Raw genomic sequence first — 548,260 nt, 5'->3', positions numbered from 1 at the left:
ACAGTCATTGGGTCATATGGCCACAGACCTCACATCACACTGACACTGAAATTCATATACAACATTAGTTATTTGACTTGTTGGCAGAACATTGTTTTAGTCTTGACAGCAACATCCCGTTAGTGGAGAATGCCACTCGTGTTGCTACTGCATAGTAGCATTGTGAAACGGGTAGTTTTATTAGTTGTTCACGTTTTTGAGATACCGTAACCATTCCAGTGTTATCTGAGGTAGACTGGACACTATTCAGAAAATGAAGTGGCGGGCTTAGGCCCATTGTTGAGTTTGTGTTGTATACAGTGAGCAATTATTTGATCGAGTGAGCCATTATCCGGCAGGATAGCTTTGAAGTGCCTGATTTTGGCATCATGTTGCATGATTAGCAAATGGCCTGGTCCCTACCTATCAGTTTGGCGATAAGACCTACCTTATACCGCATGGAACTGTAGGAATCCCAACAGTGGCGGTGGGCTAGCAGTAGACAGTAGTAGAGAACGCATTGGCAGATTTCTCAAGTAGTACATTGAGGAAAGGGGGCTCATTTGACTGGTCAATTTCAATGAGAAGAGAGCAAGTTAGAGCACATTAAGGTATCACAGGATTTTTTTTTACATGTAGCTACAGATGCAGATATAGAAAATGTGTAACTAATGTATCAGAGACATGAAAGGGATAGGATGTTAGGGGTCATTTCATTGGAGACACGTTTCTCGTGGAAATGGGCAAAGATATTTACAAGAGCTGGGCCTAGACGGTATCCCATGGCAACATCATCTCTTTGGGCATACACGGTGTCATTAAAACTGAAAGCAACTGCATGAGTTGCTGAGTTCATATGTTCAATGAATACAAATTCAGACAATGGCAGTGAGACTAGATCATCATGAATTAATGACGTGGTTCAAATGTGAATGGCTTCCTTGAATGGCACCTTAATCAAGAGGCTAGCAATGTCAAACAAGCAACACGCTCATGCACACACCATTGCTATTGATATGCAAGTCCTGTATGGGCTTCACAAAGGAGAAGGAACCCTTCACCATGTATGGGGAAAACTCGCTCAGAACTGTTTGTAGCAACTCACTCAACCATTTGGCCAATTCATTTTGTGAAGAATCAGTCAGAGATGAGATAGGATGTAAAGGGACATCTCTTTTCTGAGTCTTTGGTAGCCCATGTATACGTGGACACAGTGAACCATGAGGGCAAACCCTACTATATACTCCACCAGGCAGTTCATTACGCCACACTCTCATTCCACAATTGGACAACACTTAATAAACAATCCCAATTGTGCTAAGAATTACAATTGCAGTGTGAACTAGGGCGCATAGTTTATAAAATAATGGGTCCCCTATTTACGATGGAGATGAGGAGTAATTTATTTTCAAAGGATCGTTAGTCATTGAATTATCTTCCCGAGAGAGCGGTGGAGGCTGAATCATTAAATATATTGAAGGCTGAGTTAGATTCTACGAGGGAGTCAAGGGTTGTGGGAGACAGACAGGAAAATGGAGTTGAGGCCACAATCAGATCAGCCATGATCGTGTTTAATGGCAGAATAGGCTCGAAGGGCTGAATGGCCTACTGCTGCTCCAATCCCTAACGTTATTTGTACTGTAACCTCTGTCCCTATTTTGATTATTTTTTCACATTTGGTTTAAAATCACTTTTCTGTCATTTTTTTTGCTTTCGGATGGCATCTGCTCCTCATTTTTCCATTTGCACCACTTTTCGGCACATCTCTTCTTTTGTTACATGTTCCTTTACCTCTCCCTTTTGCCTTGCAGCAGCAATTCTTTCGTCATTTAATCTCTCCTGCCACGTAGAGCTTCAGCCATCTCCTCTGCCCCCACAGCCTCCCTTTCATTGACTGCCCATTTCTTGGTAATAGTCTTCAGTGTCACCTGCTAATCTTTTTTCATACACTCCCTCTGCTGTTAGAGTTTCCTTTTTGAGCTCTCCTCTGTACTTTCTGTATTCTGCTTGGTTCTTTAATTTATTATGAATCTGACATTTATTATTAGCCTGTTTTCGGATTTTCCACAAAGCACAGGATGTGTAGGCAACAGCTCTCAGTTTTCCCAAAATTACACTGAAATGATCTGCCTGTTTAATTAAAGTTTTCGTTATTTAGAATGTTCCCCTCCTTCCGGCTTGTATCTTTGCTGTTGTCTAACGGTTTAATTTACACAGCAGCTCTTTCCCCCTCTGCACCTAATTCCCACTTTCAACAAATCCACATTATAAAATCTTCACTCTGCAATTTACTTTTTCTGTGTTTGAGCTCGCAGGTCAATCGAGTTCTTGGATGTAATTTATTTGTGCTACTTAACTTACCTGAAAGTAACCTTTGTGTTTGAATTATCAACTCATTTGTACTGTAATTACAATTTATATGGATTCCATCTTTCAACAAACTGGAAGTTTTCAAGTAAAAACCTAGAGATAATTGAGTTGATCTGCAAAGATCTGTCTATTCCACTCAGTTCAATAAACCCTGTCAGAATACTTTATCCAGGCAACATCTCTACTTGGTCAACTGATGCTGCACTGAAGTCTCAGCTTTTACTCATTCATCTTCACGGGAGTTGATCCAGTTTTGATGTCAACTTGTTTGCTGGTGTCGATTTCCTCGGATTCTTCGCCTGATTTCTCTCCTGTCCAATGAAGCTCTCTGAGCGGAGTTCTTAATAATAACTTCACTTTTCCTCACAGGATTTCAATCTAAATGGTTTTTTGAACTATTTTATTAAAGGATTTAGTTTTGTGCATGTCTCCCTAGCTCTCCTCATGGTCATGCAGAAGGTGTTACTGCTGTGTTGTCAAGCAGATGACAGATTTATTTGAACGTTATTGTGATAGTATTTTGGGTTTCAATCAAGTCACAAACCTGGTGGTGATGCATTGTGGCCTCATCTGTCACGTGACCTGCTAGGCGATGACCTCATAATTGCCCCAGTCCTGCAGCTGTGGATTGGGCGATTTGTTAAAAACTTTCAGCTGGGCTGATTTGGTCGCATTTGGCTTTGAAACATAAGTGTATGTCCCCAAAACCCGTGCCAGAATTTGTGTGTAATAAGGAAGTTTGACACTCCAGTACTGTATTGAAGGAGGGCTGCACTATTGTAGGTGCTGTCCTCAAATAATGATGATAAACCGAGGTCCTGCCCAACCTCTTATTTTATTATAAGTGACCCCATTGCACTGTGCCGAAGACACACGAGCAGTGGAGTTATGCCCCTGAGCACTCAAACATCAGCCCAAAGCATGTTCACATTGTTGTTTGTGGGTGTTTCCTGTGCAGAAATTAGCTGCCCCTTTCTGACAGAAAGTGTCTGTTCATTTTTCCTGAATCAGTTTCATTTTCCAGAAAACATGAAATCTGACTTAAAACTCAACTCAGGTGGGATTCAAAATGACAAGAAATCCATCAGCAATAAAGGGTACAGGTGTTAATTGATCGGAGTGTGTGAGGGACTGTTATGACGTGGCAGATGATGTGTACCAGGTGGACCAAATCCACGAGGGATGCTTGGTCGTGTTATCTCAAGGGTTTTGCAATTTGTATTCATTACGAGATGTGTGCACTGAATTCAGGAGCAATAGGTCTGACAGGACATTTAGAAATTTTAAAAATTAAATTAATATGTTTATTAAAAGTAAAAGATGTCAAGCACATACATAAGACTACAAATGGTACCATAATAACTCCTCACGTTACTCATTAACCTGACCCCCCAGTTACACTCCTTTTAAGGTCTGAAATAGATTTTAGAATTAAAGCAGGCTCAGCAAGTTAACACAATACCCTGGAGAGTGGAATGCCTTATGGCTTTTCTCCAACTCCCATTTAGTTAGACAGCAGACTTACGCAAAAATGCTGGAGGCTTCATTAAGGCCATTTCACACACTCCTGTTAGGTTTTAAATGGCCTTTTCCAACATAACCTTTCATTCTCCTTTATGTATGTTTCTCTCTTAATATGTAAATTCTAAAGTCTCATATGTCGTTGAAATTGTATCTTCTTCACAATATAGAAAAAACTTCCATGTCGCCAATATTTCCAGTAACCTTTGGGAAAAATAAACATGTTCCTTAGCCTTGCTTATCTGGCTAGTTGTAAACTGACTGAGATCCCTTTGAAATCCAAATATCCCTTCATTTATCCAAAAATGCAAATTCCCTTCACACCTTACATGCTAACCCAGCTTCCGTGTTTACTCATTCGCATGTCAAGCATCTAACTTCTTGGATGAGTTTAAACTATCAGTCTACTTGACTCCAAATGTAATTACATAACACACGGAAAGACCCAACTATACTTACCCCAAAAAATTAGTTCACAATAAGCCAGAAAAATATTATGAAAACTATAATACTCTCATGGCAAGAAGTAATTCATTCTGTGTAAAGTAATGATTTCAGCAAGTAAATATCCTCGGTGTACCACTTCTGTGTAATCCTGACCAATAACTGGTGGCAGGTTTTTAAAGCAATGAAAAATTGCCTAGCGCTATTGAAGAAGCTGCTGCCCTGACCAACATTCCTGACTCAGTAACACCACCAGAAACAGCTACACACAAAGAACTTACTGAAGGGCCAAAGTTTAATATAGAAAACCAAACCCCTCCCGGGCTTCAAAAAGTAACCCACTGATCTTCAGAAAACCTTCATCAACTCCAATGTCTGATCATTGAGAAACAGGTATCTCCTCCCGCTTGGCTTCATTATGTGCAGAAATTGGAATTTTCTTGTTTCACAAGCTCATGATAGTACCTGGGAGCAGTTTGAACAGCATTTCCTGTATTTCAATGAGGAATTGTCACCTGATATTTTTTTTAAATCACAGAAAATGCTTGTAACACGGAGCAGGTTTGTTCATCACAGGATTAATACACCCAGTACTTCGTATTCTATTAGCCTTAGGCATTATTTTTGCCTTCCTGTCCATTAGCTTTTAATGATGTCTGTACTTCTCTCTCGGCTCCTCCACAGTATCAAGCATCTCACCACAAAAATAAACAACCTTTTCTATATATTATAGGTTTAATTAGATGACCCTTCATATTAAACGTCATTTGCTAAAACTTACTCACTCACTGAACTTATCAAGGAAATGTCAAACTAAATGTTTTCGGCAAGGACAATGTTATTTTTTTCCTGCTCCTTCACCATTAACTTTTTCAGTTGCTCTTTCAGCCACTGTAAATCCGGAGAATGAAAGAGAAGGAAAAGTCCTGCTCCCTTCCTGAATCCTATTTGTTCATCAATCCAATAAAATCTGGGGAAAGGACTGTAATAGCTCAGTATCAATTTTGATTAAGTCTGAAAATTTCCAATTAAAAAAAATTCATTCCAGGGATGTGAGTTTCGCTGGTTTGGACAGCATTTATTGCCCATCCCTAATTGCCCTTGAGAATGTGGTGGTGACCTGGCTTCTTGAACCGCTGCAGTCATTGTGGTGTAGGTACGCCCACAGTACTAGCAGGAAGGGAGTCCCAGGATTTTTACCATCGACAATGGAGGAACGGCGGTATGATTCCAAGTCAAGGTGTTGTGTGGCTTGGAGATGAATTTCCAGGTGATAGTGTTCCCATCTATCTGCTGACATTGCCCTTCTACATGGCAGTGGTTGAGGGTGTGGAAGGTGCTGCCGAAGGAGCCTTGGTGAGTTTCTGCAGTGCACCTTGTAGATGGTACACGCTGCTGCTACTGTGCGTCGGCGGCGGAGGGAGTGAATGTTTGTGAAATTGGTTTGTATCATGCGAGCTGCTTTGTCTTGGACAGTGTCCAGCTTCTTGAGTGTTGTGGGAGCTGGACTTATCCAGGCAAGTGGAAAGTGTTCCATCACACTCCTGATTTGTGCCCTGTAAATGGTGGACAGGGTTTGGGGAATCAGGAGGTGAGTTACTCACCTCACGATTCCTAGCCTCTGACCTTGCATTATAGCAATTATGGCTATTCCTTTCAGTTTCTGGTCAATGGTAACCCCCAGGATGTTGATAGTGGGGGATTCAGTTATGGTAATGCCATTGAACATCAAGACAATGTTTGGATTCTCACTTCTTGGAGATGATTATTGCCTGACACTTGTGTGGCGCGAATGTTACTTGCCACTTGTCATCTCCAGTGAGACATTGACAAGCATCCGATTCCAGCCCTTTTTTATGCAAAACCTACCTAAACAGGAAGAAGCAATTTACTAAAAATATCCAATAACTTGATTCGAACTCACGTGTGAAAAGCACAACTGTTTCACTTTCCCTCCCCTCAGCACCGATCTCAGCTTTAAGTCATGGTCTCATATCTTTTTTTCCAGCCGTGAAGAGTTGGCAAGAAGGTTCTGAAAGTGCAGCCAGGTGTGCAATGTTGGAAATGCGGCTCCTGTAAACAAAACTAAAAATCTATCACGTCAAGTCAGGAACTGTTTGGAATGGAACAGTGACATTTGGTGACGAATTATTTTTTTTAATCTATTCATTTGTTTTCAAACGTTCCATCAATGGGAAAAAATATTGTTCAATGAGTATAAGAAACAAAGACCTGGGCTGATCTTAAATACTTGGACTGATCTTAAATACCTGTACTAAAACTCCCCTTAACATTCTCTCTGATAAGTGCATCTCCAGTTTTTATTTTTCAGTCCACCCACATACCGAATCCCTCACCACTGATCCCATTCCAGTAAATTTCCACTGAATGCTCTCCAGGGTCTTTGTGTTCTTCCTAAAGGTTTTCCCGAGCCCTCACCAAGATCTTATATTCCACATTACAACGTTATATCCCTCAAATTCTTTGAATCCCATCTATCCGCGTTATTTTTATAAACTAAGCTAATAATTCCTTATAGATGAGAGCTTCCTTCAACATTAGTCTCCATAAGGATGTGGAAAAATGGCCTTATAATCTCCAATGAATAAGCCCTAATGAAATTCTCCAATCAGCCCATGAACAGCCCACCCTCTTAATTCCACTTATTGTTATTTTTATTTTCACAATCATACTTCTTCAGCACAAATGCTTCGCTCCTCTCCATTAAACCCTCTGCAATAAAAGTGCCAATCCCTCCATCGACAATTTGCAAATTACTTATTTTACATGTAACCCGTGTTAAAGAAGAGGTACTAGAAGGTCTGGCTGTGCTTAATGTTGATAAGTCAGTGGGACCAAAAGGAATGCATCTGATAATCTAGTGAGTTGTATTAGTGGAAATTGTGAAGGTACTGGTCTGAACCTTCTGAATTTGATTTTTTTTACAGTTACAAACCACTTTGTTACTCCAGGATGCAGAAATGAATAAAAGCGAATCAGTGTTGAACAGATTCTGACATCCCTCAACTCCATTTTATTCTAAAAGGAACAACTTCTCCTCGATGTAACTGTTCCTCTAAGAATGAGATCACCACGTCCTGGGAATATAGCAGCAATCCCGCCAAGGTCTGATCTGCAACCTTGAACCTCAGTGAAATGTAGTCACCCTCCCCTCCGAATCTGATCGCCACCTCAAGCCCAACGTTCAGCTTGGGTGGGCAAACAAAACAACCTGATTCCCCTCGTCCTCCAGCGCAAACTGAACTCCAGTGGTGAGTTGAGAGTGACTGCCCTTGACATCAAGGCAGCATTTGACTGTGTGGCATTATGGAGCCCCAGCAAAACTGGAGACAATGGGAATCGTCGGGCGGGGGCTGGGAGGGGCGGGGCTGGTGATGGGCCGGGGGGTGAGGAGCTCTCTGCTGGTTGGAGTCATACCCAGCACAAAGAAAGATGATTGTGGTTGTGGAGATCAATTATCTCAGTTCCAGGACATAACTGCGGGAGTTCCTCGGCGTGGTGTCCTAGGCCCAACCATCTTCAGCTGCTTCACCATTGACCTTCCTTCCAGCAGAATTGGGAATGTTCGCTGATGATTACGCAATGTTCGACACCATTTTCAACACCTCCGATACTGAAGCAGCCCATGTCTAAATCATCACCCACCCTCTGTCCAGAAGACACGGGACTGCAAAGAACTCTAAGAAATCTCCTCTCAGATTCCTCGTCTCCAAGGTAAATATCCCCTACCGCTACAATGTACCGAGGTAATTTAAGCTCCTCGCCATAAAGCCGAGGATATTGTATGCTTCATGAACGATTCTTTCAGCCTGCACTGCCTCCTTCAATGATTTATGCAGATGTACATCATTTCCCGCTGTTTCGGCACCGTCTTTGGAACTGTAAACTTTATTTTGTCTTTTCTCCCCGTGTTCTTCCGACCAAAATGAATCACTTCACCCTTCTCTGCAAAAAAATTCAGCCACCACTTGTCCCCCCTGCTTTCCAACCTATGTCTCTTTGAAGGAAATTGCTATTTCTTTCGAACTTCTATAGCTCTGTTCACAGCCACAGGGCGTACAAAACACTTCACAGGTAATGAGTGCTTTTGAAATGTCGTCTTTGTTCAAATGTAGGAAATTACTGACCGTTTGAACCTTGTGTTCTGCACTGTCAGAAATTCCCTTGTGTCGAATGGCAAATAGGACCTCCATGTCTCTGGCTCTGTGGCGCCACGGATAGCGTGTTGGACTTCTAGCTGCTGTTATATAAGAGGTTCGAGTCCCACCAGAGTCGATTTTTAGTTAAAGGTTTGAAGCAAATCAGCAACTGGTTCATCCATGTTCTCAGTTGCCGTCACCAACCTCCTTCTGTACAGGTAAATCCAGAAACTCTCCACTTTCCAACCTTAACCATTTAACAAGAAAATTCGCCACCTAACAGTGAAACAGGTGGCAAAAGGAGTAGAGTCGCTTCATCGTTACAAGGATGCAGATTTGGCTGAGTGGCAGGGAACAGAGGTTGGTGGTAAATGGATTTTCGTCCTGGCAGAAGGGTTGGGACCTTTATTTTTCCTGATAAATATCAATGACCGAGACCTTTGTGCCCAGGACAAAATTTCAACGTTTGCGGAGGATACAAAGCTAGGAAGCATTGTGGAGAGTGTGGAGGATAGTGTAGAACTTCAAATGGACTTGGACCGTTTGGTGGAAATGGAGAGACAGGTGGCAGATGAAGTTCAATGGAGAGAGGTTTGGTTGGTAGAACATGGAGAGACAACATAAAATGAAGGGTACAACTCTAAGGGAGGTGGAGAAGCAGAGGGACTTGGATGTTTATCTACCTAAATTAGTGAAGGTGGCAGGACAGGTTGAGAGAGTTTTTCCATCAACCATACAGTATCCTGGGCTTTATGGACAAAAGGATAGAGTGCAAGAGTAAGAGGCTATGCTGAATATGTATAATTCATGAGTTCAGCCTCAACAAGAGTATTGCGTCCGGTTCCGGGCGCCACTCTTTAGGGAGGATGTGAATGTGCTGGAGAGATTGCAGAAAAGATTCACGTGAATGGTTCCAGGGACGAGTAGCTTCGGTTATGAGGATATGTTGGAGAAGATAGGGCTGTTTTCCTCAGAGAAAAAAAAGGTTAGGAGGAGATTTGATAGAGGTGTTCAAAATCATTAGAAGTCTGGACAGAGTAGATAGGGAGAAATTCTTTTCACTCGTGAGAGGATCGAAAATGATATTTGATTAGTAAAAAAAAGCGGACTGTTTTCAGAAGTTTTTTTTAAAATTAGTATTTTGATCCGAGTGATTAGGGCCTGGAATGCACTGTCTATGTGTATGATGGAGGCAGGGTCAACTGAATCATTCAAAAAGGAATTATAATGTTATCTGAAAATGAAGAATATGTAAGGTTACGGGGAGAAGGTGGGGGAATGGTTCAAGAGTTGTTCATTCGGAGAGCCTGTGAAGACATGATGGGCCAAATGTCCTCTTTCTGTGCCGTAACGATACAGTTTTTCGGTGATATGTAGCCAACGACCATCAGTGACATGCAGCATAACATTACTTCCCATAACTGCTCCATCATCTTTCCAAACTGTTTCTGACAGACAGCTCGAAAAAAGAATGATGTGAGTCTACACCTCTGAACATCAAGGCCAACACGATTATCACAGCTGGAATGAACAGTTCCTGTTGCAGCTTTAGACCAGACATTGGATTATCACAGGCGCTCTGTCAGACTGCATGTGCCTTCAGTCAGGTTTCCAATTGGACACATGGAATGAGCAGCTGTGTGAATATTAATGGTCCAGGGGTAGATTTCACTTTTGCCAGACTGGATTCTCAGTTCCATTCCCAGACATTTCCCTTTCTCTTTCTGAATCCAAACTTGGTCCCTTATTCATTTCCGCTTTTGATTGTTTCACCGGCGGCCACGTTTCTATCTGTCTGAGCCTTTCACTCTGCAATTCCTTCTAGAAACGCCCCCAATTGCCAACCACCACCCCCCACCCCACACCCCCCCCCCCCCCCGACCCCGCTTAAGACCCTCGTAAAATCCATCCCTTTGACCAAGGTTTTGTTCAGCTTCCCAAATTTATGACTCAGTGTCGAATGTTGCTTGACTGAGCTCCTTTGAAGAGCTTTGGGAAGTTTTATTCAATTGCGGTGCTGTTGTTGAAATTGTTCAAATTTGGATAAATTAAATTTCGTAATCAATTTTGTTAAAATTTTCCTCGAATTTTCTCCAATTGTTTCACGTTGCGAAACTCCCGCCATGAGGTGGTCACATGATGACCAGTTTGATAGAGTAAATCAGGAGAAACTGTTCCCACTGACAGAAGGGCCGCTAACCAGAGGGCACAGTTTGACGCTGATTAGGAAATGAGTCAGGAGAGAGATGAGGAGAATGTATTTTATACAGAGTGTTGTTGTGAAATGGAAGCTATCTGGACGGGTGTTGGAAGCAGATTCAATAATAACTTGCAAAATACATTTGGAGAAATATCTGAAAGGAAAAACAATACAGGAATATGGGGAAAGAGCTTGGATGTGGGAGTAATTATATCGCTCAACCAAACACCCAGCACAGGCGGAATGAGCTGTGCCTGTCCTGTATCATTCTATGATTCATGGATAGAAATCAGTCCTACATCCTGTGGGGCATGAAGGGTGTGAGAAGCTGGCATGAGAATTGATCCCGCGGGCACGGAATGGAGACGGTAAAATATTGTCATCTTTCAGAAAATCGAAATTGAATTGCAGGTATGACTATGTCTGTTTAAATGTGGTTTGTTACCAGTTCCAGATTATTGAATTTAACGGGTTGTGTTATCAGGCAAGGAGCTTACTATGATATAAAAACAGGAAATGCTGGAAACACTCAGCAGCAACTGTAATTGGAAAACGAATTAATGTTTCAAGTTAACGATACTCCAGCAGAACTGAGGAAAGAGAGAAATGTAATAGGTTTTGAGCAAGTGAAAGAGTCGGAGGCTGGGAAGAGGTTGAAGAAAAACGGAGGTCTGTGATGGTGTGGGTGCCCGAGAGATGAAATTACAAAAAAAAAGTATCACGGGGCAAATGCCAAAGGGAACAGACACAGAAACAAACGATTGGCCCAGATGAGGTGTGAATGGCTGGATAGCAGCGTCCATTGACCTATTTCCATTATTTTTAAATGTATTCCACCCATCGTTTATTTCACCTCACCTCCACTAGAGCTACCTTGCTTGTCCTGCTCTCCACTCTTAATTAGCACATTCCTTTAGATAATATCACCACCTTCGACACCTCTTTGTTCTTTTGTCTGTCACATCTTTGGTTATCTCCTCCTGTCACTGCTTGCTTCTCCCAACAACATCTCCCCCTCAACCTTCTCCCCCCCACCCCCCCCCTCCCCCCACCCCCCCCCCCCCCCCCCACCACTTTAACCAGCTTATATTTCACCCCTTTCCTATTTTTACTTAGTTCTGTTGAAGGGTCATGAGGACTTGAAACGTCTTCTCCGCCGATGCTGCCAGACCTGCTGAGTTTTTCCTGGTATTTCTGTTTTTGTTTTGCATTTCAGCATCCCCAGTTTTTTGTTTTTATCTTTGGTCGCTTTAGAATGGTGATTGTGGAGGAGAAGGGAGGGTGTTTTTGATGGTCATATCATGCTGGCTGTGGTGGAAATGTTGGAGGATAATGTGTCGACTATGGAAACGGGCGGGTTGGACGGTGAAAACAAGTGCCTTTGAATCAGCTCCGCTCAACATACACAGGACACAATGGTCCACATTTCCCGGTCAGCAGCAATTACCAATTCACACAAAGATTTTGCCTCCCCGATGCTCCTGCACATTTCTCCAGGGATCTTGCCGTCCTGATGTCAGTGAAATGTACAGCACCGCCACCATCTAACTCCCCCATCTAAACCCAACGGCAGAGTCATGGAACAAAAGGACGTGGCCCCTTTTTACAGCTTTAGCTGCCATATTCTGGTAGTTTAAATATCGAGTCATTGACTGTGGATGAGCGAATACATGACTGACTGGGTGAGTTGGTGAAGCAGGTGGACTGTGTACAGTTTTAGTCTCCTTAGTTAAGAAAGGATATAATTGCATTACAGCAAGTCAGAGAAGATTCAATCGACTGATTCCTGGAATGGGAGGGTTTTCTTATGAGGAAAGGTTGAGGAGGTTGGGCCTATACCCATTGGAGTTTAGAGGAATTGGAGGTGATCTCATTGAAACATATAAAATCCTGAGGGGACTTGACAGGGTGGTTGCTGAGACTGTTTCCTTTTATGGGGGACTCTACAATCAGGTGACTCAGTTTAAAAATATCGGGCTCTCCTATTTCAGACTGACAGAAGATAATTTGTTTTTTCTCTCTCTCAGTGGGATATTAATCTGTGGATTTCTCTTCCCCAGAGAGCAGTGGAGGCTGGGTCATTGAAAATGTTCAAGGCTGAGTTGGAGAGATTTTTTGACAAAAGAATGAGTAAAGAATTATGGGGGGCAGACAGGAAAGTGGAGTTGAGGCCACATTCAGATCAGCCATGCTGGAGCAGCTTCGAGGGGCTGAATGGCCTGTTACTGCTCCTGATTTGCGTGTTCTTGTTCTTGTGTGCCTCTCTCGGCACTGCTGTCCCTGTCCTGCTCACCGTCTCGCTTGCCGGACTGCTCGGCGCCTCAGTAACCACCCGCTCCTCCGCCTGCTCCCTACCCCTCACCGCCTCACTTGCTGTTCTGCTTGTCACCATCTCCTCAGTTCTTGTGGTGAGATGGGCGGTGACAGGGGTCAGGAGGGAGGTGCCGAGTGGGAGGTGAGCGGCTTGGTAGTGGGGTAGCGAGCGGTGTGGCAAGAGGGTCGGCGTGTAGCGCAGCGAGAGAGGCGGGGAGGGCCTGGGGTCTGTGCACCTGACATTCGGGAACAGGGTAGTGAGTGGGAGGCAGCAAGTGGGCGACGGTCAATGGCTGAACAACGAGGACGGCAGCGGTGGGAGGAACGGCGCACGCACCGGCAGACTGAGTGGGTGCCGAGTTCCTGTTCCAGCTCGGTGTCAGGAGTTACAGTGTAAAACTGATCACAATTCTAGCATTGCTGAGTTCTGATGAAATGTCATCGACCTGAAACGTGAACACCCTTTCACTGTCCACACTGCTGCCTACCATGAGGTGTAATTCTTAATTGTTTTCTGGTGTTACGACAGAAACCCAAAAGGAGGGTTGACGCACTCTGGAGGACAAGGAATGCACATAGCGGTTATCTCACTTACCTGTGGAAGGCTCGTTGGTCTAGAGGTATGAGTCGCGCTTCGAGATTTTTTTTAAATGATCATGCTAGAGGTCGTGGCTTCAAATCCCAGATGATACTTCGTATATCACCGCTTGAAATCCAAATTTCTTGGCGAGCGAAAAGGCGGATTTTACTTAAACCGGGGCGAGGTTTCAGAACCTGAGAAGCCATTACAGCGAAATTATCACTGCAAAATACGTGGAGTAAATGAAGGAACTGTTGCTCATGTAATTGGACGGTTAATTTATCCTAATAAGAGAAGTTTAAGAGTTAATTTATCCCAAGAAGAGAATGAGTGTAACTGAAGCTTGAGTTTTCTTACCGTCTCCATGGACACTGTCTGGCCTAGACACTGCCTGGTGTATTTCTTCTATGTTCTCTTTTACCTATAGCCCTCTGAAATAATGGCTGATCTGTTTTGGGTGCCAATGAAAGTCAATATTGGCTGCGTTATATACATGCAGTTACATCATTGGTCTCGCGGTGTGATTCTCGCAATGGGACGTTTCATAAGTGAGAATGTGAGCGGTCTCTGTTTCAAATCTCAAGCGAGCTCTCACGTGATGTTATTTGTCCTGTAAGCCGCTCAGTGCACTTTCGAAAACTCTTTGCGGTCTAGGTGGATCGGTTTGCTTATATTAGCGAACTGAGCCCATCATTGCAGAGAATTCATCAATGAATCACACATGAAGGAAATGAAGACAATTTGAAAAAAAAACAATCGCACTGAATTGTTACCCGAACACGCCAATGACACAAATCCATTTTCTGGATGAATGCATTGGACTGTCGTATTCTTTGAGAGAATTGTAGTCTTCACTAAGAGAATTGTAACCTTCTCTGAGAGAACTGTAATCCTCTCTGAGAGAATTGTCACATTCTCTAAGAGAATTGCAAACTTCACTGATAGAATTGTAGCCTTCACTGAGAGAATTGTAATCTCCCCTGAGAGAATTATAATCTTCACTGAGAGAATTGTAACCCTCTCTGAGAGAATTGAAATCTTCTCTGAGTCAACTGTAATCGTCTCTGAGAGAACTGTAACCTTCTCTGAGAGAATTGCTATCTTCACTGAGAGAATTGTAATCTTCTCTGAGAGAATTGTAATCTTCACTGACAGAATTGTAATCTTCTCTGAGAGAACTGTAATCGTCTCTGAGAGAATTGTAATTTTCTCTCTGAGAGATTTGTAACCTTCTCTGAGGGAATTCTAATCTTCTCTGTGAGAATTGTAATCTTCTCTCTGAGAGATTTGTAACCTTCTCTGAGGGAATTCTAATCTTCTCTGTGAGAATTGTAATCTTCTCTGAGAGAATTGTAATATTCTCTGATGGAACTGTAACTTCTCTGAGACTGCCAGATCTGGTAGCCCCATAGTTTGATTTTGATGTGATCATATTTTGTTTGTATCCTAGGAGTTGCACTGAGCAGAAAGTGAACCATTTCACCTCGATCGATATTTTAGTGTAAAGGTAATAAACAATTTCAGGAGAAGGTATTTGATAGGCTTTGTGTGCTTAACGTTGATTAGGACCAGACATAGGCGAGATGCATCCAGAATACTGAGGGAGGAGAGCAGGAATTGCAGGGACGCAGGCCACAATTTTCCAATATTCCTTAGACTCGGGGTGGTGACAGCAGATTGGAGAATTGCTATTGTTGCATCTATGTTCAAACAAATGTGTAAGGATAAGCCCAGAAACTACAGGGCAGCCAGTTTAACCTGGGTGGTGAGCTACCTTTCAGAAAGTAAAATTCCTGACAACATGAAAATTACCTCGGGAAAATGCACATTAATAAGTAAAAGCAGCATGGATTATGTTATGGTTCCAGCTGAGATTACCCCTGGACAATCCTAAATCCAGAGTGGAACCCAGCTTGATAGATCCTAACTTTTATTTTTTTTGTTTAAATACGTAGAAAGTAGCTACTGAACAGAGTCACAGGAGTCATCTGATCACCTTTTAACAAAAAATAAATAAAACATTTATTCAAAGAGAAAAAATGAACTATCTTCCAAAACTCTTTCACCCACAACTATACCTTTACAGATCTATACAGATTTGTAAGGATAACATAAGGTACAAAAGCTATCTTATACTTTAATTTCCACACTAATTACACAGTCTATTTATCAATAGGCACCCTGTGGTCAGGCATGCCAGACTCTGAAACCAAGTGACAGATGCCAACTTAACCAGATGCAATGGATCTCTCCTCAACTCCCTCCAGGTGCTTTGCAAACCGTGAGCCAACCAGTTTCACTGCACTCCGTCTTTCACACGAGGATTTCCAATCTCTGCGCTCCACACTTCACCTTGGAACCTTTTCCCAAACCAATGCTTTCATTCAGACGCCTTCTGCAAGAATTCAGCTGCAGGATTTAGAACTGTCCTTGCAATGTTCCTCTCCCCTGGGTCACCACATGCATACAAGCTATCTTCCACGCTCTCTCTCTCATCGACTCAGCTGTTAACAGTACGCTTCTGCTTCACCTGCCCATGGCAAAATTTAAAGACCTTCAGTTGTCTCTTTGGGCCTTCTTGACCCTTGCCAATTGTTCTCGCTTTAAATCTGTTTCCTGCAGCTTCTGACTCTTTAACTCTGAAACTTGGAGCCTTTCCCTCTGCCCCTCACTCTTAAATTCATTAACAGGACATTATCCAGGTTCCCATCCTTCCTTTCACCAGAAGGTCTGCTTTGAACTTTCCCTTCTTCCACTTTCCTGGAATTTGGGATTTTTCTTTCGCTTGGGACTAACTATCTGCCCCCTTTTCCAGTCTCTCTTGGCAGCAAGTTTCAAAAACCAACTGAGGTCCGCAGCTTCCTAATCAAAACTGCTGTTTGTCTTCTGCGTGTGTGTCTGTGGGAGGGACCTGCCTCTCAGCTTCCCTGTTGCTAGGCAACAGGCCAAATTGATGTGTTTGCTTAACTTCCTAAGTCGTAAACCTCATTAGAAATGCAAGAACCTTTTTAAAACGAAACTAAAACTCCATTTGACCTTTCTTAACACACATACAGAAATACAAATCAAACTTAAACTTTAAAGCTAAAACTCATTCCTAACAACTACAAATACCAATATAACTTACTTAAACCGCTCTATTTCCTAACAATTTGATAAGAACAAATCGTGTTACTTAACTTTGGTTAATTTTTGATGCAAAAACAAAGAGTTTTGATGAGGGTGAAGCCGTTGATGTGATTTACATGGACTTGCAAAAGGCATTTGATAAAGTGCCGGACAAAAGACTTCTGAGGTAAGATAGAACTCATTGAATAGAAGGGATAGTAGCAGCACAGATACAAAATGAGCTGAGTGACGGTAACCAAAGATTTGTGGTGAACTGTTGCATTTTGGACTGGAGAAAGTTATCTTGTGGAGCTCCCCAGGTCTCTCAGGGACTTGCGGGATATGGGGATCTGGCAGAAAAATAGAGTTGAGGCCCAAGGTCAACCATGATGGCGTTGAATGGCAGAGTAGACGCGATGGGCCATGTGGTCTTCTGCTGTTCCTATTTCTTGTGTTGTTGTGTCCAGTCTTAGGGCTCCTGTTTTTCCAGTTATTTATTAATCATCCAGACCTTGTTGCAACCTCACAATTCCAAAATTTGCCGATGATACAAAAGTTAGAAGCATTGCCAACTGTGAGGAGGACAGAGTAGAACTCCAAAAGGATCTAGATATGTTGATGGAATGGGCGGACAATTACCAGATGAAATTTATTGCCGAGTAACCTAGTGTCGTTCGTTTTGGGAGGAAGAACAGAGAGAGACAACACGAAATAAAGGTTACAATTCTAAAGGGATTGTGGGAACAGAGGGATGTGGGCGCATATGTTCATAAATCATTTATCGTTACAGGACAGGTTGAGAGAATAGCCAGTAAAGCGTAGAACGTCATTGGCTTCATCAATATGGCATAGAGTAAAAAAACAATAAGTTACGTGAAGCCTGTAGAAAACACTGTTTCGATCTCACCTGGAGTATTGTATCTAATTCTGTGCAACACAATTTAGCAAGGTTGTGAAGGCATTAGTGAGATTGCAGAAAAAATTGACAAGACAGATTCCAGGCATGAGGAACTTCATTCACATTGATTGATTGTAGATGTTGGAATATGTTTCATGAAGTGAGGAAGTTTGAGAGGAGATTTGATAGAGGTATTCAAAATCACGAGTGGTCTGGACAGTGTAAATACGGGTTAATTGTTGGATTCATGGAATGATCCAGAACAAGAGGACACAGATTTAAGTTAATTTACAAAATAAGAAATTACAACATAAGGATTTTTTTTTCATGCAGCATGTGTTTAGGATGCGGAATGTATTGCCTGAGTGTGTGGTAGAGGCAGGACAATTGAAGTTTTCAAAAGGGAGTTGGATCTTGATCTGAAAATTAGAATGTGCAGTGTTAGAGGGAAAAGGCTGTGGAGTTCAGTAGGTGAGCTGCTCGTTCAGAAGGTCAGCAGAGTCCAGACGGGCCGAGTGTTCTCATTATGTGCTGTAACATGATTTCAGCATGATTGGCGATTCAGGAGTGGAAATATTATTTATCATCACAGAAACCTGGGTTCGATTGCAATGAATGTATAACTCAATGTCTTCCATAATATTACAAGGAGCAAATTTCAGATACAGATAAATACCCATTTTCTCACTGATCCATCATATATTTGATGAATACAAATCTATCAAACTGAGATTTAAAATTAAAGTGCTGTTTCCCGATGGGATCTCTGAAATTCCAGTCCCCTTTGCTGAGAGAGAAGTTTCCTAATTTCACTCCGGAAAAGTCATGTTTTTTGACTGCGCCCCAACGCCCCCACACCCCTACCCCTCCCCCAATTCCAAAATTCGCGGAAGTTTCTCTCTCTGACACTATCGTCTTAACATGTCGGAAACATTGATAAAATTGCTCATTAATTCGTGAAGAACGGCTTCCTTTGGTAATGGTTTATATGAAGAGGCTGTTCTGTGGTTTATTTTCTGCAATTTAGCAACGCTAGAGGGGAGGCCACACGGTAGAGACTAAGCGATGGCCGCGTGGCCTAATGGATAAGGCGTCTGACTTCGGTGGTGTTGGCTGAGGTTATCAGAAGATTGCAGGTTCGAGTCCTGCCGCGGTCGTTTTATACAGCAATCTGTTTAACTTCCTGAAAACCGCCGTCTCATTCGTCAGCTGAAGGTTCTGCGTTACCTTCCAAACATTTCAGGGCTCTTTCTCACACTCTCTGCTCTTGTTAATTTGTGCATTAATTTCTAACTCATCTTTGTATTTTGTGTAGTTCCGAACAGACCCACAATATCTGATCAGGTTCGTTAAGTTATTGATTTATCCAACTGGAACAAAAATCTTTGCATCAATCGGTTTAATAAAATGCCTTGGGATAATTCCAATTTTCGCATGAATCTGAATTACCTGAATCTGATGTCACTGGACTAACAATACAGAGGACCAGGTTAATCTCTGCGGGCACGGGTCTAAATCCCACCAGAGCAGATTTAAATTAAAATATTTCCTAAATTTGGAATTGAAACCTAGGCTCAGTAATGGCGGCTATGAAACTATCATCGATTGTAGTAAAAACCCACCCGGTTCACGAATGCCCTTTAGGGAAATAAATCATCCACCCTTCCCTTCCCTGCCCTACATGTGACTCCAGACACACAGCAATTTGCTTCACTCGTAACTTCGAGGATAATGTGAGATGCTCAACAAATGCTGAGCTTGCAAAAAGCGCCCATATTCCTTGAAAAAGGAAGGCTGAGGGGTGGTCTCATACAGGTCTTTAAACTTATGAAAGATTTTGGGAGGCTGAATGAAGCAATAATGGAGTAGAGAAGGGACGATAAGCCTGTATCTCGCTCTCACACACAAGACAACGGCTGATGGGTCGTATACAACGTTATAATTACTTAACTGTGCATCGGCGACTCATAAGAGTGTTGGATAAGTTCCATCCGCAATGTCTCCGCGGCACTCTCCAGATTCCATGGGAGCGCTGCCGAATAAACTGGAGTGGCGTTCTTGAAGGTAGCTCATCAATCATTCAGGCCAAACTCCTGAAACATTAACTTGAATGGACTGCACGCTGTGTCCGGATGGTCGAAAAGTGTCGCACCCTCCAGGTCCTGTTTTCTCAATTCTCCAATGGCCAACATTCTAGGGGAGGACAAAGAAAACGCATCAGTGATTCTCTGAAATGTTCATTCAAGCGCTGCAGCATTCATATTAATGACTGCGAGGAGCTTGCTTCTCATCACTCAAAATGACCAAAACTCATCCCACAAGCTGCAGCACACTCTGAGTCACAAGGTCTCAATGATGAGGCAGAACGGCGGCTGAGGAGAAGTGACAGGAAGCAAATCCTGCACTCCGGATCTCACTACCTCTTGGGACATCCTGTCCCATGTGTCCAAAGATCTGTGGACCGAGAATTGACCTGTTCACTCACATGAAGACCCATGGCAGAAACTCACGGCCCTGAGTGGATGTCATCATCGTATCGAGGAACAGACGATAACTATTGGTTGTTACAAAATGCATATAAGAAAAGGTCAACTCCACTCTCCTAGTATTTCTAAAACTGTCCCTTTCCAAATAATGTGAACAAGTCTTCTCGATTGTCTATGATCTGTCAACATCACTATATCAGAATGTGCTGCCATCTACTGGCCGCAACAGAGCGGAAGAAATTCACATTGTCGGTGTCGCGGAAACAGGTCAATGTGAGGAATTTGTGATGTGATGTGATGGGGCAGACATAGGAATGAAAATATGAAATACAATTTAGAAAACATGATTAATTAATTTATTCCCATTGAATCGGCAGCAGTTACAGGCCAACTATCGCCTGGAGCAACTGAGACGATTAGATAAACTGCATTTAAAGGAAGTCTAGGTAAGTCTAGGAGGAGAATGAATTTCAGCGATAAACAGATAATGTTACATGAAGTATTCTAGGTGGAGGATCTTGTCGGGCAGTTTACCTGTTAGAACAAATGGCCCACTTTCAGTGAGGTATATTCTGGGTTGAATGAATCCTGATTTGTAAAGTGTCTCAGGGACTGACAGACACGTAATGAATCCCACACTCAAACTGTGAGTAAAAGACAGAGAGATCCAGATAGAATCATTAACTCAGGCCTGGCACGAGACACTGACTGATACACATTGAATCACACACTCTCACGGTGTACAAGAGACCGAGCGATACAGAATGAATCATACACACAGGCACATCATCAGAAACTGACAGATCCCCGATAAATCCCGAAATCAAATCCCGTCCCACGGACAAAGCGATAAAGAATTAATCCACAGAGACCGACAGAAGGAGAATGAATTCCACACTCAAATCCTGTTCCAGTGACAAAGTGATGCAGAGAGAACCTCACACCCGTACAAGTGGAAAAGTTACAGCAGAGAAGGAGACCATTCGGCCTTTTGTCTGTCCTGAGATTCTTCAACAGGAACTCAGCTATCCCAGTCCCCTGCCCTCTCTCCATAGCCATGTAAACGTTTCTCTTCAGGCAGTTGTCCAGTTCCACTATGAAAGCACCGATTTTAACCTGCCTCTCCCACTTGCCCCAGACAGTGCATTCCCGATCCTTACCACCCACCATGGAAGATGAATCCTCATGTCCCCACTGATTCGTTTAAAACCAGTGCCTTGCACAAAGAGAAGCTATTTCTCACTGACTAATCTGTCTCATTCTGTCGCTGCCTCGCCGTCCTGTACTCCCGACCGTCAGGCATGATTTCTCAGTCTGACCCCATCCCTGCAACATCGTAAAACTTCTTGGCCGACACCTGCTCCTTGTTTGCATGTTCCATCAAATTACTCGATAAATCGGAACGAAGAACTTCCTTAAAGAAGCAGTCATTGGTTTAAATGAAGGGACCGAGTTGTGATTTAATTTCTGGAACTAAGCAGCTTATGGAGGGAGCCCGAGAGTCAAAGAGAGTTACAGAGAGCAGAACAAATCAGGTGAATGGTGAGGAGAGAGAGCGAGCAATTGTGGCTGAGTTTACGATCCCCATTTCTACAAGACAAAAGGGCCTAACATAAAATTTGAGCTAAGCCGATCAAGGGTGATATCAGGAAGGTTTCTTCACACAAAGGACCGTGCAAATCTGCAACCCTCTCCCGCAATATGCTTTTGAACCTGGAGGTCAATCTGAACATTTAGAAACTGCATCTGATAGTTTTTGTTTGTTTGTTTGTTCAGTAATTATTTTAAGGGTTACAAAAACACGGTGAATGGATAAAGTTCAAATACTGAGCTGAATTGGATTGAGCAGAGAACAGTCTCCGTCCGTTTCTATATTCACATCTTCCTGGACCTAACAAATCATCACCCACTCGTTTTTCTTAACAGTCAAAGTTAATTTCTCCTCCCCATCTTCATAACGAAAAACGAAATCTGGAGGGAACTGAAACGAGGCTCATTCCTTTGTTGAGAACATTTTCCTCTCACGATTAACGATTTCCTGTTGAATACTAGAACCCCATCCACCAGTCAGTTACCAGTATCTGCTGCTGACACAGAGAATCCTGTCACCCTTGCATTCTCTATATTCCCCCAGCTGCAAATTCTTCCATCAGCTTTGGGGAATATTAACCATGAAAAATCAGTCTGATGATGATTTTGTTAACAATAACCAAATCCAATCAACCGGGCTTTCCCCTCTCTGTTAAACCTCTTTCTCGGTGGCTGCATATCTTACTGATTGGACACAGGAGTTGATCGTTCATTAGTCCAGTGGCGGACAGACCAACTGAATATTAGAGCAATTTCTGATGTGGTTAAATTTCAAATGTCGTTCATGAAGTTTGTTTTCCTATTGGATCGATTCCTCTGTGAAGCCGGAAGGGGTTTGTTTTTGCTACCAAATGATTGTCTGTTCCAGTATTTCAACGGTGGGTTTTCACACTGCGCATAGACATTTTGGACATGGTGTTGAAACTATATTTCCATCATTAAACACCAGACTGAATATTCAGGGCCTGTGCCAACAGTTCATGGATGCCAAAGTACATGAGTCGATTTGTTAAATGCCGTAGATTAAAGCAAAATACTGCAGCTGCTGCAAAACTGAAACAAAAACAGAAAATGCTGGAAAATCTCAGCAGGTCTAGCAGCATCTGTGGGGAGAGAAGCAGAGTTAACGTTTCAGGTCCGTGTGACACTTCTTCCGAGCTGAAGAGAAGCGCAAACGTGATGACATTTATATTGTATCAGGTGGTTGGGGGCGGGGGGTTGGGGGGTGGAGCTAAATAAAAGGTGTTGATAGTGGTGTAAAGGAAAGAAAGCAGAATGTGATCATTGGAAACAAGGGTAGCATTGAGTGAAAGAACAACATGGAACACGTAACAGGTGACACTTTGGGGGATGGGGTGGGGGTGGGGGCGGTGGTGAGGAATTAAAAAATTAGAAAATGGAATAGAAGGGGGGTAAAAAGCGGATTAAACTGTGGATAAATGAATAAAAATAAAACCAAGTGGATAAAAAGTAAAATAAAATAATTTAGTCAAAAAGGGGACTAATAAAGGGGGTGCGGATTGAGGGGAGAGTTCCTGGTCTAAAGTTGTTGAACTCAAGTTAAGTCCAGAAAGCTGTAAAGTGCCTAATCGCAAGATGAGGTGCTGTTCCTCCAGTTTGCATTGAGCTTCACAGCAGGCCAAGGAGGGTCATGTGGGCATGAGAGCAGGATGGTGTGTTGAAAAGGCAAGCGACAGAAATGTCTGGGTCATGCCTGCAGACAGACAAGAGGTGTTCCGCAAAGCGGTCACACAGTCTGGGTTTGATGTCCCCAATATAGACAAGGCCGCATTGGGAGCAGCGAATGCAGTAGACCAAATTGGAAGAGGTGCAAGTGTAGCCCTGCTTCACCTGAAAGGAATGATCTGGCCCTTTGACAGTGAGGAGGGATGAGGTAAAGGAGCAATTGTTGCACCTTCTTCGATTGCATGGGATGGTGCCATGGGATGGGGATGAGGTGTTGGGAGTGATGGAGGAGTGAACCAGGTTGTCCCCGAGGGAACGGTCCCTCTGGGATGCTGACGGGTTGGGGGGGTGGTGGTCGGGGAGGATGAGGGTAAGGTGGTGGAATCATGATTGAGTTGGACGAAATGGCGGAGGATGATCCTTTGAATATGGAAGTTGGTGGGGTGGAAAGTGAGGACAAGGGGGACCCTATCGTGGTTGTGCAAGGGAGAGGAAGTTGTGAGGGTAAAGACGCGAGAGATGGAAGGGACATGGTTGAGGGCACTGCTAACTACAGTGGGTGGGAAACCTCGGTTAAGGAAGAAAGACGTCATGTCAGAAGCGCCGTTTTGGAAAGTTACCTCATCGGGACACATGCAAAGGCGCTGAAGGAACTGAGAGAATAGGATGGAGCCCTTACAGGAAGCGGGGTGTGAGGAGCTGTAGTCGAGGTAGCTGTGGGGGTCGGTGAGCTTGTATTGAATATTGGTGGGCAGTCTATTACAAGAAATGGAGACAGAGAGGTCAAGGTAGGGAAGGGAAGTATTGGAGATGGACGATGTGAAGGTGATGGAGGGGTGGAAATTGGAAGCAAATTTGATATATTTTTCCAGGTCCGAACAGAGCATGAAGAGTCACCGAAGTGAGTTCACCAGAGTTTGCTGGAAGTTTATCAACATTAATGTACCCATTCAATGCATTTACGTGCTGATTGCCATTACCTTGGCCCTAGAGGTTTTCTTTAGTTTAAACACAGCCTGAGAGTCCCACAGTTTGATTTTCATTTGGCCGGATCAGGGTGCGTTGTCCAAAAGGTTTTTCAAACTTCTTTGCGTTCGAGATGGTGACATTTATTGAAATTAGGAGCATGTTTAAGAGCCCGGGAAATCATTGCAGATAGTATATCACTGCAATACACGTGAAGAAAATGAACGCAAATGTTAAAGAAGGTTTGTCCATGTAACGGGAATCTGGATTGATCCTGATGTTGAAATCAGTCGGTTTCAATCGTGCCTGAAAGAACATAGAAACCGGCAGAACTGGAGTCCCGCAGTTTAATTTGATTTTATCCACACTTTAACTGTATTGTGGTATTTACACTGAGACGAGTTTGAGCCTTTTCTTGTGTTTGAGCAATCCGGTTCAGAGGGAATTAACAATCAGGGATTTGAACAGGAATGAAATAAATTACTCAGCAGAATGTGACTCAGGGACACAGTAGGACAGTAAATGTTGGAGTTGGAGTATCTTTGGACAGAAGGTGTCGGAGTGTCAGCTTCTCGTGACAGAACTGATACCCAAGTTCCGCCGGTAAATCAGCAGGAACTCGATCCAACTCATCCACACAGTCAAGCTGGTGAAACAAAATGACTGGCGGCCTGGCTGTTCCGCAGATCACTCGGCTCGCGGCCTCCTGCAATGTTCCTATGAAGCTCAGGTGCGCTCGAAGAACAGCGCCTCATCTTTCAATTAGACACTTTCCAGCTTTCCAGTGAGATCATTGAGATCAACAATATCGCTCTGGAAAAGTGTCCCCAACCCACCCACCCATTCTCCCTCCCTCCCGCGCCCCATTTTGACTTCGCTTTTCCTGTTTACAGAGGTTATTTCGAGATTCCTTTTCCACGTGTTTTTATTTTCGGATGACAGTTGTTCATCAATCTGCCATTCACTCCTCCTCCAGAAACATCCTTTGTTTCTTTACTTGTTCCATTGATCTTACAGAGAGTTTTCAAGGACACGACGGGCCTCATTTTGTGCTGTTGAAAATCTAAGAGTTTATGTTTCCCTCTCTCTGGCCAAGCAGCATAAACTATTTTCTCATTTTTTAAAACTAATTTCCAACATATCACAGGCTTTCGCTTTTGATTTATTTTCTTGCCTTACATTGACTTACAGCTTATTACAAAACTGACTTTTCCCAGTTCTGGTGAAAGGTCATTGATGTGAGACATGGACCCAGTTTCACATTCCTTGTCAATACCTGAGCTGTGGTGTAACTCTTACATTTTCTGACTTGACAATTGTGATGTGACAGGTTGGTTAAAAGGATTTGGGAGACAATGAAAGTTAACTTTGGTTGATGCAGCGTCCCTGGCTGCCTCGTTGTTCCAGTCTTTAGTGGTATTATTCTCATTTAGGGGTGTTCTTTAAATTAGTTTGCTCGAGTTGTCAGGTTTAATTCCCGGACGAGCCCTCCTGAGATGCTGAAGACATCGGTGCACTTTTCAACCTCAGCGACTCTTCTTCACTCACTCTAAGTTGGACTTTCCATCCCTGCCTGGATCCCTGTGTTAGGCGCAAGTTCAATGTTGATCGTTTTATAAAAACAGTAAAATTCACTCTAATTATAAAACAGGAGTTTTAAAAGTACTACAGCTGAAAATATAGCAATAAAAGCGGGAGAATCCGATCATGTCAGTGATTATTTGTGAAGTGTGATCCTGACGCGAGTGCCCGAGTCTAGAATGACGGGGATCCATGGAGAAGAGAGTGTCTGAGCCCAGAGTTCCGGGTCTCTGTGGAGGGACAGGAGAAGGCCATTCAGTCCCTCCTTCCTGTTCCACCACTCAGTTAGACAATGGCTCATCTGTGTCTTAGCTCCATCCAGCTGCCTTGATTCCATATCCTATTATACTGTTGCCTCGCAAAAATCTATCACTCACGGATTTGGAATTTTATTCATTGAGGCAGCATTTACTGCTTATTAGGGAAGACAGTTTCACACCTCTATCTTTGCGTGAAACAATATTTTTAAAGTCTCTCCTGAATGGCCTGGCTTTGTTGACATTCTGAAATAAAAACAAAGAAGCGGTTGAAAATAACTCGGCAGCTCCGGCAGCATCTGCGGCGAGTGAAACAGAGCCTCCCAGAACTGGCGAAGAAGTCACATTGGAATCGAAACGTTCGCCCTGTTCCAGGTCTGGCAGCATCAGTGGAGAGAGGGACAGAGTTAATGTTTGATTCTTCGCGAGAGATACTGTCAGACCTGATTGCAGAGAGCGGGGCCGGGAAATTATTCTGAATAAAAACAAAAAACTACTGCGGATGCTGGAAGTCCAAAACAAAAACAGAATTACCTGGAAAAACTCAGCAGGTCTGGCAGCATCGGCAGGGAAGAAAAGAGTTGACATTTCGAGTCCTCATGACCCTTCAGCAGAACTGAGTAAAATTAGGAGCAGGGTGAAATATAAGTTGGTTTAAGGTGGGGGGTGGGGGGGAGAGAGAAGTTGGGCGGGGTGTGGTAGTAGGGACAAGCAAGCAGTGATAGGAGCAGATAATCAAAAGATGTCACAGACAAAGGAACAAAGACGTGTCAAAGGTGGTGATATTATCTAAGAGAATGTGCTAATTAAGAATGGATGGCAGGACACTCAAGGTACAGCTCTAGTGGGGGTGCAGTGGAAAGACTGACAGGGCATTACAGGTATATATTTAAAAATAATGGAAATAGGTGGGAAAAGAAAAATCTATATATGGAAAAAACAAAAGGTAGTGGGAAGAAACGGAATGGGGGTGGGAATGGGGGAGGGAGTTCAAGATCTAAAGTTGTTGAAATCAATATTCAGTCCAGAAGGCTGTAAAGTGCCCAGTCGGAAGATGAGGTGCTGTTCCTCCAGTTTGCGTTGGGCTTCACTGCAGCAAGCCAAGGACAGACATGTGGGCAAGAGAGCAGGGTGGAATGTTAAAATGGCAAGCGACAGGGAGGTTTGGGTCTTTCTTGCGGACAGACCGCAGGTGTTCTGCAAAGCGGTCGCCCAGTTTGCGTTTGGTCTCTCCAATGTAGAGGAGACCGCAATGGGAGCAACGAATGCAGTAGACTAAGTTAGGGGAAATGCAAGTGAAATGCTGCTTCACATGAAAGGAGTGCTTGGGCCCTTGGACGGTGAGGAGAGAGGAAGTGAAGGGGCAGGTGTTGCAACTTCTGCGTGGGCATGGGGAGGTGCCATAGGTGGGGGTTGAGGATTAGGGGGTGATGGAGGAGTGGATCAGGGTGTCCCAGAGGGAACGATCCCTACGGAATTCCCTCAGGCGGCGTGAAGGGAAGATGTGTTTGGTGGTGGCATCATGATGGAGTTGGCGGAAATGGCGGAGAATGATCCTTTGAATGTGGAGGCTGGTGGGGTGATAAGTGAGGACGAGGGGAACCCTATCATGTTTCTGGGAGGGAGGAGAAGGCGTGAGGGTGGATGCACGGGAGATGGGCCGGACATGGTTGAGGGCCCTGTCAACGACCGTGGGTGGAAAACCTCGGTTAAGGAAGAAGGAGGACATGTCAGAAGAACTGCTTTTGAAGGTAGCATCATCAGAACAGATGCGACGGAGGCGAAGGAACTGAGAGAATGGGATGGAGTCCTTACAGGAAGCAGGGTGTGGGGAGCTGTAGTCGAGATAGCTGTGGGAGTCGGTAGGCTTGTAATGGATATTGGGGGACAGTCCATCAACAGAAATTGAGACAGAGAGGTCAAGGAAGGGAAGGGAAGTGTCAGAGATGGACCATGTGAAAATGATGGAGGGGTGGAGATTGGAAGCAAAATTAATAAATTTTTCCAGTTTCCGACGAGAGCATGAAGCAGCAGCGAAGTAATCATCGATGTACCAGAGAAAGAGTTGTGGGAGGGGGCCGGAGTAGGACTGGAACAAGGAATGTTCCACATATCCCATAAAGAGACAGGCATAGCTGGGGCCCATGCGGGTACCTATAGCCACACCTTTTATTTGGAGGAAGTGAGAGGAGTTAAAGGAGAAAATGTTCAGGGTGAGAACAAGTTCAGCCAGACGGAGGAGAGTAGTGATGGTTGGGGATTGTTCGGGCCTCTTTTCAAGGAAGAAGCTAAGAGCCCTCAGACCATCCTGGTGGGGGATGGAGGTGTAGCGGGATTGGACGTCCATGGTGAAGAGGAAGCGGTTGGGGCAAGGTAACCTGAAATTGTTGATGTGACGTAAGGTGTCAGAGGAATCACGGATGTAGGTGGGAAGGGACTGGACAAGGGGAGAGAGAAGGGAGTCAAGATAACGAGAAATGAGTTCCGTGGGGCAGGAACAGGCTGACATGATCAGTCTGCTGGGACAGTTCTGTTTGTGGATTTTGGGTAGGAGGTAGAAGCGGGCCGTCTGAGGTTGGGCTACTATCAGGTTGGAAGCTGTGGGAGGAAGATCTCCAGAGGAGATGAGGTCAGTGACAGTCCTGGAAACAATGGCTTGATGTTCAGTGGTCGAGTCATGGTCCAGGTAGAGGTAGGAGGAAGTGTCTGCGAGTTGATGTTCAGTCTCTGCGAGGTAGAGGTCAGTGCGCCAGACAACAACAGCACCACCCTTGTCAGAGGGTTTGATGACAATGTTGGGGTTGGACCTGAGAGAATGGAGTGCAGTAAGTTCAGAGAGACAGGTTAGAATTGGTGAGAGGAGCAGAGAAATTGAGACGACTAATGTCACGCCGACAGTTCTCAATGAAAAGATCAAGACAAGGTAAGAATCCAGAGGGAGGGGTCCAGGTGGAGGGAGATTCCTGGAGGTGGGTGAAAGGATTCGGTGAACGGGGGGAGGACTCCTGCCCAAAGAAGTGAGCATGGAGACGAAGACGGTGGAAGAAGAGTTCATCATCATGCCAAGCCCAAAATTCATTGAGATGAGGGCGTAAGGGTATGAAACTAAGTCCTTTGCTGAGCACTGAACGTTCAGCGTCGGAGAGGGGAAGGTCAGGGGGTATAGTGAATACACGGCCGGGGCTGGGATTGGAAGATGGGGTGGGGACGGAGGGACAGGCAGGGGTGGAGGGTCCTAGATGGGTGTTGGTGTCGATGAACATGGTGAGAGTTATTGCAAAACAGTTTATCAATCAGACACAAAATGCTAAAGATATAGTGTGTTTCGCGGTACTATAAATGCTGACTGTAATTTGAAGAAATGTGCGATGGTGGTATAGTGGTGAGCATAGCTGCCTTCCAAGCAGTTGACCTGGGTTCGATTCGCAGCAGCGGTGCATTTTTTAGCCTTACCCGTGGTCAGACCACAATTCCGGACCCGTGGATTTAATCTCTGTGGTTTCCAAAATGAGATAAAGAACAACAGAAAGAGTGGTGGAATTTCCAACAAGGAAATAAAGGACTAATGAAATGAAATACATCAAACGTTTTCATCACTCACGTTTTTCGAACGTAAAATTCGGGTCTTGGGTGGAAAGACGCCTCACCCCCGCCCTCTCGCATATTTCCGATATGTGGATGATACGTTTGCTATATTTAAATCCGCAGCTGCATGTAACAATTTCCTTACATGTCTTTATGGGCTCCGTCCTGCGCTCAAATTCACTTATGAAATGGAGCAGTCAAAATAACTCCCCTTCCTTGACACACTAGTTGAGAAATCTTCCAGAGGATTCTCTAGCAGGTTTACCGCAAGCCGACCGTCACTGGTCAATATACGCGTTGGGATTCTTACAGTCCCACGCTCTGTAAGATTGGTCTTATCGGCAACTTTGTAAATAGGGCCCGAGCCATTTGCTCACCGTGCAAGCTTGATGCTGAAATCGGGCTCATCAAAGGCATCCTGCAGGGTAATGGCTCCCCTGATCAGATCATTTCGCGCTGTGTATCACACAAGCTCATGACCGGGCCTAAGACCGTTACTTTCCACCCTGAAGTATATTCTCTATCAGTATAAATTGTTGTCTTCCCCTTACATTGGTTTTCTTGGGAGTGTCCTGTTGAATGCAGAAGGAAAAGCTTTGACATGTCTCTTTTTTTCAGCCATTCTCAAATACATTGGCGCTAATGTTCAATTTGAAAACCCGTTTCAGCTCTGCCAGTTTGGCTCAGTCAATCTCCGGCCCATTTCCTCATTGACCTTTGAAAGCTGGTGAAATAGGCTGCTCTCTGATTGGTTATAAAAGCCACCCAATGAGATTCCGAACACATTGACCATTCAGAAGGAGGCCGACTGCATTCCCCAGAAGATAGGGGAAGGTTGAGTGCGGGAGGAATTCTTCATTCGTGGTGTAAGTGTGTGTAAGATTGTAGAAAGACCGGCGGTAGAGCCCAGGACAAAGCCAAAGCCAAAGCCAAGTCTCGCTCCTCCCGGGCTGGACTGCAGCTCCCCGCGGGCCGCGTCCACAGGCTCCTGAGAAAGGGCAGCTATGCTGAGCGTGTGGCTGCTGGAGCGCTCCGCTCTTCCGATTGCAACATTCCCGGCCGCTTTCAGGGGACAGGATCAGAAATCAGCTGTTTCTCTCTGTCCCGATGAAGCCTGTGTGAAGGAGTCGGTTGGTAACCTATGTTATTGCGTTTCCAGTGAGCTGAGATTGGCTCTGTTTTAAATCGCTGCTTTGTTACCGCCGGTTACAGATAAGAGATTGACAAATTTAACCTGTTCCTAAAATAGCGCCAGGATTCTGTGACGCAAAATGCAATATTACAGCTCCTAAAGTGTGAGATTAAAATTGCCTGGAAATTAAGCCGTTCGGCTGTTGTCTTTTTTTCCGTCAAATTGGCGGGCTTTTCGAGTTTGAAAATATAAGCCAATCGGCACTTCCAATTCCTGCTACCTGGCTCTCCGATTGGTTGAAGATTTGGAATGAGAACGGACTGACCAATCAGAGCTAGAGCCTGGCTAAAGCCTCTCAAACCTTTCACAATGGTTAATTATAGAAGTTAGACTGACGGAATCCGTATCTTTCACCCCACCTGTACTTGAGTCCTAAAATATACTTTTTTCCAACAGGCAAATAATTGAAGGAACCAGAATAAATATGGTGTTTCCTCCAGCCAAGCTAGAATGAAGATTCCCGCCTGCTCCTCCCACACAGTACGTATATTATCACTGACAGAGCGCAGAGACACATACAGGTCATCAATTTCACTATCCGAGACAGCAGAAATAATTCCAGAGTCACACTTTCCATCCATCAATCAAACTGTGCAGGAGAGATAGATGTTGTTTCCATGTTACCTCGACTCAGTACCACAGACGGGTAGTCCACATTCTCACCCACGATCCAATTTTCACCAGGTCAATTCCACAATAGTACAGCCTCAGCTACAAACTAAATGTCAAATAAAACTGATCCATGTTTCCAGTTTCAAGTTTACAGGCTTAACCTTAATAATGTACACTGAGATCCATGTTTGCAGCAGTCCAATATTTGCACACATCACTAGTTTATAAATTGCAGTATTAATTCCCACATTGTGTCCTGACACATACATTAGATGCAAATCCAAATCTCAATTACATTATCAGTTTGAGATATTCTGAAAGTGAGTATAACCTGAGATCCAAACTCAGATTCTAGTTAAAACTCACCCTGATTATGAAACTAGGATACAAAATTAATTTGATGACTATGGATTGAGCTATAAACTCCATGCTAATTCTAAATCCTCACACAGTGTCAAATTAAAGATACTTTACCAATTCAGGACTGAGCTCCATTTTGCATTTGTGTGGAAAGTCTGACTCAGAATCAGACTGAATGCCACATATCAAATTGTTTCGTACAAGCTGGAGTTACACTTGCGGACCAATCCAGGATCAGATTGAAGGATACATTATCTTTCACAATTGTGTTCACAGTGACAAAGGTTTAATACTCAGCCAAAGCTGACACACATTGTTTTCTTTAAACCTACCATATCAGTGGCTTGTTGTTCTGCTGGAAATGTATGTGGAATGAATCAAAACATATAATTAGTCCCAGAGACTGAAGGTTATATAATGAATCCCACACTCACACAGAAGCAGAGAATAATTCTCAAGCACATTTTCAGTGCCAGATGTTGAAAGATACAGGCTGTTCACTGCACTCACTCACAATAGCTGAATCTGAGTGATACTAAAGAAATATGACACACCAATTGTACCACTGAGAGATTTAGAAAGAGTCCAAGCATCACATAGAGTAACAGATGCTGACGGATACAAATGGAAGACCACACACTAACACACACACACTGTAAATTCCACTTTCACATACAATATCGATGATTAAAAAACACCAATTGAATCTCACAATTTTTTATAATACCAAAGTTTGACAGACATAAAATTAATCCCACTGACAGATACAGAATGAATCTCATGCACACAAACACAACCAAGTGATGAAAGAAACATATGAATCCCACACTTCCTTTACAATATCACAGATACAGAGTGCCATTGACAAATCTGCTTTGAATGCTACACTCACACACGTTACGAGAGTCTGACATGTATGTAATGGATAAAGAATGGATACTACACTCAAAATTCTGACTTGGAAATATATTGCTGTTCCTTCACTGTCGCTGGGTCAAAATCCTGGAACTCCCTTCTGAATAGTACTGAGGATGTACCTGCACCACATGCACTGCAGTGGTTCAAGAAGGTATCTCACCACCACCTTCTCAAGGGCAACTAAGGATGGACAATAACTGCTGGCATAGCCAGCGAAGCCAACATCCCACGAATGAATAAAAAAAGGGCACCAAAGACTTCAGATTCAGAATGATTTCCATGTTCACATACAGAAGTACTGTCTGATAGAGTTAAACACACACACACACCATTAAGAGATTCAGAATGAGTCCCTAACTCATTTGCATTACCAGAAAGTGACTGAGCATAAAACACTTCCACACCTACAGTTCAACTGGCAAGTCAAAAAGTGTCCAGACACTCACACAATACCAGAAAATGCAATATGCAGTCTGAATATGACACAGGTATATTGTACCAGAGAATGAGAGACACAGAATGACTCCAACACTCACTTTCAGCACCAGAAGCTGACTGATAGAGCAAAATCCTTCCACACATACAGTTCCACTGACAGTTTCACAATGTAACCCACCTCTCTCAGTCTCAGAAAACAATGATACAGATAGGAATGGAATATAACACAAATGTGCTGTCCAAGAGAGTGACTGTCAGGATAAATTCAAACACATTGGCAGTTCCACTGACAATGTCTCCACACTTACATACAGTAACCAAGACTGACAGCTTCAGAATGTCTCTCAGTTACATACAGTACCAGTAAGTGACATAGATATTGAATCCCACGTTCACAGAATTGGCCAGAAAAGGGCAGTGAAGAATGTATCTCACTCTCAAATACAAAACAACAATCTGACGGTTTCAGCACAACTTCTGTTTGGTATAACAAAGTATTATGAAATGTCATCTCCACCGTTAGTAATTCCAGATATCCCCCTTCGCTGTCCAATAAAATGTGAACGGTTCTTGTCTGTTCTGTCGCTCTCTGAGTGTGCTGACATCTACTGGCCAGAGCTGAGAAGTGCAACAGAGCGGAACTTTTTTAAAAATTCAATGGATATGAGATTCGCTGGCTCGGCCATCATATTTATACAACCGGGAACACGTTTGTACTGCAGGGAAGAATTTTACACAACAACAAAGAACATTTCTCAACACCAGAGAGCACAATTCCACAGCAGGAAATGTATTCTAAACATGTGAAACACTTTAAAACCATAGTGGAACAGTAGATATTAAAGGACAAGCAGCAGAGTGGCGCAGCGGAAGCGTGCTGGGCCCATAACCCAGAGGTCGATAGATCGAAACCATCCTCTGCTATTTACATTCTCATTAATGCCAAAAGGGAGTATTTTCTGTTGCCCACAATCATGTCTGTTATTTGCATCAGTTTCTTGCTTCCAGTGCAAAAATTCAATCTTCAACAAATCTCTGGTATGGTGTTTATTCACAGATGGATACAAACTGTAAATGCTGCAAACGTATCGCAGCCAATGCATTCCCCTTTCCCTCAGCCCATTCCTCCCAAAGAACTGGCACAGGCACAATGTCCTGAGTGGCCACCTCCTCTTCACTATCACTGTTTCATTATCTGAATGGAAAAAAAACATCCTCTTAGATGGAAACAATATCGTGAAAGTCATATTTTTTAAAGTTAATTCACGGGATGTTGGCTTCGCTGACTGGGCCGGAATTATTTGCCCATCCCGAGTTGCCCTTGAGAAGGTGGTGGTGGGCTGATTTCTTGAACCGCTGCATTCCGTGTGGTGTAGGTACACCCACAGTGCTGTTAGGAAGGAAGTTCCAGGATTTTAACCCAGCGACAGTGATGGAACGGCGATATATTTACAAGTCAGGGTGATGAGTGACTCGGAGGGGAACTTAGCCGCAGGTTTTCCGATCTATAGGACACCCTGCAGTAATTCGCCATCTTTATTTGAACAGCAGCGTCCTCCCTGTGACATGAACCACCGAGAAGGACAAAACTATCAGCATAGCGGAGACAGCATCGCACCAAATACACAGTTCATCATTATCTGGACAGTAATTGTTATTCCTTCTTAATCACTGGTTTAATTTATGGAATTCCGTCCCCATGATTAATAATATTAACCATAATAATAAGTAACCATAATTATCATAAACATTTCATTCCTTCAGGATTGTATTAAATGCAGATTACAGTAAATTATTATTTGAGTGCCTCTGATTGTTTCCTGTCTTGTTTTACCTGTTAATGCTGATGGGAATTTAACGTGCTCAGTTTACCACTCATTCCGTCCTTATTGGCCCTACTTGAGGTGATAACCAGCATGTATGTGACCTTTCTGCTCGAACTGAATGTCTGTCTCTCACATATTTTGGTCACTCATTGCCAGATGCTCATTCACTATCATATAGTTACGTCATTCGAAACTCCAATGAGTCTAGATCCAACCTGATCAACCCTTCCTCATTAGAAAACCCCCTCAGTCGAGGGAATATCCCAGTCACCTTTCTTGGGAACTGTCTTCAATGCAAGTAATGTCCATCCTTCAGTAATCAGACCAAATCAGCACCCATTATTCTAGGTTTCGTCTCGCCAATGCCCTGTACAGTTGCAGCAAGGGTTCTCCGCTTTTCTATTCCAGTCCCCTTGCAATTAAGACCAACATTCCGCATGCCCCCCTAAGTATTTGATGCACCTGCATGCTAACTTTTTTTCAATGATTCTTATACAGTGGCACCCATATCCATCTGTACTGCAGCATTCTGCAATGTCATCTAAACATTTTTTGTAATTCTTGTACAAGGATCCCTCTGTACCACAGGATTCTGCAGTCTCTCTCCATGTAAGTAATATTCCTCTCTCCTATGCTTCTTGCAGAAGTGGGCAACCTGTCATTTTACTACATTGTACTACATCTGCCATTTTATCCCCACTCACTTGAACATCTACATATCTATGCAGACTCTCTGTATCCACCTTACAACATGATTTGATTCCTATAATTGCGTCGTCAACAACTTTTGCTACAATACAGTGGATCCCATCATTCAAATCATTAACATCGATCATAAATAGTAGAGGCCCCAACACTGAACTCTGTATCTGTCTACTAGTTATAGTTTGCCAACCTCAAAATGACCCATTTATCCTGACCCTCTGTTTCCTGTTAGTTAGCCAGTTCTCAATCCATGGTAATATATGAACCATAACAACATGTACTCTTATCTTGTGTCGTGACATTTTATGTGGCACCTTATAGAATGTCTTTTGGAATGCAACTGGCTCCCCTTTATCATCCCTGCTGCTTACATTCTGGAGGAGCTCTAAAACAATAATCTAACATGATTTCCCTATCTATATCCCCTTCTTAGAATCTTTGAATTACACTCACCATTTGCCTTCACACTTGACGATAGTACATTAATTTCCCTCATCCAAACCTTCCTGGAACTTGGTGATGGACTGCTTCAGTATCCAAAGAGACGTGAATGGTGCTGAACTTTGTGCAGTCATCGGGTTTCTGACCTTATTTTGGAAGGATGGTCATTGATGAAGCAGCTGAAGATTGTTGGGCCGAGGACACTACCCTGAGGAACTCCTGCAATGATGTCCTGGAGCTGAGATGATTGACCTCCAGCAACCACAACCATCTTCCTCTGTGGTAGGTATGACTCCAAGCAGCAGAGAGTTTTCCCCATGATTATCATTGAGTCCAGTTATCACACTGGCACTTACTGTTATACTTACCCTGATTGACTTTTTTAAAAAATTCTCATCTCCTAGTTTCAATCAATGTCCAAGTTTAGAAAGAGAAAAACAGAGAAATCGGCACAAACTAACCAGTTACCTCCTTTCCTGTGATATCAAGCATTGAATATCTTGAACATGTCCGGTTTGCTCCAGCCCCTTCCTCTCAGCTCTTTATCCCCCACCACTCTCACTCTTCTCTCCTTCTCTCTCCTTCGCGGCTGCTCTCGGGCAGCTCTGCCGCTGTTCTTTCTCCACCCTCCGGTCTCACTCAGCTTTCACTCTCAGCTCCTCCGGCATAGTCCCAAGTTTCTGACTGTTTAGGAAATTCTCGGATCTTTCTTTAGTTCAAGGTGGATGACCTCACTCTTCCCAGTGTTGACCACCGCCGGCCACAGCTTTATTCTCTCACTGAATCTGTCAATGACCCTTTGAAAATTGCTGCTCCCACAGACGCTACTAACCATGTCACCAACCTATTGTTATCAGCAAACTTGAATATAGGCTGGAAGTTATTAAAATTTACAATAAAACAGAAAATGCTGTAAAAACTCAGCAGCCCTGGCAGCATCTGTGCAGAGAGAAACAGAGTTAACGTTTGAGTCCGTATGACTCTTCTTCAGAGCTCGCCACTACTTTACCCTTTCTGTCCCTTATTCAATTTTGTATCCATGCTGTCGCTGCCCCTTTAATCCCAGCTGCTGGAATTTTGCCAAGTTCATTATGTGGGACTTTTTCAAATCCCTTTGGAAGTCCAGACACACATCATCATCCTCGCTCCCCTGGTCAATGTTCTCTGACACGTCATCAAAGAGCTTTATTAAGTATTTCAGTGCTGGTTTTCTGTTAACCAATCTGTGCTGGTTATCATTTATCATCTCATGTTCTACCGAGCGACAATGAATTTTGTTCTGGATTATTGTCTTTAAACGTTTCCCCACCACCGGCATGAGACTAACTGCTCTGTAGTTACTGGGTTTATCCCTCTCCATTTTAAACACGGATGTAACATGAACAACCTGCAGTCGTCTGGCTTCACTCCCATATCCAAGGAGGATTGAAAAATTGTGGCTCGAATCCCCGCTATTTCCACCCTTCATTCCCTCAGTAATCCAAGGTGTATCCGATGCGGATTGAGCAGCTTTTCTACTGTGAGCGGTGCCAGTCTTGTGATAGCTTCCACTTCATCTATTTTCATCCTATCCAATTTCCCCACGAATGACATTAGCAGCATCCGCTTATTTTGTGATGACAGGTTTAGTGCAAAGTTTACGAGGCGAATACCAGGGATGGGCCGGTTGTCTTATGAGGTGAGGTTGAAAAGGTTAGGCTTGTATCGCCTGGAGTTCAGGAGAGTAAGAGGCAACTAGATTCAAACCTTTAAGATCCTGAGGGTCTTGACAGGGTGGAGGTGGCGAGCACGTTTCCTCTTGTAGCAAAATCTGGAACTAGGGGTCACTGTTTAGAAATAAGGGGACTCTCATTTCAGACAGAGTTAAGAATTTCTTTTCTAGCCGAGGGTCGAGCGTCTTTGGAGCTTTCTTCCTCAAAAGCTGGTGGAAGCAGAGACTTTGAATATTTTTAAGACAGAGTTAGATAGATTCTTGATTAACAAGGAGGGGTGAAAGGTTATTGGGGGGAGGCAGGAATGTGAGGTTGAGGTTACAGTCAGATCAGGCAGGGTCTTGCTGAATGGCGGAGCAGGCTCGAGGGGCTGAGTGGCCTACTCCTGCTGCTAATTGGTTTGTTTGTATGTTCTCATTTAGTGCGTCAGCCATGCCCTCTCCCCGCACAGGATCTCCAAATCAGCCCCCCTTTCAGTGACTGCCCTTATGCTGGTAAAAAATATTCTGTGTTTTCGGTTGTTACCTGCAAATCTTTTCTCATACACTCTCTCTTCTGATCTAATTTCCTTTTTACCATCTGTCCTCTGCACTTTCTGTGGTCTGCTTGGTTCGCTAATGTATTATGAATCTGACTGTTATCATCAGTCTTATTTGGAGTTCCCACAGAGCACAGGATGTGTAGGCAACAGCTCTCAGCTGTCCCAACATTTCACTGAAATGAGTTGTCTATTTAATTAAAGTTCTCGTTATTTAGAGAGTTCCACTCCTTCCCTCTTGTACTTTTGCTGCAGTATCTCGGTTAAAATTACACAGCAGCTCCTTCCTCCTCTGCACTTAACCCTCACTTGCAAAAAATTGAAATTTTTAAGTCTTCACTCTGAAATTTACTCTCTCTGTGTTTGAGCTCACAGGTCACTTGAGTTCTTGTTTGTAATTTAATTGTTCCACGTAATTTACCTGAAAGTAAGATTTGATTTTGAATATGAATTCATTTGCACTGTAATTCCAGTTTATTTCAATTCAATATATCAACAAACTGGAAGTTTGCTCCTAGTTTCTATGTTTTCAAAGGAAAATCTAGAAGTGACTTATTTGTTCTGCAATAACGTGCCTCAGTTCAGTAAATCCTGTTCTAAACAGAACGCTTTATCCAGACAATACATCTACTTGATGAGCTGATGGTGCACGGAGCACTCAGCTTTTACAGAAGTAAAGTATTCTTCCCTCATGCCTGTTCTGCCATTTAATGAACACATGACTGGTCTGTATTTTAGCTCCGTCTATCCCTCTTTGTTTTGTAATTCTTAAAGTTCTTACCAAACAAAAGCCATCAGTTTCAGTTTGGAAATTTTTGATTGACTCCCAGCTTTAACGCTTGATTGAGGGAGATAATTCATTATTTCCACCACCCTTTGTGTGAAGGAGTGCTTCGTGAAATTACCCCCGAAAGGCTTCGTTTTAATTTGAAGGTTATGTCCCCTTCTCCTGGTCTTCCCCCGCCAGAGGTAATAGTTCCTCCCGATCTACCCTGTCAAATCATTTAATCATCATATATATCTCAGTTAGGTCGCCCCTTAATCTTCGATATTCAAGGCTCTACGAGACTAGTCTTTGAAATCCATCATCATTTGAGGCTGGTATCACTCTTGTGAAATTCTGCTGCTCCCACTCGGAGGCCAATCTCTCTTTCCTGAAGTGTGTTGTCCGGAACTGAACACAGTGATCTAAATGGGATCTAAACAGAGTTTTATAAAGCTGCAGCATGAGCTCCAATCCTTTGTATTCTACTAGCATTATTACAGTATTTTTACCTTCCTGTCCACTAGCTTTTAATGATGTCTGTATATAGCTTCATGCTCCTCCACCTTTTCCCACATCTCACCACAAAAACAAACAGTCCGCTCTATCCTTCATAGGATTAATTAGACAGCCCATCACTTTAAAGTTCATTTGATCAAACTTGCTCACTCACTGAACTCATCAAGCAAATTTCAACTTAAATGTGTTCCCCAAGGATAATGTTATGTTTCTGCTCCATCGTCATTAACTTTTTCCGTTGCCTCCTTTCATGAATCCTGTCTGATAATCATTCCAGTATAATTTGGGTGAAGAACTGTAATTGTCAGTCTCAGTTTTGATGAAGTCTGAACAAATCCGTGATCTCCAGTGAGATATTGACAAGCAACGGATTTCAGTTCTATTTTATTCAAAATGTAACAAAACAGGAAGCAACAATTAATTAATAATATCCACAAACTAGCAGCAAGGATTGGATTGGAACCTATGTATGCAGAACACAATAGATTAGCAATCCAGCACCTTAAACTCTCAGTCACCTGGTCACCTGTCTGAGTTTTAGAACACAGTCTCACACCCTTTTTCCATCCATGAAAAGTTGGCAGGAAGGTTCTGAATGAGCAGACTGGTGCACAATGTTGGAAATGCAGCTTCTGTAAGTGAAAGGAATTTCTATCACATCAGGTCAGGGACTGTATGGAATGGACCAATGTGAGACATTTCCTCACAAATTAAATTATGACAATAGCAAAATCTTACAGAGTGTATGTACTCTTCATTGGTTGTCAAACATTCTGTTAATTGCTAAACCGAATTGTACGAGAAAGAAAATAGTTGGGATGATTTTAAATACCTATATTAAATCTCCCCTTAACGTTCCCTGTGATAAGAAGAACACTGGCAGTTATTTTCCCCAGTCCATCCACATACGGGATCCCTCACTGCTCACACCATTCCAGTAAATCTCCACTGTACGCTCTCCAAGGTCTTGCTGTTCTTCCCAAAACTTTTCCCTAGCCCTCACCAGGATCTTATAATCATCATTATAATGGGATATGCCTCCAATTCTTTAAATCCCATCTACCCACATGATACTTGTTAAATAAGATATGATGCATTATAGATGAGGATAGGCTTCCATCAATGTTAATTTCCTTAAAGGCGTCGAAAAATGGATTTTCAATCTCTATTAAAAGAATCTTTGAGAAATTCGGCAATCAGCCATGAAAACCCCGCTTCCTTCATTCCACTTATTGTTATTTTTATTTCTGCTAATCCTACTTCTTTATCACAAAGGTTTCCCTCTTCTCCTTTAAATCCTCTTTAACAGAAGTGCTCATTTTCTCCATCCACACTTTACAACTGCCTTCTTTTATATTTAACTCTTGTTTAAAAAGAGGTACTGGACGGACTGGCTGAACTTTATGTTGGTAAGTCGCAAGGACTTCATGGGATGCAGCTGACGATGCTGAGAGATGTAATAGTGGAAATTGTGAAGTTCCTGGCCAGAACCTTCAGAATTCTATTTGTTTTTGTAATGGACAGCAACAAACCACTTATTTATCCCAGGACACAATATTGAGTTAATGTGAATCGGTGCTGAGCAGGTTCTAACGTCCCGCGTCTCCAATTCTTTTTTACTTCAGTGACCGGTCCTTGATGTAAGCTTTTTGCTTCACAACTCTTGTTTATTCCGGAAAACAAAGATGAATAGAATTTAATCAGTGCAGAGCAGATTCCAACGCCCTACATCTCAGTTTTGATTTAAGTTTTTTCCTCTAAAAATGAGACCCCACCTCCCGGGATCACAGCAGCAATACTTCCAGGATCTGATTTACAACCTTGAAATTCAGTGAAAGGCTTTCACCCTCCCCTCGGGATCTGAAAGCCGCTCTACCCCCAACATTCCGCTTGGATAAGCAGACAAAACAACTTCCTTCCCAGCAGTCCCCCAGCATAGACTGGATAATGTCCCAAGCTCGTATCCCGCTAATCTCACATTGTTCCACCGAGTTATGCTATTCCCCCCAGCTCCGGGAATCTCGGACCAAACCCCGAGACCTTTCATTATCTCCTCAACCAACATTTTCTCCCCTGATTAAGTCCACCCTGAGAAGAGGGGCTCGGCATTCCGAGTTCCTCTGCAGACATCCGGTGGTTGCGAAGGGACCAAAAGAGGCCTAAAACCTGAAAGAAACCCTCTGGCACAGCCCTCTGAACATGTCTCCATTAGACCGTATGTCTCCATTAGACCGTGCAGTCACTCACCTTTCCAGAGCCGCTTCATCCAATTCAGGAACGCGGGGAGTCCGAGACCATCCGGACAGGCAATAGGCGTTGGCGGAGTTCACCCAGGACGTGGACTCTAGTCTATCACAGGCACAAACTCACACACACAGACACACACTGAGGGGCAATTTACCGTAGCCAATCTACCTAACCGGAGAAAATCTACGCGGACACGGGGAGAAAGTGCAAACTCCACTCGGACAGACACCCGACCGAACCCGGATCGCTGAAGCTGTGAGGCAGCAGCGCCTCCGCCCACCGCGCAGAAAATACCTGCTTCATAGACAACAACAGCGCGAAGTATGAGCCATTTCAGTGCCAGCATCCCGTGGAAATAGAGGATTCAACATAAAACAAAATTAAAAATACTGAACAGATCCTCAGGGAGCAGGACTCAAGTCAAAGTGGAAAAACCCAGTGGATTTGTCGTCGAAACTATTCACCATTGGACAATGGCAACTGAAATCATTCCCCACTCCACCCCCCCCCCTCCCCCTCCCCCCTCCTCCCCCCACGTACCCCACCCCCGCTTTCATACAGACCAAAAATGCTCCTGCACTGATTCACTTTTGCTCAAGTTGTTTACAATCAAATGAAGAAAATAAGCTGTTGGAGGGAATTTCCATGATTTATGGAAACACCAACAACCGCCAGTTGTCAATCACTCAGCCCCATCAGACCCACCCACACTGACGGGAGCTTCCTGCATCCAGCACTGGCCCTGTCGCACTCACCAGCTGCTCACCCAGACCCCACTCTCACAAACACTGAACATTTTTACCCAGACCCTTCAAATTATTTTTAACAATGAGAAGAAATGTTCACATTTTATCGCAGTTTGGTTGAATGGAACAAATGTTAAACCTTTCACCGTCACTCGGTAACCACGCTCGACATTCCTTCAATCAGTTGTATAAATTATCGGCTGTAAGGATTTATTTCACTGGTTTAAATAATTTCCATGTGAGGAATGTTCCAGCGTGAGAATGGAGGGGGCCGGGCTGACTGAGCTGTGTCTTCACCGCTTCTGGGCAGTGGGAATGTTCACCCTTCATTCTGCTCCGATTCACTTTCCCAAAGGGAATCTACAGATTTTCCAATCTGGGTCCTGGGGTTTATTCATTGGTTCCTTTCAATCTGTCTCATTTTTCCGAATGACGATGTTTTCCGAACTTCGGGGAAACCCTCCCCCTTACATCCTGCCCCAATCTAGGGTGGAACAGGCCGATAGCGACCCCAAACTGGTCACCTCCACACTGACAGATACAACACGGTCACACTCTGCTTCAGTGAGATGAATGTCGAGAGCGGTTTCTTTGGAAGAAATTGTGGCTGATTGAGGTGCTTAGAAAGTCCTGATTATTTGTAATGAATCCGTTCCAAATCCATTGGAATGTCCGTGGAGTGATACCTAATATCCCTCTTTGTGAAAGGATATTTAAGATAAATGATAATCTCTTTCGGTGAAACGTGTTGAGCAGGTTGTGAGGAGAACTCTTTGAAATGTTCACGTGCTGCCACGTTAACAACATGTAAACAATTGACACTTTTTCACAAATAAATTTAAACCGAATGTCCACCTACATGTAGACTCAGAATGTTCAGCATTTTAAACGGAGTGGAAAATAGGTTCATTGCACATCTTCAGTGAGGTCTCGGAAAGCAGAATTTGCCAACTGCTTGTTACAGCGTTCACACAGTAAACTATTGTTCACTTCTCTTCCTCTTATTTCCGGTGATGAAGTTTGAATCCTATCGCTGACCCAGTGAGTTTTACCTTGCTCTGTTGTCTTGTTCTTCCAAAATCTGGATGTCAGTGTTCTGAACTTCAACTATTAAATAGAATAGCGCCCATCTCTTCCGGTGGAGTCACACGAGGGAGAGTTTCTCAGTGTGAGTGGCCACTTTCCACAAATCTCTTCTTCAGTTGTGTTGAAATGTTAGAAGGAAACCTGCTGTACAAGGGAGGGCAATTTGAGCTAGCAATTTGGAAATACTCATCAGAACCAAGAAATGTTTTGCACTGTTACGAAGTATTTGCTCAAATCAGCTCAAAACTTGTAAATTGAAGCGAGGCTCCGCTAGGACTTGAACCCAGGGTCTCCTGTTTATTAAACAGGCGCTTTAACCAACTCAGGCACAGCGCCCAAGGCCGGTTTAGATGTCTCAATGACAGTTAGTTATATGTCGCAGATCTGGCACGACTTCGGTCCAGAAAACTGGGGTAAAGTATAAAATGAGTGTAGCGCCTTTCATGATGTGGTAAAGAGACACTTCACACAAAGGGTGGTGAAAAATTAGAACTTTCCTCCCAAAAAGCGAACGAAACTTAGAGTCAAATGGCAATTTTAAAAATGAGATGGATCGAGGTTTTTTTTTTGAATCAGCACTGGTATGATTGTCTGTGAAATCCTGCCAGGAAGCTGGAGCTCAGATACAGATGATCCAGGATCCAGCTGAAGGGCGGAACAGGATTTTGACCCAGCGACAGGGAAGGGGTGGCGATATTTTTCTAAGTCAGGGCGGTGTGTGTCTCCACTGAATGGGGAGCTCACCATACTGAAGGGACAATTCCCTCCGCGGCCGCTGCTCTACCGCCAATATCCCCTCCCCTTTTAACCGCACCTTTCTGTGCTAATGCAGGGGATACAACGGCAGCTTTTTATCTCCTCAAAACCCAAACACCGCTTCCAAGTGAAGCAGTGATACACTTGTCCTATTTTTCAGTTTAATGTCGTGTGTTTGCAGGTGATGGTGTTCCCATGCGTCTGCTGCCCTTGTCCTTCTTGCCGGCAGTGGTCGCGGGTTTGGAATGAGCTGTGGAAGGAAAGTTAATGTCAGGAGGGGGATTCGTCACCCACGCTTCCAGAAGAATAGGGCAATATAAACACAGCACTTCAGACCACTCGGCCATCAGAAATCGCAGCTGTGATGTACTGGGACACTAACCCATTGAACTTTGCACAAATGTTTTGAATTCTATTTTCATCTTCATTGCATTTGAAACTCGATGTGATTTTCCTGTTTTCAGCACCTGTCAGGTTCCTGTATCTGAGTCCCATCCTTCCCCAAGCCGCCGGGGGGTGAGGAGCTTCTCATTGCTGCATTGCTCTGTTTGCTCAAATCAACAAAGACCCAATTCCCGCCCGACCTGTTCCTCACACGAAGGTGATGAGAGTGTAAGATCTGAGCGACGTGAAGTGTCCAGTTGGAAAGTTACATCCTGGCGACAGGAATACCTCTCCACAGCTGCTTTCGGACCTGCTGAATATTCCCCGCATTTCCTGTTTCTGATTTTGTGCCTTCATTACAGGAGTTTTTTTTTTCACTGATAACCCAAAACTTGTCTCTCCAGCCATAACTTTTCTATGATCTCCTCAGATACATGTTCTCTCTTCACTTTCCTACACACATGTTTTAAAGTCGGCTGTTTTCACATTCATCATCCTGCGCCATGGATTTCAATCCCTCCCTCCCCGTCGCACCTCTCCCTACCCCACCCCCCGCCACGCAATTCCGCCTCACGCAGTCTAAGCATTTCTTCGGAACTGGCAAAGACGAGGGGAGAATTAAGCCACACTCACTTTCAGTAGCACTGAGTGATAATGAGTTAATCACACAGACACACACACGTACAACCACACACACCCCAGCCCCTACCCGCCACCCGCCAACAAACACACACACACAGACACACACAGCGCCATTGTGAGATTCAGGATGAGGAGATTCAGAAAGTTGCTTACAATACCCAAGACTGACAAATGCAGAATAAATCCGGTCATTTACAGCACCGGAAGCTGACTGTCAGGCAAATCAATTGCACACGTACGGCTCCACTGACAGACTCAACTAATGACCCAAACCTCATAAAGTATCAGAAAATGCAAGATACATACTGAATATGACGAAGATATATTGTGTCAGGGAATGACAGATGCAGAAATCTGATCCTGTCACTGGAAGAGTAATCCAGCGATCCCAGGCTCATGCTCTGAGAGCCATCAGCAGCAGCAGAATTGTATTCGACCATAATTGATACACTCCTGGCCCAGCACATCACCCACCCTGACATTCCCATCAAACGGCGGAATCAACCTGGATACCGAGGCTCTGCCGAATGTCACGACTCACTGGGGATAGTTCGCTGCAATATCAAACCCCACTGCTCCCCGAGCCACGATAAATGTGAAAAAGTTTGATCAAACCACCATATTGCCCCAATTCTACCTAACTGTTTAATTTGGGTTACAGGATATGAGCACCAGGTTTGTAAACTTAATGCGTAAATAATTGTTTTTGATCTAATTGCCTTTAACAAATGGCAAAAGAAAAAAAAATGCCTGCTAACTTCTTACACCATAACTTAAACTCCACCCCTTCTTAAACCCCTATATATACACACACACACATAAGGCACACAAAACAGGCATTATAATGGTGTGGTAAAACAGTTCATTAGCACCAATCTGGAGTACAGGGTTGGAAGGGTTGACTTTGATTGATGTCTTCCAAATTCCTTTCAGATCTTGATGATGACCCGAGGTGGCCTTCCAGCACTTTCAGAATTTAGTTCATTGGATGATAACTTGCCTTTCAATTTCTCTAACAATCGTTTCCCCTTTCCCTTTTCACACGGGTTTCCTCGGAGAGAGAGCTGGTTATAGAGTTATGAGGAAAGAGATTTTAGATGTTTTCTCTTTGCAGGCCAAGAGCTTTCTGCTGTACCGCTCTTCACACAAAACCTTGGTCACCTGGTCGTGAGCCAATGAAAATGACAGCTCCCTTGGTCCAGAAATTCTTCCTAGCACCATCCTGTCTTTCATGACACACTCTGTTCCAGGATTGCAGCATTGTATATATCTCTCATTATGTTCCAATGAGCATGTCTTTCAACATGCAGCCATTGTAATTCTAATCCACAGCCCAACAGGAAATAAAGAAACAGCCCAACAGAAATGAGAAGATATGTTTCTTACACTGTGATTAAGAAAATACCAGAGACATTTAGCCAACGAATTAATCCCAATTTCCCTAACAGTAATGATGGCCGATAGATACAGAATGACTCCCACTGACTGATACAAAATTAATCCCACCCTCACTTACAGTACAAGACATTGACCCATAAAGAAGGAATTCTACTCTCAGAAACGGTCCCAGAGTTGGGGATACAGAATGAAACCTATACTCACAAACACTGCCTGTGACCGACAGATACAGAACAAAGCTCATTGAGGTACAGAAGCAGAGTTTTATGGATGCGACATGAATCCCATAATCAAATTTACTCACAGCGATTAACAGATGCAGTCGAGACTTGATGACATTAATCCCATTGTCGTTTAACCAGATTTGTACACAAGAACTGGAACATTTTTTTTTGCACGAGATGTCGGCGTCGCTGGCGAGGCCAGCAGGTGTGCCCTGTCCACAAAAAAAGCAGAATAAATCCAACTCGGCCAATTAGTCTACTCCTGATCAAAAAAAATGTGATGGTTGGGGACTTTGACAGCGCCATCAAGCAACAGTTACTCAGCAATAACCTGTTCATTGATGCTTGGTTTGAGATACACCAGGGCCATTCAGCTCCTGACTGCACTGCAGCCTTGGCCCAAACATGGACACAAGAACTGAGCTCAACGGGTGAGGTAACAGCGACTGCCCTTGATATCAAGGAGGCATTTGAATTGAAGACTTACCTTTTTAAAGCTGTTGTCACAACCACAAGGGGTCTCAATACGCGTTACAATGAAGGAAACACTTTTCAAGTCTAATCAATGGTCTAATGTTGGAAATTGCTGAACTTTGGAACAATTATACATTGTTGGAAATCCGAAAGGAACACGCGCAAACCGAAGGGGTTCTGCGGCGCAATGGAAAGCGGGTTGAACTTCTTGGCAGTGATAATTAAGGTTTTCAAAGGTTGTGGTCTAGAGTCCCACTGGAGTCAGACTTTCGATCAGGTTACAAGCAAAACAATGAGTCCATCATTCGTGTGAGTAGAAATAAAACACTGCGGATGCTGGCAATCAGAAAGACAAACAGTAAGTGCTGGAAAAAGTCAGCAGGTCTCGCAGCGTCTGTGGAGGGAGAATAGGGTTAATGTTTCGATTCCGATATCACTGCCCTTTGGCACTTTGCAATAGTGGACACGAAGCGTTAACTCTGTTTCATTCTCCACAGGTGCCGCCAGACCGGCAGAATTTTTGACATTTTCTGTTTTTCTCACTCTTTCATTCAAGGCTTTCAGTGAAGGGGAGCTGTTTCACCGACATCTCCAGTTATACACCGGCTCTTGTCCGCCCCCACTTTCTATCTCAACCACTGGCCAGAAGAAACTCACCTTCTCATGGCAACTTTTCATGAAACTAGAAAACACCAGGCCAGGCCAGAATCAGCCTGTTCATTCTTCAAACAGTTTCCAAAGTTGACATATGCAGACAGCGGGAACAGTGGCACGCAGCACAACACGATCTTTCCAAAACTGCTCAGTCATCTCACCGTGCTGTTTCTGGCAGAGAGCGTGGATACAAAATTGTCAATGAACAGTTGTTTTCCAGCCTTCAGCGGAGCGGACAGTAATGTCCCCAGGAGTCAGTGTTAGAGCCACTTCTCTTCTGGATAAACTTTAATAGCCTACACTTGTGTTTATTGCGTACAATTACAAAGTCCAAAATCACACTAAACTCAGATGTGAACTAAACAATGTGAACGATAGCAACAGATTTCAGGAGGACATTAAAAAAACACTGGCGAAATGGTGGAGTCCAGGACTAAAGGACATAAATTTCAGACAGAGACAGGCCATTCAGGGAAGGCGTTAATAATTATTTCTTCGCGCAAAGATTGAGATGTGAAGCAATCTTCCCTCGTAAGCAGTAAATGCTGCCTTAATTAATAATTCAATAACTGCGAGTGATAGATTATTGCTAGGCAACCGCCTAACAGGATTGGAAATCACGGCATCTGGATGGAGCTAAGATACAGACCAACCATTGTGTAAATGAGTGTGGAAACAGCCTGAAGGGACAGAATGGCCCCCTCCTGTACCTTCAAAATACCCAAACCCTGGGTTTAGACAGTCGCTTCAGGACCTCTCTCCATAGATCCCGCCACTCTGAGCTCGAACGCTCTCTTGAGAATTTCTCCCTATTGATCCCATCATTCCAGTCTCGGGCACTCTCGACAGGCTCACACCTCACAAATTATCACTGACACGATCGGATTTTCCAGCCTTTATTCCTGATTTTTTCAGCTTTACAACATTTTAAAGCTGCTGCGTTATAATTAGGGTGAAATTTACTCGTTTATAAATTGAACAATACTTAACTTGTGCGTAACACAGCGATCCAGGCGGAGATCGGAAGTCTAACTTAGAGTGAGTGAAGAGTTTCTGAGGAATCTGTACAGCTCAAGAAAAAGGGCAGAAATAGCAGGTATGGACCCGACACAGGGCTGACAGGAAGGAGATGGAGGTTGAGTTCATAGTTCCATGCTAGAATCTGGGAAATCTGGAAAATCAGCGGCGATTCTTACAATATCCCTGCAACCTATTCTTTAAAAAGCCGAGGTTGTGGGCCGCCAGATCCAGGGAGTTCATCAAATTTTAAACCATTTTTTTCCCAGAAGCACAACATCCTATCTTCAAATTTCCGTCTGCACTCTCTGAAAAGGAAATTACATTTGCTTGGCGAAATATGGAAAGTGTTTTCTGTCGATGGCTGATTTTCCTTAAGAATAACGGGAAAGAGGGATCGGAATCCATTCAGCCTTCTGTTACCTTTTCTGATCGAGAGGGAAGGAGAGAGCGAGATTTAAGGGAGGGATAGTCACAGAAACAGACAGATGAACAGAGGGAGAGCGATGGAACTGCGCTTTTGACGAACACATGACGTTCCAATACGTTTGACCAGCAATGAAGTCGTTTTGAAACGTTGTTAATATTCTAATTTCAGAAATGCTGAAATTTGCAGCTCTCAGCTCGTCCTACATTGTCAGAAATCCTCATGAGGCAAAGAGAAATGCTGCCACATGTGAGACTCTGCAGTGCAATGGATCGTGTGTTTATTGCTTAAAACAAGGACAAAAAGGACATTCAAAAGTTGTGAGTGCGAGTCCCCTCGAAGTTAGTTTTTAATTGATGTGTGAGCAGCTCCTTGTAGGATAATCTACATCATCGCAGTGGGAGGCATTCAAAAATGAAATGATAAGAGTGTAGCCCAACATGTTCCCGTAAAGGTGAAGGGTGGGACCATCAAGTCCGGAGAACCCTGGGTGTCAAGAAAATTACTGGATTGTAAAAGGAGAATAAGTGGAAGCTTAGGGTAGACACCGAGGGCTCAAAATAGCGGAAGCCTCCGGGGAGTATAGAAAGTGCAGGGAATTACTTTAAAAAGAAATTAGGGGAGCGAAGAGCGGGCATGAAAATACGCTGGCAGGTAAAATAAACGAAAATTCGAAGGCGCTTATAAGGATATTAGGGGCAAGGCGATAACTAGGGAAAGATAGGGCCAATAGGTACCAATGTGACAGCCTGTGTGAGGAACCAGAAGACGTCGGTGAGGTTTTATTTGAACACTTTGCATCTGTATTCACTATAGAGAAGGACGGTGTAGGCATAGAAATCAGGGAAGAGGACTGTGATACACTTAAACAAATTAGCATTGAGAGGGAAGAGGTATTAGCGGTTTTAGCAGGCGTAATAGTGGATAAATCGTCAGGCCCAGATGAGATGCATCCCAGGCTGCTGTTGGAGGCAAGGGAGGAGATTTCTGGGGCGCTGATATTAATTTTCAAATCCTCTCTGGCCACAGGAGCAGTGCCAGAGGACTGGAGAACATCATTATTCAAGAAGAGTGGTAGGGATAAACCAGGGGACTATAGGCCAGTGAGTCTAACATCAGCGGTAGGGAAACTTCTGGAAAAAATCTGAGCGAAGAGTTAATCTCCACTTGGAGGGGCAAGGATTAATGAAGGATATTCAGCAAGGCTTTGCCAGGGGGATATTATGCCTAACAAATTTGATTGATTTTTTGGAGGAGGTGACAAGGTGTATAGGCGAGGGTAATGCAAATGACATAGTCGACATGGACTTCCATAAGGTGTTTGACAATGTCTCACATGCGAGACTGGTCAAGATGGTAAGAGCACATGGGACCAGAGAAATTTGGCATATTAGATCCAAAATTGACTTAGTGGCAGGAGGCAGAGCGTGATGGTCAAAGGTTGTTTTTGTGACAGGAAGCCTGTGTCCAGTGGCATACTGCAGTGCTCAGTGCTGGTCGCTTGCTATTTGTAGTGTACATTAATGATCTAGACATGGATGTAGGAGGTATGCTCAGTAAGTTCACAAATGACAAGCAAATTGGTGATGTGGTAAACAGTGCGGAGCGAAGCTTTAGACCACAGGATAACACAGGCAGACTGGCCAGATGGGCAGAACAATGGTAAGTGGAATTTAATCCTAAAAAGTGTGATGTGAAGTATTTTTTGAGCATTAACAAGGTAAGGGATCACACGATGAATGGCAGGTCCTTAGGAAGCACAAAGGATCAGAGGGACCTTGTTGTGCATTTCCAATGATCTTTGAAGGCAGTAGGACAGGTCGATGAGGTGGTTTAGAAGGCAGATGGGATGCTTGCATTCATTAGTCGAGGCTTTGACTATCCGAGCAGCGAGGTTATGTTGGAACTGTATAAAATGTTAGTTAAGCCACAGCTGGAGTACTGTGTGCAGTTATGCTCGCCATAATATAGGAAGGATGTGATTGCACTAGAAGGGGTGCAGAGGAGTCTCACCTATGTTGCCTAGGCTGGAGCCTTTCAGCTATGAAGAGAGACTGGATCGGATAGGGTTGTTTTCCTGAGAGCAGAGGAGGCTGAGGGGGCGACCTGTTGGGGTGCTCAAAGTTATGAGGGACATAGGTAGTCTAGTTAGGAGGAAGTTCTTTCCTTTTTTGAGAGGTCAATACCAGGGGGCATAGGTTTAAGGTAAGGGAAAAGTGGTACAGAGGGGATTTGAGGATTTTTGTTTCATCCAGAGTGTGGAGAGCATTTGGAGCTCACTGCCTAAAATGGTGGTAGAGACGGGAACCCTCACGACATTTGGGAAGCACCTAGATGAACACTTGAAACGACGTAGCATACAGGACAAAAGCAAAATACTGTGGATGCTGGAAATCCGAATGAAAACAAAAAATACCTGGAAAAACTCAGCATGTCTGACAGCATCAGTGCAGAGGAATACAGCTGTCGTTCGAATGACTCTTCATCAGAAATAAGGAAATAGAGAAATGAGGTGAAAGATAAGCTGTTAGAGGGGAGTGGGACAGGTGGAGCTGGATAGGGGGCCAGTGATAGATGGAGGCAGAGAAGAGATTGCCAAAGGTGTCATAGACAAAAGGACAAAGGGGTGTTGACGGTGGTAATATTATCTAAGGAATGTGCTAATGGGGGCATTAAGGGCAGCAAGCAGGCTAGTGGCAGATGGCCCTAGTGGGGGTGGTGGGGTGGGGAGGTATCGAACTGGGCTGAAAGATGGAGATAAAATAATAGATGGAAATAAATTTAAAAATAGGTGGAAAAAGAAAGATATATGTATTTTTTAAATTATAAATTGATGGAAAAAGGGAGATTGGAAAGGGGGTGCGGATGGAGGAAAGTGTTCATGATCTGAAATTGTTGAACTCAATATTAAGCCCGGAAGGCTGTAAAGTGCCTAGTCAGAAGATGAGGTGCTGTTCCTCCAGTTTACGTTGAGTTTCACTGGAACATTGCAGCAGTCGAAAGACGGAAATGTGGGCATGAGAACAGGGTGGCAAGCGACAGGGAGGTCTGGGTCCTGCTTGCAGACAGACCAAAGGTGTTCCGCAAAGTGGTCACCCAGTCAGCGTTTGGTCTTTCGAATGTACAGGAGGCCACATTGAGAACAGAGAATGCAGTAGACTAAAGTGAGGGAAGTGCAAGTGAAGCGCTGTTTCACCTTAAAGAAGTGTTTGGGACCTTGGATGGTGAGGAGGGGGGAAGGAAAGGGGCAGGTGTTGCACCTTCCGCGGTTGCACGGGAAGGTGCCATGGGAGGGGGTTGAGGTGAAGAGGGTGATGGAGGAGTCGACCAGTGTGTCCCGAAGGGAACGTTTCCTGCGGAAAGCCACCAGGGGGTTTGAAGGGAAGATGTGTTTGGTGGTGGCATCATGCTGGAGTTGGTGGAAATGGCGGAGGATGATTCTTTGAATGCGCAGGCTGATGGGGTGATAAGTGAGGACAAGGGGGACCCTATCATGGTTCTAGTAGGGAGAGGAATGTGCGAGGGCGGATGCGCGGGAGATGAGTCGGACAGGGTTGAGGGCCCTGTCAACCACCGTGGGTGGAAAACCTCAGTTAAGAAAGAAGGAAGACATGTCAGAGGAACTGTTTTGGAAAGTGGCATCATCAGAACAGATGTGATGGAGGCGAAGGAACTGAGAGAGAATGGGATGGAGTCCTTACAGGAAACGGGGCGTGAGGAGTTGTATTCGAGGTAGCTGTGGGAGTCGGTAGGCTTGTAATGAATATAGGTGGACAGTCTATCACCAGAAATTGAAACTGAGAGGTCAGGCAAGGGAAGGGAAGTGTCAGTGATGGACCACGTGAAAATGATGGAGGGGTGGAAATTGGAAGCAAAATTAATAAATTTTTCCAGATCCAGACGAGAGCATGAAGCAGCACCGAAGCAGTCATCGATGTACCGGAGAAAGGGCAAGTGCTGGAGAATGGGATTGGAGTAGATAGGGGATTGATGACCGACATGGGCATGATGGGCCGAAGGGCCCCTTTCCCTGCTGTAAAACTCTATAACTCTATGACTGTGGTTTAAATGAGAAACTGGTTCGTTAATGCCTGTTGGCGATGGTGACTCAAGTCCCTGTTCGCTTTCCCTCCGAACCACTGAGCAGAATCATCAAATTCTCAGGGCAACTCCTCCAATACACATTGAGAATTGCTCGAACGCAGTCGGTTTGCTCAGCCCTCAGGCAGACTCCAACCTGTCCATAAGCAGCCAGTTGGTAATAGTGACATGCAGCATGACACTGCCTCTCAGAACTGCCCTGTCATCTCTCCAGACTGTTTCTGGGAGACACCTTTAAACAATAACATGATGAGGCCGATGTGAACCTACACCACTGGATGTCAGGACCAACACCATCACCACGCGGCTCCCACAGTTGTAATGAGCACCTCCTGTTGCAGTTTTCGGTTAGACAGTGGAGCCTTATCCCGGGTTCCCTGTCAGATTACATGCTGCTTCAGAATGTTTTCCAACTAGACACATGGGGTGAGCGGCAGTGAGAATATTGGAGGGCCGGGGGTAATTTTCTCACTTGTCAGGCTGGAGTTTCGCGTCCGTTTCCAGACAATCCCCTTACTCGTTCTGAGTCTAATTCTGGTCCCTTGATGATTCGCGCATTTCCTTGTTCCACCATTGGAGGCCGTGCCTTCAGCTGTCGGAACCATCAGCTCTTCAATTCTTTCCCTAAACCTCCCAGCCCTCCTTTCTCCTTTAACGATCTCTTTAAAATCTACCTCTTTGATGAAGTGTTTGGCCACCTGGCCTAATACATGGCTCGGTATCAAATGCTGCTTGTTACTTCTCCTGTAAAGCTCTTTGGTCGGGTTTACGATTGCACGGTGTTGAAATAGCCTGAATGTGGATAAACACATATTCTGCTTCAATCTTAAAGTGTCCCCTGCATTTTCCTGATGTCGCCTATGTCGACAAAACAGTGATGAGTTGCACAAAACGATGAATGATTTTGATAGACTAAATAAGGAGAACGTTTTTTTTTAATCCAGTCACAGAAGGATCAGTAACTACAGGACCCAGTTTTAAGGTAAATAGCCACTTGGTGGCACAGAACTTGAGCGTTTCTGTTATAAAAAAGAGACATGCTGTCGAAGTTTTTCATCCTGCACTTATCAGCACAGACACACGAACGCCAAATTTCAAAGGGAACAACATTGAAAACTACGTGATAAACAGGGTGCTGATTGGTTGGTATGTGGAATCTGAATGGCTAAGGCGTTGCCATGGACAATGCACCAAGAAACGGTTAAACCAAAGCTCTTATTTTAATTTAAAAAAAAGGCAAGTCACCTCTGATTGGTCAAACATATCAACATGTGAGCTTACGAAATAGGAGCAGGTGTCGGCCATTCAGCCCCTCAAGCCTGCTCCGTCATTCAATAAGATCATGGCTGCTCTGCGTGTGTTTCGATTTTCTCATTCCCATCTACCTCCGATAACCTTTGATTCTCTTACCTAACATGAAAATTTCTACCTTCGCCTTGAACGGTTTCAGTGATTCCTCCTCTACCACTTTCTGAGACAGGGAATTCCAAAGTCACACAACCGTCTTAGAGAAAACAAATTCTCCTAATCTCTGTCCTAAAATGGCAACCCCTAATTTTAAAACAGTGACTCCTCGTTCGGGACTCACCCACAAGAGTAACATCATTTCCACGTCCGCCTTGTCAAGACCATCCAGGATCTTATATTCTTCAACCAAGTCACCCCTCAATCTCCTTATCTCCAGTGGAAACAAGCCCAGTCTGTACAACATTTCCTCATAAGGCAGCCCGCTCATTGCAGTTATTAATCCAGTCAACCTCCTCTGTCCCACCTCCAACCCATTTACCTGCTTCCTTAAATGAGACCAAAACTGCACAAAGTGTTGGAGATATGCTCTCATCAATACCATTTATAACTGAAGCATAACATTGTTACTTTTATGCTCAATTTGTATCGTAACAAAGGGTAGCATTCCACGAGCCTTTTCAATTACTTGCTGTATCTGCACTAACTTTCTGTGAATCGAGAACTAGAACACCTAGATCCTTCAGCACCTCGGAATTCTGCAGGCCTACCCCGTTAAATAATCCTCTACTTTTTTTAAATCTTTAAGCCAAACCGAAAAACTTCATATTTTCGCACATTATACACCATCTGCCAAATGTTTGTCCATTCATTCAAATTATCTGTACCGTCTGCAGCCTTCTTATGTCCTCTTCGCAACAGACTTCGCTACCTATGTTTGTTTCTTCTGCAATTTTAACTACTATGCCTTGCCTACCCTCATCTAAGTCATTGAAATAAAGTGTAAAAAGTTGAGACCCCAGCACAAACCCCTGCGCGACCCCATTCGTCACATCCTGCCAAACAGAAAAAAAATGACCCATTTATGTCTACTCTCTGTTTTCTGCCAGCTGCCAATTTTCTACCCACGCTAATCTGAACAGTGATGTTCGGCTTGAAGTAGACAGAAGCAGAGAACTCAGTTAGCGGATTTCTCAAATAGCACATCGAGGAAAGGGAGCTGGTTACACTGTTCATTTTCAAATGTGAATATGAGCGCGGGATGGAACACGTTAATGTCTGCAAGGAAATGCTTACTTACAGCGACATGTTGGTTGTTAATTCCCTCTGAACGAGATTGCGAAACCACATAAAGGCCCATTTTCTCCTCAGTGAAACTCCTGGAATACAGTGTAAATGCCGTCAAATAAAAACCAAGCTGCGGGGTCACCAGCTCTGTCAGTTCTTTCAGATAATATTACAACAGAATTCATCAGCCTGCAACCTGAAGCCACAATCATGGGGTTACCTGAATTGCTGTTTTGGGATAATTTCAGAGTCAGATTACATAGGCAAACATTTATAAGGCCTGTGTTTATTTTCCCCACATGTGCAGCGTGGATAAATTCTAAGCAATAACGACCCGGATTCTCAAACCTGCTCCCGATTTCAGTAAATCCCACCTTCTAGAGCACAGCTCTTCATTGTTTTCCTTACGCGGCCCACATCTTGGACCAAAAGCCACAAACAATGATGTTTGGCTGGGGGTTGAACCCTTCACTTCTCGCAAACCAATTCAACAAAAATCCCTAACTAAGGATCGCATTCCTAGACCAAAGAGCCAGCGGAGATGACCTGCTTCAATGAATATAGAAGTTGATTGCCATCAAAGTGCTTCAGTCACCCTTTTACATTGTTATAGTGAAAAGACAGCAATTAACAATTCCAGCTCAGCTCCGGCTGTAATACGGGGAGTGAAGCACTTTGCTGCTCCACAATTTTACTCCTGCCCAGATATCCTGATTGTTAATCCGCCCTGAACCGGATTGCTGAAACGCTCACTTTCTGCTCAATGCAAATACTAGAAAATAGCTCAAATATCGAAAAAATAAATCAAATTATGCCATTCTGTGTGTTCGTTCGGGCAAAATTGCAAGTGACTGCATTGGGCATCCTGCCTGCATCCGCAAGGAGGGAGTTGCTGCATTTGGTGCAGTGGGATGAATTCAGAGTCCCATGACACGAGGAGGCTTTGCGTTCATTTTCTTCCCGTCCGCTGAAGTGAAGTATTCTCAGCGATAAACTTCCAGGGTGTTTCAATGTCGATCTGATTTCCGCAATTAGAATTTGAAAAAAAAGCAGGGCTCGTCCGGGATTTGAACCCGGGACCTCTCGCAAGTTCACACAATGAAGATCCCTAAGCGAGAATCATACCCCTAGACCAACGAGCCAGCCGGGAACATGCACCCGGTGCAACTAAGGAATCGTTTCAATGACACCTAGAGTCGACCAAACTTCTTGGACATCTTGATTGGGAAATCAGACATTTTGGCAATTACTCCGCATCTCAGGCAGTAATCGATTACCTTTGATCAACACTGGAAAAAGTTACTGTTGTCATTAGTTTTAATCCAGTGAAACGCAGGAAAAAAGCAAAAGCGGTAGCCTATGGTGTATTGGAAATCAGTAAAGATAAAAGGAGAATAAAGTTTGTGCAGTTTGGCCAGAGAGAGGGAAACATAAACTCTTAGATTTACAACAGCGCAGAATGAGGCCCGTCCTGTCCGTGAAAACGGATCCGACTGTGCAGCCAGATGTGCAATGTTGGAAATGTGGTTTCTGTTTTTCACCTTCACCAGAACAGACAGTAAGATGTAACATTGATCATCATACAAACCGCGAGAGATTAAATCACAATAAAACACAGAGAGCGATAAATAACCTGAAACAACAAATCTATTGGATTGAAATGTTGAATTTCGATTGAAAAATCGGAAACAGCCAATTGAATTGGATCTTCGTCGTTTTATAGATCCGGAAGAGAAAAGAGAAACTGATGAAAAATGAAAAAAATAGAACGATAAGAAATGAAAACTAAAACTGCTGCCTTATTATCTGTTTCTTCACTCACCCTTCAATACTGGATAAAACAGAACTGAAATAACTGGGTCAATTTAACCAAACGGATCCCGACCTGAAACGTTCACTCTGTTTGTCCCGCCACAAACGCTCCCAGTTCTGCCGCGTATTTCCAGCTTTTTCTGAGTTTTCTTCAGATTTGCAGCACCTTCATTATTTCGCTTTTGGAATGTATGAGAAACCTCGGTGAACACTCGCCCTTCCCCCTTGCGTCGTGCCCCACTCTCATTTTAAGTGGCCAAAAGGGACCCTAACACCGTCACCTCCACGCTGACAGATACAAGGTGGTCACGCACTGGTTCAGTGAGATTAATGCCGAGAGCGGTTTCCAGGTCCAATGCAATCGCAAAAAGAATCGTTGATGGAAGTTGTGGGGGATTGCGGCAACTTTGAATTGTGAATTTGTGCAGCGAATTACTTTCTGAGAAGGGACAATTTCAAACAGCCATTCTGAAAACCTTTCTGAAAAGAAAATGATTCGGCCCTCTTTTGCTCAACTTCACAAGTTAACCCAAATGTTAGTTTCTTCGACAGGGATTTAACCACAGCATGTTTGTTAGGAGGATATTTTAACTAAACTCTCATGGAATCAGAGCAGAGGAGCTTGATGACTTGATCTGAGGGGCCTTGGGGTGTATTTGATGTGTTTCGCTCTGAATTTTCCGTCTCTGGGTATGTTACGATTCCGTGAGTTTGCTGTTCTGTGTGATTGAGAGTGAGGAAAGCAGGAAGATCTGTGAAGAAGTTTTCCCTTTAAATATTTCACAGCTCCGCCGTCTACTTTTTTTTATTCGTTCATAGGATGTTGACATCGCTGGATAGGCCAGCATTTTTTGCCATCCTGGATTGCCCTTGAGAAGATGGGGGTGTGTTGCCTTCTTAATCCGCTACTGTTATGACGCAGCAGATGGTGTGAGCCAAGCGGATCAAATCCACAAAGGAAACTTGATCACTCGGTCACAACGATTTGGCAATTTGTATTTTATTTCAAGGTGCGTGCCCTGAATTCAGTAGTATTACATCTACCAAGACTCTAAAGGTGTTTTCAAAACTAAATTAAACATTTATTAGCAAAATCAAATATTTCAAGCACATACATAGGTCTACAAATTACTGCTACAATAACTTGTAAATCCGCTAATTAATCTGGCTTCCAGTTATACCCCCGTTAAGGCAGCGTTAAAAAATAGATTTAAACTGATCCAGCCAAGTCAAACACAATACCCTGAACAGTAGAATTCAAAGGGGCTTTTCCCAGCCTCGGTTTCTATGGACAGCACCTTATTGAACAAACACTGGAGGCTTTTCACACTTCTGGTGGATCTTGCAATGCCTTCCCTTACGCAGAACTTCTATCTCCTTTAGACAAGTTTCTCCCTTTTAATGTATATTCCGTTTTTCCCATATGCCTTCGGAACTTTACTTTTCTCATAATATAAATCTTTGCATGGTGCTTATATTATCAGAAACCTCTGGGGAAAAAATAATAACAGTGCTTGGCCTAGCTTCTCTGGCAAGGTGTAACATTCCACCATCTTTTTGAAATTCATGCTACCCTGATTTATCTAAAAATGCAAATTCTCCTCACCTCACATTCTAAAATTTCAGCCATGTTTACGCAGATTTTCTGGCTTCTTGCAAGCCCATCTCGTCCTAAGTCTGCTCCGCGCGGCTTTGACTCTACTCCTCAGTCTTCACTGAACAGGATCTGTTTCAGATTCCTGTCCTCATCCTTCAACTTCCTGAGACCCCTTTTTGTACCAGTCCCTGGTTTGGGACTGTTCCTTTGTTTTGGGACCTGCTCCATGTACCTAGACTGTGTCCAGCTTTTTCTGGCACTTTTTTCAGAATGGAGCTCTCAATCACCTGCGCCCCTTTTCACGCTGTTTTGCTTTTGGACCTTCTTTCACTTCTGCGCAGGCGCAGAGGTAAATTCCAACCTGAAAGAAAGGAAACCAACTAGGCATGTGTGCAAGGCCGTGTCCCGGCCTGAGGCCGAGATAATGCGCAAAATGCGCATGTGCAAGTTTTTTTTTTGCCGACCAGCACATGCGCAGTACTAACAACGTCGCTAAAAGAACAACCTTCTCATGTGCGACCATTTCAGAACCAGCCGCTGCGACCCCCTGGGAACTGTAGTTCTCAACATCCGAGGGCTCGATCACCATTTTGAAAGGTAAATTTTAGCTTGTTCCTTTTTGGGTTCATCACAGAACGCTGAGGAGTGGCGCCTCGTTTCAGTTCCCTCCAGATTAAGTTTTGCTTTCTGAAAAGGGGGTGGAATAATTAACTTTAAGAGGCAACGATTACAGACTGGGTGATAATTTGAAAACCTGTTCAGGCCAATATTATGAAAATTGAAACATAGGAACAGAAGTAAACGTTTCTTCCCTCATGCCTGCCCTGCCTTTTAATGAACTCACGACTGGCCTGTATTTTAGCTCAATCTATCTCTCTCGTTCTAATTTTAATGCTGCGTACCTTTGGCCTGGCTTCCCCCCACCTGACGTCATAGCCTCTACTTACCTACCATGTCAAATTATTGAATCATCATAAACATTTCAGGCAGATTACCCCTTACTCTTCGAATTTCAAGGCATTACAAGACTAGGCTTTGCAATCTGTCCTCACCATTTGAGTCTGAAAACACAGCTGAAAATCTGCTGCACCCACTTCAAGGCCAAGCTGACCTTCATGAGGTTTGTTGTCCAGAATTGAACGCAATGATCTGAATGGGGTCTTAACAGTATCTTACATAACTGTAGAATAAGTTCAATCAGTTGTATTCTATTAGCCTTGTTTTTTTTTCACCTTCCTGTCCAATAGCTTTTAATGTACATGGCTCCCTGTTCTTCCACAGCTGCTACCATCTCACCACAAAAATAACACCCTGCTCTAAGTTTCATATGTTTATTTAAAAGGGCCCTAACTTTAAACTTATTTTGCTAAAACTTGCTCACTCACTTAACTTATCAAGTAAATTCTAAATTAAATGTGTTCCCCAAGGATAATGTTGTGTTTCAGCTCCATTACCATTAACTTTTTCTGTTGCTCTTTCAGCTGGTGTAAATCCAGAGAATGGAATGGAGGGAGGAAAATATCTTGCTGTCTTTCATGAATCCTATTTTATCATCATTCCAGTAAAATTTGGGTGAAAAACTGAAACTCTCAATCTTAGTGTTTTTATGGCCTGAACAGACCCGGAATCTCCATTGAGATATTAGCAAGGATAGGATTCCAGGCCTATTTGATTCAAAATGTTGGCAAACAGGAAGAAGCAATTAATTGATAATATCTACAAACTAGCAACAAGGATCCAAATCAGAATGGATCATTGGTCCATCACCTTGACCTCTCTGTCACCTCGTCACCTGTCTGAGTTTCAGAACACAGTCTCATACACTTTTTCCATCCAGGAACGTTGACAAGAAGGTTCTGAATAGGCAGGCAGGTGTGCAATGTTGGACATTCAGCTTCTGTGAGCAAAATAACCTTCCATCACTTCAGGTCAAGGATTGTTTTTAATTTACAAACGTGAAACTTTTCCTGACAAATTTATTTCGGACAAAAGCAAAACCCTGCAGATTATGTTGAATGTGTTCATTGGTTACCTAATATTCAGTCAATGGGAAAAATATGTAATAATGTGTATAAGAAAATCATATGCCTGGGATGAATTTAAATACCTGCACTGAATGTCCCCTTAACATTCTCTGTTGTAAGAAGAAAATCCCTAGTTGTTGTTTCTTTGTCCAGCCACATACAGAATCCCTCACCGCTGATACCATTCCAGTACATCCCCACTGTACGCTCTCCAAGGCCTTGCCGTCTTTGCTAAAACTTGTCCCTAGCCCTCACCAGGATTTTATAATCCACATTATAATCTGATTCTTTGAATCACGTCGTTCTGCATTATTTTGATAAACTAAGATTTCAATACATTTTCGATCACGATTGAGCTTTTTCAATGTTAATTTCCTAAAAGATGTAGAAGAAATAGACTTAAAATCTCTCGAAATAAACCTTCATGAAAATCTGCAATCAACTCATGGACAACCCGCCTCCTTCATTCCACTTATTGCTATTTTTTTTTCCGCTAACTCTACTTCTTTACCACAAAGGCCTCTTAAAACCCTCTTCAAGAAAGGTTCTCACTTTTTTCCATCGACAATTTGCAAATGTTTTTGTTGTTCCCATAAATCTTGTGAAAGAAGAGGCCCGAGCAGGATTGGCTGCAATGAATGTTAATAAGTCACGAGGTCCAGATGTGATGCAGCTGACGATGCTGTCGGATGCAACAGCGGAAACCCTGAAGGTACTGGCCAGAATCTTCCGAATACTGTTTGTTATTTTTAATGGACAGCTACACACCACAGGAAACAAAAATGAGTAAAAGCGAATCAGAGATGAGCGGATTCTAACGTCCTACATCTCCAGATTTTTTATTTGGTGATGAACAACCCATCCTCGATGTCAGGTTTTTGCATTAAGAATGAGACCCCGCCTCCAGGGAACACTGCAGCGATACCACCAAGATCAGATCTGCAACCTTGAAACTCAGTGAAAGGCTTTCACACTCCCCTCGGGATCTGTGGCAGAGTGTGCGGAGCCAGCATTGGATCTTTAGTCACCTTAGAACTCACAGCCCCGGAGTGGAAGGAAGTCATTCTCATTCAGGAGGTACTGTCTAAGACAGGAGACTAAATTCTTCTGTGAGTGTCTCTGGGTGATGAGCTGATGGTGCTCGGAGCTCTCAGCTTTTACTCATTGATTTCACAGGAGTTGATTCAGTTTTGACGTTGATTGGTTCTCTGGTGTCGATTCCTCGTATTCTTCGCCCGATTTTCTGTCCAATGTAGCTCTCTCAGCAGAATTCTCATTAACGCCTTGTCTTTTCCTTGCAGCGTTTCAATCACGATGTTTTTTGAACTATATTATTAAAGGGTTTGCAACAGCCAGCTTCCAGGAACAGCAATGTGATGAAGGCAGGAGAATCTGTTTTGAAGTGGTGTTAATTGAGGGGCAAATGTTGGCTCCGACACGATGGAATAACTCCCGTGCCACTGTCCGAAATTGTGCCATGGTAATTTTACATGTGAAGGCAGATGGCACCTCAGTTTGCCATAGCATCTCAAAACTGGCCAGTGTAACAGTGAAACTTTGGCTCAGCGCGGCACTGAAGTGTCAGCCGGACTTTCTGCTCAGAATTCTGGAGAGATTTTGAACTCACAACCCTCTGCCTGTAAAAACTTGAGAGCAACTGACTGAATCATAGTTCACAGAATAGGGCAAAGACAGGGGACATTGTACTGAGAGCAGAAGCAGCACTAGATTGTTATTTAGAGAGGTGTTACAAATAATGAGAGATAAACACTCACAGTTGAAAGAGGTGGACTTTTTAGCAGGGCAGGGGAAGAGAGGTTGCAGGAATTTCGATTCGAGTGTCGAAATCAGAAAACGTTAAATTTGTTTTAAAGATTGGATGTGATAAGGCGTCAGAGGCGGAGAGAAATTAATGATAACAACTCTTATCAGTCGGATCCACATAGGGAGGAAGTGATGGTTTCTGATTCCCACATTTGCCCCGGGAATGGAGCAGACACCATTACAACATTGAGAAGTTCAACGAAACAAGGAGGGAACCTCTTCAATCGACTGTCTTTGAAGACAATGGGCAACATCTGCTGTGGTGTGTGAGCATTATTCTGAGGTATGTCTACATCACATCTCCACCAACTGGAAGAGGTTATGTTTTATTATCAGAGGCCACGTGAGTTAGTAATGACAGGACGAGCAGTTTCTCAGTGTTTCCAACTCCTTGACCTTCTCGAAGAGGTAAATTGTTTACCACGATGTACTGTAATACCACAGAGGGGTAACAAGGATATATGACACTATCCAGTAATAAACCACATTTAAAACCGAGATCTCATCTTCCCCACTGGAAGGGATGTGAACAATCCAAACAGACTATTTACAGCAAGAGAAGAGGAGTTTTAGCCGGAGTCCTGGGATCACTAATAATCCCTCATCCAGGATCACTGAAACAGGAGATCCTAATATTGATCAGGTTACTGCCTGTGGGATCATGCTGTGCACATTCAAGCACGAATCTCAATTACCAAGACCCCCCAGCAACCCCCTTGTCCAAAATGCCCACCCATTGGCTGTGAGATTTTGGATCTTTCTGCAGTTGCAAAATGTGCTGACGAAATGCAAGTTCCTCCTCATTCCCGCCCTCCCTTCAGCTCCCTCCCTCTTTTCCTCCGTCGCTCTCTTCCTTGTTCTGACAGATGCTGTCCCCCACAACCCCTCCCCTTTTCTCCCCCGTTTGCATTCCTCCCGTCGCCAACCATTCAGTCCCCTCAACCCCGCAATAACCTTCCTTCTCTCTAATCTCATTCCCTTTCCCTGGGATCTGTCCTCTCCCCAGGCTCCCTCTGACCCCGGGCTCGGGGACTCTCAGGCCGGCCCGGGCTCTTTGACCGGCTCCATTCACAGGAAAAGTGGCTTCAGTTTCCACAAAAAGATCCGCTCTCTCTCAAATCCCAAAACTGAAATTCAGGCTGCCGGTTAATGTGAAGAGGCGGGTGTCGGACTGCGGTTTCCACTCCTGCTGTTTAATGCAGGTCGCTATAACTGGATGCCGTGAACAGAACGAAATTGCTTCTGTTTTTAAACATCTGTTTTAACTGAACTCACTGTCGCTCTGATTTAAAAGGACGAGTTTGAATCTCCTGATTTATAGATAAAATAAAGTCGGGTGATTATAGCTTACATAACCTACTCCAGCTAACGGAATTAAGCAGCTGTATGGACGGAAGCGGCTGTGGGTTTAAACCCCATGATGGACACTTTGTGTTTTCCTTCTCATGCTGGGTAACAGAACAATTGCAAAAACAGTAGATACCCCACATCGCTGAAACGTTGTTCCAATGTAAAACTGTGTAAAATGAAAACTAAGCCGGAAATTCGGAAGAGATGACTTTCATCATGGTTCTGAAATTCAACATTACGGCAGAATCCAGACACAAGGAAATTTGTGTCCAGACGAAAGCTTCAGGTACAGTGAAGAGCCATGAGCCTGACGTGATTTGAACACGCAATCTTCTGATCTGGAGTCAGACGCGCTACCGTTGCGCCACAAGCCCAGCTACAAGAAGCTAGCAGTTGCTTGTCCTAGATTCACTTCCTTAGACCTTGATCATATTCAGTGCATTGAAAATCAAACAGGGATCATGAAAGGGAACATGATTTTCCCTCCTTTCCTCGTGGCCTTCTTTGCTTTCTGTGGATTTACATCACAAGGACGAGTAACAGGAAAAGCAAAGAACGAGAGAGAAAACGCACAACAATAAGCCGTGGGAGAAGTTTATTTTCAAATTTCATAAATCGTTTAAATGAGTGAGAAATACTTTGACAGTTGGATTCACAATGAACCATAATCTGATTGAGGCCACGAATGCACGAGTTTCGCTTCGTTTTGTTTTTAATTGGTGAGATGTTGCAAACGATGGAGGAGCAGAGACCCAAATTATACAACTGAAAATTAGCGGACAGGGAGAAAGAAATAACGATGCAAGATTTCAAGGAGTCACATCATCACACAGTGCAGAACAGCACCTTCAGCACATCGAGTCTGCACCGACACGAGACCTACCAACCTAATCCCGTTTACCAGCACTTGGCCCACAGCCGTGAACGTTAAGAAAGTGACGACGAAGGTGGGATTCGAACCCACGCGTGCAAAGCACAATGGATTAGCAGTCCATCGCCTTAACCTCTCGGCCACCTCGTCACGCATCTGCGATTTATTAAACCTCCTTCTATGCTTTTTGCATTCACGATCTGTTGAAATAAATGATCCTCTTTCGTACAGGTCCTGAATATTCGGCCAGGTGTCTAAAGATGGAAATGTATTTTCTGTCCATAAAATGCATTTCCACCACATCAGATCAGATGCTGTTGTAAATGCGCTGATGTGAATCGTTTCAACACTTCAACATGATATCCAACATGTTTCTGCACAGTGTGAAAACCCATCGCGGAAAGACCGGAACATGCAAGCATTTGGCAGCAAGAAGAAACCCTTCCCAGCTCACTGCCAGTGCCCGATCACGGCTAAAGTGTGGGAAATGAAAATAAATCTTTGGAGATCCCACCTCTGCTTGGCCTTTCAGTCAAGATTTTCACTGAGTTCAATCAGCCTCCCACCTGAATCCAGAAGTAGGCAGCTCCCCTTATTTGATGCATTCGGATAATTTCAGAGTCCCATAACACGGAGAAACGTTCTTTAAACCCTGTGTTCATTTTCTTCACGTGTGTTGAGGTGATGCATTCTCTGCAATGACTTCCTGGGTGTTCAAACTTGGTCCTGATTTCCGGAACTGCCACCACCTCGAGCGCGAAAAAATACTGCATTAAAATGCTTGCTGGGCTCGTCCTGGAGATGAAAGTGGGACCTCTTGCATACGAACTCATTGAAAAGCCCAAAGCGAGAATCGAAGCCCAAGAACAACCAGCCACCTGCACGAAAAACTGCTCTCAATGGATCCTTTCATTGCCACCCACAGTGTATCAACCAAAAGCGAATTCCTGTTAAGGCTGGAAATCTTTTAGAATGTATTGGAACCCCCGGGGACGACTCCAACCAGTGGAGAGTTTCCTGCCTTATTTCTATTGACTTCAGTTTTGCGAGTGTTCCTTGATGCCACACTCGGTCAAAAGCTTCTTTGGTCTCAAGTGCAGTCACTTGCACCTCAGGTATTAAGTTCAGCTGCTTCCTCCATGTTTGGACCAAGGCTGCAATGAGGTCAGGTGCTGAGTGACCCTGGCAGATACCAAACTGAGCTTCAGTGAGCGGGTTATTGCTGAGTAAGTGTCACTTGATCGCGCTGTCGAAGAAATTTCCACCCCTTTTCTTGATGAACGAGAGGAGACTGATCGGGCGCTTTTCGCCGGTTGGGTTTTCCTGTTTTTTGTGGACAAGACAGACCTGAGCAATTTCCCACATTGCCGGGTAGATGCCAGTCTTGTAGCTGCACTGGAACAACTTGGCGAGGAGCGAGGCTATTTCTGGAGCACAGGTTTTCAGTACTGCTGCAGGAATGTTGGCCGGGCCCAAAGCCTTTGCATTTTCCCGTGCCTTCAGCCATCTATTGATTTCACTTGGAGTGAATGGAGCTGGCTGAAGACTGACATCTGTGATGCATTTCCCCAGCTTTGTGCAAAAGCGGAACTGAGGGAATCACATTTGTGGCTCCATGAAACTCACCTGCTAAACAGTGAAAGATGACAGTGTTTATCACAAGTGGGTCCCATTAATTCAGAAACAGGTTTGCTGCAAAAGTAGCCATGACCATGTGCGACACACAGTTTTCTTATCTGCAATTAGATGTGCTCCCGCTGTGACACTTACTTACGCGTGAGTTGAGAAGGTTTAGGCGCTATCTGGTTGAGGTAATTGAGATGATTAATAGGTTTTAATGTGGAGAAACAATTTCCTCTTTTGGGGGAATACAGAACAAATGTATATAACCTTAAACTTAGAGTTAAGATATTTAACGGTGACATCAGCAAACAATTCACTGAAAGGATGAAGAAAGCTGTTTGTAGGACAATTCCAATGTAGCGATTGGCCGAGAGCTTATGGCAATGAACTGATGCTTCGTTGGGCTATGGACCCCCTCTTTGTCAAGAAAAACATCGAAATCTGGAGGGAACTGAAACGAGGTGATGGCTGTCCTTTGTCATTATGCGATCATGTTCTCTAATATAAGCGGAGGACAGTCGGTGACTGTAAAACTGGTATCCTGGTCGCTGTTTAAATTCTGGCTCGAAGCATCACTTCTGTCAGTTGGAATAGCTCGTTTGGGAGAGCTTTAAACTGAAGATCTAAAAATCAGTCGTTTAATCCCGGGTTTCGGCAAAGAGTTGCAAATCGACTCTCCTGAGCATCTCCGGTTTCGTGTTTCCCGGTCGCTGAGTGAGGGTGTCTGTCTCTTTTGGGGAGACGCAGTCCCATTTCTGAGGGCAGCGGATACTTGCCCTTCCCGCTTGCACGTGTCCAGCTCTGTTCCCGCTGGTCCACGTTACTGGAATAAAGATCGGTTTAACTTCTAAAAAAATTTGAAAAAGCGCTGGTCAACTTATCCCCCATTAAACTATCGTAACCAACCTACAAATCTCAGACGCAGCAGCGTATGCGTGCTAGGCCCATAACCCAAAGGTCGATGGATCGAACCCATCCTCTGCTATTTGTATTGGCACGGCAATAATTCATTCCGAGGAGGAAGCATACGAAAGGGAGGACGAGGCAACCATGGCTGACAAGGGAAGTCGGACAGCAGAAGAGCGAATGAGAAAGTATACAATGCGGCGAAGAACAGGGGAAACCAAAGGATTGGGAAGCCTACAGAGGACAACTAAAAAAGAAATAAGGAGTGAGAAGAGAAAATATGAGGGTAAACTAGCCAGTAATGTAAAAGAAGATTGCAAGAGTTTTTTTTTATATATAAAGGGTAAGAGAGAGGCAAAGGTCGACATTGGGCCGCTGGAAAATGACGCTGGAGAAGTAGTAGTGGGGAACAAAGAAATGGCGGAGGAACTGAATAGGTACTTTGCGTCAGTCTTCACGGTGGAAGACACGAGTAACATCCCCAAAGTTCAAGACAGTCGAGGGGCAGAGCTGAGTATGGTGGCCATTACCAAGGAGAAGGTGCTAGGAAAACTGAAAGGTCTGAAGGTGGATAAATCACCTGGACCAAGTGGATTATACCCCAGGGTTCTGAAGGAGATAGCTGAAGAGATAGTGGAGGCGTTAGTGGTGATCTTTCAGGAATCACTGGAGTCAGGGAGGGTCACAGAGGACTGGAAAATCTCTAATGTAACCCCCTCTGTTTAAGAAGGGAGTGAGGCAGAAGATGGGAAATTACAGGCCGATTAGCCTGACCTCGGTCTTTGGTAAGATTTTAGAGTCCGTTATTAAGGATGAGATTTCAGAATACTAGGAAGTGCATGGTAAAATAGGGCAAAGTCAGCATGGTTTCATCAAGGGGAGGTCATGCCTGACAAATCTGTTAGAATTCTTTGAGGAGCTAACGAGTTGGTTAGACACAGGAGAGCCAATGGATGTTATCTACTTGGACTTCCAGAAGGCCTTTGACAAGGTGCCGCACAGGAGGCTGCTCAGTAAGGTAAGAGCCCATGGTGTTAGAGGCAAGGTACTAGCATGGAGAGAAGATTGGCTGTCTGGCAGGAGGCAGAGAGTGGGGATAAGGGGGTCCTTCTCAGGATGGCGGCTGGTGACTAGTGGCGTTCTGCAGGGGTCAGTGTTGGGACCACAACTTTTCACTTTATACATTAATGATTTAGATGAAGGAACTGAGGGCATTCTGGCTAAGTTTGCAGATGATACAAAGATAGGTGGAGGGACAGGTAGTATTGAGGAGGCTGGGAGGCTGCAGAATGATTTAGACAGGTTAGGAGAATGGGCAAAGAAGTGGCAGATGGAATATAACGTGGGGAAGTGTGAGCTCATGCACTTTGGTAGGAAGGATAGAGGCATAGACTATTTTCTAAATGGGAAGAGAATTCAAAAATCTGGAGTGCAAAGGGACTTGGAAGTCCCAGTCCAGGATTCTCTTAAGGTTAACTTGTATGTTGAGTCGGTAGTTAGGAAGGCAAATGCAATGTTGGCATTTATTTCTGGAGGACTGGAATATAAAAGAGGGGATGTGCTGCTGAGGCTTTATAAGGCTCTGGTCAGACCACATTTAGAATATTGTGAGCAATTTTGGGCCCCGTATCTCAGGAAAGTTGTGCTGGCCCTGGAGATGGTCCAGAGGAGGTTCAAGAGAACGATCCCAGGAATGAAAGGCTTAACATATGAGGAACGTTTGAGGACTCTGGGTCTATACTATGGAGTTTAGAAGGATGAGGGGGGATCTGATTGAAACTAACAGAATACTGAAAGGCCTGGATAGAGTGGACGTGGGGAAGATGTTTCCATTAGTAGGGGAGACTAGGACCCGAGGGCACAGCCTCAGAGTAAAGGGACCAACTTTTAGAACAGAGATGAGGAGAAACTTCTTTAGCCAGAGAGTGGTGAATCTATGGAATTCATTGCCACAGAAGGCTGTGTAGACAGGTCATTGAGTGTATTTAAGACCGATATAGATAGGTTCTTGATTGGTAAGGTGGTCAAAGGTTACGGGGAGAAGGCGGGAGAATGGGGTTGAGAGACTTATCAGCCATGATTGAATGGTGGAGCAGACTCGATGGGCCGAATGGCCTAATTTCTGCTCCTATGTCTTATGGTCTTATATGTTCCCAGCTGCTGATTCGTTGATCAACCACTGGGAATGTAAATCCTGAAAAATCCGCCGATTGATCCATTTCATTGGTGCTTTGGTTAACATTAATCGGGGGGAGCGGAATTTTAATCTATCGTTTCCCACTCGTTTATTATGCTTTATTGGTGTTTGTATCTGTCAGTGATGAGATCGAGAAGTGAGCTCGCCTCAGTCATGCGGCGGACGGATCTTATGAGTATGACAAATATTTACCCTTTCCTTTTAAATTCAGATCAGAATGTATCACTGAAACACAGGAAATGCTGCTTAATCTGCCCGAAGGAGGCTTTAATGACTCTCTCAAACAATGTAATTTGACCTTTCACTAAGCGCTTTGTGTGCAGCAGTTACTGGTCGTTTTCCTCAGTCACAGAATTCCACAGAATCACAGTGCAGAAGAGGCCCTTCAGCCCATTGCGTCTGCACCGACACATGAGAAACACCTGACCTACCTACCTAATCCCATTTACCAGCAATTAGCCCATAGCCTTGAATGTTGTGACGTGCCAAGTGCTCATCCAGGTAATTTGTAAAGGATGTGAGGCAACCCGCCTCCACCCCCCTCCCAGGAAGTGCATTCCAGACCGTCACCACCCTGTGGGTAAAAAGGTTTTTCCTCACGTACCACCTAAACCTCCTGCCCCTCACCTTCAACTTATGCCCCCTTGTGACTAACCCTTCAACTAAGGGGAACAGCTGCTCCCTATCCACTCCGTCCATGCCCCTCATTATCTTGTACACTTCTAACAGGTCGCCCCTCAGTATTCTCTGCTCCAAGGAAAACAACCCAAGTCTATCCAACCTCTCTTCCTAACTGAAATGTTTCATCCCAGGCAACATCCTGGTGAATCTCCTCTGCACCCCCTCCAGTGCAATCACATCCTTCCTATAATGTGGCGACCAGAACTGCACACAGTACTCCAGCTGTGGCCTCAATAAGGTTCTATACAACTCCAACATGACCTCCCTAATTTTGTAATCTATGCCTCGATTGATAAAGGCAAGTGTCCCAAATGCCTTTTTCACCACCCCACTAACCTGCCCCTCTGCCTTCAGAGATCTATGGAAACGCACACCAAGGTCCCTTTGTTCCTCAGAATCTCCTAGTGTCATGCCATTCATTCAATAGCTCTTTGTCAAATTTCTCCTTCCAAAGTGTATCACCTCACACTTTACAGGGTTAAATCCCATCTGCCACTTATCTGCCCATTTGACCATCCCGTCTATAACTTCCTGTAGCCCAAGACACTCAACCTCACTGTTAACCACCCGGCCAATCTTTGTGTTATCCGCAAATTTACTAACCCAGGATGTAACTCTCCAATTGGACACTTCACGTCGCTCAGATCTTACACTCTGAACACCTTCGTGTGAGGAACAGGTCGGGCGGGAATTGGGTCTTTGTTGATTTGAGGAAACGGAGCAATGTAGCAATGAGAAGCTCCTCACCCCCCAGCGGCTTGGGGAAGGATGGCACTCAGATACAGGAAGCTGACAGGTGCTGAAAAAAGGAAAATCACATCGAGTGTTTTAAAGCAGTGTCGATGAATTTGTACCATTTGTACAGAACCATTTGTACAGAATTCAATGGATTTAGTGTCCGAGGAAACGCTACCAAAGCGTCAGGATGGCCGAGCGGTCTAAGGCGCTGCGTTCAGGTCGCAGTCTCCTCTGGAGGCGTGGGTTCGAATCCCACTCCTGACACTAATTTTCCTTCAGCAACTTCCAAACCTAAGGCCTCCAGCACTTGGAAGGAAAAGGGCAGCAGATGCATGAGAACACCACCAGCAGCAAGCTCCCCTCCGAGCCACAAACCATCCTGACTTGGAACTGGATCGCCGTCCCTTCACTGTCGCTGGGGCAAAACCTTGGAACCCCCTCCCTAACAGCACTGTGGGTGTACCTACACCACATGGACTGTAGCGGTTCAAGATGGCAGCTGATCGCCAGCTTCTCAAGGACAATTTCAGTTGGGTAATAAATGCTGGCCGAGCCATCGACGCCCACACCCCGTGAAAGAATAAAGCAGAAGCTCTTGGTCACCGGAACACAGCTCATTTCACTGATCGATTTCAGCAACAGCTCCGAGATTTAATAAAACTACCCAAAGCGCTTCAAAGGAGTTTTATCAAGCAACATTCGACATCGAGTCACATATTTGGACAACTGAACAAAACCTTCGTAAAACTGTTAGATTTTAAGGGGGCGTTAAGGGGGAGAGTGAACTGCGGACGTTTCTAGAAGGAATTGCAGAGCTAAAGGCTCAGACAGCTGAAGACGTGGCCGCTAATGATGAAACAATGAAAAGTGTAAATGAGCAAGAGGACAGAGATAGATTCAGAAAGAGAAAGGGAGATGTCTGGGAATGGAACTGGAACTCCAGTTCAGCCAATGAGAAATCTCCACCTCAACCACTAATGCTCACACAGCCGCTCATTCCATGTGTCCAGTTGGAAGCCTGTCTGAAGGAACATGCAGTCTGACAGAGCGCCTGTGATAATCCTCCACTGCCTGATCTAAAGCTGTAACAGGAGCTGTTCATTACAGCTGTCTAAACCGTGATGACCTTGATATTCAGTGGTGCAGATTCACATCATCATTTGAAATCTTTCTGAAAGCTGAGCAGACTGACTCTGGTCAGCATCTTTAAAGGTTTTGGTTTTCTCCTGCAATAACCCTCAGTGCAGGAAAGGCAGCTCATTGTCCTTTGGTACAAAAACAAAATACTGCGGATGCTGGAAATCTGAAACAACGCCAGAAAATGCTGCAAATGCTCAACACATCTGGCAGCATCTATAGAGAGTGAAACAGATTCACGTTTGAGATCTTTTTGGTGCAAGTTCGAGCCCTGAAATTTAAACTGTTTCATTCTTCACAAATATTACCAGATCTGAGAAGGATTTCTAGCAATTCCTTGCGGGTAATTAAGCATCGTTAGGTTCTGTGGCTTAATTGGTAAAACACCTGCCGAGTAAACAGGAGATCCTGGGTCCAAATCCCAGCAGAACCTGACTTCCTTGGATTTCATCTGGGCAGTTGGGCGCTTACTTTATAACAGGGCCAAATCTGGAATTTAAGGTTAAAATGGTCTCTCCTTTTACAGTGGACTATCTGCAAAGGCTTTAACAATGACAGGTTTTCCTTTCTGTGACCGTCGAAGATGAGACCTTGTGGAAGTTACCACACACAATGAGAAACTCTCCCCAGTGTGCCGCTACTGGAAGAGCTGGGCTCTATTCTATTTAACAATTGGTGCCCGGAACACGAACATCAAGATTTTGAAAAGACAAGGGGATCATCACTCGGTCGGTGACAGAATTCAAACATCATCCTGGGAAATAAGAGGAAGAGAGATCAAAGCAGATTACTGTATGAACGTTGGAACAAGCAGTTTCTAAATCCTGTTTTCCGGGAACTCACTGAATATCTGTGGCTAACCTGTTTCCCACTCCGGTTAAAATACTGAATATTCTGCAATTACATCGGGACGGAAATTTGGTTTATAATTCATTTGTGAACAAAAGTATCAAGTGTTTAGGTGTTGTTGAGCTGGCAGCGCGTAACAATTTCAAGAAGTTATCCTCATGACCTGGTCAACACGTTCCAATTAACTTTAATCTTTCCCAAAGAGGGATATTAGGAATCATTCCAGGGAAATCCCATAGCATTTGGGATGGATGCACTACAAAATATCAGGACTTTCAAAACACCTTAACCACCCACAATTCCTTCAAATGAAATGTGTTCACTGTTGCATTGGACCTAGAAACCGCTCTCGGCATTAATCTCGGTGAAGCAGTGTGTGACCGTGTTGTATCTGTCAGTGTGGAGGTGACCAGTTCGGGGTCACTATGGGCCGCTTCCAGCCGAGACTAAGGCACGATGCAAGGGGGATGTTTACCCCGAGCTTAGGAAGATATTGTCAGTCTGGAAAAGGGACAAATCAAAACGAACCAAAGAGTAAACCCCAGGGCCCAGATTGGAGAATCTGTAAATTCCCTTTGGGAAAGTGAATGGGAGCAGAATGAAGGGTGAACATTCCCACTGCCCAGAAGCGGTGAAGACAAAGCTCAGTCAGCCCGGCCCTCTCCATTCTCACGCTGGGACATTCCTCACATGGAAATTATTTAACCCAGTGAAATAAATCCTTACAGCCGATAATTTATACAACTGATTGAAGGAATGTCGAGCGTGGTTACCGAGTGACGGTGAAAAGTTGAACATTTGTTCCGTTCAAACAAACTGCGATGAAATCTGAACATTTTTTTCTCATTGTTAAAAATAATTTGAAGGGTCTGGATGAAAATGTTCAGTGTTTGTGAGAGTGGGGTCTGGGTGAGCAGCTGGTGAGTGCGACAGGGCCAGTGCTGGATGCAGGAAGCTCCCATCAGTGTGGGTGGGTCTCATGGGGCTGAGTGATTGACAACTGGCGGTTGTTGGTGTTTCCATAAATCATGGAAATTCTCTCCAACAGTTTATTTTCTTCATTTGATTGTAAACAACTTGAAATAAAGGGAATAAATGCAGGAACTTTTTTGGTCTGTATTTCAGCTGCCATTGTCCAGTGGTTAAATTTTCCTCTAAAAATCCACTGGGTTTTTCGACTTTGACTTGAGTCATAGAAACATAGAAACTAGGAACAGGAGTAGGCCATTCGGCCTTTCGAGCCTGCTCCGACATTCATTATGATCATGTCTGATCATCCAACTCAATAGCCTGCTCCCGCTTTCTCCCCATACTCTTTGATCCCTTTCGCCCCAAGAGCTATACCTAACTCCTTCTTGAAAGCATGCAATGTTTTAGTCTCAACTACTTTCTGTGGTAACGAATTCCACAGGCTCACCACTCTCTGGGTGAAAAAATTTCTCCTCATCTCAGTCTCCTCATATGTCAGTCCCGCCATCCCAGGAACCAGTCAGGTAAACCTTCGTTACACTCCCTCTATAGCAAGTTCATCCTTCCTCCGATAGGGAGACCAAAACTGCACACAATATTCCAGATGTGGTCTCACCAAGGTCCGGTACAATTGCAGCAAGACATCCCTGTTCCTGTACTCGAATCCTCTGGCTCTGAAGGCCAACATACCATTTGCCTTCTTTAACACTTGCTGCACCTGCATGGTTACCTTCAGCGACTGGTGTGCAAGGACACCCAGGTCTCGTTGCACATTCCCCTCTCTCAATTTATAGCCATTCAGATAATAATCTGCCTTCCTGTTTTTGCTACCAAAATGGATAACCTCACATTTATCCACATTATACTGCATCTGCCATGCATTTACCCACTCAGTCAGCTTGTCCAAATCACACTGAAGCATCTCTGCATACTCCTCACAGCTCACCCTCCCACCTAGCTTTGTGTCATCTGAAAATTTGGAGATATTACGTTTAATTCCCTCATCTAAATCATTAATATGTATTGTGAATAACTGGGGTCCCAGCAACGATCCCTGCGGTACCCCACTAGTCACTGCCTACCATTTGGAAAAAGACCCATTTGTTCCTACTCTTTGTTTCCTGGCTGCCAAACTGTTTTCTATCCATCTCAATACACTGCCCCCAATCCCATGTGCTTTAATTTTACATGCCAACCTCTAACGTGGGATTTTGTGGAAAGCCTTCTGGAAGTCCAAATAAACCACATCCACTGGCTCCCCCTCATCAACTCTACTAGTTACATCCTCGAAAGATACCAGTAGATTTCTCAAGCATGATTTCCCTTTCATAAATCCTTGCTGACTCTGTCCGATTCTGCCACTGTTTTTCACGTGCTCAGCTATTAAATCTTTTATAATGAACTCTAGAATGTTTGCCACAACCAACATCAGACTGACTGGTCTATAATTCCCTGTTTTCTCTCTGCCTCTCTTTTTAAGTAGTGGGGTTACATTAGCTACCCTCCAATCTGTAGGAACTATTCTAGAGTCTATAGAATCTCGGAAGATGACCACCAATGCATCCACTATTTCCAGGGCCACTTCCTTAAGTACTCTGGGATGTAGATGATCAGGCCGTGGGGAATTATCGGCTTTCAATCCCATCAATTTCCCAAACACCATTTCCCAACTAATACTGATTTCTTTCAGTTCCTCCCTCTCACTAACCCTGTGTTCCCCAACATTTCTGGTATGTTATTAGTGTCCTCCTTTGTGAAGACAGAACAAAAGTATTTATTTAGTTGGTCAGCCATTTCTTTGTTCCCCATTATAAGTTCCCCTGTTTCTGACTGTAAGTGACCTACATTTGTCTTCACCAATCTTTTTCTCTTCACACACCTATAGAAACGTTTACAGTCGGTTTTTATGTTCCCTGCAAGCTTACACTTGTACTCTGTTTTCCTCTTCTTAATCAAACCCTTGGTCCTCTATTGCTGAATTCTAAACTGCTCCCAATCCTCAGGTCTGTTGTTTTTTTCTGGCTAATTGTATGCCACTTCCTTGCATCTAATACTATCTCTAATTCCCATTGTAAGCCATGGTTTGGACATCTTTCCTGTTTTACTTTTGCGCCAGACAGGAATAAACAATTGTTGCAGTTCACCCATCCGCTCTTTGAATGATTGCCATCGCCTACCCACCATCATCCCTTTAAGTAATGTTTCCCAATCCATCATAGCCAACTCGCGCCTCATACCATCATAGTTTCCTTTGTTAAGATTCAACACCCAAGTCTCAGAATCAACTACGTCACTCTCCATCTTGATGAAGAATTCTATCATATTATGGTCGCTCATCCCCAAGGGGCCTCGCACAACTAGATTGCCAATTATTTCTTTCTCATTACACAATACCCAGTCGAGGATGGCCTGTTCTCTCGTTGGTTCTTCAATGTATTGGTCCAGAAAAACATGCCATATACACTCCAGGAATTCGTGCTATACGGCCCTGCTCCCAGAGGATCTGTCCAGCGTTTTTAATTCTGTTTTATCTTGTAGCCTCTATTCCCACAGAATGCCGACAGAGAAATTGCTCATACTTCCCGCCATTGTTCTCTATGAAGCAGGTATTGTCTGCACGGTCTAATGGAGACATGCTCAGAGGGCTCTACCAGAGGGTTTCTTTCAAGTTTTAGGCCTCTTTTGGTCCATTAGCAGCAACCGGATGTCTGCAGAAGAACTCGGAATGCCGAACCGCTCTTCTTGTTGTTAGTTTGTGGATATTATTAATTAATTGCTTCGTTCCGTTTCATTACATTTTGCAGAAAATAGACCTGGAATCTGATGCTCGTCAATACCTCACTGGAGATCCCGGATTTGTTCAGACTTCCTCAAAATTGAGACTGGTAATTACAGGTCTTCAGCAAAATTTTTCTAGAATGATTATAAAATAGGATTCATAAAAGGCAGCGAGATTTTCCGTTCTCTGGGTTTACACTAGCTGAAAGAGCAATGGGAAAAGTTAATGGTGATGGAGCAATAACATAACATTATGCTTGGGGAACACATTTAGTTTGAAATTTTCTTGGTAAGTTTAGTGAGTGAGCAAATTTTAGCAAATGGACTTTAAAGTGAGGGGCCGTCCAATTAAACCTATGAAAAATAGAGCAGGTTGTTTAATTTTGTGGTGAGATGCTCAAAACTGTGGAGGAGCAGAGAGCCATTCACAGATATCATTAAAAGGGAGGTAAAAAAAAATCTAACAAGGCTAATAGAATATAAAGGGTTGGAACTCATGCTACAGTTATATAAAATCTGTTTAGAGCCCATTTAGATCACTGCGGTCAGTTCTGGACATCACGCCTCAGGAAGGTTAGATTGCCCTTGGTGTGGGAACAGCAGAGTTTCACCACAGTGATACCAGGCTCAAATTGATGAGGAGAGATTGCAAAGACTAGCCTTGCAACGCCTTGAGTCTCGAATGTTGAGGGGTGATCTAACTGAGATGTTTACGATGATTGAATGATTTGACAGTTCAGATAGAGAATTCCAGGGAACCCTCAATGTTAAGGGATATAGAGGATTGGATAAGGAAATAAAGGCTCGTGGCAGGTACAGAGGGCAGAACACAGCAGGAGCTCTGGAAGAGTATAGAAAGTGTAGGGGGTACTTAAAAAAGTAATTAGGTTGATGAAGAGGGGGCATCAAAAACACTGGCGGGCAAAATAAAGGAAGACCCTAAGTCTTTTTCTAAATATAATTATATTTTATATAATTTATATATTATAATTTATAAGTATCATTTATAAGACCATAAGACATAGGGGCAGAAATTAGGCCATTCGGCCCATAGAGTTTGCTCCGCCATTCAATCATGGCTGATAAGTTTCTCAACCCCATTCTCCTGTCTTCTCCCCATAACCTTTGATCCCCTCACCAATCAAGAACCTATCTATCTCGGTCTTAAATACACTCAATGACCAGGCCTCCACAGCCTTCTGTGGCAATGAATTAAATGTAATCAAATATAAATATAAATATTTCCAAAGGTCTTGCATGGCAGAATGGTCAAGAAGGTAAGAGTCCATGGGGTCCAGGGCAATTTGGCAAATTGGATCCAAAATTGGCTCAGTGGCAGCAAGCAGAGGGTGATGGTCGAAGGTTGATTTTGCAATTGGAAGTCGGTGAAGAGTGGTGCTGGGACCTTTGCTATTTGTAGTGTACATTAATGATTTAGAGGTGAATACAGGGGTCTGCGCTGGAGTGCTGCTTTGGGCTGCAGCAGAGTGCTTAAGTTGGAGTTTGATGACTGAGGGAATTTGAGGGTTAATTTCTATCTAAAGTCTAGTCTATCTTTAATTTAGTAATAAACTAAAAGTTGCTATTTGGGTTGGAAGAAGGTGAGTTTTTAGGCCAGCTTTAAAACAGGGTTTATACAGTCTCTGCTTGCAGCTACTAGTTAATTAGATAACTGGCTTCAACAGGTTTTCAGAGGCTGAGTTCAGAGGGTATAAAAACAGGCCATGTTACATTGCTGACTTTGCACTGCACAGCAGTGCTGCTTTGGGCTGCAGTAGAGTGCTTAAGTTAGAGTTTGGTGACTGAGAGAGTTCAGTGAGGAGGGAGCAAGATGATCCTTGAATACCGTGAGTAGGGTCGGGTAAGTGTTTACTACTTTTATCGCTTATAGTTTTCAAAGTCTTATTTTGTGGTTAATCGTTTGTAAGAGCAATATTCTGTAATAATGAGCTGCAGGGAAGAAGGGCCCTAGAGTAATTGATATTATTTGATACTAAGTATCTTCCAAAAGGTTTAAATTAATTTAAAGGGGTAAGTTATGGCAGAAGAGCTCAAAGCCGTGGTGTGCTCCTCCTGCTCTATGTGGGAAGCTGGGAAAATGTCCAGTGCCCGAGGCTAGCACGTGTGTGGGAAGTCTCTCCAGCTGCAGCTCCTGGAAGCCCGGGTTTCAGAGTAGGAGCGGCAGCAGGGGACATTGTGGAGCATCTGCAAGGTGGAGAGTATCGTGGATAGCACTTATAGAGAGGTGGTCACACCGCAGGCTAAGAGTCCGCAGGCAGGAAGGGAATGGGTGACCACCAGGAAGAGCAAGAGGACTAGGCAGGCAGTGCAGGAATCTCCTGTGGCTATTGCCCTGCAAAACAGATATACCGCTTTGGATACTGTTGGGGGGGGAATGGCCTCTCAGGGGAAAGCAGCAACAGCCAAATTCGTTGCACCACAATTGGCTCTGCTGCACAGGCGAGGAGAAAAAAGTGTAGTAATGCAATGGTTATAGTGGATTCAATTGTAAGGGGAATAGATAGGCGTTTATCTGGCCACAAACGAGACTCCAGGATGGTATGTTGCCTCCCTGGTGCGAGGGTCAAGGATGCCTCAGAGCGGCTACAGATGTTATGAAGGCGGAGGGTGAACAGCCAGTGGTCGTGGTACACATTGGTACAAACGACATAGGTAAAAAAAGTGATGAGGTCCTAAAAGCAGAATATAGGGAGTAAGAAAGTAAGTTGAAAAGTAGGGCCTCAAAGATAGTGATCTCAGGGTGACTACCAGTGCAATGTACTGGTTAGAGTAGAAATAGCAGGATACATCGGATAAATATGTGGCTGAAGAGATGGTTTGAGGGGGGGTTCAGATTCCGGGAACATTGGGACCCGTTCTGGGGGAGGTGGGACCAGTACAAACTGGACAATTTACTCCTGGGCAGGACAGTGACTGATGTCCTAGGAGGAATATTTGCTAGAGTGGTTGGGGAGGGTTTAAACTAAAATGGCAGGGGGATGGGAACCTATGCAAGGAGTCAGAGAATGGGGAATCACGGACAGGAACAGAAGATAGAAAGGGGAATATGAAAACTGATCGGCAGCGAAAGCAAGGGCAAGAATCAAACAGGACCTCAGTGAAAAATAGTGGGAACAGGACAAGTAATGTTAAAAAGACAAGCCTTAAGGCTTCGTGCCTTAACGCGGGGAGCATTCACAACAAAGTAGATGAATTAACCGCGCAAATAGATGTAAACAGGTATGATATAGTCGGGATTGTGGAGACATGGCTGCAGGGTGACCATGGATGGGAACTGAACATCCAAGGGTATTCAGCATTTAGGAAGGATAGACAAAAAGGAAAGGGCGATGGAATTGCATTGCTGGTTAAAGAGGAAATTAACGCAATAGTGAGGAAAGATATTAGCTCCGATGATGTGGAACCTGTATGGGTAGAGCTGAGAAATGCTAAGGGGCAAAAGATGTTAGTGGAGGTTGTATATAGACACAAACTGTAGTGGTGACTTTGGGAATGACATTAAACAGGAAATTAGAGATGCATGCAATAAAGGCACATGTGTAATTATGGGTGACTTTAATCTGCATATAGATTGGCCAAATCAAATTAGTAACAATACCATAGAGGAATTATTCCTGGAGTGTATACGGAATGGTTTCCTTCAGCAATACGTTGAGGAACCAACTAGAGAACAAGCCATCCTAGACTGAGTATTATTTAATGAGAAAGGAATAATTGGCAATCTAGTTGTGCGAGGCCCTTTGGGGATGGGCAACCATAATATGACAGAATTCTTCATCAAAATGGAGAGTGAAGTAGTTGATTCTGAGAAAAGGGCTCTGAATATTAATAAAGGAAACTGCGATGGTATGAGGTGCGAGTGGGCTATGATGGATTGGGAAACGTTACTTTAAGGGATAACAGTGGATAGGCAATGGCAAACATTGAAAAAGTGTATGGGTGAACTGCAACAATTGTTTAGCAACAATTGTTTATGACTGTCTGGCACAAAAGTAAAACAGGAAAGGTGACCAAATCATGGCTTACAAGGGAAATTAGAGATAGTATGAAACACAAGGAAGAGGTATATAAATTAGCCAGAAAAAACAACAGGCCTGAGGATTGGGAGCAGTTCAGAATTCAGCAAAGGAAGACAAAGGGATTGATTAAGAAGGGGAAAATCGAGTACGAGAGTAAGCCTGCGGGGAACATAAAAACTGACTGTAAATTTTCTATAGGCATGTGAAGATAAAAAGATTGGTAAAGACAAATTTAGGTCTTACAGACAGAAACAGGGGACTTTATAATGAGGAACAAAGAAATAGTTGTGCAACAAAATACATACTTCTGACTGTTCTGTCTTCACAAAGGAAGACACAAATAACATACCAGAAATGTTGGGGAACACAGGGTTTAGTGAGAGGGAGGAGCTGAAAGAAAGCAGTATTAGTAGGGAAATGAAGTTGGATAAATTGATGGGATTGAAAGCCGATAAATCCCCGCTGCCTGATCATCTACATCCCAGAGTACATAAGGAAGTGTCCCTAGAAATAGTGGATGCATTGGTGGTCATCTTCCGAGATTCCATAGACTCTAGAACAGTTCCTACAGATTGGAGGGTACCTAAGGTAACCCCACTAACTAAAAAGGGAGGTAGAGAGAAAACAGGGAATTATAGACCAGTCAGCCTGATGTCAGTAGTGGGGAAAATTCTAGAGTCCATTATAAAGGATTTAATAGCTGAGCACTTGGAAAACAGTGGGAGAAACAGAGACAGTCAGCATGGATTTACGAAAGGGAAATCTTGCTTGACAAATCTACTGGAATTTTTTGAGGATGTAAAAAGTAGAGTTGATGAGGGGGAGCCAGTGGATGTGGTTTATTTGGACTTTCAGAAGGCTTTTGACAAAGTCCCACATAAGAGATTAGCATGTAAAATTAAAGCACATGGGATTGGGGGTAGTGTATTGAGATGGATAGAAAACTGGTTGGCAGACAAGAAACAAAGGGTAGGAATAAATGGGTGTTTTTCCGAATGGCAGGCAGTGACTAGTGGGGTACCACAGGGATCGGTGCTGGGACCACAGCTATTGACAATGTATATTAATGATTTAGATGAGGGAACTAAATGTAGTTTCTCTAAGTGTGCAGATGAGACAAAGGTGAGTGGGAGGGTGAGCTGTGAGGAGTATGCAGAGATGCTTCAGTATAATTTGGGCAAGCTGGCTGAGAGGGCAAATGCATGGCAGATGCATTATAATGTGGATAAATGCGAGATTATCCACTTTGGTAGCAAAAACAGGAAGGAACATTATCTGGATGGCTGTAAATTGAGAGAGGGGAATGTGCAACGAGACCTGGGTGTCCTTGTACACCAGTCGCTGAAGGTAAGCATGCAGGTGCAGCAGGCGGTAACGAAGGCAAATGGTATGTTGGTCTTCATAGGGAGAGGATTCGAGTACAGGAGCGGAGATGTCTTGCTGCAATTATACCGGGCCTTGGTGAGACCACACCTGGAATATTGTCTGCAGTTTTGGTCTGCTTATCTGAGGAAGGAAGTTATTGCTTTAGTGGGAGTGCAGCGAAGGTTTACCAGATTGATTCCTGGGATGGCGGGACTGACATATGAGGAGAGATCGAGACGGTTAGGATTATATTCGCTGAAGTTCAGAAGAATGAGGTGGGGATCTCATAGAAACGTATAAAATTCTAACAGGACTAGACAGGGTAGATGCAGGAAGGATGTTCCGATGGTGGGGGAGTCCAGAACCAGGGGTCACAGTTTGAGGATATGGGGTAGACCATTTAGGACTGAGATGAGGAGGAATTTCTTCAACCCAAGAGCGGGGAGCCTGTGGAATTCGCTACCACAGAAAGTAGTTGAGGCCAAAACATTGTATGTTTTCAAGGAGTTAGATATAGCCCTTGGGGAGAAAGGGATCAAAGGATATGGGGAGAAAGCGGGAGCAAGCTATTGAGTTGGATGATCAGCCATGATCATAAAGAATGGCAGGGCGTGCTAGAAGGGCCGAATTGCCTACTCCTAGTTCCTATGTATCATCAGTAAGTTCACAGATGACATGAAAATTTGTGGCGTTGTAAATAGTGAGGTGGAAGCCTTAGATTATGGACAATATAGATGGGCTGGGAAGGCGGGGAGAGCAGTGACAAAAGGAATTTAATTGGGTTGAGGTGATGCATTTTGGGAGGGCTAATACAGCAAGGGAATACACAATGAATAGTCGGACCCTAGGGAGCACAGAGGGACCTTGGTTTAAATGTCCATCGATCCCTGAAGGGAGCAGCACCTGTAAATAAGGTGATTAAGAAGGCATATGGGATACTTGCCTTTATTAGCTGAGGCATAGAGTATAAGATCAGGGAGGTTGTGTTGGAGTTGTATAAAATGCTAGTTAGGCAACAATTGGAGTCCTGTGTGCAGTTCTGGTTGTCACACTATAGGAAGGATGTGATTGCACTGGAGATGGTGCAGAGGAGATTCGCCAGGATATTGCCTGGGCTGGAGCGTTTCAGCTAGGAAGAGAGACTGTATAGGCTAGAGTTGCTTTCCTTAGAGCGGAGAAGGATGAGGGGGGACCTGAGAGAGGTATACAAAATTATGAGGGACATAGACGGGGTAGATATGAAGAAAAGTTTTCCCTTAATGGAGGTGTCAATAACCAGGGGACACAGATTTAAGCTCAGGGGCAGGAGGTTTAGAGGGAATTTGAGGAAAGAAGTTTTTACCTAGAGGGTGGTTGGAATCTGGAACACACTGAGGGGGAGGTAGAGGCAGGAAATCTCACAACATTTAATAAGTATTGAGATAAGAACTTGGAATGCCATAGCACACAGGCTATGGTCCAAGTGCTGGAAAATGGGATTAGAATAGATTGGTGCTTGATGGCCAGCATGGACACGATGGGCCGAAGGGCCTGTTTCTGTGCCGTATAACTCTATGACTCTATGAGAGACACTATTGCCTCTGGTGCAGGGTGTTCTCACCAAGGAGGCATAACCTTAAAATTAGAACAAGGCCTTTCAGGGGTAATTTCAGGAAGAACTTCTTCATACAAATAATGGTGGAAATTTTGAACTGTTAAGACTGGGGGTCAACCGAAAATTTCCAAACTGAAGCTGGTAGCTTCTGTCTGGTAAGTGCTTTAAGGATTTCAAAACCAAGCTGGGTAGATTGAGTTAAAATAAAAATGACTCATTAAATGGCACAGCAGACATGAGGAAGAATAGTTTATTTCTGTTACTATATCCTGGTCTTCATAATCCTGGACCAAGCAGGATTTCAAATTACCAGCCAGTCTGAACACGTTGCCTGTTAAAATTAATTCCTCCACCCCCTCTTCAGAAAGAAAAAGACTAAATCTGGAGGAAACTGAAATGGGGAGTCATGTACAACGAGGGAGACATTTACAAAACTAAATCCGTTAATAAAATAGTTTGTCATGAAAATATAATATTTTTCATAATGTTATTGTGATTTATTGTAAAGGTAGGTTAATAGTGGGGTTTGGATTAGTTTCTCTGATTGAGTTTGTGTGTGTGGGAGGGGTTTCAATTTAATTCCAAACAGCTAGTCTGGAGTTTTTGTGTTATCTAGGTGTTACTCGGTTTGAAATGCTAAATATGTAAACATGGCTGAAGTTTTAGAATGTGAGGAGTGAAGAACATTTGTGTTTTTAGATAAAGCAGAGTAGTGAATTTCAAAGAGATAGTAAGGTGTTACACCTAACCATATGGAGGCTAAGACAAACAGTGTGTTTATTTTTTCCAAAGATTACTGATAGCATGAGCGCTATGAAAGGTTTATATTATGGAGAAAGTAAAGTTTCAAATACATATTGGAACAATGGGATTTTTATTAAAAACGGAGAAACATATATAAAGGAACTGAGTTTATGTGTAAGCAAAAGGCATGGTAAGATCCAACAAGTGTGAAAAGCCTCCAACTACAAAGTACCAAGATGCTGTCTACAGGAACTGAAGCTGAGAAAACTCATTGTGAATCTCCCTGTCAAGGGTATTTTGTGCTTTGTCTGGGTCTGTTGAATCTATTTTGTATTACTGTTACCTTAATGGAGGTGTAACTGGGAGATAGATTAATTAGGAGATTTAGCAGTTATTATTGTAGAAATTTGAAGGCCCATACATGTGCTTAAAATCTTTTCTTCTATTAATAAATGTTTACTTTAGTTTTGTAAAAAAACCTCTAAGTCTTAGTGGGCTCACTACTACTGAATTCAAGGCATGAAATAAAGTACAAATTGCAAACAGTCATGGCAGCTGTTTTAAGTTTCCCTCTGGGATTTGAGCAGCTCAGCACTTGCTATCCACTGTGCCATAAAAAGTTCAAAAACCATCAAGATTGGAATCCTGTGAGGAAAAGTCAAGTTATTATTGAGAACTCTGCTGAGAGAACTTCATTGGGCAGCAGAGAAATCTGGTGAAGAATCCGAGAAAATCGATATCAGCGAACAAGTCAACATTCAAAACTGGATCAACTCGTGTGAAGATCAATGAGTAAAAGCCGAGAGCCCCGTGAATCCTCAGATCATCAAGTAGAGATATTGTCTGGATAAAGCATTTTGTTTAGGACAGGATTCACTGAACTGGGTGGAGCAGACAGCTTATTGCAGAACAAGTAAGTCATGTCTAGATTTTCCTTAGTAAACTTCCAGTTTGTTGAGACATTGAATTCAAATAAACTAGAATTACAGTGCAAATGAATTGACAATTCAAAAACAATCTTAACTTTGCGATAAATGAATTGTAACAATTAAATTACAAACAAGAAATTGAGTATCCTGCAAGCTCAAACACAGTGGGAATAGGCGTGATGACTTTAAAACATGGATAAAAGCAAAATACTGTGGATGCTGGAAATCTGAAACAAAGACAAAAATCACTGGAAAAACTCAGCAGGTCTGACAGCATCTGTGCAGAGGAAGACAGAGTTAAAAGCATTTGTTGAGAGTGGGGATTAGGTGCATCTTATGTCTGTGCGTACGCCAAAACAGGCTGATGATAAATGTCAGATGATTAATACATTAGAGAGCCAAGCAGCATACAGAAAGTACAGAGGAGAGCTGAAAAAGGTAATTAGATCAGCAGAGTGAGAGTGTATGAGAAAGGGTTAGAGGGTAACACAAGGGAAAACACTGCAGGATGTTACCAACATATGGACAGTCACTGAAAGGGTCGGCTGATTAGGAGATCCTGTGGAGGCAGAGAGCATGGCTGAGGGATTAAATGGGAACATTACATCTGTCATCACAAAACAAGTGGATGCCGCTAATGTCAGAGTGAAGGAGGAGCTGGTGGAGAAATGAGATGGGGTAAAAAAAGATAGAGAAGGCAATTACAAGGTTGGTAGCGCGTACAGTAGAAAAGTCACCCGATCCGGATGAGATACACTGAGGGAAGGGTGGAAATAGCAGAGACTCGAGCCAGAATCTTTCAATCCTCCTCGGATATGGGAGTGAAGCCACAGAACTGCAGGATGTTAATGTTACATCCGTGTTTAAAATGGAGAGGGATAAGCCCAGTAACTACAGACCAGTTAGTCTAATGCTGGTCGTGGGGAAAGGTTTAGAGACAATGATCCAGGACAAAATTCATTATCGTTTCGTAGAACATGGGTTGATAAATAACAACCTGTACAGATTGGTTAACAGAAAATCAGGACTGAAATAGTTAATGAAGTTCTCTGATGAAGTTTTAGAGAACATTGACCAGGGGAGTGAGGTTGATTGTGTGTGTCTGGGCTTCCACAGGGGTTTGAAACAGTTCCACATAATAGAGAAGTTAGTAAAATTCAAGCAGATGGGATCAAAGGGGCAGTGGCAGCATGGACACAAAATTGAATAAAGGGACAGAAAGGATAAAGTAGTGGTGAGCGGTTGTTTTTCAGGCTGGGGGGATTGAGACAGATCTGATGCTCTGTCAGATCAGTCGGCTGTTCTATTCCCATTCCCAGAGCTCTTGTAAATTTCAATAACTTCCAGCCTATATCCAAGTTTGCTGATGACACTAGGTTAGGTTACATGGTTAGTAGTGTAGGTGGGAGCAGCAGGTTTCAAAGGGTCATTGACAGATTCCGTGAGTGAACAAAACTGGCTGAAGATGTTCAACATGGGGAAGTGTGAGATTATCCATCTTGGAGTAAAGAAAGATCTGAGAATTTCCTAAACAGTCAGAAACTTGGGAGTGTGGAGGAGCCAAGAGTGAGTGAGAGTGAGAGCTGAGTGAGGCTGAGGGGTGGATAAAGAGCAGCGGCAGAGCAGCCCGAGAGCAGCAGTGGGAGAGAGAAGGAGAGAAGAGTGAGAGCGGTGGGGGGGATAAAGAGCTGTGAGGGAGGGGTTGGAGCAAACCGGCCATGTTTATAATAAATAGTCAAAGCATGATATCAGGGGAAAGAAGGGAGCTGGTTGGTTTGTGCAGATTTCTCTAAATTAGGGCATTGATTTAAACAAGGAGCTGGAAAATTAAACATTTCAATCAGGGTAAGTATAACAGTAAGTATAAGTGTAATAAGAGTATTAGTGCAGGGCAGGTCAAGAGGCCTTAAATAAAATTAATAATTTAAACAAAGTACTGATTAGATTCTAAAAGAGGGAATAGGGGTTTATTTAGATCATGGATGGGCAGCTGTGACCTGTTGTTTGCAGTTCCTGCCCCATGTGGGAACCTCAAGACACTTCATGTGTCGAGGGGCCAATTGCATACAAGTGTCTCCAGCTGCTTGAGTTCGAGCTCAGGATTTCTGAGCTTGAGGGGCAGTTGGAGTCACTGCAGAGGATCAGGGAGGATGAGAGTTTCCTGGATCGTATGTTCCAGGTGGTGAACACCCCAAAGGGAAAGAGGGAGTTCAGGATCGAAGATGGGTGGCCATCCAGAAGAGTAGGAACAGGCAGGAAATGCAGGAGTCTGCGGGGTGGGTGCCACTGTCAAACCGGTACTCAGCACTGGAGACTGCTGGGAATGGGGACACCCTGAAGAACTGCAGTCAATGGGCAAGAAACTGCACAGGAGGGAAAAGTGAAGAGCAGAAATGCAGTTGTTAAAGCAGATCCCATAGTCAGGGGGACAGACAGGCATTTCTGTATCGGTCAATGTGAGTCCCACATGGTGTGCTGTCTCCTTGGTGCCAGGGTAAAGGACATCACGGGGAGGGTACAGAATATTCTGCAGGCAGAAGGGAGTGAGCCAGAGGTTGTCGTACACGTCAGTATCAATGACACAGGGAGGACAGGTATTGAGGTCCCTCAGTCAGAATTTCAGCAGCTAGGGAGGTTGTTAAAAAGTAGGACCTCAAAGGCAGTAATCTCTGGATTACTACTACTGTGGCATGTGCTAGTGGGAGTAGAAATGTAAATATGTAAATGTCAATATGTGGCTTGCGGCCAGTGCAGGAGGTGGGAGGGCTTCAGATTCGTGGGACATTGGGGCCAATTCTGGAAGAGGAAACAACTATTTAAAAGGAACAGGTTGCACCTTAACAAGACTGGGACCAATGTCCATGTGGGGAGGGTCACTCGTGTGGTTGGGGAGGGTTTTAATTAAGCTCACAGGGGCTGGGAATCAGTATATAGAAGTAGAAAAGAGGAATAACTAGAGAAGGAAGTAGGAGCATATAAGATAGGAGTAGATGAAGAAGAATCTAAGAGGAATACAAGGAACTGTTTGGATTGTATGTTTGTAATCGCATAATGTGTAGTGAATAACGTTGGTGATCTCAAAGCACAAATAGCCATGTGGGAAAATGATGTAGTGGCAATGATTAAAACGCAGTTTAAAAATGGTGAGGATCGGGTTCATATTCAAGGATACAAAGTGTTCAGAACAGAGAGAGAAGGAAAAAAGGGAGGTGTAGTGAGAGGGATAGAGAAGCAAATCTGCAGGAAAATCACAGATGTATAAGAACGATAGAGTGGTGATATCTGGGGATTTCTGAAATGTGTTCAGAGGCACTTCCTCGACCAGAATGTTCTCAGTCCAGTTAGGAAGGAGGCATTGCTGGATCTGGTCCTGGGGAATGAGGTGGGCCAAGGTTGGCCACGTGAACCAAGTGTCAGTGGGTGGACCCTTGGGTAAGAGTGATTGGAAGGGAGCGAACTTCAATGGGAGGAGAGGCGATTTAGCCAGGGTGAAATGGAACCAGAGACTGAAAGGAAAAACTGTAACAGAGCAACGGATGATCTTTCAGGAGGAGATGTTTCAGGTACAGACTAGGTACATTCCAATAAGGGAGAAGGGAGGGGAACCAAAGCCAGGGCTCCTTGGATGATGAGGAAGATAGAAAATATGATGAAACAATGAAGAGGCCGTGTGACGCACGTCAGATGAATTATTCAAGTGTGAACCAGGTCACTGTTATTGTACGAGAGTGTGGAATTTACTCCCTCCCTGTCCATCTCTGTTACTGTATGGGGATGTAGAATTAACTAATCCCTGGTATTTGTCAATCTGTATGTGAGTGCATGATTAACTCTCTATCTGGCAGTCTCTGTTACTGTGTTTCAGGGCAGAATTATGGTAACTTTCTACCTATCTGTCTCCATTAGTCTATTTGAGAATGGAATTAATTTTGTATCTGCCAGCCTTTATTACTGCAAGTGAGTCTGGAATTAACTCTCCCTCAATCTCTGTTAGTGTGATTGAGTGCACAAATAACTCTTTGTTAGTCGATCTGTGCTCCTGTGTTTCAGTGCAGAATTACCGCTCTGTCCATCTTCATTAGTGTGAGAGAGGGTGGGATTAATTCTGTATCTGGTGTTCTCTATTAGTGTATGTGAGTGGGGCATAAATCCTTTGTTCATCGCTGTTATTGCATGTGATAGTGTAATCAACTGTCAATCTTTGTTACTGCATATGAGGGCAGCATTAATCATTCTCCATCTCTAATTGAAAGTAGATTTAATTCTCTCTCCGTCGTCTCCGTTACTTTGTGAGTGTGAATTAATTCTATATCCTGTAGTCTCCAATAATGTATTTTAGTATGGTAATTACACACTGTAAATCTCTGTTACTGTATGAGTGCAGAATTCACTCTGTCAAGCTATAATAAGGTGTAATTAACTCTCTGTCCATCAGTCTCTGTTCTTGTTTGCAAGTGTAAGCTTTCAGGTAAGCAAACTGCAACTAGTAGAGTGCCACAGGGAACAGTGCTGGGTTCTCAGCTTTTTACAATCTATATTAATGACTCAGATGAAGGGACAGACCATCAACAAATTTTCAAACAACACATAGATAGGTGGAAAAGCAGGTGGTGAGGAGGACAACAAGTGTCTGCAAGAGGATATAGATAGTTTAAGTGAGTGGCAATCATTTGCAATACAATGTGGGAAAATGTGAGTTTTCCACTTTGATGGGAAGAATAGAAAAACAAAACATTGTTTAAAAGATATATATTAATGACCTAGACTGTGGGTGTGCTGGGTATGATTTCAAAATTTGCATACGATACAAAGATTGGAAATATTGTCAACTGTGAACTTAAAAAGGACATAGACATGTTGGCGGAATGGGCAGACAAGTGGCAGATGAAGTTCAAAGCAGAAAAGTGTGAGCTGATTCATTTTGGCAGGAACAATCTGCTGAGACAGTATAAAATAAAGGGAGAGCCTCTAAAGGAGGTGCAGGAACAGAAAGACCTCTGTGTATACGTACATACGTCATTGAACATGGCAGGGCATGTTGAAGAGCAGTTAATAAAGCAAATAGTATCATAGGCTTTAATTACAGGGTCATTGAGTATAAGAGTAAGGAGGTTATGTTGAATTTGTATAAAACACTCGTTAGGCCTCATCTGCAGTACTGAGTCCAGTTCTGGGCACTACACTTGAGGAAGGATGTGAAGGTATTAGAGAGAGTACAGAGGCGATTCACAAGAATAATTAGAGTGGTAAAGAACTGTAGCTGTGAGGACAGATTGGAGAGGTTGGGACTCTTTGCCCTGGAGAAAAGAATGCTGAGAGGTGTTCAAGATCTTGAGGGGTCTGGACAGGGCAAATAGAGATAAACTGTTACCACTCAAGAGAACATCAAGAACTAGAGGGCACAGATTCAAAATAATTGGCGAAAGGAGAAAATGTGATGAGAAGATTTTTTTTTCACCCAGAGGGTGGTTGGAGACTGGAACAAACTTCGTGAAAGTGTGGTGGAGGCAGGTTTGATCGCGGTATTCTAAAGCGAATTGGACTGCTGCCTGAAAAGAAAGAACGTGCAAGGATACAGGGATAAGGCAGGGAAGTGGGACTAGATGGAATGCTCTTTCAGAGACCCACTGCAGACTTGAGGAGCTGAATGGTTTTCTTCTGCACTGTAAAGATACTGTGATACCATGGAGAGAGACTACACAATGTTGCAGTACAAAGGGATCTGGATGTCTTTGTACATGAATCACAAGAAGTTAATGTGCAGCTGCAGCAAGTAATTAGGAAGGCGAATGGAGTGTTGGCCTTTATTCCAAGGCGGGGTGGAATATAAAAGTAGGTAAGTCTTGCTACGACAACAGGTCATTGGTGAGACGACATGTGAAGCGCTGTGTAAAGTTTTGGTCTCCTTATTTAAGGAGGGATATACTTGCATTGAGGACAGTTCAGAGAAGTTTGACTAGACTGATTCCTGACATGAAGAAGTTGTCTTATGAGGAATGTTTAAGCAGGTTGGGCCAATCACCATTGGAGTTTCGAAGAAGGAGAGGTGATCTCATTGAAATATATAAGATTCTGAGGGTAGATGTTGAGGGGAATGTTTCCATTTATGGGGAAACTAGAACCAGAGGGCACAGTTTAAAAATGAACATCTCCCATTGAAGATGGGGATGAGAAGGAATTTATTTCCTTTGTAATTCAGAACCCTAGAGTGCAGTGGAGGGTGGGTCGGATCATTGAATATATTTTTGATCTACAGGAGAGTCAAGGATTATAGGGTGGATGGTAAAGTGGAGTTGAGGCCACAATCAGATCAGCCATGGTCTTATTGAATGGCTATGCTGGCCTGATGGGCTGAATGGCCTACTCCTGCTTCTCTTTCTTATATTTTTAATTTGTCATTGTGGGATTGATCCTGTCTTTTAGTCTCTTTTGCTCTATTTCAGTGTGGAACTAACTCAGTCTGATCTACATGTGAGTGTGGAATTCATTCTCTGTCTATCACTTACTGAATGTGAGTGTGCAATTTAAATCTCAGTCAATCTCTGTTACAGTGTGAGAATGTGCAATTAAATCTTTATATCAGTCCCTGTTAATGTATGTGAATGCAGGATTAACTCTCTGTTGGTCAGTCTCTGTTACTGTATGAGAATGTGCAATTAAATCTTTATATCAATCCCTGTTAATGAATGTAAATGCAGGATTAACTCTCTATTGGTCAGTCTCTGTTACTGAATGTGAGTGTGGAATTAACTACAATCAGTCAGTCTCTGTTACTGTAGGTGAGTGTGGATCAAAGTCTCCATGGGTCAGTCTGAGTTACTGTATGTGAGTGCGGAATTAACTCTCTATCGGTCGGTCTTAGTTACTGTAAGTGTGGAATTCTCTTTCACAGTCTTTGTTAGGATATCTGTGAGTGGAATTAAGGACCTGTCAATTTCCATTAACGTTTTAGTGAGGAATTAACCTACAATAACAGAGACTGAGAGTAATTAAGACAGTTATTTCACACTCTCATATTAGTCTATGTTAATCTATGTGAGTGAGGAGTAAACAAACTACTTGTCAGCCTCTGTTACTTAGAGTGTGCAATTAATTCTCTGCAAATCACTCTTATTACATATGAGTGTGAATCTCTGTCATGTGTGCAAGTGCTGATTTAGCTTTCTATTCCGACCATGCTGGTTGCTGTACAAGAGTGTGAAATTAACTCTTTGCATGATAACCTGTTACTTTCGGTGAATAAAATTAAGTTTGTCAGTTACCGTATTGGAGTGTAGAATTAATTCTGTGTCTGTCAGTCTCTGTTACTGTATAGGCCTATGGAAGTAACTCTCTTTCAGGCTCTGTCACTTCAAAAAAGTTAATTCCACATTCATCGTCTGTCAATCTGTGTTACTATATATGAGTGTGACATTAACGCTCTGTCTCTGTTGTGTGTGAGTGAGGAATTAACTCTCTTTCGCTTAGTTTCTGGTACTGTCTGTGGGTGTGGAATTCATACCTTACATGTCAAGCTCTGTTACTGTACATAGATGTGGAATTAATTCCATGTCTGTCAGTCTCAGTCATGCAGTGAGTGTGCTCTTCACTCTGTGTGAATCTCAGTTACTGTGAGTGAGTGTGAAATTAAATTTCAGTCAAACTTGGTTGCTATGTGTGATTCTGGAATTACCTGGTGAGGCCACAACTGGAGTATTGTGTGCAGTTCTGGTCACCACATTACAGGAAGGACATAATAGCTCTGGAGAGAGTGCAGGGGAGGTTTAGAAAAATGTTGTCAGGGTTAGAAAAGTGTAGCTACGAGGAGAGATTGGATAGGTTGGGGTAATTTTCCTTTGAACAAAGAAGGCTGAGAGGTGACTTGATTGAGGTGTATAACATTATGAGGGGAATAGATAGAGTGGACAGGATAAAATTGTTTCCCTTGGTGGAGAATTCTAGAACAAGGGGACACAGATTCAAGATAAATGGCAGAAGGTGTAGGGGGAACATGAGGAAGAACTTTTTTACGCAGAGGGTAGTGGGTGGCTGGAATTCGCTGCCCAAGTTGGCGGTAGAGGCAGAAACTTGAAACTCTTTTTAAAAGTGCCTGGATCTGCACCTAAAGTGCTGTAAGCTACAGGGCTATGGGCCAGTTGCAGGAAGGTGGGATTAGAAAGGACACCTGGGTGTCCTCGGGCTGGCATGGACAAGATGGGGTGAATGGCCTCGTTCTGTGCTGTAACTTTTCTAGGTCCTATGGTTCTACCTTCCAGCCAAAGTCTGGTATTGGAAGTGATGTGAAACTAATTCTTTGTCTGAGTCCATTACCGTACATGAGTTTGAATCAAAACTCTAATAATCTGCATTACTCTATGTATTTGGAATTAATTTTCTGTCAGTTTCTGTTACTGTGAGTGTGGCAGAGTAGACATGAAAAATTTTTCCCTCGCATTGTTAGAAAGAAATAGGACCAGAGGGCACAGATTGAAGGTAATTGGCAAAATAAGCAATGGTAACATGAGGACAAACCTTGTCATGCAGCGAGCAGCTGGGGAATATGACTGAGAATGTGGGGGAGGCAGGTTCAATCAAAGCACTCGAGAGAGAATTGGATTATTATCCAAAAAGGAACAAAGTGCAGGTCTATGGGGAACAGGCAGTGAAGTGGCATGAGGTGAATTGCTCCTTCAGATGGCCAGCATAGTCATAATGGACTGAATGGCCTCCAATTGTGCTGTAATCATTCTATGATTCAATGAATTAACACTATCAACCTCTTTTACACTAAGTGTGGGTGGAACTAACTCTGTCACTCTTTGTTCATGTATGTAAATGTGAAATTCACTTCCTGTCAGTCTCTGTTACTGTACAAGAAACAGTTAATGACCTTTTATCAGAAATGGTTGGGCCCTCCTGTACTTAAAAGTTCTCGTGGTTAAACCCATCAATGTCTCCTCTCTCTGCTCCGCAATTCAAAGTCAGCCAACAAGAACATACCTTCAAAGAAAGTGAGGAACGACTTCCACTTCCAACATCCACCCTTACGCAAAAGGGATCTGCATTTGTCAGTTTGTGTTTCTGGCCTCGGTTTTGTGAGCAACACCAGCAATAATTCACGTGCAAAATCAGGTGGATACTGGGAATCTGAAATGAGGAGAGAAAATGCTCAAAAGACATGGCACGTCAGGTAGCATCTGTGGAAAGAGAAACAGAGATCACATTTCAGGTCACTGACAGTAAGCCTGCAAAAAAACACTTACTAACATCTGCTCATGGTGGCTGCAGTTCCCACAATTCCCTGCATCTCGGAAACCGCTCTATTTAATGCACTGACTTCCCCAGGCATTGAGAGTGTGCATGCTCCCCACAGCCGGTCCTGTGAAATTCCGAGGTAGACCTTTTACCTCCTCACAGTTCACAATACCACCAAGTTTAATCTCATCCGCAAATTTTGAAATGGTGCCCCGTGCACCAACATTAACATCAGGTAGAGCAGGGGTCCTAACACCGACGCCTGGGTAACTCCACTATAAACATTCCACCGGTCTGAAAAACAACCATTCACCGCTACCCTCTGTTTCCAGTCACTCAGCCAATTCCATATCCATGTTGCTCTGTCCCTTTTATTCCATGAGCTGTAACTTTGTTGACAAGTCTGTTGTGTGAGACTTTATCAAATGCCTTTTGGAAATCCATGTAAAGCACATGAACAGCATCACCCTCCCCAACCCTCTCTGTTACCGCATCAAAGACTCGGTGCAAACGGGGGAAGAAATCGGGAAGCGGCGGCTGGGATGGGGGAGGCGCTGCACCATCGGCTTCATGGTGAAGTCCCCCGGGTCCCTCTCCGCACGTCCGCCGGACCCGGCGGCTCTGATTCGGGCTCTGAGAGCCGCTGAGACTCGGCGTTACTGAGGCTGCGCTCGGCCAACCTCAGGTTCTGGGAGCTGTGACGCGCGACTGCCCGGGGCAGGCAGGATTTCCGGTGTACGACCTATTGCACCTGCGCAGTGCCTATCTGATAGAGATAGGCCGTTATACATCACCCCGAGCATTCTGGGAAGGGCTGTCCGCCATTTCCTAATAAACTGCAAAACAAGAGGATGTGTTTGTGTTAATCGTATCAGAGCAAGCTCATTTGTCCCAAATCAGCCCCACTCCTCTGTCCTTTCCAATAGCCCTAAAATATTTTTCCATCCCGTATTTTTCGTTTCACTCATGTAAGTTTATATCGAATCCGCTTCCACCTCATTTCCCGGCTGAATATTCAGGTCACAACAACTGGCTGCCTTGTTAAGAAATGACAAGTGATGATCCATTCAATGTGGAGGATGGTGGAGAGGAGGGTGAAGACAAGGGAAAAGCCAGAATTAACCCCGCCCTCACATGCAGTACTAGACATTGACCGATAAAGAAGGAATCGCATCTCACAAGCCGTTCGACAGACTGAGATACAGAATAAATCTTACACTCGCAAGCACTACCTGTGTAGTGACTGACAGATACAGAACAAATCTCATTCAGGTATAGTAGCAGAGTTTTATAGATGCCTCATGTATCCCACAATCACATGTTCTCCCAAGGTTTAACAGCCACAGTCGAGGTTTGATGACAGTAATCCCATTCCGGTTTAACGCGAGCTTTGCACAAGATCCAGAATATCCCCTCCCCCCCCCCCCCCCCCCACCATCCCCCCGACGAGTCGCTGGCTATGCCAACAGGCATGTCATGTCCACAAAAAATAAGCAGGACAAATGCAACCAGGCGAGGTACCACCGCATTATTGTCCTCCCTATCAAAATAAAGAAATGATGCATGGGGTCTTTGACAGTGGTATCCAGCAGCAGTTACTTAGCAATAACCTGTTCATTGACGCTTAGTTTGGGATCCACCAGGCCCATTCAGCTCCTGACTGCACTGCAGCCTTGGCCCAAACATAGACAAAACTGCTGAACTCAATGGGCGTAGTGACAGCGACTGCCCTTGATATCAAGGCAGCACTTGACAAGGAAGACCATGACATCAGGAAGAACATATTTTCCCACAGAAAACCTCCTCACAGAACAGAAAACATCTTTAAACTAGAGGAAATATCTTTATCGAACAGAAATTTTTTTTGCGCACAACGGATCATATTTAGGCAGCCGGGAGCACATTTGCACAGCAGGGAAGCATTTTACACAACGACAGTGAGGATGTTTCAACGGCAGAATCACAGTTTCACCACAGAGGGATCAGTTTTACAGCAGGAAGCACAGTTACATAATAGGAACTACTTTTAAAACAGGCCCAATCTTTATGCAGCAGGAAATACCTTTTCGTAAATTATCAGTTTCTCCATTGTAATATCTTGCTGGTTTGTTCAGCACCTTTTCCTGTCAGCGATTGTGTTTACCCTGATAGTCTCTTGCTACTTTCCTGTGTATCTTTCTCTGTCTGGTACATTTGTGGTAGCGTAAGTGGATTTGCGGAGCTTGGGTAAGCTTCCCAATAGTTGTGCTCTTGTTTAAAATGTAATGAGGAAGTGAATAGGTGTTTGGCTACCAAACAACGGTAATAGGCAGTAGAAAAATGTTGCTTCGGAGGAGACTGGTGTGCAAAAGCGTGCTGGCCTCCTAACCCAGCGATCGATGGATTGAAACCATACTCAGTTTATTTAAATTCTCATTAACACTAAAAAAAACCACATTTGGCTGCGACACAAGATCACCTCTGAATTTGCTTCATAGTAAATTTACATCAGCTTCTTGCTTCCAGTTAACACTTCAATCTGTAACCAATCTCTCAAATCGTTTTAATTTACACATGGACGCAGCAGAAGTGCTGCAACAATACACCAGCCGAGGATTTCCCCTTTCTCTCAGCCCATTTCAGGCCATGGTCCGAACGGCCTTCCCTTGCTCTCTATCACTCTATGATTATCTGAGTAACAAAAAAGAAAACAAATATCTTATTTGGACACGATATAATGAAGTTTATACATATTAGCTTCAGTATGTCCGATCTACAGGACACCCTGCAGTAATTTCCATGCTTATTTGGACAGCAACGTCCACCCTGAGACATTGACCATCGAGAAGGACAAGATTATCAGCATAGCGGAAACAGCATCACGTCAAAGACACAGATAATTATTGTTTTGACAGATATAATTGTTCATTCTTTATCACTTATTTAAAATATGGAATTCCATCCCCAATATCACCTTGAACTTGGAAGCTTTCATTCCTTCAGGTTTGCATTAGAGACACATTGTACAAAGTACAACTGTGAGTGTCTCTGGTCAATGAACTGATGATGTGCGGAGATCTCAGCTTTTACTCATTGATCTTCACAAGAGATGATCCAGTTTTGACGTTGACTTTTCCTCTGGTGTCGATTTACTCGAATTCCTCACCTGATTTCTCTGCTGTCCAATGAAGCTCACTCAGCAGAGTTTTCAATAATAATTTGATTTTTTCCTCACAGGATTTCAATCACCATGTTTTTGAACAATTTGTTAAAAAAATGCTTCCAGGAGCAGCAATGTGATAAAGAAAATATAATCTGTTATAAAGTGCTTTTAATTGAGGGATGAATGTGGGCTCCGACACGATGGAATAACCCCCCCGCCCCTCTCCGAAATGGTGCTTGGTATTCTGTACCTGAGAAGGCAGAGGGCACCTCAATTTACCATATCATCTAAAAGCTGGCACCACTTACAGTGAAACATTCACTGATTACTGCACTAGAGCGTCAGCCTGAATTTGTGCTCAGGATTCTGGAGTGAGTTTTGAACTCACAACTTCCTGATTGTAAAAAGCAAGAGAACAACTGACTGAATAGTAATTCACATCAAAGGAAAGACGACAGAAGACATTTCACTCCAAGGAGAGGCTGAAGTAGATTGTTAATTGAAGAAATGTCACAGGCAATGAGAGATAAACACCCACAGTTGAAAGAGACCGACATTTTCTCACGGCAGGGAGAGAGATTGTTGCAGGAATTTCGATTCCCAATGCTTCTTGTCAACACCCCAGTACAAGCTAAATGGTTTGCACACTGCCCGCTAGACTAAAAAACGAAGCTAGAATGCTATTTAATCATCGTAAAATTTTCAATCATATCGGCCTTGAAACATTGATATTCACGGTATTACAGGAAACGCCATAACTTGGGTCTGATGGTAATTTCAGATTTCCTTTCTGCATAACGCCGTCCCATACAAAAACAGGATTTAAACTCACGAGTGAGAAGCACAGTGGATGATCAGCCTTAAATTCAGATAATCATGGAGTGATGAACGACATTATCCCGACGTAAAACAGGCCTCGGAACGATTACATCAGTGATTTCAGACATGTCTTCCCAAAAAAGCACCGCGGTCACGAAGAACCCGTTAGTAAAAGTGACAACGAAGGTGGGATTTGAACCCACGCGAGTAAAGCACAATGGATTAGCAATCCATCGCCTTAACCTCTCGACCACCTCGTCACATGCGGTCTCCTTATTAAACATCCTTCCGTACTTTTTTGCATTCATGAACTGCTTGTTTCAGGTCCTGAATAACCATTCAGGTGTCTCATGTCGTTTGTCAATAAAATACATTTCCATCACATCAGGTAGGAACTGTTGTAAATCGACTAATGTGAATCACTTCAACACTTCAACATGTTTCTAGACAGTGTGAAAAGCCACCGCGGAAAGACCGAAACATACATTCACCTGGAAGAATAAAGAAACTCCTTCCGACTCACTGCAAGTACCGGAACACAACTGAAATGTGGTTTTTCACTCAAGACTGTAACTGACTGTAATCAGCCTCCGACTGAACCCACAAGGAGAGAGATGACGTATTCGATGCATTAGGAGAAACTTTGCGTTGGTTTTCTGTGTTGTGATTTATTTTCCGCAATGATTTCCCGGATGTTCAAACCTGGTCCTGATTTCCCCAACTGGCACCGCCTCGAGCACACGAATTAATGTATTAAAATGCTGGCTGGGCTCGTCCGAGAATTGAACCCGGGATCTCTCGCATATTAATTCACCACAAATCCCAAAGCGAGAATCATACCCCTAGACCAACGAGCCAGCTGCCACCATGAACGCATTCAACATATCCTTTCATTGCCACCCACAGGAAATTAACAAAATGCGAAATACTGTGGATGCTGGAAATCTTTTGGAATGTATTAGAAACCCTGGGGCCGACTCCAACCAGTGGAGAGTTTCCCTCCTTGTATAATTTGACTTCAGTTTTGTTGGGTTTCTCAGTGCCACACTCTGCCAAATGCTTCTGTATGGCCAACTGTAGTCACTGGCAACTCACACGCCTTGAGTTCAGCTCTTTTGTCCATATTTGGACCAAGGCTGCAATGAGGTCGGGAGCTGAGTGGCCCTGGCGGAAACCAAACTGAGCTTCAGTGAGCAGGTGATTGGTGAGTTAGCGCCACTTGATCGCACTGTCGAAGACACAGCAATGTGGTTGACTCTGAAATGCCCTCTGAAATGGCCTACCAAGCCTCTCAGTTGTAACAAACCACGACAATGTCACAAAAAAGGGAATGAAACCGGACGGACCACGCGGCATTGATATCGGCACCGTCAATCTCAGCCCTGTCCACCCTGCAAAGTCCTCGTTAGTAACATCAGGGTGTTAGTGCCGAAATTGGGAGAGCTGCTTCACAGACTTGGCAAGCAACAGCCTGACACAGTCATCCTCACAGATAATGTCCCAGACTCCACCATCACTATTCGTGGATATGCCCTATCCCACCGGCAGGACAGGCCCAGCAGAGGTGGCGGCACAGTGGTATACAGACGGGAGGCAGTAGCCCTGGGAGTCCTCAACATCGCCTCCGGACCTGATAAAGTTTCATGGCATCAGGTCAAAATGGGCAAGGAAACCAGCTGATTAACACGTACCGCCCTCCCTCAGCTGATGAACCAGTGCTCCTCCATGTTGAACACCACTTGGAGGAAGAACTGAGGGTGCCAAGGGCACAGAATGGCCTCCGGGTGGAGGGATTCAACGTGCATCACCAAAAGTGACTCTGTAGCACCACTACTGACCCAGCTGGACGAGTCCTAAATGACATCGCTGCTAGACTGGGTCTGTGGCAGGTGCTGAGTGAACCAATAAGAGGGCAAATCATAGTTGAGCTCATCCTCACCAATCTGGCTCCCGCAGATGCATCTGCCCACAACAGTATTGGTAGAAGTGACTATCGCACAGAAGTTGCAGAGACAAAGTCCCGCCTTCACATTGAGGATAGTCTCCATCGTGTTGTGTGGCACTACCACCATGCTAAATGGGATAGGTTTCGAACAGATCTATCAACTCAAAACAGGGCATCCATGAAGCACTGGGAGCCATCAGCATCAGCAGAATTCTACTCAAACACAATCTGTAACCTCATGGGCTGGCATATTCCCCACTATATCATTACCATGAAGCCAGGTTATCAACCCTGGTTCAATGAAGAGTGAAGAGGGCATTCCAGGAGCTGCACCAGAATTACCTAATAATGAGTTGTCAGCCTGGTGAAGCTATGACACAGGACTACTTGCGTGCCAAACAGCATCTGCATCAAATGATAGACAAAGCTAAGCGATCGCACAACCAACGGGCAGACATTAACTCTGCAGCCCTGCCACATCCAGTTGGGAATGGTGGTGGACAATTAAAGAATTCACTGGAGGAAGAGACGCCACAAGTATCCCCATCCACAATAATGGAGGACCTCAGCACATCAGCACAAATGATAAGCATTTGCTACAAGAAGTGCCGAGTGGATGATCCACCTCAGCCTCCTCCAGAGGTCCCCAGCATCACAGATGCCAGTCTTCAGCTAATTCGATTCACTCCACGTGATATCAAGAAACAGCTGAAGGCACTGGTTAGTGCAAAGGCTATGGGCCCTGACAATATTCTGAAAATAGTACTGAAGACTTGTGCCCCAGAACTTGTCACGGCCCTAGCCAAGATTTTCCAGTGCAGATACAACACTGGTATCTACCTAGTTATGTGGAAAATTGCCCAGGTATTTCCTGTACACAGAAAGCAGGCCAAATCCAACCCGGCCAATTACTTCCCAATCAGTCTACTCTCGATCATCAGTAACGTAATGGAAGGTGTCATCAATAGTGTTATCAAGCGGTACTTGGTTAACAATAACCCGCTCACTGACTCACAGTTTGGGTTCCGCCAGGGCCACTCAGCTCCTTACATCATTACAGCCTTGGTTCAAACATAGGCAAAAGAACTGAACTCCTGAGGAGAGGGGAGAGTAACTGCCCTTAACATCAAGGTCGGATTTGTCTGAGTGTGGCATCAAGGAGCGCTAGGAAAACTGGAGTCAATGGGAATCAGGTGGAAAACTCCATTAGTTTGGAGTCATGCCTAAGGCGTTCAGTCATCTCAGCTCGAGGATATCACTTCAGGAGTTCCTCGGGGTAATGTGCTCGGTCCAACCATCTTCCGCTGCTTCATGAACGACCTTTATTCCATGAAAAGGTCAGAGGTGGGGATGTTCGCTTATAATTTCACAAAGTTCAGCACCATTCGTGACTCCTCAGATACTGATGCAGTCCATATCCAAATGCAGCAAGACCTGGACAATATCCAAACTTGGGATGAAAAATGACAAGTAACAATCACGCCACATAAGTGCCAGGCAATAGCCATCTACAACAAGAAAGAATCTAATCACTGGCCCTTGACGTTTAGCGTTACCACCACTGAATCGCCCATTCTCAACATTCTGAGGGTTACTGATGAACAAAAACTGAACTGGGCTAGCCTTATAAACACTGTCGTTAAAAGGGCAGGTCAGAGACGAGGGATTGTGCGATGAGTAACTCACCTCCTGACTCTACAAAGCTTGTCCAGAATCTATAAGGCACAAGTCAGGAGTGTGATGGAATGGTCGCCAATTGCCTGGTGGCGTGCAGCACCCACAACACTCAGGAAGCTTGGCATCATCCAGGAGAAAGCTTGAATTGCAACACATCCACTCCCTCCACCACTGACGCACAGTCGAGGAGTGCGTAGCATCTACAAGATGCATACAGGAATTCACCAAGCCTCTTTAAACTGAAGGGTTCTGCTGAAGAGTCATGAGGACTCGAAACATCAACTCTTTTCTTCTCCGCCGATGCTGCCAGACCTGCTGAGTTTTTCCAGGTAATTCTGTTTTTGTTTTGGATTTCAAGCATCCGCAGTAGTTTTTTGTTTTTATCACTTTAAACAACACTTTACAAATCCACGACCACTACGGTCGAGAAGGGCAAGGGAAGCAGCTACATGGGAACATCGCCACCTGAGAGTTGCCCTCCAAGTCACACGCCATCTTGGCTACGGAATATATCACCTTTCCTTCACTGTCGCTCGGTCAAAATCCTGGCATTCCCTTCCCAGCAACACTGTGGGTGTACCTACACCACATGGACTGCAGCGGCTCAAGAAAGAAGCTGACCACCACTTTCTCAAAGGAAACTAGGGATGGGCAATAAATGCTGGCCCAGCCAGTGAAGCGCACATCCTGTGAATGAATAAAAGTTTTCCTGTCACCTTCAATCATTTATGAACATGCCCACAATTTCCTCCTGCTCTTGCACGCCCTTTGGGTGCACACGCTTTATTTTATGTTGCCTCTTTGCTTTCTTCGACCACAATTAATCTTTTCACATTTCCCTGGAAAAGGAAATCAACTGCAAAAGCGCTGGTTAGTCCACAGCTGGAATTTTGTGCACAGTTCTAGTCACCACCTTACAGGAAGGAGATAATTTCACTGTAGAGAGCACAGAGAGGATTTACAAGAATACTGCCAAAGCTTGAAAATTGCAGATACGAGGAAGGATTGGATAGGCTATTGTAGTTTTCCTTAGAACAGAGGAGGCTGAGGGGTGACCTAATTGAGATGTACAAAATGATGAGGGGCATGGATAGGGTGGACAACAAATACTTGTTTCCCCTAGCTGAGGGGTCAATTGTCAGGGAGCGTAGATTTGAGGTCATTGTTAGAAGGATTAAAGGGGAGACGAGGAAAAGCTTTTTCACGCAGTGGATGGCGAGCATTTGGATTTCACTGCCTGAACCGGTTCAACTCATTTAAAATGTACTTAGATCTGCACCAGGAGCACTGTAACCTGCAAGGCTCCGGGTCAGGTGCAGTGAAGTGGGTTCAGAATAAACGGCTAGTTTCTTCTTCTTCATTTTTCTATCCAGTACAGACATGATGGGCTGAATCACCTCTTTCTGCGCCGTCACTTTTTCAGGGTTCTGTGGTTCTCTCTGCCGCTTAACCGCCCATTCCACCAACCTGCCCACGTCGTTTTGAAGTTCTACTGACTTTCTATAGCTCTTCACGCAACCACAGGACGTCCAAAAACATTTTACAGGCGGTGAGCACTTTTGAAATGAAGTCACTGTTCAAATTGATGAAATTTTGAACCGTCTGTTCGTCAATGTCAGAAATTCCCATATTGGGATTGGAAACAAGTATCATTGGTGTAGATCTGTGGCGCAACCGATAGCGCGTTGGACTTGCAGTTGGTATAAACAGATACATTTAAACGTTGTGGGTTGGAATGCTTTAGATAAGTATTGAAGAAAGTCAGCAAGAGGTTTATCAATATTCTCAGAAAAGGGAAACTGCCGTCCCGAACTTCCTTCTATACAGGTCACTCCCCACTTTCCCATCTGAACCACTGAACAGGCGAAATCTCATCACCGTCTCAGGACAAAACAAAAACCTTTGAAAGATGCTGACCAGAGTCAGTCTGCTCAGCCCTCAGAATGGTTTAAAATTGGACATATACAGCCACCGCGGAAACTGCTTCCCATTACTGCTCAGTCATCTTTCCAGACTGTTCCTGACAGACAGCTCGAAACAAGGATGATGTGAACCTGCACCACTGAATACCAAGACCAACACGGTTATCACAGCTGTAATGAACAGCTCCTGATACAGCTTTAGATCAGACAGTGGAGGATTATCACAGGCGCTCTGTCAGACTGCATGTTCCTTCAGACAGGTTTCCAACTGGATACATGGAATGAGCGGCTGTGTGAACATTCGTGGTTCAGGGGGGATTTCTCACTGGCCGGACTGGAGTTCCCGTTCCATTCCCAGACATTACTCTCTCTGAATCCATTTCTGTCCTCTTGCTCATTTACACTTTGCATTGTTTCATCATTGGCGGCCACGTTTTCAGCTGTCTGAGCCTTTAGCGCTGCAATTCCTTCTAGAAACATCCCCACTTCACTCTCCCCCTTAATACCCTCTTAAAATCTATCAGTTTTACTAAGGTTTTGTTCATCTGGCCAAATATCTGACTCGATGTCGAATGTTGCTTGATCAAGCTCCTTTGAAGCGCTTTGGGGGGTTTTGTTAAATCACGGCGCTGCTGCTGGAATGGCTCGAATTTGGAGAAATTCACATACAGCTTCAATCTTCTTAAAGATTCACCTTTATTCTCTCCACTTGCTTTGCATCGAAAAAACATCTCCTATGAGGTGTTCAAAATGATGACCAGTTTACTAGAGTAAATAAGGAGAAACTGTTTCCACTGACAGGAGGGTCGCTAACCAGAGGACACAGTTTGAAGCTGATTGGGAAAAGAACCAGGAGCGGGATGAGTAGAATGTATTTTACACAGTGAGCTCATTGTGAAATGGAAGCTACCTGGGAGGCTGATGGAAGCAGATTAATTATTACCTTTCAAAAGATAGTTGGAGAGAAAAAAAACTTGAAGGAAGGGAATACTGGACAATGGGAACAGATCCCTGATCTAGGAGTAATTATATCGCTCAACCAAAGAACCAACGCAGGCGGAATGAGCTCCTTCTGTCCTTTATCATTCTATGATTTATGGATTAGAAATCAGTCCTACATTCTGTAGAGCAGGAAGGGTGTGAGAAGCCGGCATGGGAATTGATCCCCTGGGCACAGAATGGAATCGGTATAATTCTGTATTTTGTCAGGGATTCGAAACTGTGTAAATATGACTCTGTCTGTTTAAAAGTGGCTTGTTACCAATTCCAGATAATTGACGCTTTGCTTAAAAGGGATGTGTTATCAGTCAATGAAAAGGCTTATAATATAAAAACGGAAAATGCTGATAATACTCAGCAGCAACTGTGGAGAGAAAAGGAATTAATGTTTCAGGTTGGTGGCCCTTCATCTGAACTGAGGGAATATAGGAATGTAATAGGCTTGGAGCAAGGGACCAGTCCGGGCTTTGGGAAGAGGTTGAACAAAAGCGCAGGTTTGTAATGGTTTGGGGGCCCGGAGAGATTAAATTACAAAAGGTTTCACGGCGCCAAAGCCAAAGGACTGGAACAGGCAAAAAACAAAATGTGGCTCCAAATGAGGTGGGAATGGCTAAAGATCAGCCGCCCAATTGCAAAGTGAAGGAATTAAATAAGAAACAAAAAATAAAATGATAAACCTGAAAGAAACACATGAAACAAGAGGGAGGCTGAGTTTATAATTTAAAAATATTGAAGTCGACGTTGAGGCCAGAAATATGCAGGGTGAGGTGTTCTTCCTCGAACTTATGTTATTCTTCACTGGAACACTGCAGCAGACCAAGGACAGAAAGGTCAGAGTGGGAGCAAGGTGGGGAATTGAAATGACAAGTGACAGGAAGCTCAGAGTCAGGCTTGCGGATTGAACGGAGATTCCTCAAAGCGCTCGCCCACCTGAAGCAGTTGAGAACATATTGCGGCAGCAAATACTGTACATTAAACTGAAAGAAGAACAAGTGCATCACTGTTTCACTTGGAAGGTGTATTTGAAGCCTTGGATAGGAAGGTGTCATTAAAAGGGGAGGGGATATTAACTGAGTCAAGGATTTCACACTGAGAGAGAAGGAAATGATGATCTCACCGGCCTGAAATGCTAGTTCTATATTTCTCTCCACAGATGCTGTATAATTGTTGTGTTTTTCCAGCACTTTCTGATTGTTACTATTTCTGATTTTCAGCATTCGCAGTATGTTGCTTTTGTATCCAGTTTACTTTATGAGCTGTTTTCAGGGGATCCGGTTGCCTCGAGTCTGGCTCGGCCGACCGAAACTCCCCTTGTGAAGCTGGCAGTGAGCTGCCTTCTTGAAATGCTGCAGCCCACATGGTGTAAGTAGGTCCACAGCGCTGTTAGGAAGGGAGTTCCAGGATTTGAGAGGGCGATACAGTTCCAAGTCAGGATGGTGTGTAGCTCGGAGGGGAGCTTGCTGCTGTTCTCATGCATCTGCTGCCTTTTTCCTTCCAGGTGGTGGAGATCTCGGGTTTGGCAGGTGCTGAAGGAAAATATAATGTCAGGAGTGGGATTCGAACCCACGCCTCCAGAGGAGACTGCGACCTTAACGCAGCGCCTTAGACCGCTCGGCCATCCTGACTATGCCGCTCTGTTCTGCATAAATGGTTTTGAATTTCACATTCATCGCCACTGCTTTCAAAAACTTGATGTGATTTTCCTTTTTTCAGCACCTATCAGGTTCCTGTATCTGAGTCCCATCCTTCCCCAATCCGCCGGGGGCTGAGGAGCTTCTCATTGCTGCATTGCTCTGTTTGCTCAAATCAACAAAGACCCAATTCCCGCCCGACCCATTCCTCACACGAATGTGATGAGAGTGTGAGATCTGAGCGACGTGAATTGTCCAAATGGAGAGTTACATCCATGGCGACAGGAATATCTTCCACAGCTGCTTTCGGACCTGCTGAATATTTCCAGCATTTCCTGTTTCTGATTTTGTGCCTTCATTACAGGAGATCTTTTTACTGACAACCCAAAGCTTGTCTCTCGGGGCAGCTCCAGGCACCGCTTTCCTGTGACCTTTAAAGTCGGCTGTTTTCACACTCATCACTCTGCGCCATGGCTTTCAACCCCCGCGCAACTCACCCCATCCCGACCCTCACTCCCGCCCCCAGCCCCATCCACGCTCCCGCCCCTCACCCTCACCCTCACTCCCACCCCTCACCCCCATCCCCACTCCTGCCCCTCACTCCCATCCCCACTCCCGCCCCCCACCCCATCCCCACTCCCGCCCATCATCCTCATCCCTACTCCGGCCCCCCACCCCCATCCCTACTCCCGCCTGCTCAGGTCTCAGGTTTTATTCGTAATTCGCAAAGGCCCGGGGATCACAGAGTCTGTGAGGGAATATAAGGTGTTGATCCACATTCACATACAGGGAACTGTGACTCACTTAAGATGGACGGAAGTTGGTGTCCCTTCCAGATCCACTAGGAGGTCTAGTTACTGGAGCTGGGGGAATTTTTGCCATTTCTATCCCACAGGGAGTCGCGCCTCCCCGTTTGTCCCGCTGGGATGGTGATGGCTAAAGTGAGTGGCCGAGAAAGCGGGTGGTCCCCATGTCCCTCTTGGGCTTGTTTTCCCTCATCCAGCTGTGAGGGGGCGGGGGGTTGAGTTTGTGGGGTGGGGGCGGGATCTTGCTGGTTTGCGCACCTTTTCCTGTCTGTCACTGTGTGTGTCCTTATCGTCTCTACTGCTTTTCTGTGTTTTTTCTCTGTCTGTTGCATTCGGAGTGGTGTGAAGTACAATTGCGCAGCCAGGGTGAGCTTCCCAACACGTGTGCTCTTGATTAAAAATTAGTAAGAAGTGAATATTTGTTTGGCTACCGTAAAGTATTCAGCGGCAGGAAGGAATTACGGCTCCGTCGCAGGGCGGTGCAGCGAAGCCCACAGCACAGAGGCCGATGAATCCAAACCATCTTCTGTTCTTTTTGTTCTTATTCACACCAAAATAACCAGCGGTCTGTGACCGAAAAACATACCTGGCTTTGTCTGTACAGTGAATTTGTATCAACTTCTTACTTCCAGTAAACACTTCAATCTGCAACCAACCTCTCAAATCGTTTTTATTCACACTCGGACAGAAGTAGTAAATGCTACAAAAATATACCAGCCCAGTATTTCCTCTTTCTCTCAGCCCGTTTCAGGCCATGGTCCGAATGGCCTTTCCTTGTTCTCAATCACCCCAAGATGATCTGAATCGAAAAAAATAACAAAACATATCTCTTAGGCGGAAACATTGTTGCGGAGATTATACATATTAGCTGCAGTATGTCCGATCTACAGGACACCCTGCATTAACTCCTATGCGCATTTGGACAGCAGCGTCCTCCCTGATACATGTATCATCGAGAAGGACAAGATTATCAGTATAACGGGAAAAGCATCACGTCAAAGACACAGATAATCATTATTTGGAGTTTATTCATTCTTGCTCACTTATTAAATATACGGAGCTCCATTCCCAATATCACCATGAACTGGTAAGGCTTCGTTCCTTCAGGTTTGCATTAGAGACACATTGTACAAAACACTCTGTGAGTGTCTCTGGTTAATGATCTGATGATGCGCGGAACTCTCAGCTTTTACTCATTGATCTTCGCAAGAGTTGATCCAGTCTTGACGGTGACATGTTCTCTGGTGTCGATTTACTCGAATTCCTCACCTGATTTCTCTGCTGCCCAATGAAGTTCACACAGCAGAATTTTCAATAATAGCTTGACTTTTCCTAACAGGAATTCAGTCATCATATTTTTGAACAATTTTTCAAAGGATTTGCACACAGTCAGCTTCCAAGAACAGCAATGTGATGAAGGCAATATGATCTGTTTTGAAGTGATATTAATTGAGGGACAAATTCTGGCTCCGACATCATGGAATAACTCCCCCGCCCATCTCCGAAATTGTGCCATGGTATATTTTACGTGAGAAAGCAGATGGCAGCTCAGTTCAACATATCGTCTAAAAGCTGGCACCAGGAACAGCAAAGAATTCACTAGAGCGTGAGCCTGAATTTGTGGTCAGGATTCGGGAATGAGTTTTGAACTCACAACTTCCTCATCGTAAAAACCAAGGGAGCAGCTGACTGAATCATAGGTCACTGCAAAAGGTAAAAAGACAGAAGAGATTACACTCTGTAAGGAGAGCAGAAGTAGATTGTTAATTGAAGAGGTGTCACAGACAATGAGAGATAGACACCCACAGTTGAAAGAGACGGATTTTTTTTATCACGGCAGGGATAGAGAGTGCAGCAGGAATTTCGATTCCCAGTGTAGATAACAGAAAACGTTAACTTTGGGTCAAATATTGGACCTGATAAGGGGTCAGAGGCTGACTGACCTTAATGATAACAACTGTATCAGTCGGAGTCACACAGGGAGGGAGTGATCATTTCTGATTCCCACTTGTCTCCCAGGAATGAAGCAGACAGCATTACAACATTGAGAAGCTCAGAGTAACAAAAAAGGGAAACTCTTCAACCGAAGCTCCCTGGGAAAAATAAAACAACATCCGCTGTGATGTGTGAGTATTTTTGGTGCCTATATTATATCTCCACTGCCTGGAAGATGTTATATTTCATTATCACAGTTCACGTGAATTAGTAAAGATAGAACCAGGACTTCTTCAGTGCTTCCAACTGCTTGAAATTCTAGAAGAGGCAGATATGTTTCACAAATTGTGTAATGCCCCACAGAGTGGCAATAAAGATACATGACTATTTCACTCATAAACCACAATTTAAACCGAAACCCCATTTCCCCTATCGGACGGATGTGAACAATCCGACCAGACTATTTACAACAAGAGAAGCGGAGTCTTACCCGGAGTCCTGGGATCAATACTAATCCCTCAAACAGGGTCTCTGAACCAGATTATATAGTCATTGATCAGGTTGCTGCGGTGGGATGTTGTTGTGCACTTTCAAACAGCAATCTCACTTACCAAGACACAGCTCTGCTCCCGCACCATTGGCCGTGAGGTTTTAGGTCTTCCTGAGGTTGTAAAATGTGGTGGAAAAATTCAAGTTCCTCCCTCCCACCCGCCCGCTGGCCTCTCTTCCTCCAGCTCCGCCCTTCTCTAACTCCCTCCCTCTCTTCCTCGCTGTCTCCCTCCCTATCTCCCTCCCCGGCTCTCCCTCCCCCTCCCCGCATCACCCCGTCCCGCCCCACCCCGCCCGCACCCCCTCTCTCTTTCAAATCTAATTTCCTGTCTCTCGGGTCTGTTTTATCCCCAGGCTACCCGATGACCCCGCCCTCTGGGACTCTCAGGCCGGCCCGAGCTCTTTATCCGGCTCCATTCACAGGAAAAGTGACTTCAGTTCCCACAATTACATCTGTGCTCTCTGTACCCCTCTACCCACAAAACTGAAATTCAGGTCAATGCTAACATGAAGACTGCGGGCTGCGGTTTCCGCTCCTGCTGTGTGAAACAATTCGCTATATGTGTGTACTGTGAGCAGAAAGAAATTGCTGTACTTTGTAAACATTTCTTACTGAACTCACTGGCATTCTGCTTTAACAGGACTAGTTTGAATCTCTTGATATATTAGCAAAATGCTAAATGAACTGCATTTGAAATTTAACCGTATCAGAAATTGCACTAATATTCAGTTGGTCTGTACTCCACTGGACTGATGAAAGATCAACTCCTGTGTCCAATCAGTAATATATGCAGCCACCGAGAAAGAGGTTTAACAGAGAGGGAAAAGCCCGGTTGATTGGATTTGGTTATTGTTATCAAAACCATCATAGGACTGATTTTTCAGGATTAATATTCCCCAAAACTGATGGAAGAATTTGGGGAAATATAGAAAATGCATGGGGTGACAGGATTCTCTGTGTATCAACAGCAGTTACTGGTAACTGACCGGTGGATGGGGTACTAGTATTCAACAGGAAATCGTTAATCGTGAGAGGAAAATGTTCTCAATAAAGGAATGAGCCTCGTTTCAGTTCCCTTCAGGGTTCGTTTTTCGTTATGAAGATTGGGAGGAGAAATTAACTTTGACTGTTAAGAAAAAATAGAGTGGGTGATGATTTGTTTGGTCCAGGATTAGGAAGATGTGAATATAGGAACGGACGGAGACTGTTCTCCACTCAATCCTGTTCAGCTCATGACTGGTCTGTATTTGAACTTTATCCATCCACCGTGTTTTTATAAACCTTAAAATAATTGCGAAACAAACAAACAATCAAAAAATATCAGATGCAGTTCCTAAATGTTCGAATTGACGCCCAGGTTCAAAACCACTTTGCGGGAGAGGGTTGCAGATTTGCACGGTCCTTTGTGTGAAGAAACCTTCCTGATATCACCCTAGATCGGTTTAGCTCAAATTTTAAATTAGGCCCTATTGTCTTGTAGAAATGGAGATCGGAAACTCAGCCCCTATTGCTCGCTCTCTCTCAGCACCATTCCCCTGAATTTTTCTGCTCTCTGTAACTCTTGTTGGCCCTTGAGCTCCCTCCAGGAGCTGGTTAGTTCCAGAAATTAAATCACAACTCGGTCCCTTCATTTAAACCAATGACTGCTTCTTTAAGGAAGTTCTTCATCCCGATTTATCGAGTAATTTGATGGAACATACGAACAAAGAGCAGGGATTGGCCAGGAAGTTTTCCGAAGTTGTAGGTATGGGGTCAGACTGAGAAACAATGCTTGACGATCGGGAATACAGGATGACGAGGCCGCGACAGATTGAGACAGATTAGACAGTGAGAAACAGTTTCTATTGGTGCAAGGCACCGGCTTTAAACGAACCAATGTGGACATGAGGATTCATCTTCCCTGGTGAGTGGTGAGGGTCTGGAATGCACTGTATGAGATATGTGGTAGAGGCAAAATAAAATCGGGGCTTTCATAGTGGAACTGGACAGCCACCTGAAGATAAAAGTTTACATGGCTATGGAGACAGGGCTGGGGACTGGGATAGCTGAGTTTCTGCTGAAGCATCTCAGGAGAGACAGAGGGCAGAATAGTCCCCTTCTCTGTTGTAGCTATTCTATGTGTATGTGTGTGAGGTTCATTCAGGACCACTTTGTCTCTGGAACAGGGTTTGAATGTGTAATTCATTCTCCATCTGTCGGTCTCTGTGGATTAATTCTTTATCACTTTGTCCCCGGGACAGGATTTGTTTTCGGGATTAATCGGGGATCTGTCAGTTTCTGATGATGTGCCTGTGTGTATGATTCATTCTGTATCATTCTGTCCATTGAATACTGTGAGAGTGTGCGATTCAATATGTATCAGTCAGTCACTGATGCCAGGCCTGAGTTAATGAGTCATTCTGGATCTCTCTGTCTCTTGCTCGCAGTTTGAGTGTGGGATTCATTACGTATATGTCAGTCCCTGAGATACTTTGCAAATCTGGATTCATTCAAACCAGAATATACCTCACTGAAACTGGGCCATTTGTTCTAACAGGTAAACTGCCCGACAAGATCCTCCACCTAGAATACTTCATGTAACATTTTCTGTTTATCCCTGAAATTCATTCTCCCTCCTATACTTATCTAGACTTCCCTTAAATGCAGTTTATCTAATCGTCTCAGTAGCTCCAGGCGATAGTTGGCCTGTAACTGCTGCCAATTCAATGGGAATAAATTAATTAATCATGTTTCCTAAATTGTATTTCATATTTGCGTTTCTATGTCTGCCCCATCACATCACAAAATCCTCACATTGACCTGTTTCCGCGACACCGACAATGTGAATTTCTACAGCACATTCTGATACAGTGAAGTTGACAGATCAGAGACAACAGAGGAGACTTGTTCATATTATTCGTGAAGGGGCAGTTGTAGAAATACTATGGACAGAGAAGACCTCTTCTTATATGTATTATGTAACAAGCAGTGGTTATCGTCTGTCCCTCGATACGAGGATGACAACCACTCAGGGCAGTGAGTTTCTGCCATGGGTCTTCATGAGAGTGAACAGGCCGATTCTCGGCCCACAGACCTTTGGACACATGGGGACAGGATGTCCCACGAGGTAGTGAGATCCAGAGAGCAGGATCTGCTTCCTGTTACTTCTTTTAGCCGCCGTTCTGCCTCATCATTGAGACCTGGGGACTCACAGCGCGCTGCAGCTTGGGGGGCAGGTTTTGGTCATTTTGAATGATGAGAAGCAAGTTCCTCGGAGTCATTAATATGAATGCTGCAGCGTTTGAATTAACGTTTCAGAGTGTCTTTGGAGCATTTTCTTTGTCCTCCCCTGGAATGTTGTCCATTTGAGAGTTGAGGAAACAGGACTTGGCGGATGCGACGCTTTTCGATTATCCGGACACAGTGTGCAGTCCATCCAAGTTAATGTTTCAGGAACAGAAACAAAAATACCTGGAAAAGCTCAGCAGATCTGACAGCATCGGCGGAGGGGAATACAGTTAACGTTTCGAGTCCGAATGACTCTTCATCAGTTGCACCTCTGTATTGTTAGTCCAGTGACAGCAGATTCAGCTAATGATCGAGCCGCTTCATGAGAAGATTGGAATTCACCCAAAGCATTTTATTAAACCGACTGATGCACAGCTTTTGTTCCAGTTGGACACATCAATCATTTAACGAACCTGATCAGAAAAACAAAATTAATTAGAAATTAATGCACAAATTAACAAGAGCAGACATTTTGAGAAAGAGCCCTGCCATGTTCGGAAGGAAACGCAGAACCTTCAGTTGACGTGTGAGACCGCGGTTTTCAGGAAGTTAAACAGATTTCTGTATAAAACGACCACGGCAGGACTCGAACCTGCAATCTTCTGATAACCTCTTCAAACACCACCGAAGTCAGACGCCTTATCCTTTAGGCCACGCGGTCAGGTAATATGATACTGGATCTGATGCTAGTGTCATGTAAATAAATATCGTGGTTGTATATTTTTCAGTTTGATGTTTGGATGATCCGCTGAATCCCAGATCCATAGCCTCAGGGTCTGAGTTTGACTCCGTGTCTTTCGTTGGAAAATAAGGATTGGGAGATCGGGAACTCAGTTCCTATTGTCCGCACCCTCTCCTCATCATTCTGCTGCAGTGTTTTGAATCTCACTCATTCTCTGCCTCGTGGCCTCCCCTCAGCCACTGCTAAATTCCAGAAAATAAACCACAGAACAGCCCCTTCATATAAACCACGAACAAAGGAAGCCGTTCTTCCCGAACTAATGAGCAATTTGATCGCGGTTTGCGACATGTTAAGGCGATAGTGTCAGAGAGAGAAACTTCTGCGATGGTGGGAATTTCGGAATTGGGGGAGGGGGAGGGGTGTGGGGGCGTTGGGGTTCAGTCAAAAAACAAGACGTTTCCGGAGTGAAATTAGGAAACATCTCTCTCAGCAAAGGGTCCTGGAATTTCAGAGACCCCATCGGGAAACAGCACTTTACTTTTAAATCTCAGTTTTATAGACTTGTGTTCATCAAATATATGATGGATCAGTGAGAAAATGGGTATTTATCTGTCCCGGTTTATTTGATCCTTGAAACATTATTGAAGACATTGAGTTATGCATTCACTGTAATCGAACCCAGGTTTCTTTGATGAAAAATAAGAATTCTACCCCTGAATCACCAATCCGCCCATCATGCTGAAATCAATTTATTTCCCTAACTACAAGATCACTGCACTAAAACAGAAAGCAAACTGAAAGTCACCTGAAGAAAAGAAAATAATTTAGGGACTGTGACGCTGTTACAGAATCGGCAACTTCGGGAATCTAATCCGAGTTTCCCACGTCCTAGTGACGCATTGTGCTCCTGAACCAGCAATGCACAGGTTTGGACGGATTTCATAACTTTCAAACTATTTCCTAATCTGATTATCAAAGTATCACTTCCCTTATGATTGATCTACAGTCCCTCGTTGTTCAAATCCCACATCTGTCTTTCGGTATTTTTAATCACTCCACAGACAGAACTTTCAAGAGGGTTTAGAGAAAGTAAATAAAGATGAATTGTTCCCACCGGCGCAAGGGTCAGTGACCAACCAGGGCAGATTTTAATTCATTCGAAAAGGAACTAAAGACAACGTTTTGAAAAGATTTTCTCGAAATAAATTTTGAGCATTTGGATGGACTGCCTAATCTGCAGGCAAACGCACGACTGCTATCATATGGAAGTGCAAAGGCAGCAGACACATGGGAACACCAACACGTGGAAGTTCCCCTCCAAGCCGCACATTATCCTGACTTGGAAGTAAATCGCCATTCCTTCACTGTCGCTGGTTCAAAATCTGGGAACTGACTCTCTAACAGCACAGTGGGTGTACCTACACCACAGGGACTGCAGCGGTTCAAGATGGCAGCTCACCGCCAGTTTCTGAAGGGCAATTGTGGATGGGCAATAAACGCTGGCCTAGCCAGCGACGCCCACATTCGGTAAATAAGTAAATCAGCACCCACAATATTTTTGTTGCTGTTGTTATTTCTGTGGAGGTGTTTACCTGGATAAGGAAACAGCTCTGATCAGCCCTTTGACAGAGAGCCGAGATTGCGACTATGAAGCCTGCGAGATCAGACTCCAAAGTGTGCAGGGAATGAGGAAGAGCGAGAAGGAGGGAACATCCTGCGTTGGATAGATTTTCTCGAAAAGAAAACAAAGGTTTGCTTTTCTTCAGCTGTTTTGACAACCACACGATTTCACAACGACGCGTGACAACCACTGGAGAACTTCTCAAGTGTGTTCGGCATTTTAATGTAGGAAATTGGTGAAATTTCCAACCGTTTGTTTCACATTGTCAGGCTGCATGTTCCTTCAGACAGGTTTCCATCTAGACACATGGAGTGAGCGGATTTGTGAACGTCAGTGGTTCAGGGGTAGATTCCTCACTGGCCAGACTGGACTTCTGGTTCCGTTGCTTAACATCACATTTTCGCTTTCTGAATCCAGTTCTGGTCTCTGACTCATTCATGTTTTTAATCGTGAAACTGGGTTTACCTTGGCGTTACAGATCTAAGATAATTGGTAAAAGAATAGCAACTACTGTCTATCTGTCTCCCCTTACACAAGTTTACAATTCATAGTGCTAAAGACCAATAAGTAGGCAAGCAAAATGTGAGCAGAATGTAAAGTGTTTGTAAATGAATAAAGATCGCTTGAGATGGTGGACAGAAGTTTGGTACATACAATAATGTGGGAATATGTGAGGATCACCACTTCGGTGGGATAGATTAAAAAAAAACAATATTCTTTAAATGAAGAGAGATGGCAGAATGCTGTGCTGCAATGACATTGAGACTTGGGTGTCCTTGTACATGTATCACAAAACAAAGCTACATTGCAGGTACAGCAGGCTGTTAGGAAGGCTAATGAGGTGTTGGCCTTTATTGAAAGGGGAATGGAGTATAAACTCGGGCATTCTTGTGATAACTGAAGAGGGCGTTGATGGGACAAAACTTAGAGTATTGAGTCCTGTTTAGGTCTCCTTCTTTAAGGGGGGAGATACTTACATTTGAAAGAGTGCAGATTTGCCCTGAGAAGATGGTGCTGAGCTGCCTTCTTGAGCCACCGCTGGGAGTGTTGACATTGACTTTGGTCCTCAAGCCCTGGATTTATATTTGACTCTATAAACTTGCGGCTCAGAGGTGTGAATGTCACCAACCGAGACACCCTGTGCAGAAGTAATTTATCAGGATGAATAGCTGTTGTTGGTTTGTTAGGAACTAAAAATACAAAGATGACTGAGAACAAAGGTTCAAAACAGCAAGATGAAGCATTTCAATAAATAACTCTGCAATGTTTGCAAATAAAACAGCACTTTAAGCGAATGAGTGGGAACGTGGTTTGATTTCATTGAGTTGAAACTGATTTCTTTGTGAAATGACCATGAATCAATTTCAACATCAGCACTTTGCATGGATCAACCAATGAATCCATGTCTCCCAAGTTCTCTGTCAAGTGATTCTACTGCCTGTCTTATACTATTGACAGAAGATTGAAGGTTGTTGAGTGCACTTGCTAGTTAAACTAGGTAACTACATAGGTTAGGTTCAGATGGATGTTGCAGTATGAGGTGTTAAATAATTGCGTTAAATGATGGCCAATTGCCATAGGAAGGTGGGATTAGAAAGGGCACCTGAGTGTCCTCGGGCTGGCATGGACAAGATGGGCCGAATGGCCTCCTTCTGTGCTGTAACATTTCTATGGTTCTGTTTCGATGAATGTTTTGTTCCAGGAAACTGCCACTTCGTCACATCCTGTCCCAGGAAATTCCAACACTTACTGCCCTGAGAAACTCACTTAGACACTTGATCACCAATTGATCATAGTCTTCACTAACGTCCCCGATTCTTTATGGGATCATTGAATCACAGAACATAATGAGAACATTCGGCCCGTCTGGACTCGGCTGGCCCTCTGAAAGAGCAGCTCACCTGCGGCCACTCCGCACCATTTTCCCTGTAACACTGCTCAATTTTCTTTTCAGATCAAGATCAAATTCACTTTTGAAAACCTCAATTGTCCCTGCCTCCAGCACAATCTCAGACATTGCATGCAACATCCTAAACACATGCTGCAAGAAAAAATAAAATTCCTTATGTGGTAATTGCTTTTTTTGTAAATTAATTTAAATCTGGTCCTCTTGTTTTGGATCATTCCATCAATGGAACAGTAAAACCTTATTTACTCTGTCCACACACCTCGTGATTTTGAATACCTCTATCAAATCTCCTCTCAAACTCCCTCTCTTCAAGAAACACATTCCCAAATTCTCCAATCATTCAATGTGAATTAAGTTCCTCATGCCTGGAATCTGTCTCACTAATGCTTTCACATGCTTGCTAAATTGTGCTGCACAAGATTAGATACGATACTCTAGTTGAGGCCGAGGCAGTGTTTTCTACAGGATTCACATAACTTTATTGTTTTTGTACTACATGCTATATTGATGAAGCCCATGACGTTGGCTGTTTTACTGGTCATTCTCTCAACCTGTCTTGTGACGATAAATGATTTATGCACATATACACCCACATCCCTCTGTTCCCGCAAGCCCTTTAGATTTGTAACCTTCATTTCGTGTTGCCTCTCCCTGTTCTTTCTACAAAAACAAATGACACCAGGTTAGTCTGCAATAAATTTCACCTGCTAATTATCCGCCCATTCCGTCAACATTTCTAGATCCCTTTGGAATTCTACACTATCCTCCTCACAGTTCACAGTGCTTCTAACTTTTGTATCATCGGCAAATGTTGGAATTGTGAGCTTACAACAAGATCTGGTTGATGAATTACCGGAAGGGCAGGGGCCCTGACACTGGACACAAGAAATAGGAACAGCAGTAGACCACACGGCCCATCGCACCTACCCTGCCATTCGATGGTATCATGGTTGACCTTGGGCCTCAACTCTATGTTTCCACCATTTCCCGATATCCCACAAGTCCCCGAGAGACCTGGGGAGCTCCACAAGATAACTTTCTTCAGTCCAAAATGCAACAGTTCACCACAAATCTTTGGTTCCCGTCACTCAGCTCATTTCGTATCTGTGCTGCTATTGTCCCTTCTATTCAATGAGCTCTAACTTTCCTCAGAAGTCTTTTGTCCAGCACTTTATCAAATGCCTTTTTCAAGTCCATTTAAATCACGTCAAGGGCTTCACCCTCATCAAAATTCTTTGCTGTCGCATCAAAAAAAAAACTAACTGAAGTTAAGTAACACGATTTGTTCTTACCAAATTGTTAGGAAGTAGAGAGGTTTAAGTAAATTATACTGGTATTTGCAAATGTTAGGAAAGAGTTTTAGCTTTAAAGTTTAAGTTTGATTTGTATTTCTGTATGTGTGTTAAGAAAGGTCAAATGGAGTTTTAGTTTCGTTTTAAAAAAGTGCTTGCATCTCTAATCAGGTTTACGACTTATGAAGTTAAGCAAACACATCAGTAGAAGAATTGGGCTGTTGCCTAGCAACAGGGAGGCAGAGAGGCAGGTCCCTCCCACAGACACACACACAGAAGGAGAGAAACAGCAGTTTTGATTTGGAAGCTGCGGACCTCGGTTGGTTTTTGAAAGTTGCTGCCGAGAGAGACTGGAAAAGGGGGCAGATAGTTAGTCCCAAGCGAAAGAAAAATCCCAAAATCCAGGGGAGTGGAAGAGGGGAAAATACGAAAAAGACCTTCTTGTCAAAGGAAGGATGGGAACCTGGAACAGGTCCTGTTAATGAATTTAAGAGGAGGGGCAGAGGGAATGGCTTCAATCCTCGTGTGAAAGGCGGAGCGCAGTGAAACTGGTTGACTCACGGCTTGACAAGCTTCTGTGGGGAGTTGAGGAGTGATCCATAGCATCTGGTTATGGTGGTATCTGTCACTTGGTTTCAGAGTCTGGTGTGCCTTACCACAGGGTGCCTATTGATACATGGATTGTGTAATTACTGTGGAAATTAAAGAATAAAATAGATTTTGCAACTTGCGTTATCCTTACAAATTTGTCTCCACCTGTAAGGTTATAGTTGTGGATGAAAGTGTATTGTAACATGGTTCATCTTTTCTCATTGAATAAATGTTTTATTTATTTTCTGGTAAAATTTGATCAGCTGACTCCTCTGACTCTGTTCAGTAGTTACTTTCCATGTATTTAAACAAACAAATAAAAGTTAGAATCTATCAAGCTGGGCTCCACTCTGGGTTTAGGATTGTCCAGGGGTAATCACAGCTGGGACCATAACATAATCCATGCTGCTTTTACATATTAATGTGCATTTTCCCGAGGTAATTTTCATGTTGTTGGGAATTTTCCTTTCTGAAAGGTAGCTCACCACCCAGGTTAAACTGGCTGCCCTGTAGTTTCTGGGCTTATCCTTACACATTTGTTTGACAAGGATGTTACAATAGCAATTCTCCACTTCGCTGTCACCAAAGCGAGTCTAAGGAATATTGGAAAATTCTGGCCAGCGTCCCTGCAATTCCTGCTCTCCTCCCTCAGTATTCTGAATGCACCTCGTCTGTGTCTGGTCCTAAACAACTTTAAGCACATACAGCATATCAAATACTTTCTCCTGAAATTGTTTATTACCTTTACACTAAAATATCGATCGAGGTGAAACGGCTCACTTTCTGCTCAGTACAATTCCTAGAACAAAAACAAAATATGATCAAATCAAATTCACACTATGGGGCTACCAGACCTGGCCGTCTCAGAGAAGTTTACAATTCTCTCAGAGAATACAACAGCCGAATGCATTCATCCAGAAAATTGGGTCGTCTAATTAGTGTTTTCGGGTAACATTACAGTGCGATTAAGTGGGCAATTGTGTTTTTTTTCAAATTGCCTTCATGTGTGTTTCATTGATGAGTTCTCTGCAATGGTGGGTCCAGTTCTGAAACTTACCCCTGATATAAGTAAACCGCTCTACCTCGACTCACTGCGAGTTTTATACGATGCACTGGGCTACTGACACGACAAGTAACAACTCGTGAGAGCGCGCATGTAACTTGTAACAGAGACGGCTCACATTCTCCCTTACGAAACGTCCCATAGCGAGAATCACACGGCCATACCAATAATGTAACTGTATGTATATAACTCAGCCAATATAGACATTCATTGGCACCCAAAAGATATCAACCATTCTTTCAGAGCGCTCTAGGTAAAAGAGAACATTGAAGAAATACATCAGGCAGTGTCTAGGCCAGGCAGTATCCATGGAGACGGCAAGAAAACTCAAGTTTCAGTTACACTCATTCTCTTCTTGGGATAAATTAACTCATTCTCTTATTAGGATAAATTAACCGTCTGATTACATGAGCAACAGTTTCTTCATTTACTCCACCTATTTTGCAGTGATAATTTGGTTATAATGACTTCTCAGGTTCTAAAAACTCGCCCGGGTTTAAGTAAAACCCGCCTTTTCGCTCTTAAAAAATATGCATCACAAGTGGTAACACACGAGGGCTCGTCCGGGATTTGAACCCGGGACCTCTCGCACGATCATTTAACGAAATTCCCGAAGCGAGAATCATACCTCTAGACCAACGAGCATTCCACAAGTAAGCGAGATAACCGCAATGTGCATTCATTGTCCTCCAGAGTGCGTGAACCCTCTTTTGGGTTTCTGTCGTAACACCAGAAAACAATTAAGAATTACACCTCATGGCAGGCAGCAGCGTGGACAGTGAAAGGGTGTTCACGTTTCAGGTCGATGACATTTCATCAGAACTCAGCAATGCTAGAATTGTGATCAGTTTTACACTGTAACTCCTGACACCGAGCTGGAACAGGAACTCGGCACCCACTCAGTCTGCCGGTGCGTGCGCCGTTCCTCCCACCGCTGACGACCTCGTTGTTCAGCCGTTGACGGTCGCCCACTTGCTGCCTCCCACTCACTCCCCTGCTCCCGAATGCCAGGTGCACAGACCCGGGGCCCTCGCCATCTCGCTCGCTGCGCTATATGCCAACACTTATGCCGCACCTCTCGCTACCCGACTACCAAGCCGCTCACCTCCCACTCGGCACCTCCCTCCTGACTCTTGTCGCCTCCCATCTCATCACAAGAACTGAGGAGATGGTGACAAGCAGAACAGCAAGTGAGGCGGTGAGGGGTAGGGAGCAGGCCGGAGAGCGGGAGGTTACTGAGGCGCCGAGCAGTCCGGCAAGCGAGACGGTGAGCAGGACAGGGACAGAAGTGCCGAGAGAGGCACACAAGAACAAGAACACGAAAATCAGAAGCAGTAAGAGGCCACTCAGCCCCTCGAAGCTGCTCCAGCATGGCTGATCTGAATGTGGCCTCAACTCCACTTTCCTGTCTGCCCCCCATAATTCTTTACTCATTCCTTTGTCAAAAATATCTCCAACTCAGCCTTGAACATTTTCAATGACCCAGCCTCCACTGCTCTCTGGGGAAGAGAAATCCGCAGATTAATGTCCCACCGAGAGAGAGAGAAAACAAATTACCTTCTGTCAGCCTGAAATGGGAGAGCCCGATATTTTTAAACTGAGTCACCTGATTGTAGAGTCCCCCACAAAAGGAAACATAGTCTCAGCAGCCACCCTGTCAAGTCCCCTCAGGATTTTATATCTTTCAATAAGATCACCTCCCGTTCTTCAAAACTCCAATGGGTATAGGCCCAACCGCCTCAACCTTTCCCCATAAGAAAACCCTTCCATTCCAGGAAGCAGTCGACTGAATCTTCTCTGACCTGCTGTAATGCAATTATATCCTTTCTTAACTAAGGAGACTAAGACTGTCCACAGTCCACCAGATGCTGCCTCACCAACGCCCTGACTGATATAGAGTATAACTGTGGGGAAACTTCCATAATTTTATATTCGATTCCTTCTGTAATAAACACCAACGTTCCATTCGCCTTCTTAATCACTTGCTGCATCTCTATACCAACTTTTTGAGGCTCATGAACCAGGACCCCCAGAACCCTCTGCACTGTAGAGTTCTGCAACATTTCTCCATTCACATGATGTACTGCTTTTAAATTCTTCCTGTCAAAGTGGACGAGTTCACATTTTCCCAAGTTATTCTGCATCTGCCAATTATTGTCTACTCACCAACCAATCTATATCGCTCTGTACACTCTATATGTCTTTCTTCTACAGTGAAGGCAGAAACAAAATACCCGTTCAACAGTTCTGCCAGTTCTTTGTTTTCCATTATTAATTCCCCAGTCTCACTATCTGCGGGACCAACATGCACTTAAAGAAATATTTATAAACATTTATAGACTGAATTCCGGATCGGGAGTGGGCCAGCGAGCGGAACACAGCAAAAACAGTGTTCATTTCGGGCTGAGTTTGATCTGCACCATCTCCGCTGCTGAAAGTGACCTGGAGCGTCACTGGCTTTGACGTCACAGACACGGAAACTCCACGTGTGGAGCGCGTGCTCTCTGCTGTTCCGGTGTCAACAAACTCAGCCAAAAGGCCTTTCCCATGTGGACCAACATGAGAACTTCCCGGGAAGTTTACATTTACCCCTCCTTCATTGGACCCTCCTCGAATGCCTCCGACCCTGAACTAGAGTCAGAAACTTGGGACAGATCCCAAACAATTAGCTTGCTAGATGCCCAGGAAAGGTTAAACAGTTTAACTTCTGGTCTATCACCTGGTCTATCACCATCCTCAGTCGCCCCGATCCGACCACCTGACCTCTCCGCGGATCTCCTGACTGGCTCCCAACCTGTATGTTGACGCGGTCACGCACTTTAACCATCAGACCCACCTACGCACTCACCCACCAAACTCATTCACTCAGCCAGCTATCTACCTACACACGTCACTCACCTATCCATTCATTCAGTCATTAGCTCACCCAGTCAGTCATCTATTCGCTCCCTCACAGTCAATGACTCGATATTTAAATTACCAGAATATGGCAGTTAATGTTGTAAAAAGGGGCCATGTACTTTCGTTCCATGACTCTGCCGCTTGGTTTAGATGTCCTACCACCTTCAATGATTTACGTACCTAAACATCCAAGTCCCACTGCTTCTCCACCTCCCTTAGAGTTATACCCTTCATTTTATATTGTCTTTCAAAGTTCTTCCTTCCAAACCTCTCTCCATTGAACTTCATCTGCCACCTGTCTCCCCATTTCCACCAACTGGTCCAAGTCCATTTGAAGTTCTACACGATCCTCAACACTCTCCACAATGTTTCCAAGCTTTGTATCCTCCGCAAACGTTGAAATTTTGTCCTGGGCACAAAGGTCTCGGTCATTGATATTTATCAGGAACAGCAAAGGTCCCAACCCTTCCGCCAGGCCGAAAAACATCCATTTACCACAAAACTCTGTTTCCTGCCACTCAGCCAATTCTGTATCCTTGTAGCGGCGAAGCGGCTCTACTCCTTTTGCCACCTGTTTCACTATTCGGTGGCGAGTTTTCTTCTGTTCAGTGGTTCAGATTGGAAAGTGGGGTGTGACTGGATTCACCTGTACAGAGAGGGGTTGGTGACGGCCGTTTCCCTTCTCCAATGAACCAGTTGCTGATTTGCTTTTATCTAAAAATCGACTCTGGTGGGACTCGAACCCAGAAACTTTGAATCTCTTATACAACAGCAGCTAGAAGTCCAACACGCTATCCGTTGCGCCACAGAGCCCAGAACATGTAATGCACATTTCCTATTCCACATAAGGGAATTTCTGACATTGTAGAACAAAACGTTCAAACGGTCAGCAATTTCCGACATTTGAACAATGACGACATTTCAAGAGCACTCATTGCCTGTGAAGTGTTTTGGACGTCCTGTGGTTGTGAAAAGAGCGATAGAAATTCGAGTGAAAGAGCGATTTCCTTCAAAAGGACATATTCAGGTTGGAAAATAGGGCGGCTGAATTTTTTTGCAGAGAAGGGTGAAGTGATTCATTTTGGTCGGAAGAACACGGGGAGAAAAGAGAAAATAAAGTTTGCAATTCCAAAGACGGTGCCGGAACAGCGGGAAATGATGTACATCTGCATAAATCATTGAAGGAGGCTGTGCAGGCTGAAAGAATAGTTCATGAAGCATACAATATCCTCGGCTTTATGAATGGGAGCATAGATTACAAGAGCAAATCCGTTGTTTTGAACTTGGAAAAGACAGTATTTCGGCCACAGCTGGAGTATTGCGCCCGGTTCCGGACATCACACTTTAGGAAAGATGTGAAGGCATTGAAGAGGAAGCAGTAAAGTTTCACGAAAATATTTGGCGGCGAGGTACTTAAATTACCTCGATACATTGTAGCGGTAGGGGATATTTACCTTGGAGACGAGTAATCTGAGAGGAGATTTCTTAGAGTTCTTTGCAGTCCCGAGTCTTCTGGACAGAGGGTGGGTGATGATTTGGACATGGGCTGCTTCAGTATCGGAGGTGTTGAAAATGGTGCTGAACATTGAGCAATCATCAGCGAACATTCCCAATTCTGCTGGAAGGTCAATGGTGAAGCAGCTGAAGATGGTTGGACCTAGGACACCGCACCGAGGAACTCCCGCAGTGATGTCCTGGAACTGGGATGATTGATCTCCACAACCACAATCATCTTTCTTTGTGCTGGGTATGACTCCAACCAGCAGAGAGCTCCCCATCCCCGCCCCCGATTCCCATTGTCTCCACTTTTGCTGGGGATCCATAATGCCACACAGTCAAAAGCTGCCTTGATGTCAAGGGCAGTCACTCTCACCTCGCCTCCGGAGTTCAGTTTGCATTGGAGGACGAGGGGAATCAGGTTGTTTTGTTTGGCCACCCAAGCTGAATGTTGGGCTTGAGGTGGCGATAAGATTCGGAGGGGAGGGTGACAACCTTTCACTGAGTTTCAACATTGCAGATCAGACTTTGGAGGGATTTCTGCAATATTCCCAGGACGTGGTGATCTCATTCTTAGAGCAACACACTTACACTGAGGACAAGTTGCACCATGTAAAATAAAATGGAGATGTGGGATGTCAGAATCTGTTCAACACTGATTCACTTTTATTCATTTCTGCATCCTAGAGTATCAAAGTGGTTTGTAACTGTAAAAAAATAAATAAAATTCAGAAGATTCAGTCCAATACCTCCACAGTTTCCACTATTACAGCCCTCAGCATTTTCAGATGCATTCCATCTGGTCCCACTGACTTATCAACATCAAGCACAGCCAGACCTTCTCATATCTCTTCTTTAACACGAGTTATATGTTAAAAAGTCATTTGCAAATTGTCGATGGAGGATTTGTGCCCTCTTATTGAAGAGGGTTTAAAGGAGAGGAGCGAAGCATTTGTGCTGAAGAAGTGGGATCAGTGAAAATAAAAGTAACAATAAGTGGAATGAAGGGGGCGGGCTGTTCATGGGCTGACTGGAGAATTTCATTAGGATTTATTCATTGGAGATTGGAAGGTCATTTTTCCAAATCTTTAAGAAGATTAACGTTGAAGGAAACCTATCTTCATCGATAAGGAATCATTAGCTAAGTTTATAAAAATAACACGGATAGATAGGATTCAAAGAATTGGAGGGGTATCACGTTGTAATGTGGAATATAAGATCTTGGTGAGGGCTTTAGGAAGAACATCAAGTCCTTGGAGAGCGTGCAGTGGAAATTTTCTGGAATGGGATCAGTGGTGAGGGATTCCATATGTGGATGGACTGAAAAATACAAACTGGAGATGCTCTTATCAGAGAGAATGTTAAGGAGAGATTTGGTACAGATATTTAAGATTAGCCGATGTATTTAATATCAGCCCAGGTATTCATTTCTTATACACATTAAGCAATACTTTTCCCATTGATGGAATGTTTGAAAACCAATGATTAGATAAAAAATAAATCGTGGAGAAATGTTTCACACTGCTCCATTCCAAACAGTTCCTAACTTGACGTGATACATTTTGTTCTGCTTACTGGAGCCGCATTTCCAACATTGCACACCAGGCTGCACTTTCAGAACCTTCTTGCTAACTCTTCACGGCTGGAAAAAAGGATATGAGACCATGACTTAAAGCTAGGATCGGCTCTGAGGGGATGTTAAGATGAGGGATTGTGAAACCATTGTGCTTTTCACACGTGGGTTCGAATCAAGTTATTGGATATTTTTAGTTAATTGCTTCTTCCTGTTTGAGTAGGTTTTGCATAAAAAAGGCCTGGAATCGGATGGTTGTCAATGTCTCACTGGAGATGACAAGTGGCAAGTAACATTCGCGCCACACAAGTGTCAGGCAATAATCATCTCCAAGAAGTAGGAATCCAACTACTACCTTGATGTTCAATTGCATTACCATCACTGAATCCCCCACTATCAACATCCAGGGAGTTACCATTGACAAGAAACTGAACTGGAATAGCCATATAAACATTATGCCTACAATAGCAGGTCAGATGCTAGGAATTGTGCGACGAGTAACTCACGTCCAGGATCCCCAAAGCCTGTCCACCATCTACAAGGCACAAGTCAGGAGTGTGATGGAATGCTCCCCACTTGCCTGGATGAGTGCAGCTCCCACACCACCCAAGAAGCTTTACACCATCCAAAACAAAGCAGCCCCCATGATGGAGACCACATCCAAAAACATTCATTCCCTCCACTGCCTACGCACTTTAGCAGCAGTGTGTACCATGTTCAAGGTGTACCGCAGGAACTCACCAAGGCTCCTTCGACAGCACCATCCAGACCCTGCACCACTACAATGTAGAAGGGCAAGGTCAGCAGATAGATGGGAACACCACCACCTGGAAATTCCCCTTCAAGCCATGAATTGGAAATATATCGCTGTTCCTTCACTGTCGTTGGTAAAAATCATAGAACTCCCCTCCTGACAGCACTGTGGACGTACCTACACCACATGGACTGCAGAGGTTCAAGAAGGCAGGTCACCACCACATTCTCAAGGGAATTAGGGATGGGCAATAATTGCTGTCCAAACCAGCGAAGGCCAAATACCTAGAATGATTTTTTTTTTTGTGGAATATTTCAGACTTAATCAAAATTGATACTGAGCTATTACAGTTCTTTCCCCAGATTTTATTGGATTGATGAACAAATAGGATTCAGGAAAGGGAGCAGGACTTTTCCTTCCCTTTCATTCTCTGGATTTACAGTGGCTGAAAGAGCAGCTGGAAAAGTTAATGGCGATGGAGCAGAAAAAAATAACATTGTCCTTGTGGAACACATTTAGTTTGACATTTTCTTAATAAGTTCAGTGAGTGAGCAAGTTTTAGCAAATGAGCTTTAAAGTGAAGGGCCATCTAATTAAACCTATGAAATATAGAAAAGGTTGTTTATTTTTGTGGTGAGATTCCTGAAACTGTGGAGGAGCAGAGAGAGATGAACAGACATCATTAAAAGCTCGTGGACAGGAAGATAAAAATAATATCTAAGACTAATAGAATACAAAGTATTGGGAATCATATTACAGGTGTATAAAACCCTGTTTAAATCGCTGCGTTCTGTTCCTGACAACAGACCTGAGGGATGTTAGATTGGCCTTGGAGTGGGGGCAGCAGAATTTCATCAGAGTGATACCAGATTCAAATGATGAGGACAGATTGTAAATACTAGTATTGTAATGCCATGAATATCAGAGACTATGGGGTGATCCAACTGAGATGTTTACGGTGTTTGAATGATTTGACAGGGTAGATAGAGAGATACTGTTACCTCTGGTGCGACAGGTGGTGGGGGCCGGGGGTTGGGGTGGTGCCCTCAACAAGGGGGCTTAACCTTTAAATTAGAATGAAGCCTTTCAGAGGTAATTTCAGGAAGTGCATCTTCACACAAAGGATGGTGGAAACTCCCTCCCCCAAACAACTGTAAACGCTGGGGGTCAACCGAAAAGTTCCAAACTGAAATCGATAGCTCTTCTTTGTTAAGTGTTTTAAGGATTACGAAACGAAGAGGGATAAATGGAGCAAAAAGACAGACCAGTCATGAGTTCATTAAATGGTAGGACAAACTTGGGGGAAGAATACGTTACTTCTGTTCCTCCACTCCGAATTCATAAATAAAAACTAAATCTGGGAGGAACTGAAATGAGGTGTCATCACTTGGTGGTCCCATTATTCTCGCAACATTGACAATCTCTAGTGCTGAGCTACAATTCCACACACAACTCGTCTCCCAGGAAATCTGGCAGGAAGAAAATTATCCTCTCCAACCTGCATTTCCCACATTTTACCAGCTGCCAATCCTTTGATCATCATTTGGAAATTGAAATCGGTCTATTGCCCCACTTCCATGGTGATTTCGGGAATAGTCAGCAGGGGAGCAGCATTAGAAAGCAGTTGTTTTCCTCTCTGTTAATATTGTCTCAATGTCGACATGCCTCATTCATTAGATGGGGAAATGAGCTTGTATTAATCCAGTGATGAACAAACCTGCTCCATGTTACAAGCATTTACTGTGTTAATTTTTATAATATCAGATGACAATTTCTCGTTGAAACACAGCAAACTGCTCCCAGGTACTTTTATGAGCTTGTGAAACCAGACAATTCCAGTTTCCACACATAATGAAGCCAAGCGGGAGGAGACAGCTGTTTCACAGTGATCAGATATTGGAGTTGATGAAGAATGTTTTCTGAAGATCAATGTGTCCTTTTGGAAATCTGGAATGGGTATGGTTTTCTATATTAAACTTTGACCTTTCCGTTAGTTCTTTATGTGCAGCTGTTTTTGGTGGTGTTATTGAGACAGGGATATTGGTCAGGGCAGCAAGAGAAATCACTGTGCTTCTTCAATAGCGCTGGGAAATCTTTCATCTCTTTAAAAACCTGCCACCAGTTATTGCTCAGGATTAGCCAGGTGTGGTACACCGAGGATATTCACTTATTGAAATCAATGCTTTTCACAGAAAGCATTAGTTCCTGTCAAGCAAGTATAACAGTTTCATAATATTTTTCTAGTTTATTGCGAAGTAATTTTATGGGGTAAGTATAGTTGGGTCTGTCTGTGTGTAATGTAATTACATCTGGAATCAAGTTTAACTCATCAAAAGAAGCTGGGTGCTTGACATGCTAATGAGTAAACATGGAAGCTGGATTAGCATGTAAGGTGTGAAGGGAATTTGCATTTTTAGATAAATGAAGGGATATTTGGATTTCAACGGTATCTCAGTAAGTTTTCAACTAGCCAGATAAGCAAGGCTAAGGAACATGTTTATTTTTTCCAAAGGTTACTGGAAATAGTGGCGACATGGGAGATTTTTAGATTGTGAAGAAGATACAATTTCATCGATATTTGGGTCTATAGAATTTACATATCAAGAAGAGAGAAACATATATAAAGGAGAATGAAAGGTGATGTTGAAAAAGGCCATGTAAGATCTAACAGGAGTGTGTGAAATGGCCTCAATGAAGCCTCCAGCATTTTTGTGTAAGTCTGCTGTCTAACTAAACGGGAGTTGAAGAAAAGCCATACGGCATTCCATTGTCCAGGATACTGTGTTAACTTGCTGAGTCTGCTTTAATTCTAAAATCTATTTCAGACCTTAAAGGGTGTGTAACTGAGGGGTTCAGGTCAATTAGTAAATTGAGGAGTTATTATAGTGCTATTTGTAGTCTTATGTATGTGCTTGACATCTTTTGCTTTTAATACACATATTAATTTAATTTTTAAAATTTCGAAATGTCCTGTCAGACCCATTGCTCCTGAATTCAGTGCACACATCTCGTAATAAATACAAATGCAAAACCCTTGTGACAACACGACCAACTATCCCTCTTGGATTTGGTCCATATCTTCTGCCACGTCATAACAGTCCCTCACACACTCTGATCAATTAACGCCTGTACCCTTTATTGCTGACGGATTTCTTGTCATTTTGAGTACCCACCTGAGTTGAGTTTTAAGTCAGATTTCATGTTTTCTGGAGCAAAACTGAAACTGATTCAGGAAAAATGAACAGACACTTTCTGTCAGAAAGGGGCAGCTAATTTCTGCACAGGAAACACACACAAACAACAATGTGAATATGCTTTGGGATGATGATTGAGTGCTCGGGGGCATAACTCCACTGTTCGTGTGTCTTCGGCACAGTGCAATGGGGTCACTTTGGATAAAATAAGAGGTTGGGCAGGGCCTTGGTTTATCATCATTATTTAAGGGCTGCACCTACAATAGTGCAGCCCTCCCTCAGTACTGTACTGGAGTGTCAAACTTCCTTGTTACACACAAATTCTGGCACGGGTTTTGGGGACATACACTTATCTTTCAAAGCCAAATGCGACCTAATCAGCCCCACTGAAAGTTTTAACAAATCGCCCAATCCACAGCTACAGGACTGGGGCAATTATGAGGTCATCCCCTGGCAGGTCACGTGACAGATGGGGCCACAATGCATCACCACCAGGTTTGTGACTTGATTCAAACCCAACATCCTGTCACAATGACTTTTCAAATAAATCTGTCGTCTACTTGCCAACACAGCAGTAACACTTTCTGCCTAACCATGAGGAGAGCTAAGGAGACATGCACAAAACTAAATCCTTTAATAAAATAGTTCAAAAATCATTTAGGCTGAAATTCTGTGAGGGAAAAGTCAAGTTATCATTGAGAACTCTGCTCAGAGAGCTTCATTGGACAGGAGAGAAATTAGGCAAAGAATCCGAGTTTATCGACACCAGCAAACAAGTTGACATCAAAACTGGATCAACTCCCATGAAAATCAATGAGTAAATGCTGAGACCTCCGAGCACCATCAGTTGACCAAGTAGAGATATTGCCTGGATAAAGCATTCTGTTCAGGACAGGATTTATTGAACTGAGTCGAATAGACAGGTCTTTGCACAACAAGTCAGTCATTTCTAGATTTTAATTTGAAAACCTCCAGTTTGTTGCAAGATGGAATTCATATAAATTATAATTACAGTACAAATGAGTTGATAATTCAAACACAAACGTTGCTTTCAGGTAAATTAAGTGGGACAATGAAATTACAACCAAGAACTCAATTGACCTGGGAGCTCAAACACAGAAAAAGTTAATTGCAGAGTGAAGAGTTTATAATGTGGATTTGTTGAAAGTGGAGATTAGGTGTAGAGGGGGAATGAGCTGCTGTGTAAATTAAACCGAGAGACAACAGCAAAGATACAAGCCGGAAGGAGCAGAACATTCTAAATAACGAAAACTTTAATTAAACAGGCAGCTCATTTCAGTGTAATATCGGGACAGCTGAGAGCTGTTGACTACACATCCTCTGCTCTGTTGGAAATCCAAAAACAGGCTGATGATAGACATCAGATTCATAATAAATTAGGGAACCAAGCAGAATACAGGAAGTACAGAGGAGAGCTCAAAAAGTAAACTTGAACAGCAGAGGGAGTGTATGAGAAAAGATTTGCAGGTAACACAAGGTAACACTGAAGGCTATTAACAATAAATGGACTGTCACTGAAAGGGAGGCTGTGCAGGCAGAGGGGATGGCTGAATCTCTACATGGCAGGAGAGATTAAATGATGAAAGAATTGGTGCTGCAAGGAAAAAGGGAGAGGTAAAGGAACAAGTAACAAAAAACTGAGATGTGTCAAAAAGAGGTGTGAATGGAAAAATGAGGAGCAGCTGCCACCCGAAAGCAAACGCAACAGAAAAATGAGGTTAAAACCAAATGTGAAAAAAAGGAGTCAAAATGGGGACAGAAGTTACAGTTTGAAGAACATTAGAGATTTAAGCAGCTGTAGGTCATTCAGCCCTTCGAGCCTATTCTGCCATTAAACACGATCATGGCTGATCTGATTGTACCCTCAACCCCACTTTCCTGCCTGTCTCCCGCAACCCTTGACTCCCTCGTAGAATCTGTGCAACTCAGCCTTGAATATGTTCAATTATCGAGCCTGAACTGCTCTCTGGGGAAGATAATTCAAAGGCCAATGATCCACCGAAATCAAATTACTCCTCATCTCCATCGTAAATAGGGGACCCATTATTTTATTAACTGTCTTCCCTAGTTCACACTGCAAGTGTAATCCTTAGCACAATTGGGATTGTTTATTAAGTGTTGTCCAATTGCGGAATGATAGTGTGGAGTAATGAACTGTCTGGTGGAGTATAGGGTAGGATTTGCCCTCATGGTTCACTGTGTGCACGTATACATGGGTTGTCAAAGACACAGAAAAGTGATGTCCCTTTACATTCTATCTCACCTCTGACTGATTCTTCACAACATGAATTGGCCAAATGGCTGAGTGAGTTTCTGCAAACAGTTCTGAGTGAGTTTTCCACATACACGGTGAAGGGATTCTTCTCCTTTGTGAAGCCCATACAGGATTTGCATATCGATAGCAATGGCGTGTGCATGTGCTTGTTGCTTGTTTGACTTTGCTAGCCTCTTGATTAATGTACCACTCAAGGAAGCCATTCACATATGCACCATGTCATTATTTCATGATGATCTAGTCTCACTGCCATTGTCTGAATCTGTATTCATTGAACATATGAACTCAGCAACTCATGCAGTTCATTTCAGTTTTAATGGCACCATGTATGCCCAAAGAGATAATGTTGCCATGGGACACCCTCTAGGCCCAGCTCTTGTAAACATCTTTGCTAAGTTCCACGAGAAATGTATCTTCAGGAAATGACCCCTAACATCCAATCCCTTTCTTTTTTCTGATACACAAATTACGCGTTTTCTATGTCTGCATCAGCAGCTACATGTAAAACATTCCTGTGACACCTTAATGTGCTCTAACCTGCTCTATTCTCATTGAAATTGACCAGTCAAACGAGCCCCCTTTCCTCAATGTACTACTTGAGAAATCTGCCAATGCGTTCTCTACTACTGTCTACTGCTAGCCCAGCACCATTGTTGGGATTCCCACAGTTCCATGCGGTATAAGGTAGGTCTTGTCGGCAAACTGATAGGTGGGGACCAGACCATTTGCTAATCATGCAACATGATGCCAAAACCAGGCACTTCAAAGCTATCCTGCGGAATAATGGCTCCATCGATCAAATAATTGCTCACTGTATATCACACAAACTCATCAATGGGTCTAAGCCCGTTCTGAAAAGTCTGTTCTGAAAAGTGGCCAGTCTACCTCACATAACCCTGGAATGGTTTAGGTATCTCAAAAACGTGAACAACTAATAAAGCTACCCGTTTCACAATGCTACCATGCAGTAGCAACACGAGTGGCATTCTCCACTAACAGGATGCTGCTGTCAAGACTAAAAATATGTTCTGCCAACAACACAAATAACTAATGTTGTATATGAATTTCAGTGCCAGTGTGATGCGAGGTCTGTGGACATTTGCCCCAATGGCTGTTGGATCGTACCAAACAGCTTAGGCCTTCAGCTCTTCACAACAGGCAAAATACTGAGCATACTCACCAAGATTCTGCTTGAAAAGCTCAGAACATAGTGTCCAACATTGGATGTGATTTCACAGAAGGACAATACTTACTGACCAATCCTGATTGTGCTAAGAATTACACGAACATCAGTTATGATCCCGGCTGATGGTAAAACTGGATAAGTCAGTTCCCGGAGTGAAACCTGGCTGGATAGAACCCAACCCAAAGATTCTGAAGAAATTCACAGGTATTTGCTCATGAACTTTGAACACAAAGAATAAAATATTTATCAAAACAAGAAAAAGAAACTACATTAACTGGACAAAACAGTCAGAAAGATCTCAATACAAACAAAAGAAGGTGATTCAATTTCCCAATATTCCTTTGCCCAGCAATATCTTTACAGATGGATAAACCAGTGAAGAGTTACCACGGGTTTGTCACAAAGGCTTCTTGCTTGAGGCTGGCACATGTGCAAACTGTTTTGTTGTGGTGAATTCTTGAGCATTCACTTGACCCTTCTCAACCAAGACTTATCTCACCCAAAATAACTGCACTTTATACTCACTGTTTCAGTAGCAACACCACCGAACTGATCACGACAATGAGTCATATAACTGACTCTGCAGTTAACTATTGTCCTAGTAGCCTTGTACTTTTCTCTTCTCAAGAGCCTAAAACATCCCTGCTTAACTCTTTGATGCACATTGAACTCGTCCCTCTCTTTCTCTGTCTCTGTGTCACTTGAACACTGTCGGTAGGCAGCAACCCAGATTTTTTTTCTATTGTGTGTTTCTTTTTTCCCCAAAATCACTAAACATCTAACCCCTTTACTGACCTGTCAGCCAGGGTACCACCCAGGCTTCTAAGTCCCAAGGCGAATTGAAAAAAAAACTTGTGAAACTGGAATGACTCTACATTTCTGACATAAAAAATACACACACATGTATCTATCTATACACATTATATATATACATACACACACATTAAAAATTGTACATAGTTCCTAACAACCAATTGAAGATTATCTGTCGCGCTCACTGTGTGCCTCACTTACACATGCTCAGGGATACATTTCTTCACACACAGGGCCACTACCGTTGCAAACAAAATGGACATGTCCACGCATTGCACTTCCTGCAACTGAAGAAAAGCTTGGTGGACAATCATTCCCTGATTCCTTCCCAGGGAAATGCCTGGAGCAATCAGAGTCGACTTGGCTGTTTGAAAAAAGCCAAAGCATGGCAGTTAACTCTTCCCTGTTACATTCCCATGGCAACCCCTCTACCAATCAGCGAATAATTGTCAACCAATCAGCACCCCCTTCTCATGCAGTATAAGTTTTTGTTCCCTTTGAGATTTGGTACAATTGTATCTGCTCTGTAAGTTAAAGTATTTTCAATGAGTTATTTAAGGTTTGTTAACATAATATCAAATACATTACTTAGCTGAAGAAAATAAAATATTATTTGTCGTTGAGCACATATACATAGGGGATAGCTGGGAAATAGGGTTGTGAAGCAGCAGAGCTGTGAGACCAAACAAGTAAATAAAATCTCTCGATAATACAAACTCTGTCTTGCTTTTGGCTTCACCAACTGGTTTGGATCCCATTAACACTGAAGAGGGAAAGACAAAAAAAATCGACATCATGTCTCTTTTTTTCAGGAATACTCAAGTTCTGTATTCCTAAGTGACAATTTCTACATAAATCTGTCACATTTCTCACCGTTCCCAGTTCCAACAAAGTGTCATGACTTGAAGCCACTGGTACTTCCAGATCTGCTGTGTATTTCCAGCATTTCCTGTGTTTATTTCAGATTTCCAGCATCCAGAATATTTTATTTTTATATTTCCATTGTATTATTGGTTGTTACTGTGGGATAAATTTTATATCTGCCTGGCCCTTGCACTGTGTCTGTGTCGGATATGAGGTGCACATGTCAGTCTCTAACAAACATGTGTGCCTATGGAAAAGGATTGCCTGTGCAGACAGTTCCTACCCTGATCCTTACAACTCCTCCCACACCAAGTGAGATCAGACAGATACAGGCCTCCTTGCACAGATACAGAAAGATGTCACACAGACACTAGTATTAGTCTAATTTTCGGCACCAAACCTTTGGAAATACGTGAAGGTTTTATGAAGAGTGCAGAAAGGGTTTACAAGAATGTTTGTAAGGATGAGGGGCTTTAGTTACATGGATAGATTGAAGAAGTTGTGGTTACTCTCCTTCGAAAAGAGAAAGCTGTGAGGAGATTTGGTAGAAGTGTTCAAAATAGTAAGTGTTCTAGACAGTGTAGATAATGATAAAATTATCCTGTGGGCAGTGGGCATCGATTTATGGTGGTTGGCAAAAGTACTAATGGAGGCATCAGGATTTTTTTTAATGTAGGAAACCATTAGGATCTGCAATTCACTGCCTGAGAGTACGCTAAAGACAGGAGAATTTGGGGTTGTCAAAAGGGAATTGGATAAGCACCTGAAGGGAAAAGGTTTGCCAGGCTGTGGTGAGAGGCCTGGGGATCAGAAGTAGCTGAGTGGCTCTGGTGGAGAAAGACCACAGACACGAAGGGCCGAATGGCCTCTTGCTGTGCTGTAACTATTCTAAGCTTGTATGTATTTAAGTGTAGGATTCATTCTGTCTCACTATACCTCTGGCAAAGAATTTGAGTGTGTGATTCAATATATATATGTCAGTATCTAGGGATGTGTATGAGTGTATGATTCACTCTGTGTTGCTGTCTGTGGTGCACTATGAGTGTGAGATTCATTATGTATCTGTCAGTCTCTGAGACACTTTGGAAATCGGTATTCATTCTACCCAGAATATACTTCATTAGGCCATCTGGTCTAATTGGTACATTATTCCACAAGATGCTCCACCCAGAATACTCCATGTACAATTATCTGCTGGTCCATGAAATCCATTCTCCCTCCTGTACTTACCTAGCTTTCCCTTAAATACAGCTGTGCTCATTGATTTAAATGCTCAAGACGACAACAAGTCCCACATTCTACAGATTCCATGAGAAATAAGTTATATTGATTTTTTCATTGGATTTAATACTTACAACTCTATGTCGACCCTGTCACATCCCATCACTACTTCCTCACATTGACCTGAATCTGCAACACCAACAGTTCATGTTAATTCCCTCCGCTCTGTTGCAGTTCTCGGCTCTGGCCAGTAGATGTCAGCACACTCTGCTAGGTCGAAGTTTACGGATCAGAGATGGACAAAACAGGCAAGAATTGTTCACATTATATTAAGAGGGGAAGGGAAGGTCTTAGAATTACTAACGGTGGATATGACTTTTATTCTATTTTGCTATACAAGCAGTAATTATAATGTTGTGCTAAAGCCGTCAACATGTTGTGTGTGAATGTGAGATACATTCTTATCGGCCCTTCTCTGATCCAACTTGTGAATGTGGGATTCATTCTGTGTCTGTTACTCACAGGTGCTGTGTGAAAGGCACGCTGGACCTGTCAGTCTTGGTTACTGTATGTGAGTGTGGATACATTCTCCGTGAAACTGTAGGTGAATGTTGCATTCATTCTGCATTTGTCGATACCTGGTACAATATATCTGTGTCATAGTCAGCCTGTATCTTGCATTTCCAGGTACTGCATGAGTGTTGGGTCACGCCTTGAGCCTGACAGGGGAATGGGACGTATGCAACGGATGTGTTCGATCAGTCACTTTCTGGTATTGAACGGGACTCAATCTGAATTTCTTAATGGTGATGGTGGTTTGTAAGTGTGCCTGTGTTTCACTCTTTGCCAATCAGTGCTACCGTATGTGAATGTGGAAACCATTCTGAATCTGAATGTCTCTTGCATTCCGTGGGAGTGTAGTTTCAGTCTGCATTTGTTATTCTTTGGAGCTGTGTATGAGTTTGACAGGCATTCTGGTCTGTCACTAGGGGAGTAGGTGAGTGTACGGTTCATATTGCACATTTCATTCTCTGGCACTATAAAGAAATTGGGGCTGATTTTATATCTGAATGTCTCTGGTGTTGTTTATGAGCATGGCAATCATATATAGCTGTCAGGCTCTCCTAATGTGTGAGCCTGGGTTTAATTCTGGGTCTGTCGATGGCATTCTATGCCTGTTGTATTGTTATGTAGGTTGGGAATCATATGAATCTTTCAGTCCCTCATGCTGTTTGTGAGCATGAGATTATTCTGTATCTGTCAGTGGGATTAATTCTGTATCTGTCAGTGCCTGCTACTGTATGAAATTGTGGGATTCAATTGGTATATTTCATTCACTGGTATTGTATGTGGAAGTGAATGAAATATACCAATTGAATCCCACAATTTCATACAGTCACTGACAGATACAGAATTAATCCCACTGACAGATACAGAATGAATCTCATGCTCACAAATAGCATGAGGGACTGAAATATACATATGATTCACAATTTACATAACAATGTGCATGTGTGTGTGTGTCTGTGTATGTGCATGTAGACTTGCATTTGTTTCTGTCAGCACCTGTTATCTATGCGGCTCTTGGACCCTTTCGACAATCTCTCAGTGGTATAATTGATGTGTCAGAATAATTTGGTATCACCCACACTGAAATATTGTGAGTGAGTGCAGTAAACAGTCTGTGTCTCTCAACACCTGGCACTGAACATGTGTTTGATAATCGCTCACTGGTACTCTGGGTGAGCAGAGGATTCATTGTGTAACCTTCAGTGTCAGGGACTGTTTGTAAGATTGGGTTAATTGTATATAAATTCCCAGCACAGCCACAGACCACTAATGTGGTCAGCTTAAGCAAACGATATGTGGGAGTTTTGGCCCAATATTAAATCTGTCACTTTGAACACAATTGGGAAAGATAATGAATCCTTTAATCTGATGCTGGATGGGTGTGCAAGTGTAACTCGTTATACTAATCGATTTGATCTGTGACATTCAGTCTGATTCTGAGTAAGAACTTTGACATGGATATAAAATGGTCTGGAATTGTTATAGTATTTCTATTTGACACTGTGTGAGGATGGAGGATTAGTATGTAATCTATAGCTCAGTTCATATTCATCAAATTAATATTGTCTCTTTTAGTTTCATAATAAGGGTGAGTTTTAAACTAGAATCTGAATTTCTGTCTCAGGTTATACTAGCTTTCAGAATATCTCAAACTGATAATGTACTTGAGATTTGAACTTGTATCTCAGGTATATGTCAGGACACACTATGGGAATTAATGGTGCAATTTATAAGTCCATGATGTGTGTGAATACTGGGGTGGCAATTAACATGAATCTCAGTGTACATCATTAAGGTTAAGCCTGTAAGCTTGTAACTGGAAACGTGTCAGTTTTATCAGATGTTTAATTTGTAGTGAAGGCAGCACAACTGGGATTGACCCAGTGAGAATTTAGGAATGGGTGAGAATTTGGACTGGGATTTATGGAGACTCCCATCTGCAGGACTGAGTTTGGGTGACATGGATACAATGTCTATCTCTCCTGCTCTGTTTGATTCATGGATGGAAAATGATTCTGGAAGTATTTATGCTGTGTGAGACTGTGAAACTGATGACCTGTCTGTGTCTCTGTGCTCTGTCAGTGAGAATGTGAATACTGTGTGTGAGAAGGAGCTGGTGGGAACCTTCATTCTAATTTGGCTGGAGGAAACATCTCATTTATTCTGGTTCCTTCAATTATTTGCCTGTTGGAAAAAAGTATATCTTAGAATTTAAGTACAGCTGAGGTAGAAGATACTGATTCTATTAGTTTAATCTTTCTATTAATAATCATTATGAATGATCTGGGAAGTCTGGGAAGAGCGTCCTCTGCAGTCCCAATGGCCGGGAAGCAGTCTGGGAAGAGTGTCCTGTGCAGTCACCGTCGCCGTGAAGCAGTCTGGGAAGAGTGTCCTCTGCAGTCACCGTCACCGGGAAGCAGTCTGGGAAGAGCGTCCTCTGCAGTCACTGTCACCGGGAAGCAGTCTGGGAAGAGTGTCATCTGCAGTCACCATCGCCGGGAAGCAGTCTGGGAAGAGTGCTCTCTGCAGTCACCGTCACCAGGAAGCAGTCTGGGAAGAGTGCCCTCTGCAGTCACCGTCACTGGAAAGCAGTCTGGGAAGAGCGTCCTCTGCAGTCACCGTCGCTGGGAAGCAGTCTGGGAAGAGCGTCCTATGCAGTCACCATCACCGGGAAGCACTCTGGGAAGAGTGTCAACTGCAGTCACCGGGAAGCAGTCTGGGAAGAGTGCCCTCTGCAATCACTGTCACCGGGAAGCAGTCTGGGAAGAATGTCCTCTGCAGTTGCCAGGAAGCAGTCTGGGAAGAGCGTCCTCTACATTCACCGTCACCACGAAGCAGTCTGGGAAGAGTGTCCTCTGCAGTCACCATCGCTGGGAAGCAGTCTGGGAAGAGCGTCCTCTACATTCACCGTCACCACGAAGCAGTCTGGGAAGAGTGTCCTCTGCAGTCACCATCGCTGGGAAGCAGTCTGGGAAGAGCGTCCTCTGCAGTCACCGTCACCGGGAAGCAGTCTGGGAAGAGCGTTCTCTGCAGTCACCATCATCACGAAGCAGTCTGGGAAGAGCGTCCTCTGCAGTCACCATCGTCGAGTGAAAAAAAAACAAAGAGTGACATCACAGGAAAACCGTAAGTTCATTGGTTGGTGAGTAATTGCTAGTTTGAACTACCTATTCTAAGTTGATTTCAGATCAAAGGTGACTATTGGGGCCCAGGATCGGAGGTCTAACACTTCAGCTTCAACTCAGCAGAGAGAGCGGGTTCCAGTTGATTTTAAAAAGTGTATTTTGATTCTCTATTCTAATTTGCTTACAGGTCAAAGGTAAATAGGAGAAATATTTTACAGATTGATAAATTTAAGACCAGTAGGAAAGTTAACAACAAATTGAAAAACTAATTAAATAAAATAGAGATGCAGTGCCAGGCGATGTGTTGTAGCTGTGTGGTGTGGTTGCTGTTGGACCCCATTGTGGTTCCTCATGACCACATCTGTAGCAAACGTTGGTTGCTCGAGAAACTCCGGCTCAGAGTTGATGAGCTAAAGTCTGGGCCTCAGACACTGCGATACATCAGGGAGGGGGAGAGTTACCTGGACGCACTGTTTCAGGTGACAGTCACAACCCTTAGATTAACTACCATAAATTCGGCCAGTGGTCAGGGACAGGAGGGTGTGACTATGAGTGAGGCAGGTCGAGGGGTCTAGGAAGTAGCACTGCAGGAGCCTCAGCCCTTGCCCTTATCCAACAGGTTCGAGATTCTTGCTCCCTGTGTGGATGAGAGTGGGGACTGTAGGGAGGATGAGCAAACTGACCATAGCACCATGGCACAGGGAGCCATTCAAGTGGGGGGAGAAAGGAGAAATGTAGTTGCAATCGGGGATAGTATAGTTAGGGGGATAGATACTGTTCTCTGTAGCCAGGATCGAGAGTCCCAAAGGCTGTGTTGCCTACCTGGTGCCAGGGTTAAGGATATCTGCAGAGGAACATGGAGTGGGAGGGGAAAGATCCAGTTGTTGTGGTCCACGTAGGTGCCAACGATATAGGTAGAACAAGGAAAGAGGTTCTGCTGAGGGAATACAAGCAGCTGGGGCTAAATTAAAAAGCAGAACCAAAAAGGTAATAATCTCCGGATTCCTACCTGAGCCACGAGCTAATTGGTATCGAGTCAATAAGATTAAAGAGGTGAATGTGTGGCTCAAAGATTGATGTGGGAGAAATGGGTTCGAATTCATGAGACATTGGCACTAGTACTGGGGAAAGGGGAAGCTATTCCATTTGGATGGGCTCCACTTTAATCAGGCTGGGACCAGTGTCCTGGCGAATTATATAACCAGGGTTGTAGATAGGGCTTTAAACTAAATAGTGAGGGGGGAGGGTTCAGTTGCATGCAAATATAAAAAATTAAAGTTTAAGGGGAGGGTAAGAGTGCAGGTTAGTGACGAGGCTGATTATTCCCAAAAAGTGAAAGGAAGGGACAGAGTGTGTGAACACCATATTGCACCAAAGATTCAAATAAAAGTAGGGAAAATTGACAACAGGGCAAACTTAAAGGCTTTGTATCTGAATGCGAGTAGCATTCGGAATAAAACTAATGAGTTAAAAGCGCAAATAGGGATAAATAGGTATGATTTGGTGGTGATTACTGAGATGTGGTTACAGGGAGAACAGGTTTGGGAGTTGAATATCCAAGGGTACTCAGTGTTTCGGAAGGATAGGCAGGAAGGAAAAGGAGGTGGTATAGCTTTGTCAGTAAAGGAAGAGATCAGTGCCATAGTGAGGAATGATGTAGGCACTGGAGAGCAAGACGTAGAGTCAGTCTGGGTAGAAATCCTGGTGGGAGTAATCAATAGGTCCCCAAACAATAGTTCAGCAGTAAGGCACACAATAAACCATGAAATACTGGGAGCATGTAAGAAAGGCACGGCAATAATCATGGGTGATTTTAATATGCATATAGACTGGGCTAATCAAATTGGCAAGGGTAGCCTCGAGGGAGAGTTCATAGAGTGTATTAGAGATTGTTTCTTGAAGCAATGCGTTGTGGAACCAACCAGGGAGCAGGCTATTCTGGATTTGGTTTTGTGTAATGAGCTTAATGTTCTCAGAATAAAGGATCCACTCCAGAAGAGTGATCATAGCATGTTAGAATTTCAAGTACAGTTTGAAAGCTAGAAACATGAGTCCCACACTAGTGTTCTGGAGTTAAACAAAGGTAACTACATAGGCATGAGGGCAGATTTGGCCCTAGTGGACTGGGCAGGAAGACTACAATGTAGGACAGTTGATGAAGAGTGTCAGATATTTAAGGAGATATTCAATTCCTCTGAAGTAAAATATATTCCAAAGAGGAAGAAAGATTGTAAGAGGGGGAAAAAGCATCCATGGTTAAGCAAGGAAATTAAAGATAACATAAAGGCAAAAACTAAGGCATACCAAATTGCAAAGGTCAGAGGCAGGCTGGAAGATTGGGAAACTTTTAAAGATCAACAAAGGGTTACTAAAAAAATAATAAAAAGAGCAATGGTAAATTATGAAAGAAAACCAGCGCAAAATGTAAAAACTGATAGCAAAAGTTTCTGCGAGTATATAAAATGAAAGAGAGTAGCTAAAGTGAATGTTGGTCCTTTGGAGGATGAGACTGGGGAGTTAATAGTGGGGAACGCTGAAATGGCAGAGACACTTAATCAATATTTTGTCTCCGTTTTCACGGTAGAGGACACTAGTACCACCCCAATAGTGATAGTTAGAGCAGAGGGTATAGAGAAGGAGGAACTTCAAACTATCACCATCACTAGAGAAAAAGTACTGAGCAAACTATTGGGACTAAAGCGTGACAAGTCCCCAGGACCTGATGGCTGACATCCCAGGGTCTTAAAGGAAGTGGCAGCAGAGATAATGGATGCATTGATAATAATATTCCAAAATTCCCTGGATTCTGGAAAGGATCCAGTGGATTGGAAAAATGCTAATATAATACCCTTATTCAAAAAGGGGGGGAGACAGAAAGTAGGAAACTATAGACCTGTTAGTTTAACTTCTGTCACTGGGAAATTGTTAGAATACATTATTAAGGAAGTAGTAATGGGGCATTTGGAAAGACAAAATGCAATCCATCAGGGTCAGCATGGTTTTCTGAAGATTAAATCATGTTTGACTAATTTGCTAGAGTTCTTTGAAGACGTGACAAGCAAAATGGATAATGGGGATTGTGTAGATGTAGTATATCTGGACTTCCACAAGACCTTTGATAAGGTGCCGTACAAAAGATTAATACACAAGATAAGATCACATGGAGTTAAGGGTAATATAGTAGTTTGGATAGAGGATTGGCTAACCAACAGAAAGTAGGGAGTCGGGATAAATGGGTCTTTTTCTGGATGGCAAGCTGTAACTAGTGGGGTGCCACAGGGTTCGGTCCTTGGGCCCCAACTATTTGCAATCTATATTAATGACTTGGATTCAGGAATAGAAGGTACTATAGCTAAATTTGCAGATGACACCAAAATAGGCGGGAAAGTAAGTTGTAATGAAGAAATAAGAAATTTACAAATGGATATGGACAGGTTAGGTGAATGGGCCAAAATTTGGCAGATGGAGTTTAACGTGAATAAGTGTGAGGTTATCCATTTTGGATTGAAATAAAAAGGTGAATTATTATTTAAAGGGAGAGAAACTTCAGAATGCTTCAGTGCAGAGGGACCTGGGTATCCTCGTGCATGAATCGCTGAAAGCTAGTATACAGGTACAGCAGGTAATGAGGAAGGAGAATGGAATTTTGGCATTTATTGCTAAAGGAATAGAATGTTAAAATAGGGAAGTGTTGTTGCAAATGTACAAGGCATTGGTGAGGCCGCACCTGGAGTGCTGTGCACCATTTTGGTCCCTTACTTGAGGAAGGATGTAGTTGCATTGGAGGAAGTTCAGAGGGGGCTCACTAGATTGATTCCAGAGATGCAGGGCTTGCCTTATGAGAAGAGATTGAGCACTTTAGGCCTAACCTCACAAGAGCTTAGAAGGATGAGAGGATATATAATTGAGGTATATAAGATGCTAAAGGGGATAGAAAAAGTAGATGTGAAGTGGATGTTTCCCTTTGTGGGGGATTATAGAATGAGAGGCCATAATTTTAGGCTAAGGGGTGATAGATTTAAATCAGGGATGAGGAGGAATTACTTTGCTCAATGGGTCGTGAATCTGTGGAATTCACTACCTCAGAGTGCAGTGGATGTCGGGACGCTGAATAAGTTTAAGGAGGAGATAGACAGATTTTTAATTAGTAACGGTTTGAAAGGTTATGGGGAGAGGGCAGGAAATTGGAGTTGAGGCCGAAATGAGATCAGCTATGATCATATTGAATGGCGGGGCAGGCTCGAGGGGCTGCATTGCCTACTCCTGCTTCTCATTCTTATGAATGACTGGTGAGCTGTAGCCAGATTCTAACTTATATTGGACAGACCCTTCTCAATCCAATTCTCAACTAATCAGAGAGCCAGGTAGAAGAAACTGTAAGTTCTGACCGGCTTATATTTTCATATTTGAAAAGCCTGCCAATTTCAGATCATGTGGGGATAATTCTATTTCCAGCAATTTCTGCTACTGAATGTAACTTGGGGATTCATGCTGTACCTTCTAATTCTGTGACTTGTACATGAGAGGGGTTTGTTCTAAATCTGTAACTCCCTGTTTTTCTTTTTGTGATGGTTGAAATCATTCTCTATCTGCTAATCTTGTACCATGTGAGAGTGTAGGATTCTCTCTGCATCTGCCACTTGCTGAACTGCATGTGTGTGAGAGATTTATTATGTGTCTGTCAGTATCTGCTTCTATATGCAAGTGCTGATATCAATCTGTACTGCCCAGTCTCTGCTCTGCTCTGTGAGTATGGTCACATTCACTGTCTGTCATTGTTCTATGTGACTGTGGGATTCATTCTGTGATCATCAGCACTTGGGACTCAGCAAGTATGAGAGTCACTCTGCATCTCTCCATTTGTCATCCATTGTCAGGTTAATTCTGTAACTGACATTCATTGGAGCTGTGTTGTAATGGCCTTAGTTCTGTACCTGTTAGTCTCTGGTTTGGGACGTGGATTTGGGACATATTCCGTATCTGACAGACTCTGGTACTGAATGTGACAATCAATGTAACTTTGTATCTGTCAGTCTTTATGCAAAATAATTTGTAATTGTGTATTTGTCTGCCTATGGTACTGTATGTGAGCATGAAATGAATTATGTACCTGTCAGTCATGGAACTGAATGTGATTTTGTGATCCATTCCATCTGTCAGTTCCCAGAATTACAAGTGAATGTAGTGCTCATTCTGAAGCTGACAGTATCTGGAAGTGAGTGTGAGTTTGACTTTAGTTCTGCAGTCATCTGTCTTTGACTACATGTGTAATTTATTCATTCTGCAAGTATCAGTCTCTGGTCCTGTATCCAAATGTTGATTTTTGTTTGTATCTGTCAGTTGTGGGACTGTGTGTGAGTGCAGGATGAACTATATGAATGTCATTCTCTGATACTATATCAGTGGGATTCGATCTGCTTCAATATATCACTTGTGAAATATTAAAAACCAGTGCTTCCTTTCAGTTACCTGTGAAATGCAATATTGTTGCATTCAATCTGTATGTGTCCATCTCTTGTCTTGCATGTGGATGTGTTATTTTTTCTGTATCAGTCGGTCCCAGATAATTGACATGAGAATGAGATTAACTCTAACCCTAATATATGTGACTGTGGCATTCAGTATTTAGCTGTCCATATCTGGAATTAATTGTATCAGTGAAGTTGATTTTACTTTTTTCTTCATCTATTGCTGTCGGTGAATGAGATTTGTCTCATGCCTGTCAGTCGGTGGCACTTTAAATGACTGCTTTTGGTTTATGCCTTATTGTCTTTTTCTGTGTGTAGGCCTGTGGATTTTTTTTCTGCATTTCAGGGTTTGGTCCCCTGTATAAAGTGGGATTAATGCAGTGTATGTCAGTTTTTGGTGAGTGTGGACATACTTCTGTGTTAGTCAGTCTCTCAAACTGAATGTGAGTGTGCATTCATTCAGTTTTCATCAGCATCTGGCAGACCCTGAGGGTGGGAATCATTCAATATCTGTCAGTTTCTGGTATTGTATGTGAATGTGCTGCTCATTCTGTGTCATTACCTTGTAAAAGGTGTGAGTGCGGGGTTTATTTGTACCTGTCACTGTGCAATACCGAATGGGATTATGAGTTTCATTCTGTATTTTTCAATCTCTACTTCTCGACGTAAATGTGTTTATTTTTGGCCGTCAGTCTCAGGTACAATAAGAGACTCTGGAATTTATTATCCCTTTGCCAGTCTCTGGTAGGGTATGTGACACTGGGCTACATTCTACATCTTTCAGTCAATGGCAATGGATATGAAAGTAGCTTTAATTCTGTATTTGTCAGTCCCTGGGTTGAATGTGGTATTTGGAATTTGTTGTTCTTATGTCTGTCTCTAGATTTTTATGTGAGTTTGGGGTTCATTCTCGATCTATGTGTCTCTGCTATCGAATGCAACTGTGCGGGTTTTCTGTATTGGTCCTTCACCTGCATCTCAGGCATGATCTAAGGGTACATTCAGTAGTTCTGTGCAAGTTGTGTAGTGGTATTTAATTTTTATCTCTGTGAGAACAAATACGAGTGATAATATATGCATCAATCTCAAACCTGGTCCATTATTTAATTCCCGCAGTTTGAAAAAAACAGAATTCATACTTTAATATTCTAGTCTAACACTTAGTGAGATTATGGAACTGGTATTTAATGTATAGCTCACTCCACATTCTGAGGTGCTTAGTAGCAATTCATCCTGCATATTACAATAGGGTAAATGTTGTCTGACGTAGTTAATAATTAGTATTTAATTTGTGGCCGAGGTGACACTGTGTATTTAAATCGAATAGTGGCTGTGCTTTTGCCCTGGGATTGATGTCCTCAGGTGTACTGGTTTAATGTAAACAACTTTTCCCACCAATGCTCTGTTTGACTCTTATATTGAAAGGGCGCCTCTCAATCTTGGGATCTATATCGGTCTCCATCTGATTCATTTTGGCCTAAAGACCTGGCAGTATCTATGTGCTTTGTGAGTGATATTGTACTTACTGTGAGTTGGAACCATCAGGCTGCACTTTTCCTTGTTTCGAAGAACCATCTGGTCCTTCAATTCTTTCCGTGCACACAGAAAACATAACTCCTTCACCTGAAGAATAGGTGAAGTAGAAGATACAAAAGAGATCAATGTATTTTTAAAATAAGTGTTATTATAATGAACAATCAACTAAGCAAAACTAGCAGCATAACAGTGCCTGACCCCACCACGGTACTGTTTCTGCTTATCTGCTATTTTGAGCGGTTTTACAACAATTTTATGACGTCCAGAAACAACCTGTCCTGTGCACTGCTCCTTGAATTAGACTATCCGATGGAGGAGTGACTTTGGCAAGGGTCAGATTTATATTTGCTGCTCCCTTTCAACTAACTGTACACCCGGAAACAAGCAGGTACAGTTTAAAATGTCTCTTTCACACTTCTCACCTGGTGCCTGAAATTGATCTTCTTTGTGTAACTGGAAACATTGTTACTGTGCGGCTATTTCCCCCGCCATTCTCTCTCCAATAACAAGGGACAGTGGGAGCCGGAACTAAGCCAGGAAGCTTCACTCGGGTTTGGGGAGAGAAAGCAGCAATGATCTTCAATGGCGAGTTCTTCTCACTCTGTCCAGACACTGCTCGAGAATGGCCTCTCCCTTCCCCCCGCTCACTCCATGTTCCGGGAGCAGCTCGTGTTCCAGGGAGCCCATTAAAAACAGCCGCCGCCTCCGCCTCAGCTGCCCGGACACTCAATGCCAATCTCTGAGCATATCTGCGGACGCGGCTCCAAACCGATGCGCTGCTTTAAGCAGATGCTGTTTGTTCACTTCCCTCTGGGGCGGTGATGTCTCCGATCGCTGCTGAATTAAACCCTATTCCGCTCACTGAGTGAATGACGCTCTCAGCCATTGTTGGGGATAGAGTTGCGCATGCGCTGTTATCCACAATTTGACGACACTGGGGGGCGGGGTTAAACTGCGCGTGCGCAGATCTCCGTAGCAATTCAGCCGCTAAAATCAATGGGAATTTTGCCCATTTCACTCTCATCACAGAGAGAACAAAATCTCCGAACCTGTGTCGGCGCGGGGGGCAAGGGGCGTTGGGTGCGAGTGGACGTGTGGCGGTGGCACACTGGTGGGTAAAGGCCTCTTTACAACATCAATTTTAACCCGAGATTCCCCCAAACAGCTTGTAAAATGCTGGAACCGTGTGTGTATGAGGATGGTGATGTTACTGAGGATGATTCCTGTTTTAGAATAGACTGTGTTTAGGTCGGAATATTACTGAGTGTTAATTATAACGAGAGCATATTTCAAAGCTCCGGGTTTGCTGAAACTCCTGACTGTGAAGCCCGGGTCTGTCCGGGTTTGTGTCTCGGTTCCATTGGTAATAAACGGGTTGAAATTGGCGGTTGCAGAAACTGGAGAAGGAGCTGAAAGATCAGGGGCTGTTCTTTCTCTGTCTGTCACTCCGGCTCTCTCCTCCCTCCCGCTCTCTGTTTAATCTTCACTTTGTCTCCTCCCCTCCCTGCTCTCAAACGGCGTTTTTCAGTCAGGTCGGGGCGGGCACTTTAAAAGAGGAACGTGAAGCAGCTCGTGTCTCATATTCTGCAGTGATCTGAGTGAAGAATCATCATGTCTGGCAGAGGGAAAGGAGGTAAAGGATTGGGGAAAGGCGGAGCAAAGCGGCACCGCAAAGTGCTTCGTGATAATATCCAGGGCATCACCAAACCAGCAATCCGCCGCCTGGCTCGCCGTGGCGGTGTCAAGCGGATCTCGGGTTTGATCTATGAGGAGACTCGCGGGGTGCTGAAGGTTTTCTTGGAGAATGTGATCAGGGATGCGGTCACCTACACTGAACACGCCAAGCGCAAGACGGTCACTGCCATGGATGTGGTGTACGCTCTGAAACGCCAGGGCCGCACTCTCTATGGATTCGGCGGCTAAACAACTCGACCCTTTCTACCGAACACACAACAAAGGCTCTTCTCAGAGCCACTCACCACCTCACAGAGAGAGCAGAGACCTGGGAACAGGAATTGGGATTGGCTGTGATCGGGAATGTTAGTGTCTGAAACAGAAAAGAGAGCTCTAACGAAGAGTGAAACGGACTAGAAACGCTAACTCTTTTCTATCCACAGATTCTGTGAGACCTACGGAGGTTTCCAGCATTTTCTGTTTTTAGTTCAGATTTCCAGCATGTGCAGTATTTTTCATTTATTTTAGTGCCTGATTTGTTCCGGGGTTCTGGGGGATGGACTAAGTAACTCGATTTAATCGTAGTTTATTATCCCTTTCCCCCCTCTTTATAGTCATGAACTGCCCAGAATGAGGGCAATGGGAAGGGGTGTGAAGCCCCCAGCACCGGTTCCATTTCATTACCCACTCCAGACTTCTAAGCGAGCGGCGATTTTAAGGGTTGGTTGTGCTGTAGGGAGCAATGGACAGTCCTTCAATTTTTGCCTGCGAAATCCAGCACTGACTTTACACAGTTCAAACAACAGACTGGTGTTTCTGTCCAAAAATGTGCAGGTTCACCAGGATGATGCCGGGTTTAAAAATTGTCGGAATAGGTTAAATGAACAGGAATTTCATTCGGGTTAGGGAATAATGATTTGCAGTAAAAATGGTATTTTTAATTTTAAGAAATGAAGGAACAAAGTCTTCTGATGTCGAGGCGGTAAACGGCTGGAAATAAAGGCGGAATTTTTGAAATGAGCGATTAAAAACTACTCGACCAATGGAGACCTGGCAACTCAGCCAGGGATTAGTTCATTGGTTAGATATTGGATAAAACTGCCTGGGCGTAAGGCTGCAGCCAATTACTGTTCGGGGCGGTTGCTCACAGAGTTTAAAAAGGCGAGTTGCAGTGCAGTTTATCTTAATAGTTCTTGCAGCTGAAATTGTGGTGAATCTGTTGAGAAAATGGCCAGGACCAAGCAGACAGCCCGCAAATCGACCGGAGGGAAAGCTCCCCGCAAACAGCTGGCTACCAAAGCGGCCCGGAAGAGCGCTCCAGCAACAGGCGGCGTGAAGAAGCCTCATCGCTACAGACCCGGCACTGTGGCTCTGAGGGAGATCCGCCGCTACCAGAAATCCACCGAGCTGCTCATCCGCAAACTGCCCTTCCAGCGCCTGGTGCGAGAGATCGCTCAGGACTTCAAGACAGACCTGCGCTTCCAGAGCTCGGCCGTCATGGCTCTGCAGGAGGCCAGCGAGGCTTACCTGGTGGGGCTCTTTGAGGACACCAACCTGTGCGCCATCCACGCCAAGCGAGTCACCATCATGCCCAAAGACATCCAGCTGGCCCGCCGCATCCGCGGGGAACGCGCCTAAAACCCGGCTTCAGCACCAAGTACAACAAAGGCTCTTTTAAGAGCCACTAAATCGGCAAATGAAAGCTGTGATCTCCTGTTGACCACTCCAGCACTTAGACATCGCGAAGTTACCATTTACCTCCTTCCATCAGTTTATTTTTTGTCTACAAACCTCTTTTGGGGTTGATAATCACAGACAATGCAGTTGTAAGTTGTAGCGCAAATGGTGTCTTAATTTAAGCATAAAATTGGGAATGTGGTCACCTTAGTGCTCTAGGATACTTCCAATAAATGCGGCACTGATAATGTATTAAATACTGCGAGCAGACATAAATCCCGGACAAAGAGTGAGCTGCGGGTTACACATCAGTGCTCATGATGTCAATAAAGGCAACGCCCTGAGCAACAAACGTGTATCCCTCCGGTGCACAGATTTATCACTGAATCAACCAATTTGCACAGCACGGGAGGCCATTCGGTGCCTGCATCTGCTGTCCAAAAGAGTGTTATGACCGAAAGCTTTCCCCCCGCCCCATCCCTGCACGTTGTTTATATTCAAATAATCAGCAAATACCCTCTTGAATGCCTCCATTGAACCTGCGTCCACTACTTCCAGAGAGTGCATTCCAGTCCCGAACCACTCGGATGGAAATGTAATTTCTCTTTTGATACGAGTTGGTTGAAGTTGCGGATCATTAGAAACGCTTCACCATTACTGAAATTCGGCACGTAGCGGTAGTCAATAGTTCACCCTTTCACAGACTCTGTGGGTGGCTCTGAAAAGAGCCTTTGGGTTATTAGATTAAAGAATGGCCGCTTCACTTGGTCTTCGAGGCCGCAGCGGCGCTGGTTTTCTTGGGCAGCAGCACGGCCTGGATATTAGGCAGCACCCCGCCCTGAGCGATGGTCACCCCTCCCAGCAGCTTGTTGAGCTCCTCGTCGTTGCGGACGGCCAGTTGCAGGTGTCTGGGGATGATGCGGGTCTTCTTGTTGTCCCGGGCCGCGTTACCAGCCAGCTCGAGGATTTCAGCCGTCAGATACTCGAGCACGGCAGCCAGATAGACCGGGGCTCCGGCACCCACACGCTCAGCATAGTTGCCCTTTCTCAGGAGCCTGTGAACACGGCCCACCGGGAACTGCAGTCCAGCCCGGGAGGAGCGAGATCTGGCCTTGGATCGAGCTTTACCGCCGGTCTTTCCTCTTCCAGACATTTCACAATCTCAAAAACACTTTCACAGTGAATGAGGAAATGCGCTCGCATTCGCTTCTCTTATAGCTTCGGGAGGAATGGTGCTGCGGGCGTTTGCTGATTGGTCATTTTGTGGAGCGTCACATAATTTTGTTCACATCACCAATCAGTTATCTACTGAACTCACCAACCCGGAGACTCCACGGAGTGAGGGCGGAAAATCCAGCGCCAAATTTTGAGATTCCAACCGTTCTTTGTTTTCAAATTTTAAAAGCCCGCCAAATTTGTAAAAAAATAAGCCAAAAAAGAACGGATCGAACATAGTACTAAATGTATAAAAGCAAAATACTGCTGATGCTGGAAATCTGAAACTAAAACAAAAATACCTGGCAAAGCTCATCGGAGAGGAAGAAAGTTGACGTTTCGAGTCCTAATTGGAAATGGTTATTCAGTATTTAGTATTCGAATGTTACATTCACTTCATCTCTCTCTCTCTTTCCCCGGACTGCAGTTTTTTGTATATTTCAGTTTCTGATTTTCTGTCTGGGTTTATGTGTAACTGAAAACAAGTCGAAAATAACGGCGCAAATTTACGCAATCTATTTTTTTATTCGACGTCGAAATTACCGCGGATATATTTATAAAACAAGAAATAAATTTCATATAGAATACCAGTTAATAGTGAACACAGTCTGACGACAAAGTTTTACAAATGTCCTTCCCTGATGGGACTATTTCACATTTTATCCATTTTAAATTTCAGAGTCGCTTTAAGAATCCGGCATCAATTCGAGGTAATCTCGATCCGTCATGAAACCTTCTTAGCAGCCGGCTGAAAGTGCCATTTACATCGTTCTGCTGATAGACGTTATATTGTAGATATTTGTGACAGCCAAAATTGAACATACTTGGAGTAAATTTGCCAGCGTTGAGACTGAAGGTTGCTACACAACCGGTGCTTATAGGAAATTAACTGATCGATTATTGAGGCCAAACTTGAACCGAATTGGAACCTGAAGAATTTGCGTTCTATTCGCTCTCTCTCCAAAACCAGGGAAAGGGGTCGAATATGACGCGTCTTAAAACAAAGCGCAGAGGGTGAGCGGCAAGACATTAATTTATGGGGCATCATTAACGAGGCCCAACAATTGAACGAGTGTTAAATTTACATTGCTGTGAATCTGTGACTGAAACGAGATCAAAATAACAATTTCACAATTCTAAATGCTTCATAGTAAAATCATAAATTAGTAGTAATGAAATCATATAGCTTTTTCAGAGAGATTGTGAGTGGCTCTTAAAAGAGCCGTTGTGTTGTGAATGTGTTTTTCAGTCAGTTCGGGGGTTTTACTTGGAGCTGGTGTACTTGGTCACCGCCTTTGTCCCTTCCGACACGGCGTGCTTGGCCAGTTCCCCGGGCAGCAGCAGGCGCACGGCGGTCTGGATCTCCCGGGAGCTGATGGTGCTGCGCTTGTTGTAATGGGCCAGGCGGGAAGCCTCACCCGCGATGCGCTCGAAAATATCGCTCACGAACGAGTTCATGATGCTCATGGCCTTGGAGGAGATGCCGGTGTCGGGGTGAACCTGCTTCATCACTTTGTAGATGTAGATGGCGTAACTCTCCTTCCTCGACTTTCGCCGCTTCTTGCCGCCCTTCACTACCGGTTTCTTTAAGGCTTTCTTGCCTCCCTTCTTAGGAGCTGCTTTCTTCTCATCAACCATCTTCACTTTCAGACACAGAATAAAACAAACCCCTTCCGAGCGCCGATTAAATAGACAGTCTGACAGACCTATGCTAATGAGGAATGGGGAAACAATGATTCTGATTGGACATTTAAAAAAGTAGAACAGCCACTTATTTTATACTTTTCTCTGATTGCATATTTAAAGACACCAATCAAATTTCGACTTCTCCACCCTCATTAGCCCTTTGACTACAATCAGGAAAGAAATTTTATCAGGATTCTCTCCAGTCCCAGTTTGTGAAGATACACCGGGAATTGTCGTCTGGCTGTCCGTGCGAGGGGCCCTTCTCCACAGAGGGACTGAACGGGAATGCGGGATTCCTCCTGGAACTCTTGTAACGTGTGCGAATTACTCACTGGGATATTGTGTGAGTATGTGTGTGTATGAGTGGTAGGGGGTTGAGACTCTGGTGGGACTCGAACCTACAACCTTTGAATCTCTTATACAACAACAGCTAGAAATCCAACACGCTATCCGTTGCGCCATGAGTGGTAGGGGGTTGAGGCTGTGGTACGCCATGTGAGTGTAGAATTTATTCTGTATCTGTCTTTGGGAGTGTTTAAGACTCATTGTGCGTTTGTCACTTCAGGATGCATGTGAGTGAGCGGGGGATCCATTCTCAATTTGGGAATATATGCTATTTTGGCTGAACTCCGTATCTGTCACCTGCGGCTTAAATATGTGAGTGCAGGATTTATTCTGTACCTGTCAGTTTATTGAACTACAAATGAGATTCACACCGTGTTTCTCAGTCTCTGACACTGTAGATCAGTGTGGCATTGATTGTATATCTTTCAACATCTGTTAGTATCCGACTGTGCATTTCTCATTCACTCTCAGACTGAGTATGAGTGTGAGATTCATGCTGGACAAGCCAACATCTGATCCGCAATGTGAGTGTGTAATTCAGTCTGTATCTGTCAGTTTCTGGTATCGAATGGGAATGTGAGTCATTGTCAATATCTGGGAATCTTTTGAACATATTCTGCATCTGTTTGTCTTTAGTGCTGAATGTGAGATTACTTCAGTCAGTCAGTGATACTGTATGTGACTGTGGGATTAATTCTATGAGTGATACTGTCTGTGAGAGTGGGATTATTTCAATTACTCGGTGGTGCTGTGTGTGAGAGTGGGATTAATTCAGTCATTCGGTGGTGCTGTGTATGAGAGTGAGATTAATTCAGTCATTCGGTGGTGCTGTGTGTGAGAGTGAGATTAATTCAGTCATTCAGTGGTGCTGTGTGTGAGAGTGGGATTAATTCTTTCAATCGGTGGTGCTGTGTGTGAGAGTGGGATTAATTCAGTCATTCGGTGATGCTGTATGTGAGAGTGGGATTAATTCTTTCAGTCGGTGGTACTAAAATAGATATGAACATACGGACCAGGAGCAGGAGTAGGCCCCTCAGCAGCTCGAGCCTGTTCCGCCATTCAATAAGATCATGGCCGAGGGATAGGCAGTGGCAGATATTTAAAGGGATATTTCAGAATACACAAAATACTTGCATTCCAATCAGAACCAACAATTCCAAAGGGAGGTTATGTAGATGTTTAAATAAGAAATGAATTAGTCCTATAGAAAGAGCATTTTGGGAATTGAAAATGCAAAATAGGGAGATGGCGGATGAACTAAACAGGTATCGTGCTTCAGTCTTCACCATAGACGACACAAGTAATACCCTGGAAAAAGCTGTAAATCAGGAAATGGAAGGGAGGGAGGAACTCGTGGAAAATTACAATCACCAGGGAAGTGGTATTAAGAAAATTGTTGGGGCGTCGGGCTGTGAAATCCCCAGATCTGGATGGATTTCACCCCAAATTCTTAAAAGAAGTGGCTAGTGAGATTGTTGGTGCATTTGTTTTAATTTTCAAAATCCCCAGATATGGGGAAGGTTCAATTAGATTGGAAAATAGCGAACGTAACTCTTTCATTCAAAAAGGGAGGGAGACAGAAATTAGAAAGCTAAAGGCCAGTTAGCCTTTCTACAACTAATACCTTGTCAGTCTTTCCACTCCACCCCCACTAGAGCTGTACCTTGAGTTTCCTGCCATCCATTCTTAATTAGCACATTTTCTTAGATAATATCACCAACTTCAACACCTCTTTGATCCTTTTGTCTGTGACATCTTTTGATTATCTGCTCCCATCACTGCTTGCTTGTCCCTACAACCACCATCACCCCCCCTCAACTTCTCTTTCCACCACCACCCCCCCACCCCCAAACTTAAACCAGCTTATATTTCACCCCTCTCCTAACTATACTCAGTTCTGCTGAAGGGTCATGAGGACTCGAAACGTCAACTCTTTTCTTCTCCGCCGATGCTGCCAGACCTGCTGAGTTTTTCCAGGTAATTCTGTTTTTGATTTAAATGTGTTTGAAGCAGTTCAGGGAATATTTATTAGCCTAATACCAGGAATGGGTCGGTTGTCTTATGAAGAAAGATTGGACCGGTTAGCCTATCTTTGTGACTGGAATTTAGAAGAGTAAGAGGGGATTAGATTGAAACCTTTAAGACCCTGAGGAGTCTTAACAGGATGGATGTGGAGATGATGTTTCCTCTTGTGGGAGAAGCTAGAACTAGGGGGTCATTGTTTAAAAATAAGGGGTCACTCATTTAAGACATTGATGAGGAGAATTTATTTCTCTGAGCGCAGTGAGTCTTGGAACTCTCTTCCTCAAAAGGCAGTGGACGCAGAGTCTTTGAATATTTTAATGGTAGAGCTGCATGGATTGTCCATTAGCAAGGGGGTGAAAGGCTATCGGGGGCAGACGGGAATGTGGGGGTGAGGTTCACTTTAGCTAGCTCTGCTTTCATGCCCTCATTTAAGTTGAAAATACTCATCATGGGTGCACTCATTTCTCCATCCAAAATGAGTGTAAAATTCAATCATATTATGAACGCTGTTACCTAGAGGTACCTTCACTATGAGGCTCTCAATTGATCCTGTCTTGTAGCTCAATACCAGGTCTCGAATATCCTGCTCTCTGCTTGGCTCCAGAATGTGCTATTTTAAGAAAGTATCCCAAAAACACTCTATGTTACGTTTGTCAATCTGATTTTCCCAGTCGATATGTAGATTGAAATCCCCCATCATTATTGCTGTACCTGTCTGACAAGCTCCCATGATCTCCTCTTTTATGCCCTGTTCTACCGTGCAGTTAAATAGTCACCTGGCCCACAAGTGACTTCTTGCCTTTGTCATTTCACGTCGCAACCCAAACCTGAATCATCCTGGTTTTCTGAATTTAGGTCATCCCTCTCTAATGTGCTAATACCATCATTAATTAACAGAGCCACCCCTACACATTTTCCTGACATATTTCATTCCTAAATATCACGTACCCTTCAATATTCAGGTCCCAAACTATGTCACCCTGTAGCCGTGCCTCTCTGATGGCTATCAGATCATTCTTATTTATATATATTATCAGTTAATTTGTTACGTTTCAAATGCTACATGTGTTTAGATACAGAGCCTTTAGTTTTGTCCTTTTATTCTGTAGCTACGAGGCTTATCTGCTGATTTACTCTTAGATTTATGCTATTTCTCCCTTCCTGTCATGGTCTGTTTATCACTTCCCATATTAATACCTTTCTTTCTTGCCTTGTCTCTACTCTTTGAAAATGTGATCCTTTCCACTATTCAGTTTAAAACCCTCTCTACTTCCCTAGTTATGCAGCTTGTGAGGACACCAGCCCCAGCACAGTTCAGGTGTAGACCATCCCAACGGTACAGAAAAATCTGAAAGAACACCCAAAACTGGTGCCAGTGGCCCATAAACTGGAACCCACTTCTCCCACACCAGTCCTTGAGTCTTGCATTCATTTCTCTAATCTTATTTGTCATATGCCAGTTTGAACATGGCTCAGGTAATAATCCTTTGAGGTTCTGCTGCTTAATTTTGTGCCTAGCTCCTCATACTGACTATGCAGAGCTTCCTTCCTCATCCTGCCCATGTTGTTGATACCTACATGGACCATGATCACTGGATCCTCTGCCTCCCACTGAAAGTTGCTTTCCAGCCCTGAACAGATGTCCCAAACCCTGGCACCAGGCAGGCAACAGAGCCGTCTGAACTCTCGCTCTTTGCTACAGAGAACAGTGCCAATCCCACTCAATATACTGCCCCATACTACCACTACATTCCTTTTTGTTCTCCCAACTTGAATGGCTTCCTAAACCATGGTGCCGTGGTCAGTTTGCTCATCTACCCTGCAGCTACTGCCCTCATCCAAACAAGCTGGGAGAACATCAAACCTATTGGCCCATTGCAGAGGCTCACACTCCTGCCCTCTGGGTCCTGCCTCATTCGCAGTCACACCCTCCTGTCCCTGACCAAATCAGAAGGCCCTACTCTAAGATGTGTGACTGCCTCCTGGTATAAAGCATCAAGGAAACTTCCTCTCTCGCTGATGTGTCACAGAGTCTGCAGCTCAATGAATCTGAGCTGAATTTCCTCCAGCCGCGAACATTTACTGTAGACATTTCGTCTGGATCGGAATGTTATCCAGGAGTTCTCACATGCTGCAGCTTGGACTCGTCACCTATCATGCCATCCTTAATGTGTTTTAAATAATTACTTAATTATGTTATTCAGTTATTTATGTTATTCAGTTATTTATGTTACTTTCTTATATATTTTATTTACTTTACCACAAGTTTGTGTACTATTTTCAACCTTAGGGATAGAATCGACCTTACACACGTACCGGATATTCATCAAACAGCTAGCTCCTTTCCCTGTATTAGAGCAAGAACCAATTCCTATGGGGTGAGAAGGATAGAAGAAGGGAATAATTACCTGCTTTGCTCCCCCCCACCCTTCACCGAACTCCCATCCCACCAAACTCCAAGTCTTCACTCAGTTAGCTCAGCTGCACTCAGTTTACCTTGGCTGCACTAAAGAACCCTGAATTTATAGTAAACTCAACTGGGTCAACAGTAACCAGATTGAAAACAAAAACAAACAAAAATACCTGGCAGGTATAATAACTCAGCAGGTCTGATAGCATCTGTGGAGAGGAACACAGTTAACGTTTACCAGATTGAACCAGTTAGCTAATTAACTACTCAACTCCGACAGCTGAGAGTGAGCTTGCTCTGTCTAAACTGAAAGAAAGAATTTAGCCCGTTTACACAGTACTTTCCAGTTACTGCTAATTACAGACTAGATTAGATTTTAAGAGCAAAATTTAAGAACGAAATTAACACTTACATCTCCCCCCTCACCAAACTCAATTCTTTAGCCAGCTAGATCAGCTGCACTCTGTTTGGTACTGTATGTATGAATGGGATTAGTTCTGCCCATCTGTGGTACGGCAGATGAGAGTGGGATTAATTCTGTCCAGCGGTGGTACTGTATGTGAAAGCATGATTCATTCTGTCAGTCTTTGATACCACATGTGAACGTGGGGTTAATTCTGTCAGTGGTTCATTCTGTAAATCGGTAGTATGTTTGTGAAAGTTGGATTAATTCTGCCATGTGGCTATACTGTAAGTGAGAATAAGATTGATTTTGGCTCTGTCAGGCCCCTGGACTCTGTCTGAGTGTTAGATTCATTCTGTAACTCTCAATTCCTGATGCTGTGCACAATTGTGGGATTCATTCGTCTCTATCAAACCTCAGTTCTGAACGTGTGTTCATGAATGTTTTGTGTGTGTGTAAGTTTGTGGTACCGTGTGAATTTCAGATTCTTTCAGATTACATCTCTGGGACTGTTTGAGGTTCATTCTGTACCTATCAGTCAGTTCCACTGTGTGAGACATGGGATTCATTCTGCAGTTGTCTATCTCTGGCACTGTCGGTGAGTGTGTGATTTATTTTGTTTCTGTGTATCTCTGGTGCTGTGAGTGCCTTGGACTTCATTCTGTATGTGTCAGTGCCTGGAAACGTGTTGGATTTGTTGGGTACTTCACAGTGTCCAGTTCTTTGTGGATGTGGAGTTTATTCTGTCGCTCTCAATCTTTGATGTTACTTGTGACTCTGGTATTAATTGTGTATCTATACTCAATAGTTATCTCAGGCATGGTGTTGGAAATGAGTTAACATCTTAAACCTTTTAGGAAGTAAAACTACCATCCAAATCCTTACCCAGTCTGGTTTATATGTGATCTCAGAACAATCCTCAGTTATCAGCTTATCCCTGAACTGCCATCTACAATGTCCAAGCAAACCATTCTGTTCTATTCAAGAAGGCCGCTCACTAATACTTTCTCCAGGGCAATTAGGAATGGGACCACATCCGGTGATTTAATACAAGAAAGCTCACATCTACGACAGCCACCAGTCTGAAAATTTCACCACTCCAGTTTTAAATTCAAATATTCATGTTCCTTTCCTTCTTTTCAACAATACAACAAAAGATTGTCAGTCTTATCAAGCGGCATTGATACATATAAATGTTTAAACGTGTCAGACTTATCAACTGAACTTTAAACTTTTCATCTGACCTCATGATGTGAATGAGGAGTCTCACTAATGAATAGTGCAAAATGGAAGTCTGGATGCAAATTGAATTCAATGGTTGGAAATCAGGTAGAGCGTGTGTGTCATTTACATCCTGGACAGATCAGGCTTCTCACTGGAAGTGTGAATTTGAAAAATGATGTTTTAAACCAAGCAAACAGCAGTAGCTCCCTAGATTTAAAAGAAGGAAACATATTAAACTGGAACCAAACTAGTTAATTACTCATTTCAGAAGAGTAATCAAATAAAAGCAGGTATACTTCAGTAGGAGGATTGGAATAGGGAACAGACACAGCTGAGGGCAACCATATTTGCTATCATAGAATGTAAAGGGTAAAAGAGAAGAGAATGGGAGCTGACTGCAGTGGGGTGAATCCCATGATAAAACTGACGGTTTATAAAGCTGCTTTGTAACAGTTTTGCAGACTGAAGCTGATGCTGTGTTATCCCTATTGTGGCTGAAACCCCATTAGTAATCAGCATTGGCTGAGACAATTAACCCTGGGAAGCATTCATTTTCAGTGGAAATGATTGATGTCTGTGAAGGCAACCAATCCTGTACAATGTGGATAGATTATTTGAGTGGGATAGGCAGGAGATGTATGTTTTCAAGAAGGAGTTAGATATAGCTCTTGGGGTGAAAGGGATGAAAGGATATGGGGAGAAAACGGGAGCAGGCTATTGAGCTCGATGATCAGCCATGATCATGATGAATGGTGGAGCAGACTCGAAGGGCCGAATGGTCTACTCCTGCTTCTATTTTCTATGTTTCTAGGAGGGACATAGAAAAAAAGAGAAATAAACAAAAAAATGAGAGTTAAAATAAGTCAAAGGAGGAAGAAGTTTTACTGCATGAGAAAAGGGGTGCTGATTGGTTGTCAAGTTGATTCCAATTGTTCGAGGTGTTGCCATGAAGAATTCACTGGGAAACTATTGTCCTGAATGTTGTTGTTTAATTCAAGGTAGGCACAATGGACGTGTTCCTTTTGCCTGCAGGTAACAGGGCCCTGCACGTGAATATATGTAGCCTCTAGCATGTGTAAGTGAGCCACATTGTGAAGAATAAGGAACTTCAGTTACTTAGTTGATGAAGTAGTGGCCATTTTCCTCAGAGGAGTGAAGATTGAGAGGACAGGATAGAGGTATTCAAAATTATGATGAGTCTGGACACACCAGATTGAGAAAAACTGTTCCAACTACTGGATGGGACAAAGACTAGACAGCACAGATTTAAGGTAATTGACAAAAGCAATGCATACTTTTTGGAGAAACGTTTTCATGCAGCGAGTGGTTAAAATCTCACATGTGGGTCCTGACACTGCTAGAGGCAGATGCAATCAAGGTAGTCAGGAGAGAATTGGATTATTATCTGAAAAGGAAGAATGTGCCGGGTTGTTGGAAATGACACTAGATGTTTTACTCATTTGAAGGCCTGATGTAGACTCAAAGGGCTGAACCTCATTGTGTGCTATGACAGTAATACTGTGCGGATGTGCATGTGCATGCAAGTTTAGGTGCGCTTGATTATACTTCTGTCAAACCCTGGTGCTGCATATGAATGTGGAATTTATGTTTCTGTCAGGAGTGCTACTGGGTCTGAACGTGGGATTATCTAGATTATGTTAAGACAGTTCAGTCATCTTGTGTGCAAATCTGAAAATCAGACTGTAAGTAGCGTTCTTTAATCGTCTCTGTGTCTGTGTCATTCCATGTGTATTTGTGATAATTTCTGACTTTCATTGATACCGTATGTGTGTGTCAGATTGATTAGTGTCATGTGGGCTCAGGTATTGTGGGTGAGTGTAGTAACAGTCTGCATCTGTCAGTGTCTGGTAATGGACATCTGCTCAATAATGATTCTGAATCTGTCAGTCTCTGCTACCCTGTGACAGTGTGGGATTCATGACATCACCTGCAGTCTTTTGGATTGTTTACCAGTCTAGATTCATTTCATGTTGAAATAACAGTACAGGAATAAGCAATTGATATTCTTGGTTTAATGGAATAATTGCAAGTTTGGCCTTATATGAAATCCCGTTTTGTGTAATTTTTTTATTGTGAAACTCCATTGTTATGCCAGTGTAACTCAGTTTCTACTAATCAAATTAACGCTGTGTCATTCAATCTGTTTCTGAGTGAGAATTTTAAACTTGGCTGTTGAGCTCAGTTTGCAGTGATAGAATTAATACAACATCTATCAGTCTGACACTGGGTTTTTCGGATTGTTCTGTGATTTGTATCTCAATCTGTATTAATCATTTTAATACAGTATCCCTTAGTTTAATAATGTGGGTGAGTTTCAAACTAGAATCTGAGTTTGTATTTTTCAGTTTTATCTGGTAATAATATAATTGCAGCTAAGACTGATTCCCTGATCAATGCTGCCACCATCACCTCCACTTTTTGCTTCTCGATCTTTTTCTGAATCCATATTTCTAAATACTCAGCACCCAGTCCTCCCTCTTTTTAAACCCCATTTCGTTCATTGCCACTGCATCATATTCCCACATTGCCGTTTGTCCATCAAGCTCATCAGTCTCATTTTTCACACTGTGTGTTTACATAGATGCATTGTAAACTGGTCTTTGCATTCCTCATAGGGCTTCTTAAACTGCCCCTGTCGAATATGGCATTGCTCCCTTCTCCAGTATTATCCATCACTCTCCCTCCTTTCTGTCCTTATTACTTTCTGGTTCTGCTGTAAGTTGATGACCAACCCCCTGCCAATTTAAATTAAATCTTCACCAACCAGCCTAGTGAACCATAAACTAAAATTGGATCTGGTGCCTCTGTTTGCAGAGTACAATGGATCAGAACTCCACCAAGTTAACCTCTTGGCCACCTCGGCTCCCTGTGAGTGACACTGTACTTACTGTGTGTGAGGAGCTGACTGCACTTCCCCTTGTGTTGTCGAATCACGACATTTATTCTGCTGCTTTCAAGTATTTGCCTATCGAAAGAAAAAATGTTTATTATAATTTAAGAAGAGGTGAGGTCGAAGATACAAAGAAACCAAAACAATTATTAAATTAATAATCATTCCGAACAACCGCAAAGTCAGTGGTTCAAGAAGGCAGCTCACCACCACCTTCCCAAGGGCAACTCGGGATGGGCAATAAATGCTGGCACAGCCAGTGAAGCCCACATCCCGTGAATGAATAAAAAAGGTAAGACGAACAGAGTCAGTGTCTGAATCCACTGCAGTCCTGCAGCACTCAGCTGCTAAACACCAGGGACTTTGTTCCTGTTACAACAATTTCCTGCCATCCAGATACAATCCACTGCTCCAGGAGTGGGACTGAGTGACGGAGCAGGGACTATTGTGTAGGTCAGATTTCTATTTGCCGCTCCCATGGACTAACCGTTCAAGTGAAAGCAAACAGCCGCTGTTTAAACTGTGTCTCTGCATTAGCGGCTGTTTTAAACCATCTTCTTCCACTCACAGGCAGTGCTGGGGAGGGCAGCGCGCATGCGCAGAATGCTGCACAAGTTCCGGAAACACAAATATTGAAAATTTCTGGCACAGAACGAGGACATTCGGCCCATCGTGTCGACACCAGCCCCCAAATAGTTTGCTCCAGCCTCACGTCACTTTCCAGCTCTTGCACAGTGAGTCCTGTAGGTCCCAGCTGCTCAGTGCAGATCCAAGTGTTTGTTAAAGGCAGTGATGCGCTGCTCTCCCCCAGCTCTGCCTGGGACTGGAAGAAGATGGTTTCAAACAGCCGCCAATGGAGAGATCCCGCTCCCGGGGGAAGGGAACAAACAGCAGCCTCCTGGGAGGAGGGAGACAGAAAGGCAAGAAGCTGTTATTGAAAATCATTGCTGCTTTCTCTCCACAAAGCAACAATGAACATTTCTGATAAAAGCAAAATACTGCGGATGCTGGAAATCTAGAACAAAAACAAAAATACCTGGAAAAACTCAGCAGGTCTGACAGCATCTGCGGAGAGGGATACAGTTGACGTTTCGAGTCCGTATGACCCTTCATCAGAACTGAAAAATATAGAAATGAGATGGAATGTAAATGGTTGAGGGGGTGAGACAGGTAGAGCTCGATAGGGGGCCAGTGATAGGGGGAGGCCAAGAAGAGATTGCCACAAGATGTCATAGACAAACGGATAAAGGGGTGTTGATGGTAGTGATATTATCTAAAGGATGTGCTAATGGGGATGTTAGGGGGAAATAAAGGGATACAGTAATTATTAGGGGGATACTAGGGGTACAGTAAGAACTTGTTGAAAGGGAATGAATTACTTAAAATCTCCAAGCACATTGGCAGTAGAAGGTTACCAGATGAACCTTGCACAGCCTTAAGGGCCTGCAAACAACAGAAAGGCCTTGGATAAAAGCAAAAAACTGCGGATGCTGGAAATCCAAAACAAAAATAAAAATACCTGGAAAAACTCAGCAGGTCTGACAGCATCTGCAGAGAGGAACACGGTTAACATTTCGAGTCCGTACGACTCTTCAACAGAACTAAGGAAAAATAGATAAGAGTGAAAGAGAAGCTGGTTGAGGGGGTGTGGGACAAGTAAAGCTGGATAGAGGGCCAGTGATAGGTGGAGATAGCCAAAAGGTGTCATAGACAAAAGGCAAAGAGGTGTTGAAGGTGGTGATATTATCTAAGGAATGTGGTAATAGGTGACATTAAGGGTAGAAAGCAGGACGAGCAAGGTACAGATAGCCCTAGAGGGGTGGGGTGGGGGGAAGGGATCGAAATAGGCTAAAAGGTAGAGATAAAACAATGGATGGAAATACATTTAAAAATAATGGAAATAGGTGGGAAAAGAAAAATCTATATAAATTATTGGAAAAAAGGGGGATTGGAAAGGAGGTGGGGATGGAGGAGAGAGTTCATGATCTAATATTGTTGAACTCCATGTTCAGCCCGGAAGGCTGTAAAGTGCCTAGTCGGAAGATGAAGTGCTGTTCCTTCAGATTGTGTTGAGCTTCACTGGAACAAAGCAGCAGGCCAAGGTGGGACATGTGGGCACGAGAGCAGGGTGGAGTGTTGAAATGCCATTGAAATATAGTATAACCTCAGCTGCAAACTCAGATTCCAGTTTGAAACTCACCTAGACCATTAACCTCAAGGTACAATAACAATTTGATTAGTACAGACTGAGATAGAGACCACATTCCAGCCTGAAAAGCTCAGAGTATCAGAATGGCAGATATTGTATTCTGTCTCACAGAGCAAACTGAGCACAACAGGCAAGTTTAAAATTCTCACAGGCTGCTTTAATGAAAATGTATCAATTTGTTTATTACAAAGTGAGTTACACTTACACAGAAATGGAGTGTTAGATCCAAAGATACTTGAGCTTTCACAAGTGTGTTCACCCACAAAGGGATTTAATACTAGGTCAAACGCACAATTATTTATTAAAACGTACAGCATCAGTGGCCTGTTTCTGTTCTGAAATTTCAACATGACTTGTAAACAGTCACAGAAACTGAAGGTTATGTAATGAATCCCACAGTGTCAGAGAAGCAGAGACTGACAGATTCAGAATGATTATCAATGACATGTCCAGTACCAGAAACTGGCAGATACATACTAAATACTACACTCAAAATTCCTGAGTCTGAATAATATTCCATTTATCTGAGACAGACATAAAGTAGCACTGACAGTAAAAGATAGTCACAAACTCACATCAAACACAAACACTCAGTCACAAACACACACACACACACACACACTCTTAAAGAATGGGAGTTTCAGAATGATTCCCATATTTGCACTCAGGACCACTGAACTATATTAGTATAATCCCACACTCAAACCCTGTACAATATTCTGACCGCTTTAGAAATAATACGCCATTCACAGTCACACGCATCACCAGTGACTGACAAATACAGCCAGAGTCCTACATGTAAACTCAGTACCAGAGGCTGAGTGATACAGAATTAGTTACACATACAAACACACATAGACAAGCACATCCCCATTCAGACACACTCCCACACAGAAACACTAGCAGAGACTAACAGGTAGAAAATTAATTTCCAGTACCACTGAAAATTTCAGGTTGAGTCCCAAACGCTCATTCTGTACCAGATCCTGATCGATACAGAAAAAATGCCTTACAAACAGACCAAAGCTTCACAGTTACATAATCAGACACCAATTACCAAAGACTGGCAGTTACATTAGGAGAAAACACTCACAGTATCACGAAGCGGTAAATATGGAGTAAATTCCACAGTCACACGTTACAAAGTCCGAGAGATATGGAATGAATCTCTTACATGTACAGTACCGAATGCTGACAGATACAAATGACATATTCAAATTGAATACTAATAGAATGGCAAATTTAGAATAAATCACAGATACAGATTGAATCACATATTCACATCCTGTGCGAGGTGCTGACAGACACAAAATTGCTCCCACCTTTATATATAGTACCAGAGGCTGACAGGTACAGAATGAACCTGAATCTCACATCGAGCAGAATAGATGGACTGATGCATAAAACCTTCAGAAATAGAAGCTGGGGTTGGGTTTTTGGCCATTCAACCTACTCCATCATTCATTAAGACTGATGTTCTCCCTCAACTCCACTTTGCCGCGCTCTCCTTATGTCCCTAGTATCTGAAACCTATTGACCACTGTCAGGATCATACTCAATGGCTGAGCTTCCAAATCTCTCTGGGGTGGAGAATTCCAGAGATTGCCAACACTTTCAGTGAATAAATTTCTCCTCATATCATTCCAAAATGGCCAATGCTGTGATCTGAGATGGTGACCACATGTTCTAGATTCTAGAGCCAGGAGAACCGTTTTCTCAGCATATACCCTAAAAAGCCGCTTAACAGTTTAAAATGTTTCATTTAGATCACCGCTCATTCTTCTAAACTCCAGGGAATATAGAGCTAGTCTACCCTATCTCCTCATAAAAAAATCCACTTGTCACAGGAACCAATCTAGTGAACAGTTATTGCCCTCCCTCTAGAGCAACCATGCCCTTCCTTATGTAAGGAGACCAAACTGCACACAGTACTCTAGGTGTAGTCTCACTAGTGTCCTGCATAATTGGAAGATTTTTCAATCCTATTATCCAATCCATTGGAACAAACATGAACATAACACTTCCCTTCCTATCTGCTTACTGTACCTGCAGATTAACTTTCTGTAATTCATGTGCACAGACACCCAGCTCCCTCTGAGTGCAAACATGTTCCAGTCTCTCACATTCACACATGTTCTTTTTCTCCCTACAAACTGGGCACACTCACACCACCATATTGTATTCTATCTGCCATGTTCTTCCAACTCAGACAACCTGTCTGAATGCCTTAGCAGCAATTTTGTGTCCTCCTCACAGATTAATTTTCCACCTAATGTTGTGTCATCAACAAACTTGAATATGTTCCATTCAGTATCCGTCTAAGTCATCAATATTTATTGTAAGTAACTGATGACCGTGTATTATCAAGAGCAAGTTAGAGCCAACCAATCCAAAAGTGCCCTGTTTATTCCTACACTGTTTTCTGTCCATTAACTAATCCTTGATCCATGCTAATGTATGATCCCCAATCACAAGTTCTAATTTTGTGTAATAAACTCCTGTGTGGGAACTTTGCAAATCGCTGAGCATAATTACACACCCACCTCAGATTGCAAGGCCCTGTATTACCAAAACAAAAGGAGAACCTAAATACATATTAATACCCGCAGCTCCATTAACTCCAGTTGAAACACATTTTACGTTAAACATAGGTCAGACTTAGACTCATAATACATAGAACAGAATCTCGCAATTGATACAGCAGAGCGAGGCCATTCGGCCCATAGTATCTGTGCTAGCTCTCTGCGAGAGCAGCTGAGCTGCTCCCACTGACATATTCTTCCCCACAGGCCTGTTTAATATTCCTTCTGTTCTTTTTCTATTTCTCTCTTGTCCAATGAGCTCAAATTATTTATTTACATGCACACAATTGCTTCTCTTTATAGACATCGACCATATCCACTCAACATCCATCCTTTCCCAAGGTTAATAGACACAGCTATTCTAAGGCAACGCTTATTACTGATGAGGTTTCAACTGCAATATGAATAACTCCAAATTGGGATTCACTTATCTGCCATCTTCTTCTTCATTATCCTTTACACTCCCTGATCGCAGGTTTAGTTGCCCTGAGCATTGTCTGGTACTCACCTCAATTCTCTGGCTGAAGTATAACTGCTTTCATTGGATTTACCTTAGCAAATGAGGAGGAATCTACCGTGGTTTGTTTGGTTTTAAACACAACTTTGCAAATTCATACTTACCTGCAAGAAGCCTGATCTACTGAGGATGTAAATCAGTAAATCAGACTTGTATTCTACCTGATTTCCAGGCATTGGAATTAATTTCCATCCAGATTCCTGTTTTGCATGACCCAGTGGGGAATCTCCTCACTCACATCACAAGGTCAGATAATTACAGGTCTAAAGAGCAGTTGATAATTCTGACACTTTTTAACATTTATGCATATAAAGGCCACTTGATAAGACTGTTCGATTAAAAATAAAGATAGTCAGCCTGATTTGAAAATGTGAACTTAACTCTGAAGTGGAGATATTTTCAGGTAGGCCCAATTCTGACAATCATCTAGAATGTTAGTGATAACTCATTACTGTAGGAGATGTGAGGTTTTTTTATTCATTCATGCGATATGGGCCCATGGGGTAACTAGTGGTGTGCTGCCTTTTTGAATACAACTGAGTGGTTTACTCAGCAATTGTAGATGGCAGTTCAGAGTCAACTTCATTGCTGTGCTTGGTCCTAGGATCCAATATAAACCAAATCAGGTAAGGATGGGGATGATAAATCTACTTTCCTAAATATTTGAACTTAGCATTTTGAACACCATTCCTGAGATAAAAATTACATACAGATACACAATCAATCCCAGATTCACATGCAGCATCAAAGGCTGAGAAGTAGACAATAACTGTCTCTCTCACATACAGTCACGTCACTCACCATCCTGAATTGGAATTATATCGCTCTTCCTTCACTGTTGCTGGGTCAGAATCCTGGAACTCCCTTCCTAACTGCACTGTGGGTGCACCCACAACACATGGACTGCAACGGTTCAAGAAGGCAGCTCACCACCACCTTCTCAAGGGCAACAAGGGATGGGCAATAAATGCTGGCCCAGCCACCGAAGCCCACATCACATGTATAAAAAAAAATACAGCACCAGAGACTACTCAGCAAATCTTACACAATACCCGACACTGAGACATAGAGTATGAAGACTAATACATGCATGGTAAAAAAGAGACTAACACAGAATGAATCCCAGCATGCACACCATGGCAGAGACTATCAGATACAGAATGAATTCCACATTCACAATGTACTGGAGATTGAAAGACATATATAAAAAAAAAATCCCACATTCACCACAGTGTCAGAGAGTGACAGATACAGAACGAATCCCACATCACACAAAGCACATTGACTGATAGATACAGGATGAATCTCAAATTGTCTCAGAGATGTAGAGATACAGAATGAATCTGACATTCACACAATGCCACAGACAAAGAAACACAGAGGAATCTCAGAGCCAAGGACTGATAGAGACAAAATGAATCCTTGATTTCTGAAGACATCAGGCACTGAGTTACAAAATGGCATCAACGCTTACACAGGGTACCAGAGTCCAACAGAAACAAAATGAATTGCAAGATCCCATACAGTACCACTGATTGAGAGAGAATTGATCCCACTCAGATCCAGTACTATCCATTGAGGCAAATTCTACATTTAACAGTCTTTGGTGCTGTAAGTGACAGTGGGATTACTTCTGTCAAAAATTGCAACAGATGGGCCTGTTGAGAATGAATCACACACTCTGAATCAGTACCAGAGACTGACCGATACAGGCTGAATTTAACACTCCCATTCAGCAAACGGATGTTGACAGGTACAGAGTTAATCTCACATTCACACACATTATCAGACATTGACAGTGAATGAGAAGTTCAGACTCAGAGATAGTAACACAGAATGAAAGACATCGAATCAATACAACTCTGACCTACAATGCCAGAGACTGACAAATAAAAAAATTCATTGACATACAGTTACAGAGACTGACAGGTACAGAATAAATCCAATAATTTTCGTGGCGGAGAGAAACACATACTGATTTAATTTCGGACTGGCGTGTAGTCCCAAGAAGCGAATGATTTCATTTACACGCATCAATAACGGACAGATGCACAATGAGCCTCAGGATATCAAATGAATCCAACATTGAGACATGGTCCCATCAAGTCACAGACACAGAATAAATCCAGGCCTCGCACACTGTACCACAGCCTTCCAAACAGTGAAGGAACCCCACACTCACACACAGCATCAGACAGTGAGTAAATCACGCACATTACCAGAGCCTCAAAATCCCTGAATGAACCCACATTCCTGTACAGTCCCTCGCACCGACAGCCAGGCGACATTTCCCGGTGTATCTTTACACACTGAGAAACTCCGGCTGGAGACGGTCTTTGTAAAATGTATTTCCTGATTGTAGAAAGGATGCTAATGATTGGTGGAGAAAGCTAAATATGATTGGTTCATTGATCTATCCATTCGGAAAATCACAAAAACAGATGACGTGTTTAGTTTTAAATATGTCCAATCAGAATCATTGTCTCCCCCATTCCTCATTAGCATATATCTGTCATACTGTCTATATAATGAGCGGACGGAAGGGGTTTGGTTTATTTCTGTGTCTGAAATTGATATTGAAGATGGTTGATGAGAAGAAGAAACCAGTTGCTAAGAAGGGCGCCAAGAAAGCGGTGAGTAAACCGGCAGGAAAGGGCGGCAAGAAGCGGCGAAAGTCGAGGAAGGAGAGTTACTCCATCTACATCTACAAAGTGATGAAGCAGGTTCACCCCGACACCGGCATCTCCTCCAAGGCCATGAGCATCATGAACTCGTTCGTGAGCGACATTTTCGAGCGCATCGCGGGTGAGGCTTCCCGCCTGGCCCATTACAACAAGCGCAGCACCATCAGCTCCCGGGAGATCCAGACTGCCGTGCGCCTGCTGCTGCCCGGGGAACTGGCCAAGCACGCCGTGTCGGAAGGGACAAAGGCGGTGACCAAGTACACCAGCTCCAAGTAAAACCCGGCAATGGACCAAACAACACCTGAAACACAACGGCTCTTTTAAGAGCCACCCACAAACTCTGAAAAAGCTATACGATTGCTCCACTTCTAAAATTATGATTTTTACTGTTGAGAATTTTGAATTATCTAATTGTTACTTTTTGTTTCAATCACAGCGATTCCAGGTGATGTAGATTTAACCCTCGTTCAATTATTGAGTCAGGTTAATAATGTCTCATCAATTAATGACTTGCCGATTACCCTCGGCGCTTTGTTTTAAGACGCGTTAATATTTCCCCCCTTTCCCTGGTTTTGGAGAGAGAGAGAATAGAAGCAAATGCTTCAGTCTCCAGTTCTGGTCAAGTTTGGTTTCCACAATCGATCAGTTCATTTCCTATCAGCCCCGGTTGTGCAGCAACCTTCAGTCTCAACGCTGGCAAAAATGTTCAGTTTTGTCTGTCATAAATATCTACAATATACCGTCCGTTTGCAGAACGATGTAAATGGGACTTTCTGCGGCTGCTGACAGGGTTTCATAAAGGATCGAGATTGACCCCCTGATCACGGATTCTAAAAGCGATTTGGAACATGGGATAAAATGTGAAATAGTCCCATCAGGGACGCGTATTTTTAAAACTTCCAATTCGTACTATGTTCTGTCCGTTCTTTTTCATTTCTTTTTAAAAATTTGGCGGGCTTTTAAAATTTGAAAAAAGATCGGTTGAAATATCGAAATTTGGCGGCGCCGTAATTTTTCGCCCTCACTCCGTAGAGTCTCCGGATTGGTGAGTTCAGTAGATATCTGGTTGGTGATATGAACAACATTATGAGACGCAGCACAAAGTGACCAATCAGCAATGCCCGCAGCACCATTCCTCCCGAAGCTATAAGAGAAGCGAATGTGAGAGCATTTCCTCATTCTCTGTGAAAGTGTTTGTGAGATTGTGGAAATGTCTGGAAGAGGAAAGACCGGCGGTAAAGCTCGCTCCAAACCCAAGTCTCGTTCCTCCCGGGCTGGACTGCAGTTCCCGGTGGGCCGTGTTCACAGGCACCTGAGAAAGGGCAACTATGCTGAGCGTGTGGGTGCCGGAGCCCCGGTCTATCTGGCTGCTGTGCTCGAGTATCTGACGGCTGAAATCCTCGAGCTGGCCGGTAACGCGGCCCGGGACAACAAGAAGACCCGCATCATCCCCAGACACCTGCAGCTGGCCGTCCGCAACGACGAGGAGCTCAACAAGCTGCTGGGAGGGGTGACCATCGCTCAGGGCGGGGTGCTGCCTAATATCCAGGCCGTGCTGCTGCCCAAGAAAACCAGCGCCGCTGCGGCCTCGAAGACCAAGTGAAGCAGCCATTCCTTAATCTAATAACCCAAAGGCTCTTTTCAGAGCCACTCACAGGATCATTGAAAGGGCTGCTCACTCTCAGGAGATGGAGTTATTGTAACGGTGGATTTATCTGTTTCTGATTTGTTTACTTGTGTTTTCAGTTCCCTCTCTGCATTGCGCTGTTCCTCTGTTCACACATCTCCCGCTTTAGTGAACTGAAGAATTGAAACAGTCAGAGTCGACATTTTCATAAATATTTCATAGTCATAAATATCGAGTTTGTACCGGTACATTCATGAAAACTATGAAAAATGTAACGACTGGTGCATTAAATTCTTTGTTTTTACTCTCGGGTGATCTGAGCGCCGCTCCAGGAACAGAGTAAACTCGGAAACGGAGCGGACATTTTCGGGCTGATCTGTTTAATCCGCAGTTTTCCCAGAGGCCGGAATCAGTGAGAGTTGAGCACTCACAGGACCTGAGTCCATTTCTGCGGTTTCAGATCTGCACCCGTCCCCTTCCCCCCTCCCCCCGGTCTCCCTATTCTCCGGACACAAAGCTGCCTGTCCCAGGCGGTTTGGTGTCGGGGATTCTCTCCGCACTCCCTGTTGTAACATTCCCGGCCGCTTTTAATGGAGAGGATCAGAAATCAGCCGCTTTTCTCAGTCTCCTTGAAGTCTGTGTGAAGGAGTTGGTTGGTAATCTATACGTTTTTGCTTTTCCGCTGATTTAAATTGCTGAACGGGGTCTTATTACCGCCGGTTACAGATAAGAGGTTGACACATTCAAACTGGCGTTCAGTTATTTTGTATTTTTCCTGTACTGAAATTGGCGGGCATTTCGAATTTGAAAATGTGAGCCAATCCAAACTTCCAATTTCTTCCCCCTGGCTCTCCGATTGGTTAGGAATTTGATTGAGAACAGAGTATCCAATTAGAGCTACAGCCTCTCAAACCGTTCATAATGATTATTAATAGACAGATTAAACTAAAGGAATCCGTGTCTTCAACCTCAGTTGCACTTGAGTTCAAAAATATACTCTATATTCTAAAATATACAGGGAAATAAATGAAAGAACCGGAATAAATGTGTTGTTTCCACCAGCCAAGTTAGTATGAAGATTCCCGCCAGCTCCTCTCACAGTACGTACCTTATAACTGACAGAGCACAGAGAGACAGGCAGGTCTTCAGTTCCAGTCTCACATTTTCAATCCATCAATCAAACAAAGCAGGAGAGACAGACGCTGTTTCCATGTCAACATTTAAATATCAGATAAAACGGACACAACGGTGTCAGTTTCAAGTTTACAGAATTAACCTGAATAATATACTCTGAGATACATGTGAAGTACCAGTCCAATATTTGCACACATCACGGGTTTATAAATTGCAGTGTCAATTCCCATTGTCTGTCCTGACATATACATTAGATGCAAATCCAAAACTCAAGTACATTATCAGAGCGAGATATTCTGAAAGCGTGTATAACCTGAGATACAAACGTTGATTCCAGTTTTATGAAACAAAAAGATACAATATCAATTCGATGAGTATGAACTGAGCTGTAACTTTCATACTAATGTGTTCACAGTGACAGACATTTAACACTGGGCCATAACTTACAAACATTGCTTGCTTAATAGTTACCACATCAGTGGTCTGTAACTGAGCTGAAAATTTGCACCGAATGAATCAAAACGTAAACAATCCCAGAGACTGAATGTTATACAATGAATCCCATACTCAGTCACATACACTGAGTGACAGAGACTGACAGATAGACAATAATTCTCAACACATGTTCAGTGCCAGATGCTGAAAGGGGCAGCTGTTTTTTTTTTCTCCCTATTCATGGCATGTGGGCTCTGCTGGCTTGGCCAGCATTTATTGGCCATTCCTAGTTTCCATTGAGTAGGTGGTGGTGAGCTGCTTTCTTGAACCGCTGCAGTCCATGTGGTGTAGGTGCACCCACAGCGCTGTTAAGGGAACGAATTTCAGGATTTTGACACAGCAACTGTGAAGGAATGGCGGTATATTTCCAAGTCAGGGTGGTGAGTGGCTTCGAGGGAAATTTCCAGGTGGTGGTATTCCTATGTGCCTGCTGCCCTTATCCTTCTAAAAACTGGTGGTCATGGGTTTGGACGGTGCTGTTTCAGGAGGAATGGTGAGTTTCTGAAGTGCATCTTGCAGATGGTACACACTGCTGCGACTGTGCATCGGAGGTGGAGGGAGTGAATGTTTTTGAATGGTTTGCCAATTAAGTAGGCTGCTTTGTTTTGGGTTGTGTCTAGCTGCTTGAGTGTGTTTGGAGCTGCACTCTTTCAGGCAAATGGAGAGTATGACATCACAGTCTTGACATGTGCATTACAGATGGTGGGAAGGCTTTGGAGAGCCAGGAGGTTTGTTACTTGCCGCATTATTCCTAGCCCCTAACCTGTGCTTGTAGCCACTGTATCTATATGCCTAGTCCAGTTCAGTTTCTGGTCAATGGTAACCACCAGGATGTTGATAGTTGGGAATTCAGCAATGGCAATGCCATTGAATGTCAAAGAGCGATGATTAGTTTCTTTCTTGTTGGAGATGGTCGTTGCCTGGCTCTTCTGTGGTGCAAATGATAATTTCCACTTGTCAGGCCGAGTTTGGTTAATGTCCAGGTCTTGCTGTATTTGGACATGGACTGCTTCAGTACCTGAGGAGTTGTGAATGGTGCTGACCATTGTGCAATCATCAGCAAACATGCCCATTTCCCACAGTTGATGGACAAAAGTCATTGCTAAAGCAAATGACGTTGATTGGGACTTGGATACTCCCCTGGATAACTCCAGCAGTGACATCCTGGGACTCAGATGATTGATCTCCAACGATCACAACCACCTTCCTTTGTGCTAGAAATGACTCCAGCCAGCGGAGAGCCTTCCCCCTGATTCCCATTGACTCCAGTGTTGCTAAGGTTCCTTGATGCCACACTCTGTCAAATGCTGTCTTGATGTTAAGGGCAGTCCCTCTCGCCTCCCCATTGGAGTTCAGCTCTTCTGTTCATGTTTGAACCAAGGCTGCAATGAGGTCAGGAGCTGAGTGGCCCCGGTGGAATCCAAATTGAGCGCCATTGAGTAGGTTATTGCCACTTGTTAGCACTGTTGAAGGCCCCTTCTATCACCTTACTAATGATCGAGAGTAGACTGATGGGGCAGTAATTGGCCAGGATGGATCTGTCTTGCTTTTTTTATAGAGGACATGCCTGGGCAAATATCAACATCACTGGATAGATAATAGTGTAGTAGCCATACTGGAACAGCTTGGCCAAGGGTGCAGCAAGTTGAGGATCACATTCCTAGAGTGCTATTGCTGGAACATTGTCAGGGCCCATAACCTCGGCAGTACCCAGTGCCTTCAGCCGTTTCTTCGTATCACGTGGAGTGAATCGAATGCACTGAAGATTGGCATCTGTGATGCTGGGGGCCTCTGAACAAGGCCGACATGGATCAGCCACTCAGCACATCTGCATGAAGGTTGTTGCGAATGCTTCAGCCTTATCTGTGGCACTGATGTGCTGGGCTCCTCAAACTTTGACGATGGGGCTATTTGTGAAACCTCCATTCATGACTGGATGTGGCAGGACTGCACAGTTAGATCTGACCCGTTGGTTGTGGAATTGCTCAACTCGGACTATCACTTGCTGCTTATGTTTTTTGGCACGAAATTAGTCTTGTTTTGTGACTTCAACAGGTTGACACCTCCGTTTTAGTTATGCCTGGTGCTCTTCCTGGAATGCCCTCTTCATTAAACCAGGGTTGATCCCCTGACTTGATGGTAATGGTAGAGTGGAGAATATGCCGGGCCATGAGGTTACAGATTGCGGCTAAGTACAATTCTGCAGCTGATGACCCACAGCACCTCATGGATGACAAGACTAGAGGTGTTAGATCTGTTTGAAATATATGCCAATTAGCACGGTGGTAGTTCCACACAACACAATGGAGTGTATCCTCGATGTAAAGATGTGTCTTCATCTCCATAGGCACTGTTCGGTGTTCACTCCTCCCGCTCCTGCCATGGATAGATACATCTGCCACAGGCAGGTTGTCGAGGATGAGTTCAAAATTGATTTTCTCCTCACCATCTGCTGCAGACACGGTCTGCGGTGGTGCTACAAGGATATTTTTGGTGATGGACCCACCCAGCTTGCATTCTGTGCCCTTGCCATCCTCAGTGCGTCCTCCAAGTGGTGTTCAACTTGGAGGAGTACTGCTTCATGAGCTGAAGAGTGGATAGTGGACGTCAGCACGTATAACTCTGTAGAGGGTTCCCTTGAACAAGGTTGACCTGATGCCATGAGACTGGAATCGATTTTGAGGACTCCCAGGGCAACGGTTATACCTGCTGGTGATCTGTCCTTTCAGTGGTGGTGGTATCTGGGAGATTGTCAGGAATGTTCCCATGAGTATGACTATGTGAGGCAATTGCTTGACTAGTGCCAAAACGTTAGTAAGGATTGACAGGGATTCCAGTTGATACTAAGTGGCCTATTCGGTTTTATTCCTTTAATGGAACTGAGTGGATTGCTGCCATTTTAAAATCAAGCACATTGTTGTTGCTCTGTTTGAAATCTATCCCATTTAGCACAGTGTCAGTGCCACACAACACAATGGAGTTTAGGTACCAGAGCAGGTTTCACCATTTCTCGTGGTGGGATTCGAAACCCTGGAATATTACTCTGGATCAGCAGCACTACCACATCATCACTGCTGATCACACGCCAATTGTACCACTGATAGATTTAGAGAGAGTCCAAGACTCACATATGCTAACAGCTGCTGACAGATGCAAATGGAATACCACACACACAGACACACACACGTGACTGAAAAGCAATAAATGAATCCCACAATTTAATACAGTACTAGAGAATTATAGATACAGAATTAATCCCACTGACAGATAGAGAATTAATCCTATACTCACAAACAGCACGAGGAACTGAAAGACACATATGGTTCCCACACTGACATAGCATCACAGACATAGAATGCAATTGACTGAACTAGAGTGAATATCAATTCACTCACAGTACGAGAGATTTATATATAAATCCTAGTGACAGATTCGAAAGCCTGTCAAACTCATGCACAGCTCCAGAGAATAACAGATGCAGACTGATTGCTGCACTCCCATGCAATACCAGAGATTTCAGATTCAGAATGATTTCCACATTCACATGCAATAGCACAGGCTGATAATGAGTCAAACACACATTCAAACTAACATGGGGTAGTTAAATATATTTAAGGCAGAGGTAGATAGATGCTTGATAAGCAAAGGGGTGAAAGGTTATCGACGGTAGACTGGAATTTGGAGTTGAGGCTAAAATCAGATCAGCCATTATCTTCTTGAATATCGAGCAGGTTTGAGGGACTGAGTGGTCTCTTCATGCTCCCAATTTGTATGTTCACAAACATCACTTTTAAGAGATTCAGAACGAGTCGCAAATTCACTTACAATCCCAGAAGGTGACTGATAGAACAAATCCCTTGCAGGAGAGAGTTCATGGTCTGAAGTTGCTGAACTCAATGTTATGTCTGGAAGGCTGTAAAGTGCCTAATTGGAAGTTGAGGTACTGTTCCTCAAGTTTGTTTTGGGTTTCACTGGAACATTGCAGCAGGCCAAGGATGGACATATAGGCATGATAGCAGGATGGGATGTTAAAATGGCAAGCAACAGGAAGGTCTGGGTCATGCGTGCGGACAGACTGAAGGTGCTCCACAAAGCTGTGACCCAGCCTACGTTTGGTCTCTCCAATGTAGAGGAGACTGTATTGGGAGCAGCGAACGCAGTTGCCCAAATTGAAGGAAGTGCAAGTGAAGCCCTGCTTCATCTGAAAGGAGTGTTTGGGCCCGTGGATGGTGAGGAGGGAGGAGGAAAATGGGCAGGTGTTGCACCTTCTGCGCTTGCATGAGAAGGTGCAGTGGGAGGAGACTGAGGTTTTGGGGGTGATGGAGGAATGGAGCAGGTTGTCCCGGAGGGAAAGGTCCCCACAGAATTCTGACAGTGGGGTGAGGGGAAGATGTGTTTGGTTGTGGCATCATGCTGGAGTCAGCAGAAATGGCAGAGAATGATCCTTACTAAGCAATCCTGATTGGGCTGAGAATTACACTTGCAGTGTGAACTAGAAGGGCAGAGTTTTAAAAATAAGGCATCTCCCATTCAAGATGGAGATGAGGAGGAATTTCTTCACTCAGATGATTGTTAGTTTTTGGAATTCCCTTTCCCTGAGAGCAGCAGAGGCTGGATCATTGAATATGTTCCAGACTGAAATAGACAGATTTTACAAGCAAATCAAGGAATGAGGGAGACAGGCAGGAAAGTGGAGTTGAGGCCATAATCAGATCAGCCATGGTCTTATTTAGTGGCAGAGTAGACTCGAGGGGCTGAAAGGCCTCCTCTTGCTCCTATCTCTAATGTTCTTATGCCTATAAGCTCTTCCCCATTCTGGTTCCTTTTTCTTTGCGCGTTTGGTTTTAATCTAATTTTTCTCTTGTTTTTGCTTTTGGATGGCAGCTGTTCATCATTCCTCCATTCACACTCCTTTAGACTCATCTCTGGTTTTTGTTACTTGTTCCTTTACCATTCCCTGTAGCCTTGCAGCGCCAATTCTTTTGCCATTGAATCTCTCCTGCCCTCCACCCTGCAGACTGAACCACAAGACAAAAGGTTTTTACTAAATTCACTAAGGAGTAGCGAAGGAGAATTAATAAATAATCTGACAGTAAATGAGCATCCAAAAATCTCACAATATGTTAGAGGCAGGCATTCAGTTCGAGGAGAATGGTCACACACATGCCACAGTTTTCACCATAAGCAAGTCCGATAAGGAGGGAATGAGCAATAAACTGAACTCGTTAAAATTTGATCGGTGATTAACAGATAAAACAAGACAGGAAACAATCAGACACTCAAAGAATTATTTAGCACAATATGTAGAATGCAAGCCCGAGGGAATGAAACTTCACGTTCTTGGTTCATGATGATTTGGGGGTCAGAATTCCATGTTTTGAGTCAGCGATGAAGAAGGAACCTGTCCAAATATTGATTAACTGTGTCTTTGACGTGATGCTATCTCCGCTATGCTGATGCTCTCGATGGGACATATCGGAGGGAGGACACTGTTTTCCAAATTAGCATGGTGAATTACTACAGGGTGTCCGAGAGATCGGACATACTGCAGCTTATACGTATAAACTTCATTTTTTACATTTTTTTTCATTTAAGGTAATAGCTTTTGCTCTTCAGGCAATAATAGCGTGTTAGAGAACAAGAGAAGGCCACTCGGACCATCATGCCTGTGTCAGCTCTTTGGGAGAAATGGGATGAGAGAAAATCTAGGCTTGTGTGTGTTTGCCGCATTTACAGCTTGTGTTGTGTGAATAAAAAACATGACAGAAATTTGTTGCAGACCGAAGTGGTTACTGGAAGCGAGAAGCCGATTAAAATTCCTGTGTACGGTAAAGAAATATCAAATATATTTGTGGGGAGAGGCTAAATGTTTCTTTCTGCTTTTAGTGAAAACATAAATAGCAGAGAATGGTTTCGATCCATCGACCTCTGGGTTATGGGCCCAGCACGCTTCCGCTGCGCCACTCTTTTACTCGTTGGTAGTTTCCTTCTACGTCTTGTTGCGTTTGAGCAACGTTCATTCTTGTTTTGTTGTTCAACAAGAGCACATGTATTCGGCGGTTCCCCCTGGCGACTCAATTCCACTTTGCAACACTCCCAAAAATGTAACAGACAGAGCACGACACAGAAGAGCAGTAAGAGACTGTCCGCACACACGACGATAGGAAGGCAAAGGAGCATGTAGTGAATTGCTTTCCCGTTTTTAAAAAATATCTTCCCTGCTGTGCAACTTTGCTGTCTGCTTGGAACTGTGTTCACTTTGGAGTTCGAATCCCACCACGGCGGATGGTGGGACTTGAATTCAATAAAATATCTGGAATTAAAATTCTAATGATGACCATGAAACCATTGTCGATTGTCGTAAGTATCAATCTGGTTCATTAATGTCTTCTAGGGAAGGAAATCTGCCGCCCTTAACTTATCTGGCCTACATTTGACTCCAGACCCACAGCAATGTGTTTGACTCTTAAATGCCTTCAGAACAAGGGTAATTAAGGATGGGCAATAAATGTTGGCCGAGCCAGCGATGTCCACGTCCCATGGACAAATGGAAGAAAAGAACTCTGCTCTCTGCTATGGAACTGTACTCTCTGCTGCAGTTCTGTCCAGTCTGCTGTGGAACTCTGCTCTCTGCTGTGGAACTGTGCTCTCTGCTGCAGTTCTGTCCAGTCTGATGTGGAACTGTGCTCTCTGCTGCAGTTCTGTCCTGTCTGATTGGAACTGTGCTCTCTGCTGTGGAACTGTTGAGAGATATTCTCTGTTGTGTAAAATACTTTCCTGTCGTGCAAATCTGTTCCAGGCTGTATAAATACGATCCCTCTTGTACTTTTTTCTTCTCCATTCTGTAAAATGTGACCTGATCAGAAGGCGTCCCCTGTTGTCTGAATATATTACCTGTTGATCTTTGAAGACGTTTTCTGTGTGTAAATATTTTCTTCCTGGTCTCATAATGTCCCCCAGTCGTGTTAAGATGCCTTGTGTTATGTTTAGAATTTCCCATTTCCTATGTGAAAATCGTGATATGCCACAACTGGACAGTTGTCAAATCTAAATTGCATCAATTAGCCTCTGGTCGTGAATGTGATTGTGGGATACATATCATATCCATCAAACTCTGTTACTGTATGTGAGCGAGATTTGTTCTGTATCTGTCAGTCACAGGTAGTGCCTCTGAGTGTAGGATTCATTCTGTATCTCAGTCTGTGGAACAGATTGTGAGGTAAAGGCAAAATACTGCAGATGCTCGAAATCTGAAACAAAAACAAAAAATGCTGGCCTGATAGCATTTGCGGAGAGAAAGACAGGATTAACGTTTCGAGTCTGTATGACTGTTCTTCAGAGCTGAAGCAGAGTCAGACTGACTCATAATGTTAACTCTGTCTTTCTCTCCACAGATGCTGTCTAGCCTAGTGACTCTTCCCAGTTGTTTTTTTGTTGTTGTTTTTGGACAGTTTGTGAGAGTGGGATTCCTTCTTTATGGATCAATGTCTGGTACTGTATGTGAGGGTGGGCTTAATTCTGTATCAGTCAGTGGTACAAAACGTCAATGGGGGAATCATTCTGTATTTATAAATTCTCATTACTGTTAGGGAAAATGGGATTAATTCTGTTTCTGAATGTCTCTGGTATTCTATGTGAGCTTTGGCAGCATTATTCAGCACTCAGTTTCCCATACTTTGTGGGAGTTTGGAATTAATTCCATTTCAGTGAGTGGTATTGTGTGGAAAGTATGATTCATTCTGTGTTGCTCAGTCGCCCATATCAATGGACTGGTCAGGTGCGCAGAAAAGTGGCAACAAGAATTCTACCTGGGGAAGTGTGAGGTGATGCACTTAGGGAGGTCAAACAACGCAAAGAGAAACAAACTACACTGTTAATGGGAGAATGTTCAGAGTTGTAGAGGAAGTGATGGAGTTAAACTAAATGTCCACAGACCCTTGAAGATACCAGTATAGGTCGATAAGTTTGTTCAGAGGGCATGTGGAATCATTTCCTTTATTAGCTGACTATAGAACATAAGAGCGGGGGGGAGGGCGGGTAATGCTGGAACTGTATAAATCATGAGGCCACAACTTGAGTACCATGTGCCTTCAGGTCATCTTAGTATAGAAAGGATGTAAATGCTCTGGAGAGAATACAGAGAAGATCTATTGTGATGTTGCCAGCACTGGAAAAATGCAGCAATGAGGATATGTCAGGTCGGCTGCAGTAGTTCTCCTTGGAACAGAGGAGGCTGAAAGGAGATTTGATTGAAATGTACATAATTGTGAGGGGCCTGAATAGAGCAAATGGGCAGGGCCTATTTACTTTCGCAAAGAGGTCAGTGACCATGGTGTATAGATTTAAAGTGATTTGAAGAAAGATTAGAGAGAAGCTGAGGATGTACTTTTCACTCAGAGGTTAGCCAGAGTCTGGAACTCACTGTCTGAACTGGTATCAGGGGCAGATTTTCTCAACTGATTGAAAAGGTGCCTGCATATGATCCTCAAGTGCCATAACCTGCAAGACTGTGGACCAAGTGCAGGAAAGTGGGAGAATCATAAGATAAAAAAGTAAAGATGCTGTGTGTGAACGTATTTTTTTTCTCGCAGCAGCAAATCGCTGTGATCCGGAATGTGTTACCTGAAAGACTGGTTCAATCAGATTCAAAAGTAAATTTTAAAAGGGAATTGAAAAAATACAGAAATGAAGATATTTTCAGTGCAAGCAGAGGGGTTGGACTGATTCGCTCCGAATGAAGTGGCACAGATGCTGAGTCGAAATGTCAACGACTGCACTAATTTTATTCCCGAAATGGTGAACAATATAACCCAGAATTCCACGCGTCATGGAATACGCCCTATCTCCATCAGAAGGGTCTCACTGCGCAGCTGCGGGAAGGCCCAGCCACCGGAGAACGCCTGCTGCGCGGAGCATGCGCAGTGCGGCACCAGGAAGCTGAATGTGGGTGATCGTCGCCTCATTAACACCGACTCTCAGCGCCGCCGCCGCGGGGACGGGGAGCGGGTCGGCGCCGTGAAGCCGATGGTGCAGCGCCTCCCCCATCCTCACCGCCGCTTCCCGGATTCTCCCGTTTGCACCGAGTCTTTGATGCGGTAACAGAGAGGGTTGGGGAGGGTGATGCTGTTCATGTGGTTTACATGGATTTCCAAAAGGCATTTGATAAAGTCTCACACAACAGACTTGTCAACAAAGTTACAGCTCATGGAATAAAAGGGACAGAGCAACATGGATATGGGATTGGCTGAGTGACAGGAAACAGAGGGTAGTGGTGAATGGTTGTTTTTCAGGCTGGAGGAAGGTTTAAAGCGGAGTTCCGCAGGGGTCGGTGTGAGGACCCCTGCTCTTCCTGATCCAAATTAATGGCCTAGACCTTGGTGTGCATTTCAAAATTTACAGACTTCATGAAAGTTGGAGGTATTGTGAACAGTGAGGAAGATAGTGTTAAACTTTAACTGGATATAAGTGTAAAAACAGAAAATGCTGGAAAAACTCAGTTCTGACATCATAATCTGTGGAGTGAGAAACAGAGTTAACTTTTCTATTCTGTATGACCCTTCTTCAGAGCTAAAGATATAGACAGGATATATGCAGGTTGGTGGAATGGATAGACAAGTGGCAGTGGTAAAAGTTTGGGATCAGAATGCCTTGGGGCCAGCCCTGGGGAGCATACCCACTCTGTGCCTGGTAAAATCAATGCATTGGATACAGCGGTTTCTCGGGCACCGAATTGTGGGAGTTGCAGCCACCATGAGCAGATGTCAGTAAGTGTTTTATTACAGGCTGATTGCCAGTGACCTGAAATGTTAACTCTGTTTCTCTCACCGCAGATGCTGCCATCCTGCTGCATATTTGCAGAATTTTCTGTCTTTATTTAAGACTCCCAGCAGCCACATGATTTTGACAGTGAATTATTGCAGGTGTTTCTCACAAAACCAAGGCCAGAAACTGACAAATGAGGCGTCCTTTTGCATCAGGGTGGATGTTGGTCATGGAAGTCGGTCTCTCGCTTTCTGTGAAGGTATGTTCTTGTTGGCTGACTTTCAACTGGAGTGTAGATGGAGGAGTAGTTGATGTGTTTAACCTTGAGTACTTTTGAGACCAGTAGAGCCTATCTATTTCTGATAAAAGGACACAAGCAAAAATCATTAGCTGTTTCCTGTACTTTAAGAGACTGACAGAAAGTAAATTCCACACTCTGATTTGGTGACAGAGAGTGACAGACAGAGTTAATTCCACTCAGAATCACATACTGTAAGAGAGATTGAAAGGTAGTTCATTCATAGATTCATAGAACGGTCACAGTCCAGGAGGTGGCCATTCAGCCTGTCATGTCTGTGCTGGTTATATTCATCTTGTGCCACTTCACCACCTTTTCCTGTAGCTCTGCACATTTTTCCTTTTCAGTTAATCCAAATCTCTTTTGAAGACATTGTTTGAACCTGCCTCCATCACACTACATAAGAACATAAGAAATAGGAGCAAGAGTTAGCCATTTGTCCACCCTAGCCTTCGATGCCATTCAATAAGATTATGGATGATCTGATTGTGGCCTTTGTTATTCACAATAAGAGGTTGTGGTGGAAGAATTAATTCAGGCTGGTCTTTTTGTTCAAGCTGGTTTATTTTCAAGACAGCTCCTCAGTGCTACAGACTTCCAAGTAGCTTCCCCACAAAGTGTTTCAGCTGTATCTTTTTATTCTGTTTAGGTGGGATAATCAATACCCATCACCTGTTTAACTAACAATAACAAGGCTTTTGTCATTCAAAAATGTATCTAATTCAGCTTTGAATATATTCAATGACCCTGCATCCACTGCTGTCTGAGGTAGAGAATTTCAAAGATTAAAGATCCTTTGAGAGAAGAAATTTCTCCTCATCTTTGTCTTAAGAAGGAGACCCATCATTTTGAAACAGTGCCCCCCCCTCCCCTTGTTCTAGATTCCCCCATAAGGGGAAACTTCCTCTCAGCATCCTTCCCCTCAGAACATTTTAAGATCTAATAAGATTACCTCTCATTCTTCTAAACTTAAATGACTATTGGCCCAAACTGCTCAATGTTTCCTCAAGGGATAACCCCTCATCCCAGGAATAAGCCCAGTGAACCTTCTCTGAGCTACTTTTGTTTTGGAAAATTATACTTTATTCATAAAATATCTGAAAGAACATTACAAAACATTTCCAAATGGCCATCACAAAAAGTGTAATCATATTGAACTTTTCCACATGGATCACGAGGAGCAATTAATACCAGCAATGAACATTACAGTATTTTCAATATGGTCATCACAGACTTTCAGACAGTACAATGGTATTGGAGTTATCGATATACAACATGTTGCACTTTGAAGTGCTTCAATATAATTGAGACACATGTAGCTTTCACTATATACATTCCTTGTGAGTCATACAGCCGAGGGGTCTATACAATTCCCAGCCCCTCGGTGCACTATGGCAGAAAGGTCATAGACAGCGACCATTCCCCATTGCGCCTTTGTGGCGGCTGCCCCAAGCTTTAGTGCGTCCCTCAGCACGTAGTCCTGGACCTTGGAATGTGCCAGTCTGCAACACTCGGTCGGGGACAACTCTTTGCGCTGGAAGATCAACAAATTTCGGGCAGACCAAAGGGCATCTTTTACCAAGTTGATGATCCTCCAGCTGCAGTTGATGTTTGTCTTGGTGTGTGTTCCTGGGAACAGCCCATAGAGCAGAGTCCTGTGTCACAGAGCTGCTCGGGATGAACCTCGACAAAAACCGCTGCATCTCTCCCCAGACGTTCCACAAAGGCACATTTGACAAGGAGGTGAACAATGGCCTCTTCCCCACTACAGCCACCTCAAGGGCAGCGTGCGGAAGGGGTGAGACTCCTGGTGTGTAGGAAGAATCTGATAGGGAGGGCCTTTCTCACCACCAGTCAAACTACGTCTTGGTGCTTGTTGGAATGTTCTGGTGATGAGGCATTCTTCAAATGACTTTGACAGCCTGATCGATGAACCACCCGACAGGATCCACCATCTCCTTTTCCCCGCAAGGCCTCTAGGACATTACGTGCTGACCACTGTCTGAAGGACTTGTGGTCAAAAGTATTTCTCTGCATAAATTCTTCCACAAGGGGCAGGTGGTACCGCACGGTCCAACTACTTGGAGCGTTCCGCAGCAGTGTGGCCAGACCCATCCTTCGCAACACCGGGGATAGGTAGAACCTCAGCACGTAGTGACACCTGGTGTTTGTGAATCGGGGGTCTACGCACAGTTTGATGCAGCCACACACAAAGGTGGCCATCAGAATGATGGTGATGTTGGGCATATGTCCCTCCTTCAACAAGATGACCAAAGCTGTACACAGTGTTCGAGCTGTACTCTCACCAATGCCCTGTACAGTTGCAGCAAGGCATCTCTGCTTTCATTCTCCATCGTCTTTGCAATAAAGACCAACATTCCATTTGCATTCCTAATTACTTGCTCGAGCTACATGTTAACTTTTTGTGATTCATGTCCAGGATCTGTCTGAACCACGGTATTTTGCAATCTCTTCACATTTATATAATGATCTGCTTTTCTATTTTTCCCACCAAAGTGGAAATCCTCACATTTTCTGCCAGTATAGTCCACATCCCACATTTTTCCCACTGACTTAACATATCTATATTGTTTTGTAGATTCTGTGTCCTCCTCACAACTTCCTTTCCCACCTATCTATGTACTGTCAGCAACTTTGTCTAGCCTGTCCTTTCATCCGAGTCATTAATATAAATTGTAAATAGCTGAGAACCCAGCACTGATCCCTGTGACACTCTGCTAGTTGCAGTTTGTTAACCTGAAAGTGACCCACTTCCATAGAGTAACAGAGACTGACAGACAGAGAGTTAATTACACACACATTATGATAGATTGACAGAGAGTGAATTCCACACACTCAGAATAACTGTGATTGACAGAGTATTAATTCTGCACTCACACACAGTTACAGAGATTGACAGAATGTTCATGCCAAACTGACACATAGTAACGGAGACAAAAAGATCTCGAGTTAATTCCACACTCTCACACAGTAACAGAGACCAACAGATACAGAAATAATTCCACACACACATAAAGTAACGGAGACTGATGGAGAGTTAATTGTGCACTCACATACAGTAACAGAGATGGAGGGAGAGTTAATTCCACACTCGCATGCACTAATAGAGGCTGACACATACAGAATTAATTCCACACTCAGACAGACTAATGGTCAATGACAGGTCGAAAGTTACTGTATTTCCGCCCTGAAACACAGTAACAGAGATTGACGGATAGAGAGTTAATCATGCACTCATGTACAGATGACAGATACTGGGGATTAGTTATTTCCACATTCACATACAGTAGGAGAGATGAAGAGATATAAAGTTAATTCCACCCACTCGTACAATAACAGTTACCTGGTTCACACTTGAAGAATTCATCTGACATGCGTTATACGGCCTCTTCATTGTTTCATGATATTTTCTATCTTCCTCATCATCCAAGGAGCCCTGGCTTTGGTTCCTCTCCATTTCCCCCTTATTGGAATGTACCTACTCTGTACCTGAAATATCTCCTCCTGAAAGATCACCCATTGTTCTGTTACAGTTTTTCCTCTCAGTCTCCAGTTCCATTTCACCCTGGCTAAATCCCCTCCCCCCCCCATTGAAGTTCGCTCCCTTCCAATCACTCTTACCCAAGGGTCCACCCACAGACACTTGGTTCACATGGCCAACCTTGGCCCACCTCATTCCCCAGCACCAGATCCAGCAATGCCTCCTTCCTAACTGGACTGAGAACATTCTGGTCGAGGAAGTTCTCCTGAACACATTTCATCAATCTCCAGACATCACCACTCTATAGTTCTTATCACTTTTAAAAATAAGGGGTCGCCCATTTAAGACAGAGATGAGGAATTTTTTTTCCCAATCGGAAGCTATTGTGTCTTTGAAACTCTCTTCCTCAAAGGATGCTCGAAGCAGAGACTGAATATTTTTCAGGCAGAGATAGATTCTTGATGATCAAGGGGGTCAAAGCTTATCAGGGATAGGCACGGATGTGGAGTTGAGGTTACAATCAGATCAGCCATGACCTTATTGAATGGTGGAGCAGGCTCGAGGGGAGGAGTGGCCCTACTCCTCCTAATTTATATCTTCCTATGTTCTTATACATCTGTGATTTCCCTGCAGATGTGCTCCTCTATCTCCCCCTCTCTCACCTTTTTGGAGGCCAATTGAATATCCCCGTGAGTGTGATCATCCTCTTATTATTCCTCAGCTCCAAGAAATGAATTCTGCCCTTGTCCTTTTGAGGATATTGTCTCTTACCAAGATTACAGTGACTTCCTTAATTAGTACTGCCATCCTACCTCCCTTTTCCCTTCTCTATCTTTTCTGAACACTTTGCATCAGTGAAAATTAAGCACCCAGTCCTCACCATTTTTAAACCACGTTTTCGTCATTGCCACGACATCATATTCCCACACGGCTATTTGTGCTTCTAGATCGTCAACATTATTCACCACACTTTATGTGATAACACACATGTCCTTGTATCTCTCTTAGATTCCTTCTTCATCTACTCCTATCTTGTATGTTCCCACTTCTTCCACAGTTATTCCTCAGTTCTGCTTCTATATACTGATACCCACCCCGTGCCTATTTAGTTCAAACCCTCCCGAATCACACAAGTGACCCTCCCCATGAGGAAATTGGTCCCAGTCCTATTAAGGTGCAACCTGTTCCTTTTGAATAGTTGTTTCCTGCCCCTGAACTGGTCCCAATGTTCCAAGAATCTGAATCCCTCCCTCTTGCACCAGCCTCAAACCACATATCGATTCTCCCCATCTTCACATTTCTACTCTCACTAGCACGTGGCACTGGCAGTAATCCCGAGATTACTCCCTTTGAGGACCTACTTTTTAACTACCTCCCTAGCTGCTGGAATTCTGACGGAGGGACCTCAATACCTGTCCTCCCTGTGTCATTGATACTGACGCGTACCACAACCTCTGGCTCACTCCCTTCCCCCTACAGAATAATCTGCACCCTCCCCGTGATGTCCTTTACCCTGGCACCAAGGAGACAACACACCATGTGGGACTCTCAATGACGGTGACAGAAATGCCTGTCTGTCCCCCTGACTATGAAATCTCCAATAATGGCTGCATTTCTACTCTTTGCTGTTCCCTCCTGTGCAGTTTCTTGCCCATTGATACCATGGTCTGGACTGCACTCCTTCAGGGTGTCACCATTCCCAGCAGTCTCCAGTGCTGAATACCGGTTTGACAGTGGCACATACCTGAAGACTCCTGCACTTTCTGCCTCTTCCTACTCTTCCGGATGGCCACCCATCTACTATCCTGAGCTCTCTCTCTCTCCCTTTGAGGTGTTCAGCTCCTGGAATGTACGATCCAGCGATCTCTCATCCTCCCTGATGCTCCACAGTGACTCCATCTGCCCCTCAAGCTCGGAAGTCCTGAGCTCGAGCTCAAGCAGCTGGAGACACTTCCTGCTCATCTGGCCCCCAAGACACATGAAGTGGCCTGAGGTTCCCACATGGGGCAGGGACTGCAATCAACAGGTCTCAGCTGCCCATCCATGATCTAAAACAAACCTCTATTCCCTCCTTTAGAATCCAGTTTGTACCTTGTTTAAATTGTTATTTATATTAAATACCTCAAGACCTGTTCTGCACTAATACTCTTATAATTGCCCTGATCGAAATGTTTAATTTTCCAGCTCCTCGTTTAATCAATGCCTCATTTAGAGAAATCTGCACAAACCAACCAGCTCCCTTCTTTCCCCTGATATCATGCTTTGACTATTTTTTATAAACATGGCCGGTTTGCTCCAACCCCTCCCTCACAGCTCTTTATCCCCCCCACCGCTCTCACTCTTCTCTCCTTCTCTCTCTCACTGCCGCTCTCGGGCTGCTCTACCGCTGCTCTTTATCCACCCTCCAGCCTCACTCAGCTCTCACTCTCACTCACTCTCAGCTCCTCCACAGTCCCAAGTTTCTGACTGTTTAGGAAATTCTCTGATCTTTCTTTGCTCCAAGATGGGTGACCTCACACTTCCCCATGTTGACCACCATCGGCCACAGTTTTGTTCACTCACTGAATCTGTCAATGAGCCTTTGAAACTTGCTGCTCCCACCTACACTACTAACCATGTCACCTAACCTAGCGTCATCAGCAAACTTGGATATAGGCTGGAAGTATTTGAAATGTAAGAGCTCTGGGAATGCAAACACAACAGCCAGCTGACGTGACAGAGAATCAGTTCAGTATCAATCTCTCCACGCTGAAAAACAGCCATTCACCACTACTTTCTCCTTTCTATCCCTTATTCAATTTTGCATCCATGTTGCCCCTGCCCCTTTAGTCCCATCTGCTTGAATTTTACTAACAAGTCTTTTTCAAACCCCTTTGGAAATCCTGACAAACACCATCAACCTCACCACCCTGGGCAATGTTCTTTGAAACTTCATCAAAGAACTTCATTAAGTATTTGCCATGGTTTTCTGTTAACCAGTCTGTGCTGGTTGCCATTTATCAACCCATGTTCTACCAAGTGACAATGAATTTTGTCCTGGATGATTGTGTCTCAATGTTTCCCCACCACCAACATTAGACTAACTGGTCTGTTGTTCCTAGCTTTATCCCTCTCCATTATAAACATGGATGTAACATTAACAACCTGCAGTTCTCCGGCTTCACTCCCATATCCGAGGAGGTTTGAAAGATTGTGGCTCGAGCTTCCTCTATTTTCCCCCTTCCTTCCCTCAGGAATCCAGGATGTATCCCATCCAGGTTATGTGACGTTTCTACTGTGAATGCTGTCAACCTTGTGATGGCCTCCTCTTTATCTATTTTCATCCTATCCAATTTCTCCACCAGCTCCTCCTTTACTGTGAGATTAGCAGCATCCGCTTGTTTCGTGATGACAGATGAACTGTTCTCATTTAGTACCTCAGCCCTCTGCCTCCACAGGATCTCCTAATCAGCTGACCTTTTCAGTAACTGTCTATACATTGGTAAAAGACTTCTGTTTTTGGTTAGGTTACCTTCTAATCTTTTCTCATGCACTCTCTTGGCTGACCTAATTTCCTTTTTCAGCTCCCCTCTGTGCTTTCTATACTCTGCTTGGTTCTCTAATGTATTATGAATCTGACAATTATCATCATGCTTCTTTGCAGTTCCCACAGAGCACAGGATGTGTAGGCAACAGCTCTCAGCTGTCCCAATACTTCACTGAAATATGCCATTTAATTAAAGTTCTTGTTATTTCGAATGTTCCTCTCTTTCTCTCTTCTACTTTTGAAGTTGTCTCTCAGTTTCAATTACACATCAGCTCCTTCCCCGTCTGCACCTAATCCCCACTCTCCACAAAATCCACATTTTAAACTCTTCACTCTGCAATTCACTCTCTCTGTGTTTGAGCTTGCAGGTCACTCTGGGACTTTTTGTAAAATAATTGTTCTACTTTATTTATTCGAAAACAGTTTGTTTTTGAATTATCAATTCATTTGCACTGTAATTCCAGTTCATCGGAATTCAATGTTACAATAAATTGGAACTCAAGAAAATCTAGAGATGACTTACTTGTTCCGCAATGACGTGTCTATTCCACTTAGTTCATTAAACCCTGTTCTAAACAGAAAGCTTAATCCAGATAATATCTCAACCTGAAGAACTGATGATGCACAGAACTCTCGGCTTTTGACAGGAGTTATTCCACTTTTGATTTTAACTTGTTCGCTGGTGTCGATTTACTTGGATTCTTCACCTGATTTCTCTGCTGTCCAATGAAGTTCTCCCAGCAGAGTTCTCAATAATAATTTGATTTTTCCTCACAGGATTTCAATCTTGATGGTTTTTGAACTGTTTTATTAAAGGATTTAGTTTTGTAACTAGCTCCCTAGCTCTCCTCATGATTAGACAGGAAGTTTAACTGCTGCATTTTCAAGCAGCTGACAGCTTAATTTGAAAAATCATTGTGACAGGATTTTGGGTTTGAATCCAGTCACAAATCTGGTTGTGATGCCTTGTGCCTCCAGCTGTCATGTGACCTGCCAGGGGATGACATCATAATTGCCCCAGTCATGTAGCTGTTGATTGGTCGATTTCTTAAACACTTTCACTGGGACTGACCTGGTCACAGTCGCCTTTGGAACACAAAGGTGTTTTTTTTCAAATCCCACACTGGAATTTGTGTGTAACAAAGAAGACTGATACTCTAGTACAGCTCTGAGGGAGGGCTCCACTATTCGAGGTGCTATCCTTCAGAAGACCCATTAAAACGAAGCTCCCTCCAGCCTCTCATTTTGTTGTAAGTGATTCCATGGTGCTCTGCCGAAGACACGAGCAGTGGCGTTATTCTCTGATAGAAAGTGTCTGTTCCTTTTCCCTGGATGAGTTTCGGTTTTGCACAAATAAAACATGAAATTTGACTGAAAACTCAACTCAGGTGGGACTCAAAATCACAACCAATGCATTAGTAATAAAGGATAGAGGGTTGAATTGATCAGAGTGTGTGATGGACTAATGCTTTCTGTATTAAGTACCGATTTCATTGAGATAATTTTAGAGAGAGGGAAACAGCTGGATTTTAATTCCACTCCTATGGCTACTATTCCCAAAAACACCATGGAATTGGGTCAACAGGCAGATGTTCCTGCATTAAAATACCCAAATACTGATCAAAAGATTCACAACTGGTAAAATCTGGGAAATGCAGCTTGGATAGGATACTGCAACATTTACTGGGAGCTGCGCTGTGTGTAGGATTCTAGTTCTGAACTGGAGATTTTCAATATTGAGAGAATAATGGCATCAACAAATTTGGACAGGGCTGCACCTCGTTTCAGTTCTCTCCAATAACTATTGAGCACAGATCCAGAGTTAACCCTAGAATCATAACCCACATCAAAGATTGAGAATGATAAAATAAACCCCACATTCACACAGAAAATCGGACAGGGTGAACTACTGAACAAATCCAACATGTTACCAGGCACTGACAAACTGCACAATACACACTCAGCACCAGAGTCTGACAGATACAGAATGAAGCCCATTACTCACAGCACCAGCGACTGACCAGTACAGAATAAATCACCCACTCACTACAGTAACGGAGACAGACAAATGCAGAATGAATCCCACATCACACACAGTGCAGCTGACCAGTAGATACAGAATACATCTGAGACCGTTTGACATTCAGAAGTTGAGAATGAATCAGACTTTCACATAGTGCCAAACACTGAGACACAGAGGAATCATAAGCACATGTTCAGAATCAAAGTCTGATAGAGACAGAATGAATCCCACAGTCATTAATGAAAATGAAAATAGCAGAAGATGGTTTCAATCCATCGAGCTCTGGGTTATGGGCCCAGCACGCTTCCGCTGAGCCACTCTGCTAGATGGGGAGGTAGTGCCACAGTGTTATTGTCACTGGACGAGTATTCTAGAGACCCAGGAGACCCAGTTTCGAATCCCACCATGGCAGATTGTGAAATTTGAAATCAAAACTCTGATTGTCGATTGTCGTCAAACACCATGCAAAACCTGCCTCTTTTACATGATCCGACTGGTAACTCCTGGTCCCTGACCCACAGTAACATGGTTGTCTCTTAAATACCCCCTGAACAAGGGCAATTAGGGATGGACAAAGTTGTGCACAGCATCAGGGATTGAGTGTTACAAAATGTATCGAACACTCGCACAGATTACCAGACCCTGACAGACAAAATGAATCCCACTCTCACATACAGCATCACAGACTAACAGATGCAAAATATGTTTCAAAGATTCCCAGATATTGAGAATGACTCCCACATTCCTGTTCAGCACTTGATACTGACAGATACAGACTGAATTCCACACTCACACTGAGCAGCAGATGTTGGAATGTCCAAAATTCATCCCACCTTCAAACACAGAACCAGGCTCTGACAGTGAATGAGAAGTGCACAATCAGATAGTACCACAGACTGAACGATCTAGAATCGATACCACATTAACTTACAGTGCCAGAGAGTGACAAACACAGGATGAATCTCATTTACAGACATTTACAGGGACTAACAGGTATAGAATCAATCCAACACTCTCATACTGTGGTCAAGAATGACAGATACAGCATTTGTCCCAAACTGGTATATCATAGAAACAAGGATCAAGAGTAGGCCATTCGGCCCTTTGAGCCTGCTCCACCATTCAATATGATCATGGCTGATCCTCTATCTCAACGCCATATTCCCTCTTTCTCTCCAGACCCCGTGATGCCCCAAATATCCAAAAATGTACCAATTTCTTTCTTGAAAATGCTCTGCGACCCGGCCTCCCCAGCCTTCTGTGGTAGAGAATTCCACAGGCTCACCACTCTCTCAGTGAAGACGAGACCATGAAGAAGCACTGAAACATCTTTATGGGATATGTGGAACATTCCTTGTTCCAGTCCTACTCAGGCCCCCTCCCGCAACTCTTCCTTCGGTACACCGTTGACCATTTCGGTGCTGCTTCATGCTCTCACCTGGACCTGGAAAAAAATGATACAATTTTGCTTCCAATTTCCACCCCTCCATCACCTTCATGGTCCATCTCTGACACTTCCCTTCCTTGACCTCTCTGTCTCATTTTCTGGTGATAGACTGTACATCAATATTCAATACAATCCACTGGATCTCCCTTATCTTTTCTCCAAAAACTTCAGTAGATTAGTTAAGCATCATTTCCCTTCCATAAACCCATGCTGACTTTGTCTAATCCTATTAATGCTTTCCAAGTGTTCAGTTACCATGTCTTTTATAATAGACTCTAGAATTTGCCCTACTACTGATGTTAGGCTAACTGGCCTGTAGTTTTGTTTTTTCTCTCCCTCCTTGTTTAAATAGCGGGGTTACAATTGCCACCCACAAATCTGTGGGAATTGCTCCCGAGTCGAGAGATTTTCGGTGATGACCACCAATGCATCCAGTATATCCAGGGCCACTTCCTTTAGTAGCCTGGGATGTAGATCATCAAATCCTGGGGATTTTTCAGCCTTTAACCCCGTTAATTTCTTGACCACAACTTTTTTAACTAATACTAGTTTTCTTCAATTCCTCCCTCTTGCTAGACCCTTGGTTCCCTAACATTTCTGGAAAATTATTTAGACCATAAGACATAGGAGCAGAAATTGGGCCATTCGTCCCATCGAGTCTGCTCTGCCATTCAATCATGGATGATAAGTTTCTCAACTCCATTCTCCCGCCTTCTCCCCGTAACTTTTGATCCCCTTACCAATCAAAAACCTATCTATCTCGGTCTTAAATACACTCAATGACCTGGCCTCCACACCCTTCTGTGGCAATGAATTCCATAGATTCACCACTCTCTGACTAAAGAAGTTTCTCCTCATCTCTGTTCTAAAAGGTCTTCCCTTGTCCTGTTTTGTGAAGACAGAACTAAAATATGTGTTCAATTCTCCTGCCATTTCTTTGTTCCCCATTATAATTTCCCCCATTTCTGACTGTAAGGAACCTACATTTGTCTTTGCTAATCTTTTTCTCTTCACATATTTATAGAAGCCTTTACAGTCAGTTTTTATGTTCCTTGTAAGTTTAATCTCATACTCCATTTTCCCCTTCTTGACGAATCTTTTTGTCCACTTTTGCTGGATCCTAAACTGCTCCAAATCTTCAGGCTTGCTCTCTTTTCCTGCAGTTTAATATGTCTCCTCTTTGGATCTAATACTATCCCTAATTTCTTTTGTAAGCCATGGTTGGGCCACCTTTCCTATTTTATTTTTGTGCCAGACAGGAATGAATAATTGTTGTAATTCATGCATACATTCCTTAAATATTAGCCATTGCCTATCCACTGGTCAACCTTTTAAGTACGGTTCCCCAGTCCATCATTGCCAACTCACGCCTCAGACCCTCTTAGCTCCTTTATTTTAGATTCAGGACCTTCGTTTTCAATTCAACTTCTTCACTATCCATCCTAATGAACAATTCCATTATTTTATGGTCGCTCTTCCCCAAGGGAATTAATTCTTTCTCATTGTATGGCACCCAGTCTATGATAGCCTGCTCTCTAGTTGGTTCCTCAATGTCTTGGTCCATAAAACCATCAGGTACACACTCCAGGAAATCCTCCTCCACAGCATTATTGCTGTGTGGTTTGTCTAATCTGTATGTAGATTAAAGTCACCCACAATTACAGTTGTATCCTTATTGCATGCATCTCTAATTTCCTGCTTATTGCCTTCCCTTACATCTCCATTAATGTTTGGAGGCCTATAGACAACCCCCACCAACGTTTTCTGCCCCTTGTTGTTTCTTATCTCCAGCCAAACAGATTCCACATCATGATTTTCTGAGCCAATATCCTTCCTCACTATTGCATTGATTTCCTCCATTACTAACAATGCCACCCCACCTTCTTTCCCTATTGATCTGCCCTTCCTAAATATTCAATACCCCTGGATGTTCAGTTTGCATCCTTGATCACCCTGTAGACACGTCTTCATAATTGCAACTATATCATAACCATTTATATCTATTTGCACCGTGAATTCATCTACCTTATTGCAAATGTTCCACACATTAAGATATGATGCCTTTCAACTTTTCTTTAACTTTGTAACCACCTTCGCTTTATTTTGCACTCTGACCCCATTTGTTTTTCACACTTTTTTTTCTGTCTTTCACTTTTGCTTCTTACTTTTCTGTCTTTTGTTTCTATCCTTGTTTCCCCCTCCTCTGTCTCCCTACTCAGGTTCCCACCCCCCTGCCATTCTAGTTCAAACCCTGCCCAACCGCACTAGCAAACACTTTCTTCCACCACCACCCCACCCCAACTCCTCCACTCCCATCACCCCCCCACCTCCAACACCTCCACGCCCACAACCCCAACCTCTCCACCGCTGAGGACATTGGTTTCGGTCCTCCCCAGATGCAACCTGTCCTGTTTGTACTGGTCCCATTTTCCCCAGAACCGGTCCCAATGTCCCAGGAATCTGAATCCCTCCCCCCAACACCATTTCTTCAGCCATGTATCTATCTGATATATCCTGTTATTTCTACTCTCGCTAGCACGTGACACTGGTAATATTCCTGAGATTACTACCTTTGATGTCCTACTTTTTAGTTCACATCCTAACTCCCTATATTCAGCTTGTAGGAACTCATTGTTTTATTTTTTACCTATGTTATTGGTACCAATATGCAACATGACCACTGGCTGTTCACACCGCCCTCCGCCCCCCTTCACAATTCCCTGCCGCTCTCTGGGACATCCTTGACCGTGGTACCAGGGAGGCAACATACCATCCTGGAGTCTATTTTGTGGGCCACAGAAACGCCTGTCTGTTCCCCTTACTATTGAATCCCCTATCACTATAGCCCGGCCACTCTTCTTCCTCCCCTCTTTTGCAGCAGAGCCACCCGTGATGCCATGGACTTCTGCTGCTTTCCCCTGAGATGTTGCCTCCCCCAGCAGTATCCAAAACGGTATATATGTTAGAGAGGGGGACGGCCACAGGGAACTCCTGTACTACTTGCCTCTCTCTACTCTGCCTGGTGGTCACCCATTCCCTTTCTGCCTGTTCAGTCTTTACCTGCAGTGTTACCGCCTCACTGAATGTGCTGTCCCCGATAATCTCAGCATCGCAGATGCTCCAAGGTGAATCCACCCGCAGCTCCAGCTCCGAAATGCGGTTAGCCAGTAGCTGCAGCTGGACGCACTTCCTGCACACATGCTCACCAGGGTCACTGGAAGTGTCCATGAATTCCCACATAGCACAGGAGGAGCATATCGCGGGTGTGAGCTCTGCTGCCTTCTGTTCCCTTTAATTTAAGCTTGTTAGTTACTCCCTTTTAAAGAATACTAATTACACTAGGGTCCTTATTCCACTCCTACTACAGTCCAAAGTCCTCACAATATTTTGTTTAAACTGTGACTGCAGCAGTTTAATTAATAGAATAAGTAGAAGTACTTACCTGACCTACTTACTGCGTCATAGTTTGAATTGTGATGTTACTTTGAACTCCACCGCCTGGAGGCCCTGAGGGTCCGCCTCTCCTCTCCGGACTTGGCGTCTGTCAGAGGGAGAGAATGAAACAAAAACAAAAGTACCTGGAAAAACTCAGCAAGTCTGGCAGCATCTGCGGAGAGGAATACAGTTAACGTTTCGAGTCCGAATGACCCTTCAACAGAACTATGTAAAAATAGAAGAGAGGTGAAATATAAGCTGGTTTAAGGGGGTGGGGGGGGCGGGGGGAGGGACACAAGTAGAGCCAGTGATAGGTGGAGATAACCAAAAGATGTCACAGACAAAAGGACAAAGAGGTGTTCAAGGTGGTGATATTATCTAAGGAATGTGCTAATTAAGGGGAGAAAGCAGGACGAGCAAGGTACAGATATCCCTAGTGGGGGTGGGGTGGGGTGAAGGAATCGAAAAAGGCTAAAAGGTAGAGATAAAACAATGGATGGAAATACATTTAAAAATAATGGAAATAGGTGGGAAATGAAAAATCTATATAAATTATTGGGAAAAAAGGGGGGGATCGGAAAGGGAGTGGGAATGGAGGAGAAAGTTCATGATCTAAAATAGTTGAACTCAATATTCAGTCCGGAAGGCTGTAAAGTGCATAGTCGGAAGATGAGGTGCTGTTCCTCCAGTTTGCATTGAGCTTCACTGGAACAATGCAGCAAGCCAAGGACGGACATGTGGGCGTGAAAGCCAGGTGGAGTGTTGAAATGGCAAGCGACAGGGAGGTCTGGATAATGCTTGCGGACAGACCAAAGGTGTTCTGCAATGCAGTCACCCAGTCTCCGTTTGGTCTCTCCAATGTTGAGGAAACCGCATTGGGAGCAACGAATGCAGTAGACTAAATTGAGGGAAGTGCAAGTGAAATGCTGCTTCACTTGAAAGGAGTGTTTGGGTCCTTGGACGGTGAGGAGAGGGGAAGTGAAGGGGCAGGTGTTGCACCTTCTGCGGTTGCATGGGAAGGTGCCGTGGGAGGGGGTTGAAGCGTTGGGGGTGATGGAGGAGTGGACCAGGGTGTCCCGGAGCGAACGATCCCTGCGGAAAGCCGCCGGGGGGGGTGGTGAAGGGAAGATGTGTTTGGTGGTGGCATCATGCTGGAGTTGGCGGAAATGGCAGAGGATGATCCTTTGAATGCAGAGGCTGGTGGGGTGATAAGTGAGGACAAGGGGGTCCCTATCATAGTTCTGGGAGGGAGAGGAAGGTGTGAGGGCAGATGCGCGGGAGATGGGCCGGACACGGCTGAGGGCCCTGTCAACCACCGTGGGTGGAAAACCTCGATTAAGGAAGAAGGAAGACATGTCAGAGGAACTGTTTTTGAAAGTGGCATCATCAGAACAGATGCGACAGAGGCGAAGGAACTGAGAGAATAGGATGGAATCCTTACAGGAAGCGGGGTGTGAGGAGCTGTAGGTGAGGTAGCTGTGGGAGTCGGTAGGCTTCTAATGGATATTGATGGACAGTCTATCACCAGAAATTGAGACAGGGAGGTCAAGGAAGGGAAGGGAAGTGTCAGAGATGGACCATGTGAAAATGATGGAGGGGTGGGAATTGGAAGCAAAATTAATAAATTTTCCAGGTCCAGATGAGAGCATGAAGCAGCAACGAAGTGATCATTGATGTACCGGAGAAAGAGTTGTGGGAGGGGGCCGGAGTAGGACTGGAACAAAGAATGTTCCACATACCCCATAAAGGGACAGGCATAGCTGGGGCCCACGTGGGTACCCATAGCCACACCTTTTATTTGGAGGATGTGAGAGGAGCTTAAGGAGAAATTGTTCAGTGTGAGAACAAGTTCAGCCAGACAGAGGAGAGCAGTGGTGGATGGGGATTGTTCAGGCCTCTGTTCGAGGAAGAAGCAGAGAGCCATCAGACCACCCTGGTGTTGGATGGAGATGTAGAGGGATTGGACGTCCATGGTGAAGAGGAGGCGGTTGGGGCCAGGGAACTGGTAATTGTTGATATGATGTAGGGTGTCAGCGGAATCACGGATGTAGGTGGGAAGGGACTGGACAAGGGGAGAGAGAATGGAGTCAAGATAGCAAGAAATTAGTTCCGTGGGGCAGGAACAGGCTGACATGATAAGTCTGCCGGGACAGTCCTGTTTGTGGATTTTGGGTAGGAGGTAGAAGCGGGCCGTCTGAGTTTGGGATACTATCAGGTTGGAAGCTGTGGAAGGAAGATCTCCAGAGGAGTTGAGGTCAGTAACAGTCCTGGAAACACTGGCTTGATGTTCAGTGGTGGGGTCATAGTCCAAGGGTGGTAGGAGAAAGTGTTTTTGAGTTGATGCTCAGCCTCTGCGAGGTAGAGGTCAGTGCGCCAGACAACAACAGCACCACCCTTGTCAGCGGGTTTAATGACAATGTCAGAGTTGGACCTGAGAGAACGAAGCGCAGAAAGTTCAGAGAGAGATAGGTTAGAGTGGGTGAGAGGAGCAGAGAAATTGAGACGACTAATGTCACGCCAACAGTTCTCAATCAAAAGATCAGGAGAAGCTAAGAATCCAGAGGGAGGGGTCCAGGTGGAGGGAGAATATTGGAGGCAGGTAAAAGGATCCATTGAATGGGGAGAGGACTCCTGCCCAAAGAAGTGAGCACGGAGATGGAGGTGGCGGTAGAAGAGTTCAGCATCGTGCCGAGCCTGAGATTCATTGAGATGTGGGCGTAAGGGTCTGAAACTAAGTCCTTTGCTGAGCACTGAACGTTCAGCGACGGAGAGGGGAAGGTCAGGGGTATGGTGAATACACGGCCGGGGCTGCCATTGGAAGACGGGATGGGGACAGAGGGACAGGCAAGGTTTGAGGGTCCTGGATGGGTGTTGGTGTCAATGAGTTGTTGGAGCTTGCGTTCCTTTGCACCTGAAAGAAAGAGACAAAGTTTCTTGTTGAGGCATCGGATGAGATGAAGAATAAAATGAAACTGGGGATATGCGCAGCTTAGAAAAAGAGTGCGGTGGTGCTGCTGGAGGGAGAGGTCGAGTGTGTTCATATGGCGGCACATGGCACTGAGTGTAGATCTCAGAATGCAATGAGAACAGCAGTCCGAGGAGCGTTGTATGTCCTGGAGATTCCTTTAATCCTGGGTGGGTTTGAAACATAAGGGATGGAACTTCAGTTGAAATCCACATGGGGTAAGTCGGAGATGGAGACAGTCACTGAGGAAGGAAATATGGCTGTGGAAGCGAGTTTTGGTAAACACCTTGTCAAACACCAGGAGAGAAATGGAAAGCAATGAAGGTGAACAAGGCAAGAGAGAGATACGAAAATCCTGTCGGAGAGAAGAGCAAAACTTCTTCAAGGTAGGCATTCCTTGAAGAGAGGTGCCAGTCAATTAAATACTAAGATAAAAGCAAAAAACTGCGGATGCTGGAAATCCAAAACAAATATGTGGAAAATCTCAGAAAGTCTGGCAGCATCAGCGTAGAGGAGCACAGTTAACGTTTAGAGTCTGAATGACCCTTTAACAGAACTAAGTAAAAATAGAAGAGAGATGAAATATAAGCTGGTTTAAGGGGCGGGGTAGGACAAGTAGAGCCCGTGATAGGTGGAGATAACAAAAAGATATCACAGACAAAAGGGCAAGGAGTTGTTGAAGGTGGTGATATTATCTAAGGAATGTGCTAATTAAGGGTAGAAAGCAGGACAAGCAAGGTACAGATAGCCCTAGTGGGGCTGGGGTGAAGGACTCGATAAAGGCTAAAAGGTAGAGATAAAACAATGGATGGAAATATATTTAATAATAATGGAAATAGGTGGGAAAAGAAAAATCTATATAAATTATTGGGGAAAAAAGGGGGGGATCGGAAAGGGGGTGGGGATGGAGGAGAGAGTTCATGATCCAAAATTGTTGAACTCAATATTCAGTTCGGAAGGCTGTAAAGCGCCTAGTCGGAAGATGAGGTGCTGAGTGAAAGCCCCACTCACTCTCATGCACAGCTAACTGACAGATGCACAATGAGTCTCAAACACTATCACAGTCAGACACAGAACGACATCAGCAATCACTTTCAGTCCCAGAGACTTGCCAGAATGCACAGAATGAATCCCAGACTCTCTCACTGTAGCACGGCCTTACAAACAGTGAATGAATCCCAAACTCATGCACAGTATCAGAGTGAGTAAATCCCAGACTCGCACACATTATCAGGGGCTCTCTGTTACAGATGGCATCCCGCTTTCCCGTATAATCTCTCTCTGTGGAGAACGGACCCTCGCAAAACAATCAGGCGACATTCCCCGATGTATAGTAAAACATTGAGGAACTGGGGCTGGAGAGAGTCTTTGTAAAATGGATTTCCTGATCAAAGTAAATAGGCTGATGACGGGGTGGGAGGAGGAGTGGGGGCGAGAAATCACAATCTGATTGGCCTGTTTCCATATCCAATCCTGAAAATTATAAACACCATTTTTCACTATCACTCACTATGTCCTAACCCCAATGAAATTCCAGTTCATGTAACCTGTCCCGGCAATTTGTAAACCCTGCATCATCCTGGTGAATCTGCTCATTTTTGGACAGAAACACCAGTCTGTTGTTTGAACTGTGTAAAGTCAGTGCTGAATTTCCCAGGCAATAACTGAATTGTTAATATAATAATAATTGAGCATTGCTCCATACAGCACAACCAACCTTTAAAATCGCCGCTCGCTTAGAGAGCTGGAATGGGTAATAAAATAGAAACGGTGCTGGGGACATCAGACCCCTTCCCATTGCCCTCATTCTCGGCTGTTCATTCCGATAAAGAGCGGGAACGGGAGCGGCTCGAAGCTCCCTCTGTTCCCGGTCTGAGCCTTGACGGACATCCGTGCGAATATTGGGATTAGGAGCAGGAGGAGGCCGCTCAGCCCATCGAGCCTGTTCCGCCATTCAGTGAGATCATGGCTGATCTGATTGTAACCTCAACTCCACTGGCGGATTGAACGGCTGATGTCAGAGGAACCGCCGGATCCTGTCATTACTATCCGACTCATTATTCATCCAGAACAAAACCTTTCGATAACATGAAGCAGTGGAGAGACTTTTCAGTGTCAGTGCAGAATGTGCTATCCGGGTAAATAAACAACGAGCAAACTGAGATTCTCAGTACATTCCCCGTCAGAACAAATCAGGCACTAACATTCCCGATCACAGCCCATCCCAGCTCCCGCTCCCAGGTCTCTGCTCTCTCTGTGAGGCGGTGGGTGGCTCTTAAAAGAGCCTTTGTTGTGTGTTTGGTGGAAAGGGTCGAGTTGTTTAGCCGCCGAATCCATAGAGAGTTCGGCCCTGGCGTTTCAGAGCGTACACCACATCCATGGCAGTGACCGTCTTACGCTTGGCGTGTTCAGTGTAGGTGACCGCATCCCTGATCACATTCTCCAGGAAAACCTTCAGCACCCCGCGAGTCTCCTCATAGATCAAACCCGAGATCCGCTTAACACCGCCACGGCGAGCCAGGCGGCGGATTGCTGGTTTGGTGATGCCCTGGATATTATCACGAAGCACTTTGCGGTGCCGCTTTGCTCCGCCTTTACCCAGTCCTTTGCCTCCTTTCCCTCTGCCAGACATGATGAACCTTCACTCAGATCTCTGCTGAATATGAGAGACGAGCTGTTTCGGTTCCTCTTTTATAGAGCCCGCCCCGACCTGACTGAGAAACGGGCATAGAGTGAGAGGCGGGACGGGGAGGAGACTGAGTGACAGACAGAACAGAGGAATGTCTATAATAATCCAACTCCGCCTCCTCCCTGCCAGAAACGACTTTGTTTTTAAATTATCGACAATGGAAGTTAACACAGCGCTCGGCACAAACCTTATAGATTGGAGCTTCAAATTAAACGGTTCTAAAAACCCGCAGCTTTTAAATAAAGAGCTTTACAATTAAAATTCTGTAATATTCCAGCCCAAGTACATACCCTATACCCTGTCAAATCCGCCTGTTTCCACTTCACTCCCAGCTTCTGTTCTATCCCCACACACCTCCCCTCCAGGCGGGTTGAGCAGTTTACCGACACCTCACTCCAGCTGAATTACACAAACTCATGTGTTGGGCTTTAAGTTGTAACGCGGGGTTTCTCCACCCGGGTAACTGTCTTACACACTCTCACGCTGAATCTGTGAAAAGGAAACGAGCAGAAACTGACAGAGCAGCTGCACAAATCCCCAGTTACAATGGGGCACGGACACCGCTCTGTTTTATTGCAGAGTGGGGGAGGGGATGGGTATAGTGCATGTCAGTGAGATACCGGGAATTTTCAATTGAATATAAATCATTTCAGTGTGAAACCTGCTCCCAGCGCCGGGACAGGGACATTTGATTCGGGGATCAGCTCTTTCCTGAGAGACGTGGGCGGCTCTGAGAAGAGCCTTTGTGTTCAGAGGTTTACAATTTGCTCGGCTGGTTTCACTTCTTTCCTGGCGCTGCTTTCTTAGCCTTTGCTGCTTTCACTTTGGGCTTGGCCTTCGATTTATCCACTTTTTTTAAAGCCTTTCCGCCCGTGACCTTCTTGACGGGAGATTTTTTCTTCAGCGCTGCTTTCTTCACCGCCTTTTTTGGAGTTGCCGCCTTCTTGCTGCTTGTTTTCTTGACTGTTGCTTTCTTCGCTGGGGATTTCTTGGCTGCTACTTTCCTGGCTGGAGATTTCTTAGCTGCTGGTTTCTTTGTTTTCACCTTCTTGGCCGCTGGTTTCTTGACTAAAGATTTCTTGGCTGTTGGTTTCTTCTCCTTCTTTCCCACTTTCCCCTGGGATTCCTTCTTAGGGATTTTGAAGGAGCCGGAGGCGCCCTGTCCCTTTACCTGCACCAGGGAGCCGCTCTCCACCTTCCTCCTGATACTTAGCCTGATCTGGGAGCCGAGCTTGCCCACATCGACACCGCTGCCAGACAAAGCTTTCTTTATCGCGGCCAGGGACATCCCCCTGCGATCGCTGCAACCCGCCACAATCTTGAGGATCTGTTCGCCTAACTTGGGACCGACTGCCTTCGATCGGGAAGCCGCCTTCTTCTTCTTGGGAGATTTGACTTGAGCGGCAGCGGCTGGAGGAGCCGTTTCGGAGGCTGCAGTATCAGTCATATCCGAGACTGTGTGGAAAATCTCTCTGACAGTCAGAACTGGATCAGAAATGAAAGCAGTGGTGGCGGCTCAGAGCAACTTAAACACAGAGAGCGGACGGGGCAGAGACAACCTGCTGTCAGCTCCCGGCTCCTCCAACCTCTCTGTGTTTCTCTCTCCTCATAAACTCCCCAATTCCACTTCAAATTGGACATTACAGATTCCACACTCGCTTCCTTCTGTTAACAAAATCCGAATCTTTGTTGTCGAGAAAGTTCCATCCGAATTAAAGGCAGCAATTTCGATTTAAACCCGTTTCTTTGCTGCTTTGAACGCGCCCTCTCAGCCGATCGCTGACTTCTTCTCTGTGTTTCCACTGAAATCTTGAAATTAACGAAATATTTCCCTTAAATTCTCTCTTCAGGGCTGAGCAGGGGAGCATCGCGATCCTATGACAGGGAAATCTTGTGATTTTACACAAGAGGGACTTGGAAATCTGGCGCTGAGGCCGGACACACAAACACAGTGACATTAGTCTAACCCGCCCGCCCCTTTAACACACTCTCGCTGATACAATGATCACATCTACACATTGACAGGACAAACTGTGTCTCAGATTTACAGCTCCCAGGACAGGCTTTCCTCTCCTCTCGGCCTGTGCTGTGGATTCTCGGGGATTAGTTGTAGTTTCCCAGCTCAGTAACTGTTAAACCCTCTGAGACCGGAGCTGCTCACAGTGTCTGTTCCCCAGATTCAGGAGACTGCAGCAAATCACAGGGTTGATCCGTAACTGGTTTAAATTATTGTCTTGTTCACAAGCAGACTTATTTTTGATCATTTGAAGATACAGATTGTGTGCACTCAGCCACTAAACAACATTGTCCCTCCTTCATATGGAATTCAATAGAGAGGGGCTGGAGGGATAGACAGAGACAGAGTGAGTGAGGGCGGTGAGACTCAGGCGACCAGACAATACATCCATCAGTTGCAGAAATCCCTGTAAATTATGGCTCCATCCATAAAATTTCCCCTGGAGAGGCAGAAGCTGCAACCTCAGTTCTCACTGATACTGTAGCAGAGACACATTATTAATCCCACACTCAGGAACAGTGCTGTGGTTTGACAGAAGAGATAGGGAGAGGAGGCATAAACTTAATGGTCCAGTTCTAAAAAGTGTGTAGGGTCAGAGGGCCCGAAAATCTTTAGATCTTTTAGGTGACAGTAGATTTTGAGAGAGTAGTTAGGAAAGCAGATGGGATCCTTGATTTCATCAACAGAGGTGCTGAGCATAAAAGCAGGAACGTTATGTTTAACCTTTATAAAGCTTTGTTTAGGCTGCAACTAGAATAATGCGCCTATTTCTGGTCACCACACTTTTGGAAGGATGTGAGGGTCTTTGAGACGGTGCAAAGGAGATTTACTAGAATAGTTACAGGCATGAGGGGTTATAGCTGCAAGGTTGGTTGGAGAATCTGAAGCTGCTCTACTTGAAGAAAACGAAATTGAGGGGAGGTCTGAGAGAGTTATGCAAGATTATAATAGGTTTAGATCAGGTAAACAAAGGAAAGCTGTTGCCATGAACTTAGGGTAGAAGGATTAATGGACACGGATTTAAAATTTAAGACAAGATGTGCAGGGGGAATGTGTGCAAGAACTTTGTTACTCTCCGGGTAATGACTTGGATCTTGATCCCTATGGGCATTGTGGAAACGGAGATTTCAAACGGAAATTGCGTGGGCGCCTATGGGGAATAAAGTTGCAGGGATAGAGCAGGAGAATAGGATAACTGGATTATTCTACAGACAGGTAGTATGGACTGGATGGGCCGAATGACCTCCTTCTGAACAGTAATGTCTCCATGACTCTGTGACTGTATGGCTCGATGACAGTGTCAGTGAGTGAGAAACAATGGCCCATGTTTAACCCTCTCTTCCCTGTTGAACTCCCTGCAGCTCAGGGCCGTTGGATATTACTCCCAGTGAGTGTTTCACTTGGATTAAATGAATCTGGAAAGTTCCTGTCTGATATTAACTCATTCACGGTCCCAGCAAACACCCCGATTCCCGGCTTCCTCCAGTGATTCTGCAGGATTGCTTTGTGAAGACGGGCCCCTGAACACCAAACAGTCTGCAAAGAAAGATCCCAGAATGAGTTTCTTGCGGGGGCAAGTCCCAGTTCTCATCGTTTCCTCCTCATAAGCTCCAGGTCTTTTGCTGAATCTCGGATAAAAGTGACTTGGAGAACATTTCCAAACAAAATAGTTTCATGCAATGTTGTAGATTTCTGTGCATGCGTCATTCCAATCCCCCACCAGAGTTGAACTGGGGTGGGGCGTGAGGACCGGGGGGAGGTGGGGATGCGGTGAGCAGAAGAGCGCATGCGCGCTGCTCTCCCCCTGTTCGACCTGGGAAAGGAAGAGCCGCCATTGGAGAGACCACAGTCCCGGGGGAAGGGAACAAACAGCAGCCTCCTAGGAGGAGGGAGACAGAATGGCAAGGAGTTCTTATTAGCGATTTTCCAGTCCTCTGGGAATCCTCCCCGACTCCAAAGATTCCTGAAAGATCACCACTAATGTCCCCACTATCTCTTCAGCTATCTCCTTCAGAACTCTGGGGTGTAATCCATCTGGTCCAGGTGATTTATCCACCTCCAGACCTTTCAGTTTTCCTAGCACCTTCTCCTTGATAATAGCCACCATACTCTCCTCTGCCCCCGGACTCTCTTTAACTTTGGGGATGTTACTCGTGTGTTCCACCGTGAAGACTGACGCAAAGTACCCATTCAGCTCCTCTGCCATTTCTTTGTTCCCCACTACTACTTCTCCAGCGTCATTTTCCAGCGGCCCAATGTCCACTTTTGCCTCTCTCTTACCCTTTATATATCTAAAAATGCTCTTGCAATCTTCTTTTATATTACTGTCTAGTTTACCCTCATATTTAATCTTCTCCCTCCTTATTTCTTTTTTACTTGTCCTCTGTTGGTCTTTGTATGCTTCCCAAACCCCTGGCTTCCCACTGCTCTTCGCCGCATTGTATGCTTTCTCTTTAGCTTTTATGGTGTGCCTGACTTCCCTTGTCAGCCATGGTTGCCTTGTTCTCCCTTTAGTATGCTTCTTCTTCCTAGGGATGAATTTTTGCTGTGTCTCCCAAATTACTCCCAGAAACTCCTGCCATTGCTGTTCCACTGGCTTTCCTGCTAGGCTCATCTCCCAGTCAATTCTGGCCAGCTCCTCACTCATGCCTCTGTAGTTTCCTTTATTCAACTGTAATACCGTTATATCTGATTCCAGCTTTTTCCTCTCAAATTACAGGGTAAATTCTGTCATATGATGGTCACTTCCTCCTAAGGATTCCTTCACCTTAAGCTCCCTTATCAAATCTGCTTCATACATCACTAAATCTAGAATTGCCTGTTCTCTAGTGGGCTCCACCAAAAGCTGCTCCAAAAAGCCATCTCGTAGACATTCCACAAATTCCTTTTCTTGCTATCCACTACCGACCTGATTTTCCCAGTCTACCTGCATATTGAAACCCCCCATGATCACTGTAACCTTGCCTTTCTTACACGCCTTTTCTATCTCCTGGTGTATCTTGTGCCCCATATCCTGCCTAGTGTTCGGAGTCCTGTACATAACTCCCATTACGTTTTTTTTTTAACCTTTGTGGTTCCTCAACTCTACCCACACAGATTCTACATCATCTGACCCTACGTCGTTTCTTGCTGTAGATTTAATTTCATTTCTTACTAACAAAGCAACCCCACCCCGTCTGCCAACCTGCCTATCTTTTTGATAAGATGTATGCCCTTGGATATTTAGCTCCCAGTCCTGATCCCCTTGAAGCTATGTCTCCGTGATGCCCACCACATCATACCTGTCAATTTCAAACTGTGCCACAAGCTCATTTACCTTATTTCGTATACTGCGTGCATTCAGATACAACACATTCAGTCCTGTATTTCCCATCCCCCTTCTCATTGTCGTCCCTTTATCTGATGTGCTTGAAGTTAGATTCCTAACCCTTTCCAAACAATCTGCCCTATTTTGTGTTCTGGACACTTTAATAGCCTCTCCTGGGCTTTCCTTTCTTTTCAGTTTTTTCATAATTTTCCATGAAGTTGAAGGCACCCCCCACACGCTACCCTGCTGCTTTGTTTACCGTTAGTCAGACTTCTTGGAGCTTTACCCTTCCCTTCCCCCCCACTTTCTAGTATAAAGTCCTGTTGACCACCCTATTTACCCTTTTCGCTAGAACATTTGTCGCAGATCGGTTCAGGTGGAGAGCGTCCCAAAGGTACAGATCCCTCATGTTCCAATACTGATGCCAGTGCTCCACGAAATGGAACCCCTCTTTCCCGCACCACTCCTTTAGTCACGTGTTTACTTCCCTTATTCTCGCGCCCCTATGCCAATTTGCACGTGGCTTGGGTTGAAATCCGGAGATTATAACCCTTGAGGACCCGTTCTTTAATTTAGTTCCTAGTTCCTGATAATCCCCAAACAGGTCCTCTTTCCTAGTCTTACCTATACTATTTGTCCCGACGTGGACCACAACAACTGGATCCTCCTCCTCCCTCTCCAATATCCTTTCAAGCCGGCCAGAGATGTCCCTCACCCTGGCACTGGGCAGGCAACATACCATGCGCGACTCTCGATCCTGCATACAAAGGATGCTATCAATTCCCCTAATTATAGAATCCCCTACAACTACCACTTGTCTTTTTGCTCCCCCCATTTGAATGGCCTCCTGTGCCACGGTGCCGTGGTCAGCTGCCTCATCCTCCCTACAGCCCTGTTCCTCATCCACACAGGGAGCAAGTACCTCGTACCTAATGGACAAGGTCAAGAGCTGAGGCTCCTCTGTTCCTGAACACAGGATCCCTCTACCTACCTCACTTGCAGTCACACCCTGCTGACTGTGTCCACTGACCGAATTTGAGGTACTTAATCCCGCGGGTGTGACCACCTCCTGAAACAAAGCGTCCAGGTAACTCTCCACCTCCTGGATGTGCTGCAGCGTCCTGAGCTCGGACTCCAGCTCATCAATTCTGAGCCGGAGTTCCTCCAGCAACCAACTTGCTGCAGATGTGGTCACTGTGGCTCGCAATGGGATCTGCCAGCTCCCACATGATACAGCTACAGAACATCACCTTCCAGCAATCTCGAATTAGTTAATTAATTTATTAATTAACTTTGCAGTTTTTTTTTCAAATTTGGTGCAGATTTCCTACCAACAAATCAGGTTGCTGCTTTCCTGTGACATCACTTTTTCAGTTTTGGCTTCAGTTACTCTGTGCCCCGAGTTTACCGCTCCGGTGCTCCTCACTCCGAGTCTGCTCCCTAGAGCAGGGGGCAGGGGGCAGGGGGCACAGTTACATAACAGAAAGCACAGTTACTCAACAGAGAACACAGTAACATAACAGAGAACACAATTACACAACAGAGAGCATAGTTAAACAACAGGGGCCACAGTTACACAATAGGGGCACAGTTACACAACAGAGAGCGCAGTTACATGACAGAGGGCACAGTTACACAGCAGAGAGCACAGTTCCGCAACAGAGGGCATAGTTACACAACAGAGAGCACAGTTCCACAACAGAGAGCACGGATACACAACGGGGTGCATAGTTACACAACGGTGTACAAAGTTACACAAGGGGTGCATAGTTACACAACGCAAAGCACCGTTACACAACAGGAGTCATACTTACAAACAGGGGACATCTCTGTGCAGCAAGCAACAGCTTTACATAAGTGATCAGACTCTCCATCTCAGTGTCTTGCTAATTTGCTCGGCATCTTTCTCTGTCACCTTGTGTATCCTGACAGTCTCTTGCTGCCTTTCTGTCTGTGTTTCTCTGTCTGTTTCTGGTGTGAAACAGTGGAAATATGTAGCTAAGTTAATCCTCCCAACAGATGTATTCTAGCCCAAAAAGCACAAAGCAAGTGATTACTTATTTCCCTAACACACAACACTGATATTCAGCACCCAATAATTTTATGAAGCAGAGTGGCCCAGCGGAAGCATGATCGGCCCATAACCCAGAGGTCGATGGATCGAAACCATCCTCTGCTATTTATGGTCTAACTTAAAGAGACATTGGGTGCTACGACAAGCTTCTCTTATTTATCTTTACGGTTTACAGCATTGGATTTCCGTTTCCCATAAACACTTAAAACTGCAAAAACCTCTCAAATTCCTTTTATTCACACCGGGACACTAGCGGCAAATGTTGCAAACACACACCAGCAGAGACTTTCTTTCAGCCCATTTCTCGCGAAGAGCTGGCACCGTCTGAATGTTTTTCTCTCGTTAAATATCACTCCAAAATTATCTGAATCGGAAATTTCTGAGATGGAAACAATATAGTGAAGTTATATTTATTAGTACGTCTGATCTATATGATACCCTGCAGTAATTCATCATTCTAATTTGGACAACAGCTTCCTCACGGTGACATGTAGCATCGAAAAGAAATGAAGTGCCATCATTGTGAAGACAGCATCATGTCAAAGACAGTTAATCATTATTAGGACAGATAACGACATTCCTGCTTAATTACAGGTTTTAAACGTGGAATTCAGTTCCATAATCACCGTGAACAGAGAAAGTGAAGTTTCCTTCCTTCGGCCTTGCATCAGATACATAATGCACTAAAAACTCCTTTGAGTGTCTCTGATTGTTTCCTTTTGCCTGTTAGTAGCTGTTTGGAAGTTAATGCATTCAGCTTCCTGCTCATTCTGCCCTTATTTTCCTTAACTAAGGTGAAAGTTGTCACATTTCTGTGACGTTTCTTTGCCTCTAACGCATTGTGGTCACTCATTGTTAGATGCTAATTTACTGTCAGAAGATTAATTAATTCTCTCTAATTACTTATTATTGAATCTAGTATAATCCTTTCTCTTGTGATTTCCAAATCAGGGTGGAGGCAGAAGAGATTAAATGACCAAACAGTTGATGGTGCAAGGTTCAGATAAATGGGCAAGTAACAAAACCAAAGATGTGTTTAAAATAGGTGTGAATGATAATGAACAACTGCCATGCAAAATCAAGAGAAATATCTGAACTAAAGCAAAACATCCAATATAAATGATATACAATGGGGACTGCGATTACCCCCTCAAATTGCTATACTCAGTTTTGAGGTTGGAAGGGTTTAAAGTGCTCAATTGAAAGATGAGATACCGTTCCTAGAGCTTACATTGAGATTAATAAGAACACTGCAGGATGCCGAGGACAAGATGAAACTTAAAATGACAGGTGTTCGGAAACTCGGTGTCATGCTTGCAGAGTGAACAGATCTTCCACAAAGCAATCACTCAATCTTTCCAATGGAGAGCAGATCACATTGTGAGCAGTGAATACGGGGTAGTAAATTGAAGGAAGTGCACTTAAAACACTGTTTCACCTGGAATAATTGTTTTGGTGAGGAGAGCTAATATCCCATACCAACACTACTAATTTACCTTCCTTTTTTCCTCAACTGATTTTCTCTCCTCTCTGCGACTGACAGGGCCCCCAACCATTTTTGTTCCTTTTCGCGACCGCTGCTCCCACCAAATCCCTCTCTCCCAGGATTCCGATAGTCTTCCCCTTGTCTTCACCCTCCTCCCCACCACCCTCCACATTGAATAGATCTTCCTTTGTCATTTATTTAGAAGGTAGCGAGTTGCTGTGACCTCGAATGCTCTGCCGCAAAGGATGGTGGAAGCAGATTCAATATAAACTTTCAAAAGTGAAACGAACAACTACAGAAGGGAAAAAAATTAGGGCTATTCAAAAGGATAAGGGGAGTGGGGCTCACTTGTTACAAAAGACATTGCACAAAAAGGTTGAGCACAAATGCTTGCCACAGCGTTGAAGTTTATAGCGAAATGGCGGACATCGCTTCCCAGAATGCGCTGGGTGATATAAAACGGGCTATCTCTACCAGAGAGCCCGCACTGCGCAGGCGCAGAAACAGGCACGTCCTCCACCGGAAATCGATTCTGTGCCGAGCATGCGCGGTACAGCAACAGGGAGCTGCTCGTAATCGAGTTTAGCCTCAGAAACACCGAGTTTCAGCGGCTCTCAGAGCCCGAATCAGAGACGCCGGTTCTGGCGGACGTGCGGAGATGGACCAGGTGGACGGCACCGTGAAGCCGATGGTGCAGCGCCTCCCCCATCCCAGCCGCCGCTTCCCGGTTTCTTCTCCCGTTTGCACCGAGTCTTTGATGCGGTAACAGAGAGGGTTGGGGAGGGTGATGCTGTTCATGTGGTTTACATGGATTTCCAAAAGGCATTTGATAAAGTCTCACACAACAGACTTGTGAACAAAGTTACAGCTCATGGAATAAAAGGGACAGAGCAACATGGATGTGGAATTGGCTGAGTGACAGGAAACAGAGGGTAGTGGTGAATGGTTGTTTTTCAGACTGGAGGAAGCTTTATAGTGGAGTTACCCAGGGGTTGGACCCTGCTCTTATATGTTATATGTTAATGACCTAGACCTGGGTGTACGGGACACCGTTTCAAAATTTGTGGATGAAACTTCGAGGTATTGTGAACTGTGAGGACGATAGTGTTAAACTTCTAAAGGACATAGGCAGGTTGGTGCAATAGGCAGGCAAGTAGCAATGGTAAAAGTTCGACCTCAGAATGCCTGGGGAAGTCAGTGCATTTGATAGAGCGGTTTCTGGGATGCAGGGAATTGTGGGATCTACAGCCACCATGAGCAGATGTTAGTAAGTGTTTTATTGCAGGCTGAATGTCAGTGAACCGAAATGTGAACTATTTTTCTTTCTCCACAGATGCTGCCTATGGTGCTGTGTATTTTCAGCATTTTCTCTCTTTCTTTCAGATTTCAGTATCCACATGATTTTGTCAGTGAATTATTGCTGGTGTCGCTCACAAAACCGAGGCCGGAAACACAAACTGAGAAATGAACAACTCTTGGAATCAGAATAGATGTTGGACGTGGAAGTCGTTCCTCGCTTACTTTGAAGGTATATTCCTGTTGGCTGACTTTGAAATGGAGAGTAGAGAGAGGAGAAGCTGATGTGTTTAACCACGAGCACTTTTGAGAACAGTAGGGCCCAACCATTTCTGATCAAATGTTATTTACTGTTTCCTGTACAGTAACAGAAACTGACGGGGAGTAAATTTCACATTCATGTACATTAGTAGAGAGTGACAGACAGAGTTAATTCCATCCACACTCATATACTGTAAGAATGATTGACAGAGAGTTAATTCATTGAATCATAGCATGATTACAGCACAGAAGGAGGCCTTTCTGCCCATTATGTCTATGCTGGCCTTCTGAAGGAGCAGTTCATCTCTTGCCACTTCACCACCTTTTCCACATAACCCTGCACATTTACCCTTTTTTGATAATAATCCAATTCCCTCTTGAATGTTTTGATTGACCCTGCCTCCCCAAATTCCCAGGCACTTTTCCTAGCCACTCGCTGCATGAACAAGGTTTTTCCTCATGCTGTCATTGGTTATTTTGCCAATTACCTTAAATCTGCGCCCGCTCTTTCTCCACCTTTCCACCAATGGGGGAAAAATGTCTTCCTGTCTACCCTGTCCACGCTCACAGCAACAAAGACTGACTGACAAAAATTTAATTCCACATACATGCAGTAATTCAGATTGTTAGACTCTTTATTCACACTCGCATACAGAAACAGACATTGACAGGAAGATAATTCCACAATCTCACACAGCAACCAAAACTAACAGAAATTTAATTTCACACTCACTCACAGTCACTGATTCTGACAGAGAGTGAATACCACACTCGGCATAACTGAGACTGACAGGTACAGAATTAATTCCACATTCATGTACAGTAACAGGTTGACATGTAAGATGTGAATTCCACACCCACAGAAAGCACCAGAGACTAAACGATTGAGATTTAATTGCTCACTCCATAACAGAGACTGAGAGTTAATGTCGCACTCATATACAGTAACACAGATTGACAGATGGTGAGTGTGAAATTAACTTTCTTGAAGTAACAGAGCCTGAAAGAGTTATTTCCATGGTCCGATACAGTAACTGTAACTGACATAGTTAATTCTATATTCACCTACAGTAACAGGTTATAATACAGAGTTAATTTCACACTCACCTACAGTAACTGTCACGATTGGATAGAAAGCTAAATCCGCACTTACACACGTGACAGAGATTGATAGATTGAAAGTTAATTCACAGTCACAATAACAGACTGACCAATGGAGGGTTAATTTCACACTCTCAGAAACAGAGGCTGAGAATTTATTTGTTTATCCCTCACTCACATACAGTAACATAGACAGACTAATATGAGAGTGTTGAATTAACTCTCTTAGTTTCTGTCAGTCTCTGTTATTGTAGGTTAATTCCTCACTGAAACATTAATGGAAATTGACAGGTCCTTAATTCCACTCACATATATCCTAACAAAGACTGGGAAAGAGAATTCCACACTCACAGTAACTGAGACTGACCAATAGAGAGTTAATTCCACACACTCATACAGTAACAGAGACTGACGTAAGGAGTTAATTCCACACTCAGATACAGTAACAGAGACTGACCGATAGAGTTAATTCCACACTGACAGCAACAGATGCTCACAAATTGTTTGTTTATTCCACACACATACATAACAGAGACTGACCAATAGAGAGTTAATTCCACACTCACATACAGTAACAGAAATTGACATAAGGAGTTAATTCCACATTCTCATACAGCAAGAGGCTGACAGAGTGAATTCCACAATCATTTACAGTAAAGGTTGTTCAAAAGTTAGTTCCACTCTCATAACCGGAACAGAGACTGACAGAGATTTAAATTACACACTCACGTATAATAACTGATGAATCAGTGCTCCTACATGTTGAACATCACTTGGAGGAAGGGATGAGGGTGGCAAGGGTGCAGAATGTTCTCTGGGTGGGGTACTTCAATGTCCATCACCAAGAATGGCTCGGTAGCACCACTACTGACCGAGCTGGCTGAGTCCTAAATGACATAGCTGCTAGACTGGGTCTGTGGCAGGTGGTGAGGGAACCAAGAAGTGGGAAAAACATACTTGACCTCATCCTTACCAACCTGCCTGCTGCAGATGCATCTGTCCATGACAGTATTGGTAGGAGTGACCAATGCACAGCCATTGAGGAGATGAAGTCCGGCCTTCACATTGAGGATACCCTCCATCGTGTTGTGTGGCACTACACCATGCTAAACGGGATAGATTTCAAACAGATCTATCAACTCAAGACTGAGGATGCTTCAGCAGCAGTAAAATTGTACTCAAACACAATCTGTAACCTCGTGGCCTGGCATATCCCCCACTCTACCATTACCATCAAGCCAGGGGATCAACCCTGGTTCAATGAAGAGTGCAGGAGGGCATGCCAGGAGCAGCACCAGACATACGTAAAAATGAGGTGTCAACCTGGTGAAGCTATAAAACAGGACTACTTGGATGCCAAACAGCATAATCGGCAAGTGGTAGAGAGCACTAAGCGATCCCACAACCAACGGATCAGATTTAAGCTCTGCAGTCCTGCCACATCCAATCGTGAATGATGGTGGACAATCAAACAGCTCAGTGGAGGAGGTGGCTCCACAAATATCCCCATCCTCAATAATGGAGGAGTCCAGCACAGCAGTGCAAAAGATAAGGCTGATGCATTCGCAACAATCTTCAGCCAGAAGTGCCAAGTGGATGATCTTTCTGGGCCACCTCCACAGATGACAGTCTTCAGCCAACTCGATTCACTCCATTGATATCAAGAAACAGCTGAAGGCACTGGATACTGCAGAGGCTATGGACTCTGACAACGTTCCAGCAATGGTACTGAAGACTTGTGCTCCAGAACTTGCTGCGCCCCTGGCCAAACTGTTCCAGCACAGCTACAACACTGGTATCTACCCAGGTATGTGGAAAATTGCCCAGGTATGTCCTGTACACAAAAAGCAGGACGAATCCAACCCAGCCAATTACCGCCCCATCAGTCTACTCTCCATCATCAGTAAAGTAATGGAAGGGGTCATCAACAGTGCTATCAAGCGGCACTTGTTTAGCAATAACCTGCTCGCTGGTGCCCAGTTTGGGTTCCGCCAGGGCCACTCAGGTCTTGACCTCATTACTGCCTTGGTTCAAACATGGACAAAAGAGCTGAACTCCTGAGGTGAAGTGAGAGTTACTGTCCTTGACATGAAGGCAGCATTTGACCGAGTGTGGCACCAAGGAGCCCGAGCAAAACTGGAGTCAATGGGAATCGGGGGGGAAACTCTCCGCTGGCTGGAGTCATACCTAGCACAAAGGAAGATGGTTGTGGTTGTTGGAGGTCAGTCATCTCATCTCAAGGACATGACAGTAGGGGTTCCTCAGGGTAGTGTCCTAGGCCCAACCATCTTCAGCTGCTTCATCAATGACCTTCCTTTCATCATAAGGTCATAAGTGGGGATGTTCGCTGATAATTCCACAATGTTCAGCACCATTCGCGAGTCGCGACATTGAGGCAGTCCATGTCCAAATGCAGCAAGACCTGGACAATACCCAGGCTTGGGCTGACATGTGGCGAGTAAAATGTGCGTCACACAAGTGTCAGGCAGTGACTATCTCCAATAAGAGAGAATCCTACCATTGGCCCTAGATTTTCAATGGCATTACCATCACTGAATCCCCTACTATCAACATCCTGGGAATTACCATTGACCAGAAACGGAACTGGACTGGCCATATAAATACTGTTGCTACAAGAGCAGGTCAGAGGCTAGGAATCATAGAACCATAGAAAAGTTACAGCACAGAAGGAGGCCAGTTATCCCATCTTGTCCATGCCAGCCCGAGGACACCCAGGTGCACTTTCTCACCCCACCTTCCTGCACCCGGCCCATAGCCCTGCAGCTTACAGCACTTAAGGTGCAGATCCAGGTACTTTTTAAAAGAGTTTAGAGTTTCTGCCTCTACCACCAACTTGGGCAGCGAATTTCAGACACCCACTACCCTCTGCGTAAAAAAGTTCTTCCTCATGTTCCCCCTACATCTTCTGTCACTTATCTTGAATCTATGTCCCGTGGTTCTCGATTTCTCCACCAAGGGAAACAATTTTATCCTGTCCACTCTATCTGTTCCCCTCATAATTTTGTACACCTCAATCAAGTCACCTCTCAGCCTTCTTTGTTCTAAGGAAAAAACCCCACCCTATCCTATCTCTCCTCGTAGCTACACTTTTCTAACCCTGGCAACATTCTTGTAAACCTCCTCTGGACTCTCTCCAGAGCTATTACGTCCTCCTTGTAATGTGGTGACCAGAACTGCACACAACACTCCAGTTGTGGCCTCACCAGTGTTTTATACAATTCCAAAATTATATCCTTACTTTTATATTCTATACCTCTGCCAATGAAGGAGAGCATTCTATATGCCTTTTTTACAACCTTGTCTACTTGAACTGCTGCCTTCAGGGACCTGTGTACTTGTACGCCAAGATTTCTCACTTCATCGACCCCTCTTAGTATATTCCCATTTATTGTGTAATCCCTGTAACTGTTTGACCTCCCTAAATGTATGACCTCACACTTCTCTATGTTAAAATCCATGTGCTACTTTAGCACCCACTCCACCAACCCATCTATATCGTTTTGGAGATTATGGCTATCCTCTACACTATCCACTACTCAGCCAATCTTTGTGTCATCTGCAAATTTCCCAATCGTGCCCCCCACATTCACGTCCATATCGTTAATATATAATACAAACAGCAAGGGTCCCAACACCGAGCCCTGTGGAACACCACTTGAGACAACTTTCCATTCACAAGGGCATCCATCGACCATTACCCTTAGTTTCCTGTTACAAAGCCAACCTTTTATCCAGTTTGCCACATTACCCTGAATCCCATGGGCTTTTGCTTTCCTGACCAATCTGCCATGTGGGACCTTGTCAAATGCCTTGCTAAAATCCATGTACACAACATCCACTGCACCACCTTCATCAACCCTTCTTGTCACTTCCTCAAAGATTTCAATCAAATTTGTGAGGCAAAACCTTCCTTTAACAAATCCATGCTGACCATCCCTGACTAGTCCATGCCTTTCCACATGACAGTTAATCATATATTTCAGGATTGAATCCTATCTCTCAGGATGTGACGAGTAACTCGCCTCCTGACTCCCCAAAGCCTGTCCACCACCTACAAGGCACAAGTCAGGAGTGTGATGGAATACTCCCCACTTGTCTGGATGAGTGCAGCTCCTACAACAGTAAAGAAGCTGGACACCGTCCAGGACAAAGCAGTCCACTTGATTGGCACCACATCCACAAGTATTCACTCCCTTCACCACTGACGCACAATAGCAGTAGTGTATACCATCTACAAGATACACTGGAGGAATTCACCAAGGATCCTTAGACAACACCTTCCAAACCCATGACCACTACCACCTAGAAGGACAAGGGCAGCAGATAGGTGGGAACAGAACCACCTGGAAGTTCCCCTCCAAGTCACTCACCATACTGAAATATATTGTTCCTTCACTGTCGCTGGGTCAAAATCCTGAAACTCCCTTCCTAACAGCACTGTGGGTGTACTTACACCACATGGACTGCAGCATTTCAGGAAGGCAGCTCACCACCACCTTCTTAAGGGCAATTAGGGATGGGCAATAAATGCTGGCCCAGACAGCGAAGCCCACATCCTATGAATGAATAAAAAAGAAACTGATGAACAGAGGATGAATTCCATACTCACATGCAGTATCAGACTGAGTTAATTCCTGAAATACAGCAACAGAGACTGACAGACAGAGGGTCAATCCCACACTGACAAATTAAAAATATAAGAAAGAGAAGCAGGAGGAGGCCATTCAGCCCATCGGGCCAGCTTTGCCATTCAATAAGACCATGGCTGATCTGATTGTGGCCTCAAACCCACTGTCCCACCTGCCCTATAACCCTTGACTCTCCTGTAGATGAAAAACCTGTCGAACTCAGCATGAATATATGCAATGACTCAGCCTCCACTACTCTCTGAGGTGGTGAATTACAAGGGTGAAGGACCCTCTGAGAGAAGAAATTCCTTCTCATCTCCATCATAAATGGGAGCTGTTTATTTTTAAACTGTGTCCACTTGTTCTAGTTTCCCCACAAATGGAAACATCCCTCTCAACATCTACCCTGTCAAACCCCCATCAGAATCTTATATGTTTCAACAGGATCTCTCATTCTTTGAATCTTCAATGGGGATCGGGCTTTCCTGCTGAAACATTCCCCATAAGACAGCTCCTTCATCCCAGGAATCAGTCTGGTCAAACTTCCCTGAACTATCCCCAATGCAATTATATCCCTCTTTAAATACAGAGACTCCAACATAACACAGGACTCTCGGTGTAGTCTCACCAATGCTGTGTCGCTGTAGCAAGACTTTCCTACTTTTATACTCCCCCACCCCCCCTTGGAATAAAGGCCAACATTTCATTTGCCTTCCTAATTACTCGCTGCAGCTGCACATTAACTTCTTGTGATTCATGTACAAGGAGATCTTGATCCCTCTGTACTGCAACATTCTGCAGTCTCTCTCCACAGTATTGAAGGAGGCCATTTGGCCTATCAAGTCAGCACTGGCTGTCTGAAAGAGCATTCTGCCTCGTCCCATTCTCCTCCCTTTTCCCCGTAACCTTGCACGTTCTTTTCTTTCAGGTAACAATTCAATTTCCTTTTGAATATCTCGAGCAAACCTGCCTCCACCACCCTTTCAGGAAGTTTGTTCCAGACTCCAACCACCCTCTGGGTGAAAAAACTTTTCCTCACATCACATCTACTCTTTTGGCCAATTATTTTGAATCTGTGCCCTCTAGTTCTTGATGTTCTCTTGAGTGGGAACAGGTTCTTATTTTTCACCCTCTCCATACCCCGCAGGATCTTGAACATCTCTATCAAGTCTCCTTTCAGCCTCTTTTCCAGGGAAAAGATCCCAATCTCTCCAACCTGTCCTCATAGCTACAGTTTTTTATGCCTGGAATCATTGTTGTGAATCTCCGCTGTACTCTCTCCAATTCCTTCACATGCTTCATTAAGTATGGCACCCAGAACTGGACACAGTACTCCAGATGAAGCCAAAAGAGTGTCTTATACAAGTTCAGCATGACCTCCTTACTCTTACACTCAGCGCCCTTATTAATAAAGTTTAAGATACTATATGCTTTAATACCTGCTCTCTCAACATGCCCCACCATCTTCAATGACCTATGTACATATACACTGAGGTCCCTCCGTTCCTGCACATCCTTTAGAGGCTATCCCTTTATTTTGTACTGTCACACCATATATTTCCTGTCAAAATGAATCACCTCACACTTTTGTGCATTGAACTTCAGCTGCCACTTGCCTGCCCAATCCACCAACGTGTCTATGTCCTTTTGAAGCTCAAGACTATCCCGATCGCAATTGACACCATTTCCAATCTTTGTATCACCTGCAAATTTTGAGATCATACCCTGCACACCACAGTCTAGGTCATTCATATATATCATTTGAATAATGTTTTGTTTTTCTGTTCTTCCCATCAAATTTTCCCACATTGTATTCCATCTGCCAAATGTTTGCCCACTGATTTAACCTTTCTATATCCTCTTGCAGACTCTTTGTGTCCCCCTCACAACCTGCTTTCCCACCTATCTATATATTGTCTGAAAATTCGGTGAAGCTCCCTCCATTCACCTGAGTCATTAATTTAGATTGTAAATAGCTGAGAACCCAGCACTGATCCCTGTGACTCTCTACTAGCTGCAGTTTGATCACTTGAAAGTGACCCACTTCCATAGAGTAACAGAGACTGACGGACGGAGAGTTAATTACACTCACATTATTATTGACAGAGAGTGAATTCCACGCTCATACAGCAACATATTGTTAATGCCACACTAAAATATGAAGCATAGAGAATGAATTCACTCTCAGACAAAGTAACAGAGATGGGCAGAGATAGAATTAATTCCACACTCTCGTGCAATAACAGTGACCTGGTTCACACTTGAAGAATTCATCTGACATGCATCATGCTTCATTATTTCATTATATGTTCTATTTTCCTCATCATTCATGGAGCCCTGGCTTTGGTTCCCCTCCCTTTCTGTATTCTGTATTCCTTTTCGATTCCTTCTTCATCTACTCCTATCTTATATGGTCCTACTTTCTTCTCTAGCCATTCCTCTTTTCCACTTACGTATACTGGCACCCAGTCTCCTGCCAGTTTAGTTCAAACCCTCCCCAACCACATGAGAGACCCTTCCCATGAGGACATTGGTCCCAGTCTTGTTAAGGTGCAACCTGTTCCATTTGAATAGGTGCCTTCTGTCCCAGAACTGGTCCCGATGTCCCAAGAATCTGAATCCTTCCCCCCTCCATCGAACTCAAGCCACATTTGATGCTCCCTATCTTCACATTTCTGTTCTCACTAGCACGTGGCACTGGCAGTAATTCAGAGATTACTCCCTTCGAGGTCCCACTTTTTAACTACCTCCCTCGCTGCTGCAATTCTGACTGAGGGACCTCAATACTTGTCCTCCCTGTGTCATTGATACTGATGTGTACCACAACCTCTGGCTCACTCCCTTCCCCCTGCAGAATATTCTGTACCCTCCCCGTGATGTCCTTTACCCTGGCCCCAAGGAGACAGCACACCATGTGGGACTCACAGTGAAGGTTACAGAAATGCCTGTCTGTCCCCCTGACTGTGAAATCTCCTATAACATCTGCATTTCTACTCTTTGCTGTTCCCTCCTGTGCAGTTTCTTGCTCATTGATGCCATGGTCTGGACTGCACTCCTTCAGGGTGTCACCATTCCCAGCAGTCTCCAATGCTGAATACCGGTTTGACAGTGGCACACACCCCGAAGACTCCTGCATTTCTTGCCTCTTCCTACTCTTCCGGATTGTCACTCATCTACTATCTTGAACTCTCTCTTTCCTTCTCGTGTGTTCCCTTCCTGTAACGTACGATCCAGGAAGCTGTCATCCTCCCTGATTCTCCACAGTGACTCCAGCTGCCCCTCAAGCTCGGAAATCCTGAGCTCGAGCTCAAGCAGCTGGAGACACTTCCTGCACATGTGGCCCCCAAGACAAATGAAGTGTCCTGAGGTTCCCACATGGGTCAGGAACTGCAAACAACAGGTCTCAGCTGCCCATCCACGATCTAAAACAAACCTCTATTCCCTCTTTTAGAATCCAGTTTGTACCTGGTTTAAACTATTAATTTTATGTAATGCCTCTTGACCTGCTCTGCACTAATACTCTCATTACACTTATACTTACTGTTGTACTTACCCTGATTGAAATGTTTAATTTTCCAGCTCCTAGTTTAAATCAAAGCCCTAATTTAGAGAAATCTGCACAAACCAACCAGCTCCCTTCTTTCCCCTGATATCATGCTTTGACTATTTATTATAAACATGGCCGGTTTGCTCCAACCCCTCCCTCACAGCTCTTTATCCCTCCCGCACCGTCGTCGCTGTCACTCTTCTCTTCTCTCCTTCTCTCTCTCGCTACTGTTCTGCCGCTGCTTTTTAACCATCGACCAGTCTCACTCAGGCTCGTCCACAGTCCCAAGTTTCTGACTGTTTAGGAAATTCTCTGATCTTTCTTTGCTCCAAGATGGGTGACCTCACACTTCCCCATGTTGACCACCATCGGCCACAGTTTTGTTCACTCACTAAATCTGTCAATGAGCCTTTGAAACTTGCTGCTCCCACCTACACTACTAACCATGTCACCCAACCTAGTGTCATCAGCAAACTTGTATATAGGCTGGAAGTTATTAGAATTTAAAATAAAACTTCAGGGAATGGGAACAGAACAGCCGGCTGACCTGACAGAGCATCAGATCTGTCTCAACCACTCTGAAAAACAACCGCTCGCCACCACTTTATCCTTTCTGTCCCTTATTCAATTTTGTATCCATGCTGCCACTGTCCTTTAATCCCATTTGCTTGAATTTCACTGACAAGTCTATTATGTGGGAGTTTTTCAAATGCCTTTGGAAGAGTGGAAACATATCATTAACCTTACTACCCTACTCTGAAACTTTGCCAAGAAATGTATTAAATATTTTTGGAGAGGATTTAAACTAGATTGGCAGGGGGATGGGAACCTGAGGGCGGATTCAGGTCGGAACAATTCAGAGCAGGGAGCGGGAGACAGAAAATTAGTGGGTGACCCTGAAAGACAGAAGAAGCAAAGGTTAAAATGTTTAAACACAGGAATTTGGCAAAGTTAAAAGGTATTTATTTCAATGCAAGGAGTAAAGCAAAGAAAGCCGATGAGCTGAGGGCACAGATGGATACGTGGTAGCATGATGATATTGCTATGACCGAAACTTGGGTTAAAGAGGTGCAAAAATAGCAGCTCAACATCCCTGGATAAAGGGATTTCAGGCAGGATATAGAGGGGGCTGAAAAAGTGGGGGAGCAGCATTATTTGTCGAAGAATCAATTACAGCTGTGAGGAGGGATGATATATCAAATGGTTCATCAAATGCGGCTAGATAGTTTGAGCTCAGAAATAAAAAGGCAGCAGCCACACTACTCAGAGTGTACGAGAGAACCCCAAACAGTGAGAGGGAGATAGAAGAGTAAATGTGGATGCAAATTTCTGAGTACAAAAACGTTGGGGGAAAAATAGTTTGGTACTTCAATTACTCTAATATCAACTGGGGTACGAACAGTATAATAGGCACAGAATTCTTGAACTGCATTCAGGGGAACTTTTTTGGCCAGCACGTAAGCCCAATGAGAGGGAGTGAAATTCTAGATTTAGTCTCAGGAAATGAAGCTGGCCAAGTGGATGAAGGTGCAGTGGGTGATCATTTTGGAGATAGTGACCATAATACAGTTGGATTTAATATAATTATGGAAAGGACAATGATAGAACAGGAGTGAAAGTTCTAAATTGGGGAAGACAAATTTTATGAAGCTAAGAGTTGACCTGGCCAAAGTGGACTGGTTGCAGCTACTTGAAGGGAATCAGTGTGACAGACCAGTGGGAGGCATTCAAGAGCGGGATTCTACGGGAACGATGTATACATGTCCCCACAAAGAAAAAGGGCAGTACTGCCAAATCTAGAGCCCCCTGGTTATCTAGGAGTATACAAGGTCAGTTAAAGCAGAAGACATACCCTTGTGTTTCAAAACCAAGTACGACTAAGTCAGCCCCAGTGAACGTGTTTAAGAAATCGCCCAATCCACAGCTACATGACTGGGGCAATTATGAGGTCATCCCCTGGCATATCACGTGAGAGCTGGAGGTGCAGGGGAGACGGTGGTGTAGTGGTATTGTCACTGGACTGGTAATCCAGAGACTCATGGTAATGTTCTCGGGAGTGGGGTTCGAATCCCACCATAGCAAATGGTAGAATTTAAATTCAGTAAATTTCTGGAATTAAAGCCATTGAACCAATGAAACTATTGCCGATTGTCATAAAAACGAATGTTCTTTAGGGAAGGAAATCTGCTGTCCTCACCTGGTCTGGCCTACATGTGATTTCAGACCCACAGAAACGTGGTTTACTCTTTTAAAAAACAGTGCCCTCTGAACAAGGGGTTGGGCAAAAAATGCTGCCCTAGCCAGCGATGCCCACATTCCAGGAACGAATAAAAAAAACCCACAAGGTATCACCACCAGATTTGTGACTGGATTCAAACCCCAACATCCTGTCACAATGACTTTTCAAGTAAAGCTGTCGGCTGCTTGAAAACACATCAGTTAAACTTTCTGCTTAACCACGAGGAGAACTCGGGAGACGTCTATTCAGAAAATAATTCAAAAACCTTGGAGATTGAAATCCTGTGAGGAAAAGTCAAGTTATTATTGAAAGCTCTGCTCAGAGAGCTTCATTGGACAGCAGAGGAATCAGGTGAAGAATCCAGGTAAATCGACAACAGCGAACAAGTCAACATCGAAACTGGATCAACTCCTGTGAAGGTCAATGAGTAAAAGCTGAGAGCTCTGTGCATCATCAGTTCATCAAGTAGAGATACAGCATTCTGTTTCGAATGTATTGATTAGGATTTACTGAACTGAATGGAGTCGACCGTCATTGCAGAACAAGAAATCATTTCGAGATTTGTTTTTTAAACTTCCAGTTTGTTCAGATATTGACATCAAATCAATTAAAATAACAGGGCAAATTAATTGTTAATTTAAAAACAAACCTGAATTGTGAATAAAGAAATTGGAACAATTAAATTACAAACAAGAACTCGAGTGGCCTGCGAGCTCAATTAGAGAAAGTGAATTGCAGAGTGAAGAGTTTAAAATGTGGATTTGTTGAGTGTGGGGATTAGGTGCAGACGGGGAAGGAGCCACTGTGTAATTTAAACTAAACGACAACAGCAGAAGTACAAAAGGGAAGGAGTGAAACACTCTAAATGACGAGAAGTTTAGTTAAACAGACAACTCATTTCAGTGAAATGTTGGGACAGCTGAGAGCTGTTGCCTACATATCCTGTGCTCAGTGGGAACTCCAAATCAGGCTGATGATAAATGTCAGATCCATAATACATTGGAAAACCAAGCAGAATACAGAAAGTACAGAGGAGAGCTGGAAAGGGAAATTAGATCAGCAGAGGAAGTCTATGAGAAAAGATCAGCAGTTAACGCAAGCAAAAACCCTGCAGACCTTTACCAACAAATGGAGAGTCACTGAAAGGGTGGCTGATTTGGAGATCCTATGGAGGCAGAGGGCATAGCTGAGGTACTAAATGAGAACGTTACATCTGCTATCACAAAACAAGCAAATGCTGCTAATGTCACAGTGATGGAGGAGCTGGTGGAGAATTTGGATAGGATGAAAATAGATAAAGAGGAAGCAATTACAAGGTTGGCAACCCTTACAGTAGAAAATTCACCCAATTCAGATGGGATACATCCTGGATTTCTGAGGGAAGGAAGGGTGAAAATAGCAGGGACTTGATCCACAATCTTTCAATTCTCCTTGGACATGGGAGTGAAGCCAGTGAACTGCAGGTTGCTAATGTTACATCTGTGTTTATAATGTATAGGAATAAACCCAGTAACTACAGACCAGTTAATCTAATGGCCGTGGTGGGGAAATGTTGAGAGGCAATAATCTGGGACAAGATCCATTGTCACTTGGTAGAACATGGGTTGATAAATTACAACCAGCACAGATTGGTTATCAGAATATCAGGACTGAAATAGAACCACAGGAAAGGTACAGCATAGAAAGAGGCCATTCAGCCCAATGTGTCTGTGCTGACCAAAAAAGAAAAAATAATTAAAAACCTGCTCATTAAAATCCCACCTTCCAGCACCCGGTCCATATCCTTGCAGGTTACAGTATTTTACGTGCAGATCCAGGTGCCTTTAAAATGAGTGGAGGGTTTCTGCCTCCACCACCAAACGAGGCATCGAATTCCAAACACCCACCACCCTGTGGGTGAAGATGTTTTGCCTCATGTCCACTTCTACCAATCACCTTAAACCTGTGCCCTCTGGTAATTGACCACTGTGCTCAGGGAAAAAGGACATCCCTGCCTACTCTATCTCGGCCCCTCATAGTCTTGTACACTTCAGTCAGGTCACCATCAGCCTCCTTAGTTCTAAGAAAAACAACCCCAGGCTATCCTATCTTACCCCATAGATGCAATTTTCAAGTCCTGGCAATATTCTTGTAAATCTCCTCTGTACTCTTCCCAGGGCAATAATGTCCTCCCTGTAATGTGGTGACGAGACCTGTGCACAAAATTCCAGCTGTGGCTGAACCAGTGTTTTATACAGTTCCATCATGACATCCCTGCTTTTGTGTTCTAAACCTTGTCCAATAAAGGAAAGCATTCCATATGCTTTCTTTACCACCTCATCCACCTGTCCTGCCACCTTCAGGAACCTGTGGATATGCACAAGGTATCTAACTTCCTCTACCCCTCCCAATAACCTATTTATTGTGTAGTTCCCTAGCTTTGTTTGCCTTCCCCAAATGCATTACTTCACACTTCTCTGGATTGAATTCCATCTGCCATTTTTCCGTCCACTCAACCAAACCATTGATATAATTCTGGAGACAAAAGCTATCCTTTTCACTATCAACTACAGGGCCAATTTTTGTGTCAAACTCCCCAAAGCCATCTACAAGGCACTCATTCCACAAACATTCATTCCCTCCACCACTGATGAACAGTGGCAGCATGTATCATCTACAATGTGCACTGCAGGAATTCACTAAGGCTCCTTAGGAAGCACCTTTCAACCCACAACCACTAACATCTAGAAGGACAAGGGCAGTAGGTGCATGGGACGCCATCAACTGGAAGTTCCCCTCCAGGCCTCTTACTATCCTGACTTGGAAATATATCGCTGTTCCTTCAATGTCGCTAGGTCAAAATCCTGAAACTCACTCCCTAACAGCACTTTGGGTGTGCCTACACCAGAGGGACTGCAGTGGTTTAAGAAGGCAGATCACCACCACCTTCTCAAGGGCAATTAAGGATAAACAATAAATGCTGGCTTAGCTAGCGACACCCACATCCCAAGAATGAATAAAGAAAGGGTAATATCCCAAGGTTGCATCCTGCCATTGTCACATTGCAACACCGCCTTGTGCTATTCCCCAAATGTTCTGGAATGGCAGCCCAAATCCCCCGACCGTTATCCTCCCTTCAGCCAACATTCTGTCCCTTGATTAAGTCCATCCTGAGAAGAGGTACTCGGCATTCCGAGTTCCTCTGCAGACATACAGTTGCTGCTAATGGACCAAAAGGCATAAAACCTGAAAGAAACCCTCTGGCACAGCCCTCTGAGCATATCTCCATTAGACCATGCAGACAATACCTGCTTCATAGATAACAATGGTGGGAAGTATAAGCAATTTCAGTGTCAGCATTCTGTAGAAATAGAGGATTCAAGATAAAACAGAATTAAAAATACTGAACAGATTCTCAGGGAACAGGACTCAAGTCAAAGTCGAAAAATCCCATGGATTTTTAGACGAAAGCTTTAACCACTGGACAATGGCAGCTGAAATCACCCCCCTTTTATACAGAGCAAAAATGTTCCTACACTGTTTCACTTTTGTTCAAGTTGTTTATAGTCAACGAAGAGAATAAACTGTCAGAGGGAATTTCCTTCATTTATGGAAACACCAACAACCGCCAGTTGTCAATCACTCAGCCCCATCAGACCCACCCACACTGACGGGAGCTTCCTGCATCCAGCACTGGCCCTGTCGCACTCACCAGCTGCTCACCCAGACCCCACTCTCACAAACACTGAACATGGCTACCCAACCCAGACTCGTCACCTCCACACTGACAGATACAACACGGTCACACTCTGCTTCAGTGAGATGAATGTCGCGAGCGGTTTCTTTTGAAGAAATTGTGGCTGATTAAGGCACTTTAAAATTCCTGATTATTTGTAGTGAATCCGTCACAAACCCCTTGGGATTTTCGTGGAGTGATACCTAACATCCCTCTTTGTGAAAGGCTATTTAAGTTAAATGATAATCTCTTTCGGTGAAGTAGGTTGTGAGGAGAATTCCTTGAAACGTTTACGTGTTGTCACGTTAACAACATGTAAACAATTGACACTTTTATTCACGAATAAAGTTAAACCAAATGTCCGCCCCGATGTTAGCTCAGAATATTCAGCATTTTAAATGGACTGGGAAACAGTTTAAACACACATCTTCAGTGAGTTCTCGGAAAACAGGATTCAGCAACTGATTGTTGCAGCGTTCATGCAGTCACCTGTTTTTATCTCTTCCTCTTATGAAGTTTGAATCCTCTCGCTGACCCAGTGATTTTTTTTCTTGTTCTGTTGTCTTGTTCTTCCAAAATCTCGATGTCAGTTTCTGAGCTTCAACTATTAAATAGAAAAGCGCCCATCTCTTCCAGTAGAAACGCACGAGGGAGTTTCTCAGTGCGAGTGACCAATTTCCACAAATCTCCTCTTTAGTCAAAGAAACGAAACTCTCCTTGCATTGAAAGAATAGAAGATAATCTATTGCACAAGGATGGACAATTTGAGCCAGCAATTCGGAAGTACTCACCCGAACCAAGCCATATTTTGCATAGGTCAGCTCAAAAACTTCGAAATTGGAATAAGGCTCTGCTAGGATTTGAACCCAGGATCTCCTGTTTACTAGACAGGCGCTTTAACCAACTAAGCCACAGAGCCAAGATTCATTCATAAATACTTTAATCACAGATCCAAACTTCAGGAGTTCCCGGAAAACAGGATTTAGTCATTGTTTTTTCCAGCGTTCATACAGTCACCTGCTTTAATCTCTCTTCCTCTTATTCCCCGGGATGATGTTTGAATTCTATCACTGACCCAGTGTTTTTTTCACTTGGTCTTCCAAAATCTCGATGTCAGTGTTCAATTGTGAAATAGAATTGCGCCCATCTCTTCCAGTATCAAGAGTCTCTCAGTGTGAGTGGCCTCTTCCCCCAAATGTCTTCCTCAGTCGCAGAAACGAAACTCTGTTCTTGTGTTAAAATCTTTGCAGCTGTTCAACGATACAGGGAAAGACTATTTTAAACTACAATTCTAGAACAAAGGCAGATTTCGCCCTGTTATGACGGCAGTGCGTAATCGCACAGATCAGTTTCAACGAAATAAGGCGCTGCTGGGATGTTTTTTTTTACAGCCAAATGCCCTTGTTGCTAGTTTTCCTCATTTATCTGGGTTGGAGACTGACACCATTATACTCTGTAGCTAGGTTATTTCATGATTAACAAGTCCTGGAGTGGGATTTGAACCTCGGACCTCCAGCTTCGAGGTAGGAGAGCTACCCATTGAGCCACTCTCAGCAAGTGCTTAAAAAGGTGGTATCTACTCACTGGAATTTCAGCCTTGATTCTTATGCTGAAGTCCAAGAGTGGGACTTGAATCCACAACTTTGGAATTCAAAGGCAAGAGTGCTACCAAGTGAGTCACAGCTGATACTGGCACAGACATCTATCGAAATTGCTTTTGAAATTAACCTGTTCGCCAAGATCCCCGCAAAATGATTACATGTTGCCACTTGAGCAGTAAAGCTTTTTGAGCTTGACGTGATTTGAACACGCAACCTTCTGATCTGGAGTCAGACGCGCTACCGTTGCGCCACAAGCCCATGTGTTGAAGATGGTATCGTACTACTCCTAGATTCGCTTCTTTACACCTTGATTATACTCCGGGTATTGGAATTTTGCTTAATCCCCATTTTCCCTCCGTTCTGTCAGGTCAGTGATTAATTTCAACTGTTTTCTAGGCTGTCTGCTGTTTAAGTATTTCCCAGACATTACTTATACTTTTTGCTTCTAACTTCTGCTTGATACAAAGTGCCCCGGAATATATGAAGGACAAATACAGAACTCTGCCAACTCCGAGTGACCTCGAAACAGCAACCTTGAATTTAATCGCTGAATCCACAAACCAATACCGACGCTCACACTGCTGCTGCATTGAGCTTGTGTCAGAAACCCTGAACTCGGGTGTCACTGAGTGACGGCTTCGTTTGCGGCCAACGCCGCGCACGCGCATGGATGCGCGTCCGCCATCTTTATTGGGGGCAATGTGCAGCAAGGCGCATGCGCACTCATCGTTGATGTGCTCTGGGTTACAAAATTCACGCTTTTCACAACCACTCCATCCGCAGCTCAGCACAAACCTCACAGACAGGGCTAGAAAGAGCAAATGGGACCCACTCTGTTCCCCCATTCTCACCCCACCCCCCAATTAAAATGACATGGTGGCGCCTTTTTAAAAAATATATCAAAGGATGAAATGTCGAAAGTAATTTCTGGCGGGAGAGAGAAAGTGGGAGAGAAAGGGAAATGACCGCGGCCCCAGTGCCGGCCCGCCGCGAGGTTCAGGAATCGCGGGATTGTTTGAAATTTCCGGCCAGCCATTTCATTCGTTCAGAAAGATGGTCCGTGTGAAATATTTCCAGACCATATCCCACATGATTCTCGTCAGCATGAAAATTCACCGCGGAAATAGCGAAAGATACACACATTTGATCAGGTCATGATTTACATCACTCACACCTTAAACATGAGGTCCCTGATGAAATCACGATGACTTGGAATTTCTCCGAAAATGTCAGCTGACCTCAGGGACTGGCAGAATTGCATTACCCACGTGATTGGCGAGGCGCAACCACAGGCCCAGCTGGCGAGTGGCGCAAACTGATATCACTGCTTCTGATCTTCACCAGAACAAAGTCAGATGTAACATTGTTTAGCAAACACATCGAGAGATGTAACAATCTTATTTATTCCAAAATTCATTCCATTCCGCTTTAATACTGGGTGGCTTTAATTCTTATTTCACACACCCTTCTGAGAATTGCAATGCTCTTTATTAAAATGTGCTTTTTATGTCATTTCATGTGTTAATTCCTAAGAGCCCTTTAATGTTTGGAAGAAAAATCAGAACCTTCAGCTGCCAAGTAAAAACATGGTTTTCAGGGAGTTCCACCAGATTTCCGTTTAAAAGGATCACGACAAGACTCAAGCCTGCAATCTTCTGAGACCTTAATCAACACCGAAGTCAGGTATAGTCATACTCATGGAATGATACCTGACAGATCATGTCGCGGAGGTGGCGGCACAGGGTCAACGTCCATCACCAAAAGTGGCTCGGAACGACCAGCACAGGGCGAGCTGGCCGAGTCCTAAAGGGCATTCATGTTGACATTCACAATACAAGTATAGTATATCTACAGGCCCCCATTTATCCACTCAACACGTTGCCCTTTAAAATAACTCTAATAAATGGGTTAAACATGATTTTCCTATCACAAAACCATTCTGACTCTTTCCGATTACCTTGAAAGAGAGTATTTAATAGTATTGGCAGGAGTGACTACCACACAGTCCTTGTGGAGACAAGGTCCCATCTTCACATTGAGGATGTGCTCCATTGAGCTTGGTGGCACTAACACCGTGCTAAATGGGATCAATTTGGAACACATGTAGCAACTCAAAATTGGGCATCAACAAGCTGCTGTGGGCCATCAGGAGTAGCAGAATTGTAGTGGAACACAATTTGAAATCTCAAGGCTCAGCATACCCGCCCCCCACTACCGACTCTGCCATTGCCATCAAGCCAGGTGATCAACCTTAGTTCAATGAAGTGTGAGGAGGGCAAGCTAGAAGCAGTACCAAGCATACCTAAAAATGAGGTGTCAACCTGGTGAAGTTATAATACAGAGCTACCTGGTACCAAACAGCAAAGGCAGCAAGTGATAGGCAGAGCTAAGTGAGTCCAAAACCAACAGATCAGATCCGTGCCCTGCAGTCCTGCCATATGCAGTCATGAATAGTGGTGGACAATTAAACAACTCACTGGAGGAGGAGGCACCACAAATATCCCCATCCTCAATGATAGAGGAGCCCAGCATATCATTGCAAATGACAATACTGACACATTCACAAATATCTTCAACCAGCGTTCCAAGTGGATGATCCATCTCGGCTGACTTCTGAGGGCCCCAGCAATACAAAGGCCAGTTCTCAGTCAATTTGATTCACTCCACATATCAGGAAATGGCTGAAAGCACTGGGCACGGCAAATGCAATAGCCCCTAAAGACATTCTGGAAATAGTACTGAAGACTTGTGTTCCAGAACTTAATATGCCCCTAGCCAAGCTGTTCAAGTACAGCTGCAACACTGGCATCTACCCGGATATGTGGAACATTTCTAAGGTATGTCCTGCACACATAAAGCAGGACAAATCCAACCCGGCCAATTACCGCCCCATCAATCACTCTCCATCATCAGTAAAGTAATGGAAGAGGTCATCAACAGTGCAATCAAGTGGCACTTGCTTAGCAATAATCTACTCACTGATGGCATGCCTGGGTTCTGCCAGGGACACCGAGCTTCTGATCTCATTATAGCTTTTGTTCAAAAATGGACAAAGGAGCTGAACTCCAGAGGTGAGGAGAGATTGACTGCCCTTGGCATCAAGGCCACATTTGAGTGAGTGTGACATCAAGGATCCCTAGCAAAGCTGGAGGCAATGGGAATCAGGGGGAAATCTTTTCACTGGTTGCAGTCTAATCTAGCACAAAGGAAGATGATTGTGGTTGTTGGAGGTCAATCCTCTCAGTTCCACGACATCACTGCAGGACTTCCTCAGGGCAGTGTCCTAGTCCAACCATCTTCAGCTGTTTCAACCATGATGTTTCTCCCACCATAAGGTCAGTAGTGGGCATGTTCGCTGATGATTGCGCATTGTTCAGCACCATTTCTGACTCTTCACTTCACTTACTCCTTTTCCTGTTTAAATATCTGTAGAAACTCTTGCTTTCCATTTGTACATTTCTAGCTAGATTGCTCTCATTTCCCTAATTTCTTTCTTCTGATTAACCTTTTAGTCATTTTCTGCCTTCATTATATTTCTGACCAATCTTCTGGCCTGCCATTCATTTAAAAAAACAGCGTGGACAGCGGCGAGACTTCATTTTAAAAAGAGCAGTGAGCGGGAAGACTTCATTTTAAAAAGAGCAGAGAGCGGGGAGACTTCATTTTAAAAAGAGCACGGAGAGCAGGGAGACTTCATCGAAAAAAGAGCACGTAGAGTGGAGAGAGTTAATCTAAAATAGAGCAATGATACTTCATTTTTCTAAAAAAAAAAGCAAGGAGACTTCCTTGAAAAAGATCGCGCAGAGCGGGGAGACTTCATTTTAAAAGAGTGGGGAAGTGGGAGATTTCATTTTAATAAGAGAGCGAAGAGCAGGGAGACTCCATTTGAAAAAGAGCTGGTGGGATTTCATTTTTCAAACAACGCGGAGGCTTCATTTTAAAAAGAGCGATTATACTTAATAATGAAAAGAGCGGGTAGGCTTAATTATAAAAAGAATGGGGAGACTTCATTTAAAAAAGAGTTCTGAGAGTCAGGGGACTAATTTTTTTAAAGCGCAATGAGTGGGGAGACTTCATTTTAAAAAGCCCGGGGAAACTTTGTTTCAAAAAGAGGGCGGATGGAGTTCATTTTAAAAACGGAGCTGGAAGCGCAATGACTAAATTTTTTATAAGAGCGCGAAGGGCGGGAAGACATCATTTTAAACAGAGCGCACAGAGCGGGGAGACTTCATTTCAAAAAGAGCGCACAGAGCGTGGAGACTTCATTTCAAAAAGAGTGCAGGATGCGGGATATTTCATTAAAAAGAGCGCACAGAGCGGGGAGACTTCCTGTGAGACCAGCGGCTGTGTGACATCATGAACCACAACCGAACGCGAGTGCAGGGAAAGCAGCTGATCGATTAGAAGGATTAGTGAGTTTCTCGTCTTTAAAATAAAAGTTAGGTCTTTAGTTTGTGTTTAGGTCTTTCATCCTTTTTTCTCTTAAAAATACTTTGTTCATCATAAGATCCATACTTGTGTAAAAAAATACAATAAAGTGTAAAGAGCGGGGAATTCTTGAAGTGTGAAGGGCAGAGATACTAGAGTAATTAATTAATAAATTGAATAGAATATAATAGTGATGGCAGGGTGGTTGGTGTGTTGCTGCTGCAGCATATGGAACCTGCTGGACACCAAGGTGATCCAGAGCAAACACATCTGTAGTAAGTGCTTACAGATTGATGAACTTTGGATCTGAGTTGAAGAGCTGGTGTCCGAGCTGCAGACATTGTGCTACATCAGGGAGGGGGAAAGTTACCTGGACACTTTGCCCCAGGAGGTGGTCACACCCCTCAGATTAGTTAATTCAAATTTGGTCTGTGATCAGGGACAAGAGGGTGTGACTGCTGGTGAGACAGGTATGGGGACCCAGGAGGTGGCATTCAAGGAGCCTCGGCTTCTGCAATTGTCCAACAGTAATGAGGCTCTTGCAAACTGTGTGGATGAGAGCAGGGACTGCAGGGGAGTATGAGTGAACTGACCACGGCACTGTTGTACAGGGAGCCATTCAAGTGGGGGCAGGAAATAGGAACGTATTAGTGATAGGGGACAGTCAAATCACGGGGATATATAGTGTTCTCTGCAGCCATGAGCATGAGTTACAAAGGCTGTGTTGCCTGCCCGGTGCCAGGGTTAAGGAAATCTCGTCAGGGCTGGGGAGGAACTTGGAATGGGATGGGAGGGGAGGGATCGAGTTGTTGTTGTCCATGTTAGTACCAATGTCACTGAAAGGATTAGAAAGAAGGTTCTGCGAAACAATTTGAACAGTTAGGAGCGCAATTTAAAAAGAAAGGAACCTCCCAAGGAATATTGTTTTATTACTACCTGAGCCATGGGCAAACTGGCATAGGGTAATTAAAGTCAATGAGTTAAATGTGTGGCTGAAAGGTTGGTGTGAAAGGAATGGCTTTCCATTCATGAGGCACTGGCACCAGTACTGGGTAGAAGGGCGGTGGTTCCGGTGGGAGAAGCTTCACTTGAATCGTTCTGGGACCAATGTCCTGGCAAAACGAATAACTAGGGCTGCAGAGAAGACTTTATATTAAATAGAGGGGGGAAGTGGGATAGGGTGGTGAGGGTTCTAGAGAGGGAATGTATAGGCTTACAAAGTAAAAGGATATGGCAAAATTGTAGGGCAGCTATTAAGGCAATAATTCCCAGAGTGTGACAGGAAGAGACAGAGTCAACAAACATAAAAAAAACAGCAGGACATAGGGTCAAAGGGGGAAAAATGGTAAAAAGGCAAAATCAATGCCTCTTTACTTAAATGCATGTAGTATTCAGAACATGATAAATGAATTAACAGCACAAATAGACGTTAATATGCATGATCTTATAGCCATTATGGAGACATGGTTACAAGGAGATCAAAGCTGGGAACTAAATATCCAAATGTATGTGCCTTTTCGAAAGGACAGGCAGGAAGGAAAGGGTGGTGGGGTAGCTTTGTTAGTGCGAGATAGAATAAGTACAATGGCAAGAAATGATCTAGGATCAGAAGTAGAATCCATTTGGTTGGATGTAAGATATAACAAAAGGAAGAAGACGCTGGTGGGAGTAGTCTATAGGCCCCAAACAGTAGCTATACCGTAGTACAGAGAATAAATCAGAAGACAATGAAGGCATGTAAAAAAAAGGCTGTACATTAATCTTGGGTGACTTTAATCTTCATGTAGATTGGGAAAATCAAATTGGCCAAGGCAGCCACGAGCATGAATTCATAGATTATATTCGGGACAGTTTCCTAGAATAATATTTTGATGATCCAACCAAAAATCCAGCTGTTTTAGACCTGGCAATGTGTAATGAGGCAGGTCTAATAAATGGTCTCAGAGTAAGAGATCCCCTAGGAAGCAATGATAATAACATGGTAGAATTTAGAATTTGAGAGTGAGAAACTTGGGTCAGAAACAACTGTGCTTAACTTAAATAAGGGTAATTACAAGGGAATGAGGGAAGATTTGGCTGGGTAGGACTAGGAAAGGAGTTTACCAGGAAAGACAGTTGAGGAACAATGGCGGACATTTAAGATAATAGTGTCTGGCTCACAACAAAGATATATCCCAGTGAGGAAAAAGGATTCTTGGAAGGGAATAAAGCAACTATTGTTAATCAAGCAAGTTAACAATAGCATCAAATTGAAAGAAAAAATATATAATGTGGCAAAGATTAGTGGTAAGCAAGAGGATTGGGAAAGCTTTAAAAATTAACAAATGATGATCAATAAAGAGGGAGAAAATAAACTTTGAGGGTACACTAGCGAGTAACATCAAAACAGACAGTAAGAGTTCCTTTTAATACACAAAAAGGAAGAGAGAGGTCAAAGTGAACAAAGGCCCCTTAGGGAATGAGGCTGGGGTAATAATAATGGGGAACCAGGAAATGGCAGACGAGTTGAATAAATATTTTGGATCAGTCTTCACAGTAGAAAACACTAATAGCATTCCAAAAATACTAAATAATCAAGGGGCAAAAAAGGCGGGGGTGGGGGGAATAAATACAATAACTATCAATAGAGGAAAAGTACTAGGGAAACGAATAGGGCTCAAGGCTGATAAGTCCCCTGGGCCTGCATGCTTGCATCATAGGATATTAAAGGAAGTAGCTACAGAGACAGTGCATCCACTGGAAGTAATCTTCCAAGAATCCTTGGACTCTGGAAGCGTCCCAGAGTATTGGAAAACTTCCAATGCAACACTCTTATTCAAAAAGGGAGGGAGACAAAAACAGGTAACTATAGGCCAGTTAGCTGAACAACTGTCACTGGGAAAATGTTAGAGTCTATTATAAAGGATGTAATAGCAGAGCATTTAGAAATGAACAATATAATCAATCATGTCAGCATGCTTTCATGAATGGGAAATCATGCCTGACAAATTCATTAGATTTTTTTGAGGAGATAACAAGCAGGATAGATGAAGACGAACCAGTATATGTAATATATTTGAATTTCCAAATGGCATTTGATAAGGTACCGCATGTGAGGCCAGATGTAGATAGGTTGATTCCCCTGGCTGGTGGGTCCAGAACCAGAGGGCACAGTGTCAGAATAAAGGGCAGGCTACTTAAGACTGAGGTGAGGCGGAATTTCTTCAGTCAGAGGGAGGTGAATCTTTGAAATTCTCTACCCAGGAGGTCTGAAAGCCCGGATCTGTCACCTGGAGTTAATACCTGTGCTCTGACAGATAAATTATACAATTTCGAGTTTCCTAGTATTTTCTGGCCACATTTTCTGCTGAAAGGTGACACTTTATTTGCTGGGCAGTTTAAGGACCCTCTATGAAACTCACTCACTAAACATTCAAATGTGACAGTGTTTATTGCATGGGGCTTCCATTTATTCAGACACAGATCTGTGATAACAGTAGCTTGGGTTGGGATGTGATTCAGACCCACAGTTTTCTGATCTGAAGTTCGATGTATTCCTGTGTGACATAAGAATTTGCTAACTTTTTCTGCGTGGTGTTGTTCAATGGCATCAAGGGCGGAGATGTGTCACCGATCCCTCGGCCACAGTTTTGTTTTTTGCAGTTTCTAGTAAGGGAGAACCAGTTGCAGACATGGGCGACAAAGTATGTGAATATCTTTATCTTGTTTTCGGAGAAGGCACTAAAACATTCACCACTGTCAGCAGCGCAGGACTTTACCAAATTCTGGATAAAATTGACTGTCCATCAAATCTCCTCCATCCTTTCATTACAACATGCACTGTACTGTACAGTTTGACGGCACCACTTCCAACAGCTTCAGGGTGAAGAATGGAGTGAAATGAAGAATGGGTTGTTTCCTTGCCCCACTTTGTTTAGTATTTAATTTTCTCATGATCCTGCCCTTTGCCATCCCTGCAGGTTTCCTGCATAACAGGTCAGATAGCAAACCGTTAAATTGTCCCAGTTGAAAGTGAAGGCAAAGATACAGCAGGTCTTGATCAGAGAACTCCTCTATCTGATGATACCACACTCATCGCCAACAGGGATTCTCAGCTACAAAGAATCATGGATTGTACTTCCCATGCCTGTAACTTGTTCTCCCCAGAATACTTACGGTAGAATGTATAATATGAGGAATAAGTGTCCCGTGGTGCAGCACAGGAGCGTCACTGCTTCTCTGGGTTCGAGTCCCACCCTAGGACTTGATGGCCAAACAGGTTGATCATCAATCTGTAAATCATTCCAATACGCCTATGGCATGCAGGAAGAGATGGAGAGTCTCCTGGTTGGCAATGCTTGGTGCAGAGTTGTGCACCTCAATTTCTTGCCACGAGCGCCCTGATTCAGGGGGAAAACAAGCTAGCCATAGAAACAGATGTAAGCACTTGTTTTGTCTTCCCCAGACGCCACTGGGCATGGGAAGAGAAATGAGGGAAGAACAAGTATAAAATGGGGATATCAAGTCAGATAATAATGCAGCTTCAGGCCAATGGCTTCTGATGAAACAATTCATACATTACTTTCGGATGGCAGCTGTTCATCCGTCTGCCATTCACATCATCATCAGACAAATCTTTCATTTCTTTACTTGTCTCTTTACTACTCTCTTTAGCCTTGCACCAGCAACTCGCTTATATTTTAAACTGTCCTGCCCTCCACGCTACTTTGGAAATGATAAGACAACAGGTTATACCGGATATTGTAATGAATGACGACCCACAATAAATTAATAATATGACAATGAATGAACAGCTAGCAATAAGTGACCACAAAATGTTAGTGGTAGACATTCAATTCGAGTCTAAAGTTCACACACATGTCACAGTTTTCACCTTAAGTAAGGCCGATAAGGACGGAATGAGTGGTAATCTGAACACGTTAAATCCCAATCAGCATGCAAAACAAGACAGGGAACAATCGGAGGCTCTCAAAGAAGTATTTAGTGCAATATGTATCTATACAATCCCGAAATGAACGAATACAAACGAAACTACACTTTAACAGTTCATGGTGATATTTGGGGACGGGATTCCATGTTTTTAACCAGTGATTAAGAAATCATGGTGATGTCTGTCCGAATAATTATTAACTGCGTCTTTGTGAAAATGTTGTCTCCGTTTTGCTGACGTTCTTGTATTTCTGAATGATACTTGTTACAGGGAGGACGCTGCTGTTCAAATAAACATGGTGAATTACTGTCAGATCGTGTAGATCTGACATTTTCTGACAAATATGTATAAACTGCACTATACTGTTTCCATCTAAGGGAATAAATTTTACTTTACAGATAATCCTCAAGTGCAGGAGAACAGAAGAAGGGCAGCTGCCAATGTCAGGTCTTTTGGAGAAAACGGTTGCGAGAAAGTTGAAAGCCTGAGCTGGTGTGTGTTTGCAGCATTTACAGTTTGTGTCCTTGCGTAAATAAAAACAATTTGAGATTGCAGATTGAAGTGTTGACTGGGCGTAATAAACTGATACAAATATTCTGTCAATAAAAGTGATTGAGTGTTGCATCAAATGCTATCCTTTGGTGTCAATGGGAATACAAATAGTAGAGAATGGTTTTGATCCAGTGATCTCTGAGCTACAGACCGATCACGACTCAGCTGCACCATTCTGCGAGATAAGGGCTCCAGCGTACAGCCCATGATTGTTTAGTGGTAGCTGGGCAATTTTTTTTTAAGTCAGTAAGTTGTGGTGATTTGGAATGCGCTGCCTGAAAGCCTCGAACTGAATGTCGGCCACTAAAACTTTGTGGTCACTTTTTGCTAGATGTTCATTCATTGTCATATTATTAATAGATTGTGAGTCGTTATTCATTACAATATCTGGTAGAACCTGCTGTCTTGTTGTTTCGAAAGTAGTGTAGAGGGCAGGAAAGTTTAAATGACAAGCGAGTTGGTGATTCAATTGTACATTTAAAAGGGAATTGGAATACAGAAATGACAATAGTTTCAGGCTGATCTGAAATGATCAGAGGAATGGGACAGGGCCCAGACTCTGAGTCGAATGGCCTCTGTCTGAGTTGTTGTTGAATGAAATGTCGGACAGAAATAACCAGAATGCTCAGCGGCTCGGAAAGCGGCCTCTCGCCATCAGAAAGGCCACATAGCGCAGGCGTAGAAAAGTCCCGCCCCCGGAGGTGCCTGCTTGCGTGGAGCATGCGCATTGTGGCTCCTGGAAGCTGAGCCGGGGGTGACCGAGTCTCAGCGGCTCTCAGAGCCCGAATCGGAGCCGCCAGGATCGGCAGACGTGCGGCGAGAGAGCTGGGCGGGCGGCACCATGAAGCCGATGGTTGTTGCAGACTGAAGGTCAGTGAGATGAAACATTGAGCTCAACAATTTCAGACCGTAAACTCCGTTCTTCATTTTGTTTCCTTTGCTTGTTTCGTTTTATTTTTTCAGTTCGCAGCTCAGCTGCTCCAGGCACAGGTTTTGTTTCTTTGCTTCTTTTCTTGCCCCATCTCCATTCCCTTTGGCCCTGGAGACTAACTTTTCTGCCACTCAACCTCTCCTGTCTTCCACCCGGTCACAAACCTTCCTTTTGTCCTTGTCCCACACACCCCTGGTTTCCAACCTATTCCATCTCTCACTTTTCCCAGTCCTGGTGAAAGGTCACAGCTGAAACACTAACTCTGTTTTTCTCAGGACACAGATGCTGCCTAATCTGCTGAGTTTTCATTTCCAACATTTTCTGTTTTAATTTAAGATTTCCATCATCGCTTCCGTATTCTGCTTTTTGATGAGCACAGAGCTGAACCCCGTCAGAGTCAACACCTTCAGAAGAGAGAGTGGAGAGATGGTGCCGGAGGGAGGGCTTTGGATTTCTGGGGCATTGGTACTGGTTCTGGGGAAGGTGGGATCTGTACAAACCAGACAGTCTACACCTGAATAGGACTAGGACGAGTGTCCTTTAAGGGTGATTTGCTAGTGTTGTTGGGGAGGGTTTTAACTAGGTTGGCGGGAGGATGGGAACCTGAAGGCAGATTCAGGTCGGACAAATTCAGAGCAGAGAGCGGGAGACAGCAAATTAGCGAGTGTCTCTGAAAGACAGAAGAAACAAAGGTTAAATGCACAGGGATTTGGCAAAGTTAAAAGGTATTTATTTAAATGCAAGGAATTTAGCAAAAAAGCCAATGAGCTGAGGGAAAAGATAGTCATGTGGCAGCATGATATCATTGCTATAATGGAGACTTGACTTAAAGAGGGCAAAAAATGGCAGCCCAACATCCCTGGACATAGAGTTTTCAGGCAGGGTAGAGAGGTGCCTAAAAAGGTGTGGTGGGGTAGCATTACTGATTAAATAATCAATTACTGCTGTGTGGAGGGATGAAATATAAAATGATTCATCAAATCGTGCTTGCATATGAGCAGGAGAGAGACCTCATCCAGAGTGAGGCACAGCCAGAGTGAGTGTGGGTATTGGCAATTTGGTGCACAGTGGGAATTCGGTGCAGAGTGGAAGAGGTGTTCTTGCATTTTTTCTTTGCTTTCCAACTTCTTAAATCTTCAGAGAGTGGTCTTGCCCTGCTGCAGCAGTAGAGGCTACAAGGGAGAGGAGTGACTGGTAAGTAGTGGGTAAGGTCAGGTAAGTATTTACTACTTTTATCACTTACAGTTTAAGGTCTTTTTGTGGTTTATAGTTTGTATATTCTGTAGTAACGAGGATCAGGAAAGAAGGGCCCTAGAGTAATTGATTTAAAAGGCTTAATTTAAAGGGATAAGTCATGGCAGGAGAGCTCAAAGTCATGGTGTGCTCCTCGTGCTCCATGTGGGAAGCCGGGAACATTTCTAGTGCCCGGGACCAGCATGTGTGCAGGAAGTGTGTCCAGCTGCAGCTCCTGGAAGCTCGGGTTTCAGAGCTGGAATGGCGGCTGGGGACACTGTGGAGCATCTGCGAGTCTGAGAGCATCGTGGATAGCACGTTTATAGAGGGGGTCACACCGCAGCTGAAGGGACTTGAGAAAGGAAGGTAATTGGTGACCACCAGGCAGTCCAAGAGAAACAGGCAGGTAGTTCAGGAGTCCCCTGGGGTCTTGCTTGCAAATCCATTTTGGAGGCTGTTGAGGGTGCTGGTCCCTTCAGGGAGTGCAGACAGAGCTTAGTTTCTGGCACCACAAGCAGCCTGCCTGTACAGGAGGGGAGAAAGAGAGGAAGAGCAAAAGTAATAGGGGATACTATTGTCAAGGGAACAGATAGGCGTTACTGTGGCCGTCAGCGTGACTCCAGGATGGTGTGTTGCCTCCCTGGTGCCAGGGTCCGGGATGTCACTGAATGGCTGCAGGGCATCCTGAAGGGGGGCGGTGATAAGGCAGAGTTCATGGTACATGTTGGTACCAATGACATAGGTAGAAAGAGGGATGAGGCCTCGCATCAAGAATTCAGGGAGTTAGGCAGTAGACTGAAAATCAGGACCTCTCGGGTTGTAATCTCTGGATTACTCCCAGTGCCACGTGCTAGCAAGCACAGAAATAGGAGAATAACGCAGATGAATACGTGGCTTAAGAGTTGGTGCAGGAGGGAGGCTTTTAGATTCCTGGATCATTGGGACTGTTTCTGAGGAAGGTGGGACCTGTACAAGCGGGACAGTCTACATCTGAATCTGAGTGGGACTAACATCCTTGCGGGCGGGTTTGCTAGTGCCGTTGGGAGGAGTTTGAACTAATTCAGCAGGGGGAGGGGACACAGAACATTAGCAGAATAGGGACACATCATATTACAGTAAAACAATCAAGTCAGAGGGAATACAGCTGCATTAAGTTTCAGCGGAGTAAGGCAAGGCTGGATGGCCTTACTTTAATGCCAGGAGTATTACAGGTAAAACGGATGAGTTAAGGGTGAGAATTGACACATGGAATTGTGATATAATAGTCATCACTGAGACGTGGTTGAGAGAGGGGCAGGATTTGCAGCTCAACATTTCAGGATATAGAATCTTCAGGCGAGACGGGGAGGGGGTAAAAGAGGCGGAGGCATTGCATTATTAGTTAAGGAGTCAGTTAATGCAGTAAGGAGAGATGATATCTTGGAGGGGACATCAAATGAAGCTTTATGGGCAGAGCTTAGGAATAAAAAAGGGGCAGCCACATTGTTAGGTGTTTATTATAAACCCCCAGATAGTCAGCGGGAAATTGAGGAGCAAATATGTGCACAATTTGTGGAGATGTGTAAAAACAATAACAATAGGATAATTATATTAGGTGATTTCAACTTTCCCAACATTAATTGGGATAAACATAGTGTTAAGTGGAGGGATTTCTTGAAATGTGCACAGGAGAACTTTTTAGGTCAATATGTTGAGGGTCCAACAAGGGACGGTGCATTGCTGGACCAAATTCTGGGGAATGAAGCTGGACAGGTGGCTGAGGTGGTGGTGGGGAGCATTTTAGTGATAACGATCACAACATGGTACAATTTAAGCTTGTTATGGACAAAAAAGTAGACGAGTTGCAAAAAAAAAAAAAAAATGTTTTGGATTGGGGTAGAGTTGATTTTAGTAAAATAAGGCGGGTCTCGCCAAGGTAGACTGGGAACAGCTACTTGTGGAGAAATCAACAGAAGAGCAGTGGGGGGCGTTGAAAACGGAAATTGGGAGGCGACACGCTCAACATGTTCCCTCTAGGGTGACAGGAAGGAGTAACAAGCCCAGAGAACCATGGATGACCAGAGATATTCAGGATACGATGAGAAGGAAAAGAGAGGCTTTTAGCAGGTACAAGGGGAGCAAATCAGCAGAGGCATTAGTGGAGTACATAAAGTGCAGGGTGGAGCTTAAGAAAACAATTAGCACAGCTAATTGTGGCATATAAGGGGCATATGAGAAAGCTCTGGCTAGTTAAAGTAGGGAAAATCCCAAGATATTCTATAAGTATATCAATGGGAAGAGGATAACCAGGGAAAGAGTAGGGCCTATTAGGGACCAAGGGGGAAATCTATGGATGGAGCCAGAGGAGATCAGTAGAGTGTTGAACGAATTCTTCACATCCGTCTTCACCCAAGAGAATGAGGATGAAGGTATGGAACTCAGGGAGAGAGACTGCGAGGTTCTTGAGCAAGTTGATATAGGGAGTGACAAGGTATTGTAGGTGTTGGCAGGTTTAAAAGTGGACAAATCTCCAGGTCTGGATGATTTGCGTCCCAGACTGCTGAGGGAGGCAAGGGAGGAGATTGCAGGGACTCTGATCCAAATTTTCAATTCCTCTCTGGCCACAGGGGAGGTGCCAGAGGACAGGAGAACAGCTAATCTGGTTCCGCTATTTAAGAAGGGTTGTAGAGATAAGCCAGGGAACTGCAGGCCAGTGAGTCTCACGTCAGTAGTAGGGAAAATATTGGACAAAATTCTGAAGGAGAGAATCTATCTCCACTTGGAGAGGCAAGGTTTGATCAGGGATAGTCAGCATGGCTTTGTCAGAGGGAGGTCATGCCTAACAAATTTGATTGAATTTCTTGAGGAGGTGACCAGGTGTGTAGATGAGGGTAGTGCAGTTGATGTAGTTTATATGGATTTCAGCAAAGCCCTTGACAAGGTCCCACATGGGAGACTTATAAAGAGAGCAAATGCACATGGGATACAGGGTAATTTGATGAGGTGGATTCACAATTGGATTAGTTGTAGGAGACAGAGGGTGATGACAGAAGGCTGCTTTAGTGACTGGAAGCCCGTGTCCAGTGGCATACCACAGGGATCTGTGCTGGGTCCCCTATTATACATAATTTATATAAACGACATAGATGACCATGTGGGGGATAGGATTAGTAAGTTTTCGGATGACACAAAGATTGGCCGGATGGTTAACAGTGAGGTTGAGTGTCTTGGGCTACAGGAAGATATAGATGGGATGGTCAAATGGGCAGATAAGTGGCAGATGGAATTTAACCCTGAAAACTGTGAGGTGATACACTTTGGAAGGAGTAATTTGACAAGGAAGCATTCAATGAATAGCATGACACGAGGACGTTCTGAGGAACAAAGGGACCATGGCGTGTGTGTCCATAGATCTCTGAAGGTGGAGGGGTATGTTAATGGGGTGGTGAAAAAGGCATTTGGGACACTTGCCTTTATCAATCGAGGCATAGATTACAAAAGTAGGGAGCTCATGTTGGAGTTGTATAGAACCTTGGTGAGGCCACAGCTGGAGTACTGTGTGCAGTTCTGGTCGCCACATTATAGGAAGGATGTGATTGCATTGGAGGGGGAGCAGAGGAGATTCACCAGGATGTTGCCTGGGATGAAACGTTTAAGTTATGAAGAGAGGTTGGATAGACTTGGGTTGTTTTCATTGGAGCAGAGAAGACTGAGAGGCGACCTGATCAAGGTGTGCAAGTTTATGAGGGGCATGGATAGGGTGGATAGGGAGCAGCTGTTCCCCTTTGTTGAAGGATCAGTCACGAGGGGACACAAGTTCAAGGTGAGGGGCAGGAGGTTTAGGGGCGATGTGAGGATAAGGTTTTTTTACCCAGAGGTTGGTTACGGTCTGGAATGCACTGACTGGGAGGGTGGTGCAGGGGGGTTGCCTCACATCCTTTAAAAAGTACCTGGATGAGCACTTGGCACATCACAACATTAAAGGCTATGGGCCAGGTGCTGGTAAATGGGATTAGGTAGGTAGGTCAGGTGTTTCTCACATGTTGGTGCAGACTCGATTGGATGAAGGGCCTCTTCTGCACTGTGTGATTCTGTGAAATCATGCTATATGTGTTAAGCTCAGAAATATGAAAGGGGGCAGCCACACTACTGGGAATGTACTATAGGTCCACAAATAGTGAGATGGAGATAGAAGAGCAAATATGTCGGAACATTTCTGAGTGCAAAAACAGTAAGGTAATAATAGTTGGGGACTTCAACTACCCGAATATCAGTTAGGTTACAAACAGTGTAATAGGCACAGAGGACATAAAATTCTTCAACTGCATTGAATAGAACATGTTTAGTCGGCATGTAACAAGACCAGTGAAAGGGAGTGAAATTCTAGATTTAGCCATAGGAAATGAAGCTGGGCAAGTGGATGAAGTTGCAGTGATTGACCATTTTGGCTAGAGTGACCATATTACAGTTAGATTTAGCATAATTATGGAAAAGGATAAAGATAGAACAGGAGTAAAAGTTCTTAATTGGGGAAAGACAAATTTTATGAAGCTGAGAGGTGATCTGGAGAGTGTGGACTAGTTACAGATCTTAATGAGCAAGAGAATAACTAAGGAAAGAGTAGGGCCTATCAGAGATGTATATGGTAACTTGTGCGTTGATGCTGAAGATGTAGGCAGGATTCTTAATGAGTACTTTGTCTCTGTCCTCACGAAGGAGAGGGATGTTCTGGAGGTTTTGACATCCTTGAAGTTGGATAAATAACCAGGGCCAGATGGGTTGTATCCCAGGCTGTTAAAGGAAGCCAGGACGGAAATAGCGAATGCTCTGAGGACAGTTTTCCATTTCTCCCTAGATACATTCGAGGTACCAGAGGATTGGAGGTCTGTGAACATTGCACTGTTATTTAAAAAGGGCGCAAGGGATAGGCCAAATGATTATAGGCCAGCCAGCCTGACTTCAGTGGTTGGAAAATAATTAGAATCAATCCTGAGATACAGGATAAACTCTCGCTTAGAAAGGAATGTATTAATCAGAGAGAGTTAGCATGCTTTTGTTAGGAGAAGGTCGTGTCTTACTAATTTAATCAATGCTTTTGAAGAAGTAACAAGGATGACTGTGGGTAAAGGAAGCATATTGAATGCTTTCTTTTATTGGATGAGGCATTGGATACAAAAGCAGGCATGTAATGCTGGAATTGTATAAAATACTGGTTAGGCCACAGCTGGCATTTTGTGTACAATTCTGGTCACTATGTTGCAGGAAGTATACAATTCCTCCAGAGACCGCACAGAGGAGACTTACAAGAATATTGCCAGGGCTTGAAAATTGCAGCTATGAGGAAAGATTGGATAGACTGGGGTTGTTTTCCTGAGGAGGCTGAGGATGACCTGATTGAGGTGTACAAGATTGAGGAGTTTTTTGTATATTAATTCATGGGATGTGGGCTTTGCTGGCTGGGCCAGCATTTGTTGCCCATCCCCATTTGCCCTCGAAAAGGTGGTGGTGACCTGCCTTCTTGAACCACTGCCGTCCATGTGGTGTATGTAGACCCACAGTGCTGTTAGGAAGGGAGTTCCAGGATTTTGACCCAGCGACAGTGAAGGAGTCTAGACAGAGTAGACAGGGATGCTCGGTTTCCCCAAGCAGAGAGGCTAATTACAAGGGGACAGAGTTTTAAGGTGATTGGTTGAAGGATTGGAGGGGACATGAGGAAAGATTTCTTCACCCAGAGGGTGGTGGATGTTTGGAATTTGATGCCTGGTTTGGTGGTGGAGGCAGAAGCCCTCAGCTCATTTTAAAGGTACCTGGATCTGCACCTAAAGTGCTGTAACCTGCAAGGATCCGGACCGGGTGCTGGAAGGTGGGATTAGAATGGGCAGCGAGTTTTTTTTCTTTTCGCCCAGCCCAGGCACTAAAGGCTGAGTGGCTTCTTTCTGTGGTGTAACTTTCCTATAGTTCTATTGTTCTATGGAGTCAACACCTTCAGGAGAGGATAGTGGAAGCAGTGAGTGTAGAACTGAACCCAGCCAGAGTCAGCACCTTCAGGAGAGGAGAGAAAAGTCGATGAAAAGGAAAATAGCTGGAGTTGGTGCGATGGGGGTTTGGATTTCTGCACTGGGAGGAGGAAGTGTGTGTGGGACATGGTTTTACAGCTTTGGGGGAACAAGAGAGGAAAGAATGTTCCAGAGAAATTAAATTATTCTGAATTTCTATCCTGTGCTTAATGATTTTTAAACTCCTTTTACAGGGTAGAAGGGGAGCATCTGCAGACAGAACATTCATTCCTCAGAACCTGAATATGATAGGTCTTTGAATGTGGAATGAGAAATATTTGTCTGTTCTCTCTGTGGGAAAAGATTTCATACATCAGTGTGACTGGAAAAGCACCGAGACACACACACCCCCCCCGAGTGAGAATGTTCCAGTGCACTGACTGTGGAAGGAGCTTTAACCAGTTACACAGCTTGAAAAAGGATCTCACAATTCACAGTGGGGAGAAACCATACACACGTGTGCATGGACAAGGCTTCATTTGAATGTCCAACCTGGAGAGACACAAGGGCTCCTGCACTGCGGAGAAACCGTGGAAATGTGGGGACTGTGGGAAGAGATTCAGATCTCCATCCCTACTGGAAACTCATCGACGCAGTCACACTGGGGAGAGACCATTCATCTGCTCCGAGTGTGGGAAGGGATTCACTCACTCATCTGGCCTGCTGAAACACCAGCGAAGTCACACTCTGGACCGGCCTTACACCTGTTCCCTGTGTCAGAAAGGATTCACAACGACATCCAATCTATCCGCACACCAGCGAGTTCACACTGGGGAGAGGCCGTTCACCTACTCCGTGTGTCAGAAAGGTTTCAAAACTACATCCAACCTATTGACACACCAGCGGGTTCACACTGGGGAGAGGCCGTTCACCTGCTCCAGGTGTGGGAAGGGATTCACTCAGTCATCCCAGCTCATTGAACATCAACTTGTTCACACTGACCAGAGACCGTTTCAGTGCCCTGTGTGTGAGAAGAGCTTTAAAAGCACAAAGCAGCTGCTGGAACACCAACACACTCACAGTGGGGAGAGGCCATTCCCCTGCTCCGTGTGTGGGAAAGCATTTCCTCGGTTATTCCATCTGCGGCAACACCAAGTAGTTCACACTGAGCAGAGGCCTTTTCAATGCCCTGACTGTGAGAAGAGCTTTAAAAGCTGCAATAATCTGCGGAAACACCAACGCACTCACTCAGGAGAGAGGCCGTTCACCTGCTCTGTGTGTGAGAAGACATTTAATTGTTCATCCAACCTATTGACACACCAGCGAATTCACACTGGGGAGAGGCCATTCATCTGCTCTGTGTGTGGGAAATGATTCACTCGGCCATCGAACCTCACTGAACATCAACTAGTTCACACTGAGCAGAGACCTTTTCAATGTCCGAACTGTGAGAAGAGCTTTAAAAGCAGCAATGATCTGCGGAAGCACCAACGCATTCACTCTGGGCAGAGGCCGTTCCCCTGCTCTGTGTGTGGGAAGGGATTCACTCGGTCATCCAATCTGCTGCAACATCAGCGAGTTCACATGTGACTGCAGGGCTTGGATTCTGCTGTCAATGCTGCTGTTAATCACATCCAGGACTGAACCATGTTCATTCTGACAGTCAGAGTTTAATTGTCCTGTGGTTAATAACCCCTATAATGGGCCTGGAGTTTAATATTTTGAGATTGATTCAATAATTCATCCAGTTTTAAATACATTATGTTGAGTCCTTAATTTCTCCAAGTTAAGTGGAGACTAATTGATGTCCTGTTACTGACTGTTCTATATTTGGGTCTTTCCCACTTTATAACTCGATTATTTCAGTTATCATCCCTTCAATTACTCTCAGGGACAAGTCTCAGCTCCCCGTACCTTCCAGAGTGCCTGTCCTAGCCTTGGTATTCAGGAAAGGTATCAGTAACATTCCCGGGAGCACTAAACACAAAATCCAGTCTGTTAATTACTTTCAGCTACTGGACATAGTGTGTGTCCTACAGCATCTCTCTCACCTTCAATGTGTGAATAAAGCATCACACCTATAAACCTGGTTTCAATTTAAATTCACTCAGGGAATGTATTTAACAAGAACCTTTCGGTCGATGAGACTCTGAAGTTACTGCCATTATAAACCTGTAGCAATTTATTTCAATCATTTCATGTTTAATATTGAATTGGGATTCATTTTGTGGCAATTTTTAGATGTCTGGATCAATCAGTATTTCTGTTGCAAACGATTCAGCCTTTTCCAAACACTCGGAATAAGGTGATGGTGATATCACAAAAAGAGATAAGTGGAGCTTGAAGTCAGCACCTGACTCACACCAGGTTGAGTCTGATTTCCTTCCACTCTGATTAATGTTGTTCTTAATTGCCATCAGCTTCACGGACCCAGATTGGAAATGACTGGAGGCATTACAAACATAGCAACTGATAAAATAGGAGCAGGAATCGGCCATTCGGCCCCTCGAGCCTGCTTCCCCCATTCAAAAAGATCATGGCTGATGTTATTCTGGCCTCAACTCCCACTTTCCTCCCTGCCTCCTATACCCTTTAACTTCTTTTTCAATCAAGAATCTATCTAACTTTGCCTTAAAATGTTCAATGGCTCTGCCTCCAGCTTAACTCCAGGGAGAGACAGAGAAAGGCATCTAAAAACAGGACAGGTCTGCTGTAAAATAACCAGGCATTTAAAAGTGCCGTGCCTTCAGAACAGAACTTTCTCTGCTCCCTGTAAACCTGATTCCAGCTACTAAGCTCACATGTTTACGTAACCTCCGGCAATTCCACTGTGGAAGCCATTGCAGCTGCCAAGACAATTCTATAACTTAAAAACCTTCATTTCAGACAGCACAACATCTCGACTTCAAAATATATCAGGCCTGCACTGAGTATGGACTAAAATGATCCAATTTTATAAGTACTGTTCTATCTTCATTTGTATCTAATCCACATGAGTATGTGTTAGCAACTTTATCTATTCTTCAGTAAATTCCAGAGCAATAGAGTAAAATGAACTAATCATTTATTTTTAAGGAAAAAGGCTTTTTCACTGGCTTATTTACAATTGAATTTCTCACTCCATGGGTAAGGAAATATACACAACATACGGATATATTGTTCATGGGTGACTTCAGGGAAACACCTTGAAAGCATCCGTGACATTATTAATAACATCCATAGACATTCCACTGTCAACTACTTTAGTAACCTCTACCAAAAATCAATCCTATTTATCAGGAATGATCTCCCCTTTACAAATCCATGTTGGCTTTCTCTGAACAGCTGAAAAACTTCGAGGCGTTCAGACTCCCTATTCTTCATAGTGAACTCTCGGAATTTCCTGACAACAGGGCTTAGTCGAACAGGCCGACAATTCCCTGGTTTCCCTCTGACTCCTTTCTTAAATGTTGGAATGACAGGCAATATTTTCCAATCTGAGGGAATGGTCCCCAAGTGGAGAGAAGTTTGAACACTTCTGTTCTCAACTCCTTCCTTTAATTCCCTGCAATGAAACAATCTCCTCTTGGAGTTTTGTCACTCGTTAGTGCCATTAGTTTCTTCATTACTATTATCTTGCTTATGTGAACTTTGTTGAGTCCTTCTTCCTGATTCAATAATAGATTCCTTGGAATACCTGAAATGCTGACTCTTCCTCTATTACAAATACTGAAACAATGTCTGAAACTTCCTTATTTTCATTGACAACAGCACTGCTAACAGTTTTCAATTGGCCCACATGCTCTGATCATTCTCCTTCTCCTAATATAATTGTAAAAGTTTGTGTGTTGATTTTGAAATCTATTACATTTTTATCGTACTGTGTTTTTGGAGTTTGTTATCTGCTTTGTCCCCATTTCCTGCTCTTTGTATCTTTCCTATTCACCAGGATCTCTCCTTTCTTTATAGTTATGTTTGCAGAGTTTCATGTTGTTTCTTGCCTCCTTCCTTGTCCATGGCTGTCTTTTTAGGCAAATAGATCTCTCGAAGGTTAATGGTAGAAGCTGGCTCTGCACCATGTTAAAGTATTTGTGAACAGTTCCTCATCACCATTTTGTCTTTTTCCTCATGAACAGATTTGTCCAGTTTACTGTGGACAATCTCTGTCTCATTCCCATTGAAATCAGCCTCAGTGAAAATGAGAAACTTACTAGCTGTTTCATGCTTCTTCCTTTCAAGCATTGAGTTGAACTCGATCATATGATCATCACTGGCTAAGTGCTCATGCACTCTCATGGGGAGGTGGTGGAATAGTGGTAATGTCACTGGGCTAGTAATCCAGAGACCCAGTCTAATTCCCTGGGGGCATGGGTTCATATCCCCCATGGCAGCTGGTGGAATTTAAATTCATTTAATTAAATCGGGATTTTTAAAAAGTAGAGTGACCATGAATCGATTGTTGTAAAAACCCATCTGGTTCACTCATACCCGTTAGGGAAGGAAATCTGCCGGGCCTGGCCTGGCCTGCACCTGACTGCAGACCAACAGCGATGCTGTTGACTCCCAGCAAACTACTCAGTTGATGAAACTGTTAAAAAGCAAAAAAAAGGAATGAAACTGGATGGACCACCCGGCATCGAACCTAGGTGCCGGAAATTATAATGGAAAACCCAGTCCTAAACCCTCCAAATGCTTCCTTACTAACATCTGGGGGCTTGTGCCAAAGTTGGGAGAGATGTCCCACAGTATAGTCAAGCCACAGCCTGATATTGTCAGGCTCACGGAATTATACATGACAGACAATGTCCCAGACACCGTCATCACCATCCCTGGGTATGTCCTGTCACCAGTGGTGGTGCCACTGTGCTATACAGGTGGGAGGGAGTTGCCCTGGGAGTCCTTAACTTCGACTCGGGAGCCCATGAAGTCTCTTGGCATCAGGCCAAAAATGGGCAAGCAAACCACCTGATGATTACCACTTGTGTCAACTGGCACCCCCACCACCACTCCACAACAACCCCATCCCCTCAGCTGATGACTCAGTACTCCTCCATGTTGAACACCATTTGGAGGAAGAATGCTACTGTGCTAAATAGGCTAGATTTTCAACAGATATAGCACCTCAAAACTGGGCATCTGAGGTGTAGTGGGCCATCAGCAGCAGCAGTATTGTACTCAACCACAAACCATCACCTCATGTCTTGGCACAGCCTCCACCGTACCATTATCATCAAGTTAGGGGATCAATGCTGGAACAATGAAGAGTGCAGGGGGGCCATGCCCAGAGCATCACCAGGTTAACCTGGTGTACCTATAATACAGGACTACTTGCAAGCCCAGCAGCATTAGCAGCAAGTGAGAGAGCTAAGCGATCCCACAACCAATGGATCAGATGTAAGCTCTGCAGTCCTGACACGTCGATGCATGAATGCTGGCTGGCAAATAAAAAACTCTCAGGAGGAGCCGGTTCCACAAATATCCCCATCGCCAATGATGGGGGAACCCAGCACGAGTGCGAAAATAAAGCTGAAGCATTTGCAACAGCCAGAAGTTCCAGGTGGATGATTTATCTCAGCCTCCTCCTATGATCCTCAGCATCTCAGAAGCCAATCTTCAGCCAATCTGATTCACTCCAGGTGATATCAATAAACAGGTGAAGGCACTAGATACTGCAAAGTCTATTGGCCCTGACAACATACCGGCAATAGCACTGAAGGCTTGTGCTCCAGAATTGGCTGCACCCTTAACCAAACTGTTCCAGTAATAACAAGGCTTTGTCTCCCAGTGTGATGTCCGGTAGAGGCAAAAGCGGTAAACGTCTCGGCAAAAGTGGTGCTAAAAGGCACCGGAAAGTCCTCTGAGATAATATCCAGGGAATCACTAAACCTGCCATTCATCACCTCACTCAATGTGAAAATGTTAAACACATCTCCGGCCTCATTTATGAGGAAACTCACAGGGCTCTCAAGGTTTCCTTGGAAAATATCATCTGGGACTTGGTGAACTACAAAGAACATGCTAAACAAAAGACATTTACAGCTACATCACTGGCATCGATCCAGCTATGTGGAAAATTGCCCAGGTTATGTCCTGTCCAGAAAAATCAGGAAAAATCCAATCCGGCCAATTATCACCCCCTCAGTCTATTCTTGATCATCAATAAAGTGATGGAAGGGGTCATGGGCAGTGCTATCAAGTGGCACTTACGCTGCATTAATCTGCTCAGTTTGGGTTCTGCTAGGGTGTCTCAGCTCCTGACCTCATTACAGCATTGGTCCAAACATGGACAAAAGAGCTGAACTCCAGAGGTGAGGTGAGAGTGACTGCACTTGTCACCAAGGCTACATTTGATCGAATGTGGCATCAAGGAGCCCGATCACAACTGATGTCAATGGGAATCAAGATTTAAAAAAAATCTGTCCACTGTTTGATCCCATACCCAGCATAAAAGAAGATGGTTGTGGTTGTCGGAGAACATCTCATCCCCAGGACATTGTTGCTGCAGTTCCACAGGATAGTGTTCTAGGCCCAACCATCTTCAGCTGCTTCATCAATGGCCAATGACCTTCCCTCTATGATAAGGTCAGAAGTGGGATATTCGCTGCTGATTGCATAATGTTCAGCACCATTCGTGAATCCTCAGACACTGAAACAGTCCATGTCCACATGTAGCAAGGCTTGGGCAAGATTCAAGCTTGGGCTGACAAGTGGCAAGTGACAGTCACACCACAGAAGTGCCAGACAATGACTATCTCCATCAAGCGAGAATCTAACCATCTCCCATGACAGTCAATGACATTACGCTTGCTGAATCCCTGACTATCAACATCCTTGGGCGGTGGTGGTGGGGGGGTTTACCATTGACTAGAAACTGAACTGGATGAGCCATATAAATAATATGGTGACAAAAGCAAGTCAGAGACTTGGAATTCTGTGGCGGGTAAATCACCTCCTGACTCCCCAAAGCCTGTCCACCATTGACAAGGCACAAGTCAGGAGCGTGATGAAATATTGTCCACTTGCCTGGATGAGTACAGCTTGACACGATCCAGATTAAAGCCCACTTGACTGGCACTCCATCCACCACTTTCAACATTCACTTTCTCCACCACCATCCCCAATGGCAGCAGTGTACCATCTACAAGATTCTCCGCAGCAACTCCCAAAAGGCTCTTTCACCAGCAACTTAAAAACCCGCCACCTCTACCACCTAGAGGACAGGAGCAGCAAATGCATGGTAACACCACAACCTGCAAGTTCCCCTCCAAACCACACACCATCCTCACCTGGAATTATATCACCGTTCCTTCACCGTCGCTGGGTCAAAATCCATAAACTGCCTTCCTCAGATCACTGTGGGTGTACCTACACCACATGGGCTGCAGCAGTTCATGAAGGCTGCTCACCATCACCTTCTCAAGGGCAATTAGATAGGGACAACAAATGATGGTCTAGCCAGCGATACTCAGATCCCATGAATGAATTCAAGAAGCCCTTTAGGCTGTTACCTAACTCTGGTCCATTCATCATTGTTAGATCTAATATAATCACCCACTCTTGCTGTTTCTCTGACAGGAATCTATCCCAGACACATTCCAGAATCTCCCCACATTTCCGACAAGTGTTGTTTTCTTATCCCAATATACATGGAAGTTAAAATCCCCCAATGAAACCATTCTTCCTTTGCTACATGCTTGTCTAATCTCAGCATGTATACAAACTGCCACTTCCAGGCTACTGCCAGGAGACATATACACAACTTCAACTAAAGTGTTAAAAATGTTCCATTTCTTAATTCTATCCATAAAGCTTCCACTCCTTGCTGATGTCAGCACATATCCTCTCTTATGATGGAACCAATTTCATCTGCAACAGTTAATGTTATTCTTCTCCCTCTACCATTTTCCCTATCTCCCTGTAGACCTAATTCTCTGGCACATTTAGTTCCCAGTCCTGATGGTCATGGAACCTGATCTCTATAGAAGCAACCACGTCATATCCGTCAAGTTGTATTTGTGTCTGCAATTCATTCAGTTTGTTCCTCAGACTCTGAGCATTTGTATAAAGAATGTTTGTTTGAGCCATTACCCCTATCCTGTCCTTCTGCTCGAACGTTTTATTCACACATTTCCTATCCAACTTCGTGTGATATATCTGCCCGCTAAAGCTGGCTGGTGAGTCCAAAATTAGGACACACACTCACACAATAAGTTTCAGCTACTTTGGACATTTTTTTCACTCCGAGTATTTTGGATCTTTGGAATTGTCTACCCCAGAGAGCTAGGGGTGCTCAGCTACTGTCTGTATTCAAACTGAAATCAATATGATGTTTGGATAATAACAGACCTGGAGATAGAGTGGGGAGGTGCACTTCATTGAGTTAAGGTAATGGATCCGCTGTACTGTATTCAATGGGGGAACAGCAGGGAAGGGCTGAGTGGCTGACTGCTGCTCCGATTTCTAATGTTCTTATGCTCATCTCTCTGCAATGTGCTTTGCTCTGGGCATTTCTAAAACTTGTTTTCCTTTTCTTTGACAACCGTCTCTGTAACTGAAGCTGTTTGGTCAACTTGCAAATTGATCTTAAATATTTGAATAATTTGCAAGCCATTGCTGCTGATGTGCTGGGTGTATTTCCATATAGCTCACAAACCACTCAGGGGAGGCCAAATCGCAGCCTTGTTAAAAAACATGAAAAAGGCCATTTAGCAAATTAATGGAAGGGCATTAGAGGAAAATAGCTAAACAATGTTATGAAATGAATAAAATTTATAGGTGATTAATCATGTGAGACTAAACTGCAGTAAATAATCTGGGAAGAAAAGGTAGGAAAGGGGGAAAGGGAATGGAATATTTACAGTGTGTTCAGGATTTACCCAGTTGATAGGAAGTCCAGCAAGGCAGTGGTGATGGGTCTGGTCATTGGGGAATAAACCAGAGCAGATATGAGAAGTCAGCTCAGTTCAAATCAATCATCGAACAGAACAACCAGGTTTGAGTAAACGATTGAGAAAAATGTAAAGAAGAAAAGCCAAAAATAGTAAATTACAGTAAAATAGTTCCGGAGGGTTGGGAATATAACTTAGGAAGATAAACCCGAACAGAATATTGATGAACAAAGAGATAGAACAGCAGTGAACAAACAACAACAGGGGAAATACATTCTGCTAGAACAGGAACCAATTATCCAATAGTGAAATTCCCTGGATAAATAAAGGGATCAGGGCAAAACTGAAATTAAAGTAAAAGGCCTGTGCTGAAGGACGTTGACAATAAAGGAGAGGATGATAAATGGACAAATCAAGAGGTTAGACATCTGGTCAAAGAGAAGTTCCAGAATTAAGTTATGAAGGAATATAAAAGCAAATAGGAAAATATCCGATGGACACAGAAACAACAAAGAGCAAATGAGAATATGGAAAGAGTCTCAGAAGGATGCACAAGAAAAAAGCTCAGGTACTGACAGAGTTTAGGGAGAAATATTGGATTGTTACTTGGCCTCAGTTTTTAACCAGGTAAACTGACCATGATTAATGTCATTCCAACTAGATTTCAAGACATCTAACAAAGAAAGGAGGGGAGAGCAGTGAAACATGGAAATGGTAAATCGTTGGAACTAGATGAATTACATCCATGTGTGCTAAAACAGAGAAGGAAGATCCCCCGGGAGAGATGCATTCAGATCTAGACCTCACACCTCAAGGTGCTTAGGATGGGGCGCAGGGCACACTTTCTCCAGACTAATACTGAGTTCAAAGGATTAAACGATGATAATTGATTGTGTAGACTAGCTTTGTACTCACTTTAACTAGAACAGATTAAGAGATGATATTTGGAAATGTTTGAGCTGATTATAGGATTAAATAGGATAGAGAGAAACTAATTCTTCAGGTGGGTGAATCCTGAAGACGGTATTCCCCTAACATTAGAGCGAGGCCCCTCATCTCTGCCACCGCTATATCTCCCTTTCTGATTGTTTCAGTCCCAATTCATTCTCTATCACTATTTCTGCACCTCTTGCTCTCCCCTTTCTCTATAGCCATCTCACTTTCTTGGTCTCTCCTCCTTCTCTCTGCTTTGATTATCATTTTCTCCTCTCATCCACATTCTCCATCTTTTGCCTTCTCTGCCACTATCTCCTTTCTCCCACCTGTCTTTCCATACCTAGTTCACTGTGTCTCATTCTATCTTCTCTTGTTAAGAATCTATCTTCCTCTCTCTCAGTTACATTTATTTTCTTCTTCACACTCTGTAATCCTCTGTCTTCACTCTGTCTTGTTATATTTCACTCTGTTCCTCCCCCCCCCACCCCACACTCTCTCTCTTCCCATGTCTACCTTATAAATTGTCAAAATTGCTCATGCATCAGGTCAGGTTCCACATGAACCCACCCTGTGCTCCAAGCACATTATATGTGATGAGCTCAGCTTCTCCATTCCCTGTTTTTAATGAGCTGGCCTGGATGTTCCAGGCTCCGTCGTGGCTTCAAGAACTGCAACATTTTGCTAAAAGCCAGAGGAACATTTGCTTTTGATTCCAATGTTTGCTGCACCTTCTGCCTCCCCATCTCCTAGATTCAATTCATGACATCATCACTAGGCGATATAGCCACCAGCTTATGTAAATGTGCTGCCTGGGGAATGTAAAAACACAGGACACAGTCTTATATTGTGGGTCAGCCATTATGGACTAAGATTAAAATAAATTTCTTCACTGAAAGGGTTGTGAATCTTTGGCATTTCTTATCCCAGGCATTGAGCATATTCAAGAGATAATTTGACAGATGTTTGGATACCAAGGTGATAAAGGGATATGGGGGTAGGTCACGAAGATGGAGATAAGGTAAAATGTTGGCCATTATCATACTGATTGGCAGCACAGGCTCTGGAGTAGTCTACTCCTGCTCTGATTTCTGATGTTTTCTTCATGTCCACATGCCTGTGATGTGTTTTGTTTGGTATATCTGATTAACCTTGTTTTTTTTTTTTCTTTATTTTTGTCTGGCTATCTGTACAATTGAATGAGTTTATTCAGTTTGCAAACTCATCTGAAACATTTGAATAGCTGGCAGGGAGTTGATCCTGATCTGTGGAGCTTATCTCCATACAGTACACAGGGTGAAGCACAAGGAAGAGTGAAGACCATCCAGGTTCAATAACACAAAAAATACCATTCTACAGGATAGATAATATTGGAAAGGCATTGGAGGGAAATACTTAAACAAAGCTATGGAATGAGTAAAATTCAGAGCATAAAATTCATGGGAGATTTCAAAGCAAGTGTTTTGTCAGGAAGATGATGGGAAAGTTGAAAACTGGAATTGGGTAGTTACCCTGCGTTCAGGCTGCATTTCTTCCCCAGAACCTCGGAAGCCCAACAAGAGATGAATCACTGCTGCATCTAGGAGTTTAAAATGAAGCAGAACAGATAAGAACATTAAAGTTTCAGTGAAAATCGAGGCAATAATACTCACAGCCAAATAAAATGTATACAATAATTGAAGAAGATTCTAGTAAGGAAAGGCAGAAATGTAATATATAGAAAAAGCTTAATATTAGGAGATGGGAATACAACTTGGAAAGATAAACTGGAAAGAATATTAATGGGCAAAGATATAACAGCAGTGAGGATTAATTCAAATGGAGATCAGTGGACTTCAGGAGAAATAAATTGCATGAAAAAGATACAGCGCAGCCAATGCTTCTTCTTGAGCTCTCTGCCCAAAGGCAGACTGACCCACAACATCACAATCTACATTATGGGAAGTGTAAAGAGGCAGCTCCTGAATCCACCCCAACTGAAGCGGGGATTGAATCCTGTGTTGTTGACAACAACCTGTTTCACACCAGCTTTCCAGCCAACTGAGTCCCCATGGAATACTAGTTGCTGTGGCTGCCTGCATTTTTACATGTATTATGGCCCAGTGATGGTAAATGCTGAGCTGCTCAAATCTCAGAAACTTGAAACCCTGCCACAGCTGTTCTTGCAATTTGTATTTTTTATTTCGAGATGCGGGCCTTGAATTCAGTAGTAATAAGACAACTGAGTCTTAGAGGGTTTTTACCAAACTAAATTAAACATGTATTAATAAAATAAACAATTGTAAGCACATACATAGGACTAAAAATTACGACTATAATAACTCCTCGAATCCTTAATTAATCTAGCTCACAGTTACACCTCCGGTAAGGCAACAGTAAAACAACAGAGATTTCAACAGACCCAGGCAAAGCAGACAATACCCTGGACAGCAATATTTAAAATGGATTCTCTTAGCTTCAGTTCCTGGAGACAGCAGCTTGGTGCATAGAGGCTGGAGGCTTTTCACACTTGTTAGACCTTAGAAGCCTTCTTCTCACATATGACCTCATCTGTTTTATACAGGTTTCTCGCATTTTAACGTAAATTCCATTGTTCCAATATGTCTTTGCAACTTTTTCCATAATATAAATTTTCCATAGTACTCCCATTATCAGTAATCTTTGGGAAATATGAACACACTGTTTGGCTTAACCTCTGTTGGCTCAGTGTAGCATCTTACAATCTCTTTGAAATTCACGACTTTGGTTTCTCTAAAAATGCAAATGTTCTTCACACCTCACATTCTAAAACTTCATCCATATTTATGTACTTAGCATTTCAAACCTAGTTTCCCTTCGGATACATCAGAGCACCCAGACCAGCTGTCTATAATTCAATTCAGCGGCATCTGTAACAGCTGCTTCCATGATACAGATCACTGCCTCCTCCAGAGGGCTCAGGTGATGCAGGCGTGCATGTCCTCCTCTGATTCTGCTCCGCTCCCTGTGGTTATGGATCACATTGTCCTGTGAAAGATCGAATAGAGAATGTCAGTGAGTGTGCTGAGTGTTTGAGTGATGTGGGTATCACAGTTGGAGGAGGTGGAGTTGTGTGAAGTCTGTGAGAGCTGTGTGCGAGGTAGGCAGCATTTCTGAGTGTTTGAGGCGGAGCATCTGAATGTTAAACCCAAATCCTGACCGCCCGGGATTGCTAATGGGTGAGTGATGGGAGTGTGGTGTATGAAGCAGTGTGAGAGGTGGCTGCTGTGGTGTGTAGGGAATGTCACGTGAAGATGTGGCAAACAGTCAGGATGATACCAATCAACTACAACAGGACAGAGATAGACTAGTAGAATGGGCAGGCAAGTGGGAGATGGAATTTCATACAGAGAAGTTTGAGGTGATGCAGTTTAGAAGAAGGGATGGGGGAGGAAATCAGTTCAAAATAGTATGCAAGGTCATAGGGATGTGGGGGTTTATGTACATGGGTCTTTGAAGGTGGCAGGAGGTTTTGAGAATAATTAGCAAAACATTTGGAACTTTGGGCTCCATAGATAGAGGTATTGAGTACAAAAACAGGGAAGTTATGATGAACATTTATAAAGCCCTGGTTAGGCCACAATTAGACTATTGCATCCAGTTTTGGTCACTATGCTTTAGGAATGAAGTGAGGGTCCCCGAGAGGGTTCAGAGGAGATTTCCCGGAATGGTTCCAGGGATAAGGGATTTCAGCTGGAAGGTTAGGTTGGAGAAGCTGGAGGTTGGAGCTGGGGTTGTTCTCCTTGCTGAGAGGGAGATTGAGAGTAGGTTTGATAGAAGTGGACAAGATTATGACAGTGTCAGATAAGGTAGACAAGAAAACCTGTTCCCATCAGCAAATCGTACAAGAACTCAGGTACACAGATTTACAGATTATGGGGGCGGGGAGGGGGAGTTGTAGAGTTTGGGGGAGGGAGAAATGAAGCACATTTTATTTTTGACTCAGCAAGTGGTGATGACCTGGAAGTCGCTGCCTTCGAGGTTAGTAAAAGCAGAGATAAACAATGGTTTCAAAAGGAACTTGTTTGAACACTTGGGGGAATTAAACATGCAGGGATATGGTCATCGAGCAGGTCAATGGGACTGGCTGGATTGCCCTACACAGAGCTGGCTTGGACTCTTCTGTGCTCTATGACATCATCATTCCTGACCAAAGTGAGGGAATTGAGCTTCAGGTGACCCTGCTGTCAGCTCATTGGGGTTAGACTCTGGGAATTGACCATCATAATTGCCTTCTGATGGTGTTGCTTTAGGGTCTCCGGCACAGAGCACCCCCACCCCACACTTCCCCATACACTGCAGAGAAGTGGGCTCTCTCTTCCATCCAAGCCCAGGACTGTTGCCTTTAGAGCTGCATCCAAGAACCTGGGATCCCTTTCTCTTCCGTGTTGCTCCATTTCGAGTGCTTTGTTTTACAGGCAATTTTTGCAAATCGGCAGCAGCTTCCTTACAATTAGTGCAGTTCCTCTTTAAGAGGGGCAGGCTCGCTGGAACAGTAGCCATGCAAAACTGCTTTTCCCCCCCTTTCAGGTATTCAGCAACCTAACCTCACAGTGAGCTCTTGCCTGAAGGCTACACTCATGAAAATGAGTATAGAGCAAGAAGGGCAACACTTTTTACCCATAATAAGTTCAGTGAGTGACTCACTCTGTGTGTGTGTGTGTGAGATTATAAAAACAGCAAATTCTCCGAGATTAGATACAGAACATTTCTACTCCAGCATCCTGATACTGTCTGTGAGGAACTCCATGGAAGATAATGAAAACTCTCTTCCTGCTGATTCAATTTCTGCTCCTGACTCAGCCAAGTCCGACTGCAGGGAATGGGTTTCTCCATCCTGATAGTAAACACCGGCACATTTCCCCAATCCCTTCACAGCCAGTGTTCAGACAGGATTCTTTTCAAACTACATTATTCTCTTTGAATTTCACAGTTTAATTGTTTGAACATCACAATATAATTGGTTGAATTGTTATTTATGAAAGACTGAAGAATTTAATGTAAACCAGTTGCACAGGTAAATTCCCTGAATGATTAGTCACTATCTGAGCGGCTGGAGGGGATGGTGGGTGTTGAGGGCTGATCCAAACAGACCAGCAAGAAAAGGGCAGTGCCGAGTTGGTGGATCACAGCCGGATGAGTTACTCAGTTGGGAGACTCTGTAATTGGCCTCAGTACCCAGGAACCACAGAGGAGTAACTCCCAGTTGCTGCTCCCCATCGCTGCTCCCTGCTGCAGTGTGAGAGTGCAGATTGTGTGTGAGGACAGAGTCGGCTGTTCCCTCAGTCCCTTTCCTCCACACGCACTGTCCAGTCTAACAGGTGAAGAATGAGGAATTCGGAGCGATACTGGAGGTGTCTGTGGGATCAATCCCCAGGCATGAGTCAGCTTTTCATAATGAGGGCAAGGAGTGAGAGTAAGAGGGTTTAAGACAGGTTTATTTAAATTGATTAATACTGCAGCTTTCACACAGATTGGGGTGTGAGAACACAGATTGTGTCGATAATAGAAGTGGTTAATTTATCCATTGTCACTCTGCCTCAGTTGGGATTTGAGTGAACAAATTGTGGGTTGATGTCCCACTCCAGTAGATCCAGACCAGCACTGGGGGAGTGCTGCACTGTTGGAGGTGTCATGTTTTGGATGAAAAGTTAAACTGAGACCCTGTCTACCTGTGAATGCCAAAGGTTATATCTGGTACATTATTTGAAGAGCTGGCAGTTCTCCCAGTGTCTTGGAACAACATCACTCTCTCAACCAACATGTCCAGAAACTCCTCACCCCGTCAAATCTCATTCACTCTTTGTGAGACTTTGCTGAAAGCTGATTGGCTGCAATGTTTCCTATAAAACAGTGTCAGTACTTCAGAAGCAATCCCCAGTCTGTGAAACTCTTTGGACTCTTCTCATGACAGGAAGGGTTCGATATAAATGTCTGATCTTTCATTTCACTCTCTCTGGTCTGAGATTGTGGGTGTGGTGGGGTCCAATCTGAGAAAAATCCCTTGGACTGCCCTTCAGGACAGAGAGTGAATGTGTACAGGTTGAGGGGAGGGAGGGATGCGTGGGTTTTAATTGAAAATAAAAGGGGTAAGGTTGATGTGTGATCTGAGAGAAGATAGGGGTCTTAGGGTGTCAGCACTCTGACCATCCACAGAGCAAGCGATCTCACAAATATCAGAGGTGGGAGAAGGAGTGAAGGCTGTGGAAGGTGTTTAATGGGATGAGGAAAGTGGGTCGGGAATTGGTTCATGGGGTGGAGAAGGGTTTCAAAGGGAGGATCAGTAGCCAAGTGGGGGGAGAAGGGGTGGGGAAGAGGAATGTTTTCGAACGTACGAACATATGAAGATAGGAATTCGGAGCAGGAGTCGGTCAATCAGGCCCTCGAGCCTGCTCTGCCATTTGATAAGATCATGATCGATCTGATCGCGGCCTCAACTCCACATTCTGCCTGTCCCCATAACCTTTCACTCCCTTGTTAGTCAGGGAAAAAAATCACCCTGTCTGCTGCAATTTCAATAAGATGGACATTGTTGCAGATTGAAGGAGCATCTCCTTCACTCCCATTGAGGGAGCAGGAGAATCCAGCGGAAATTGCTCACTTTTCATGGCTTCCTGGGAATTGACCAAGTTTGGCTGGAAGCAGCAGCGAGACAGGGACTGGAATAGTCGGCCCTCAGATTACAAAGCTGATCCTTTCCCAATGGGTCAGAGGCAGGGGAAAGGGCTTTACCTGGTGGAGAAGAGTTTCAGTGGGTGGGGAAGGAGATCAGGAGGAGGAGACGAGGGTGCAGTGTTGATGGGAGGGGGGTTGGGGCTCGTTCAGTGGTGCAGGGCTGGAGACGGGTTTCAGAGGGTGCAGCCATCACATACAAAATGGGCAGAGTGGCCTCTTCAGTGTTTTCTGTGACTCCTTTCTATGTTTCTATGAAAAATGCAAAATATTGCATGTATGTATTTTCCTTCACAAACTCAGAACATCCCAAAGAGCTTTACAGACAATGAATTCCTTTTAAAGTGTGGTCACTGCTGTGGGAAATACAGAAACTACATTTCACTGATGCCAATTAAAACAACAACTGGACTGTGTAAAGCCAGAGGGTGAGAGAGGAGGAACCCGGGTGAGAGGAAGGGGGAAACAAATGGAGGGAATGGGATCCAGGTAGGGGAAGGAGGAAAGCAAGATACAGGCAGAGTGGTTTCGGGAGGGAATTCCAGAGCTTAGGGCCCAGGAACTGAAGGCACAGCCACCAATGATGGAGTGATTAAAATCAGGGATGTCCTGAAATTAGTGGAGCTCAGATTTCTCAGAGCATTGTCGGCCTGGAGGAGATTCCAGAGATAGGGAGAGGTGAGGTCATGAAGGGATTTGAATACAAGGGTGAGAATTTTATAATTGAGACCAGGAGTCGGTGTAGGTTAACGTGCACAGGGGTGATGGGTGACCGCCATTTGGAGTGAAATCAGATCCAGGAAGCAGAGTTTTGGATGAGCTTCACTCTCTGGAGGGTGAAAAATGGGAGGTTGGCCGGGAGTGTGTTTGAATGGTCAAGTCTAGAGGTAACAAAAGCATGGACGAGGGTTTGAGCAGTGGATGAAGGTTTCAGGTACAGGTGAGTTGAGGCCTGGTGACATGGGAAGGTTGTGGCATAGTGGTTTTGGTAATTATTGGTAATTAACTAGATTGGTAATCCAGAGTCCTCGGGTAATGCCCTGGGGAGTCTGGGTTCGAATCCCACCACAGCAGATGGTGGATATTGAATTCAATATAAAAAAAGTCTAATGATGGCCATGAAACCATTGTCAATTGTTGTAAAAACCCATCTGGTTCACTAATTCCCTTTAGGGAAGGAAATCTGCCGTCCTTACCTGGTCTGGCCTACATGTGAGCCTCAAGGGCAATTAGGGATGGACAATAAATGCTGGCCTAGCCAGCGACACTCACATTAAAATAAAATGTGCAATGTTACAGACCTAGAAATAGGTGATCTTGGTGAAGGAACTGGTATGTGGTCAGAAGCTCATTTCAGGGTGAAGTGAGGTGCTGAGGTTATGAGAGTTTGTTTCAGTCTCAGACAGTGACCAGGGAGAGGGATAGAGTCAGTGACTGGGAATGGAATTTGTAGTGTGGTCTTTGGTCTTCTGAATATTTAGTTGGGGGAATTTTCTGCTTATCCAGTAAAACATGTTGGATAAGAAGTCTGGTCATTTAATGACAGTGGAGGGGTTGTGAGAGGTGATGGTGAGCTGGAGCTGGAGCTGGGTGTTATCAGCATACATGTGATAACTAACACTGTGTTTTCAGATAATGTCACCAAGGGACAGCATATAGATGAGAAATAGGAGGAGCCAAGGATAGATCCCTGGGGGATTCCAGAGGTAACAAGAGCAGGAGTGGGAAGAGAAGCCATTGCAGGTGATACTCTGGAAAGATTAGAATGGGAGCAGGCGAGTGCAGTCTGACCCAGCTGGTCAATCCCTCCTCATCCTTCTCGACCTTTAACACTGTTGACTTCACCATCCTCCTCCAGTGCCTTTCCACTGTCAGGTCAGTGTTCACAGCAGATGAGAGATGATAATGTACCTGACATTCCACGGAAATCAATGATGATTCAAGGACTAGGGGTCAGTAAAGTTAACAAGTGTAGCGAAGACATGAATTCTTGATCACCTGTATCTCAGGAGGCAGCACATCCACCTCAATATGTGCGGTGAGTGTGACAGGATAGGGACATTCTGCTCTGTTAGGAACACCCAGACTAACTGTAAGAGAGAAGCTGTAATTCAAACCAAAGAATGAGGGATATCCGCTCAGAGTAAACTGAGCCTGAGAGAGAGCTCAGGGAAATCCCAGCCCTGTATGTGCTGAATGAGCTACTTTCTCTAGGTGTGGTGCAGAGACACACAGGCACACAGTCTCTATTCCCAGCCTGTGCTCAGTGAGGTGCTCTCACCCAGGCACTGAAACCCACATATGGGGCACAGGAAGATCCCAGTCTCTGTGCTGAGTGGTCTGACTCCAGGGGTTTGATGAATTACAGCAACACCTCCACTGGTGAGGCTGGTGAACTGCAGCATGACATGTTTACATAGGAAGCTGCCATTGGAAACCGTGAGCAGAGAATTCCAAAGATTCACAGTGATGAAATTTCCCCTCATCTCAGTCCTAAATGAGACAGTGCTCGTGTTTTAGATTCCCCAATCAGCAGAAACAATCTCCCAGTTTTTACCGCATCAAGCCCCATTCAGAATCTTGTATGTTTCAATGAGATCACCTCTCGTTCTTCCAAACACTAGAGAGAAAAAAAAGCCCAATTTGATCAGCGTCTCATCGTAGGACAATCGCCACATCCCAGCGACCACTTTAGTGAAACTTTGCTTCGGTTTTAAAATTCACTCCCAATTCAGTTTGATTGTTTCTTCTATGTGAAACTGTCTGTAATGGTCAGGTAGGAAGACCCATTCACAACATTCTGTAACGGGACCCAGTCCAATTCAATCATTGTAAAGATAACACATCACAGATTAGAGATTGATGCCTGGTGACAGGAGCAGCCGAGGGAGTGAATCCAGAGTCCAGGCTTCTGGTGCAAGAAGTAAGAAAGTAACATTAAAGTTTCTGCACTCCAGTGGTTTAAAGTTAATGAATTAACATTTCCCAATAAGTAAACACACTGGAAAAGGAGAAGACTGACACATTCCCTTAACTGAGTGGGAGGAGGTGGAACATTAACAGGTGAGGCCAAGAAATTGGACAAAGGGTCAGGGACCAATGTTCAGTTTACACCACAAACACTGAATAGAGAAACAGACATTCCGCTGGGAGAGAAACTGCATTTTGGAGAAACATGTGATTGGATTGGAAAGCATTGGAAAATTGACCTACATTCCTCCAGCAAGATATTTATCATTAACTCAATATGGGAAATGATGGTGCAGCTTATTCAGGGAGATTGTGGGTGGTTCTTAAAAGCGCCGTTGTGTTTTGAATGTTTTTCAGTCCATTGTGGGGTTTTACTTGGAGCTGGTGTACTTGGTCACCGCCTTTGTCCCTTCCGACACGGCGTGCTTGGCCAGTTCCCCGGGCAGCAGCAGGCGCACGGCAGTCTGGATCTCCCGGGAGCTGATGGTGCTGCGCTTGTTGTAATGGGCCAGGCGGGAAGCCTCACCCGTGATGCGCTCGAAAATATCGCTCACGAACGAGTTCATGATGCTCATGGCCTCGGAGGAGATGCCGGTGTCGGGGTGAACCTGCTTCATCACTTTGTAGATGTAGATGGAGTAACTCTCCTTCCCCAAATTTTCCTGAATAATCCTGTCCTTTACTCAGAGGTTTCTTTCACCCTTTTTTGGTAGCTGTTTCCTTCTTCTCTTCTTTTTTTGCCTCCAGAAATAAATTTTATTCATAAAACGTATAGGAGTACATTGCAAACCATTTCAACTTGAAAATTACCGCAAATGCAACAAAGTTCAACATGTCCCCACCCCTAGGTGCCTCTCCACAGTTGTAATTCCCCTGATGTTTATAATATATGTTCCATGTCAGGAATACAGCCCAAGGGCATTTTTTTTCAAACTGAAACATTACAGAAACTGCAACAGAATTCAACTTGCCTTCATGCAGCAAGTTCCTCTCTGAGGTGCATCAATCCAATTTCTGTTACTCTTGATATTCAGAAAGTACAATCAATGTCAGGCATACAGCCCCAGGGTGCTATAAAATTCTTCAGGTCCTCAGTGCACTATGGGTGAAAGGCATTCAGCAGTGACATTTCCCCATTGAACCTCTGTGGTGGCTGTTCCAAGATTTAATGTGTTCCTCAGCACATAGTCTTGGATCTTGGAATGTGCCAGTCTATATCACTCAAAAGATAGGCAAGTTTCGGGCAGACCAAAGAGCTGATGATCCTCCAGCTGCAGTTGATGTTTATCTTGGTGTGTGTCCCTGGGATCAGGCCATAGAGCACTGAGTCCTACATCACAGAGCTGCTCAGGATGAACCTCGACAAACACCACTGCATCTCTAGCCAGACCTTCTTGGAAAAGGTACATCCCAGAAGGTGCAGAACAATGGTCTCTTCTCCACTACAGCCACCGAGTGTGATGAGCAGAAGGGGAGAGACTTTGGGCTTGGAGGAAGGACATGATGGGGAGGACCTTTCTCACCACCAGCCAAGCTACATCCTAGAGGTTGTTTGAAAGTTCTGGTGATGAGGCTATCTGCCAAAAGACTTTGATAGTTCACTGAGCAAGCTATCTGACAGAATCTACCATCGCCTTATCCTGCTGTACCTGTAGATCATTACGTGGGTACCACTGCTGGATGGAGCTGTCCTCAAAGATGTTTTTCTGCATTAAATTTTCCACAAGTGACCCATCCTCGTGACACCGGGTCAGGTAGAACCTCAGCACATATTGACACTTGCTGTTTGCTTCCTGAGGGTCTACGCACAGCTTGATGCAGCCACACACAACAGGGCCATTAGGATGAGGGTGATGTTGGTCACATTTTGTCCCCATTTATCTAGAGGTTTGTATGCCATGTCCCTGTGAACATGGTCCATTTTCAACCTCCAGATAAAGCAGAAGATAGTTCGGGTGATCACCACGGTGTAGGAGTGATGAAAGGGCCAAACCTGCACCATGTACAACACCAAGAGTGTTTCATACCTGATGACCAGTTTCTTAGCAGTGATGGAGAGGGAGCGTCGCTCCCGCATGCCCAGTTTTTCTTTGACCATAGCTTCTTGCTCCTTTCAGTCTCCAGTGCAGGCCCAGGACCATATCCCCAGCACCTTCAGGCAGCCTGACCTGACAGTGAAGGGGACAAAGAAATGGTCAGCCTAGGTCCCCAAAGAACATGACATCACTCTTGCCACAATTTAGCTTGGCTCCCGAGGCCAGTTTGAACCAATCACCGGTCTGTACACTATCATTGGATCCAAGCAGAAGACGATGACGTTGTCCATATACAGGGAGGCTTTGACCTGAGTGCCTCCGCTGCCTGGGATTGTCACCCTTCTTATACCCGAATCCTTCCTGATGGACTCAGCAAAAGGTTCTATGCAAAATATGAACAGGAGAGGGGAGAGAGTGCTTCAGATTTATCAGAAAGATTTCCAATTCTCACCCATTGGCTGAAACTGCACTACTGAGGTTTCTGTAGAGCAGCTGGACCCAACTGCAGATTCCCTCTCCAAACTCCAATTTGGAGGGCTGATCCATCAAGTAGGCGTGTGATATTCTGCCATAGGCCTTCTCCTGGCCCAAGCTGATGAGGTAGGTCTCCAGTCGCCCCCATCCTGCAATTATTTCCCTGAGTAGTGACAGGCTATCAGATATCTTCTTGCCATGTACAACGCAGATCTAGTCAGGGTGGATCACCAGCCCCAGAGCCCATTGGAAATGGCCTTGGACAGAATTTTGTAGTCCACATTCAGCAGTGAAATGGATCACACATTTCTAATTTCTTCCCTTTCCCGCTATTCAGTGATTGGATTTCTATTCTGTCTCTTCAGATATTTGTCCTCTGTAGCTATGTGAATGTGGCCTATCAGTAACTGATAGTTGGATAAAACTTTTAATCTATGTCAGTTTGTGGCAGTTGATTACAACAATTAATTCATAACATTTCATCTCCAATTTATGTTTTTTTAAATCTCCATACCATGCAGCTTCAAAGGAAGTGTTTTCCTGTGTTCCTGTCAGTCTCTCCTATGTCAGTCTGTATTTTAATCTGCATCTGTCAGTCTCTGCTACATGAGTGTGGGTTTGACTCTGTCTCTTTCCATCTCCCAAATGTGGATGTGGCTTTTCATCTGCTATTGTCAGTTCCTGATAGGTGACGATCTGTTTTTGTTTGTATTTGCCAATCTCTGTTCAGTGAATGCAGGTTTTGTTTCCATCAATCACTGATGTGTGTGTGTGGGTTTTACTCCTTGTCTGTCAGTAGGTAATTTTGTATTTTATTCTGTACTGTTGGTATTTGGTATGGAAAGTGTTTTTTTTACTCCATATTTCTCAGTCTGTGGTATGGTGTGCAATTTGTCTGTACATGCTCATTTCTGATATGTGAAGGTTTTTTTTACCCTGTGCATATCAATATTTGGCATAATTGGGTGTTTTTTTTTGCAGCTTCTAGTTTCTTATTTTGAGTGTGGCTTTACTGTGTTTCTAGCAGTGTCAGGTATGTGTGAATGAGTGTTTTTTAAAAACTCCCTGTGTCTATAAGTTTCTCATATGTGAATGTGACTTTGACAATCTACCTGTCAGGTTTGGTAGGTGTGAGTGTTTTGCACAATGCAGCTGTCAGTTTGTGTTGAGCCAGTAATGGTCTTACATCATCCCTGTTAATTTCTAGCATATGTGTAAGTGTTTTATTTTGGACAAGTTGGTTGCTTGCCAGTGAGTTTAGTTTCACATTGTGTCTTTCTGTAGTTTGAGAGTGTGGGCTTTATTCTGTATCTCTTGTTTTGTTTTGAGATGAGTGGGCATTTTATGGTATTATAATATCCATTTCTGGAATGTCAATGTGCCTTTTATACTGAATTGGTCAGTGTCTGATGTGTGAGCATGCCCTTTACCTGCAATTTTCTGTTATGAGTGTGGGTTTTAGTCTGCCTATCATTTTCTGTCATGTAATTGTGGGATATACACTATTCCTATTAACTTCTCTCATGCAATTGTCACATTTAATCTTAAAAAAATAAGAACATAATAAATAGGACCAAGAGCAGGTTATCCGGCCCCTTGAATATGCTCCGCTATTCAAAAAGACCATGGCTGATATAACTGTGACCTTTGCTGCCTGGTCCCCAAAGCCTCGACTCCCTCGTCAATCAGAAATCAGCCCAACACAGCTTTGAATTTATTCAAAGGCCCAGCCTCCACTGCTCTCCGGGGATGAGAATTCCAAAGTCTAACCATCCTTTGGGAGAAAAAATCCTTCTCATTGCAGTCTAAAATGGGAGACACTTTATTTGTAAGCTGTGGACCAGAGTTCTAGACTCCTCATGAGGGGGAACGTCCTCCCAGAATCTGCCCCGTCAAGTCCCCTCGGAAACTTATATTTCTAAATAAGATCACCTCCCATTCTTCTCAACTCCACTGAGTATTGGCCTAAATCGAGCAACTTTTCCTCATACGACCAATTTGTCTCATCTATGTCAATGTTGGTTTTACTCTGATTCCCTCACTGTCCGATATGTGATTGTGGGCTTTGTCCTGTAACTTTTGGTTCCTGCTAAGTGTATGGATTTTAATCTCTATCTGTTAGACTCTGCTATGGTCGTAAGCATTTCCTGATTTATTATATATGCATGATAAAAAACTCTATAACCGTCAGTAAGTGGTATGACTGTGTGGATTTATATTCAATATGTGATTTCCTGCCATGTTAGTGTTGTTTTCACTCTGTACAAGTCAGTATTTTGGAAGACTGGGTTATATACTGCGCCTGTCAAACTTTTAAGTGGGGCAATGTGCTTTAATCTGTTTCTCTCAATCTCTTTTATGCAAGTACCTTATTTTATACCCACCTGTCCGTTTCTGAAAAATGGGTGTAATCTGAATTGTGTCCTGCCCAGTTTCTGGTTCAGTGAGAATTAGTTTGCTCTATCTCCATCTGCTTCTGCTATGAGAATCTGGGCTTTATTGTACAAGTCACTTACTGATGAGTGATTGTGGATTTTAACTGTTTCAGTTTTGGACTGTGGACTTAACTATTTGTGCCTATTTTTGTTACATGAGTGTGTATTTTATTTTGTTCCTGTCGTTCTTTGCTGTTGTGAATGCTGGCTTTGCTTTGGGTCTGTCAATTTCTTAAACATGTATCTGGGTTTTCCTTTGTACTTGGACATTTCCAGTGTGGGAGAAAAGGCCTTACTCTTGATATGTTAATTTCTGACAGGTGAATATGGGATTGCTGTGAACCTCAGTGTCTAATTTGTTATTTTTAGCTTTAATCTTTACCTGGCAGTTTCCAGTCTGTGAATCAGGATTTTCTTTTGCACCTGTCAGTTACAGCTACGTGAGTGTCTATTTTTCTCTGTACAAGTTAGTCTCTGGTATGGAAGAAAGGTTTTTCTCCTGTACCTTTTAAATTCTGGCAAGTCAATGTGTGGTCGCTCTGTGCCTGTCAGTTCGTTGAATGATATTTTGGATTTAACTCTGCAATTGTGTGTATCTGATATGAGAAAGTTGATCTAATTCTGTACCTGTCAGTTACTGTAACAGAATATGTTTTTATTCGGTATCTCTTCATTTTGTTTAATGAGATGTAGGTTTTACTATGAATCTTTTAACCTGTAGAATGTAGATGTTGCTATGATTCGGTGTCTGTGTCTGATTGGTGAACATTTGTATTCATTTCCCTGTCTGTTCAAAACCTGTGAAAGTTGATTTTATTAAGGACCTCTCAGTAATTGGGATGTGACTGTGGGTTCTGTGCTTTGCCTGCACGTCTACGTTAAGTGAGTGTGGCTTTTTCCCTGCAATGGGATATCTCGCTCGAGTGTGACCATCTTTTTTTTTTGTGCTTGTTAGTTTTTGGTAAATGATTGAAAGGTTTAATCTTACTTCGCCACACAACTACTACCGCTTCAGGAACAGGTCAAAGCAGGTCCACAGTGAGTAACTGACCTTTTCACTCCCTAAAGCCTATTCTGCAACTTACAGACTACAAGTAAGGAGTGTGATTAAATACTTTCCACTACTGAGTGCACTCCCAACAACACTCATGCAGATCAATAATATTCTGGACAAAGTGTTTGATTGACACACAATTCATGAGTCCATTCCCTCCCCCACTGTCACACAGTTTGTACCATCTATGAGATCTACTGCAGCAACTCAAGAAGACTTCTTCAACTGTGTCCTCCAAACCCGCAACCGATTATACCTAGAAGAATATGGACAAAAAGTGCCTGGAACAACACAACCTGCAAAGTCACCCCCAAATCAAACACCATCCTGACTTGGCAATATGTCACCATTCAGTCATCATCACTGGGTCAAAACCCTGGAACTTGCTACCTAACAACAAATTTGCCACACCTATGGATGACAGACAGCATCAGACAGAAGGCAGTCCACCACCGCCTTCAAAATGACAATTAGGGAGGAGCAAAACTCCTGGACTTTCTAGTGACACAAACATCCAAAGAACAAATGGAACAGTATTAGTAACTGCTCTATGTGTGAAATACATTTGTTCAGTATCTGTTTATCACTGGTTCCATATGTGAGTTAGTAATTCATCCTGTATCTGCCAGTTACCGCAAGTGAATGGTTGTGAGATTCATTATGTGCTCATCATTCTCTGCTTCACTTTGAGAGTTTTGGACTAATTCATTAGCCGTTAATTGTCTGCCTCTATCATGTCCTGGTAAAGAATGTGCTGTTGAAATAATGCTATATCTGACTGTTTCCGGTAATGAATGCAATTCTGAGATTCCTGCTGTAACTTCTGGTTCTGTGAACTGTACATGAGTGAGATTTGTTCTGTATCTGTCACTCTCCTTTGTTTTTTTGTATGATGGTGGAATTCATTCTCCAGCTGCAAATCTTGTACCATGTGAAAGCTAGGATTCACTCTGCATCTGTCAATCTCTGAACTGAATGTGTGTGAGAGATTTATTGTGTGCTGATATCAATCTGTACCTCCCAGTCTCTGCTCTGCTCTGTGAGTGTGGTCACATTCACTGTCTGTCACTGTTGTGGTGTGACTGTGGGATTCATTCTGTGATTGTCAGCCCTTGGGACTCAGCAAGTGTGAGAGTCAATCTGCATCTCTCCATTTCTCATCCATTATTAGGTTAATTATGTAACTGTCATTCATTGGGGCTATGTTGTTACAACCATAATTCTCCATCTGTTAGTCTCTGATTTGAGATGAGAGTGTGGGATATATTCTGTATCTGACAGACTCTGGCCATGTGTGTCAGTGTGGGTTATTTTCTCTTTCTGCCATTCTCTGGTACTGAACAGGACAGGTAATTTAGTTCTGTATCTGTCAGTCTCGTGTGCTTTTTGTGAAAGAGTTTTTAATAATGTATCTGTCGATGTTACTGTGTGTGAACATGAGATGAATTATGTACCTGTCAGTCTATGGAACTGAATGTGGTTTTGTGATCCATTCCATCTGTCAGTCTCCAGAATTACAACTGAATATGGACCTCTTTCTGAAGCTGCCAGTATCTGGAAGTGAGTGTGAGTTTGACATTAGTTCTGCTGTCATCAGTCTCTGAATAATTATATGTGTCCCTGATTCATTGTGTATATATCAGTCTCTGGTATTTTATCTAAATATTGTTTTCCTTCCGTATCTGTCAGTTGTGGTACTGTGAATGAGTGCAGGATGAACTACATAAATGTTATTCTTTGATCCTGTGATTGTGGTATTCAATTTGCTTCATGTTTTCTACTGTGAAATGAAAAGTGCGTTTTATTCTATGTTTTCTTTCAGTTTCCTGTGGAGTGTAATACTGTTGCATTCAATCTGCATTTGTCAGTCTCTTGAGTTACATGTGAATGCCTTATTCATTCTGTATCATTCATCTCCTACAAAACTCAAGAAGCTTGACACAATCCAGGGCAAAGCAGCCTCATTGTTTGGTGCCACATCCACAAACATCAACTCCCTCCACCACTGATGCACAGTAGTAGCAGTGTGAACCATCTACCAGATGCACTGCAGGAACTCACCAAGCCTCCTTGGGCAGCACCTTCCAAACCCATGGCCACTAACATCTAGAAGGACAGGAGCAGCAGACACATAGGAACACCACCATTTATAGGTTGCCCTCCAATTCATTCACCATCCTGACTTGGAACTATATCGCTGTTCCTTCACTGTCGCTGGGTCAAAATCCTAGAACTCTCTTCCTAAAAGCCTTGTGGGTGTAGCTACACCACATCGACTGAAGAGGTTAAAGGTGGCAGCTCACCACCACCTTCTCAAGGGTAATTAGGGATGGGCAATAAATGCTGGCATAGCCAGCGATGCCCACATCCCATGAGTGAATAAAACCAAAAGTCCCTGCGACATTACACAAGAGTGGGATTAATTCTGACTCTAACATTTGTGAGTGCGGCATTCAGCCTTTAGCTGTCCATTTCTGAAAATAATTATGAGGCTGGGGTTGATTTTCTTTTCCTGTCTTCATCTACTACTGTGTGTGAACGAGATTTGTCTTGTGCCTGTCAGTCTGGACACTTTAAATTGTGCTGCTCATTCTGTGTCATTGCCTTGCAAAGTGCCTGATTGGGGTGTTTATATGTACCTGTCACTATGCAGTACTGCATGGGATTGAGAGGTTCATTCTCTACTTTTCAATCTCAACTGCTCGATGTGAATGAGATATTTTTGGCCATCAGTCTCAGGTACAGTAAGTGAATGTGAACTTTCTGATACCTTTGTCAGCCCCTGGTACTATATGTGACATTCTGCACCTTTCTGCCAATGACAATGTGTATGAAAGTCACTTTAATTTTGTATTTTTCAGTCTCCGGATTGAATGTGTGCTTGGAATTAATTGTTTCTATGTCTATCTCTTGCATTTATTCTCTATCTATGCATCTCTGGTGTTGTATGTAACTGTGTGATTTCATAAATTACTGTATCAATATTTGGTTTACCTTTGGTTTATTGTAAAATATGAGTACAATGTTTTTTTCATAGCCAAAGGTTACATTCATTTTTTTTGTGTGAGTTGTGTAGTGCTGTTCAATTTGTATATCTGTGAAAACGAATTGAAATGATAGCATAATAATCGATCTGATACATGGTCTGGTATGTAATTCATGCAATTTGTTAAAAGGGAATTGACTCTTTAACTCTACATTCTAGTCTAACACTTAGTGAGATTTTGGAACTGGTACTTAATCTGTAGCTCAGTCTACACTCTGGGGTGCGCAACAGCAATTCATTCTGTATCTTACAATTGGGTAAATGTTGTCTGATGTAGTTAATAATTGGTATTTAATTTGTGGCCAAGGCGACACTATGTACTTAAAACAAATAGTGGGCTTGCTTTGCCCTGGGATTGATGAATCTAGTTCTCAGGTGTACTGGGTTGGAGCGAAATGGAAACAACTTCTCCAACCAATGATTTGTTTGAATATTTTATTGAAAGGGCGCCTCTCAACGTCGCGAGTATGTGGGTCTCTATACCGTTTCATTTTGGACTAAAGACTTGGCAGTATCTCTGTGCTTTGTGAGTGATATTGTACTTACTGTGAGTTGGAACCGTCAGGCTGCACTTTTCCTTGTTTTGAAGAATCATCTGATTCCTTCAATTCTTTCCATACACACAGAAAACAAAACTCCTTCACCTGAAGAATAGGTAAGTAGAAGATACAAAAGTGATCTTTTTTTTTCAAATAATAATTATTATGAAGAATCAACAAAGCAAAACCAGCAGCACATCAGTGTCTGAGCCCACCGCAGTACTGGAGCAATCTGATTCTGCTCATCTGTTATTTTGAGCAGATTTACAAGTTTGTGACATTGAGAAACAACCTGTCCTGTGCACTGCTCCTTGAATTAGACTATCCGATGGAGGAGTGACTTTGGCAAGGGTCAGATTTCTGTTTGCAACTCCCTTTGAACTAACTGTACACCCGGAAACAAGCAGGTACTGTTTAAAATGTCTCTTTCACACTTCTCACCTGGTGCCTGAAATTGATCTTCTTTGTGTAACTGGAAACATTGTTACTGTGCGGCTATTTTCCCCGCCATTCTCTGTCCAATAACAAGGGACAGTGGGAGCCGGAACTAAGCCAGGAAGCTTCACTCGGGTTTGGGGAGAGAAAGCAGCAATGATCTTCAATGGCGAGTTCTTCTCACTCTGTCCAGACACTGCTCGAGAATGGCCTCTCCCTTCCCCCCGCTCACTCCATGTTCCGGGAGCAGCTCGTGTTCCAGGGAGCCCATTAAAAACAGCCGCCGCCTCCGCCTCAGCTGCCCGGACACTCAATGCCAATCTCTGAGCATATCTGCGGACGCGGCTCCAAACCGATGCGCTGCTTTAAGCAGATGCTGTTTGTTCACTTCCCTCTGGGGCGGTGATGTCTCCGATCGCTGCTGAATTAAACCCTATTCCGCTCACTGAGTGAATGACGCTCTCAGCCATTGTTGGGGGAGGGGTTGCGCATGCGCCGTCAACCTTATGGTGACGACACCGGGGACGTGTATAAACAGCGCATGCGCATATCTCCGCAGCAATTCAGCGGTAAAATCAATGGGAATTTCGCCCATTTCACTCTCATCACAGAGAGAACAAAATCCCCGAACCTGTGTCGGCGCGGGGGGCAAGGGGCGTCGGGTGCGAGTGGACGTGTGGCGGAAGCGGGGACCATTCGCGTTGGAAGCTCAGGTTTTGTCCCATTTCGATATTCAATTTGCGTCCATCCCCTGCAGATTGTTATTAAATTGTCTCTCATCCCGTTAAATTTAGACTTTCTACAATTTCGGGTATTAGTTTTTGTTTAGTTTTCACATTTTTCAAAGTTGAAATTGAATTTGATTCCATTATGCTCACTCGTAATAAAATCATTGGTCATAGAGTCAATTACTCAATACTAACTGTATTATGGCCGACCGCTTTGTTAGTCTGGAATATATGATGCCAGAAATATATCTTGTGTGTAAGCAAGACATTAACTGCTTTCAGGCTGAGCTACCCTGCTCGATGGATTTTATCAGAATAGGGGTCTCTTAAAGCAATTTACTGAGTTACAACCTTCCATAATCACTGAATCAATATATTATGTCACTTCATTGCTTGTGTCAGGAGGCCTATACAAAAGGATCCTTTCAATTCGAATCACCCTGTTGTTTATTGATTCTGATTATTTATATTCCTCTCTTACAAATGCTGCAATAAGGCTACCCTTCCTCATTTTCCATTTGCCCCATGTTTTCCAAAATTGTTGCAACCTGGAATAATTATGACCAGCTTGTAGCAGTTTCTCTGTAATGGGCATGATTTCATAGTGCCGAAGCTGAATTTTGAAATTCTTATTCATTCAATGTTTTCTTGTTAAATGTATTTCGTAAGCTCTGTGTGTCAGTACATAAGACGCTTCTTCTGGCATGATACTTTGTTTTGTCCTTGTGCCCTGATGTTACCTTTTTCATTCTGTTTAAGTTTTGAATTCTGTTATTTGTCACTACGATGTTGCATACCTCAGTAATGTGTTATGCACAGCTGATGGTAAATGCTGAGCTGCTCAAATCCCAAAGGGAAACTTGAAATAACTGTCACGACTGTTTTGCAATATCCATATACTTCGAGATGCATGCTTCGTATTCAGTAGCAACAAGACCACCAAATCTCATAGGTTTCTTACAAAACTAAATTAAAACTTTATTATATATAAAAAAGATTTTAAGCACATACATAGGTTTACAAATTACATCTATGATAACTCGTAGCTCCCCTAGTTAATCTAACTCCAAGCTACCTCTCCATTAAGGCAACAGTAAAACACATAGATTTTAAAAGGCCCAGGCAAAGTAACACTATACCCTGAACAGTCGAATTCAAAGTGAGTTTTCTTAATTTCAGTTCTTGCAGACAGCAGTTTCAGATTTACATGCTAGAAGCTTTTCACACTTGTTAGCTCTTAAAATGCCTTCCCTTACAAACAGCCTTCTCCCCTTTATACATATTTTCCCCTTTTAAAGGGAATTTCCATTGTTTCACTATGTCTTCGGACTTTACCTCTCTAATAATAAAATTCTATCATAGCACCAAATTTACCAGTAATCTTTGGGAAAACTAAACACACTGTTTCTTAACTTCTCCTGGCTAAATGAAAGATTTCTTTCCCTGTCTTGAATTGAAGCTCGTCTGGTTCATTTAAAAATACAAATATCCCCTTTAGACCTCACATTCTAAAATTTCCCCCATGCTTACCTCCTTAACATTTCAAACGTAACTTATCTTCTGATACAATAAAGCCTTCAGACCAGCTGCCTTTAATTCAATTAAGACCCCCCTCACGCCACACACACAGACCCATAGACACAGACTCCACTATTACTCTGCTTTATAATAAATCCCAAGAACATTATGAAAATTATTGTATCTTCCTTACTAACGTTAATATTAACTTCATCGGGCACCAGGAGTATCTATAATATAGTTCTTGAAATTTGCTTGTCTCCTTTTTCCTATCCTTGAACCAACAAGAGAAGCAAATCAGCGGAGGCATTAGTGGAGTACAGAAAGTGCAGGGTAGAGCTTAAGAAAGCAATTAGGAGAGCAAAGACGGGATATGAGAAAGCTCTGGCTGCTAAAAGTAGGGAAAATCCCAAGATATTCTATAAGTATATCAAATGGAAGAGGATAACCAGGGAGAGTAGGGCCCATTAGGGACCAAGGGGTCAATCTATGGGGGGAGCCAGAGGACATCGATGGAGTGTTGAATGAATACTTCACATCCGTCTTCGCCCAAGAGAATGAGGCTGAAGGTATCGAACTGGGGGAGAGAAACTGCGAGGTTCTTGAGCAAATTGATATAGGGAGTAACAAGGTATTGGAGGACCAAAACAAAAACAGAAACAGAAATACCTGGAAAAACTCAGAAGGTCTGGCAGCATCGGCAGATAACAGCACAGTTTTGTTTTTATCAAAGGTATTGGAGGTATTTGCAGGCCTAAAAATGGAAAAATCTCCAGGTCCGGATGACTTTTGTTTCAGACTGCTGAGGGAGGCAAGGGAGGAGGCCGCAGGGGTTCTGACCCAAATTTTTAATTCCTCTCTGGCCACGGGGGAGGTGCCAGAGGACTGGAGAACAGCTCATGTTGTTCCGATATTTAAGAAGGTTTGTAGAGATAAGCCAGGGAACTACAGGCCAGCGAGTCTCACGTCGGCGATGGGAAAACTATTGGAGAAAATTCTGACAGATTTTTAAATGGCCATCATAAAAACTGCAATCATATTCAACTTTTACACATGGATCGCGAGGTGCTTCAATACAATCAATGAATGTTACAATCATTTCCATATGGTCATTACAGACAGACAATGCAGTGGTATTGGAGTTATCAACATACGTCATGTTGCACTCAGAGGTGTCCTGCTTTCAGACATTTCCACAATCTCACAAACACTTTCAAATGGAATGAGGGAATCCACTCACATTCGCTTCTCTGATAGTTTCTAGAGGAATGGTGATGCGGGCGTTGCTGATTGGTCACTTTGTGCTGCGTCTCACAATGTTGTTCATGTTACCAATCAGATATCTACTGAACTCACCAATCCGGAGACTCCACGGAGTGAGGGCGGAAAATACCGGCGCCAAATTCAGATTCCAAACGATTTTTTTTCAAATTTTAAAGCCCGCCAAATTTGTAAAATAAAGGACATAATATCGTACTAATTGGAAATAGGCAATTCAATATTGAGAATACGAATTTTAGATTCACTTAATCTCTCCTCTTTCCCTAGTCTACAGTTGATCTGTGTTTGTCTGTTTCTGATTTTCATTCTGGGTTTATCTGTATCTAAAAACAAGCCGAAAAGATCGGCACCAAGTTGGAGGAATCCAAACTTTTTTTTTATTCGAAATCGAAGACGGCCGATATATTTATAAAACAAAAAATACATTCAATAAAGAAAATCCCACTAATAGGGAACACGGTCGGACAACAACGTTTTAAAAATATCCGTCCCTAATGGGACTATTTCACATTTTATCCCAAGTTCCAGATTCGCTTATAGAATCCAGGATCCATTCGGGGTTAATTTCGATCCTTACTGAAATCCTCTAACCAGCCGGCAGAAAGTCTCATTGACATCGTTCTACAAACGGACGGTTTATTGTAGATATTCGTGAGTCAAAAGTAAAAATTTTTGGTGTAAATTTGCCAGCGTTGAGACTGAAGGTTCCGACACAACCGGGGCTGATAGGAAATGAACTGATCGATTATTGAGACCAAACTTGACCAGAACTGGAAACTGACGCATTTGCGTTTTATTCTCTCTCCAAAGCCAGGGAAAGGGGCCGAATATAAACGCGTCTGAGAACAAAGCGCAAAGGGTGAGCGGGCAGACATTCATTTATGTACTTTATTAACAACAGCGAATAATTGAACCGAGTCTACATTGGCCTGAATGTGTGAAACAAAACTCAAAAAAACATCGTTCGAAATTTTTCAAATTAGAAACACGACAAATTAAAAATTGAGGTGGTATAGCCTTTTCAGGGAGATTGTGGGTGGCTCTTAAAAGAGCCTTTGTGTTGTGAATGTGTTTTTCAGTCCGTTGTGGGGTTTTACTTGGAGCTGGTGTACTTGGTCACCGCCTTTGTCCCTTCCGACACGGCGTGCTTGGCCAGTTCCCCGGGCAGCAGCAGGCGCACGGCGGTCTGGATCTCCCGGGAGCTGATGGTGCTGCGCTTGTTGTAATGGGCCAGGCGGGAAGCCTCACCCGCGATGCGCTCGAAAATATCGCTCACGAACGAGTTCATGATGCTCATGGCCTTGGAGGAGATGCCGGTGTCGGGGTGAACCTGCTTCATCACTTTGTAGATGTAGATGGCGTAACTCTCCTTCCTCGACTTTCGCCGCTTCTTGCCGCCCTTTCCTGCCGGTTTACTCACCGCTTTCTTGGCGCCCTTCTTAGCAACTGGTTTCTTCTTCTCTTCAACCATCTTCAATCTCAATTTCACACAGAAATAAACCAAACCCCTTCCGTCCGCTCATTAAATAGACAGTATGACAGTTATATGCTAATGAGGAATGGGGGAGACAATGATTCTGATTGGACATTTCTAAAACAAAACGGGATTTATTTGATGATTTTCTGATTGGATAGCTAATCGACCAATCATATTTAGCTTTCTCCACCAATCATTAGCCTCCTTACTACAATCAGGAAATACATTTTACAAAGACCCTCTCCAGCCGGAGTTTCTCAGTGTGTAAAGATACACCGGGAAATGTCGCCTGTGCGAGGGACTATCCGGGAATCTGGGGTTCTTTCAAAAACTATGAGGCTCTGGTAATGTGTGTGATTGTAGGATTTCCTCACTCTCTGATACTGTTGTGTGAGTGTGGGGTTCCTTCACTGTTTGGAAGGCCGTGGTACAGTGTGCGAGGGCTGGATTTATTCTGTATCTGTGACTTGATGGGACCATGTCTCAGTGTTGGATTCACTTGGCATCCTGGAACTCATTGTGCATCTGTCCGTTATTGGTGCATGTAAGTGAATTCAGTCTCTCCTTGGGATCATAAGCCAGTGCGGAATTAAATCAGCATGTGTTTCTCTCGGCCAGAGGAAGTGTTGGATTTATTCTGTACCTGCCAGGCTCTGTAACTGGACGTTAATGAGATTCTTTATTTGTCAGTCTCTGGCACTGTAGGTCAGTGTGTTATTGATTCTATATCTGTCAGTCTGTGGTACTATATCTGAGCCTGTGAACTTCTCATTCACTATCAGTGCCTGATACTGTGTGTGAATGTGAGATTAATTCTGTACCTGTCAACATCCGTTGCTGAATGGGAGTGTGGAATTCAGTCTGTATCTGTCAGTCTCTGGTACTGATTCAGAGTGTGTGATTCATTCTCAGCAGCTCAATCTCTTGCAATGTTTGACATAATTAATCTCACTGTCACATACAGCACCAGGAACTGTCAAATCTAGAATCTATTTCAATGGGTAGTACTGGATATGAGTGTGGTTAATTCTCCTTTAATCAGTGGTACTGTATGGGAGCTTGTAATCCATTTTGATTCTGTTTGGACTCTGGTGCACTCTGTAAGCATTGGTTCCATTTTGTAGCTCACAGTGCCTGAAATGAAGGATTTGTTTTGTCTCTACCAGTCTTTGGCTCTAAGATTCCTCTGTATTTCTCAGTCTGTGGTTCTGTGTGAATGTCAGATTCATTCTGTATCTCTCCATCTCTGGGACAATTTGAGATTCATCCTGTATCTATCAGTCAGTGTGCTTTGTGTGATGTGGGATTCATTCTGTATCTGATAGTCTCTGGCATGGTGTGTGTACTGAGATTCAATTTGTATTAGTCTCTTTCACTGTGCATTTATTGGTTGTCCTACCTTATCTCTCAGTGTCTGGTTTGTGTAAGGTTTGTTGAGTAGTCTCTGCTGCTGTATATAAGAGAGACGGTTATTGTTTAGTTCTCAGTCTTTGATGCTGCATGTGACTCTGGGATTGATTCTGTATCTGTATGTAATATTTATCCCAGGAATAGTGTTCAAAATGCCATGTCTAACACCTTCAAACCTTTAGGAAAGTAGATTTATCATCCCCATCCTTACCTGGTCTGACTTATATTGGATCCTAGGACCAAGCACAGCAAAGACGTTGACTCTGAACTGCCATCTACAATTGCTGAGTAAACCACTCAGTTGTATTCAAAAAGGCAGCTCACCATTACCTACCCCAGGGCAATTAGGAATGGGCCCATATCCCATGAATGAATAAAAAAGCTCACATCTCCTACAGTAACCAGTGAACACTAAAACTCTAGATGTTTGTCAGAATTGGGTCTACCTGAAAATATCTCCAATTTAGAGTTAGGTTCACATTTTCATTTCCCGTTGACAATCAGTTTTTCTTTAATCTAGCAGTCTTATCAAGTGGTTTTTATACACATAAATGTTTAAAAGTGTCATACTTATCAACTGCTCTTTAGACCTGTAATTATCTGACCTTGCGTTGTGAGTGAGGAGATTCCCCACTGGGTCGTGCAAAACAGGAATCTGGATGGAAATTAATTTCAAAGCCAGGAAATCGGGTAGAATACAAGTCTGAATTTCTGATTCACCTCATCAGTAGATCAGACTTCTTGCTGGCAGCGTGAACTTGCAAAGTGGTGTTTGAAACCAAACAAACCACATCAACACCCATTTGTCCTTTTGTCTATGACATTTTAGCAGTCTCTTCTTGGCCTCCACCTATCACTGGCCCCCTACCGAGCTCTTCCTGTCCCACCCCCCTCTACCAGCTTATATTTCGTCTCATGTCTATATGTCTTAGTTCTGATGAAGGGTCATATGGACTCGAAACGTCAACTGTATCCCTCTCCGCAGATGTTGTCAGACCTGCTGAGTTTTGCCAGGTATTTTTGATTTTATTCTAGATTTCCAGCATCCGCAGTATTTTGCTTTTATCTTAAACCACGGTAGATCCTGGCTCATTCGCTTAGGTAAATCCAATGAAAGCAGTTATACTTCAGGAGAATTGGAATGGGTACCAGACACAGCTCAGGGTAACTAAACCTTCTATCAGAGAGTGTAAAGGTTAATGGAGAAGAGTGTGGCAGATAAATGAATTCCAACTGGAGTTATCTAAATTGCAGTTGAAACCTTATCAGTAGTCATCACTGGCTTAGAATAGCTGGGACTATTAATCTTGGGAAAGGATGGCTGTTGAATGGATATGATCAATGTCAATAAAGAGAATCCATTTTGCCCACGTGGAAAGATAATTTAAGCTCGTTGGACAAGACAGAAATAGAAAAAAGAACAAAAGGAAAATTAAATAGGCCGGTGCGGAAGAATATGCCAGTGGGAGCAGCTCAGCTGCTCTTGCAGAGAGCTGGCACAGATACTATGGGCCAAATGGCCTCCCAATGGTGTAACAATTGCGAGATTCTATTCTATATATTATGAGTGTAAACCTGACTTATGATTAATATAAAATGTGTTTCAACTGGAGTTAATAGCTGTGGGTATTAATCAGATATTATGTCAGAGTTTTGGATTAGAATTCCATCTCTGCGAACACAATTCAGAATGTCCGTGTAGCATACATACTGGGAAATGTATTAGATTGTAAAATCAGCTTAATCCAGATTGTAGAGGCTCTGAGATTTGGGGAGTGGTATGTATGCATTGTTCAGTCTGCAGTCTGGGTACAATGTTGGGATTCATGCATTATCTTACAATTAGGTGCTGTTTACCTGTTCTCTTTGTTATTTAATGTGTATTTAAGGTCCTCCTTTTGTTTCGGTGACACAGGGCCTTGCAATCTGAGGGGGGTGTAATTTTGCTCAGTGATTTAATAAGGTCCCACACAGGAGCTTATTACTCAAAATTAAGACTCGTGATTGAGGATCATTCTAAACTTGCCTGTTGTGCTCAGTTTACTCTATGAGAATGAATACAGTATCTACCATTCTGATACGCTGAGGTTTACGGACTGATATGTGGTCCCTATCTCAGTGTGTACTAATCAAATTGTTATTGTATCCTTGAGGTTAATAGTCTAGGTGAGTTTCAAACTGGAACCTGAGTTTGCAGCTGAGGTTATACTATCTTTCAGTTCTATCTTGGTATTTAATTTAATTACAGCAAACTCTTGCACAATATAGAACTGACACACAGATAATCTGATAGTGGGTGAGAATTTGGAGTGTGATTTATGTATCTACCTGTCAGTGGTACTGAGTTGGGTGACATGGGAACAATGTCTGTCTCTCCTGCCCTGTTTGATTGTTGGTTTGAAAATGTACCTCTGGAACCAGTTCTGCTGTCTGAGACTGTGGAGCTGATGCACTCTGAGTGAGAACGTACATACTGTGTGTGAGGAGCTGTCTGCACTGATCACTGTGACACGGGTGGAGGAAACATCACATTTATTCTGGCCCCGTCAATGATTTCCCTGTAGAAAAGAGTGCTTGGGTTACAACAAATACAGGTGAGGGAGAAAATACAAAGGCTCTCAGTACATAATCAAAATGAACAGCCACAAAGAAACTGCAGCAATACAAACATTGTCAATTGTCAGTTAGATGTAGGTCCAACCGAAACCCTGCGCTGCTGATGGGAATGCCCAGTGGAACAGGGACATTCATTCAGGTCGGATTTCCATTCATTGCTCCCATTGGATTAACCATTCAACAGACACCAAACAGTCACTGGCAAAGATATGTGTCCGTCTTAGTTCTCATCTGGTGCCTGCAATAGCTGCTCTTTGTCTGACTCCCCACATCCTGACTGTTCAGCTCTGTTCCCACTCCTCACCGTCCAATATCAACAAACCGAGGTAGTTGGAACTAAACCAGAAATATTCACTGTTGTTTAGGGAAGAGAAAGCAGCAATGATTTTCAATAACAGCTTCTTGCCATTCTGTCTCCCTCCTCCCAGGAGGCTGCTGTTTGTTCCCTTCCCCCGGGAGCGGGATCTCTCCATTGGCGGCTGTTTGAAACCATCTTCTTCCAGTCCCAGGCAGAGCTGGGGGAGAGCAGCGCATCACTGCCTTTAGCAAACACTTGGATCTGCACTGAGCTGCTGGGACCGACAGGACTCACGGAGCAAGAGCTGGAAAGTGACGTGAGGCTGGATCAAACTATTTGGGGGCTGGTCTCGACATGATGGGCCGAATGTCCTCGTTCTATGCTGAATATGTTCAATATTTGTGTTTCCGGAATGTGTGCAGCATTCTGCGCATGCACGCTGCCCTCCCCAGCACTGCCTGTGAGTGGAAGAAGATGGTTTCAAACAGCCGCTAATGCAGAGACGCATTTTAAACAGCGGCTGTTTGCTTTCATTTGAACGGTTAGTCCATGGGAGCGGCAATTAGAAATCTGACCTACACAATAGTCCCTGCTCCGTCACTCAGTCCCACTCCTGGAGCAGTGGATTGTTTCTGGATGGCAGGAAATTGTTGTAACAGGAACAAAGTCCCTGGTGTTTAGCAGCTGAGTGCTGCAGGACTGCAGTGGATTCAGACACTGACTCTGTCTTACCTTTTTTATTCATTACGGGATGTGGGCTTCACTGGCTGGGCCAGCATTTATTGCCCATCCTGAGTTGCCCTTGGGAAGGTGGTGGTGAGCTGCCTTCTTGAACCTCTGACTTTGCGGTTGTTCAGAATGATTAGTAATTGAATAATTGTTTTTGTTTCTTTGAATTTTTAACCTCACCTCTTCATAAATTATAATAAACACATTTTTTCTTCCAATAGGCAAATACTTGAAAGCAGCAGAATAGATGATGTGATTCCAAACACAAGGGGAAGTGCAGTCAGCTCCTCACACACAGTAAGTACAGTGTCACTCACAGGGAGCAGAGGTGGCCAAGAGGCTGACTTGGTGGAGTTCTGATCCATTGTACTCTGCAAGCACAGGCACCAAGTTCAATTTTCGTTTATGGTTCACTAATCTGGTTGGTGAAGATTTAATCTAAATTGGCAGGGTTTGGACACCAGTTTAGAGATGTACCAGAAAGGAATAATGACAGAAGGGAGGGAGAATGATGGATAATACTGGAGAAGGAAGCAATGCCATATTAGATAAGGACAGAATTAGAAGCACTATGAGGAATGCAAAGACTGGTTTACAATGCATGTATGTGATTAATGAGACTGATGAGCTGGAAGGACAAATGACAATGCGGGAATATGATGTAGTGGCAATGAAAGAAACGTAGTTTAAAAAGAGCGAGGACTGGGTGCTGAATATTCAGAAATACAATGTTCAGAAAAAGATAGAAAACTATAAAGAGGAGGTGGGGTGACAGCACTGATTAGGGAATCAGTCTTATCTGCAATTACATTACTACCAGATCGAACTGAAAGGTACAACCTCAGATTCCAGTTTGAAACTCACCCAGATTATTAAACTAAAGGATACATATCAAATTGATTGGTACAGAATGAGATACAAATCATATACCAGTCCAAAAACTCATGCAACACAGTGCAAACTGAGCTCAACAGCCAAGTTTAAAATTCTCACTCAGAAACAGATTGAATGACACAACAGTAATTTGAATAGTACAAACTGAGTTACACTTGCATAACAATAGCTTTTCACATCAAAAAATTACACAGAATGGGATTTAATATGAGGCCAAACTTGCAGTTATTCCATTGATTGAACCGACAATGTTAATGGCCGATTGCTGTACTGAAATTTCAACACAAAATGAATCTAGATTGGTAAACAGTCCAAGAGACTGAAAGTTATGTAATGGATCTCACACTGTCCAGAGTAGCACAGAATGACAGATTCCATAGCATTATTGAGCACATGTCCATTACCAGGCACTGACAGATGCTGACTGTCACTACATTTACTCATAGTACCTGAGGCTGAATGACACTAATTAATTTGACACACACGTGTGGCACCACTGAAAGTCAGAAATAATCACAAATTCACACAAAATAACAAACACACACACACACACAATTTAAAAATGGTATTTCCATACTGATTCTCAAATTTGCATACAGGACTGCAGAACTATATTAACATAATCTCGATAATCCCACATTCAGACTCAGTAGCAGGTCCTGACAGACACAGAATGAATTCCACATTCACATGCAGCACCAGAGTTTGACAGAAGGATAATCAACATAATCAAGCACACCCACACTTGCACGCACACACACAGTATTACTGTCAGCACACAAAGAGGTTTGGCCCATTGACTCTGCCTCGGTTCTCCAAATAAGTAAGACATCTAGTGCCTTTCCCCAGCCTTCTGCCCACAACCCTGCATATTCTTCCTTTTCAGATCATAACCCAATTCTCTCCTAAATGCCTTATTTGCACCTTCCTCCAGCAGTGTCAGGCTCCAAATCTGAGATCTTAACCACTCACTGCATGAAAACGTTTCTCCACATGAATCCATTGCTTCTGTCAATGACTTTAAATCTGTGCCCTCTGGTCTTTGATCCATCCAGTAGTGGTAACAGTTTTACCTATCTATTGTGTCCAGACTCTTCATAACTTTTAATATCTCTATCCTCTCCTCTCAACCTTCACTCCTCTGAGGAAAATGTGGCTCACTTACACATGCTAGAGGCTACATATATTCATGTGCAGAGCCCTGTTATCTGCAGGCAAAAGGAACATGTCCAGACATTATGCCTATGTTGAATTAAACAAAAACATGCAGGACTATAGTTTCCTAGTGAATTCTGCGTGGCAACTCCTCAAGCAATTGGATTTAACATGCTAACCAATCAGCACCCCTTTTCTCACACAGTATAACTTGTTCTTCCCTTTGACTTACTTTAACACCTTTTTTTTGTTCATTTCTCCTTTTTCTATGTCTCTCCTGCTTATCTAGCTCAAATAATCTATCCACTTGTGCAGAATTGGTTGCTTTCTCAGGCATCAGTCATATTCACTGAAAATGAATGCTTCCCAGGGTTAATTGCCTCAGCCAATGCTGATTACTAATGGGGTTTCAACCACAATAGGGATAACTCTGCATCATGTTCAGTCTGCAAAACTGTTACAAGGCCGCTTTATAAACCCTCAGTTTTATCATGGGATCCACCCCACTACAGTCAGCTCCTATTCTCTTCTCTATTATCCTTTACATTCTTTGATAATAGATATGGTTGCCCTCAGCTGTGTCTGTTCCCTATTCCAATTCTCCCAATGAAGCAGACCTGCTTTTATTTGATTAATCTTCTGAAATGAGCAATTAACTAGTTTGGTTCCAGTTTAATATGTTTCCTTGTTTTAACTCGAGGGATCTACTGTTGTTTGCTTGGTTGAGAACATCATTTTCCAAGTTCACAGGCCCAGTGAGAAGCTTGATCTGTCCAGGATGTAAATGACAGATTCACACACACACGCTTTACCTGATTTCCAACCACTAAATTTAATTTGGATCCAGAAATCCATTTTGCACTATTCATTAGTGAGACTCCTCATTTACATCATGAGGTCAAATAATTACAGGTTTAAAGTTCAGTTGATAAGTCTGACATGTTTAAACATTTATATGTATAAAGGCCACTTGATAAGACTGACAATCCTTTGTTGTATTGTTGAAATGAAGGAATGGGACACGAACATTTGAACAGTGGTGAAATTTTCAGGTAGACGCAGTTCTGACAAACATCTAGAGGGTCAGTGATTACTGGTGGCTGTAGGAAATGTGAGCTTTCTTTAATTAAATCACAGGATGTGGGCTCATTCCTAAATGCCCTGGAGGAAGTATTGGTGAGTGGCCTTCTTGAATAGAACTGAATGGTTTACTTGGACATTGTAGGTGGCAGTTCAGGGATAAGCTGGTTTGTTCTGAGATCATATATAAATCAGACTGGGTAAGAATTGGGATGGTAGTTTTACTTCCTGAAAGGTTTAAGATGTTAAATCATTTCCAACACCATGCCTGAGATAACTATCGAATAGAGATACAGAATTAATCCTCCCAGAGTCACAAGCAACATCAAAGGTTGAGAGTGACAGAATAAACCAGACACTGTGAAGTGCTCAACAAATCCAACATGTTACCAGACACTGACAAATACAGAATGAAGCCCAAGGCACTGACGACATCAGAGATACACAGATGCAGAGTAAATCACACACCCATTTACAGTACCATCCTCATTAATATTTTTGTCATTCCTTGCTGTACTTTTTATTCTTTCCAATCTTCCAACCTGCCAACCATCTGTACATAATTATACCCTTTTCCTTTAACTTTGATTCTGTCTCTAATTTTCTCAGTAAATCATGGATGGCGGGCCCTCCCCTTAGTACATATACATTCCAATCAGAGCGAAACATTCCATGAATTCTGAGATATCCCTTTAAATATCTGCCACTGCCTATCCCTTCGCCATGATCTCATTGAGTGACGGAGCAGGCTCGAGTGACTGAGGGGCCGAATCCTGCTCCTGGTTTGTATGTTCCTGACTATGTTAGTACCAGAATTAACCAAAGTAATTCCACTCTCACATACAGCAGTGAAGATAAACAGATGCAGAATATGTTTCAAAGATTCCCAGATGTTGACAATGACTCTCACATTCCTATTCAATACCAGAAACTGACAGATACAGACTGAATTCTACACTCTGATTGCGGATCAGATGTTGGCATGTCCAGCATTAATCTCAAACACAGACCGGGTTCTGGGAGTGAATGTGAATTGCACACTCGGATAGCAGCACAGACTGAAATATATACAATCAATGCCACACTGATTTACAGCGCCAGAAACTGAGAAACTCATGAGCGAATTTCATTTCCAGTTCCATAAACTGACAAGCACAGGATACAGCAGACACACACTGTACCACAGCTTCAAGAACAGAATGCACCCGCTGTACTCTATCCCCCTACCTCACACATTAGCAGAGGGTCAGAGTACCAGAAGGAATCCTGCATCCCCGGACGGTCCCTCGCACCGACAGCCAGACAACATTTCCCAATATATCTTTACACACTGAGAAACTCTGGCTGGAGAGAAGCCTTGTAGAATATGTTGCCTGGTTGCAGTAAATGGGCTAATGATTGGTGGAGAAGTCGAAATCTGATTGGATATTTAAAGACACCAATCAGAAAAATACGAGGGAAGGGGGCTGTTATAGTTTTTAAACAGTGTCCAATCAGAATCACGGTTCTCCAATCCTTCATTAGCATAGACCTGGGAGACTGTCTATTTAATCGGCGCTCGGAAGGGGTTTGTTTTATTCTTTATGTGAAAGTGACGATGGTTGATGAGAAGAAACCAGCTCCTAAGAAGGGAGCCAAGAAAGCCTTAAAGAAACCGGTAGCAAAGGGCGGCAAGAAGCGGCGAAAGTCGAGGAAGGAGAGTTACTCCATCTACATCTACAAAGTGATGAAGCAGGTTCACCCCGACACCGGCATCTCCTCCAAGGCCATGAGCATCATGAACTCGTTCGTGAGCGATATTTTCGAGCGCATCGCGGGTGAGGCTTCCCGCCTGGCCCATTACAACAAGCGCAGCACCATCAGCTCCCGGGAGATCCAGACCGCCGTGCGCCTGCTGCTGCCCGGGGAACTGGCCAAGCACGCCGTGTCGGAAGGGACAAAGGCGGTGACCAAGTACACCAGCTCCAAGTAAAACCCCACAATGGACTGAAAAACATTCAAAACACAACGGCTCTTTTAAGGGCCAATCACAATCTCTCTGAAAAAGCTATTTCATCTCAATTTTTACTTTGTCATATTTTAAATTTGAACATTTCAAACTATGTTATTTTCATGTTATTTCCCTCATATTCGGGCTAATGTAGATTTATCACTCGCTCAATTCTTAGGTCCTGATAATAATGCCCCATAAATGAATGTCTGCCCGCTCACCCTCTGCGCTTAGTTCTCAGACGCGTTTATATTCGGCCCCTTTCCCTGGCTTTGGAGAGAGAATAAAACGCAAATGCGTCAGTTTCCAGTTCTGGTCAAGTTTGGTCTCAATAATCGATCAGTTCATTTCCTATCAGCCCCGGTTGTGTCGGAACCTTCAGTCTCAACGTTGGCAAATTTACACCAGACATGTTCGCTTTAGACTCACGAATATCTCCAATATACCGTCCGTTTGTAGAACGATGTCAATGAGACTTTGCCGGCTGGTTAAAGGGTTTCATAAAAGATGGAAATTAACCCCGAATAGATCCCGTTTTACAAAAGCGAATCTGGAACTTGGGATAAAATGTGAAATAGTCCCATCAGGGACGGGTAATTTTAAAACTTTGTCGTCAGACCGAGTTCACTTTCTACATAAGACTTTCTACATGAAACGTATTTCTTGTTTTATAAATCTATCGGCCGCCTTTTCGATGTCGAAAAGCGTAAATTTCGAGCTGTTATTTTCGGCTGGTTTTCAGGTTCAGATAAACCCAGACTGAAAATCAGAAACAGACAAATACAGATCAACCGTAGAATAGAGAAAGGGAGAGCGAGATTAAGTAAATCTAACATTCGTATATTAAATACTGAATTACCTGTTTCCAATTAACACTATGTTCTGTCCGTTTTTTACAAATTTGGCGGGCTTTGAAAATTTGAAAAAAAAAATTGGTTGAAATTTGGCGCCGGTATTTTCCGCCCTCATTCCGTGGAGTCTCCGGATTGGTGAGTTCAGTAGATATCTGGTTGGTGATATGAACAAAGACGCGGCACAAACTGACCATTCAGCAATGCCCGCAGCACCATTCATCCCGAAGATATAAGAGATGCGAATGTGAGAGGATTTCCTCATTCTCTGTGAAAGTGTTTGTGAGATTGTGGAAATGTCTGGAAGAGGTAAGAGCGGCGGTAAAGCTCGCTCCAAGGCCAAGTCTCGCTCCTCCCGGGCTGGACTGCAGTTCCCGGTGGGCCGTGTTCACAGGCACCTGAGAAAGGGCAACTATGCTGAGCGTGTGGGTGCCGGAGCCCCGGTCTATCTGGCTGCTGTGCTCGAGTATCTGACGGCTGAAATCCTCGAGCTGGCCGGTAACGCGGCCCGGGACAACAAGAAGACCCGCATCATCCCCAGACACCTGCAGCTGGCCGTCCGCAACGACGAGGAGCTCAACAAGCTGCTGGGAGGGGTGACCATCGCTCAGGGCGGGGTGCTGCCTAATATCCAGGCCGTGCTGCTGCCCAAGAAAACCAGCGCCGCTGCGGCCTCGAAGACCAAGCGAAGCAGCCATTCTTTAATCTAATAACCCAAAGGCTCTTTTCAGAGCCACTCACAGAGTCTGTGAAAGGGCCGCTCACTGTGTGAACTCATTTCATTCTGGTTCTGAAGAAGCGTCATGCCCATTCGGAACGGTAACACTGTCCCCACACAGATGCTGCCAGACCTGCTGAGTTTTTCCAGCATTTTGGTTAAAAATACTAGCTTCGCTTCACAAGACAGCCCGACATACCTTACAACCCGTTTTCAATTCGGATTCCTTACCTGATCTGCTTATAACAGGCGGATAGAAAGCTATTGATGGGCGAAATCACCGTGAATGCCGACAGTTCCGGGTCTCTCACACAAACATCATGAACTGTATGGGTTTTATTCAGGTCACGGTTCAATAGATATTGAAGAGACAATGGGCGGGGGGAGTCACTTTTCCACTAAATTGGGAGTGGGAGAGTGGGGTCTGGGTAGTTGTCAAGTGCCTGCTCTGGGTTCTCACCCAGACAGGCAAAGGGGTCTGTAGGCCTGCCTGGTAATGCACCGCTCCACTCCCCATTTCAAACATCAACAACCTTAACATATGAACTAATAACCGAAAGAGGACGAAATAATGCTAAAGCTGTTAGATTCATCTTTAGATTTCTCTGACCCGTGCCCAGATCAGTGCTCTTAATGTGACGTTTTGGGTGGCTCTGATAAGAGCCTTTGTTGTGTGTTTGGTAGAAAGGGTCGAGTTGTTCAGCCGCCGAATCCATAGAGAGTGCGGCCCTGGCGTTTCAGAGCGTACACCACATCCATGGCAGTGACCGTCTTGCGCTTGCCGTGTTCAGTGTAGGTGACCGCATCTCTGATCACATTCTCCAGGAAAACCTTCAGCACCCCGCGAGTCTCCTCATAGATCAAACCCGAGATCCGCTTGACACCGCCACGGCGAGCCAGGCGGCGGATTGCTGGTTTGGTGATGCCCTGGATATTATCACGAAGCACTTTGCGGTGCCGCTTTGCTCCGCCTTTACCCAGTCCTTTGCCTCCTTTCCCTCTGCCAGACATGATGAACCTTCACTCAGATCGCTGCAGAATATGAGAGACGAGCTGCTTCACGTTCCTCTTTTAAATAGCCCGCCCGGACCTGACTGAGAACGGGACAGAGAGTGAGAGGCGGGGCGGGGAGGAGACTGAGTGACAGACAGAACAGACTCTGTGATCATCCAAAACAAAATAAAAACAGAATTACCTGGAAAAACTCAGCAAGTCTGGCAGCATCGGCGGAGAAGAAATCAGTCAACGTTTCGAGCCCTCATGGCCCTTCAGCAGAACTGAAGCATAGTTTCAACAAGGGAGAAATATAAATTGGTTTAAGGTGGGTGGGGGGGAAGAGACACATTGAGGGTGTGGTGTGAGCAGATAATCAAAAGATGTCAGAGACAAAAGGGTCAAAGAGGTGTTGAAGGTGGTGGTCTTTGTCTGAGAAAAGTGCTAATTAAGAATGCAAGACAGGATATTCAAAGTACAGCTCTAGTGGGGGTGGGGTGGAAAGACTAAAGGTTTTAGTTTTAGATTTAAAAATAATGGAAATTGGTGGGGAAAGAAGAATCTATATAAATTATTGAAAAAAAAGGCGGGTGGGGGGGGGAAGGAAACGGGGTGGGGATGGGGGGAGGGGGGTTTAAGATCTAAAGTTGTTGAATTCAATATTCAGCCCGGAAGGCTGTAAAGTGCCTAGTCGGAAGATGAGGTGCTGTTCCTCCAGTTTGCGTTGGGCTTCACTGGAACAATGCAGCAAGCCAAGGACAGACATGTGAGCAAGAGAACAGGGTGGAGTGTTAAAATGGCAAGCGACAGGGAGGTTTGGGTCTTTCTTGCGGACAGACCGCAGGTGTTCCGCAAAACGGTCGCCCAGTTTGCGTTTGGTCTCTCCAATGTAGAGGAGACCGCATTGGGAGCAACGAATGCAGTAGACTAAGTTAGGGGAAATGCAAGTGAAATGCTGCTTCACTTGAAAGGAGTGTTTGGGCCCTTGGACGGTGAGGAGAGAGGAAGTGAAGGGGCAGGTGTTGCATCTTCTGCGTGGGCATGGGGAGGTGCCATAAGTGGGGGTTGAGGAGTAGGGGGTGATGGAGGAGTGGACCAGGGTGTCCCGGAGGGAACGATCCCTACGGAATGCCGTCAAGGGGGGTGAAGGGAAGATGTGTTTGGTGGTGGCATCATGCTGGAGTTGGCGGAAATGGCGGAGGATGATCCTTTGAATGCGGAGGCTGGTGGGGTGATAAGTGAGGACAAGGGGGACCCTATCATGTTTCTGGGAAGGAGGAGAAGGCGTGAGGCAGGATGCGCGGGATATGGGCCGGACATCAGAACAGATGCGACGGAGGCGAAGGAACTGAGAGAATGGGATGGAGTCTTTACAGGAAGCGGGGTGTGAGGATTCTCTCAGTTCCTTCGCCTCCATCGCATCTGTTCTGATGACGCTACCTTCAAAAACAGCTCCTCTGACATGTCCTCCTTCTTCCTTAACCGAGGTTTTCCATCCACGGTCGTTGACAGGGCCCTCAACCGTGTCCGGCCCATATCCCGCGCATCCTCCCTCACGCCTTTTCTCAGACAAAGACCACCACCTTCAACACCTCTTTGACCCTTTTGTCTCTGACATCTTTTGATTATCTGCTCACACCACACCCTCAATGTGTCTCTTCCCCCCCACCCACCTTAAACCAATTTATATTTCTCCCTTGTTGAAACTATGCTTCAGTTCTGCTGAAGGGCCATGAGGGCTCGAAACGTTGACTGATCTCTTCTCCGCCGATGCTGCCAGACTTGCTGAGTTTTTCCAGGTAATTCTGTTTTTATTTTGTTTTGGATTTCCAGCATCCGCAGTAGCTTTTAGCTTTTTGTTTTTATTTGTGATCATCCAGCTCCGCCTCCTGCCTGTTCGAACTGATTTGTTTCCGAATTCTGGGCACCATTAGTGAACAGGGCGCTCGAAACAAATCTTACTCAATGGAACATCTTGTTTATCTATAGTTAGAAACCCGCATCTTTTAAATCCAGACCTGTCAGCAATATCCCCGCCTCATTCTAGTCGCTTCTACAACCAGACAAACAGTCTGCGTCATTTCTAGGACATCTTCTATTCCATTAACACACAACTCCCCTCCCAGAAGCATTGAGACTTTTACTAACCCCTCTTCCAGCTGAATTGGAGAATATAATGTGTTTGGGTTTGAGTTGTGACGCGGGGTTTGGCAAAGGTTGAGTTGGAGAGATTTGTAATCTACAAGGCAGTCAAGAGGTGTGAGGATCAGGCAGAGAAGGAGAACGAAGGTCACAAACACATCAGCCTCTAAACCAGTTAGTCTGCAGGTGTAAAAAATGAATGGGACTAAGAACAAGATAAAATCGGATCACGGGCCTGTAATTTAGTTTTTTGAGCGGGAATTCGAAAAGTTTTGCAAAGATTGAACCGGTCAGTGAAAGTGTCTGTCTAGAACTGGAAATGAATACCGGCTGAAATTTAAACGGTTGCTATTGAATTAGTGACAGCAAATCAATTATTTCAAGGGAAGTGTTGGTGTAGTTATTTCAGAGAGAACTTCATCATCCCTTCCAGGATAAGTTGCATTTTTTTATTGTTCGGAACTTTGTGGATATCTACATGGAGCCGTTGTAGTTGGTCACTATCTTTGTCTGTTTCACGGCCCGTTCCCCGGGCAGCAACAGACCTTTTCCTGTCTCGATGTGTCCACAGAAACAGCAGGAGCCAATTTATTGTGGACTGGTGCCCTCTGCTGGCTGCACATGAGACGTGCAAAGAGGTAACTTCTTTGGGGACATTTTCAATGTGTGAAACAACATAAACATGGTGAGAATTATTGCAAAACAGTTTATCAGTCAGACACAAGATGCCAAAGATATAGTGTGTTTCGCGGTAGTATAAATGCTGACTGTAATTTGAAGAAGTGTGCGATGGTGGTATAGTGGTGAGCATAGCTGCCTTCCAAGCAGTTGACCCGGGTTCGATTCCCGGCCATCGCAGTAGTGATTTATTTTCAGCCTTACCCGTGGTCAGACCACAATTCTCTACACTGGTTAAAATACGCGTTGGGATTCTTACAGTCCCACGCTCTGTAAGATTGGTCTTATCGGCAACTTTGTAAATAGGATCCGAGCCATTTGTTCACCGTGCAAGCTTGATGCTGAAATCGGGCTCGTCAAAGGCATCCTGCAGGGTAATGGCTACCCTGATCAGATCATTTCGCGCTATGTATCACACAAGCTCATGACCGGGCCTCAGACAGTCACTTTCCAACCTTAAGTATATTCTTTATCAGTATAAATTGTTGTCTTCCCCTTATATTGGTTTTCTTGCGAGTGTCCTGTTGAGTGCAGAAGGAAAAGCTTTGACATTTCTCTTTTATCAGCCACACTCAATAACATTGGCGTTAATGTTCAATTTGTAAACCTGTTTCAGCTCTGCCAGTTTGGCTCAATCTACGGTCCATTTTCTTTTTGATCTTGGAAAAACTCAGCAGGTCTGACAGCATCTGCGGAGGGGAATACAGTTGACGTTTCGAGTCCGTATGACTCTTCATCAGAACGCTCTGTATTCCCCTCCGCAGATGCTGTCAGAGCTGCTGAGTTTATCCAGGTATTTTTATTTTTGTCTAGATTTCCAGCATCTTCAGTATTTTGTTTTTTTCTTTTTGGTGTTTGTTGGTTGGTGAAATAAGCTGCTCTCTGATTGGTTACAAAAGCCACCCAATGAGATTCCGAACACTGACCTTTCAGAAGATAGGGGAAGGGTGAGTGCGGGAGGAATTCTTCATTCGTGGTGTCAGTGTGTGTAAGATTGTAGAAAGACCGGCGGTAGAGCCCACGACAAAGCCAAAGCCAAGTCTCGCTCCTCCCGGGCTGGACTGCAGCTCCCCGCGGGCCGTGTTCACAGGCTCCTGAGAAAGAGCAGCTATGCTGAGCGTGTGGCTGCTGGAGCGCTCCGCTCTTCCGATTGTAACATTCCCGGCCGCTTTCAGGGGACAGGATCAGAAATCAGCCGTTTCTCTCTGTCCCGATGAAGCCTGTGTGAAGGAGTCGGTTGGTAACCTATGTTATTGCGTTTCCAGTGAGCTGAGATTGGCTCTGTTTTAAATCGCTGCTTTGTTATCACCAGTTCCAGATAAGAGATTGACAAATTTACCCTGTTCCTAAAATAGCGCCAGGATTCTGTGACGCAGAATGCAATATTACAGCTCCTAAAGTGTCAGATTAAAATTGTTGCCTGGAAATTAAGGCGTTTGGCTCTTTTCTTCCCATCAAATTGGCGGGCTTTTCGAGTTTGAAAATATAAGCCAATCGGCACTTCCAATTCCTGTTACCTGGCTCTCCGATTGGTTGAAGATTTGGATTGAGAATGGACTGACCAATCAGAGCTAGAGCCTGTCTAAAGCCTCTCAAACCATTCACAATGATTATTTATAGAGGTTAAACTGATGGAATCTGTATCTTCCACCCCACCTGTACTTGAGTACTAAAATATACTTTTTTTTCCAACAGACAAATAATTGACGGAACCAGAATAAATGTGGTGTTTCCTCCAGCCAAGTTAGAATGAAGATTCCCGCCAGTTCCTCCCACACAGTCCGTACATTATCACTGACTGAGCGCAGAGACAGACAGGACATCAATTTCACAGTCTCAGACAGCAGAAATAGTTCCAGAGTCACACTTTCCATCCATCAATCAAACAGTGCAGGAGAGATGGACGTTGTTCCAATGTTACCTCGACTCAGTACCACAGGCGGGTAGTCCAAATTCTCACCCATGATCCAATTTGCACCAGGCCAATCCCATAATATTACAGCCTCAACTACAAACTAAATGTCAAATAAAACTGATGCATGTTTCCAGTTTCAAGTTTCCAGTCTTAACCTTAATAATGTACATTGAGATTCATGTTAAGCACTGGTCCAATATTTACACCCATCATTTGTTTATAAATTGCAGTATTAATTTCCACATTGTGTCCTGACACATACATTAGATGCAAATCCAAATCTCAATTACATTATCAGTTTGAGATATTCTGAAAGCGAGTATAACCTGAGATACAAACTCAGACTTTAGTTAAAACTCACCCTGATTAAGAAACTGAGATGTAATATTAATTTGATGAGTATGAATTGAGCTATAAACTCCATGCTAATTCTAAATCCTCACACAGTGTCAAATTAAAGATACTTTACCAATTCAGGACTGAGCCCCATTTTGCATTTGTGTGGAAATTCTGACTCAGAATCAGACTGAATGCCACATATCAAATCGTTTCGTACAAGCTGGAGTTACACTTGCGGACCAATCCAGGATCAGATTGAAGGATACATTATCTTTCACAACTGTGTTCACAGTGACAGAGATTTAATACTCAGCCAAAGCTGACACACACATTGTTTGCTTTAAACCTACAATATCAGTGGCCTGTTGTTCTGCTGGAAATGTATGTGGAATGAATCCAAACTTATAATTAGTCAAAGAGACTGAAGGTTATATAATGAATCCCACACTCACACAGAAGCAGAGAATAATTCTCAAGCACATTTTCAGTGCCAGATGCTGAAAGATACAGGCTGTTCACTGCACTCACTCACAATAGCTGAATCTGAGTGAAACTAAAGAAATATAACACACCAATTGTACCACTGAGAGATTTAGAAAGAGTCCAAGAATCATATAGAGTAACAGATGCTGATGGATACAAATGGAAGACCACACACTAACACACACACTGTAAATTCTACTTTCACATACAATACCAATGATTGGAAAACTCCAATTGAATCTCACAATGTTTTATAATACCAAAGATTGACAGATGTAAAATTAATCCCACTGACAGATACAGAATGATTCTCATGCACACAAACAAAACCAAGTGATGAAAGAAACATATGATTCCCACACTTATTTTACAATATCACAGATACAGAGTGCCATTGACAGATGTGTATTGAATACTACGCTCACACACGTTACGAGGGTCTGACATGTATGTAATAGATACAGAATGGATACTACACTCAAAATCCTGACTTGGAAATATATCACTGTAACTTCACTGTCACTGGGTCAAAAACCTGGAACTCCCTTCCGAATAGTACTGGGGATGTGCCTACACCACATGCACTGCAGAGGTTGAAGAAGGTAGCTCACCACCACCTTCTCAAGGGCAACTGAGGATGGACAATAACTGCTGGCCCAGCCAGCGAAGCCAACACCCCATGAATGAATGAAAAAAGGGCACCAAAGACTTCAAATTCAGAATGATTTCCACGTTCACATACAGTAGCACTGATGGATAGGATTAAACACACACACACACACACACACACACACCATTAAGAGATTCAGAATGAGTCCCAAACTCATTTGCCTTACCAGAAATTGATTGAGAACAAAACCCTTGCACACCTACAGTTCTACTTTAAAAAGTGTCCCAACGCTCATACAGTACCAGATAATGCAATGTGCCTTCTGAATATGACACAGGTATATTGTACCAGAGAATGACAGACACAGAATGACTGCAGCACTCACTTTCAGTAGCAGAAGTTGACTGATAGAGCAAAATTCTTCCACACATACAGTTCCACTGACAGTTTCACAATGTAACCCACGTCTCTCAGTATCAGAAAATGAAAGATAGGAATGGAATATAACACAAATGTAATGTACAAGAGAGCGACTGTTACAGAATAAATCCAAACACACTGGCAGTTACGCTGACAACGTCTCCACACTCTCATACAGTAACCAAGACTGACAGGTTCAGAATGTCTCTCAGTTTCACACAGTACCAGTGAGTGACATAGATAATAAATCCCACGTTCACAAAATGGGCCAAAAAAGGGCAGTGAAGAATGTATCTCACTCTCAAATACAAAACAACAATCTGACGGTTTCAGCACAACATTATAACTTCTGCTTGTTATAACAAAATATTATGAAATGTCATCTCCACCGTTAGTAATTCCAAATACCTCCCTTCGCCGTCCAATAAAATGTGAACGCTTCTTGTCTGTTCTGTCGCTCTCTGAGTGTGCTGACATCTACTGGCAAGAGCTGAGAAGTGCAACAGAGCTGAACTTTTTTATTAATTCAATGGATATGAGATTCGCTGGCTCGGCCAGCATTTATTGTCCATTCCAAAGTGACCTTGAGAAGGTGGTGGTGAGCTGCCTTCTTGGTCCGCTGCAGTCCCTGTGGTGTAGGTAGACCTACAGTGCTGTGAGGGAGGGAGTTCCAGGATTTTGATACAATGACATTAACTGTGTGTGTTGCAGAAACGGCTCAATATGAAGAATTAGTGATGGGATGTGATAGGGTGGACATAGAGGTGTCAACAATCAATTCAAAGAGAATTCGATATTACCTTGTTTTCCCACTGAGTCGGTAGAATTTGGAACCGGCTGTCATATTGAGCAGTCAAGACGATTAGCACAGCTGTATTTCAGGGAAAGCAAGATAAGCATAAGAGAGGGAATAGATTTCACGGTAAAAAGGTAATATTACATAAAGTAAACTGGGTTGAAGATGTTAGCAATAATGTACCAATGTGTCCAAATGGCCCAATGAAGCTTATTCTTGGTAGAATGAATACCGATTTTCAAAGTGCCTCAGATACTCATAGATACATAATGAGTCCCACACTCACATAGTGTACCAGAGACAGAGCAATGCAGAGTGAATCCTACACTCACACACATCCCCAGAGACTGACCAATACATAATGAATCCCGCACTCACATAGTTTTCCAGAGAGAACAATGCAGAGTAAATCCTACACTCACACACATCCCCAGAGACTGACCAATATATAATGAATCCCGCACTCACATAGTGTACCAGAGACAGAGCAATGCAGAGTGAATCCTACACTCACACATATCCCCAGAGACTGACGAATACATAATGAATCCCGCACTCACATAGTGTACCAGAGACAGAGCAATGCAGAGTGAATCACACATCCCCAGAGGCTGACAAATACATCATGAATCAGACACTCAAATCCTTTACCAGGGACAGAGCGATACAGAATGAATCCGGCACTTATACACATGGAATCTTAGAATAGTTACACCACAGAGAAAGCCCATTCGGCCCTTCGTGTCTCTGGTGGTTCTCTGCCAGGGAAACTCAACTGGTCCTGATCCCCAGCCCTATCACCATAATGTGGCAACTCTTTTCTCTTCAGGTTTGTGTCCAATTCGCCTTTGACAACTCCGAGTTTACCATGTCTCTTCCACACTCTCAAGCAGTGAATTGCAGATCCTAATGACTCACTGTGTAAAAATAGTTTTCCTCATGTCACCATTGGTTGTTTTGCCAAACACTTTAAATCTGTGCCTTCTGCCAACAGGAACAGTTTCTCGCTATCTACTCTGCCTTGGACACCTTGTAACCACAGCTCCCACAATCTACCCATGTAACTAAAGCCCTTCATCCTCACAACCATTATTATAAAGCTTTTCTGCACAGTCTCTAAAACTTTCCCAAATTTCCAAAAGTTTGGTGCCAGGAACTGAATTGATAATAGTGTCTGTGTCGGATCTGGATGTCATTCTTAAGGAAGGATGTGAAGGCATTGGAGACAGTACAGAGGAGATTCACAACAATGATTCCAAGATAAATGACTTGGATATAAATGTAGGGGGAATGATCAAGAAGTTTGCAGACAATACAAAAATTAACTGAGCAGTCGATAGCGAGGAGGATTTCTGTAGACTGCAGGAAGATATCAATGAACTGATCAGGTGGGCAGAAAAATGGCAAATGGAATTCAACCCAGAGAAGTGTGAAGTGATGTATTTTTTTTATTCATTCATGGGATGTGGGCGTCACTGGCTAGGCTAACATTTATTGCCCATCCCTAATTGCCATTGTTCAGAGGGCATTTAACAATCAACCACATTGCTGTGGGTCTGGAGTCTCATGTAAGGTCACAATACGTGGGAGGATACTGAGAGGTGTAGAGGAAGTGAGGGAGCTTGAAGTGAGTGTCCACAGATCCCTGAAGGTAGCAGGACAGGTTCATAAGGTGGTTAAGATGGTATATGGAATCCTTTCACTTATTAGCTGAGGCACAGAATATGAAAGCAGGGAGGTTATGCTGAAACTACGTAAAACATTAGTTAGGCCACAACTTGTGCAGTGTGCAGTTCTGGTCAACTCATTGTGGAAAGGATCCAATTGTAGTAGAGAGAGTCCAGAGATTTATGCGGGTGTTGCCAGGACTGGAAAATCGCAGCTATGAGGAAAGATTGGATGGGTTGGGGTTGTTCTCCTTGGAACACAGGAAGCAAAGGGAAGATTTGATTGAGATGCACAAAATTGTGAGGGGCCTGGATAGAGTGGATGGGAAGGGCCTATTTACTTTAGCAGAGATGTCAGTGACTAGGCGGCAAAAGCTTAAAGTGATTGGAAAGAATCGAGGGGAGACGAAGAAAATGTTTTTCACCCAGGAGGCTGTGGGGCTCTGGAACTCACTGCCTGAAAGGGTAGAAGAGGCAGAAACCCTCAGCTCATTTAAAAGGTGTCTGGATCTGCACCTGAAGTGCTGTAACCTGCAGGGCTTCGGACTAAATGCTGGAAAGTGGGGTTAGGCTGCGTAGCTTATTTTTTGGCTGGTGTAGATACGATGGGCCAAAAGGCCTCTTTCTGTGCCATAATGTTTCTATAATTCTATAAAGAATTGTAGCTATGGGGATACATGGGAGAGGTTGGGATTGTTTTCCCTGGAGAAAAGGCGGCTGGAAGGAGACTTGATAGATGTATTCAATATCCTGAGGCGTATGGACAGGGTAAATAATGAGAAATTGTTCCCACTCAATAGAACACTAAGAACTAGAAGGCACAGACTCAAAATAATTGGCAAAAGGATTAAATGTGATGTGAGATAGACTCATAATGTTTAATTTAAAATTTAATTTTTTTATCACCCAGAGGGTGGTTGGAGTCTGGAATGAACGTCCTCAAAGGTTGGTGGAGGCAGATTTGCTTGAGATATTCAAAAGGGAATTCAATTGCTACCTGAAAGGAAAGAACGTGCAAGGTTATGGGGACAAGGGAGGAGAGTGGGACTGGGTAGAAAGCTCTTTCAGAGAGCCAGTGCAGACTTGATAGGCTGAATGGCCTCCTTCAATACTGTGGAGAGAGACTGCAGAATGTTGCAGTACAGAGGGATCAAGATCTCCTTGTACATGAATCACAAGAAATTAATGTGCAGCTGCAGGAAGTAAATAGGAAGGCAAATGGAATGTTGGCCTTTATTCCCGTGGGGGGGGAGTCTGAAAGTAGGGAAGTCTTGCTACAGCTACACAGCATTGGTGAGACTACACTGAGAGTACTGTGTTATGTTGGAGTCTCCTTATTTAAAGAGGGATATAACTGCATAGGGGGCACTTCAGAGAAATTTGATTAGACTGACTCCTGAGATGAAGGAGTTGTCTCATGAGGAATGTTTAAGCAGTTTGGGCTGATCTGCATAGGAGATTTGAAGAATGAGAGGTGATCTCATTGAAACAAATAAGATTCTGAGGGTGTTTGACAGGGTAGATGTTGAGAGGGATGTTTCCATTTGTGGGGAAAATAGAACCAGAGGGCACAGTTTAAAAATAAACATCTCCCATTTAAGACAAAAATGGGAAGGAATTTCTTCTCTCAGAGCGTCCTTAATCTTTGTAATTCTCCACCTCAGAGAGCAGTGCATATATTCATGCTGAGTTAGACAGATTTTTCATCGGCAGGAGAGTCAAGGGTTATAGGGCAGGTGGGAGAGTGGGTTTGAGGCCACATTCAGATCAGCCATGGTCTTATTGAATGGTGAAGCTGGCCCGATGGGCTGAATGGCCTCCTCTTGCTTCTCTTTCTTATATTTTAATTTGTCAGTGTGGGATTGACCCTCTGTCTGTTAGTCTCTTTTGCTGTATTTCAGCGTGAAATTATCTCAGCCTTATCTGCATTTGAGTGTGGAATTGATTCTCTGTCCATCACTTACTGAATGTGAGTGTGTAATTTACATCTCTTTCAGTCTCTGTTACGGTTATGAGAGTGGAACTAACTCTCGAGCAGTCTATGATACAGTATTTGAGTGCGGAATTCACTCTTTGTCAGCCTCTAGCTGTCTGAGAATATGGAATAAACTCATGTCAGTCTCTGTTACTATATGTGAGCGTGGAATTATCTCTATCGCTCAGTCTTGGTTGCTGTGAGTGTGGAATTCTTTTTTCCAGTCTTTGTTCTGACATCTGAGAGTGGAGTTAAGACCTCTCAATTTCCATTAATATTTCAGTGTGGAATTAACTTACAACAACAGAGGCTGAGAGAAATTAAGAGAGTTAGTTCCACACTCTCATATTTGTCTGTCTGTGTTACTTTGTGTGAGTGAGGAATAAACAAACAATTTGTCAGGCTCTGTTACTGAGTGTGTGGAATTAACTCTCTATCAGCCAGTCTCTGTTATTGTGCCTGAGAATGTAGTTGAGGCAGGTTCAATTAAGGAATTCAAGAGAGAATTGGATTATTATCCAAAAAGGAAAAATGTGCAGGGCTATGTGGAAAAGGCGGCGAAGTGGCAAGAGGTAATTTGCTCCTTCAGAAGGCCAGCATAGACTATAATGGGCAGAATGGCCTCCGTCTGTGCTGTAATCATTCTATGATTCGACGAATTAACTCTCCGTCAATCTCTCTTACAATATATGAGTGTGGGTGGAATTAACACCATCTGTCACTCTCTGCTGTTACATGTGAATGTGAAATATACTTCCTGTTAGTCTCTGTTACGGTGCAAGAAACAGTAAATGACCTTATATCAGAAATGCTTGGGCCCTACTGTTCTCAAAAGTGCTCGCGGTTAAACCCACTGCCTTCTCCTCTCTCTACTCTCCAGTTCTAAAACAGCCAACAAGAACATACCTTCAAAGTAAGCGAGGATCGACTTCCACGTCCAACATCCATTCTGATTCAAAAGTGTTCTTCATTTGTCAGTTTGAGTTTCTGACCTTGGTTTGTGAGCAACACCTGCAACAATTCACTGACAACATATTGTGGATAGTGGCAATCTGAAATAAGGAGAGAAAATGCTAGAAATACACCGCACATCAGACAGCAAATGTGCAGAAAGAAAAGTTCACATTTCAGGTCACTGACAATCACCCTGCAATAAAACACTTACTAACATCTGCCCATGGTGGCTGCAGTTCCCACAATTCCCTGCATCCCAGAAACGGCTCTATCAAATGCACTGACTTCCCCGGCATTGAGAGTGTGCATGCTCCCCAGGGCCGGCCCCGGGTCATTCTGAGGTCGAACCTATCGGCCCATTTCACCAATATGCTTCTGTCCTTTTGAAGTTTAACACTATCCTCCTCACAGTTCACAATACCTCCAAGTTTCATGTCATCCGCAAATTTTGAAATGGTGCCCATACACCAAGCAGTCGGTCAACAAAATATATCAGGAAGAGCAGGGGATCTAATGCCGTCCCCCGGGTCCCCCGCCGCACGTCCGCCGGGCCCGGCGACTTTCATTCGGGCTGAGAGCCGCTGAGAATCAGTGTTACTGAGGCTGCGCTAGACCAAGCTCCTGGCGCATGCACGGCTAGACAGGATTTCCGTTGACGACCAGGTACGCATGCGCAGTGTGGCCATTCTGAACGAGACAGACCGTTGTATATCACCCAGAGCATTCTGGGAATTCTGTCTGCCATTTTAGCATAAACTGCAACGCGGGAGGAGGCGCCGAATAAATATCAACTTCACTATATTTTACATCCCAAAATTTCATATTCAGGTATTGATGGAGTGATAGTGAACGAGAGAAGAACATTCAGACTGTGCCCGCTCTTTGTGAGAAATGGGCTGCTCTCCACTGGTGTGTGTTTGCAGCAATTGCAGCTCGTGTTCTTGTGTGAATAAATGCAATTTGAGATATTTGTTGCCGATTGAAGTGTTTACAGGAAGCGAGATTCCAATGTTAATGCCTGCAAACTGAAATGATAAACCAGATAAGTTTGTGAGTAGCAGCAAATATTTCTCTTAGTGGGAAAGTAATTAACAGAGGATGGTTACTAATCCTACCGCCCACATAGTCATCTATGTTGTTTACATAAATGATGAATAATAGGGGACCCAGCACAGATCCCTGTGGTATGCCACTGGACACTGGCTTGCAATCACTAAAGCAGCCTTCTGTCATCACCCTGTCTCCTACAACGAAGCCAATTTTGAATCCACCTTATCAAATTACCCTGTATCCCATGTGCATTTGCCTTCTTTATAATTCTCCAATGTGGTACCTTGTTAAAGGCTTTGCTGAAATCCATAAAAACTATATCAACTTCACTACCCTCATCTACACACCTGGTCACCTCCTCAAAAATTCAATCAAATTTGTTAGGCATGACCTCCCTCTGACAAAGCCATGCTGAATATCCCTGATCAAAACTTTCCTCTCCAAGTGGAGATAGAGTTTCTCCTTCAGAATTTTCTCCAATAAATTCCCTAACACTGACATGAGACATACTGGCCTGCAGTTCCCTGGCTTATCTCTACAACCCTTCTTAAATAGAGGAACCACATTAGCTATTCTCCAGTCCTCTGGAACCTCCCCAGTGGCCAAGGATGAATGGGAACCGGTTTCCTTTGTCTACCTGATCTAAACCTGTAATAATCTTGTACACCTCTCTCAGACCAACCCTCAATCCCGGTTGCTTCAAGGAGAGCAACTCTGGATTCCGCAAACAAACCTTGCAGCTGTAATCCCTCATGCCTGGAACTATTCTAGTAAATCTTCTTTGCACCCTCTCAAAGACTCTCACATCCTTCCAAAAGTGTGGTGACCAGAAATGGATGCAATATTGTAGTTGCATTTCAACCAGACCTTTATAAAGGTTAAACATAATGTTCCTGTTTTTATGCTCAGTACCTCTGTTGATCAAAGCAAAGATCCCATCTGCTTTCCAAACTACACCCTCAAAATCTCCTGTCTCCTTCAATGATCTAAAGACTCTCAATCCCTCTGACCTTGCACAATTTTTAGAACTGGACTATTATGTTTATACTGCCTCTCTTCTGTCAAAATGCAGAACTGTTCCTGCGTGTGGGATTAATAATATGTCTTTGTTACTATATCATTAAGATCTGAGATGCAGCTTCTGCCTCTCCATGAGAATCTTTCTGGGTAAAACCAGAGTTTTCTCGGATTTTTGCAACTGTTGCATTACCTGTGTCCCACCGCCCTCACTCACTCTGTCTCTGTCAATCCCTCCACCCCCTCTCTCTTGAACTCCACATGAAGGCGGGATACTGTTGTTTCGTGGCTGAGTGCACACAATCTGTATCTTCAAATGATCAAAAATAATTCTGCTTGTGAACAAGATAATAATTTAAACAATTTACGGGTTAACCCAGGCACAGCTGTGATTGGCTGCAGCCTCCTGAACCTGGTGGACAGACATTGTGATCAGCTCCGGTCTCAGAGGATTTGACAGTTACTGAGTTGGGAAACTACAACTAATTCCTGAGAATCCACAGCGCAGGCCGAGAGGAGAGGAAAGCCTGTCCTGGGAGCTGTAAATCTGAGACACAGTTTGTCCTGTCAATGTGTAGATGTGAACATTGTATCAGCGAGAGTGTGTTAAAGGGGCGGGCGGGTTAGACTAATGTCACTGTGTTTGTGTGTCCGGCCTCAGCGCCAGATTTCCGAGTCATTCTTGTATAAAATCATAAGATTTCCATGTCATAGGATCGCGCTGCTCCCCTGCTCAGCCCTGAAGAGAGAATTTAAGGCATTTTTTTCGGTTATTTCATGATTTTACTGGAAACACAGAGAAGAAGTCAGCGCTCGACTGAGAGGGCGCGATCAAAGCAGCAAAGAAACGGGTTTACAATTAAATTGGAGGGATGCGGTCACCTACACTGAACACGCCAAGCGCAAGAAGGTCACTGCCATGGATGTGGTGTACGCTCTGAAACGCCAGGGTCGCACTCTCTATGGATTCGGCGGCTGAACAACTTTACCCTTTCTACCAAACACACAACAAAGGCTCTTTTAAGAGCCACCCACCGTCTCACAGAGAGAGCAGAGAACTCGGAACGGGAGGTGGGATGGGCATTTTTAAGTGTCTAGAGATGAATATTTACTTTGTTCGGGTTTGCGATGCTGCAACCACCGAATTTCACATTTTAGTGGAGCAGCGATGGAGATCATTCCTGTATAGTCACTCAGTGTTTCGATCGTTTGTGAAACCTTTCTCTGGAGTGCCGGAATACGGGTGTTTATTTGCAGCAACCGGTGAACCGTTCACTTACCAGTCACAGTTAGAGCTCGTCGCCACCGTACCTGCTCTTGCCCCATGAGCATGTATGGCCAAGGAGTGTGGCTCAGAGTATCAGACAAGCCCAGCTTAGGAAGCAGTCAGTGTCTGACCTGTGACCCTGCTGTGCCGCATATAACTGGGACAAGATCTGTACTTTGCCCTGGTGGATGGTGATGGTTAGGAGTGAGGAGGAGGGGTCTCAGTGCTCACTGTTACGGTGTGGGGGAAATGGCCGGAGAGTTTTTGTGAGAATGTTTGGCAAGCTGTTGGACATCATCTGTTTAAAGCAGTTCACGTTTTGAACCTCGTGGATTCTGTAATCCATTGGGAGACTCTGAGTAACGTCCACCATCGAGAGCCTGACTTCACATTGAAACTATTACAGAGAAGGGACTGGATTCTGTAGCTTTGTCAGTGGCTCTCAGCTGTCAGGAGCTGGGCTTAAACCCAGTTCTGTCTGCTGGGAGTAGTGGAGGAGGCAGAGGCCTATGTCTGTTCATCGTAAATCAGAAATAAAAGCTGCTGGACAGTGCCAAAATCTCCTGGAGCCCTTGTCCCACCACACAGCCTGTCAGAAATGGTGGATCTCGTGCAGAGGCTACTGGACCATTGTTTTGAAAAATTACATCTCGCATTTACATGGGATAGGCTGTTGTATTAATATGGGAATTAGATGCACTGAAATAGAGTAGAGAGAGCTATACCCTGTATCTACCCCTGTAATGTAACTGCCCTGGGATTGTTTGATGGGGACAGTGTAGAGGGAGCTTTACTCTGGATCTAACCCCGTGCTGTTCCTGCCCTGGGATTGTTTGATGGGGACAGTTTAGAGGGAGCTTTACTCTGGATCTAACCCCATGCTGTACCTGTCCTGGGGTGTTTGATGGGGACAGTTTAGAGGGAGCTTTACTCTGTATCTAACCCCGTGCTGTACCTGTCCTGGGAGTGTTTGATGGGGACAGTGTCGAGGGAGCTTTACTCTGTATCTAACCCTGTGCTGTAGCTGTCCTGGGAGTGTTTGATCGAGACAGTTTAGAGGGAGCTTTACTCTGTATCTAACCCCGTGCTGTACCTGTCCTGGGAGTGTTTGATGGCGACAGTGCAGAGGGAGCTTTACTCTGTATCTAACCCTGTGTTGTACCTGTCGTGAGTGAATGGCTCCATACAATTGCAAATCATTTTGCCTCTGGCCCCTGTGCCTGACCTACCTGAATTCTGTTCATCTTTGTAACTAAGCATTTTCTCGGATTATGATGCAGAAAAAAAAAAGTCACAGTTCCGATTTTATTTTTTTTTAAATAATCTTTAGAATTGTCTTCCTAAACGGAGTTGGTGTACTTGGTGACCGCTTTGGTGCCTTCGGAGACGGCGTGTTTGGCCAATTCCCCCGGCAGCATGAGGCGGACGGCGCTCTGGATCTCCCGGGCCGAGATGGTGCGGCGCTTGTTGTAGTGAATGAAGTGCGACGCCTCGGAGGCGATGCGCTCGAAAATGTCGACAACGAAGGAATTCATAACGCTCATGGCCTTGGACGAGATCCTGGTGGAAGGGTGGACCTGGGTCAGTACCCTGTACACGGAGATGGAATAGCTCTGCTTGCGAGATTTTCTTCGCTTCTTAGGCGGCTTCTTGGTGACTTTAATCAGCGACTGTTTCGACGCCTTGCGGGACACACAGCCCTTCGTCGCAGCCGCCATTCAGGCATTGCACTCAACTGGGACCAATGCTGTACAGAGATTAGACGACAAACGACAATTCAACCAATCAGGACCTGAGTTGGCAAGGATTAATGAACTGGCCAGAGTTTGATTGGAATTCTCAATTTGGGCTCCAGCCAATTACTGTTCGGGGCGGTTCCTCACAGAGTTTAAAAATGCGGATTGTAGGCCAGACTGTAATCGGTTCAGAAAATGGTCAGGACCAAGCAAACACCGCGCAAATCGACCGGAGGGAAAGCTCCCCGCAAACAGCTGGCTACCAAAGCGGCCCGGAAGAGCGCTCGAGCCACGGGCGGAGTGAAGAATCCTCATCGATACGAACCCGGCACTGTGGCTCTGAGGGAGATCCGCCGCTACCAGAAGTCCGAGCTGCTAATTCGCAAAGTGGCTTTCCAGAGGCTGGTGCGAGAGATCGCTCAGGACTTGGGCGTCTTGCTCGTCCAGGGCTCGGCTGTCATGGCCCTGCAGGAGGCCAGCGAGGCTTACCTGGTGGGGCTCTTTGAGGAAGCCAAACAGTGCGCCATCCACGCCAAGCGAGTCACCATCATGCCCAAAGACATCCAGCTGGCACGCCGCATCCGCGGGGAACGGGCCTAAAACCCGGCTTAAGCACCAAGTACAACAACGGCTCTTTTAAGAGCCACTAAATCAAAAAATAAAAGAGCTGTGACCGGCGTTTAGAACAGAAATTAATTCGGCCGCTCAGACTCGAATCTCGTAAGTATTCGGCATAGAATTTAAAGCGTCCCACCCCCATGGGAAGTAAAGAAAATGCTGCCTATACGAGCAATTGAGACCGGAGACAGCCCTTTTCACAGACTGCGTGCGGGCAGATGCAATTGAATCAGATCCTGTCCGGGTGCAACACTCGCTGTGAAACTCGCTTGTGAATTTCTTCATGTAGCTCTCGTTATTGCATCGAATAGATTCGGTACTTTTGACATTGATGGATTTACAGAATGATAGTTTCTGATATCCTGTCCATAAATAGTTCACTAACAAAAGCGGGAGATGTGTGAGCAGAGAAACAGCGCTATTCAGAGAGGGAACTGAAAACACAAGTTAACAAATCAGAAACAGATAAATCCACCGTTACAATAACTGCATCTCTGACTCCCTCCTGACAGTGAGCAGCCCTTTCACTGATCCCGTGAGTGGCTCTGGAAAGAGCCTTTGGGTTATTAGATCACATTGTGGCCGCTTCACTTTCTCTGGGACCGCTCAGCGCTGGTTTTCTTGGGCAGCAGCACGGCCTGGATATTAGGCAGCACCCCGCCCTGAGCGATGGTCACCCCTCCCAGCAGCTTGTTGAGCTCCTCGTCATTGCGGACGGCCAGCTGCAGGGGTCTGGGGATGATGCGGGTCTTCTTGTTGTCCCGGGCCGCGTTACCGGCCAGCTCGAGGATTTCAGCCGTCAGATACTCGAGCACAGCAGCCAGATAGACCGGGGCTCCGGCACCCACACGCTCAGCATAGTTGCCCTTTCTCAGGTGCCTGTGAACACGGCCCACCGGGAACTGCAGTCCAGCCCGGGAGGAGCGAGACTTGGCCTTGGATCGAGCTTTACCGCCGGTCTTTCCTCTTCCAGACATTTCCACAATCTCACAAACACTTTCACAAAGGATGAGGAAATCCTCTCACATTCGCTTCTCTTATATCTTCGGGAGGAATGGTGCTGCGGGCATTGCTGATTGGTCACTTTGTGCTGCGTCTCATAATGTTGTTCATATCACCAATCAGATATCTACTGAACTCACCAATCTGGAGACTCCACGGAGTGAGGGCGGAAAATAACGGCGCCAAATTACCAGATTCCAACCTGTTTTATTTCAAATGCTGAAAGCCCGCCAAAATGTTATGCAACGAATAAAGGACACAATATCGTACTAATTGGAAATAGGTATTTAGTATGCGAATGTTGGATGCACTTAATCTCGCTCTCTTTTTCCCCAGTCTACATTTTGTCTGTATCTGTCCGTTTCTGATTTTCGTCCTGGCTTTATCTGTATCTAAAACAAGCCGAAAATAACGGCGCCAAATTTACAGAATCCAAACTTTTCTTTTTATTCGACATGGAATAAACCGCTGATATATTTATAAAACAATAAATAGATTTCATATAGAAAATCCCATTAATAGTTAACTCGGTCTGACAAAAAAAATTTACAAATATCCGTCCGTGATGGGACTATTTCACATTTTATACCAAGTTCCAGATTCGCTTTTAGAATCCGGTATCCATTTCGGTTAATTTCAGTCCTTTTTGAAACCCTCTAACCAGCCGGCAGAAAGTCTCATTTTCATATCTCTAAAAACGGACGGTATATTGTAGATATTCGTGGGAATCAAAAGTGAACATTTTTGGTGTAAATTTGCCAGCGTTGTGACTGAAGGTTCCTGCACAACCGGGGCTGATAGGAAATGAACTGATCGATTATTGAGACCAAACTTGACCAGAATTGGAAACTGACGCATTTGCGCTCTATTCTCTCTCTCTCTCTCCAGAGCCAGGGAAAGGGGCCGAATGTGAACGCGTCTGAGAACAAAGCGCAGTCATGAATTTATGGGGTATTATTAATGAGACCAATAATTGAACATGGGTTAAATCTACATTACCGAGAATCGCTGTGATTGATATGTAATCAAAATAACAATTAGACCATTGGGAAAGCTTCATAGTAAAATCATAAATTTAGAAGTAAAGCAATCGTATAGCTTTTTCAAAGAGATTGTGGGTGACTCTTAAAAGAGCCGTTGTGTTTCGGGTGTTTTTCAGTCCATTGTGGGGTTTTACTTGGAGCTGGTGTACTTGGTCACCGCCTTTGTCCCTTCCGACACGGCGTGCTTGGCCAGTTCCCCGGGCAGCAGCAGGCGCACGGCGGTCTGGATCTCCCGGGAGCTGATGGTGCTGCGCTTGTTGTAATGGGCCAGGCGGGAAGCCTCACCCGCGATGCGCTCGAAAATATCGCTCACGAACGAGTTCATGATGCTCATGGCCTTGGAGGAGATGCCGGTGTCGGGGTGAACCTGCTTCATCACTTTGTAGATGTAGATGGAGTAACTTTCTTTCCTGGATCTTTTCTTCTTCTTGCCGCCCGTCGCGGGCAACTTTTTCTGCGCTTTCTTCTCGTCAACCATGATCACAAATAGCTTCAGACACAGAATAACTCAAAGCGCTATCGAAACTCGCATTTTGTAGACGAAACCGGAGGCCTATGCTAATAAAGGAAGGGTGAATGTCATGTTCCCGATTGGCTATTTCACAACAAGGTCAATTCGGGATGTTTTACATCTTTCTGATTAGTTAGTTTAAAAACACAATCACATTTATTGGTCCTTCAAGCCACAAGCTCTCTCAGCTTCCTTTCCCGTTGCCCGCCCCATCCGCCCAAATCCCAGACTTTCTGACTCCCTCTGTCGCACCAGCACATTCTCTATGCTGGGAATACCACATCACTCTATAATCCTGCTGATGCTGTTCATACATTTTCCCTTCCTCACCAGGACGAACTGCTCTTCTTTACTTCCAACCTTCAGCAGGACAGAGCAGTCCCGAATATTAGGGGTCAGACAGTGGCTCATGCGACCTTTTCTGCTTAGGTGAGGGGGGAATAAGTTTGATGAGCAGCAGCCACAAGTCCCACATGTGACATTGATATCGTGGCAATAACAGAATTCAATATTTCTGGCTTCATCCTATTCAGGAAAGATCAGGCAAAAGAAGCAGCACGGGGGACGAAGAGCAGTAATCAAATAATCTATTATAATGCTTGGGAGGGATGATGTCACTGAGGGGGTCAAACACAGAATCTATTTGATTATATTTATGGAACAAGGCAGGAGCTATCCCATAGTATGATCCAAGCATTGTATTAAACAATATTCTTTGTCGTTTCTCTGTCAGCTACTTGGTTGTGGGATTCATTCTCTGACGATCATTATCTGCTTCTTCAGTGAGGCTTACAATCTCTATCTCTCGGTCTATTGTCAGTGATGTTGAGATTTAATTCATAACTTGTGTTAGGAGGAAATTAAAAATGCTATCAGAGAATACATCCTTTAGAATAACCGGTAAGCCAAATCACATGTTTATGTGCTCAATAGGATAAAGTTAGTATGGAACTGGTGTGTCAGTTACCAATTGGATGTATTCAAATAAAGTCAAATGCGTTATGATCAGAAAAAGTACAAAAGTAGTGAAATATAATCAATCAGGGAGTAGGCTCTTCATTGTTATTCTTAGGAATGATTGCGGCTCCCTTGCATATGCTTGAATAAAACCGGTTAAAAGGAAGCCTGAGCCTCTGTGGTTGTTGCAGGATCGGAGAGTGTAACATCTCCTCTTCACTTGTAATCTCCTAAAAATGTTTTCTTTTTCTCTATAACATTCAGCTTCCAAGTGAGTGTGGCATTTACAATGTGCCTGTCAGTCCCAGTATGTTATTCTGCATTTCATTCAGCATAGGCTGTTTTTATTTTAATATATTTTGATTATTCCCTTTCTCTCTGTACTTCTCTAGTCTTTGGTATGCCTGTGTGTTTTTACTCTGCGCATGTTAATTTCTGCCAAGTGAGTGGGCTTTTACTCTGTCCTTGTCAATCTTTGGTATAAGTGTGTGGCATTTTCCCATATCTGTCATTTTATTATTTGGAATGTGTCTCTACAACTGTTTCTGAAGGCCTCGGTTAGTTTTTATCGTCTGACCCCCATCGAGGTTGATAACCTTTAAAAATATCTCTGAATTCCCGTGACCACCTCAAAGGATCACACAACAAGGTTTCACAATTTAAGACCTGTACTTAAGCAAGCTGAACATTGACTAATCGTCACTTAGTCAGTAATTAATACACAGAGATACAGAAAAGATCCCCCTCCCACTTAACTTCCTAACGTGACTGAAAATCAAATGCCAGTGTATGGTCTGTACTCAATACCTGATAAGTTCTGCTAGCGATCAATGGACTACCTGTCAGTAACTGATATTGTAACGTGGATTTTAATCTGTATTGGTCACTTCCTGGTTTATTATGATGGTATTATTCCCTAACCCTCTGTTTCTGAAATCAAGGATTTTTTCTTTCAACTCAGTAGCTGTAAGCCTGTAGTATTTACACGGGATATGTTAATTGCTGTTTTTGCTCTGTACCTGCCAGTGTGTGAAAGATCTGGGTTGTACTCTGTACCTGTCAGACTTGATTAAGTATGGCTGTATGTTTTCATCTACTCCTGCCGAGCTACTGTATGCAGGTGCATTATTTTGTTTTGTTTTTAGCAGTTTCTGATAAATGAAATTATAATTGTCACTTTCTGCTTCATTGAGTTTTATTTTGCTCTGGACCTGTCAGTTTCTGGCATGTGTGACCTGGATAATACTGTACCGAGTGTCACTGGTATGTCAATATGTGCTTTTCCCTGAATCTGTCAGTTTCTGTCACGTTTGTGTTGGCTTTAATTTGAACCAGGGAGTTTCTGATAAGTGAGTGTGAGTTTGGATCTGTACCTGCCCATTTCTGCTGTGTAACACGTCCTTGGTTTTCATTTTGTGCCTGTTCAGCAATATTATGAGAACCTGGGCTTTATTGCACATGTCACTTTCAGATGAATGATTGTGAATGATAATCTGTACCAATTAGTTTGTTATAGGCATGTCGATTATTTACTTTCTGCCAATTTATGTTAAGTGAGTGCTTCTTTTCTTCTGGCCCTGTCATTTCTTGCTGCACTGAATGGTGATTTTGCTTTGGATTTGTCAATTGCTGATATGTGAATGTGGGTTTTCCAATGTACTTGGCAATTTCTGATCTGGAAGAAGGGACTTAACTCTTGTATCAGTTAATTTCTGGCATTTGGATGTGGGATCACTGTTAACCTGTCAGAGACTGATACATTATTTTGGATTTGCACTTTGCATGTCAGTTTCTAATATTTGAATCTGGATTCTGCTGAGTGCCTGTCAGGTACAGCTATTTAAATATACATTTCACTCTGCACATGACAATTTGGAGTATGGACGAAAGATCATTCTTCTATACCTTTTATATTCTTGCAAGTTTATTTGGTGCCATTCTGTATCTGTCAGTTTATTTTTAGGATCAGTCTATACCTGCCGGTTTCCGATTTCATCCTGTACCTGTCAGTTTTACATTACAGATATGTACTATTCTGTACATGTTTTTGTCCCCAATAATATATTGTGGGTTTTGATCCCTATTTCCCTGTCTCTGGGATGTGGCTGTAAATGTAAATATTACTCAGTACTTGATTTGTGAAAGTGTGCTTTTTTTATTTTCCCTGCCTGTTCCTCACATTTGAATGTGGATCTTACCATGTACCTCTCAGTTATTGGAATGTGAGTAAGGGTAATTATACTATATGTTTAATCTATGCCAAGTAAGTTTGCTCTTGTTTTTCTGTCAGTCTGATCATCATTCAGTGATGGTTAGTTTATGATAAATGTGTTCAAGGTACATTGTAAAACCAGTTACAATATCACTGTGGCTTCAAAAAACAGATCAGAGCCTGTCTGCACCTCGTGATTGACCTCCTAGTCCCCCAAAGCCTTTCCACGACCTAAAAATCACAAGTCTGGTCAGAGATGGAATATTCTGCACTGGCTTGGATAAGTGCACCTCAACAACACGAAAGAATCTTGAAAACATCCATAAAGCTGTGGGTTTGACTTTCTCACCATTCACCAGCTTAAGCATTTATTCCCTCAACCACTGGTGAACAGTGTGTACCATCTATGAGACACACTGCAACAACTTGGTTAAGTAGAATGCAGGACTCAGTCTGTAACTCTCAATCCATTGTACAGAATGAGATAAACGGTGTGTGTCTCAGTCTTGGGTGCTTTATATGAAAGAAATTTGAATTGCGTATTTGGCTGTCTATGGTCAGTGTGAATGTGTGAGGTGAATTGTGCACCTGTCAGAACAGAACATGATTTTGTGACTCATGGACTATGTCAGTCTCCACTACTGTATGTTAATATGGGGCCAATTCTGCCCCTGCCAGTGTCTGGAAGTGAACGTGAGTTTGACCTTGGTTCTGCAATCATCAGTCTTTGAGTGTCTGATTCATACTGTATATATCAGTCTCTGATGCTGCCTTTATATGTTGTTTTTCTTTTGCACCTGTCAGTCTGTGGTGCTTTGTGGAACTGCAGGGTTAATTCTATTAATGTCATGTTCTGATACTGTGTGTGTGTGGAATACATTGTGTATCATCATTGCTCTTGAGAAATTGAGAAAGTGTGTTTCCTTCTGTGCTTTCACTATCCTGTGTACTGTGATCGTGTTGCATTAATTCTATATTAACGCATCTTGTATAGTATGTGAATGTCTGTTTTTCATCTCTGTATCACTCAATGCAACCACGCATTGCATTGATTTTCTCTTAATTTTCTCATAATTATTCTTATTTTGTAAGTTGTGGGCGTCAATTGCACGGCCATAACTTCCTGCCCTTCCCTAATCTCCCTCGAACTGGATGGCTTGCTCAGTAATTTCCGAGGGCAGATAAGAGTCAACCATATCCCCATGTGCATGGAGTCACATGTAAGCCAGACCAGGTCAGGACGGCAGAATGTTTCCTCTTAAGTGCATTGGTGAACCAGATGGTTTTTTACAACAATCGACGGTAGTTTCATGGCCGTCATTACAGAGACCAGCTTTCAATTCAAGAATCATGAAATAATTGAATTCAAATTCCCCGAGGTGCCACGGTGGGATTTGAACACTTGCCTCCAGAGATGAGCCTGGGCCTCTGGATTTCGAGACCAGTGACATCATCTTTCATCCCTGGAAACAACAACTGAACATTCAGCGAATCATTCAGCCGCTTGATGAGGAAATTGCAATTCCCTCCGCAGCATTTTATTAAACTGATTAATGCAAAATCTTTTGTTCCATTGGAAATATCAATATTTTCTCGACATTAGTCAGATATTGTGGATTTCTTAGTAACGAAACACAATCCAAAGATGAGTGAGGGATGAATGCACAAAGTAACAAGGAAATACATTCTGAGAAAGTGCTCCACATTGTTTGGAAGTAAAAGCAGAACTTGCAGCTGACGAGTGGGAACCTGGTTTATTGGACGTTCCACCAGATTTCAGTATAAAGCAACGGGACAGGACACGAAACTGCTATCTTCTGTTTGCATCATAATGTACATTGAAGTCAGACGCCTGATCCATTCGGACCAGGCTACCATTCCTTCCAGCCGGATAATGCCGTGTTCATAAAAACTGTGCTGCATTTATGTCTCTTGGATTTTTGAATGATCCATTGATTCCCAGACCCTTGGCCTTGGGATCTCAGATTGATTTTGGATCATGAAGTCAGTTCCTATTGTTCGCACCTCACCTCAAAATTTCGCTGCAATTTTTTGTCCTCTCTAAATCTTTGCTCCTTGACCTTCACTCAATCGCTGCTTAATTCCTGAAATAAAAACACAGAACATCCCCTTCATCCAAAACACTTCGAAAGGAATTCCTTCTTCCCTGTTTAACAAGAAATTCCACCGAAGGTTCAGAGATGTTGAGGCGATCGTGTCAGAGTGAGGAACTGTTTCCGATGATTGGCATCCATGTACTGGGGCGGGGTGGAGGTGGAGTTTGGTGGGTGGGAGAGGTGGGGGGTAGGGGTTAGAGGATGGGAGAGGTTGGGTGGGGGGTAGGAGCTGGCGGCACTGGGGGCAGTAAAACAATCAGAGCTTTCTGGAGGTGAAATTCGAATCCATCTCTATCGACAAACGGGGATGAGAATATCAGAGCTCCCTTCCGGAAACAACACTTCAATTTTAAATCTCACTTTGATAGATTTCTATTCATCAAATATATTAGACAAAAGGGAGAAAGGTGGGTATTTCTATACATCGGAAACTTGCTGTTTGAAATATTAATGAAGACGCTGAGTTATGCATTCACTGTAATCGAACTCAGTTTTCATTGATGACAAATAAGAACCGAATCAGCAATCCGCCCATCATGCTGAAATCAATTTATTTCTGCAGCTACAAGATGAATGCAAACTGAAAATAATGTCACTCCGACACTTTCTGTTCATAGTAACAGGCGCTGCAATACTTCCTGTCCCAATGATACAGACACTTAGACACTTGCTGCCCAACAATTGATTTCAGTCCTGTGAAAGCGTTTGTGAAATTGTGAAATGTCTGGAAGAGGAAAGACCGGCGGTAAACCTCGCTCTAAGGCCAAGTCTCGCTCCTCCCGGGCTGGACTGCAGTTCCCGGTGGGCCGTGTTCACAGGCTCCTGAGAAAGGGCAACTATGCTGAGCGTGTGGGTGCCGGAGCCCCGGTCTATCTGGCTGCTGTGCTCGAGTATCTGACGGCTGAAATCCTCGAGCTGGCCGGTAACGCGGCCCGGGACAACAAGAAGACCCGCATCATCCCCAGACACCTGCAGCTGGCCGTCCGCAACGACGAGGAGCTCAACAAGCTGCTGGGAGGGGTGACCATCGCTCAGGGCGGGGTGCTGCCTAATATCCAGGCCGTGCTGCTGCCCAAGAAAACCAGCGCCGCTGCGGCCTCGAAGACCAAGTGAAGCAGCCATTCTTTAATCTAATAACCCAAAGGCTCTTTTCAGAGCCACTCACAGAATCTGTGAAAGGGCTGCTCACTGTGTGAACTCATTTCATTCAGGCTCTGAAGAAGCGTCATGCCCATTCGAAGAGATAATTCCCTCTCTCCACACAGGTGCTGCCAGACCTGGTGAAATTTTCCAGCATTTTCATTTAAAAATACTAGCTCCGCTGCAAAAGACACCAGTGTAAAACCAGAGAAAGGTCTCATTTTGGCTCTACATGCATTTCAACCCGGTTTCAATTCGGAATCTTTACCTGATCTGTTTATAACAGGCGGGTAGAAAGCTCCTACTGATGGGCGAAATCACCGTGACTACCGACAGTTCCGGGTCTCCCACATAAACATCATGAACTGTATGGGTTTAATTCATGTCACGGTTTAATAGATATTGAAGAGAAAATGGAGTGAGTCGTTCTTCCACTATATTGGAGTGGGAGAGTGGGGTCTGGGGAGGTAATACACCGCTCCACTCCCCACTTAAAACACCAACAACCTTAATAAATGAACTAGTGACAGAAAGAGAATGAAATGATGCTAAAGCTGTTTTTCATTCATTTACAGTTTGAGATTTCTCGCTCCCGTTTCCAGGTCAGTGCTCTTAATGTGACGTTTTGGGTGGCTCTTAAAAGAGCCTTTGTTGTGTGTTTGGTAGAAAGGGTCGAGTTGTTCAGCCGCCGAAACCATAGAGAATGCGGCCCTGGCGTTTCAGAGCGTACACCACATCCATGGTAGTGACCGTCTTGCGCTTGGCGTGTTCAGTGTAGGTGACCGCATCCCTGATCACATTCTCCAGGAAAACCTTCAGCGCCCCGCGTGTCTCCTCATAGATCAAACCCGAGAGCCGCTTGACACCGCCACGGCGAGCCAGGCGGCGGATTGCTGGTTTGGTGATGCCCTGGATATTATCACGAAGCACTTTGCGGTGCCGCTTTGCTCCGCCTTTACCCAGTCCTTTGCCTCCTTTCCCTCTGCCAGACATGATGAACCTTCACTCAGATCGCTGCAGAATATGAGAGACGAGCTGCTTCAAGTTCCTCTTTTAAATAGCCCGCCCCGACCTGACTGAGAACGGGACAGAGAGTGAGTGGCGGGGCGGGGAGGAGACTGAGTGACAGACAGAACAGAGTCTATGATCATCTAGCTCCGCCTCCTGCCTGTTCGAACTGATTTGTTTTCGAATTCTGGGCACCATTAGTGAACAGGGCGCTCGAAACATATCTTACTCAATGGAACATCTTGTTTATCTATCGTTAGAGACCCGGATCTTTTAAATCCAGACCAGTCAGCAATGGTATTGAATTAGTGACAGCAAATCAATTATTTTAAGGGAGGTGCTGTTGTAGTTATTTCAGAGAGAACCTAGTCATCCCTTCCAGGATAAGTTGCATTTTTTTATTGTTCGGAACTTTGTGGATATCTACATGGGGCCGTTGTAGTTGGTCACTATCTTTGTCTGTTTCACGGCCCGTTACCCGGGCAGCAACAGACCTTTTCCTGTCTCGATGTGCCCACAGAAACAGTGGGAGCCAATTTATTGTGGACTGGTGCCATCTGCTGCCTGCACGTGAGACGTGCAAAGAGGTAACTTCTTTGGGGACATTTGAAATGAGTGTGAAACAACATAAACATGGTGAGAGTTATTGCAAAACAGTTTATCAATCAGACACAAGATGCCAAAGATATAGTGTGTTTCGCGGTACTATAAATGCTGACTGTAATTTGAAGAAGTGTGCGATGGTGGTATAGTGGTGAGCATAGCTGCCTTCCAAGCAGTTGACCCGGGTTCGATTCCCGGCCATCGCAGTAGTGATTTATTTTCAGCCTTACCCGTGGTCAGACCACAATTCTCCACGCTGGTTAAAATACGCGTTGGGATTCTTACAGTTCCACGCTCTGTAAGGTTGGTCTTATCGGCAACTTGGTGAATCGGGTCCGAGCCATTTGTTCACCGTGCAAGCTTGATGCTGAAATCGGGCTCATCAAAGGCATCCTGCAGGGTAATGGCTACCCTGTTCATATCATGTCGCGCTGTGTATCACACAAGCTCATGACCGGGCCTAAGACGGTCACTTTCCACCCTGAAGTATATTCTCTATCAGTATAAATTGTTGTCTTCCCCTTACATTGGTTTTCTTGCGAGTGTCCTGTTGAGGGCAGAAGGAAAAGCTTTGACATGTCTCTTTTTTCAGCCACACTCAAATACATTGGCGCTAATGTTCAATTTGTAAACCTGTTTCAGCTCTGCCAGTTTGGCTCAATCTACGGTCCATTTTCTTTTTGATCTTGGAAAAACTCAGCAGGTCTGACAGCATCTGCGGAGGGGAATACAGTTGACGTTTCGAGTCCGTATGAGTCTTCATCAGATCGCTCTGTATTCCCCTCCGCAGATGCTGTCAGAGCTGCTGAGTTTATCCAGGTATTTTTATTTTTTGCTAGATTTCCAGCATCCGCGGTCTTTTGTTTTTTTTTGATGTTTTTAGGTTGGTGAAATAAGCTGCTCTCTGACTGGTTACAAAAGCCACCCAATGAGATTCCGAACACCTTGACCATTCAGAAGTCGGCCGACTGCATTCCCCAGAAGTTTGGGGAAGGGTGAGTGCGGGAGGAATTCTTCATTCGTGGTCTAAGTGTGTGTAAGATTGTAGAAAGACCGGCGGTAGAGCCCAGGACAAAGCCAAAGCCAAGTCTCGCTCCTCCCGGGCTGGACTGCAGTTCCCGGTGGGCCGTGTTCACAGGCTCCTGAGAAAGGGCAACTATGCTGTGCGTGTGGGTGCCGGAGCCCGGGTCTATCTGGCTGCTGTACTCGAGTATCTGACGGCTGAAATCCTCGAGCTGGCCGGTAACGCGGCCCGGGACAACAAGAAGACCCGCATCATCCCTAGACATCTGCAGCTGGCCGTCCGCAACGACGAGGAGCTCAACAAGCTGCTGGGAGGGGTGACCATCGCTCAGGGCGGGGTGCTGCCTAATATCCAGGCCGTGCTGCTGCCCAAGAAAACCAGCGCCGCTGCGGCCTCGAAGACCAAGTGAAGCAGCCATTCTTTAATCTAATAACCCAAAGGCTCTTTTCAGAGCCACTCACAGAGTCTGTGAAAGGGCTGCTCACTGTTTGAACTCATTTCATTCTGGCTCTGAAGAAGCGTCATGCCCATTCGAAGAGATAATTCCCTCTCTCCACACAGATGCTGCCAGACCTGATGAAATTTTCCACCATTTTCATCAAAAATTCTAGTTTCGCTGCAAAAGACATTAGTATAAAACCTGAGAAAAGTCTCATTTTGGCTCTACATGCCTTTCAACCCGGATTCAATTCGGAATCTTTACCTGATCTGTTTATAACAGGCGGGTAGAAAGCTCCTATTGATGGGCGAAATCACCATGACTACCGACAGTTCCGGGTCTCCCACATAAACATCATGAACTGTATGGGTTTTATTCATGTGACGGTTTAATAGATATTGAAGAGAAAATGTGGTGAGTCGTTCTTCCACTATATTGGAGTGGGAGAATGGGGTCTGGGGAGGTAATACACCGCTCCACTCCCCACTTAAAACATCAACATCCTTAATAAATGAACTAGTGACAGAAAGAGAACGAAATGATGCTAAAGCTGCTTTTCATTCATTTACAGTTTGAGATTTCTCGCTCCCGTTCCCAGGTCAGTGCTCTTAATGACGTTTTGGGTGGCTCTGAAAAGAGCCTTTGCTGTGTGTTTGGTAGAAAGGGTCGAGTTGTTCAGCCGCCGAAACCATAGAGAGTGCGGCCCTGGCGTTTCAGAGCGTACACCACATCCATGGTAGTGACCGTCTTGCGCTTGGCGTGTTCAGTGTAGGTGACCGCATCCCTGATCACATTCTCCAGGAAAACCTTCAGCGCCCCGCGAGTCTCCTCATAGATCAAACCCGAGAGCCGCTCGACACCGCCACGGCGAGCCAGGCAGCTGATTGCTGGTTTGGTGATGCCCTGGATATTATCACGAAGCACTTTGCGGTGCCGCTTTGCTCCGCCTTTACCCAGTCCTTTGCCTCCTTTCCCTCTGCCAGACATGATGAACCTTCACTCAGATCGCTGCAGAATATGAGAGACGAGCTGCTTCAAGTTCCTCTTTTAAATAGCCCGCCCCGACCTGACTGAGAACGGGACAGAGAGTGAGAGGCGGGGCGGGGAGGAGACTAAGTGACAGACAGAACAGAGTCTATGATCATCTAACTCCGCCTCCTGCCTGTTCGAACTGATTTGTTTTCGAATTCTGGGCACCATTAGTGAACAGGGCGCTCGAAACAAATCTTACTCAATGGAACATCTTGTTTATCTATAGTTAGAAACCGGGATCTTTTAAATCCAGACCTGTCAGCAATATCCCCGCCTCATTCCAGTCACTTCTACAAACAGACAAACAGTCTGCTTCCATTTCTAGGACATCTTCTATTCCATTAACACACAACTCCCCTCCCAGAAGCATTGAGACTTTTACTAACCCCTCTTCCAGCTGAATTGGAGAATATAATGTGTTTGGGTTTGAGTTGTGACGCGGGGTTTGGCCAAGTTTGAGTTGGAGTGATTTGTTATCTACAAGGCAGTCAAGAGGTGTGAGGATCAGGCAGAGAAGGAGATCGAAGGTCACAAACACACCAGCCTCTAAACCAGTTAGTCTGCAGGTATCACAAATGAATGGGACTAAGAACAAGATAAAATCGGATCACGGGCCTGTAATTTAGTTTATTGAGAGGGAATTCGAAAAGTTTTTCAAAGATTGAACCGGTCAGTGAAAGTGTCTGTCTAGAACTGGAAATGAATACCGGCTGAAATTTAAACGGTTGCTATTGAATTAGTGACAGCAAATCAATTATTTTAAGGGAAGTGTTGGTGTAGTTATTTCAGAGAGAACTTCATCATCCCTTCCAGGATAAGTTGCATTTTTTTATTGTTCGGTACTTTGTGGATATCTACATGGAGCCGTTGTAGTTGGTCACTATCTTTGTCTGTTTCACGGCCCGTTACCCGGGCAGCAACAGACCTTTTCCTGTCTCGATGTGTCCAAAGAAACAGCAGGAGAGAATTTATTGTGGACCGGTGCCCTCTGCTGGCTGCACGTGAGACATGCAAAGAGGTAACTTCTTTGGGGACATTTTAAATGTGTGAAACAACATAAACATGGTGAGAATTATTGCAAAACAGTTTATCAATCAGACACAAGATGCCAAAGATATAGTGTGTTTCGCGGTACTATAAATGCTGACTGTAATTTGGAGAAGTGTGCGATGGTGTTATAGTGGTGAGCATAGCTGCCTTCCAAGCAGTTGACCCGGGTCGATTCCCGGCCATCGCAGTAGTGATTTATTTTCAGCCTTATCCGTGATCAGACCAAAATTCTCTCCATTAGTTAAAATACGCGTTGGGATTCTTACAGTTCCACGCTCTGTAAGATTGGTCTTATTAGCAACTTTGTGAATCGGGCCCGAGCCATTTGCTCACCGTGCAAGCTTGATGCGGAAACCGGGCTCATCAAAGGCATCCTGCAGGGTAATGGTTACCCTGATCAGATCATTTCGCGCTGTGTATCACACAAGCTCATGACCGGGCTTTCAGAAGTGGCCGACTACATTCCCCAGAAGATCGGGAAAGGGTGAGTGCGAGAGGAATTATTCATTCGTGGTGGAAGTGTGTGTAAGATTGTAGAAAGATCGGCGGTGGAGCCCAGGACAAAGCCAAAGTCAAGTCTCGCTCCTCCCGGGCTGGACTGCAGCTCCCCGCGGGCCGTGTTCACAGGCTCCTGAGAAAGAGCAGCTATGCTGAGCGTGTGGCTGCTGGAGCGCTGCGCTCTTCCGATTGTATCATTCCCGGCCGCTTTCAGGGGACAGGATCAGAAATCAGCCGTTTCTCTCTGTCCCGATGAAACCTGTATGAAGGAGTCGGTTGGTAACCTCAGTTATTGCGTTTCCAGTGAGCTGAGATTGGCTCTGTTTTAAATCGCTGCTTTGTTACCGCCGGTTACAAATAAGAGTTTGACACATTTAATCTGTTCCTAAAATAGCGCCAGGACTCTGTGACGCAGAATGCAATATTACAGCTCCTAAAGCGTGAGATTAAAATTGTTGCCTTGAAATTAAGCCGTTCGGCTATTATCTTTTTTCCCCCCTCAAACTGGCGGGCTTTTCGAATTTGAAAATATAAGCCAATCGGCACTTCCAGTTCCTGTTACCCGGCTCTCCGATTGGTTGAAGATTAGGATTGAGAATGGACTGACCAATCAGAGCTAGAGCCTGTCTAAAGTCTCTCAAACCATTCACAATGATTATTTATAGAGGTTAAATTGATGGAATCTGTATCTTCCACTCCACCTGTACTTGAGTCCAAAAATATACTTCTTTCCAACAGGCAAATAATTGACGAAACCAGAATAAACGTGTTGTTTCCTCCAGAGATTTAATACTCAGCCAAAGCTTACACACATTGTTTGCTTTAAACCTACAATATCAGTGGCTTGTTCTGCTGGAAATGTATGTGGAATGAATGCAAATTTATAATTAGTCCCAGAGACTGAAGGTTATATAGTGAATCCCACACTCACACAGAAGCAGAGAATAATTCTCAAGCACATTTTCAGTGCCAGATGCTGAAAGATACAGGCTGGTCACTGCACTCACTCACAATAGATGAATCTGAGTGATACTAAAGAAATATGATACACCAATTGTACCACTGAGAGATTTAGAAAGAGTCCAAGCATCACATAGAGTAACAGATGCTGATGGATACAAATGGAAGACCACACACTAACACACACACTGTAAATTCTACTTTCACATACAATACCGATGATTGGGAAAACTGCAATTGAATCTCACAATGTTTTATAATACCAAAGATTGACAGATGTAAAATTAATCCCACTGACAGATACAGAATGAATCTCATGCACACAAACAGAACCAAGTGATGAAAGAAACATATGATTCCCACACTTACTTTACAATATCACAGGTACAGAGTGCCATTGACAGATCTGCATTGAACCAAATACCTCCCTTCGCCGTCCAATAAAATGTGAACGCTTCTTGTCTGTTCTGTCGCTCTCTGAGTGTGCTGACATCTACTGGCCAGAGCGGAGAAATGCAACAGAGCGGAACTTTTTTTTATTAATTCAATGGATATGAGATTCGCTGGCTCGGCCAGCATTTATTGTCCATTCCAAAGTGACCTTGAGAAGGTGGTGGTGAGCTGCCTTCTTGGACCGCTGCAGTCCCTGTGGTGTAGGTAGACCCACAGTGCTGTGAGGGAGGGAGTTCCAGGATTTTGATACAATGACATTAACTGTGTGTGTTGCAGAAACAGCTCAATATGAGGAATTAGTGATGGGATGTGATAGGGTGGACATAGAGGTGTCAACAATCAATTCAAAGAGAATTCGATATTACCTTGTTTTCCCACTGAGTCGGTAGAATTTGGAACTGGTTGTCATATTGAGCAGTCAAGACGATTAGCACAGCTGTATTTCAGGGAAAGCAAGATAAGCATAGGAGAGGGAATAGATTTCATGGATAAACAGGTAATATTACATAAAGTAAACTGGATTGAAGATCGTTAGCAATAATGTACCAATGTGTCCAAATGGCCCAATGAAGTATATTCTTGGTAGAATGAATACTGATTTTCAAAGTACCTCAGAGACTCACAGATACATAATGAATCCCACACTCACATAGTGCACCAGAGACAGAGCAATGCAGAGTGAATCCTACACTCACACACATCCCCAGAGACTGACCAATACATAATGAATCCCACACTCACATAGTGTACCGGAGACAGAGCAGTGCAGAGTGAATCCTACACTCACACACATCCCCAGAGACTGACCAATACATAATGAATCCCACACTCACATAGTGTACCAGAGGCAGAGCAATGCAGTTTGAATCCTACACTCACACACATCCCCAGAGACTGACCAATACATAATGAATCCCGCACTCACATAGTTTTCCAGAGAGAGCAATGCAGAATGAATGACACATCCCCAGAGGCTGACAAATACATTAGGAATCAGACACTCAAATCCTTTACCAGAGACAGAGCGATACAGAATGAATACGGCACTTATACACATGGAATCTTAGAATAGTTACACCACAGAGAAAGCCCATTCGGCCCTTTGTGTCTCTGGTGTTTCTCTGCCAGAGAAACCCAACTGCTCCTGATCCCCAGCCCTAGGTCGCTCATAATCTTTTTGCACCTCAATTAGGTCACCCCTCAACCTCCTCTATCCTAAGGAAAACAACCCTAGAATATCCAACCTTCCTCACAGCTGCAATTTTCAAGCCCTTGTAGCATTCTTTTAAATATTCTCTGCACACCCTCCAGAGCATTTGTGTCCTTCCTGTAATGTGATGACCAGAACTGTGCACAAAATTCCAACCGTGGCCTAACCAGCGTTTTATAGATTTCCAGCATTATATCCCTGTTTTTGTATTCAATACTTCGTTCAATAAAGGAAAACATTCCGTTACCACCTTGTCCCCCTGTCTTGCCACCTTCAGGGAAATGTGAACATGCACTCCAACGTGTCTCACTTCCGCAACCTGTCTCAATATCCTCCCGTTTATTGAGTGTTCCCTTTCTTTGTCTGCCCTCCCCAAATGCATTACCCCAAACTTTCTGGGATTGAATTCCATTTGCCAATTTTCTGACCACTCAACCAAACCAAGCATGGCATCTTTTAAATCACATTCTGACCTCTTTGCAGCCTTGGTCCAAACATGGAGAAACAGCTGAACTCAAGCCGTGAGGTTCAAGTGTTCACTTAAGTTCAGGGAAACATTTGACCTAGTGCGGGCATCAAGGAACCCCAGCAAAACTGAAAGTTCATGGAAATGAGGTGGGAAACTTTCCACTGGTTGGAGTCGTCCCCGGGGTTTCAAAAACATTCCAAAAGAAAACCAGCAGGAACAGTAATTCGCTTTTGTTTGATACACTATGGGTGACAATGAAAAGATCCTTTGACAGCACTTTGTAGTACAGGTGGCTCGTTGGTCTAGGGGCATGATTCTCGCCTTGCGAATTTCATTCTATTAATGTGCGAGAGGTCCCGGGTTCAATTTCCGGACGAGCCCATCGGACATCTTAATGCAGTAATTTTTTTCGCGCTCGAGGTGGTGGCAGTTCCGGAAATTAGGACCAGGTTTGAACACCCGGGAATTCATTGCAGAAAATGCATCACTAAAAACACGCGTGATGAAAATGAATGTCAAGATTAAAGAACGTTTCTCCGTGCCATGAGACTCTGAATTTATCTCTATGCGTCAAATAAGGCAACTCCCTCCGTGTGGATTCAGGTAGGAGGCTGATTGCACTCGGCTACAATCTTGACTGAAAGGACAAGCGGAGCTGGGAACCCCAGTGTTTCATTACAATTTAGCACATTTTAATGTGTTCCGGTGCTTGCAATGAGCTGGGAGGGGTTTCCTTTTGCAACCAAATGCTTGTAAGTTCCGGTCTTTCAGCGCTGGATTTTCACACTGTGTAGAAACATGTTTGATATCAGGTTGAAGTGTTGAAGTGATTCACATCAGTCGGTTTACAACAGCCCCTGATCTGATGTGATGGGCATTTATGTTAATGGAAGAAACTACATTTCCACCTTTACACATCTGGCCGAATATTCAGGGCCTGTACCAAAGAGGATCATTTATTTCAACAGTTCATGAATGCAAAAAGTATTGAAGGGGGTTTAATTTGTGCCGAGCTGGCCGAGAGGTTAAGGTGATGGAATATAAATCCATTGTTTTTTGCACGTTAAGGTTCGAATCCCACCTTGGTCGTTGTTTCATCAACTGTTTCTTCCTTGGTGCGGGGATTTTGCAGAAGGTCTGCCTGGAATCACTGATGTGATCCTCCAACCCAAGTTCTGAGGCCAGATTGCATAGAGTTTTCTTCTAAGATCTTGATTGCGATTTTATTGTTAACAATAAATTGGGGATCCGATTTAGAGTCCATTCGACTTAATATTTCGATCTCTCTCTAAGGGGAGTAAGTGGAGCAGTGGAAATATTCCGGGGATTTGGCTTCATTTCCCACCATGGCTCCTGGTGGAAATTAAACTCAATAATTAAAACCTGCAATTAAACGCTAATCCCAGTGATGGTTCACTGATGTCTTCCCTGGCCGGACCTACATATGAGTTTGATTCCTAACTGCCCGCTGAGAAATCCACGGAGATCAAGTACAATTTGGGATGTGTAACAAAGACTGGCCTTGCGAGCGACGCTCACATCCCATGAAATATTGTTTTCACTATTTGAAATACAAGCGTTAGGCCACCCCTCAGCCTTGTTATTACAAGAGAATAAAGATCCAAACTGTCAATCCTTTCGTCCTTGTATACCACGCATTGCATTTTTTTGTTATTTATTCTTCTTCTGTGGGCTGTGGGCGTCAATTGCACGGCCAGAACTTCCTGCCCTTCCCTAATCTCCCTCGAACTGGATGGCTTGCTCAGTAATTTCCGAGGGCAGATAAGAGTCAACCATATTCCCATGTGCATGGAGTCACATGTAAACCAGACCAGGTCAGGACGGCAGAATGTTTCCTCTTAAGTGCATTGATGAACCAGATGGGTTTTTATTTAGTACAATCGACGATTGTTTCATGGCCGTCATTACAGAGACCAGCTTTCAATTCAAGAATCATGAAATAATTGAATTTAAATTCCCCGAGCTGCCACGGTGGGATTTGAACACTTGCCCCTAGAGATGAGCCTGGGCCTCTGGATTCCGAGACCAGTGACATCATCTTTCATCCCTGGAAACAACAACTGAACATTCAGCGAATCATTCAGCCGCTTGATGAGGAAATTGGAATTCCCTCCGCAGCATTTTATTAAACTGATTGATTCAAAGCCTTTTGTTCCATTGGAAATATCAATATTTTCTCGACATTAGTCAGATATTGTGGATTTCTTAGTAACGGAACAAAATCCAAAGATGAGTGAGGAATGAATGCACAAAGTAACAAGGAAATACATTCTGAGAAAGTGCTCCGCATTGTTTGGAAGAAAGAGCAGAACTTGCAGCTGACGAGTGGGAACCTGGTTTATTGGACGTTCCACCAGATTTCTGTATGAAGCAACGGGACAGGACACGAAACTGCTATCTTCTGATTACATCATAATGTGCATTGAAGTTAGACGCCCGATCCTTTAGGACCAGGCTACCAGTCCTTCCAGCCAGATAATGCCTTGTCCATAAAAACTGTGCTGCATTTATGTCTCTTGGATTTTTGAATGTTCCACTGATTCCCATACCCTTGGCCTAGGGATCTCAGATTGATTTTGGGTCATGAAGTCAGTTCCTATTGTCCGCACCTCTCCTCAAAATGTCCCTGCAATTTTTTTGTCCTCTCTAAATCTTGGCCCGTTGACCTTCACTCAATCGCTGCTAAATTCCTGGAAAAAAAAAATCCCACCTTCTCCAGAACAAAAACATATTCATTCTCCTAAATAAGTCCCATCAGTGACTTACGGCGATAGTTGATAACACTTGGGGTCTCGTCCAAGATTTGAATACGGCACCTCTCGCAGAATATCTCAATAAGAATGACTAAGCGAGAATCATACCCATCCCACAGCCTCTTCATCTTCTTCTTCTTAGGCAATAACTCGTCATTGAAAATGGCTTTTTTTCCACGCCGACGTTGCGGTTTCTGAGGAGCCTAAAAAGTCCAATGCTGGCTCCGCACACTCTGCCACAGGTTGGGGCAGGTAGTGTTTGAGGAGGCGGGTGGGTGGGATGCTCGGATTTTGCTCCGCTCCTTCCGCTGTTTGCGCTTGGCCTCCACCTGGGCCTGTCGGAGACGTTCCAAATGGTTGGCACCTTCGCGGATGTTTCTTCTCCAGTTTGGGCGTTTCGAGCAAGAGATTCCCACAAATCGGTGGGAATGTTGCATTTTATCAGGGAGGCTTTGAGGACGCCCCTGAAACGTTTCCTCTGCCCTCCTGGTAGCCGCTTGCCGTGACGAAGCGGGCATCTAGTTCCATTCACATCCAAAGCCAGTCAACTATCCTTTCACACCGCGAGAGTAACAGAGCAAATGTAAGAATTACACGTGGGCGGTGAAACAGAGTTCGTGTTGTAGGTAAGTGACTTTTCACCTGAACTGGAGAGGTAAATATTTTGTGATAGGGGTTAAGCCAGTGAAAGGGAAGCGGGAAAAAAGCAAAAACGACGCCCTGGAAAATCTTGGAAATCGGGAGAGATAAAATCACAACAGAGTTTGTGCTGCATCGCCAGAGAGAGGGAAACATCAGCTCCGAGAGTTAAACAGCACAGAATGAGGGCACTCGGCTCCGTATGCGGAACAATAAAGAGAAAAAAATATGTAACTGGTGGACGTTTTAAATCGCGGATTGATGAACAACTGCCGAAGCTCAAACCCACATCTGCGAACAGAAGGGAATCAGAATGTTGGCAGTTTTTACAGAGCGATATTGTTGAGCTGAATGTTCACACTGGAACGCTGTAAAGTTCCTCATTGAAGAATGAGCCGCTGTTCGTCGAGAGAACCTTGAGCTTCATCGGAACATTGCAGGAGTCCGAGAACCGAGTGATCAGGGTGAGAGCCAGGTCGCCAGTCATTTCGTTTCACCAGCTTGACTGTGTGGATGAGTTGGTTGGACTTTCTGTTAATTTACCGCACATTCTTGGCTATCAGTTCTGTCGCCGGAAAAAGCCACATCAACACTTTCTGTCAAAAGTAACCCCATCCCAACCCTGACTGCCCTGAGAAACTGTCACTTAGACATGTGATGACCAGCTATTGAAGCGAGCGCTGCCTAACATCCCTGACCGTTAATTCCCCCTGAGCTGCTTTACTAAATATACTAAAATTACGAATTTAAAGTGACTTTCTGCAACTCCTATAATACAGCAAAAATATGGTCAGTAATATCAAGATGTAACCCTCCCGCCGCACCCACCAACATCCGCCCCCACAACACGCCTCTCCCCTCACAACAGCCCCCCAACCACCAGCCCCGCCCCCCAACACCCCCCGCAACCCCCTCCCCATCCCGCCCCAACGCCACACCCAGTTCTTTCAGACTGAATATGTTTTCAAACAAGATTGCAACTCCATGTGGAAATCAGGCTGTGAGCATTTTGACCCGAGTGGGCTCTGTACAAAGTGGGTCACATGGTTTTTATGGCTCTGACAAAAAACATGCCTGGATGACTAAGTTTTAAAAAGTGGGCTTGATTTGACTTTGAGAAGAGAAGGGCCAACTGCTTGGGCAGGAAGACCTTTTGGGCCTTTTGCACTCCAGAGCCAGTCCACAGCCGGAAGTTAATATTAACTGCTCCTGAGATGCTCGACACACTGGGATACAGTACGCTCGATTATTCCATGATACCGCCCGAAAAGCAGTGCCAGAATCATTGATGTTGTCATCGATCAGTGCTGGGGAAGCGACTGGAGAACACTGACCCCATCTCAGGGACTGCACACTCTGCCCTTTGCCTTGATCTATTGACACTTAACGTTTGGCAAAATTCCCCCTTTTCTGAAAAAGAATCATAAGGACTCGAAACGTTGACTCTGTTTTTTTTCACCCCACAGATGCTGTTAGACCTGCTGAATCATTCCAGCATTTTCTGTTTTTGTTTCAGATTTCCAGCATCAGCAGTATTTTGCTTTAATTTCCCCTTTTTCTATTTTTTATGTCATGGTTTTCCATTATGTCTATGTGTGTGTGTTTGTGAGAGAGAGCGTGTGTGTGTGTGTTTGTGAGAGAGAGCGTGTGTGTGTGTTTGTGAGAGAGAGCGTGTGTGTGTGTGTGTGTGTGTTTGTGAGAGAGAGCGTGTGTGTGTGTTTGTGAGAGAGAGCGTGTGTGTGTGTGTGTGTGTGTGTTTGTGAGAGAGAGCGTGTGTGTCTGTGTGTTTGTGAGAGAGAGCGTGTGTGTGTGTTTGTGAGAGAGAGCGTGTGTGTGTGTGTGTGTGTGTGTTTGTGAGAGAGAGCGTGTGTGTGTGTGTGTGTTTGTGAGAGAGAGCGTGTGTGTGTGTGTGTTTGTGAGAGAGAGCGTGTGTGTGTGTGTGTTTGTGAGAGAGAGCGTGTGTGTGTGTTTGTGAGAGAGAGCGTGTGTGTGTTTGTGAGAGAGAGCGTGTGTGTGTGTGTGTGTGTGTGTGTGTTTGTGAGAGAGAGCGGGTGTGTGTGTGTGTGTGTTTGGGAGAGAGAGCGTGTGTGTGTGTGTGTTTGTGAAAGAGAGCGTGTGTGTGTGTGTGTGTGTTTGTGAGACAGAGCGTGTGTGTGTGTTTGTGAGAGAGAGCGTGCGTGTGTGTTTGCGTGTGTGATTTAAGGTATCTCGAAAGATTAATTCGTATAATTTCATATTCCATACTGCTTTACTTTTCTATTCGGGAAGAGCTTTTTTTTTAACAATAAACTGATCAATTTGTTGCTTTTCTAAAGAATCCACGATAAAGTCTGTTTTAATGCAGGTAACAGTGGTGAAGGTAAATAATTGGCCATTTTACTAAGTGAATTGAACATTTAAACTAATGTTGCGATCTGTGGAGTAGTGGGACTAGACCAACGGCGCACTCCTCCCATCCCGCTCGGAACTCAGAAACTTAGCTCCAGGTAACTGTCGATTCCTTCTGCAAAGCAGATGACATAGTGGGCTTCCCACTAAACATGCAGAAAACTGAGATCCGGTTCCAATATTCCTGATTGAGGAACACCACCAGAAACTGCTGCACACAAAGTGCTTACTGAAGGGTCAAATTATTTTGTTTCAGTGAGTCATGAAAGTATCTTTGGAGCAGGTTAAGTAGCATTTCCTGTGTTTCAATGAGAAATTCTGATATGAATTTAAAAGGAAAGGGTAAATATTTGTAATACTCACTGGGCCCGTCCGCCACCTGACTGAGGCGAGCTCACTTCCCAATTTCATCACTGAGAGATACAGACAGGAAGAAAGAATAATAAACGGGATGGAAACAATGGATGAATTGGATTCCAATTACTCTCCTCTGGTTAATGTTGACAAAAGCACCATTGAAATTGATCAACAGATGGATTTTTCAGGATTTGCATTCCCAATGACTGATCGAGGAATCAGAAGCTCGAAACAGATGAGAGTTGCATAGTTGTTAGCATAGTTTAATGGGAGCTGAGTTGACCAGCGCTTGTTCACATGTTTTTAAAGAAAAGTTAAACAGATCTTTATTCCAATAACATGGACCCGCGAGCATAGAGCTGCACAGGTGCAAGGGAGGAGGGCAAGTGTCCCCTCCCCTCAGAAATGGGTCTCCCAAAAACAATTGGCACCTTCACCCGCAGGAGACGCTCAGGCGAGTATACTAGCCGCTCGTTGCCGAAACCCGGGATTGAACCAGGGACCTTTAGATCTTCAGTCTAACGCTCTCCCAACTGAGCTATTTCGGCTGACGAAAGTTCCGTTTTTCGAGCCAGAATTGATGCAGGGACGTAAGGATACGAGTTTTACAGTCACCGACAGCCATTCGCTTATATTAGAGAACATGATCGCATAATGACAAAGGACAGCCATCACCTCTTTTAAGCTCCCTCCAAATTTCGATTATTACTTTGCAAAGCCGAACGAAACATCAGTTCATTGCCAATCTTCGGCCAATCGCTACACAGGGATGTCTGACAAACAGCCTTCTTCATCCTTTGAATGAATAGTTTCCTGACGTCACTGTTAAATGGCTTAAACCTAATTTTAAGGTTCTATCCTTTGTTCTGTATTCCCCCACCAGAGGAAATGGTTTCTCCGCATTAAAACCTATTAATCATCTCAATTACCTCAACCAGATAGCGCCTACACCTTCTCAACTCACGGGTATGTAAGCGTCACAGCGGGAGCACATCTAACTGCAGATCAGAAAACTGTGTATCGCACATGGTTATGGCTACTTTTGCCCCAAATCTGTATCTGAATGAATGGAACCCGCTTGTGATAAACACTGTCGCCTTTCACTGTTCAGCTGATGAGTTTCATAGAGCCACGTATGTGATTCCCTCAGTTCTGCTTTTCGACAAAAAGCTGGGGAAATGCAACACAGATGTCAGTCTTCAGCCAGCTCCACTCACTCCAAGTGAAATCCAGAAATGGCTGAAGGCACGGGTAACTGCAAAGGCTTTGGGCCCTGACACCATTCCTGCAGCAGTACTGAAAACCTGTGCTCCAGAAATAGCCTCGCCCCTCGCCAAGTTGTTCCAGTGCAGCTACAAGACTGGCATCTTCCCGGCAACGTGGGAAATTACTCAGGGCTGTCTTGTGCACAAAAAAAAAGGAAGATCCAACCGGGAAAAACCGCCCCATCCGTCTACTCTCGTTTATTAAGGTGAGGAAAAATGTCTTCGAGATTGCGATCAAGTGACCCTTATTCAGCAATAACCCTCTCACTGAAGCTCAGTTTGTTTTCTGCCAGGGTCACTCAGCTCCTGACCTCATTGCAGCCTTGGTCCAAACATGGAGAAAGCAGCTGAACTCAAGACGCGAGGTGCAAGTGACTGCACTTGAGTTCAAAGAAGCATTTGACTTAATGTGGCATCAAGGAATCCCAGCAAAACTGAAGTCAAAGGAAATAAGGCGGGAAACTCTCCACTGGTTGGAGTCGTCCCCGGGGTTTCTAAAACATTGGAAAATATTTCCAGCATGAACTGTAATTCGCTTTTGTTTGATGCACTTTGTGTGAAAATGAAAGGATTCTTTGACTGCATTTTGTTATGCCGGTGGCTTGTTGGTCGCTTTGGGTGTTCAATTGATTTATTATGCGACAGGTCCCGGGTTCAATTCCCGGACGAGCCCATCTTAATGCAGCATTTTCTTTCGCGCTCGAGGTGGTGGCAGTTCCGGAAATAAGGACAAGGTTTGAACACCCGGGAAGTCATTGCAGGGAATGCATCACTTCAACACACGTGATATAAATGAATGCCAAGTTTAAAGAGCGTTTCTCCGTGCCATGAGACTCTGAATTTATTCTAAAGCATCAAATGAGTGAACTGTCTATTTGTGGATTCACTTTTGGGAGGCTGATTGCACTCAGTTTCAATCTTGACTGAAAGGACAAGCAGAGCTGGGAACCCCAGTGTTTCATTTTAATTTACCACATTTTAGCTGTGTTTCGGTGCTTGCAGTGAGCTGGGAGGGGTTTCTTTTTGCTACTAAATGCTTGTATGTTCCGGTCTTTCCGCGGTGGGTTTTTACACTGTGTAGAAACATGTTGGATATTAGGGTGAAGTGTTGAAGTGATTCACATCAGTCGGTTTACAACAGTCCCGAATCTGATGTGATGGGCATTTATTTCACTGACATAAAATACATTTCCATCTTTACACAACTGGCCGAATATTCAGGGCCTGTACCAAAGAGGATCATTTATTTCAACTGTTGATGGATGCAAAAAGTATAGAAGGGGGTTTAAGAATCGGTATTCTGCGACGAGGTGGCCGAGTGGTTAAGGCGATGGACTGCTAATCCATTGTGCTTTGCACGCGTGGGTTCGAATCCCACCTTCGTCGTTACTTTATCAACTGTTTCCGCCTTATTGCGGTGATTTTGCAGAAGCTCTGCCTGGAATCACTGATGTGATTCTCCAACCCAAGTTATGAGGCCAGCTTGCTTCGACTTTTCTTGTAAGATCTTGGATTCGATACTTTTGTTCACAATAACATGGGGATCCGACTTAGAGTCCATTCGACATGATATTTCCATCTCTCTCTAGGGAGAAACATTGGAGCAGTGGAAATATTCCAGGGACTTGTGTTCATTTCCCACCATAGTTGCTGATGGAAATTAAACTCAATAATTAAAACCTGCAATTAAACGTTAATCTCAGTGGTGGTTCATTGATGTCTTCCCTGGCCTGGTCTACATATGAGTTTGATTCCTAACTGCTCGCTGTAAAAGCCACTGAGTTCAAGGACAGTTTGGGATGTGTAACAAAGACTGGCCTTGCGAGCGACGCTCACATCCCCTGAAATAATGTTTTAAAAGGGTGAATGCGCACCTCACTGATTGGATCTTCCATCAGCCCCTGTAATGGACAGACGTGTTGAATAATAAAGCGCTTTGTGATGTCAAGAAAAAGATCAATTCAGAACATCTCAGTGAAACCGAGGCTCAAACCCACATCTGCGAACAGAAGGGAATCAGAATGTTGGCAGTTTTTACAGAGCGATATTGTTGAGCTGAATGTTCACACTGGAACGCTGTAAAGTTCCTCATTGAAGGATGAGGCGCTGCTCCTCGAGCGAACCTTGAGCTTCATTGGAACATTGCAGGAGTCCGAGAACCGAGTGATCAGGGTGAGAGCCAGGTCGCCAGTCATTTCGTTTCACCAGCTTGACTGTGTGGATGAGTTGGTTGGACTTTCTGTTAATTTACCGCACATTCTTGGCTATCAGCTCTGATGCAGGAAAATGCCACTTCAACACTTTCTGTCAAAAGTAACCCCATCCCCACACTTAATGCCCTGAGAAACTGCCACTTGGACATGTGATGACCAGCAATTGAAGTGAGCGCTGACTAACTTCCCTGACCGTTAATTGCCCCTGAGCTTCTTTAGTAAGTCGAATTAAAGCTGACTTTCTGCAACTCCTATAACACAGCTAAAATATGGTCAAGCAATATAAAGCTGTCACCCTCCCACCCACCCACCCCCGTCCCCCCACTCCCCGGCCGTACAGCCACCGTACAGCTCTGCTAGTCTGTATGTTCTTTCAGGCAAAACTTCAACTCCATGTTGAAATCAGGCTGTGAACATTTTGACCCAATTGGGCTGTGTACAAAGGGAGGTCACTTGGTTTTCATGGCTCTGAATGAAAACATACCTGGAAAACTGTGTTTTCAAAAGTGGGATTTTTTTTCCTTCGAGAAGAGAAGGTCCAACTGCTTGATGTTGTCACGGATCAGTGCTGGGGAGCGACTGTGGAACCCTGACCCCATCTCAAGGCCTGCACACCCTGACCTTTGCCTTGATCCATTGGATTTTAACGTTTGGCAAAATTCCCCTCTTTCTAAAGAAGGGTCATAAGGACGCGAAACATTGACTCTGTATTTATTTCTCCCCACAGATGCTGTTAGTCCAGCTGATAATTTCCAGCATTTTCTGTTTCTGTTTTTGATTTTCAAGATCCTCATCATTTTGCTTTAATTTCCCCTATTTCTCTTTTTAATATCATGGTTTTCTATTATGAGCGCGTGTAAGTAAGTGTGCGTGTGTTTGTGAGAGAGGGAGAGCGTGTGTGTGTATGTGTGTGTGTGTGTGTATGTGTGTATGTATGTGACTTTTTATCTCGAAAGATTAATTCGCATAATTTCAGATCCATACTCTATGTTCATAAGCTTTACTTTTCTATTCGAAAATACCTTTTCTTATAATAAACAAACAAATTTATTGTTCATCGAAATAATCCACTTTAAAATCTCTTTTATTTTCGGGAACAAAGGTGAAGGTTTATAATTGACGATTTTGGAAAGTCAATTGAACATTTCAACCAATGTTGTGACCTGTGGAGCAGTGGGACTAGACCAAGGGCACACTCCTCCCATCCCGCTCCTAACAGGGTGCTCACTCCGAAACTTAACTCCAACTTGCTTCGACTTTTCTTTTAAGGTCTTGGATTCGATACCTTTGTTCACAATAATATGGGGATCCGACTTCGAGTTCATTCGACATGATATTTCGATCTCCCTCTATGGTCAAACATTGGAGCAGTGGAAATATTCCGGGGACGTGGGTTCATTTTCCACCATAGGTTGCTGATGGAAATTAAACTCAATAATTAAACCTGCAATTAAACGCTAAGGTCAGTGGTGGTTCACTGATGTCTTCCCACTGATGTCTGGCCTACATATGAGTTTGATTCCTAACTGCCCGCTGAGAAAGCCATTGATTTCAAGGACAGTTTGAGATGTATTACAGAGACTGGCCTTGCGAACGACGCTCACAACCCCTGAAATAATGTTTTAAAAGGGTGAATGCGCACCTCACTGATTGGATCTTCCATCAGCCCCTGTAATGGTCAGACGTGTTGGATAATAAAGTGCTTTGTGACGTCAGGGGAAAGATCAATTCAGAACATCTCAGTGAAACCGAGGCTCAAACCCACATCTGCGAACAGAAGGGAATCAGAATGTTAGCAGTTTTTACAGAGCGATATTGTTGAGCTGAATGTTTACACTGGAAGGCTGTAAAGTTCCTAATTGAAGGATGAGCCACTGTTCCTCGAGCGAACCGTGAGCTTCATTGGAACATTACAGGAGTCCGAGAACCGAGTGATCAGGGTGAGAGCCAGGTCGCCAGTCATTTCGTTTCATCAGCTTGACTGTGTGGATGAGTTGTTGGACTTTCTGTTAATTTACTGCACATTCTTGGCTATCAGTTCTGTCGCAGGAAAATGCCACTTCAACACTTTCTGTCAAAAGTAACCCCATCCCAACTCTTAATGCCCTGAGAAACTGCCATTTAGACATGTGATGACCAGTAATTGAAGTGAGCGCTGCCTAACTTCCCTGACCGTTAATTCCCCCTGAGCTTCTTTGCTGAGTCGAATTAAAGCTGACTTTCTGCAACTCCTATAACACAGCTAAAATATGGTCAAGTAATATGAATCTGTAACCTTCCCGCCTAACCTACCATCATCTGCCCCACAACACGTCCCTCCTCTCAGTGCACCACCCCAACTACAACCACCCTCGCCATCCCCCTCCCCTCCACACCAATCCCCCCCACACCCCCTTCCACCCCGTCCCCACAGCCACCCCCAACTCTGCCAGTCTGAATGTTCTTTCAGACAAGCCTACAATTCCATGTTCAAATCAGGCTGTGAACAATTTGATCCAATTGGGCTGTGTACAAAGGGGGTCACATGGATTTCATGGTTCTGAAGGAAAACATGCCCGGGAGACTGTCTTTTAAAAAATGGGCTTTTTTTTTTCCTTTGAGAAGAGAAGGACCAACTGCTTGATGTTGTCACGGATCAGTGCTGGGGGAGTTACTGTGGAACACTGACCCCATCTCAAGGACTGCAGACCCTGACCTTTGCCTTGATCCAATGACGTTTAATGTTTGGCAAAATTACCCCCTTTCTAGAGAAGCGTCATAAAGACTCGAAACGTTGACTCTGTATTTATTTCTCCCCACAGATGCTGTTAGACCAGCTGGTTTTCTCCAGCATTTTCTGTTTTTGTTTCTGATTTCCAACATCCCAATCATTATGCTTTAATTTCCCCTAGTTCTCTTTTTACTATCATGGTTTCCTATTATGGGTGCGTGTATGTATGTGTGTGTGTGTGTGTTTGTGAGAGAGGGAGAGCGTGTTTCTGTTTGTATGTGTGTGTTGGTTCCTATGATGGTTGCGTGTGTGTATGTGTGTGTGTGTGTGTGTGTTTGTGAGAGAGGGAGAGCGTGTGTCTGTGTGACTTCAGATCCATACTGTATGTTCATAAGCTTTACATGTCTATTCGAAAATACCTTTTTTTATAATAAACAATTAAATGTATTGTTCATCGAAATAATCCACTTTAAAACCTCTTTTATTCTCGGGAACAGTGGTGAAGGTAAATAATTGGCCATTTTGGTGAGTGAGTTGAACATCTGAGCCAATGTTGTGTCCTGTGGAGCAGTGGGACTAGACCAACGGCGCACTCCTCCCATCCCGCTCGTAACAGGGCGCTCACTCAGAAACTTAACTCCAGGTCACTGTCGACTCCTTCTGTAAAGCAGATGACATATTGGGCTTCCCACTAAACATGCAGAAAACTAAGATCCGATTCCAATATCCGTGACTGAGGAAGACCCCCAGAAACGGCTGCACACAAAGAGCTTACTGAAAGGTCACATTATGTTGTTTCAGTGAGTCATAGAAGTGCCCTTGGAGCAGGTTAAGCAGCATTTTCCGTGTTTCAATGAGAAATTCTGATCTGAATTTAAAAGGAAAGGGTAAATATTTGTAATACTCATGAGATCCGTCCGTCGCATGACTGAGGCGAGCTCATTTCTCGACCTAATCACTGAGAGGCACAGACACAAAGAAATATTAATAAACGGGAGGGAAACAATGGATTAATTGAATTCCAATTACGGTCCCCTGGTTAACGTTAAAAAAGCACCATTGCAATAGATCAACAGACGGATTTTCAGGAATTTAAAATTCCAATGACTGATCGAGGAACCAGAAGCTGGGAACATATGAGCGTTGCACGGTTGTTAGCATAGTTTATATGGGTGCTGAGTTGACCAGTGCTTTTTCAAGAATGGTTAAACCGAGCTTTATTCCAGTAAGGTGGACCAGCGGGCACAGAGGTGTCCGTGTGCGTTGGAGGAGACCCCTCCCCTCAAAAGCGGGACTGAGTCTTCCCAAAAAACGCTGGCACAATCAGCTAGCGACGCTCAGGGGAAAAGGCTTACAACATGCTGCCGAAACCCCGGATCGGACCAGGGACCTTTAGATCTTCAGTCTAACGCTCTCCCAACTAAGCTATTTCGGCTGACAGAAGCGCGTTCTTCGAGCCAGAATTAAACCAGAGACCTAAGGATGTTAGTTTTACAGGCACCTGCAGTCCTCCGCTTATATTAGAGAACATGATCGTATAATGACAAAGGACAGCCAACATCTCGTTTCAGTTCCCTCCAGTTTTCCAGTTTTTCTTGATGAAGAGGGGGTGCAAAGCCCAACGAAGCATCAGTTCATTGCCATAAACTCTCGGCAAATCGCTACACAGGGATTGTCCGACAAACAGCTTTCTTCATCCTTTGAGTGAATTGCTCCCTATTAAATGGCTTCGCTCTAAATTTAAGGTTGTATACGTTTGTTCTGCACTCCCTCGCCAGAGGAAATCGTTTCTCCGCATTAAAACCTATTAATCATCTCAATTACCTCAACCAGATAGCGCCTACACTTTCCCAACACACGAGCATGTAAGCGTCACAGCGGGAGCACATCTAACTGCAGATCAGAAAAATTTGTGTGTCGCACTTGGTCATGGCTAGTTTTAAACCAAATCTGTATCTGAATTAATGGAACCCGCTTGTGATAAACACTGTCGCCTTTCACTGCAGCTGATCAGTTTCATAGAGCCACGTATGTGATTTCCTCAGTTCTGCTTTTGTACAAAGCCGGGGAAATGCAACACAGATGTTAGTCTTCAGCCAGCTCCATTCACTCCAAGTGAAATCAAGAAATGGCTGAAGGCACGGGTAACTGCAAAGGCTTTGGTCCCCGATACCAATCCTGCAGCAGTATTGAAAACCTGTGCTCCAGAAATAGCCTCGCACCTCGCCAAGTTGTTCCAGTGCAGGTACAGGACTGGCATCTACCCGGAAATGTGTGAAATTGCTCAGGTCTGTCTTGTCCACAAAAAAAACAGGAAAATCCAACCGGAAAAACCCGCCCCATCAGCCTACTCTAGTTGAATAAGAAGGTGAGGGAAAATGTCTTCGTCAGTGCGATCAAATGACCCTTACTCAGCAATAACCCGCTCACTGAAACTCAGTTTGTCTCCAGCCAGGGTCACTTAGCTCCTGACCTCATTGCAGCCTTGCTCCAAACATGAAGAAAACAGCTGAACTCAAGAAGTGAGGTGCAAGTGACTGCACTTGAGTTCAAAGAAGCATTTGAACTAATGGGGCATCAAGGAACCCCAGCAATACTGAAGTCATAAGAAGTAAGGCGGGAAACTCTCCACTGGTTGGAGTCGTCCCGGGGTTTCTAAAACATTCGAAAAGATTTCCAGCATGAACTGTAATTCGCTTATGATTGATGCACTTTGTGTCACAATGGAACGATTCCTTGGTTGGTTTGTGTTATGTCGTTAGCTTGTTTGTCGCTTTGGGCTTTCTCGTGAATTCATATGCGTCAGGTCCCGGGTTCAATTCCCGGACGAGCCCATCTTAATGCAGCATTTTCTTTTCGCGCTCGAGGTGGTGGCGGTTCCGGAAATCAGGACCAGATTTGAACACCCGGGAAGTCATTGCAGGGAATGCATCGCTTTAACACTCGTGATAAAAATGAATGTCAAGTTTAAAGAACGTTTCTCCGTGCCATGAGTCTCTAAATTTATCCTAATAAATCAAATAAGGGAGCTGTCCACTTGTGGATACACGTGGGAGGCTGATTGCACTCGGTTTCAATCTTGACTGAAAGGACAAGCAGAGCTGGGAACCCCAGTGTTCCATTTTAATTTACCACATTTTAGCTGTGTTCCGGTGCCCGCAGTGAGCTGGGAGGGGTTTCCTTTTGCTACCAAATGCTTGTATGTTGAAGTCTTTCCGCGGTGGGTTTTCACACTGTATAGAAACATGTTAGGTTAAAGTCTTGAAGCGATTCATGTCAGTCGGTTTACAACAGTCCTTGATCTGATGTGATGCACATTTATTTTAATAACATAAACTATGTTTCCATTTTTACACATCTGGCCGAATATTCAGGGCCTGTACCAAAGAAGATCATTTATTTCAACGGTTCATGGATGCAATAAGTATAGAAGGGGGTTTAAGAATCGGCAATTCGTGACGAGGTAGCCGAGAGGTTCAGGCGATGGACTGCTAATCCATTGTGTTTGGCACGCGTGGGTCCGAATCCCACCTTCGTCGTTACTTTATCAACTGTTTCCGTCTTATTGCGGTGATTTTGCAGAAGCTCTGCCTGGAATCACTGATGTGATTCTCCAACCCAAGTTATGAGGCCAGCTTGCTTCGACTTTTCTTGTAAGATCTTGGATTCGATACTTTTGTTCACAATAACATTGGGATCCGACTTAGTGTCCTTTCGACATGTTATTTCCATCTCTCTCTCAGAGGAAACATTGGAGCAGTGGAAATATTCCGGGGACTTGTGTTCATTTCCCACCATAGTTGCTGATGGAAATTAAACTCAATAATTAAAACCTGCAAATAAACACTAATCTCAGTGGTGGTTCACCGATGTCTTCCCTGGTCTGGCCTAGGAATCAGTTTGATTCCTAACTGCCCGCTGAGAAAGCCACTGAGTTCAAGGACAGTTTGGGATGTATAACAAAGACTGGCCTTGAGAGCGACGCTCACATCCCCTGAAATAATGTTTTAAAAGGGTGAATGCGCACCTCACTGATTGGATCTTCCATCAGCCCCTGTAATGGACAGACGTGTTGAATAATAAAGCGCTTTGTGACGTCAAGAAAAAGATCAATTTCAGTGAAACCGAGACTCAAACCCACATCTGCGAACAGAAGGGAATCAGAATGTTGGCAGTTTTTACAGAGCGATATTGTTGAGCTGAATGTTCACACTGGAACGCTGTAAAGTTCCTCATTGAAGGATGAGCCGCTGCTCCTCGAGCGAACCTTGAGCTTCATTGGAACATTGCAGGAGTCCGAGAACCGAGTGATCAGGGTGAGAGCCAGGTCGCCAGTCATTTCGTTTCACCAGCTTGACTGTGTGGATGAGTTGGTTGGACTTTCTGTTAATTTACCGCACATTCTTGGCTATCAGTTCTGTCGCCGGAAAAAGCCACATCAACACTTTCTGTCAAAAGTAACCCCATCCCAACTCTTACTGCCCTGAGAAACTGTCACTTAGACATGTGATGACCAGCAATTGAAGTGAGCGCTGCCTAACTTCCCTGACCGTTAATTCCCCCTGATCTTTTTTGCTAAGTCGAATTAAAGCTGAGTTTCTGCAACTCCTATAACACAGCTAAAATATGGTCAAGTAACATGAAGCTGTAACCCTTCCGTCCAACCCACCATCATCTGCCCCACCACACGCCCCTCCTCTCACTGCATCACCCAAATGCCACCATCCTCGCACCCCCCGCCCCCCCCAGCACCACCTCCCCCACCCCTCCCCCGCCCCCCTTCCCCCGGACCCACAGCCACCCCCAACTCTGCCAATCTGAATGTTCTTTCAGACAAGCCTACATGTTAAAATCAGGCTGTGAACATTTTGACCCGATAGGGCTGTGTACACAGGGGGTCACATGGATTTCATGGTTCTGAAGGAAAACATACCTGGAAGACTGTGTGGGCTTTTTTTCCCTTTGAGAAGAGAAGTGGGCTTTTTTTCCCTTTGAGAAGAGAAGGACCAGCTGCTTGATGTTGTCTCGGATCAGTGCTGGGGGAGTTACTGTGGAACACTGACCCCATCTCAAGGACTGCACATCCAGTCCTTTGCCTTGATCCATTGACTTTTAATTTTTGGCAAAATTGCTTCCTTACTAAAGAAGGGTCATAAGGGCTCGAAACGTTGACTCTGTATTTACATCTCCCCACAGATGCTGTTAGACCTGCTGATTTTTTGCAGCATTTTCTGTTATTGTTTCTGATTTCCAACATCCCCACCATTTTGCTTTAATTTCCGCTATTTCTCTTTTTACTATCATGGTTTCCTATTATGAATGCGTGTGTGTATGTGTGTGTGTGTGTTTGTGAGAGAGGGAGAGCGTATGTGTGTGTATGTATGTGTGCGTGTGTGTGTTTGTGAGAGAGGGAGAGCGTGTGTGTGTGTGTATGTGTGACTTATGGTATCTCGAAAGATTAATTCGCATAACTTCAGATCCATACTGTACGTTCATAAGCTTTACATTTCTATTCGAAAATACCTTTGTTTATATCAAACAGACAAATTTATTGTTTATCGAAATAAGCCATTTAAAACCTCGTTTATTCTCGGGAACAGTGGTGAAAGTAAGTAATTGGCCATTTTGGTGAGTGAGTTGAACATTTGAACCAATGTTGCGACCTGTGGAGTAGTGGGACTAGACCAAGGGCGCACTCCTCCCATCCCGCTCGTAACAGGGTGTTCACTCAGAAACTTAGCTCCAGGTCACTGTCGACTCCTTCTGTAAAGCAGTTGACATATTGGGCTTCCCACTAAACATGCAGAAAACTAAGATCCGATTCCAATATTCGTGACTGAGGGAGACCCCCAGAAACGGCTGCACACAAACAGCTTACTGAAAGGTCAAATTATGTTGTTTCAGTGAGTCATAGAAGTGCCCTTGGAGCAGGTTAAGCAGCATTTCCTGTGTTTCAATGAGAAATTCTGATCTGAATTTAAAAGGAAAGGGTAAATATTTGTAATACTCATGAGATCCGTCCGCCGCATGACTGAGGCGAGCTCATTTCTCGACCTAATCACTGAGAGACACAGACACAAAGAAATATTAATAAACGAGAGGGAAACAATGGATTAATTGAATTCCAATTACAGTCCCCTGGTTAATGTTAAAAAAACAACATTGCAATGGATCAACAGACGGATTTTCAGGAATTTAAATTCCCAATGAGTGATCGAGGAACCAGAAGCTGGGAACATATGAGAGTTGCACGGTTGTTAGCATAGTTTCATGGGAGCTGAGTTGACCAGTGCTTTTTCATATGATTTTTTCAAGAAAGGTTAAAGCGATCTTTATTGCAGTAACGTGGACCAGCGGACACAGAGCTGCCCGCGTGTTTTGGAGGAGGGCAAGTCTCCCCTACCCTCAAAAAGCGGGACTGGGTCTCCCAAAAACTGTTGGCACCATCAGCTCGCGAGCAACACAGGAAAAAGCTGGAGACGCTCAGGCAATAAGATTTGCAATTTGTTGCCGAAACCCGGGATTGAACCAGGGACCTTTAAATCTTCAGTCTAACGCTCTCCTAACTGAGCTATTTCAGCTGACAGCGAATCCTTCTTCGAGCCGGAATTAAACCAGAGACCTAAGGATGCTAATTTTACAGGCACCTACAGTCCTCCGCTTATATTAGAGAACATGATCGCACAATGACAAAGGACAGCCAATACCTCGTTTCAGTTTCCTCCAGTTTTCCAGTTTTTCTTGACAAAGAGCGGGTGCAAAGCCCAACGAAGCATCAGTTCATTGCCATAATCTCTCGGCCAATCGCTACACAGGGATTGACCGACAAACAGCTTTCTTCATCCTTTGAATGAATTATTCCGTGACGTCACTATTAAATGGCTTCACTCTAAGTTTAAGGTAATATCCATTTGTTCTCCACTCCCCCGCCAGAGAAAATCGTTTCTCCGCATTAAAACCTATTAATCATTTCAATTACCTCAACCAGATAACGCCTACAGCTTCTCAACTCACGAGTATATAAGCGTCACAGCGGGAGCACATCTAACTGCAGATCAGAAAAATGTGTGTGCCGCACTTGGCCATGGCTACTTTTGCACCAAATCTGTGTCTGAATTAATGGAACCCGCTTGTGATAAACACTGTCACCTTTCACTGTTTAGCTGATGAGTTTCACAGAGCCACGTATGTGATTCCCTCAGTTCTGCTTTTGCACGAAGTTGGGGAAATGCATCACAGATGTCTTCAGCCAGCTCCATTCACTCCAAGTGAAATCAAGAAATGGCTGAAGACACGGGTAACTGCAAAGGCTGTGGGCCCTGACACCATTCCTGCAGCAGCACTGAAAACCTGTGCTCCAGAAATAGACTCGCCCCACGCCAAGTTGTTCCATTACAGCTACAGGACTGGCATTTACCCGGCCATATGGGAAATTGCTCAGGTCTGTCTTGTCCACAAAAAAAACAGGAAAATCCATGTGAAGTGTACTCCAGAGTCCATAAGTGAAATGGTGTTGCCCTTGGCTCTGCTGCAGAACCAAACAGTCATCAGAACAGATGACAAAAGGCCCTCTAACCAGGCCGTGAATCATCAGCGGTCAACTCCTTTCCCTCCCCATCCAGGGATTTTCCAGTGACACACTGCGACAGGCTGGCCAACACTTTCAGTAAACTGCTGACACTGTCAGCAACCGGCAATGGAGCCTTGCTGAGGCGGTGTGGATACATAGGAGCATGACTCAAATTCTTCTGACTCAATTTAATGGACCCCAGCAGCGAGGTGATATTGATAATTGCTGCCTTGTTACAGCTCATCCCTACCAAATCCGGGGCCTGTTCTGCCACCTTCAGACTGGGTAGAAAAGGCTTGCTCACCAATAGGGGGCCAATCACGTTTGTTAATTCGCCATCTTGTCCTCAGCAATGAGGGTTTCTAGATTTGCATAAGAGTTTATTCCAGCATTGTTGATGAGTGAGTTCAGTCCAGTTGTACCCAGGCTTGCTTGCACTGCCTCCACCGCTTTTTGGATGCTGGCTGAATCTGTAACATCCAGCTCTATCATCTTCACTGCACATTGTTCATCTGCTAACTTCTGCAGCTCCTGGGCTGGGCTCGACTGCCAATAGGTTGCAAAGATCTGAGCCGGTGGACATCCGGAGCTGCTCAGTTGTTTAACGAGTTCCAGCCCGATCTCCTTGTTCGCCCCGGTAATTAGAACAGCCTCAGCCTTCAGTTCTGTTATGATCAGCCTGAACCAGGTGGCGACAGCGCCGCTAAACCCGCGTTAACTCGGGCCAAGAATAGTCATTAAAGCTGAGATCTGCTAACCACCAAAAAAGGGGGAGGTTCTCCCTCCGACAGGGATAGTCAGCGATTTTCCGCCCGGACCCAAAACTTTAACTCTGTCTTTCTCTCCACAGATGTTGTCAGACCTGCTGAGTTTTTCCAGCATTTTTTGCTTTTGTGCCGTGGAACTAATGGTTATATTCGTACAAGATCATGCCCTGGTCCTCCACAACTTCGCACCGCTGTCAGGAGGCCAAGGGACAAGATACCCCGACCCTGTCGAACGGTGAAGAGAAAGTCAATTCCCATCTATCAAGAGCCCGGCATCCCTCAAGGGCGGTCCGGCGGGCGGAAGCTGGTGTCCCTCCCTGATCCTGGAGACTGTTCAGCAGCGGAATCGCCGGTGACGAGGACAAGGAGTCGCTTCGCGGGAACCTAGAGACTTTTCCCCGTTTGTCCGATCCCCAAAGTGTTGGGTAAGGACTTACGGAGGCGGCCTCCTCCCAGGTGTGTGAGTAGGTATCATATGTGACATTGACGTTGTGTTTGTTCTTGTTGTTCATTGAGCGCTGTTGTGTGTTTAACGAATAACATATCACGTTCAAATGATGACATGAGTGTAAACGTCTCCAGACATTCGAGCAGCGATCCTGAACCAGCTCCGTTCTTTGTGGTGTGAATTTCTTGCTTGACTGATCCCGCGGAACTCGGCATTGCAGGAATCCCTATCTTGAAGAAGTCTGCTCTTCTCTCCGACAGGATTTCCGCTTGTCCCTTTTGCCTTTTTCACCTTAATTGCTTTCGATTTCCCTCCAAATGTTTGCAGTGGATATTTCACCACATTTCTACTTCCCTTTAGCTCAGAAGAAGAGTCACCCGGACCCAAAACTTTAACTCTATCTTTCTCTCCACAGATGTTGTCAGACCTGCTGAGTTTTTCCAGCATTTTTTGCTTTTGTGCCGTGGAACTAATGGTTATATTCGTACAAGATCATGCCCTGGTCCTCCACATAGCCCTCCCATCTGGCTGTGTTCCATCCTGGACGTCGTATCTCACGTCGCCAAGGGACATAAAGGCTCGGACTGGGCACTCACGTGAGTGTTTCAAATCGCACTGAGTGATAATGAGTTAATCAGACACACACACACACACACACACACACCAGCCGGAGATACTGTATGAGGAAATTCAGAAATTCGCTTACAATACCAGAGACTGACAAATACACAATGAATGTCACACTGATTCACAGCACCGGAAGCTGTGAGAACAAATCACTTGTACACGCAGTTCCACTGACAGACTCAGAAAATGACCCAGTCCCCATACAGTATCGGAAAATGCAAGGTACAGACTGAAATGGCACAGGTATATTGTACCAGTGAATGGCGGATACAGAATGACTCCAAAACTTACTTACATTACCAGAAGCGGGCAGAGAGAGCAAGATCCTTCTACACGTCCAGTTCCACTGACAGGTTAAGAATGTGACCCAGCTGTCTCAGACTTAGAAAATAAGAGATAGAGATGAGAAATATCACAGACGCACTGTACCAGAGAACTAGCGATACAAAATAAATCCAACACTCACCGACAGTTCCACTCGAAACTTTGACTCTGTTTTTTTTCTCTCCACAGATGCTGTTAGACCTGCTGATTTTTTCCAGCATTTTCTATTTTTGTTTCAGATTTCCAGCATCCGCAATATTTTGCTGTAATTTCCCCTATTTATCTTCTTTATGTCATGGTTTTCGATTATGTGTGTGTATGTGTGTGTGTGTGTGTGTGTGTGTGTGACTTATGGTATCTCGAAAGATTCATTCGTATAATTTTATATTCCATACTTTATGTTGATAAGCTTTACATTTCTATTCGAGAAGAGTTTATTTTATAATGAACTAATAAATTTGTTTTTTATCGAAAGAATCCACGTTAAAGACTCCCTTATTCTCGGGAACAGTGGTGAAGGTAAATACTTGGCCATTTTGGTGAGTGAAATGAACATTTAAACTAATGCCGCGAACTATGGAGTAGTGGGACTAGGTCAACGGCTCACTCCGAAACTTAACTCCAGGTCACTGTCGACTACTTCTGCAAAGCATAGGACATATTGGGCTTTCCACTAAACATGCAGAAAACTAAGATCCGGTTCCAATATTCCTGACTGAGGAACACCACCAGAAACTGCTGCACACAAAGGGTTGAGTGAAGGGTCAAATAATATTTTTTCAGTGAGTCAAGGAAGTACTCTTGGAGCAGGTTAAGCAGCATTTCCCGTGTTTCAATGAGAAATTCTGATCTGAATTTAAAAGGAAAGGGTAAATATATGTAATACTCATGAGATCCGTCCGCCACATGACTGAGGCGAGCTCACTCCTCGATCTTATCACTGAGAGATACAGACACGAAGAAAGTATAATAAACGAGAGGGAATCAATGGATTAATTGGATTCCAAATCCGCTCCCCTGGTTAGTGCTCACAACAGCACCATTGCAATGGATCAATGACTGATCGAGGAATCAGCAGCTGGGAATATATGAGAGTTGCGCGGCTGTTAGTATTGTTTAATGGGAGCTGAGTTGACCAGCGCTTGTTCAACAATTTTTAAAGAACATTTAAACCGATCTTTATTCCGGTAACGTGGACCGGCGGGCACAGAGCTGCAAAAGTGCAAGTGTCCCCTACCCTCAGAAATGGGACTGAGTTTCCGCAAAAGCAATCGCAACCTCTCGTAGCAAGCGGAACACGCAGAAGACTGGATTTGAAGTTTATTGCCGAAACCCGGGATTGAACCAGGGACCTTTAGATCTTCAGTCTAACGCTCTCCCAACTGAGCTATTTCGGCTGATGGAAAAGGGCTCTTTCAGCCAGAATTGAACCAGCGACCTAAGGATACCAGCTTTACAGTCGGCTACAGTCCACCGCTTATATTAGAAAACGTGATCGCAGAATGACAATGGATAGCCATCGCCTCGTTTCAGTTCCCTCCAGGTTTCGATTTTATCTTCATAAGGAGAGAGTGCTAAGTACAACGAAGCATCAATTCATTCCCATTAGCTCTCGGCCAATCTCTACACAGGGATTGTCCGACAAACAGTCTTCTTCATCCTTTGGGTTAATTGTTTCCTGACGTCGCTTTTACATGGCTTAATTCTAATTTTAAGGTGAAATCCTTTTTTCTGTGTTCCCCCACCAGAGGAAATTGTTTCTCCGCATTAAAACCTTTTAATCATTTCAATTACCTCAACCAGATAGCACCTACACCTTCTCAGCTCACGGGTATGTAAGCGTCACAGCGGGAGCACATCTAACTGCAGATCATGAAACTGTGTGTGTATCGCACATGATCATGGCTACTTTTGCACCAAATCTGTATCTGAATTAATGGAACGCGCTTGTGATAAACACTGTCACCTTTCACTGTTTAGCTAATGAGTTTCATAGAGCCACGTATGAGATTCCCTCAGTTCCGCTTTTGCACAAAGCTGGGGAAATGCATCACAGATGCCAGTCTTCAGCCAGCTCCACTCACTCCAAGTGATATCAAGAAATGGCTGAAGGCACGGGTAATTGCAAAGGCTTTGGGCCCGGGCAACATTCCTGCAGCAGCACTGAAAACCTGTGCTCCAGAAATAGCCTCGCCCCTCGCCAAGTTGTTCCATTACAGCTACAAAACTGGCATCTACCCGGCAATGTGGAAAATTGCTCAGGTCTATCTTGTCCACAAAAAAAACAGGAAAATCCAACCGGCAAAAACCGCCCCATCAGTCGTCTCTCGTTCATGAAGAAAGTGAGGGGAAATTTCTTCGACAGTGCAATCAAGTGACACTTACTCAGCAATAACCTGCTCACTGAAGCTCAGTTTGTTTTCTGCCAGGGTCACCCAGCTCCTGACCTCATTGCAGCCTTGGTCCAAACATGAAGGGAACAGCTGAACTCAAGACGTGAGGTGCAAGTGACCGCACTTGTTCAAAGAAGCATCTGACCTAATCTGGCATCAAGGAACTCCAGCAAAACTGAAGTCAAAGGAAATAAGGCGGGAAACTCTCCACTGGTTGGAGTCGGGGTTTCTAAAACATTCCAAAAGATTTCCAGCAGGAACAGTAATTCGCTTTTGTTTGATGCACTATGGGTGACAATGAAATGATTGCTTGACTGAATTTGGTCATGCGGGTGGCTCGTTGGTCTAAGGGCATGATTTTCGCTTTGGGATTTTCATTGAATTAGCATGTGAGTGGTCCCGGACGAGACAATCAGACATCTTAATGTGGTAGTTTTTTTCGCGCTCGAGGTGGTGGCAGTTCCGGAAATCAGGACCAGGTTTGAACACCCGGGAAGTCATTGCAGGGAATGCATCACTTCAACACAAGTGAAGACAATGAATGCCAAATTTAAAGGACGTTTCTCCGTGCCATGAGACTCTGAATTTATCCTAATGCATCAAATAAGGGAACTGTCCACTTGTGGATTCACGTGGGAGGCTGATTGCGCTCAGTTTCAATCTTGACTGAAGGGACAAGCAGAGCTGGGAACCCCTGTGTTTTGTTTTAATTTACCACATTTTAGCTGGTTTCCGGTACTTGCAGTGAGCTGGGAGGGGTTTCATTTTGCTGCCAAATGCTTGTATGTTCCGGTCTTTCCGCGGTGGGTTTTCACACTGTGTGGAAACATGTTGGATATCAGGTTGAAGTGTTGAAGTGATTCACGTCAGTCGGATTACTGATCTGATGTGATGGGCATTTACTTTAATGACAGAAACTACATGTCCAAATTTACCCATTTGGCAGAATATTCAGGGCCTGTACCAAAGAGGATCATTTATTTCAACGGTTCATGGATGCAAAAAGTGTAGAAGGGGTTGTAATGAGCCACATTTGGTCGCGAGGTGGCGGAGAGGTTAAGGCGATAGACTGTTAATCCATTGTGCACCGCACGTGTGGGTTTGAATTCCCCATTCATCGTTACTGTTTCCGCCTTATTCCGGTGATTTTGCAGAAGCTATGCCTGGAATCACTGATGTGATTCTCCAACCCAGGTTATGAGGCCAGCTTGCTTCGACTATTCTTGTAAGATCTTGGATTCGATACTTTTGTTCACAATAACATGGGGATCCGACTGAGAGTCCATTCGGCATGATTTTTCCATCTCTCTTTCTAAGGGGAGACAGTGGAGTAGTGTAAATATTCCAGGGACTTGGGTTCATAGTTGCTGGTGGAAATTACACTAAATAATTCAATTTTGCAATAAAACGTCAATTTCAGTGGTGTTTCCCTGATGTCTTCTATGGCCTGGCCTACATATGAGTTTGATTCCTGACTGCCCGCTGAGAAAGCCACTGATTTCAAGGACAATTTGGGATGTGTAACAAAGACTGGCCTTGAGAGCGACGCTCACATCCCCTGAAATAATGTTTTAAAAGGGTGAATGCGCACCTCACTGATTGGATCTTCCATCAGCCCCTGTAATGGACAGACGTGTTGAATAATAAAGCGCTTTGTGACGTCAAGAAAAAGATCAATTCAGAACATCTCAGTGAAACCGAGGCTCAAACCCACATCTGCGAACAGAAGGGAATCAGAATGTTGGCAGTTTTTACAGAGCGATATTGTTGAGCTGAATGTTCACACTGGAAGGCTGTAAAGTTCCTCATTGAAGGATGAGCCGCTGTCCCTCCAGCGAACCTTGAGCTTCATCGGAACATTGCAGGAGTCCGAGAACCGAGTGATCAGGGTGAGAGCCAGGTCGCCAGTCATTTCGTTTCACCAGCTTGACTGTGTGGATGAGTTAGTTGGACTTTCTTTTAATGTACCGAACATTCTTGCCTATCAGTTTTTTTCGCAGGCAAATGCCACTTTCTCTCAAAGGTAACCCCATCCCAACTCTTATTGCCCTGAGAAACTGCCACTTGGACATGAAATGACCAGTAATTGAATTGAGCGCTGCCTAACTTCCCTGACCGTTAATTCCTCCTGAGCTTCTTTGCTAAGTCGAATTAAAGCTGACCTTCTGCAACTCCAATAACACAGCTAAAATATGGTCAAGTAATATGAAGCTGTATCCCTCCCGCCCAACCCACCATCATCTGCCCCCAGAATCCGCCCCTACCCTCCCTGTATCCCCCCAACTGCCACCACCCTCACCAGCCCCCCACCCACCCCCCTCCCCCACTCCCCTGCCCCACAGCCACCCCCAGCTCTGCCAGTCTGAATGTTCTTTCAGACAACCCTACAACTCCATGTTGAAATCAGGCTGTGAACATTATGACCCGATAGGGCTGTGTACACAGGGGGTCACTTGGTTTCATGGTTCTGAAATAAAACATACCTGGAAGTCTGTGTTTTAAAAAGTGGGTTTTTTTTCCTTGGAGAAGAGAAAGACCAACTGCTTGATGTTGTCACGGATCAGTGCTGGGGGAGCTACTGTGGAACACTGACTCCATCTCAAGGACTGCGCACCCTGTCCTTTGCCTTGATCCATTGATTTTTAACGTTTGGCAAAATTCCCTCCTTTCTAAAGAAGTGCCATAAGGACTCGAAACGTTGATTATCTGTTTTTTTCACTCCACAGATGCTGTTAGACCAGCTGATTTTTTTCCGGCATTTTCTGTTTATGTTTCAGATTTCCAGCATCTGCATCATTTTGCTTTAATTTCCCCTATTTCTCTTTTTTATGTCCTGGTTTTCTATTATGAGTGCCTGTGTGTGTGTGTGTGTGTGTGTGTGAGAGAGAGAGAGAGAGAGGGAGAGCGTGTGTGTGTGTGTGACTTATGGTATCTGGAAAGATTCATTCGTATAATTTCATATTCCATACTGTATGTTCATAAGCTTTAATTTTCCATTCGAAAATACCTTTTTTTAAATGAACAAATTTATAGTTCATTGAAACAATCCACTTTAAATTCTCCTTTATTCGCGGGAACAGTGGTGGAAGTAAATAATTGGCCATTTTGGTGAGTGAATTGAACATGTAAACCAATGTTGTGTCCTGTGGATTAGTGGGACTAGACCAACGGCGCACTCCTCCCATCCCGCTCGTAACAGGGTGTTCACTCAGAAACATAGCTCCAGGTCACTTTCGGCTCCTTCTGTAAAGCATATGACAGATTGGGGATCCCACTAATAATGCAGGAAACTAAGATCCGTTTCAAATATTCCTGACCGAGCAACACCACCAGAAACTGCTGCACACAAAGAGCTTACTGAAGGGTCAAATTATATTCTGGAGCAGGTTAAGCAGCATTTCCTGTGTTTCAATGATAAATTCTGATCTGAATTTAATAGGATAGAGTAAATATTTGTTATTCACATGAGATCCGTCCGCCACATGACTGAGGCGAGCTCATTTCTCGATCTAATCACTAAGGGGCACAGGGAACGAAACAACAATAAATGAGAGGGAAACAAGGGATTAATTGGATTCCAATTCCGCTCCACTGGTTAATGTTAAAAAAACACCATTGCAACGGATTTTCAGGAATTTACATTCCCAATGACTGATCGAGTTACCAGAAGCTGGAAACATTTGAGATTTGCATAGTTTAATGGGAGCTGAGTGGACAAGCGCTTTTTCACATGTTTTTTTCAAGAAAAGTTAAACTAATCTTTATTCCGGTAACGTGGATAAGCACACATACTTTGGAGGAGAGCAAGTCTACACCACACTCAAACAGGGCTGGGTATACCCGAAACACTCTGGCAACATCAGCTAGCGAATAACACACGCAGCAACCCGTGAAGCTCATGTGAATGGATTTGCAACTTGCTGCCGAAACCCAGGATTGAACCAAGACACTTTAAATCTTCAGTCTAACGCTCTCCCGACTGAGCCATTCCAGCTAACCGAAGTGCATTCTTGGAGCCGGAATTGAACCAGAGACCTAAGGATGCCAATTTTACAGGCACCTACAGTCCTCCTTTTATATTAGAGAACATGATCGTATAATGACAAAGGACAGCCATCACCTCGTTTCAGTTCCCACCAGGTTTCCAGTTTTTCTTGATAAAGTGGGGGTACAAAACCCAACGAAGCATCAGTTCATTGCCATAAGCTCTCGGCCAATCGCTGCACAGCAAGTCTCCGACAAACAGCTTTCTTCATCCTTTAAGTGAATTGCTCCCTGACGTCATTATTAAATGGCTAAACTCTAAGTTTAAGGTAATATCCATTTGTTCTGCACTCCCCCACCAGAGGAAATCGTTTCTCCGCATTCAAACCTATTAATCATCTCAATTACCTCAACCAGATAGCGCCTACACCTTCTCAACTCACGAGTATGTAAGCGTCACAGCGGGAGCACATCTAACTGCAGATCAGAAAAATGTGTGTGTTGCACATGGTCATGGCTACTTTTGCACCAAATCTGTATCTGAATTAATGGAGCCCATTTGTGATAAACACTGTCGCCTTTTACCGCTTAGCTGATGAGATTCATGGAGCCACGTATGTGATTCCCTCAGTTCTGCTTTTGCACAAAGCTGGGGAAATGCATCACAGATGCCAGTCTTCAGCCAGCTCCATTCACTCCAAGTGAAATCAAGAAATGGCTGAAGGCACGGGTAACTGCAAAGGCTTTGGGCCCTGACACCATTCCTGCAGCAGTACTGAAAACCTGTGCTCCAGAAATAGCCTCGCCCCTCGCCAAGCTGTTCCATTACAGCCACAAGACTGGCGTCTTCCCTACAATGTGGGAAATTGCTCAGGTCTGTCTTGTCCACAGAAAAACAGGAAAATCCAAGCGGCAAAAACCGCCCCATCCGTCTTCTCTCGTTTATCAAGAAGGTGAGGGAAAATGTCTTCGACAGTGCGATCAAGTGACACTTACTCAGCAATCACGCACTCACTGAAGCTCAGTTTGTTTTCTGCCAGGGTCACTCAGCTCCTGACCTCATTGTAGCCTTGGTCCAAACATGAAGGAAACAGCTGAACTCAAGACGCCAGGTGCAAGTGACTGCACTTGAGTTCAAAGAAGGATTTGACCTAATGTGGCATCAAGGAACCCCAGCAAAACTGAAGTCAAAGGAAATAAGGCGGGAAACTCCCCACTGGTTGGAGTCGTCCCCGGGGTTTCTAATACATTGGAAAAGATTTCCAGCATGAACTGTAATTCGCTTATGATTGATGCACTTTGTGTGACAATGAAAGGATTCCTTGACAGCCTCTGGTTATGGAGGAGGGTTTTTGGTCGCTATGGGATTGCCATTGCGTTATTGTGAGTCAAGTCCCTGGTTCAATTCCCGGATGAGCCCATCTTAATGCAACATTTTTTTTGCGCTCGAGGTGGTGGCAGTTCCGGAAATCAGGACCAGGTTTGAACACCCAGGAAGTCATTGCAGGGAATGCATCACTTCAACACACGTGATATAAATGAATGCCAATTTAAAGAACGTTTCTCCGTGCCATGAGACTCTGAATTTATTCTAATGCATCAAATGAGTGAACTGTCTACTTGTGGATTCACGTCGGAGGCTGATTGAACTCAGTTTCAGTCTTGACTGAAAGGACAAGCAGTGCTGGAAACCCTAGTGTTTCATTTTAATTTACCACATTTTAGCTGTGTTCCGGTGCTTGCAGTGAGCTGGGAGGGGTTTCCTTTTGCTACTAAATATTTGTATGTTCCGGTCTGTCCGCGGTGGGTTTTCACACTGTGTAGAAACATGTTGAATATTAGGTTGAAGTGTTGAAGTGATTCACATCAGTTGGTTTACAACAGTCACTAATCTGATGTGTTGGACATTTACTTTAATGATATGAACTACATTTCCATCTTTACACATCTGTCCGAATATTCAGGGCCTGTACCAAAGAGGATCATTTATTTCATCGTTTCATGGATGCAAAAAGTATAGAAGGGGGTTTAATAAAGGGCATCTTGTGACGAGGTGGCCGAGAGGTTAAGGCGATGGACTGCTAATCCATTGTGTTTTGCACGCGTGGGTTCGATCCCACCTTCGTCGTTACTTTATCAACTGTTTCCGCCTTGTTGCGGTGATTTTTCAGAAGCTCTGCCTGGAATCACTGATGTGATTCTCCAACCCAAGTTATGAGGCCAGCTTGCTTCGACTTTTCTTGTAAGATCTTGGATTCGATACTTTTGTTCACAATAACATGGGGATCGGACTTAGCGTCCTTTCGACATGATATTTCCATCTCTCTCTAAGGGGAAACATTGGATTCATTTCCCACCATAGTTGCTGATGGAAATTAAACTCAATAATTAAAACCTGCAATTAAACGCTAGTCTCAGTGATGGTTCACTGATGTTCTCCATGGCCTGCCTACATATGAGTTTGATACCCAACTGCTCGCTGAAAAAGCCACTGAGTTCAAGGACAATTTGGGATGTGTAACAAAGACTGGCCTTGAGAGCGACGCTCACATTCCCTGAAATAATGTTTTAAAAGGGTGAATGCGCACCTCACTGATTGGATCTTCCATCAGCCCCTGTAATGGACAGACGTGTTGAATAATAAAGCGCTTTGTGATGTCAAGAAAAAGATCAATTCAGAACATCTCAGTGAAACCGAGGCTCAAACCCACATCTGCGAACAGAAGGGAATCAGAATGTTGGCAGTTTTTACAGAGCGATATTGTTGAGCTGAATGTTCACACTGGAAGGCCGTAAAGTTCCTCATTGAAGGATGAGGCACTGCTCCTCGAGCGAACCTTGAGCTTCATTGGAAAATTTCGTGACTGGATTCAAACTCAAAATCCTGTCTCAATGACATCTCAAATAAAGCTGTCGGCTGCTTGAAAACGCAGCAGTTAAACTTACTCCCTGATCATGAGAGCGACTGTGACATTTACAAAACTAAATCATTTGATAAAATAGTTCAAAACCATCAAGATTGAAATCCTATGAGAAAAAGTCGTTATTATTGAGAACTCTGCTAAGAAAGCTTCATTGGACAGCACAGAAATCAGGTGAAGAGTCTGAGTAAATCGACACCAGCGAACAAGTCAACATCAAAACTGAATCAACTCTTGTGAAGGTCAGTGAGTAAAAGCTGAGTGTTCCGTGCACCATCAGCTCATCAAGTGGATGCATTGTCTGGATAAAGCGTTCTGTTTAGAACAGGATTTATTGACCTGAGTGAGCAGGCACGTTATTGCAGAACAAATAAGTCACCTCTAGATTTTCCTTTGAAAACATAGAAACTAGGAGCAAACTTCTAGTTTGTTGATATATTGAATTGAAATAAACTGGAATTACAGTGCAAATGAATTGATATTCAAAATCAAATCTTACTTTCATGTAAATTACGTGGAGCAATTAAATTACAAACAAGAACTCAAGTGACCTGTGAGCTCAAACACAGAGAGAGTAAATTTCAGAGTGAAGACTTAAAAATTTCAATTTTTTGCAAGTGAGGGTTAAGTGCAGAGGGGGAAGGAGCTGCTGTGTAATTTTAACCGAGATACTGCAGCAAAAGTACAAGAGGGAAGGAGTGGAACACTCTAAATAACGAGAACTTTAATTAAATAGACAACTCATTTCAGTGAAATGTTGGGACAGCTGAGAGCTGTTGCCTACTCATCCTGTGCTCTGTGGGAACTCCAAATAAGACTGATGATAATAGTCAGATTCATAATACATTACAGAACCAAGCAGAATACAGAAAGTGCAGAGGAGAGATGGAAAAAGGAAATTAGATCAGAAGAGAGAGTGTATGAGAAAAGATTTGCCGGTAACAACCGAAAACACAGAAGATTTTTTACCAGCATTAGGGTAGTCACTGAAAGGGGGGCTGATTTGGAGATCCTGTCTGGGGAGAGGGCATGGCTGACGTACTAAATGAGAACATACAAACAAACTAATTAGCAGCAGGAGTAGGCCACTCAGCCCCTCGAGCCTGCTCCGCCATTCAGTAAGACCCTGCCTGATCTGATTGGAACCTCAAACTCATATTCCTGCCTACCCCCAATGACCTTTCACCCCCCCTTGTTAATCAAGAATCTATCTAACTCTGCCTTTAAAATATTCAAAGACACTGCTTCCACCAGCTTTTGAGGAAGAGAGCTCCAAAAACGCTCGACACTCGGATAGAAAAGAAACTCTGTCTGAAATGAGCGACCCCTTATTTTTAAAGAGTGACCCCTAGTTCCAGATTTTGCTACAAGAGGAAACGTGCTCTCCACCTCCACCCTGACAAGACCCTCAGGATCTTAAAGGTTTGAATCTAGTTGCCTCTTACTCTCCTGAACTCCAGGTGATACAAGCCTAACCTGTTCAACCTCACCTCATAAGACAACCGGCCCATCCCTGGTATTTGCTTCCTAAACTTTGCACTAAACCTGTCATCACAAAACAAGCGGATGCTGCTAATGTCATTGGTGGGGAAATTGGATAGGATGAAAATAGATGAAGTGGAAGCTATCACAAGGCTGGCACCGCTCACAGTAGAAAAGCTGTTCGATCCACATTGGATTACTGAGGGAATGAAGAGTGGAAATAGTGGAGACTCGAACCACAATCTTTCAATCCTCCTTGGATATGGGAGTGAAGCCAGACAACTGCAGGTTGTTGATGTTACATCCGTGTTTAAAATGGAGAGGGATAAACCCAGTAACTACAGAGCAGTTAGTCTCATGCTGGTGGTGGGGAAACGTTTAAAGACAATAATCCAGAACAAAATTCATTGTCACTGGGTAGAACATGAGATGATAAATGATAACCAGCACAGATTGGTTAACAGAAAATCAGCACTGAAATACTTAATAAAGCTCTTTGATGACGTGTCAGAGAACATTGACCAGAGGGGCGAGGATGATGATGTGTGTCTGCACTTCCAAAGGGATTTGAAAAAGTCCCACATAATGAACTTGGTAAAATTCCAGCAGCTGGGATTATAGGGGCAGCGACAGCATGGATACAAAACTGAATAAGGGACAAAAAGGGTAAAGTAGTGGCGAGCTCTGAAGAAGAGTCATACGGACTCAAACGTTAACTCTGTTTCTCTCTGCATAGATGCTGCCAGGGCTGCTGAGTTTTTACAGCATTTTCTGTTTTATTGTAAATTTTAATAACCCCCAGCCTATATTCAAGGTTGCTGATGACGCTAGCTTAGGTGACATGGTTAGTAGCATATGTGGAACCAGCAAGTTTCAAAGGGTCATTAACAGATTCAGTGGGAGAATAAAACTGTGGCCGGTGGTGGTCAACACTGGGAAGAGTGAGGTCATCCACCTTGAACTAAAGAAAGATCCGAGAATTTCCTAAACAGTCAGAAACTTGGGACTATGCCGGAAGAGCCGAGAGTGAGAGCTGAGTGAGACCGGAGGGTGGAGAAAGAACAGCGGCAGAGCTGCCCGAGAGCAGCCGCGAGGGAGAGAGACGGAGAGAAGAGTGAGAGTGGCGGGAGATAAAGAGCTGAGAGTAAGGGGCTGGAGCAAACCGGCCATGTTCAAAATATTCAATGCTTGATATCACAGGAGGTAACTGGTTAGTTTGTGCCGATTTCTCTGTTTTTCTCTTTCTAAATTAGGACATTGATTGAAACGAGGCGATGAGAATTAAAAAAAAAACAATCAGGGTAAGTATAACAGTAAGTGCGAGTGTGATAACTGGATTCAATGGGAATCATGGGGAAAACTCTCTGCTGCTTGGAGTCATACCTACCACAGAGGAAGATGGTTGTGGTTGCTGGAGATCAATCATCTCAGCTCCAGGACATCATTGCAGGAGTTCCTCAGGGTAGTGCCCTCGGCCCAACTATCTTCAGCTGCTTCATCAATGACCAACCTTCCAAAATAAGGTCAGAAACCTGATGATTGCACAAGGTTCAGCATCATTCACGACTCCTTGGAGACTGAAGCAGTTCATGGCCAAATTCAGCAAGACCTGGACAATAGCCAAGCTGAGCAGAGAAGTGGAAGAAACATTCAAGCCACACAGGTGCCAGGCAACATATAAAATATTAATTCTATCTTAATTATATATCTATCTATCTATATATATATATATATATATATATATGGAAATGAATGTACTATCGCCAAGTTTGCGGATGACACAAAACTAGGTGGGAAGGCAAATGGTGAGTGTAATTCAAGGAGTCTAAGAAGGGATATGGACAGGGAAATCTTGTTGGATTATTGTTTTAGAGTTCCTTCAGAATGTAAGAAGCACGGATGATTAAGGGGAGCCAGTTGTATTCCAAAAGACATTCTATAAGGTGCCACATAAAATGTCACTACACAAGAAAAGAGTATATGTTGTTAGGGTTCATATATTAGCATGGATTGAGAACATGACAGGAAACAGAGAGTCAGGATAAATGGGTCATTTTGAGGTTGGCAAACTATAACTAGTGGACAGATGCAGAGTTCAGTGTTGGGCCTCTACTATTTACGATCGATGTTAATGTTTTGGATGATGGTACCCACTGTATTGTAGCAAAATTTGTTGACGATGCAAAGATAGGAATCAAAGCAAGTTGTAAGGTGGATACAGAGAGTCTGCATAGATATGTAGATGTTCAAGTGAATGGGGATAAAATGGCAGATGTAGTACAATGTAGTAAAATGTGAGGTTGCCCACTTCTGCAAGAAGCATAGGAGAGAGGAATATTACTTACTGGAGAGAGACTGCAGAATCCTGTGGTACAGAGGGATCCTTGTACAAGAATTACAAAAAATGTTTAGATGACATTGCAGAATGCTGCAGTACAGATGGATATGGGTGCCACTGTATAAGAATCATTGAAAAAAAGTTAGCATGCAGGTGCATTAAATACTTAGGAGGGCATGCGGAATGTTGGTCTTAATTGCATGGTGACTGGAATAGAAAAGCGGAGAAGCCTTGCTGCAACTGTACAGGGTATTGCCGAGACCAGACCTAGAATAATGGGTGCTGATTTGGTCTGGTTACTGAAGGATGGACATACTTGCATTGAAGACAGTTCCCGAGAATGGTGACTGGGATATTCCCTCGACTGCGGGGGTTTTCTAACGAGGAAGGGTTGATCAGGTTGGATCTAGACTCACTCGAATTTAGAATGACTTAACAATATGATAGTGAATGAGTATCTGGCAATGAGTGACCAAAACATGCGAGAGACAGACATTCAGTTCGAGCAGAAAGGTCACATACATGCTGGTTATCACCTCAAGTGAGGCCAATAAGGACGGAATAAGTGGTAAACTGAGCACGTTAAATTCCCATCAGCTATTAATAGGTAAAACAAGACAGGAAACAATCAGAGGCACTCAAATAATAATAATTCAGTGTAATCTGTACCTAATGCAAATCCGAAGGAATGAAACTTTTATGATAATTATGGTTAATATTATTAATAATGGGGACGGAATTCCATAAATTAAACCAGTGATTAAGAAGGAATGACAATTTCTGTCCAGATAATGATGAACTGCGTATTTGGTGCGATGCTGTCTCCGCTATGCTGATAGTTTTGTCCTTCTCGGTGGTTCATGTCACAGGGAGGACGCTGCTGTTCAAATAAAGATGACGAATTACTGCAGGGTGTCCTATAGATCGGAAAACCTGCGGCTAAGTTCCCCTCCGAGTCACTCATCATCCTGACTTGTAAATATATCGCCGTTCCTTCACTGTCGCTGGGTCAAAATCCTGGAACTTCCTTCCTAACAGCACTGTGGGTGTACCGACACCGCACGGAATGCAGCGGTTCAAGAAATCAGCCGACCACCAACTTCTCAAGGGCAACTCGGGATGGGCAAAAAATTCCGGCCCAGCCAGCGAAACCGACATCCCGTGAATAAACTTTAAAAATTATGATCTTCACGACATTGTTTCCATCAAAGAGGATGTTTTTTTTCTATTCAGATAATCATACAGTGATAGTGAAAAGGATGTGGCCACTCAGGACATTGCGCCTGTGCCAGTTCTTTGGGAGAAATGGGCTGAGGGAAAGGGGAAAGCATTGGCTGGGATGTGTTTGCAGCATTTACAGCTTGTATCCATCTGTGAATAAACACCATGTCAGAGATTTGTTGAAGATTGAATTTTTGCACTGAAGCAAGAAACTGAAGCAAATAACAGCCATGATTGTGGGCAACAGAAAATACTCCCTTTTGGCATTAATGAGAATGTAAATAGCAGAGGATGGTTTCGATCTATCGACCTCTGGGTTATGGGCCCAGCACGCTTCCGCTGCGCCACTCTGCTGCTTGGCCTTTAATATCTACTGTTCCATTATGGTGTTAAAGTGCTTCCCAGGTTTAGAATATATTTCCTGCTGTGGAATTGTGCTCTCTGGTGTTGAGAAATGTTCTTTGTTGTTGTGTCAAATGCTTCACTGCAGTACAAACGTGTTCCCGGTTGTATAAATATGATGGCCGAGCCAGCGAATCCCATATCCATTGAATTTTTAAAAAAGTTCCGCTCTGTTGCACTTCTCAGCTCTGGCCAGTAGATGTCAGCACACTCAGAGAGCGACAGAACAGACAAGAACCGTTCACATTTTATTGGACGGCGAAGGGAGGTATTTGGAATTACTAACGGAGGAGGTGACATTTCATAATATTTTGTTATACCAAACAGAAGTTATAATGTTGTGCTGAAACCGTCAGATTGTTGTTTTGTATTTGAGAGTGAGATACATTCTTCACTGCCCTTTTCTGGCCAATTTTGTGAACGTGGGATTCAATATCTATGTCACTCACTGGTACTGTGTGAAACTGAGAGACATTCTGAAGCTGTCAGTCTTGGTTACTGTATGTGAGTGTGGAGACATTGTCAGTGGAACTGCCAATGTGTTTGGATTTATTCTGACAGTCACTCTCTTGGACAGTATATTTGTGTTATATTCCATTCCTATCTGTATCAGTATTTTCTGATATTGAGAGAGGTGGGTTACATTGTGAAACTGTCAGTGGAACTGTATGTGTGGAAGGATTTTGCTCTATCAGTCAGCTTCTGGTGCTGAAAGTGAGTTTTGGAGTCATTCTGTGTCTCTCATTCTCTGGTACAATATACCTGTGTCATATTCAGACCGCTTTTTGCATTTTCTGGTATTGTATGAGTGTCTGGGCACTTTTTGAGCCTGCCAGTAGAACTGCAGGTGTGCAAGTGTTTTGTTCTCAGTCACTCTCTGGTAATGCAAATGAGTTTGGGACTCATTCTGAATCTCTTACTGGTCTGTGTGTGTGTGTGTTTAACTCTATCAGTCAGTACTTCTGTATGTGAACATGGGAATCATTCTGAATCTGAAGTCTTTGGTGCCCTTTTTTTATTCATTCGTGGGATGTTGGCTTCTCTGGCTAGGCCAGCAGCTATTGTCCATCCTTAATTGCCCTTGAGAAGGTGGTGGTGAGATACCTTCCTGAACCACTGCAGTGCATGTGGTGCAGGTACATCCTCAGTACTATTCGGAAGTGAGTTCCAGGATTTTGACCCAGCGTCAGTGAAGGAACAGCGATATATTTCCAAGTCAGGATTTTGAGTGTAGTATCCACTCTGTATCCGTTACATCCATGTCAGACTCTCGTAACGTGTGTGAGCGTAGCATTCAATGCAGATCTGTCAATGGCACTCTGTATCTGTGATTGTAAAGTAAGTGTGGGAATCATTCGTTTCTTTCATCACTTGGTTCTGTTTGTGAGCATGAGATTCATTCTGTATCTGTCAGTGGGATTAATGTTACGTCTGTCAAACTTTGGTATTATAAAAAATTGTGAGATTTAATTGGTGTTTTTCAATCATCGGTATTGTATGTGAAAGTGGAGTTTATTGTGTGTGTATTAGTGTGTGGACTTCCATTTGTATCCGTCAGCATCTGTTACTCTATGTGATGCTTGGAGTCTTTCTAAATCTCTCAGTGGTACAATTGGTGTGTCATATTTCTTTAGTATCACTCAGATTCAGCTATTGTGAGTGAGTGCAGTGAACAGCCTGTATCTTTCAGCGTCTGGCACTGAAAATGTGCTTGAGAATTATTCTCTGCTTCTGTGTGAGTGTGGGATTCATTATATAACCTTCAGTCTCTGGGACTAATTATAAGTTTGGGTTCATTCCACATACATTTCCAGCAGAACAACAGGCCACTGATATGGTAGGTTTAAAGCAAACAACGTGTGTCAGCTTTGGGTGGGTATTAAATCTCTGTCACTGTGAACACAATTGTGAAAGATAATGTATCCTTTAATCTGATCCTGGATTGGTCCGCAAGTGTAACTCCAGCTTGTACGAAACAATTTGATATGTGGCATTCAGTCTGATTCTGAGTCAGAATTTCCACACAAATGCAAAATGGAGCTCAGTCCTGAATTGGTAAAGTATCTTTAATTTGACACTGTGTGAGGATTGAGAATTCGCATGTAGTTTATAGCTCAATCAATACTCATCAAATTAATATTGTATCTCAGTTTCGTAATCAGGGTGAGTTTTAACTAGAGTCTGAGTTTGTATCTCAGGGTATACTTGCTTTCAGAATATCTCAAACTGATAATGTAATTGAGATTTGGATTTGCATCTAATGTATGTGTCAGGACACAATGTGGGAATTAATACTACAATTTATAAACTAATTATGTGTGCAAATATTGGACTGCTGCATAATATGAATCTCAGTGTACATTATCAAGGTTAAGCCTGTAAACTTGAAAGTGGAAACATGCATCAGTTTTATTTGACATTTAGTTTGTAGCTGAGGCTGTAATCTTGTGGGATTGACCTGCTAAAAATTGGATCGTGGGTGAGAATTTGGACCATCCGTCTGTGGTGCTGAGTCGAGGTAACATTGGAAAAACGTCTATCTCTCCTGCCCTGTTTGATTGATGGATGGAAAGTGTGACTCTGGAACTATTTCTACTGTTTGAGACTGTGAAATTGATGACCTGTCTGTGTCTCTGCGCTCTGTCAGTGATAATGTACGGACTGTGTGGGAGGAGCTGGCCGAAATCTTCATTCTAGCTTGGCTGGAGGAAACACCACATTTATTCTGGTTCTTTCAATTATTTGCCTGTTGGAAAAAAAGTATATTTTAGGACTCAAGTACAGGTGGGGTGGAAGATACAGATTCCATCAGTTTGACCTCTATAAATAATCATTGTGAATGGTTTGAGGGGCTTTAGTCAGGCTCAAGCTCTGAATGGTCAGTCCATTCTCAATCTAAATCTTCAACCAATCGGAGAGCCAGGAAGCAGGAATTGGAAGTGCCGATTGGCTTATATTTTCAAACTCGAAAAGCCCTCCAATAGAGGGAAAAATAGATAATAGCCGAACGGCTTAATTTCCAGGCAATTTTAATCTCACACTTTAGGAGCTCTAATATTGCATTTTGCGTCACAGAATCCTGGCGCTATTTTAGGAACAGATTAAATCTCTTATCTGTAACCGGCGGTAACAAAGCAGCGATTTAAAACAGAGCCAATCTCAGCTCACTGGAAACGCAATAACATAGATTACCAACCGACTCCTTCACACAGGCTTCATCGGGACAGAGAGAAACGGCTGATTTCTGATCCTGTCCCCTGAAAGCGGCCGGGAATGTTACAATCGGAAGAGCGGAGCGCTCCAGCAGCCACACGCTCAGCATAGCTGCTCTTTCTCAGGAGCCTGTGAACACGGCCCGCGGGGAACTGCAGCCCAGCCCGGGAGGAGCGAGACTTGGCTTTGGCTTTGTTCTGGGCTCTACCGCCGGTCTTTCTACAATCTTACACACACTGACACCACGAATGAAGAATTCCTCTCGCACTCACCCTTTCCCTATCTTCTGGGGAATGCAGTCGGCCACTTCTGAATGGTCAGTGTTCGGAATCTCATTGGGTGGCTTTCGTAGCCAATCAGAGAGCAGCCTATTTCACCAACTTTCAAAGGTCAATGAGAAAATGGGCCAGAGATTGACTGCGCCAAACTGGCAGAGCTGAAACGGGTTTTCAAATTGAACATTAGCGCCAATGTATTTGAGAATGGCTGAAAAAAAGAGACATATCAAAGCTTTTCCTTCTGCATTCAACAGGACACTCCCAAGAAAACCAATATAAGGGGAAGACAACAATTTATACTCATAGAGAATATACTTCAGGGTGGAAAGTGACGGTCTCAGGCCCGGTCATGAGCTTGTGTGATACACAGCGCGAAATGATCTGTTCAGGGGAGCCATTACCCTGCAGGATGCCTTTGATGAGCCCGATTTCAGCATCAAGCTTGCACGGTGAGCAAATGGTTCGGGTCCTATTTACAAAGTTGCCGATAAGACCAATCTTACTTACAGAGCGTGGGACTGTAAGAATCCCAACGCGTATATTGACCAGTGAAGGTCGGCTTGCGGTAAACCTGCTAGAGAATTGTCTGGAAGATTTCTCAACTAGTGTGTGATGGAAGCGGAGTTATTTTGACTGCTCCATTTCATAGGTGAATTTGAGCGCAGATTGGAGCCCATAAAGACATGTAAGGAAATTGTTACATGCAGCTGCGGATTTAAATATAGCAAACGTATCATCCACATATCGGAAATATGCGAGAGGGAGGGGGTGAGGCGTCTTTCCACCCTGGGCCCGAACTTTACGATCGAAAAACGTGAGTGATGAAAACGTTAGATCTACTTTATTTCGTTAGTCCTTTATTTTCTTGTTGGAAATCTTGCCACACTTTCTGTTGTTCTTTGTCTCATTTTGGAAACCACAGAGATTACCTCCGCGGGCCCGGAATTGCGGTCTGACCACGGATAAGGCTGAAAATAAATCACTACTGCGATGGCCGGGAATCGAACCCGGGTCAACTGCTTGGAAGGCAGCTATGCTCACCACTATACCACCATCGCACACTTCTTCAAATTACAGTCAGCATTTATAGTACCGCGAAACACACTATATCTTTGGCATCTTGTGTCCGATTAATAAACTGTTTTGCAATAACTCTCACCATGTTTATGTTGTTTCACGCTCATTTAAAATGTCCCCAAAGAAGTTACCACATTGCACGTCTCGCGTGCAGCCAGCAGAGGGCACCAGTCCACAATAAATTGGCTCCTGCTGTTTCTGTGGACACATCGAGACAGGAAAAGGTCTGTTGCTGCCCGGGGAACGGGCCGTGAAACAGACAAAGATAGTGACCAACTACAACGGCCCCATGTAGATATCCACAAAGTTCCGAACAATAAAAAAATGCAACTTATCCTGGTTGGGAAGATGAAGTTCACTCACTTTCTGATACTGCGTGTGAGTGTGGGATGCTGATGCTGAGTGTGGAACTCAGTCTGGATCTGTCAGTTTCTGGTGTTGAATGGGAATGTGGGAGTCACTCTCAATATCTGGGACTCTTTGCAACATATTCTGCATCTGTTTGTCTTTGGTGCTGAATGTGAGAATGGGTTTAATTCTGTCACTGTCAGGCTGTGGTAATCTGTGTGAGTGTTAGATACATTGAGTAACTCTCAGTCCTGATTTTGCCCACAACGTTGTCCGTCCCTAATTGCTCTTGCTAATAGAGCATTTAAATGGGCTGTGGCTCTGGGGTCTGGAGTCAAATGTCGGCCAGACCAGGTAAAGGACATTAGTGATGGGTGGATTTTGACGACAATCGACAATGGGTTTGTTAAAAGAAAAATACTGCGGATGCTGGAAATCCGAAATAAAAACAGAAAATGCTGGAAAAACTCAGCAGGTCTGTCAGCATCTGTGGAGAGAGAAACAGAGTTAATGTTTCGAGTCTGTATGACCCTTCTTCAGAGCTAAAGAGAGGTACAAATGTGATGACATTGATACTGTTTAAGGGGTGGGGCAGGTGAAGCTGGATAGAAGGTCAGCGATGGGTGGCGGCTAAGGAGAAATTGACAAAAATGGCCTGGACAAAAAGGCAAAGGGAGCGTTAATGGTGGTGATAAGGGCTAAAGGAGGTGCTGATAGTGGCGTAAAGCTAAGAAAGCAGATGTGTTAATAGCAGAACAAGGGTAAACACTCTGTGAAAGAACAACATGGAACAAGTAACAGATGGCCCTTTTGGGGAAGGGGGCAGTGGTTAGGGAAAAAGGATGGATAAAGGGATAAAAAGGGAATAAAACAATGAATAAAAATGAGGATAAGTGGATAAAAAATAATTTAAAATAAAATGGGGATTGAAAGAGGGGTGAAGATAGAGGAGAGAGTTCCTGACCTGAAGTTGTTGAACTCAATGTTAAGTCCGGAAGGCTGTTAGGTGCCTAATCGGAAGATGAAGTTCTGTTCCTCCAGTTTGCGTTGGGCTTCACTGGAACTTTGCAGGTCAAGGACGGATATGTGGGCATGAGAGCAGAATGGTGTGTTCGAATGGCAGGCGACAGGAACATCTGGATCATGCTTGCAGACAGACTGAAGGTGTTTCACAAAGCCGTCATCCAGTCTGCGTTTGGTCTCTCCAGTGTAGAGGAGGCCGCATTGGGAGCAGCGAATGCAGTAGACCAAATTGAAGGAGGTGGAAGTGAAGCCCTGCTACACCTGAAAGGAGTGTTTGGGCCCTTGGACGGTGAGGAAGGAGGAGGGAAAGGGGCAGGTGTTGCAACTTCTACAATTACATGGGAAGGTGGCCATGGGAAGGGGATGAGTTGTTGGGAATGATGGAGCAGAAGACCAGGGTGTCCATGAGGGAACGGTCCCTACGGAATGCTGATGGGGGTGGAGGGGTGGTGAGGGGAAGATATGTTTGGTGGAGGCATCATGATGGAGTTGCTGGAAATGGCAGAGGATAATCCCATGAATGCGGAGGCTGGTGGGGTGAGAAGTGCGGACAAGGAGGGTCCTATCATAGTTCTGGGGGGGGAGGGGAAGGTATGAGGTCAGAAGCGGGGGGAGTTGGGTCAGACACGGTTGAGGGGCCCTGTCAATCACAGTGGGTGGGAAAGCTCGGTTATGGAAGAGGGAAGACATGTCAGAAGTGGTGTTTTAGAAGGTGCCGAGCCCAACATTCATTGAGGTGAGGGCGTAAGGGTATGAAACTGAGTCCTTTGCTGAGTACAGAACATTCAGCATCAGAGAGGGGAAGGTCAGAGGGTACGGTGCATACACGGCAAGGGCTGGGATTAGAAGGCGGGATGGGGTCAGAGGGATGGGAAGGGATGGAGGGTCCTGGATGGGCGTTGGTATCAATAGGTTGTTGGAGCTTGCGTTCCTTAACACCTGAAAGGAAAAGTTTCTTATTAAGGCGTCGGATGAGATGAAGAATAAAATGAAAGCGGGGACAAGGACAGCTTTGAGATAGGATGAGTCGATGCTGCTGGAGGGAGAGGTCGAGTGTGTTCATATGGCGGCACATGGCACTGGGTGTGGATCTCAGGATGTGGCAAGAACAGCAGCCCGAGGAATGTTTGAAGTCCTGAAGATACCTGTAATGCTGGGAGGATTCGAAACATGAGGGATGGAGCTTTAGTTGGAATCCATGTGGGGTAAGTCGGAGACGGAGACAGTTGCTGAGGAAGGAAACATGGCTGTGGAAGCGAGTTTTGGTAAACACCTTGTCAAACACCAGGAGGGATATGGAAAGCAATGAAGGTGAACAGGACGAAAGAGACAAATGGAAATCCTGTCGGACAGAAGAGTAGTCCTTCTTCAAGGTGGGCATTCCTGGAAGAGAAGTGGCAGTGAGTTAAACACTAAGATAAAAGCAAAATACTGCTGATGCTGGAAATCTGAAATAAAAACAGAAAATGCTGGAAAAACTCAGCAGGCCTAACAGCATCTGTGGAGAGAGAAACAGAGTTAATATTTCTAGTCTGTATGACCCTTCTTCAGAGACTTATTGTCCATGACATCTTTGTCAATCTCTCGTTAGCCCCCACCTATCACTGACCTTCTTTCCAGCTTAACCTGCTCCGCCCCCTTAAACAGTATAAATTTCATCACATTTCTACCGCTCTTTAGCTCTGAAGAAGGGTCATACAGACTCAAAACGTTAACTCTGTTTCTTTCTCCACAGACAATGGTTTTGTGATCATCAACAGACTTTTGATTCCAAGCTTCACCATTGCCATGGTGGGATTCGAAGCCGGGTCCCTCTGGAATACTAGTCCAGTGACAATAACACTGAGCCACCACCTCTCCATCTGGCAGAGTGGCTCAGCAGAAGCGTGCTGGGCCCATAACCCAGAGCTCGATGGATTGAAACCATCTTCTGCTATTTGCATTTTCATTAATGACTGTGGGATTCATTCTGTTTCTATCAGGCTTTGATTCTGAACGTGTGCTCATGATTCCTCTGTGTCTGTAAGTCTGTGCTACTGTGTGAAAGTCTGATTCATTCTCTATTTCTACATCTCAGACTGTTTCAAATTCATTCTGTATCTACTGGTCAGTTATACTGTGTGAGATGTGGGATTCATTCTGCATTTGTCTGTCTCTGGTGCTGTCTGTGTATTGGGCAGTTTGTCCGTGCCTGGTAACGTATAGGGTTTGTCCAGTAGTTCACCATGTCCAGTTTTGTGAGTAAATGTGGGGTTTATTTTATTGTTCTCAATCTTTGATGTTGCTTATGACTCTGGGATTAATTCTGGATCTGTACTCAATAGTTATCTCAGGCATGGTGTTGTAAATGATTCACATCTTAATACCTGTCAGGAAGGAAACCTCTCATCCCAATCCTCACCCAATTTGGCTTATCTGTGATCTTAGAACCAATCACAATCATCAGGTTAACCCTGAACTGCAGTCTACAATGTGAAATAAATGGTTTTGCCAACCACTCTTGAGATACCTATTAAATACAGATATGGAAGTAAAGTACCCTCACATACAGCTCCCGAGTCACATAGATAGAGTACGAATCCCACTTACACACACAGTTCCAGTAACCGAGTGATTTACAATTAATCCCACAGTAACTCTCTGTCCCAGATGTAGACATATATTAAAATACATTACTCCAAATTCCCATTCAGTACCAGATTTTGACAAATACAGAATGAACCCTGCACGCACATACAGACACACACAAAGATAGTGACTGATACAGGATGTGACACAAATTCACATGCAGTACCAGGGAATAACAGTTAAATATTAAATCCCGCCATCAATTCCAGTACCGGAAAACAATGCACACAAAATGAATTTTACTGACATTCATTAACAGAGATTGTAAGATACAGAATGAATCCCATAGTACTGTTCAGTTCCAGATACTGACAGATGCAAAATTAATTGCAACTACTCACACTGAAAAACACAATTAGTTCCACATTGACATGGAATATAAAACACTGGCAGATGTTGAATGAATCTCAAGCTGACAGTCAGTACCAGATACTGATGAAATAAAAATCACTCACTCTTGTTCAGAGTGGGAGACTAAAAGATAAATAAAAGGATATTCACACTCAGATAGAGTACCAGAGACTGACTTGCAGAACCCGAACCACTCAGACATCATACCAAAGACTGAAATACACCAAATAAATCACTCACTAAGGGGCAATATCATAGCAAACAAAATAAGGTCAGAGGCCTGACCTTCTGCCTAACTAGATTTTCCTGCCTACACCCCATATCCATTGATTCACTGAATAACCTGTCTGCGTCATCCTTAAATATATTTATGGATGAAGCATCCATATTTCACTAGGACAGAGAAGTATTAATATTCACATGCTGAGAGTGCAGAATTTCTCCATATTTGAGTCCAAAATGATCAACCCCTTATGCTGACATGGTGCCCACATGTTCTAGATTCAGGGGCATCGATAATGGAAAGTAGGGAAATGCTGGATGAATTAAACAGGTATTTTGCTTCATTCTTCACTGTGGAGGACACCAGTAACATCCCAGAAATAGCTGTAAATCAGGAAATGGAAGGGAGGGAAGAACTTGGGGAAAATTACAATCACCAGGGAAGTGGTATTGAGTAAATAGTTGGGGCTGGGGGCTGACAAATCCCCAGGTCCGGATGTGCTTCACCTTAAGGTCTAGAAAGAAGTGGTTAGTGAGATTGTTGATGCACTGGTTTTAATTTCCCAAAATTCCTTAGATTCAGGGAAGGTTCCATTAGATTTGAAAATAGCAAACATAACTCCTTCATTCAAAAAGGGAGGGGCACAGAAAGCTGAAAACTATAGGCCAGTTAGCCTAACATCTGTCACAGGGAACATTTTAGAAGCTATTAAGGAAGTTATAGCAGGGCACTTAGAAAAATTCAAGGGTCAACATGGCTTTGTGAAAGGGAAATCATGTCCACCCAATTTATTGGAGTTCTTTGAAGGAGTCACATGTGCTGTGGATGAAGGGGAACCAGTCCATGTACTGTACTTAGATTTCAAGAAGGTATTTGATGAAGTGCCACATCAAAGGTTATTGCATTAAATAAAAGCTCATGGTGAAGGGGGTAACATATTGGCATGGATAGAAGATTGGCTAGCTAACAGGGTGCAGAGAGTTGGCATAAATGGGTCTTTTTATGGTTGGCAGGATATGACGAGTGGTGTGTCACAGGGATCAGTGCTGGGGCCCCAGCTTTTTACAATTTATATAAATGACCTGGATGAAGGGACCGGAGGAATGTTTGCTAAATTTGCTGATGAGACAAAGTTGGTAGAAAAGTAAATTTTGAAGAGGACATAAGGAGGCTACAAAGTGACATAGATAGATTTCGTGAGTGGGCAAAGATCTGGTAAATGGAGTATAAGGTCGGCAAATGTGAAATCTTTCCTTTTGGTCAGGAAGAATAATAAATAAGCTTATTATCAAAATGGTGAAAGATTGCAGAGCTCTGAGATTCAGAGGGGTCTGGGTGTCCTGGTGCATGAATCACAAAAGGTGAGTCTGCAGGTGGAGCAGGTAATTAGGAAAGTTAATACAATGCTATCATTTATTGTGAGGGAAATTGATTCCAAAAGTAGGGAGGCTGTGCCTGAGTTGTATACGGCATTGCTGAGACCTCTTCAGAAGTATTGTATACAGTACTGGTCTCCTTATTTAAAGAGAAATGTACATATGTTAGAAGCAGTTCAGAGAGGGTTTACTAGACTAATACCAGGAAAGAGTGGATGGTGGGGGCGTTGTCTTATGAGGAAAGGCAGGACAGGTTAGGCTTGTATCCACTGGAATTTAGAATAGAAAGAGGTGATTCAATTGAAACCTTTAAAGTCCTGAGGGGTATTGACAGGGTGGATGTGGAGAGGATGTTTCCTCTTGTGGGAAAATCTAGAACTACGGGTCACTGTTTAAAAATAAGGGGTCACTCATTTAAGACAGATATGAGGAGAATGTTTTCTCTCAGAGGGTTGAGAATCTTTGGAACTGTCTTCCTCAAACGGCAGTGAAAGCAGGGTCTTTGAATATTTTTAAGACAGAGCTCGATAGTTTCTTGATTAACAAGAGGGTGAATGGTTATCGGGGAAGGCAGGAATGTGGGGTTGAGGTTACATTCAGATCAGCCATGAGCTTACTGAATGGCGGAGCAGGCTCGAGGGGCCGGGTGGCCGACTCCTGCTCCGAATTCATATGTATGTCCGTATTCCATAACCAGGACAAACAACCTCTCAGTGTCTAACCTGTCAAGCTCCATTGTAATCCTGCACGCGTGGATGAGATCACTTCTACTTCCAATAACCAGAGAATATGAAAACAATTTACACTGCTTCTCATCATTGGACAAACGTCTCATCACAGCGACCAATTATTTTATGACCTCCAGTGTAAATATATCCTTCCTTAGATAAGGAGACAAAAAACAGTGCAAAATGCTGCATGTGTGGTCGCAGCAAAGCCGTATGGAAGTGTAGTAAGTCTTCCTTACTGTTGTACTCCAACCCCCTTGTCATAAAGTCTAACATGCTAGTGCCTTCCACATTGATTTCTGGATGCTATCTTCCCATGATCCATATACAAGTTCACTCAAATCTCTCTGAACATCAGGATTTACAATTTCACCTGGAGAACAACAGACTGTCAGACACAGAAATAATACATTGCTCACAGGCAGTAATGGAGACTGACAGTTTGAGAATGTTTCTCATATTGACAGTGTCACAGATTGGCAGATACAAAATGTATGAAATATCACCAAAGAGTGCCAAGGACTAACATTCGGAAAATGACTGCCAGACTCACAAAGATCACGTTTCAGAGTGAAACAAATTCAATGTCATGCTGACAGAGGCCTGGCGAGACGAGAAACTGATGTACAGAATTAATGTAATCCTGACACAGGACTGGCGAGTGATAATTAAATAGCCAATCACACACTCAGGTAAAGCACCAGAGATGGACAAACCCAGTAAAGCCAGAGGGATAAACCCAGTAACTACAGACCAGTTAGTCTCATGCTGGTGGTAGGGAAAGGTTTACAGAATTCAATAGATTATTGAATCCAGGACAAAATTCATTGTCACTTGGTAGAACATGGGTTGATAAATGACAGCCAGCACAAATTGGTAAACAGAAAATTATGACTGAAATACATAATGAAGTTATTTGATGAAGTTTCAGACAACATTGACCAGGGGAGTGAAGTTGATGAAGTGTGTCCGGACTTGCAAAAGGGTTTGTAAAAATCCCACATCATAGACTTGTTAGTAAAATTCAAGCAGATGGGAATACAGGGGCAGTGGCAGCATGATTACAGAATTGAATAAGGGGAAGAAAGGATAAAGTGGTGGTGAGCGGTGTGTTTTTCAGGGTGGAGGGATACATACACAACTGATTCTCTGTCACGTCAGGTGGCTGTTCTATTCCCATTCCCAGAGCTCTTTTACATTTTAATAACTTCCAGACTATATCCAAGTTTGCTGATGACACTAGGTTAGGTGACATGGTTAGTAGTGTAGGTGGGAGCAGCAAGTTTCAAAGCATCACTGACAGATTCAGTGAGTGAAAAAAACCGTGGCCGACGGTGGTCAACATGAGATCATCCATCTTGGAGCAAAGATCAGAGAATTTCCTAAACAGTCAGAAACGTGGGACTGTGGAGGAGCCGAGAGTGAGAGTGAGAGCTGAGTGAGACTGGAGGGTGGATAAAGAGCAGCGGCAGAGCAGCCCGAGAGCAGCAGTGAGAGAGAGAAGGAGAGAAGAGTGAGAGCGGTGGGGGGGATAAAGAGTTGTGAGGGAGGGGTTGGAGCAAACCGGCCATGGTTAAAATAAATAGTCAGAGCATGATAAATAGGAGCTGGAAAATTAAACATTACAATCAGGGTAAGTATAACAGTAAGTGTAAGTATAATAAGAGTATTAGTGCAGAGCAGGTTGAGAGGCATTTAATAAAATTAATAATTTAAACAAGGTACTAATTAGATTCTAAAAGAGGGAATAGAGGTTTATTTTCGATCATGGATGGGCAGCTGAGACCTGTTGTTTGCAGTTCCTGCCCCATGTGGGAACCTCAGGACACTTCATGTGTCTTGGGGGCCACATGTGCAGGAAGTGTCTCCAGCTGCTTGACAATGATGAAAACGTGGTTAAAAAATGGTGAGGACTGGTGCTTAATATTCACTGATACAAACTGTTCAGAAAATATAGAGAAGGGAAAAAAGGAAGTGGGTTAGCGGGACTGATTAAGGGAATCACTGTAATATTGGGAAGAGACAATGTCCTTGACCGGAAATGGGCAGAATTCATTTGTTCGAGCTGAGAAATAGTCAGGGGATGATCAGACTCATGGGGATATTAAATCGGCCTCCAAATAGTGAGAGAGAGATAGAGGAGCAAATCTGCAGGGAAATCACAGAGGTGTCTAAGAACATAGGAAGATATGAATTAGGAGCAGGAGGAGGCCACTCGGCCCCACGAGCCTGCTCCACTATTCAATGAGATTATGGCTGATCTGATTGTAACCTCAACTCCACATTCGTGCCTACCCGTGATAAGATTTCACCTCCCCACCACACCCTTGCCTATCGAGAACCTATCAACTTCTGCCTTAAAAATATTCGAAGACTCTGCTTCCAGCACCATTGAGGACGAGAGTCCAAAAGACTCAAGACCCTGTCAGAGAAAAAACATTATCATCTGTCTTAAATGGGCAACGCCTTAATTTTAAACAGCGACAAGAGCTGTAGAGTGGTGATATCCAGGGGCTTCTGAAATGTGTTCAGGAGACAATCCTCGACCAGAATGTTCTCAGTCCAGTTAGGAAGGAGGCATTGCTGGATCTGGTGCTGGGGAATGAGGTGGGCCAAGGTTGGCCACGTGAACCAAGTGTCTGTGGGTGAACCCTTGGGTAAGAGTGATCATCGTATCACAAGCTTGAGATGAGCAAGGAGCAATCAAAAGTAGAACTTCTAAATTGGAAGAGGACTAACTTCAATGTGAGGAGAGGGGGTTTAGCCAGGGTAAAATGGAACCAAAGACTGACAGGGACATCTGTAATAGAGCAATGAGCGATCTTTCAGGAGGAGATGTTTCAGGTACAGACTAGGTACATTCCAATGAGGGGGGAAAGGGAGGGTAACCAAAGCCAGAGCTCCTTCAGTGAAGAAGAAAATAGAAAATATAATGAAACAATGAAAAGACTGTATGATGCATGTCTGATGAATTCTTCAAGCGAGAACTAGGTGACTTTTATTATACAAGAGTGTGGAATTAACTCTCTATCTGTCTATCTCTGTTATTGTGGGTGAATCTAGAATTAACTAATTCCAAGTATCTGATAATCTGCACATGAGTGCTCAATTACCTCTCTATCCGTCTGTCTCTGTTACTGCATTTCTGGGTGGAATTACCTCCCTGTCCATCTTGTTAGTGTATGTGAGGGTGGAATTAATTCTGTCTCTGTTATTCTCTATGACTGTTTGTGAGTGGGGCAGTAATTCTCTGTTTATCTCTATTATTGCATGTGAGACTGGAATTAACTGTCAGTCTTTGTTACTGTATATGAGTGCAGCATTATCTCTTCCTCAGTCTCTATTGCCGTAATTGAATGTGGAATTAACTCTGTCTCAGTTTCTGTGACTGTACAAGAATGCACAATTCACTCTACATTAGTCTCCATTACTTTATATGTGTGTGGAATTATTTCTCTATCTGTTGGTCTCTGCTACTGTATGACAGCCTGGGATTAACTCTCAATCGTTTTGTCTCCATTACTGTGTGTCAGTGTGGAACAAACATTGTCAATCTGTTACTGTGTGTGAGTGCAGAATTAATACTCTATCAATCAATGTTACACTACGTGTGTGTGGAAATCACTCTCTGTCAATCTATAATAATGTGTGTAATTAACTCTCTGTCTGTCAGTCTCTGTTACTCTCTGGCAGTGAGTCAATTTCAGGTTAGCAAACTGTAACCAGTAGAGTGTCACAGGGATCAGTGCTGGGTTCTCAGCTATTTACAATCTATATTAATGACTCAGATGAGAGGGGAGAGCATCACCAAATTTTCAGACAATACATAAATAGGTGGAAAAGCAGGTTGTGAGGGGGACACAAAGAGTCTGCAAGAGGATATAGAAAGGTTAAATCAGTGGGCAAACATTTGGCAGATGAAATACAAAGTGGGAAAATTTGATGGGAAGAATAGAAAATCAACACATCATTCAAATGATATATATATTAATGGCCTAGACTGTGGTGTGCAAGGCATGATTTCAAAATTCGCAGATGATACGAAGATTGGAAACATTGTCAACTGTGATTGGGATAGTCTTGAACTTCAAAAGGACATAGACATGTTGGTGGATTGGGCAGGCAAGTGGCAGCTGAAGCTCAATGCAGAGAAGTGTCAGGTGATTCATTTTGGTAGGAAAAACATAGTGAGACAGTATTAAATAAAGGGAGACCCTCTAAAGGAGGTGCAGGAACAGAGGGACCGCATTGTATATGTACATATGTCATTGAAGATGGTGGGGCATGTTGAGGGAGCAGGTAATAGAGCATATACTAACTTAGGCTTTATTAATAGGGGCACTGAGTATAAGGTTCTGTGATTCTCTGAAGAGTAAGGAGGTCATGTTGAACTTTTATAAGTCTCTTTTTAGGCTTCATCTGGAGTACTGTGTCCAGTTCTGGGTGTCATACTTAAGGAAGGATGTTAAGGAATTGCAGAGAGTACACAGAAGATTCACAAGAATGATTCCAAGATAAAGAACTGTAGCTATGGGGATAGATTGGAGAGGTTGGGTCTGTTTTCCATGGACAAAAGGCGGCTGAAAGGAGACGTGAGGGGTGTATTCAAGATCCTGAGGGGTATGGACAGAGTAAATAAATGACAAATTGTTCCCACTCAATAGAACATCAAGAACCAGAAGGCACAGATTCAAAATAATTGGCAAAAGGAGTAAATGTGATGTGAGATAGACTCAAACTTTCATTCAAGATTTAATTTTTTTTCCACCCAGAGGGTGGTTGGAGTCTGGAACAAACTTCCTCAAAGGGTGGTGGAGGCAGGTTTGCTTGAGATATTCAAAAGGGAATTGAATTGCTACCTGAAAGGAAAGAACGTGCAAGGTTACGGGGACAAGGGAGGAGAGTGGCGCTAGGTAGAATGCTCTTTCAGAGAGCCAGTGCAGACTTGATAAACCGAATGGCCTCTTTCGATGCAGTGATACTGTGGAGAGAGACTGCAGAATGTTGCAGTACAGAGGGATCAAGATCTCCTTGTACATGAATCACAAGAAGTTAATGTGCAGCTGCAGCGAGTAATTAGGAAGGGAAATGGAATGTTGGCCTTTATTCCGGGGGGGGGGGGGGGAGTATCAAAGTAGGAAAGTCTTGCTACAGCTACACAGCATTGGTGAGACTACACCGAGAGTCCTGTGTTATGTTGGAGTCTCCTTATTTAAAGGGGGATATAACTGCATAGGGGGAAATTCACAGAGGTGCTAGACTGACTCCTGAGATGAAGGAGTTGTCTTATGAGGAATGTTTAAGCAGGTTGGGCTGAACCGCATAGGAGATTCGAAGAATGAGAGGTGATCTCATTGAAACATATAAGATTCTGAGGGGGTTTGACAGGGTAGATGTTGAGAGGAATGTTTCCATTTGTAGGGAATATAGAACCAGGGGGCACAGTTTAAAAATAAACATCTCCCATTTAAGAAGAAGGTGAGAAGGAATTTCTTCTCTCAGAGTGTCCTTAATCTTTGTAATTCTCCACCTCAGAGAGCAGTGGAGGCTGGGTCATTGCACATATTCACGCTGAGTTAGACAGATTTTTCATCGGCAGGAGAGTCAAGGGTTATAGGACAGGTGGGAGAGTGGGTTTGAGGCCACAATCAGATCATCCATGGTCTTATTGAATGGTGAATCGATGGGCTGAATGGCCTCCTCCTGCTTCTCTTTCTTATATTTTTAATTTGTCAGTGTGGGATTCACCCTCTGTTTGTCAGTCTCTTTTACTGTATTTCAGTGTGGAATTAAGTCAGTCTGATCTGCATGTGAGTGTGGAATTGATTCTCTGTCCATCACTCACTGAATGTGAGTGTGTAATTTAAATCTCTGTCAGTCTCTGATATGGTTATGAGAGTGGAACTAACTCTCGAACAGCCTGTGATACTGTATATGAGTGTGGAATTCACTCTTTGTCAGCCACTTGCTGTATGAAAATATGGAATTAACTCCTTATGTCAGTCTCTGTTACTGTATGTGAGTGTGGAATTAACCCTCTATCGGTCAGTCTCGGTTACTGTGAATGTGGAATTCTCTTTCCCAGTCTCTGTTGTGACAACTGACAGTGGAATTTAGGACCTGTCAATTTCCATTAATATTTCAGTGATGAATTAACTTACAACAACAGAGGCTGAGTGAAAGTAAGAGAGTTAGTTCCACACTCACATATTAGTCTGCCTGTGTGACTGAATGTGAGTGAGGAATAAACAATCTGTCAGCCTCTGTTACTGAGTGTGTGGAATTAACTCTCTATCAGTCAGTCTCTGTTATTGCGAGTGTGAATTCACAGAATCACAGAATTGTTATGCTATAGAAGGAGGCCATTTGGCCCATCATGTCTGCACCAGCTCTCTGAGCATTTTAAACTTAGTGCCAATCTCCTGCCTTTTCCCCATAACCCTGCACATTGTTTCTATTCAAATGATCATCCAATGCCCTCTTGAATGACTTAATTAAACCTGCCCCCACCACACTGCCAGGCAGTGCATTCCAAAACCTAACTACTTGTTGTGTGAAAAAGTTTTTTCTCACTTCACATTGGCTTCTTTTGCAAAACACTTTAAAACCATGCCCTCTGGTTCTCGATCTGTTTACAAGTGGGAAGTTTCTCTCTATCTACTCTATGCACACACCTCATGATTTTGAAAACTTCTATCAAATCTCCTCTTAGCTTTCACCTCTCCAAGGAAAACAGTCCCAACTTCTCCAATCTTTCCTCATAACTGAAGTGCCTCATCCCTGGAATCATTCTCATAAACATCTTCTGCACTCTCTCCAATGCATTCAGATCCTTCCTATTGTGTTAAGCTTAACTTTCAATCTCTGTCACATATGCAAGCGCGGATTTAGCTTTCTATCCAATCATGTCGGTTACTGTACGTGAGTGTGAAATTAACTCTGTATGATAATCTATTACTGTAGGCGAATATAAAATTAACTGTCAGTTTCTGTCACTGTATCAGAAGGTGGAATTAATGCTGTATCTGTCAGTCTCGGTTACTGTATCGGGCCATGGAAAGAACTCCTTTCAGGCTCTGCTACTTCAAGAAAGTTAATTCCACACTCATCATCTGCCAATCTGTGTTACTGTATATGAGTGAAATATTAACTCTCAGTCTCTGTTTAGAGAGTGAAGAATTAAATCTCTATCATTAAGTCTCTGGTATTGACTGTGGGTGTGGAATTCATACCTTACATGTCAAACTCTTTGCTGTACATGAATGCAGAATTAATTCTGTACCTGTCAGTATCAATTTTGCTATGAGTGTGGTATTCACTCTCTGCCAGTCTCAGTTACTGTGAGTAAGTGTGAAATTAAATTTCTGACAGTCTTGGTTGCTGTGCGTGATTGTGGAATTGTCTTCCTGTCAATGTCTGTTACTGGATCTGAGTGTGAAATTAACTCTCTGTTAGAGTCTGTTACTGTAAGTGCGTTTGAATAAAAAGTCTAATAATTTGCATTACTGAATGTATGTGGAATTAATTTTCTGTCTGTCTCTGTTACTGCGAGTGTGGCAGAGCAGACAGGAAGACTTTTTATCCCATTGGTGGAAAGGTGGAGGGACAATGGGCACAGATTTAAGGTAACTGGTAAAATAAGCAATGGCAACATGAGGAAAAACCTTGTCATGCAGTGACCGGATAGGAGAAGTGCATGAGAATGTAGTAAAGGCAGGTTCAATCAAGGAATTCAAGAGAGAATTGGATTATTATCCAAAAAGGAAAAACATGCAGGGCTATGTGGAAAAGGCGGTGAAGTGGCAAGAGGTGATTTGCTCCTTCAGAAGGCCAGCAAAGACATAATGGGCAGAATGGCCTCCGTCTATGTTGTAATCATTCTATGGTTCGATGAACTAACTCTCTGTCAATCTGTCTTACAATATATGAATGTGGGTAGAATTAACACCATCTGTCAGTCTCTGCTATTACATATAAATGTGAAATATACTTCCTGTCAGTCTCTGTTACTGTACAGGAAACAGTAAATGACCTTCTATCAGAAATGCTTGGGCCCTACTGTTCTTAAAAGTGCTTGCGGTTAAACCCACCGCCTTCTCCTCTCTCTACTCTCCAGTTCTAAATCAGCCAACAAGAACATACCTTCAAAGTAAGTGAGGAATGACTTCCACGTCCAACATCCATTCTGATTCAAAAGTGTTCTTCATTTGCCAGTTTGAGTTTCTGACCTTGGTTTTATGAACAACACCTGCAATAATTCACTGACAACATCATGTCGATAGTGGCAATCTGAAATAAAGAGAGAAAATACTGGAAATACACAGCACATCAGACAGCATCTGTGGAAAAAGAAAAGTTCACATTTCGGATTACTAACAATCAACCTGCAATAAAACACTTACTAACATCCGCCCATGGTGACTGCAGTTCCCACAATTACCTGCATCCCAGAAACGGCTCTATTCAATGGACTGACTTCCCCGGCATTGAGAGTGTGCATGCTCCTCAGGGCCGGCCCCGGGTCAATCTGAGGTCGAACTTATCAGCCCATTTCACCAATATGCTTATGTCCTCTTGAAGTTTAACACTATCCTCCTCACAGTTCACAATACCTCCAAGTTTCATGTCATCTGCAACTTTTGAAATGGTGTCCCATACACCAAGGAGTAGGTCAACAATATTTTTCAGGAAGAGCAGGGTCCGAACACCGACCCCTGGGTAACTCCACTAAAAACTTTTTACAGTCTGAAAAACAACCATTGACCACTACCCTCTGTTTCCTGTCACTCAGCCAATTCCATATCCATGTTGCTCTGTCCGTTTTATTCCATGAGCTGTAACTTTGTTGACAAGTCTGTTGTGTGAGACTTTATCAAATGCCTTTTGGAAATCCATGTAAACCACATGAACAGCATCACCCTCCCCAACCCTCTCTGTTACCGCATCAAAGACTCGGTGCAAACGGGAGATGAAACCGGGAAGCGGCGGCTGGGATGAGGGAGGCGCTGCACCATCGGCTTCATGGTGAAATCCCCCGGGTCCCTCGCCGATCGTCCGCCGGACCCGGAGGCTCTGATTCGGACTCTAAAAATCGGTGCTACTGAGGCTGCGTTCGACAACGCTCAGTTTTCGGGAGCTGTACCGCGCATGCTCGGCGTAGACAGGATTTCCGGTGGACATAGGTGCGCCTGCGCAGTGCGGCCCTTCTGTTCGAGATAGGCCGTTTTAAATCCCCCAGAGCATTCTGGGAAGCGTTTAGCGCCATTTCATTCTAAACAGCGACACGGGAGGAAAAGTTTGTGTTAATCGTTTCTGTGCAAGCTCTACAGCAACAAATCAGTCCCACTCCCCTTCTCCTTCACAATAGCCTTAAAATATTTTCCGTTCGATATTTACTCGTTTCACTTTTGAAAGTTTATTTTGATCCGGCTTCCACCACCAATTACGGCAAAGGGTTTAAGACCGCAACAACTCTCTGCCTTACAAAGAAATGACAAGGGATGATCCATTAAATGTGAAAGATGGTGGGGAGGATGGTCAGGACAAGGGAAGCCTATCGATGTTCTGGGAGAGAGGGAAGTGTTGAGAGCAGAGCTCGCGAAATGGAAAAGAAATGCTTGAGGGCCCTGTCAACCACAGAGAGGAGAGATAACCAGTTGAGAAAAAAGGAAGGTTAATTAGCAGTGTTGGTATGGAATATTACCTGTCCTCACCAAAATACTCATTCCAGCTGAAACAGTGATTTATCTCTAATTTCTTCAATTTAGCACCCCGCATTCACTGCTCACAATGGTGGTCTCATCTATGTTAGGCAGTTTCGGTGATTGCTTTGATGAACATCTGCTCTGTCAGCAAGTACGACCCTGAGTTTCCGATCTCCTGTGATTTTAATTTTCCATCTTCTCCTCACACTGACCTTTCTGTCCTCGGCATCCTGCAGTGTTCTAATGAATCTCAATGTAAGCTCGACAAACCGTGTCTCATCTTTAAATTGAGAACTTTACAACCTTCCAGACTGAATACTGAGTACAATTTGAGAATGTAATCTCAATCCCCATTGTGTATCTTTTCCATTGGATATTTTGGTTGAATTCACATTTTTCTCTTGTTTTTGCTTTTGGATGGCAGCTGTTCATCATGCCCTCATTCAGACCTTTGGTTTTGTTTTGTTTCTTTGGTTTTGTTACTTGCCCATTTACCTTAACCTTGCACCATCAACTCTTTTGTCATTTAACCTCTCCTGCAGTCCACCCTGATTTGGAAACCACAAGAGAAAAATGTTATATTAGATCTAGTAATAAGTAACGGGAGATAATTAATTCATTTTCTGACAGTATATGAGCATCTAGCAATGAGTGACCACATAATGTTAGAGGCAGAGAAAGGTCACAAAAGTGTTACAATTTTCACCTTAAGTAAGGTCGGTAAGGGCTGAATGAGCAGGAAGCTGAACACATTAAATTCCGAACAGCTACTAACAGGATAAAGGAAACAGTCAGAGGCTCTTAAAGGTGTTTTCTGTATAAAAGGTATTTGATGCAAGGACCAAGGAAGGAACTTCACTTTCCCAGTTTTAAACCAGTAATTAAGCTTGAACGCTGATATCTACCCAAATATTGATTAACTGCCTTTGACATGATGCTGTCTTCATTATGATGATTCTCCCTTCCTCGATGGTACATGTTGCAGTGTAGGAAGCTGTTGTCCAAATTAGCATGGTGAATTACTGCTGCTTGTCATATAGGTCGGACAGACTGCATATAATAAATATCAATTTCACTATATTTTCCCATCTCAGGAATTTCCCATTCAGGCAATGATGGGGTGAGAGTGAACAAGAGAAGAATATTCAGACTGTGCCAGCTCTTTGCGAGAAATGGGCTGGGCTCGGCTGGTGTGTGTTTGTAGCAATTGCAGCTAGTGTCCTTGTGTGAATAAAAGCAATTTGAGATATTTGTTGCACACTGAAATGTTTACAGGAAGCGAGATGCCAATTCTAATACCTACAAATGAGATAAGTTTGTGGGTTGCAGCAAAATGTTAATTTTAGTGAGTATATAAATAGCAGAGGATGGTTTCGATCCATCGACCTCTGGGTTATGGGCCCAGCACGCTTCCGCTGCGCCACTCTGCTGTATATTGTCATTAGGTGATGAATGTTAATTTTATGTATTAGGGAGCTAAATGGTCACTTGTTTCGTGCTTTTGAGCGAGAGAAGATGTGTTGGGTGGATCATCTTGGCTGCACAATTCCACTGCGTAACACCAGAAACAGACAGAAAAACACACACAGAAAGGCGGCAAGAGACTGTTAGGATACACAAGATGACAGAGAAAGACGCCGAGAAAATTAGCAAGACACAGAGGTGGAGAAACTAATCATTTTTGTAAACTGTTCCCAGCTGCACAGAGATGTCCCCTGTTTGTAATAATGACTCTTATTGTGTAACTGTGCATCGTGTAATGTAATTGAGCACCCTGTTGTGTAACTGTGCACCCTGTAGTGTAACTGTGCTCTCTGTTGTGTAATTGTGCTCCCTGTTGTGTAACTGTGCACTCTGTTTTGTGCATGTGCACTCTTTTGTATAAAAGTGCTCTCTGCTGTGTAACTGTGCTCTTTGTTGCGGGATGCTGTTCTCTGTTGTTCAACTGTGCTCGATGTTGTTTCCCTGTTCCCTCTGTTGTCTAACTTTGCCTTCTGTTGTATAACTGTGCCCTCTGTTGTGTAACTGTGCTCTCGTTGTGTAACTGCTCTCGTATAACTGTGTTCTCTGTCGTGTTACTCCGCCCTCTATTGTGTAACTGCGTCCTATATTGTTTCACTGCGCGCTCTGTTGTGTAATTATGTTATCTGTCGTGTAAATATGCTCTCTGCTGTGGTACTGTGCTTTCTGTTGTGTAGCTGTGTCATCTGTTTAATTGTGCCCTCTGTCGTCGAGCTGTGCCCTTTGTTGTTTAACTGTGCCCTTTGTTGTCTAACTGGGCTCCCTTGTGTAACAATGCTCTCCGTTGTGTGACTGTGCCCTCTGTTGTGTGACTGTGCCCTCTGTTGTTTAACTGTGCTCTCTATTGTGTAAATGTGCTTTCTACTGTTGAGAGATCTTCACCGTTGTGAAACGCGCTTTCCTGTCGTGCAAACGTGTTCCCAGCTGCGTAAAAAAGTTCTCTGTTGTTTCAAAGTGCTCCCTGTTCTGCAAAGATGTTCTCTGTTGCTCAGTGAGGGTGTTTTCTATTGGACAATTATTTTCTTTCAGGGCCTTAATTTTCCCTGTCATGTTAATGTCTTCCATGTTGTGTTCAGATGTTCCCTCTTCTTGAGTGAAAATCTGGTTAATTCCCAACTGGAAAACAGTCGTCAATTCTCAGCTGTACCTGTTACCTTCTAGTGATGAATGTGAATGTGTGATACATACTGAGAATACTGTTATTGGACTTGAGCGAGATTTGTTCTGTATGTGTCCGTCACAGATAGTGTTTGTGAGTGTAGGATTCATTCTGCATCTCAGTCTCTGGAACAATTTGTGAGCAGGGTTCCTTCTTTATGGATCAATACCTGGTACTATATGTGAGGGTGAGATTATGTCTGTATCAGGCCGTGGTACAGAATGTGAATGTGGGCATCATTCTGAGCCGATCAGACCCCATTACTGACAGGGGAAGTGGGATTATTTGTGTATCAGGCAGTGGGACTGAATGTGAAAGTGGGAATCATTCTGTGTCTATTATACACTATTACTGCCAGGGGAAGTGGGGTTAATTCTGTATCTGATTGACTCCGTTATCCTTACTATTATTCAGACCTTCGGGATAGAGGATGATTTGCTTCCACTCTCTCTCTCTCTCTCACTCTCCCTCTCTGAACAGAGTCAGTGTCTGATTGCACGACAGTGCTGCAGCACCCAACTACTGCAGAGCAAGGACTTGGATCATTTTACAACAATTTCCTGTCCTCCAGAAACAATCCACTGCTCCATGGATGGGACTGAGTGACCGAGCAGGGAGTTCTGTACAGTTCAAATTACAACTTCCCACTCTCGGAATCCACTTATGTTTTTATTTGTTCACGGGCTGTAGGAGTCGCTGACAAGGCCAGAATCTGATGCTGAGACATTCAGACCAGACCCTGCTTGAGTTGCTGCTTTTAATTTTCTGTTTTTTCGGATTGACTATTAATTGAAACAAATGCGTTGGTCTATTTTATATTTGCTACCTCACCTCTCTTTGAATTATTATCAATACCTTTTTCTTCCGACAGGCAAAAGTTTGATAGCAGCAGAATCGAAATAGTGATTCGGTGACAAAAGGAGAAGTGCAGCCAGCTCCTTCTCACACAGTAAGTACAGTATCACTCACAGAGAGCAGAGACACCAGTTCCACAAGCACCAACAACACAGTGAGATAAGAGAAAAATAGTGCAGATGCTGGAAATCGGAAAGAAAAATAAAAAATGCTGGAAAAGCTCAGCAGATCTAACCGCATCTATGGAGTGAAAGACATAGTTAACGTTTAAGAGTCATACAGACATGAAAGGTAAACTCTGTCTTTCTCTCCACAGATGTTGTTAGACCTCCTGAGTTTTTCCAGCATTTTCTGTTTTTGTTAGCACTAAATTAGTCCGGCAGTGAGCCCAAGTCTCAGGAATGTATATTCGTTCAAATGGAGCTGGAGATTGCGTGAACCAGATGGGTTTTTATCAATGTGACTTTCAAGGTTTTTTTGAATTTTTGTCACCATGATTTGATCCCTCACCTCCACAACATTATTCTGAGGGGGCCCTGATGTTTCTTGACACGGTAGGTGTGGAGAGGATGGTTCCTCTTGGAGGAGAATCTAGAACTCGTCGTCACTGTTTAAAAATAAGGGGTCGTCCATTTAAGGCAGAGATGAGGAGATTTTTTTTTCTCGCTGAGGGTCTTGAGTCTTTGGAACTCTCTTCCTCAAAAGAGGGTGGAAGCGGAGTCTCTGAATACTTTTAAAGCAGGGGTAGACTCTTGAAAGCACGTGGGTGAGAGGTTATCGAGGGTAGACAGGAATGTGGAGTTGAGGTTACAATCAGATCAACCATGACCTTACTGAATGGTGGAGCAAACTCGAGGGGCCGAGTGGCCTATTCCTGCTCTTTATTCCTTCTGTTCTTATGTTCATTAACCTGGAACTCTAGATTCCCGCTACGCCACCGTCTCCACGAATAAAACTGCCACCGAAACCAAACAGCCGCCGTTTAAAAAGTGCCCGTCCTACTTCTCATCTGGTGCCTGCAATAGCTGCTCCTTGTCTAACTCCCCACGTCCTGACTGTCCGGCTCTATTCCCACTCCTCACTGTCCAATATCAACAAACCTGGGGAGTGGGAACTAAACCAGGAATATTCACTGCTGCTTTGTGGAGAGAAAGCAGCAATGATTTTCAATAACAGCTTCTTGCCATTTTGTCTCCCTCCTCCCAGGAGGCTGCTGTTTGTTCCATTCCCCCAGGACCGGGGTCTCTCCATTGGCGGCTCTTCCTGTCCCAGGTGGAGCTGGGGGAGAGCAGCGCCCACACGCTCTTCCGCTCCCACCCATTGAGCTCTGGTGGGTCGGAATGACGCAGAATTCTACAACATTTCGTGGAACAATTTTGTTTTGAAACGTTCTCCAATTCACTTATGTCCGAGATCAGCAAAAGATGTGGAGCTCCCGAGAAAGGGAACGATGGAAATTAGGACTCGCCCCCTTAAGAATTTCAGCTTGGGATCTTTCTGTGCAGCCTTTTTGCTGTTCAGGGGCCCGTCATCACAAAGCAATCCTGCAGAATCACTGGAGGAAGCCGGTAGTCGGGGTGTTTTCTAGGACCGTGCAGGAGTTAATATCTGTCAGGAACTCTAACAGATTCGTTCAATCCGAGTGAAACACTCACTCACTGAGAGTGATACCCAAAGGCCCTGAGCTGCAGGGAGTACAACAGGGAACCGAGGGTTAAACATGGGCCACTGTTTCTCACTCACTGACACTGTCATTGAGACAGAGAGACATAGAGTCATGGAGACATTGCTGCTCAGAAGGAGGCCATACGGCCCATCCAGTCTGACTGTCTGTAGAATAATCCAGTCAGTCCCATTCTCCTGCTCCATTCCTGCAACTTTATTTCCCACAAGCGCTCACCCAATTTCCATTTGAAATCATTGACCATCTCCGTTTCCACAATGCCCAGAGGGATCAAGATCCAGGTCATTACCCGGAGTGAGACAAATTTCTTGCACACATCCCCCCTGTACATCTTGTCTTGAATTTTAAATCCGTGCTGCCTCATCCTTCTGCTCTCAGCTAATGGGAACAGCTTTCCTTTGTCAACCTGATCTAAACCTGTTATAATCCTGTACACCTCTCTCAGACCTCTCCTCAATCTCGGTTGCTTCAAGGAGAGTAGCTCCGGATTCCGCAAACAAACCTTGCAGCTGTAATCCCTCATGCCTGGAACTATTCTGATAAATCTCCTTTGCATCCTCTCAAAGACTCTCACATCCTTCCAAAAACGTGGTGACCAGACATGTAGGCAATATTCTAGTTGCAGCTTAACCAGAGCTTTATAAATGTTAAACATAACGTTCCTGTTTCTATGCTCAGTAACTCTGTTGATGAAACCAAAGATCCCATCTGCTTTCTTAAATACTCCTTCAAAATCTCCTGTCACCTTCAAAGATATAAAGACTCTTGGTCCCTCTGACCTTGCACAATTTTTAGAACTGGACCATTATGTTCATACTGCCTCATTTCTGTTAAAATACAGCATTATTCCTGCGTGTGGGATTAATGATGTGTCCCTGTTACAATATCATTAAGATCTGAGACTGCAGCTTCTGCCTCTCCATGAGAATCTTTCTGGATAACACCAGAATTTACAAGGATTTCTGCAACTGATGCATTGTCTGTGTCTCACCGCCCTCACTCACTCTGTCTCTGTCTATCCCTCCACCCCCTCTCTCTTGAACTCCACATGAAGGCGCAATACTGTTGTTTAGTGGCTGAGTGCACACAGTCTATCTTCAAATCACAGAATCACAGAATCACAGTGCAGAAGAGACCCTTCGGCCCATCGAGTCTGCACTGACACGTGAGAAACACCTGACCTACCTACCTAATCCCATTTACCAGCACTTGGCCCATAGCCTTGTATGTTATGACGTGCCAAGTACTCACCCAGGTACTTTTTAACGGATGTGACGCAACCCGCCTCCGCCACCCTCCCAGGCAGTGCATTGCAGACCGTCACCACCCTCTGGGTAAAAAAGTTTTTCCTCACATCCCCCTAAACCTCCTGCCGCTCACCTTGTACTTATGCCCCCTTGTGACTGACCCTTCTTCAAAGGGAAAAAGCTGCTCCCTGTCTATGCCCCTCATAATCTTGTACACCTCGATCAGGTCGCCCCGCAGTCTTCTCTGCTCCAACGAAAACAACCCAAGTCTATCCTACCTCTCTTCGTAACTTAAAAGTTTCATTCCAGGCAACATCATGGTTAATCTCCTCTGCACCCCCTCCAGTGCAATCACATCCTTCCTATAACGTGGCGACCAGAACTGCACACAGTACTCCAGCTGTGGCCTCACTACGGTTCTATACAATTTCAACATGACCTCCCTACTTTTGTAATCTATGCCTCGATTGATAAAGGCAAGTGTCCCATATGCCTTTTTCACCAACCCACTAAGATGCCCCTCCGCCTTCAGAGATCTATGGACACACACGCTAAGGTCCCTTTGTTCCTCAGAACTTCCTAGTGCCATGCTACTCATTGAATACTTCGTTGTCAAATTACTCCATCCAAAGTGTGTCACCTCACACTTTTCAGGTTTAAATTCCATCTGCCACTTATCTTCCCATTTGACCATCCCATTGATATCTTCCTGTAGCCCAAGACACTCAACCTCACTGTTAACCACCCGGCCAATCTTTGTGTCATCCGCAAACTTAGTAATCCTACCCCCCACATAGTCATCTATGTCGTTTATATAAATGACAAGCAATAGGGGACAGAGCACAGATCGTTGTGGTACGCCACTGGCTTCCACTCACTAAAGCAGCCTTCTGTCATTACCCTCTGCCTCCTACAACTAAGCCAATTTTGAATCCACCGTATCAAATTACCCTGTATCCCATGTGCCTTTGCCTTCTTTATAAGTCTCCCATGTGGGACCTTGTGAAAGGCTTTGCTGAAATCCATATAAACTACATCAACTGCACTACCCTCATCAACACACCTGGTTACCTCCTCAAAAAATTCAATCAAATTTGTTAGGCATGACCTCCCTCTGACAAAGCCATGCTGACTATCGCTGATCAAAACTTGCCTCTGCGAGTGGAGGTAGATACTCTCCTTCAGAAATTTCTCCAATAGTTTCCCTTCCACTGACGTGATACTCACTGGCCTGCAGTTCCCTGGTTTATCTCTACAACCCTTCTTAAATAGCGGAACAACATTAGCTGTTCTCCAGTCCTCTGGCACCTTCCCCGTGGCCAGAGAGGAATTAAAATTTGGGTCCGAGCCCCTGTGATCTCCTCCCTTGCCTCCCTCAGCAGTCTGGGACACAAATCATCCGAACCTGGAGATTTGTCCACTTTTAAACCTGCCAACACCAGCAATTCCTTGTCAATCGCTATATCGATTTGCTTAAGTACCTCGCAGTCTTTCTCCCCGAGTTCGATACATTCATCCTCATTCTCTTGGGTGAAGACGGACGTGAAGTATTCATTCAAAACTGATGACCTCTGACTCCACCCATGGAATGCCCACTTGATCCCATATACTATTTCCCTGGTTATCCTCTTCCCATTGATATACTGATTGAATATCTTGGGATTTTCCCTTCTTTTACCAGCCAGAGCTCTCTCATATCCCCTCTTTGCTCTCCTAATTGCTTTCATATGCTACACACTGCACTGTCTGTACTCCACTAATGCCTCTGCTGATTTGCATTCCTTGTACCTGCTAAAGCCTCTATTTTCTATCTCATCTTAACCCGAATATCTCTGCTCATCCATCGTTCTCTGGGCTTGTTACTACTTCCTATCACCCTAGAGGGAACATGTTGAACCTGGACCCACTCCATTTCCTTTATGAACACCCCCCACTGTTCCTCTGTAGATTTTCCCACAAGTGACTGTTCCCAGTCTATCTTGGCCAGATCTTGCCTTATTTTACTAAAATCCACTCTCCCCCAATCCAAAACATTTTTTTGCAACTTTTCGATTTCTTTGTCCATAACAAACTTAAACTGTACCATGTTGTGGTCGCTATCACTAAAATGCTCGCCCAGCAGTACCTCAGCCACCTGTCCAGCTTCATTCCCCAGAATTAGGTCCAGCAATGCACCGTCCCATTTTGGACCCTCTACATATTGACCTAAAACGTTCTCCTGTACACATTTCAAGAAATGCACTCCATACAAGTCCTTAACACTCTGTCTATCCCAATTAATGTTGGGAAAGTTGAAATCACCTAATATAATCACCCTATTATCATTGTTTATACCCACCTCCAAAAATTGTGCACATATTTGCTCCTCAATTTCCCGCTGACTATCTGGGGGTCTATAATAAACACCTAATAATGTGATTGCCCCTTTTTTATTCCTAAGCTCTACCCACAAAGTTTCATTCGATGCCCCCTCCAATGATCAAAAGTAAATTTGCCTGTGAACAAGATAATAATTTAAACCAGTTTCGGGTTAATCCAGGCACAGCTGTGATTGGCTGCAGCCTCCTGAATCTGGGGAACAGACACTGTGAGCAGCTCCAGTCTCAGAGGTTTAACAGTTACTGAGCTAGGAAACTACAACTAATCCCCGAGAATCCACAGCTCAGGCCGAGAGGAGAGGAAAGCCTGTCCTGGGAGCGGTAAATCTGAGACCAAGTTTGTCCTGTCAATGTGTAGATGTGAACAAAAATAAAAATACCTGGAAAAACTCAGCAGGTCTGGCAGCATCTGCAGAGATGAACACAGTTAACGTTTCGAGTCTGTATGACTCTTCAACTAAGAACTAAGTAAAAACAGAAAAGAGGTTAAATATAAGCTGGTTTAAGGGAGACGGGGTGTGGGACAGGTAGAGCTGGATAGAGGGCCATTGATAGGTGGAGATAGCCAAAAAATGTCATAGACAAAAGGTCAAAGAGGTGTGGAAGGTGGTGATATTATCTAAGGAATGTGCTAATTAAGGGTAGAAAGCAGGACAAGCAAGGTACAGATAGCCCTCGTGCGGATGGAGTGAAGGGAAGGGATAGAAATAGGTTAAAAGATAGAGATAAAACAATGGACGGAAATACATTTAAAAATAATGGAAATGGGTGGGAAAAGAAAAATCTATATAAATTAATGGGGAATAAAAACGGGGATCAGAAAGGGGTTGGGGATGGAGGAGAGAGTTCATGATCTAAAATTGATGAACTCAATATTCATTCCAGAAGGCTGTAAAGTGCCCAGTCGGAAGATGAGGTGATATTCCTCCAGTTTGCGTTGAGTTTCACTGGAACAATGCAACAGGCCAAGGACGGACATGTGGGCATGAGTGCAAGGTGCAGTGTTGAAATGGCAAGCGACAGGGAGGTCTGGCTCATGCTTGCGGACAGACTGAAGGTATTCTGCAAAGTGGTCACCCAGTCTGCGTTTGGTCTCTCCAATGTAGAGGAAACCGCATTGGGAGCAACGAATGCAGTAAACTAAATTGAAGGAAGTGCAAGGGAAATGCTGCTTCATTTGAAAGGAATGTTTGGGCCCTTGGATGGTGAGGAGAAGGTAAGTAAAGGCCTTTACTTATGCACCTTCTGCGGTTGCATAGGAAGGCGCCGTGGGAGGGGGTTGATGGAGGAGTGGACTAGGGTGTCCCGGAGGGAACGATCCCTGTGGAATGCCACTGGGGGGGGTGAATGGAAAATGTGTTTGGTGGTGGCATCATGCTGGAGTTGGTGAAAATGGCGGAGGATGATCCTTTGAATGCGGAGGCTGGGGGGGGGGGCGTAATAAGTGAGGACAAGTGGGACCCTATCATAGTTCTGGGAGGGAGAGGAAGGTGTGAGGGTGGATGCGCGGCAGATGGGCCGGACGCGGTTGAGGGCCCTGTCAACCACAGTGGGTGGAAAACCTCGGTTAAGGAAGAAGGAAGACATGTCACAGGAACTGTTTTTGAAAGTGGCATCAGAACAGATGCGACGGAGGCAAAGGAACTGAGAGAATGGGATGGAGTCCTTACAGGAAGCAGGGTGTGAGGAGCTGTAGTCAAGGTAGCTGTGGGAGTCGATAGGCCTGTGATGAATATTGGTGGACAATCTATCACCAGAAATTGAGACAGAGAGGTTAAGGAAGGGAAGGGAAGTGTCAGAGATGGACCATGTGAAAATGATGGAGGGGTGGAAATTGGAAGCAAAATTAATAAATTTTTCCAGGTCCCGACGAGAGCATGAAGCAGCACCGAAATAATCATCGATGTACCAGAGAAAGAGATGTGGGAGTGGGCCGGAGTAGGACTGGAACAAGGAATGTTCCACAAACCCCATAAAGAGACAGGCATAGCTGGGGCCCATGCGGGTACCCATAGTCAAACCTTTTATTAGGAGGAAGTGAGAGGAGTTTAAGGAGAAATTGTTCAGTGTGAGAACAAGTTCAGCCAGACAGAGGAGAGCAGTGGTGGATGGGGATTGTTCGGGCCTCTGTTCGAGGAAGAAGCGGAGAGCTATCAGACCATCCTGGTGGGGGATGGAGGTGTAGGGGGATTGGGCGTCCATGGTGAAGAGGAGGCGGTTGGGGCCAGGGAACTGGAAATTGTTGATATGATGTAGGGTGTCAGAGGAATCACGGATGTAAATGAGAAGTGACTGGACAAGTGGAGAGAGAATGGAGTCAAGATAGCAAGAAATGAGTTCCGTGGGGCAGGAACAGGCTGACAGTGACATTGTATCAGCGAGAGTGTGTTAAAGGGGCGGGCGGGTTAGACTAATGTCATTGTGTTTGTGTGTCCGGCCTCAGCGCCAGGTTTCCGAGTCTTTCTTGTGCAAAATCACAAGATTTCGCTGTCATAGGATCGCGCTGCTCCCCTGCTTAGCCCTGAAGAGAGAATTTAAGGCAAAGTTTTCGTTAATTTCAAGATTTAAGTGGAAACACAGAGAAGAAGTCAGCGCTCAGCTGAGAGGGCGCGATCAAAGCAGCAAAGAAACGGGTTTAAATCGAAATTGCTGCATTTAATTCGGATGGAACTTTCTCGACAACAAACATTCAGATTTTGTTAACAGGAGGAAGCGAGTGTGGGAATCTGAAATGTCCAATTTGTACTGGAATTGGGGAGTTTATGAGGAGAGAGAAACACAGAGAGGCTGGAGGAGCCGGGAGCTGACAGCAGGTTGTCTCTGCCCCGTCCGCTCTCTGTGTTTAAGTTGCTCTGAGCCGCCACCACTGGTTTCATTTCTGATCCAGTTCTGACTGTCAGAGAGATTTTCCACACAGTCTCAGATATGACTGATACTGCAGCCGCCGAAACGGCTCCTCCAGCCGCCGCCACTCAAGTCAAATCTCCCAAGAAGAAGAAGGCGGCTTCCCGATCGAAGGCAGCCGGTCCCAAGTTAGGCGAACAGATCCTCAAGATTGTGGCGGGTTGCAGCGATCGCAAGGGGATGTCCCTGGCCGCGATAAAGAAAGCTTTGTCTGGCAGCGGTGTCGATGTGGGGAAGCTCGGCTCCCAGATCAGGCTCAGTATCAGGAGGAAGGTGGAGAGCGGCTCCCTGGTGCAGGTAAAAGGACAAGGCGCCTCCGGCTCCTTCAAAATCCCTAAGAAGGAATCCCAGGGGAAAGTGGGAAAGAAGGAGAAGAAACCAACAGCCAAGAAATCTTTAGTAAAGAAGCCAGCGGCCAAGAAGGTGAAAACAAAGAAACCAGCAGCTAAGAAATCTCCAGCCAGGAAAGTAGCAGCCAAGAAATCCCCAGCGAAGAAAGCAACAGTCAAGAAAACAAGCAGCAAGAAGGCGGCAACTCCAAAAAAGGCGGTGAAGAAAGCAGCGCTGAAGGAAAAATCTCCCGCCAAGAAGGTGACGGGCGGAAAGGCTTTAAAAAAAGTGGATAAATCGAAGGCCAAGCCCAAAGTGAAAGCAGCAAAGACTAAGAAAGCAGCGCCAGGAAAGAAATGAAACCAGCCGAGCAAATTGTAAACCTCTGAACACAAAGGCTCTTCTCAGAGCCGCCCACGTCTCTCAGGAAAGAGCTGATCCCCGAATCAAATGTCCCTGTCCCGGCGCTGGGAGCAGGTTTCACACTGAAATGATTCATATTAAATTGAAAATTCCCGGTATCTCACTGACATGCACTATACCCATCCCCTCCCCCACTCTGCAATAAAACAGCGGTGTCCGTGCCCCATTGTAACTGGGGATTTGTTCAGCTGCTCTGTCAGTTTCTCCTCGTTTCCTTTTCACAGATTCAGAATGAGTATGTGTAAGTTAGTAACCCGAGAAACCCCGCGTTACAACTCAAAGTCCAACACATGAGTTTGTCTAATTCAGCTGGAGTGAGGTGTCGGTAAACTGCTCAACCCGCCTGGAGGGGAGGTGTGTGGGGATAGAGCAGAAGCTGGGAGTGAAGTGGAAACGGACGGATTTGACAGGGTATAGTGTATGTACTTGGGCGAGAGTAGTACTGAATTTTCTTTGTAAAGCTCTGTATTTAAAAGCTGCGGGTCTCTAGAACCGTTGAAGATGAAGTCCCAATCTATGAGTTTTGTGCCGAGCGCTGTGTTAACTTCCATTGTCGACAATCTAAAAAGAAATGTCGGTTCGAGCAGGCAGGAGGCGGAGCTGGTTTATCAAAGACAGTCCTTCCTCTGTTCTGTCTGTCACTCAGTCTCCTCCCCGCTCCGCCTCTCACTCTCTGTCCCGTTCTCAGTCAGGTCGGGGCAGGCTCTATAAATGTGAAGCAGCTCGTCTCATACTGCAGCGATCTGAGTGAAGAATCATCATGTCTGGCAGAGGGAAAGGAGGCAAAGGATTGGGTAAAGGCGGAGCAAAGCGGCACCGCAAAGTGCTTCGTGATAATATCCAGGGCATCACCAAACCAGCAATCCGCCGCCTGGCTCGCCGTGGCGGTGTCAAGCGGATCTCGGGTTTGATCTATGAGGAGACTCGCGGGGTGCTGAAGGTTTTCCTGGAGAATGTGATCAGGGATGCGGTCACCTACACTGAACACGCCAAGCGCAAGACGGTCACTGCCATGGATGTGGTGTACGCTCTGAAACGCCAGGGCCGCACTCTCTATGGTTTCGGCGGCTGAACAACTCGACCCTTTCTACCAAACACACAACAAAGGCTCTTTTAAGAGCCACCCAAAACGTCACATTAAGAGCACAGACCTGGGGACGGGATCGTGAAATCTAAAGATGAATCAAACCGCTTTAGCATCATTTCGTCCTCTTTCGGTCACTAGGTTATTTATTAAGGTTGTTGATATCTTAAGTGGGGAGTGGAGCGGTGTATTACCTCCCCACTCTCCCACTCCAATATAGTGGAAAAATGACTCACCCCATTTTCTCTGCAATATCTATTAAACCGTGACCTGAATAAAACCCACAGTTCATGATGCTTATGTGTGAGACTCGGAACAGTCGGCATTCACGGTGATTCCGCACATCAATAGCTTTCTACCCGCCTGTTATAAACAGAGCAGGTAAAGAATCCGAATTGAAAGCGGGTTGGAAGGCATGTCGGGCGATTTCATACTAGTGTCTTGTGCAGCGAAGCTAGTATTTTTAACGAGTAATTTTTAGGTCTGGCAGTATCTGTGTGGGGACAGAGTTACCGTTCCGCTTCGGCATGACGCTTTTTCAGAGCCAGAATCAAATGAGTTCACACAGTGAGCAGCCCTTTCACAGACTCTGTGAGTGGCTCTGAAAAGAGCCTTTGGGTTATTAGATTAAAGAATGGCCGCTTCACTTGGTTTTCGAGCCCGCAGCGGCGCTGGTTTTCTTGGGCAGCAGCACGGCCTGGATATTAGGCAGCACCCCGCCCTGAGCGATGGTCACCCCTCCCAGCAGCTTGTTGAGCTCCTCGTCATTGCGGACGGCCAGCTGCAGGTGTCTGGGGATGATGCGGGTCTTCTTGTTGTCCCGGGCCGCGTTACCGGCCAGCTCGAGGATTTCAGCCGTCAGATACTCGAGCACAGCAGCCAGATAGACCGGGGCTCCGGCACCCACACGCTCAGCATAGTTGCCCTTTCTCAGGAGCCTGTGAACACGGCCCACCGGGAACTGCAGTCCAGCCCGGGAGGAGCGAGACTTGGCCTTGGATCGAGTTTTACCGCCGGTCTTTCCTCTTCCAGACATTTCACAATCTTACAAACACTTTCAGAGAGAATGAGGAAATCCTCTCACATTCGCTTCTCTTATAGCTTCGGGATGAATGGTGCTGCGGGAATTGCTGATTGGTCACTTTGTGCTGCGTCTCATAATGTTGTTCACATCACTAACCAGATATCTACTGAACTCACCAATCCGGAGACTCCACGGAGTGAGGGCGGAAAATACCGCCTCCAAATTATCAGATTCCAACCGTTTTTTTTCAAATTTTAAAGCCCGCCAAACGTAAGGCAACAAAATAAAATTGAAAATTGTACTAATAGGCAATGATTACTTCATTTTTAAAGTGCAGAAATGCAAGAATCTCTCTTTCCCAAATGTACAGTTTATCTTTATCTGTCCGTTTCTGATTTTCAGTCTGTGTTTATCTATATCTGAAAACAAGCCGGAAATAACGGCGCCAAATTTACAGAATCCAAACTGTTCTTTCATTCAACATCGAAAAGACCACCGATATATTTATAAAACAAGAAATAGATTTCATATGGAAAGTCACATTAATATTTGACTCGGTCTGACGCCAAAGTTTTAAAATTATCCCGTCCCTAATGGGAATATTTCACATTTTATCCCGAGTTCCAGATTCGATTTTGGAATCCGGGATCCGTTCGGGGTTAATTTCGATTCTTTCTTAACACACAACAAAGGCTCTTTTCAGAGCCACCCACCGCCTCACAGAGAGAGCAGAGACCTGGGAACGGGAGCTGGGATGGGCTGTGATCGGGAATGTTAGTGCCTGATTTGTTCTGACGGGGAATGTACTGAGAATCTCAGTTTGCTCGTTGTTTACTTACCCGGATGGCACATTCTGTACTGACGTGACACTACTGTAGTGAAAAGTCTCTCCACTGCTTCATGTTTACGAAAGGTTTTGTTCTAGATGAATAATGGGTCGGTTTGTAATGACAGGACCCGGCGGTTCCTCTGACATCAGCCGTTCAATCCGCCAGTGGAGTTGAGGTTACAATCAGATCAGCCATTATCTCATTGAATGGCGCAGCCGGCTCGGTGGGCTGAGTAGCCTCCTCCTGCTCCTAATCCCAATATTAGACTCAGACCGGGAATAGGGGGAGATTCCAGCCGCTCCCTTTCCGCGCTCTTTATCGGCATGAACAGCCCAGAATGAGGGCAATGGGAAGGGGTCTGATGCCCCCAGCACCGTTTCTATTTTATTACCCATTCCAGCCCTATAAGCGAGCAGAGGTTTTTAGGGTTGGTTGTGCTGTATGGAGCAATGGACAGGCCTTCAATTTTGCCTGGGAAATTCAGCACTGACTTTACACAGTTAAAACAACAGACTGGTGTTTCTGTCCAAAAATGAGCAGGTTCATCAGGATGATGCCGGGTTTAAAAAATGCCGGGTCAGGTTGAATGAACCGGAATTTCATTGGGATTAGGAAATAGTGAGTGAGTGAAAAATCGTATTTTTAATTTTATAAAAAGGGAAGAACGAAGTCTATTGTCGAGACGGGAAACGGCTGCAAAAAAGGCGGAATTTTTGAAACGGGCAATTAAAAACAACTCGACCAATGGGGACATGAGTTGCCAGGGATTAATTCATTGGTTAGATTTTGGATAAAACTGCCTGGGCGTAAGGCTGCAGCCAATTACTGTTCGGGGCGGTTCCTGATAGAGTTTAAAAAGGCGGATTGTAGAGCAGACTGTATTAATAGTTCTCGCATCTCAGGCTGTGGTGAATCTGTTCAGAAAATGGCCAGAACCAAGCAGACAGCGCGCAAATCGACCGGAGGGAAAGCTCCCCGCAAACAGTTGGCTACCAAAGCGGCCCGGAAGAGCGCTCCAGCCACGGGCGGAGTGAAGAAGCCTCATCGCTACAGACCCGGCACTGTGGCTCTGAGGGAGATCCGCCGCTACCAGAAATCCACCGAGCTGCTCATCCGCAAACTGCCCTTCCAGCGCCTGGTGCGAGAGATCGCTCAGGACTTCAAGACAGACCTGCGCTTCCAGAGCTCGGCCGTCATGGCCCTGCAGGAGGCCAGCGAGGCTTACCTGGTGGGGCTCTTTGAGGACACCAACCTGTGCGCCATCCACGCCAAGCGAGTCACCATCATGCCCAAAGACATCCAGCTGGCCCGCCGCATCCGGGGGGAACGCGCCTAAAACCCGGCTTCAGCACCAAGTACAACAACGGCTCTTTTAAGAGCCACTAAATCGACAGATGAAAGAGCTGCGATCTCCTGTTAAACACCAGCTCTTACCTCGCTCGATGATAATTGATTCTCTCTTGCACCAGTTCCTTTGTCTTGTCGACATCGCTCTTGTAGAATTGCGAGATTACCGACGATGCCGTTGTCAATTGTAGCGCAGATTAGAACTGCCGAAGGGATCTGGGATTTTTTTTCATTGATTTGCGGCATTTAAAGTGCGTGAATAAATAAATCCCGTGCGCAGGGTGAGGTGCGACTTGGAAGCTAATACCCATTGTCATTATAAGGCAACACTATGAACATGAAGCGAGTGTCCGAGAGTAACCCTCCAGTGCTCGGATATAGTTGATGGTTGTCATTAGTCAGTTACACAGCAAAGAAACAGGCTGCTCGTGTTCGTGCCGGACTGACAATCCTTAATTAATCCTTGCCTCTCCAAGTGGAAATTAATTCTGTCCCTCAGAACCTTTTTCAAAAGTTTCCCGACCACTGATGTTAGATTCACGGGCCTATAGTTCTCTGGTTTTTCCCTACCACCCTTCTTGAATAATGGTGCCCATTTACTGTCCTCCAGTCCGTTCACCTCTCCTGTGGCCAGAGAAGATTTGAAAATTAATATCAGGGTCCCTGCAATCTCCTCCCTTGCCTCCCACAACAGTCTGGGATCCATCTCATCTGCCCTTATAGGAAAGATGTTATTGCACTAGAGTGATCATAACATTATACAGCACAGAAACAGGCCCGTCTGCCCATCCTATCCCTGCCGGCCATCAAGCGCCTATCTATTCTAATCCTTTTCTCCGGCACTTGGCCCGTAGCCCTGTATGTTCTGGTGTTTCGAGTGCTTATCTAAATACTTCTCAAACGCAGTGAGAGTTTCTGCTTCGCCATTAAATAGTGGTGCACAGTCACTTACAAATTCGGAATGCAGCGGACAGATGATAGGTCACCCTTTCACTGATCATGTGAGTGGCTCTGAAAAGAGCCTTTGTGTTATTAGATCCGCGGAGTGAGGGCGGAAAATACCGGCGCCAAATTATCAGATTCCAACTGTTTTTTTTCAAATGCTTAAAGCCCGCCAAAATGTAATGCAACGAATAAAGGAGAGTATCGCTGTCTCTTTCCCTAGTCTAGTTTGTCATTATCAGTCTGAGTTTATCTGTATCTAAAACAAGTTGAAAATAACGGCGCCAAGATTATAGAACCCAAGCAATAGTTTTTATTCGACATCGAAAACTCCGCCGATATATTTATAAAACAAGAAATCTATTTCATAAAGAGAAAACAATCTTTAGTAGCTAACTCGGTCTGAAGACAAAGTTTTTAAAATATCCGTCCCTGATGGGACTATTTCATATTTTATCCCAAGTTTCAGATTCGCTTTAAAATCCAAGGGTCCATTTGCGGTTAATTCCGGTCCTATTTGAAATCCGCTAACTAGCGGCCTTAAAGCCTCTCCACATCTTTCTACAAATGGACGGTATATTGTAGATATGCGTGAGCCAAAAGTGAACATTGTTGGTGTAAATTTGCCAGCGTTGAGTCTGAAGGTTCCTACACATCTGAGGCTGATAGGAAATGAACTGATCGATTATTGAGACCAAACTTGACTAGAACTGGAAACTGATGCATTTGCGTTTTATTCCCTCTCCAAAGCAAGGGAAAGGGGCCGAATATGAACGCGTCTGAGAACAAAGCGCAGAGGGTCAGCGGGCAGTCATTAATTAATGGAGAATTATAAACAAGACCCAATGATCGAACAGGCGATAAATCTACATTAACTAGAATATCTGTACTGAAGCCTGATTAAAATAACAGTTCGAAACTTATCATAATCGATACATGACAAATTAAAAAATAGAGATGATATAGTTTTTTTGGAGAGATTGTGGGTGGCTCTTAAAAGAGCCGTTGTGTTTTGAATGTTTTTCAGTCCATTGTGGGGTTTTACTTGGAGCTGGTGTACTTGGTCACCGCCTTTGTCCCTTCCGACACGGCGTGCTTGGCCAGTTCCCCGGGCAGCAGCAGGCGCACGGCGGTCTGGATCTCCCGGGAGCTGATGGTGCTGCGCTTGTTGTAATGGGCCAGGCGGGAAGCCTCACCCGCGATGCGCTCGAAAATATCGTTCACGAACGAGTTCATGATGCTCATGGCCTTGGAGGAGATGCCGGTGTCGGGGTGAACCTGCTTCATCACTTTGTAGATGTAGATGGAGTAACTTTCTTTCCTGGATCTTCTCCTCTTCTTGCCGCCCTTCGCGGGCAACTTTTTCAGCGCTTTCTTGGCGCCCTTCTTGGAAACCTGCGCTTTCTTCTCATCAACCATGATCACAATCAGCTTCAGACACAGAATAACTCAAAACGCGGTCGAAACTCGCATTTTATAAACAAAACCCGATACCTATGCTAATGAAGGATGGGTGAATGTCATGTTCCCGATTGGTTATTTCACATCGAGGTCAAGTCGTGATATTTTACATCTTTCTGATTAGTTAGTTTAAAAACACAATCACATTTATTGGTCCTTCAATCCACAAACTCTCTCAGCAGTCAAACCTTCCTTACCCGTTACCCGCCCCATCCGCCCAAATCCCAGACTTTCTGACTCCCTCTGCCGCACCAGCACATTCTCTGCTGGGAATACCACATCACTCTATAATCCTGCTGATGCTGTTCATACATTTTCCCTTCCTCACCAGGACCAACTGCTCTTCTTTATTTCCGCCCATCAGCAGGACAGAGCAGTCCGAAATATTAGGGGTCAGACAGGGGCTCATGCGGCCTTTGCTGTGCATGTGAGGGGGAAATAAGTTTGATAAGCAGCAGCCACAAGTCCCACATGTGACATTGATATCGCGGCAATAACAGCATTCAATATTTCTGGCTAAAAACTATTCAGGAAAGCCCAGTCACCAAAAAAAAAACAGCACAGAGGGTGAAGAGGGGATTGCATTAATCAAATAAACTATTATAATGCTGGAAAGGGATGATGTCACTGAGGGGGGTCAAACACAGAAACTATTTGGTTATATTTAGGGAACAAAGCAAGAGCTAGTCCACAACAGGATACAAACATTCTGTTAAAAATAACTTCTCTGTAGGCTACGCGATTGTGGGATTCATTCTGTGACTATCATGATGTGCTTTTTCAGTGAGGATTATAACCTCTATCTCTCGGTCTATGGTCAGTGATATTGAGATTTAATTCATAACTTGTAATATCTTAAAAATGTTTGCTTATTTTCCTCTATATTATTCCTTTTTCAAGTGAGTGTTTCATTTTCAATGTGCCTGTCAGTCCCGGGATATTGATCCGCATTTCATTCAGCACACGCTGTTTTTATTTAAAATTATTTTTATAATTATTTTTCTCTCTGTACTTCTCTAGTCTTTGGTATGCCTGTGTGGTTTTTCTCTGCACATGTTAATGTCTGACATGTGAGTGGGTTTTTAATCTGTCCATGTCAATCTTTGGTATAAGTGTGTGGCATTTTTCCCATCCCTGTCATTTTATTATTTGGAGTGTGTCTCTACAACTGTTTCTGAAGGCCTCAGTTAGTTGTTTTGGTCTGACCCCTATCGAGACTGATAAACTTTGAAATATCTTTGAATTCCCAGTAACCATCTCAAAGGATCACACAATAAGGTTTCACAATTTAAGACTTGTCCTTTAACAGACTGAAATCAACATTGATTAAACATCACTCAGTCAGTAACTAATACACAGAGATACAGAAAAGATCCCCCTCCCACTTAACTTCCTAACGTGACTGAAAATCACATGCCAGTGTATGGTCTGTACTCAATACCTGAAAAGCTCCGTGAGTGATCAATGGACTATCTGTCAGTTTTCAATATTTTAATTTGGATTTTAATCTGTACAAGACAGTTTCTTGTTTAATATGATGGTATTATTCCCTAACCCTCTGTTTATGGTATCAAGGATTTTTTTAAAACTCTGTAGCTCTCAGCCTGTGGTATGTTTGTGTGGCTTTACAATGGATATGTTACTTACTGTAATGCAAGTGTTGTTTTTACTCTGTATATGTCAGTGTGTGAAAGATCTGGGTTGTACTCTGTACCTGTCAGACTTTATGAAGTGTGGCTGTGTGTTTTCATCCACTCCTGCCAAGCTACTGGATGCAGCTGCATTATTTTGTTTTGTTTTGAGCAGTTTCTGATAACTGAAATTATAATCGTATCTGTCCTTGTCACTTTGCGGCTCATTGAGTTTTATTTTGCTCTGGACCTGTCAGTTTCTGGTATGTGAGAGCTGGATAATACTGTACTGACTGTCACTGGTATGTCAATACGTGTTTTTCCCTTACTGTCAGTTTCTTTCACGTTTGTGTTGGCTTTAATTTGTAACAGGGAGTTTCTGGTAAGTGAGTGCGAGTTTGGATCTGTACCTGCCCGTTTCTGGTGTGTCGTGTGTCCTTGGTTTTCACTCTGTGCCTGCTCAACACTGTTGTGAGAACCTGGGCTTTATTGCACATGTCACTTTCAGATGAATGATTGTGAATGATAATCTGTACCACTTAGTTGGTTACAGGCACGTCGACTATTTACTTTTTGCCAATTTCTGTTAGGTGAGTGCCTCTTTTCCTCTGTCCCTGTCACTTACTGCTGTACTAAATGGTGGTTTTGCTTTTGATCTATCAATTGCTGATATGCGAATGTGGGTTTTCCTTTGTACTTGGAAATTTCTGACATGGAAGAGGGGCTTAACTCTGCATCAGTTAATTTCTGGCATGTCGATTTGGGATCACTGTTAACATGTCAGAGACAGATCAATTATTTGGATTTGCACTTTACATGTTAGTCTGTACTAGGTGGATCTGGATTCTGCTGAGTACCTGTCAGGTACAGCTATTTAAGTATACGTTTCACTCTGCACATGTCAGTTTATAGTCTGGAAGAAAGATCATTCTTCTATACCTTTTATATTCTGGCAAGTTTATTTAGCGTCAATCTGTATCTATCAGTTTATTTTTGGGTTTACTCTGTACCTGCCTGCTTCCGATTTGATTCTGTACCTGTCATTTTTACAATACAAATATGTATTATTCTGTACCTGTTTTTGGCCCCAATAATAGATTGTGGGTTTTAATCCCTATTTCCCTGTCTCTGGGATGTGGATGCAAATGTAAATATTACTTGGTACTTGATTGTGAAACTGTGTTTTTTTTAATTTTCCCTGACTGTTCCTCACATTTGAATGTGGATCTTACCATGTACCTCTCAGTTATTGGTATGTGAGTCAGGGTAATTATACTTTTTCTTTAATCTATGACAAGTAAGTTTGTTCTTTTTTTCTGTCAGTCTGATCATCATTCAGTGATGGTTAGTTTATGATAAATGTGTACAAGGTACATTTTATAACCAGTTTCAATATTACTGTGGCTTCAAAAACAGATCAGAGCCTGTCTGCAGCTAGTGATTGGCCTCCTAGTCCCCCAAAGCCTTTCCACGACCTAAAAAACACAAGTCAGATCAGAAATGGAATATTCTGCACTGGCTTGGATAAGTGCACCTCCAACAACACGAAAGAATCTTGAAATCATCCATAAAACTGTGGATTTGACTTTCACACCATTCACCAGCTTAAGCATTTACTCCCTCAACCACTGGTGAACAGTGAGTATCTTCTATGAAACACAACGCAACAACTTGGTAAAGTAGAGTGTCGGACTCAAACTGTAACTCTCAATCCATTGTGCAGAATGAGATTAATTGTGTGTGTCTCAGTCTTGGGTGCTTTATATGAAATAAATTTGAATTGTGTATTTGGCTGTCTATGGTCAGTGTGAATGTGTGAGATAAGTTGTGCACCTGTCAGAACAGAACATGATTTTGTGATTCATGGACTATGTCAGTCTCCACTACTGCATGTTAATATGGGGCCAATTCTGCCCCTGCCAGTGTCTGGAAGTGAACGTGAGTTTGACCTTGGTTCTGCAATCGTCAGTCTTTGAGTGTCTGATTCATACTGTATATATCAGTCTCTGGTGCTGCCTCTGTATGTTGTTTTTCTTTTGCACCTGTCAGCCTGTGGTGCTGTGTAGAACTGCAGGATTAATTTTATTAATGACATTTTATGATACTCTGTGTGTGTGGAATAAATTGTGTATCACCATTTCTCTTATTAATTGAGAAAGTGTGTTTCCTTCTGTGCTTTCACTATCCTGTGTACTGTGATCGTGTGGCATTAATTCTATATTGCCAGCATCTTGTATAATATGTGAATGTGTGCTTTTGTTCTCTGTGTCACTCCGTCTCTGTTACTGCTTGCAAGAGTGCAATTGATTCTACCTGGTACTATCTGTGAGATTGAGATCCCTTCTGAATCTGTCAACATCTGGAACTAAATGTGAGTTTGAAATTGATACTGTCAAGCACTTTGAGTGAGTTTTTTCGTGTGCCAACCTGTGGCAATATTTTGTGACTGTTGGATTGACTCTATGTTTTTCATGCTTTTTTCTCATGTTTTTGTGTTTGCCTGTGGCTTGAGCTCTACATTTCAATTGCTGATACCCTGTATGAAGTAGGATTAATTCAGTACTTTTCAGTTTCTGGAACATTATGTGAGCGTGCACACGCTTCCAATGTGAGTGTGGATTAACTCCGTTTTCATCAGCACCTTGCTGACAGTGAGTACATGATTTATTCAAGCTCTCTCTGTCTCTATTATTGTATGTGAATGTGCTACTCTCTTTATGTTTTTCAGTGCCTGGTGCAGTGCATGAGTTCTAGGTTAACTTGTACCAGTCAGTATCTGGTACTTCATGTGATTGTGAGATTTTTTCTGTATTTTCTAATCTCCACTACTCCATGTTCATGAGATTATTTTTCTATCCTTCAGTTTCAGGTAGTGTAAATGACTGTGGTATTTGTTAGATGGTTTTCAGTCAAGGTTATCTATGACTCTGGGCTCCATTCTGGATCATTCAGCCTCTGATACAGCATGTGGATGTAAGAATAATTCTGTATTTGTCATTCTCTGACATGTTTTGCAATTCCTTTATTTTCATCAATCTATTGGGAGTAGGTTTTTGTGCCATTAGTTTAACCTCTGTGATTCTCTGGTTATCAGTGTGAGTGTAGGGTTCATTCTGTTTCTATGTGCCTCTGGTGTTGGATGTAAGTGCGTGATAATTCTGTGCCTGGACTATACATGCGCCTCAGGTATCATGTTGGAAACTATTTGTTTAACACCCTCTTAATGTATCAATGTATGTTTACCTTGACATTTAATTTATTATATGGAATTGATATATTTTATAGCTATAGGTTATATTCAGTAGCTGTGTGGGAGTTGTCAAATGGTATTCAATTTGTAGCTCTGTGAAAACAATTGTGAATAGTAACATCCGCTTCAATTGGATACATAGCCTGGTATGTAATTCCTGCAGTTTGTAGCAAAGGAATTGCTGTTGAATCATCTTAATCATGGTGAGATTTTTTGGGTTTGTATGCAACATGTAGCCCTGTCTAATTTATGAGGCAATTAATTGCAAATTATTCATTATGTTACAATCAGTTAGTTGTATTTTCTAGCTAAGGTTTTATTATTTAATTTGTGACCAGGGTGACTCAATGCATTTACATTTCCCAGTGGGCGTCTATTTTTTTAATCCTGTGGTTGATGTTAGCTGGGTTGGACGGGAATGAAAAGGAAATCAGCTTTGCCTGCTCTGTTGAATCTTGGATTGAAAAGTTGTCTCTTACTTGGGGACAGTGTGGGACTGAACTCTCATTTTCTTTGTGAGAGTGGTTCTAATGAGCTGTCAGTACCTTGTGCATTGTGAGTGATGCTGTACCTGCTTTGTGTTGGAACTGGCTATTTGACATTTCCCTTATGTCGAGGAATAATCTGGTTCATCCAAATATTTGGCTGCAAAAAGAAAAAAATAACTCATTTAACCGAAGAATAGATGAAATAAAAGATACACAACTTATCAATGTATCGTTTCAAATAATAATCATTAGCAACCATCGGAAAATTAAATCTTTTAGCACAACCAATGTCTGACTCCACTGCAGTAAGACACCAATCTGCTTCTGCTGACCGGGTGTTTTGAAGATTTTACAACAATTTTGTGACATTCAGAAACAACCCAATCCATGCACTGTTCCCTGAGTTGAGCTGCTCGCTGGAGCTTTTGCTCTGGTCATGTTTCTAATTCCCGCTCCCATTTGAACTAAGTATCGAACCGCAAACAAGCAGCCGCTGTTTTAAATGTGTCCTTCACACGTCTCACCTGATACCTGCAATAGATTTTGTTTGTACAACTTTTCTCATCATTTTTGTGCAGTTATTTTTTCCACTGTTCAATGTTCAATAACAACAAAGTGGGAGACGGGAACTAAACCAGAAACCTTGACTGCGGTTTGGGGAGAGAGAACAGCAATGATCTTCAATAGCGAGTTCTTGCCATTCTGTCTCCCTAGCCCTGTTCAGACACTGGCTGAGAATTGCTTCTCCCTTCCCCCCGCTTACTCCATGTTCCGGGACCAGATCCTGTCCCACTGGGCCGATTGCAAACAGACCCCGACTCCCCCGAACGTGCCCGGCAGTCAATCCCAATCTCTGAGCATCTCTGCGGACGCGGTCCCAAACCGATGTGCTGCTGGAAGCAGATGCTGTTTGTTCACTTACCCGCAGAGCCGCGATGTCTCCGGTCGCTGCTGAATGAAACCATCTTCCACTCACTGAGTGAATGACGCTCAGGGACTGGGTTGGGGGAGGGGTGCGCATGCGCTCTTCGCCTTATGACGACACGGGGTGGGGGGGCGGGGTGTGGGTTATACCGCGCGTGCGCAGATCTCTGCAACAATCCAGCGGCCGGAAATTAACGGGAACTTTCCCCATTTGAACCTCATCAAAGAAAGAAGAAAGTTTCCGAACCTGGAGTGGGCGTGGTTGGGCAGTTGGATAGTTGTGGGCGTGGAGCCAATAGGATGGGAGCTATATCGTGGGGCCGATATGCCACAATCAAAATCATCCTCCCCTGCTCTCCCCATTCTCCACACTGAAGGGACAATCGCCTCCGCGACCGCTGCTCCCCCGCCAATATCCCCACCCCCCCCCTTTTCACCGCGCCTTTCTATGCAACTGCAGGAGACTTAACGTCAGCTTTTTACCTCCTCAAAATCCAAATACCTCTTCCAAGTGAAACAGTGATGAACTTCTTGTAATTTTCAGTTTAATGTAGTGTGTTTGCAGGTGATGGTGTTCCCATGCGTCTGCTGCACTTGTCCTTCTCGCCGGCAGGAGTCGCGGGTTTGGACTGAGCTGTGGAAGGAAAATTAATGCCTGGAGTGGGATTTGAAACCACGACTCGATGGAAAATGGGGACCGAAAGATGGTTGAAACCGCTCGAACATCCTAACTCACTTGAGCAATATAATGGGACACAAATTTATTGCGCTCTTCACAAACGGTTTGAATTCTATTTTCATCTTCATTGCATTTAAAACTGGATGTGATTTTCCTTTTTACAGCACCTGTCAGGTTCCTGTATCCGAGTCCCATCCTTCCCCAAGCCGCCGGGGGGTGAGGAGCTTCTCATTGCTGCATTGCTCTATTTGCTCAAATCAACAAAGACCCAATTCCCGCCCGACCTGTTCCTCACACGAAGGTGATGAGAGTGTAAGATCTGAGCGGCATGAAGTATCCAATTGGAGAATTACATCCTGGCGTTAGGAAAAAAACTCTCTACAGATGCTTTCGGAGCTGCTGAATATTCCCCGCATTTCCTGTTTCTAATTTTGTGCCTTCATTACAGGAGTTATTTTTCACTGACAACCCAAAACTTGTCTCTCGGGGCAGCTCCAGCCATCGCTTTTTTGTGATCTTCTCACACACAAGTTCGCGCTTCATTTTCCTACTCACATGTTTTAAAGTCGGCTGTTTTCACACTCATCATCCTGCGCCATGGATTTCTAACCCGCCGCCCACTGACGTCTCAGGCAGTCTAAGCGCTTCTGAGGAATCCACAAAGGCAAGCGGGTCACTGAGTCTGTTAGAGAACCTGAGGTTTTAATCCACATTCAGATACAGTAGCACTGAGTGATGATGAGTTAATAACACAGTCACACACATACAGAAACGCATACACAGCGCCAATGAGAGATTCAGAATGTTGAGATTCAGAAACTCTATTACAATGCCATAGAATAAAAAGCACAGAATAACTGCCAGACTCATTTACAGTACCGGAAGCTGACTGTCAGAACAAATCAATTGTACACGTACAGTTCCCCTGACAGGCTCAACAAGTGACCCAACCCTCATAGAGAATCTGAAACAGGTTACAGACTGAATAATGCAAAATAATTTGGTATCAGAGATTCAGAAATGAAGTAATGTCACTGGACGAGTAATCCAGCGATCCCAGGCTCATGCACTGAGAATATGTGTACAAATCCCACCACAACAGCTGGAGAATTTGAATTCTGAGTATCTTAGTAATAGAGGCCATGAAACCATCATCGATTGTCACAAAAAAAAAATCTGGTTCACTGATGTCCTTTTCGGAAGGAAAGCTGCCATCCTTACCGGGCCAACATGTGACTCTGGACCCACAGCAACTTGGTCACATTTTATCTGCCCTCTGATAGCACTATGGGTGTTGAGACACCACATGGATTGTGGATCAAGAAGACAGCTCACCACCACGTTCTCAACGGCATTGATGGATGGGCAAGGACTTCTGGCCTCACCTCGCAACGACCACATCCCGTGAATGAATAAAAACAAATCCAGCCAATCAGTCAAGAACTCTTTTATGCAAACTCCCTGTTTTCTGCCAGCCAGCAAATCTTCTATCCATGGTAACATGTAACCCCCTACACCATGAGCTACCCCCCTCCCAATACACACACACAATAGCATTTGATGAGGCACCTTGTCAAATGCCTTCTGGAAATACAAGTTCAGTAAGTCTACAAGTTCCTGTTCATCCACAGCACATGTTCCTCCTTCAACGGACGCTAATAAATTGGTTAAATATGATTTCCCTTTCACAAAACAATGTTGACATTCCCTTATTAACTTTAAAAAGAGTATTTGACGACCGGATCCATGACATTGTCGGTAGGACTGAGCATCGCACAGTACTTGTGGAGACAAGATCCCATCTCCAAATTGTGTTATGTGGCACAGACACATTGTTAAATGGGATCAAGTTTAAACAGATCTAGGACATCAAAACCGGTCATCCGTGAGTTCCTGAGGGCCATCAGCAGCAGCAGAATTGTATTTGACCATAATTGCGCAACCCATGGCCTGGCATATCACCCACACTAACATGCCCATCAAGCGGGGCAATCAACCTCTATACAGAGGGTCTGCCTAAAAATAAGAAGATACCAGAGACATTTAGCGTCCGAATTAGTCCCAATTTCCCTAACAGTAATGGTGGCTGATAGATACAGAATGATTCCCACTTTGACATTCAGTGCCACTGGCTGATTCAGAATTTATCCCAACGCTTAGTTTGGGATCCACCAGGGCAATTCAGCTCCTGACTGCACTGCAGCCTTGGCTGAAACAGGGACAAAAGAGCTGAACTCAGCGGGCGAAGTGACCGTGACTGCCCTTGACATCAAGGCAGCATCTGACAGGGAGCATCCTGACTCCAGGAAGGAAATATTTTCCCACAGAAAATATCTTCACATAGCAGAGAACATCTTTACACAACAGGAAACAACTTTACCGAACAGAGAAAATATTTGCACAAGGCGGATCATACTTACACAGGCGGGGTCGCATTTACACAACAGGGATGCATTTTACACAAACACAGTGAAGATGTGTCAGCGGAAGGATTACAGTTCCAAGACAGGAAAAACAGTTGCAAAGTATGGGCACATTTACACAACAGGGAATACATTTAAAAACTGGGTCTATCTTTATGAAACAAAAAACACCTTTTCATGAATGATCAGTTTCTCATTCTCAGTATCTTGCTGGTTTGCTCGGTACCTTTTCCTGTCAGCCATTGTGTGTGTTCTGATAGTTTCTTGCTGTTTTTCTGTGTGTCTTTCTCTGCCTGTTGCATCCGAGGTAGTGTAAGTGGATTTGTGGAGCCAGGGTGAACTTCCCAATAGCTGTGCTCTTGTTTAAAAAGTACTGAGGAAGTGAATAGGTGTTTGGCTATCAAACAACAGTAATAGGCATTAGAAAATTGTGCTTCGGTGGAGACTGGCTTTGCAGAAGCGTGCTGACCTCCTAACCCAGCGATCGATGGATTGAAATCATCCTCAGTTTATTTATTATTCTCATTAGCACCAAAAAAAAACATTTGGCTGCGACACAAAATCACCTCTGAATTTAATTTATAGTAAATTTGCATCAGATTCTTGCTTCCAGTAAACATTTCAATCTGTAACCAATCTCTCAAATCGTTTTATTTCCCACAGGGAGGGGGCAGAAGTGCTGCAAAAATACACTAGCCGAGGATTTCCCCTTTCTCTCAGCCCATTTCAGGCCATGGTCCGAACGGCTTTCCCTTGATCTCTCTCACTCCATGATTATCTGAGGAACAAAATAATCTTAACTGGACACGACATAATGAAGTTTATGTATATGAGCTTCAGTCTGTCCGATCTAGAGGACAACCTGCAATAATTCCCAAACGTGTTTGGACAGCAGCGTCCTGCTTGAGACATGGACCATCGAGAAGGGCAATAGTATCAGCATAGCAGAAACAGACACGTCAAAGACACAGTTAATCATTATTTGGACAGATATGATTGTTTCATTCTTAACCGCTTATTTAAAATATGGAATTCCATCGCCAATATCACCATGAACTGGTAAGGTTTCATCGCTTCAGGTTTGCATTACAGACACATGGAACACAATACTTTTGTGAGTGTCTCTAGTCAATGAACTGATGATGCACGGAGTTCACAGACTTTACTCATTGATCTTCGCAAGAGTTGATCCAGTTTTGACGGTGACTTGTTCTCTGGTGTTGATTTACTCGAATTCCTCACCTGATTTCTCTGCTGTCCAATGAAGCTCACTCGGCAGAGTTTTCAATAATAATTTGATTTTTCCTCACAGGATTTCAAAGACCGCGTTTTTGGACAAATTGTTAAAGAAATTTGCACACAGCCAGGGTCCAGGGACAGCAATGTGATAAAGACAAGATAATCTGTTTTGAAGAGATGTCGATTGAGGGGCAAATGTTGTCTTCGACACCATGGAATAACCCCCCGCCCCTCTCCGAAATTGTGCATGGTATATTTTACTTGAGAAGGCAGATGGCACCTCAGTTCAGCATACCATCTAAAAGCTGGCACCACTGATCACGCATTCCCTCTGCACTGCGCTAGAGTGTCAGCCTGAATTTGTGCTCAGGATTCTGGCGTGAGTTTTGAACTCACAACCTCCTGATCGTAAAATGCAAGAAAACAACTGACTGGATGATAATCCACAGCATAGCATTGGCGACAGAAGACATTTCACTCCAAGGAGCGGTAGAAGTAGATGGTTAATGGAAGAAATGTCACAGACAATGAGAGGTAGACACCCACAGTTGAAAGAGAGGGGATTGTTATCACAGCAGGGGGAGAGAGTGTAACAGGAATTTTGATTCCCAGTGCTTCTTGTCATCACCCCTGTAAAAGCTAAATGCCCCAATGGTTTGCACACTACCCGCCAGACTAAATAACGAAGCTAGAATATAATTTAATCATTGTAAAATTTTCAATCAGATCAACCCTTAAACATTGATGTTCAAGGTATTACAGAGAAATTCGAGACAATCTGCCTGCCCTCATAACTTGGGTCTGATATCACAATGGGAATTTCAGATTTCATTTCTGCATAACGCCGTCCCATACAGAAACAAGATTTAAATTCACGCGTGGGAAGCACAATGGATTAGCAGCCTTAAACTCTGGACCAACTCATCACATGCATTATTAACGACGTCATGTAGTTTTAGCATCCATGAACTGTTGAACTAAATGATCCTCTTTGGCACAGGTCCTGAATATTCAGCCAGATGTTCAAAAATGGAAATGGAGTTTCGGTCAGCAGACAAAATTCCCATCGCGTCAGTTCAGGGACTGATGCGAATGGACTAATGCGAAACACTTCAACACCATGTCCAGCAAGTCTCTGCACAGTGTGAAAACCCACTGCGGAAAGACTGAAACAGACAAACATTTCGCAGCTAAAACAAACCCCTCCCAGAGATTCCTCACAGAGGAATCCATCGACCCACGGAACACATACTTCCTGACCGACATTGACTGATCATTGAGACACATGTATTGCCTCCTGTCTGGCTTCATTCCGTGTGGGTATAGAAAGTATATTGTTTCAGTTCCCTGGAACAGATTAACGAGAAATTATTGTTTCACTGGGATATCCTGGTTTGATTTTCTTTTAAAGTCACAGAGTGCTTGAACATTCAACAGGTCTGTCAATCACAGGACTGATGAAAGGTTCAATCAATCAGATATGCCGTCTCCTTTTTCCATCTTCTTTCCTGGGATGTGAGCATCGATCACAAGGCCAGCATTTGCAGCCCATCTCCAATTGCCCTTGAACTGTGTGGCTTGCTCAGCGGGTTGTTAGGAGTCACCTGTCGGCCCGACCAGGAAATGATCGCAGATATCTGTGAACCAGCTTGCTTTTACGACAATCGATGATTGATCATTGGGATTAGAGCTTAAATTCCACCAGTAGACATGGTAGGAAATTAACCCATGTCTCCCGGAAGTTTCACTTTACATTTGCCTTCTCTGGATTATTAGCCCAGTGACGTTATCACTGCGCGACCGCCTCGGCAACCAGGCCTCGCAATTTTAACATCAGTGATTTCAGACACACCCTTAAGCAAAATCACCGCACTTGCGAAGAAGCAGTTGATAAAGTAACGACGAGAGTGGGATTTGAACCCACGCGTGCAAAGCACAATGGATTAGCAGTCCATCGCCTTAACCACTCGGCCACCTCGTCACGAAACTCAAATTTATTAAATTTCCTTCTATACATTTTGCATTCATGAACTGTTGAAATAAATGCTCCTCATTTGTACAGGTCCTGAATATTCAGTCACATCTCTAATTATGGAAATGTAGTTTGTCAATAAAATAAATTTCTATCACATCAGATCAGGAACTGTGGTAAATGGACTGATGTGAATCACTTCAATACTTCAACATGATATTCAACATGTTTCTACACAGTGTGAAAATCCACCGCGGAAAGTCCGGGACATACATTAATTTGGAAGCAAAAAGAAACTCTTTCTGGCTCACTGCAAGCACCGGAACACAGCCGGAATGCGGTAAAAAAATGAAACTGTGGGCCGTCGAACTCTGCCGTTCTGTTTAACCTTTCAGTCAAGGCTGTAACTGATTAAAATCAGACTCCGACTGAACCCACAAGGGGAGAGTTTCCTTATTTGACGAATTAGGAGAAACATTCTTGATGCATTGTGTTCATTTTCTTCGCTTGTGTTGAAGTGATTTATTCTCTGCAATAAATTCCCGGATGTTCAAAACTGGTCCTGATTTCCCCAAATGCACCACCTCGAGCACACGAATTAATGTATTAAAATGCTGTGGGGGCTCGTCCGGGAATTGATCCCGGGAACTCTCACATGTTAAATCAACATGGATCTCAAAGCGAGAATCATTCCCCTAGACCAAAGAGCCAGCTTTCACTTCGAGAGCATTAAACATATCCTTTCATTGTCACCCACAGGCTATCAACAAAAAGCGAAATACTGTGGATGCTGGAAATCTTTTGGAATGTATTAGAAATCCCGGGTACGACTCCAAACAGTGGAGAGTTTCCCTCCTTATGTAAATTGACTTTAGTTTTGTTGGGTTTCTCAATGCCACACTCTTCCAAATGCTCCTGTATAGTCAACTGCAGTCTCTTGCACATCACGTCTCGAGTTTAGCCCCTTTGTCCATATTTGGACCAAGGCTGCCATGAGGTCGGGAGCTGAGTGACCCTGGCGGAAACAACATTGAACTTCAGTGAGCAGGTGATTGGTGAGTTAGTGCCACATGAACGCAATGTCGAAGAGAGAGCAATGTGGTTGACTCTTAACTGCCCTCTGAAATGGCCTACCAAGCCTCTCAATTGTAACAAACCGCTACAAAGTCACAAACAAGGAATGGAACCGGATGGACCACGCGGCATCGAACTCGCCACCGGCAATCTCAGCCCTGTCCACCCTGCAAAGTCTCCCTTCCTAACACCTTGGGGCTAGTGCAGAAACTGGGAGAGCTGCCTCACAAGTCTAGGCAAGCAATAGGCGGACATAGTGATCCTCACGGGATCATACCTTACAGATCATTTCTCAGACATGACCATCACCATCCCTAGGTATGTCCTGTCCCACTGGCAGGACAGGCCCAGCAGAGATGGCGGCACAGTGACATACAGTCGGGAGGCTGTTGCCCTGGGATTCCTCAACATCGACTCCGGGACCCATGAAGTCTCATGGCATCGGGTCAAAAATGGGCAAGGAAACCTGCTGATTACCACATACCGCCCTCGCTCAGCTAATGAATCCATGTTCCTCTACGTTAAACACCACTTGGAGGAAACACTGAGGGTGGCAAGGGCACAGAATGTCCTCTGAGTGGTGGGGCTTTAATGTGCAAATCCAAAAGTGGCTCGGTAGCACCATTACTGATCAAGCTGAGAGAGGTCTAAATGACATTGCTGTGAGATTGTGTCTGCGGCAGGTGCTGAGGGAACCAACAAGAGGGAAAATCATACTTGACGTCATCCTCACAAATCTGCCTGCCGCAGATGCATCTGCCCACGACATTTCGGTCGGCATGACCACTGCACAGATGTTGTGGAGATGAAGTCCCGTCTTCACATTGGGAACAGTCTCCATCGTGTTCTGTGGCGCTACCACCGTGCTAAACGGGATAGATTGCGAACGGATTTAGCAACACAAGGTTGGTCATCCATGAGACCCTGTGAGCGATCACCAGCAGCAGAATTGCACTCGAACACAATATGAAAAATCATGGGCTGGCATATCCTCCACTTTATCATTACCACCAGGCCAGGATATCTACCCTGGTTCAATGAAGAGTGAGGAGGGCATGTCAGAAGCTGCACCAGGCTTACCTAAAACTGAGCTGTCCACCTGGTGAAGCTATAATACAAGACTATTTGCGTGCCAAACAGCGTTAACAGCAAGTGATAGACAGAGCTAAGTGATCTAGCGGATCAGATCTAAGCTCTGCAGTACTGCCACATCCAGTCGGTAATGCTTTTGGACAATTAAACAAATCACTGGAGGAGGAGAATCCATAAATATCCCCATCCTCAATATTGGAGGAACCCAGCACATCAGTGCAAAAGATAATATTTGCTACAATCTCCAGCCAGAAGTGCCGAGTGGATGATCCATCTCGCCCTCCTCCGGAGGTCCCCAGCATCCCAGATGCCAGTCTTCAGCCAATTCAATTCACTCCACATGATATCAAGAAACAGCTGGAGGCACGAGATAGTGCAATGGCAATGGGCCCTGACAATATTCTGGCAATAGTACTGAATGCTTGTACCCCAGAGCTTGCCGTGCCCCCAGCCAAGCTATTCCATTGCAGCTGCCGCACTGGCACCTACCCGGCTATGTGGAAAACTGCCCAGGTATTTCCTGTACACAAAAAGCAGGACAAATCCAACCCGGCCAATTACCTCCCCATCAGTCAACTCTCGATCATCAGTTATGTAATGGAAGGGGTCAGCAATAGTAATATCAAGCGGCACTTGCTTAGCAATAACTTACTCACTGACGCCCGGTTTGGATTCTGCCAGAGCCACCAAGCTCCTGGCTTCGTTACAGCCTTTGATCAAACATAGACAAAAGAGCTGAACTCCCGAGCTGAGGTGAGAGTGACTGCCCTTGGCAGCAAGGCCGTATTTGACCGAGTGTGGCATCAAGGAGCCCTCGGAAAACTGGAGACAATGGGGATCAGGGAGAAAACTCCACTGGTTGGATGCATACCTAATGCAAAGGAAGATGGTTGTGGTTGTTGGCTGTCAGTCATCTCAGCTCCAGGACGTCACTGCAGGAGTTACTCAGGATAATGTTCTCGGCCCAACCATCTTCAGTTGCTTCATCAATGACCTTCCTTCTAACATAAGGTCAGAAGTGGAGATGTTCGCTGAATCAGGTGCTGGAAAGTGGGTTTTAATTGAGCGATTAGTATTTTTCATATTTTTTTCTGTCCAGGCAAGATGTGCTGAATGGCCTCTTTCTGCGCAGTAACTTTTCTTTGGTTCTATCTGCTGCTTATCCGCCCATTCCACCAACCTGCCTATGCCTTTGAGAAGTTCTACTGAATTTCTATAGCTTTTCTCGCAACCACAGGGCAGACAAAAATATTTTACACACAATGAGGATTTTTAAAATATGGTCACTGTCAAATTGCTGAAGTTTTGAACCGTCTGTTCGACAATGTCAGAAATTCCCATTTTGGGAATGGGAAACACGTATCATTGGTGTAGATCTTTGATGCAACAGATAGCGTTAGACTTGCAATCGATCTAAACAGAGGCATTTAAAAGATGGGGGTTCGAATGCTTTAGATGAGCATAGAAGAATGTCAGCAAAAGGTTTATCAATATTCTCAGAAAATAGAAACTGCCGTCCCGAACTTCCTTCTATACAGGTCACTCCCCACTTTCCCATCTGAACCACTGAGCAGACGAAAACTCATCACCTTCTCAGAACAAAACAAAAATCTTCGAAAGATGCTGACCAGAGTCAGTCTGCTCAGCCCTCAGACAGACTTCAACTGGAGATATACAGCCTCCTCGGTAACTGCTCAGTCATCTTTCCAGACTGTTTCTGGCAGACAGCGCTAAACAAGGATGATGTGAACCTGCACCACTGAATACCAAGACCAACGCGGTTATCACAGCTGTAATGAACAACTCCTGTTGCAGCTTTAGTTCAGACAGTGGGAGATTATTACAGGCGGTCTGTCAGGATGCATGTTCCTTCAGACAGGTTTCCAGCTGGCAACATGGAATGAGCGGCTGTGTGAACATTAGTGGTTCAGGGGGAGATTTCTCACTGGCCGGACTGGAATTCCAGTTCCATTCCCAAACGTCCCCCCTTCGCTTTCAGAATCCAACTCTGACCTCTTGATCCTTTAAACTTTTCATTTTTTCATCATTGGCGGCCACGTCTTCAGTTGCCTGAGTCATTAGCTCTGCAATTCCTTCTAGAAACATCCTCACTTCACTCTCCCCCTTAACACCCTCTTTAAATCTGTCAATTTTACGAAGTGAATTTTATGTGAGTCAATGTCGATGTTGCTTGATAAAGCTCCATTGAAGCGCTTTGGGGAGTTTTATTAAACCCCGGAGCTGTTGCTGAAATCGCTCGAATTTGGATAAATTCGCATTCGGCTTCAATCTTCTTAAAGATTCGCCTGTATTCTCGCCACTTGCTTTGTATCGAAAAAACATCTGCCATGAGATGTTCAAAATGATGACCAGTTTACTAGAGTAAATAAGGAGAAATTGTTTCCACTGACAGAAGGGTCGCTAACCAGAGGACACAGTTTGAAGCTGATTGGGAAAAGAACCAGGAGCGGGATGAGGAGAATGTATTTTACAGAGTGGGTTGTTGTGAAATGGAAGCTACCTGGGAGGGTGGTGGAAGCAGATTCATCATTAACTTTATAAAGAAAATTGGAGAAAAAAAATCTTGAAAGAAGGAAACAGAGGACAATGGGGACAGGGCACGGATCTAAGAGTAATTATATCACTCAGCCAAATACCCACCACAGGCGGGATGTGCTCTTTCTGTCCTCTATCATTCTATATTTCATGGACTGAAATCAGTCCTACATCCTGCAGAGCAGGAAGTGTGTGAGAAGCCGGCATGGGAATTGATCCCGTGGGCACAGAATGGAATCCATAAAATGTTGTCTTTTGTCAGGCAATCGAAGCTGTGTAAATATGAATCTGTCTGTTTAAAAGTGGTTTGTTACCAGTTCCAGATAATTTGCACTCTCCTTAAAAGGGATGTGTTATCAGTCAAGGAGCAGACTATAATATAAAAACGGAAAATGCTGGAAATATTCAGCAGCATCTGTGGAGTTAAAACGAATTAATGTTTAAGGTTGATGACACTTCATCTGAACTGAGGAAAGATAGAAATGTAAGAGGTTTTGAGCAAGTGAACGAGTCCCGGTTTTGGGAATAGGTTGAAGACAAGCGAAGATCTGTAATGGTGTGGGAGTCCAGGGAGATTAAATTTAAAAAGGTTTCACGGTGCCAAAGCCAAAGGGAGATTTACTCGAACAGGCAAAGAAACAAAAGGTGGGTCCAGATGAGGTGAGAATGGCTAGAGAGCAGGCTTCCAAGTGCAATGTATGTATTTTTATTCATACACGGGATGAGGGTTTCGCTGGCTGGGCCAGCATTTCTTCCCCCTCCCTAGTTGCCCTTAAGAATCTGGTGGTGTGTTCCCTTTTTTAGTCGCTGCAGTCCATGTAATGTAGGTACACTCACAGTGCTGTTAGGAAGGGAGTCCCAGGATTTTGACCCAGCGACAGAATGTCGATATATTTCCAAGTCAGGATGGTGAGTGAAGTAGCTTGGATGGAAATTTCTAGGAGTTCCCACCTATCTACTGCCCTTGTCCTTCTAGGTCGTAGCAGGTGCTTTGTTGAATTCCTACAGTGCATCTTGTAGATGCTACACACTGCTGCTACTGTGCACCGATGGTGGAGGGAGTGAATGTTTGTGGATGTGCTGCCAATCAAGCGGATTGTGTCCAGCTTCTTGAGTGTTGAAGGAGTTGTTCTCATCCAGGCAAGTGCAGAGTATTCCATCCTTGTAGATTCCTAGCCCCTAACCTGCTCTTGTAGCCCTCCCAAATGTATACCATTGTGCTACCTCTGCTCAATCTGTTCTGCCGGTGGGACAGGACATACCCAGGGATGGTGATGGTGGAGTCTGGGACATTATCTGCAAGCTATGAGTCCATGACGATGTCAGACACGCTGTTGCCAAACTAGACTATCACACAGCTCCCCCGCTGTTAGTAAGGAGGACTTCCCAGGGTCGGACAGAGGGCAGTGATTGCCGTTGTCGAGATCGATGGTGGGTTTCATTTCCTTCTTCTTCTCTTTGTAAGACCTTGTTACAACTGAGTGGAGAAGGTGTTTGAAGAGTCAACCACATTGCTGGGGCTCTGGGATCTCATGCAGCCGGACCAGGTCGATAGATTTCCTTCCTTAGCGAACAACAGACATTTATTTCATGGTCATCATTAGGCTTTGCATTTTTGAATTCTACTGAATCCAAATTCCATTGTATGCCGTGGCAGGATTCGAACCTGGCATTATTCTGGAATATCAGTACAGCAGCAATTCCACTATGCTATCGCCTCACCAAAGTAAGGAGGTTAAGTCAGAAACTAAAATTGAAAAAAAAACCTGAAAGAAACAAATGAAACAAGAGGGAGGCTGAGTTTACAATCTAAAATTATTGACCTCGATGTTGAGGGCAGAAATGCGTAGGGTGAGGTGTTCTTCCTCGAGCTTATATTATTTTTCACCCTGGAACTCTGCAGCAGACCAAGGACAGAAAGGTCAGAGTGGGACCAAGGTGGAGAATTGAAATGATAAGTGACAGGAAGCTCAGAGTCAGGCTTGCGGATTGAACGGAGATTCCTCAAAGCGCTCACCCACCTGAAGCAGATGAGAACATATTGCGGCAGCAAATACAGTACATTAAACTGAAAGAAGAACAAGTGTATCACTGTTTCACTTGGAAGGAGTATTTGAGGCCTCGGATATTGAGGTACAAAGGCAAGTGTTGTGTCTCGTGCACTTGCATAGAAAGGTGCCGTAGAAAGGGGAGGGGATTTTGACTGGTGATTGGCTTCCTTTCTGTTTATCAGCTGAATGATTGAAAGAGAAGGAAATGATCATATCACAGACCTGAATTGCTAGTTCTGTTTTTCTCTCCACAGATGCTGTTTAATTGTTGTGTATTTCCAGCATGTTCTGTTTGCTATTATTTCTGATTTTCAGCATTCGTACTATTTTGCTCTGGTATCAGTGAACTTTCTGAGCTGCGTTCCGGTAGCCAAGAGTTTTTGTTTCATTCTTTCACGGGATGTGGGCGTCGATGGCTCGGCCAGCATTTATTGCCCCAACTGAAATTGCCCTTGAGAAGCTGGCGATGAGTTGCCTTATTGAGCCGCTGCAGTCCATGTGGTGTAGGTACACCCACAGTGCTGTTAGGGAGGGATTTCCAGGATTTTGCCCCAGCGACAGTGAAGGGACAGCGATACAGTTCCAAGTCATGATGGTGTGTGGATCAGATGGGGAGCTTGCTGTTGGGGGTGTTCTCTTGCATCTGCTGCCCTTTTCCTTCCAGGTGGTGGAGGTCCCGGGTTTGGAAGGTGCTGAGAGAAAAATTATTGTCAGGAGTGGGATTCGAACCCACGCCTCCAGAGGAGACTGCGACCTAAACGCAGCGCCGTAGACCGCTCGGCCATCCTGACTGCGTTAATGCAGCAGATGGGCCACTAATCCATTGCGCTCTCCCCACAGCTGCTTTGGATCTGCTAAATGTTCCCAGCATTTACTGTTCCTGATTTTGCACCTTCATTATAGGAGTTCTTTTTTTTTTACTGACAGCCCAAAACTTGTCTCTAGGGGCAGCTCCAGACACCGCTTTTCTGTGAGCTTTAAAGTCGGCTGTTTGCGCACTCATCACTCTGCGCCATGGCTTCCATCCTCCGCGCCCCCCTCCCCACCGCTACCCCCAAACAGCACCAGTACCATCCACCCCCACCCTCCCCACTCGGCCTGGCTGCGGTGTCTGGAACATGCTCCCCCGGGGTCACGAGCCAGCGGTTGCTTTGCTGCTTCCTCCTCATTTCCATAAAGTGTGGTTGTTGAGAGCGAGTTACTGGATCTGTGGTCATCTTGGCTGTTCTGAACCACAGTGAGTCGAGCCTAAACTGGCAAATGGTCCCGAGGGGTCGATCATCACCTGTTGGCATTTGATGGAGTGATCTTCGGAATTCGACTGGCCGAGATCAGCCTTTAAGCCTAAGGTCTGTCAAACACCTAAAAAAGGGGAGGTTCCATACAACGGAAAATACTCTTTCATAAATGATCAGACTCTCCATTTTAGTATCTTGCTGGTTTGCGTAACTTTTTCCTGTCTGTCACTGCGTGTGTCCTGATAGTCTCTAACTGCTTTTCTCTGTCTTTCTCAGCTGCATTCGGAGTTGTGTGAAGCGCAATTGCGCAGCCAGAGTGAGCTTCCCAACACGTGTGCTCTTGATTAAAAAAAAGCACCGAGTAAGTGAACATTTTCCTGTCTAGCATGTAACACTACGAGGCAGGAAGGAATCCGTTTTTGTAGCAAAGTAGCACTGCGAAAGCGTGCTGGACCCATAACCCATGGATCAAGACCTTTTTCTGCTAGTTTTGTTCTCATTCACACCAAAAGGAAACAACTGGCTGCGATCGAAAAAAAAAAATAGCTTAATTTTCCTTTACAGTAAATTTGCATTAGCTTCTTACTTCCAGTAAACAATTCAGTCTGCAGCCAACCTCTCTAATCGCTTTTATTCACACACGGACACAAGCAGTAAGTGCTGAAAAATACACCAGCCGAGGATTTTCCCGTTCTTCGGCCCATTTCAGCCCATGGTCTGAGTGGCCTTCCCTTGTTCTCAGTCACTCCATGATGACTTGAATGGAAAAAAAAATGAAACAAATCTCTTCTGCGGAAGCATTTGGTGGAGTTTCTCGGATTAGCTACTGTAGGTCCGATCCATACGACACCCTGCAGTAATTCATCATGCTAATTTGAACAACAGCGTCCTCCCTGCTACATGGACCATCGAGAAGGACAAGAGTGTCAGCAGAGCGGAAACTCTTTCGAGTTACCAACAGTCACAGATTGCAACTTCTTTCGAGTACAATCACAGTTCTTGGTTTTCCAGAAGTGGGACACGAACCCACAACCCTCTGATTCAAAGGCGAGGGTGCGATGGACTGAGCCACAGCTGACAACAGCATCGCGTCAAAGACACAGTAAATCATTATTTGGACAGACGTGATTATTCATTCTTAATCATTTGTTTAGAATATGGAATTCCATCCCCAATATCACCATGAACTGGGAAGGTTTCGTTCCTTCAGGTCGCATTAGATTCGCATTGTGCAAAACACTCTGTGAGTGTCTCTGGTCAATGAACTGATGATGCTCGGACCTTTTAATCATTGGTCTTCGCAAGAGTTGATCCAGTTTTGACGGTGATTTGTTCTCTGGTGCCGGTTTACTCGAATTTCTCACCTGATTTCTCTGCTGTCCAATGAAGCTCTCTCAGCAGAATTTTGAATATTCCCTTGACCTTTCCTCACAGGATTCCAATCACAACCCTTTTGAACAATTTGTTAAAGGATTTGCACACAGCTAGTTTCCAGGAAAAGCAATGTGATAAAGACAATGGAATCTGTTTTGAAGTGATGTTAATGGAGGGACAAATGTCTCCGACATCATCTGTCACTGTGTGTGTCCTGATAGTCTCTAACTGCTTTTCTCTGTCTTTCTCAGCTGCATTCGGAGTTGTGTGAAGCGCAATTGCGCAGCCAGGGTGAGCTTCCCAACACGTGTGCTCTTGATTAAAAAAAAGCACCGAGTAAGTGAACATTTTCCTGTCTAGCATGTAACACTACGAGGCAGGAAGGAATCCGTTTTTGTAGCAAAGTAGCACTGCGAAAGCGTGCTGGACCCATAACCCATGGATCAAGACCTTTTTCTGCTAGTTTTGTTCTCATTCACACCAAAAGGAAACAACTGGCTGCGATCGAAAAAAAAAATAGCTTAATTTTCCTTTACAGTAAATTTGCATTAGCTTCTTACTTCCAGTAAACAATTCAGTCTGCAGCCAACCTCTCTAATCGCTTTTATTCACACACGGACACAAGCAGTAAGTGCTGAAAAATACACCAGCCGAGGATTTTCCCGTTCTTCGGCCCATTTCAGCCCATGGTCCGAGTGGAGTTCCCCCGCCCCTCTCCATAATTGTGCAGGGTATAATTTACCTGGGAAGGCAGGTGGCACCTCAGTTTACCATATCATTTAAAAGCTGGCACCACTAACAGTGAAGCATTCACTGATTACTGCACTCGAGGGTCAGTCTGAATTTGTGCTCAGGATTCTGGAGTGAGTTTTGAACTCACAGACCCCCTGATTGTAAAAAGCAAGAGAGCAACTGACTGAATCATAGCTCACAGCAAAGTAAAAAAGGGAGAAGAGATTGCCCTCAGTAAGGAAAAGCAGAGATAGATTGTTAATTGAAGAGGTGTTACAGAAAATGAGACACAGACTCCCACAGTTGAAAGAGACGGGAGACAGAGTGTAGCAGGAATTTCAATTCCCAGTGTAGATAATAGAAAATATTACCTTTGGATCAAATATCGGATCCGATAAGGGGACAGATGTTGACTGGACTTAATGATAACACTTGTCTCAGCCGGATTCAGGCAGGGAGGGAGTGATGATCTCTGATTACCACATGTTCCCAGGAATTAATGAGGCAGCATTACAATACTGAGAAACTCAAAGGTACAAAGGAAGGATAACTCTTCAATCGACTCTCCCTGAGGAAAATAAAACAACATCTGCTGTGGTGTGTGAGTATTTTTGGTGTCCATATCACATCTCCACTGACTGGAAGAGTTTATGATTTATTATCACAGGTCGCGTGATTTAGTAAAGATAGAGCCACGACTTCAGTGTTTCCAGCTGCTTGAACTTCTTTAAGAGGAAAGTATGTATCGCAATATTGTGTAATACCCCACATAGGGGTGATTAAATATTTCACTATATCCAGCTACAAACCACAGTGGAAACCGAAACCCCATCTTCCCCTCTCGGACGGATGTGAACAATCCAACCAGACTAGTTACAACTAGAGAAGCGGATTCTTACCCGGAGTCCTGGGATCAATATTAATCCATCGGAATCTCTGGAACAGATTATACAGCCATTGATCAGGTTGCTGCGGTGGGATGTTGCTGTGCACATTCAAGCAGTATACTCATTTACCAAGACACACCTCCGCTCCCGCACCATTGGCCGTGAGGTTTTAGGTGTTCCTGAGGTTGAAAAATGTGGTGGAAAAATTCCAGTTCCTCCTACCGCTGCCTCTCTTCTTCAAGCTCCGTCCCTCTCTTCCTCCATAGTTCTCTCCCTCGCTCCCTACTAAGCTGTCCCCCCTCCCCCTCTCCCTTCTTGGATCTCCCTCCCTGGCTTCCCCCAACTCCCGCTCCCGCCCCGCCCGCACCCCTCTCTCTTTCAAATCTTATTTCCTTTCTCTGGGACCGGTCTTCTCCCCAGGCTGCCGCTGGCCCCGGGCTCGGGGACTCTCAGGCCGGCCCGGGCTCTTTAACCGGCTCCATTCACAGGAAAAGCGACTTCAGTTTCCACAAAAACATCTTTACCCACAAAACTGAAATTCAGGTCAACGTGAACGTGAAAATTGCGGACTGCGGTTTCCGCTCCTGCTGTTTAATACAAATCGCTATATGTGTGCACAGTGAGCAGAAAGAAATTGCTGTTGTTTGTAAACACTTCTCACTGAACTCACTGTCATTCTGCTTTAACAGGACGAGTTTGAATCTCCTGATATATTGGAAAAATAATAGTGCGTGATTGTAGCTTACATAATAAAAGATTGTTATGTTATTAACACCGCGCTCTCATCCAGTAACTGAATGAAACAACTATATAGAAGGAGACGGTTGTGGTTTTAAACTCCATGATGGACAGTTTGTGTTTTAATTCTGATACTGGGTAACAGAGCAATTGCACAAACAATAGACACACCACACCCCTGAAACATTGATATAAAACTGTGCAAAATGAAAACTGAGTGTGTATTTCGCAAGCAGCTGGAAACGATGACTTTCATCATGCTTTTGAATCGCATCATTTCGTCAATATCTCCAAACAATGTTTATTTTCCAGATCTAAAATTCAGGATTTCAGTAACACTCCGTGATCTGAAAACAGAATCTTCTACTCTACAGTCAAAAGCGCTACCGTTTTTCCCACCAACCCAGGCACAAGGACGGGTTGAATCATAATCTGATTGAGGCCACGGATGATCGAGTTTTGTTTTGTTTTGTTTTAATTGGTGAGATGCTGCAAACTGTGGAGGAGCCGAGGCCCAAATACAAAGAGTGAAAGTTATCGGAGAAGTTGATTAACTAATGATACTGGATTTGTGAGAGACCATTAAAGAATGATCCAGCACGGACTCGGTTATTCACGTCAAAAATATAAATAAAATGCTGGAAACACTCAGCCCATCAGGTAACATCTGTGGAGAGAATAAAACAAAGTCAACGTTTGAAATTTGTGACCTTTACTGTGAACTTTTGTATTCGATAAATAACAATTCGAAGTCACATATCAACAATTCGCTGTTTGAGCAGCAACATTCAGAATAATTTCCCAGCTCCGCTCTCTGGAATCAGGTCTGACAGTATCTCTCGTGAAGAATCAAATATTAACTCTGTCCCTCTCTCCACTGATGCTGCCAGACCTGGAACAGGGCGAACGTTTCGATTCCAATGTGACTTCTTCGCCAGTTCCGGGAGGCTCTGTTTCACTCGCCGCAGATGCTGCCGGAGCTGCCGAGTTATTTTCAACAGCTTCTTTGTTTTTATTTCAGAATGTCAACAAAGCCGGGCCATTCAGGAGAGACTTTAAAAATATTGTTTCACGCAAAGATAGAGGTGTGAAACTGTCTTCCCTAATAAGCAGTAAATGCTGCCTCAATGAATAATTCCAAATCCGTGAGTGATAGATTTTTTGCCTGGCAAAAGTATAATAGGATATAGAATCAAGGCAGCTGGATGGAGCTAAGGCAGAGATGTGTCATTATCTAACTGAGTGGTGGAAAAGGAAGGCTGAATGGCCTCCTCCTGTCCCTCCACAGAGACCCGGAACTCTGGGCTCAGACACTCTCTTCAGCATCTGTCTCCATGGATCCTCGTCATTCTAGACTCGGGCACTCGCGTCAGGATCACACTTCACAGATAATCACTGACATTATCTGATTCTCCCGCATTTATTGCTATATTTTCAGCTGTAGTACTTTTAAAACTCCTGTTTTATAATTAGAGTGAATTTTACTGTTTTTATAAAACGAACAACATTGAACTTGCGCCTAACACAGGGATCCAGGCAGGGGTTGAAAGTCCAACTTAGAGTGAGTGAAGAAGAGTCTCTGAGGTTGAAAAATGCACCGATGTCTTCAGCATCGCAGGAGGGCTTGTCCGGGAATTGAACCTGACAACTCGAGCAAACTAATTTAAAGAACACCCCTAAATGAGAATAATACCACTAAAGACTGGAACAACGAGGCAGCCAGGGACGCTACATCAACCAAAAATAACTTTCATTGTCTCCCAAATCCTTTTAACCAACCTGTCACATCACAATTGTTAAGTCAGAAAATGTAAGAGTTACACCACAGCTCAGGTAGTGACAGAAAATGTGAAACTGGGTCCATGTCTCACATCGATGACCTTTCACCCGAACTGGGAAAAGTCAGTTTTGTAATAAGCTGTAAGTCAATGTAATGAAAGAAAAAAAAAATCAAAAGCGACAGCCTGTGATATTTTGGAAATCGGTTTAAAAAATGAGAAATAGTTTATGCTGCTTGGCCAGAGAGAGGGAAACATAAGCTCTTAGATTTTCAACAGCACAAAATGAGGCCCGTCGTTCCTTTAAAAACTCTCTGTAAGATCAATGGACCAAGTAAAGAAACAAAGGATGTTTCTGGAGGAGGAGTGAATGGCAGATTGATGAACAACTGCCATCCGAAAATAAAAACACGTGGAAAAGGAATCTCGAAATAACCTCTGTAAACAGGAAAAGCGAAGTCAAAATGGGGCGCGGGAGGGAGGGAGAATGGGTGGGTGGGTTGGGGACACTTTTCCAGAGCGATATTGTTGATCTCAATGATCTCACTGGAAAGCTGGAAAGTGTCTAATTGAAAGATGAGGCGCTGTTCTTCGAGCGTACCTGAGCTTCATAGGAACATTGCAGGAGGCCGAGAGCCGAGTGATCTGCGGAAGAGCCAGGCCGCCAGTCATTTTGTTTCACCAGCTTGACTGTGTGGATGAGTTGGATCGAGTTCCTGCTGATTTACCGGCGGAACTTGGGTATCAATTCTGTCACGAGAAACTGACACTCCGACACCTTCTGTCCAAAGATACTCCAACTCCAACATTTACTGTCCTACTGTGCCCCTGAGTCACATTCTGCTGAGTAATTTATTTCATTCCTGTTCAAATCCCTGATTGTTAATTCCCTCTGAACCGGATTGCTCAAACACAAGAAAAGGCTCAAACTCGTCTCAGTGTAAATACCACAATACAGTTAAAGTGTGGATAAAATCAAATTAAACTGCGGGACTCCAGTTCTGTCGGTTTCTATGTTCATTCAGGCACGATTGAAACCGACTGATTTCAGCATCAGGGTCAATCCAGATTCCCGTTACATGGACAAACATTCTTTAACATTTGCGTTCATTTTCTTCACGTGTGTTGCAGTGATATACTGTCTGTAATGATTTCTCGGGATCTTAAACATGCTCCTGATTTCAATAAATGTCACCATCTCCAACGCAAAGAAGTTTGAAAAACCTCTTGGACAACGCACCCTGATCCGGCCAAATCAAAATCAAACTGTGGGACTCTCAGGCTGTGTTTAAACTTAAGAAAGCCTCTAGGACTGAGGTAATGGCAATCAGCACGTAAATGCATTGAATGGGTACATTAATGCTGATGAACTTCCAGCAAACTCTAGTGGACTCACTTCGGTGACTCTTCATGCTCTGTTTGGACCTGGAAAAATATATCAAATTTGCTTCCAATTTCCACCCCTCCATCACCTTCACATCGTCCATATCCAGCACTTTCCTTCCCTACCTTGACATCTCTGTCTCCATTTCTTGTAATAGACTGCTCACCAATATTCAAATCCAGCTCACCGACCCCCACAGCTACCTCGACTACAGCTCCTCACACCCCGCTTCCTGTAAGGGCTCCATCCCATTCTCTCAGTTCCTTCAGCACCTTCGCATGTGTCCCGATGAGGCAACTTTCCAAAACGGCGCTTCTGACATGACTTCCTTCTTCCTTAATCCAGGTTTCCCACCGACTGTGTTTGGCCGTGCCCTCAACCATGTCCCGCACATCTCCCGCGCCTCTAGTCCTCACACTTTCCCCTCCCTCACAGAACCACAATAGGGTCCCCCTTGTCCACACTTTCCACCCCACCAACCTCCATATTCAAAGAATCATCCTCCGCCATTTCATCCAACCCAATCGTGATGCCACCACCTTCCCCTCATCCTCCCAGACCACCTCCACCCCCCCACCCCACCCCCAAACCGTCAGCATCCCAGAGGGACCGTTCCCTCGGGGACAACCTGGATCACTCCTCCATCATTCCCAACACCTCATCCCCTTCCCATGGCACCTTCCCATGCAATCGAAGAAGGTGCAACAATTGCCCCTTTACCTCCTCCCTCCTCACCATCGAATGGCCAGAATACTCCTTTCAGGTGAAGCAGGGCTTCACTTGCACCTCTTCCAATTTGGTCAACTGCATTCACTGCTCCCAATGCGGCCTCCTCTACATTGGGGACATCAAACCCAGACTGCGTGACCACTTTGCGGAACACCTTTGGTCTGTCTGCAAGCATGACCCAGACATGTCTGTCACTTGCCATTTCAACACACCAACCTGCTCTCATGCCCACATGTCCCTACTTGGCCTGCTGCAATTTTTCAGTGAAGCTCAACACAAACTGGAGGAACAGCAACTCATCTTGCGATTAGGCAGTTTACAGCCTTCTGGACTTATCTTGAGTTCAACAGCTTCAGACCAGGAACTCTCTCCTCTATTCGCACCCCCTTTTAGTCCCCTTTTTTTCTAAATTATTTTAAAATTTTTATCCACTTAGTTTTATTTTTATTCGTTTATCCACAACTTAATCCGCTTTTTACACCCTTCTATCTCATTTTCTAACTTCTTATTCCTCACCACCGACCCCACCCCCTCTCCATCCCCCAAAGGGTCCCCTGTTGCCTGTTCCATGTTGTTCTTTCACACAATGCTACCCCTGTTTCCTATTATCACATTCTGCTTTCTGACCTTTACACCACTATCAACACCTTTTTTTTAGCCCTTATTGCTACCATCAAAATTGCCTTTGTCCATTAATTCATGGCACCTTTGTCAATCTGTCATATTTTCCCTCTATCGCTGACGTTCTATCCAGCTTCACTTCTTCCACACTCCACACTTTGACTATTGGGCTCCCTCCAGAAGTTGCATAGTTACAGAAATTAAATCACCACTCAGTCCCTTCATTTAAACCAATGACTGCTTCTTTAAGGACGCTCTTCATTCCGATTTATCGAGTAATTTGATGGAACATGCGAACAAGGAGCAGGGGTCGGCCAAGAAGTTTTCTGATGTTGCAGGGATGGGGTCAGACTGAGAAACCATGCCTGACGGTCGAGAATACAGGACGAGGAGGCCGCGACAGATTGAGACAGATTAGACAGTGAGAAACAGCTTCTCTTTGTGCAAGGCACAGGTTTTAAATGAATCAATGGGGACATGAGGATTCATCTTCCCTGGTGAGTGGTAAGGATCGGGAATGCACTGTCTGGGGCAAGTGGTAGAGGCAGGTTAAAATCGGTGCTTTCATAGTGGAACTGGACAACTGCCTGAAGAGAAACGTTTACATGGCTATGGAGAGAGGGCAGGGGACTGGGATAGCTGAGTTCCTGTTGAAGAATCTCAGGACAGACAAAAGGCCGAATGGTCTCCTTCTCTGCTATAACTTTTCCACTTGTACGGGTGTGAGGTTCTCTCTGCATCACTTTGTCGCTGGAACAGGATTTGAGTGTGGAATTCATTCCCCATTTGTCGGTCTCAGTGGATTAATTCTTTATCGCTTTGTCCGTGGGACGGGATTTGTTTTCGGGATTTATCGGGGATCTGTCAGTTTCTGATGATGTGCCTGTGTGTATGATTCATTCTGTATCATTCTGTCCATTGAATACTGTGAGAATGTGCGATTCAATGTGTATCAGTCAGTGTCTCGTGCCACGCCTGAGTTAATGATTCATTCTGGATCTCTCTGTCTTTTACTCTCAGTTTGAGTGTGGGATTCAGTACGTGTCTGTCAGTCCCTGAGACACTTTGCAAATCTGGATTCATTTAACCCAGAATATATCTCACTGAAAGTGGGCCATTTGTTCTAACAGGTAAACTGCCCGACAAGATCCTCCACCTAGAATACTTCATGTAACATTATCTGTTTATCCCTGAAATTCATTCTCCCTCCTAGACTTATCTAGACTTCCTTTAAATGCAGTTTATCTAATCGTCTCAGTTGCTCCAGGCGATAGTTGGCCTGTAACTGCTGCCGATTCAATGGGAATAAATTAATTAATCATGTTTTCTAAATTGTATTTCATATTTGTATTTCTATGTCTGCCCCATCACATCACATCACAAATTCCTCACATTGACCTGTTTCTGCGACACCGACAATGTGAGTTTCTACCGCTCTGTTGCGGCTAGTCTGCAGCACATTCTGATATAGTGAAGTTGACAGATCAGAGACAATCGAGAAGACTTGTTCACATTATTTGGGAAGGGACAGTTTTAGAAATACTATGAGAATGGAGATGACCGTTTCTTATATGTATTTTGTAACAAGCAATAGTTATCGTCTGTTCCTCGATACGATGATGACATCCACTCAGGGCCGTGAGTTTCTGCCATGGGTCTTCATGTGAGTGAACAGGTCAATTCTCGGTCCACAGATCTTTGGACACATGGGACAGGATGTCCCAGGAGGTAGTGAGATCCGGAGTGCAGGATTTGCTTCCTGTCACTTCTCCTCAGCTGCCGTTCTGCCTCATCATTGAGAGCTTGTGACTCAGAGTGTGCTGCAGCTTGTGGGATAAGTTTTAGTCATTTTGAATGATGAGAAGCAAGCTCCTCGCAGTCACTAATATGAATGCTGCAGCACTTGAATTAACGTTTCAGAGAATCTTTGAAGCGTTTTCTTTGTCCTCCCCTGGAATGTTGGCCATTGAGAGTTGAGGAAACAGGACCTGGAGGGTGCGACACTTTTCGTCCATCCGGACACAGTGTGCAGTCCATCCAAGTTAACGTTTCAGGCGTTTGGCCTGAATGATTGATGAGCTGCCTTCAAGAACGCCACTACAGTTTGTTTGGCAGAGTTCCCATGGAATCTGGAGAGTGTCGCGGAGACATTGCGGATGGAATTTATCCAACACTCTTATGAGTCGCCGACGCACAGTTAACTAATTATTACGTTGCATTCGACCTGTCAGCCGTTGTCTTGTGTGTAAGCGAGATACAGAATTATCGGCCCTTCTCTACTCCATTATTGCTGCATTCAGCCTCCCAAAATCTTTCATAAGTTTAAAGACCAATATGAGACCACCCCCCAGCCTTCCTTTTTCAAGAGAAAAGGTAAACATCCTGATAATTATGTCCTGTCTGTTTACCACTTGTTTATTTTTTCATGGAATATGGGCGCTTTTTGCAAGCCCAGCATTTGTTGAGCATCTCACATTATCCTTGAAATTACAAGTGAAGCAAATTACTGTGTGTCTGGAGTCACATGTAGGGAAGGGCGGATGATTTCTTTCCGTAAAGGGCATTCGTGAACCGGGTGGGTTTTTACTACAATCGATGATAGTTTCATAGTCGCCATTACTGAGCCTAGGTTTCAATTCCTAATTTAGGAAATATTTTAATTTAAATCTGCTCTGGTGGGATTTAGACCCGTGCCCGCAGAGATTAACCTGGTCCTCTGTATTGTTAGTCCAGTGACATCAGATTCAGCTAATTCAGATTCATGCGAAGATTGCAATTATCCCAAAACATTTTATTAAACCGATTGATGCAAAGACTTTTGTCCCAGTTGGACACATCAATAACTTCACGAACCTGATCAGATATTGTGGGTCTGTTAGGAACTACACAAAATACAAAGGTGAGTTAGAAACTAATGCACAAATTAACAAGAGCAGAGAGTGTGAGAAAGAGCCCTGAAATGTTTGGAAGGAAACGCAGAACCTTCAGCTGACGAGTGAGACAGCGGTTTTCAGGAAGTTAAACAGATTTCTGCATAAAACGACCGCGGCAGGAGTTGAACCTACAATCTTCTGATAACATCAGTCAATAACACAAAAGTCAGACGCCTTATCCATTAGGCCATGCGGCCAGCTCACACACGTCGCCTTGTGGCCTCCCCTCTAACGTTGCTAAATTCCAGAAAATAAACCACAGAACAGCCCCTTCATATAAACCATTACCAAAGGAAGCCGTTCTTCCCGAATTAATGAGCAATTTTATCGAAGTTTCCGACATTTTAAGAAGATAGTGTCAGAGACAGAGACTTCTGCGAATTTTGGAATGGGGGAGGGGGAGCGGTAGGGGTGTGGGTGCGTTGGGGCGCAGTGAAAAAACACATGACGTTTCCTGTGTGAAATTAGGAAACATCTCTCTCAGCAAAGGGGACTGGAATTTCAGAGATCCCATCGGGAAACAGCACTTTAATTTTAAATCTCAGTTTGGTAGATTTGTATTCATTAAATATATGAAGGATCAGTGAGAAAATGGGTATTTATCTGTATTGGAAATTTGATTTTTGAAATATTATTGAAGACATTGAGTTATGCATTCACTGCAATCGAACCCAGGTTTCTGTGATGATAAATAAGAATTCTACTCCTGAATTACCAAACATGCTGAAATCAATTTATTTCCCTAACTACAAGATCACTGCCCTAAAACAGAAAGCAAACTGAAAGTAACCTGACCTCGAAGAAAAGAAAATAATTTAGGGACTGTGATACTGTAACAAAATAGGCAATTTATATGTCGACGTCGAGAATCTAATCCGAGTTTCCCACGCCCTAATGACGCATTGTGCTCCTGAACCAGCAATGCACAGGTTTGGACGAATTTCATAACTTTCAAACTATTTCCTGATCTGATTATCAAAGTATCACTTCCCTTATCATTGATCTACAGTCCCTCATTGTTCAAATCCCACGTCTGGCTTTCGGTATTTTTAATCACTCCACAGACAGAACTGTCAAGAGGGTTTAGAGAAAGTAAATAAAGATGAACTGTTCCCACTGGCGCAAGGGTCAGTAACCAAACAGGGCAGATTTTATTTCATTCAAAAAGGATCCAAAGACAACGTGTGGAAAAGATTTTCTCGTATTAAATTGTTAGTATTTGGGTGGACTGCCTAATAGGCAGGCAAACCCACGACTGTTACCATCTAGATGGGCATTAATTCGGGAAGAACGGCTTCCTTTGGTAATGGTTTATACGATGGGGCTGTTCTTCGGTTTATTTTCTGGAATTTAGCAGCGGTAGAGGGGATGCCACGAGGCAGAGGGTCAGAGAGCTTCAAAACGTTGCAGGAGAATGATGACATGTTAAGACGATAGTGTCAGAGAGAGAAACTTCTGCGAATTTCGGAATTGGGAGAGGGGGTGGGGTGTGGGGGCGTTGGGGCGCCGTCAAAAAACATGACATTTCCGGAGTGAAATTAGGAAACATCTCTCAAAAAAGGGGACTGGAATTTCAGAGATCCCATCGGGAAACAACATTTTAATTTTAAATCTCAGTTTGATAGATTTGTATTCATCAAATATATGATGGATCAGTGAGAAAATGGTTATTTATCTGTGTCTGAAATTTTCTCCTTTAAATATTATTGAAGACATTGAGTTATGCATTCTCTGCAATCGAACCCAGGTTTGGGATACATTAACTTTTACACTTCCCTTATTAGGATAAATTAACCGTCCAATTACATGAGCAACTGTTTCTTCATTTACTCCACGTGTTTTGCAGTGATAATTTCGCTATAATGGCTTCTCAGGTTATGAAACCTCGCCCCGGTTTAAGTAAAATCCGCCTTTTCGCTCGCAAATAAATTTGGATTTTAAGTGACGACACACGAGAACTCGTCCGGGATTTGAACCCGAGAGGAATAATCATTTAATGAAAATCCCGAAGCGCGAATCATACCTCTAGACCAACGAGCCTTCCACAGGTAAACGAGATAACCGCTATATGCATTCATTGTCCACCAGAGTGCGTCAACCCTCCTTTTGGGTTTCTGTCGTAACACCAGAAAACAATTAAGAATTACACCTCATGGCAGGCAGCAGCGTGGACAGTGAAAGGGTGTTCACGTTTCAGGTCGATGACATTTCATCAGAACTCAGCAATGCTAGAATTGTGATCAGTTTTACACTGTAACTCCTGACACCGAGCTGGAACAGGAACTCGGCACCCACTCAGTCTGCCGGTGCGTGCGCCGCTCCTCCCACCGCTGACATCCTCGTTGTTCAGCCGTTGACCGTCGCCCACTTGCTGCCTCCCACTCACTCCCCTGCTCCCGAATGCCAGGTGCCCTGACCCCAGGCCCTCCCCGCCTCGCTCGCTGCGCTACACGCCGACCCTTATGCCGCACCGCTCGCTACCCGACTACCAAGCCCCTCACCTCCCACTCGGCACCTCCCTCCTGACCCCTGTTGCCGCCCATCTCACCACAAGAACTGAGGAGATGGTGACAAGCAGAACAGCAAGTGAGGCGGTGAGGGGTAGGTAGCAGGCTGGAGAGCGGGAGGTTACTGAGGCGCCGAGCAGTCCGGCAAGCGAGACGGTGAGCAGGACAGGGACAGCAGTGCCGAGAGAGGCACACAAGAACAAGAACACGAAAATCAGGAGCAGTAACAGGCCATTCAGCCCCTCGAAGCTGCTCTAGCATGGCTGATCTGAATGTGGCCTCAACTCCACTTTCCTGTCTGCCCCCCATAATTCTTTACTCATTCCTTTGTCAAAAATTTCTCCAACTCCCCTTGAACATTTTCAATGACCCAGCCTCCACTGCTCTCTGGGGAAGAGAAATCCACAGATTAATGTGCCACTGAGAGAGAAAGTAAATAAATTACCTTCTGTCAGCCTGAAATGGGAGAGCCCGATATTTTTAAACTGAGTCACCTGATTGTAGAGTCCCTCACAAAAGGAAACATAGTATCAGCAGCCATCCTGTCAAGTCCCCTCAGGATTTTATATCTTTCAATGAGATCACGTCCCATTCCTCTAAACTCCAATGGGTAGATTCCCAACCTCCTCAACCTTTCTGCATAAGAAAACCCTCCCATTTCAGGAATCAGTCGACTGAATCTCCTCTGACCCGCTGTAATGCAATGATATCCTTTCTAAACTAAGGAGACTAAAACTGTACACAGTCCACCAGAAACTGCCTCACCAACTCACCCAGTCAGTCATGTATTCGCTCATCCACAGTCAATGACTCGATATTTAAACTACCAGAATAAGGCAGCTAATGCTGTAAAAAGGGGCCACGTCCTTTCGTCCCATGACTCTGCCGCTGGGTTTAGATGGAGGAGTTAGATAGGGGCGGGGCTGTTCATTTCTCTGACATCAGGACGGCAAGATCCCTGGAGAAATGTGCAGGAACATCGGGGAGGCAAAATCTTTGTGTGAGGTGGTAATTGCTGCTGACCGGGAAATGCGGATTATTGCATCCTGTGTAAACTGAGCGGAGTTGATTCAGTGGCGCTGGTTTTCACCATCCAGCCCGCCAGTTTCCATATTCAACACATTATCCTCCGACATTTCCACCACAGCCAACATGATATGACCACCAAAAACACCCTCCCTTCTCCTCCACAATCACCATTCCAAAGGGGCCATTCACTCGGCGACAGCTGGTGCTCCCCCAGTACATCTTCCCTTTTCTAGGGCACAATCCCATCCAACTGCATAAATTGAATCTCTTCTTTTACCTCTTCCATTCTCAACATTCAAGGCCCCAAACACTCTTTCCAAGTGTAACAGTGATACACTTGTCCTGCTTTCAACTTAACATAATGTATTTAGTGTTAACAATATGGCCTCCGCGACTTGATGAGGCCCCACAGACTGAGTGACCGCTTTGACAACACCTCCTTTCAGTCCGCAAGCCTGACTCCGACTTTCCTGCCACTTGTAATTTCAATTCGCCACCTTGCTCCCACTCTGACCTTTCTGTCTTTGGTCTGCTGCACCGTTCCAATGAAGATTAATTTAAGCCCGAGGAAGAACACAGTCACCTTTCAATTCGGCACCCTACAGATTCCAGGACTCACACTGAGTTCAATATTTTTAGATTATAAACTCTATTTCCAACTTGTTTCATGTGTTTTTTGCTATTTCGTCTTTTCCGTCATTCTCTATTCTTTCTCATTGCAATTGAACGGCTGCTATCCAGCCATTCACACCTCATCTGGGCCAATCGTTTGTTTCTTTGTCTGTTCCCTTTGGCTTTTGCCCCGTGATACTTTTTTTTTGTAATTTCATCTCTCCGGGCACCTACACCATCACAGACCTGTGCTTTTCTTCAACCTCTTCCCAGCCCCCGACTCTTTCACTTGTTCAAAACCTATTACATTTCTCTCTTTCCTCAGTTCTGCTGGAGTATCGTTAACTTGAAACATTAATCCGTTTTCCAATTACAGTTGTTGCTGAGTGTTTCCAGCATTTCCTGTTTTTATATCATAGTAAGCTCCTTGCCTGATAACACAACCCTTTAAATTTAATAATCTGGAACTGGTAACAAACCACATTTAAACAGACATAGTCATACCTGCAAATCAGTTTCGATTTCTTGAAAGCAGACAATATTTTACCGTTTCCATTCCGCGCCCACGGGATCAATTCTCATGCCAGCTTCTCACACCCTTCATGCCCCACAGGATGTAGGACTGATTTCTATCCATGAATCATAGAAGGATACAAGACAGACAGAGGTCATTCCGCCTGTGCTGGGTGTTTGGTTGTGCGATATGATTACTCCCACATCCATGCTCCCTCCCCATATTCCTGTATTGTATTTCCTTTCAGGTATTTCTCCAAATGTCTTTTGAAAGTTATTATTGAATCTGCTTCCACCACCCGTCCAGAAAGCTTCCATTTCACAACAACGCTCAGTTTAAAATACATTCTCCTCATCTCTCTCCTGTCTCATTTGCCAATCAGCGTCAAACTGTGCCCTCTGGTTAGCGGCCCTTCCGTTAGTGGGAACAGTTTCTCCTGACTTACTCTATCAAACTGGTCATCATGTGACAACCTCATGGCAGAAGTTTCGCAACGTGAAACAATTGGAGAAAATTCGAGGAAAATTTTGACAAAATTGATTCCGAAACTTAATTTATCCAAATTTGAACAATTTCAAAAACAGCACCGCAATTGAATAAAACTTCCTAAAGCGCTTCAAAGGAGCTCAGTCAAGCAACATTCGACACTGAGTCATAAATTTGGGCAGCTGAACAAAACCTTGGTCAAAGGGATGTAATTTAAGAGGGTCTTAAGCTGGGTGGGGTGGGGGTTGGCAATTGGGGGTGTTTCTAGAAGGAATTGCAGAGCGAAAGACTTAGACAGATAGAAACGTGGCCGCCGATGAAACAATGAAAAGTGGAAATGAATAAGGGACCAAGTTTGGATTCAGAAAGAGAAAGGGAAATGTCTGGGAATGGAACTGAGAATCCAGTCTGGCAAAAGTGAAATCTACCCCTGGACCATTAATATTCACATAGCCGCTCATTCCAAGTGTCCAATTGGAAACCTGACTGAAGGAACATGCAGTCTGACAGAGCGCCTGTGATAATCTAATGTCTGATCTGAAGCTGCAACAGGAACTGTTCAATCCAGCTGTGATAATCGTGTTGGCCTTGATGTTCAGGGGTGTAGACTCACAACATTCTTGTTCCGAGCTGTCTGTCAGAAACAGTTTGGAAAGATGACGGAGCAGTTATGGGAAGTAATGTTATGTTGCATGTCACTGATGCTCGTTGGCTATATGTCACCGAAAAACTGCATTGTTACGGCACAGAAAGAGGACATTTGGCCCATAATTTCTTCACAGGCTCTCCGAATGAACAACTCTTGAACCATTCCCCCACCTTTTCCCCATAACCCTACACATTCTTCATTTTCAGATAACATTATAATTCCCTTTTGAATGATTCAGTTGATCCTGCCTCCATCACACTCTTAGACAGTGCATTCCAGGCCCTAATCACTCACTTCAAAATAATAATTAAAAATAACTTCTGAAAACAGTTCGCTTTTTTTTACTAATCAAATATAATTTTCGATCCTATCACAAGTGAAAAGAATTTCTCCCTATCTACTCTGTCCAGACTTCTAATGATGTTGAACACCTCTATCAAATCTCCTCTTAACCTGATTTTCTGTGAGGGAAACAACCCTATCTTCTCCAACATATCCTCATAACTGAAGCTCCTCGTCCCTGGAACCATTCACGTGAATGTTTCCTGCAATCTCTCCAGCACCTCCACATCCTCCCTAAAGAGTGGCACCCAGAACCTGACACAATACTCTTGTTGAGGCCGAACTCATGAATTATACAAATTCAACATAGCCTCTTACTCTTGCACTCTATCTCTTTATCAGTAAAGCGCAGGATACAGTATGGTTGATGAAAAACTCTCTCAACCTGTCCTGCCACCTTCAATAATTTATGTACAGAAACATCCAAGTCCCATTGTTTCTCCACCTCCCTTAGAGTTGTATCCTTCATTTTATATTGTGTCTCCATGTTCTACCAACCAAACCTCTCTCCATTGAACGTCATCTGCCACCTGTCTCCCCATTTCCACCAACAGCTCCAAGTCCATTTGAAGTCCTACACTATCCTCCACACTCTCCACAATGCTTCCAAGCTTTGTATCTTCCGCAAACGCTGAAATTTTGTCCTGGGCACAAAGGTCACGGTCATTGATATTTATCAGAAACAGCAAAGGTCCCAATCCTTCCGCCAGGCCGAAAAACATTCATTTACCGCCAACCTCTGTTTCCTGCCACTCAGCCAATTCTGTATCCTTGTAACGATGAAGCGGTTTTACTCCTTTTACCACCCATTTCACTGTTAGGTGGCGAATTTTCTTCTGCAAAGTGGTTCAGATTGGAAAGCGGGGAGTGACTGGATTTACCTGTCCAGAAGGAGGTTGGTGACGGCAACTGAGAACATGGATGATCCAGTTGCTGATTTGCTTCAAACCTTTATCTAAAAATCGACTCTGGTGGGATTCGAACCCACAACCTTTGAATCTCTTAAATGAGAGTAGCTAGAAGTCCAACGCGCTATCCGTTGCGCCACAGAGCCAGACCCATCAAGGTCGCATTTGCCATTGACACAAGGGAATTTCTGACACTGCAGAACAAAAGCTTCAAACGGTCAGCAATTTCCCACATTTGAACAATGACGACATTTCAAAGGCACTCATGGCCTGTAAAGTGTTTTGGACGTCCTGTGGCTGTGAACAGAGCTATAGAAGTTCGAAAGAAATAACAATTTCCTTCAAAGAGACATCGGTTGGAAAACAGGGCCGACAAGTGGTGGCTGAATTTTTTTGCAGAGAAGGGTGAAGTGATTAATTTTGGTCGGAAGAACACAGGGAAAAAGGACAAAATAAAGTTTACAATTCCAAAGACGGTGCCGGAACAGCGGGAAATGATGTACATCTGCTTAAATCATTGAAGGTGGCAGTGCAGGTTGAAAGAATTGTTCATGAAGCATACAATATCCTCGGCTTTATGGCGAGGAGCTTAAATTACCTCGGTACATTGTAGCGGTAGGGGATATTTACCTTGGAGACGAGGAATCTGAGAGGAGATTTCTTAGAGTTCTTTGCAGTCCTGAGTCTTCTGGATAGAGGGTGGGTGATGATTTGTACATGGGCTACTTCAGTTTCGGAGGTGTTGAAAATGGTGCTGAACATTGAGCAATCATCAACGAACATTCCCAATTCTGCTGGAAGGAAGGTCATTGATGAAGCAGCTGAAGATGGTTGGGCCAAGGACACCACACCGAGGAACTCCCGCAGTGATGTCCTGGAACTGGGATGATTGATCTCCACAACCACAATCATCTTTCTTTGTGCTGGGTATGACTCCAACCATCAGAGAGCTCCCCGCCCCCCGGCCCACCGCCAGCCCCGCCTCCCCCCGGCCCACCACCAGCTCCGCGCCTCCCCCACCCCGCCCCACGATTCACTTTGTCTCCAGTTTTGCTGGGGCCCCATAATGCCACACAGTCAAATGCTGCCTTGATGTCGAGGGCAGTCACTCTCACCTCACCTCAGGTGTTCAGTCTGTGCGAGAGGACGGCGGGGCAGGAGGTTGTTTTGTTTGCCCACCCACGCTGAATGTTGGGCTTGAGGTGTCGATCAGATTCGGAGGGAGGGTGACAACATTTCACTGAGGTTCAAGGTTGCAGATCAGACCTTGGCGGGATTGCTGCTGTGTTCCCAGGACGTGGTGTTCTCATTCTTAGAGCAACACGCTTACACTGAGGACAAGTTGCTCCATTTAAAATTAAATGGAGTTGAGGGATGTCAGAATCTGTTCACTTTTATTCACTTCTGCATCCTGGAGTAACAAAGTGGTTTGTAACTGTAAAAACAAAATCAAATTCAGAAGGTTTAGTCCAGTACTTTCACAATTTCCACTAATACAACCCTCAACATTATCAGATGCATTCCATTTGCTCCCACTGACTTATCAACATTAAGCACAGCCAGACCTTCTAGTACCTCTTCTTTAACATGGGTTACATGTAAAATAAGTAATTTGCAAATTGTCGATGGAGGAAGTGAGCACTTTTATTGAAGAGGGTTTAAAGGAGAGGAGCAAAGCATTTGTGCTGAGGAAGTATGATTGTGCAAATAAAAATAACAATAAGTGGAATGAAGAGGGCGGGCTGTTCATGGGCTGATTGGAGAATTTCATTAGGGCTTATTCTTTGGAGATTATAAGGCCATTTTTCCACATCCTTATGGAGAGTAATGTGGAAGGAAGCCTGTCTTCATCTATAAGGAATCATTGGCTTAGTTTATAAAAATAACGCAGATAGATGGGATTCAAAGAATTGGAGGGGTATCACGTTGTAATGTGGAATATAAGATCTTGGTGAGGGCTCGGGAAAACCTTTAGGAAGAACACAAAGACTCTGGAGACCGTGCAGTGGATATTTACTGGAATGGGATTAGTGGTGAAGGATTCGGTATGTGGGTGGACTGAAAAATAAAAACTGGAGATGCTCTTATCATAGGGAATGCTAAGGGGAGTTTTAGTACAGGTATTAAAGATCAGTCCAAGTATTTAGGATCAGCCCTGGTCTTTGTTTCTTATACTCATTGAACAATATTTTTTCCCATTGATGGAACGTTTGAAAACAAATGAATAGATAAAAAAAAATAATTCATCACCAAATGTCACTGCTCCATTCCAAACAGTTCCTGACTCGACGTGATAGATTTTTAGTTTTGTTTACAGTAACCGCATTTCCAACATTGCACACCTGGCTGCAATTTCAGAACCTTCTTGCCAACTCTTCACGGCTGGAAAAAAGGATACGAGACCATGACTTAAAGCTAGGATCGGCTCTGAGGGGATGTTAAGATGAGGGATTGTGAAACCATTGTGCTTTTCACACGTCGGTTCGAATCAAGTTATTGGTTATTTTTAGTTAATTGCTTCTTCCTGTTTGGGTAGGTTTTGCATAAAAAAGGCCTGGAATCGGATGCTTGTCAATGTCTCACTGGAGATGACAAGTGGCAAGTAACATTCACGCCACACAAGTGTCCGGCAATAATCATCTCCAAAAAGTGGAAATCCAAACATTGTCTTGATGTTCAATGCATTACCATAACTGAATCCCCCACTATCAACATCCTGGTGGTTACCATTGACCAGAAACTGAACTGGAATAGCCATAATGGCTATAATACAAGGTCAGAGGCTAGGAATCGTGAGGCGAGTAACTCACCTCCTGACTCCCCAAACCCTGTCCACCATTTACAAGGCACAAATCGGGAATGTGATGGAACACTTACCACTTGCCTGGATAAGTGCAGCTCCCACAACACTCAAGAAGCTGGACACTGTCCAAGACAAAGCAGCTCGCATGATAGAGACCAATTCCACAAACATTCACTCCCTCCGCCGCCAACGCACAGTAGCAGCAGCGTGTACCATCTACAAGGTGCACTGCAGAAACTCACCAAGGCTCCTTCGGCAGCACCTTCCAAACCCTCAACCACTACCATGTAGAAGGGCAAGGTCAGCAGATAGATGGGAACACCGTCACCTGGAAATTCACCTCAAAGCCACACACCACCTTGACTTGGAATTATACCGCCGTTCCTTCATTGTCGATGGTAAAAACCCTGGGACCCCCTTCCTGCTAGTACTGTGGGCGTACCTACACCACAAGGACTGCAGCGGTTCAAGAAGCCAGGTCACCACCACATTCTGAAGGACAGTTAGGGATGGGCAATAAATGCTGTCCAAACCAGCGAAGCTCACATCCCTGGAATGAATTTTTTTTTAATTGGAAATTTTCGGACGTAATCAAAATTGATACTGAGCTATTACAGTCCTTTCCCCAGATTTTATTGGATTGATGAAGAAATAGGATTCAGGAAAGGGAGCAGGACTTTTCCTTCCCTTTCACTCTCCGGATTTACAGTGGCTGAAAGAGCAACCGGAAAAGTTAATGGTGATGGAGCAGGAAAAAAATAACATTGTCCTTGCGGAAAACATTTAGTTTGACATTTTCTTGATAAGTTCAGTGAGTGAGCAAGTTTTAGTAAATGACGTATAAAATGAAGGGCCATCTAATTAAACCTATGAAAGATAGAAAAGGTTGTTTATTTTTGTGGTGAGATGCTTGAAACTGTGGAGGAGCCGACAGAGATGTACAGACATCATTAAAAGCTAGTGGACAGGAAGGTAAAAATTATGCCTAAGGCTATTAGAATACGAAGTACTGGGTTTATTAATCCTGTGATGAACAAACCTGCTCCGTGTTACAAGCATTTTCTGTGATTTAAAAAAAAAAATCAGGTGACAATTCCTCATTGAAATACAGGAAATGCTGTTCAAACTGCTCCCAGATACTTTCATGAGCTGTGAAACAAGAAAGTCCCAATTTCCGCACATTTTGAAGCCAAGCGGGAGGAGATACCTGTTTCTCAATGATCTGATATTGGAGTTGATGAAGAAGGTTTTCTGAAGATCAATATGTTCCTTTTTGAAGCTCGGGAGGGGTTTGGTTTTCTATATTAAACTTTGGCCCTTCAGTAAGTTCTTTGTGTGCAGCTGTTTCTGGTGGTGTTACTGAGTCAGGGATGTTGGTCAGGGCAGCAGGAGAATTCACTGCGCTTCTTCAATAGCGCTAGGCAATTTTTCATCACTTCAAAAACCTGCCACCAGTTATTGGTCAGGATTACACAGAAGTGGTACACCGAGGATATTTACTTACAGAAATCAATACTTTACAAAGAAATAATTACTTCTTGTCATGAAAGTATTATAGTTTTCATAATATTTTTCTGGCTTATTGTGAAGTAATTTTATGGGGTAAGTATAGTTGAGTCTGTTTGTGTGTAATGTAGTTACATTTGGAGTCAAGTAGACTGATAGTTTAAACTCATCCAAAGAAGTTAGGTGCTTGACATGCGAATGAGTAAACATGGAAGCTGGGTTAGCATGTAAGGTGTGAAGGGAATTTGCATTTTTGGATAAAGGAAGGGATATTTGCATTTCAAAGGGATCTCAGTCAGTTTACAACTAGCCAGATAAGCAAGGCTAAGGAATATGTTTATTTTTCCCAAAGGTTACTGGAAATAGTGGCGACATGGGAGTTTTTTCTATATTGTGAAGATGATACAATTTCAACGACATATGGGACTTTAGAATTTACATATTAAAAAGAGAGAAACATACATAAAGGAGAATGAAAGGTTATGTTGGAAAAGGCCATTTAAAACCTAACAGGAGTGTGTGAAATGGCCTCAATGAAGCCTCCGGCATTTTTGCGTAAGTCTGCTGTCGAACTAAATGGGAGTTGGAGAAAAGCCAAAAGGCATTCCACTGTCCAGGGTATTGTGTTAACTTGCTGAGTCTGCTTTAATTCTAAAATCTATTTCAGACCTTCAAAGGAGTGTAACTGGGGGGTCAGGTTAATGAGTAACTTGAGGAGTTATTATGGTACTATTTGTAGTCTTATGTATGTGCTTGACATCTTTTACTTTTAATAAACATATTAATTTAATTTTTAAAATTTCTAAATGTCCTGTCAGACCTATTGCTCCTGAATTCAGTGCATGCATCTCGTAATGAATACAAATTTCAAAACCCTTGAGATAACACGACCAAGCATCCCTCATGGATTTGGTCCACCTGGTACACATCATCTGCCAAGTCATAACAGTCCCTCACACACTCCGGTCAATTAACACCTGTACCCTTTATTGCTGATGGATTTCTTGTCATTTTGAATCCCACCTGAGTTGAGTTTTAAGTCAGATTTCATGTTTTCTGGAAAATGAAACTGATTCAGGGAAAAGGAACAAGCACTTTCTGTCAGAAAGGGGCAGTTAATTTCTGCACAGGAAACACCCACAAACAACAATGTGAACATGCTTTGGGCTGATGATTGAGTGCTCGGGGGCATAACTCCACTGCTCATGTGTCTTCGGCACAGTGCAATGGGGTCACTTAGGATAAAACATGAGGGCGGGCAGGACCTTGGTTTATCATCATTATTTGAGGACAGCACCTACAATAGTGCAGCCCTCCCTCAATACAGTACTGGAGTGTCAAACTTCCTTGTTACACACAAATTCTGGCACGGGTTTTGGGGGCATACACTTATCTTTCAAAGGCAAATGCGACCAAATCAGCCCCACTGAAAGTTTTTAACAAATCGCCCAATCCACAGCTACAGGACTGGGGCAATTATGAGGTTATCTCCTGGCAGGTCACGTGACATATGAGGCCATAATGCATCACCACCAGGTTTGTGACTTGATTGAAACCCAAAATATTATCACAATAACGTGTCAAATAAATCTGTCATCTGCTTGAAAACACCGCAGTAACACCTTCTGCATGACCATGAGGAGAGCTAGGGAGACATGCACAAAACTAAATCCTTTAATAAAACAGTTCAAAAAACCATTTAGACTGAAATCCTGTGAGGAAAAGTGAAGTTATTTTTGAGAACTCCGCTCAGAGAGCTTCATTGGACAGGAGAGAAATCAAGTGAAGAATCCGAGGAAATCGACACCAGCAAACAAGTTGACATCAAAAACTGGATCAATTCCTGTTAAGATTAATGTGTAAAAGCTGAGATTTCAGTGCAGCATCAGTTGACCAAGTAGAGATGTTGCCTGGATAAAGTATTCTGACAGGGTTTATTGAACTGAGTGGAATAGACAGATCTCTTCAGATCACCTCAATTATCTCTAGATTTTTAATTGAAAACTTCCAGTTTGTTGAAAGATAGAATCCATATAAATTATAATTACAGTACAAATGAGTTGATAATTCAAACACAAACATTACTTTCAGGTAAATTAAGTGGGATAATTAAATTACATCCAAGAACTCGAATGACCTGCGAGCTCAAACACAGAAAAAGTAAATTGCAGAGTGAAGAGTTTATAATGTGGATTTGTTGAAAGTGGGAATTAGGTGCAGAGGGGGAATGAGCTGCTGTGTAAATTAAACCGAGAGACAACAGCAAAGATGCAAGCCGGAAGGAGCAGAACATTCTAAATAACGAAAACTTTAATTAAACAGGCAGCTCATTTCAGTGTAATTTTGGGAAAGCTGAGAGCTGTTGCCTACACATCCTGTGCTTTGTGGGAAATCCGAAAACAGGCTAATGATAAATGTCATATTCATAATAAATTAGAGAACCAAGCAGAATCGAGAAAATACAGCGGAGAGCTCAAAAAGGAAACTTGAACAGCAGAGGGAGTGTATGAAAAAAGATTAGCAGGTGACACTGAAGACTATTACCAAGAAATGGGCAGTCAATGAAAGTGAGGCTGTGGAGGCAGAGGAGATGGCTGAAGCTCTACATGGCAGGAGATATTAAATGACGAAAGAATTGGTTCTGCAAGACAAAAGGGAGAGGTAAAGGAACACGTAACAAAAGCAGAGATGTGTCGAAAAGAGGTGTGAATGGAAAAATGAGAAGCAGCTGCCATTCGAAAGCAAAACAAAATGACAGAAAAGTGATTTTAAACCAAATGTGAAAAATAATCAAAATAGGGACAGAGGTTACAGTACAAAGAACGTTAGAGATTGGAGCAGCAGTAGGCCATTCAGCCCTTCGACCCTATTCTGACATCAAACACGATTTTGGCTGATCTGATTGTGGCCTCAACTCCACTTTCCTGCATGTCTCCCACAACCCTTGACTCCCTCATAGAATCTAACTCAGCCTTGAATATATTTAATGATGCAGCCTCCACTGCTCCCTTGGGAAGATAATTCAAATACTCACCATCCTCTGAAAATAAATTATTCCTCATCTCCATCGTAAATAGGGGACCCATTATTTTATAAACTTTGTGCCCTAGTTCACACTGCAATTGTAATCCTTCGCACAATTGGGATTGTTTATTAAGTGTTGTCCAATTGCAGAATGAGAGTGTGGAGTAATGAACTGCCTGGTGGAGTACAGGGTAGAATTTGCCCTCATGGTTCACTGTGTCCACGTATACATGGGCTACCAAAGACTCAGAAAAGTAATATCCCTTTACATCCTATCTCATCTCTGACTGATTCTTCACAACATGAATTGGCCAAATGTTAAATGAGTTGCTGCAAACAGTTCTGGGCGAGTTTTCCCCATACATGGTGAAGCGATTCTTCTCCTTTGTGAAGCCCATACAGGACTTGCATATCGATAGCAATGGCGTGTGCATGTGCTTGTTGCTTGTTTGACATTGCTAGCCTCTTGATTAAAGGTGCCACTCAAGGAAGCCATTCACATTTGAACCACGTCATTATTTCATGATGATCTGGTCTCACTGCCATTATCTGAATCTGTATTCATTGAACATATGAACTCAGCAACTCATGCAGTTGATTTCAGTTTTAATGGCACCATGTACGCCCAAAGAGATGATGTTGCCATGGGATACCGTCTAGGCCCAGCTCTTGTCAACATCTTTGCCCATTTCCACGAGAAACGTGTCTTCAATGAAATGACCCCTAACTTCCTATTCCTTTCATGTCTCTGATACATTAGTTACATATTTTCTATATCTGCATCTTCAGCTACATGTAAAAAAAAATCCTGTGACACCTTAATGGGCTCTAACCTGCTCTATTCTCATTGAAATTGACCAGTCAAACGGGCCCCCTTTCCTCAATGTACTACTTGAGAAATCTGCCAATGTGTTCTCTACCACTGTCTACTGCTAGCCCACCACCACTGTTGGGATTCCTACAGTTCCATGTGGTATAAGATAAGTCTTGTCGGCAAACTAATAGGTAGGGACCAGGCCATTTGCTAATCATGCAACATGATGCCAAAATCAGGCACTTCAAAGCTATCCTGCGGAATAATGGCCCCCTCAATCATATAATTGCTCACTGTATATCACACAAACTCAACAATGGGCCTAAGCCCGCCACTTTATTTTCTGAAAAGTGTCCAGTCTACCTCAGATAATCCTGGAATGGTTAAGGTATCTCAAAATCGTGAACCATTTCACAATGCTGCTATGCCGTAGCAACATGAGTGGCATTCTCCACTAACAGGATGCTGCTGCCAAGACTAAAACTATGTCCTCCGACAAGACAAATAATTAATGTTGTATATGAATTTCAGGGCCAGTGTGATGTGAGGTCTGTGGCCATATGCCCCAATGACTGTTGGATCGTACCAAACAGCTTAGCCCTTTAGCTCTTCATAACAGGCAAATTATTGAGCATACTCACCAAGATCCTGCTTAAAAATCTCAGAACATAGTGTCCAACATTGGATGTGATTTCACAGAAGGACAATACTTACTGACCAATCCCGATTGTGCTAAGAATTACAGTAACGACTGTTACGATCCCGGCTGGTGGAAAAACTGGATAAGTCAGTTCCCAGAGTGAAACCTGGCTTGATAGAACCCAACATGTGTAGGATGTGAGAAAAGTTGCGGAAGAAATTCACATGTTTCTCCTTAAGAACTTTGAACACAAAGAATAAAATATTTATTAAAACAAGAAAAACAAACTACATTAACTGGACAAAACAGTCAGAAAGATCTCAGTACAAACAAAAGGTGATTCAATTTCCCAACATTCCTTTGCCCATCAATATCTTTACAGATGGATAAACCAGTGAAGAGTTGCCACGGGCTTGTCACAAAGGCTTCTTTCTTGGGGCTGGCACACGTGCAAACTGTTTTCTTCTGGTGAATTCTTGAGCATTCACTTGATCCTTCTCAACCAAGACTTATCTCACCCAAAATAATTGCACTTTATACTCACTGTTTCAGTAGCAACACCACCGAACTGATCATGACAATGAGTCATAGAACTGATTCTGCAGTTAACTATTGTCCCAGTAACCTAATACTTTTCTCTTCTCAAGAGCCTAAAACATCCCTGCTTAACTCTTTGATGCACGTTAAACTTGTCCCTTTCTTTCTGTCTCTGTGTCACTTGAACACTGTCGGTAGGCAGCAGCCCAGTTTTTTTTTCTATTGTGTGTTTCCTTTTTCCCCCAAATCAGGGAAATGCCTGGAGCAATCAGAGTTGACTAAACAAGTAAATAAAATCTCTTGACAAATACAAACTCTGTGTCTTGGCTCAGCTTCAACAACTGGTTTGGATCCCATTAACACTGAAGAGGGAAAGACAAAAGTTTTCGACATCATGTCCCTTTTTTCAGGAACACTCACGTTCTGTATTCCTAAGTGACAATTTCTACATAAATCTGTCACATTTCTAACCGTTTCCAGTTCCAATTAAATGTCATGACCTGAAGCCACAAGTACTTCCAGATCTGCTGTGCATTTCCAGCATTTCCTGTGTTTATTTCAGATTCCCAGCATACAGAATATTTTGCTTTTATATTTCCATTTTTTTACTGGATGTTACTGTGGGATAAATTTTATATCTGCCTGGCTCTTGCACTGTGTCTGTGTCGGATATGAGGTGTACATGTCGGTCTCTCACATATATGTGTGCCTATGGAAAAGGACTGCCTGTGCAGACAGTTCCTACCCTGATCCTTACAACTCCTCCCACACCAAGTGAGATCAGACAGATACAGGCTCCCTTGCACAAATACAGAAAGATGTCACACAGACACTAGTATTAGTCTAATTTTGGGCACCAAACCTTTGGAAATACGTGAAGGTTTTAGAATGAGTGCAGAAAAGCTTGACAAGAATGGTTGTAAGGGTGAGGGGCTTTAGTTACATGGATAGACTGGAGAAGATGTGGTTACTTTGCTTCAAAAAGAGAAAGCTGTGAGGACATTTGGTAGAAACGTTCAAAATAATGAGTGTTCTAGACAGAGTAGATAACGACAAAATGGTCCTGTGGGCAGTATGCATCGATTTATGGTGGTTGGCAAAAGTACAAATGGAGACATCGGGAAAAATCTTTTTATGCAGGAAGCCATTAGGATCTGCAATTCACTGCCAGAGAATGTGCTAGAGACCGGAGAAAGTGGGGTTGTCAAAAGGGAATTGGATAAGCACCTGAAGGGAAAAGGTTTGCCAGGCTGTGGTGAGAGGGCTGGGGATCAGAAGTAGCTGAGTGGCTCTGGTGGAGAATGTCAACAGACAAGAAGGGCGAATGGCCTCTTGCTGTGCTGTAAGTATTCAAAGCGTGTATGTATTTAAGTGTAGGATTCATTCTGTCTCACTATCTCTCTGGTAAAGGATTTGAGTGTCTGATTCATCATGTATCTGTCAGTCTCTAGGGATGTGTGTGAATTCATGATTCACTCTGTATTGCTGTCTGTGGTACACTGTGTGAGTGTGAGGTTCGTTATGTATCTCTCAAACTCTGAAACACTTTGGAAGTCGGTGTTCATTCTACCCAGAATATACTGCATTGGGCCATCTGGTCGAATTGGTACGTTATTCCACAAGATGTTCCACCCAGAATACTTCATGTACCATTATCTGCTGATCTATGAAATCCATTCTCCCTCCTATACTTCCCTAGCTTTCTCTTAAATACAGTTGCGCTAATCGACTCAACTGCTCAAGATGACAAAAACTTCCAAATTCTACAGATTCCATAAGTTATATTGAATTTTTTATTGGATTTAATATTCATATCTCTGTGTCGACCCTATCACATCCCATCACTTATTCAACATATTGGCTGTTTCTGCAACACCAACAGTTCATGTGAATTCCCTCCGCTCTGTTGCAGTTCTCGGTTCTGGCCAGTAGATGTCAGCACACTCTGCTAGGTCGAAGTTTACAGATCAGAGATGGACACAACAGGCAAGAATTGTTCACATTATATTGGGAGGGGAAGGGATTTATTCTGTATCTGTCACTCACTGGTGCTTTGTGAAAAACACTCTGAACCTGTCAGTCTTGTTTACCATATGTGAGTGTGGATAAATTCTCTGTGGAACTGTAGGTGAATGTTGAATTTATTCGGCTTCTGTTGATATCTGGTACAGTATATCTGAGTCACAGTCAGTCTGTATCTTGCATTTCCAGGTGCTGCATGAGTGTTGGGTCACGTTTTGAGCCTGGCAGTGGAATGGTGCGTGTGCAATGGATGTGTTCTATCACTCACTTTCTGGTATTGCAAGTGAGCTCGATACTCACTCTGAATTTCTTAATGGTGATGGTGGTTTGTGAGTGTGCATGTGTTTCACTCTTTGCCAGTCACTGCTACTGTATGTGAATGTGGAAACCATTCGGAATCTGATTGTCTCTGGCATTCCTTGGAGTGAAGTTTCTGACTACATTTGTTATTCCCTGGAACTGTGTATGAGTTTGGCAGGCATTCTGATCTGTCACTAGGGGAGTAGCTGAGTGTAGGATTCATATTCCAAATTTCATTGTCTGGCACTCTATAGGAACTGGGGATGATTTTGTACCTGAATGTCTCTGGTGTTGTTTTTGAGAATGACAATCATATATATCTGTCAGGCTCTCCGAATGTGAGAGTGTGAGTTTAATTCTGGATCTGTCAATGGCATTCTATGTCTGTGGTATTGTTATGTAGGTTGGGAACCATATGTATCTTTCATTCCCTCGTGCTGTTTGTGAGCATGAGATTCATTCTGTATCTGTCAGTGGGATTAATTCTGTATCTGTCAGTGTCTGCTACTGTATGAAATTGTGTGATTCATTTGGTACATTTAATTCACTGGTATTGTATGTGGAAGTGGATTTATTGTGTGTCTATGCATGTGTGTGGGTGTGTGAGTGCGTGTGGACTTCCATTTATTTCTGTCAGCACTTGTTACTCTATGTGACTCTTGGACCCTTTCTACAGTCTCACACCAGTCTTGGTGTGTCAGAAAAATTTGGTATCACACACACTCAAATATTGTGAGTGAGTGCAGTGAACAGCTTGTGTCTCTCAGCATCTGGCACTGAACATGTGTTTGAGAATTATTCTCTATCTGTCAGTCTCTGGTACTCTGGGTGGGAATGGAATTTTTCATGTAACCTTCAGTGTTGGGGACTGTTTGTAAGATTGGGTTAATTGTATATAAATTTCCAGCACAGCCACAGGCCACTAATGTGGTCGGCTTAAGCAAACCATATGTGGGAGTTTTGGCCCAATATTAAATCTGTCACTTTGAACACAATTGGGAAAGATAATGAATCCTTTAATCTGATACTGGATGGGTGTGCAAGTGTAACTCAAGTTGTACTAATTGATTTGATCTGTGACATTCAGTCTGATTCTGAGTAAGAACTTTGACATGGATGTAAAATGGAGCTCAGTCTGGAACTGTTACAGTATTTCCATTTGACACTGTGTGAGGATGGAGGATTAGTATGTAATCTATAGCTCAGTTTATATTCATCAAATTGATATTGTATCTTTTAGTTTCATAATCAGGGTGAGTTTTAAATTAGAAACTGAATTTCTGTCTCAGGTTATACTAGCTTTCAGAATATCTCCAACTGATAATGTACTTGAGATTTGAACTTGTATCTCAGATATATATCAGGACACATTATGGGAATTAATAGTGCAATTTATAAACTCATGACATGTGCGAATACTGGGCTGGTAATTAACATGAATCTCAGCGTGCATCATTAAGGTTTAGCCTGTAAGCTTGTAACTGGAAACATGTCAGTTTCATCTGATATTTAACTTGTAGCGAAGGCAGCACTATTGTGGGATTGACCCAGTGAGAATTTGATAGCGGGTGACAATTTGGACTGGGATTTATGGACAGTCCCGTCTGCGGGTGACATGGATACTACGTCTATCTCTCCTGCTCTGTTTGATTCGTGGATGGAAAATTACTCAGGATGTATTTATGCTGCCTGAGACTGTAAAACTGATGACCTGTCTGTGTCTCTGTGCTCTGTCAGTGAGAATGTACATACTGTGTGTGAGAAGGAGCTGGCGGGAATCTTCATTCCAATTTGGCTGGAGGAAACATCACATTTATTCTGGTTCCTTCAGTTATTTGCCTGCTGGAAAAAAGCATATTTTAGAATTCATGTACAGGTGAGGTATAAGATACTGATTCCATGAGTTTAATCTCTCTATCAATAATCATTATGAATGGTCTGGGAAGTCTGGGAAGAGTGCCCTCTGCAATTACCGTCGCCATGAAGCAGCTGGGAAGAGTGTCCTTAAATTCGGCCAGGGGTCAGGGACAGGAGGGTGTGACTATGAGTGAGGAAGGTAGAGGAATCCAGGAAGTAGCACTGTAGGAGCCTCAGTCCTTGTCCTTAACCAACAGGTTCAAGATTCTTGCTCCCTGTGTGGACAAGAGCGGGGACTGTAGGGAGGATGAGCAAACTGACCATAGCACCATGGCACAGGGAGCCATTCAAGTGGGGGGAGAAAAGAGAAATGTAGTTGCAATCGGGGATAGTGTAGTTAGGGGAATAGATACTGTTCTCTGTAGCCAGGATCGAGAGCCCCGAAGGCTGTGTTGCCTACCTGGTGCTAGGGTTATGGATGTCGCATCTGGGCTGCAGAGGAACTTGGAGTGGGTGGGGAAAGATCCAGTTGTCGTGGTCCACGGAGGCACCAATGATAGAGGTGGAACAAGGAAAGAGGTTCTGCTGAGGGAATACAAGCAGCTAGGGGCTAAATTAAAAAGCAGAACCAAAAAGGTAATAATCTCCGGATTCCTACCTGAGCCACGAGCTAATCGGCATCGGGTCAATAAGATTAAAGAGGTGAATGTGTGGCTCAAAGTTTGGTGTGGGAGAAATGGGTTCAATTCATGGGACATTGTCACTAGTACTGGGGAAAGAGGGAGCTATTCCATTCGGATCAGCTCCACTTTAATCAGGCTGGGACCAGTGTCCTGGCGAATTGTATAACTAGGGTTATAGATGGGGCTTTAAACTAAATAGTGGCGGGGGAAGGCTTCAGTTGCATGGAAATATAAAATATCAAAGTTTAAGGAGAGGGTAAGAGTGCAGGTTAGTGACGAGGCTGATTGTTCCCAAGAAGTGAAAGGAAGGGACAGAGTGTGTGAACGCCATATTGCACCAAAGAATCATCAAAGAGTAGGGAAAGTTGACAACAGGGCAAACTTAAAGGCTTTGTATCTGAATGTGTGTAGCATTCAGAATAAAACTAATGAGTTAAAAGCACAAATAGAGATAAATAGGTTTGACTTGGTGGCGATTACTGAGACATGGAAGGAAAAGGAGGTGATGTAGCTTTGTTAGTAAATGAAGAGATCATTGCTCTAGTGAGGAATCAAATAGGCACTGGAGAGCAAGATGTTGAGTCAGTGTGGGTAGAAATAAGAAATAGCAAGGAAAAGAAATCCCTGGTTGGAGTAACCTTAGGTCCCCAAACAATGGTTCAGCAGTAGTGCGCACTATAAACCAGGAAATACTGGGAGCATGTAAGAAAGGCACGGCAATAATCATTGGTGATTTTAATATGCATATAGACTGGACTAATCAAATTGGTAAGGGTAGCCTCGAGGGAGAGTTCATAAACTGTATTAGAGATTGTTTCTTGGAGCAATATGTTGTGGTATAGGAAGCTTTTAAAGATCAACAATGGGTTACTAATCAAATACTAAAATGAGCAAAGGTAAATTATGAAAGAAAACTAGAGCAAAATGTAAAAGCTGTTAGCAAAAGCCTCTTCAAGTATATAAAAAGAGAGTAACTAAAGTGAATGCTGGTCCCTTGCCGGATGAGGCTGGGAGTTAATAGTGGTAAACGCAGAAATGGCAGAGACACTTAAACCATGTTTTGCCTCAGTTTTCATGGGGGAGGAAACTAGTACCACCCCAATAGTAACAGGTAGAGCAGAGGGTATAGAGAAGGAGGGGCTTAGAACAATCACCATCACTACAGAAAAAGTACTGGGCAAACATTGGATTAAAGGGTGACAAGTCCCCAGGACCTGATGGCCTAAAACCCAGGGCCTTAAAGGAAGTGGCAGTAGAGATAGTGGATGCATTGGCTATAATATTCCAAAATTCCCTGGATTCTGGAAAGGTTCCAGTGGACTGCAAAAATGCAAATATAACACCCTTATTCAAAAAGGTTGGTGGGGGTGGTGGAGGGGTGGGGACAGAAAGTAGGAAACTATAGACCAGTTAGTTTAATGTTTGTCACTGGGAAATTGTTGGAATCCATCATTAAGGAAGTAGTAATGGGGCATTTGGAAAGTCAAAATGCAATCCATCAGGGTTAGCATGGTTTCATGAAGAATAAGTCGTATTTGACTAATTTGCTAGAGTTACTTGAAGATGTGACAAGCAAAGTGGATAATGGGGATCCTGTAGATGTAGTATATCTGGACTTCAATAAGGCCTTTGATAAGGTGCCGCACAAAAGATTAATACACAAGATAAGATCACAGAGAGTTAGGGGTAATATTAGCCTGGATAGAGGATTGGCTAACCAACAGAAAGCAAGGAGTCGGGTAAATCGGTCTTTTTCTGGATGGCAAGCTGTAACTAGTGGGGTGCCACAGGGTTCGGTCCTTAGGCCCCAACTATTTACAATCTACATGAATGACTTGGATTCAGGGATAGAAGGTACTATAGCTAAATTTGCAGATGACACCAAAATAGGTGGGAAAGTGAGTTGCAATGAAGAAATAAGAAATTTACAAATGGATATGGACAGGTTAGGTGAATGGGCCAAAATTTGGCAGATGGAGTTTAAAGTGGATCAGCGTGAGGTTATCCATTTTGGTCAGAGGAATAGATATTATTTAAGGAGAGAAACTTCAGAATGCTTCAGTGCAGAGGGATCTGGGTGTCCATGTGCATGAATCGCTGAAAGCTAGCATACAGGCACAGCAGGTAATAAGAAAGGCAAATGGATTTTTGACATTTATTGCTAAAGGAATAGGGTATAAGAATAGAGATGTGTTGTGGCAACTTTACAAGGCATTGGTGAGACTGCACTGGGAGTACTGTGCACTGTCTTGGTCCCCTTACTTGAGGAAGGATATATTTGCATTGGAAGCAGTTCAGAGGTGGTTCACTAGATTGATTCCAGAGATGCAGGTCTTGTCTTAAGGGGAGAGATTGAGCAGTTTAGGCCTATACTCGCTGGAGTTTAGAGTGTGAGAGGAGACCTAATTGAGGTATATAAGATGCTAAAGTGATTAGACAAAGTAGACGTGGAGCTCATGTTTCCCCTTGTGGGGCATTCTAGAATGAGAGGCCATAGTTTTAGGCTGAGGGGTGATAGATTTAAATCAGGGATGAGGAGGAATTACTTTTCTCAAAGGGTTGTGAAACAGCTGAATAAATTTAAGGATGAGATAAACAGATTTTTAAATAGTAACGGGTTGAAAGGTTATGGGGAGAGGGTGGGAAATTGGAGTTGAGGCTGAAATGAGATCAGCCATGATCGTATTGAATGGTGGGCTCAAGGGGCTGAATAGCCTACTCCTGCTTCTCGTTCTTATGTTCTAATGAATGGTTTGAGAGGCTGTAGCCAGATTCTAGCTCTGATTGGACAGACCCTTCTCGATCCAATTCCCAACTAATCAGAGAGCCAGGTAGAAGAAACTGTAAGTTCTGACCGGCTTATATTTTCGTATTTGAAAAGCCTGCCAATTTCAGATCATGTGGGAATAATTCTATTTCCGGCAATTTCTGGTACTGAATGCAACTTTGGGGTTCATGCTGTACCTTCTAATTCTGTGACTTGTACATGAGAGAGGTTTGTTCTGTATCTGTCAATCTCCATTTTTCTTTTTGTGATTGTGGAATTCATTCTCTATCTGCTAATCTTGTACCACGTGAGAGTGTAGGATTCTCTCTGCATCTGTCACTTGCTGAACTGCATGTGTGTGAGAGATTTATTATGTGTCTGTTAGTATCTGCTTCTATATGCAAGTGCTGATATCAATCTGTACTGCCCAGTCTCTGCTCTGCTCTGTGAGTGTGGTCACATTCACTGTCTGTCATTGTTGTGTGTGACTGTGGGATTCTTTCTGTGATCATCAGCCCTTGGGACTCAGCCAGTGTGAGAGTCAGTCTGCATCTCTCCATTTCTCATCCATTGTCAGGTTAATTCTGTAACTGACTTTCATTGGAGCTGTGTTGTTATGGCCTTAATTCTGCATCTGTTAGCCTCTGGTTTGGGATGTGGATTTGGGACATATTCCTTATCTGACAGACTCTGGTGCTGAGTGTGACAATCAATTTAACTTTCTATCTGTCAGTCTTTATGCAAAATAATTTGTAATTGTGTATCTGTCTGTCTATGGTACTGTATGTGAGCATGAGATGAATTATGTACCTGTCAGTCAATGGAACTGAATGCGATTTTGTGATCCATTCCATCTGTCAGTCCCCAGAATTACAAGTGAATGTGGAACTCATTTGGAAGCTGCAAATATCTGGAAGTGAGAGTGAGTTTGAGGTCAGTCGTGCAGTCATCAGTGTTTGACTACATGTGTGCTCCCTTCATTCTGTATGTAACAGTCTCTGGACCTGTATCCAAATGTTGATTTCTCTCTGTATCTGTCAGTTGTGGGACTGTGTATGAGTGCAGGATGAATTATATGAATGTCATTCTCTGATACAATGTGAGTGTGGGATTCGATTTGCTTCAATATATCACTTGTGAAACAAAAAAAGTGTTCTATTCCGTGCTTCCTTTCAGTTACCTGTAAAGTGCAATATTGTTGCATTCAATCTGTATGTGTCCAAGTCTTGTCTTGCATGTGGATGTATTATTTTTTCTGTATGAGTAGGTCCAGGGTAATTTACATGAGAGTGAGATTAATTCTGACTGTAACATCTGTGAGTGTGGCATTCAGTCTTTAGCTGTCCATATCTGGAAATAATTGTGTCACTGAAGTTGATTTTACTTTTTCTTCATCTATTACTGTCTGTGAATGAGATTTGTCTTATGCCTGTCAGTCAGTGGCACTTTTAAATGACTGCTTTTGGTCTATGCCTTATTGTCTTTTTCTGTGTGTAGTCCTGTGGGGTTTCTTTTCTTCATTTCAGGGTTTGGTCCCCTGTATAAAGTGGGACTAATGCAGTGTATGTCAGTTTTTGGTGAGTGTGGACATACTTCTGTGTTAGTCAGTCTCTCAAACTGAATGTGAGTGTGCATTAATTCAGTTTTCATCAGCATCTGGCCCACACTGAGGGTGGGAATCATTCAATATCTGTCAGTTTCTGGTATTGTGTGTGAATGTGCTGCTCATTCTGTGTCATTGCCTTGTAAAGGGTGTGAGTGGGGGGTTTATTTCTACCTGTCACTGTGCAATACCAAATGGGATTATGAGCTTCATTCTGTATTTTTCAATCTTTACTGTTCAATGTGAATGTGTTTATTTTTGGCTGGCAGTCTCAGGTACAATAAGAGACTCTGGAATGTATTATACCTTTGCCAGTCTCTGGTAGGGTATGTGACAGTGGGCTACATTCTGCATCTTTCAGTCAATGGCAATGTATATGAAAGTGCAAATTGAAGTGATAATATATGCATGGTAATCTGATGCATGGTCCGTTATGTAATTCCTGCAGTGAGAAAAAATGGAATTCATACTTTAATTGTACATTCTAGTCTAACACTTCGTGAGATTTTGGAACTGGTATTTAATGTGTAGCTCACTCTACATTCCCTGGTGCTTAGTAGCAATACATCCTGCATCTTAAAATAAGGTAAATGTTGTCTGATGTGGTTAATAACTGGTACTCAATTTGTGGCCAAGGTGACACCGTGTATTTAAATCAAATAGTGGCTGTGCTTTTGCCCTGGGATTGATGTACCTAGTCCTCAGGTGTACTGGGTTGGAGGGAAATGGAAACAACTTATCCAACCAATGATCTGTTTCACTCTTATATTGAAAGGGCCTCTCAATCTTGGGGTCTATGTCGGTCTCTATACGATATATTTTGGCCTAAAGACCTGGCAGTATCTCTGGGCTTTGTGAGTGATATTGTACTTACTGTGAGTTGGAATCATCACGCCGTAATTTTCCTTGTTTCGAGGAATCATCCGGTTCCTTCAATTCTTTCCGTGCACGCAGAAAACATAACTCCATTACCCAAAGAATAGGTGAAGTAGAAGATACAAAAGTGATCAATGTATTTTTAAAATAACTGTTATTATAATGAACATTCAACAAAGCAAAACTAGCAGCACCTCAGTGTCTGACCTCACCACAGTACTGGAGCAATCTGTTTCTGCTCATCTGCTATTTTGAGCGGTTTTACAACAATTTAATGACATGAGAAACAACCTGTCCTGTGCACTGCTCCTTGAATTAGACTATCCGATGGAGGAGTGACTTTGGCAAGGGACAGATTTATGTTTGCTGCTCCTTTTCAACTAACTGTACACCCGGAAACAAGCAGGCACAGTTTAAAATGTCTCTTTCACACTTCTCACCTGGTGCCTGAAATTGATCTTCTTTGTGTAACTGGAAACATTGTTACTGTGCGGCTATTTTCCCCGCCATTCTATGTCCAATAACAAGGGACAGTGGGAGCCGGAACTAAGCCAGGAAGCTTCACTCGGGTTTGGGGAGAGAAAGCAGCAATGATCTTCAATGGCGAGTTCTTCTCACTCTGTCCAGACACTGCTCGAGAATGGCCTCTCCCTTCCCCCCGCTCACTCCATGTTCCGGGAGCAGCTCGTGTTCCAGGGAGCCCATTAAAAACAGCCGCCGCCTCCGCCTCAGCTGCCCGGACACTCAATGCCAATCTCTGAGCATATCTGCGGACGCGGCTCCAAACCGATGCGCTGCTTTAAGCAGATGCTGTTTGTTCACTTCCCTCTGGGGCGGTGATGTCTCCGATCGCTGCTGAATTAAACCCTATTCCGCTCACTGAGTGAATGACGCTCTCGGCCATTGTTGGGGGAGGGGTTGCGCATGCGCTGTTATCCTCATTGTGACGGAACCGCGGACGTGTTAAAACAGCGCATGCGCAGATCGTCCGCAGCGACAATTCAGCTGCTAAAATCAGTGGGAATTGTCCCCATTTCACTCTCATCACAGAGAGAACAAAATCTCCGAACCTGTGTCGGCGCGGGGGGCAAGGGGCGTTGGGTGCGAGTGGACGTGTGGCGGGGGTACACTGGTGGGTAAAGGCCGCTTTACAACATCAATTTTAACCCGAGATTCCCCCAGACAGCTTGTAAAATGCTGGAACCGTGTGTGTATGAGGATGGTGATGTTACTGAGGATGATTCCTGTTTTAGAATAGACTGTGTTTAGGTCGGAATATTACTGAGTGTTAATTATAACGAGAGCATATTTCAAAGCTCCGGGTTTGCGGAAACTCCTGACTGTGAAGCCCGGGTCTGTCCGGGTTTGTGTCTCGGTTCCATTGGTAATAAACGGGTTGAAACTGGCGGTTGCAGAAACTGGAGGAGGAGCTGAAAGATCAGGGGCTGTTCTCTCTCTGTCTGTCAGTCCGGCTTTCTCCCCCCTCCCGCTCTCTGTTTAATCTTCATTCTGTCTCCTCCCCTCCCTGCTCTCAAACCGCCTTTTTCACTCAGGTCCGGGCGAGCTGTATAAAAGAGGAACGTGACACAGCTCGTCTCTCATATTCAGCAGCGATCTGAGTGAAGAATCATCATGTCTGGCAGAGGGAAAGGAGGCAAAGGACTGGGGAAAGGCGGAGCAAAGCGGCACCGCAAAGTGCTTCGTGATAATATCCAGGGCATCACCAAACCAGCAATCCGCCGCCTGGCTCGCCGTGGCGGTGTCAAGCGGATCTCGGGTTTGATCTATGAGGAGACTCGCGGGGTGCTGAAGGTTTTCCTGGAGAATGTGATCAGGGATGCGGTCACCTACACTGAACACGCCAAGCGCAAGACGGTCACTGCCATGGATGTGGTGTACGCTCTGAAACGCCAGGGCCGCACACTCTATGGATTTGGCGGCTGAACAGCTCAACCCTTTCTACCAAACACGCAACAAAGGCTCTTTTCAGAGCCACCCACCACCTCACAGAGAGCAGAGACCTGGGAACGGGAGCTGGGATGGGCTGTGATCGGGAATGTTAGTGTCTGAAACAAACAAGATCTCTGAAGAAGAGTCATACAGACTAGAAGGGTTTAACTCTTTTCTCTCCACAGATGCTGTCAGACCTACTGAGGTTTCCAGCATTTTCTGTTTATATTTCAGACTTCCAGCATCCGCAGTATTTTTCTTTCATTTTAGTGCATGATTTGTTCCGGGTTTCGGGGGGATGTACTAAGTCCCTCAATTTATTCGTTATTTATTATCCTGGATGGCACATTCTCCACTGACACTGAAAAGCCGCTCCACTACACATTTTCGAAATGTTTTATTTTAGGTAACACCAGCCGTTCAATGCGTCAGTGGTGTATGAGGTTACAATCAGATCAGCCATGATTTCACTGAATAGGTTCAGGCTCGTGGCTGAGTGGCCTCCTCCTGCTCCGAAACCCAATGTTCGGACGGATGTTCGTGAAGTTACTGACAGGGTTTGGGAAACAGCAGTTTCAGCTCAGCCACTCGGCGACCTGGAATTCCCGCAGTCTGAGCGACTGCAGCCGGACTCTAGCTCTGATTGGTCAGCCTCTTCCTAGTCTAATTCTTAACCAATCGCAGAGTCAGGGAGAAGAAATCGAAAATTATGATTGATTTACTTTTTTTTGCATTCGAAAAGCCCGCCAATTCCAGTGTTGGAAAATGCAAGATAATCTTAATTTTCAGGCAACAATTTTTAATCTCTCACTTTATGATCTGTTATACTGCGCTCCCTGTCACAAGATCTTGGCGCTATTTTCGGAGCTATTTTCAGAATTTGTCATCTCCTTTCAGGAACCGGGATCTGTCAGGCCGGGAATAGCGGGAGAATCGAGCCGGTCACTTTCTCCGCTCATTATCGTCATGAACAGCCCAGAATGAGGGCAATGGGAAGGGATCTGAAGCCCCCAGCACCGGTTCCATTTTATTACCCACTCCAGACCTCTAAGGGAGCGGCGATTTTTAGGATAAAAACAAAAAACTGCGGATGCTGGAAATCCAAAACAAAAATAAAAATACCTGGAAGAACTCAGCAAGTCTGGCAGCATCTGCGGAGAGGATCTGTTGAAGAGTCATAGCGACTCGAAATGTTAACTGTGTTCCTCTCCGCAGATGCTGCCAGAGCTGCTGAGTTTTTCAAGGCATTTTTATTTTTGTTTCGGTGAATTTTAGGGTTGGTTGTGCTGTAGGGAGCAATGGACAGTCCGTCAATTTTTGACTGCGAAGTCCAGGACTGACTTTCCACAGTTCAAACAACAGACTGGTGTTTCTGTCCAAAAATAAGCAGGTTCATCAGGATGATGCCGGGTTTAAAAATTGTTGGAAGAGGTTAAATGAACAGGAATTTCATTCGGGTAAGGAAATATTGAATTGCAGTGAAATGGTATTTTTAATTTTTAAAAATTGAGGAACAAAGTCTTCTGATATCGAGTCGGTCAACGGCTGGAAATAAAGGCCGAATTTTTGAAATGGGCAATTAAAAACAACTCGACCAATGGGGACCTGAGGTGCCAGGGATTAATTCATTGCTAAGATTTTGGATAAAACTGCCTGGGCGCAAGGCTCCAGCCAATTACTCAGCAAGTCTGGCAGCATCGGCGGAGAAGAAATCAGTCAACGTTTCGAGCCCTCATGGCCCTTCAGCAGAAGGGCCCTTCTGCTGAAGGGCCATGAGGGCTCGAAACGTTGACTGATTTCTTCTCCGCCGATGCTGCCAGACTTGCTGAGTTTTTCCAGGTAATTCTGTTTTTATTTTGTTTTGGATTTCCAGCATCCGCAGTAGCTTTTAGCTTTTTGTTTTTATCCAGCCAATTACTGTTCGGGGCGGTTCCTCTCAGAGTTTAAAAAGGCGGATTGGGCAGCAGACTGTCTTAATAGTTCTTGCATCTCTGGTTGTGGTGAATCTGTTCAGAAAATGGCCAGGACCAAGCAGACAGCGCGCAAATCGACTGGAGGGAAAGCTCCCCGCAAACAGCTGGCGACCAAAGCGGCCCGGAAGAGCGCTCCAGCAACGGGCGGAGTGAAGAAGCCTCATTGCTACAGACCCGGCACTGTGGCTCTGAGGGAGATCCGCCGCTACCAGAAATCCACCGAGCTGCTCATTCGCAAACTGCCCTTCCAGCGCCTGGTGCGAGAGATCGCTCAGGATTTCAAGACAGACCTGCGCTTCCAGAGCTCGGCCGTCATGGCCCTGCAGGAGGCCAGCGAGGCTTACCTGGTGGGGCTCTTTGAGGATACCAACCTGTGCGCCATCCACGCCAAGCGAGTCACCATCATGCCCAAAGACATCCAGCTGGCCCGCCGCATCCGCGGGGAACGCGCCTAAAACCCGGCTTCAGCACCAAGTACAACAAAGGCTCTTTTAAGAGCCAACAGATCGACAAATGAAAGAGCTGCAATCTCCTGTTGTCCACTCCAGGACTTAGACATCGCGAAGATACAATTTGCTCCCTTGCATCAGTTTATTTTTCTTGTCTACAAAACTCTTTTGTGGCATTGATAATCACAGACGATGCAGTTGTAAATTGTAGCGCAGATGGTATATTAATTTCAGCAGAAAATTGGGACTGCGGTCACCTTAGTGCTGTAGGTCACTTCCAATAAATAGCGGCTGTGAAAATGTATTAAATACTGCGAGCAGACATCAATCCCAAGCAAAGGGTGAGCTGCGGGTTACAAGTCAGTGCTCATGATGTCAATAAAGGCAATGCCTCAAGCAACAAGAGGTGATGACTCCGGTGCACAGACATAGAATCAAAGAATTTGCACAGCACGGGAGGCCATTCGGCCCTTGCGCATGTCTGCATCTGCTCTCCAAATGAGTGTTATGACCTAATGCTTCCCCCCATCCCCCATTCCTGCACATTTTTTCTATTCAAATAATCATCTAATACCCTCTTGAATGCCTCTATTGAACCTGCCTCCACTACACTTCCAGAGAGTGCATTCCAGTCCCGAACCACTCGGGTGGAAATGTAATTTCTCTGTTGATGCGAGTTGGTTGTCCTTGCGGATCATTAGAAACGCTTCACCATTACTGAAATTCGGCACGCAGCAGACAGACAATAGATCACCCTTTCACAGACTCTGAGTGGCTCTGAAAAGAGCCTTTGGCTTATCAGATAAAAGAATGGCCGCTTCACTTGGTCTTCGAGGCCGCAGAGGCGCTGGTTTTCTTGGGCAGAAGCACGGCCTGGATATTAGGCAGCACCCCGCCCTGAGCGATGGTCACCCCTCCCAGCAGCTTGTTGAGCTCCTCGTCGTTGCGGACGGCCAGCTGCAGGTGTCTGGGGATGATGCGGGTCTTCTTGTTGTCCCGGGCCGCGTTACCGGCCAGCTCGAGGATTTCAGCCGTCAGATACTCGAGCACAGCAGCCAAATAGACCGGGGCTCCGGCACCCACACGCTCAGCATAGTTGCCCTTTCTCAGGAGCCTGTGAACACGGCCCACCGGGAACTGCAGTCCAGCCTGGGAGGAGCGAGATCTGGCCTTGGATCGAGCTTTACCGCCGGTCTTTCCTCTTCCAGACATTTCACAATCTCACAAACACTTTAATAGAGAATGAGGAAATCCTCTCACATTCGCTTCTCTTATAGCTTCGGGAGGAATGGTGCTGCGGGCATTGCTGATTGGTCACTTTGTGCTGCGTCTCATAATGTTCATATCACCAATCAGATATCTACTGAACTCACCAATCCGGAGACTTGACGGAGTGAGGGTGGAAAATAACGGCGCCAAATTTTGAGATTCCAACCGATCTTTTATTCAAATTTTAAAAGCCCGCCAAATTTGTAAAAAAAAAAGCCAAAAAAGAACGGATCGAACACAGTACTAATTGGATAAAAGCAAAATACAGACGATGCTGGAAATCTGAAACAAAAACAAAAATACCTGGAAAAATTCATCTACGGAGAGGAACACAGTTGACGTTTCGAGTCCTAATTGGAAATGGTTATTCTGTATTTAGTATTCGAATGTTACATTCTCTTCATCTCTCTCTCTCTTTCCCTGGATTACAGTTTTTTGTATATTTCAATTTCTGATTTTCTGTCTGGGTTTATGTGTATCTGAAAACAAGTCGAAAATAACGGCGCAAATTTACGGAATGTATTTTTTTAATTCGACATCGATATATTTATAAAACAAGAAATACATTTCATATAGAAAATCCAGTTAATAGTGAACACGGTCTGACGACAAAGTTTTAAAAATGTCCGTCCCTAATGGGACTATTTCACATTTTATCCTAAATTCCGGATTCGCTTTAAGAATCCGGCATCAATTCTAGATAATCTCGATCCGTCATGAAACCTTCTAAGCAGCCGGCTGAAAGTGCCATTTACATCGTTCTGCTGATAGACGGGAAATTGTAGATATTTGGGACAGCCAAAATTGAACATACTTGGAGTAAATTTGCCAGCGTCGAGACTGAAGTTTGCTGCACAACCGGTGCTAATAGGAAATCAACTGATCGATTATTGAGGCGAAACTTGAACCGAATTGGAACCTGAGGCATTTGCGTTATATTCGCTCTCTCTCCAAAACCAGGGACAGGGGTCGAATATGACGCGTCTTAAAACAATCACTTCGTGAGCGGCAAGTCATTAATTTATGGGACATCATTAACGAAGCCCAACAATTGAACGAGTTAAATCTACGTTACCGAGAATCTGATTGAAACGTGATCAAAATAATAATTTCAAAATTCGAAATGCTCCATAGTAAAATCATAACTTATAACTAAATAAATCATATAGCTTTTTCAGAGAGATTGTGGGTGGCTCTTAAAAGAGCCGTTGTGTTGTGAATGTGTTTTTCAGTCAGTTCGGGGGTCTTACTTGGAGCTGGTGTACTTGGTCACCGCCTTTGTCCCTTCCGACACGGCGTGCTTGGCCAGTTCCCCGGGCAGCAGCAGGCGCACGGCGGTCTGGATTTCCCGGGAGCTGATGGTGCTGCGCTTGTTGTAATGGGCCAGGCGGGAAGCCTCACCCGCGATGCGCTCGAAAATATCGCTCACGAACGAGTTCATGATGCTCATGGCCTTGGAGGAGATGCCGGTGTCAGGGTGAACCTGCTTCATCACTTTGTAGATGTAGATGGCGTAACTCTCCTTCCGCGACTTTCGCCGCTTCTTGCCGCCCTTTGCTACCGGTTTCTTTAAGGCTTTCTTGCCTCCCTTCTTGGGAGCTGGTTTCTTCGAGTTATCAACAGTCACAGATTGCAACTCTTTCGAGTACAATCACAGTTTCTTGGTTTCCGGGAGTGGGACATGAACCCACAACCCTCTGATTCAAAGGCGAGGGTGCTATGAACTGAGCCACAGCTGACACCTCCCTTGGGAGCTGGTTTCTTCTCATCAACCATCGTCACTTTCAGACACAGAATAAAACGAACCACTTCCGAGAGCCGATTAAATAGACAGTCTGACAGACCAATCCTAATGAGGAATGGGGAAACGATGATTCTGATTGGACATTTAATAAAATACAACAGCCACTTATTTTGTACTTTTCTCTGTTTGCATTTTTAAAGTGGCCAATCAAATTTCGACTTCTCCACCAATCATTAGCCCTTTTACGACAATCAGGAAATATATTCTATCAGGATTCTCTCTAGTCCCAGTTTCTCAGTTTGTGAAGATACACCGGGAATTGTTTTCTGGCTGTCGGTGCGAGGGACTGCACGGAAATGCGGGATTCCTCCCGGAACTCTTGTAACTTGTGCGACTTACTCACTGGGATATTGTGTATGTGTGTGTGAGTGGTAGGGGGTTGGAGTATCGGGAGTGAAATTTGTTCTTGAGGCTGTGGTCCGCTGTAACAAACACTCACACAGTCATAAAAACAAAAAAACTACTGCGGATGCTGGAAATCCAAAACAAAAACAGAATTACCTGCAAAAACTCAGCAGGTCTGGCAGCATCGGCGGAGAAGAAAAGAGTTGACGTTTCGAGTCCTCATGACCCTTCAACAGAACAGAGTCATGACCCTTCAACTCACGCACACACATTATTAAAGAATGGGAGTTTCAGAATGATTCCCAAATTTACATTCAGGACCATTGAACTATATTAAAATAATCCCATAATCAAACCGTGTATGATATCCTGACAGTTATAGAAAGAATCTTCCATCCACAGCCACACGTGTTACCAGTGACTGACAAATACAGCCAGAGTCCTACACGTAAACTCAGTACCAGAGGCTGAGTAATACAGGATTAATTACACATATACACAGAAATAAAGACAAAAACATCCCCACACAGACACTCTACCAGAGACTAAGAGATAGAAAATGAATTTCCAGTACCACTGAACAATTCAGGTTGAGTCCAAAAAGCTCAATCTGTACCAGAGCCTGATAGATACAGAAAGAATGCCTTACAAACAGGCCAAAGCTTCACAGTTACATAGTCAGACATCAATTACCAAAGACTGGCAGTTACTTAAGGAGAAAACACTCACAGTATCACGAAGTGGTAAATACGGAGTCAATTCCACAGTCACACATCGCAAAGTCCAACAGATATGGAATGAATCTCTCACGTGTACAGTGTCAAAGACTGACATGCAAATTTCACATTCAAATGTCATACTAATAGAATGGAAAATTGAGAATGAATCACATACTCACATTCAGGTTCATGAATCACAGATAAAGATTGAATCACACATTCACATCGCTTGCCAGGTGCCAACAGACATACAATTGATCCCAGCTTTATATATAGTACCAGAGACTGACTGGTGCAGAATACACCTGAATCTCACATCGAGCAGAATAAATGGACTGATGCATTAAACCTTCAGAAATAGGAGCTGGACTTGGCTATTTGGCCATTCGACCTCCTCCATCATTCATTCAGACAGATGTCCTACCTCAACTCCACTTTGCCGCACTCTCCTTATATCCCTAGTATCCAAAATCAATTGACCTCTGTCTGGAACATACTCAATGGCTGAGCTTCCAAATCTCTCTGGGGTGGAGAATTCCAAAGGATCTCAACACTTTCAGTGAAGACATTTCTCCTCATATCATTCCAAAATGGCCAATGCTGTGATCTGAGATGGTGACCACATGTTGTAGATTCCGGAGCCAGGAGAACCATTTTCTTAGCATCTACCCTGACAAGCCGCTTAAGAGTTTTATTTGTTTCATTTAGATAACCTGTATTCTTCTAAAATCCAGGGAATATAGACCTAGTCTCCTCAATCTCCCCTCATAAGAAATCCACTTGTCACAGAAACCAAGCTAGTGAACAATTATTGCCCTCCCTCTAAAGCAACTATGCCCTTCCTTATGTAAGGAGACCAAACTGCACACAGTACTCCAGGTGTAGCCTTAATTGTGCCCTGGATAAATGGAAGATTTTTCACTCCTGTAATTCAAACCTTTGGAACAAATGTGAACATAACACTTCCCTTCCTATCTGCTTGCTGTACCTGCAGTTTTACTTTCTGTAATTCATGTACAAGGACACCCAGCTCCCTCTGAGTGCAAACGTGTTCCAGTCTCACATTCAAACATGTTCTTTTTTCACCCTTCAAAACTGGGCCCACCCACACTACCATATTGTATTCTATCTGCCATGTTCTTGCCAACTCAGACAACCTGTCTAAATGCCTTAGCAGGTTTTTTGTGTACTCACAGATTAATTTTCCACCAATTTTGTATCATCAACAAACTTGAATATGTTCCATTCAGTACCCAACTAAATCATCAATATATGTTGTAAGTAACTGATGGCTGTGTTTTATCAAGAGTAAGTTAGAGCCTGCCAATCCGAAAATTCCTGTTTATTCCGACACTGTTTTCTGTCCATTTACTAATCCTTGATCCATGCTAATGTTTGATCCCCAATCACATGTTCTAATTTTGTGTAATAAACTCCTGTGTGGGACCTTTGCAAATTGCTGAGCAAAATTACACCCCCCTCAGATTGCAAGGCCCTGTGTTACCAAAACAAAAGGAGAACCTTAAATACACATTAAATGACAAAGAGATCAGACAAACAGTACCCACTTGTAAGATCTTGCATGAATCCCAATATTGTACCCATACTACAGACTGAACTATGCATTACATACCACTCCCCAAACCTCAGAGTGTCTACAAGCTAGATGAAGTTGATCATACACATCGGGTAATGTATCAGATTGTGTGATATGCAGACATTCAGGGTTGTGTTGACAGAGATGGAATTTTAATCCAAAACTCTGACATAATAACTGATTAATACCCACAGCTATTAACTCCAGTTGAAACACATTTTATATTAAACATAAGTCAGGCTTACACTCATGCTACATAGATTAGAATCTCGCAATTGTTACAGCAGAGGGAGGCCACTCAGCCCATCGTATCTGTGCCAGCTCTCTGCAAGAGCAGCTCAGCTGCTCAGATATTCTTCCCCGCAGGCCTGTTTAATTTTCCTTTTGTTCTTTTTCTATTTTTCTTTGTGCAGTGAGCTCAACTTATCTATTCACATGCACACAATTGATTCTATTTATGGACAGCGGTCATATCCATTCGACATCCATCCTTTCCCGAGGTTAATAGGCCCAGCTATTCTAAGCCAGTGCTGATTACTGATGAGGTTTCAACTGCAACATGGATAACTCTATATTGGGATTCATGTATCTGCCATCCCCTTCTCCATTACCCTTTACACTCCCTGATAGCAGGTTTAGTTGCCCTGAGCTGTGTCTGGTACCTATCCCAAAATTCTCCTACTGCAGTATAACTGCTTTCATTGGATTTGCCTCAGCAAATGAGGAAGGATCTACCTTGGTTTGTTTGGTTTTAAACACCACTTTTCAAATTCACTCTCCCAGTGAGAAGCCTGATCTACTAAGGATGTAAATCAGAAATTCAGACTTGTATTCTACCTGATTTCCAGGCATTGAAATTAAGTTCCAGCCAGATTCCTGTTTTGCACGACCCAGTGGGGAATCTCCTCACTCACAACACAAGGTGAGATAATTACAGGTCTAAAGAGCAGTTGACAAGTCTGACTTCTTAAACATTTATGTGTATAAAGATTGCTAAATATTTTTAAAAAAGATTGTCAATCTGATATGAAAATGTGAACTTAACGCTGAAGGGGAGAAATTTTCAGGTAGACCCAATTCTGCAAACATCTAGAGAGTTAGTAATCACTGGTCCCAGAGATGTAGAGATACAGAATGAATCTGACATTCACACAGTACCACAGACCAAGAAACACAGAAAAATCTTACAGCCAAAAACTGATAGGGACAAAATGAATCCTTCATTTCTGCAAAGCATCAGGCACTGAGTTAGAAAATGGCTTCAACGCTTACACAGGGTACCAGAGTCCATCAGAAACAAAATGATTTGCAAGCTTCCATAAAGTACCACTGATTGAGAGAGAATTGATCCCACTCATACCAATACTATCCATTGAGGCAAATTCTACATTGTCAGTCTTTGGTGCAGAATGTGACAGTGGGGTTACTTCTGTCAAAAATTGCAAGAGATGGACCTATTGAGAATGAATTACACACTTTGAATCAGTACCAGAGACTGACCGATACAGACTGAATTTCACACTCCCATTCAGCAAAGGATGTTGACAGGTACAGAGTTAATCTCACATTCACACACAGTATCAGATATTGACAGTGAATGAGAAGTTCAGACTCAGAGATAGTACCACAGGCTGAAAGACATAGAATCAATACAACTCTGACCTACAATGACAGGGACTGACAAATAAAGAATCTCATTCACATACAGTTACAGAGATTGACATGTACAGAATAAATCCAATACTTTTCGTGGCCGAGAGAAACACATGCTGATTTAATTCCGCACTGTCTTATAGTCCCAAGGAGCCAATAATTTCACTTACATGCACCAATAACGGACAGATGCACAATGAGCCTCAGGATATCAAGTGAATCCAACACTGAGACATGGTCCCATCAAGTCACAGACACAGAAGAAATCCAGCCCTCGCACACTGTACCACGGCCTTCTAAACAGTGAAGGAACCCCACACTCACACACAGAATCAGGGAGTGAATAAATCCCACAATCACAGACTTTACCAAAGCCTCACAATTCCTGAGGGAACCCCACATTACCGTACAGTCCCTCGCACCGACTGCCAGGCGACATTTCCTGGTGTATCTTTACACACTAAGAAATTCCGCCTGGAGAGGGTCTTTGTAAAAAGTATTTCCTGATTGCAGTAAGGAGGCCTATGATTGGTGGAGAAAGCTAAATATGATTGGTCGATTTCTCTATCCAATCAAAAAAATCACAAATTAAGAACTTGTTTTCTTTTAAAAATGTCCAATAAGAATTGTTGTTTTCTCATTCCTCATTAGCATATATCTGTCAGACTGTCTATTTAATGAGCGGACGGAAGGGGTTTGGTTTATTTCTGTGGCTGAAATTGAGATTGAAGATGGTTGAAGAGAAGAAGAAACCAGTTGCTAAGAAGGGCGCCAAGAAAGCGGTGAATAAGCCGTCAGGAAAGGGCGGCAAGAAGCGGCGAAAGTCGAGGAAGGAGAGTTACTCCATCTACATCTACAAAGTGATGAAGCAGGTTCATCCCGACACCGGCATCTCCTCTAAGGCCATGAGCATCATGAACTCGTTCGTGAACGATATTTTCGAGCGCATCGCGGGTGAGGCTTCCCGCCTGGCCCATTACAACAAGCGCAGCACCATCAGCTCCCGGGAGATCCAGACCGCCGTGCGCCTGCTGCTGCCCGGGGAACTGGCCAAGCACGCCGTGTCGGAAGGGACAAAGGCGGTGACCAAGTACACCAGCTCCAAGTAAAACCCCACAACGGACTGAACAACACATTCACAACACAAAGGCTCTTTTAAGAGCCACTCACAATCTCTACGAAGGAGCTGCACCCGACATCTTCCTACTGGATTATTATAATATAAAATAACTTCCACTGCTGTTAGTGTCTCCTGTCCTGTAACCCAGACAGTAACCCTTTAATTAGCTCATCGGACTTCGCTTTGTGCTGAAAGCGGTTATTCTGTTATCACAGCCTTTAAGTGACCTCATTAGCTGCTGTTTTCAACTTTAATTGTCCCTTCCCCCAATTCCTGAAACAGTTACTGAGTCATTTCATTAATTTTCCGCAGGGTAACAGCCAGAGTGGGATTATTACAGAGCGGAATAAGAACAGTCTGAGGACTCGATCAGCTCCCTCTTTACAGCGAAGGGTGTTCGGTTCAGAGTGAAGTCTGAACGGAATGTTTCCCTCCTGGGAAAGCGGTGACCCGGGATTGATTCCCGCCCGGGACAGTTAGAAAGCGACAGGAGAATGAACCACATTCAAACAAAATGTTAAAACCCGCGCCTGCGATTGGTGATGACACGAGCTGAATAAAACCAAGTAAAGAGAAGGGATTTGAAATCTCAGACCAAGGACGACATTTACTTTAATCCGCTTCTTTCCCGCAGTGAAATTGGCGGGCTTTTTAAAATGGACATTTTTCTGGTTCTGACGGTTATTTGCAAATCCCGCCCTTTTCTGCTTCCATTTATCTGATTGGTGAAGAATATAGGCAAATAAGTGGATTGAACAGAGACCAGTGAGACGAGTTTTCAGTTTATAAGAACAGTAAACGCTGGAGAAATTGTTCATTTTTTTGCCGAATTGTTTGTGAGATTGTGGAAATGTCTGGAAGAGGAAAGACCGGCGGTAAAGTTCGATCCAAGGCCAAGTCTCGCTCCTCCCGGGCTGGACTGCAGTTCCCGGTGGGCCGTGTTCACAGGCTCCTGAGAAAGGGCAACTATGCTGAGCGTGTGGGTGCCGGAGCCCCGGTCTATCTGGCTGCTGTGCTCGAGTATCTGACGGCTGAAATCCTCGAGCTGGCTGGTAACGCGGCCCGGGACAACAAGAAGACCCGCATCATCCCCAGACACCTGCAGCTGGCCGTCCGCAACGACGAGGAGCTCAACAAGCTGCTGGGAGGGGTGACCATCGCTCAGGGCGGGGTGCTACCTAATATCCAGGCCGTGCTTCTGCCCAAGAAAACCAGCGCCTCTGCGGGCTCGAAGACCAAGTGAAGCGGCCATTCTTTAATCTAATAACCCAAAGGCTCTTTTCAGAGCCACTCACAGAGTCTGTGAAAGGGTGACCTATTGTCTGTCCGCGGCCGGACCAAATTTGTAAGTGATTCTGGACCAATAATGGCGAAGGAAGAACTCGCACAACGTTTGAGAAGTATTTCGTTGAGCCCTCGAAACGACATAACTAAAAGTACTACGGGCTAAGTGCTGGAGAATAGAATTAGAATAGATAGGTGCTTGATGATCGGCACGGTTACGATGGGCCTGTTTCTGTGCTGTATAACGCTATGACCTCTCTAGTGCAACAACATCCTTCCTATACGGGCAGATGAGATTTTCCCAGGCTGCTGTGGAAGGCAAGGGAGGAGATTGCAGGGACCCTGTTATTAATTTTCAAATCTTTGACCACAGGAGAGGTGAAAGGACTGGAGGACAGCTAATGGTTTCCATTATTCAAAAAGGGGGCTAGGGTTAAACCAAAGAACTATAGGCCAGTCAGTCATAACATCAGTGGTAGGGAAACTTATGAAAAAGATTCTGAGGGACACAATTAATTTCCACTTGGAGAGGCAAGGATTAATCAAGGATAGTCAGTCCGGCACGGACACGAGCGGCCTGTTTCTTTGCTGTATAACTGACTAAAAACAACCATCAAAAATATCTGCGCACTGGAGGGTTACTCTCGGACAATCGCTTCATGTTCATAGTGTTACCTTATAAAAACAATGAGTATTGACTTACAAACCGTACCTCACCCTGTGCCGCAATTCGTTGGAAAAAAATCCGTGGCCTAAAATATTCGCAGACATAACCTGAGCTGCAATTGATAACTGCATCATCTGTATTCTCTCAATTCTACAACCTCTATGTCGACAAGACAAATAAACCGGTGCAAGGGAGAATAAATTGTATCTTCGAGATGTTTAAGTGCTGGTGTGTTTAACAGGAGATCGCAGCTCTTTCATTTGTCGATTTAGTGGCTCTTAAAAGAGCCTTTGTTGTACTTGGTGCTGAAGCCGGGTTTTAGGCGCGTTCCCCGCGGATGCGGCGGGCCAGCTGGATGTCTTTGGGCATGATGGTGACTCGCTTGGCGTGGATGGCGCACAGGTTGGTGTCCTCAAAGAGCCCCACCAGGTAAGCCTCGCTGGCCTCCTGCAGGGCCATGACGGCCGAGCTCTGGAAGCGCAGGTCTGTCTTGAAGTCCTGAGCGATCTCTCGCACTAGGCGCTGGAAGGGCAGTTTGCGGATCAGCAGCTCGGTGGATTTCTGGTAGCGGCGGATCTCCCTCAGAGCCACAGTGCCGGGTCTGTAGCGATGAGGCTTCTTCACTCCGCCCGTGGCTGGAGCGCTCTTCCGGGCCGCTTTGGTAGCCAGCTGTTTGCGGGGAGCTTTCCCTCCAGTCGATTTGCGCGCTGTCTGCTTGGTCCTGGCCATTTCCTGAACAGATTCACCACAGGCTGAGATACGAGAACTTTTAATGCAGTCCGCTCTACAATCCGCCTTTTTAAACTCTGTGAGGAACCGCCCCGAACAGTAATTGGCTGCAGCCATACGCCCAGGCAGTTTTATCCAAAATCTAACCAATGAATTAATCCCTGGCAACTCAGGTCCCCATTGGTCGAGTTGTTTTTAATTGGCCATTTCAAAAATTCCGCCAATTTTTTGCAGCCGTTTCCCGTCTCGAGAATATGCTTCGTTCTTCCCTTTTTGAAAATTAAAAATACAATTTTTCACTCTCACTCGCTATTTCCTAACCCCAATGAAATTCCAGTTCATGTGATCTGTCCCGGCAATTTTTAAACCAGGTATCATCCTGGTGAATCTGCTCATTTTTGGACAGAAACACCAGTCTGTTGTTTGAACTGTGTAAAGTCAGTGCTGAATTTCCGAGGCAAAAATTGAAGGACTGTCCATTGCTCCCTACAGCACAACTAACCCTCGAAATCGCCGCTCAATTCGAGGAATGGAATGGGAAATAAAATAGAAACGGTGCTGGGGGCATCAGACCCCTTCCCATTGCCCTCATTCTGGGCTGTTCATGCCGATAAAGAGCGGCTCGAATTTCCGTTATTCCCAGACTGAGTCTACACGAACATACGTGCGAATATTTGGATTAGGAGCAGGAGGAGGCCACTCAGCCCATCAAGCCTGCCTCGCCTGATCCTGATATGATTGTAACCTCAAATCCACTGACGGATTGAACGGCTGGTGTCAGAGGAACCGCCAGATCCTGTCATTACTACCTGACTAATTATTCATTTAAAACAAAACCTATCGAAAATATGAGGCAGTGGAGAGGCCTTTCAGTGTCAGTGCAGAATGGGCCATCCGGGTAAATAAACCATTAAAAAGATTCTCAGTACATTCCCGCCCAGAACAAATCAGGCACTAACATTCCCGATCAAAGCGCATCCCAGCTCCCGTTCCCAGGTTTCTGCTCTATCTGTGAGGCGGTGGGTGGCTCTGAAGAGAGCCTTTGTTGTTGTGTTTGGTAGAGAGAGTCGAGTTGTTCAGCCGCCGAATCCATAGAGAGTGCGGCCCTGGCGTTTCAGAGCGTACACCACATCCATGGCAGTGACCGTCTTGCGCTTGGCGTGTTCAGTGTAGGTGACCGCATCCCTGATCACATTCTCCAGGAAAACCTTCAGCACCCCGCGGGTCTCCTCATAGATCAAACCCGAGATCCGCTTGACACCGCCACGGCGAGCCAGGCGGCGGATTGCTGGTTTGGTGATGCCCTGGATATTATCACGAAGCACTTTGCGGTGCCGCTTTGCTCCGCCTTTCCCCAGTCCTTTGCCTCCTTTCCCTCTGCCAGACATGATGATTCTTCACTCAGATCGCTGCTGAATATGAGAGATGAGCTGTTTCGGTTCCTCCTTTATAGAGCCTGCCCCGACCTGACTGAGAAAGGAGCATAGAGTGAGAGGCGGGACGGGGATGAGACTAAATGACAGACAGAACAGAGGAATGTCTATGATAATCCAGCTCCACCCCCTGCCTGTCGAAACGACATTTTATTTAATTGTCGACAATGGAAGTTAACACAGCGCTCGGCACAAAACTTATCGATTGGGGCTTCATGTTCAACGGTTCTAGAAACCCGCAGCTTTTAATTGCAGACCTTTACAAATAAAATTCTGTAATATTCCAGCCCAAGTACATACACTATACACCGTCAAATCCGCCTGTTTCCACTTCACTCCAGCTTCTGTTCTATCCCCACACACCTCCCCTCCAGGCGGATTGAGCAGTTTACCGACACCTCACTCCAGCTGAATTAGACAAACTCATGTGTTGGGCTTTGAGTTGTAACGCGGGGTTACCTCGCCCGGGTAACTGTCTTACACACTCTCACCTTGAATCTGTGAAAAGGGAACGAGCAGAAACTGACAGAGCAGCTGAACAAATCCCCAGTTACAATGGGGCACGGACACCGCTCTGTTTTATTGCAGATTGGGGGAGGGGCTGGGTATAGTGCATGTCAGTGAGATACCGGGAATTTTCAATTGAATATAAATCATTTCAGTGTGAAACCTGCTCCCAGCGCCGGGACAGGGACATTTGATTCGGGGATCAGCTCTTTCCTGAGAGACGTGGGCGGCTCTGAGAAGAGCCTTTGTGTTCAGAGGTTTACAATTTGCTCGGCTGGTTTCATTTCTTTCCTGGCGCTGCTTTCTTAGCCTTTGCTGCTTTCACTTTGGGCTTGGCCTTCGACGATTTATCCACTTTTTTAAAAACCTTTCCGCCCAGTGGGGGGTGTTCATAAAGGAAATGTTCCCTCTAGGGTAATAGGAAGGAGTAACAAGCCCAGAGAACCATGGATGACCAGAGATATTCAGGTTAAGATGAGAAGGAAAATAGGGGCTTTTTGCAGGTACAAGGGAAGCAAATCAGCAGAGGCATTAGTGGAGTACAGACAGTGCGGGGTGGAGCTTAAGAAAGCAATTAGAACAGCAAAGAGGGGATATAAGAAAGCTCTGGCTGGTAAAAGTAGGGAAAATCCAAAGATATTCAATAAGTATATCATTGGGAAGAGGATAATCAGGGAAAGAGTAGGACCCATAAGCGACCAATCTATGGGTGGAGCCAGAGGACATCGCTAGAGTGTTGAATGAATACTTCACATCCGTCTTCACCCAAGAGATTGAGGATGAAGGTATCGAACTTGGGGAGAGAGACTGCGATGTTCTTAAGCAAATTTATATAGGGATTGACAAGGTATTGGAGCTGTTGGCAGGCTTAAAATTGGACAAATCTCCAGGTCCGGATGATTTGTGTCCCAGACTGCTAAGGGAGGCAAGGGAGGAGATAGCAGGGGCTCTGACCCAAATTTTTAATTCCTGAAAATTGTGAGGTGATACAAAGTGAAGTTGTAATTTGACAAGGAAGTGTTCAATGAGCGACATGGCACTAGGAAGTTCTGAGGAACAAAGGGACCTTGGCGTGTGTGTCCATAAATCTCTGAAGGCAGAGGGGCATGTTAGTGGGGTGGTGAAAAAGGCATATGGAACACTTGCCTTTATCAATCGAGGCATAGATTATATAAGTAGGGAGGTCATATTGAAGTTGTATAGAACCTTCTTGAAGCCGCAGCTGGAGAAGTGTGTGCAGTTCTGGTGGCCACATTATAGGAAGGATGTGATTGCACTGGAGCGGTTGCAGAGGAGATTCACCACGATGTTTTTTGGGTTGAAACATTTAAGTTATGAAGAGAGGTTGGATAGACTTGGTTGTTTTCGTTGGAGCAGAGAAGACTGAGTGGCGAACTGATCCAGGTGAACAAGATTATCAGGGCATGGACAGGGTGGATAGCGAGCAGCTGTTCCCCTTAGCTGAAGGGTCAGTCACAAGGGAGCATAAGCTCAAGGTGAGGGGCAGGAGGTTTAGGGGGGATGTGAGGAAAATCTTTTTTTACCCAGTGGGTGGTGACGGTCTGGAATGCACTGCCTGGGAGGGCAGTGGAGGCGGGTTACCTCACATCCTTTAAAAGTACCTGGATGAGCACTTGGCACGTCATAACATTCAAGGATATTGGCCAAGTGCTGGTAAATGGGATTAGGTAGGTAGGTCAGGTGTTTCTGACGTGTCGGTGCAGACTCTATGGGCCGAAGGGTCTCTTCTGCACTGTGATTCTGTGATTTGAAGATAGACTGTGCGCACTCAGCCACTAAACAACAGCATCGCACCTTCATGTGGAGTTCAAGAGAGAGGGGGTGGAAGGATAGACAGAGGCAGAGTGAGTGAGGGCGGTGAGACACAGACAGTTGCAGAAATCCTTGTAAATTCTGGTGTTATCCAGAAAGATTCTCATGGAGAGGCAGAAGCTGCAGTCTCAGATCTTAATGATATTGTAACAGAGACACATTATTAATCACACACGCAGGTATAATGCTGTATTTTAACAGAAATTAAGCAGTATGAAGATAATGGTCCAGTTCTAAAAATTGTGCAAGTGAGAGGGACCAAGAGTCTTTATATCTTTGAAGGTGACAGGAGATTTTGAGGGAGTAGTTAGGAAAGCAGATGGGATCTATGGTTTCATCAACCGAGTTACTGAGCATACAAGCAGGAACGTTATGTTTAACATTTATAAAGCTCTGGTTAGGCTGCAACTAGAGTATTGTGTCCATTTCTAGTCACCACATTTTTGGAAGGATGTGAGAGTCTTTGAGAGGGTGCAAAGTAGGTTTACTAGAATAGTTCCAAGCATGAGGGATTACAGCTGCAAGATTTGTTTGTGGAATCCGAAGCTGCTCTCCTTGAAGCAACCGAGATTGAGGGCACCATCTCAATGCAGCTTGAGACTGTACTCTGCTAAACTACAAGTGTTCACCATTTTTAAACATTATTGGCCACGTACAAGAACATCCTCCAGATTCCGATCTTGTCAACATGTAGGTTTACATTAAACAGACAGGTCTCTGGTACAAAGGTGACCCTACTTTCACCCAGGCAGAGACCTGTCTTCCTATATAAGCTGGGACCACCTGTCCTTCCCCTATCGGTTGAAGAACACACTTAGTCTAAGTTATTGCCATCCTCTGACTCCAGGTTAACTCCCAGGACCTTGCTGGTGATTGCAAACCCTGAGGGTGTACAAAGTTTGAGAGTGTATAAGGTTCATCTGGTTTTACTGTTTAATTATTGATTTACTGATTTGCGCTGGCCTGCCTATAGATTCTAATTTAAGTAATTCATTCCCTTATAATGAAATCTCCCTTACCATAAATTCTCATTTACTTTCTTCCCCCTAACAGCTTCAAAGCAAAATTGTTCACGGAATGTTGTATAATTCTGCGGATGCGTCATTCCGACCCACCAGAGCTCAATGGTTGGGAGCGGAAGAGCGCATGCGCGCTGCTCTCCCCCCAGCTCCACCTGGGACAGGAAGAGCCGCCAATGGAGAGACCCCGGTCCTGGGGGAATGGAACAAACAGCAGCCACCTGGGAGGAGGGAGACAAAATGGCAAGAAGCTGTTATTGAAAATCATTGCTGCTTTCTCTCCACAAAGCAGCAGTGAATATTCCTGGTTGAGTTCCCGCTCCCCAGGTTTGTTGATATTGGACAGTGAGGAGTGGGAACAGAGCCGGACAGTCAGGATGTGGGGAGTCAGACAAAGAGCAGCTATTGCAGGCACAAGTTGAGAAATAGGACGGGCACTTTTTAAACGGCGGCTGTTTGGTTTCGGTGGCAGTTTTATTAGTGGAGATGGTGGCGTAGCGGGAATCTAGAGTTCCAGGTTAGGTTAATGAACATAAGAACAGAAGGAATAAAGAGCAGGAATAGGCCACTCGGCCCCTCGAGTTTGCTCTACCATTCAGTAAGGTCATGGTTGATCTGATTGTAACCTCAACTCCACATTCCTGCCTACCCTCGATAACCTCTCACCCGATTGCTTTCAAGAGTCTACCGCTGCTTTAAAAGTATTCAGAGAATCCGCTTACACCCTCTTTTGAGGAAGAGAGTTCCAAAGACTCAAGACCTTCAGTGAGAAAAAAAAAATCTCCTCATCTCTGTCTTAAATGGACGACCCCTTACTTTTAAACAGTGACGACGAGTTCTAGATTCTCCTCCAAGAAGAACCATCCTCTCCACACCTACCGTGTCAAGAAACATCAGGACCCCCTCAGGATAATGTTATGGAGGCGAGGGATCAAATCCCACCACAACTGCTGGTGACATATAATTATAAAATATCTTGAAAGTCACGTTGATAAAAACCCATCTGGTTCACGCACTCTCCTGCTCCTTTTGAACGAATATACATTCCGGAGACTTGGGCTCACTGCCGGACTATCTTAGTGCTAACAAAAACAGAAAATGCTGGAAAAATCAGGAGGTCTAACAGCATCTGTGGAGAGAAAGACAGAGTTTACCTTTCATGTCTGTATGACTCATAAACGTTAACTCTGTCTTTCTCTCCATAGATGCGGTTAGACCTGCTGAGTTTTTCCAGCATTTTCTATTTTTCTTTCAGATTTCCAGCATCTGCACTATTTTGCTCTTATCTTACTGTGCTGTTGGTGCTTGTGGAACTGGTGTCTCTGCTCTCTGTGAGTGATACTGTACTTACTGTGTGAGAAGGAGCTGGCTGCACTTCTCCTTTTGTCACCGAATCACTATTTCGATTCAGCTGCTATCAAACTTTTGCCTGTCGGAAGTAAAAGGTATTTATAATAATTCAAAGAGAAGTGGTGTAGCAAATACAAGATAGACCAACGCATTTGTTTCAGTTAATAGTCAATACGAAAAAACAGAAAATTAAAAGCAGCAACTCAAGCAGGGCCTGATCTGAAGGGTAATTAGAGCGAGGCAACAGATTCTGGCCTTGTCAGCGACTCCTACAGCCCGTGAACAAATAAAAACATAAGTGGATTCCGAGAGTGGGAAGTTGTAATATTAACTGTACAGAACTCCCTGCCCTGTCACTCAGTCCCATCCATGGAGCAGTGGATTGTTTCTGGTTGGCAGGAAATTGTCGTAAAATGATCCAAGTCCTTGGTCTGCAGTAGCTGGGTGCTGCAGCACTGTCGTGCACTCAGATACTGACTCTGTACAGAGAGGGAGAGAGAGAGAGAGAGAGAGAGAGTGGAAGCAAATCACCCTCTATCCCGAAGGTCTGAATAATAGTAAGAATAACGGAGACATTCAGATACAGAATTAATCCCACTTCCCCTGGCAGTAATGGGGTCTCATAGACACACAATGATTCCCACATTCACATTCAGTACCACTGTCTGATATAGAATTAATCTCACCCTCACATATAGTTCCAGGCATTGACCCATAAAGAAGGAACCCTGCTCTCACAAATTGTTCCAGAGACTGAGATGCAGAATGAATCCTACACTCACAAACACTATCTGTGATTGACACATACAGAACAAATCTCGCTCAAGTCCAATAACAGAGTTCTCAGGATGTATCACACAATCACATTCATCACTAGAAGGTAACAGTTACAGCTTAGAATTGACGACTGTAGTCCAGTTGCGAATTAACCAGACTTTCAAACAAGAAGAGGGAACATCTGAACATGACATGGAGCACATTAACATGACAGGGAAAATTAAGGCCCCTGAAAGAAAATAATTGTCCAATAGAAAACACCCTCACTGAGCAACAGAGAATATCGTTTCAGAACAGGGAGCACTTTGAAACAACAGAGAACATTTTAATGCAGTTGGGAACACGTTTGCACGACAGGGAAGCGCGTTACACAACGTTGAAGATCTCTCAACAGCAGAAAGCACATTTATACAATAGAGAGCACAGTTACACAACAGAGGGCACAGTCACACAACGGAGAGCATTGTTACACAACAGGGAGCAGAGTTAGACAACAAAGGGCACAGTTATACAACAGAGTACACAATTACATAATCGGGAATACAGTTACACATCAGAGGGCACAGTTCCACAACAGAGAGCACAGTTAAACAACAAAGGGCACAGTTCGACAACAGAGGGCACAATTAAACAGGTGGCACAGCTGCTCAACAGAAAGCACAGTAACTCAGCAGAGAGCATAGTTACACGACAAATAACACAATTACACAACAGAGAGCACAGTGAAACAACATAGGACGCAGTTACACAATAGATGGCGGAGTAACACAACAGAGAGTACAGCTACACAACAGAGGGCACAATTACATAGCAGGATGCACAGTTACACAACAGGGTGCACAGTTACATAGCAGGATGCACAGTTACACAACAGGAGTCATTATTACAAACAGGGGACATCCCTGTGCAGCTGGGAACAGTTTACAGAAATGATTCGTTTCTCCACCTCAGTGTCTTGCTAATTTGCTCGGCATCTTTCTCTGTCATCTTGTGTATCCTGACAGTCTCTAGCTGCCTTTCTGTGCGTGTTACTTTGTCTGTTTCTGGTGTTACGCGGTAGAATTGTGCAGCCAAGGTGATCCTCCCAACACGTTCAAGTGACTATTTAGCTCCCTAATACACAAAAGTAATATTCATCAACTGGTGATAATAGGCAGCAGAGTGGCGCAGCGGAAGCGTGCTGGGCCCATAACCCAGAGGTCGATGGATCGAAACCATCCTCTGCTATTTAAATACCCACTAAAACAAACTTTTGCTGCTACCCACAAACTTATCTGATTTGTAGGATGGCACCTCGCTTCCTGTAAACGCTTCAGTCTGCAACAAATATCTCAAATTGCTTTTATTCACACAAGGATACTAGCGGCAATTGCTACAAACACACACCAGCCGAGACCAGCTCATTTATCGCAAAGAACTGGCACATTCTGAATGTTCTTCTCTCGTTCACTATCACTCCATTTTTACCTGAATAGGAAACTTCTGAGGTGGAAAATTATAGCGAAATTGATATTTATTACATGCAGTCTGTCCGACCTATATGACAACCTGCAGTCATTCATCATTCTAATTTGGACAACAGTTTAATTCACTGCGACATGTACCATCGAGGACGACAGAATCATCATAGTGAAGACAGAATCATGTCAAAGGTAGTTAATCAATATTTGGGTAGATATCAGCGTTCAAGCTTAATTACTAGTTTAAAACTGGGATAGTGAAGTTTCCTTCCTGGGCCTTGCATCAGATACCTTTTGTGCAGAAAACACCTTTGAGAGCCTCTGATTGTTTCATTTATCCTGTTAGTAGCTGTTTGGAATTTAATGTGTTCAGCTTCCTGCTTATTCTGCCCTTACCGACCTTACTTAAGGTGAAAATTGTAACATTTCTGTGACCTTTCTTTGCCTCTAACATATTGTGGTCACTCATTGCCAGATGCTCATTTACTGTCAGAATATGAATTAATTATCTCTCTTTACTTGTTACAAAATCTAATACAACATATTTCTCTTGTGGTTTCCAAATCAGAGTGGACGGCAGGAGAGGTTAAATGACAAAAGAGTTGATGGTGCAAGGTTAAGGTAAATGGGCAAGTAACAAAACCAAAGATGTGTCTAAAGGAGGTGTGAATGATGGGATGATGAACAGCTGGCAGCCAAATGCAAAAAACAAGAGAAAAATGTGAATTCAGCCAAAATATCCAATGGATAAGATACACATTGTGGATCGAGATTACATTCCCAAATTTTTGTACTCAGTGTTGAGTCTGGAAGGTTTTAAAGTGCTCAATTTAAAGATGAGAAAGGTTCCTCGAGCTTCCTTTGAGATTCATTAGAAAACTGCAGGATGCCGAGGACAGAATGGTCAGTGTGAGGACAAGACGGAAACTTAAAATCACAGCCGATTGGCAACTTAGAGTCGTAGTTGCTCACCGAGCAGATGTTAATCAAATCAATCACTGAAACTGCCTAACATAGATCAGACCACCATTGTGAGCAGTGAATGCGGGGTGCTAAATTGAAGAAAGTACACATAAATCACTGTTTCAGCTGGAATGAGTGTTTTGTTGAGGACAGGTAATATTCCATACCAACCCTGCTAATTTACCTTCCTTTTTTCTCAACTGGTTATCTCTCCTCTCTGTGATTGACAGGGCCCTCAAGCATTTCTGTTCCATTTCGTGAGCTCTGCTCTCATCACTTCCCTCTCTCCCAGAACACCGATAGGCTTCCCTTGTCCTGACCATCCTCCCCACCATCTCCCACATTGAATGGATCATCCCTTGTCATTTCTTTGTAAGGCAGAGAGTTGTTGCGGTCTTAAACCCTCTGCCCGAAATGGTGTTGCAAGTCTAATCAAAATAAACTTTCAAAAGTGAAACGGGTAAATACCGAAGTGAAAATATTTTAAGGCTATTGTAAAGGAGAAGGGGAGTGGAACTGATTTGTTGCTATAGAGCTGGCACAGAAACCATTAACACAAACGTTTCTTCCCGTGTCGCTGATAAAAACGAAATGGCGGTAAAGGCTTCCCAGAATGCTCTGGGGGATATAAAACGGCCGATCTCGAGCAGAATGGACGCACTACGCAGGCGCACCCATTTCCACCGGAAATCCTGTCTACGCCGAGCATGCGCGGTACAGCTCCAGGAAGCTGAGCCTGGGTCGAGCGCTGCTTCAGTAATACCGAGTCTCAGCTGCTCTCTGAGCCCGAATCAAAACCGCTGGGTCCCGCGGACGTCACAATGAAGCCGATGTGCATCATCCCAGCCGCCGCTTCCCGGTTTCTTCTCCCGTTTGCACCGAGTCTTTGATGCGGTAACAGAGAGGGTTGGGGAGGGTGATGCTGTTCATGTGGTTTACATGGATTTCCAAAAGGCATTTGATAAAGTCTCACACAACAGACTTGTCAACAAAGTTACAGCTCATGGAGTAAAAGGGACAGAGCAACATGGATATGGAATTGGCTGAGTGACAGGAAACAGAGGGTAGTGGTGAATGGTTGTTTTTCAGACTGGAGGAAAGTTTATAGCGGAATACCCAGGGGTCGGTGTGAGGACCCTGCTCTTCCTGATATATATTGTTGACCTACTCCTTGGTGTATGGGGCACCATTTCAAAAGTTGCAGATGACATGAAACTTGGAGGTATTGTGAACTGTGAGGAGGATAGTGTTAAACTTCAAAAGAACATGAGCATACTGGTGAAATGGGCCGATAAGTTCGACCTCAGAATGACCCGGGGCCGGCCCTGGGGAGCATGCACACTCTCAATACCGGGGAAGTCAGTGCATTTGATAGAGCCGTTTCTGGGATGCAGGGAATTGTGGGAACTGCAGTCACCATGGGCAGATGTTAGTGTTTTATTGCAGGTTGATTGACAGTGACCTGAAATGTGAACTCCTTTTCTTTCTCCACATTTGCTGTCTGATGTGCTGTGTATTTCCAGCATTTTCTCTCTTTATTTCAGATTGGCACTATCCACATGATGTTGTCAGTGAATTATTGCAGGTGTTGCTCACAAAACCAAGGTCAGAAACTCAAACTGACAAATGAAGAACACTTTTGAATCAGAATGGATGTTGGATATGGAAGCCATTCCTCGCTTACTCTGAAGGTATGTTCTTGTTGGCTGATTTAGAACTGGAGAGTAGAAAGAGGAGAAGGCGGTGGGTTTAACCGCGAGCACTTTTGAGAACAGTAGGGCCCAAGCATTTCTGATAAAAGGTCATTTACTGTTTCTTGGACAGTAACAGAGACTGACAGGAAGTATATTTCACATTCACATGTAACAGTAGAGAGTGACAGATGGTGTTAATTCCACCCACACTCATATATTGTAAGAGAGATTGACGGAGAGTTAATTCATCGAATCATAGAATAATTACAGCACAGACAGAGGCCATTCTACCCATTATGCCTATGCTGACCTTCTGAAGGAGCAAATCACCTCTTGCCACTTCACCGCCTTTTCTACGTAGCCCTGCACATTTTTCCTTTTTGGATAATAATCCAATTCTCTCTTGAATTCCTTGATTTAACCTGCCTCTACTACATTCTCAGGCACTTCTCCTATCCACTCACTGCATGACAAGGTTTTTCCTCATGTTGCTGTTGCTTATTTTACCAGTTACCTTAAATCTGTGCCCATTGTCCCTCCACCTTTCCATCAATGGGATAAAAAGTCTTCCTGTCTGCTCTGCCACACTCGCAGTAACAGAGACAGACATAAAATTAATTTCACATACATTCAGTAATGCAAATTATTAGACTTTTTATTCAGACTCACTTACTGTAACAGACTCTAACAGAGAGTTAATTTCACACTCAGTTCCAGTAACAGACATTGACAGGAAGTCAATTCCACAATCATGCACAGCAACCAAGACTGTCAGAAATTTAACTTCACACTTACTCACAGTACCTGAGACTAGCAGAGAGTGAATACCACACTCACAGCATAATTGATACTGACAGGTACAGAATTAATTCTGCATTCTTGTACAGTAACAGAGGTTGATAGGGAAGGTATGAATTCCACACCCACAGACAATGCCAGAGACTTAATGATGGAGATTTAATTCTTCACTCACGTAAAAGAGACTGAGAGATAACATCTCACTCATATACAGTAACACAGATTGGCAGATGATGAGTGTGGAATTAAGTTTCTCGAAGTAGCGGAGCCTGAAAGGAGTTCTTTCCATGGCCCGATACAGTAACCGAGACTGACAGATACAGAATTAATTCCACGTTCTGATACAGTGACAGAAACTGATGGAATTAATTCTATATTCGCCTACAGTAACAGATTATCATACAGAGTTAATTTCACACTCACGTACAGTAACCGACATGATTGGATAGATAGTTAAATCCGCGCTTGCACACGTGACAGAGATTGAAAGTTAAGCTTAACACAATAGGAAGGATCTGAATGCATTGGAGAGAGTGCAGAAGAGGTTTATGAGAATGATTCCAGGGATGAGACACTTCAGTTATGAGGAATGATTGGAGAAGTTGGGACTGTTTTTCTTGGAGAGGTGAAAGCTAAGAGGAGATTTGATAGAAGTTTTCAAAATCATGAGGTGTGTGGATCGAGTAGATAGAGAGAAACTTCCCGTTCATAAACGGATCGAGAACCAGAGCGCATGGTTTTAAAGTGTTTTGCAAAAGAAGCAAATGCGAAGTGAGAAAAAACTTTTTCACACAACGAGTAGTTAGGTTTTGGAATGCACTGCCTGGAAGTGTGGTGGGGGCAGGTTCAACTAAGTCATTCAAGAGGGCATTGGATGATTATTTGAATAGAAACAATGTGCAGGATTATGGGAAAAAGGCAGGAGATTGGCACTAAGTTAAAATGCTCAGAGAGCCAGTGCAGACACGATGGGCCAAATGGCCTCCTTCTGTAGCGTAACAATTCTGTGAATTCACACTCACAATTACAGAGATTGACTGATTGAGAGTTATTTCCACACACTCAGTAACAGAGGCTGACAGATTGTTTGTTTATTCCTCACTCACATACAGTAACACGGGCAGACTAATATGAGAGTGTGAAACTAACTCTCTTACTTTCACTCAGTCTCTGTTGTTGTAAGTTAATTCCTCACTGAAATGTTAATGGAAATTGACAGGTCCTAAATTCCACTCTCAGATGTCACAACAGAGACTGGGAAAGAGAATTCCACATTCACAGTAACCGAAACTGACCGATAGAGAATTAATTCCACACTAACAGTAACAGAGACTGACATAAGGAGTTAATTCCATATTCTCATATAGCAAGAGGCTGACAAAGAGTGAATTCCACACTAATAGACAGTATCACAGGCTGTTTGAGAGTTAGTTCCACTCTCATAACCGTAAAAGAGACTGACAGAGATTTAAATTACACACTCACATTCAGTGAGCGATGGACAGAGAATCAACTCCACACTCACATGCAGATCAGACTGAATTAATTCCACACTGAAATACAGTAAAAGAGAGTGACAAACAGAGGGTCAATCCCACACTGACAAATTAAAAATATAAGAAAGAGAAGCAGGAGGAGGCCATTCAGCCCATCGGGCCAGCTTCACCATTCAATAAGACCATGGCTGATCTGATTGTGGCCTCAAACCCACTCTCCCACCTGCCCTATAACCCTTGACTCTTCTGCTGATGAAAAATCTGTCTAACTCAGCGTGAATATATACAATGACCCAGCCTCCACTGCTCTCTGAGGTGGAGAATTACAAAGATTAAGGACACTCTGAGAGAAGAAATTCCTTCTCACCTTCGTCTTAAATGGGAGATGTTTATTTTTAAACTGTGCCCCCTGGTTCTATTTTCCCCACAAATGGAAACACTCCTCTCAACATCTACCCTGTTAAACCCCCTCAGAGTCTTATATGTTTCAATGAGATCACCTTTCATTCTTCGAATCTCCTATGCAGATCAGCCCAACCTGCTTAAACATTCCTCATAAGACAACTCCTTCATCTCAGGAGTCACTCTAGCACCTCTGTGAATTGCCCCCTATGCAATTATATCCCCCTTTAAATAAGGAGACTCCAACATAACACAGGACTCTCGGTGTAGTCTCTCCAATGCTGTGTAGCTGGAGCAAGACTTTCCTACTTTTATACCCCCCCCCCACCACCCCACTACTGGTGGAGGAAGGTCTCCTGAACACATTTCAGAAGCCCCTGGATATCACCACTCTACAGCTCTTGTCGCTGTTTAAAAATAAGGGGTTGCCCATTTAAGACAGATGAGAATTTTTTTTCTCTGACAGGGTCTTGAGTCTTTTGGACTCTTGTCCTCAATGGTGCTGGAAGCAGAGTCTTTGAATATTTTTAAGCCAGAGGTTGCTAGGTTCTCGATAGGCAAGGGTGTGGGGGGGAGGTGAAATCTTATCACGGGTAGGTACGAATGTGGAGTTGAGGTTACAATCAGATCAGCCATGATCTCATTGAATAGTGGAGCAGGCTCGTGGGGCCGAGTGGCCTCCTCCTGCTCCTAATTCATATCTTCCTATGTTCTTAGACACCTCTGTGATTTCCCTGCAGATTTGCTCCTCTATCTCTCTCTCACTATTTGGAGGCTGATTTAATATCCCCATGAGTCTGATCGTCCCCAGACTATTTCTCAGCTCGAACAAATGAATTCTGCCCATTTCCGGTCAAGGACATTGTCTCTTCCCAATATTACAGTGATTTCCTTAATCAGTCCCGCTAACCCACTTCCTTTTTTCCCTTCTCTATATTTTCTGCACAGTTTGTATCAATGAATATTAAGTACCAGTCCTCACCATTTTTAAACCACGTTTTCATCATTGTCAAGCAGCTGGAGACACTTCCTGCACATGTGGCCCCCAAGACACATGAGGTGTCCTGAGGCTCCTACATGGGGCAGGAACTGCCAACAACAGGTCTCAGCTGCCCATCCATGATCGAAAACAAACCTCTATTCCCTCTTTTGGAATCTAATTACTACCTTGTTTAAATTATTAATTTTATTAAATGCCTCTTGACCTGCTCTGCACTAATACTCTTATTATAATTACACTTCTTGTTATACTTACCCTGATTGTAATGTTTAATTTTCCAGCTCCTATTTATCATGCTCTGTCTATTTACTTTAACCATGGCTGGTTTGCTCCAACCCCTCCCTCACAGCTCTTTATTCCCCCCCGTCACTCTTCCCTCCTCTCTCTCTCACTGCTGCTCTCGAGCTGCTCTGCCGCTGCTCTTTATCCACCCTCCAGCCTCACTCAGCTCTCGCCCTCACTCTGGGCTCCTCCACAGTCCCATGTTTCTGATGTTTAGGAAATTCTCTGATCTTTGCTCCAAGATGGATGATATCATGTTGACCACCATCGGCCACGGTTTTTTTCACTCACTGAATCTGTCAGTGATGCTTTGAAACTTGCTGCTCCCACGTACACTACTAACCATGTCACCTAACCTAGTGTCATCAGCAAACTTGGATATAGCCTGGAAGTCATTAAAATGTAAACAAGCTCTGGGAATGGGAATAGAACAGCAGCCTGACGTGACAGAGAATCAGTTGTGTATGTATCCCTCCACCCTGAAAAACACACCGCTCGCCACCACATTATCCTTTCTTCCCCTTATTCAATTCTGTAACCATGCTGCCACTGCCCCTGTATTCCCATCTGCTTGAATTTTACCAACAAATCTATGATGTGGGATTTTTGCAAACCCTTTTGCAAGTCTGGACACACTTCATCAACCTCACTCCCCTGGTCAATGTTGTCTGAAACTTCATCAAATAACTTCATTATGTATTTCAGTCATAATTTTCTGTTAACCAATCTGTACTTGTTGTCATTTAGCAACCCATGTTCTAGCAACTGACAATGAATTTTCTCCTGGATTCAATAATCTATTGAATTCTCTAAACCGTTCCCCACCACCAGCATGAGACTAACTGCTCTGTAGTTACTGGGTTTATCCCTCTGGCTTTACTGGGTTTGTCCATCTCTGGTGCTTTACCTGAGTGTGTGATTGGTTATTTAATTATCACTCGCCAGTCCTGTGTCAGTATTACATTAATTCTGTACATCAGTTTCTCGTCTCTCCTGGCCTATGTCAGCATGACATTGAATTTGTTTCACTCTGAAACGTGATCTGTGTGAGTCTGGCAGTCATTTTCCAACTGTTAGTCCTGGCACTCTTTGGTAATATTTCATACATTTTGTATCTGCCAATCTGTGACACTGTCAATATGAGAAACATTCTCAAACTGTCAGTCTCCATTACTGCCTGTGAGCATTGTATTATTTCTGTGTCTGACAGTCTGTTGTTCTTCAGGTGAAATTGTAACCCTGATGTTCAGAGAGATTTGAGTGAACTTGTATATGGATCATGGGAAGATAGCATCCAGAAATCAATGTGGAAGGCAGCTAGCATGTTAGACTTTATGACAAGGGGATTGGAGAACAACAGTAAGGAAGAATTACTACACTTCCATACGGCTTTGCTGAGACCACACATGCAGCATTTGGCACTGTTTTTTGTCTCCTAATCTAAGGAAGGATATATTTACATTGGAGGTCATAAAATAATTGGTCGCTGTGATGAGACGTTTGTCCAATGATGAGAAGCAGCGTAAATTGTTTTCATATTCTCTGGTTATTGGAAGTAGAAGTGATCTCATCCACGCGTGCAGGATTACAATGGAGCTTGACAGGTTAGACACTGAGAGGTTGTCTGTCCTGGTTATGGAATACGGACATACATATGAATTCGGAGCAGGAGTCGGCCACCCGGCCCCTCGAGCCTGCTCCGCCATTCAGTAAGCTCATGGCTGATCTGAATGTAACCTCAACCCCACATTCCTGCCTTCCCCGATAACCATTCACCCCCTTGTTAATCAAGAAACTATCCAGCTCTGTCTTAAAAATATTCAAAGACCCTGCTTTCACTGCCGTTTGAGGAAGACAGTTCCAAAGCTTCTCAACCCTCTGAGAGAAAACATTCTCCTCATATCTGTCTTAAATGAGTGACCCTTTATTTTTAAACTGTGGCCCGTAGTTCTAGATTTTCCCACAAGAGGAAACATCCTCTCCACATCCACCCTGTCAATACCCCTCAGGACCTTAAAGGTTTCAATTGAATCACCTCTTTCTATTCTAAGTTCCAGTGGATAGAAGCCTAACCTGTCCTGCCTTTCCTCATAACAACGCCCCCAACATCCATTCTTTCCTGGTATTAGTCTAGTAAACCCTCTCTGAACTGCTTCTAACATATGTACATTTCTCTTTAAATAAGGAGACCAGTACTGTATACAATACTTCTGAAGAGGTCTCAGCAATGCCGTATACAACTCAGGCACAGCCTCCCTACTTTTGTAATCAATTTCCCTCACAATAAATGATAACATTGTATTAGCTTTCCTAATTACCTGCTCCACCTGCAGACTCACCTTTTGTGATTCATGCACCAGGACACCCAGACCCCTCTGAATCTCAGAGCTCTGCAATCTCTCACCATTTAGATAATAAGCTTATTTTTTATTCTTCCTTGCCAAAAGGAAAGATTTCACATTTGCCGACCTTATACTCCATTTGCCAGATCTTTGCCCACTCACGAAATCTATCGATGTCACTTTGTAGCCTCCTTATGTCCTCTTCACAATTTACTTTTCGACCAACTTTGTCTCATCAGCAAATTTAGCAAACATTCCTCCGGTCCCTTCATCCAGGTCATTTATATAAATTGTAAAAAGCTGGGGTCCCAGCACTGATCCCTGTGACACACCACTCATCATATCCTGCCAACCATAAAAAGACCCATTTATGCCAACTCTCTGCACCCTGTTAGCTAGCCAATCTTCTATCCATGCCAATATGTTACCCCCTTCACCATGAGCTTTTATTTAATGCAATAACCTTTGATGTGGCACTTCATCAAATACCTTCTTGAAATCTAAGTACAGTACATGGACTGGTTCCCCTTCATCCACAGCACATGTGACTCCTTCAAAGAACTCCAATAAATTGGTTAGACATGATTTCCCTTTCACAAAGCCATGTTGACCCTTGAATTTTTCTAAGTGCCCTGCTATAACTTCCTTAATAGCTTCTAAAATGTTCCCTGTGACAGATGTTAGGCTAACTGGCCTATAGTTTTCAGCTTTCTGTTTCCCTCCCTTTTTGAATGAAGGAGTTATGTTTGCTATTTTCAAATCTAATGGAACCTTCCCTGAATCTAAGGAAGTTTGGGAAATTAAAACCAGTGCATCAACAATCTCACTAACCACTCCTTTCTAGACCTTAGGGTGAAGCACATCTGGACCTGGGGATTTGTCAGCCCCCAGCCCCAACTATTTGCTCAATACCACTTCCCTGGTGATTGGAATTTTCCCCACGTTCCTCCCTCCCTTCCAACTCCTGATTTACAGCTATTTCTGGGATGTTACTTGTGTCCTCCACAGTGAAGAATGAAGCAAAATACCTGTTTAATTCATCCAGCATTTCCCTACTTTCCATTATCGATGCCCCTGAATCTAGAACATGTGGGCACCATGTCAGCATAAGGGGTTGATCATTTTGGACTCAAATTTGGAGAAATTCCGCACTCTCAGCATGTGAATATTAATACTTCTCTGTCCTAGTGAAATATGGATGCTTCATCCATAAATATATTTAAGGATGAAGCAGACAGGTTATTCAGTGAATCAATGGATATGGGGTGTAGGCAGGAAAATCTAGTTAGGCAGAAGGTCAGGCCTCTGACCTTATTTTGTTTGCTATGATATTTCCCCTTAGTGAGTGATTTATTTGGTGTATTTCAGTCTTTGGTATGATGTATGAGTGGTTCGGGTTCTGCAAGTCAGTCTCTGGTACTCTATCTGAGTGTGAATATCCTTTTATTTATCTTTTAGTCTCCCACTCTGAACAAGAGTGAGTGATTTTTATTTCATCAGTATCTGGTACTGACTGTCAGCTTGAGATTCATTCAACATCTGCCAGTGTTTTATATTCCATGTCAATGTGGAACTAATTGTGTTTTTCAGTGTGAGTAGTTGCAATTAATTTTGCATCTGTCAGTATCTGGAACTGAACAGTACTATGGGATTCATTCTGTATCTTACAATCTCTGTTAATGAATGTCAGTAAAATTCATTTTGTGTGCATTGTTTTCCGGTACTGGAATTGATGGCGGGATTTAATATTTAACTGTTATTCCCTGGTACCGCATGTGAATTTGTGTCACATCCTGTATCAGTCACTATCTTTGTGTGTGTCTGTATGTGCGTGCAGGGTTCATTCTGTATTTGTCAAAATCTGGTACTGAATGGGAATTTGGAGTAATGTATTTTAATATATGTCTACATCTGGGACAGAGAGTTACTGTGGGATTAATTGTAAATCACTCGGTTACTGGAACTGTGTATGTAAGTGGGATTCGTACTCTATCTATGTGACTCGGGAGCTGTATGTGAGGGTACTTTACTTCCATATCTGTATTTAATAGGTATCTCAAGAGTGGTTGGCAAAACCATTTATTTCACATTGTAGACTGCAGTTCAGGGTTAACCTGATGATTGTGATTGGTTCTAAGATCACAGATAAGCCAAATTGGGTGAGGATTGGGATGAGAGGTTTCCTTCCTGACAGGTATTAAGATGTGAATCATTTACAACACCATGCCTGAGATAACTATTGAGTACAGATCCAGAATTAATCCCAGAGTCATAAGCAACATCAAAGATTGAGAACAATAAAATAAACCCCACATTTACTCACAAAACTGGACATGGTGAACTACTGGACAAACCCTATACGTTACCGGGCACGGACAAACGTTACCAATACACAGACAGCACCAGAGACAGACAAATGCAGAATGAATCCCACATCTCACACAGTATAACTGACCAGTAGATACAGAATGAATTTGAAACAGTCTGAGATGTAGAAATAGAGAATGAATCAGACTTTCACACAGTAGCACAGACTTACAGACACAGAGGAATCATGAGCACACGTTCAGAATCAAAGCCTGATAGAAACAGAATGAATCCCACAGTCATTAATGAAAATGCAAATAGCAGAAGATGGTTTCAATCCATCGAGCTCTGGGTTATGGGCCCAGCACGCTTCTGCTGAGCCACTCTGCCAGATGGGGAGGTGGTGGCACAGTGTTATTGTCACTGGACTAGTATTCCAGAGGGACCCGGCTTCGAATCCCACCATGGCAATGGTGAAGCTTGGAATCAAAAGTCTGTTGATGATCACAAAACCATTGTCTGTGGAGAAAGAAACAGAGTTAACGTTTTGAGTCTGTATGACCCTTCTTCAGAGCTAAAGAGCGGTAGAAATGTGATGAAATTTATACTGTTTAAGGGGGCGGAGCAGGTTAAGCTGGAAAGAAGGTCAGTGATAGGTGGGGGCTAACGAGAGATTGACAAAGATGTCATGGACAATAAGTCTCTGAAGAAGGGTCATACAGACTAGAAATATTAACTCTGTTTCTCTCTCCACAGATGCTGTTAGGCCTGCTGAGTTTTTCCAGCATTTTCTGTTTTTATTTCAGATTTCCAGCATCAGCAGTATTTTGCTTTTATCTTAGTGTTTAATTCACTGCCACTTCTCTTCCAGGAATGCCCACCTTGAAGAAGGACTACTCTTCTGTCCGACAGGATTTCCATTTGTCTCTTTCGTCCTGTTCACCTTCATTGCTTTCCATATCCCTCCTGGTGTTTGACAAGGTGTTTACCAAAACTCGCTTCCACAGCCATGTTTCCTTCCTCAGCGACTGTCTCCGTCTCCGACTTACCCCACATGGATTCCAACTAAAGCTCCATCCCTCATGTTTCGAATCCTCCCAGCATTACAGGTATCTTCAGGACTTCAAACATTCCTCGGGCTGCTGTTCTTGCCACATCCTGAGATCCACACCCAGTGCCATGTGCCGCCATATGAACACACTCGACCTTTCCCTCCAGCAGCATCGACTCATCCTATCTCAAAGCTGTCCTTGTCCCCGCTTTCATTTTATTCTTCATCTCATCCGACGCCTTAATAAGAAACTTTTCCTTTCAGGTGTTAAGGAACGCAAGCTCCAACAACCTATTGATACCAACGCCCATCCAGGACCCTCCATCCCTTCCCATCCCTCTGACCCCCATCCCGCCTTCTAATCCCAGCCCTTGCCGTGTATGCACCGTACCCTCTGACCTTCCCCTCTCTGATGCTGAATGTTCTGTACTCAGCAAAGTACTCAGTTTCATACCCTTACGCCCTCACCTCAATGAATGTTGGGCTCGGCACCTTCTAAAACACCACTTCTGACATGTCTTCCTTCTTCCATAACCGAGCTTTCCCACCCACTGTGATTGACAGGGCCCCTCAACCGTGTCTGACCCAACTCCCCCCGCTTCTGACCTCATACCTTCCCCTCCCCCCCCAGAACTATGATAGGACCCTCCTTGTCCGCACTTCTCACCCCACCAGCCTCCGCATTCATGGGATTATCCTCTGCCATTTCCAGCAACTCCATCATGATGCCTCCACCAAACATATCTTCCCCTCACCACCCCTCCACCCCCGTCAGCATTCCGTAGGGACCGTTCCCTCATGGACACCCTGGTCTTCTGCTCCATCATTCCTAACAACTCATCCCCTTCCCATGGCCACCTTCCCATGTAATTGTAGAAGTTGCAACACCTGCCCCTTTCCCTCCTCACCGTCCAAGGGCCCAAACACTCCTTTCAGGTGTAGCAGGGCTTCACTTGCACCTCCTTCAATTTGGTCTACTGCATTCGCTGCTCCCAATGCGGCCTCCTCTACACTGGAGAGACCAAACGCAGACTGGATGACGGTTTTGTGAAACACCTTCAGTCTGTCTGCAAGCATGATCCAGATGTTCCTGTCGCCTGCCATTCGAACACACCATCCTGCTCTCATGCCCACATATCCGTCCTTGACCTGCAAAGTTCCAGTGAAGCCCAACGCAAACTGGAGGAACAGAACCTCATCTTCCGATTAGGCACCTAACAGCCTTCCGGACTTAACATTGAGTTCAACAACTTCAGGTCAGGAACTCTCTCCTCTATCTTCACCCCTCTTTCAATCCCCATTTTATTTTAAATTATTTTTTATCCACTTATCCTCATTTTTATTCATTGTTTTATTCCCTTTTTATCCCTTTATCCATCCTTTTTCCCCAACCACTGCCCCCTTCCCCAAAAGGGCCATCTGTTACTTGTTCCATGTGGTTCTTTCACAGAGTGTTTACCCTTGTTCTGCTATTAACACATTCTGCTTTCTTAGCTTTACGCCACTATCAGCACCTCCTTTAGCCCTTATCACCACCATTAACGCTCCCTTTGCCTTTTTGTCCAGGCCATTTTTGTCAATTTCTCCTTAGCCGCCACCCATCGCTGACCTTCTATCCAGCTTCACCTGCTCCACCCCTTAAACAGTATCAATGTCATCACATTTGTACCTCTCTTTAGCTCTGAAGAAGGGTCATACAGACTCGAAACATTAACTCTGTTTCTCTCTCCACAGATGCTGACAGACCTGCTGAGTTTTTCCAGCATTTTCTGTTTTTATTTCGGATTTCCAGCATCCGCAGTATTTTCCTTTTAACAAACCCATTGTCGATTGTCGTCAAAATCCACCCATCACTAATGTCCTTTACCTGGTCTGGCCGACATTTGACTCCAGACCCCAGAGCCACAGCCCATTTAAATGCTCTATTAGCAAGGGCAATTAGGGACGGACAACGTTGTGGGCAAAATCAGGACTCAGAGTTACTCAATGTATCTAACACACACACACAGATTACCACAGCCTGACAGTGACAGAATTAAACCCATTCTCACATTCAGCACCAAAGACAAACAGATGCAGAATATGTTGCAAAGAGTCCCAGATGTTGAGAGTGACTCCCACATTCCCATTCAACACCAGAAACTGACAGATCCAGACTGAGTTCCACACTCAGCATCAGCATCCCACACTCACACGCAGTATCAGAAAGTGAGTGAACTTCATCTTCCCAACCAGGATAAGTTGCATTTTTTTATTGTTCGGTACTTTGTGGATATCTACATGGGGCCGTTGTAGTTGGTCACTATCTTTGTCTGTTTCACGGCCCGTTCCCCGGGCAGCAACAGACCTTTTCCTGTCTCGATGTGTCCACAGAAACAGCAGGAGCCAATTTATTGTGGACTGGTGCCCTCTGCTGGCTGCACGCGAGACGTGCAATGAGGTAACTTCTTTGGGGACATTTTAAATGTGTGTGAAACAACATAAACATGGTGAGAATTATTGCAAAACAGTTTATCAATCAGACAGAAGATGCCAAAGATATAGTGTGTTTCGCGGTATTATAAATGCTGACTGTAATTTGAAGAAGTGTGCGATGGTGGTATAGTGGTGAGCATAGCTGCCTTCCAAGCAGTTGACCCGGGTTCGATTCCCGGCCATCGCAGTAGTGATTTATTTTCAGCCTTATCTGTGGTCAGACCGCAATTCCGGGCCCGCGGAGGTAATCTCTGTGGTTTCCAAAATGAGACAAAGAACAACAGAAAGTGTGGCAAGATTTCCAACAAGAAAATAAAGGACTAACGAAATAAAGTAGATCTAACGTTTTCATCACTCACGTTTTTCGATCGTAAAATTCGGGCCCAGGGTGGAAAGACGCCTCACCCCCTCCCTCTCGCATATTTCCGATATGTGGATGATACGTTTGCTATATTTAAATCCGCAGCTGCATGTAACAATTTCCTTACATGTCTTTATGGGCTCCAACCTGCGCTCAAATTCACCTATGAAATGGAGCAGTCAAAATAACTCCCCTTCCATCACACACTAGTTGAGAAATCTTCCAGACAATTCTCTAGCAGGTTTACCGCAAGCCGACCTTCACTGGTCAATATACGCGTTGGGATTCTTACAGTCCCACGCTCTGTAAGATTGGTCTTATCGGCAACTTTGTGAATCGGGCCGGAGTCATTTGCTCACCGTGCAAGCTTGATGCTGAAATCGGGCTCATCAAAGGCATCCTGCAGGGTAATGGCTCCCCTGATCAGATCATTTCGCGCTGTGTATCACACAAGCTCATGACCGGGCCTGAGGCCGTCACTTTCCACCCTGAAGTATATTCTCTATCAGTATAAATTGTTGTCTTCCCCTTATATTGGTTTTCTTGGGAGTGTCCTGTTGAGTGCAGAAGGAAAAGCTTTGATATGTCTCTTTTTTTCAGCCATTCTCAAATACATTGGCGCTAATGTTCAATTTGAAAACCCGTTTCAGCTCTGCCAGTTTGGCGCAGTCAATCTCTGGCCCATTTTCTCATTGACCTTTGAAAGTTGGTGAAATAGGCTGCTCTCTGATTGGCTACGAAAGCCACCCAATGAGATTCCGAACACTGACCATTCAGAAGTGGCCGACTGCATTCCCCTGAAGATAGGGAAAGGGTGAGTGCGAGAGGAATTCTTCATTCGTGGTGTCAGTGTGTGTAAGATTGTAGAAAGACCGGCGGTAGAGCCCAGGACAAAGCCAAAGCCAAGTCTCGCTCCTCCCGGGCTGGACTGCAGCTCCCCGCGGGCCGTGTTCACAGGCTCCTGAGAAAGAGCAGCTATGCTGAGCGTGTGGATGCTGGAGCGCTCCGCTCTTCCGATTGTAACATTCCCGGCCGCTTTCAGGGGACAGGATCAGAAATCAGCCGTTTCTCTCTGTCCCGATGAAGCCTGTGTGAAGGAGTCGGTTGGTAACCTATGTTATTGCGTTTCCAGTGAGCTGAGATTGGCTCTGTTTTAAATCGCTGCTTTGTTACCGCCGGTTACAGATAAGAGATTTAATCTGTTCCTAAAATAGCGCCAGGATTCTGTGACGCAAAATGCAATATTAGAGCTCCTAAAGTGTGAGATTAAAATTGCCTGGAAATTAAGCCGTTCGGCTATTATCTATTTTTCCCTCTATTGGAGGGCTTTTCGAGTTTGAAAATATAAGCCAATCGGCACTTCCAATTCCTGCTTCCTGGCTCTCCGATTGGTTGAAGATTTAGATTGAGAATGGACTGACCATTCAGAGCTTGAACCTGACTAAAGCCCCTCAAACCATTCACAATGATTATTTATAGAGGTCAAACTGATGGAATCTGTATCTTGCACCCCACCTGTACTTGAGTCCTAAAATATACTTTTTTTCCAACAGGCAAATAATTGAAGGAACCAGAATAAATGTGGTGTTTCCTCCAGCCAAGCTAGAATGAAGATTCCGGCCAGCTCCTCCCACACAGTCCGTACATTATCACTGATAGAGCGCAGAGACACAGACAGGTCATCAATTTCACAGTCTCAAACAGTAGAAATAGTTCCAGAGTCACACTTTCCATCCATCAATCAAACAGGGCAGGAGAGATAGACGTTTTTCCAATGTTACCTCGACTCAGCACCACAGACGGATGGTCCAAATTCTCACCCACGATCCAATTTTTAGCAGGTCAATCCCACAAGATTACAGCCTCAGCTACAAACTAAATGTCAAATAAAACTGATGCATGTTTCCACTTTCAAGTTTACAGGCTTAACCTTGATAATGTACACTGAGATTCATATTATGCAGCAGTCCAATATTTGCACACATTATTAGTTTATAAATTGTAGTATTAATTCCCACATTGTGTCCTGACACATACATTAGATGCAAATCCAAATCTCAATTACATTATCAGTTTGAGATATTCTGAAAGCAAGTATACCCTGAGATACAAACTCAGACTCTAGTTAAAACTCACCCTGATTACGAAACTGAGATACAATATTAATTTGATGAGTATTGATTGAGCTATAAACTACATGCTAATTCTCAATCCTCACACAGTGTCAAATTAAAGATACTTTACCAATTCAGGACTGAGCTCCATTTTGCATTTGTGTGGAAATTCTGACTCAGAATCAGACTGAATGCCACATATCAAATTGTTTCGTACAAGCTGGAGTTACACTTGCGGACCAATACAGGATCAGATCGAAGGATACATTATCTTTCACAATTGTGTTCACAGTGACAGAGATTTAATACCCACCCAAAGCTGACACACGTTGTTTGCTTTAAACCTACCATATCAGTGGCCTGTTGTTCTGCTGGAAATGTATGTGGAATGAACCCAAACTTATAATTAGTCCCAGAGACTGAAGGTTATATAATGAATCCCACACTCACACAGAAGCAGAGAATAATTCTCAGGCACATTTTCAGTGCCAGATGCTGAAAGATACAGGCTGTTCACTGCACTCACTCACAATAGCTGAATCTGAGTGATACTAAAGAAATATGACACACCAATTGTACCACTGAGAGATTTAGAAAGACTCCAAGCATCACATAGAGTAACAGATGCTGACGGATACAAATGGAAGTCCACACACTAATACACACACAATAAACTCCACTTTCACATACAATACCGATGATTGAAAAACACCAATTAAATCTCACAATTTTTTATAATACCAAAGTTTGCCAGACGTAAAATTAATCCCACTGACAGATACAGAATGAATCTCATGCTCACAAACAGAACCAAGTGATGAAAGAAACGTATGATTCCCACACTTACTTTACAATCACAGATACAGAGTGCCATTGACAGATCTGCATTGAATGCTACGCTCACACACGTTACGAGAGTCTGACATGGATGTAACGGATACAGAGTGGATACTACACTCAAAATCCTGACTTGGAAATATATCGCTGTTCCTTCACTGACGCTGGGTCAAAATCCTGGAACTCACTTCCGAATAGTACTGAGGATGTACCTGCACCACATGCACTGCAGTGGTTCAAGAAGGTATCTCACCACCACCTTCTCAAGGGCAATTAAGGATGGACAATAGCTGCTGGCCTAGCCAGAGAAGCCAACATCCCACGAATGAATAAAAAAAGGGCACCAAAGACTTCAGATTCAGAATGATTCCCATGTTCACATACAGAAGTACTGACTGATAGAGTTAAACACACACACACACAGACCAGTAAGAGATTCAGAATGAGTCCCAAACTCATTTGCATTACCAGAGAGTGACTGAGAACAAAACACTTGCACACCTACAGTTCTACTGGCTGGCTCAAAAAGTGTCCAGACACTCATACAATACCAGAAAATGCAATATGCAGTCTGAATATGACACAGGTATATTGTACCAGAGAATGAGAGACACAGAATGACTCCAAAACTCACTTTCAGCACCAGAAGCTGACTGATAGAGCAAAATCCTTCCACACATACAGTTCCACTGACAGTTTCACAATGTAACCCACCTCTCTCAATATCAGAAAATACTGATACAGATAGGAATGGAATATAACACAAATATACTGTCCAAGAGAGTGACTGTCAGAATAAATCCAAACACATTGGCAGTTCCACTGACAATGTCTCCACACTCACATTTAGTAACCAAGACTGACAGCTTCAGAATGTCTCTCAGTTTCACACAGTACCAGTGAGTGACATAGATATTGAATCCCACGTTCACAAAATTGGCCAGAAAAGGGCAGTGAAGAATGTATCTCACTCTCAAATACAAAACAACAATCTGACGGTTTCAGCACAACATTATAACTTCTGTTTGGTATAACAAAATATTATGAAATGTCACCTCCTCCGTTAGTAATTCCAAATACCTCCCTTCGCCGTCCAATAAAATGTGAACGGTTCTTGTCTGCTCTGTCGCTCTCTGAGTGTGCTGACATCTACTGGCCAGAGCTGAGAAGTGCAACAGAGCGGAACTTTTTTAAAAATTCAATGGATATGGGATTCGCTGGCTCGGCCATCATATTTATACAACCGGGAACACGTTTGTACTGCAGTGAAGCATTTGACACAACAACAAAGAACATTTCTCAACACCAGAGAGCACAATTCCACAGCAGGAAATATATTCTAAACCTGGGAAGCACTTTAACACCATAATGGAACAGTAGATATTAAAGGCCAAGCAGCAGAGTGGCGCAGCGGAAGCGTGCTGGGCCCATAACCCAGAGGTCGATAGATCGAAACCATCCTCTGCTATTTACATTCTCATTAATGCCAAAAGGGAGTATTTTCTGTTGCCCACAATCATGGCTGTTATTTGCATCAGTTTCTTGCTTCAGTGCAAAAATTCAATCTTCAACAAATCTCTGACATGGTGTTTATTCACAGATGGATACAAGCTGTAAATGCTGCAAACACATCCCAGCCAATGCTTTCCCCTTTCCCTCAGCCCATTTCTCCCAAAGAACTGGCACAGACGCAATGTCCTGAGTGGCCACATCCTCTTCACTATCACTGTATGATTATCTGAATAGAAAAAAACCATCCTCTTGGATGGAAACAATGTCGTGAAGATCATAATTTTTAAAGTTTATTCACGGGATGTCGGTTTCGCTGGCTGGGCCGGAATTTTTTGCCCATCCCGAGTTGCCCTTGAGAAGTTGGTGGTCGGCTGATTTCTTGAACCGCTGCATTCCGTGCGGTGTCGGTACACCCACAGTGCTGTTAGGAAGGAAGTTCCAGGATTTTGACCCAGCGACAGTGAAGGAACGGCGATATATTTACAAGTCAGGATGATGAGTGACTCGGAGGGGAACTTAGCCGCAGGTTTTCCGATCTATAGGACACCCTGCAGTAATTCGTCATCTTTATTTGAACAGCAGCGTCCTCCCTGTGACATGAACCACCGAGAAGGACAAAACTATCAGCATAGCGGAGACAGCATCGCACCAAATACGCAGTTCATCATTATCTGGACAGAAATTGTCATTCCTTCTTAATCACTGGTTTAATTTATGGAATTCCGTCCCCATTATTAATAATATTAACCATAATTATCATAAAAGTTTCATTCCTTCGGATTTGCATTAGGTACAGATTACACTGAATTATTATTATTTGAGTGCCTCTGATTGTTTCCTGTCTTGTTTTACCTATTAATAGCTGATGGGAATTTAACGTGCTCAGTTTACCACTTATTCCGTCCTTATTGGCCTCACTTGAGGTGATAACCAGCATGTATGTGACCTTTCTGCTCGAACTGAATGTCTGTCTCTCGCATGTTTTGGTCACTCATTGCCAGATACTCATTCACTATCATATTGTTAAGTCATTCTAAATTCGAGTGAGTCTAGATCCAACCTGATCAACCCTTCCTCGTTAGAAAACCCCCTCAGTCGAGGGAATATCCCAGTCACCATTCTCGGGAACTGTCTTCAATGCAAGTATGTCCATCCTTCAGTAACCAGACCAAATCAGCACCCATTATTCTAGGTCTGGTCTCGGCAATACCCTGTACAGTTGCAGCAAGGCTTCTCCGCTTTGCTATTCCAGTCACCTTGCAATTAAGACCAACATTCCGCATGCCCTCCTAAGTATTTAATGCACCTGCATGCTAACTTTTTTTCAATGATTCTTATACAGTGGCACCCATATCCATCTGTACTGCAGCATTCTGCAATGTCATCTAAACATTTTTTGTAATTCTTGTACAAGGATCCCTCTGTACCACAGGATTCTGCAGTCTCTCTCCAGTAAGTAATATTCCTCTCTCCTATGCTTCTTGCAGAAGTGGGCAACCTCACATTTTACTACATTGTACTACATCTGCCATTTTATCCCCATTCACTTGAACATCTACATATCTATGCAGACTCTCTGTATCCACCTTACAACTTGCTTTGATTCCTATCTTTGCATCGTCAACAAATTTTGCTACAATACAGTGGGTACCATCATCCAAAACATTAACATCGATCGTAAATAGTAGAGGCCCAACACTGAACTCTGCATCTGTCCACTAGTTATAGTTTGCCAACCTCAAAATGACCCATTTATCCTGACTCTCTGTTTCCTGTCATGTTCTCAATCCATGCTAATATATGAACCCTAACAACATATACTCTTTTCTTGTGTAGTGACATTTTATGTGGCACCTTATAGAATGTCTTTTGGAATACAACTGGCTCCCCTTAATCATCCGTGCTTCTTACATTCTGAAGGAACTCTAAAACAATAATCCAACAAGATTTCCCTGTCCATATCCCTTCTTAGACTCCTTGAATTACACTCACCATTTGCCTTCCCACCTAGTTTTGTGTCATCCGCAAACTTGGCGATAGTACATTCATTTCCATATATATATATATATATATAGATAGATAGATAGATATATAATTAAGATAGAATTAATATATTATATGTTGCCTGGCACCTGTGTGGCTTGAATGTTTCTTCCACTTCTCTGCTCAGCTTGGCTATTGTCCAGGTCTTGCTGAATTTGGCCATGAACTGCTTCAGTCTCCAAGGAGTCGTGAATGGTGCTGAACCTTGTGCAATCATCAGGTTTCTGACCTTATTTTGGAAGGTTGGTCATTGATGAAGCAGCTGAAGATAGTTGGGCCGAGGACACTACCCTGAGGAACTCCTGCAATGATGTCCTGGAGCTGAGATGATTGATCTCCAGCAACGACAAACATCTTCCTCTGTGGTAGGTATGACTCCAAGCAGCAGAGAGTTTTCCCCATGATTCCCATTGAATCCAGTTATCACACTCGCTCTTACTGTTATACTTACCCTGATTGTTTTTTTTTAATTCTCATCGCCTCGTTTCAATCAATGTCCTAATTTAGAAAGAGAAAAACAGAGAAATCGGCACAAACTAACCAGTTACCTCCTGTGATATCAAGCATTGAATATTTTGAACATGGCCGGTTTGCTCCAGCCCCTTACTCTCAGCTCTTTATCTCCCGCCACTCTCACTCTTCTCTCCGTCTCTCTCCCTCGCGGCTGCTCTCGGGCAGCTCTGCCGCTGTTCTTTCTCCACCCTCCGGTCTCACTCAGCTCTCACTCTCGGCTCTTCCGGCATAGTCCCAAGTTTCTGACTGTTTAGGAAATTCTCGGATCTTTCTTTAGTTCAAGGTAGATGACCTCACTCTTCCCAGTGTTGACCACCACCGGCCACAGTTTTATTCTCCCACTGAATCTGTTAATGACCCTTTGAAACTTGCTGGTTCCACATATGCTACTAACCATGTCACCTAAGCTAGCGTCATCAGCAACCTTGAATATAGGCTGGGGGTTATTAAAATTTACAATAAAACAGAAAATGCTGTAAAAACTCAGCAGCCCTGGCAGCATCAATGCAGAGAGAAACAGAGTTAACGTTTGAGTCCGTATGACTCTTCTTCAGAGCTCGCCACTACTTTACCCTTTTTGTCCCTTATTCAGTTTTGTATCCATGCTGTCGCTGCCCCTATAATCCCAGCTGCTGGAATTTTACCAAGTTCATTATGTGGGACTTTTTCAAATCCCTTTGGAAGTCCAGACACACATCATCATCCTCGCCCCTCTGGTCAATGTTCTCTGACACGTCATCAAAGAGCTTTATTAAGTATTTCAGTGCTGATTTTCTGTTAACCAATCTGTGCTGGTTATCATTTATCATCTCATGTTCTACCCAGTGACAATGAATTTTGTTCTGGATTATTGTCTTTAAACGTTTCCCCACCACCAGCATGAGACTAACTGCTCTGTAGTTACTGGGTTTATCCCTCTCCATTTTAAACACGGATGTAACATCAACAACCTGCAGTTGTCTGGCTTCACTCCCATATCCAAGGAGGATTGAAAGATTGTGGTTCGAGTCTCCACTATTTCCACTCTTCATTCCCTCAGTAATCCAATGTGGATCGAGCAGCTTTTCTACTGTGAGCGGTGCCAGCCTTGTGATAGCTTCCACTTCATCTATTTTCATCCTATCCAATTTCCCCACCAATGACATTAGCAGCATCCGCTTGTTTTGTGATGACAGGTTTAGTGCAAAGTTTACGAAGCAAATACCAGGGATGGGCCGGTTGTCTTATGAGGTGAGGTTGAACAGGTTAGGCTTGTATCGCCTGGAGTTCAGGAGAGTAAGAGGCAACTAGATTCAAACCTTTAAGATCCTGAGGGTCTTGTCAGGGTGGAGGTGGAGAGCACGTTTCCTCTTGTAGCAAAATCTGGAACTAGGGGTCACTGTTTAGAAATAAGGGGTCGCTCATTTCAGACAGAGTTTCTTTTCTATTCGAGGATCGAGCGTTTTTGGAGCTCTCTTCCTCAAAAGCTGGTGGAAGCAGTGTCTTTGAATATTTTAAAGGCAGAGTTAGATAGATTCTTGATTAACAAGGGGGGGTGAAAGGTCATTGGGGGTAGGCAGGAATATGAGTTTGAGGTTACAATCAGATCAGGCAGGGTCTTACTGAGTGGCGGAGCAGGCTCGAGGGGCTGAGTGGCCTACTCCTGCTGCTAATTAGTTTGTTTGTATGTTCTCATTTAGTACGTCAGCCATGCCCTCTCCCCAGACAGGATCTCCAAATCAGCCCCCCTTTCAGTGACTACCCTAATGCTGGTAAAAAATCTTCTGTGTTTTCGGTTGTTACCGGCAAATCTTTTCTCATACGCTCTCTCTTCTGATCTAATTTCCTTTTTCCATCTCTCCTCTGCACTTTCTGTATTCTGCTTGGTTCTGTAATGTATTATGAATCTGACTATTATCATCAGTCTTATTTGGAGTTCGCACAGAGCACAGGATGAGTAGGCAACAGCTCTCAGCTGTCCCAACATTTCACTGAAATGAGTTGTCTATTTAATTAAAGTTCTCGTTATTTAGAGTGTTCCACTCCTTCCCTCTTGTACTTTTGCTGCAGTATCTCGGTTAAAATTACACAGCAGCTCCTTCCCCCTCTGCACTTAACCCTCACTTGCAAAAAATTGAAATTTTTAAGTCTTCACTCTGAAATTTACTCTCTCTGTGTTTGAGCTCACAGGTCACTTGAGTTCTTGTTTGTAATTTAATTGCTTCACGTAATTTACATGAAAGTAAGATTTGATTTTGAATATCAATTCATTTGCACTGTAATTCCAGTTTATTTCAATTCAATATATCAACAAACTAGAAGTTTGCTCCTAGTTTCTATGTTTTCAAAGGAAAATCTAGAGGTGACTTATTTGTTCTGCAATAACGTGCCTGCTCACTCAGGTCAATAAATCCTGCTCTAAACAGAACGCTTTATCCAGACAATGCATCCACTTGATGAGCTGATGGTGCACGGAACACTCAGCTTTTACTCACTGACCTTCACAAGAGTTGATTCAGTTTTGATGTTGACTTGTTCGCTGGTGTCGATTTACTCAGACTCTTCACCTGATTTCTGTGCTGTCCAATGAAGCTTTCTTAGCAGAGTTCTCAATAATAACGACTTTTTCTCATAGGATTTCAATCTTGATGGTTTTGAACTATTTTATCAAATGATTTAGTTTTGTAAATGTCACAGTCGCTCTCATGATCAGGGAGTAAGTTTAACTGCTGCGTTTTCAAGCAGCCGACAGCTTTATTTGAGATGTCATTGAGACAGGATTTTGAGTTTGAATCCAGTCACGAAATTTTCCTATGAAGCTCAAGGTTCGCTCGAGGAGCAGTGCCTCATCCTTCAATGAGGAACTTTACGGCCTTCCAGTGTGAACATTCAGCTCAACAATATCGCTCTGTAAAAACTGCCAACATTCTGATTCCCTTCTGTTCACAGATGTGGGTTTGAGCCTCGGTTTCACTGAGATGTTCTGAATTGATCTTTTTCTTGACATCACAAAGCGCTTTATTATTCAACACGTCTGTCCATTACAGGGGCTGATGGAAGATCCAATCAGTGAGGTGCGCATTCACCCTTTTAAAACATTATTTCAGGGAATGTGAGCGTCGCTCGCAAGGCCAGTCTTTGTTACACATCCCAAATTGTCCTTGAACTCAGTGGCTTTTTCAGCGAGCAGTTGGGTATCAAACTCATATGTAGGCAGGCCATGGAGGACATTAGTGAACCATCACTGAGACTAGCGTTTAATTGCAGGTTTTAATTATTGAGTTTAATTTCCATCAGCAACTATGGTGGGAAATGAATCCAATGTTTCCCCTTAGAGAGAGATGGAAATATCATGTCGAAAGGACGCTAAGTCCGATCCCCATGTTATTGTGAACATAAGTATCGAATCCAAGATCTTACAAGAAAAGTCGAAGCAAGCTGGCCTCATAACTTGGGTTGGAGAATCACATCAGTGATTCCAGGCAGAGCTTCTGAAAAATCACCGCAACAAGGCGGAAACAGTTGATAAAGTAACGACGAAGGTGGGATCGAACCCACGCGTGCAAAACACAATGGATTAGCAGTCCATCGCCTTAACCTCTCGGCCACCTCGTCACAAGGTGCCCTTTATTAAACCCCCTTCTATACTTTTTGCATCCATGAAACGATGAAATAAATGATCCTCTTTGGTACAGGCCCTGAATATTCGGACAGATGTGTAAAGATGGAAATGTAGTTTATATCATTAAAGTAAATGTCCAACACATCAGATTAGTGACTGTTGTAAACCGACTGATGTGAATCACTTCAACACTTCAACCTAATATTCAACATGTTTCTACACAGTGTGAAAACCCACCGCGGACAGACCGGAACATACAAATATTTAGTAGCAAAAGGAAACCCCTCCCAGCTCACTGCAAGCACCGGAACACAGCTAAAATGTGGTAAATTAAAATGAAACACTGGAGTTTCCAGCTCTGCTTGTCCTTTCAGTCAAGATTGAAACTGAGTGTAATCAGCCTCCCAAGTGAATCCACAAATAGACAGTTCACTCATTTGATGCATTAGAATAAATTCAGAGTCTCATGGCACGGAGAAACGTTCTTTAAATTGGCATTCATTTATATCACGTGTGTTGAAGTGATGCATTCCCTGCAATGACTTCCCGGGTGTTCAAACCTGGTCCTGATTTCCGGAACTGCCACCACCTCGAGCGCGAAAAAAATGTTGTATTAAGATGGGCTCGTCTGGGAATTGAACCAGGGACTTGACTCACAATAACGCAATGGCAATCCCATAGCGACCAAAAACCCTCCTCCATAACCAGATGTCAAGGAATCCTTTCATTGTCACACAAAGTGCATCAATCATAAGCGAATTACAGTTCATGCTGGAAATCTTTTCCAATGTATTAGAAACCCCGGGTACGACTCCAACCAGTGGGGAGTTTCCCGCCTTATTTCCTTTGACTTCAGTTTTGCTGGGATTCCTTGATGCCACATTAGGTCAAATCCTTCTTTGAACTCAAGTGCAGTCACTTGCACCTGGCGTCTTGAGTTCAGCTGTTTCCTTCATGTTTGGACCAAGGCTACAATGAGGTCAGGAGCTGAGTGACCCTGGCAGAAAACAAACTGAGCTTCAGTGAGTGGGTGATTGCTGAGTAAGTGTCACTTGATCGCACTGTCGAAGACATTTTCCCTCACCTTCTTGATAAACGAGAGAAGACGGATGGGGCGGTTTTTGCCGCTTGGATTTTCCTGTTTTTCTGTGGACAAGACAGACCTGAGCAATTTCCCACATTGTAGGGAAGACGCCAGTCTTGTGGCTGTAATGGAACAGCTTGGCGAGGGGCGAGGCTATTTCTGGAGCACAGGTTTTCAGTACTGCTGCAGGAATGGTGTCAGGGCCCAAAGCCTTTGCAGTTACCCGTGCCTTCAGCCATTTCTTGATTTCACTTGGAGTGAATGGAGCTGGCTGAAGACTGGCATCTGTGATGCATTTCCCCAGCTTTGTGCAAAAGCAGAACTGAGGGAATCACATACGTGGCTCCATGAATCTCATCAGCTAAGCGGTAAAAGGCGACAGTGTTTATCACAAATGGGCTCCATTAATTCAGATACAGATTTGGTGCAAAAGTAGCCATGACCATGTGCAACACACACATTTTTCTGATCTGCAGTTAGATGTGCTCCCGCTGTGACGCTTACATACTCGTGAGTTGAGAAGGTGTAGGCGCTATCTGGTTGAGGTAATTGAGATGATTAATAGGTTTGAATGCGGAGAAACGATTTCCTCTGGTGGGGGAGTGCAGAACAAATGGATATTACCTTAAACTTAGAGTTTAGCCATTTAATAATGACGTCAGGGAGCAATTCACTTAAAGGATGAAGAAAGCTGTTTGTCGGAGACTTGCTGTGCAGCGATTGGCCGAGAGCTTATGGCAATGAACTGATGCTTCGTTGGGTTTTGTACCCCCACTTTATCAAGAAAAACTGGAAACCTGGAGGGAACTGAAACGAGGTGATGGCTGTCCTTTGTCATTATACGATCATGTTCTCTAATATAAAAGGAGGACTGTAGGTGCCTGTAAAATTGGCATCCTGAGGTCTCTGGTTCAATTCCGGCTCAAAGAATGCACTTCGGTTAGCCGGAATGGCTCAGTCGGGAGAGCGTTAGACTGAAGATTTAAAGTGTCTTGGTTCAATCCTGGGTTTCGGCAGCAAGTTGCAAATCCATTCACATGAGCTTCACGGGTTGCTGCGTGTGTTATTCGCTAGCTGATGTTGCCAGAGTGTTTCGGGTATACCCAGCCCTGTTTGAGTGTGGTGTAGACTTGCTCTCCTCCAAAGTATGTGTGCTTATCCACGTTACCGGAATAAAGATTAGTTTAACTTTTCTTGAAAAAAACATGTGAAAAAGCGCTTGTCCACTCAGCTCCCATTAAACTATGCAAATCTCAAATGTTTCCAGCTTCTGGTAACTCGATCAGTCATTGGGAATGTAAATTCCTGAAAATCCGTTGCAATGGTGTTTTTTTAACATTAACCAGTGGAGCGGAATTGGAATCCAATTAATCCCTTGTTTCCCTCTCGTTTATTGTTGTTTCGTTCCCTGTGCCCCTTAGTGATTAGATCGAGAAATGAGCTCGCCTCAGTCATGTGGCGGACGGATCTCATGTGAATAACAAATATTTACTCTATCCTATTAAATTCAGATCAGAATTTATCATTGAAACACAGGAAATGCTGCTTAACCTGCTCCAAGGGCACTTCCATGACTCGCTGAAAGAATATAATTTGACCCTTCAGTAAGCTCTTTGTGTGCAGCAGTTTCTGGTGGTGTTGCTCGGTCAGGAATATTTGAAACGGATCTTAGTTTCCTGCATTATTAGTGGGATCCCCAATCTGTCATATGCTTTACAGAAGGAGCCGAAAGTGACCTGGAGCTATGTTTCTGAGTGAACACCCTGTTACGAGCGGGATGGGAGGAGTGCGCCGTTGGTCTAGTCCCACTAATCCACAGGACACAACATTGGTTTAAATGTTCAATTCACTCACCAAAATGGCCAATTATTTACTTCCACCACTGTTCCCACGAATAAAGGAGAATTTAAAGTGGATTGTTTCAATGAACTATAAATTTGTTCATTTAAAAAAAGGTATTTTCGAATGGAAAATTAAAGCTTATGAACATACAGTATGGAATATGAAATTATACGAATGAATCTTTCCAGATACCATAAGTCACACACACACACACGCTCTCCCTCTCTCTCTCACACACACACACACACACACACACACACACAGGCACTCATAATAGAAAACCACGACATAAAAAAGAGAAATAGGGGAAATTAAAGCAAAATGATGCGGATGCTGGAAATCTGAAACATAAACAGAAAATGCCGGAAAAAAATCAGCTGGTCTAACAGCATCTGTGGAGTGAAAAAAACAGATAATCAACGTTTCGAGTCCTTATGGCACTTCTTTAGAAAGGAGGGAATTTTGCCAAACGTTAAAAATCAATGAATCAAGGCAAAGGACAGGGTGCGCAGTCCTTGAGATGGAGTCAGTGTTCCACAGTAGCTCCTCCAGCACTGATCCGTGACAACATCAAGCAGTTGGTCTTTCTCTTCTCCAAGGAAAAAAAAACCACTTCTTAAAACACAGACTTGCAGGTATGTTTTATTTCAGAACCATGAAACCAAGTGACCCCCTGTGTACACAGCCCTATCGGGTCATAATGTTCACAGCCTGATTTCAACATGGAGTTGTAGGGTTGTCTGAAAGAACATTCAGACTGGCAGAGCTGGGGGTGGCTGTGGGGCAGGGGAGTGGGGGAGGGGGGTGGGTGGGGGGCTGGTGAGGGTGGTGGCAGTTGGGGGGATACAGGGAGGGTAGGGGCGGATTCTGGGGGCAGATGATGGTGGGTTGGGCGGGAGGGTTACAGCTTCATATTACTTGACCATATTTTAGCTGTGTTATTGGAGTTGCAGAAGGTCAGCTTTAATTCGACTTAGCAAAGAAGCTCAGGAGGAATTTACGGTCAGGGAAGTTAGGCAGCGCTCAATTCAATTACTGGTCATTTCATGTCCAAGTGGCAGTTTCTCAGGGCAATAAGAGTTGGGATGGGGTTACCTTTGAGAGAAAGTGGCATTTGCCCGTGAAAAAAACTGATAGGCAAGAATGTTCGGTACATTAAAAGAAAGTCCAACTAACTCATCCACACAGTCAAGCTGGTGAAACGAAATGACTGGCGACCTGGCTCTCACCCTGATCACTCGGTTCTCGGACTCCTGCAATGTTCCGATGAAGCTCAAGGTTCGCTGGAGGAACAGCGGCTCATCCTTCAATGAGGAACTTTACAGCCTTCCAGTGTGAACATTCAGCTCAACAATATCGCTCTGTAAAAACTGCCAACATTCTGATTCCCTTCTGTTCGCAGATGTGGGTTTGAGCTTCGGTTTCACTGAGATGTTCTGAATTGATCTTTTTCTTGACGTCACAAAGCGCTTTATTATTCAACACGTCTGTCCATTACAGGGGCTGATGGAAGATCCAATCAGTGAGGTGCGCATTCACCCTTTTAAAACATTATTTCAGGGGATGTGAGCGTCGCTATCAAGGCCAGTCTTTGTTACACATCCCAAATTGTCCTTGAACTCAGTGGCTTTCTCAGCGGGCAGTCAGGAATCAAACTCATATGTAGGCCAGGCCATAGAAGACATCAGGGAAACACCACTGAAATTGACGTTTTATTGCAAAATTGAATTATTTAGTGTAATTTCCACCAGCAACTATGAACCCAAGTCCCTGGAATATTTCCACTACTCCACTGTCTCCCCTTAGAAAGAGAGATGGAAAAATCATGCCGAATGGACTCTCAGTCGGATCCCCATGTTATTGTGAACATAAGTATCGAATCCAAGATCTTACAAGAATAGTCGAAGCAAGCTGGCCTCATAACCTGGGTTGGAGAATCACATCAGTGATTCCAGGCATAGCTTCTGCAAAATCACCGGAATAAGGCGGAAACAGTAACGATGAATGGGGAATTCAAACCCACACGTGCGGTGCACAATGGATTAACAGTCTATCGCCTTAACCTCTCCGCCACCTCGCGACCAAATGTGGCTCATTACAACCCCTTCTACACTTTTTGCATCCATGAACCGTTGAAATAAATGATCCTCTTTGGTACAGGCCCTGAATATTCTGCCAAATGGGTAAATTTGGACATGTAGTTTCTGTCATTAAAGTAAATGCCCATCACATCAGATCAGTAATCCGACTGACGTGAATCGCTTCAACATTTCAGCCTGATATCCAACATGTTTCCACACAGTGTGAAAACCCACCGCGGAAAGACCGGAACATACAAGCATTTGGCAGCAAAATGAAACCCCTCCCAGCTCACTGCAAGTACCGGAAACCAGCTAAAATGTGGTAAATTAAAACAAAACACAGGGGTTCCCAGCTCTGCTTGTCCCTTCAGTCAAGATTGAAACTGAGTGCCTCAGCCTCCCATGTGAATCCACAAGTGGACAGTTCCCTTATTTGATGCATTAGGATAAATTCAGAGTCTCATGGCACGGAGAAACGTCCTTTAAATTTGGCATTCATTGTCTTCACTTGTGTTGAAGTGATGCATTCCCTGCAATGACTTCCCGGGTGTTCAAACCTGGTCCTGATTTCCGGAACTGCCACCACCTCGAGCGCGAAAAAAACTACCACATTAAGATGTCTGATTGTCTCGTCCGGGACCACTCACATGCTAATTCAATGAAAATCCCAAAGCGAAAATCATGCCCTTAGACCAACGAGCCACCCGCATGACTAAATTCAGTCAAGCAATCGTTTCATTGTCACCCATAGTGCATCAAACAAAAGCGAATTACTGTTCCTGCTGGAAATCTGTTGGAATGTTTTAGAAACCCCGACTCCAACCAGTGGAGAGTTTCCCGCCTTATTTCCTTTGACTTCAGTTTTGCTGGAGTTCCTTGATGCCAGATTAGGTCAGATGCTTCTTTGAACAAGTGCGGTCACTTGCACCTCACGTCTTGAGTTCAGCTGTTCCCTTCATGTTTGGACCAAGGCTGCAATGAGGTCAGGAGCTGGGTGACCCTGGCAGAAAACAAACTGAGCTTCAGTGAGCAGGTTATTGCTGAGTAAGTGTCACTTGATTGCACTGTCGAAGAAATTTCCCCTCACTTTCTTCATGAACGAGAGACGACTGATGGGGCGGTTTTTGCCGGTTGGATTTTCCTGTTTTTTTTGTGGACAAGATAGACCTGAGCAATTTTCCACATTGCCGGGTAGATGCCAGTTTTGTAGCTGTAATGGAACAACTTGGCGAGGGGCGAGGCTATTTCTGGAGCACAGGTTTTCAGTGCTGCTGCAGGAATGTTGCCCGGGCCCAAAGCCTTTGCAATTACCCGTGCCTTCAGCCATTTCTTGATATCACTTGGAGTGCGTGGAGCTGGCTGAAGACTGGCATCTGTGATGCATTTCCCCAGCTTTGTGCAAAAGCGGAACTGAGGGAATCTCATACGTGGCTCTATGAAACTCATTAGCTAAACAGTGAAAGGTGACAGTGTTTATCACAAGCGCGTTCCATTAATTCAGATACAGATTTGGTGCAAAAGTAGCCATGACCATGTGCGATACACACACAGTTTCATGATCTGCAGTTAGATGTGCTCCCGCTGTGACGCTTACATACCCGTGAGTTGAGAAGGTGTAGGTGCTATCTGGTTGAGGTAATTGAAATGATTAAAAGGTTTTAATGCGGAGAAACAATTTCCTCTGGTGGGGGAACACAGAAAAAAGGATTTCACCTTAAAATTAGAATTAAGCCATGTAAAAGCGACGTCAGGAAACAATTAACCCAAAGGATGAAGAAGACTGTTTGTCGGACAATCCCTGTGTAGAGATTGGCCGAGAGCTAATGGGAATGAATTGATGCTTCGTTGTACTTAGCACTCTCTCCTTATGAAGATAAAATCGAAACCTGGAGGGAACTGAAACGAGGCGATGGCTATCCTTTGTCATTCTGCGATCACGTTTTCTAATATAAGCGGTGGACTGTTGCTGACTGTAAAGCTGGTATCCTTAGGTCGCTGGTTCAATTCTGGCTGAAAGAGCCCTTTTCCATCAGCCGAAATAGCTCAGTTGGGAGAGCGTTAGACTGAAGATCTAAAGGTCCCTGGTTCAATCCCGGGTTTCGGCAATAAACTTCAAATCCAGTCCTCTGCGTGTTCCGCTTGCTACGAGAGGTTGCGATTGCTTTTGCGGAAACTCAGTCCCATTTCTGAGGGTAGGGGACACTTGCACTTTTGCAGCTCTGTGCCCGCCGGTCCACGTTACCGGAATAAAGATCGGTTTAAATGTTCTTTAAAAATTGTTGAACAAGCGCTGGTCAACTCAGCTCCCATTAAACAATACTAACATCCGCGCAACTCTCATATATTCCCAGCTGCTGATTCCTCGATCAGTCATTGATCCATTGCAATGGTGCTGTTGTGAGCACTAACCAGGGGAGCGGATTTGGAATCCAATTAATCCATTGATTCCCTCTCGTTTATTATACTTTCTTCGTGTCTGTATCTCTCAGTGATAAGATCGAGAAGTGAGCTCGCCTCAGTCATGTGGCGGACGGATCTCATGAGTATTACATATATTTACCCTTTCCTTTTAAATTCAGATCAGAATTTCTCATTGAAACACGGGAAATGCTGCTTAACCTGCTCCAAGAGTACTTCCTTGACTCACTGAAAAAATATTATTTGACCCTTCACTCAACCCTTTGTGTGCAGCAGTTTCTGGTGGTGTTCCTCAGTCAGGAATATTGGAACCGGATCTTAGTTTTCTGCATGTTTAGTGGAAAGCCCAATATGTCCTATGCTTTGCAGAAGTAGTCGACAGTGACCTGGAGTTAAGTTTCGGAGTGAGCCGTTGACCTAGTCCCACTACTCCATAGTTCGCGGCATTAGTTTAAATGTTCATTTCACTCACCAAAATGGCCAAGTATTTACGTTCACCACTGTTCCCGAGAATAAGGGAGTCTTTAACGTGGATTCTTTCGATAAAAAACAAATTTATTAGTTCATTATAAACTAAACTCTTCTCGAATAGAAATGTAAAGCTTATCAACATAAAGTATGGAATATAAAATTATACGAATGAATCTTTCGAGATACCATAAGTCACACACAAACACACACACACATACACACACATAATCGAAAACCATGACATAAAGAAGATAAATAGGGGAAATTACAGCAAAATATTGCGGATGCTGGAAATCTGAAACAAAAATAGAAAATGCTGGAAAAAATCAGCAGGTCTAACAGCATCTGTGGAGAGAAAAAAAACAGAGTCAAAGTTTCGAGTGGAACTGTCGGTGAGTGTTGGATTTATTTTGTATCGCTAGTTCTCTGGTACAGTGCGTCTGTGATATTTCTCATCTCTATCTCTTATTTTCTAAGTCTGAGACAGCTGGGTCACATTCTTAACCTGTCAGTGGAACTGGACGTGTAGAAGGATCTTGCTCTCTCTGCCCGCTTCTGGTAATGTAAGTAAGTTTTGGAGTCATTCTGTATCCGCCATTCACTGGTACAATATACCTGTGCCATTTCAGTCTGTACCTTGCATTTTCCGATACTGTGTGAGGACTGGGTCACTTTCTGAGTCTGTCAGTGGAACTGCGTGTACAAGTGATTTGTTCTCACAGCTTCCGGTGCTGTGAATCAGTGTGACATTCATTGTGTATTTGTCAGTCTCTGGTATTGTAAGCGAATTTCTGAATTTCCTCATACAGTATCTCCGGCTGGTGTGTGTGTGTGTGTGTGTGTGTCTGATTAACTCATTATCACTCAGTGCGATTTGAAACACTCACGTGAGTGCCCAGTCCGAGCCTTTATGTCCCTTGGCGACGTGAGATACGACGTCCAGGATGGAACACAGCCAGATGGGAGGGCTATGTGGAGGACCAGGGCATGATCTTGTACGAATATAACCATTAGTTCCACGGCACAAAAGCAAAAAATGCTGGAAAAACTCAGCAGGTCTGACAACATCTGTGGAGAGAAAGACAGAGTTAAAGTTTTGGGTCCGGGTGACTCTTCTTCTGAGCTAAAGGGAAGTAGAAATGTGGTGAAATATCCACTGCAAACATTTGGAGGGAAATCGAAAGCAATTAAGGTGAAAAAGGCAAAAGGGACAAGCGGAAATCCTGTCGGAGAGAAGAGCAGACTTCTTCAAGATAGGAATTCCTGCAATGCCGAGTTCCGCGGGATCAGTCAAGCAAGAAATTCACACCACAAAGAACGGAGCTGGTTCAGGATCGCTGCTCGAATGTCTGGAGACGTTTACACTCATGTCATCATTTGAACGTGATATGTTATTCGTTAAACACACAACAGCGCTCAATGAACAACAAGAACAAACACAACGTCAATGTCACATATGATACCTACTCACACACCTGGGAGGAGGCCGCCTCCGTAAGTCCTTACCCAACACTTTGGGGATCGGACAAACGGGGAAAAGTCTCTAGGTTCCCGCGAAGCGACTCCTTGTCCTCGTCACCGGCGATTCCGCTGCTGAACAGTCTCCAGGATCAGGGAGGGACACCAGCTTCCGCCCGCCGGACCGCCCTTGAGGGATGCCGGGCTCTTGATAGATGGGAATTGACTTTCTCTTCACCGTTCGACAGGGTCGGGGTATCTTGTCCCTTGGCCTCCTGACAGCGGTGCGAAGTTCCGAGGTGGGCGGAAAATCGCTGACTATCCCTGTCGGAGGGAGAACCTCCCCCTTTTTTGGTGGTTAGCAGATCTCAGCTTTAATGACTATTCTTGGCCCGAGTTAACGCGGGTTTAGCGGCGCTGTCGCCACCTGGTTCAGGCTGATCATAACAGAACTGAAGGCTGAGGCTGTTCTAATTACCGGGGCGAACAAGGAGATCGGGCTGGAACTCGTTAAACAACTGAGCAGCTCCGGATGTCCACCGGCTCAGATCTTTGCAACCTATTGGCAGTCGAGCCCAGCCCAGGAGCTGCAGAAGTTAGCAGATGAACAATGTGCAGTGAAGATGATAGAGCTGGATGTTACAGATTCAGCCAGCATCCAAAAAGCGGTGGAGGCAGTGCAAGCAAGCCTGGGTACAACTGGACTGAACTCACTCATCAACAATGCTGGAATAAACTCTTATGCAAATCTAGAAACCCTCATTGCTGAGGACAAGATGGCGAATTAACAAACGTGATTGGCCCCCTATTGGTGAGCAAGCCTTTTCTACCCAGTCTGAAGGTGGCAGAACAGGCCCCGGATTTGGTAGGGATGAGCTGTAACAAGGCAGCAATTATCAATATCACCTCGCTGCTGGGGTCCATTAAATTGAGTCAGAAGAATTTGAGTCATGCTCCTATGTATCCACACCGCCTCAGCAAGGCTCCATTGCCGGTTGCTGACAGTGTCATCAGTTTACTGAAAGTGTTGGCCAGCCTGTCGCAGTGTGTCACTGGAAAATCCCTGGATGGGGAGGGAAAGGAGTTGACCGCTGATGATTCACGGCCTGGTTAGAGGGCCTTTTGTCATCTGTTCTGATGACTGTTTGGTTCTGCAGCAGAGCCTAGGGCAACACCATTTCACTTATGGACTCTGGAGTACACTTCACATGGATTTTCCTGTTTTTTTTGTGGGCAAGACAGACCTGAGCAATTTCCCACATGGCCGGGTAAATGCCAGTCCTGTAGCTGTAATGGAACAACTTGGCGTGGGGCGAGTCTATTTCTGGAGCACAGGTTTTCAGTGCTGCTGCAGGAATGGTGTCAGGGCCCACAGCCTTTGCAGTTACCCGTGTCTTCAGCCATTTCTTGATTTCACTTGGAGTGAATGGAGCTGGCTGAAGACAGCTGTGATGCATTTCCCCAACTTCGTGCAAAAGCGCAACTGAGGGAATCACATACGTGGCTCTGTGAAACTCATCAGCTAAACAGTGAAAGGTGACAGTGTTCATCACAAGCGGGTTCCATTAATTCAGACACAGATTTGGTGCAAAAGTAGCCATGGCCAAGTGCGGCACACACATTTTTCTGATCTGCAGTTAGATGTGCTCCCGCTGTGACGCTTATATACTCGTGAGTTGGGAAGCTGTAGGCGTTATCTGGTTGAGGTAATTGAAATGATTAATAGGTTTTAATGCGGAGAAACGATTTTCTCTGGCGGGGGAGTGCAGAACAAATGGATATTACCTTAAACTTAGAGTGAAGCCATTTAATAGTGACGTCACGGAATAATTCATTCAAAGGATGAAGAAAGCTGTTTGTCGGTCAATCCCTGTGTAGCGATTGGCCGAGAGATTATGGCAATGAACTGATGCTTCGTTGGGCTTTGCACCCACTCTTTGTCAAGAAAAACGGGAAAACTGGAGGAAACTGAAACGAGGTGTTGGCTGTCCTTTGTCATTGTGCGATCATGTTCTCTAATATAAGCGGAGGACTGTAGATGCCTGTAAAATTAGCATCCTTAGGTCTCTGGTTTAATTCCGGCTCGAAGAAGGATTCGCTGTCAGCTGAAATAGCTCAGTTAGGAGAGCGTTAGACTGAAGATTTAAAGGTCCCTGGTTCAATCCCGGGTTTCGGCAACAAATTGCAAATCCTTTTGCCTGAGCGTCTCCAGCTTTTTCCTGTGTTGCTCGCTAGCTGATGGTGCCAACAGTTTTTGGGAGACCCAGTCCCGCTTTTTGAGGGTAGAGGAGACTTGCCCTCCTCCAAAACACGCGGGCAGCTCTGTGTCCGCTGGTCCACGTTACTGCAATAAAGATCGCTTTAACCTTTCTTGAAAAAATCATATGAAAAAGCGCTGGTCAACTCAGCTCCCATGAAACTATTGCTAACAACCGTGCAACTCTCATATGTTCCCAGCTTCTGGTTCCTCGATCACTCATTGGGAATTTAAATTCCTGAAAATCCGTCTGTTGATCCATTGCAATGTTGTTTTTTTAACATTAACCAGGGGACTGTAATTGGAATTCAATTAATCCATTGTTTCCCTCTCGTTTATTAATATTTCTTTGTGTCTGTGTCTCTCAGTGATTAGGTCGAGAAATGAGCTCGCCTCAGTCATGCGGCGGACGGATCTCATGAGTATTACAAATATTTACCCTTTCCTTTTAAATTCAGATCAGAATTTCTCATTGAAACACAGGAAATGCTGCTTAACCTGCTCCAAGGGCACTTCTATGACTCACTGAAACAACATAATTTGACCTTTCAGTAAGCTGTTTGTGTGCAGCCGTTTCTGGGGGTCTCCCTCAGTCACGAATATTGGAATCGGATCTTAGTTTTCTGCATGTTTAGTGGGAAACCCAATATGTCAACTGCTTTACAGAAGGAGTCGACAGTGACCTGGAGCTAAGTTTCTGAGTGAACACCCTGTTACGAGCGGGATGGGAGGAGTGCGCCCTTGGTCTAGTCCCACTACTCCACAGGTCGCAACATTGGTTCAAATGTTCAACTCACTCACCAAAATGGCCAATTACTTACTTTCACCACTGTTCCCGAGAATAAACGAGGTTTTAAATGGCTTATTTCGATAAACAATAAATTTGTCTGTTTGATATAAACAAAGGTATTTTCGAATAGAAATGTAAAGCTTATGAACGTACAGTATGGATCTGAAGTTATGCGAATTAATCTTTCGAGATACCATAAGTCACACATACACACACACACACGCTCTCCCTCTCTCACAAACACACACACGCACACATACATACACACACATACGCTCTCCCTCTCTCACAAACACACACACACACATACACACACGCATTCATAATAGGAAACCATGATAGTAAAAAGAGAAATAGCGGAAATTAAAGCAAAATGGTGGGGATGTTGGAAATCAGAAACAATAACAGAAAATGCTGCAAAAAATCAGCAGGTCTAACAGCATCTGTGGGGAGATGTAAATACAGAGTCAACGTTTCGAGCCCTTATGACCCTTCTTTAGTAAGGAAGCAATTTTGCCAAAAATTAAAAGTCAATGGATCAAGGCAAAGGACTGGATGTGCAGTCCTTGAGATGGGGTCAGTGTTCCACAGTAACTCCCCCAGCACTGATCCGAGACAACATCAAGCAGCTGGTCCTTCTCTTCTCAAAGGGAAAAAAAGCCCACTTTTTAAAACACAGTCTTCCAGGTATGTTTTCCTTCAGAACCATGAAATCCATGTGACCCCCTGTGTACACAGCCCTATCGGGTCAAAATGTTCACAGCCTGATTTTAACATGTAGGCTTGTCTGAAAGAACATTCAGATTGGCAGAGTTGGGGGTGGCTGTGGGTCCGGGGGAAGGGTGGCGGGGGAGGGGTGGGGGGGGGTGGTGCTGGGGGGGGCGGGGGGTGCGAGGATGGTGGCATTTGGGTGATGCAGTGAGAGGAGGGGCGTGTGGTGGGGCAGATGATGGTGGGTTGGACGGAAGGGTTACAGCTTCATGTTACTTGACCATATTTTAGCTGTGTTATAGGAGTTGCAGAAACTCAGCTTTAATTCGACTTAGCAAAAAAGATCAGGGGGAATTAACGGTCAGGGAAGTTAGGCAGCGCTCACTTCAATTGCTGGTCATCACATGTCTAAGTGACAGTTTCTCAGGGCAGTAAGAGTTGGGATGGGGTTACTTTTGACAGAAAGTGTTGATGTGGCTTTTTCCGGCGACAGAACTGATAGCCAAGAATGTGCGGTAAATTAACAGAAAGTCCAACCAACTCATCCACACAGTCAAGCTGGTGAAACGAAATGACTGGCGACCTGGCTCTCACCCTGATCACTCGGTTCTCGGACTCCTGCAATGTTCCAATGAAGCTCAAGGTTCGCTCGAGGAGCAGCGGCTCATCCTTCAATGAGGAACTTTAAAGCGTTCCAGTGTGAACATTCAGCTCAACAATATCGCTCTGTAAAAACTGCCAACATTCTGATTCCCTTCTGTTCGCAGATGTGGGTTTGAGTCTCGGTTTCACTGAAATTGATCTTTTTCTTGACGTCACAAAGCGCTTTATTATTCAACACGTCTGTCCATTACAGGGGCTGATGGAAGATCCAATCAGTGAGGTGCGCATTCACCCTTTTAAAACATTATTTCAGGGGATGTGAGCGTCGCTCGCGAGGCCAGTCTTTGTTATACATCCCAAACTGCCCTTGAACTCAGTGGCTTTTACAGCGAGCAGTTAGGAATCAAACTCATATGTAGACCAGGCCAGGGAAGACATCAATGAACCACCACTGAGATTAACGTTTAATTGCAGGTTTTAATTATTGAGTTTAATTTCCATCAGCAACTATGGTGGGAAATGAACACAAGTCCCCGGAATATTTCCACTGCTCCAATGTTTCTCCCTAGAGAGAGATGGAAATATCATGTCGAATCGACTCTAAGTCGGATCCCCATGTTATTGTGAACAAAAGTATCGAATCCAAGATCTTACAAGAAAAGTCGAAGCAAGCTGGCCTCATAACTTGGGTTGGAGAATCACATCAGTGATTCCAGGCAGAGCTTCTGCAAAATCACCGCAATAAGGGGGAAACAGTTGATAAAGTAACGACGAAGGTGGGATTCGAACCCACGCGTGCAAAGCACAATGGATTAGCAGTCCATCGCCGTAACCACTCGGCCACCTCATCGCAGAATGCCGATTCTTAAACCCCCTTCTATACTTATTGCATCCATGAACCGTTGAAATAAATGATCCTCTTTGGTACAGGCCCTGAATATTCGGCCAGTTGTGTAAAGATGGAAATGTATTTTATGTCAGTGAAATAAATGCCCATCACATCAGATTCGGGACTGTTGTAAACCGACTGATGTGAATCACTTCAACACTTCACCCTAATATCCAACATGTTTCTACACAGTGTAAAAACCCACCGCGGAAAGACCGGAACATACAAGCATTTAGTAGCAAAAAGAAACCCCTCCCAGCTCACTGCAAGCACCGAAACACAGCTAAAATGTGGTAAATTAAAATGAAACACTGGGGTTCCCAGCTCTGCTTGTCCTTTCAGTCAAGATTGAAACTGAGTGCAATCAGCCTCCCAAAAGTGAATCCACAAATAGACAGTTCACTCATTTGATGCTTTAGAATAAATTCAGAGTCTCATGGCACGGAGAAACGCTCTTTAAACTTGGCATTCATTTATATCACGTGTGTTGAAGTGATGCATTCCCTGCAATGACTTCCCGGGTGTTCAAACCTTGTCCTTATTTCCGGAACTGCCACCACCTCGAGCGCGAAAGAAAATGCTGCATTAAGATGGGCTCGTCCGGGAATTGAACCCGGGACCTGTCGCATAATAAATCAATTGAACACCCAAAGCGACCAACAAGCCACCGGCATAACAAAAAGCAGTCAAAGAATCCTTTCATTTTCACACAAAGTGCATCAAACAAAAGCGAATTACAGTTCATGCTGGAAATATTTTCCAATGTTTTAGAAACCCCGGGGACGACTCCAACCAGTGGAGAGTTTCCCGCCTTATTTCCTTTGACTTCAGTTTTGCTGGGGTTCCTTGATGCCACATTAGGTCAAATGCTTCTTTGAACTCAAGTGCAGTCACTTGCACCTCGCGTCTTGAGTTCAGCTGCTTTCTCCATGTTTGGACCAAGGCTGCAATGAGGTCAGGAGCTGAGTGACCCTGGCAGAAAACAAACTGAGCTTCAGTGAGAGGGTTATTGCTGAATAAGGGTCACTTGATCGCAATCTCGAAGACATTTTTCCTCACCTTAATAAACGAGAGTAGACGGATGGGGCGGTTTTTCCCTGTTGGATCTTCCTTTTTTTTTGTGAACAAGACAGCCCTGAGTAATTTCCCACGTTGCCGGGAAGATGCCAGTCTTGTAGCTGCACTGGAACAACTTGGCGAGGGGCGAGGCTATTTCTGGAGCACAGGTTTTCAGTACTGCTGCAGGAATGGTGTCAGGGCCCAAAGCCTTTGCAGTTACCCGTGCCTTCAGCCATTTCTGGATTTCACTTGGAGTGAGTGGAGCTGGCTGAAGACTGACATCTGTGTTGCATTTCCCCAGCTTTTTGTCGAAAAGCAGAACTGAGGGAATCACATACGTGGCTCTATGAAACTCATCAGCTGAACAGTGAAAGGCGACAGTGTTTATCACAAGCGGGTTCCATTCATTCAGATACAGATTTGGGGCAAAAGTAGCCATAACCATGTGCGATACACAGTTTTCTGATCTGCAGTTACATGTGCTCCCGCTGTGACGCTTACATACCCGTGAGTTGAGAAGGTGTAGGCGCTATCTGGTTGAGGTAATTGAGATGATTAATAGGTTTTAATGCGGAGAAACCATTTCCTCTGGTGGGGGAATACAGAACAAAGGATAGAACCTTAAAATTAGGTTTAAGCCATTTAACAGTGACGTCAGGAAACTATTCATTCAAAGGATGAAGAAGGCTGTTTGTCAGACATCCCTGTGTAGCGATTGGCCGAAGATTGGCAATGAACTGATGTTTCGTTCGGCTTTGCAAAGTAATAATCGAAATTTGGAGGGAGCTTAAAAGAGGTGATGGCTGTCCTTTGTCATTATGCGATCATGTTCTCTAATATAAGCGAATGGCTGTCGGTGACTGTAAAACTCGTATCCTTACGTCCCTGCATCAATTCTGGCTCGAAAAACGGAACTTTCGTCAGCCGAAATAGCTCAGTTGGGAGAGCGTTAGACTGAAGATCTAAAGGTCCCTGGTTCAATCCCGGGTTTCGGCAACGAGCGGCTAGTATAGTCGCCTGAGCGTCTCCTGCGGGTGAAGGTGCCAATTGTTTTTGGGAGACCCATTTCTGAGGGGAGGGGACACTTGCCCTCCTCCCTTGCACCTGTGCAGCTCTATGCTCGCGGGTCCATGTTATTGGAATAAAGATCTGTTTAACTTTTCTTTAAAAACATGTGAACAAGCGCTGGTCAACTCAGCTCCCATTAAACTATGCTAACAACTATGCAACTCTCATCTGTTTCGAGCTTCTGATTCCTCGATCAGTCATTGGGAATGCAAATCCTGAAAAATCCATCTGTTGATCAATTTCAATGGTGCTTTTGTCAACATTAACCAGAGGAGAGTAATTGGAATCCAATTCATCCATTGTTTCCATCCCGTTTATTATTCTTTCTTCCTGTCTGTATCTCTCAGTGATGACATTGGGAAGTGAGCTCGCCTCAGTCAGGTGGCGGACGGGCCCAATGAGTATTACAAATATTTACCCTTTCCTTTTAAATTCATATCAGAATTTCTCATTGAAACACAGGAAATGCTACTTAACCTGCTCCAAAGATACTTTCATGACTCACTGAAACAAAATAATTTGACCCTTCAGTAAGCACTTTGTGTGCAGCAGTTTCTGGTGGTGTTCCTCAATCAGGAATATTGGAACCGGATCTCAGTTTTCTGCATGTTTAGTGGGAAGCCCAATATGTCATCTGCTTTGCAGAAGGAATCGACAGTTACCTGGAGCTAAGTTTCTGAGTTCCGAGCGGGATGGGAGGAGTGCGCCGTTGGTCTAGTCCCACTACTCCACAGATCGCAACATTAGTTTAAATGTTCAATTCACTTAGTAAAATGGCCAATTATTTACCTTCACCACTGTTACCTGCATTAAAACAGATTTTATCGTGGATTCTTTAGAAAAGCAACAAATTGATCAGTTTATTGTTAAGAAAAAGCTCTTCCCGAATGGAAAAGTAAAGCAGTATGGAATATGAAATTATACAAATTAATCTTTCGAGATACCTTAAATCACACACGCAAACACACACGCACGCTCTCTCTCACAAACACACACACACGCTCTGTCTCACAAACACACACACACACACACACACACACGCTCTCTTTCACAAACACACACACACACACGCTCTCTCTCCCAAACACACACACACACACACCCGCTCTCTCTCACAAACACACACACACACACACACGCTCTCTCTCACAAACACACACACGCTCTCTCTCACAAACACACACACACGGTCTCTCTCACAAACACACACACACACACGCTCTCTATCACAAACACACACACACACACGCTCTCTCTCACAAACACACACACACACACACGCTCTCTCTCACAAACACACACACGCTCTCTCTCACAAACACACACACACACACACACACGCTCTCTCTCACAAACACACACACACACACACACGCTCTCTCTCACAAACACACACACGCTCTCTCTCACAAACACACACACACGGTCTCTCTCACAAACACACACACACACACGCTCTCTATCACAAACACACACACACACACGCTCTCTCTCACAAACACACACACACACACACGCTCTCTCTCACAAACACACACACGCTCTCTCTCACAAACACACACACACACACACACGCTCTCTCTCACAAACACACACACACACACACAAGCTCTCTCTCACAAACACACACACACGCTCTCTCTCACAAACACACACACACACACGCTCTCTCTCACAAACACACACACACACACGCTCTCTCTCACAAACACACACACACACGCTCTCTCTCAAAAACACACACACGCTCTCTCTCACAAACACACACACACACACACGCTCTCTCTCACAAACACACACACACACGCTCTCTCTCACAAACACACACACACGCTCTCTCTCACAAACACACAGACACACACGCTCTCTCTCACAAACACACACACATAGACATAATGGAAAACCATGACATAAAAAATAGAAAAAGGGGAAATTAAAGCAAAATACTGCTGATGCTGGAAATCTGAAACAAAAACAGAAAATGCTGGAATGATTCAGCAGGTCTAACAGCATCTGTGGGGTGAAAAAAAACAGAGTCAACGTTTCGAGTCCTTATGATTCTTTTTCAGAAAAGGGGGAATTTTGCCAAACGTTAAATGTCAATAGATCAAGGCAAAGGGCAGAGTGTGCAGTCCCTGAGATGGGGTCAGTGTTCTCCAGTCGCTTCCCCAGCACTGATCGATGACAACATCAATGATTCTGGCACTGCTTTTCGGGCGGTATCATGGAATAATCGAGCGTACTGTATCCCAGTGTGTCGAGCATCTCAGGAGCAGTTAATATTAACTTCCGGCTGTGGACTGGCTCTGGAGTGCAAAAGGCCCAAAAGGTCTTCCTGCCCAAGCAGTTGGTCCTTCTCTCCTCAAAGTCAAATCAAGCCCACTTTTTAAAACTTAGTCATCCAGGCATGTTTTTTGTCAGAGCCATAAAAACCATGTGACCCACTTTGTACAGAGCCCACTCGGGTCAAAATGCTCACAGCCTGATTTCCACATGGAGTTGCAATCTTGTTTGAAAACATATTCAGTCTGAAAGAACTGGGGGTGGCGTTGGGGCGGGATGGGGAGGGGGTTGCGGGGGGTGTTGGGGGGCGGGGCTGGTGGTTGGGGGGCTGCTGTGAGGGGAGAGGCGTGTTGTGGGGGCGGATGTTGGTGGGTGCGGCGGGAGGGTTACATCTTGATATTACTGGCCATATTTTTGCTGTATTATAGGAGTTGCAGAAAGTCACTTTAAATTCGTAATTTTAGTATATTTAGTAAAGCAGCTCAGGGGGAATTAACGGTCAGGGATGTTAGGCAGCGCTCGCTTCAATAGCTGGTCATCACATGTCTAAGTGGCAGTTTCTCAGGGCAGTCAGGGTTGGGATGGGGTTACTTTTGACAGAAAGTGTTGATGTGGCTTTTTCCGGCGACAGAACTGATAGCCAAGAATGTGCGGTAAATTGACAGAAAGTCCAATCAACTCATCCACACAGTCAAGCTGGTGAAACGAAATGACTGGCGACCTGGCTCTCACCCTGATCACTCGGTTCTCGGACTCCTGCAATGTTCCGATGAAGCTCAAGGTTCTCTCGACGAACAGCGGCTCATTCTTCAATGAGGAACTTTACAGCCTTCCATTGTGAACATTCAGCTCAACAATATCGCTCTGTAAAAACTGCCAACATTCTGATTCCCTTCTGTTCGCAGATGTGGGTTTGAGCTTCGGCAGTTGTTCATCAATCCGCGATTTAAAACGTCCACCAGTTACATATTTTTTTCTCTTTATTGTTCCGCATACGGAGCCGAGTGCCCTCATTCTGAGCTGTTTAACTCTCGGAGCTGATGTTTCCCTCTGTCTGGCGATGCAGCACAAACTCTGTTGTGATTTTATCTCTCCCGATTTCCAAGATTTTCCAGGGCGTCGTTTTTGCTTTTTTCCCGCTTCCCTTTCACTGGCTTAACCCCTATCACAAAATATTTACCTCTCCAGTTCAGGTGAAAAGTCACTTACCTACAACACGAACTCTGTTTCACCGCCCACGTATAATTCTTACATTTCCTGTGTTACTCTCGCGGTGTGAAAGGATAGTTGACTGGCTTTGGATGTGAATGGAACTAGATGCCCGCTTCGTCACGGCAAGCGGCTACCAGGAGGGCAGAGGAAACGTTTCAGGGGCGTCCTCAAAGCCTCCCTGATAAAATGCAACATTCCCACCGATTTGTGGGAATCTCTTGCTCGAAACGCCCAAACTGGACAAGAAACATCCGCGAAGGTGCCAACCATTTGGAACGTCTCCGACAGGCCCAGGTGGAGGCCAAGAGCAAACAGCGGAAGGAGCGGAGCAAAATCCGAGCATCCCACCCACCCGCCTCCTCAAACACTACCTGCCCCAACCTGTGGCAGAGTGTGCGGAGCCAGCATTGGACTTTTTAGGCTCCTCAGAAACCGCAACGTCGGCGTGGAAAAAAAGCCATTTTCAATGACGAGTTATTGCCTAAGAAGAAGAAGATGAAGAGGCTGTGGGATGGGTATGATTCTCGCTTAGCCATTCTTATTGAGATATTCTGCGAGAGGTGCCGTATTCAAATCTTGGACGAGACCCCAAGTGTTATCAACTATCGCCGTAAGTCACTGATGGGACTTATTTAGGAGAATGAATATGTTTTTGTTCTGGAGAAGGTGGGATTTTTTTATTTCAGGAATTTAGCAGCGATTGAGTGAAGGTCAACGGGCCAAGATTTAGAGAGGACAAAAAAATTGCAGGGACATTTTGAGGAGAGGTGCGGACAATAGGAACTGACTTCATGATCCAAAATCAATCTGAGATCCCGAGACCAAGGGTCTGGGAATCAGTGGAACATTCAAAAATCCAAGAGACATAAATGCAGCACAGTTTTTATGGACAAGGCATTATCTGGCTGGAAGGACTGGTAGCCTGGTCCTAAAGGATCGGGCGTCTAACTTCAATGCACATTATGATGTAATCAGAAGATAGCAGTTTCGTGTCCTGTCCCGTTGCTTCATACAGAAATCTGGTGGAACGTCCAATAAACCAGGTTCCCACTCGTCAGCTGCAAGTTCTGCTCTTTCTTCCAAACAATGCGGAGCACTTTCTCAGAATGTATTTCCTTGTTACTTTGTGCATTCATTCCTCACTCATCTTTGGATTTTGTTCCGTTACTAAGAAATCCACAATGTCTGACTAATGTCGATAAAATATTGATATTTCCAATGGAACAAAAGGCTTTGAATCAATCAGTTTAATAAAATGCTGCGGAGGGAATTCCAATTTCCTCATCAAGCGGCTGAATGATTCGCTGAATGTTCAGTTGTTGTTTCCAGGGATGAAAGATGATGTCACTGGTCTCGGAATCCAGAGGCCCAGGCTCATCTCTAGGGGCAAGTGTTCAAATCCCACCGTGGCAGCTCGGGGAATTTAAATTCAATTATTTCATGGTTCTTGAATTGAAAGCTGGTCTCTGTAATGACGGCCATGAAACAATCGTCGATTGTACTAAATAAAAACCCATCTGGTTCATCAATGCACTTAAGAGGAAACAGTCTGCCGTCCTGACCTGGTCTGGTTTACATGTGACTCCATGCACATGGGAATATGGTTGACTCTTATCTGCCCTCGGAAATTACTGAGCAAGCCATCCAGTTCGAGGGAGATTAGGGAAGGGCAGGAAGTTCTGGCCGTGCAATTGACGCCCACAGCCCACAGAAGAAGAATAAATAACAAAAAAATGCAATGCGTGGTATACAAGGACGAAAGGATTGACAGTTTGGATCTTTATTGTCTTGTAATAACAAGGCTGAGGGGTGGCCTAACGCTTGTATTTCAAATAGTGAAAACAATATTTCATGGGATGTGAGCGTCGCTCGCAAGGCCAGTCTTTGTTACACATCCCAAATTGTACTTGATCTCCGTGGATTTCTCAGCGGGCAGTTAGGAATCAAACTCATATGTAGGTCCGGCCAGGGAAGACATCAGTGAACCATCACTGGGATTAGCGTTTAATTGCAGGTTTTAATTATTGAGTTTAATTTCCACCAGGAGCCATGGTGGGAAATGAAGCCAAATCCTCGGAATATTTCCACTGCTCCACTTACTCCCCTTAGAGAGAGATCGAAATATTAAGTCGAATGGACTCTAAATCGGATCCCCAATTTATTGTTAACAATAAAATCGCAATCAAGATCTTAGAAGAAAACTCTATGCAATCTGGCCTCAGAACTTGGGTTGGAGGATCACATCAGTGATTCCAGGCAGACCTTCTGCAAAATCCCCGCACCAAGGAAGAAACATTTGATGAAACAACGACCAAGGTGGGATTCGAACCTTAACGTGCAAAAAACAATGGATTTATATTCCATCACCTTAACCTCTCGGCCAGCTCGGCACAAATTAAACCCCCTTCAATACTTTTTGCATTCATGAACTGTTGAAATAAATGATCCTCTTTGGTACAGGCCCTGAATATTCGGCCAGATGTGTAAAGGTGGAAATGTAGTTTCTTCCATTAACATAAATGCCCATCACATCAGATCAGGGGCTGTTGTAAACCGACTGATGTGAATCACTTCAACACTTCAACCTGATATCAAACATGTTTCTACACAGTGTGAAAATCCAGCGCTGAAAGACCGGAACTTACAAGCATTTGGTTGCAAAAGGAAACCCCTCCCAGCTCATTGCAAGCACCGGAACACATTAAAATGTGCTAAATTGTAATGAAACACTGGGGTTCCCAGCTCCGCTTGTCCTTTCAGTCAAGATTGTAGCCGAGTGCAATCAGCCTCCTACCTGAATCCACACGGAGGGAGTTGCCTTATTTGACGCATAGAGATAAATTCAGAGTCTCATGGCACGGAGAAACGTTCTTTAATCTTGACATTCATTTTCATCACGCGTGTTTTTAGTGATGCATTTTCAGCAATGAATTCCCGGGTGTTCAAACCTGGTCCTAATTTCCGGAACTGCCACCACCTCGAGCGCGAAAAAAATTACTGCATTAAGATGTCCGATGGGCTCGTCCGGGAATTGAACCCGGGACCTCTCGCACATTAATAGAATGAAATTCGCAAGGCGAGAATCATGCCCCTAGACCAACGAGCCACCTGTACTACAAAGTGCAGTCAAAGGATCTTTTCATTGTCACCCATAGTGTATCAAACAAAAGCGAATTACTGTTCCTGCTGGTTTTCTTTTGGAATGTTTTTGAAACCCCGGGGACGACTCCAACCAGTGGAAAGTTTCCCTCCTCATTTCCATGAACTTTCAGTTTTGCTGGGGTTCCTTGATGCCCGCACTAGGTCAAATGTTTCCCTGAACTTAAGTGAACACTTGAACCTCACGGCTTGAGTTCAGCTGTTTCTCCATGTTTGGACCAAGGCTGCAAAGAGGTCAGAATGTGATTTAAAAGATGCCATGCTTGGTTTGGTTGAGTGGTCAGAAAATTGGCAAATGGAATTCAATCCCAGAAAGTTTGGGGTAATGCATTTGGGGAGGGCAGACAAAGAAAGGGAACACTCAATAAACGGGAGGATATTGAGACAGGTTGCGGAAGTGAGACACGTTGGAGTGCATGTTCACATTTCCCTGAAGGTGGCAAGACAGGGGGACAAGGTGGTAACGGAATGTTTTCCTTTATTGAACGAAGTATTGAATACAAAAACAGGGATATAATGCTGGAAATCTATAAAACGCTGGTTAGGCCACGGTTGGAATTTTGTGCACAGTTCTGGTCATCACATTACAGGAAGGACACAAATGCTCTGGAGGGTGTGCAGAGAATATTTAAAAGAATGCTACAAGGGTTTGAAAATTGCAGCTGTGAGGAAGGTTGGATATTCTAGGGTTGTTTTCCTTAGGATAGAGGAGGTTGAGGGGTGACCTAACTGAGGTGCAAAAAGATTATGAGCGACCTAGGGCTGGGGATCAGGAGCAGTTGGGTTTCTCTGGCAGAGAAACACCAGAGACACAAAGGGCCGAATGGGCTTTCTCTGTGGTGTAACTATTCTAAGATTCCATGTGTATAAGTGCCGTATTCATTCTGTATCGCTCTGTCCCTGGTAAAGGATTTGAGTGTCTGATTCCTAATGTATTTGTCAGCCTCTGGGGATGTGTCATTCATTCTGCATTGCTCTCTCTGGAAAACTATGTGAGTGCGGGATTCATTATGTATTGGTCAGTCTCTGGGGATGTGTGTGAGTGTAGGATTCAAACTGCATTGCTCTGCCTCTGGTACACTATGTGAGTGTGGGATTCATTATGTATTGGTCAGTCTCTGGGGATGTGTGTGAGTGTAGGATTCACTCTGCACTGCTCTGTCTCCGGTACACTATGTGAGTGTGGGATTCATTATGTATTGGTCAGTCTCTTGGGATGTTTGTGAGTGTGGGATTCACTCTGCATTGCTCTGTCTCTGGTGCACTATGTGAGTGTGGGATTCATTATGTATTGGTCAGTCTCTGGGGATGTGTGTGAGTGTAGGATTCACTCTGCATTGCTCTGTCTCTGGTGCACTATGTGAGTGTGGGATTCATTATGTATCTGTGAGTCTCTGAGGTACTTTGAAAATCAGTATTCATTCTACCAAGAATATACTTCATTGGGCCATTTGGACACATTGGTACATTATTGCTAACGATCTTCAATCCAGTTTACTTTATGTAATATTACCTGTTTATCCATGAAATCTATTCCCTCTCCTATGCTTATCTTGCTTTCCCTGAAATACAGCTGTGCTAATCGTCTTGACTGCTCAACATGACAACCAGTTCCAAATTCTACCGACTCAGTGGGAAAACAAGGTAATATCGAATTCTCTTTGAATTGATTGTTGACACCTCTATGTCCACCCTATCACATCCCATCACTAATTCCTCATATTGAGCTGTTTCTGCAACACACACAGTTAATGTCATTGTATCAAAATCCTGGAACTCCCTCCCTCACAGCACTGTGGGTCTACCTACACCACAGGGACTGCAGCGGTCCAAGACGGCAGCTCACCACCACCTTCTCAAGGTCACTTAGGAATGGACAATAAATGCTGGCCGAGCCAGCGAATCTCATATCCATTGAATTAATAAAAAAAAGTTCCGCTCTGTTGCATTTCTCAGCTCTGGCCAGTAGATGTCAGCACACTCAGAGAGCGACAGAACAGACAAGAAGCGTTCACATTTTATTGGACGGCGAAGGGAGGTATTTGGTTCAATGCAGATCTGTCAATGGCACTCTGTACCTGTGGTATTGTAAAGTAAGTGTGGGAATCATATGTTTCTTTCATCACTTGGTTCTGTTTGTGTGCATGAGATTCATTCTGTATCTGTCAGTGGGATTAATTTTACATCTGTCAATCTTTGGTATTATAAAACATTGTGAGATTCAATTGCAGTTTTCCCAATCATCGGTATTGTATGTGAAAGTAGAATTTACAGTGTGTGTGTTAGTGTGTGGTCTTCCATTTGTATCCATCAGCATCTGTTACTCTATGTGATGCTTGGACTCTTTCTAAATCTCTCAGTGGTACAGTTGGTGTATCATATTTCTTTAGTATCACTCAGATTCATCTATTGTGAGTGAGTGCAGTGACCAGCCTGTATCTTTCAGCATCTGGCACTGAAAATGTGCTTGAGAATTATTCTCTGCTTCTGTGTGAGTGTGGGATTCACTATATAACCTTCAGTCTCTGGGACTAATTATAAATTTGCATTCATTCCACATACATTTCCAGCAGAACAACAAGCCACTGATATGGTAGGTTTAAAGCAAACAATGTGTGTAAGCTTTGGCTGAGTATTAAATCTCTGGAGGAAACAACACGTTTATTCTGGTTTCGTCAATTATTTGCCTGTTGGAAAGAAGTATATTTTTGGACTCAAGTACAGGTGGAGTGGAAGACACAGATTCCATCAATTTAACCTCTATAAATATTCATTGTGAATGGTTTGAGAGACTTTAGACAGGCTCTAGCTCTGATTGGTCAGTCCATTCTCAATCCTAATCTTCAACCAATCGGAGAGCCGGGTAACAGGAATTGGAAGTGCCGATTGGCTTATATTTTCAAATTCGAAAAGCCCGCCAGTTTGAGGGGGGAAAAAAGATAATAGCCGAACAGCTTAATTTCAAGGCAACAATTTTAATCTCACGCTTTAGGAGCTGTAATATTGCATTCTGCGTCACAGAGTCCTGGCGCTATTTTAGGAACAGATTAAATGTGTCAAACTCTTATCTGTAACCGGCGGTAACAAAGCAGCGATTTAAAACAGAGCCAATCTCAGCTCACTGGAAACGCAATAACTGAGGTTACCAACCGACTCCTTCATACAGGTTTCATCGGGACAGAGAGAAACGGCTGATTTCTGATCCTGTCCCCTGAAAGCGGCCGGGAATGATACAATCGGAAGAGCGGAGCGCTCCAGCAGCCACACGCTCAGCATAGCTGCTCTTTCTCAGGAGCCTGTGAACACGGCCCGCGGGGAGCTGCAGTCCAGCCCGGGAGGAGCGAGACTTGACTTTGGCTTTGTCCTGGGCTCCACCGCCGATCTTTCTACAATCTTACACACACTTCCACCACGAATGAATAATTCCTCTCGCACTCACCCTTTCCCGATCTTCTGGGGAATGTAGTCGGCCACTTCTGAAAGCCCGGTCATGAGCTTGTGTGATACACAGCGCGAAATGATCTGATCAGGGTAACCATTACCCTGCAGGATGCCTTTGATGAGCCCGGTTTCCGCATCAAGCTTGCACGGTGAGCAAATGGCTCGGGCCCGATTCACAAAGTTGCTAATAAGACCAATCTTACAGAGCGTGGAACTGTAAGAATCCCAACGCGTATTTTAACTAATGGAGAGAATTTTGGTCTGATCACGGATAAGGCTGAAAATAAATCACTACTGCGATGGCCGGGAATCGACCCGGGTCAACTGCTTGGAAGGCAGCTATGCTCACCACTATACCACCATCGCACACTTCTCTAAATTACAGTCAGCATTTATAGTACCGCGAAACACACTATATCTTTGGCATCTTGTGTCTGATTGATAAACTGTTTTGCAATAATTCTCACCATGTTTATGTTGTTTCACACATTTAAAATGTCCCCAAAGAAGTTACCTCTTTGCATGTCTCACGTGCAGCCAGCAGAGGGCACCGGTCCACAATAAATTCTCTCCTGCTGTTTCTTTGGACACATCGAGACAGGAAAAGGTCTGTTGCTGCCCGGGGAACGGGCCGTGAAACAGACAAAGATAGTGACCAACTACAACGGCTCCATGTAGATATCCACAAAGTTCCGAACAATAAAAAAATGCAACTTATCCTGGAAGGGATGATGAAGTTCTCTCTGAAATAACTACACCAACACTTCCCTTAAAATAATTGATTTGCTGTCACTAATTCAATAGCAACCGTTTAAATTTCAGCCGGTATTCATTTCCAGTTCTAGACAGACACTTTCACTGACCGGTTCAATCTTTGAAAAACTTTTCGAATTCCCTCTCAATAAACTAAATTACAGGCCCGTGATCCGATTTTATCTTGTTCTTAGTCCCATTCATTTGTGATACCTGCAGACTAACTGGTTTAGAGGCTGATGTGTTTGTGACCTTCGATCTCCTTCTCTGCCTGATCCTCACACCTCTTGACTGCCTTGTAGATAACAAATCACTCCAACTCAAACTTGGCCAAACCCCGCGTCACAACTCAAACCCAAACACATTATATTCTCCAATTCAGCTGGAAGAGGGGTTAGTAAAAGTCTCAATGCTTCTGGGAGGGGAGTTGTGTGTTAATGGAATAGAAGATGTCCTAGAAATGGAAGCAGACTGTTTGTCTGTTTGTAGAAGTGACTGGAATGAGGCGGGGATATTGCTGACAGGTCTGGATTTAAAAGATCCGGGTTTCTAACGATAGATAAACAAGATGTTCCATTGAGTAAGATTTGTTTCGAGCGCCCTGTTCACTAATGGTGCCCAGAATTCGAAAACAAATCAGTTCGAACAGGCAGGAGGCGGAGTTAGATGATCATAGACTCTGTTCTGTCTGTCACTCAGTCTCCTCCCCGCCCCGCCACTCACTCTCTGTCCCGTTCTCAGTCAGGTCGGGGCGGGCTATTTAAAAGAGGAACTTGAAGCAGCTCGTCTCTCATATTCTGCAGCGATCTGAGTGAAGGTTCATCATGTCTGGCAGAGGGAAAGGAGGCAAAGGACTGGGTAAAGGCGGAGCAAAGCGGCACCGCAAAGTGCTTCATGATAATATCCAGGGCATCACCAAACCAGCAATCCGCCGCCTGGCTCGCCGTGGCGGTGTCAAGCGGCTCTCGGGTTTGATCTATGAGGAGACACGCGGGGCGCTGAAGGTTTTCCTGGAGAATGTGATCAGGGATGCGGTCACCTACACTGAACACGCCAAGCGCAAGACGGTCACTACCATGGATGTGGTGTACGCTCTGAAACGCCAGGGCCGCATTCTCTATGGTTTCGGCGGCTGAACAACTCGACCCTTTCTACCAAACACACAACAAAGGCTCTTTTAAGAGCCACCCAAAACGTCACATTAAGAGCACTGACCTGGAAACGGGAGCGAGAAATCTCAAACTGTAACTGAATGAAAAACAGCTTTAGCATCATTTCATTCTCTTTCTGTCACTAGTTCATTTATTAAGGTTGTTGGTGTTTTAAGTGGGGAGTGGAGCGGTGTATTACCTCCCCAGACCCCACTCTCCCACTCCAATATAGTGGAAGAACGACTCACTCCATTTTCTCTTCAATATCTATTAAACCGTGACATGAATTAAACCCATACAGTTCATGATGTTTATGTGGGAGACCCGGAACTGTCGGTAGTCACGGTGATTTCGCCCATCAGTAGGAGCTTTCTACCCGCCTGTTATAAACAGATCAGGTAAAGATTCCGAATTGAATCCGGGTTGAAATGCATGTTGAGCCAAAATGAGAACTTTCTCAGGTTTTACACTGGTGTCTTTTGCAGCGGAGCTAGTATTTTTAAATGAAAATGCTGGAAAATTTCACCAGGTCTGGCAGCACCTGTGTGGAGAGAGGGAATTATCTCTTCGAATGGACATGACGCTTCTTCAGAGCCAGAATGAAATGAGTTCACACAGTGAGCAGCCCTTTCACAGATTCTGTGAGTGGCTCTGAAAAGAGCCTTTGGGTTATTAGATTAAAGAATGGCTGCTTCACTTGGTCTTCGAGCCCGCAGCGGCGCTGGTTTTCTTGGGCAGCAGCACGGCCTGGATATTAGGCAGCACCCCGCCCTGAGCGATGGTCACCCCTCCCAGCAGCTTGTTGAGCTCCTCGTCGTTGCGGACGGCCAGCTGCAGGTGTCTGGGGATGATGCGGGTCTTCTTGTTGTCCCGGGCCGCGTTACCGGCCAGCTCGAGGATTTCAGCCGTCAGATACTCGAGCACAGCAGCCAGATAGACCGGGGCTCCGGCACCCACACGCTCAGCATAGTTGCCCTTTCTCAGGAGCCTGTGAACACTGCCCACCGGGAACTGCAGTCCAGCCCGGGAGAAGCGAGACTTGGCCTTAGAGCGAGGTTTACCGCCGGTCTTTCCTCTTCCAGACATTTCACAATTTCACAAACGCTTTCACAGGACTGAAATCAATTGTTGGGCAGCAAGTGTCTAAGTGTCTGTATCATTGGGACAGGAAGTATTGCAGCGCCTGTTACTATGAACAGAAAGTGTCGGAGTGACATTATTTTCAGTTTGCATTCATCTTGTAGCTGCAGAAATAAATTGATTTCAGCATGATGGGCGGATTGCTGATTCGGTTCTTATTTGTCATCAAAGAAAACTGAGTTCGATTACAGTGAATGCATAACTCAGCGTCTTCATTAATATTTCAAACAGCAAGTTTCCGATGTATAGAAATACCCACCTTTCTCCCTTTTGTCTAATATATTTGATGAATAGAAATCTATCAAAGTGAGATTTAAAATTGAAGTGTTGTTTCCGGAAGGGAGCTCTGATATTCTCATCCCCGTTTGTCGATAGAGATGGATTCGAATTTCACCTCCAGAAAGCTCTGAATGTTTTACTGCCCCCAGTGCCGCCAGCTCCTACCCCCCACCCAACCTCTCC

General features: G+C 44.0%; 8 protein-coding genes, 2 long non-coding RNA genes and 36 other non-coding genes across 47 annotated transcripts; 18 read left to right on the top strand and 28 right to left on the bottom strand.

Moving 5' to 3' along the window:
- Positions 1-18,640: 18,640 nt before the first annotated feature.
- Positions 18,641-18,730, top strand: trnar-ucg (transfer RNA arginine (anticodon UCG)). The gene is given in 2 exon segments: positions 18,641-18,677; positions 18,695-18,730. It is a non-coding gene; the product is annotated as a tRNA-Arg (tRNA).
- Positions 18,731-44,089: 25,359 nt separating this feature from the next.
- Positions 44,090-44,163, bottom strand: trnai-aau (transfer RNA isoleucine (anticodon AAU)). The gene has a single exon. It is a non-coding gene; the product is annotated as a tRNA-Ile (tRNA).
- A 13,325-nt stretch (positions 44,164-57,488) lies between these two features.
- trnap-agg (transfer RNA proline (anticodon AGG)) lies at positions 57,489-57,578 on the bottom strand. Its single transcript is given in 2 exon segments — positions 57,489-57,524; positions 57,543-57,578. It is a non-coding gene; the product is annotated as a tRNA-Pro (tRNA).
- Positions 57,579-65,345: 7,767 nt separating this feature from the next.
- On the bottom strand, positions 65,346-65,417 carry trnaw-cca (transfer RNA tryptophan (anticodon CCA)). Its single transcript has one exon. It is a non-coding gene; the product is annotated as a tRNA-Trp (tRNA).
- Positions 65,418-65,982: 565 nt separating this feature from the next.
- trnas-gcu (transfer RNA serine (anticodon GCU)) lies at positions 65,983-66,064 on the bottom strand. Its single transcript has one exon. It is a non-coding gene; the product is annotated as a tRNA-Ser (tRNA).
- Positions 66,065-72,240: 6,176 nt separating this feature from the next.
- On the top strand, positions 72,241-72,323 carry trnal-cag (transfer RNA leucine (anticodon CAG)). Its single transcript has one exon. It is a non-coding gene; the product is annotated as a tRNA-Leu (tRNA).
- Positions 72,324-99,837: 27,514 nt separating this feature from the next.
- trnas-gcu (transfer RNA serine (anticodon GCU)) lies at positions 99,838-99,919 on the bottom strand. The gene has a single exon. It is a non-coding gene; the product is annotated as a tRNA-Ser (tRNA).
- A 7,825-nt stretch (positions 99,920-107,744) lies between these two features.
- Positions 107,745-107,827, bottom strand: trnal-aag (transfer RNA leucine (anticodon AAG)). Its single transcript has one exon. It is a non-coding gene; the product is annotated as a tRNA-Leu (tRNA).
- A 7,135-nt stretch (positions 107,828-114,962) lies between these two features.
- trnar-ucg (transfer RNA arginine (anticodon UCG)) lies at positions 114,963-115,052 on the bottom strand. The gene is given in 2 exon segments: positions 114,963-114,998; positions 115,016-115,052. It is a non-coding gene; the product is annotated as a tRNA-Arg (tRNA).
- A 38,575-nt stretch (positions 115,053-153,627) lies between these two features.
- Positions 153,628-164,651, bottom strand: LOC144670349 (histone H2B 1/2-like). Its single transcript, XM_078532826.1, has 3 exons — positions 164,605-164,651; positions 164,116-164,192; positions 153,628-154,819 (listed from the first exon to the last, which is right to left on the bottom strand). The coding sequence occupies exons 1-3, from the start codon at positions 164,649-164,651 to the stop codon at positions 154,377-154,379; spliced, it is 567 nt and encodes a 188-aa protein (XP_078388952.1). The 3' UTR covers positions 153,628-154,376.
- A 20,659-nt stretch (positions 164,652-185,310) lies between these two features.
- Positions 185,311-482,565, top strand: LOC144670292 (histone H2AX-like). Its single transcript, XM_078532780.1, has 2 exons — positions 185,311-185,386; positions 481,391-482,565. The coding sequence occupies exon 2, from the start codon at positions 481,929-481,931 to the stop codon at positions 482,319-482,321; it is 393 nt and encodes a 130-aa protein (XP_078388906.1). The 5' UTR covers positions 185,311-185,386; positions 481,391-481,928; the 3' UTR covers positions 482,322-482,565.
- On the bottom strand, positions 231,550-231,623 carry trnat-agu (transfer RNA threonine (anticodon AGU)). The gene has a single exon. It is a non-coding gene; the product is annotated as a tRNA-Thr (tRNA).
- On the bottom strand, positions 232,492-232,563 carry trnaw-cca (transfer RNA tryptophan (anticodon CCA)). Its single transcript has one exon. It is a non-coding gene; the product is annotated as a tRNA-Trp (tRNA).
- On the top strand, positions 249,479-251,728 carry LOC144670269 (uncharacterized). The gene has a single exon (XM_078532757.1). The coding sequence runs from the start codon at positions 250,898-250,900 to the stop codon at positions 251,726-251,728; it is 831 nt and encodes a 276-aa protein (XP_078388883.1). The 5' UTR covers positions 249,479-250,897.
- On the bottom strand, positions 261,338-280,323 carry LOC144670301 (uncharacterized). Its single transcript, XR_013573844.1, has 3 exons — positions 279,840-280,323; positions 279,406-279,503; positions 261,338-263,160 (listed from the first exon to the last, which is right to left on the bottom strand). It is a non-coding gene; the product is annotated as an uncharacterized LOC144670301 (long non-coding RNA).
- Positions 300,500-300,571, top strand: trnag-ucc (transfer RNA glycine (anticodon UCC)). Its single transcript has one exon. It is a non-coding gene; the product is annotated as a tRNA-Gly (tRNA).
- LOC144670343 (histone H3, embryonic-like) lies at positions 314,816-315,220 on the top strand. The gene has a single exon (XM_078532819.1). It carries the CDS (start codon positions 314,816-314,818, stop codon positions 315,218-315,220), a length of 405 nt encoding a protein of 134 aa, XP_078388945.1.
- Positions 325,966-326,037, top strand: trnag-ucc (transfer RNA glycine (anticodon UCC)). The gene has a single exon. It is a non-coding gene; the product is annotated as a tRNA-Gly (tRNA).
- Positions 339,600-339,672, bottom strand: trnaf-gaa (transfer RNA phenylalanine (anticodon GAA)). Its single transcript has one exon. It is a non-coding gene; the product is annotated as a tRNA-Phe (tRNA).
- On the top strand, positions 341,694-341,775 carry trnas-gcu (transfer RNA serine (anticodon GCU)). The gene has a single exon. It is a non-coding gene; the product is annotated as a tRNA-Ser (tRNA).
- Positions 346,675-346,747, bottom strand: trnaf-gaa (transfer RNA phenylalanine (anticodon GAA)). Its single transcript has one exon. It is a non-coding gene; the product is annotated as a tRNA-Phe (tRNA).
- Positions 348,770-348,851, top strand: trnas-gcu (transfer RNA serine (anticodon GCU)). The gene has a single exon. It is a non-coding gene; the product is annotated as a tRNA-Ser (tRNA).
- trnaf-gaa (transfer RNA phenylalanine (anticodon GAA)) lies at positions 351,821-351,893 on the bottom strand. The gene has a single exon. It is a non-coding gene; the product is annotated as a tRNA-Phe (tRNA).
- On the bottom strand, positions 356,373-356,445 carry trnaf-gaa (transfer RNA phenylalanine (anticodon GAA)). Its single transcript has one exon. It is a non-coding gene; the product is annotated as a tRNA-Phe (tRNA).
- trnaf-gaa (transfer RNA phenylalanine (anticodon GAA)) lies at positions 361,363-361,435 on the bottom strand. The gene has a single exon. It is a non-coding gene; the product is annotated as a tRNA-Phe (tRNA).
- trnas-gcu (transfer RNA serine (anticodon GCU)) lies at positions 363,473-363,553 on the top strand. Its single transcript has one exon. It is a non-coding gene; the product is annotated as a tRNA-Ser (tRNA).
- On the bottom strand, positions 374,267-374,338 carry trnag-ucc (transfer RNA glycine (anticodon UCC)). Its single transcript has one exon. It is a non-coding gene; the product is annotated as a tRNA-Gly (tRNA).
- Positions 392,097-392,168, bottom strand: trnam-cau (transfer RNA methionine (anticodon CAU)). The gene has a single exon. It is a non-coding gene; the product is annotated as a tRNA-Met (tRNA).
- Positions 402,508-403,176, top strand: LOC144670224 (histone H1-like). Its single transcript, XM_078532711.1, has one exon. The coding sequence runs from the start codon at positions 402,508-402,510 to the stop codon at positions 403,174-403,176; it is 669 nt and encodes a 222-aa protein (XP_078388837.1).
- LOC144670485 (histone H2B type 1-M-like) lies at positions 409,415-409,885 on the bottom strand. The gene has a single exon (XM_078532976.1). The coding sequence runs from the start codon at positions 409,883-409,885 to the stop codon at positions 409,508-409,510; it is 378 nt and encodes a 125-aa protein (XP_078389102.1). The 3' UTR covers positions 409,415-409,507.
- On the bottom strand, positions 410,116-416,344 carry LOC144670484 (uncharacterized). Of its 2 annotated transcripts, XR_013573888.1 has the most exons (3): positions 416,219-416,308; positions 415,288-415,453; positions 410,116-410,193 (listed from the first exon to the last, which is right to left on the bottom strand). It is a non-coding gene; the product is annotated as an uncharacterized LOC144670484 (long non-coding RNA). The 2 variants fall into 2 exon arrangements; XR_013573889.1 differs by lacking the exons at positions 410,116-410,193; positions 415,288-415,453 and adding an exon at positions 411,207-413,033 and having other exon boundaries at positions 416,219-416,344.
- On the bottom strand, positions 422,461-422,542 carry trnas-gcu (transfer RNA serine (anticodon GCU)). The gene has a single exon. It is a non-coding gene; the product is annotated as a tRNA-Ser (tRNA).
- On the bottom strand, positions 430,015-430,097 carry trnal-uag (transfer RNA leucine (anticodon UAG)). Its single transcript has one exon. It is a non-coding gene; the product is annotated as a tRNA-Leu (tRNA).
- trnar-ucu (transfer RNA arginine (anticodon UCU)) lies at positions 448,823-448,913 on the bottom strand. The gene is given in 2 exon segments: positions 448,823-448,858; positions 448,877-448,913. It is a non-coding gene; the product is annotated as a tRNA-Arg (tRNA).
- LOC144670370 (histone H2AX-like) lies at positions 473,391-473,783 on the bottom strand. Its single transcript, XM_078532849.1, has one exon. The coding sequence runs from the start codon at positions 473,781-473,783 to the stop codon at positions 473,391-473,393; it is 393 nt and encodes a 130-aa protein (XP_078388975.1).
- On the top strand, positions 480,684-481,086 carry LOC144670295 (histone H2B-like). Its single transcript, XM_078532782.1, has one exon. It carries the CDS (start codon positions 480,690-480,692, stop codon positions 481,065-481,067), a length of 378 nt encoding a protein of 125 aa, XP_078388908.1. The 5' UTR covers positions 480,684-480,689; the 3' UTR covers positions 481,068-481,086.
- A 9,267-nt stretch (positions 482,566-491,832) lies between the features above and the next one.
- trnam-cau (transfer RNA methionine (anticodon CAU)) lies at positions 491,833-491,904 on the top strand. Its single transcript has one exon. It is a non-coding gene; the product is annotated as a tRNA-Met (tRNA).
- A 15,158-nt stretch (positions 491,905-507,062) lies between these two features.
- On the top strand, positions 507,063-507,134 carry trnag-ucc (transfer RNA glycine (anticodon UCC)). Its single transcript has one exon. It is a non-coding gene; the product is annotated as a tRNA-Gly (tRNA).
- Positions 507,135-517,840: 10,706 nt separating this feature from the next.
- trnas-gcu (transfer RNA serine (anticodon GCU)) lies at positions 517,841-517,921 on the bottom strand. Its single transcript has one exon. It is a non-coding gene; the product is annotated as a tRNA-Ser (tRNA).
- A 2,034-nt stretch (positions 517,922-519,955) lies between these two features.
- On the top strand, positions 519,956-520,028 carry trnaf-gaa (transfer RNA phenylalanine (anticodon GAA)). The gene has a single exon. It is a non-coding gene; the product is annotated as a tRNA-Phe (tRNA).
- A 4,939-nt stretch (positions 520,029-524,967) lies between these two features.
- On the top strand, positions 524,968-525,040 carry trnaf-gaa (transfer RNA phenylalanine (anticodon GAA)). The gene has a single exon. It is a non-coding gene; the product is annotated as a tRNA-Phe (tRNA).
- A 4,346-nt stretch (positions 525,041-529,386) lies between these two features.
- Positions 529,387-529,459, top strand: trnaf-gaa (transfer RNA phenylalanine (anticodon GAA)). The gene has a single exon. It is a non-coding gene; the product is annotated as a tRNA-Phe (tRNA).
- A 2,952-nt stretch (positions 529,460-532,411) lies between these two features.
- trnas-gcu (transfer RNA serine (anticodon GCU)) lies at positions 532,412-532,493 on the bottom strand. The gene has a single exon. It is a non-coding gene; the product is annotated as a tRNA-Ser (tRNA).
- A 2,021-nt stretch (positions 532,494-534,514) lies between these two features.
- Positions 534,515-534,587, top strand: trnaf-gaa (transfer RNA phenylalanine (anticodon GAA)). The gene has a single exon. It is a non-coding gene; the product is annotated as a tRNA-Phe (tRNA).
- Positions 534,588-541,170: 6,583 nt separating this feature from the next.
- Positions 541,171-541,260, bottom strand: trnaa-ugc (transfer RNA alanine (anticodon UGC)). Its single transcript is given in 2 exon segments — positions 541,171-541,206; positions 541,225-541,260. It is a non-coding gene; the product is annotated as a tRNA-Ala (tRNA).
- Positions 541,261-545,049: 3,789 nt separating this feature from the next.
- trnag-ucc (transfer RNA glycine (anticodon UCC)) lies at positions 545,050-545,120 on the bottom strand. The gene has a single exon. It is a non-coding gene; the product is annotated as a tRNA-Gly (tRNA).
- Between the last annotated feature and the right edge of the window lie 3,140 nt (positions 545,121-548,260).

The sequence above is a fragment of the Cetorhinus maximus genome, chromosome 31, assembly GCF_964194155.1.
Source record: "Cetorhinus maximus chromosome 31, sCetMax3.hap1.1, whole genome shotgun sequence".
NCBI lineage: Eukaryota > Metazoa > Chordata > Chondrichthyes > Lamniformes > Cetorhinidae > Cetorhinus > Cetorhinus maximus.
Note: the sequence above shows the minus strand (reverse complement) of the source record. Positions and strands in the feature narration are given on the sequence as shown.

Coding starts and splice junctions, on each gene's coding strand:
- LOC144670349 (XM_078532826.1), bottom strand. CDS start 164,651: ATGCAGAGACACAGTTTAAACAGCGGCTGTTTGCTTTCACTTGAACG. Junction 164,193..164,604: donor TGTTTGCTTTCACTTGAACG/GTTAGTCCATGG, acceptor TTCTTTCGATAG/GCAAATACTTGAAAGCAGCA. Junction 154,820..164,115: donor CAGTCAGCTCCTCACACACA/GTAAGTACAGTG, acceptor TCATTAGCATAG/GTCTGTCAGACTGTCTATTT.
- LOC144670269 (XM_078532757.1), top strand. CDS start 250,898: ATGTCCAACCTGGAGAGACACAAGGGCTCCTGCACTGCGGAGAAACCG.
- LOC144670370 (XM_078532849.1), bottom strand. CDS start 473,783: ATGTCTGGAAGAGGAAAGACCGGCGGTAAAGCTCGATCCAAGGCCAGA.
- LOC144670224 (XM_078532711.1), top strand. CDS start 402,508: ATGACTGATACTGCAGCCGCCGAAACGGCTCCTCCAGCCGCCGCCACT.
- LOC144670295 (XM_078532782.1), top strand. CDS start 480,690: ATGGTTGAAGAGAAGAAGAAACCAGTTGCTAAGAAGGGCGCCAAGAAA.
- LOC144670343 (XM_078532819.1), top strand. CDS start 314,816: ATGGTCAGGACCAAGCAAACACCGCGCAAATCGACCGGAGGGAAAGCT.
- LOC144670292 (XM_078532780.1), top strand. CDS start 481,929: ATGTCTGGAAGAGGAAAGACCGGCGGTAAAGTTCGATCCAAGGCCAAG.
- LOC144670485 (XM_078532976.1), bottom strand. CDS start 409,885: ATGGTTGATGAGAAGAAAGCGCAGGTTTCCAAGAAGGGCGCCAAGAAA.